A 540412-nucleotide genomic window follows, 5' to 3' on the forward strand; every position below is an offset into this window, starting at 1 on the left:
CATTCGAGAACCGATGTACCACTGTAGAGATCTACAGCAGGTCGTTTTTAGACCATCCACCTCCACTAACTGGCTTTTAGGTGTCCCCAAAGATCCTTTTATTTAAACTTTTCAGCCACTTGGACTCTTGAGTATCTGTGGCTCAACGCCCCCTTGGGTGGTTTCCTGGAGACGATTTTGCTCTAGCTGTGTTTTCCATACAGGTAGGTAGCTAGCTGTGTTGGTAGTCGAAACAAAGTAAAATAAAAAAATCCTTCCAGTAGCACCCTAGAGACCAACTAAGTTAGTTATTGGTATGAGCTTTCGTGTGCATGCACACTTCTTCAGATACCTGAATACAGTCATACCTCGGGTTACAGATGTTTCAGGTTGCGTGTTTTTGGGTTACGGATGCACCGAAGCCCAGAAGTACCAGAACGGGTTACTTCTGGGTTGCGGCGCTCACGCATGCGCAGAAATGCTAAAGCGTGCTTTGTGCATGCGCAGAAGCGCCAAATCGTGACTGGCACATGCGCAGATGTGGCGCTGCGGGTTGCGAATGTGCCTCCTGCAAGGATCATGTTCACAACCTGAGCATCCACTGTATATAACTAACTTAGTTGGTCTCTAAGGTGCTACTGGTGTATGTGTGTGTGTTTTCCTTGACATTCCTATTTTCCCCATTATATCCTGTGGCTTCAAGTACATGAGGAAAGCCCTGCAAGGTACAGGCCAGTGGCCTACCTGGTTGTTATGTGAAAAAAACTGCTCCTTTCCCCTTAGAGCCCATATAGAGTCCTTTTGTAGGTTCTCTATCGGTAGGAGAAAATAACAGAACAACCAGAGAATATTGAGAAGCAAAGCAGCTTAGTAAGCCTGATCTTTATTAAAGCTATTGCAACAGGGTGCTCCCCCCCCGTGGGGGAGGGACCCCAAGCCATGTGTGCAAGCCCTTAAACAGTGGTGCCCCACAAGACGAATGCCTCGCAAGACGGAAAATTCGCTAGACGAAAGAGTTTTCCGTTTTGGAGGTGCTTCGCAAAACGAATTTCCTATGGGCTTGCTTCGCAAGACGACTGTCTTGCAAGTTCCTGCTGGTTTTTTTCCTCCCCCCCCCCTTTTTTCTAAGCCGCTAAGCCGCTTATCAGCTGATCCGATCAGCAGATAAGCCGCTAATAGCGCTAATCCGTCAATGGGCTTGCTTCGCAAGACGAAAAAACCGCTAGACGAAGAGAATCACAGAACGGATTCTTTTCGTCTTGCGAGGCACCACTGTATAGACATTTTAAATTGCCTGCCCGGGAGTCCATGACCACCCCCAGAAACATCGTACATACATCACAGAAGGGGTGTAGCCCAAGACCACCCCATTAATACATCAGAGAAGGGGCGGAAATCTGGGTGTGTTGTTTCTTCCTGTCTGCCAGGTTACCTGATTGGATTACCTGGGCATCCTGGCCACTCTTGTTATGATAGCTAAAGGTAAAGGTAAAGGTACCCCTGCCCGAACGGGCCAGTCTTGCCAGACTCTGGGGTTTGTGCGCCCATCTCACATTTATTGGCCGGGGGCCAGCGCTGTCCGGAGACACTTCCGGGTCACGTGGCCAGCGTGACAACGCTGCTCTGGCGAGCCAGAGCCGCACACGGAACGCCGTTTACCTTCCCGCTGGTAAGCGGTACCTATTTATCTACTTGCCCCCGGGGGTGCTTTCGAACTGCTAGGTGGGCAGGCGCTGGGACCGAGCAGCGGGAGCGCACCCCGCCGTGGGGATTCGAACCGCCGACCTTTCGATCGGCAAGCCCTAGGCGCTGAGGCTTTAGCCCACAGCGCCACCCGCGTCCCTGTTATGATAGCTACTCAATTCCCACAGCGCCACCCGCGTCCCTGTTATGATAGCTACTCAATTCCTAAATCCAGGTCACAGGCTCACACCCTATTCATATCTTAAATGTGCCCTTAAGACAGGATTTGTGAAAGAGACAGTGGGGGAGATTTCCCATTTCTTTCGACCTTGCAGAGAAATATTTGAGGTCATTTTGGGAGAGAGAAAATGGTTTCAGGACTTTTCTGTGGGTTCCAGACATGTGGTTTTACATATTTGTAGGTGTTTGCTTGGTACATTTATGAACATATATTTTATATATATAAAACCTTAAAATTCTTATAACATTGTCCAGCATCCTGTTCTCACAGTGGCCAACCAGAGGCCTGTGGGAAATGGGCAAGCAGGATTCGAACACAGGAGCCTTCTCTCCTGTGGTTTCCAGCAACTGGTATTCAGAAACATTGATGCCTCTGGCTGTGGAGACAAGAGTGTAGCCATCGATAGCCCTCTCCGTGAATTTGTCTCATCCTCTTTTAAAACCAAGTTGGCCATCCCTGCCTCCTGTGGGAACAAGTTCCATAGTTTGACAATCCTCCGCGTGCCTTCACTTCTCAATCCACCTGCTTTAGCTTGTTAATGGGAGAAATCTGAGGGCTCCCTTGGACAAAAAACAAGGACACCAGCCAGGAATACCAGAGCAAAACAGCAGCCAGTAGGCTTGGTCTTGATTGAAGACTGTCGTGGCAGGACTCCCACCTGCCACAAGGTGGAACAAGATGGAAGCCCCTACAAAAGAGAACCCAAACTTTTATTAGCTGCTAATCCCCATGGTAAAGGTAAAGGTACCCCTGCCCGAACGGGCCAGTCTTGACAGACTCTGGGGTTTGTGCGCCCATCTCACTCAAGAGGCCGGGGGCCAGCGCTGTCCGGAGACACTTCCGGGTCACGTGGCCAGCGTGACAAAGCTGCATCTGGCGAGCCAGCGCAGCACACGGAACGCCGTTTACCTTCCCGCTGGTAAGCGGTACCTATTTATCTACTTGCACCTGGGGGTGCTTTCGAACTGCTAGGTTGGCAGGCACTGGGACCGAGCAGCGGGAGCGCACCCCGCCACGGGGATTCGAACCGCCGACCTTTCGATCGGCAAGCCCTAGGCGCTGAGGCTTTTACCCACAGCGCCACCCGCGTCCCTAATCCCCATGTTACACTCCCCCAAACTACATCACTCATACATCATGGTTACTTCATGAAAGGGGAGGTCTGGTGGCCGTAATCTGAGCATCCTGGACCCTGCCCCATGGCTCTCCTTGCCCTCCACCAAACACCCATCAAGTGTAACAAAAAAGATCTTTACATTTCCCTATTTCCCAGCCAAGTTAATCCCACCCTTTTGTCTTCATCTGGGTTTGTTATTTCTGGAATGGCTACCTGTCTGGCACTCAGGTATCAGGATGCCAGGGATTATCACTCAGGCAGAGGGGCTGCTGAGGAGCTGAGCTCACGTGTCTATATGAATTTCTTAAGTTTTCCCTGTGAGCCCTACATAGATACATTGATCAGTGAATTGTTACATTTGGTATCGTGCAGCAAAGGCCCTTTGAATAGATAGGAAGAAACTGTGATGGGGTGTTTTGGGGGGGACAAATCACCAAAGTCACAAAAGCGATTGTGCTGGTTTTGGTAGTGGGCTGCGTGTGCATGATATCTGCTGGAGGGGGAACACCCACCCCAACCTATACATAAATTCCTGCAACAAGCCACACTGACTCTTCAGGAATTTTAGCTGGACAAATATGGGATTGGGTCTACAGCCCAATCCTAGCAGCTTCTTTCCCTCAAAGCCCAGGACAAAGCCATGTTGCTGTAAAAGCTCTGCTGGGTCTAACCCAGCATCTGTCTTGACCACAGCATCTTGTCAAAAAATGGCATTCGGCTAGGGGCTTCTGGGAAACTCTCAAGCAGACCCGTAAGCTTATCATAGAAACATAGAATCATAGAGTTGGAAGAGACCACAAGGGCCATCGAGTCCAACCCCCTGCCAAGCAGGAAACACCATCAGAGCACTCCTGACATATGGTTGTCAAGCCTCTGCTTAAAGACCTCCAAAGTAGGAGACTCCACCACACTCCTTGGCAGCAAATTCCACTGGTGAACAGCTCTTACTGTCAGGAAGTTCTTCCTAATGTTTAGGTGGAATCTTCTTTCTTGTAGTTTGGATCCATTGCTCCGTGTCCGCTTCTCTGGAGCAGCAGAAAACAACCTTTCTCCCTCCTCTATGTGACATCCTTTTATATATTTGAACATGGCTATCATATCACCCCTTAACCTCCTCTTCTCCAGGCTAAACATGCCCAGCTCCCTTAGCCGTTCCTCATAAGGCATCGTTTCCAGGCCTTTGACCATTTTGGTTGCCCTCCTCTGGACACGTTCCAGTTTGTCAGTGTCCTTCTTGAACTGTGGTGCCCAGAACTGGACACAGTACTCCAGGTGAGGTCTGACCAGAGCAGAATACAGTGGCACTATTACTTCCCTATAGCTTCCTTCTCCACCGTGTGCCTTGCAGTAACCACAGATGGGCCATTCCATTTATGAATCTTATTTCCGTGAGGTACCCCAAAGTAATTAGGAGGCATGCTTCCTTGGCCCATGGCGACTCCATCTTGGCTGACAGCCCATGACGCTTTTACCAAGCTCATGGCGGGCGTTGCGCTCTGATGCTTTACTACCTTGCTGTGCTTTCCCTAAAAGCGCCTCCCATAAATACCACACTTCAAGCCAAAAGAAGTGGGGATGGGTGTAGTCCCCTCCCCTCATGAAAGCCACGAAGGCTTTGTTGTTGTTGTTTAGTCGTTTAGTTGTGTCCGACTCTTCGTGACCCCCTGGACCAGAGCACGCCAGGCCCTCCTGTCTTCCACTGCCTCCCGCAGTTTGGTCAAACTCATGCTGGTAGCTTCAAGAACACTGTCCCACCATCTCGTCCTCTGTCGTCCCCTTCTCCTTGTGCCCTCCATCTTTCCCAACATCAGGGTCTTTTCCAGGGAGTCTTCTCTTCTCATGAGGTGGCCAAAGTACTGGAGGCTCAGCTTCAGGATCTGTCCTTCCAGGGAGCACTCAGGGCTGATTTCCTTCAGAATGGAGAGGTTTGATCTTCTTGCAGTCCATGGGACTCTCAAGAGTCTCCTCCAGCACCAGAATTCAAAAGCATCCATTCTTCGGCCATCAGCCTTCTTGATGGTCCAGTACAAAGGCTTTAGAGAGGTATTAAAGAGCTTATTAATGGAGGAAGGCGGCTCATTTGCATTTATGGTGGTTTTTACACTCATTAAATGGAAACCATAAGGCTTCAAGCAGCAAGAGTTGTTCCCTCAGATTGTGAGGTGACCCTGTCGTTGTGCTTTTTCTGCCTTTTTCTCTCCCCCCAACACACACATCCCTCATTTTGTACTGAACACTTTTATTTTATTTCATTTTATTTCATTCCCCCCGTTTCCCCCCCTCCATTCCCTGGCCGTCAATGGTGGGGAAGGAGGGTAAGCGAGTCACATTCCAAGGCCTGCTGTGAGGGAAGCGAGGCAAGGCAACATGGCGGCCGCGCAGGTGCTCCCCCTCCCTGCGCCCCGCCCCTCCCTTTCCCAGTGCCATTCATCCTCCTCCTCCTCCTCCCCCTCCTCCCCAGTCCTGCTACCTTCTCCGAAGTGCCCGGATGCCAGCAGCTCGGCCGCCATCTTCCCGACTCAGCCGAAGCGGTCCCGCACCATTCAGTGAGCGCGAGCCCAGCAGCAGGTGCCGCCGCGGCCGCCGCCAGCCCCGTTCCGAGCCCCGCAACCGCCTCGACCAGCACCCCCGGAGATGTGAGTAGCGCCCCATTTGCAAAGCGCCGCGGGGCGAGCAATGCTCTTCAGGGTGCATAGAAGCGGGTGCATGTGAAAAAAAGAGAGGGTTTTGACGTTTGCTCGCCGGCGCGAGGGAGGGAAGGCGGCTCAGAGCCGCCCACGCAGTGGACCCCCCGCGGGTGGTTTTTCCCTCTTTTATCGGTGCTTAAGGTGGGGGGGGGTCATTGCAACGAGATCGATGGCGTGCAATCACCCCCGGCTTGCATTAGTGTTTGTGCATTAGGTTTGGACCCCCATTTTGGGGAGGGGGAGGAGGCAGCCAAGCCCTTCGCCGCCGTCCTTTGCAAAACAACAACCCGGTTTGCAGGGCGTTGGGCTGGGTGAAGGGAGCGCAATGGTGAGAAATGCATGTAGAAACGTTGCGCTGCCCCCCCCCATCCCCCACGCCAAAGCGCGTTATCCTTTTGTGTCTCTCTTCGCCCACCCACACACCAGCCTAAGGCGATCTAGGGAAGGAGGGGAGGGGGGGATCAGGGCAAGGACGTGAGGCGGCTGGAAGAGATCTAGCGGGGTGGGGGCAATGAGCCTTCCTCCACCTTGAAAGAGATGGCCGGGGGGGGGTGCCTCTCCCGCCACCGCCAAGCTTTCCCCCTTCCCTCCTCTCCAAACCTCGCATCTTTCCGCAGGCAAAGGGATCAACTGGTTGCAATGTTGTATCTCTCATCTCATCCCCCCCCCACTTCAATCGTGGAGCCGGGGGGGGGGAGAAAGTCCCCCTAAAATAGCCAAGGAGAGAAATAAACAACATGCGGTGTTGCATTTCTCCTTAGATAGCGAGAAATAAATGAGGTCATCATGTATCATCCTTCCCCCTCCTTGGGGGAGGACGTATAGGAGAGCCCGGTTTTATTCCCCCCCCCTCGAAATCTTCTTGATGTAGCCAGGATCTAGGGAAGATGATTTTAATAAATAGTCGGACATTCCGCTTTAATCTTGTCCCCATCCATTTAATCTCTGCCTGCTTTGATGGAGAATTGCCTCTTCTTCCCTCTTTTTAAATATATTTTGCAGGGAAAAGCTAGCATGAAATACATTTTTTAAAAAATCTGCCTGCATATAATGTTTCTGCTGCTGTTTTTTTAAATGGGAGTGCCTGCTTCCTCCCTCCCTTTTTCTCCTCCATTAGCATACCTGGAGGCGATTAACTGATTCCTGTGTCAGTGTAAAAAAAATTAACAGACCCCCCCCCCTTGGTTACAGGTGTTAGGTACTGTATATGGTGGTGGTGGGTGCCTAGCGATACCCCCCTCCCCACAAACGCCAGTGGATGCCAAATGCTCTGATGGTTGAAATCGACAGGGGGGGGGGTGTTCTGAAAGCATCATCTGACCAGATATATGTGTTCAGCTTTCCATTTTTCCTCTTCAGCAAGGCACTAGATACAGCCCCTCACCACGTCTGAAATAATGGGGATGTGGGGGGGGCACGTTTAAGACCTGCCACCCCTCCCATATTCACCCTTTTGAGTATTTTTAGATTTTGCAAACGCAAGCAGGCAGACAGATGACGCTAAAAATACCCTTTATTCCCAGGCAGTTGTCACTTCCTTGATTTTCATTCAACCTTTGCTGTTTGTTCCTCTTTTGTGGTGGCAGGAGGGCGGGAGTGGATTGCCCCCCCCCCTTTATTCTGCAAAAACCTCAGCTTCCTTTCATTGCTGTGATTGGCATCCTTGTGGTGTGGTGTGGGCTCCCGTTGTGCACCATAGAAAGGAGCCGTAGAGACCACCCCCCAATATGAAATTTTCTGTTTTTCTTTCTTGGGGGGGATGTAGATCCTTCACGAATTTTGTGTTGTCTTTCCCCAAAACGCTTCCTAAGCTCTGAAAGGGGGTGGGGACAGGGGGGATGACATTGTGGAGGAGATGGTAAGACTGGATTTGGGGAGGTAAGATTTAGAGTCGGGTCTGTGTGTTATGGACAGGAAATGTACGTGCGTAATTGAGAAAAACAGGCAGGTTCAAGGGAAAGAGAACAAGGTGTGGAGGGATTGGGGGAAGGTGAGGGGAAAGGAATGAGAATATATATATATATACACACACACACACATATTTATATATATATGGAATATGGCTTTTGTTGTGGGGCTACGGTGGTGTGCGTGCCCAAGAATCGAGGGCTGTTGAAGGGGGGTGTCAGGATGGCAGGCAGGAACAGATGTTCAGCGAGACTGGGAGATTTTTCTGGCAAATTTCTTTAAAAATAGAGGGTGATGTGAGGGCAAGATGATTTTGAGTCCGCTGCAGAAATGCTTGAGGCATGCTTGGCTGAGGAGGGAGCTGCACTCTGCATGCACACAGATGGTCTAGAATTCGTTCGGGGCTGAAGAATTCGAAGGAGGGGGGGGCAGGCATTTTGGTGGTGAAATCTGGGGATTTTGCTCCTGAAGGAATGGCTTGGCTTGCACTGCTGGCCTGTGATGGAACACGCTTCTCTGCATTGTGAGCTGCCCTGGGATCTACAGGCGGAGGGCAGTATGCAGATTTAATACATAATAATAATTGCAATAACGTTCTGAGGTTCCAAGTGGCGCTTCCGTGCTTTTTCTCCCTGCCCCCTTGTGGGAATATTGTGAGCTCAAGTACAGAGAGACAACAGCTGCTAAATTAGCAGATGATGATTTTGTAATGAGATTTAAAATAATAAAAATCAGCCGGTGCAAAAATTATAAACTTACATCGTTTCCACCCCACCCCCACAGCTGTGTTTACTATGCGTACTTTTTTCTGCCTGAGTATTAATAAAGCTTATGCTGTGTAGACCTACAGCTATATTTTATCCACGAAAATCCACCAATATCTCACAGATGAGCCACAGATTTTGATGTGAGCTTACTCCAGTCTTCAGTGGTTTTGTTTAAAATGGGCCTACCGACCTGACTTGTGTACAGTACTTAATCAGATGATAACTCAGTAACATCATGTGTCCAGCATGTGAATTTAAAATGTATCAAAAGTAGCAGGTTTATATGTGAAAGAGAAACTAATTAGCCAGTTCTTCATAACACTCGTCCAACAACATATTCTCTCTCTCTCTTTAATGAATATAACTCATTGCCAGCAGTATTATCACCCTTCCCTCCATCTGTTCTGTATACCTTAAAACAGTGTTTCCCAAACTGTTTCCAGCTGTTTTTTTGGACTACAACTCCCATCATCCCTAGCTAGCAAGACCAGTTGTCATGGATGATGGGATTTGTAGTCTGAGGAAAAACAGCTGGAGACCCAGGTTTGGGAACCCCCGCCTTAAAGCAACGTTCTTAAACTTTGGGGAAGGGGTGGTGCCCTCAGATGTTGTGGGACCACAACTCCCATCATCCTTGACTAAACTGTCAGGGGATGATGGGAGTTGTAGTCATAGAATCATAGAATTGTAGCGTTGGAAAGAGACCCTGAGCAGCACCTGTGCACCCAAATCAAATAATGGATTTGAGTGAGGGGACACGCACTACCAAATCATGCCATTTAGCATACTCCCCTCCAATGAACTGGCATATGTAATTGTGCACACATTCTTCTCTGTCCACCCTTTGAATCTCTTCTTCGCTTCCTCTGCTTTGATAATAATTCCCCTCTTTTTAGAAGGGCAGGGAGAGACATGGAGATACAGATTCCCCCAGTTCTTGCTCTGAAAGGTCTGAGGACTTAAAAAGTTTATCCTTGTACCAGAAGTTATTGTGGTGAACACCCCCTCCAGATAGCGACAAAAACTCTTAATGGATCCAAGTGAGTGTTGTTGTAAATAAAAATATGCCCCTTTCCCTTATGGGGTATCCAAGAGCCCATATAGAGTCCTTACATAGGTTCCCTATTGGTAGGAGAAAATAACAGAGGCCAACCAGAGAACATTGAGAAGCAAAGCAGCTAGTAAGCTTGATCTTTATTAATCTGTTGCAACAGGGTGCTCCCCTCACACGCAGGAGAGGAAGAGGACTCCCAAAATTGCTGTGCAAGGGCTTATAAAGACTTTTGAAATTCCCATTCTCTAGATCAAGACCACCCCCAGAAACATTATGCATACATCACAGAAGGGGTGTAACCTAAGACCATTCCTCAGATACATCCCACCTACATCACAGAAATTTAAATGTTGTTTTTCTCCTGTCACAGTTTATCTCCTGTCTGGCAAGTTATTTGATTGGATTGCCTGGGGAGCCTGGCCATTCTTTTGTAGTGGTAAAATACTTATTTCCTGGGCCAGGTCACAGGCTCACACCTTATTCAAACAGACATATCCTTGAGACAGGATTTGTGAGGAAAGAGACAATGGGGAGGCTTTTCCAGTTTAACTTTGCAGAGAAAGGATTTGGTCAGTTTAGGAATCAAAATGGTTCCAGGTTGGCTTTCCTGTGCTGATCTATGTATGTGCAGTTATGAACATTACCATATATCTAAGACCATAAAATTCCTATCACAGTGTTCACGTTAAAGACAGGGTTGTGGCTTTGAGCCCCACATGGGGCAAACGATTCCTGCATTTACAAGGGGTTGGACTAGATGACCCTTGTGGTCCCTTCCAGCTCTGCAATGCTGTGATTCTGAACCTGAAACACATTCCCATCCTAGGAGTGGTCTGTAAATTCCCCTGGGTCTCTTCTTGAGGGTGTGTGGTTGGGTTGAATCAAAGAGAGGAGAGTCCTAGTCCTGTGATCAAATACCCTCCCTCACTTTGCCCTTCAATCTCCCCCCGCCCTGCTTTCAATGAATTTATCTCTTCTCCCCCTCCGCTTTACTTGAAACTGCCTTTTCTGGCAGTCCGTAATTTGGAAGGTAGGTTTTGTAAAGGAGACAGGGGTACGCGCTCTGAGGCTGTCCCAGGATGTGCAAATAATTTTCGGTGTGCCTTGCGTGGATCTGTGGTTCTCTATCTTGCGCCCTTCGTTTCTTTCCTCCCCTCTCCTGATGTTTAGCAGCAGCCTTGGAAAATAAGACCGACCAAGTTACTAGACCACAGGAATGTTTTACGGCTTTGCCTGTGCTTGTCTTTTGTTGGCCTGAGGCAGGGAGCCGGTGTGGGCTTGCCTAAATCGCGAGGATCATCCGTGGCTGATTTGTGTCACATTATATGGAAATGAATCGATCGATTTCCCCCCAGCCTGTCAAGATGTGCCTTTAGCTGCATGGAGCCTCAGCAGATGGCTTGACCGGAGGGGGGGAAATGGAGTAAAAAAGGGAAAAAAGAGGAATTGCCTAATATAGAACAAACAAAACCTTTTGTTCTGAGCAGCTGATACAACAAGTACATCCTTTGTGCCTTTAAAACAAAGGGGTAGTCAGAAGATTATTCAAGTCACCTCCTTATCTACTGTGAAGTCATGTTTTGGCCTTGCAGATAACACCCACCAACCCCACTGAGATAACTCTTCTCCCATGAGAGCTTTTGTCACAGCTGTGGGAGGCCCCTCCTCCCAGCTCAAGGGCCACATTCCCTCCTGGGGGCCACGTGCGAGTGGTGGGTGGGGCCAGAGGCAAAAGTAGGCGGGGCAACTCTGTGATGTAAATCCCCGGGTTTCCAAAGGTAGTCACATCCGTTCCATCACCTGGCAAATAGAAGGGGAAGAAATGGAGGCAGTGAGAGATTTTACTTTCTTGGGCTCCATGATCACTGCAGATGGTGACAGCAGCCACGAAATTAAAAGACGCCTTCTTCTTGGGAGAAAAGCAGTGACAAACCTAGACAGCATCTTAAAAAGCAGAGATATCACCTTGCCAACAAAGGTCCATATAGTGAAAGCTATGGTTTTCCCAGTAGTGATGTATGGAAGTGAGAGCTGGACCATAAAGAAGGCTGATCGCTGAAGAATGGTTGCTTTTGAATTATGGTGCTGGAGGAGACTCTTGAGAGTCCCATGGACTGCAAGAAGATCAAACCTCTCCATTCTGAAGGAACTCAGCCCTGAGTGCTCACTGGAAGGACAGATCCTGAAGCTGAGACTCCAATACTTTGGCCACCTCATGAAAAGAGAAGACTCCCTGGAAAAGACCCTGATGTTGGGAAAGATGGAGGGCACAAGGAGAAGGGGATGACAGAGGACGAGATGGTGGGACAGTGTTCTTGAAGCTACAAACATGAGTCTGACCAACTGCGGGAGGCAGTGGAAGACAGGAGTGCCTGGCGTGCTCTGGTCCAGGGGGTTACGAAGAGGCAGACACGACTAAACAACAACAATGCCCCCCACTGCCCATTTATAAGCCCCCTTTGGGACCCTGTCCCTTGAACCTTCACCCTTGTCTTTACCAAATGACTTGGCATAACAAAGGTGGACTTTGGATGTGCATTTGCTTCCATGCAATAAGCCTGCCCTTTATCAGATGTAGAAATTACTTAAATTACCTTGGTACGTGCCACTTGATTGGAGGATGAATTCCTGGCTGGTTTATTATCGCCAAGTATGTTTCTAAAGGGTTTATTTTTCGAGGATCTCTGCATTTCTGCACGTTTCCTGTTTCCTGAGGCGAACCGGCTGCTGTGATCCCCTCTGTGTCCTAGGGAAGTTGCCGCCTCATACGGACCTCAGGCCTTTCATTCTTCCAGCCCAGTTCTGTCCACTCTGGCTGGCAGCAGCCAGCTCCAGGTTCTTCTCTCTTCCCGATTCTTTGAACTGGGTGGATGGGGACGTGGGTGGCGCTGTGGGTTAAATCACAGAGCCTAGGACTTGCCGATCAGAAGGCCGGCGGTTCAAATCCCCGTGACGGGGTGTAAATGGTGTTTCTGTGCGCTGCTCTGGTTCGCCAGAAGTGGCTTAGTCATGCTGCCAAATGACCCGGAAGCTGTACGCCCGGCTCCCTCGGCCAATAAAGCGAGATGAGCACTGCAACCCCAGAGTCGGCCATGACTGGACCTAATGGTCAGGGGTCCCTTTACCTTTTACCTGGGTGGAAGACAGAAACTCAAGAAGTCACTTTATCCTGAGTCAGACAGGTGGTTCACCTAGCTTCATATAGACCGCACTGGTCTGCAGCAACTCTCCAGGATTTCATATAGCGTTATCCCTCTGAGGATTAAACCTGGAATTTTTCACGTGCAAAGCACCTGCTCAGACCCACTGAGCTATATATATAGCTTTTCCCGGATCTGTGCCCTGCTACCTGTTCTCTTCTGGTGCCCCTTCCCATTCATGCACACACATTGTGTTGCTGCAAAGGCCAAAATAGTGCATTTTCGGCCTCCTGTTTTTCTCAGTGCAACATTTGATTTAGGTGTGCAATGCTATCTGCACTTGGAATTCTAGCTAGCTGGTAGTAGTGAATTTTATTTTATTTTATTTTTTTGCTGTCTTTCGCCCAGCACAATAATGGGATGAGGAAGGGGGCAGAGACCAGCAGGGTATCTATCTATGTATGTATAAAGGTAAAGGGACCCCTGACCATTAGGTCCAGTCGCGGACAACTCTGGGGTTGCTGTGCTCATTTTGCTTTACTAGCCGAGGGAGCCAGGCGTACAGCTTCCGGGTCATGTGGCCAGCAGGACTAAGCCGCTTCCGGCGAACCAGAGCAGCGCACAGAAACGCCGTTTACCTTCCTGCCAGAGTGGTACCTATTTATCTACTTGCACTTTGTTGTGCTTTCAAACTGCTAGGTTGGCAGGAGCTGGGACCGAGCAACGGGAGCTCACCCCGTCGTGGGGATTCGAACCACCGACCTTCTGATCGGCAAGCCCTAGGCTCTGTGATTTAACCCACAGCGCCACCTGCATCCCCTCTATCTATGTATACCAGCACTTTAAAACCTGGGGTTTCCTTGATGAAATTCAAAACCTGAATGTGCAGAGTGCTCTGTCCATTTGCTGAAGTGTCTCTAATGGCTTTTTGGAAGAAGCAGGTGCTGGAGGGTGTTGATTTATCCCTTTCGGAACGAATGCTTCTTGCATTTCCTTCCTGAGGACTGGTAACTTGAACACAGTTCAACAGAAATTGCCACACAGCTAGCTGAGCTGGAGAAAAAAAAGAAGTGAAGTCAAACTCACATGTCAACCTCGAAGGTACCTCCCTCTCTTTGAACTAGCAGGTGATAACTTTTGCAACCTATGCATCAGTTGGTCAGATTTTGAGCTTTTATCTGGGCTGGACACCTACAACCTGCCTCAAGTGTGGTGTAGTGGTTAGTGTTGGACCTAGGATCTGGACGAGCAGGCATCAAATCCCCATTCAGCCTAACCTACCCCACAGGATCGCTGGGGGGATTAAATGAAGAAGGGGAGAACCATTCATGCCACCTAGGAGTTCAAAAGCACGTCAAACTGCAAGTACCGTAGATAGATAGGTACTGCTCCGGCGGGAAGGTAAATGATGTTTCTGTGTGCTTCTCTGGTTCGCCAGAAGCGGCTTAGTCCTGCTGGCCACATGACCCAGAAGCTGGACGCCGGCTCCCTCGGCCATTAAAGCGAGATGAGCGCCGCAACCCCAGAGTCGGTCACGACTGGACCTAATGGTCAGGGGTCCCTTTACCTTTAGCCAGTGCTTCCCTCAAAAGTCAGAGGGGTGGTGCTCTCTCTCATCATTCATTTTCGTTCTTGGTGGGGGGGTTTTGTGCTGGTTCCAGAAATAACAAGGTGTGCTGCTCTGAGCTGGAGGTGGTTCAATGGTTACTTAGCACCTTGGTCAAAATCTCCTGCACGTAACTGATTTGCTTCCCCTTCTGTCCATGGACCACCCCTGATCTCATTATCGTGAGAGAAGTTAAAGCCATTAGCTGCTGCATTTATCATCAATCTTGCCTTAACGTGTTTCTTTCTTTTTTAAATGAAAACATAAGAATAGCACGCGAGTGAGAGAAACAAAACAAAACTAGTTCCACATACAGTGGTACCTCGGGTTAAGTATGTAATTCGTTCCGGAGGTCCCTTCTTAACCTGAAACTGTTCTTAACCTGAAGCACCACTTTAGCTAATGGGGCCCCCTGCTGCCGCCGGAGCCCGATTTCTGTTCTCATCCTGAAGCAAAGTTCTTAACCCGAGGTACTATTTCTGGGTTAGCGGAGTCTGTAACCTGAAGCGTATGTAACTTGAAGTGTCTGTAACCCGAGGTACCACTGTATATCTCTGTCCTCGACATGTCGAGTGGAGCCTGGTGTTCTTAAAAATGCAACGGGGGAAAAAACAAAAGGAAGAAATTTCTTAATTGGCCTAAGAACATAAGAAGAGTTCTGCTGGATCAGGCGAATGAGCACAGGAACCTTCGGAAGCGTTTATTTTCTCCAACCGTGTCGACAGAGCGTTGTCGCTCTGCCTCATAGCCCTTGGAGCTGTGTGTACGTGCTTAACATATAAGCCATAACATGAGCTTATTTTGCATCATTCATTCTCCTGCCAGTCATGCCAGGCTCCTTGGCAGCTTCCCCCACAGCTGCTGAGAGTTAACCAGCCCTGCGTCCGGGCTGTACCATTTCAGACTGTTCGGGGTTGGGGGCGGGAGGATTTCACGTGACTTGCCTGCGGGGAAAGCCCCTTGCACATATAGAAAAGGTAATGTGCAAGTGGAAAGGGTGCTAGTGTGAGCCTCTTCTTTCCTTTATTTATTTTATTTAAAAATTTTAATTTATTGAATTTATATACCGCCCTGTACCCGGAGGTATCAGGGCGGTTCACATAAAAAGATCACAGTATATAAGATAAAAAATAAAAGCAATAACCACCCAGTAATACCCCTCCTAAAAAAGAGCCACATTTTAAAAGGTTATGGGATGTGCTCCATCTCTATGTGCAGGGCATTTTTCTTTCTTTTTTTGAGGGAAGGAGGAGCCGTTCTGCGACGTAAGAGGTCCCAGTTGCATCACTTAATCAGAACGAAGCCTTCAAGGGCGCTCTCTAGATGTTTTGCACTACAACTCCCATCAGCCAGTGTCTGGGGTGATGGCAAGCTCTAGGTCTACGCAGTGATGGCCAAACTTGTCCCTCCAGCTGTTTTGGGACTACAACTCCCATCATCCCTAGCTAACAGGACCAGTGGTCAGGGATGATGGGAATTGTAGTCCCAAAACAGCTGGAGGGCCAAGTTTGGCCATCACTGGTCTACAGCATCTGGAGGGCCCGAGTTGGGGAATGCAGCCTTAAAAGCTCATCTCAACTTGCTCTGTGGGTTAAGGTAAAGGGACCCCTGACCAATAGGTCCAGTCGTGGCCGACTCTGGGGTTGCAGCGCTCATCTCGCTTTATTGGCCGAGGGAGCTGGCGTACAGCTTCCGGGTCATGTGGCCAGCAGGACTAACCCGCTTCTGGCGAACCAGAGCAGTGCATGGAAACGCTGTTGTAACTTCCTGCCGGAGTGGTACCTATTTATCTACTTGCACTTTGATGTGCTTTCGAGCTGCTAGGTTGGCAGGAGCTCTGTGGGTTAGCAAACCCATCAAGACGAAGGTTTGTGGGGAATGCTGAATTTCTGGTGCACGCCCTCCCAAGACCCTTTTACATAAGTGATTTCTGTCCTCAACATGGTCTCCAATGGCCTGGGATTTCTCTCTCTCTTTTTTAAAAAAAGGAAAGGGAGGGAAACCAAATCAGATCTGGTAGCTCATTTTTTGTTCTGTGTCATTCTCTGTAGCTCTTGCTGGTTTTGTTTCCCTAGCCGTGTCTCCCCCCAATGGATGATCCCAGCCCTTTACTTGCCATTGTTTCAGTGGTGTGGCGTCACTGTCTGAAAATAGAAGGCACTTGGGAATGTGTGTGTGTGTGTCTATGTCTGTCAGGGAATTGCAGGTCCCTTTCCTCAACATTTTCCTCTTTCATTTTAATTGTTTCGAAAACGAGACTCAGTTGGTGCAAACCAAGGTTCCTGAGCCCAGACCTGGGGGAAACCCCCCCCAAAAGCCTTTTGTTTCTATGGATTCAAATCAAATCTGGAAAAGGTACCCAGAAAACATGGGTGTTTCAGGAATTTGAGGTGTTCTGCCTAAACTGAGCTGTTCTGATGTGGGCGGGGTATATTCCATGGGTATTAGACGATTTCATTCTTCGTTTGAAAATCAGGGTCCTGTGTGGCCTGTAGGATTTTTGGCTACCCAGAGCTGCTTCCTTGTGTCCTGTAAAAGCTTGATATGACGCTGTCCAGGTCTCCCTTTACAGGGATTAAATATAGAGTCCTTGCTCTTAATCCCCTCTAATTATAGCCTGTTATCTTAAACCCACCAGAGTTTTTGTAGTGCAGACCCCCCCCCCCCAATGCCCAGCAGATCCTCTTTTTTCTGGCAGGGGCCGGGTGCTGTTTTCTTGCTTTAAAAAGGGTAGTCCTTTTTTGGCGGGGGGGGGGGGGTTTGCATTGCAGTTACCGTCTTTATTTTAGATTGTTCAGTTTTTGTGGCATTTAAACAAAACCGCTGATGGGGAAGGTAGGTTTGTGCTGGGCGCTTGGGAACCTATGGGTGGGGTTATATAGGGGTTTATATTTATTTATTCATATATTGTTTACATATATTTACTTATAGCAAAGTGTAATAACAGAGGCCAAATAAAACTAGAAAGAGATAGCTGGAACTAAACACAGAGGAACAAATTTCCATAATGAAACAGGACATAATAAATTAACATCACAAGGTTGCAAGTAACACAGATGGGTTTTCATTATCCTCTACCTTGTGACTTGAGTGCATTATAAAAAGACTCAGATTTCTCGATAGAGACTTTGTCTTGTTGCCTGCCCTCTCTGTTTCTCTCACCGTATATGTAAGCATAACACGCACGTAGTTTTTAGAGGAGGAAAACAAGAAAAAAAATATTCTAAACGAAATAGTGGATATATGATTTTTGTGGTTCATGCTGTGGCCACAGACATGTGATCTGACAGTGAGTTTGGAGTAGCCCAATGCAAAAATCCTGAGGATCCTTGTGGATCCATGCTTTGTAACCACAGAGGAGGGAAGGAAAGGGAACCATGGATCCTCTGCTCACGACTGCAGCAGATCCCCCCCGCCACCCGCAGGCATTCGCTCCATAACACGCACAGATATTTCCCCTTACTTTCTAGAAGGAAAAAAGTGAGTGTTATGGTGCAAAAAAATACGGTAATCCATTCTGGAAGTGCGTTCCAAAACCAAGGCACACTTTCCCATAGAAAGTAATGCAAAATGGATTAATCTGTTCCAGACTTTAAAAAAAACCCTTAAACCAGCAATTTAACATGAGTTTTATTATCTAACAAGACCATTGATCCATAAAATGAAAGCAATAATCAATGTACTGTCATAGAAAATAGATAAGACAGTATTGCAGATGATAACTTTTTAAAAAATAAATTTCATACCTGCACTGATGATAGTCATTGTTTGGATTGGCCTTTGTCCATTTCCACAGTCACAATCAATCAATCAGTAGCTGAACTGGGTTCCACACAGTCACACAAAAAAATTAACCAAAAAAGCTTCAAAAACAAAAAGACAAAATAAATAGCAAAAACAAAAGCGCCACACTTAATCCAATCTGGAAGTCCGTTTGACTTCTGACATGTTAGAAAACCAAGGCACAGCTTCTGATTGGTGCAGGCGCCCCGGGAAACAATAGCCGACAGCTGCATTGGACGTCCAACTTCCAAAAAAACGTTAAAAATCTGGAATGCTTAACTTCCGGGTTTTTGGCCTTTGAGAAGCAAGGTACCATTGTATACTATTAGTTATCCATTCTCTAGGATGGTGTTCTGTCTCCCCTGACCCCACCCATTTTGACAAATTATCATTCTGGCAGAAGTTAAGAGGCGTTGTGTTAATTCCCTGCCCTCTGTTTGTACAGTGTCTTTGACGCAAGTCAACGATGTGGGTGTTTATTTTAGTTTATTCCATTTGCATCTCACCCTTTCCTCACTCTGGAACTCAAGGTGTGTCTCCCATTTGGTCAGCTGCTTCAGCCAGGCAGGTGCCTGTGCCTGTGTGATGTCAGGACTTGCAAGCCCGGGGGCTGATTTTCAAAAACCTCTGTAGCCACGGACAACCAAATTCCATACCAAGAGAAGCAGAATCTCGAAGCTGCTCAGAGTGGCCATTATTGATAGGGCTGGCCATATTCGTTGGAAAAGATCGTCATGAATCTCCCCCGGAAGATAGAGAGATAAAGCCCTTTTGAACAATTGAGGGGTGAGGGTAATTCCTGTACAGTGGTACCTTGTTTTAAGAACAGCTTAGTTTATGAACAACTTGGATTAGGAACGCTGCAAACCCGCAAGTAGGTGTTTCGGTTTGTGAACTTTGCTTTGGAATAAGAACATGTTCCGCTTCTTGTTGAGCGTGTTCCATTTGTAAATCCTCCGCTGCTATGGGAAAGCATGCCTTGGTTTAAGAACGCTTTGGTTTAAGAACGGGCTTCCGGAACAGATTAAGTTCGTAAACCAAGGTACCGCTGTATATATCAAGTTGCCTGTAGCAAGTATGAGTTTTTAATAATAATAATAATAATAATAATAATAATAATAATAATAATAATAATAATAAATTTATTTATTTATACCCCGCCCATCTGGCTGAGTTTCCCCAGCCACTCTGGGCGGCTCCCAATCGAGTGTTAAAAACAATCCAGCACAACAAGCTTTTTTGTTTGTTTTGTTTTTAGTTTTTTCTGGGCCATCAATGTAATGACAACTGACGTAACACAATTATGTAGGAAGACGGGTTCCTAAATGTTTTGATGGCTGCTAGTTCTTTATGTCATCACTTTTGGGAACTTAAATGCAAGGCTGGTGGCATTGTTATTTTGTTTTGTTCTTTTTGCTTGTGGGGAACTGAGAATGGATGATGCAATGAAGGTTAACAGAAACTTGTATCTATAAAAATCAATATATAATATGGATTACAGTATAAACAGCACAGAGTCTAAAAGCAGCACTCGGATTAAAATTAAAAACAGGAAAGCAAGTTGCAAATATTATGATTTCAGTGTCTGCATCTGCAAAAGGATGCTCTCAGTTTCTGTCTACAAGACAGATGCGTTATCTGCCAGGAGGATATCCCAGGGCTGTAGAGCCATCACGAAGAAGGCCATGCTTCTTAAATATTTGTTCACCCACAATGGTTCTTTGGTAGAATGCTTTCTTTTGTTTTTAGAGGTTGACTGTCTGGTTTTGGACCCAGAACTACCTTTGAGGAGGCTTTTCCATGTGAGGGTGAAATACCTCTTTGCTCATAACCTGTGATCGGCATTTGTTGTTGTTGTTTAGTCGTTTAGTCGTGTCCGACTCTTCGTGACCCCCTGGACCAGAGCACGCCAGGCACTCCTGTCTTCCACTGCCTCCCGCAGTTTGGTCAAACTCATTCTGGTAGCTTCGAGAACACTGTCCCACCATCTCGTCCTCTGTCGTCCCCTTCTCCTTGCGCCCTCCATCTTTCCCAACATCAGGGTCTTTTCCAGGGAGTCTTCTCTTCTCATGAGGTGGCCAAAGTCTTGGAGCCTCAGCTTCACGATCTGTCCTTCCAGTGAGCACTCAGGGCTGATTTCCTTAAGAATGGAGAGGTTTGATCTTCTTGCAGTCCTTAGGACTCTCAAGAGTCTCCTCCAGCAGCAGAATTCAAAAGCATCCATTCTTTGGCGATCAGCCTTCTTTATGGTCCAGCTCTCACTTCCATACATCACTACTGGGAAAACCATGGCTTTAACTATACGGACCTTTGTTGGCAAGGTGATGTCTCTGCTTTTTAAGATGCTGTCATGGTTTGCCATCGCCTTTCTCCCAAGGAGCAGACGTCTTTTAATTTCGCGACTGCTGTCACCATCTGCAGTCATCATGGAGCCCAAAAAAGTAAAATCTCTCCCTGCCTCCATTTCTTCCCCTTCTATTTGCCAGGAGGTGATGGGCCCAGTGGCCATGATCTTCGTTTTTTTGATGTTGAGCTTCAGACCATATTTTGCACTCTCCTTTCTCACCCTCATTAAAAGGTTCTTTAATTCCTCCTCACTTTCTACCATCGGCATTTAATGGATGTTTATTACCTGATCTACATATGGCATTTTCGGGAGCACCCCCTCTCAAAAAAGGCATCACAAAACCTCAAGGCTTTCCACTCCCCCCAAGCTTAATTGTGGCATGGTGTTACAGGGACTGCTAACCCCCCTTCACTGTGACATCCCCTTCTAAAATATCCCCATGTGTTGCAGTTCAGGTGGCAAGCCCAATTATGGCTGTGTGAAGCAGGATTTGTGGTGGGCCAAATGTGAAGGCTGAATCTGACCTTTAGGCCAGTGGGTTCCAGACAAGTCCTTCATTGCACGTCTTTTTTTTATACAGTGGTACCTTAGTTCTCAAACTTAATCCATTCCAGAAGTCCGTTCCAAAACCAAAGCGTTCCAAAACCAAAGCGTGCTTTCCCATAGAAAGTAATGCCAAATGGATTAGTCCGTTCCAAATTTTTAAAAACAACCCCATAAAGAGGAATTTAACATGAATTTTACTATCTAACGAGACCATTGATCCATAAAATGAAAGCACTAAACAATGTACTGCAGTCGCACAATCGGTAGCTGAACTGGGTTCTACACAGTCACAAAAACAAATAAAAAAGCCACTAAAAGGCAAACTAAATAGCAAAAACAGACAGACCTCAGCGTAACACTCAAATCGGAAGCGTAACACTCAAAATGGAGCACAATCGGCTTCCAAAAAAAGTTTGCAACTGGAACACTTACTTCCGGGTTTGGGTTCCAAGTTGTTTGAGTTCTAAGGCTTTGAGAACCAAAGTACCACTGTATATATTTTTGGCTTGAATCTGTCAATTACATTTCACAGTTCTTTGAGGACAGTTGCCTTGCTGTGTACTCCATGCTTTGTTTTTATGGTGTAAGCTGTCCTTACTAAGACAGCTGGGACCCATAACTTTTTAATGTGAAATGAAGTCGGGGTGGGCAGATGATGATGATGATGATAACCACCGTTTTTGCTTTCTCTCTTGCCTGCAGGTCGGCTCCCGCTGCCGCCGCGCCCCCCGCTGCTGGAGGAGAGGGGGGTGGCCCTCCTCCCCCACCCCCCAACCTCACCAGCAACAGAAGGCTGCAGCAAACTCAAGCTCAAGTCGATGAGGTCAGTGGCGTGGGCAAGGATGAGTGTGGGGCTGGGCACTTGGGGGGAGAGTAGCCTCCTTCTCCTTGCCACCTCTGTTGGATTGGGGAGGGAGGGGGGTTTGCAAGGTGACTGTTCCCGCATAATTGCTTAGGGTGGGAGGAGAGCATGGAATAAAATGTCAGGAAAAAGCAGCAATGCGAAAGCGAGCTGCAGGTGGCTGGAATGAAAAACAGGATGTGATTGTTTGGGACTGTACCGGGGAAACAAAGGGGCAGTCTATTCACTGTTCTGAGCACCGGATGTTAGCTCAGAGTGTCATTTGACCTGTACTGGAAGTACAGGGGTGGAGTTTCTCTCTACTGTTGGAGACTGGAGAGTGCAGACGCGTTTTTCTGTACTGGTGCAAAGACAGAAATAAAGCAATGTAAATAGATTTCTGTCTGTCTCTTTCCCCTCCCTGGGGGAAGCAGGGAGGAGGGAGGAGTGGTGTGTCCCTCTCACGCTGAGTGGGATCGCCGATCGTGACCTTGCCTGTATCCTGCCGGGAGACGCAGACGGGGAGGTCAGCAAGGATCTCAAGCCGAGTGCCGGGAAAGTGGCCAGTTACCTCTGATAAAGGCTTGAGAATCCGACATCAAAGTCCTACCTACACACAGCACAAACACACAGGCTGTGTAGCTCAGTGATAAAGACTTTGCTATGCACAGAGAAAGGGACACAGGTGGCGCTGTGGGTTAAACCACAGAGCCTAGGACTTGCCAATCAGGAGGTCGGCGGTTCGAATCCCCGTGACGGGGCGAGCTCCCATTGCTCGGTCCTTGCTCCTGCCAACCTAGCAGTTTGAAAGCACGCCAGTACAAGTAGATAAATAGGTACCGCTGCAGTGGGAAGGTAAACGGTGTTTCCGTGTGCTGCTCTGGTTTCGCCAGAAGCGGCTTAGTCATGCTGGCCACATGACCCGGAAGCTGTACGCCAGCTCCCTCGGCCAATAAAGCGAGATGAGCACCGCAACACCAGAGTCGGCCACGACTGGACCTAATGGTCAGGGGTCCCTTTACCTTTTTATGCACAGAGAAACCCCCCAGTTCAGCCTCAGTAGGACGGGGAGAGATTTCTGCCCCAAACCCCAGAAAACCACTGTTAGTCATTGTAGACCCTTTTTTTCTTTGGGCTACACTTTCAGAATAAAAAAATGGCCACACCCATTTTTTGATAAGAAAATACTACCACTGCTGAAGCTACTACTACTCATTTTATGACTTCTATCCCATCCATCTGCCTTGGTTTCCCCAGGCACTCTGGGCGGCTTCCAGCAGTGAAACACTAGACATTGAAAGGATACAGGACTGCTTTCAGATGACATTGGAAAGCCAGATAGTTGTTTATCTCCTTGACATCTGATGGGAGGGCGTTCCACAGGGCGGGTGCCACCACCGAGAAGGCCCTCTGCTTGGTTCCCTGTAGCTTTACTTCTCGCAGTGAGGGAACCACCAGAAAACCTTTGGAGCTGGACCTCAGTGTCCAGGCTGAGCAATGCGGGTGGAGAGTATACTGGGTCAAGGCCGTTTAGGGCTTTAAAGGTCAGCAGCAACACTTTGAATTGTGCCCGGAAACTTATACAGAAAATACATTGGAAAGCAAAAAAGAAACAATTCCCAGCAGTGCTTGATTTATAACATAGAATGCAACTACTTTGTGATATGATCAAGGGACAAGTATAAAGCAATGCAGCCACCACCTGAACCCGTAACACCCCAGGTTACTAGGGGCCAGATCCGGCCCAATTGCCTTCTAAATCCGGCCTGCAGACGGTTCGGGTATCAGTGTGTTTTTACATGAGTAGAATGTGTCCTTTTATTTAAAATGCACCTCTGGGTTATTTGTGGGGCATAGGAATTCGTTCATCCCCCCCAAAAAAAAATAGTCCGGCCCCCCACAAGGTCTGAGGGACAGTGGACCGGCCCCCTGCTGTCAAAGTTTGCTGACGCCTGCGCCTAGGTTAATCACTGAGGTCATCCGAATGGGCTGCTGTTAAGATGTTCCCCATATTTCAGAGGCTTAGTCAGCCTTAACAAGAATTTGGGGAGTTAGTGCCAGTGGTCTTATGCTGTGCAACACACTCCTGGCAGAGATTCAGCAGGCATGCTCGGTTTTTGTTTGTTTATTAACTAAAATTTATATACCGCTTTATTTTATTTTATTTTAATCGCTTAAAGTCATTTCAACCTCAAAGTGGTTAAACAAAACTAAAGCAACTTTTGGCTTTCTCTTGGATGACTTGTTCATGTTGAGAGGCGCTGTGGTGTACTGGTTTGTGTGTTGGACCTTGGAGACCCGGATTCGAATCCCCACTTGGCCATGGGACTTAATGGGTGACCTTGGGGCAGTCCTAGTCTCTCGGCCTAACCCTACCTCACAGGGTTGCTGTGGCGATTGAGGAGGGGGAGAATCATGTACGCCACCAAAAAAAATTCATAATTCAGTTGATAAACAATAACTAAATAACGCTGACAGGCCTTTGCAGTACTTAACTTTTTATTTTGATCAGCCATTCTACTTAACAATTATCTGCATTTTTGTTTTTTTGTTTTTTTATAAGATATTAAGATTTTCAAAAAATTACAAAATAGAAAAAAACAAAAGAAAAATACAAAATAAAAATAGTTAAAAAACAATTCAATCATCACATATTTTTCATTTACTTATTTCCCGGACTTCCTCACGCTTTCCTTCTCTGTATTCCAATTCGAATTATTATTTCAGCAAATCCCTCCCCTCTTTCAAATCCTTTCCATAATTCATAATATTATGTCATCACATTACCTTAATCTATTTTCATAAAACTTAAATCTTAATTTTTACCAACTTCTCCTACCATAACATTCTTACCTACCGTATTTTTCGCTCTATAACACGCACCTGACCATAACACGCACATCATTTTTAGAGGAGGAAAACAAGGGAAAAAACATTCTGAATGAAACAGTGGATGTATCATTTTTGTGCTTCATGCTGTGGCCACAGACATGTGATCTGATGGTGAATTTGGGCTGACCCAATGCAAAGATCCTGAGGATCCATGTGGATCCATGCTTTGTAACCACGTTTTTGCACCATTGCAGCCCCAGACAACAGTGGGTGCGTGATTTGGGGGGGCAGGCTGTAGCCATGGACATGCTATGTTCTCTGGTGGTGAATTTGGGGGTGACCCAATGCAAAGATCCTGAGGATCCATGTGGATCCATGCTTTTTAACCACATTTTTGCACCATTGCAGCCCCAGGCAACAGTGGGTGCATGATTTTTGGGGGGCAGGCTGTAGCCATGGACATGCTATGTGCTCTGATGGTGAATTTGGGGGGGGGTGACCCAATGCAAAGATCCATGTGGATCCATGCTATGTAACCACGTTTTTGCACCATTGCAGCCCCAGACAACAGTGGGTGCATGATTTTTTTGGGGGGGCAGGCTGTAGCCATGGACATGCTATGTTCTCTGGTGGTGAATTTGGGGGTGACCCAATGCAAAGATCCATGTGGATCCATGCTTTTTAACCACATTTTTGCACCATTGCAGCCCCAGGCAACAGTGGGTGCATGATTTTTTTGGGGGGGGCAGGCTGTAGCCATGGACATGCTATGTTCTCTGGTGGTGAATTTGGGGGTGACCCAATGCAAAGATCCATGTGGATCCATGCTTTTTAACCACATTTTTGCACCATTGCAGCCCCAGGCAACAGTGGGTGCATGATTTTGGGGGGGCAGGCTGTAGCCATGGACATGCTATGTGCTCTGATGGTGAATTTGGGGTGACCCAGTGCAAAAATCCTGAGGATCCATGTGGATCCATGCTTTTTAACCACATTTTAAGTGGGGAGGGAAGGAAAAACACAGAAGGGCTAAGAATGCAGGAGTGGGGTATAACGGGAGGGAGGAAAGGAAGGCAAAAGTTTCCCCCACGCACCCACCCAAGCCAGCCAGCGCTCTCTCTCTCTCTCTCCCTCTCTCTCTCCCTCTCTCCCACCTGCATGTTTTCTGGCTGCCTGCGAGGAGCAGGGAGAGGAATTAGAAGGAAGGACGCTCTGCTTTCCCCTCTGCTTGCCTGGAGGGAAGGGGCTTTCCCTGCTCTTTGTTCAGTTTGAGCAAACACAGCAACGAAACAGAGAGGGTGGGCAGTAAGACCCGGAGGCAGAATGCAGGAAAGCAGCAACTTCCTCTTTTCAGGTTTGTTTCCCTTCTCCCTGAAGCGCGGTTTGATTTTTGCCCGATTTTTCGGCTCCAGGGACCACACATTCGCTGCATAACACGCACAGACATTTCCCCTTCCTTTTTAGGAGAAAAAATCTGCGTGTTATAGAGCGAAAAATACGGTAATTCTTTAAACATTTTTATTAGAGCCAAATAATTTCATTTCAACATTTTCCTAACATTCATCAATTTAATAAAACAGTCCTAATTAAAAATTAAAAATAAGAAATCCAGTCTTCATCCAGCGTCCCTTCCTCCTGGTCCCGGGTTTTGTCAGTCCTTTCTATCCTATTAATCAAGCACATTAACCTGGCAATCTTATATCCGAGGCCCTCAAGTCTCTTCCATATCCCTTCCGCAGCTCTTCTTCATATTTTCCTTTTGTTCGTGGGATGCATTTTTGTTTTTTTGATTGCATCTTACCGTTTTAGCAATATACGCCATCGTGCTATTTAACGGTAGGGTGGTGCAGAAATATTTCTGCAAATAAAATACAACCCTGTGTTGCAAATTTTGGCTGTGCTCATCAGCCAGGCCTTATTAGCAGCCGCCAGCAGTCTCCTCTCTCACCCCCTCTGGAAACTTGTGAGAGTAGGTGTTTCACTTTTCATGCGCTTTAGAGATATCATTCGCGCCTGTTGAGAATATTTAAAATACTTCCACCCTGGCTTTCTCAATACTTGTACTCAAGGCTGCTTACAACAGGAGAGTATGAAACAGTCATGAGACTTAAGACTGAGATCAGCAGTGGCCTCAGCCAGCAGCAGAATTCTGCAAAAAGTCGTGGTGTTGCTTAAGCAGAATCCCAGGGGAATAATTCTGTTTATCCAAAGCAATTTTCACCCCACTCTGAAGCGGAAAAGGCTCCCAAGGCAGCTTATAGAGTTCAATAAAAGTGCAGCTGCTTCTCTACCCTCAGAAAGGAAATGTGATGGGGAGGGAAGAGGAAGAAAGCAGGTTATTACAAGCAGGGTTCAGGAACCTGCAACTCTCCAGATGATGCTGGTTTGGTTTGCAACTCCTCTCCTCCCTGCCCTTGTTGATGGGAGTCAGAGTCTGACAAATGGAGGGTTTTAGATTCATGTAACATTTCCTTACGGGACGCGGGTGGCGCTGTGGGCTAAACCACAGAGCCTAGGACTTGCCGATCAGAAGGTCGGTGGTTCGAATCCCCGCAATGACGGGGTGAGCTCCCGTTGCTCGGTCCCTGCTCCTGCCCACCTAGCAGTTCGAAAGCACGTCAAAGTGCAAGTAGATAAATAGGTACCACTTTGGCGGGAAGGTGAACGGCGTTTCCGTGCGCTGCTCTGGTTCGCCAGAAGCGGCTTAGTCCTGCTGGCCACATGACCCAGAAGCTGTACGCCGGCTCCCTCGGCCAGTAAAGCGAGATGAGCGCAGCAACCCCAGAATCGGCCACGATTGGACCTAACGGTCAGGGGTCCCTTTACCTTTACTAACATTTCCTTGCAGTGGTGAGCTGGGAAAGGGATGATTTCAGATAGCCCGATGGCGTGGCTGCCACAAGGTGAGAGTTGAGGGGGAATCCAGAGACAGCCCACGGGTTTGTCTTGCATCTATTTTCTCTCTCCCTCTCTCGGCTTTTCAGCCCGTGTGCTTGTGTGAGAGATCTTGGGGTGGGGCAGATTGGACTGGCCCATTCTCTGTCCCCCTACAGAGTTCCCTGTGGTCGACAGAAGCTTGCGGGCCTCTCGTCTTTACAGCGGTCTCCAGGAGGAAGTGTGAAGCTGTACTGGCAGCTGTGTGGCGTAATCAGTGCCAGATTTACGTATAAGCTAAAACAAGCTACAGCTTAGGGCCCCACACTCTTGCCCCCCAAAAAATATATTTCTTTTTACCATATAGCATATATAGGTGAAGCGTCTCCACCTCCATCGTTCTGCCCGGATACTGAGGTCCAGCTCCGAGGGCCTTCTGGCGGTTCCCTCCCTGCGAGAAGCCAAGTTACAGGGAACCAGGCAGAGGGCCTTCTCGGTGGTGGCGCCCGCCCTGTGGAACGCCCTCCCACCAGATGTCAAAGAGAAAAACAACTACCAGACTTTTAGAAGACATCTGAAGGCATCCCTGTTTAGGGACGCTTTTAATGTTTAATGGGTTATTGTATTTTAGTGTTCTGTTGGAAGCCACCCAGAGTGGCTGGGGAAACCCAGCCAGATGGGCGGGGTATAAATAATAAATTATTATTATTATTATTATTATTATTATTATTATTAATAAATTATTATTATTATTTATTATTTATTTATTATTCAATACAAAAAACAGCAACAATTTGTTGTTGACGAAGGACATCTGGACATATAAAAGGCCCCATTACCTTCAGTAGCTGAGGGCCTCGTCAAACCTAAATCCGGCCCTGGGCGTAATGGTTCAGAGTGCGACCTGGGAGAGAGCAGGCTTTGCACCCCCAGTTAGCCGTGAAGTGGCCTTACTCAGGGAGAGGGCACCCTGGGCCAGTCACAACATCGCAGGGTCGTTGTGAGGAGAACTACGTGCCGAATCTTGCACATCTTGGAGGGGAAAACAGCATATAAACCCAAATAAATGAATAATAATAATAATAGCCTTTCTCCTGCTTCTCTTCCCTTTCCTGCTGCAGGTCGTGGACATCATGCGAGTGAATGTGGACAAGGTTCTCGAGAGGGATCAGAAGCTCTCGGAGCTGGATGACCGCGCTGACGCTCTGCAGGCGGGGGCCTCCCAGTTCGAAACCAGTGCAGCCAAGCTCAAGCGCAAGTACTGGTGGAAGAATCTAAAGGTAACCTGAAAAGAGCAGCAGGCACATGGGGCGCCCTTTGAATGCCAAAAGCCCTTCCTTGCTGAAACGGCCGTGCAGGTCTTCACTGGGAATGAGAAGGCTCAGCGTTGCCCAGCCCCCAAGAATCCATGTTTCTTCTTTTTTTTTTAATAGTAATATTTATTGAAGTTCCATAAACAATCAAAGGCTTCAAAATTTAGACATAGAATACAAAAGCCAAGAAAAACTACAAAAATACAAAAATACAAAACAAAACACATAAAAAATACACAATAAGAAACAGTTAACAAAATAGAAGAAAAAAGGATAAAAAACGCCAATAAGCAAAACAGAAAAAAGATTAGTATTTTCATATCTTATATTTCATTCACTAGTTTCTTGACCTCCTCACACCTCCCTTTTTGTATTCCAATTCAGATATTTAGTTCAGCAAATCCTTACCCTCTATCATTTAACCTTACTCATCATCTTAACCTATAGTAAATATATATTTTCCACCATTATCAATCCATATTTACATATTCTTATTAATCTTTTTACCAACACCGCTTGTTTTCAATCCAACATCGCTTTAACATTCATTAATTTTACAGTATTTCTGTAGATAGTCTTTAAATTTTTTCCAATCTTCTTCCGCCGACTCTTTCCCCTGTTCTCGGATTCTGCCAGTCATTTCTGCCAATTCCATGTACTCTATCACCTTCATCTGCCATTCTTCCAGAGTGGGTAAATTTGTGTCTTCCAATACTTTGCAATAAGTATTCTTGCTGCTGTTGTAGCATACATAAAGAAAGTTCTATCCTTCTTTGGCACCAATTGGCCGACAATGCCCAGGAGAAAGGCCTCTGGTTTCTTCAAGAAGGTATATTTAAATACCTTTTTCAGTTCATTATATATCATTTCCCAGAAAGTCTTAATCTTAATCCAAGAATCCATGTTTCAGTCTTCAGACTTGTAAAACTTAAGAGTAAAGCGCTGGCCCTCTGAGCACTGTATTTTTCGCTCTATAAGTCGCACTTTTCCCCTCTTAAAAAGTAAAGGGAAATGTGTGTACGTCTTATGGAGCGAATGCAGGCTGCGCAGCTATCCCAGAAGCCAGAACAGCAAGAGGGATTGCTGCTTTCACAGCGCAGCGATCCCTCTTGCTGTTCTGGCTTCTGGGATCCAGAACATTTTCTCTCTCGTTTTCCTCCTCCAAAAACTAGGTGCGTCTTGTGGTCTGGTGCGTCTTATAGAGTGAAAAATATGGTATATGTGCAGATTCCCCCTGGATGGATCTTCTAAACTGGAGAAAGGGAAGTGAGTGGTGCAGTGTGTCGCTTCTGAGTGGGCTAAGCTGCAGGATCTGTCCCCGGAAGGGCTTCCTCCTGTTCACTCACTTCATTGATTCATTCGTTCGTTTTATTTGTATGCTGGTTTTCCGCCAAAAAAAAAAAAAATTGTGCTCAAAGAGGCCGACGACAAAACAGGCATTTGGAAAACCCAACAGTGCAAAAGCAATTTTCATGATAGATAACATAGTGCAGCAAGACGATAGAAATTACGGTAACGTACAACATACCATATTTTTCACTCTGTAGGATGCACCAGACCATAGGAGGGGGAGAACAGGAAAAAAAAATTCTCCCCCTCTCTGCTCAGTGCCCCTTCAGCGAAGCGGGAGGAGAAATGGAGCCCCTTCCATTTCTCCTCCCGCTTCGCTGAAGGGGCGCTGTGCAGAGAGGGGAAACTGTGAAGCGCCTCTCCAGCGAAGCGAAGCCTGGAGAGTAAGAGGGATCAGTGTGCACTAACCCCTCTCACTCTCCAGGCTTCAGGCGGCTATCCGCAAGCCTTCGGAGCGCAGCAGGAACTCCTGCTGCACTCCGAAGGCTTGCGGATAGCTGCCTGAAGCCCCCGGAGCGCAGCCTTTGAAGCCTCTGCAGGGCAGCGGGGTGCCTTCACCCTGCGGAGGCTTTGCACAGCCATCCCCAAGGTAGAACAGCGAGACTGAGCGCTGCTCAGCGCTCCGTCTCCCTGTTCTGGCTTTGGGCTTAGCCTCTCAGCCTGCATTCGCTCTATAGGACGCACACACATTTCCCCTTAATTTTTAGAGGGGGAAAGTGCGTCCTATATGTACTGTATAAATACAGTATATATCAACATTTCAGTACTGTAAATACAAGAAGATCACATAAACAACAGCCATCGTACAGCAGCAAAAATAAGAAGGGAGCTTGACAGTTTTCCCATGGTCCTAGAAAACGCCCCCCCTCACAATATTGCTCTGGGTCCTTCTCCTGCAGCAACTTGCAAGGCCCCCACGGGCAGGAAGTGGGGTTCAGCTGCTCCTGCCCTTGCATGTTCCCAGAGACCAGTTGCACCTCCTGGCACCTTTTCCCAGCTCATGCTCTCGCTTCCCCCTCCCTCTTCTCTCCCAATTGCAGATGATGATAATCCTGGGGGTGATATGCACCATTATCTTGATCGTTATCATCGGTGAGTTTCCCCTTCTCGTAGCGAAGGCCATATTTTTGGGGTGGGACGGGTTGTCTTGTCTTTACAGTCAGTTGTTGGGCTCGTTCTGGGTCCAGGCCCCCACCTCTGGCGGACAGGCTTGCACAGCCGCAGGGGGAAAAGATTCTGTTTTCTTAAAAAGCATTGCTGCTTTTGAGAAAAGGCTCAGGGCTGCCGGTCTGTTCTCTACAGAAAAAGCTCTTCCACCAGAGCGAGCCTTGTGCCTGTTTTCCCCATGCCAGCACTCAGTGCTGGAGCAAGTAAAGCAGTCAGAAAAGAAAAGAGCATGTGCAGAGCGTAGAGGCAAGTGCAGAAGTTGAGCTGAGGGAGTTTGCTTTTCAGGCAGACTGCTGACTCCAGTCATTTTCTTTAAGGCAACACTTTGCCTCTCTCCGTGGCCCCTGAATTGTAAGGGCCTCTCGTTTGCCGCCACGTGGGTGGCTCATAAATCTGGACGCTATGGTGTTAATAATAATTTATTATTTATACCCCACCCATCTGGCTGGCTTTCCCCAGCCGCTCTGGGCAGCTTCCAACCAAATATTAAAATCAGTACAGCATCAAACATTAAAAACTTCCCTAAACAGGGCCGCCTTCAGTTCTCTCTTGAAAGTAAAATAGTTGCTTATTGCCTTGACATCTGCTGGGGTCTCTAGAAGGGCTGTGCAGCGGTGTGGATATTGTTTAGGGCCTTTGGGCGTGAGGACCGTATCCTGCTGGAAGGCTTCTCAGAGTAACTTGGTTGGCTGCTGCAGGAATCCCAAGAAGCCGTCCGGTCAGGCCTTTGCTTTGATGCAACAAGGCATCTCTTTAGCTGGTACAGTCAAGACAGCGACCTACCTTACAGGGTGGTTGTGAAAAGAGCTGCAACAAGGAGTTGCATGTGGCGCTCTCTTTGAAAGGGTTAAACAAATGTCGGCAGGGGATGGGGAGAGGTGAGGAGACCTGAATGGCGGTGGGAAGTTCAAAGACCACTTTTGGAAGGCGGTAGCATCCATCCCTCTGTATGTGTGTTCTGGGAGGTGGGTTACCTTAGCAACCACATCCTGGCTGCCTGGACCCATTTTTTTTGGGATAACAGCTGAGTTGTTGGTGCGGCAGAATCTCTTGAGGTTATTAATGGTCCTTCCCCCCCCCCATACCCCCTCCTCTTCCTCCTTTTGCAGTTTACTTCAGCACTTAATGGAATTTATGGAGCCATTTCTCATCCAGGAGCAACGGCCGGGAGCAGCGTGAGGGGCAAAGCATCCCCCCTCCTCTAGATCTCAGCCATATCTTCCAGCCGCCCTCCCCCGCCTCCCCTCCCTCCATACGCCCCTTACACCCTCCCAACCCCCTCCTCCCCTCCGGTGTGTATGTGTGGGTGTGCATTGCGTGTGCGTGTCTTGTAAATAGCCTGATTTGTTATTTATACATATATATATATATATAATATAATATATTTTGTCTGTTTGTAGATTTATTACTAGACTTTCCATGTGTCATGGAATCTTTCCCCCCTTCCTCTTCTCCTGCCAACCCCCCGACTTCTCTCTTTCTCTCTCTCTCTCTGACAGTGTTTTTTCAGTGTCTTGGTTTTTAACTAAAATCTTCAAGGACCAATAACTCCCCGTGATCCTTAACCCTTCTCCCGACTTAGCTGGGCTCAGAAACTCCTAAGGCGCTCTGCCCACCGCACTTCCTCCCCATGCAAAAAATAAAATAAAATTTGTCATCCGGATACTAATGTTGGAATAGTCTTGGGTCGTGGGTTTTCCTGCCCTGCCTGCAATCTTTTACGGCCTAAGATTTCAAGGCACCTCGTCGGAAGTGGAGATGCTATGAGTCCCCAGCTTGGTCTGGATGTGACCCTTTACCTCTGGCAACCGCTGTAACATTGGACTAGATTGCGGTGTGTTAGGGTGTCGGGAATTTCTTTGCCTGCTCTCTCTTTTGATCCCAGCCCCTTCTGCGGCGGGGAAGAACCTCTACCCTTCGTGATCTTCTGTAACATTCCTGGAGTTGTGCTGTGTGCTGTGTCTTCGAAGTAACCAACACTATACCTTATAATTCCCGCCCCCCCCCTCCAGTGCAGGGAACAGCTCTGTTTTGGGAATCCTGCAACAGCCCTCTCCTCGCCTCCTCCCGCCACTTACAGGAGAGGCGGACGATTTTCCTGCCATAGGTGTCCTAAATGAAAACTGCCTCTCTCTTTTTTTGATAATAATAATAATAAAAATACGAGTATACAAGGTAATATAACGTGTACATTCCAGACCTGCCCGGTAAAGGAGCCGAGGTTATCTAAATAGGGGAAGCAGGATAAGCTGGCCACACCCCAAAATATGACTCCCCAGTCGTCCTCTTCTTGCAATCACTGCCTATTTGCCGGGAATTGGGGTATCTTCATTCGTGTCTGGGTAACAAGCAAGCTAGGGTTCTGCCTTTGGTTCCTTTCAGAAGTGTGTTTATGTGTTGTGTTGAAAGCACAGATAACTAGCAGATTTGACGTCAAGTGATACGGGGATTGCGGGGAGTGTTGCTGTTTAATAATCCTCAGAGCAAGAAAATACCTCCCCCCCCCATGCTTGGGAAATTCTATTTGGGCCAGTTTTGCGCTATAGCAAAATAGTTTTTCTGTGTCTACTCTCTCAACTTCTGAATGGAACTACTAGCAAGGGAGGGGTGTGTGTTGTGTGTGTGTGTGTGTGTGTGGATGGAGAGATTTGAGTAGGGAGGAGGCTGGCTTGAATACAGGCTGTTTTTTGTGGGGGGTGGGGAGGGAAACGCCTCCTCTCTGCCCCCACTTCCCCATCCTCACCCAGGGTCAGCCAGTTTCGCTTTGCAAATGTCGTAATTGTGATATTGTGACGAGTGAACTCTCCTCCCCCACCCCAAATTCCTGTTTAGCACAAACTGCCATATTTCTTGGCCTGTTTATAATGTCGGCGATGTGTGACTCTCTCTTTTTTTATTTTTTTTTTGGTACATCTTCCCCCTCCCCTCTCCTCTTCCCCCCTCCTCTTTCTCCCAAGTAGAGTGGGGGGGGGACAAATGTTTAAAAAGATTATCCCTTATCCACTTCTGTGTTCCGGATCGCGCTTTCAAGGCCAAGGAATTTCAAGAGGGAACTAAGAGAGGAGCCGGCGTTTCACGGAATCACCATCGCGGCTTGGCGAGTCGGGTGCCCCCTGCCAGTTCGGAGGGAAAACGTGGCAAGGGGCATCTTGCTAGGGAGATGTTGGGGCAGAACTTGCACCATGTGTGTTGGGAGGAGGCTTAGAAGCCTGATTAACATCCTAGCTCCCGACAACGGAGGGAAACGAAGGGAGCTAGGAGGTTAGATGACTGGCGCCTTCTCCCCTGTTCCTGGCAATTCTCTTAGGGGGATGCTTGGATATTGTGAACTGCTGGGGAAGAGGGGGAGCCCACGGTGGTGGTGGGGGGGGGGCGCTATCACTTGGAGGAGGGTGAAGCTTTTGAGGTTGCTCTTTGACAGCAGCGGAGGTCCTGGACACATCTGTCTTCCATATATACTGTGGAAAAGGGTGTGTTTAGGGTACGATTTGCAGCCTGGGTGGAGATGGAGAGAGAAGGGGCTGCAATTCTCCAGCTGGACAGCAGGTGTCACTGCTGCTCTCCAGCTCCCTGGATGCAGCCCTCTTCGTTGGAGAAAACCTCTGGTGGGGAAAGGGGACGATTTAAAGGTAGAAAAGGGGTATTTTAAGGGGTAGGGTAGATCAGGGCACAAGGGGGGTGAGGAAAGGTCCTTCGCTTTGCTGCCCACTCCCCCTCCTCTTCCCTCTTCCTCAGCAGGCCTGGGTTATGCGGGAAAGGGGTTGGATTCGTTACAGACATGACCGGGAATGACTATGCTGTGAAAAATACCTGAAATTTGGAAGGGGAAAAAAATAGTACAATAAATGTCCTGTGGAGAACGCCCAATTATTATTCTTTGTCTTGCTTGTCTTGTCTTGAAAAAGGGCTGGCCTCTGCACTCGCTGGGGCAGGGGAAGGAATCTCATAACGTGGCTGAAAGAAAATCAGTAATAAGTACCATATTTTTCGCTCTATAACACGCACCTGACCATAACACACACGTAGTTTTTAGAGGAGGAAAATCCGTAGGCATGCCACCCGTAGGCATTCCCTCCATAACACGCACAGACATTTCCCCTTACTTTTTAGGAGGAACAAAGTGAGTGTTGTGGTGCAAAAAATACGGTAACCGCACATTAAAAAAACCAGAAGTATACGCAATCCTTTCCGTGCTTTTCAAGAGCATGAAAATGGCGCGTAAATGTGTGTCAACCTTTGCTCGTCCAGTTAGCAGGGCCGTCTCGAGACATTTTGGCACTGGGTGCAAATCTCAATAGGCCTATCTCCCCCCCCCCCCGGGGAAGAAGGGGTAAGTCAAGATCTACAGTGGCGAGTGAGAGTAAAATCAACCTTATACGATGGTTTGCATGGGAATCAAAGTCTGTTGTGTGGGAGAAGGGGGGCCTTCTGTGCAGAGCCCAGGATATCCTAGAGGTCAACCCTCACCATTTGCTCTCTAGGGATGGAAGGAAAACAGCAGCAGTGCCTCCTATTCACTGCTATCACGGCAGCAGCCGTGGCCAATGCATTCCTTGAAAGCCAATCTGCTGCTCTTGTGGATCCTGCCGCCTGAGGCAGTTTCCTTACCTTGCCTGATGGGTGGGCTGGCGACATACCATCAAGCTGTTGGAAGTCTAAAGGTTTCGTATCCAGCTGTTGCCCCTTTGTTGTGTGCAAAGACTTTGGATATATTTGAGGGGTGTGGGTTTTTTTGTTTTGTTATGTTTTATTTTAAAGAAAAGGTTACCTCTATGTACTCTATTAAGGTAAAGGGACCCTGACCGTTAGGTCCAGTCGTGGCCGACTCTGGGGTTGCGGCGCTCATCTTGCTTTACTGGCCAAGGGAGCCGGCGTACAGCTTCCAGGTCATGTGGCTAGCATGACTAAGCCGCTTCTGGGGAACCAGAGCAGCGCACGGAAACGCCGTTTACCTTCCCGCCGGAGCGGTACCTATTTATCTACTTGCACTTTGACGTTCTTTAGAACTGCTAGGTTGGCAGGAGCAGGGACCGAGCAACGGGAGCTCACCCCGTCGCGGGGATTCGAACCGGCGACTTTCTGATCGGCAAGTCCTAGGCTCTGTGGTTTAACCCACAGTGCCGCCCGCGTCCCTTATGTACTCCAGTAGGAACCAGCAAAAAACACCCTCTTTTTTCCCTGTTAGTGGACGTCCCTGATGAAGCAGCAGCAATTGGATTCCACCCTATGGCAAGTTTTTGATTTTGCCTGCTGTAAAATACGGGAGAAGGGGAATACAGTTTGAAACAGGAATCTAGTAAACGAAAGGACGTTTTGTTAAATGATTTGGGCTTGGCAATGAGACTCTGCCGCCAGGCTAGTCCAGGAGCAGGAGAAAGAATGCAAAAACCCACCCTCCAACATGAGGGTTTATACCAGGGGCGGAAAGATTTACCTCGCCTGGGCCAGTTCACTCCAGCGGAGATCCCTCCATGGGCTAGATTGCGCGGGCGCCCGTGATTTCAGGCATCTGCGCAGATGCTATTTCTGGCGCTGCGGAAGCGAGTCCCCACGCTGCGCCGGTTTAGTGCAGCGCGTGGGGACTCGCCGAGAGGGTGGCTTGGCTTGGGGGTGGCTTGTGGGCCGGTTAAACGACCCCTGTGGGCCACAGGTTGCCGACCCCTGGTTTATACACATTTGCTGCCAGTCATGAAGTTTGTGCTAATCGATTACAGGGGGAAAGCCAGCGTGACACGTGATGATCTGAACAAGGCCCACCATTTCATTTTCACTGAAGCATTAGATTTATGTTAGTCTCCCATTGAAGTAGGCGCTCGTTAAAAAATTTGGGATAAGGCACATTTAGGGACGTGGGTGGCGCTGTGGGTTAAACCACAGAGCCTAGGACTTGCCGATCAGAAGGTCGGCGGTTCGAATCCCTGCGACGGGGTGAGCTCCCGTCACTCGGCCCCTGCTCCTGCCCACCTAGCAGTTCAAAAGCACGTCCAAGTGCAAGTAGATAAATAGGTACCGCTCCGGCGGGAAGGTAAACGGCGTTTCCGTGCGCTGCTCTGGTTCGCCAGAAGCGGCTTAGTCATGCTGGCCACATGACTTGGAAGCTGTACGCCGGCTCCCTTGGCCAGTAAAGCAAGATGAGCGCCGCAACCCCAGAGTCAGTCACGACTGGACGTAATGGTCAGGGGACCCCTTTACATTATGGTTTGGTGTCCCCATCTTTGCTTGGATGAAAACACAACTCTAGAGCAGAACACCAAAAGGTATCTGGAGGAACACTGAAAAATTGTGGCACAGATTCAACTTGCCTCAAGCAAATATCTGCCAATGGGACATCTGTGGTGTGTTTTGCAGCACTTTCTGGGAGGGGAGGTGCCTGATAAGGAAGAAACACTTTGGCATTTTCCCCTGAACCATGTGGCTTGCCTTTTTGCATGGGTGTGGCCAGGATTTATGTTGGGGGTGGCAGGCTTCATGTTAGGGGGACAGAACCTCAGTTAAGTATTGATTTACTTGAATTTTCCAAGCATTTCCTTAATAGATGCACCCACCCCTTTAAGAAGATAGTGAATAAATAAAATCAATTATGATATTAAGGACCTGGCATAGGAAAAAGAAAACCTGTAACAAAATTGCGTGCAGCCATTATAAACATTACAATTTAACAAATACTTTTAATATTTAATTTCTACTATTGCAGTAAAACACGTTTCCTCAGTGCCTGTTTGACAGCAACACATTATCTTGGTCCCGGTTGCGGCTTCGGAACTGCTGTTAGTTTTTGCATCCGTATTATATGAGCTTTTTTCTGGAGTTCACCAAGCAAAGGAGTTCTTGGGAGTTTTAAAGCATGCAGCTATCAAAATGTGTTCAAATGGGTTCTTCAGACTATTTTCTGCACTAACATACACTGAAATTTCCCAGTGTTGATTGGGAATTCTGAAGCCAGAAAACCCTTCGATTTCTAAATGGTGCTCAGTAATTTCAGAGAATCAGAATTCTTGGAAGAGACCACAAGGGTCATCTAGTTCTGGGGTCAGCAACCTTTTTCAGCAGGGGGCCTGTCTACTGTCCCTCAGACCATGTGGGGGGCCGGATTATATTTTGAAAAAAAAAAAATGAACGAATTCCTATACCCCACAAATAACCCAGAGATGCATTTTAACTAAAAGGACACATTCTACTCATGTAAAAACACGCTGATTCCCGGACCGTCTGCGGGCCGGATTAAGAAGGCAATTTGGCCACATCCGGCCCCCGGGGTCTTAGATTGCCTACCCCTGATCTACTCCAACCTACTACGCAGGGATCTTTTGCTCAAGGTGGGAACTTGAACCTGTGACCCTGCGGGGGGGGGGGCTAATTTTTAATTCTGGGTTTTTAAGCCCACCCCATATATCAGGCATGTCCAAAGCCTGTTTTGGGGGCCTAATTCGGTCCCTGTGGCAGTTTATTTCCTGAGGTAAAAATCAAAAAAGCTCAACAACTTCATTTTTTTTTATAAGATATTTATTAAGATTTTCAAAAAATTGCAGAATAAAAAGAAAAAAGAAAACTACAATATAAAAATAGTTAAAAAACAGTTCAATCTTTCTATCACATATTTTTCATTTGCTTATTTCCCGGACCTCCTCACGCCTTCCTTTTCTGTATTCCAATTCCAATTGTTAATTCAGCAAATCCCTCCCCTCTTCATTCATCTTAATCTTCAATTTTTAAATATTATACCATTATTATTTTTTTACCCTATTAATAACCATTTTCTCATATTCCCTTATAGCATTACAGCAAAAGACCACTTAGTTTCTGTCCAACATCATTCTAACATTCATTAATTTTACAGTGTTTCTGTAAATAATCTTTGAACTTTTTCCAATCTTCTTCCACCGACTCTTCTCCCTGGTCTCGGGTTCTGCCAGTAAAGCTCAACAACTTCAGTCCTAAAAAAAGGTCAACAACTTTGGACGGCCCTCACGGCCCTTCACTTCATCAAATCCGGCCCTCTTTGGAAAAAAGTTTGGACACCACTGCTTTACAGTTACGAGGCAGAGGGATCCCAGACTTGGATCCCATGTGGGGGGCATTTTGAATCAAGATTACATCTCTAAGCATTCTAAACCTTTAGTTTAGTTCGAAGATCTTTGGTCCAATTTGGTTTGACAGTTCCTGCGGCAGAGCAGATTTTGACCTATGCATTCTTCCCTGTTACAGCAAAGGGTTGGATAAATAAACTAATAATTGCTGGTGCGCAATAGCTTCGTGACGATAGTAATTGGTGATAACACGATAATCCTTGATTGTGGAATTAATTAACACCTTGTGTTGGGCAGGAAACCACTGTCTGTATTCAGGCCATGGTGGGTAAGAGGCAACAGGGAGAAGAAAAATAAATTAGAGACGGGGAGGGGGTATATCGGTCTCCTTGGTGCATGGATGTGGGTCTTTGTCTCTTTTTACGACGTGGGTGTGATCTGCAAAAAAGTGTCGCTGAGGCATCTTCCGAACTGCTTTTGCAGCTGGTGTGGGAGGATGAGGACATCTAGGCCCCGGAGCTCAGCTATTAATACATTCCAGTCTGACGGGAACAAAATGTCCTCACCTCCTGACCCATCTTCCTGTGCTGTGATTCGCCTGGGCAGGGAGAAGTTGCCAACTGCAGCCGTAAGCCGGTCCCTAAACTGGATATGTGGCATGTTATCTGCCAAGGTGAGCAAAAACGGCTAGCTGCCAGGCTGTGGGGCCGGGGAGGAGTTCAACGTGCTTTTTGAAGGAGCCAAGGGACTGGGTGGATAAGGAACTGAACCGCAGGGAAGTGGTATCATCCAGACAGAGCATTAGGACAGGTCTAGATCTGGAGGGGACGCGGGTGGCGCTGTGGGTTAAACCACAGAGCCTAGGACTTGCTGATCAGAAGGACGGCGGTTCAAATCCCCGCGACGGGGTGAGCTCCCGTTGCTCGGTCCCTGCTCCTGCCAACCTAGCAGTTCGAAAGCACGTCAAAGTGCAAGTAGATAAATAGGTACTGCTCCGGCAGGAAGGTAAACTGTGTTTCCGTGCGCTGCTCTGGTTCGCCAGAAGCGGCTTAGTCCTGCTGGCCACATGACCCGGAAGCTGTACCCCGGCTCCCTCGGCCAATAAAGCGAGATGATCGCCGCAACCCCAGAGTCGGCCAGGACTGGACCTAATGGTCAGGGGTCCCTTTACCTAGATCTGGAGAATGTGCCGGAGGACCCCCAAATGCAACAGGACTGGATTTTGAAATAAAACAAAGCAATGTCCTGTTACCTTCTAAATCAGGCACCCCCAAGCTCAGACCTCCAGATGTTTTGGGACTACAACTCATCCCTAGCTAACAGGACCAGTGGTCAGGGATGATGGGAATTGTAGTCCCAAAACATCTGGAGGGCTGAGTTTGGGGGTGCCTGTTCTAAAAGGACCACTGAGGCCGGCATCTAAAATTACCCAACAGCACCTATGGAGGAAGGACCCACAGTTTAAAACAAAAAAGATCATTTGGGTCTTGGTGCTGTCTTCCCCACTCGCAACTGGATTTAATCTCCATTATCAGCCATCGTTTCAGGGTCTTTGGTGCATCGTTAGAATTGTTCAAATGCCACTGCACAGCCATAAGGGTTAGGAACTTCTCTTACACTTAAACATGGAAAATGGGAGAGTTGCACACATCTCCAGGCTTGGCAAACATTTGTTCGGGTACACATGCATGTCACTCCTGTGTATATTCTCAAGCATGATGCACCACCAGCGTACTGAACTCTTGAGTTTATGAGTTAATGAAGAAATGGGGGTGGGGGATAGATTTTAATTAATTAATTAATTAAATTAAATTAAGCCTTCACTTTGACACCTTAAGAAAAATTGTGCAGTGACATTTCTGGAAATGAAAGATGTGTTCCGCTCCACGTTTGTCCTGGGCTGCACATTTAGGATTGCTATCTGCCTCTCTTACCACAGATGTTTCACAGATGTATGTCAGACAAGCCGTGGATGCTTCGAAAAGAGAGTTTATTGTGGAATCATGCAGGCTTCTTTCTAAGTGTCTGCACTTTGGGCATCAAAATGCAAGCCTTTCCCCCTATTTAATCCAGTAAATTTAAACCTATTTAAAGAAATTTAAATTTAATTTAAATAAATTTAAATTAAATAAATGTAAGTAAATTTAAATATATTTAAACCTAGTAAATTATAACCAAAACCTGTTGCCAATGGCTGGTTTACAATCTCTCAGTGACCTTGCAAATCAAGCCCCAAAATGGAAGCATCGCCTAGCCCAGGGGTCAGCAAACTTTTTCAGCAGGGGGCCGGTCCACTGTCCCTCAGACCTTGTGGGGGGGCGGACTATATGTTGCCATGATTATGACCTGAATTTTTGGCAAAAACCCTTACTAGGACCAACCCCAACGTTGCCCAAATGTGATTTTTTTTTGGGGGGGGGGTGTTCCCTCATACACCCACGCTGCTTCCTTTGCGTTTTATGCGTTGACAGTTATTATTTCTCTCGTAAGGCGGGGTGGGGGGCTGAGGTGAGCGTGCCATTCCCGTCAGCCCTGGAAAGTGTGGGCGCATGTGTGGGTGAAGGGAAAAGCCGTTGGTCATGCTCAAGCTCAAGCAAAAACACCCACCCACCCCCCGCGTGAGGCGGAGATGGCAGCTATTTACCTTTCCATGGCTCACACCATGTAGCTAACAAGCGGTCTCCCTAGCAGAGCGCATAACTGCTTTGGGGTGTATTATGTACTGAAGTTCTCACCCTGGGCCAACGGGGATACTGTAGATAGTTCAGGTCCACATATGCAAATAAAGGATCTAAAGTGACGTTCAGTGATTGGATAGTTACAAAAAGTTGTTACTGTTACGTTGTACTGGAGCTCTATATAAGAAGGCTGGCTGAACCCTTCAGTTCAGTTCTGTTCTGACCTCTGAATAAACGAGAGCTATTTGAAGAATCGCTGTGTCGTCTGATATGTTCACCCACAACTTAACAGAGTGCAGCCGCCCAGGCGCTCCCCGCATCCTATGGCGGGGAGCACAGACACCAGCAAGCGTCTCTGCCACCACAGCTGCCCTTCCTGAGGTCAGTTGCCAGGAGCTCCATGGTGGAAATGCGAACTGTGTCTCCTTTCCCCTCTTCCCCACCTTGGAAGAAAAGATTGCTGTGCGCATGTGCAAGGGATAGAGAAGGGGCTTGTCTCAAGCAGCCGCCCGCCTCACTTTTGACCCCCAAGCCTGGCTGAGTCGCAAAAACCATGGCACACGCACGCTATGCCAGCTGCCTGAATTCCTAGACCGTCTGTGGGCCAGATCTAGAAGGCAATTGGGCCTGATCCAGCCCACGGACCTTAGTTTTCTGACCCATGACCTAGTCACACATCTCCTTGAGCATCTTCTGAATTTATGCTTGAAATGCAGCCGCTAGAAGCACAGGGATCTCAAAAACAGTGACAATCCTTCTCCACACAGCAGGTTTCTTCAGATGCAAACTCCTCTGAATGGGGCTAAATCCCAATTGTATGAAGACCCTTCAACCCGTCAGGCTTTCTAAGACCTGCCCTTTGCACAGGCTCCAGGACAATGTGAAAATGGGTGCTGATGTGCAGCTTGGAAGGAATGGAGCGTAATGTTTATTTTGCTATGCATGTGGCGTCTTCTGCCAGAAACCTGCTGCTGCTGAACTCAGTGGAGCTCACTTCTGTGTAAACCTATATAGGATTGCACTGGAAGAGCTGGAATTAAGGCCCCGTCTGCAATACAATAATAATAATACATTTTTATTTATATCCCGCCCTCCCCAGCCGAAGCTGGGCTCAGAGCGACTAACAACAGTAAAATGATACAACATTCTAAAATCATTTCATTATAAAATCAATTCAAATCAGATTACAGTGGTGCCCCGCAAGACGAATGCCTCGCAAGACGGAAAACTCGCTAGACGAAAGAGTTTTCCGTTTTGGAGGTGCTTCGCAAAACGAATTTCCTATGGGCTTGCTTCGCAAGACGACAATGTCTTGCGAGTTCCTGCTGGTTTTTTTTTCCTCCCCCCCCCCTTTTCTAAGCCGCTAAGCCGCTTATCAGCTGATCCGATCAGCAGATAAGCCGCTAATAGCGCTAATCTGCTAATCCGTCAATGGGCTTGCTTCGCAAGACGAAAAAACCGCTAGACGAAGAGAATCACAGAACGGATTCTTTTCGTCTTGCGAGGCACCACTGTAATGGCAACCATTGAGCTAGAGTTCTGTGGGGATTGCCAAAGGAGGGGGTCAGGCTGTGCCTTGGCCAAAGTCCTGGTGAAACAGCTTTGTCTTGCAGGCCCTGCAGAAAGATGTCAAGTCCCACAGGGCCCTAGTCTCTTGGGACAGAGCGTTCCACCAGATCGGGGCCACAGCCGAAAAAGCCCTGGCTCTGGTTGAGGCCAGCCTAACCTCCCTGTGGCCTGGAACCTCCATGATGTTTTTGTTTGAAGACGATAAGGTCCTCTGTGGGGCATACCGGGAGAGGTGGTCCCGTAGGTACGAGAGTCCTAGGTCGTATAGGGCTTTAAAGGTCAAAACCAGCACCTTAAACCTGATCCTGTACTCCACCGGGAGCCAGTGCAGCTGGCATAGCACTGGGTGAATGTGATCCTGCAGTGATTTAATGCAACATCACCCTGTTTTAAATGGCCATGGCTTCCTCCAAAGAACCCTGGGAAACGTAGTTCATTGCGGGTGCTGAGAGTTGTTAGTAGACCCCTATTCCTACAGTGGTTTAATAAATCAATCCCTGGGAACTATAGCTCTGGGAGGGGGTGCAGAGATGTCGCCTAACAACCCTCAGCACCCTTAGCAAACTACAGTTCTCAGGGTTGCTAAGCCAAGAAATTGCTTTAAATAGATTACGCAGAGTTGGATAAACTGACGGGAAAAATTAGATATTTAAGAGACCAGAGGTTCATTGAGGACTGGGGGAAATTTGTGGAATATCTGGAAAACATAAGTGAAGGACAGATAACGCTAGTGGGGTTCAAAAGAGCACTGTGAAAATGTAGGAGTATTGTCTAAAGAGAAATGGAAGTAAGAAGATTAATAATGTCAATATAAATTATGAAATGCGTAATATAAATAAATGACTACAGAAGATTTGTGGAGAAGCTGGAGGAAGTCCAAAAGAAAGTAATTTGTGAAAATAAGATGTAGAATAGTATGTTTGTTTTGTGTTGGTGTAAATTAATAAAAATTATGTTTAAAAAAAGAAAAGAAATTGCTTTAAATGTGTAGCGCTGTCGCAAAAGACTCTTGAGCAGAGTAGCATTTAAAAGGAAAAAAAAACCCTCCCAAGAATTCTGGAAACTGTAGTTTAAGGCTGCTGGGGGAAAATTGTAGCCATGCGTGGGGGCAAAGTGCAGGATTCTTTTTTTATTATTATTTGGGGGGGAATAATACTTTAAACGCATGGTAAGCATGTACCTGCCAGCAAGAATCAACACTTTTTTTTTTTTTACTATTGGAATACCAATAATACAGATCATAATAAGGACATAGACAACAGGTCCTAATAACCTTTGGCTTGAGAAGTTTTTTTATTATAGTCCAATATGGCTACCTTCAATATATATACACACACATACGTAGTTTAAAAGATATAAGAAAAGGGCGTTCTAAATCTCCTCATAAAACTGTCAAAGCCGCCTCAGCCTTTTCTGACCCGCCCCCTTCCCGCCAACGGCTTTCCCCCTGAAGCCCCGCCCCTTTCCCCGCCCCTCGTCCCTTGCACATTGTAAACAAGCACAGCAGCGGCGTCCGCGTGAGCCTCCTCTGCACGTGTACCCTCCGTCGCGGAAGGCTGGCTGCCGGAGACCCAATAGGGAGCGCGTCCCGCCAGCGCAGCCAATGGGATCGCGCCCGGGGCGCGTCCACAGCACGCGGACGCCTGCATGCTGCCGCCGAGCGAACCAATCAGAGGCGGAAGGGGGCGGGGAGGCGAGGAGCGGCGAGGCCGGGGGGAGGCGCGTCACGGCCACGGGGTCACGCGGGCCTGTGCATGCTGCGGCGCCGTCTGGCCAATGAGGCGCCGCGCGCAGCGGCGGGGCCGGGGAGGAGAGGCCAATGCGGGGCGGGCGGTGGGCGGGGAGAGCGGCGGCGGCGGCGGCCATTGGACGTGGCGGGCAGGAGCGGGGGGGGGGTGGGCGTGGCAGGCCGGCGGCAGGCTCACGCGGACCGGTGCATGGTGCTGAGGGACGCGCGCCCTTGGCAAGGCTCAGTTGGCAGAAGCCTTTAGACGGGACGGTGGTTCTGCGCGCTTGAGGTGAGTGAATGAGGGGCGGGGGGCGCATTCTCAAGGGGGGGGGTGCAGCCCGCGCTTGTGTGGGAAATAATATTGTAATAACAACAATAATGGCAGTAAAAATTATAATGTTGGTGGTGGGTGTTGGGGGCAGGTGGCTCCCAAGCGGGCAGAGAAGGGGAGCGGGAGGGGGAAAGGGGCGGTTGTGGAGGGCTGAGGGGGAAAGGAAGTCGGCTGGCTGGCTGTGAGTCCCTCTGGGTTACACTGAGTGAGATGAGGGACTGACTAAACTTAACGTATATTTTTTAAAAAATACAAAATTCAGCCTCGGGGTGAGGGGCTGATAAGGCGAGGGGTGTCCAGCGGGATGGTTAATGGAAGGAGGGGGAAAGCAGAGAGGGCTGGGAAATAAGGGGAGGGGTCTTTGAGGGGATTTCGAGAGCGGGGGTTTGTCGCCCTCGTTAAAAACTCCTGTGAATCAATATTACGAGGTTGAGGGGGTTTTTTTTGGGTGGGTGGGGTTTTAGGTATCGAGAGGGGAGAGGTGAAGAGGATGAAAAGGCAGGAGGTTTGGGAGGGAGGGAGACTGCAGGGGGTTAAGGTTGAAGGTGGATCGGGTTGTTGAAGGAGTGGGATGTAGGAATGGAGGGGCGAGGGTTGGTGGGTGGGGAAAAAGCTTTGGGGAAGCAATGCCACATAGGGAGTTGGGGAGGGCGAGAGTGGCAGAGGGAGGAGCAGAAAGGAGGTGGGAGGGAAGCAGGAGGTTTAGGATTATGGGGTATGGGGAGAGGGAGAAGAAGTGGGGTGGGAAGGGGAACAGGGAGGGACAGAGGAAGAAGTTGGATGGGGATGGGACAAGATTAGCAAAAGAAAAGGGAAAGCAAATAAAACGAGTGTGAATAAAAATACAGAAGGGTGATTTGAAACAGAGGCTCCAATTAGAGTATAGGATGGGGCCTGGGCAGGGATTTAAAGGGGGGATTTATGTGGGTCAGCAACTTGACCACTGATGTTGAGACACAGCTGGGGACCCAAGTTTGAGAAACACTGCTAGAGAGCAAAGAAGAAACTTCTCTAACCTGACACTAGCTAGATGTTATTGACTACAAGTACCATCAGCCCCAGCGTCATATGGCTGGGCTGATGGGAACCGTAGTCCAAAACATCTAGAGGACACTGAGTTCAGGAAGGCTGGCATAGAAAGAGTTGGGAAAGAGGTGATTGTGGGCGTGTACTGAACAAATATTTGTGGGGAGGGCTGGTAGTCATAGAATCATAGAATCGTAGAGCTGGAAGGGACCCTGAGGATCATCTAGTACAGCCCACTGCGGTGCAGGGATATGAAAGGTGTTTTTTTATATATAACTCTGGCTTCAACAGATTTAGTGACTAATTACAGCTAATGCCCGGTTGTAAATGTGTACTTCTTGAGCTGGTGTCCGTGAAGTGATTCTCTGTTATTTCAGTCTGAACAAATTTGTTTTATTTCATTAACTTGTGTTCAATAAATATATCAATAAAATCCTTGTTTACTTTGTTTTACACTTCTGGTGACTTATATGAGAGAGAGAAAGAGATTGAATTGCGGGGAGGGTATTGGTTTGAGGAAACAGTTGAGCATTTGGAGCAGTGTGGCTCCAAATGCTCCCACTCAGTGGGAGCCATAAAAAGGCGTTCAGCACTGAAATAAAGCAACAAGGAAGTATTTGGCAAGAGAGTTCAATGGCAATATGAATAGGCATATGTGAATAGAGTGTCAGGGGTAGTAGTTGTTGGAAGCTTGCCGTTTGCGAGATGATGAGAGGAACACTATCGGGTACTGGGAGATGGGTCTGAAGTAGAGAGTGGGAGACTCTCAGGATGGGAAATGGGTGGGGTTTTACAGAACAAAAGTTAGGAAGAAGTCTTTGGCTAGGAATGGCTTGCCATGAAGCTTGAGGTGATGCAATGAAATAAGGGCGGAACAGGAAGATGCCAAGTTGCGCAGGAACATGGCACTGAGATGGGAACATAGTTATGCCAGAGCACTTAGGTGTATCACAGTCCGGTTGTGAATACACGACGCGTGGGCTTTCCTGTATTGGTGAAAGGACATGAAGTCCTATGAGGCGTGTGTAAAAACTGAAGCAGCCTTTGTGATGACGTTTCTGCTGCTTTGCGAGATCTCATAGGAGCACCAGCAGCTTTTCCACCTTGGTCACTGTGTTTGGCTTAGCACAGAAGTCACGAGAAGTCCCTCTTCCGTCTCTCCAAAATGTTGAAAGAGCTCTGAGCTGCTGACGTGCCAGATATTGTAATCCTAACTGCCTTTCCTTTGAGCGAGTGGTCTGTTGTAGTCAATTTTTCTTCTGAATACCCTGAAAAATAGCATTATCTGGAAGTGGGCGGGCAGACGTGCCTGCATGCGTCTTTTGTAAGAACTCTGTGATTAGATAACTCTGCCAGCGCCAACCAATACCCATTATGATACAGTTCCTTGGCGGCAGTTATGTAATAAGTGCTGAGATGAAGGCGCACCTTGCAGAGAGCTGCAGGCTGCTTGGGGTTTTGTGTTCATGTAATATTCCTTGGGAGGGTGAATCATTATATCATCAAGCTTCACCTGTTTTGCTGTACAGTACTAAGGTTGTCCAACTGAACACGATCCCTGGGGAGCAGGAGGTGACTAAATATGTAGTGAAAAGTTTGTCACATGCACATGCAATGAGCTACCAGTTCTATTAAATACAGTAGTTTTCCTGTTTAGCAGACGTAACTAGTATGCATTTGCATGTAAAATTAAATAAACAATATTCTTGGCAAAAATAAAATTCAGAGCACAGGTCTACAGGGGGGAGCACCGCTCAGCCTGATAAGAGAGGAAGTAAGGAGCAAGGCAGATGTAACTGTTTGGTAGCCAAAAGCCCACCAGTGAGAGATCTTTAGATTTAACTAAATTTTAAGATCTTTACTACTTGGCCAAATCCAGCAGTTAGAGACCCATGCTTTGCTTTATATTGCTGGATATTTATGTATTCTCCTTACACCCCACTTTCACGTGGGGTCCTCCCAAGAACTGATCAGGTCCATACCTGCATAGCCTCCAGCATGGCTGCCATCTCTGATTCTCCCAGATCTTTCAGTGAGCCCCAAGTCCTCAGTGCTTTTTCTTGCTCTGCAGTTCAGAGAGAGCTGTAGGTGGTGAGCAAATAAGAGCTGAGACTGTCTTCTGGGAATATTCCTCATGCTCAGATCTTCTGGAAATGAAAATTGGGCAGGAGCTGGTTTGTGGCTCTTGCTTGATGAAACCTTCAGCCAGTTTGAGGAGAGGAGATGTCTGAACTTCCAGCTACCCTCAGAACATTCTTCACTGTGGATTTCCTCCCCTTCCATGTTTTATTAGTAGGTTTCTTTGAAGTATTGAGATATTGCCATTCACTAGCAGAGCATTGGGGTTTTATGATTTGACTTTGAGGTCGAAAAATAACAAATCATCCAGCAAGAGAGAGAATAACCCCCGTCCATAAATCCTTTAGAAGAGACTGCTGCACTGCAGGGCTCCTTCCGTCCCTTTCTCCTGCTGCGTGGCAGAGGCTTTATTGTTGATGTTCTGCTGCTTCTTTCTCCTCTGAAGCAGTCAAGGCACTTCAGTGGAAGAAGGCAGAGGATTTAAATCCCTCCTCCAAAGAGCTGGTGGGAAGTGCTTTCTGGCAGAGCAGGATGGTGTCTCTGAATGCTATTTCTGCTTCCCCTCTATTCCCCTCTACATTTTGCTTAAAAGGATGATTGTTTGAGGCTGATGTTTTCTTCCTTTCTGACATGCCCTTTTGCAGTGTCTCTCCCCCCCTTTCATCTTTTTAAACACCTTTTTAAAACGAAGTTGATTAATAAAACACACACATACATCCCATCATTATTCTGAAAGTGTCCTGAGATTCTTGCTGCTTCCACACTAAAAGCTGTATTTATCTCTCAAATAACTGCCCCCCCAAAAGAGAATACGCAGGAATATGAGATTCCCTCATCATCAGATGACCCAGAAAATGAGTCAGATGGTGTGGTGAGGTCTGGCAAGTGCTGCTTTATGTGGCGTGCTGCTGGGACAGGCAAAATGTGCCACCAAAAGGGAACAGCTGAAGTGGAGCTTAACTCTTGACGGAGGGGAGCGGGCTCCAGAGAGCAAAGCGCAGCGGCCGGATTACTGTGAGAACATCCGAGTGCCAGGCATCCCAGCAGGTCAAAGTCCCTTTTGCAGAAACGATTATAATCATCAGCCACTAACCCCAGATTTAAACGTCATCTGTGTTCCGAAAGAAGGAACGGCAAACATCCTGGCCTGAATACAGCTTTGCTAGCTTCACAGGTTCCTGCAGGCAGTGGTTCCTTCCAAGAGGTTGACCCAGTTGGAGTTGCTTGATTCTCTCAGTATTGTTTAAAAGTTAGGCTGGAGCAGGGAACTGGAAGGGACTTCATCCAGATGAAACTGCCCAGTGAGCATCTTCATAAGCCATCCAAAACAAGTATGAACGCCAGGAGCTGGGCACGGAGGACAGAATACCCATTGACAAGGTTAAATAGCTGGTAGCAAAAGCCAAACTTGCTCTGCTTTTGCCGCTACAGACTTCAGACTTCATTGGGACAGCTATCGTTGAGCCAGTCAAAGAGTCCTGTGTGGCGAAAAAAGCTCTGCTGGTGGCCAGAAATAGCATCAGAGAAACAGGCGGTACTTTGGGTGGGTGGGATTACATATATTCCTGCTGACTTCAGAGGTTTGTAGTTGGAGCTGGTAGAATCACAGAAAACCCCTCCCTCGTCTCCCCCCACTTCAGCAGCGGGTGTACAGTAGGGGAAAGGCTATTGGGAAGGTTGGGTGTGGAGCAGCAAAGACTGCTCCTGGGCGCGAGTTATTGGGCGGGGCTTCCAATCTCCGAGTGTTGATCCACGTGCAGGCTGTGATTTCCCAGCATCTCTCACTTCCCTGGCTGAAGCTCTGCCCCAGTTTTGCTGAGCTGTTCTGGGACACTGTCTCAGTCAGACTCTGTACATTTGGGCGAGGCACTCATGTAGAAACAGGCTGTCTGCTGCTGGCACACGGGCTTTGGAGAGGCTGGGTGCATCCAGCAGGGGGCGGCATATTCCCAAAACTGGAGAAACCAGAAGCACAGCAAATTGGGTGGACGGTTCTGTTTTGGAAACTGTTGGAAGCCCAGTGGTATAAAAAGAGGAGGGTGATCATAAGACTGGTTGTTCCTGCAATGTAACATAATAGATTGTGTCCAGCTGAGTTCTCCTTAGAATAGACCCAGTGAAATAAATGGATCTAAGTTAGTCATGTCATATGCTTTTGAGGATGACTAATATTAGATACAACCCTGTGCTTTTATCCTTTAATCGTTTCTCAAAATTTGGTCTCCGGTTGTTATTGGACTACAGCTTCCATAATCCATGACTGCTGGTCCTGCTAGTTAGGGATGATGGGAGTTGCAGTCCAACAAAAGCTGGAGACCAAAGTTTGAGAAATGTCCGGAATTTAATGTGGTCTTTGGATTGGTTGCCCCACGGAGTGAAGTTCCTCTGTCTGCTGCTCAGTGATGCATTGTAGATACAGATACCCCTTTGGAAATTGGAGTGGGTGAAGAGATGTTATTCTGTTCCCCCCAAATCTATCCAGACAGGGTGCAATTCTGGGGTGCCCATCTGTGCAGGCAAAGCCCCTGCCAGTTTCCTTGGCTTCTGTGACTCATAGGAAATGTTTTGCTCCTTGCACTGTCACTGCTTTCATTATATCACTCCTCTTTGTTTGGAGACGAAATTAACATGTTGCTGCAGGCAGCGGCAGGGAGGAGCTGTCAGTTCCTTGAACTTGTGGAGTGAGTCAAAAGAACACAATGTTCCCTTCTGCCTTTTATAGGCTGCCTCCTCTGCTCTGGAAATTTGCTGTGTGGAAATAACCCTCGGCTATGCGGCAAGGGGGAGGAGCTTCTGTGAGATGGCTCCTCCCCCTCGCAGCAGCTGCTCTTTCCAGCTGCCTTGTGAGTTTGGCTGGGGAGTGTTACATAAGAGCTCTGAATGAGAGAGGAGCGACATGATGGCCGGCCATCAGGCTGGATCAGATGACCTGGTTATGGAAAGAATTTGGCCCACACTTGCTGGAAGGGAGTTCCGCTTGCTCTTATTACAGCTGACAGCCTGCCAGGCTGAGGCGGCAAAGGGCAGAGACAGAGCTGTGAGAGGGAGCAAAGCAGAATTGCAGCCTTGGATGTGAGAAGGGACCAGCCGACCTTCCCTTTGCAGTAGCCCCAGGACCTCTCAGCATGTTGTGTTTTTATTGAAGATCTGCAAGCTGCAGTTTCTACCTCCCATGCTTCACTCTTGAAGGGAAGTTTGACTTAAATATGTCGACCAGGAGTAAAGATTCCTTTGTTCAGGTAGCCTTATAGCTGATGTTTTGGGGAGCTCAGGACCAGGACTTGTCGTCCTTTGGCCACATGTTCCTGAGACAAGGAAGAGGGGAAGGGGCAAGTGTGGGAAAATCCTGGGGTAAGGGGCACGAAGGCTACGTTAAGCAGGATGGGTTACTGTATCTGCTGTCCTGTTTAAGCGTTATAGCAGCACGTATGCAATAGTTCCCTCTAGTGGCAGTTAAATGATTAACCACAACATGCATTCCAGTACACTTCAAAGTTGCTCAATTTGTGGCAATGCATATTTTGTAGGGAACTCAATGGCTATATCATTGACACTGCAAAACAAAGACATATCTGCATAATTAGTCAAGGCAGCCTTTCAAATAGGTCAACACAAGTTACTAGCCAACACAATTTTCTGTTAGCCCATCTCAAAACATCCCTGTGTGAGTAATTTTGTGTGCTGAAATGGGGTGAAAGACACTTTCCTTACTTAGGCTCCCAGAAGGACTTCATATTTCCCACAGTAGACTGGTTCTTTGCAAGCCTGAATCCCTGGTTACCTTTAAGCAGACTCCTGTTTACCTGTATCTGTAAAGGGAAGAAAAGTCCACTATCCCTTCCACTCTCCACCTCAGCCTTCATGTGACCCTCTTTTGACTCATTCAGGAGCCAAGCCATTCTGTCCCTACACTGCAGGGTGCGCCCCCCCCCCAGCTGAACCCCTGGCTTGCACTTTTGTTTCAAGTGGGCTCATGTGTGGTAATCATTATACAGCAATCATTTCCTCCCTGTTCTGTTCAGTGGTTTGCTGAATCAGTCTCTCTTGTCCCTCTTACAGGCAGCTGCATTAAAGGGCTTCCTGATTCTGAATAGCTTTTCCCTGATTGCCGCTGAGCACAGCCTTTTTCTTATACGTCCCGGTGGGTGTTTTTTTTAACCCCAGCCAACTCTCTTGGATATCTGGGGCATGCAAGAGAGCAAAAAGTCAGAAGTCTGACTTCTCTTCATCCTCTCTGGCTCCCCACCAGTCTCTTGGAAGCTTATTTTATTACCCATGTTTTCCATCCTCTCTGACATATAGAGCATGTGAGCGCTGTGAAACTGAGCAGTGGTTTTATCTCCATTTATGTTTTTTCAATGCTGGGTGTCTCTCTCTACCTGATGAAGAGTTCTGTAAAATCTGAAACACTGCAACAAGGGACAGAAATGTCTACCTTTTAAAACTTTTTATTTGGAAGTACATTTTCTCCTAAATGATTTCAAGAATCAGTGGATTTATTATGGATCAGAAATGTAATTTCCCCCAGAATAGCCCTAGGGATAAAGAAATATTTATTATTAAATTTATATCCTGCCCTTCCTCCCAAAGGGGCCCAGGCTGGCAAACAACAAGCGATAAAACAGTAAAGCATTAAAATAATCTTTAAAATCCCCACCTTGGCAGATTTTGCAGAGTACGTTTCCTCTGGTCAGTCTAGTTCCCCTCTTCAGCAGTTGGCAATGCCTTCCTTTGAATGAGTGGCTACGCAGGAGGGCTCTCCGTCCACCCAGTAAGAAAGAGGTCAGCGAGAGGTCCAGGGCACTCGTGGGTGCGCATTAGAGGACCAATGGAGAGTGCAATTACCGCTGGCGCTTTGTGGCTTCGGGCGTAAGGAATGAGAGAATAGAGAGAGGGAGCCATTAGGGGGTCCCACTGTTCAGGATTACAAAAGGCGGCGACAATGGCAGGCAGAGCTCCTTTGTTCGGAGAGCATAACGCTGATGCTTGTGTGTGTTTGTGCCTTTGTATCCGGAGGGGGAAACGGGCCACCAGAGGCCTGCTTTGCTCCCTTCCTGACCATGTGTCGACGCAAGAATGAATAATTCAGGCTAAACAAAGGCGAGTGGAAAATTACATCCGCTCAGCCTTTATCTCCCTGGCTGTAGCTGGAGACCTGCGGGGTGATGGTGTGTGTTTTACGGTGCCTGGGTTGAAGCTTTCAGGCTAAAGACGCTGGAAAAATTTAAGAGACCTCTTTAGAGTGCTAGTCGGAACAGACATGTATGACGTGTAAAAAAGCTCTTATTGAATGGCCAACATTGTGTATGCTGATGTCACACTCATTGGTGTTCCATGTGTTCATGCCCACCAGTTTTCCGTATGGAAGAGAGCCCAGGCACTGAGTCTCTCTAGGGCAGGCTTTGCCAACCTGGCACCCTCATTGGCAAAGGCTTCCCTGGGGCAATAAAACAGCTGTCAGTGATCCAGTAGCACTGGACTGGGCCAGAGCTCTGTGTAGGAACGGCACATGTTGAGCCTATGTGTCTACAGGTTGCCCCTGTTGTTTCCAGTGTGGGGTAGGGGGAGTTCCACACCTGCACAAACGGAACACAAACTTCAAAAACAAACTTACCGTTTTCATTCAATAGCAACATTTTAGGGCTTTAGCTGGCAACTGTGTTGCATGTAGTTAAGAGACAAAGGCATTCTGATTTATGCTTCTCTCTATATCTCAACCCAAGGAAATCACTTATATAGGCTGGGGGGTGACCCTCCCCCCAGCCCATGAATAGTTCAGGTCCCTCTCTGAATTTTAGCTTTCAGTTTTGAATAGCCTTTAGCAACTTTACTGCAGGGATGATTCTGGCAAAAAGTTCATTAAGCACTTAAACTGCCTCCACCTTCCTGGCCAGTGAATGCAAAAGCTGCAGGGACAACTGAGAAAGTACCAAGTCCCCATTTTTACTTTTTTGCAATAATATATTTATTGATTAGGCTACCTGCATTTATTTTCTGGGCATTCTGCAATAATTCTTTGCACCCCTTGAGTCCTCCCACTGCAACTTGTTTCTGCCTGCCAACGTCCTCTTGCAGCACCCTTTTAATACCCAAACCTTGTAGGCGCAGCACTAATAAAAGCACATTCAGGCAGCTCTCCTGGGTGGCATAACAATTACGCAAAATAAACTATTACATAACATATAAATCAAGGCATCAGTATACAGTACAGGAACATGAGCAGGAGACACCCTGTCCAGAAATATTCGAGAACAGAAAAAAACCATAAAGTTTTTTTTAAAGCAACTATTTAGACACAGAAATTATTACGCTAGTTGCTTTCCATTGTTGGCAAAAAGGATGTGAGATTGTTTCATGAGAGTTTTCAGGGCAGCAAGGGGCAGAGTTAACAAAACAAAAAGGGGAACAGCAATGGAAAAGCAGGCAGGCACAGAATAGGCCCGGAGCTTGGTGCCAGCATGACAACGAAGAGCTGATTCAGGAAGTGCTATTGAGTGCTTCAGTTTGTGTGCATGGCTCTAAATAGCAACCGACCCGCATGGTAGCTCAGCGCCTTCAAATAGACTCTTCACGCTGGGCCTGAGCATCCGCCTTCCCTTCCGGCCCTTACTGGCATTTATTTGCGCTCTAATCTCCCCCACCCCTTTCCCCAAGCACAGTCCCTGGATGAATGACAAACCCGTTGCTGGTGATTATGCAGTCAGAATTCTGCGGCCCCATTGGCTCTGCCAGCCAGCCAATGGCATCCTCCCAGGCCCTGCTGGTAGCAGCACCTCAGTACACGTGCGGAGTGTTTAACTGGGTTGCTGACATCACTGGGCTCCTGGCCACAGCTACTCCGCCTGCCTGCCTGCCTGGTTACACAGTGGGCTGCTACAGACTCTGCTGAGAAGGGAAGGCTAACCAGGCTCTGCTACCCACAGTGTGCTGTGCTGCCACAACTCAGCTGTGCTCCCCGCTCTGCTCTCTGGAGGAGGGTCAGCCATAGGATGTGTTGGGTCAGCAGCGGAGTCGCCAGGGGCTGGTCGAGGGTAACAGGAGAGCAGTTTTCCCCGTCCCAGGCTTGTGTCGGCTAATAGCTCCAAAGAAGCAGGACCTTCCAACTTGCACCACTGGTGAGTAACTTAAAAGGGTGGCATATACATAATGAGTTGTTATTTGTTATTATTATTACTATTAGCGATATCGGGCATGCTCCCCCCCACTTTAAACCGCCTTCTCAAAGGGGTTTCCTTCTACTCTTTTCCTGCACTGCTTGGCAAAGTCTAGGCACTGCCCTGGCAGCTCCAGTGTGATGACGGCAGCGGCTGCTCCCACGGGCTCCATCACGTGGGGCTCTTTGGGAACGGAATGTTCTCTCTGTGTTTTCTTTCGAAAGAGGCTTCGTAATGTGGCTGGCAGTGGGGGCGGGGAAGGGAAGAGGAACACGGGCTGCACACGCTTTGGCATGTGCTTGAGGCGGAAGGGGGAGTGTCTTCCTTTCTCTTTCTCTCTGCAAGACAGGGAATTTCTGGGCAACTTTGCAGGGGGCTGCAGTAGGACAGTCTTTCTAGGTGGCTGGTGGCTCTGCAATCGCCTCTCTCCTGTTCTTTGTGTGCCACAGTGAAGGGTGTGAGCTTGGGCAGATTTCTAGACTGCAGATGAGGAGGGTAGGGTGGGGGTATTGGAAGGAACGGCTTTTCTGCATGCCTCTTGGGTGTGTGTGTGTGTGTATGTGTGTGTGTGCCTGTCTGCTGTTTTCCAGCTGATGGAAACCCCCACTTGAAAGCCAGCAATTTCTGATTTCTTCCTTTTTTGCATGGTTGGGGGAGAAGGGAGGAAAGAGAGAGAGGGTTTGTGGGAAGTTGGAGGAGAAAATGGGTATTTGGGTCACTTAATACAAGGGGGAAAGGGTGTGTGGGGGACCATGATATCTCAAATGGGACTGTCTCTGCATTGGTGCTTGCTTATGGGTTTCACTGCTACCACAGTCTTGAAACCCCTTGCAGGAGTTTCTGCAAAGTCCTGATGACTGCTTAGCTTGGGAGTGGCTTTGTGGGATAGGCAGTCTCTAAGGGTGTGTGGCTTGTACACTGCCACTTTCCTTGCCTCTGACGTCAGCGTAGCTTGCTTTGATATGCAAGCGCTCTTGTTTTTGAAACTTCGTGATTCGAACCATAAACCCCCTTTTAAAAAAATTGCTCAGTCAACCTTACTGCTGCTTGCAGCAGTCTATTTTTATTTCATTTGGCAAATTGGATATAGCAGCAAACCGCAGGCGTTTGCAGCATTGTTTTGGCATGGACCACACTGTGCAAATCTTTTATTGGCATGGCACCAGAGCTGATCCCACAATGGCCACATGCTTAGATACACTTTCTCCCTCTCCTTTGCAAAATAAAAATAAAAAATATCACATTATTTTATTTATTTGCTACCACTTTGGAGGCCTAAAGTAAAAACCCTTCCAGCTTTACAAAACTTTATTTCCTGACCACCTGAGTATTGCCCCAAGCAACCAGGAAAATGGCTATGTAAAGGCTTCCTTGTTACTCTTAGGACACATGTGATAGAAAACGAAATAAAGGTTTCTTCCCCCCAACTTCTCCAGTCCTGTGGATTTTTTGGGCAGGCCTTTCCTGGCTGCCTAGTTTCTAATTGTTTCACAAGGCCCTCCTCCTTATACCTTTTTAAGAACAACTTGTTCTGCGTTCATGATCAGGCAGTGACGGTTATCTCTTTGCTATTATAACAAGCTTTCCCTGCTGATTTCTGCATGTCCGCCACCTGTTGAAAGATGCAGAAGCTAACCAGGTTGTCTGTAAAACTGGCAATGCAACATTTCTGTTGCATTTCTGAATTTTTCTTGGGAAATTGTGACGAGGAGAAAAGGAGGAAAACAAGTGGGATGACTCCACCACACAAGTTACAACCAAAGGGTGAAAAATAAAATCTACTTTGGGCAGGAGGATTGTCTTACCATGTGGTATGAACCTCCAGAGCAGGCTTTTGCCCATGGAAGCTTGTGCCATATGTAGTTAACTTGGCACAGGACATTTCATGCTGCAGTTCAACAGGCTAATCATGCTACTTGCCTTGAAGTAAAAACAGTAATCCAGCCACTTCCAAATCAGTTTCGTAAATTGAAGAGCCGTGTGCATCTACTGTCGTCCTATGGGGCCGTATTCTAGGGAAATGTGTTTGGTTTCACTGTGTTAAGATTACATGTTTCACAGAACTCTTAATCAAGCACAGGAGCAAAGAGCTCTGTAATGCTCAAAAGTTGGCGCTTAAACCTGTATTGGCCTTCTCCAGGTGTTTTGGGCAACAGCTCCCATTAGCACCTCCCTACTGGCTGTGACCTTGAGCACTGCTACTTAAAATTAAGCCGTGGTGGGGAGCATTTGCAAAGAACATGATTTTTTAAAAAATGTGCAAAGAGGAAGCGGTTCTGGGGTAACTGCATTTGTAATCCGCCAACATTTGCTTTATTCATCTGCCAGGACCCTGAGCTCTGGGTCCTGTGTTCCTGTGGTGACCCTGTGGAATGTGGCACTCTTTGTTGCTAGGGTCTCAGGTTATAGCAGATGAATAAAAATAATAATAGAAAAAAAGATCACCGCCTCCTTCTTTATTTAGTATGTTTTCCTTCTTCCTTTTAAAAAATGCTTTCTCAATCCAGGATCGCTGACTAAAACCTCTGATAGCAGAGATGGTGGGGAAATGCTGATTAGAGCTGGTCTTTAAAACAGGAGCTTTCGCTTGGTTTTGCCAACTTTAGGGAGAGAGGTGTGTGAATCTCCCCTTTGTAATTAAGACTAAAGATAGCAAGCATCCAGAATTAGAAGAGCTAAATATAGTTTGGCTAAAGGACATTAGCCAGCCTGGTAAATGGACCTTCCTGAGTGATAGAAGCCCGGGGGGGGGGGGGAGAGAGCGGAGGACATTCTTAAAAAAGAAATAGACCTCTGACTTAAATATGCACAAAAGAGCTTAGGTGCAATGAAATATCTGCCGCTGCTTAGTTGACTAAAAATCTTACTTTGCTGCTGGGCGAAGGGAGCTACAGCTGTTGCTATGCCAACCCCTTTTGAATGCTTCCACTTGTGTCCAGGATTGTAGCATGGTCAGAGGGGCCTAAATTGTGCTGATAATATGATTAAAGGTTAGCTAACCCCATAGAACTGAGGCAGTCTGAGCCACTGTGTGATCATTGTCTGTAGTATTCTTTAAAAAAATTATCTGGGTGTTGCGTGTCAGTGTTCATAATTCCTCTCAGTCCCCGTCCCCACCATGCTGCTCACTTTTTGGGAGGCAAGGACCGGTGAAGGTGGGAGTCAAACAGAGGATACAGTTTCCAGACTCTGTTTATGGTTTCCATTCCCAGATAAAGGGGAAACATTGGATTCTGGAATAATTTTACAAAACAGTTAAAGCATCCTTTCTCCTTTGCTACTAAGCTTAAACAAAATGCCACTGTAACCAAAATTGGTTAAGGCAGATGAACTCTTCTACACATTCATTATCCACTACCACTGCTGTTGATGGTGATGTAGCACCATTGATGTATATTCATGTCTTACAGGGAACAGAAGCAAAACCAACAGATATGTAAAAGCGAAGCAGTCCCTGCCCCAAAGAGCTTAGAACTTGTATCTCCACTTAGAACCAGTCCCAGCTTCTTCCCTGCCCATGAGTACTACTTCCCAGTAGCCCTTCAAAGCCTGTTGTATGAATTATTATATTTTAAATGCCTGAAAACTAATCCTTGGCATTTTATGCTTGGTAGAGGCTTGCCACTCTTGATTCTGTAGGGAAGGAAGGATGTTCTGGGCCTTGGCTGCGCTTCCCTTTCAGCCTGGGCTTTCGTCTTGACTGCATTTTCTTCTTTTCCTTTCTCCTCTAAACTTTTATTTCCCGAAGGCAGCAATGTTGGCACAAGGTCACATAAGCCTTAATTTCCCTGGAAGCCTGGAAAGCCACCCCACTCCCACGCTTGGATATCGTGACCTTTGTGATTGATAAGACCACAGCAATGGGTTGGGGCTGTGCAGAACAAACAAGGCTTGGGATTTCCAGATTGAAAAGAGAGGGGTCAGAACTAAGAGGGGTGGATGAAAGCGCTTTCAGAAACTCCTTGCCATTTCTTAATTATCCAGGAGCACTAACCTGAATAAGGGGTCTGTAATACTCTAGAGCACCTTCCTCTCCCCCTCCAAGAATGACCATGGTGCTCATCCAGCCACCAGATGTTCACGTATCCAAGCACCCGAGAGGCAGAGCTGCCTAGCTTATATAAAAGCAGAGAAGGGCTTCTGATACTGAACCAGATAATCTGATGTAAGCCCTATTACTTAATACTGTGTTTTGGTTTCAGGCTCAAACAGCTGCCATTTGACACTTACTCAGTATCATGGCAAAGAGGGGGAATCTACATGGCAGAGGAGGCAATCCATGTGTAGCTTTTGCAAGGGCAGTCTAGTATATTTGGTTCAGTATAGAGAAGCGATCCCACTCACTTTCCCTAACACAGGCCTTAGAGGGTTGCTTTATATTGGACATAGCTCTGAATCCAGATTTCTTGTTGAATCAGTTTTTATAACACTTTTATTTTGTCTCTCTCCCCCCCCCTCCAATAGGTGTCCCCTAAGACTCTTTCAACTCTGATCAGATCCATCCAGCAAGACACAGGCCATAGAGGAATCCTCTTTGACCAGTGCTTCTCCTTTCTTTTGAAGAAAAACAAAAGCTTTGTTGTTGCCTTAGCAGCTGTGGAAGTCCCAACCTTTTTCTCACCGCTGCCCCCAGTTTCCCAAGGAGGTGTCCATGTCCCAGAATCAGTAATGAGTGCTGGCTGTGAGCCAGGGCAGAGCCCTTTCGAGGGTGGTGGTAGTAGTGGCGGTGGCAGCGGAGGTGGTGGGGCTGGAGCCCCACGGAGAGCCCGAGCCCAGCGTGGGGGCGAAGCCCAGGGCCAGACCAGCGATGACATGGATGTCAACAGCAATGGCTCTAGTGGCAATGAGTCACATGGTGACTCCCACAGTAGCTCCCACAGCAGTGGCAACGGCAAAGACTCAGCCCTCCTGGAAACCACCGAAAGCAACAAGAGGTAAGGAAGCGATTAGGGTTGCAAAGGTGTGGTAAAGTCGTCTCTTGTGGGACCGACTTGGGCTCATCCATTCTGATGCAAACTTTTGAATTTCATAGAATGTTTTTGTTTGCTGCCCAAGCAAGCTAAACTCATCTGTGCTCTGCATCTCTCTGCAGCTCCAACTCCCAAAGCCCATCTCCTCCCAGCAGCTCTGTGGCCTACAGCCTTCTCAGCGCAAGCTCTGAGCAAGACAACCCATCGACCAGCGGCTGCAGGTAAGCAAGGACTGGGCAGGAGGAACATACTTGGGTTGGCACGTGGGGAACAAAAGTCCAGTAAAAAGCTGAATGGGTGGGGAGGTGACTGAAGAAAACCCCACTTTTTCTGAAAACCCATGGCCGTTTCTGAGAGCTCTTTCCTGGGATAACACATAATGAAGAGTGGGAATTCTGTCACACAAGAGCCATAAAATCAGTTGGGGAAAGGGGGGGAAGCCATTTTGTATGTGGCTTTTAGTCAAAATCGATATATTTTACTTGCTTTAAAAATACAACAACTGGCCAAGTTATTTTGAGTTGGTTCCATTTCCATTGGGCACTTGGAAAAAGATGCGCAGTCAGTTCAGCCATTCAGTGCAACTCCCTCCCCAAAGGAGCTCTGTCTGCTTTTTGCAGCTGACTTAACCCCTCTTTGTGTGTTCCTTGTGCCACTGCAGCAGTGAACAGTCTGCCCGTGTGAAGACGCAGAAGGAGCTCATGAAGGCCCTGAAGGAGATGAAGATCCGGCTGCCCTCCGAGAAGCGCAGCAAGGGGAAGTCAGGGACTCTGGCCACCCTGCAGTATGCACTGTCCTGTGTGAAACAGGTGCAAGGTACGTTCTGTGACCTTTGTGTGTGTGTGTGTGTGTGTGTGTTTATGTTCTCCTGACTTTGCTGTAAACCACAGCAGCACAGACTTATTTGCCAGCTGCCTCAATAAAGGTCCCATTCTCACCCATCCCCTCAAATTCTTTCCCTTATTTGAGCCAGAAACCCCTGCCAGGAGTCGGGTTATTGAGGCACAAAGGGCCGTGGGCAGGTGCTTCTTTTATGTGTCCTTTTTGGCATGTTGAGCACAGTAATTTCCATGTGGTTTGCACAGTGCCTGTGGGCTTTTGTGCAAGGGTGATGCGCCTGTTTTTCTCTCCCACAAAAGTGTGGGTCCAGGTGCGATCCTGTAGAATAAAAGCTCCCAGCTGGTCACACGTAAAGCGAGGGCCTTTTGCCTTCCAGAGCTCTGTAGATCTCTCATTAACATGCTCCTCCTCTTCCTTCCTCCTTTCCAGCCAGCCAGGATTACTACCAGCAGTGGACCATTGATGACAACCAGCCCTGCAATCTGGACATGTCCACCTACACTATTGAGGAGCTGGAAAGCATCACCTCAGAATACACTCTCAAGAACCCAGTGAGTATTCTGCTTTGTTCATCACACCCAGGCCTTTCCTTCTCGCTGTTCATTTCGCCGCTGCCAGAGAAATCTTGCCTCTCGTTAAAGAAGTGCTCTTGACTGGCTTTCCAGTGTGCACACCTGCTTCCCCAGTGCTTTCAGCATGGACACTGCAATCCAGCTGGGTGCTGCTAGCTTCAGTATCTCCATGCGTATTTAAGGACCAAGCTGAACCCAGCACCCTGTCTTCCTTAGCAGAGGCCAGCCTAAAGCTTCCAGGCACCTCTTGAGCAGGGCGCAAAGGCAGTGGCCTCTCCCTGTTCTGTGTTTGCAGCATTTGGTAATTCCAGATCAGCAGCCTTTGAGCTGCCATGGCTGGCAGCCTCTCGCAGGCCTGGCCCACTCCCTATTGGCCTAACCCTTTTGAAAGCAGCTGTCAAGACTAGAACCCACCTTGGGAACAAGCTCTCCCTGCCATCACCTCCTCCTTGAGTGGGGAAACCACACCCATAACAGCTGCCATTCCCCAACCTTAACCCTGCTGCTTTTGCTCTCAAAGGACACATTCTCGGTGGCCGTCTCTTTCACCACGGGGAAGATCGTCTACATCTCCGATCAGGCAGCCTTCATCCTGCGCTGCAAGAAGGATGTCTTCAAGGGGGCCAAGTTTGCAGAGTTCCTGGCGCCGCAAGATGTCAGCATCTTCTATGGGTCCACAGCGCCATACCACTTGCCCTCCTGGAGCGCCTGCACCTCTACCAGTAAGTGTTCTGGCTGTCTGGGGCTGATGGGATTTGTAGTCCAGAACACCCAGAGGGCCCCTGATTGGCACAGGCATCTTTAGAGAATTGGGCTAATCCGAAGCGGCAGGGGTGTTCGTTTTTTATAGTTCCTCCCACCCCCCAAATGGTACCTTTACGCCCTTTGAGGTGGCTGAGAAATCCTCTTGCATCTCGCCTCAGGTTTTAAAAAGAAGCTTGCCGGTTTCTGAAGCAGCTAAGAACTTGGCTCATGTAAGGAACTGAGCAAAGGGCCAGATTCCAGCTTGCTGCAGTTCTTAGCTAATCCTTCATCTGCCCCTTTCTCCCTCCTTCTCTCTTTGCAGCTGCAGCTGCCATGGATTACACCAAAGAGAAATCGGTCTTTTGTCGTATCAGGTGAGTTTTGTCTTCATCAGATTTTGAGGGAGGGGAAGGGAGCTGGGCTAAGTGGAAGGAATGGTGGAGACCGATTCCGGGAAGTGGCTCCTAAATGTGGGTTCCTGGCATCTGTATGGGCTGTTTAGCAGGAGGCTCCATCCTGAAATGATCCTGCCTGACCCCTGTAGACCAAAGTCCTTGCTGTCTTTTCCCACAGGGTAAACAGTTTCTAGTTTGAGCAGCGTTGCCTTCTTATAGTCCCCCTTGAAAGTGTAGGCAATCTGGGTCCTGAGGTGTATTTAAATTGGCAGGAGGTTGCTTGTACTAGTGGCACAAATCTGATGTGGCAACAAACCAACCTTCAGGTGTGCCCAAAAGAACCAGGACCTGTGCCTCTTGTGTTTTGAAGATCGCAGCATTTGAATTTTGCAAAGACGGAGAGAGAACACTGTCCCCCCCCCCCCAATCATTTTAATCCCCAGGCTTTCCTGAGGGCTGAGGGGACAGAAAGGGTGGCTTTTTAAAATCTCACCAAATAGGAGAGCAAGAGAACAGTGCCTTTTTCAGCCATGTGGAGCAAGGCTCAGGGCTCCCATTTCATCCTCTATGTGTGTCTGTGTTTTTACCCTCCACCCCAAGTGGTGTTCTCCCTACAATTTGACGTGTGTGAATCACGTGGTTGGCCTCACATGTTGTCCGTATCTCCTTGCTTAGCCTGAAGAATGACTGTGTTCCTTGGCAGGTTTCAACTCATTTAACGTGCTCGTGGGCTGGCCTATATCCCCCTTTCAAAGGGAGAAGGATGCAGTTTGCTTTGGATGGGTGGGGGGGGGGAGAATTTTGCATCTACCCACTCCAGTTCCTTGCTCCGCACACGCTTTCAGAGTTAGACCCAAACCAGTGAGCCACAAGCAAGGAGTGTGTTGTGCAGCAGGAAAGCCTGTGTCACTGTTCGTATTTATTTGTATGTACATGCCAATATGTTTTGATAGCAACACCTTTTAAAATGTCTGGATGGCCAGCTTTGCATTGTGCTGGGTTCAGTGCATTCTGGGACCAGAGTGCCAAGCAGGATTCTAGGGTGGCCCCAACAGCCAGTTCTCTATATCTTTTTAAACCCTTTCCTCTTGATTACACTACTTTATTACTTGCTAAGCCATCTTGAGTATCACTTTGGTCAAGGGGCAACCTAGAAATTTAAACAGTGCTGGTCAGTTTTCAGCTGCATATGGGCTTTGCAGGGCAGCCTTGGGCAAGTCCTTTTCCCTGCCTGTGTTTTCCCATCTGTGAAATGGCTTTGCCACTTCCACCGCAAGGTGGCTACGGGGCTATGGATTTTACTGGATGCTTAAACTTTTCCAGGGAAAAAAAATCGATTTAGAAAATAAAGTGCAGAAAGAAGATGCCCCACCTGAGGAGAGAGGGGAAAAATCCCTCCTCTAGTCAGCTGGTGAGAGAAGGGGGGGACCCCCTCCCCCAGGTGTGACATGGGTGACAGGTGGGCAGGAGGGACATGGTGGCACCTGCAAGGTTCCCCACCTCTGGCCCCGTCACGGCTGCTGCTGTTCTGCTCCCTCCTGGTCGTCCTGGTCTCCTCTGGCCTCTGGTCTTATTGCAGGCATTTGTTTCTCAGCGGAGGCTACGAGAGTGGTCGCGGGCTGCGCTACTACCCCTTCCGGCTCACGCCTTACTTGACCAAAGTGCAGGATTCGGACAGCGCTGAAGGACAGCCCTGCTGCCTGCTCATTGCCGAGCGCATCCACTCGGGCTACGAAGGTAAGGGGGTGTCCAGGCGGGAGAGAGCAGGGCCTGCAGGCAGCCTCTGCAGCGCCCATGCCATGTCTCTGCGCCCCATTTCGCTGGTGGTGTTAGGAATCCATCCCACAAATTAAATTGCACCATGCGCTACCGTGTCTGGCCACACGATGGCAGCAGAGGTTGGGCTGAAGGTGCTTGGGAAGCAGGGACCCTCTTAGCATCTAGTCACATGGGCCTTCCTTGTGCTTTTCCTCCACGCTGGGAATGAGCATCTCTCGCCTGCTGCTTAAACTCTCAGCATCCTGAGCAAAATTTAGTTCAACCCCTTTGAAAACCTGTTTGAAGAGAGGTGCATATAATGGCACACAAGTTTTGTATGCATGCAAGCTTTAAAATCTGCTCCTCCCAGTTTGGGCAGCAGAACTGTGTGCTTAAATCCAGATCTTCCTCAGCTGTGTGAAGAAGTGGGTTGGAGAGTAAAATAGGGCATGTAGCTGTGCGAATGGCCTAGCTGCTCTGTTCTATGTGAAACATGGAAAAAGCCAAACAAGCCTCTTCCTAGGATTGCATGAGCATGCAGGTCCAGTTTCCTCCTCTTCTCAAACAGTGCATATGCTCCTGTTATCACCAAGACCAGGACAGCGGGAGAAAAGCAATTGTGTTGTGCGTGCAAAATGCCAAGCTGTCGTTAACCTGCCCGTGACCTAGAAGGTTGCATGTCAATTTTCCCCCTGAAGCCACTTAAATTGTTTAGAAAAGCCAGGATACCCAAGCAGCACATTTTCCATGGAGTATGGAAATGCAAAGTGGAGAATTTCATTTTGGAATTTAAAAGAGGCAGGTTTTGCGTACCCATAGGACAGGGAATGCCACTCATCTTCCAAACAGCTCGTCTGAATTATCCTATGCTTTTCTCTTCAAGCTCCCAGAATCCCTCCTGATAAGAGAATCTTCACCACTAGACATACCCCCAGCTGCTTATTTCAGGATGTGGATGAGCGGTAAGGAACTGGGATTTAAAAAATGGAGATGGGGTGGTATTTTGCGGAGGGGTGTGTGGGGAGGAAGACGAGTTCCTGGAAAGCGGTGCCAGGCTTTCTCTCCTGTGAGTGAGACTTGTCCTCTGTGAGCATGTGCCTGCAGTGCTGAGCACGGATCCAAAACTTCCATCATCTGTGTGGGTGGCGCCTTCACAGGCCAGGAGGAGGAGGATTTGACTTGGCTGTCCATCTCGTCAGCTTAGCTATGCACTCTGCACCTTTGGTTTTCTTTTTCTCTGGGGTTACAAGAACAGTACCAGTTCTTCAGAGTTGGATGACGCCTGTAACCTCTGCAATGTTCAGCCTTTTCCCACTGACCCCTCGTGAAGCCTCCTTGCTTTCTTTGTTTTCAGAGCTGCCCCTCTTCTAGGCTACCTCCCCCAGGACCTCATTGGGTCCCCTGTCCTCTTCTACCTGCACCCAGAGGACCGGCCTCTTATGCTGGCGATACACAAGAAGAGTGAGTACCAAAATAAAGGAGAGAATGGCAGGGGGAGGTTTTTCTTTTAAAAAAACACCTGATTGGAAGTTTCAAGCCAATTGAAGCTTTCAGATCCAATTAAAAGCCTGTGTGTGTAGTGTCTTGCTAGCCTATAGGGGGCTGTGGCTGCTCTCCCGCCTCTCATCCTCCCCTCCTTCCTTCCCAGTTCTCCAGCATGGCGGCCAGCCCTTTGACCACTCACCCATACGCTTCTGCACCCGCAATGGGGAGTACGTCACCATCGACACCAGCTGGTCCAGCTTCGTCAACCCCTGGAGCCGCAAAGTCTCTTTCATCATGGGCAGGCATAAAGTGCGGACGTAAGTAGCCAGAGCTCTCAGCCTGTATGTATGGATGGGCAGGGTCTGTTTGCTTATTTCTCTGTTCATTTTCATAAAATAAAATAAAAATAGCAGAGGCTTAATCATTCCAGGAGAAATGAGAGGAGTGGGGTGCAGTTGACCGAAATGGGGGAGACTCCGCTGGCCACAGGAACACGGGGGAAAGGGGGCGAAGGCAGAAGGCACCGCAGGAGAACCTCCAGTGGGGAGGAGTGGGAAGCAGAGTGATGGGTCTGGAAGAGGCGATGGCTCGTAATCAGAGGATAAGAGAGGAAAAGAGGCTGATTCTGGGGAGGAGGGAAATGGCCTGGAAGCTCCCACCTCTTGAGAGAAGCCTACATCTCACTAACTCTGTTCTCACCTCCCATGCTCTCTCCAGGGGCCCCCTCAACGAGGACGTCTTCACAGCCCCCAAAGCTCAGAAGGCGAAGCCTGTGGAGCTGGACATCCAGGAGCTCTCAGAGCAGATCCACCGACTCCTGCTGCAGGTAAAGAGCTCCCTCTTCTCACTCCACTTGCCCCCCCTTCCTTCCTTCCTGCCTGCCTGCCTTCCTTGTGAACTCTGCCTCCTCTTCCTCTCATATTCCAACCCTCCTCTCTTTCCTCCGCTCTGCAGCCCGTCCACAGCAATGGCTCCATGGGCCTCTGCAGCATGGGCAGCAACGCTTCCCACGAGCAGTTCCTGAGCATCGCCTCCTCCAGCGACAGCAACGGCATCCCCAATGAGGAGGCGCAAGCTGTTCGGCCGGTGAGTTTAGAAATGCATTTTTTTGGGGGGGGGAGTGTCCACTAGATGGAGGTTGTCTTAAAATTCATGCAATGCTTCCATTTCCACATCCACCTGGCAAATCTCCCTCTCTGCTCCCACCTGTAAAATGGGCATCTTCATAATGGCTTACCTGGTGGCAGATTTTTACATACCCTCTCGGAGAGTTTGAAAGTCTCACAGAGAGAGAAATCTACTCTTTAGTTTCTCAGCCTTAAAAAACCCACGCTGCCTTTTAGCTAATGTAGAGATCCCACACACCCCTTCAAACCTGGCTCTCTTTCAACTGGATTGAAATCCTTTGGCTTTTTACTGGGCGAGGTTGCGGTTTGGGCATGCGCCTTTGGCTGCTGAGAAACACTGCCCTAGGTCAGACTTCCACAGCTGGTGCCCTCCTGGTACTTTGGGCTTCAGCTGGGGCTGATGAGAGTTAGCATCCAAAACACTTGGGGGGCATCAGGTTGGAGAAAGCTGCTCTAGAAAGGGTTCTGTAGAGGCTTCTCCCTTGGAGAGGAGAGCTTGGGGCTGACTCTGCTTCCCTCTTGATCCCAGATGACCTTCCAGGAGATCTGCAAGGACGTGCACATGGTGAAGAACCAGGGCCAGCAGGTCTTCATTGAATCCCGAGTCAAGCCCCAGCCGGCCAAGCATTCCCGGCCAGGTGAGATGGTTGACTGGCCCCTGCCCCTTCTTCCTGCTCATCGTTCCCGCCTTGAGGCCTGCTGACCTCACTCACTTGGCCTCATTGTTGGTGGATTTGGCCAAAGGACTTTTGAGGTTTCTTCCCTCTGTCCTGGCCCATTTCTAGCGGGGAGGGGGTGTGAATGGAGGGAGGGGCAGTTTCCATTGGCAGGGCCTCTCCGAGCTGGGACAAGCATGTTCTGGTGTGGCTTGGGAACAAAGTTTGCCTTCCTTCTGTGGGTTGTAACCTGCTCTGTGTCTCTCCCCCACCCCTTTCTAGCTCTCAAAACACCAGTCAGCTGCAACAGGCAGCCTCTGGAGACCCTGAGGGACTTGGAGAGGAGGCCAGCAAAGGCAGCCACGTCTGAGGAATCAGTCAGGAAGGAGCCTTCCAACTATTCATACCAGCAGATCAACTGCCTGGATGGCATCATAAGGTGAGCGAGGTCTGCCGGGGAGCCACAACCATGAAAGAGCAATGTACAAGGCAGCGAATGTTCCCAGAACAAAGGACTTTTACATGAGTTTGCTTATTTCCTCCTCCCTCTCTGTTTATTTTCCTTTTGTGTGTGTGCATTTTTATTTTTTTAGATTGTGAGCCTGAGAACGGGCATCTGTAGGGTGCTTTGTGAACCTTAGTGGCTGAAGAGTAGGATAAAAAATCCTAAAAAGTAAATGAAATGGAAATAGCTGAGCCCTTCAGAGTCGGTTCACCACCAGAACGGGAATGTGTTTCCTGGGAGGAATATTTTGCTCTTTGGTTATTTAAGAAAGGGCAACACTGCTTCTTAGACTGCAGCCTCAACTACCACTTACCTGAGAGTAAGCCCCGTTGAATTTAGCGGGTCTTACTTCTGAATAGACATGACTAGGAAGATTGCACTGCATTAGGTTGAGATGCAGAGTAGGTGAAATGATGTTACGGATTTCTCCCCTCATTGGTGCTCATGTAGCAACATGCAACCTTTCATAGATTTCATAGAACTCGTCACAGATTCGTTTTTTAAGTGCTATCTGTTTAAGTGTTCTCTGAAGCTCTAAAGCTTCCTTACTTTGTGTCTCCTCCTGTAGTTTGAGACCAACAAAGCACTGTGTTTTCAGATCGCCACTCCTAGTGGTGTGGAGTCCTTTCCTGAGTTTTTCTCTTCCTTACCCCCCTAGTAATAATTACAATAATGATAATAGGTTTTTCATCTCTGCTAATCTTAGTTTCCTGCATTTCTCTTCTCCCTCAACAGGTATCTGGAGAGTTGCAACATTCCAAGCCGAGTGAAGCGAAAATGCGGCTCTTCCTCTTACACCACATCCTCAAATTCCGATGACGACAAGCAGAAGGCAGGCGAGGAGCTGGCCTCTCTAAGCAAAGGTGATTCTCCCCTCCTTTCCTTTCCTCTACTTAGGGATTAATCATCCCCCCCTCCCCTGTTTTCCTGAGGTATCAGTTTCCACCCTGCTTGCCAAATGTACAGGTTGATTCCCCTCCTCCTCTTCCTGTACCAAGTTCATGTTTGTATGGAATCATGGATACTGTGTGTGTGAGGTACAGGGGGCGGAGGGGTGTTTGTGTGTGTGTCTGTGTGTGTGTAGCAATTGCAGGGTCTGCAGGTCTGTCCTCCAGGAAGCTTGAATCTTCCCATCCCCCTTTGCTGGATGCTGGCCTTGGCGTTCCAGATCCCTCGTGATCTCTTTTTCCCCCCTCTCTCCGTTCGTGGCGAGACCCCAGCCCGGCTGATGAGCCCTTCGGCATCTTGACGTCCTCTTGTGGTCGTGCCGGTCGGCAGTCTTGGACCCCCCCGGCCCCCTCCCTCCCTTCCCCTGCCCCCTCACTCCATGCTGCCGCCCCAACGCCATGCTAACCCACCGTTGTCTCTTTGAACAGATGCGCCGGAGGAAATACTGCCGACCCCGGAGAGCCAGTCCAAGAGCCTAGAGGAACCTGGGACGGCAGCAGCTGCTGTGGTGGGAGGCCCACTCACTCCGCTGGCCTTGCCTAGCAAAGCCGAGAGCGTGGTCTCTGTGACCAGTCAGTGTAGCTTCAGCAGTACCATCGTCCACGTGGGAGACAAGAAGCCCCCCGAGTCGGGTATGGGAGGTGGACACCGTGTTTTTCTTGGGGGGGCGGCGGTGGAGGGTTGCTGGGGGGCGGGGGGCTGGAACTAGAGGTGTGCTGTTCCTTTGCTTACAGCTTGACTCTGCTTCCGCGGGGCTGGCAAGCAGGTTCGAAGGAAGGTTGTCTTCACATGGTGCGTAGTAGGCTATTGGGGTCCCTCTGGCAGCCGTTTTGCAAATGCAGCTGTGTAAAAGAAGGCCAGCCTAGACCTCATGTGTTAAAAAAAAGCAGGACCACGTCCCCGCTTCTTCCTCCTCTTCTCCCCCTGCTTGGGAGCTTCTGGCCAGTCGGCAGCAACGATGAGAGGGCTTGATTAGCTGGCCTGGTGCAGATTCGAGACAGGAAGGCTAACCTTCCATTTAGAGCTACAGAGTCGGCAGCTGGATTGCAAAATCAAGCAACGAGTGCCTCCTTCTGCTGACTTTTGCTGGCCACAAACTTGATGGTGCTGGTGCTGGTTCTTGCCTTCCTCTGCTTTAGTCGGCTGCTCTTTCTTCTTTTTCTGCAGCCAGCCTTCCTTTTTGCTTGCGCAGGAGCCTGCAACATTACCAGGAGAGCAGCAGAAAGGCTTTATCTGGGTGACCCCCAAAGGGCCATCTGCCTCGGAAGCCCAAGGCCCCAGGTTCACTCTCCAGTGGATTATCCAAGTAGAGTTGGGAAAGAGCACTTCCAGTCAGTGTGGACAGTACAAAGCTAGCTGGACCCAGTAGTCTGACTCAGTAGAAGGCAGCCTCTTAACGCTCCTACATTTAGATTTCTGCTCTCGCAAGCAGCCACCATTTGGCAAGACAACCTCTGGAGAAATCCCAGGCTCCTTTCACTTCCGTAGTTTGGTGTCCGTCTTGTCAGGCACCTCACCCCCCACTGCTGGCTCTCCTGTCAGTCTTGGGCAAGATGGCTTGTTCTTTGCGCTTGGGGGGCAGCTGAAGAGACGAGAGAGGCAGGCAAGGCCTTTGCAAGTTTCATCTAAGCTACCCTCAGGAAGGGAGAGCATTCCCTCCCCACCCTCCAAACATGTCTCTTTCTAGTAGGGTTCAGGCAGTTTCCTTGCCAGCTTTCCTGCAAAATTTACAGCATGTGGATAGGCCTTGTGCTTGGCATTGTCATTGCACAGATCCCTCCCCGCTTTTTGCTCACATCTGACCCACCAGTCACCTCACATCATTGTAGTGGTCCAGTCTGCTTTTTTACCTTGCACGACAGGTGAGGCTTTAGGGTCAGGCAGGAAGGGGCCACTCCATGAGACCTCAGGTTTCACTCCCCTGTGGAAGGGGGGGGGTAGCATTATCCATGACGGTGCACCCCTCCTTCTGAGGCCAGTTGATTCCTTTGCGCCAGCTGGGACAGCTCAGTCGGTGGAGCACGAGATCCTTGATCTCATGGTCGTGGGTTCAAGCCCCACATTGGAAAAAAGATCCCTGCATTGCAAGAAGGGTGCTCCAGAACCTTGTGGCCCCTTCCAACTCTAGATTCTACTAATTCAATCAACATCTGGGCTTTCTGACATAGTCCCCAGGAGGAGCATGTCTTGCAGGGATCCTTTCATGGGATCTCTAGAAACTGTCCCTGGATGAGCATTTCAGAGGCAAATGCTTTCACCTCCTAAACAGCAAGGCGGCAATTCATTCCTGGAAACCGCACAAGAATCTTGGAATAGGAAATGCAGGGCTGCCAGGCAGAACCCTGTTTCTGAGGCCATCTTGTGTTCAGTGCATCCAAGCTTCCACGTTATACAGGACTCTCCTGCAGGCATAAATGTTCAGACTGTGTGTGTGTGTATGTGTGTGTATATTATAGTAATAATTCTGTGCATGATTCAACGTGTGCTTCTGTGTGGATAGATACCTAGGTAGATATTGCCCGCTCCAGCTGGTGTTCAGCTGGCAAACCTTTATGGTGTTTAAACCAAGGAAGGTTTAAGTAGGGACAGTGTCTTAACCATCCTTTCTCCTCCCTTGATGCATTTTTCTCCAACTTGTCAAATTCTCTTTAGAAATATTAGTCGCCCTACTTCCCCCAAAAACCAGCACAAAAGTTGCAGCTTTTATCCCCCTGCTTAACCTGTGTAGAAGCCACAGAGAGTGGCTGGCAGCTGGATTTGTAGCCCTCTTACATCAAAGAAGATTCTAACCTCCTTTTCCCACAATTTATTTCCTTAATATGTGGCAAATTCATATGAGAGCTTAGCTCAGCTGGGGCTGTGCAGGGTAAAATTAGGACCCGAGCTTTTTGTTGCAGATTAAAATGGAAAGGCAGAGGGACTTATTCCCAGCATGGCCTGGGATGATGGTAGAAAAAGATGACTCATGTCTGTTAGTGTGTGTTTGGAGGGGTTGATCTAAAGAAATGGGAGATATAAATAATGAGAACACATAAATACAGAGATGTGCTGGGGAGAAGGCAGTTGTGATGGGCTAACCTGGTTCTCCCCCCTTTTTTGTTCTCCTCTTGCAGATATCGTGATGATGGAGGAGGCAGCGCCCAGCGCGACCCCCCCTGCCCCCGCGCCCAGCGTCACCCCTGACCGGGAGGCGCAGTACCGCAAAGTTGGGCTGACTAAGGAAGTCCTGTCCATCCACACCCAGAAGGAGGAGCAGGCCTTCCTCACCCACTTCAAGGACCTTAGCCAGCTGCACGTCTTCAACTCGCACTCGGGGCCGAGCTGGCAGGAGCTGCGCCAGGCAGGACCCCATGCCAACGAGCGAGGTAAGCCTGGTGGGCAGGACTGGGAGGAGGAGGTGGAGGAGGAAGCGGTAGAAAAGGGGAAAGAAGAAAGAGAAAGGGGGTCCCCTTGTCCTCACCCTGCCTTTTCCTTCTTCCGCAGGGCACAAAGGTCCCCGCCAGGCGTCCCGAGGCCCAGGCTGCCGCGGTCGGAGCCGGAAGTCGAAAGCCAAGCGTGCCAAGCAGAACAGGCTGGCGGAGAGTACCAGCTCCCCGCAGAGCTCCATCTCCCCTCCCCAGCTGCCCTGCGCCCCCAGCTCCTCCTCCTGGCCCCCCTCTGGCAACTCCCAAGCCAGCCTTTCCGCCATGCCGTACCCGGCTGTCATGCCCACCTATCCCATCCCCGTCTTCCCCCCGCGGCCGGCCGCGCCCCCAGTCACTGAGCCCTCCCAGAGCACCCTAGCTGCCCCCCAGTTTCCCACCCCGCTGGTCACCCCCATGATGGCGCTCGTGCTGCCCAACTACGTCTTCCCCCAGATGCACGGCCCCATGCCCCCGCAGCCCTACTTCGCCGCACCCCCTGTGTTCCCCTTCGCCCCTCAGCCAGGGAGCATGCCCGTCGTCTCCCCTGAGATGGGCACGCAGGCCCCGTCACGCTCCTCCACCCCGCACTCGCTGAGTCAGCCCGAGCGGCCTGAGTCGCCTCTCTTTGAGTCGCGCTGCAGCTCCCCGCTGCAGCTCAACTTGCTGCAGATGGAGGAGATGCCCAAGCTCTGCGACCGTCAGGAGGCCGCTGGTGGAAACCAAACAGGGCCAGCTGGGGCCACCACCGACTGGGCCGTGGTGACGGGCGGGCAGAGCCTGGCGAAGGAACTCAGCACTCAGAAAGAAGCGTGCATGGTGAGTCCCAAGGGACGGGGGGGGGGGGGCTGGCTTTCTCCTCTGGGGAACTGTCAGGCCCTTTGGAAGGGCAAACGACCCAACATTTATTGATTTTTAATTTATGTTCTTTCACTTACATCCCACCTTTCCTCTAAGGAGCTCGAGGTGTGACTCACATAATTCTCCCCCTTTCATCTTCACAATTACCCTGTGAGGCAGACTAGGCTTGGAGGCAGTGGCACTGACTCCCAAGGTTACCCAGTGACCTTTATTGGACAAGTGGGGGTTTGGACCCTGGTCTCCCAGGTCTTATTCCGACACTGCGCCACGCTGGCTCTCCACACCACAAAATCCAGGTGTTCGTCATCTTTCCACTTGAGAGAACTGAGGAAACTGCTGGGGTTTTTTTTGAGAGAAAGTCAGAGGGGGGTCTTCAGATGAAGGAGCAGAGGTTCCTTTCCCCCAAAGCATTGAAATCTGGGAGCCCTGGAACGCGTTCAATAAGAACAACGAACTTTCTCCTTGCAACTGAGGTCAGAGAATGACGCCACAAATTCCTGGATCTCTCCTGCCCTTTCCCCCATGGCTGGGGGGCTCATTCCTCGCAACCTCACCTCTTCTTCCCTACCCACCAGGGGGCTTCACACAAACTGGAGGATCAGAGGGGCAGCTTGGTTCCTCTTTGGAATCTCCAAGCAGAAGGACCCGGGTTCAACCCCCAGCAGCATCTCCAGCTCAGGTTGGGAGCGTTTCCTGCCTGAAGCCCTGGAGAGCGGCTGCCGGTCAGTGTAGTCGGTACTGAGTTAAATGGATTAATGGGCTGATTGGATCAGGCAGCCTCCTTTCTTTCCACCCCATTGCTTACATTTTGAATTAGATATGTATAGGGGCACCAACATGTTTTAAGTGCTTAGGGCCTCTAAAAGTCTTATCTGGCTGTGCTGTGCACGCTCTCTCTCCTGTGGTGGCTAATGGAATAGTGAGGTTGGAAAGGGTGTGAGAGCTGTTGAGGCAGGGACCTTCCTGCTTTGGGCCTCTGACCTAACCCTCCTGCTCCCTGCCTCTTCCGCCCCTTGCAGGCAGAAGCGCACGACTCCTCCAACAACGATGCGCTCTCCAGCTCCAGCGACCTCCTGGACCTGCTCCTGCAGGAGGACTCCCGCTCCGGCACGGGGTCGGCTGCCTCCGGAAGTGGCTCGGCCTCCGGCTCCATGGGATCCGGCTCCAACAGAGGCAGCACCTCCGCCAGCGGCACCAGTAAGTCTTACTCCTCTGGTGTGTAGTGTGGGTGTGATGGAGTGAGGCTTTCTCTGTGAACTGGCTCAGTATTGTCTCCACCAAGATTTCCCAAATTGGGGTCTCCTGCTGTTGTTAGACTATACTTCCCATCATCCCTAGCTAGTAGGACCCAGTGGTTAGGGATGGTGAGAATTGTAGTCCTAAACAGCTGGCTTGGGAAACGGTCTACACAACACCTGACGGCGGTGGGTGGCTCTGTAGGGTTTCGGGTGGGGTATTACCTGGCGATACCATTTAACCCAGGATCCCCTGTGCACCAGGCACCTGCTCTGCTGCTGAGCAGGATGAGCACAGTGGCCTTCTTGCACTTGTGATCCCCAGAGACTGGTATTTGGAGGCACGCTTGCCTCTGATCATGGTAGTTCGTCCTCTCTCACTACCAACTTCCAGGAGGAATCAAAGAACATCCCTGTTTACCGAGGCCACTTATATGCTATTGGGAAATCCTCAGCACAGGAACTTGCCTTATACCATGTCTGGCCATTGGTCTGTCTAGCTGACGGCTGCTTCCCCTGACCAGTGGCTATCCAGGGTTTCAGGCAGGGAGTCTCTCCCAGCCCTGGAGATGCCAGGGCTTGAACTTGGGACATTTTGCAAGTAGAGCAGACACTGAGCGCCAGCCCTTCAGTGCTGGTGGATGGGAGGAGCAGGGCTGTTGAGCTGAGCATGAAGGCAGCAGGTTCTCTGGGTCCCTACACTTGTCCTCAAAGGAGAAAATGGTGCCCCCTCCACCTTGCATGGCGATATTCTTAGCACGTCCCCAATGTGAGGGTTTGAGAGCTCCCGAGTGGCATGGCGGCCCAATCGGTCACAGGTGCTGACGCTCCTTTTGGGTTTCCTGATTGTGTCTTGACCGGCTCCTCTTCTCTCCCAGCGAGCAGCAAGAGCAGCGGCACCAGCAAGTACTTTGGAAGCATCGACTCCTCCGAGAACGACCTGCGGGGCAAGAAGCGGGCGGAGGTGGAAGACAACGAGCACTTCATCAAGTACGTCCTGCAGGACCCCATCTGGCTGCTGATGGCCAACACCGACGACAAGGTCATGATGACCTACCAGCTCCCTGCCAGGTGAGGAGGCTGAGCTGCTCCCAGGCAGATCCCCTTTCCCGTCTCGCCATGGAGGTTGCCAGGCTGCGACTGCCGATGGTGGGCACTTCCCTTCCAGGCCTTGTGCTGCTTGTTGTCTCTTGACCTAGAATCCCTTCACCCCAGCAGAGGAGGGTATTCAATGGGGCAGGGTTGTTGCGAGTGCCAATGAAAGAGAGCTGGCTTTTGTGTTGTGTTTTCATGGGTAGTTTAATACCCAAAGTAGTGGGAGAAGAGACTTAAAGCTTTAAGGGGAAGATTTTAGCTTGCTCTGGGGCCACTTCCATTCATTGCTCTGCGCTGGGGCCACTTCCATTCATTCTGGCCTCATAGCCAGGAGGATTTTGGCTCCATTTCCCTCCCTCTCGCTGCCCACTGCGCCTCTTTCCTGACCCATTTGTCCGCTTGCCCTTTGCCAGGGACCTGGAAACTGTTCTGAAGGAGGACAGGGAAAAGTTGAAACAGATGCAGAAGCGGCAGCCGCGGTTCACCGAGGAGCAGAAGAAGGAGCTGGCCGAAGTTCACTCCTGGGTCCAGAAGGGGAACTTGCCCAAGGCTATCAACATCACGGTAAGGAGTGTGACGGGCGGTGTGTTTGGAGTGAACAGTGCAGAAACCAGAACGGTGTCTGTGTGTCGTTTAGCGAGCATGGGTGCTTTTCTGACGGCTGGAGAGTTCTCAAACTTTGTGTGTGCATCTAATGAAACTAAATCCTTTGAAGACAGAGGTCCTATGGCTAGGTCGGGATAGCATGGGGATGAGGGACCAACTCCCTTCTCTTGCGGGGGCCCAATTAGTGCCATTGCCTTCCGTTAAGAGTTTGGGTGTAATCCTTGACGCCTCCCTTTCCATGGAGGCGCAAGTCACAGCAACAGCCAAGGCGACATTTTTCCACCTTCGCCGCATCAAGCAGTTGGTCCCTTACCTTTCCCGCCCCGACCTGGCCACAGTGATCCATGCGACAGTCATCTCCAGGCTTGACTACTGTAATTCGCTCTACGCGGGGCTGCCCTTGAAGCTGTCCCAGAAACTCCAGCGGGTACAGAATGCTGCAGCGAGGCTCCTCACGGGGTCTCTGCCATGGGAGCATATTCATCCAGTGCTTTTCAAGCTGCACTGGCTCCCGGTGGAGTACAGGGTCAGATTTAAGGTGCTGCTTTTGACCTTTAAAGCCCTTCACGGCCTAGGACCCTCGTACCTACGGGACCGCCTCGCCTGGTATGCCCCACGGAGAGCCTCAAGGTCCATAAATAACAACACCCTAGTGGTCCCAGGCCCTAAGGAAGTTAGATTGGCTTCAACCAGAGCCAGGGCCTTTTCAGCACTGGCCCCAACTTGGTGGAACGCTCTGTCTCATGAGACCAGGGCCCTGCAGGATCTGATTTCTTTCCGCAGGGCCTGTAAGACAGAGTTGTTCCGCCTGGCCTTTGGCTTGGAGCCAATTTGATTCCCTCCCCCCCCTTTTTTTCTTTTCCTTCTCCTGCAATGAGGCTTCATTTTAATATTTTAATGTTCCATTATTTTAATGTTGTATTTTATTTTTGTTTTTAAGTTGTAATCACTCATCTTGTTTTTATTATTGCTTGTAAGCCGCTCTGAGCCCGGCCTTGGCTGGGGAGAGCGGGGTATAAATAAAAAATTATTATTATTATTATTATTAATAATGATGAGATGGAGTGGTTCTGTTCCTACAGCAGCCTAGATTCCTCATAATTGTGTCCATAGCGGTTGACAGCCTCGGCAACCCTTAAGGGAACGTCTGCTGGGCAGTGAGAACAAGTCCCTAGACTTTGCGTGTGAGATGAGGGGGGCTCTCCCAGATCATCGAGTGTGGGCCAGCTGCTCACTGTCTTTCTTTTCCCTCCCTTTGAACCCCAGGCTTGCATGGACTGCGGGAGCAACCCTTCCTCCAAAGTGGCCCCTCTCTACGACGTCGAGATTCAAGACATGGACTTGAACGGCATGTTGGAGCCCATGGAGGAGGGCAGCAGCGCAGGACAGGTGTGCCTGCCCTCCTTGCCCCCCGAAATGGCCATGGACGAAGAGGAGGCTGGGGCAGAGAGAGGACAGCAGCAGCAACAACAGCAGCAGCAGCCGCCAACTCCAGCCGTGGAAGTGGTGCAGGACTCAGGCTAAGCTGGCAAGCCGCAGACTCCTTTCTCCCCCAAATCGGGAGCCGCTCCTACTTGCCCTGAGCAGAGTGCTGCTGGGCAGCAGGGCTCAGAGGCAGGTGCTGGCCGCAGGTCCCTGTAGGATCTGCCGCTGCAGCCCCACCTCCCTGGCAACAGGGAGAGGAAGCTCACATTGTGGGTGTTTCCGGGACCGTGGGGCGCCTGCGTGGCCCACAGGAGAAGACGCTGCAAGACTGTGAGCCCAGGCACCAGCTGCTTCAGGTGTGGAAGCGCCGCCTGGCCTGCTTCCAGGGATATGAGACATTCCTCTGGACCTTTATCCGCCGGACCAGCCGCCCCCAATCCTTGCTGCCTTACTAAGGATTTGGACACAGACAGACAGCCCACAACGTTGGGCCTGGGAGGGACCGGGTTTTTATGTATTTATTTTTGCAGAACTGTCTGTTGGTGTTGTTCAGTGTTTCTTTTTTTACTGATCTGCTGCTGTGCTCTTGAATGGGCCTTCGTGCAGTACCAATGATAATAATAATAAAAAAAAGAGAAAAGGAAAGAGAAAGAGGTTGGTGGCCTGCGGAGAATTATCGTTGATGCACACCCTGTGCCCCACATTCAGTTGCCTCCTTGTTGGGATCTGGCCAGAAAGTGGAGGTTCCTTCTGAATATCCTTCAAGAGCTCCCCTAAGCGAGAGCCCAGGGTGGAAGCAAGAGAAAGGGCCCTAAAATGTCACCAACATCTTCCCACTGCCGCCGCCGAACTGCCAACGCTCCTCTCCTGCTGGTGCCTCTTTGCCAAGGTCATCTCCCACATTCGCACAGCTCAGTTTTGTCAACTGGAAGAAATAAATTGGCCAAAGAGCGTTGTGCTACACATATACCCCCACCCCCTCTTTTCGCCTGATCTTTGGCAGCCTTGCCACCCAGCGGCCTGTGAGTGAGTGAGGGGGACGTGTTATTTCAGCTACATAAAGAGCACACCCCTTCCTTCTTGTGTTTCCAAAGAGAGCCTGGATCTACCTGTGCAGAGAGTCCCCTTCCTGCCTCCCCTTCCTTCTCCACATCCTCTTGAACTATTTATATATCCTGCTCCTGTTTCCAGAGTAAAACAGGGAAGGTCCTGGGATTTTCTGTGGACTGTCCCATAGACAGGTGAGGAAATTGGACTGAACTAGCAAGCCATTTTGGGTTGTGCCTCTGGATGGAAAACCGGCCTCTTTTGGGGTTTTTGTGGGGGTTTTTTGGAGCGCGGGGACAACACTTGATTCTCCCCTCCCTCCTATTCATTTTCTTGTTTTCAGCTCCTAATGTGCTTCAGCGGCCGTGTTGCGTTTCAGAGGCAGGGCGAGAGCCCTTAACAGAGCAGAGAAGTTCCACCTTTGGCACACGATTCCATGCTGCTGCTCTTTGCCTGCATCCATGTCTGAAGCAAAAAAAAAAAAAAAAGAAGAAGAAGAAGCAATTTTCAGTTTCCTTGTCTGCCTTTTTGAACCAGCCAATGACTTAGAATGAATTGTGCATATGGCAAAGCCTTGCTAAGGTTTCCAGGTTTCCAAAGAGAGGAAGGGTCTCGCCTCCAAACTTTGTGCCTGGTGACAAAAACATCCTACCCTTTTTATTAATTGGAGGGCAGCAAGCCAAGCCAGCCTTAACAAGGACCCCGGCAAGAGTGTTGGGTTGTGCCCCTCCTTGACAAGCCCACAAATGGGTGGGAATCGTCATTTGATTTTAATTGCTGCATGAAAAGAGAGTCTCTGTCTTCAACTGCACCCCCTTCTCATGCCCCAGTCCAGGAAACTTACCGTATTTTTCCATGTATAAGACTAGGTTTCCCCCCTAAAAATAATGTCAAAAATTTGGGGGTGTCTTATACGATACATCTCCCCCCATTTTCTTAAATCGGAGTCCCTAAAAATAGGGGGTGTCTTATACATTGGGGCATCTTGTAGACGGAAAAATACGGCAATTGGATTCTTGTTAGGGTAGCCAGAGTGACTTTTAAGTTGCAATCCTCTATTTACATATGTAGGATTTAATCCTCCTGAGCTCATTGGGGTTTATTTCTCAGTAGACGTGTGCTGTAAACTAAGCTATTGTACCAGCAAGTATTCCACACCAGCAGTCCTTTCAGAAATCCTCTAAAAAGACTATTATTCTCTCTCCCACCTCGACCTTAATGAATGTTACTGTGTGTTTTAGGATCACTCAGGGTGGAACTGGAAAAGTGATTATCTTTGCCCCAAAGGGACCAACAATAATGCTCCTTTGTTGGCTTTGAAGAGCAAACCACATCACCCCTTTCTGCTATTTGCCCAACAAGCATTGGCTTTGCGGCTTCTGGGCTGTGTGAATCTCTGGAGGTGACCTGTGTGCTGGATTTCCAGAGACGGGGGTAACCCTTACGAGTCACCTGTGACCCCGAGTCAGAACAGCTTGCCTGAATCCACTTTCAATATCTCTAGTTGTAAAATCCTCCTGGCTCTGATCATCTTTGGACACCCGAAAGCAATTTGTGTGGTTCGTGATGGGTGAATGCTATGAGCCATTTTGCAGCCTTTTCTTACTGCAAGAGAAAATTGCATTTCCAGAGAGCCAATATCTATAAATGCAACACACACAACTAAAAGTGGCTATTGTAGAAAACTAGCATTTTCTGGTGTTGCTGAGCTTTCAGAGGTTAGCAGAACGTGTCCTTTTGCTTTCCACAAAATCTCTTCAGTGTGAATAACTTGGTAAGACCAGGCGGATACCAGTTAGTGCCTTGCAAAGGGCTGGGAGTGGGCCTGTGACTCCGACTGCATTGGCCTTTGGACATTTCGATCCCTTGAGATGTGAACTTCTCCCTTTAAAGCTCTTCAAAATACAGAACTGGTTGGAAGTGCACCGATTATGGAAGTATTTTAATCACATCGCTTTTTCGAGGTTGCAGACATTTACTTGAATGACGAACACTTATTCACCACTTGTCTCTGATTTTCCCTTCTGCAAATCTCCCTCTGACCAAGCCAAAAGGCCGGAGCCTCAAAGTCTCCAACTTTCCTTGCTTAGAATTAACTATTTCCCCCACGACTGCCCAGAGAAGAAACCTCTTTTGCTCAATGCGTTTCTTTGTTGCATGGTCAATGGAAAACCCTCCTAAATCTGGGGACTCGTAAGCTTTAATATTTACCACCTTTTGTGGGGAAGGGGTATATTGGAGCATGCTGCTAAGAGAATATTGTTTTTAAAGCTTTCTCTTTTGGAATGGAACCTCCTTATTAATATTTCCTACTCTCTGGAGAACTGGGAGAATTCTACCCCAGGGAGATTCTGGCTTTGAACACTATGAACTGTACATTATCAAGGGGAAGGGCATTTTGCACAAAGCTGTGATGCGGGTGGGGACGGGGACAAAAAGTATCAGCTCCTCTGTCCCCTACTGCGACCCCCAAAGAACAACGGCGTATCTCTACCATTGGTTTGTGGTGCAATATCTGTGAATCTCAGTCTGTACCCAAATAAAGCACTTTTGTTTTTTCACGCAGAGTGTCCCAGGCATGTTTTGGAGAAGGGAATGTTTGCCTAACTGAGTGGTGGTGTAGACTGGGTCGGTGGATTGTGTATCACTGTGTTAAGATTATTTACTCACAAGGAGTGCCTCTCCTGACACCTGGAGAATTATCCCTTCTCAGCTGTTGGCCTGTGAATGTTAATACTAGCATTCCACGTTTCATATTGCTGTGTCTCTTACCACCGTAATACTGGGAGAATAGGATTGGGAATTTGGGAACATAGTTTTGCAATACCTTAAAACGTAACAAAAATCTCCACCCCCACACTGAGGTCCAGCTCCGAGGGCCTTCTGGCAGTTCCCTCCCTGCGAGAAGTGAAGCTACAGGGAACCAGGCAGAGGGCCTTATTGGTGGTGGCGCCCGCCCTGTGGAACGCCCTCCCATCAGATGTCAAGGAAATAAACAACTATCTGACTTTTAGAAGATATCTGAAGGCAGCCCTGTTTAGGGAAGTTTTAATGTTTGATGTTTTATCGCATTTTTAATATTCTGCTGGGAGCCACCCAGAGTGGATGGGGAAACCCATCCAGATGGGTGAGGTATATTATTATTATTATTATTATTTTATTAATTTGCCCCCCAGCCTTTTATTACCAAATCAGCCTTTAGGATTTCACATTGGGGGTTTTGTGCAATAATTTGTAAAACTGGGCAGACCAGCATCAAGGTTTGCAAAGGACAAGAAAACACTGCGTATCAATCGACCTGAGCTCTGCTTTTGGCCTAGTGAACAGGGTCTTCCTTTGCAATACACTTGCACATGCTCTGTCAGTATCCAACTTAGACATGAGACCAGCTCCTAGGTGGTCTCAAACTACAGTGGTGCCTCGCAAGACGAAAATAATCCGTTCCGCGAGTCTTTTCGTCTAGCGGTTTTTTCATCTTGCGAAGCAACCCTATTAGCGGATTAGCGCTATTAGCGGTTTAGCGGCTATTAAAGGCTTAGCGGCTAAAAGGCTATTAGCAGCTTAGCGGCTTAGAAAAAGGGGGGGAAGCGAAAAAAATTGCAAGACTCGCAAGACGTGCAAAGCAAGCCCATAGGGAAATTCGTCTTGCGAAGCAGCTCAAAAACGGAAAACCCTTTCGTCTAGCAGGTTTTTCGTCTTGCGAGGCGTTCGTCTTGCAGGGCACCACTGTATTGTTTTCCCGTAGAGCAGAAACCAACCTGTTCCTTTCCTGAAGAACGTGAGAAGAACCTACTGTATCAGGCCAGTGGCCCAGCGAGTCCAGCACCCAACCAGATGCCTACGGGAAACCTGCAAGCAAGATTTGACCCCAAGAGCCCTCTCCTGTCCTGTAGTTTCCAGCAACTGGTATTCAGAGCATAGCCATTTTGACTAGCAGCCATCATTAGCCCTTGTGCCTCCAGGAATTTGTCTAATCCTCCAGATATTTTGGACCACAGCTCCCATCCCATCATATGGTCCCACTGGCTGGGGCTGATGGGACTTGTAGTCCAAAACTGTTTGGTAAAGGCTGCTGAAAGAGTAGGGCAGAGCTTTCCAAACTTTTCATGTTGGTGACACACTTTTTAAGACGTGCATCATTTCGCAACACAATAATTCAGTTTTACTAGCAAACCGGAGGCTAAACTACCATAACTCCTTTCTAGCCCCGGGAGAAACGCAGGGAGCATTCTTCTGACACATCTACACACTGCAGCCGACACACTAACGCAGGGGTCAGCAAACTTTTTTAGCAGGGGGCCAGTCCACTGTCCCTCAGACCTTGTGGGGGGTTGGACTATATTTTTTTTTTTGGGGGGGGGAAATATGAATGAATTCCTATGCCCCACAAATAACCCAGAGATGCATTTTCAATAAAAGGACACATTCTACTCATGTAAAAACACGCTGATTCCCGGACCGTCCGCGGGCCGGATTTAGAAGGCAATTGGGTCGGATCCGGGCCCCGGGCCTTAGTTTGCCTACCCATGCACTAACGTGTCGCGACACACAGCTTGGAAAGCTCCGGAGTAAGAGGTGTATGTGTGTGCATGTGCATGCATTTGGGAACTGACTAACAAAATCTGAAGAGCTGGAGGATGTAGGAATGCCTTTTCTGTCTCCACATGAATCGCATAATCAAAAAGGGCTTTCATTCCTGCCCTCCCATCTTCTCTTGAAGATAACAAAACTGATATATGCCGATAGTATTAACTGCATGCTTTTCTCACACATGGGGCTCAGAGTCATAGACTGAAGAAACAACCTGGGACTTCATGCACAAAGGGAACCCCACACCTTGAAGCTGAAGGTGCGCCTGTTTGTCGAGTCCTTAATGCTGCCTGTGTTGCCATGGATGGCTTTGCCGTAGAACAAGTGAAAAGTTTTCGATTGATTTTTTAGTATATTGTTCCAAAACAGCTTCAAGATCAGCACATCTGATCTTAAAACTTGTCTGGGGCAAGGAAAGGACTTTGGAAGTTCCAACTTAAAATGCCCTATATTATTCCTTTTTACTACCTTTTAAACCATCCCAGTGTAGCATAAATGATCTCTCGTCTATCATTCTCCCCCCCCCCATTTATCCTTATACAAGCCCTGTAAAATGGGCCAGAGAGTGATTGGCCTAAGGCATGGGTAGGCAAACTAAGGCCGGGGGGCCAGATCTGGCCCAATCACCTTCTAAATCCAGCCCGCAGACAGTCTGGGAATCAGCATGTTTTCACATGAGTACAATGTGTCCTTTTATTTAAAATGCATCTCTGGGTTATTTGTGGGGCATAGGAATTTGTTCATTCCCCCCCCCAAAAAAATATAGTCCGGCCCCCCACAAGGTCTGAGGGACAGTGGACCGGCCCCTGCTGAAAACGTTTGCTGACCCCTGGCCTAAGGTCATGCAGGGAACTTCAAGGCTGAGATTTGAAACTGCCCATCATCCATGGTCCTGGTCTGATGAATAAAAAAAGAAACATCATGCTGGCAAAATGTATGTCTCCGAAGCGTAGATATTTGAAGATTTGGGAATAATCCTGAATCCTTTTTGACCCAACGTTTTACCACGTCATCAAGCACTATGCTATGTGCTGAAGTGAGGCTACATTTAATCAGGTCCAAAATGTTTCACGTAACAGCTATTTTAAGAAGAGTTGCCAGACAACCAGTTTGGACACAGTTGCGATATGGAGTGGTTTGCCTTCATGCCTGTGAACGTTCACTAGAAATAATAATAATAATAACAAGAACCTTTTGTTGCTGAAGAATTTGAGGCTACCAAGAAATCAGAGGATCTATTTGAGAGGCACTAAGAGAAGAATAGGTGAATCATCTGGCAGACTTCTGTTCCATCACAATATTGTGTTAATAAAAAGCATCCTAGAGTCCCAAGTGTATTTTGATTAACTTACCTTTGCTCCTCTGAGAAGGTAATTTACTAAACCCAGTTCCCAAACCCTGTAGAAGGTAGATTAGGAAGATCAAATAAATCAACAATGTACGCAGGCAAAACTCTGTGGATTATAATGGGCATTCTTCTTATACTGCCCATTAAATAAGGACCCTAAAAGAGATTTATTTATGATACTACTACTTAGAAATCTCTCTGGAATAACAGATCCTGTCAGGATTATTGATTTGCTAGCAGATAAAATACTGATAAAATACATGATCTGTAAGACAGCTTTCTTTGCTGGGGAAAAAAAGAGAGCAAGTGACCTTGCTAAGTCCACCGCTCTGAATAGACTCTAGAGGCATCCTGTTAAAATCTTTTAAAAACAAGAAAACCCCAAAATTCATTTGTACGCATTATGAATCTGGAGTTTGTTTGTGAAATCCTAACCGGGTCCCCCCCCTTTTTTTTTGCTATGATCTTTGTTTTTTTGGTGTGTTTTTTAAGCAATCAAAACTGACTGAGAAGGAAATCTTACACAGATTTACTTGGAAGTCCCAATTCTGATTAAGATTCACTACTGAGTATACACGTATGAGTGGTGGCTTTTCCACACACGCCAGTTAGGCAACATATTCCACAGGGATTTTTGTGTGTGTACTTCCTGTGACAGCAAACACACAAATGCATCCATTCCTGTGGCACCTTCAACAACTGATAGATTCATTGTGGCACCTGCCGCAGAGTCTTCTTCGTCGGTTGCGTGAAGCTAATCTGTTCTTTCAGTTACTTGGTAAATTACTGCAGTCCTGGGCTGCCGCAGCTGCTCTGAACTTGCACACTTCTGAACTTGGCACAGAAGTATCACACACAGGCACCACTTGCACTCCATGGCCCGATTACAATATTTGCGTGAACAGATCTGCTAAGAATTATGTCACAGCACAAATCGGTTAAGTTTTCAAGTTGCTAGAAGACTCTGCTTTGTATAGCCAATAGAGAGTTGCATTACTGGTAAACACACAAGCAGAGCTTAACTACAACCAACTCCCAATGGTACTCTACCCCTCGCCTATTCCCCAAAAGAGACCCCCGTGTTGAACTTTCGGCGACATCTAGATTTATTTGCTGAAATTAATTTGAAGACAGAAATGATAAGCTCCATAGGCTGACATCCCCCGATCTCTTTGCCTAGGAGAGTCAAATGCGGATGACTTTCAGAAAGGTGTTAAATAAAGCCCCATTTTTTAAAAACCCAAGTGCATTTTTTTTTACTCATTCGTCCAAACTGGCCCTCTTCGAATAATCCCAATTCCTTCCCATCACTCTGTCGCTCATTTTCTGGGGCTGGCATTGCAATCATGCCTTATAGCAATTTAACCCGAAGCTCGTTGTCAGATGTGTTACTTGACTCGATGAAAGAAGCGGTTGCCGCGAAGTTCCCGGCCGAAAAGCCTTCCTTTCTTCACCGCCCGGGTGCAGACCCCCCGGGCTACCTTATGCCGGACCTCCCGCGCCCGCTTCTTAAAAGCAGCATTTGCTATTTTCGTCGAAAAGCAAAAGTTTGCAAATTTTCAGGCCGGGAGAGCAAGCAGAGGCTGAGTTCCCCGCTCTTTTCCGGAGGAGCCCTGCCACCCCGGAGCGTGAAAACCAGGTGATCGAAAGCCCGCATCCTCTCCATCGATCCAGCCTGGAACGGGAGGGATCCGCGGACGGGACTCGGAGTAATCGACTCTTTTGTGCGGGTTAAGAAACACAAAAGTTGCCCGGACCAGGAGCCCAGGTCTGGCTGTCAAAGCGCCGTGCTCGGAACGCACCAATCAGCGCGCAGCTCCTCCCCTATAAATACGAGGCAGCGCCGCCGCCGCGTCCATTCAGCTTCTGCTTTGGTGACTCGACGGTGTGCTCGGGGGGCGGTATAGTTTCGGATCAGGATGACTGAAGAGGTTCCCGCCGCGCCCGTCGCCGCGCTGCCGGCTGTCAAGGCTCCAGCGAAGAAGGCCAAGAAGGCGGCGGCCGCCGCCCCGAAGTCCCGCAAGGCCTCGGGCCCCAGCGTGACGGAGCTGCTGACCCAGGCGGTGACGGCGTCCAAGGAGCGCGGCGGCGTCTCCCTGGCCGCGCTGAAGAAGTCGCTGGCGGCCGCCGGCTACGACGTGGAGCGGAACAACAGCCGCATCAAGCTGGGCCTGAAGAGCCTGGTGACCCGGGGGATCCTGCTGCAGACCAAGGGCACGGGCGCCTCGGGCTCCTTTAAGCTCAACAAGAAGCAGGCGGACAGCAAGGACAAGGCGCCCAAGAAGAAGCCGGCGGCGGCGGCCGCGAAAAGCAAAAAGCCCGCGGCCAAGAAGCCCGCCAGCGCCGCCAAGAAGGTGAAGAAGGCAGCCGCCACCAAGAAGAGCGTCAAGAAGCCGGCCAAGAAGCCCGCGGCAGGCGCCCGGAAGGCCGCCAAGAGCCCCAAGAAGCCCAAGGCGGCGGCGGCCAAAAGCAAGAAGGCCGCCAAGAGCCCCGCCAAGGCGAAGGCAGCCAAGCCCAAAGCGAAGCCCAAGACCCCCAAGGCGAAAGTCGCCAAGCCCAAGAAGGCGGCGCCGAAAAAGAAGTAGGAAGGACCCGCTCGGTTTCCGCGAGAGGCAGCAGCGCTCCTCGTTAACCCCAAAGGCTCTTTTAAGAGCCACCCACAAATTCAAAGAAAGTGCTGAATTTCCCTTGCCATGTGAGGTGTTTCGATCATGTGATGCAAGTGCCGCAGTTGGTAGGATCGTAGTGGGTCCAATCCCTTGCACAGTCCCTCCCCTCCTAATTCGAAACCATACCAGACCCCGCTGAGCAATTGTGTGCTAGTAGTAAGGTTATTGCTGCAATTCTAGGCTTTCCTTTTAATCGGGTAGCCTGTTGCTCATTTCCCCCCGCCGGCTTTATCTGTGCCAAGTCACTTGACATTAATGTTTCTGCAACTTTTGTTTTCTTGGGGAGGGGGAGACACCACGTGGCAAATGGGGTGGGCGTGGAGAAAGCAAGTGTCTGCTTCCATGATACTGTTTTTAGACTGGAGGGGGAGGGTAAAATTGAGATTTGCTTTCCCTTACCGAAAGAATGCTAGCTACCCCAGGGCCTGCAAAACGGGGGAAATGTCGCTGAAGGAGGATACAAGTCGAAGGGGCAAGATCCACGTGAGACGCCTGTAAACTGCACTGAAGTACCACACAGCCGTGTCCACTTTAACATTCCCAACAACTGGTGCTTAATGCAAAATATTGCAGTAATTAACAGCTTTTTAAGATTATGTGGTGGCTCTTAAAAGAGCCTTTGGGTTTTTGAACGTAGGAGGCCCCTACTTTGACAATGAGTATCTTAAGCCCTTTCTCCGCGGATGCGGCGAGCCAGCTGGATGTCTTTGGGCATGATGGTGACCCGCTTGGCGTGGATGGCGCACAGGTTGGTATCTTCGAAAAGCCCCACCAGGTAAGCCTCGCTCGCCTCCTGAAGGGCCATCACGGCCGAGCTCTGGAAGCGCAGGTCAGTCTTGAAATCTTGCGCGATCTCGCGCACCAGACGCTGGAAGGGCAGCTTGCGAATCAGCAGCTCCGTCGACTTCTGGTAGCGACGGATCTCTCGCAGGGCGACAGTCCCAGGGCGGTAGCGGTGAGGCTTCTTCACGCCCCCGGTGGCCGGGGCGCTCTTCCGGGCGGCTTTGGTCGCCAGCTGCTTCCGAGGCGCCTTCCCGCCGGTGGACTTGCGAGCGGTCTGCTTAGTACGAGCCATAGCAAACAGAGCAAACGACTGTCTTCAGCAAATGAGACAAAAAAGCCCGGTTGCTGGTTATTTATAGACCGCTCTCGCAGTCTTGATTGGCTGAAGACTGAGCATTGTCAGTTGGAAAGTTTGAATTTCCTGGGCTGAACAGCAATTGGCTAGACAAGATCACGCAAGAGGGCAAAGTGGGGCGGGGCCACAGCCTGGTTTTTTTCCCCCGCCAGGACTCTCATTGAACAGCTGCAAACAGGGTGCATTTGATTGGACGAAATTGAGACCGAGTTCTGCAACGCACAAAAGTACGCCTAAGTTTTCATTCTGGTCGGACATTTCTCTATATAAAGAGAGGGAGCCCTCCCTTACGCTGCATCTTGTTTATTCTGTCGTTGTAGGAAGGTTTTTCAGCAAGCATGTCTGGTCGTGGGAAAGGCGGGAAAGGTTTGGGCAAGGGAGGCGCCAAGAGGCATCGCAAGGTGCTTCGTGACAACATCCAGGGCATCACGAAGCCTGCAATCCGCCGCCTCGCTCGCCGTGGCGGAGTCAAGCGTATCTCGGGCTTGATCTACGAGGAGACCCGTGGCGTCCTGAAGGTCTTTCTGGAAAATGTCATCCGCGACGCTGTGACTTACACCGAGCATGCCAAGAGGAAGACTGTAACCGCCATGGATGTCGTGTACGCTCTGAAACGCCAGGGTCGTACTCTGTACGGCTTTGGTGGCTAATTCTAGATATCAAGACTGCAGCTTAAAGCCAAAGGCCCTTTTAAGGGCCGCCCACCTTTTCATGAAAAGAGTTATATACTTTCCCTTATTTTCTTTATTGATATACTTAATCCCAAACTTTAGACAGTGGTTTTTGAAGCTACCAGTAATCTGGGCCACACTTTCAGAATATTTACTTTTTCTTTAATAAAGAAAAATTTTGGTAGGAAATTACATATTCCAGAAATATTTTTTCTGTGTGGTATACTATACTACGCTGAAATGTTTAAAGGCTCGTTTCTTCGATCTTCCCGCTACATTCCCATTCTCTTGCCATACTAGTAGCACCCTGAGAACCACTGCTTTACAATAGCGCCGGTATTTAAACATAGGCACGTACATGTGTTATTTGGGCGAAGGGTGGAGACGCCAACCTTCAGATCCTTGGTAGAATGAATAATGGGAACAGGAAGAAAGGCAGACCGAGCGCATGGGCTTAGCCAGGATTTTTGTTTTGGGGGCGTGCTGGCTTTTAAGATGGCAGCAGCGAGTGCAGTGCTTATAAATTCACAATATAGCGTTCTCAGAAATCCAGTCTGAAACTTTCAGCATTATAAACCCAGCTCTCTTATGACAGAGTGGACGGCTCTGAAAAGAGCCTTTGTGAAGTCCAGACGCCGCGGTCTCATTTTTGCTGGGCCTTCACTTTGTGATCTTGGGCAGGACGCCGCCCTGGGGGACGGTGCCTTTGGCCAGCAGCTTGTTCAGCTCCTGATCGTTGCGGATGGCCAGCTGCAGGTGCCGAGGGATGATGCGCGCCTTCATGTTGTCCCGCGCCGCGTTGCCGGCCAGCTCCAGGATCTCGGCGGTCAGGTACTCCAGGACCGCCGCCGTGTAGACAGGGGCTCCGGCTCCCACGCGCTTCGCGTAGTGTCCTTTGCGAAGCAGGCGGTGCACTCGACCCACAGGGAACTGCAAGCCCGCCCTGGACGAGCGAGACTTCGCCTTGCCCTTGGCTTTGCCGCCCTGCTTTCCACGGTCAGACATCGTACAGCTAAATCCACCAGGAACTACAACAACGAAGAGCAGAATGAGAAACACAATTTTGCAAGCCGCCTATTTATTTACTCCTGATGGATTCTTTCTGTCAAATCTGATTGGATGAAAGAGACATAGGACGTGCTTGGCACCCAATGAGAATGTGTCTTCTTGCAACCAACCAGAATGTTACATTTAAATTACGCAATATGCTTGTGCGAGCCAATAGAATTATCACATGGGAGGAGTTTATATTTCCATGTTCCGCTTTCAAAAAAAAGGGGGGTTACGTCATTGCTCTTCCGTCTGAGAAATTAACGATGGTGACCATATTAGATTGTGTTAAAAAACGAAAAGGAATAACTTTGCTTGGTGTTTTTTCTTAACGTGACAAACTATGACCAGTACTTACATTCAGAGCACAATATAAAATTACAGTCAAACAAGCAAACTACATTCTCTTTTGTCTCTGCACGCGTGTAAATACTGTATTGGGAAAGGCATGTGTCCTTGTACTTCTGCCACAGGAGCGAAAGCTAATAGCGTAATAGGAGACCAGAACGTCCTTCATCGAGGCAGCACCCAATGCCTTATTGTTATTTTTTAAATGTATAGACTCAGGCTGATCGTTATCCTCATTTAATTGTGGGCTAAGGGAGTGGTTTACAAGAACCCTGCAATGAAAGACTCTAGATGGATTAAATGACCATTGGGATCCCTTCCAACTCTACAATTTTATAATTCTAATGCGACATAAACCTCTGAAATTTACAGTATGCTTTTCTAATTCCTGCTCCTCACAATTTTGCAAATGTTAGGATAAGAGTTTTCAGGTTCTGTTTTACTCTTTTCCCCGCCTCTACGCTACTATTTTGTTTTTCCATTCTGTTCTGCACCATTTCCAGATTACAGTACTGTACCAGTACTTAGTATCACCGGACAGAATCATAATTTTGTAAATTATGAAACGTGTCTATAACTCTCCTGGCTGCACTATCCTCCCCAAATCAAAGGCACATATCTGTTTGAGGAGATAGTTCGCTTTTGATTGGAGATTTTAAAATGCCCAGAAGCTGATTGGTGAAAGTATAGCCTATAACGTTATGGAGTTTGGAAAGAGGGCGTGGCTCAGTCAAAGGCTAACATGTCCCTCTTCAGTTTTCCCTCTGGTCGGATCTTGCTGTATAAAAGAAGCAGCTGCGCTAGTCTTCGCTTGCTTCTTTCTTGAAGAGCACAGAGTGTTGTCTTTGCTACCATGTCTGGTCGTGGGAAAGGCGGGAAAGGTTTGGGCAAAGGAGGCGCCAAGAGGCATCGCAAGGTGCTTCGTGACAACATCCAGGGCATCACTAAGCCTGCAATCCGCCGCCTGGCTCGCCGTGGCGGAGTCAAGCGTATCTCGGGCTTGATCTACGAGGAGACCCGTGGCGTCCTGAAGGTCTTTCTGGAGAATGTAATCCGAGATGCCGTGACTTACACCGAGCACGCCAAGAGGAAGACTGTGACCGCCATGGATGTCGTGTACGCTCTGAAGCGCCAGGGCCGCACTCTGTACGGCTTCGGTGGCTAATCGGGATACCAAAATTTACAAACGAGCTCAAAGGCCCTTTTAAGGGCCGCCCACCTTTTCATGAAAAGAGCTGACACAGTTTGGGTTGCTAAAAGCGTTTTCTGCTTGGGTAACCTTGGTTATCGGAATTTTATATGAACCACTTTGGAAAGCGCAGTAAATGGGTGGGATTGTGCCAGACTTGCACAGTAATGCGGTGAGGCGATTTAAGTAAATGCTGAGAAGTCGTGTAAAAAACTCATTTTGGTATATGCAGTGGAGGCAATGAAGGATAATTGTCATTAATAGCAGCAATACTGATCGGTAGACGTTGGAAACGTAGAAAAATGGTGATCTGAGAGAGCACTAACCTAAAAACGGGCTAGGAGGGCAGCAAAAATACCGAGACTACAAGACTCACTGCGTTGCCTTCATGTTGATATTAACAACTTTCAGTCTCTTTCCCCAAACTTTAAAGCCAATAGCGTGTCTAAAAGATACAAAGTGTTGCTAGGGATGAAGGATGGGGAAACAGGTGATTTCTACACTTTCCGACCTACGTAGCTGCCGGCTCCACTATTCCGGGATCAGCTTTTTGGGGTGAGCAATCTCCATGCAATTTATTGCCCGGGGTTTAGCTTCCTCTGCTATTAACACCCCACCCCGCTCCAAAGCTGCACTGCGGCAGCCAGCTCCTGTTTCCAGAGCTTTACTCCGCAACGTTGCTGGTGAAAAGAAACCCCTTGCCTTACTACACGTTTCGGGTGCAAGAACGCGCATTTCTTAAAGGCAGCCTTGGAAGCGCAGCAAACTCGGGAAATTGGTGATTCATAAAAGAGCCTGCGGAGGGGCGGGGGGGGGGGTTTCGCAGCTCAAAGAAAAACGTGAGATGCTTGCAGCCAAACCTTGCTTTCTATATACTGTACTCACCTTTAGGTTCCGAGAGCCGGCGCTGATTGGATGAGAATGGAACTCGCTCGCCAATGAAGACGTGGCTTTATCGCCCTAGCCAATCAGAATGCTGATTCCGGAAATAACCAATAAGGTTCCCCCTAAAAAACCCTCTATGGAGGTTTTTAAGCAGAGGTTGGATGACCATATGTCATGAACGATCTAGCTGAGATTTCAGCATTGCAGGGGGTCAGACTAGATGACCCTCGGGGGTTCCAGATGTCAAAGAGAAAAAGAACTACCATACTTTTAGAAGACATCTGAAGGCAGCCCTCTTTAGGGAAGTTTTAATGTTTAATAGATTATTGAATTTTAATATTCTGTTGGGAGCAGCCAGGGAAACACAGCCAGATTGGCGGGGTATAAATAAAAAATTATTATTATTATTATTATTATTATTATTATTATTATTATTTTATTTCTTCCAAATCTACAATTCTGTGATTCTCTGAAATGGCTAGCTTAGCTCCTGGAAAGGGAATAATGAAGGCTGCTATTCCAGCACTGGGGAAACGGAGGAGCAGAGCTCACTTGAATGGCTCTGCAGCGACAGGCCAGCTGCATCAGGACTCCTCTCCCTCAAATGTCATTAAGGGTTAAACCACAGAGGCAAGGACTTGCCGATCAGAAGGTCAGTGGTTTGAATCCCCGCGATGGGGTGAGCTCCCGTTGCTCGGTCCCTGCTCCTGCCCACCTAGCAGTTCGAAAGCACGTCAAACTACAAGTAGATAAATAGGTACCACCCCAGCGGGAAGGTAAACGGCGTTTCCGTGCGCTGCTCTGGTTCGCCAGAAGCGGCTTATTCATGCTGGCCACATGACCCAGAAGCTGTACGCCGGCTCCCTCGGCCAATAAAGCGAGATGAGCGCCACACCCCAGAGTCGGCCACGACTGGACCTAATGGTCAGGGGTCCCTTTACCCCCTTTACCTCAGTGGCAGAGATAGGAAGCAGAGATCATTACATCCACTTAGCCTAAGGCCGCAGCTACTGCCTCTGAACTATGCCTGCTGGTCAGGAGGATTTTGGCCATACATTTTGGTTACATCGGTAAACATTGTCATATTACATCACAAGGCTTATTATAATATAATTTTCAGCATGTATACAAAGTTTATATACAAAGTTTATATACCCGTTGTTTGGTCCCAGCTCCTGCCAACCTAGCAGTTCAAAAGCACCGCAAAGTGCAAGTAGATAAATAGGCACTGCTCCCTGGCGGGAAGGTAAACGCTGTTTCCGTACGCTGCTCTGGTTCGCCAGAAGCAGCTTAGTCCTGCTGGCCACATGACCTGGAAGCTGTCTGCGGACAAGCGCCGGTTCCCGGCCTATAGAGCGAGATGAGCGCGCAACCCCAGAGTCGGTCACGACTGGACGTAATGGTCAGGGGTACCTTCACCTTTACCTTTATATACCTAAAGAAAAGAAACAAGGACAAAAATCTATTTCAAAATCATATACAGTGGTACCTCAGGTTAAGTACTTAATTCGTTCCGGAGGTCCGTACTTACACTGGAGCACAGTTTCTGTTCTCATCCTGAAGCAAAGTTCTTAACCTGAAGCACTATTTCTGGGTTAGTGGAGTCTGTAACCTGAAGCGTATGTAACGCGAGGTACCACTGTATGTACCAACACTTTGGACTTCCTGTCTATCCCATTGTATATTCCTTTTTTAACAAATGAATGTACTCTTATTATTGTATATTTCTTTCCATTTTATCTAATACATTCCTATACCAATAGGTACTCTTGGTCTTATTTCTCAACTCAGTCTCTCTCCAACGTCAATCGAATGCTAGCATAGATAGCGAACCTTTACTGTATTTTTGAACATATATCTCATATCTATCCCACTTTTCCATAATTTTTTTGTTTTGAATTGCTTCTCAGGCTATTTGTCAACTGCGCCATTTCAGCAAATTCTTGTAGCTTGTTATGCCAATCTGTTATTGTCGGGACTTCTTCTTCCTTCCATCCCTGTCTGAGCTGCAGGCGTTGCATGAATCCTGTATTTAAATTAGGTGTAATTCGAAAGAAGTCTGTCCCTTGTTCAGAAAAAGTAGCAGTTGTTGTAGCCTCCCTGTGTTTTAGCCACAACACCCCCACTCCCACCGCAAAATATTGTGGAAGGTTTGGCTGCAACAGAAGCGACTGCAACAGCCCAACAATGTCGTCTACCTTAAGTTTAAAACAGATATACACAGTTAAGAGACACAAGAAAATCCAAATTTTGCTTACATTAGCTGAGAAGGTAGGTTTGCTTTTGGCCTCTAGAGGCCGCTAGAGACTGCAGTGAAGCCAGGAGAATATTTTTCCAAGGAGCTGTTCCAACAGCACCTGGAAAATTTACTGTCTGCTTCCCCCTGTAAACGTCTGACATTCCTTCTTTTTAAATTGAAAGCAAAGGCAAAAAGCACCAGACTCCTTCGATAAGTGCTCAGCCAAATATATTATGATTACCTACATGTCTCAAACTAAAAGAGGGGGAAATGATCCCCGACTAATTAAGCAACAATGTAAAATTTAAAAAGACAAGAGCAAGAAGATTCAATTAGCTTTGTAATAAGTCTATTTACACAAAATCTTATGGCTGTGGTGGCCCAAAACATTGAGAACACTCTCAGGATGGCCAGATTTTAGTCGTTTCCTCACTAGGATGGGCAAAGTGAGAAATGCTCTTGAGACTTGCTTGTTTCAAAGTCCCTCCTTTCCCTATTTGGAGGCATTAGCTAAATATTTATTTAGAAAACCCAGATTCCCAGCAGGCAGATGCCTCAACAGAACTTCTCTAGCTCTCTCAAGGAAAGGTATATTCTTCCTCTTCCATTTCCGCCTTGCTGTTTAGTGTGGGTTTTTGTGGCAAAATGGCCAAGCTCCCCGTTTGAAAATGGTCAGGTATTTCTTTTACTTCTTAGATCAGGAGTTAGCAAACTTTTTCAGCAGGGGGCCTGTCCACTGTCCCTCAGACCTTGTGGGTGGGGGGTGGGGGGGCTGGAATATATTTTGAAAAGAAAAAAAAATGAACGAATTCCTATGCCCCATAAATAATGCAGAGATACGTTTTCAATAAAAGGACACATTCTACTCATGTAAAAACACACTGATTCCTGGACCGTCCGCGGGCCGGATTGAGAAGGCGATTGGGCCGGATCCAGCCCCCGGGCCTTAGTTTGCCTACCCATGCCTTAGATCAAGATGTGTACATATTGAGTGGGTTGCTGTCTGCTTGCTTTGTATGATTTTGCTGTCTGATAATTGGAAATTTGCTTCTGTCATTTCCCCCCTGTTACTTTTGTTTCATACAAGAAGCCCAGCTTTCTTTATTCCTTTGATGTGAGAACTTATTGTGGGCAAAGGTTAAGGCTAAACACACATATTCATAAAAAGCACATGTCTTAACTCCAGTAAAATATCAAAAACGTCTTAGTGGCGTGTGTATGAATGCACATGAGTGCTTGCACACACTAGTGGGTTGGTGACACAGACTGTAACACCATTTCTGAGCGTTTGTTTGCATGTATAGTTTCTTCTTAAATACCCAGCATGATAACTGTCATATTGTACCAAAACAACAATAACAACACATCAGCAAGTTTTCTGTAGGGAGCGGCCTTCAGATTCCTTTAAAAAAAAATTAATTTCTATACACAGAACTCTTGAGAGTCCCATGGACTGCAAGAAGATCAGACTGATCCATTCTGAAGGAAATCAGCCCTGAGTGCTCACTGGAAGGACAGATCCTGAAGCTGAGGCTCCAAGACTTTGGCCACCTCATGGGAAGAGAAGACTCCCTGGAAAAGACCCTGATGTTGGGAAAGATGGAGGGCACAAGGAGAAGGGGACGACAGAGGACGAGATGGTGGGACAGTGTTCTCGAAGCTACCAGCATGAGTTTGACCAAACTGCGGGAGGCAGTGGAAGACAGGAGTGCCTGGCGTGCTCTGGTCCAGGGGGTCACGAAGAGGCAGACACGACTAAACGACTAAACAACAACAACATACACAGAACATGAACCTGTTGTTTGTGATACATCAGAACAAATTTATTACTGGGATGTACATTGTTAACAAATCTTCCTAATTCTTGGGAGTCTGTCCTCAGCCCCCAGGCATATAATAAATAGATTGTCCAGACATTTATTCTGTAGTGATATACCACCCCATGCAATTTCTTTTCCGTTCAATAGGAATGTTCATTCAAATTTACCTATATAAAGATAGTCTAAGTCAAATGCAAATCTGCAGCCTGTGACTTTATCAGAAATTTGCAATAACAATCTTTCCTGAAACTGAGTTTGCTCATTTCTTTAGTGCTAGTTCAGCTAAAGCACAAATGAAGGGGTGTGTGTAATGCTTTCATTCTGGTTAAAATATCCTCCGTCATCGCACATAATGTTGGCTTTTAAAGCCCCAAGTTAAAAGCCGGATATTAGTTGACTCTTTCATAGATCACTGTCTTTTTGTGGTGAAGGGGCTTGAAGAACTCAGAGAAGCTATGAGCCATGCCGTGCAGGGCCACCCAAGATGGACAGGTCATAGTGGAGAGTTTTGACCAAACGTGATCCACCTGGAGCAGGAACCGGCAAGTCACTCCAGTATCCCTGCCAAGAAAACTCCATGGACAAAGGCAAAAGGCATATAAAAGTTATGACGCTGGAAGATGAGCCCTTCAGGTCGGAAGGCATCTAACATGCTACTGAAAAGAGCAGAGGACGAGTACAAGTAGATTCAGAGCTGATGAAGCGGCTGGGCCAAAGCCGAAAGGACGCTCAGTTGCGGATATGCCTGGAAGCGAAAGGAAAGTCCAATGCTGTAAAGAAAAATATTGCATAGGAACCTGGAATGTAAGAACCATGAACCTTGGTAAGTTGGATGTGGTCAAAAATGAGATGGCAAGAATAAATATTGACATCCTGGGCATCAGTGAACTAAAATGGATGGGAATGGGCGAATTCAGTTCGGATGACCATCATATCTACTACTGTGGGCAAGAATCCCATAGAAGAAATGGAGTAGCCCTCATAGTCAACAAAAGAGTGGCGAAAGCTGTACTGGGATGTAATCTCAAATATGATAGAATGATCTCGATACGAATCCAAGGCAGACCTTTTAACATGTCAGTAATCCAAGTTGTGGCATTGTGGGTTAAACCACAGAGCTTAGGACTTGCCGATCAGAAGGTTGGCGGTTCGAATCCTCACGACGGGGCGAGCTCCCATTGCTTGGTCCCTGCTCCTGCCAACCTAGCAGTTCGAAAGCACGTCAAAGTGCAAGTAGATAAATAGGTACCACTCTGGCGGGAAGGTAAACGGTGTTTCTGTGCGCTTCTCTGGTTCGCCATAAGTGGCTTAGTCATGCTGGCCACATGACCCGGAAGCTGGACGCCAGCTCCCTTGGCCAGTAAAGCGAGATGACTGCCGCAACCCCAGAGTCAGCCACGACTAGACCTAATGGTCAGGGGTCCCTTTACTTTTACCTTTACCTAACATGAGTTTGACCAAATTGCGGCAGGCAGTGGAAGACAGGATTGTCTGGCGTGCTCTGGTCCAGGGGGTTACAAAGAGTCGGACACAACTAAACAACAACAAAATGAACCTTATTGGTGCTGGCCATCTTTTGCCGAGATTCCTTCATTGCAGAAGGTGGGAATGGATGATCTTGGGGGGTCCCTTCCAAGTTGACTCTAAGTAACTAAAACCAGAGAATTCTCTCTTCCGTGTCAGTTTTTACGAAAAAGAGCCCTTCACATTTGGGTTTTGAGATACGCCCCTGGACAAATGCTCCGCCCATTAAACACGCTACGTCTTTATAAACTGTACAGCTGGGGATGTTTTCGCAAGGAATACACTGCAGGCCACCTGGCCTTGTTGTCTAGATGCTTCCTGAACCCATCCCTTCCTCTCCCTGAGAACTAAGCAGTTCCCCTTTATCTGATGGCTTGTTGAGAACATCCTCCCTATTTTTCAGCTTCTGCAAGGTCAAATTTCCCTCAGAGGTTCAAGTTAAGGCAAACAGGCGTGGCTTATCATTGTACAGTTGCTGCCTCTCCTTGGGTGACTTTATCCTGTAAGCCCCCTCATTGATGGGTTGCTGGAAGAGGGATTAAGAGTGGATTTTCACCCGAGACCTGCCTTTTCAGGTAAATCAAATTTTCAATCTAATTTTCCTGATTTTGCTATTCGGGTTGCTATGGTGCGAAAGGAGCGATGTTTCAGAGCCAGAATGAAAGGCAGACTCCCTTTGCATGGCATTAAATCTAAGTCAGAAAATTGAAAAGTTGCTGAGGTTGAATATTGCTTGGGTCTCGAAAGTTTGGGTCTGTAGTCTGTCTTGGGTCTCTTCCCATAATGTCCTCTGACAAAAAAAAGATGAATGTTTGCTGTCAGATGCAGCTACGGTCTTATTTTATTCTGATATGTGTTGATGATTCTGCGTCCCTTCCTTTGGCAATCAAGTAGGCTACTGGGACTTGATATATTGATGCGTAAATCTTGGTGACTCCTCTCCCGGGAGAAATCTGAAGGCGCTGATCCAAAGGGAACCAACTGTCTCTCCTGTTCACAATGACTCACCACATTCCGGTGGTTTGGAGTCTCCCCAAAATATAAGGCTAGTTCAAATAAGATGGATTTCTTAGAAGCTGTTCTGTAGACATAAACTCTTCCTGGCTGGCACTAAAAAACTTTCAGCGCTCATCCGCAGCCAGGGAAGGCAGCTTTTGCAAGTCTTTGTTCTTTGGCGGTGAACTTTCAAGCTCTACCTTAGCTTAGCTTACTTTAGATGTCCAAGAAATCCCCTTCTCTGCCCAGGGACTTGCATGCTGATTTCGCGCCCCCCCCCCCCCGTATCTTGGTACTCCCTATCCCCATTGTTGCTGAAAAGGCCCCCATGTCTCCAGCCCAGCAAACCCCCAAGAAAGGAAAGGTATTAAGCCACGGGTTGGCAAACTCTGGCCCAATTGCCTTCTAAATCCTGCCTGCGGATGGTCCAGAAATCAGCGTGTTTTTACATGAGTAGAATGTGTGCTTTTATTTAAAATGCACCTCTGGGTTATTTGTGGGGCATAGGAATTCGTTCATCCCCCCCCCCAAAAAAAAATACAGTCCGGCCCACCACAAGGTCTGAGGGACAGTGGACCGGCCCCTGCTGAAAAAGTTGGCTGTATTAAACTCTTTCTCAATCCAAGGTGCTGGCAAAAAGCTTCTTCCCCCATTGTCGTTTTTCTGCTGAGCCCGGTCCTTCTTTCTTGGGGAGGGGATGCTCTCTTCCTCCCCAGTTATCATGCCCCCCCCCAGGATCTCTGTGTCGCCAAAATCCATAGCATCCCGCTGTCAATATGGGCATTTTGCTCTCCGCCATTGCCTCCCATCTCCTTTCCCCTGAGTTTTACCCAATGCTGGATTTACGTATAAACTAAATAAGCTATAGCTCAGGGCCCCACTCTCTTGGGGACCCCCAAAAAATTAAAGGGGAAAAAAACCCTGGATGTACATTTCCAAAATATAAGATAAAAAAATAAATAAACTAAAACTGACATTCAGCAACAGTGTTCTGTGTTGTGTACGCTCCTGTGATGTAAGTCATGGGCCCTGCTTGCTAGCCTGCTCCCTAAAACACCACTGGTTTGCTATTATTATTTCATGTTATAGCAGGTTTCTAGAGACTAGATTATAAATCTTTGTAAAATGTGTTTCTAAAGGAACTTTTGTTATTGCCAAATGCCAATGTGTTCACATGATTAAGTTTGTTATGAATAAAAAAATCATTTTAAGTTAGAGCTTAATATTTATTTCACTATTAATATACTTCTTAATTGTGTTTCAGTTTGACAATTACTTTGATAAAATAAGTATTTTGTTATGTGCAAATGGCTTTAGATACTTGTTAGGTCCATAAATTACCACATAGCATATACTCAACACAAAAAGCAGCGACAATTTGTTGTTGACAAAGGACAGCTGGACATAGAAAGGGCCCCATTACCTTCAGTAGCTTAGGGCCTCAGCAAACCTAAATCCAACCTTGAATAAAATCATCACAATGGCCAGTATAATATTAAGGTCAGCGAAGGCTGAAGGGGTAGGTATTCAATTCGCCCTACGGTTTCTGCCTGTCTGATCTCAGACATGGGTTTTTAAACTCTTTTTGAGTCCCGTCACCTCCAGCCAATTCCGTTTGAGTTCCTGTTAGACTCTCTGTAGCTGTTTTCATTTTCATTTTTGCAGGCCATCTCTGAAGTTAGCCAAAGCAGCTAGAGTTTTGTCCAGTGACTCAAATTCCTTAAAGCAGGGGTCAGCAAACTTTTTCAGCAGGGGGCCGGTCCACTGTCCCTCAAACCTTGTGGGGGGCCGGACTGTATTTTGAAAAAATTATAATGAACGAATTCCTATGTCCCACAAAAAAACAGAGATGCATTTTAAATACAAGGACTCATTCTACTCATGTAAAAACACGCTGATTCCTGGACCACCAGAATTCAAAAGCATCCATTTTTCGGCGATCAGCCTTCTTTATGGTCCAGCTCTCACTTCCATACATCACTACAGGGGAAACCATGGCTTTAACTATACAGACTTTTGTCAGCAAGGTGATGTCTCTGCTTTTTAAGATGCTGTCTAGGTTTGTAATTGCTTTTCTCCCAAGAAGCAGCTGTCTTTTAATTTCGTGACTGCTGTCACCATCTGCAGTGATCACGGAGCCCAAGAAAGTAAAACTATACAAAAACTATACCATTCTGTATTTCATTGCTGCATCCATCAAAACTTATTTACATGGCTGAATTTCTCTTAATTCTGCCCGCATTTTTGTTTGCCAACACCTTTTTGTGCTTGGGTATAAGGGCGCTGGTGCTTCCAAGCCATAATTATGCTAAAATCCTGGCTCCCTCCTGCCTTTTCTATGGGCAGATCCCACTTTTGCGGCCCCCGTCCCCGTTGATAGGTGCGGGTGGGGAGCAGGGGAGAAAAAAAATACCGTATTTTTAGCTCTATAAGGCTCACTTTTTCCCTCCTAAAAAGTAAGGGGAAATGTGTGTGCGTCTTATGGAGCGAATGCAGGCTGCACAGCTATCCCAGAAGCCAGAACAGCAAGAGGGATTGCTGCTTTCACTGCGCAGCAATCCCTCTTGCTGTTCTGGCTTCTGAGACTCAGAATATTTTTTTCCTTGTTTTCCTCCTCCAAAAACTAGGTGCGTCTTATGGTCTGGTGCGTCTTATAGAGCGGAAAATACAGTGCCCACTGGAACCAGGACTTGCCGTTTAGTGCGGAAAAGCTTTCTATGCCCCGAGGCAGCCTGCTGCCCCCAACATCCTGCCTTCCCCAAATGTCTCTGACTGCAGCCCAGGTCCAAAAATCTCTGGAGAGCATCAGGTTCAGGGAGGCTGCACCTCTAAGGTTATATATCTATTTAATTGCACTTCTAGGCCACCTTCTCTGCCAAGGAAATCAAAGCTCTTGAGGAATAGCTCAGTCAGTAGAGCATGAGACTCTTAATCTCAGGGTTGTGGGTTCCTTTTTTAAAAAAAATATATTTATTAGAGTTTCCAATTATTGCAAACAAAAAGAAAAAACAAACATAAAAAAACAAAAAAGACACCTAAATTTCCCAACTTATTTTCTATAACCTATTTCCCCGACCTCCTCATACCTCCCCTTTCTACATTCCCCTTCTTGTATATCCAGTTCAAATTATTTATACAGCAAATCCTTGTCTCAAAGCATTACGGCTTAAAAAGAGGGGGGGGGAGAAAACACCTTATTTTCTCTTCCACATCTTAGAATATTATAACTTTAAATAAAAGAAACCATTTTATCAAATTCCTTTTGCCATTACAGCTAGAAACCACTTAATTTCAATCCAACATCATTCAGCGTTCCTTAATTTTACAATATTTTTGTAAATAGTCCTTGAATTTTTTCCAATAATCTTCTGCCGACTCTTCTCCCTGGTCACGGATTCTGCCAGTCATTTCAGGGTTGTGGGTTCCAGCCCCACATCGGGCAAAAGATTCCCGGATTGCATGGGGTGGGCTGGATGACCCTCGGGGTCCCTAGGATTCGATCTTCAAGGTGGTTTCCGGGGGTTTTCCTGTTGTTATTCCGTCTCTCAAGGCTACAGTAAACCTACTATGAAAATTATGGACTGGTCATTTCTTTGTCAGAGGGCAAACGGGGCAAATTTAGCAGGGGATCAAATACTTCCCCCCCCCTCAGTGTACATACTTCCCCTCCCTTCTCTCCATTCCTGTGCGGTATGTTAGGGCTGGGAGCCCCTGAGGCCGCTCTGTGGGAACTTTCTGGCTTTTTGGTATGCTTTAACGTATTATAAACCCCTCCCCACCCCCAATTTTATTATTTTTATTATTTTGTAAGCCTCTTAGGCTTGTTTGTGTTTTCACAATCATACAACCAAGCAGTGTATAACTGTTACGAAATAAATAAAACAAACAAATAAATAAAATGACTGACTCGGGGAGGGGATTTGAACATTGGTCTCTCCCAGGCTTTGCCCCAAACTTTCTTTTTTGTGGCTGAATAATTCTTATTAATTTTCAGTTACAAAAATCCAATACGCGCCATATTCTATTAACACCAAACAGCAATACCAATTCAAATACAAATCAATTGCACAGGCAATTATAAATTTTGTTTGGCCTCCCACGTGCTGTACTTCCAAGGCCCAATTCCCTTCAGTTCTGCCTCCAGACTTTTGCTCAAACCATATACAATCCACTCTTGATAAAATCCCTTATACCGCAGCTACAGTAATTCACTTCACTTCGCGTTAACACATATAATAATTTGCAAATTCGCAAGCGAAGTTCTCCTTTCTTCTTCCTGTGTGAGGTTTTAATTTGTTCCTTTAATTCTTTATCAAATATTATGCCCATATTAGTTATTCCTGATCCCTGTGTGGCTTAGGGCTTGAAGTTACCCTGGAGACGGCTCTCTCTTTGTTCTCAACTCTTCTGATTGCAACTGTAAAATTCCACTTTCGATTTCAGGCAAGGGACTATTGCCCCCCCCCCCACTCTTAAACCAGCAGTTTCCAAACCTTTTCTGCCTAGCCCACCCCTTTTACCAGCTCCATAAACTCATCCCCCTGACCCGACCCCATTAGAAGCACGATTCAGATTTGCACAACCCACTAAGGAAGATAATAGCACAGTAAAATTAAAAAAAAGAGTAGCAACTGACTGCACATTTTCTTCAAAATTCAGTTGAAACCATTAAGTTGAACCAATTCGACAAACTGGTGAACTTGATTTTAAAAATACCAGCTTTCCAAAGTCTAAAAACCAAGTGCCCCTCTAGCGCACACACACACACCACAACCCACTTGCACCCCCTAGGAAACCAACACCCAATTTGGGAAACCAGTGCTCTAACCACTGCTCCTCTCTGCCTTTCCACCCAGCGGGATTCTGCCCCTCCGATTCTTTGGAACATCCTCCCATTGTGAAGGCTCATCCCTCTGTCTTCTTTTTTAAAAATAATATTTTTTATTAGTTTTCAATTAAAATCCAATAATAGCCTCATGATAACAACGCCAATTTATAATGCAATTATTGATACCAATCGTTCAAATCGGCCTCGGTCCAGTATACCTGAAGGAGCGTCTCCACCTCCATCATTCTGCCCGGACACTGAGGTCCAGCGCTGAGGGCCTTCTGGCGGTTCCCTCACTGCGAGAAGTGAAATTACAGGGAACTAGGCAGAGGGCCTTCTCGGTGGTGGCACCCAGCCTGTGGAACTCCCTCCCACCAGATGTCAAAGAGAAAAACAACTACCAAACTTTTAGAAGACATCTAAAGGCAGCCCTGTTTAGGGAAGCTTTTAACGTTTAATAGGTTATTGTATTTTAGTGTTTTGTTGGAAGCCGCCCAGAGTGGCTGGGGGGACCCAGGCAGATGGGTGGGGTATAAATAAATTATTATTATTATTATTATTATTATTATTATTATTATTATTATTATTCAAATCCCTCTGTCTCCTGGAGGCTGGTCTCGGCTGCAACTGTGTTCAGCTGAACTTTTTCTTTCTTTCTGTGGAAACCTTTGTTTAATTCTTGTTATGATTTTGTGTGAGGGCTCTGGGGAACTCCCAGCTCCTTTGGTTAGAAGGTTTAACGGCCTGCCTGCTTTTCTGATCTTCTGCAGGAGACGAGGATTCTTGGAAGAGAGAAGAAAACCCACTTCCTCAGAAACCAAGGGGGCCGGGCCAGACGGGGCTGCCTGCCTTTGTGGCCTGCCTCCACTTCCGCCGATCTCGCCACAGAGTGAGGGCTGCGTGTGGGGATTTCTACTGCTGAAGAGCTTTCTGCACAAGAAAGAGAGAGAGCATCCCTGCAGGACTCATTTCAAGAGGTGACCTTGACCCAGAAGCCCTCCTCCTCACCCCACATCAGACTGACTTGAAGACCGGCCAACGTCACCTTCAAGGAAGCCCAGGCCAAGAAGGGGGCGGCAGGGAGAGAGAGAGAGAGAAAGGAACACATTGACATCAACCTTGGCACCTGAGATCTCAGCTGGAGATGGTATCATACCCAAGGCTGACCACTCAGTGGCAAGAAAAATGGCTTGCTGAGCTCCAGCGGGCCTCTGATTTTGAGGAAGCCATCCAAGAGCTCACAAAGGACCTCTCCGCAAGAGGCAGGAGGGCAGCCCAGGGCAGATGGAGAGGCCCCCTGCAGTACCACAGCGCCACGGCCACAAGGAACATCCAGTACTTGTACGAAGTCAACAAGGCCGAAGCTCTGAGAAAGATCCTTGAGCCTCCCCCTCCTCCTTGCGAGATCCCCGCGTCGGAGATCCACAAACACTTCTCCGAAGCGTTCGCTAGCGAGGGCTGGGGCCTTTTCCCGCGCCCGCATGGCTGGCCTCGCCTTCCCGCCATGAGAGGCTCCGCCGGCCTGGAGAGAGACTTCGCCCCCAGAGAGGTTAAGGAGATGCTCCACCACATCAAGAAGAAGAACGTGGGGAAGGATAAGCTGACGCCCGCCTTCCTGAGCCAGCAAGACCCCGGGTGCCTAGTGCTGACCGCCGTTTTCAACCGGTGCAAGCGGCTGCGTCGCATCCCCTCTGAGTGGAAGAGATCGGAGACCATCCTCATCTTCAAAGGCGGCGACGCCAAGGAGCTGAAGAGCTGGAGGCCCATCGCCCTGTGCGACACCCTTTACAAGATGTACGCCCGGTGTCTGAACCGCCGCATCAACACCTGGGTCATCGAGGGTGGCGCCATCTGCCCACAACAGAAATACAGCACGGGGTGCGTCTTCATCTTGCAGGCTTTGTTGGACGAGTGCCGGCGTTCGGGGCAGGAGTTTGCCCTCGCCAAGTTGGACCTCTCCAGTTCCTTCAGCTCCGTCCCTCACCAGCACGTCTTCAACGTGCTGTCGGAGCTGGGCATGCCCGAAGGCTTCCTCAGCGTGCTCCGCGATCTGTATAATGGGTGCACCACCACCCTGTCCCGGCTGGGTTGCCCGGATATCCCAATCCAGAAGGGGCTGAAGCAAGGATGCCCTCTGAGCTACACCATGTTCAAGCTGGCAATGGAGCCGGTTGTCCGATACATCGCCGCTCGATCCACTGGATTCGTTCTGCACGGCCGGAAGATCGACATACTGGCTTACGTCGATGATCTGGTGCTTGTGGCCAGCAGCAGGAAAGGGTTGCAGGACGCGTTGGACGCCGCCACTGAGGCCACCCGCCGGGTGGGCTTGCGATTCAACACCGCCAAGTGTGCGTCTCTCCACGTCCGACAATGCCAGGTCCTGCCAACCGAGTTCACCATCCAGGGAGAAGCGATGACCCGCCTTCAGAGAGGAGAAGCGTTCAAGTACTTGGGGGTTCTTCTGAGCTTCCCTGAACAGCCGTCCTCCAAAACCTTCTACAAAGAGTGGCTTGAAGAACTGGGAGAGATCGACGGTTCGCTGTTGACCCCCGGGCAAAAGATGGATGCTCTCAAGACTGTCCTGCTGCCCAAATTCTCGTCCTTCCTGAAAGGACCACCGGCCGCGAGGAAATGCCTTGAGGAAGCTGACGCCGTCGTCGTCAACATGGCGAACAGGTGGCTCGGCGTGGCCCATAACACCCTCCGGGCCCCCAGGCAGTGTGGAGGACATGGGATTCTGGAAATGGGACACCTGGCTGATGTTGCAGCGATCACCCATGTCTTCCTTCTGCTGACCAACCCAGACCCCACCATGAGATCGGTGGCGCAAGGCTCCTTTGCCAACACTGTTGCGGAGGAGCAGAACTTGCGTGCAAGTCCCTCTGGCAAAGCGCTGGCCCGCTATCTCAACAGGTCCTCCAGAGGCCATTTGAGGCTTGGCGGAGGCGTCAGCCCCTGGCACCAGGCTGCCAATGCCACTTGGCACCTCAACAGATCCATTCAACTCCAGTGGTTCTGCAATGAAAGGCATGTGATTGGCGTTCAAATGCAGATAGATGGCATGAGGCAGCAGTTCTCAGCTGAGAATAGGAGCAGCCTTGAAGGTGTTCTGAAGGACCTCATCTGCAAGAGCTACCCAAGCTACCCTGGGTGGAATTAGGCCTCGTGTGGCTCAGGCACAAGGCCAAAGCCCCTGCCGTTCTCTTGCAAGCTGACGCCGGACTCTTAACCTCAGACACTGTGCAGACAAACTCTCTCGACCTCACCAAAGCTCAGACCTGGAGAACAATTGACTTTCAATCAGTTTCCACCCAATGTCCATGCAGGTGTTTGCGTGCTTCTCCTGGTCTGTAACTGTGGGTGGGTTGGTGGGTGGGAACTGGACAATTGCGGTCCCAGGAGTGAATTGGTGGAAAGGGTTGGGGGGGGGGAGTAAAAGGGCTGCATTCCATTCATTTTGACTCGGACCCATTGAAATCAATGGCCACGTCTAACTTTGGTCCATTGGTTTCGTTGGGTCTCCTTGCAGAAAAAGCTAAACTGAATACAGCCCACAGGGATTAAGCATATAAAAGAACAAGTCTTGCTGAGGAAGGATTCTGTAAAGGGGAATCTTGCCTCGCCAAACTTCTGGAATTTTTTTTTAAATGGGAGTGCTAATAGGCATGCTGATAAAGATGGATACTGTGTATATACTTCATGTTACAAAATGTTTCTCACAAAGTCCCTTGTGGCCAACTAAATTTAGCCGCCGTGGAATAATAATAATGATGATGATAATAAATTTTTATTTATATCCTGACCTCTCCGGCCAAAGCTGGGCTCAGAGCGGCTAACAACAAGTAAAAATAGCACAGTGTACATAAAATCACACAGTCAGTTAATTAAAATACATTCTAAAATCAATTCAGAATCAAATTAATGGCAACTATTGGGCTACAGTTCTATGAGGATTACAGAAGGAGGGGGTCAGACTGTGCCCTGGCCAAAGGCCTGGTGGAACAGCTCTGTCTTGCAGGCCCTGCGGAAAGATGTCAAGTCCCGCAGGGCCCTAGTCTCTTGTGACAGAGCGTTCCGCCAGATCGGGGCCACAGCCGAAAAAGCCCTGGCTCTGGTTGAGGCCAGCCTAACCTCCCTGTGGCCCAGGATCTCCAAGATGTTTTTATTTGAAGACCGTAAGGTCCTCTGTGGGACATACCAGGAGAGGCGGTCCCGTAGGTACGAGGGTCCTAGGCCATATAGGGCTTTAAGGGTTAAAACCAGCACCTTAAACCTGATCTTGTACTCTACCTGGAGCCAGTGCAGCTGGTATAGCACCGGGTGAATGTGAGGACCCCATAAGGAGTCTCGCCGCGGCATTCTGCACCCGCTGGAGTTTCTGGCTCAGTCTCAAGGGCAGCCCCACGTAGAGTGAGTTACAATAATCCAGTCTGGAGGTGACCGTCGCGTGGATCACAGTGGCTAGGTCAGGGCGAGAGAGGTAAGGAGCCAACTGCTTAGCTTGGCGGATGTGAAAAAATGCCGCCTTTGTTCATCTTAAGCATATCCAGCGCCATGGTGCAAAGAACCCCCCTTTCCCAGCGTTGTCAACCTTTCCCCAAACCTCTGCAGGGATTGCTCTCCTCCTGTGAAGGCTTGGGAAGGAAGCTGCAATCCCACCAGCCATATGTTTGACGGGGCGCAGCTGGCGGGCGTGCAGGGAAAGGGGAGGCCATCGGCAAAGCCACACAGCTCCCCCACTCGCTGGGGGCGACCCTGAGAGGCCGGCGCCCTGGCGCAACGCTCCCATAAGCCCAATGGAAAAGACAGCCCTGCCTCTGTTACGGCTGCAACCTGCGCCTCCGTAGAAAGGGAGGTGTCGGAGATTACACCCAAACTCTTAACGGACGGCGCTGGCACTAATTGTGCCCCCGAAAGAGACGGGAGTTGGCCCCCCCAATCCCATAGTGTCCCGACCCAGCCAGAGGACCTCTGTCTTCGAAGGATTTAAGGAGAGCTGTTCTGTGGGTTAGTAGCTCCAAGTGTTGTTAGACTCCCAGCTCCCATCATTCTGAGCCAGCACCAGTGGCGTAGCGTGGGTTGTCAGCACCCAGGGCAAGGCAAGTAATTTGCGCCCCCTGACCCCTAACCTGCCGCCGCTGCCAGCTTCTTCTTGCTGCTGCCTGGTCTGGTCTGGTGTGGTTCTCTCCCGCGCTCAGCGCTGCGCTGGGCGGCCGCTGCACTGTCCCTCCCCCAGATAGTCCCTCGCTCTCTCTCCGCACCGCACGCCTGGCACCCACCCCCTCCACAGTGGGCGGCGACCCAGCGGCTCGGATTCGCACAGCCAGCACTGCAGTGAGAGAGAGTGAGTGAGCCAGGTAGGGGCAGAGAGCTGCGAGTGCGAGCGCCCCCCCCCAGATTTTGCGCCCGGTGCGGCCGGCCCCCTTGCACCCCCCACACTACGCCACTGGCCAGCACAGTCAATGATCAGGCACGATGGGAGTTGAACTCCAACCATTTCTGGAGACCACAGCGTTGGCTATGGCTGACCTCTAAGAAACCTGCAGGCAGGATCCAAGCACCAGGATACAAGCGCCTGTGTTTTTCAGCAACTGAGCATAGATATTATGGCTAGGAGCCTTCAATAGTCTCTATAATTTGTCCAGTCTTATTTTAAAGCCATCTCGGTTAGCAGGAAGGGAGGGCAATGAGTATAAGAGGCTACCATATGTGGTGGCAATGTAAAATAGTTAAAAAAGGGCCTGGGAAAAGACATATAAAGATTTGAAGAGAATGTGGGAAATGGCTGTTGTTAAAAAAAACAACCCTGAAGTTATGATACTGAGATGTACAGGATGTGATGGACTTATCAAGAGAAAGACTTGATTCCAGTATTTGAGAATTAATCCCAGGCCAGGTTCAGCCCATCTCTACAGAAGCAAGAAGCCATCGCCAAAGAAGATTAAAGAAGACTGGCAAAACAAATCAATGAACTATGCAGGACATATTAGATAACTTGAAACCTAAAAAAAAGAGGACAATTATTGAATGCATTTTTTTGAAGCTTTGCGTATAGATTTCTACATTGGTATAACCTTTAAAAGAATATAAGGTTTTATGGACATGCATGAATAAGTACTAAATGATGAAACCAAGAGGGGGAGTGGAGGGAAGTCAACTAAAATTGTGGTTTAAAAATGTGTTCATGGGTTTTTTTAATATATATACATTGTTGTTGTTTTTATGCATTGTTATTTTATTTTATTTTATTTTATTTTATTTTATTTTTGGGAGATGAGTAAAATCTCCCAAAAAAATAAGTACTAAATGATGAAACCAAGAGGGGGAGTGGAGGGAAGTCAACTAAAATTGTGTTTTAAAAATGTGTTCATGGTTTTTTAATATATATACATTGTTGTTGTTTTTATGCATTGTTGTTATTTTATTTTATTTTATGTTATTTTTGGGAGATGAGTAAAATCTCCCAAAAACACACACATAAAAATCAAAAGTCATCTAGGCATGGAGTTCCACAGTTTAACTAGAATGACATGTATATATTGACGGGGCTCAACGACCAATCCGGAAAGAGAGTCATGTCATGACATGGAATGACGTCTTTGGCGCAACAATTCTTTATTTCCTTAGGATTTTTTAGACTGGCAGGAATTTCGCCCCCTCTCAGCCAGCCTGCCGCTTGCGACAGCTGCTTCAGGCTGTGTTGCCAGTTTGGTCCATCTTCTCTGAATGATAACTTTTTGCCGCCTCCCAAAAACCCTTTCGGGTTAAAAAGCAGGGTGTTCGCTGCTGAAAAATCATGGCCCCCGTGGCGAAGATGACTTAATTCAGCCACTGCTAACCTATATATATATCTCACAAAAGCGCTGGCTTGTTTCGCACTCTGCACGTCATATATTCTCTACCTGACATTCCTGTCATCTGAAGGTGTGTTTTGTGGCTGTTTTGTGTTAGTGCAGGCAGTGGTGGTGCAGTGGTTAGAGCAATGGACCAGAGATCAGGGTTCAAATCTCCCACTCAGTCATGAAGCTCCCTGGATTTGACCTTTGCCATCGGTCCCTGCCTCTCTCAGCCTAGCCCCTAGCTCACAAGGTGGTTGTGGTGATTAAACAAGAATAGGGGAAACCACGTACACCACACCTGGAACACTTAGGAGGAAAAGGTGAGGTAGAAATGAAACAAACTAACAAACAAACCACAATCTTAAGCATTTCTAATGTCTGATCAACATTATCTGGCCGGTGAAATGTGTTTGTGGGAGGGGGGGTTAAGGGTTTGGGGGTTTTTTACCTTGTTTTTATTATGTATTGTGTGTTTCTATTTTGTATTTTTATACTGTGAGCCACCCTCGCATCTTTGGATGAAGGGCGGTGTACAAATTTAAATAAAAATAAATTTAAATTAAGATCTTGTTGGCCCTTTGAGGATGTCTGAACCAGGTCACTGTGCCCCTGACCAAGGAAGGGGTTGGAAGTTTGATTCCTCTACAAAATACTGAAGAATATCCGTCCTGAAGCCATGAACACCATACATAGATTTGTGAAAGATTATTATTATTATTATTATTAATAATAATAATAATAATAATAATAATAATAATAATAATTTCTTTATACCCCACCCATCTGGCTGGGTTTCCCCAGCTACTCTGGGCGGCTTCCAAAAGAATATTATAATACAATAGTCCTTCATATATTAAAAGCTTCCCTAAACATGCCTTGAGGTCTGGCTCATGTTGTTGTTTAGTCGTTTAGTCGTGTCCTACTCTTTGTGACCCCCTGGACCAGAGCACGCCAAGCACTCCTGTCTTCCACTGCCTCCCTCAGGTTGGTCAAACTCATGCTGGTCGCTTCGAGAACACTGTGGGTCAGTGGGTCAAACCACAGAGCCTAGCACTTGCCGATCAGGAGGTCGGCGGTTCGAATCCCTGCGACGGTGTGAGCTCCGGTCACTCGGTCCCTGCTCCTGCCAACCTAGCAGTTCGAAAGCACATCAAAGTGCAAGTAGATAAATAGGTACCACTCCGGCGGGAAGGTAAACGGCCTTTCCGTGCACTGCTCTGGTTCGCCAGAAGCGGCTTAGTCATGCTGGCCACATGACCCGGAAGCTGTACGCCAGCTCCCTCGGCCAATAAAGCGAGATGAGCGCCGCAACCCCAGAGTCGGCCACGACTGGACCTAATAGTCAGGGGTCCCTTTACCTTTACCAATGTTGTGAGCCCATCCATTTTACGCTCAGGTTGTATGCATGTGTAAATAAAGCCTTGATTTTTACCTTTACCTACGTCCTGAATGACACCACCGTCTCCGCTGACGGGGATGGGAAACGGGAACCCCTGGATTCTCTCCTTGCTCGGATATTGGGGTGGCGTGCATTAATAAGAAGAATAAGTTGAATACAAAGCCCCCTCCTTTTGGGTTTTTCTCTCCAACTTGTGTACCGTTTGCCAGTGTTCAAAGGTTGCCTGAGCAAACGTCCCCCACCCCCAGAGCATGCAAAAGTTGCGTGGCCTGACTCTGACAAAAGTGCCAATTTTCTTGATGGAGCGTATGAGTCATTCTCCTCCTAACCCTTTTGCACAGAAAATCCCCTGAACAGGCTCACGTGGCTCCATCACCCCTTGCCGCGCATAGGATGCCGACGCTCTTATTTTTATTTTTAAAGAAAGGAAACCAGACAGGGTGCGACAGACGTCACTGTGGCCGCTTTGCCGTAATCCGAACGAAAGAGGCGGCAGCCAGGGTGTTTGGGCAAGATGTAAATAGCAGGAGGAGGCAACTGAGATGGTGCTGCGGGGGGTAGGTTGGTGGGTGGAAAAAGCCAGCAACCGAGAAACTAAACAAAATTAGACCAAGAGCAGCTAAGAGGGTCTTTTTGGGGGGGCTGCCACATGTTTAAAGCCCAGTGTTTTCCTGCCCAAGAATCCTGGGAATGGTGCTATGCCAATGACACTGGGAATTGTAGTTCTGGGGAAGGGGTAAAGGAGTGTTCCCAGGATCCTCTGGGGGGGGGGGTGTGTGTCATGTACCTTAAAGTGTTCTGCCCGGACACTGAGGTCCAGTGCTGAGGGCCTTCTGGCGGTTCCCTTGCTGTGTGAAAACAAGTTACAGGGAACCAGGCAGAGGGCCTTCTCGGTGGTGGCGCCCACCCTGTGGAACACCCTCCCACCAGATGTCAAAGAGAAAAACAACCACCAGACTTTTAGAAGACATCTGAAGGCAGCCCTGTTCAGGGAAGCTCTTAATGTTTAATAGATTATTGTGTTTTAATATTCTGTTGGAAGCTGCCCAGAGTGGTTGGGGAAACCCAGCCAGATGGGCGGGGTATAAATAAATAAATAATAATAATAATAATAATAATAATAATAATAATAATAATAATAATTGGTTTGGTGTGCATGCAGCCTGCCAGGAGGACTTGGGGCGTCACATGGCAAGGCAAGGAAAGATGTGCTCTCCTAAGCATGTTCACATTCCTGTTTCGGAGACTTCTGCGCTGGCTCGGTGAGGTCCACAGAACGGAAGAGGGCAGGATCCCACCCAAGGACGTGGCTCTACGGGGAGCTGACTTCAGGCACCAGGCCCGCTGGGTGCGACTGACATCACTGTGGCCGCTTTGCCGTAATCCGAACGAAAGAGGCGGCAGCCAGGGTGTTTGGGCAAGATGCAAAACTGCAGGAGGAGGCAACTGAGATGGTACTGCGGGGGGTAGGTAGGGGTGTGTGTGTGGGAAAAGCCAGCAACCGAGAAACTAAACAAAATTAGACCAAGAGCAGCTAAGAGGGTCTTTTTTTTTTTTTTTTGCTGCCATGCTTATTTATTTATTTATTTAACATGATTGTTACATAATATAAGCAAAATATTGCAAATACATACGTACGTATATATCTCAAATAAGCACATATATATGAAAAAAGGAACAAAAGAAGAAAAGAAAAAAGAAGAAGAAAAGTTGGAAGAATTTCTTCCAAGTTTATTCTACAAATATCTCAATATGAAAATAATAATGAAATTTCACTGATTCCATCGCTTACGCCGCACTTCCTATATACATTTTAAGCCAGATTGTTTCTGTTATTCCGTAGCTTCCCCATGCAATCTCACACAACTATTCTAATCAATAAGCTTTCTAAAGCTTTCATAAATCTATTCTGAACACAACCAATACCTTACATTTAATCCTTGTCTACATAAATAATCATTTAAACATTTCCATTGTTTCTGGATTATATTTTTTGGTTTTCGTCTTATCAAATCAGTCAACTTTGCTCATTCCAAGTATTATTTATTCAACCATTCTTCTTTGGTTGGAACATAATTTCCTTTCCAATTATTGGCTATCAACATTCTCGCTGCTGTTGTCACGTACAAGAAAATATTAATTTTGTCATTCGGGATGTCTCCATTCAAAATTCCTAATAAATATGATTCTGCTCTTTTCTTATGCCGCCACATGTTTAAAGCCCAGTGTTTTCCTGCCCAAGAATCCTGTGAATGGCGATTTGCCAATGGCGCTGGGAATTGTAGTTTTGGGGAAGGAGTAAAGGAGAGTTCCCAGAATCCTTTGGGGGGAAGTCATGTACAGTGGTACCTCGGGTTACATACGCTTCAGGTTACATACACTTCAGGTTACAGACTCCGCTAACCCAGAAATAGTGCTTCAGGTTAAGAACTTTGCTTCAGGATGAGAACAGAAATCGGGCTCCGGCGGCGTGGCAGCAGCAGGAGGCCCCATTAGCTAAAGTGGTGCTTCAGGTTTAGAACAGCTTCAGGTTAAGAATGGACCTCCAGAACGAATTCTTAATCCGAGGTACCACTGTACCTTAAAGGTTTGGCCCAGGGCAGGATCCCACCAAAGGATATGGCTCTACGAGGAGCTGGCTTCGGGCACCGGGCCCACGGGCCGACCAACTCTGTGTCACAAGGGCACCTGCAAATACTGTATTGTATATTGTTTTTTTTCGGGTTTGGGTTTTTTTTTTTTGCATATTTTCGCTTTTATATGTATCTTTGTTGTTACTGTTTTTCTTCCTCTCACTTTTCCTTCTTTTTTCCCCTGTATCACTTTATTTCTTTTCACTGAAATCAGCTTTTGTTGTTGTTGTTGTTTAATCGTTTAGTCGTGTCCGACTCTTCGTGACCCCCTGGACCAGAGCACGCCAGGCACTCCTGTCTTCCACTGCCTCCCGCAGTTTGGTCAGACTCATGTTCGTAGCTTCGAGAACACTGTCCCACCATCTCGTCCTCTGTCGTCCCCTTCTCCTTGTGCCCTCCATCTTCCCCAACATCAGGGTCTTTTCCAGGGAGTCTTCTCTTCTCATGAGGTGGCCAAAGTCTTGGAGCCTCAGCTTCAGGATCTGTCCTTCCAGTGAGCACTCAGGGCTGATTTCCTTCAGAATGGAGAGGTTGGATCTTCTTGCAGTCCATGGGACTCTCAAGAGTCTCCTCCAGCACCAGAATTCAAAAGCATCAATTCTTTCGCGATCAGCCTTCTTTATGGTCCAGATCTCACTTCCATACATCACTACTGGGAAAACCATAGCTTTTACTATACGGACCTTTGTTGGCAAGGTGATGTCTCTGCTTTTTAAGATGCTGTCTAGGTTTGTCATGGCTTTTCTCCCAAGAAGCAGGCGTCTTTTAATTTCGTGACTGCTGTCACCATCTGCAGTGATCATGGAGCCCAAGAAATCACCTTAATAAAATATAAATATCGGGGGGGGGGGGGGGACAAAAAAACCCCAAGGGCATCTGCAAATGTGGCATGAATGTTGGCGATATCAACCCCGTCAATGTGTGGGAATCGCAGTGCCTGGGGCAGCCAGCCAAGCCTTTTATCCACCGCAGTAGTCAGAGGAGGAATGACCGCCGGAAGGAGCACAGAGAGAAGAAACAGCACGTTCATACCGTCCAATATTTCTCCGGTGAAAATAGGGACGTCCTATTTTGTGGGACACGGATGACGCTGTGGCCTAAACCACTGAGCCTAGGGCTTGCCACATAACCCAGGAAAATGGTCTGCGGACAAACGTCAGCTCCCTTGGCCAGTTAAGTGAGATGATAATAATAATAATAATAATAATAATAATAATAATAATAATAATAATAATAATAATTTATTATTTGTACCTCGCCCATCTGGCTGGGTTTCCCCAGCTACTCTGGGCGGCTTCCAACAAAGATTAAAAATACATAAAAATGTCACACATTAAAAACTTCCCTGAACAGGGCTGCCTTCAGATGTCTTCTAAATGTCAGGTAATTGTTTATCTCTTTGACATTTGGTGGGAGGGTGTTCCACAGGGCAGGCACCACCATCGAGAAGGCCCTCTGCCTGGTTCCCTGTAAATTGACTTCTCGCAGCGAGGGAACCGCCAGAAGACCTTTGGCAGTGGACCTCAGCATCTGGGCAGAACGATGGGGGTGGAGACGCTCCTTCAGGTATACTGGACTGAGGCCATTTAGGGCTTTAAAGGTCAACACAAACACTTTGAATTGTTCCCGGAAACCTATTGGGAGCCAATGTAGGGCTTTCAAGACCGGTGTTATATGGTCTCAGCGGCCGCTCCCAGTCACCAGCCTAGCTGCCGCATTCTGGATTAATTGCAGTTTCTGGGTCACCTTCAAAGGTAGCCCCACGTAGAGCGCATGGCAGTAGTCCAAGCGGGAGATAACTAGAGCATGCGCCACCGAGATGAGTGCCACCACCCCAGAGTCAGGGGTCCCTTTACCTTTACCTATTACATTATTCAAATTATAGTTTTAATATGCTATTTATTTTGCCCACTTTGTTGGTAAATGGGTTGCCATGCGCCCGGAATTTCTACGAGTTTCCCCAAAAAAGCTCAACAACAACTTTTGAGTTTCGTTTCCCCAAAATATGGCAGCTCTGTCGGGAGTCCAAGAAAATCTGGTTGAAGATGGCTTGCCTAGATGAATCCTTCCTGTAGCCTTAGGTTTCTGGGCTATACATAGAACCCAATAGACAAAAAGCCCTGTGAATTCTAAGGCAGCCCTTTTCACAGCAGCAACAGAATTCATGTCCGATGCTTGGGATTTATTATTATCAGCAGGAAGCCTGAAAGGCGGAACTGAGATAAGATGATGTGAAGGCCGAGGCCCGAGACCATCCCTCACTCCCCGCTGCATTTTCCAAATTATTCCGAAGCCTTTGCTTTTAACTCTGCCATCGCAAGGGAGTCTCCAGACCCAGATTTCAAGGAGTCGAAATACCTCGTCCACAGTGTTAGAGGGGGGGAAACTGCTCCCTTTCCCTTATAGGGTGCTGTATTCCCTTATGGGGGGACGCAGGTGGCGCTGTGGGTTAAACCACAGAGCCTAGGACTTGCCGATCAGAAGGTTGGCGGTTCAAATCCCCACGACGGGGTGAGCTCCCGTTGCTCAGTCCCTGCTCCTGCCAACCTAGCAGTTCGAAAGCACATGTCAAAGTGCAAGTAGATAAATAGGTACCGCTCCTGCGGGAAGGTAAATGGTGACTGGACCTAATGGTCAGGGGTCCCTTTACCTTTACCTTTATTCCCTTATAGGGTATATATTTGGGACCTTAGAATTCTTATAACAATTGGGTTTTTTTCTGGGGTGGGTGGGGGCAAAGTGAAATACAAAAGCAATAGGAGCAGTCTGATTTTTTCCTGAACATAAATGAGACAGACAGGATCTGTATATTTACCAGGTGCTGGAATCTACAGGGGAATTATAGCATCATAGAACTGTAAAGTTGGAAGGACCCTGATGGTCATCTAGTCCATGCAGAATTCCTTCTCACAGCTGTCCCTGGGTGGGCTTGAACCACCAACCTTCTTAAGGTCAGAAGGTTTTTGTACTTGAATCCTGCAATTTTGGCCTCATATCTCAGGTTCTACAAATGCTGGAAAGTGACTGGTTATATATTCTCTTTTTTTTGTAAAAAAACCCCATGAAATCTGGGGATTATCGTTCATAGGGTGAGCCCCACAAAAAGCAGACGCCATGTAATAAATTTGGCAATCCATTTACAAGGCCTGCTAGTTGTGGCAGAGAGAGAAGAGGGCTTATCAGAGACTGGGTTAGAATAACCTTCTTCGAAATAGAAGGCATCATGTTGTGGATAGCTGGGCTGGACTCCCCCCTCCCCATCCCCCAAAATCAAAACTTTCCAGAAGGGTGGCAGTATTTAATCTCTTGCAGAAAAAGCAACAGAGAGTCTCGTGACGCCTTAATGGCTTAATAAATTTGTTTCGCACACTACAGTCCAATCCATCAGATACATGTTATGTACCTGTTATGCACATCCCTGTATGTACATGTTATAAAAGGTTGTTATGAATGGTGCAGGGGAAACTGGAAAGTTAGGTCAGAGGGAAGGGAAAGGCAGGAAAGTATAGAAAGAGAAAGCTTCCTTAATATTGGTGGTAATTTGAAAAACAGTTGTTGATAGCACACAAATTCTGGCACTGGTAAATCAATTAATACAGTACGTCTAAAGCACTAATTCATTTTAGTTCAAACTGCAGCAAAACACTTTTTGGATGATGTGGCCTCCTTGAGTAAGTAAAAATATAAAAGGAGAACAAGGTGTGATATAAGTTGTGTACTGCTGATCACACACACACACACACACACACACACACACTCTTACATCACACTTTGGGGATTATTATTATGTCCAATGGTGTATAAAGTTGAAGAACCTTTGAGTGCTTACAAAACAAAGGATGCATAACATATACATTGAAAATTCTTTTTACGGAATTAAAACAATGTCAGCAGATGTTGGGTTTGCTTGCATTGATGATTCAGTGGTAGACTGTGGGTTCGATTCCCAGCCAATGCAAATTCTTCTCCCCCACCTCCACCCCATGCAAGAGAATCCAGTCATTGCAATTGCAACTAACACTTGTTGGAGCAAAATCATTTGTGCGCCACAGCACAAGCCAGCAGTATGCATGCACCTGACGAAATTGATGGTGGTGCACAGAAAGCTTATGCCAGGAGAGTAGTATTTGCTTTTGCAACTGCGGAACATTGGACCCCTTTCCTAGGTGGGGGGGGGGGGTTGGGGGTGCAGCAAAAAAGAAGCTTCTTGCATTGGCCGGGAATCGAACCCGGGCCTCCCGCGTGGCAGGCGAGAATTCTACCACTGAACCACCAATGCATTTGCATGCACAACTTTTATGCAGCAACTCTTTTTAATTACTGCAATTAGCAAGGATGCTCTTGCGTAGACACAACCAGAAGCGTCCGGCATGATGTGCACATGCATCCCTGCAAAAAACCTCAGCTCGTGCCTGCATTGGTGGTTCAGTGGTAGAATTCTCGCCTGCCACGCGGGAGGCCCGGGTTCGATTCCCGGCCAATGCAACAGTTTGTTTTTTTGTTTTGATTCTATTTTGAATTATGGATTGATTGACCCCGATTTCATCAAAGTGCTGCGTTCCCTTGGGCTGCTCGGAAAGAGACTGTCTTTGCTGGCCGAAGCACTGACATAAACCCACGCCCGCTTGAATTCCCAAATAAAATGAACTGATCCATATTTCTTCAAAACTTTCACAAGAAGTCTACTGTTTTCTTTAGTTAGGCTAACTTTTTTAACATTCCACAAAAGGAAAAGCCTGCAGGTTCCTTTTTTAGAAGCTTTGTGGGTTAAAAAATTTTTTTGGTACATTTTTAATTGCAGTTTTAAATTTAACCTCAGCATTGTGCAGGATAAGAGAATGTGTCAGTATTTCAGGGTTCTGCATTTTATCCGTAAAATGTGACTTTTTTTTTACCACCACAAAAGTAAAATGTTGCTTTGTAAAAAATACTACTACTAATAATAATAAATAAACCCAAGCCCGCAATTTGGAGTTCCAACAGTTAACAGGATCCCACCCTCCGCTCTCCTTTCGAGGAATTGCAACCGCGATCGCGCGTGTTTTTTTAGACTCGGAAGCCCCACTGCGTTCGACTGGAGTTCACATCCCCACGTTAAAGCGTCGCGATGCAGAGAGAACGGCAGCTGCAGCCCGGCTCCCTTTTGCTTCTCGGCGAGCCGGGCTTTGCAACGGTTCTCTCCTTCCTTCCCCTCCGCCTGCAAGACCCCGGAGGTCAGCTCTCGCCCTGTTCGAAGCCCTCCCAGTCTCCGGTTGCTGCAAACCCCGCTCCTGCACGCTGGTTTCCAAAGAGCCAAGTTTTTGCTGTTTGGCATCCACCACTTTTGCATCATCATCATCATCATCATCATTATTATTATTATTATTATTATTATTATTAAATGCTGCGCTGGGAATCACACTGATAGGTTTCAGGCTGCGTTCAGACGACGCACCATCTGACTCTTTGCAGAAGATAATAATATTATTTATTATTTGTTATTATTATTATTAAATACTACACTGAGAATCACACTGATAGGTTTCAGGCTGCGTTCAGACGACGCACCATCTGACTCTTTGCAGAAGATAATAATATTTATTATTATTATTATTATTATTATTATTATTATTATTATTATTATTAAATGCTGCGCTGGGAATCACAGGGATAGGTTTCAGGCTGCGTTCAGACGACGCATCATCCAACTCTTTGCAGAAGATAGTATTATTATTATTATTATTATTATTATTATTATTATTATTATTATTATTATTATCTTCTGCAAGGTGTCGGATGGTGCGATTCCCAGCGCAGCATTTTCAAAAGGCTGACCTGCAGGGTTCCTCTTGGGAGGCAAACCCCTCCACCTCCAGGCCACTGGCCGTTCAACCAGCTGGGACTGGTGGAAGCTGGGAGTCTAAGCCCTGCAGGTTCCCCAGCTCTGCTCCAAGCAGGGGAGACCCGGGCGGGACACATGGACTGCACTGCAGGGTTGTAAGCACACCTCTTGGCTCTCGCCTACCTTTCGTCTACGACAGGCATCCCCAAACTCGGCCCTCCAGATGTTTTTCAGACTACAACTCCCATCATCCCTAGCTAACAGGACCAGTGGTCAGGGATGATGGGAATTGTAGTCCCAAAACATCTGGAGGGCTGAGTTTGGGGGTGCCTGGTCTACGATATGGGAATAATGGGCTACATTGCAGGGTTGTCGTACGGCCCTGTCTCTTTTGTCTTCCGAGGGGCACAGGATGGTGGGGTACACGGTTGCCCTCCTCCTCCCCACGTCGTTCTCACAACAGTCCTGTGAGCTGGGCTAGGCTGAGAGGCAGGGACTGGTCCCCAGGGGAAGACAGTGAGCTCCACAGCCAATGAGGGATCCAAAGTCTCTTCTTCTACCCAAGGTCCTAGTCTAAGACTCTAACCATCACCTAGCTGTTGTTGTTTAGTCGTTTAGTCGTGTCCGACTCTTCGTGACCCCCTGGACCAGAGCACACCAGGCACTCCTGTCTTCCACTGCCTCCCGCAGTTTGGTCAAACCCATGCTGGTAGCTCCGAGAACACTGTCCCGCCATCTCGTCCTCTGTCGTCCCCTTCTCCTTGTGCCCTCCATCTTTCCCAACATCAGGGTCTTTTCCAGGGAGTCTTCTCTTCTCATGAGGTGGCCAAAGTCTTGGAGCCTCAGCTTCAGGATCTGTCCTTCCAGTGAGCACTCAGGGCTGATTTCCTTCAGAATGGAGAGGTTTGATCTTCTTGCAGTCCATGGGACTCTCAAGAGTCTCCTCCAGCACCAGAATTCAAAAGCATCCATTCTTCGGCGATCAGCCTTTTTTATTGTCCAGCTCTCACTTCCATACATCACGACTGGGAAAACCAGAGCTTTAACTATACGGACCTAGCTAGGGGTTACATTGACCTGGGCAGGGTGACATCTGAATGCTGAGAAGCACACGTGAACACACACGCAAACCCAAACTCCCGAGACTCCTGTAAAATTAGCAATGATATATCATAACTGTGACAATCTATGTGGGAAATGTAAAGAAAAGGAAGGAACCTTTTATCATATGTGGTGGACCTGTCCCAAGGTGAAAGACTTCTGGGAAAAGATTTATAATGAATTGAAAAAATAATGTTGAAATGTACATTTATAAAGAAACCAGAGGCCTTCTTGGAAGAACAGGCTTGGAATTGCCCAAGAAAGATGTTAAATTATTTTTGTATGCTACAACTGCTGCTCGAATTTTACTAGCCAAAAAGTGGAAAATGCAAGATCTACCAATGGTGGAAGAATGGCAGATGAAGATGATGCATTTTTCGGAGCTAGCTGATCTAACCGGAAGAGTCCGTGACCAGAAGGAGGAGGAGTATCAGGAAGATTGGATTAAATTTAATGATTATTTAGTTAAATATGTTAAGTTAAATTAACTGAAAACAGTTTGCAGATACTTAGGATTTTATTTAAGTTAAGTGATGAATTATTATGTTTAAATTCATAATGAAAAGATCTAAGGATGTTAATGTTCAAGTTAAACTTTATAAGAACTGTGATTTGGAAAACCGTTAAAAGGACATGCAATGAAATTCAACCAAGGGGAAGCGAGGAAGTCACTTAACAATGTTAATAAGTGTAATTTTTAATAAGGTTATGAGTTATGTTTGCTTGTCTTATGTGTTTGTTTATAATTTTGTGAAAACCAATAATTTTTTTTGTTAAAAAAAGAAAATAAATAAAACCCGAGGCAGAAAATAAACGTGGACTCCTGAGCTTATTTTCACCGCATTTTTTCAGAATTGCAGGGATGGAAGGGAACCCTCAGGGTCCTCTAGTCCAGCCCCCTGCAATGGCAGGAATGTCAGCTAAAACATAGAAATCTCCAAGGGAGGAAGGAAGCAGAGTGTTGTTGCTGCCACTTAAGTGAAATCGCAGCCGCAATCTAGAATTTCTTCCATTGCTCCTTAATCAACGCGAGTGATTCTTTCGCGGCTACAGTTAAAATGACATTGTCAAAGGAAACCCGGAAGTGCCGCCTCCGGACGGAGGAGGCGCTAGTCTTTGAAAAAAAATCCCAGCAACCCCTCTATAGTCAACGAGCCAATCGGGCAATCGTAAGAGGGAGATACTGCCAGGCCCTCGCTTCGCTTCCTTTACTGCGCATGCGCACAGGGGGCGCGCATGCCCAGTGAGCTGCAGCTGCTCTTTCCACCCCCCTCCGCCACCGCCTGGGAGCGATGGCGGCGATGGAGGCGGTGAAGATGGCGTCGCCCAAGAGCGCGCCCAAAGACGCTCAGGTGTGGGGTTGGGAGGGGAGGCGGGGAGAGCGGAGAGGGGCTGCCGGGGACCCCCACCCCCTGGGCTTGCAGGGGCTGCAGCTGCAAGGGAAACGGTTGCATTTCCTGCTTGCCTCTCACGCGCCCTTCTGCTCTCTCGGTTTGCACAGGTGATGGCCCAGATCCTGAAAGACATGGGGATCACGGAATATGAGCCACGGGTTATAAATCAGATGCTGGAGTTTGCATATAGTAAGTTGTCTCCATGCTGTGTGGGGTTTTTTGTTTTTGTTTTAAATTAAACAAAATGTTGCCTCCATGTCAAAGGTTTGGGTCAATTTGCCCCCGCCAGGTAGGAATAATAATAATAATAATTTATTATTTATACCCCGCCCACCTGGCTGAGTTTCCCCAGCCACTCTGGGCAGCTCCCAATCAAATGTTAAAAACAATACAGCATTAAATATTGAAAACTTCCCTGAACAGGGCTGCCTTCAAATGTCTTTTAAAGATAGGATAGCTGCTTATTTCCTTCACATCTGAAGGGAGGGTGTTCCACAAGGTGGGGGCCACCACCGAGAAGGCCCTCTGCCTGGTTCCCTGTAACCTCACTTCTCTCAGGGAGGGAACCGCCAGAAGGCCCTCGGAGCTGGACCTCAGTGTCCGGGCTGAACGATGGGGGGTGGAGACGCTCCTTCAGGTATACAGGACCGAGGCCGTTTAGGGCTTTCAAGGTCAGCACCAACACTTTGAATTGTGCTCGGAAATGTACTGGGAGCCAATGCAGATCTCTCAGAACCGGTGTTATGTGGTCCCGGCGGCCGCTCCCAGTCACCAGTCTAGCTGCCGTAATCTGGATTAATTGCAGTTTCCGGATCACCTTCAAAGGTAGCCCCAACTTTTAAGGCCTGCCGGGTTCTGGGAGATGGAGGGTCTGGGATGCTTTCTAATGCCAACGTGTCAGCTAGGTGTTGCTCTGGCTCTCCTATGATCTCCCAACTTCCCCCCTCATCTGTTTCTGAGCTGCGACCCCCCTCAAACCCCTGTTGTAAATCTATACTGTATTCTTTTTTCTCCTCCTCCCTGGAAAGGTGAGGATGGGGAGGCAATCTCCACCATTCCTCCTCTGCCCAGTCCCTGACAGTTAGGAATGGGCCAGGTGCTAGGCACATTTTGCGCCTGGCTATCTGCCACTTGCGACCAAGTGAAGATGCCTGGGTGCCAGAATGGTGCCTGATGTCTCCACCATCTAGAGGTGCATGCCTGGGGATCCTTGGGTCGCAACTGTTTTCGCACACTAATCCCCTATCCTGTAATAATAATAATAATAATAATAATAATAATAATAATAATAATAATAATTTATCATTTATCATGGGTTTCCCCAGCCACTCTGGGCCAACAAAGATTAAAAATACATTAAAATGTCACACATTAAAAACTTCCCTGAACAGGGCTGCCTTCAGATGTCTTCTGAATGTCAGGTGGTTGTTTATCTCTTTGACATCTGACGGGAGGGCGTTCCACAGGGCGGGCGCCACCACCAAGAAGGCCCTCTGCCTGGTTCCCTGTAACTTGGCTTCTCGTAGGGAGGGAATCGCCAGAAGGCCCTTTGTGCCGGACGATGGGGGTGGAGACGCTCCTTCAGGTATACAGGTATCCTGAGCTGTTTAGGGCTTTCAAGGTCAGCACCAACACTTTGAATTGTGCCCGGAAACGTACTGGGAGCCGATGTACCGGTAGGTCTTTCAGGACCAATGTTATGTCGTCTCAGCGGCCGCTTCCAGATCCCAGTCTGACTGCCGCATTCTGGATTAGTTGTAGTTTCCGGGTCACCTTCAAAGGGAGCCCCACGCAGAGTGCATTGCAGTGGAATTCTACCCATTATATATTATCTAAACAATCAGAAGTGAGTTTCAGGAACCAAAAAATCATATTGAAAAATGTGGTTTTTGAGCCGCCGGGCCCCCAAAATGGCAACTAGACCTTCTGTTTTGGCAACTGTAGCCCTTGTTTAAGGAGCCATTTGGCACCCAGCTTATATATCTGGGTTTCTATCACTGTTCTGAACACAGATTTGCTGGGAATCACCAAGTGTTGTCCTCAGGCCCTGCGTATGGGTTTCCCAGATGAGGCGCCTTGTTGGCTGCTGTGTGAACAGGATACTGGGCTAAATGGAGAGCCAGTGTGGTGTAGTGGTTTAAGAGCGGTGCACTCGTAATCTGGTGAACCGGGTTCGATTCCCCGCTCCTCCACCTGCAGCTGCTGGGTGACCTTGGGCCAGTCACACTTCTCTGGAGTCTCTCAGCCCCACTCACCTCACAGAGTGTTTGTTGTGGGGGAGGAAGGGAAAAGGAGATTGTGAGCCGATTTAAGACTCCTTAAAGGGAGTGATAAAGTGGGATATCAAATCCAAACTCTTCTTCTTCTTCTAAATGAGCCTTTGGCTTGATCCTGCAGGCCGCTCTTAATGTTCTTGCATTCTGGCTTTTACTTCCTTACAGGATATGTGACAACCATCTTGGAAGATGCCAAAATTTATTCCAGTCACGCGAAGAAGTCGAGCGTCGACGCAGATGATGTGAGGCTAGCTATCCAGTGCAGGACAGACCAGTCATTCACTTCACCGCCACCCAGAGATGTATGTTTTAACTCTTTTTAATTATCCTTTAACTGTTGTTGTTGTTGTTGTTATTATTATTATTATTATTATTATTATTATTATTATTATTATTACCTTGCCTGTAAAGGGCCATGAGATGGCAGTTTGAAAGGCGATTAATACATCAGTGATGTTTTAATACATCAATGGCTCTGGAACTTTCTAAAGCATCATGTGAGACAGTGGTACCTCGGGTTAAGTTCTTAATTTGTTCCGGAGGTCCGTTCTTAACCTGAAACTGTTCTAAATCTGAAGCACCACTTTAGCTAATGGGGCCTCCTGCTGCTGCCACGCCGCCGGATCACAATTTCTGTTCTTATCCTGAAGCAAAGTTCTTAACCCGAGGTCCTATTTCTGGGTTATCGAAGTCTGTAACCTAGAATCATAGAATCCTAGAGTTGGAAGAGACCACAAGGGCCATCGAGTCCAACCCCCTGCCAAGCAGGAAACGTGAAGCTTATGTTAACCTGAAGCCTGAAGCGTATGTTAACCCGAGGTGCCACTGTATTGGGGAAAGGGAAGGATTCTTATTATAGCCATACATGAACATAAAAGGTAAAGGTAAAGGGATCCCTGACCATTAGGTCCAGTCGTGGCCGACTCTGGGGTTGCGGCACTCATCTCGCTTTATTGGCCAAGGGAGCCGGCGTACAGCTTCCGGGTCATGTGGCCAGCATGACTAAGCCACTTCTGGCGAACCAGAGCAGTGCACGGAAACGCCGTTTACCTTCCCGCTGGAGTGGTACCTATTTATCTACTTGCACTTTGACGTACTTTCAGACTTCTAGGTTGGCAAGAACTGGGACCGAGCAACGGGAGCTCACCCCATCGTGGGGATTCGAACCGCCGACCTTCTGATCGGCAAGTCCTAGGCTCTGTGGTTTAACCCACAGCGCCACCCACGTCCCCTATACACGATCATAGCTCTGTGCAAATTTAACGTGAGCAGGGTAGACAGGGCGCTGGGTTGTGTTTGGAAGTCAAGCAAGGCCATCGCCTTGCTCAACTAAGCCGGTTGGAAGTACCTGGGTAGATCACTTGGGAGCCACATATATATAATTCTGGGTCCTATTATGGAAGGAAGGTGGCAGGTAAACAATATCTAAGCAAATAAAAGGTAGCAGGGAGAGACTAAGGATAAGAGAGGCTAAGGCCCCATCCACACCTTGCATTTAACGCAATGCGATAGCACTTTAAACAGTGTTGACTTCCCCCTCAAAGAATTCTGGGAGGTGCAGTTTGTTAAGAACGCTGAGTTCTTTGGAGAGCTCTTTCCCCCCTCTCAGTTTTCAAGAGATACAGTTTTCAAATACCGTATTTTTCGTCCTATAGGACACACTTTTTCCCCTCCAAAAATGAAGGGGAAATCTGGGTGCGTCCTATGGGGTGAATGCAGGCTTTTGCTGAAGCTTGGAGAGCGAGAGTGTGCACCGACCCCTCTCACTCTCCAGGCTTCAGGAACCCATCCGCAGCCCTACGGGAGTTCCCCGCAAGGCTCCCCACGCTGTGGATAGCAGCCTGCCGCCCAGCGCGAGGGGCGCCCTGAAGCAGAGCGCCCCCCGCGCTGGGCAGACATCCGCAGCGTGGGGAGCCTTGCAGGAGTTCCCGCAGGGCTCCCCACGCTGCGGATAGCAGCCCGCCGCCACGCAGGGGGGGCGCCCTGATGCAGAGCGCCCCCCGCGCAGGGCAGACATCGGCCAGCCCCACAAGCTCGGGGGACAGCAGGGAGGCGTAGCGCCGCCATCCCGCTGTTCCTCGACCTGGTTCGGTTTCCCTGACCTGCTTTTGGGGGAAAAATAAAGGAATTTCCCTCCCCCTTTATTTCCCCCCAAAAAAACTAGGTGCGTCCTATGGGACGAAAAATACGGTAATAGCTCTGTGAGGGGAATAGGGGCATCTTAACAACTCAGCACCCTCAAGGCCAAGAGTTAGCTCAGTTGGTTAGAACGTGGGAGAATAGTTGGTGAAAGAAGACTGGAAGAAATTTAAAGACTATTTACAGAAATATTGTAAAATTAATGAGTGTTAGAAGGATGTTGGATAGAAACTAAGGGGTTTCCAGCTGTAATGCTTTAGGAGATACGGAAAAAAGGTTTACAAATGGGTAAAAGCTTAATGGTAAGGATTTGCTGAACTAACAAATTGAAGTGGAATACAAAGAAGGGAGGTATGAGGAGGTCTGGGGAAATAAGCATAAGCAAGATATGTTATGGAAGATTATTTGGTTTTTTAAATTGTTTTTATGTTGTATTTTGCATTTTGTTTCTTTTTATTTTTCATTTTCATTGTTATATTTTAAAAACTTTAATAAATATCTTTTTTGGGGGGAAAAGAACGTGGTGCTGGTAACGCCAAGGTCATGGGTTCGATTCCCGTTTGGGCCACCTTCCTATTCCTGCATTGCAAGGGGATTTGGACTAGATGATTCGTGGGTTCCTGGATCCAACTCTGCAGTTCTATGATTCTTACGTACTTAACAAACTTCAGCTCCCAGAATTCTTTGGCGGAATTATGGCTGTTTGATGTGCTTTAAACGTACAGTGGTACCTCAGGTTACATACGCTTCAGGTTACAGACTCCGCTAACCCAGAAATAGTGCTTCAGGTCAAGAACTTTGCTTCAGGATGAGAACAGAAATCGTGTGGCGGCAGCGGGAGGCCCCATTAGCTAAAGTGGTGCTTCAGGTTAAGAACAGTTTCAGGTTAAGAACGGACCTCCAGAATGAATTAAGTACTTAACCTGAGGTATCGCTGTACGCTGTCAATGTGGCCTAGATGTGGACCAGCACTTTGTGATTTCCCCCTTCACCAGTGTGGTGGGTGCTGAGGAGGAATTTGAGAGCAGCTTAGCTGTAGAGCTCCTGTTTTGCATGCAGAAGGTCTTAAACTTAATCTTTGGCATCTCTTCCAGGTCTGGCTGGTTGAGATCCTGGCCTGAAACCCTAGAGCAAGGATAGGCAAACTGGGCCCTCCAGATGTTTTGAGACTACAACTCCCATCATCCGTAGCGAACAGGACCAGTGGTCAGGGATGATGGGAGATGTAGTCCCAAAACATCTGGAGGGCCCAGTTTGCCTATGCCGGCCCTAGAGAGCTGCTGCTTCGAATCAGAGAGCCCAATACTGAGCTTGCTGGACCAATGGGCTGACTTGGTATTCAAGGTACCTTCCTGTGTTCTTATTAGTTCTTTTTTTCTTGGAAAAAGTTTTTGCTAGATATTGCGAGACAGAAGAACCAAACGCCATTGCCTCTGATAAAGCCGTACTCGGGCCCGAGGTTGCCGCCGGATAGATACTGCCTCACAGCGCCAAATTACAGGCTGAAGTCTTTTCAGAAGAAGGTAAGGAGCCTACCCAAAATGAAGAGTCTGTCTGCCACACACTCTCCCCACTCACTGAACCCTGTAGCCTCTCCAGCCTCCGACATCTCCTCCTCCCAGTCTTCTTCCTCTGTCTTCCCCCCCTTTTAATTAATGTTCTTATGTCACATATGCATACATTATCATATTACATTACAGGGCATATTATAATATAATTTTCTACGTGTATACAAAATTTATATACCAAATTTGTGTACCTAAAGAAAGAAAAAACAGACAAAGCTGTTCCAAAATCATATATGTACCAACACTTTGGACTTCCTGTCTATCCCGTTGTATATTCCTTTTTTACAAATGAATGTACACTTATTATTATATATTTCTTTACATTATATCTAATGCATTCCTATATCTTAATCTTATTTCTCAACTCAATTCCTCTCCAACGTCACTCGAATGCTAGCATAGATAGCGAACCTTTACTCTATTTCTGAACATTTGTCTTATATCTATCCCATAAATTTTTGTTTTGAGTTGCCTCTCGGGCTGTTTGTCAACTGCGCCATTTCAGCAAATTCTTGTCGTTTGTTATGCCAGTCCGTTAACATCTTCTTCCTTTGTCTGCTCATCGTCATCTCACCACCGTTCCCGGTCTCTGAGCCTTTTCCCCCTTGGGGTTTCCTTCCACCATCCCTCCGCATCCAACCAGCCCATGACACAGTATTACTGCACGGCCCTCCCTTTTAAAACAGGCCGTTTTCTGAGCCAGTGACCCTGAATGACCTATTAATTGGGTGCTGCTTCGTTCCAGCTGACTTCCTCTGCGGCACGGATCACGGTGCCACGACTGAGCGTCGGCGCCGTCACCAGCAGGCCAAGCACGCCGACGTTAGGCAAGTTTCAGCTTCTGATTCTATCGAAGGCTACCTGACTTTTAGAAGACATCTGAAGGCAGCCCTGTTTAGGGAAGTGTTTAATGTTTGATGTTTTGTTGTGTTTTTAATATTCTGTTGGGAGCAGCACAGAATGGCTGGCTGGGGGAAACCCAGCCAGGTGGCTGGGGTTGTTGTTGTTTAGTTGTGTCCGACTCTTCGTGGCCCCCTGGACCAGAGCACGCCAGGCCCTCCTGTCTTCCACTGCCTCCCGCAGTTTGGTCAAACTCATGCTGGTCGCTTCGAGAACACTGTCCCACCATCTCATCCTCTGTCGTCCCCTTCTCCTTGTGCCCTCCATCTTTCCCAACATCAGGGTCTTTTCCAGGGAGTCTTCTCTTCTCATGAGGTGACCAAAGTATTGGAGCCTCAGCTTCAGGATCTGTCCTTCCAGTGAGCGCTCAGGGCTGATTTCCTTCAGAATGGAGAGGTTTGATCTTCTTGCAGTCCATGGGACTCTCAAGAGTCTCCTCCAGCACCAGAATTCAAAAGGGTGGGGTATAAATAATAAATAATTATACATTTAAAGCGCTCTTACTCCATTTTAAACAGCCATGGCTTCCCTCAGAGAATCCTGGGAAGCGTAGTTTGTTGCTGAGAGTTGTTTAGTAGCCCTTATTTCCTTCACGGCAATATACTGTATTTTTTCTCTATAAGACTCACTTTTTCCCTCCTAAAAAGTAATGTGTGTGCGTCTTATGGAGCGAATGCAGGCTGCGCAGCTATCCCAGAAGCCAGAACAGCAAGAGAGATCGCTGCTTTCACTGCGTAGCGATCCCTCTTGCTGTTCTGGCTTCTGAGATTCAGAATATTTTTTTCCTTGTTTTCCTCCTCCAAAAACTAGTTGCGTCTTATGGTCTGGTGCGTCTTATGGAGCGAAAAATGCGGTAATTCCCAGAGCTTCCTAAGAAGAGGTTAAACCACTCTGGGAATTGTAGTTCTGTGAGGGGATTAGGAGTCGGACACGACTAAACAACAACAAACAGTTCTCAGCACCCTTAACAAACCACAGCTCCCAGAATCCTTTGGGGAAGAAGCCATTATAACGTGGCACCATCATGCTCTAAATGTATATTTTCAATGTGTCCTATGGCTGTTTGATGATAGTCAAAATAAGAAGACGACTGATAAAACACAGATAGCAAGAGAAGAGGGGTGAGAGGTAAACAGCAGTTCCTGGGGGAAGCCATGACTGTTAAGCAATAATCTGCTTTAAATGCATAGTACAGATGGAGCCTTATTCTTCATGTTTTTGACTGGCAACCTCCATATGTCACCTTGGATTTAAAAACAACGGGTTGCTGCTTCGAAACTGAATCCTGGTTCTGTGAATTTCAGGAACTCCTTCGGCGCAGACGGTGTCGGTTTCAACGAAAGTTGGCACTCCCATGCCTCTGACCGGTCAAAGATTCACGGTGCAGATCCCAACCTCCCAGACCTCCGTAAAATCAGGTGAGAGCAAGCCACGCCGCCAGGTGTTACAGCTGCAAAGCTTTTTCTCGAATAGGGGAACTGGGACTCTGCGGTACAAAAGCTGAACCTTTTGGCGGGTGGGAAAAGTGTGAGCTGAAGTGTAAGGTAAAGGTAAAGGGACCCCTGACTGTTAGGTCCAGTCGCGGACGACTTTGGGGTTGCGGCGCTCATCTCACTTTACTGGCCGAGGGAGCCAGCGTACAGCTTCCAGGTCATGTGGCCAGCAGGACTAAGCCGCTTCTGGCGAACCAGAGCAGCGCACGGAAACGCCGTTTACCTTCCCGCCGGAGCGGTACCAATTTATCTACTTGCAATTGACGTGCTTTCGAACTGCCAGGTTGGCAGGAGCAGGGACCAAGCAACGGGAGCTCACCCCGTCACGGGGATTCGAACCGCGACCTTCGGATCAGCAAGTCCTAGGCTCTGTGGTTTAGCCCACAGTGCCACCCGCGTCCCTTGATCTCAAGTGTGCCTTCTCTTTATTTGCAAGATTTGGAGGGGGGCTGTTTGTGCGTGTTCCAGCTCGCACCCTTATGTGGAAAACTCCTGGAGAAGAATGAGGGGTAGGGGCTGTTCTGTTAGGATCTGATTTCTTTCCGCAGGGCCTGCAAGACAGAGCTGTTCCGCCTGGCCTTTGGTTTGGACTCAGTCTGACCCTTATGTTTCCCTCCCTTTAGGTGATCCATGGGTTACTTTTAAAATGAGGCTGCATTTTAAATTGCATTTTAACCTGTATTTTAAATTGTTTTATTTTTCCTTTTTCCCTATTACGTTTTTACTGTTATTTTTACTGGTGTTAGCCGCCCTGAGCCTAGCTCTGGCCGGGGAGGGCGGGGTATAAATAAAATTTTTTTTTATTATTATTATTATTATTATTATTATTATTATTATTATTATTGAAGTAGCTCATTGACCAGTCAATCAGCCAGCTTTCAGCTAGCCCCACCTACCCTTCCTGCAACTGGTCAGAGCAGGCATAGGCAAACTCGGCCCTCCAGATGTTTTGGGACTACAACTCCCATCATCCCTAGCTAACAGGACCAGCGGTCAGGGATGATGGGAGTTGTAGTCCGAAAAACATCTGGAGGGCCGAGTTTGCCTATGCCTGGATCAAATGGTGGTTCTTCTTATCATTGGCTTTGATTCATCCTACTGCTGGTCTCTGTGCTTCTTGCCTTGCCAGCCCCAGTGGGCACGAGCCGCTGCTGAGAATAAGGATGGGCAGACCATTCGCTTCCCTTGAACCCAAGGCAGAGGAGCTGTTGTGGAGGCTGACATCCCTTTCTAGCTAGAGGACGAAACCCAATACCTGTGCCACCTTCATGGGGGGTGGGCTATTGGGTTGTTGTTCGTATTTTTATTAGGTATTTTGTGGTTTTATACAGTCATACCTCGGGTTACAGCTGCTTCAGGTTGCGTTTTTTCGGGTTGTGGACCGCCGAAACCCAGAAGTACCGGAACGGGTTACTTGCAGGTTTCGGCGCTCACGCATGCGCAGAAGCGCTGAATCGCGCTTTGCGCATGCGCAGGTTGCGAATGCTGCAGGTTGCGAACATGCATCCCGCACGGATCACATTTGCAACCCGAGCGTCCACTGTATCTTGATTTTATTCTGTGGGCCGCCCTAAGTCCCCTGGGTATAGGCAGGTATATAAATTCAATAAATAATACAATCAAACCTCGGTTGTCGAACGTAATCTGTTCCGGAAGGCAGCTGGACTTCTGAAAATCCGACGACCAAAAACTGAAAGCGGAAGCCTCAGTACAATAGGGCAGGGGTGGCCAGCTTCCAAGAGACTGCGATCTATTCACAGAGTTGATTCCTGGCAGTGATCTACCCCCTTTTTTTGGGGGGGGTTTCAGATCAAAGTTGCTGATTTTTTTTAGGGAGGAGGAAAGCCCCGTTTTTGGGGGGACGTGCAGGGCAAAAGTTTTTTTAGGGGAGCCAAACTTGTTGAGCTTCTTTGGGGGGAGCCAGTGATCTACCACAGACGTCCAGTGATCTACCGGTAGATCACGATCTACCTGTTGTACGTGCCTGCAAAAGGGAAACGCAAAACGGAAGCCTCAAGGCACGTTTGGCTTCCAAAAATCGTTTGAAAACCGGAGCGGTTACTTCCTGGTTTTTGGCGTTCGGGAGCCAAAATGTTCAAAAATGGAGCTGTTCAAGAACCGAGGTTTGACTGTAGTAATAATAAAAAGTGCAGCTCTGCGCGTCCTGAGAAACGCTCGATGAAATAGGTTGATGGAAGTTTATTGGCTGAGAATAATGGCTGTTGCGGAAGCCAGTTTCATGGGTTCCACAGGCCTGCAAAGTACACAGGTTTTCTATAGAGGCAGTCCCTCGCCTTAACTTCACGTATGCTTAGAAATTTAGTCACCTTCACAGAGCAAAAGCATGCCTGTCTTATCAGAGCTGCATTCCTCTGTACGAAAAACAGGGTGTTTACTCTTCACCCAGCTGCCTCAAGGCTGTTTCTTCTGCAAAACATATTTCCGGCGCATCCTTAACTCAGTCTGGATAGAGGGAGCCAGCTGGTCTCCTTACTCTGAAGCTGAAGGTTGGAAGATTCAGGGCAGATTAGGAACAAAGTACTTCTTCGCGAAGCATGCAGCTGTAACTGTGGCACTTTCTGTCATTAATTCTACTCAATATTGATCCAGAGCAGAACTCCGACGTACAGTTAGCAGAGCAAAAACTTGAAACACGTTGCAGGATTCCCCCCAAAATGTTGTTGTTTAGTTGTTTAGTCATGTCCGACTCTTCGTGACCCCCTGGACCAGAGCACACCAGGCCCTCCTGTCTTCCACTGCCTCCCGCAGTTTGGTCAGACTCATGCTGGTACCTTCAAGAACACTGTCCCACCATCTTGTCCTCCGTCGTCCCCTTCTCCTTGTGCCCTCCATCTTTCCCAACATCAGGGTCTTTTCCAGGGAGTCTTCTCTTCTCATGAGGTGGCCAAAGTATTGGAGCCTCAGCTTCAGGATCTGTCCTTCCAGTGAGCACTCAGGGCTGATTTCCTTCAGAATGGAGAGGTTTGATCTTCTTGCAGTCCATGGGACTCTCAAGAGTCTCCTCCAGCACCATAATTCAAAAGCAACCATTCTTCAGCGATCTGCCTTCTTTATGGTCCGGCTCTCACTTCCATACATCACTACTGGGAAAACCAGAGCTTTTACTATACAGACCTTTGTTGGCAAGGTGATGTCTCTGCTTTTTAAGAAGCTGTCTAGGTTTGTCATTGCTCCCCCAAAAATAGACCAAAGGAAATTAATATTTCATCCAGCAGAGCTTTATTGCTACTGAAGGCAAATGAGCATAATGGTCACAAATCCAATGTATTCAGGATTGGCACCACCCATAAGAAATCCAGTTGCAGCAGACTTAACTTAAACTTACAATAACTTATACTAAGACTAAACCTTAACACTATATACAGAATTGGCAGAGCTGATTGGGAGAATAAAAAAACAGCGTGATGGAGCTTTCCAAAAAGACTGGAGTAAATTTGTACAATATTTGAAGGATAATTGAAGAACAATTAACAATGCTACCAGGGTTGTCATGAAAAGACCTGTAACAATGATTACTGCCTTTTTATATTTCCTCAAAATTTGTGATAATTGGAATAAGTGAAATGTAAATTGGAAGAGGTACCAGTGCTAGGATATAGAAATGAATTATGAAGAAACCATGAGGTGGGAGGGAGGGAAGTCGATGAGCTCATATGAGCAAAGAATTCAGGTAACAATAATGATGTATTTAAATATTATAAAATGGAAATTTAATAAAATATTATTATTTGTAAAAAAAACCCACTGTATACAAAACACCACACCAGAAGGAAGAGAGATAGAAAGAGAAAGTGTGAAACCCAATCTCCTTCTGGCCTTGTTATTATAGTCAGCAAGACCTTGGCAGAAAGAGATAACAGGACCAGTTTAAGCCAGCTGTACTCTGCTTCTCTGAAGGAATAACTGAAAACATAACAAACCTTCAGCTTGTTTCTTTCACACAGAGAAAAGCTCTCAGAACCCTCTTGAATTAATTAGAACAGGAAAGATCTCTACACATCAGATGAGTATTTTATTTTACTTTATCTTCAGTGTGAAATTACAACAAAAATTACAAACATAAAATCCAAAAAGGAAAAACAAAACAAAAAAGAACAAAAAACAAACCTACAAAGAAAACGATACCATCATAACAAACTTTACGTACATATACACATACACATTGACTTCCTTCCTGTTTTGAGACTTCAGAATTTTTAATCTTTCTGAATTGTTGTGTCTAATGTAAATTACCTCTATCATTATACCTTTTGCACCTTTTTTTCAATTTCTTTAACCCTACAAAGCTTCATTCATTACATACCGATATATTTACTCCAGAACAATGTTTTTTTCATGTATATTTTGACACAATCACGTTCTTCTGCTGATTTTTGGTCCTATTGTCCCCTTAAGAATGCTGTAAATCTTGCCAAGTTTATATATTCACAAAGTTTAATTTGCCATTCTTTTATTGATGAGATCCCCCCCCTTCAGCTTTTTTGCTATGAGCATCCTGGCAGCTGTTGTTGCATAGAGGAATACTTTCCTTTGATTGCCTGGAATATCAATATTTCCCGTGCCAAGAAATGCAAACTGACACTTGTTCCCACAGGTGGTGGTGATGACCAACAACCAAGATGGCTTTGAAAGAGGGTTAGGCAAATTCAGGGAGGAAAGAGGTGTGCTTGTGTCTCCTCTTCAATGCTAGCTGCTTGGAGGCACAAGAGCGGAGGGTACAGTTGTGTCCAGGTCCTGCTAGCTGGTTTGCCATAGGAAACCAGTTGGCCACTGGGAGAACAGGGTGCTCGATGAGATGCACCAGTGGTCTGATCCAGAAGTCAGACTCTCAACGTACTTATGAGGCCTGGAAACAGATAAAAAGCGAAGCAGCAAAGTACCGTATTTTTCGTTCTATACACTACACTTGATCTTAGCCAAAAGGCCGAGAAGCGATTCTTCTATTTTGCGAATTTTATAGTGAAGAACGAGTTCAACTCATTTTACCGCTTCTATCAAAATTTATACCCCTTCAATATTATTTGGAATCCTCCCCCGAAATTCTTCGAAAATACCTCCTGGAAGATTCCTCAAGCTCAATATCATATGAGGTGGCTAAATTTTGGACTTTAGTAATTAGGAAGCGTAAATCTCTTCTGTCGAATGGCACACTGCAAAGTTCCCTTGTGTAACCTTCCCCCCCCCCTTTCTCTGAGGTTGTCGTTGATTTCTTGTTGTTTGATCTTGTGGTGTTTAGTGTCACTGGCTTTGGCCGCAATAAAACGTGAAAACTTGAACTTTTCGCTCTATAAGACGCACCACACCACAAGACACACCTAGTTTTTGGAGGAGGAAAAGAAGAAAAAAAATATTCTGAATCCCAGAAGCCAGAACAGCGAAAGCAGCGATCCCTCTTGCTGTTCTGGCTTCTGGGATAGCTGCGCAGCCTGCATTCGCTCCATAAGACGCACACATTTCCCCTTACTTTTTAGGAGGGAAAAGGTGAGTCTTATAGAGCCAAAAATACGGTAAGTCTGCTGCTGCAACTGGATTTCTTATGGACAGTGCCAATCCTGATTGTATTGGATTTGTGACTATTATGCTCATTTGCTTTCAGTAGCTGTAAAGCTCCGCTGGATGAAATACTAATTGCCTTTAGCCTATTTTGGGGGGAATCCTGCTTGCTCCTTCCACTTCCTAGCTATAATAATTCGTGCAGCGGCCAATAAATTTGTGAGCGACTCCTTCGTAGCCTGCGAACCGTCCGCCCCATCATAAATCGGTAATAATGCTACCTCTGGACATTTGATCAGCTTTAACCCAGTGGTTTCTGTCATCTCCTTAAACACCCTTTGCCAAAATAATTGTACATATTTACACCCCCACCACATGAGAACGTAATTCCCTGTTTCCTGGCATCCCCTCCAACATAGCACTGAATATTCCTTGTTTATTTGATTTAATCTGACAGGTGTTAAATACCATCTCCAGACTAATTTACAATAATTTTCTTTTATTCTTATACACAACATTATCAATGTACATTTCTCCCATATTTCCCCCCAGCTTTGTCTGTCTGTCTGTCTGTCTGTCTATCTATCTATCTAGCTAGCTAGCTAGCTATCCCTCCCTCCCTCCCTGTATCCATCTATTGATCATTCTTGATTTTTGGCATGCAGACAGGCAGTATAAATATCTAACAAATATTCTTCCCTTTCTCCTCCTCAGCAACTCCAACTACCCCCACGGTCCAGAATGTGCTGATTAACCCCTCCCTGATTGGGTCCAAAAACATCCTCATCACCACCAACATGGTGTCGTCTCAGGGCAGCTCTGGCGAGGCGAACACTTTGAAGAGGAAGCACGAGGAAGACGACGACTACGATAACTTGTGAAAGGGAACGCTCACCTTTCTTTGCCTTAGTTGTGGCGCTTCCACCTCTCCCTCTCCAGAAGCCTTCAAGAATGGAGGGGATGGAGGGGCAGAAGACAAGCAGATGGCTCTACGCTCCCAGTTGGCTACAGTCTAGCTGCAGTGGACCCAAACTGGGACTGATGGGAGATTAGATGGAAAACATGTGGAAGCCACTAGATGGTGGAAGGCTTAGCACAGGAGCTTTGGAAAAAGTTGATTCTCCTCCTGGCATAGCCCATTCCTCCGATTTCTCTTGGAATTAAAAGCAGCAGCACCTGTGCGTCTGTTCTGGTGGTACTCTTGTTTCCTACATGTCTTTCTTGGATGGGGGTTGCGGGGGGAAGAGTGCAGTTTTTCCTTCTTCTTTCAAATAATTTGTATTGGTTTTTACATCTATTTTCTTTGCGTAACATCATAACAGCCTTTCCCCCAAAAATAAAACATTTGGCTCCATGAGCCAGTAACTTTCCCTCCTCCCTGACTAGTGGTTTTCAAACTTAAACTCTATACCTTGCATTTTCCTCTATTTCTTATTCCTGCTAAATCTTACCCTTACATAATTCCTTACTTAACTACAATAAGTAATAAATTTATCCTTACAAAGCTTCCTGTAACCTTACTAGCGATGTTAATTGTTTACAGTTGTCCTTCATATATAACATGAATTTGTTCCAGTCTTTCTGGAAAGCCTTGTCCTGTTGGTTCCGGATTTTTTCCCGTCAGTTTCACCAATTCTGCACAGTCCATTAATTCCATCTGCCACTTTTCTTTCGTTGTTACATCTTCTTGCTTCCATCTTTGGGCTACAGTGGTGCCCCGCAAGACGAATGCCTCGCAAGACGGAAAACTCACTAGACGAAAGAGTTTTCCGTTTTGGAGGTGCTTCGCAAAACAAATTTCCTATGGGCTTGCTTCGCAAGACGACAATGTCTTGCGAGTTCCTGCTGGTTTTTTTTCTCTCCCCCCCCCTTTTCTAAGCCGCTAAGCCGCTTATCAGCTGATCCAATCAGCAGATAAGCCGCTAATCCGCTAATCCTTCAATGGGCTTGCTTCGCAAGACGAAAAAACCGCTAGACGAAGAGAATCACAGAACGGATTCTTTTCGTCTTGCGAGGCACCACTGTAATAACATTCTTGCCGCTGTTGTCGCATATAAAAACCAAGTTTTATCCTACTTTCTCTACTTGCTATACCTAATAGGAAAGCTTCTGGGGTTTTGTTTTTGTTTTTAAGTATATTTCAACATTTTTAAAAGATCATTATAATACATTTCCCAGAAAGCTTTCACCTCCTTACAAGACCACCACATATGGTAAAAGGTTCCATCTTTTTCTTTACATTTCCAACATAAATCGTTCTATGCGTTTTTGCTAATTTCACTGGTGTTGGGTGCCATCTATACATCATTTTCATAACATTTTCTTTAAGCGAACCGCAAGCAGTGACAGTGCTGTTTTGACAAAGCTGGTTCTGGAGGCAGTCTGGTTTCACGTTGCCAGGGAATGTGATAGAAAAACCCCTGCGTCTCAAGCTGCCCCCCTTTTTAGAAATACTGAGCGGAAGAATAACAACATCATTACACCCTTTGCTTTGGAGAGCTGTGTGTGTGATGAGTTCAATATAATATATATTTTATATACATGTGGGAAATGGGGGGGAAAGCATATTTCCCTCTCCATTTTTGTGTGTGATTGTTATTTTCCCAGCCTCATTATTCTTGAAAACTTCATCGCCATGTAATACCAGTTCTAGTAAACAAAGCTTTCTCTCAGAATGGATTAATCAGTTCTGTTTTTACGCAGCTGGGTTAAAAAGGACTGTCGATTCAAGGTCATAGCCCTGTTTTGCAGTTGGGCTAATAGGATCTAATGTAGCAGTTAACAATAACAAATTAATTTAATGCTTGTTCTTCTTTGGCAATCACTCATAGCCAAGTAATATTGTCTTCCATAAACACGGTTTTAGCAGTGGGTCCGTAAGTGACTGTGGAGGCCAATTCTGGATCCACACATCCTTCCACAGTGGGGACATAGGTTTCTGGATGCGGGTTGATCATGGTGAGGGTTTGCCAAGCGTGCCTTCCTCTTAGCGCGTTTCTCCCTTGCGTCCTGAGTTCGAGTGTCTTCAAAGCCCAGGACACCTTTGGTCAAGGCTGTTCTCCAACTGGAGCGCTCGCAGGCCAGTGTTTCCCAGTTGTCGGTGTTTATACTACATTTTTAAAGATCTGCCTTAAGTGAGTCTTTAAACCTTTTGTTGACCACCAGCATTTTTAAGTTCGGAATAGAGTAGTTGCTTTGGAAGACGATCATCAGGCATCCACACAACATGACCAGTCTAACGAAGTTGATGTTGAAGAATCATTGCTTCGACACTGGTAATCTTTGCTTGCTAGGCACATGTGGGCACTAATCTTGCCTGGTACGGTACGCTCTCAATAGTGAAAAGGTGCCATCCTTCAGGGGCAGATCCAGGCTGTAATTTAAAGCACCTTCAACACATTACTTCCTGCATTCAGTACGTTTCCGAGCACAATTCAAAGTGTTGATGTTGACCCTTAAAGCCCGAAAGGGCCTTGGTCCTGTATACCTGAAGGAGCGTCTCCACCCCCATCGTTCAGCCCGGACACTGAGGTCCAGCTCCAAGGGCCTTCTGGCGGTTCCCTCATTGCGAGAAGTGAGGTTACAGGGAACCAGGCAGAGGGCCTTCTCGGTAGTTGCCAGCTTCCAAGAGACTGCGATCTATTCACAGAGTTGATTCCTGGTAGTGATCTACCCCCTTTTTTTGGGGGGGGGGGTGAGTTCAGATCAAAGTTGCTGAGTTTTTTTTAGGGAGGAGGAAAGCCCCGTTTTTTTGGGGGGGTGCAGGGCAAAAGTTTTTTTAGGGGAGCCAAACTTGTTGAGCTTCTGTGGGGGGAGCCAGTGATCTACCACAGACGTCCAGTGATCTACCGGTAGATCACGATCTACCTGTTGAACGTGCCTGCAATAGGGAAACGCAAAACGGAAGCCTCAAGGCACGTTTGGCTTCCAAAAATCGTTTGAAAACCGGAGCGGTTACTTCCTGGTTTTCGGCGTTCGGGAGCCAAAATGTTCGAAAATGGAGCTGTTCAAGTACTGAGGTTTGACTGTAGTAATAATAAAAACTGCAGCTCTGCACGTCCTGAGAAACGCTTGATGAAAAAGGTTGATGCAAGTTTATTGGCTGAGAATAATGGCTGTTGCAGAAGCCACCGTCATGGGTTCCGCAGGCCTGCAAAGTACACAGGTTTTCTATAGAGGCATAGGGAACCAGGCAGAGGGCCTTCTCGGTAGTGGCGGCAACCCTGTGGAACACCCTTCAGATGTGAAGGAAATAAGCAGCTATCTTTAAAAGACATCTGAAGGCAGCCCTGTTCGGGGAAGTTTTTAATATTTAACGCTGTACTGTTTTAACACTTGATTGGGAGCCGCCCAGAGTGGCTGGGGAAACTCAGCCAGATATTAATTATTATTATTATGTGCTTTAAATCTGTGATCTGGATCTGCTCTGGGGCTTGTGGAAAACTTCCAGGAGGCCCAAGCCTTAGCTTTTAATGTTTTTCACAATCCGGCTTCTTAAGAAGTGGTTAGCTCTGTCCTCTTCTTTGCAAAACTCAAGAGAGCTGCATTCTGTTCTTCCCGACTCTCAATAAAAAAAGTTTTGTATGTTCACATAAAGGCCACGTGGCCGCTAGACCTAAGCCTGTTTAGACTTGAGACTTTTGTCAAGCCATGCCCCCTCACACCTGTCCTGCTCTGCACTCTGGTGCTTGTGCATGGAAGGAGACTTGAGGTATGGGGACCAGTGCAGGGGGTAGAAGCCTTGTGATGTTTCCATAGCCGCAGTTGCACCCATTGAACCTCCTGCTCTTGGTCGTGGGCTCCCCAGTCACTGGTATACCCTCCCCACAAGGGAATAGACAACTCTCAAGTCTGAAAATGTTTCCCCACCCCTTGCTGAAGGAGCTAATAAGTGAGAACAAGACACTCTGATATACTTTAATTTCCTTTATTCAAAAAACGTATAAGCTCTAAAAACAACACTATACACTATAAAAATATCCGTTGCCTGCAGGCCCAAGCTTTCCTTTCCAAGCCTGCTCCGGCCCTCAACCATCTTCCTTAATTGGGGTGCAGCCTAAGAAGTAGTTGCTTCTGGTGCTGTGAAGCCTCTTCCTCCCCTTCTTCATGGCTGCTGGTGGTGAGATCTTGCTGGAATCGTCTCCCAGTGCAAATAAGGAAGTGGCAGGCAGAATCTCATTTTTCTCCTCCAGGACCTGGGAGCAGGGAGAGAGAGAAAGGAGACTGCAGTTACAGCCTGAGCTGCAATTTCATTTCACAAGGGGAGGGGGGAGGGTTTCCAAACAGGCATGTTTGGGTTCAGTGAAGCAGACGGAATTATGTGCATGGATGAACGGGGCATCAGGAAGGGCAGCTTCCTGGAAAAGAAAATTAAATTGTGCCTGCCTCAGGATGGTTGCCCACAGCAAAAAGGGAAACACTCCTGTCCTTCAACAATTCAAGGCTGGAAAAGGCAAGATTAAGGAGTTCAGCAGTGAAGGCTACACCAGACAAGCTGTTTGTGGTGTGAACAGGGAAGTACAGATGGAGGGGGGCATTTTATTTCCATGTTATTTTCAGGCACTGGGCAGATGCAGACAAGTGTTTACTGAGTGGAAGCTTACCAGGGGTAGGCACATAACTGGTTGCTAAGCCGACACATGAGGAAAACACAGAGATTTTGCGCCCAGGCATCAATGAACCCAACTTCAATACTATACATTTTTTCATGGGAGAAGCTCAAAATCATTTACAAAACCACACACACACACGTTAAAACCAAGTACAAAAACAATAAAACAAGAACCTAAAATGCCCATCCATAATAAAATATAATACAAAGAAAATGGCAGACAAATGCAACCCATTCCACTAAAGACAAGCAGAGAAAGAGGCCACAAACATATCTAAGTACCCTCTAAATTAAGGGCTGAAAGCCTGGGGGAACAGAAATATTTTTGCCAGGCACCTAAAGGTAGCCGGGGAGAGCATTCCACTGGAGGAGAGGTGGATAAGGACCTCAGATAATAATAATAATAATAATAATAATAATAATAATAATAATAATAATTTATTATTTATACCCCGCCCATCTGGCTGGGTTTCCCCAGCCACTCTGGGCGGCTTCCAAAAGAATATTAAAATACTATGATACATCAAACATTAAAAGCTTCCCTAAACAGGGCTGCCTTCAGATGTCTTCTAAAAGTCTGGTAGTTGTTGTTCTCTTTGACATCTGGTGGGAGGGCGTTCCACAGGGAGGGCGCCACTACCGAGAAGGCCCTCTGCCTGGTTCCCTGTAACTTGGCTTCTCGCAGGGAGGGAACCGCCAGAAGGCCCTCGGAGCTGGACCTCAGTGTCTGGGCTGAACGATGGAGGTGGAGACGCTCCTTCAGGTATACTGGACCGAGGCCGTTTAGGGCTTTAAAGGTCAGCACCAACACTTTGAATTGTGCTCGGAAATGTACTGGGAGCCAATGTAGGTCTTTCAAGACCGGTGTTATATGGTCTCGGCGGCCGTTCCCAGTCACCAGTCTGGCTGCTGCATTCTGGATTAGTTGTAGTTTCCGGGTCACCTTCAAAGGTAGCCCCACGTAGAGCGCATTGCAGTAGTCCAAGCGGGAGATAACTAGAGCATGCACCACTCTGGCGAGACAGTCCGCGGGCAGATAGGGTCTCAGCCTATGTACCAGATGGAGCTGGTACACAGCTGCTCTGGACACGGATTTAACCTGTGCCTCCATGGACAGCTGTGAGTCCAAAATGACTCCCAGGCTGCGCACCTGGTCCTTCAGGGGCACGGTTACCCCATTCAGGACCAGGGAATCCCCCACACCTGCCCGCCTCCTGTCCCCCAGAAACAGTACTTCTGTCTTGTCAGGATTCAATCTCAATCTGTTTGCCGCCATCCATCCTCCAACCGCCTCCAGACACTCACACAGGACTGTCACTGCCTTCACTGGTTCTGATTTGAAAGAAAGGTAGAGCTGGGTATCATCTGCATACTGATGAACACCCAGCCCAAACCCCCTGATGATCTCTCCCAGCGGCTGCATGTAGATGTTGAAAAGCATGGGGGAGAGGACAGAACCCTGAGGCACCCCATAAGTGAGAGCCCAGGGGTCTGAACACTCATCCCCCACCACCACTTTCTGAACACGGCCCAGGAGGAAGGAGCGGAACCATTGTATGACAATGCTCCCAGCTCCCAGCCCCTCAAGACGGTCCAGAAGGATGTTATGGTCGATGGTATCAAACGCTGCTGAGAGATCCAGCAGAACTAGGAAACAGCTCTCACCTTTGTCCCTAGCCCGCCGGAGATCATCAACCAGTGCGACCAAGGCAGTTTCCGTCCTGTGATGAGGCCTGAATCCCGATTGGAAGGGATCCAAATGGTCCGCTTCTTCCAGGCGTGCCTGGAGTTGTTCAGCAACCACTCGCTCAATCACCTTGCCCAAGAATGGAAGATTTGAGACTGGGCGATAGTTGGCCATCGTGGCCGCATCTAAAGATGGTTTTTTAAGAAGCGGTTTAATAACCGCCTCTTTCAGCGAGTCTGGGAAGGCTCCCTCACGGAGGGAAGCATTCACCACCCCACGAATCCCATCGCCCAGCCCTTCCCGGCTAGCTTTTATAAGCCAGGATGGGCAAGGATCAAGGAGACAGGTGGTTGGTTTCACTCGTCCAAGCAGCCTGTCCACATCCTCGGAGGTAACAGATTGGAATTGATCCCACGCAATTTGACTAGACAGGACTCTAGCACTCTCCCGCCCCGGCCCTGCTCCCACGGTGGCATCTACCTCTTCCCGAATCTGAGCGACTTTATCTGCAAAAAACTTTGCAAAATCATTGCAGGAGATCATGTGGCCCGTACTGGGCCCCAATGTAGCAGGTGACTAAAGTAGGGTCCAGATTGCTTCATATGGGGAGAGGCAGTCCCTGAAGTGTTGGGATCCTGACTCATAAGACTTTACAGATCAAAACCAGCTCTTTGAATTGAGCCTGGAAAGTAGCAGCCAGAACAGTCGTGCCAAGATTGGTGTTCTCTGCTTGGACTGCCTTGCCCTGGTCAGCAATCTGGCTGCTGAATTCTTCACCAGCTGCAGTTTCCAAATAGCCTTCAAAGGCAGCCCCACATGCAACACGGTCATCTAACCTGGAGGTCACCAAGGACGGACAACCCAAGTTGGGCTATCCCCTCTTCTCTCCATTAATATTATTTCAAGTATATAATCTGTTTAAAAAAAGACATAACCAGTTGGACTAGCCTTATCAAGTGCTTTTACAGACACACACACCATGGCCAGTCAGTGACCACGGGGTAATTGGATGTCACTATGCAGTCATTTGTTACCCCTTCAAGTGTGCCAGACTATGGGGAACTCTCAGCTCTGCAACAACCCCACAAGTGCCCTTTCCTAGCCCCGAAGCGAAACCAGAGCTGTGTTCAAGGTCACCTGCATCTCTGCAATCCTCATACCTTTCTGGTAGGTGCAACAGCTGGCGGCTCAAAGAAGGTGTCTCCTCCGGTTGCCAGAGTAGGATCTTCCGGGTCGAAGCTGTCCTTTGAATCTCCCGCTTGCTCATCAGCAAGCACCCCTTCCTAAGGGGGGAAAAGGCAGGGCGCACACTAGCCTGGACTGCACTTGATGCTTGGCATCTGCTCCAGCCCATAAAGCTACAGGGACCCGATCCCCACGGAGGGAAGAGCTCAGCATGCCCAGGGGCTACCCCAAGCAGTGCCAAAACACCCTTCCATCGGTGCCTTGCTAACCATCACACAAACTCCCTGAGCTGGTCTTAGCATTGGGGGGACGGGAGTAAGGGATTAAGCATGTCAGTTTTTGAATGGGATTAAATCTTAAAGCAGAATCAGACAAAAAAACCATTAAATACCTGTCTCTCTACCAGGGCAATTGCAGCCTAAACAGGAGGAGTGGGGAGGGAACCCCTGCACCTCCATCAGGCAAGGCCTCCTTCCACCTGCCTTGCTCTTCTCTCTGCTTCTCAATGTGTATTGTATTGTTTTATGTACTGTGGCTTGCCGTTGTTTTATTGATTATAGTTTAGATATTATTGTAACTGTGGAGTGGATTTCTGTTCAACTTTTATATGTTATTATTATGTTATACTATTCTTTTCTTTCTTTCTTTCTTTTATTAGAAATTTGAATTCATCATTAATACACATATACAAACATACATTTCATACAATCCGTAAAAATGTTCAAACATACTTACACTCAATCCCACAAATAGTTCCTTTCCCCATCACCATCCACCAACCCTTCACCCCACCTTTGTGTTTGACTTCCAATCTACTCAATTACAATTTCTTTCCACTTCTATTATACTATTCTAATTGATGGTTGAATGTTGCTATTTGATGTAGGCTGCCTATTTTAAAGTTATGTTTTATTATCACATTTTTGTACAGTGGTGCCCCGCAAGACGAACGCCTCGCAAGACGAAAGGTTTTTTCGTTTTTGAGTTGTTTCGCAAGACGAATTTCCCTATGGGCTTGCTTCGCAAAACGAAGCTTGCCCCCGCACCCCGGACCTCTTTTGAAGCAAGGGGCGGCAGGGAGAAGATTGCTTCTCCCCGTTGCCAGCCCCGCAATCTCCGGGGACAGAGGGGAAGGCCGCGCGTGCGCCTTCCCCTCTGTCCCCGGACCCCTTTTGAACCAAGGGGTGGCAACGGGGAGAAGCGATTCTCCCCACTGCCCCTTCCCTTGCTTTAAAACAGGTCCCCTCTGTCCCCGGACGGACTCCATAGGAACGCATTGATTGATTTTCAATGCATTCCTATGGGAAACCGTGCTTCGCAAGACGAAAAACTCGCAAGAAGAAAACACTTGCGGAACGAATTAATTTCGTCTTGCGAGGCACCACTGTATTGCATTAGATTGTTATAAGATGTACATTTTTTGTTTCTTCAGCTTGTAAACCGCCTTGAGTGCTGTAAGATAGAAAGGCGGTATACAAATTAAAAATGATGACGATGATGTTGTTGCTGGACTACAACTCGCACCATCCCTGGCTATTGGCCATGTTGCAAGAGCTGGTGTGAGTTGGAGTCCAACAAGCTTGAGACCAGTTTCCCCACTTATGAATTACAGGATGGGAGAATGGAAGGCTGGCCTCGGTGTGAAGTCACCTTGTGCTTAGCAGGCAGCAGAGCATGCATGAAGGGGTTAACCCACTCTCGGGAGGCAGGCTTATAAAGGTGACCCATAAGCCATTGATTGGGCTTACCAAAATACATGCATTTTCTGCAGGGAGTGGAGGGGATCCGAGGATGGCTGTGTTGCTCCCCCTCTGCTTGTGAGAATTTGCCACCCATGAATCCCCTCGTCCACTGCAAGGGCGGGGGGAGACTCCTCCCCAACTGCAGGATAACACACCTCTTAGAGGTTACCTTCTGGGCTATTTATGTGTGGCATCTTGAAAAAAGGCATATAAAACCCTTTGAGCCCCATGCAAAGAGAGTCACCAGCTCAGATTTGAACAACTCCTTCCTGCCAAAAGGCAGAAGTTTTCCCTTTGGCCCTGCATACTGGAGTTCCAGCCCGATCAATTCTCGCCAACTTTCTCATCTCACTTCCCAGCCTGCTGCAGCAAGCTGGGAAGCCAGGACAGGAGCTGCGCATGATTTGCCCTCAACTTTAACACGCCCTGCTTGCTGGGAGGTGGAGCAGGCAACTCCAGGGCTGTCCTGCTCCCTCAAAGAGAAAAGGAGCTCTTGCCATGGGTTGCTCACCAAATCATAGTGCTCGCGGTTCCGACACCTCCCGTACTCGCAGCGACAGTCCTCGGAGCAGGCCATCTTTTGCTTACGGCAGCCGCACTTCTTGTTTCCACAGCGGCCTCGGCAGGTGCACTGCAAAGGGAGAGCTCAGTGAGAGAGCAGAAAACACACGTGGAATAGCCCACAAGTGGCATGTGCCGCCAATGCCAAGGTGGCCCTGCAGGCCTCTGCTGCTGTATCTGTTTCTGGGACTCAACTCCTTTCAGGTTTGGGGCTCTGAAATAAGAATGGGGCATGTCTGACCGACATAGGTTCTTCCTAGCTGTCAGAGCCAGCATGCATGATGCAGGTTGCCAAGGTGGTGCCCGTGGGCACATATATGTCCACAGAGGCTTTCCCCCAGGATCGCCAACCGCCACTGAAATTAAGCTTGAAATACCCATCCACTGCAATCAATAGGCTAGGTCACAGTGTGAGCTTAAGGTGTGTGTGCGTGCGTGCGTGCGTGGTTTTTTGGTGTTGTTTTGGGGGGGGGGACAACAACAGCCTCTCCAGTTTGCAAATGCGTCCACAGGTCCTGAAAAGGTTTGGTGGAGCTTCCTGACACTCCTTTGCCCCAAGACTGCAAGGCACACTCAGCTCAGCTGTCACAGAATTTTAATTTTTCAATTTAAAGCCATGAACTGTTCCACGAAAGGTGGAGGATTTGCACCAGAAACTCCTTAAGATATTTAGACACATTTGGCTGAACAGTATTCAATGTGCACATTGTGGGAATCCATCAACGTAGAACCTAGCAATGATCACTGAGGTGGCTTTAATGAATAAATAAGATGATTAGACAAATTTGTGGAGGACAAGGAGATCTATCATCGGTTAGTCATTAAGCTGGATGAATGGAGCCTCCATGCTCAATGACAGTATATCTCTGAGTATTTTCATTACTGGGATGGATATCAGAAGAGGGATGATGCCTTTGTGTCCCCCACAGGGCAGTGTTGGAAGCAAGACAGCTGAACCTGATGTGCACTTGGGGCTGGTCTACCAGAGCCAATTCTTGCATTGCTCCTCCTGGCCAGATTTCAGGAGGCAGCTTCCTAAACGCCAGCTGTCCTGCTAGATGATCCTACCCCCAGAATGCTCTGCCTGGCTCCTCTGGAAAGCTTGTACGGCACCCACTCTGCATCTTCCATTTCTTTGGCCTCATCCGAGTCAGGAGATGAGTCTTCCTCATCCATGTCGGCTGGAGGCAGCGAGGTCATTCGCCTGCGAGACTTTGGCTGAAGGGGGGGGGGGGACCGAAGAAGAAGAAGAAGAAGAAGAAGAAGAAGAAGAAGAAGAAGAAGAAGAAGAAGAATTTATTTATATCCCGCCCTCCCCAGCCGAAGCTGGGCTCAGGGTGGCTAACAGCAATAAAATACAACATTATAAAATTAATTCAAATCAAATTGATGGCAACTGTTGGGCTAGAGTTCTGTGAAGATTGCCAAAGGAGGGAGTCAGGCTGTGCCCTGGCCAAAGGCCTGGTGGAACAGCTCTGTCTTGCAGGGCCTGCGGAAAGATGTCAAGTCCCGCAGGGCCCTAGTGTTTTGTGGCAGAGGGTTCCACCAGATTGGGGCCACAGCCGAAAAAGCCCTGGCTCTGGTTGAAGCCAGCCTAACCTCTCTGTGGCCCGGGACCTCCAAGATGTTTTTGTTTCAAGACCGTAAGTACCTCTGTGTGGGGCATACCAGGAGGGGCGGTCCTGTAGGTACGAGGGTCCTAGGCTGTATAGGGCTTTGAAGGTTTAAACCAGCACCTTCAACCTGACCCTGTACTCCAGCAGGAGCCAGTGCAGCTGGTATAGCACCGGGTGAATGTGATCTCGCAGCGAGGACCCCATAAGGAGGTCCTCCTTACTGGAGTTTCTGGGTCAGTCAGAAGAAGACAAGCTCACCATTTCTGCCTCACTCAAGTTATGGAACCAAGGCAGCCGCACAAAAAATGATCAGGCCAGGTTGGCTGCAGCTGATGCAAGTTGGAACCCAAAGCAAGCAATGTAATTTGAGGCGCCATTTGGGGGATCAGAGGCGAGCCTTTTTATTATTTGCCACATTCCTATCCCAATCTTTCCTCCAAGGAGCTGTACATGGTCATTTAATCCCCACAACAATCCTGCAAAGTAGTTCAGGCTGAGAGCCAGGGACTGATATTCAAGGACACCCGTGAGCTTCATGGCTGAGTGGGAATTTGAACCCTGGTCTCCCAGGTCCTGGTCTGACACCCTAACCATTACACCACGCTGCCACGAACATTAAGGCAGTCACTAAGTAAGAGCTGCAATGTATTTTGACTTGTGCTTCTAATCCATACAGTGGTACCTCGGGTTACATACACTTCAGGTTACAGACTCCGCTAACCCAGAAATAGTGCTTCAGGTTAACAACTTTGCTTTCAGATGAGAACAGAAATCGTGCTCCGGCGGTGCGGCAGCAGCAGGAGGCCCCATTAGCTAAAGTGGTGCTTCAGGTTAAGAACAGTTTCAGGTTAAGTACGAACCTCCGGAACGAATTAGGTGCTGTATTTTTTGCTCTATATGACTCACTTTTTCCCTCCTAAAAAGTAAGGGGAAATGTGTGTGCGTCTTATGGAGCGAATGCAGGCTGCACAGCTATCCCAGAAGCCAGAACAGCAAGAGGGATTGCTGCTTTCACTGCGCACCATGATCCCTCTTGCTGTTCTGGCTTCTGAGATTCAGAATATTTTTTCCCTTGTTTTCCTCCTCCGAAAACTAGGTGTGTCTTGTGGTCTGGTGCATCTTATAGAGCGAAAAATACGGTACTTAACCCGAGGTACCACTGTACCCAGCTTTATCTTTCAGGTGACGGGATGGACCAGCCATACAAACAAGCTCTGTCGCACACAGACACCCTGCCTTGCTTCTCCGCCCCGCCCCACCGGAAGGACACACACCTTGGGTGGAATGTATTCAAAGGGGGACTCCGGGGTGCCTGCTGCAGGGCCCGGCTGGCCATTGCAGATCCTCTGACCACTGACAGCTTGAAAAACTCTCAGTTTCTGTTGGGAAGAAAGGGAGGAGTGTGAGGTTCACTGAGTGGCAGGAGCAAAGTCAGCTCCTCTAATAGCAGCCGCTGCTGTCACTCCCAGACCTACCTGTCTAAGAGTTTCAATCTCTTCTTGGTGTTCCTGGTTCTTTTCAAAAACCTCCCTCATCTTGGCCAGCTCTTCTTCCTGTCCAGAGTAAAGAAGGCAAAAGGCTCTTAAGGTCTCATATTCAGCTGCAAAGGAACCCACGCGTTGGGGTGTTTGCACACCTAGGATTTGTGCTATCCCTGCCTTCTAAAGATTTGAAGAGGGCTATTAAGAATGAAAGAATGCTCGATATTTCCCCCAGCTCTGATTTTTTAAAAATATTATTTTAAAAAAATTATTATATCATAAAGAAGGCTGATCGCCGAAGAATGGATGATTTGAATTATGGTGCTGGGGGAGACTCTTGAGAGTCCCATGGACTGCAAGAAGATCAAACCTCTCCATTCTGAAGGAAATCAGCCCTGAGTGCTCACTGGAAGGACAGATCCTGAAGCTGAGGCTCCAAGACTTTGGCCACCTCATGAGAAGAGAAGGCTCCCTGGAAAAGACCCTGATGTTGGGAAAGATGGAGGGCACAAGGAGAAGGGGATGACAGAGGACAAGATGGTGGGACAGTGTTCTTGAAGCTACTAGCATGAGTTTGACCAAACTGCGGGAGGCAGTGGAAGACAGGAGTGCCTGGCGTGCTCTGGTCCAGGGGGTCACGAAGAGTCGGACATGACTAAACAACAAGGATAGAGCCTTGAGTGCCATCACTTGAAGTTCCAACTTCTGGCCTACAGGATACACTGGTTGATTTAGAGACTCCCCACCACCACAACATTTTCTCCCTCCCTCCCAGCAACACCACACTCCATCCATTCACACACACAGCCCCTTCAAAACTTACTTAAATGACCAGAGCTAACATTGTTCTGCATGTTTTGAGAAACAGAAAAATGTGGAAGAACAACTACTGTATTAGCATAGCCTTCAAAAATGAGGGGGAGCAGAGAAGACACTTTGCTTACAAAGCCAGTGGATGATAAAGCAGAGATCGACAAGAGCAGCATCAAGAATAGTGGTCTGAGCCAAAATCAGGCAGTCTCATTCAGTGACATAATGCCAGCACCACAAGCCTTGTTGCTTATAGATGGGATTCCTTCCCACCAGCAAAGGGAACAGCTGGAATGGTTGGGTGGCAAACATGGCTGCCTTTGAGGGGGCTGGAGCAACCATGCCTAAGAGACACAGCAGCTTATACCTGGAACTTGATGCGCTCGAGTTGCTTCTGCTCCCGTTCTGAAATGGAAGTCTCCAGCTTCTTCTCTGCTTCTTCTTTGTGCTGTATCTGGCTGAGTAGATAGAGTACCTGGGGGTGAAAGAGAGATGTGGGTGGGTAGAGACCTTGGGTCAGAGGCGGCACAGTCTGAAGGGAGGCTATACTTTCCGTATAGCTCGCATTATGGCAGCCAAAGTATTGAGTTGGCTAAACCACAAACGTGTGGGATAATCAGCCTCATACAACCAACATACTTAAGTCTAACTAACGCATGAAGGGGTTAAGACCATAGAGTAAGCTGTCTTGCCAGGCTTAGCTCACCTTGGGAGGGATTGGGTAATTAAGCCTTTGTTCTCTCTCCCAGTCTACCAAAGAAGCTCAATGTATGACGCCTGAGCTGGTGACTGTAGCTCAGAACTCATGGCTCTTACAAGCCACTCTTGAGTTACTAAAGTAATAATTTAGGAACTTTCACCACTGTAACTAAGGCCAAGTTTTATCGCCTGTGTTTTCTGACTGATGTATGGAAAACCACATGAACCTGACCTTTGAAGAGTTTGTAAGTAAACTATTTTTTAACTTAACAAATGTGTGGTATTTCTTTATGCTAGGGGAAGAGGGGAACTTTAGAAGAAACCCACAAGGGCATACCTCCTCTATTTCCATGCTTTATTTTGCTGCATGTTTTGTGATTTTAATCTCTGCTGGGGGTTCTCTCATCAAAGAATACCATGACCCAAACCTGGATCTTGGGGGCATTCTAGTGGGTGGTGCCAAGCTAATTAGTTCTAATTCTCTTCCCATCCACCTCCATACTGAGTTCTACAAGAGGAAGCTGGCAGGCAGACAGGGCCACCCTCTGGACTGGTTGTAAGTTAAGGCAGGCAGGCGGGCAGGATGGGGTTGTCTGACGGTAGTTCATGGACCAGCGTTCAATCTCAGCATTTGCCACCAGATCACCCACGTTTTCTGGAAACAGTGTGACGCCAACAGTGTGACGCGGCAGCTAAAAAAGCCAATGCAATTCTGGGCTGCATCAATAGGAGTATAGCATCTAGATCAAGGGAAGTAATAGTGCCACTGTATTCTGCTCTGGTCAGACCTCACCTGGAGTACTATGTCCAGTTCTGGGCACCACAGTTCAAGAAGGACACTGACAAACTAGAACGTGTCCAGAGGGGGGCAACCAAAATGGTCAAAGGCCTGGAAACGATGCCTTATGAGGAACGGCTAAGGGAGCTGGGCATGTTTAGCCTGGAGAAAAGGAGGTTAAGGGGTGATATGATAGCCATGTTCAAATATATAAAAGGATGTCACATAGAGGAGGGAGAAAGGTTGTTTTCTGCTGCTCCAGAGAAGCGGACACGGAGCAATGGATCCAAACTACAAGAAAGAAGATTCCACCTAAACATTAGGAAGAACTTCCTGACAGTAAGAGCTGTTTGACAGTGGAATTTGCTGCCAAGGAGTGTGGTGGAGTCTCCTGCTTTGGAGGTCTTTAAGCAGAGGCTTGACAACCATATGTCAGGAGTGCTCTGATGGTGTTTCCTGCTTGGCAGGGGGTTGGACTCGATGGCCCTTGTGGTCTCTTCCAACTCTAGGATTCTATGATTCTAGCCACTGAGCAACACAGAGTTCTAAACACTGAAAGAACTTGGAGCACCCCAAGCTTGCAAACTTTACTGAGAAGGCAGCAACTGAATTTCCCTTTCTCTGCTGCTATTGACCGCTGGCACTGCAGTTCTCCATAAGGGCACTTCCAGGGATCCCATTCACAGCCACCTCTCAGCTAACAGGAGGCTGTCCCAAGCCAAATTCATAGGTGTGGGTAGAGGGTCCTTAACCTGGAAATCAGGTTAAATGTACCAGCAGCAAAGCCTGGTTAGGACTACTCCAGAAAACCTGGAGTAGGTATAGACTGGGTGGTCAACTGCTCAGAATGGGATTTTGGGATGGGCGCAGTTTTTGTAGCTGCTGCAGAATTAGGTGGTTTTGGGGGTGGGGGGGTGGCAGGTGATACCTTTTCTTGATGCTGCTGCTCCTTCTGGACCAGCTGGCTCTCGTGCTCCGCTTCCATTTCTGCCACAACCTTTCGCTCTTCGAGAAGTATTTTATGCATGTCGGCACATGTGGTTTTGGTTTGCTGCAAACGGTTCTCCAGTTTCCCATTCTCCACTTTTGAAGAGACCAGCTTTGAAATGTACACGGGGGGTAGGAGGTAGAGAAAGAGAGAGAACACAATATTAAAAGGTGTAATGCTGAAGAATTTGCATCTAGGACCAAGGGCCTTCTGGCAGTTCCCTCACTGCAAAAAGTCAAGTTGCAGAGAGACTTCTCGGTGGAATACCCTCCCGTCACATGTCAAGGAGATAAATAACTCTACATCTGAAGACATTTAAAGGCAGCCCCGTATATGGAAGTTTTTAATGTTTGATTGTGCTTCTATATTTGTTGGCTAGAGTGGCTAGGGCAACCCCGTCAGGTGGGCAGGTACAAATAATAAAAATATTATCTTGCCAACTGGCATCATTGTGCTCATTCAGTACAGGAAAGGTACAGAACTATCTTTGAGAAAGAGTTGAGCTGTCAAGCAACAGAAGCTAGGAGGGCTGCCCCCTTTAGCCCACGAGGGGTCACTGCCACTGTGTCACTGCCCCTTCCACCCCAAGGCCTCTTATTTGTTCTAGAGATTCAAATCCCTGGTTCCATTCCAGAGCCGCCTGCCTCTTCGTTCCCGCCCGCCTCCTCTGCTGCCACTCAAGCTTACTTCGCCAATCAGGTATTTGATGGCACACTTGGCTTCCGCAAGGTTGGTGATGCTCTCCCAGCGCTGCTTGGTGCGGTCGCCGGCGTCTGCGTCCAGCAGTTTCTGCTGCAGGTCAGCAATCTGGGCGCTCCTTGGGAAGAAGAAGCGACTGCATGAGTTCGCAGGGGATTTGCCAAGACAGCAAATCGTATGGGGAACTTGGGCAATTTGGCCCCTGCTTGTGTAGGAGGAACTGTGACCAGAGCATCAGCAGCAGCCCTGGGTGAATACGCAGTTGCTTAGGCTGCCAGGCTGGGGTTAATTTCCTAAGAGACCTGCTGTGGTCCAGAGATGGTGCAGCAGAGTGGCAGATAGATGACTGGAGGACTGAGAGGGAAACTTCAGCACCTCCTGAATCTGCCACCTCTTATCCCCTTTCCACAGGAAACAGCCACAATAAGCTTTCCCAGGTGTTTTCAGAACAAGAAGATGAATGTTACACAGCAACAGAAGATTGAAGAATCGTAGAACTGTAGAGTTGGAAGGGACCCCAAGCGTCATCTAGTCCACCCCCCTGCAATGCATAGTTAGAACTATGGAATTTGCAACCATGAGATGATGAACATTAGAGCTCAGACAGCCTTAAAAGGGGGTTAGAAAATCAATGGACTACAAGAGCGAATAGGTACTAGTCAATTAAGGTTATATATTGGAGTCCATATGCCTCTAAATTCCTACACCAGGCTAGATTAGCCTCCAGCTTGAGCTAGAGGAGTTTTTCTTACACTCTTTGTTGTGGCTTTGCTTCTTCTGAGACATGAAAACACCCCATACCTGAGCTCCATCTCTGTTTCGAGGCTCTCTATTTGCTTGGCGATGGAATGCTCCATTTCCGCAGCTTTATGGGAAAACGTGCGCCTCTGGAAAAGGAGGATGGGAACGGAATCAGAAAATAAGCAGAGCACAGGGAGAGGAGGTGGGACTCAGTTCAGAAGATGTGGCAGTTTAACTCTAAGAGAAGCAGCAGTAGCTATTTCCAGCAGGGCAAGACTTTGATTTTCCCCTCTGGAAGGGGATCTGCCATGGTGGTGAAGCAAAACCAGCTTCTGGAAGATCTCCTGTCTCCAGTGCAGAATGAGAGAACTCACCCTTTACAGCAGGGGTAGGGAATCTGGGGGTCAAATGCAGCCCCCAAGCCTTTCTATCTGCCCATCGGCGGTCTCCTTCTCCCCTGCCCCCTTTGCACCTCCTGGAGTGTTATACCTAGGTAAAATGTCTGAATGAGCACTGAAAATGCCTGGATGGCAGAATTCACACTCGTTGCTCCACCCACTTTTGTCTGTGGCCCTGCCCACTACTGGCACGCGGCCTTTGGAAAGTGGCCTATACCTGCATCAGAAGACCCCAACACCAAAGAGAAAGTGGATTAGACAGAACACACGGTCTCTTCCTTCCCCCTCTCCGCTGCAGCCTGCCTCACTGCCCACCTTGTACTTTGACGGGAGGTTCTCCCCAGCATCTCGCTTCTCTTTAAGCGAGGCAATCTCCTTCGCCAAGGTCTTCCGGTCCTCCAGGAGGTCGTTGAGGTGGCGCTGAGCCTCTTCGATGCTAACAAGGACCTCCACTTCATTCGCGAGCCAGCTCTGCGCAAGATGGAAGCTGGTTACGACAGAGGGTCGGCGGAAAGGTGGCCAAAACCCACCCCGTGGTGCCTGCAAGCCAACTTTGCCTCTCCCCTGGAATAAGCCACTTGAGCCACTGTGAATCTGCCCTAAGCAGAAACAAGGAGAGCTACGGCCCCTACCTTCACCCGAGCAGCAACTCCCTCGATCCCGCGGTTGACGTTCTCTTTTCGCTTATTGGTAGCCTCTTGCTGTTTCTGGAGAGCATCCTTTAAGCGCTTGTTGGCAGCAGCGGCCTGTGAGAGAGGGGTGGAGGCTGGTGTGTTGAAACAGGACCCAAACTTTCAAAATCCCTTGCTTGGCAATGAAGCTCACTGGGTGACCTTAGGATAGCCACTCTCGAAAGCTAGCCTCCCCCTGGGATTTTAGGAGGATGAAGAGCTGGAGGTGGGGGCTGCTATAGCCCAAGGGTCAGATCAAGAGCTGGCCAACCCTCCACAGGCCATTTTCAACAGGGATGGAACAAATTCAAAGGGGCTCCCTATCGGCACTTATTAGTTGACCGGTGCTAACAAAGAGTCCCTTTGAACTTGTCAATTTGCAGATCCAAAGCTGACTGCAAAAGCGGGGAGGATGTCCTTCTGCAAGGGCAGCTTGCATCCAAACCATGCCTGTAGCGTCTTCAAAAAGGGCTCACTGTCAGCAAACCCAGCTAGCCAAGGAGCAACTAGGAGCACAATTTAAGCTCCCGATTGTTCCTTCACAGCCGTTTCTTTGCCTGCCTTGCACTTATGACTTCAGGTGTGAGGCAGGCGGGTGCGGTTTGGGGGAATCGGCCCTGCGACCCACAGCCAGAGGTTTCCTACCTCTGCCTCAGAAGGGTGGGACAAAAATGTAACCATCAATGTGCTCCGAGAAGAGATTTGATGTTCTCCTACTCAAAAATGAGGATTTTCACGGGCTTTGAAGTCAGTATTCTAAAAACTCTTTGCTTTAAAATAAAGAGCCTCAGCCAGCATGGCTGACGAGGACAAACGGAGAATTAAAAATGTGTAAGCAAGTACTTAGAATCATAGAATTGTAGAGTTGGAAGGGATCTCGAGGGCCAACTAGTCCAAGCCCCTGCAATGTAGGACTGAGGTTAACTCATTGAAGATTACAAGAAAGCTGTTACCTATCCTCTAGTTACTATGCCATTGACCTCCGATCTATGCTAGGCTTTCCAGCAAAGTTAGTGTCTTAAACCCGGACAGGAGAACCACCTGTGGCCCTCCAGTTCTTGTTGAATACAACTCTCATTACCCCCTGACCGCTGGCCAGGCTGGCTGTTGGGAGTCAGAGGCTGACCATGTTTGGAAGGCCACCGGTTCTCCAGCCCTGGTTTAAACTATGAATCCTAGAGGCAGAATTAAGTCAAGCATACTCCATTTAACACCACATATTCTAGACTCTCTACACAATCAGAGGGAGGGAAGAGCTTTGTACACTATTCCCCCACTTCTGATTTACTGAATCAGGGAATTCTAACCTTGGGACCTGTCCCTTGTCTCTCTACACAAAGCATTCAAAGTCTCAGCCTGTCTAATCTCTGTAGATTATTTTAAAAACAGTGGTGCTTCACCAGGCGGAAGATATTGCTACCCAAGGCCACTCACCTCCTCTGCTTTTCGCCGGAGGACGGTGGCTTGCTTTTGGAAGTCTTGCTCTAGTTTGACAAGTTCATACTGCCTCTTGCGATCCTGAAAGACAAAGAGTCAAAATGGCTGACCTTTCAACAACCAAGCAGGACAGTGATTTGTGGTCTGCACTCAAACTTAGCAAGTCTTGTGACCCACTTTTATAGAGGCGTTAAACCCACCTGTATCCTAGAGACCTCATCAAGTAATTTGAAATGCTTGGAAAACAGAACCCAGGACAATTCAAATTCCTGGTGTCTCAAGGAAGACTAGAGAGCCACAGCCAAACAGTTTAGATTACACTGAACTAGGCCAATGGTATTACTTATTATAAGGAACACAGAAAGCAGCAGCTTAAGCGATAATACTGGAAGTTATTTAGGTCATTTTTGTGTGTGTGTGTGGGGGGGGGAGATTTGCATGTATGGAGTGGAGTGGATGTGCATGTATGGAAACTGGAGTGGAATGGTAGCAAACTTGTCCAAGAGAACTGGCTAACGATTTAGGGCAAGATCAAAGGTCTGCTTTAATGGCAGAAATGTTTGGCTGGCTGGACCCTGGTGAATCATGAGAAACAGAAGGCTTGGCAAGACTTTAGTCAAGTTGAGATCATGCAGCAGGATGAAGGCCGCTCGTTAGTGACTCCAACTGACCTTCATGAGGCTGCTGGTACAGATAAGGTTCACGAATATGTCCTTCCTCCAAAGCAATTAACGAAAAATAAAACAACTCTTTTACAGGAGTGTGCTCCTGAAAGTCAATTAAACAACTAAATCTTAGGGAGAAAGGAGTGAATCAGAAGACAGGAGAATTTGGAGGGATCAAAGAGAGACAGTATCTTGGTGCCAGCGCCTACCAGGTCTTTGCTTATTCTTATTTAGCCACAAGTTTTGCTAATAGAGTTCTGTCTGTTCTGTGGCTTTTGGAGTCCAGTTTGCCTTCCCTTTGAGAGCAGAAGGGATTTCTTGCTTGCCTGTCCTTCAATTTTGGAAGCTGCTTTTGGCTATTTTATCCAAGTCTTTTATCCGAGTCAGACTGAGTCCTAGGGTGGTTAGATTCCAGGGTCAGAGGCTGTCTGCCTACAATCACAAGCTGGGAGAGTACCATTGCATTCAGCTTCTCCTTGTGGGCTTCCCCATGAGAACACCCAGCGGCTGCAGGGCTTTTCTGGTACAGTTCAGTGCTGACGCTCGACTCACCCGTGCCTTCAGCTGGATGACTTCCTTGTCTTTCTGTTGCCTCCACTGCTTAAACTTCTCAGAGTCCTCTTTCATTTGACGTATCAGCTGAACACGTTGACTCTTCATCGCCTGAAGGGGGAACAAAGGAGGAGGAGGAGGAAAGGCCTTGGGTGAGAATCTGCCTAGCAGGTGTATTCAAGGCTCCCAACTTCCATTGGCCTCAGCACAGTCAAAGGTCAGGGATGACGGATGGGCAAGTTTGACGTCTTGAGGGAACCGCATTGCCTATCGCTGAAACAAACACTGAGATGCCCAGATTCTTAGAAACCTTGAAATTTTTTGGAGCACGCAGCTTGGAGGACTTCAGGAAATCAGCTCGATTGATAAAAGCTTTTGGCACGGACTGGGGAGTTTAAATTCTCCAAATCCTTCGTTTCTTTCGCACAGCCTTGATAACTTCCCAAGAATCCCATTCAAAATTTCTTGGTTTTTCTAGCTCTCATGACTGAAAAAGCAAGCATTCAAACTTAAACAAGTTGCTGTTGCTTTTAAACAGTAGCTGAGAAACGTAATGGCAGTCAGGGTAAGAACGAACTGCTTTCCCAAGATTATAAAAAAATACACACATCTAAAGTGCCAGTTATACAGTTACAGTGTCCATCAAACATGAACCAATAAAATGCCAACCTTGTCGGCTATCCACACCACAAACCCCATTATCTTTCTTATTGTACCCTCTGGGTGTTACGTTTCCGAGCACAATTCAAAATGTTGGTGCTGGCCTTTAAAGCCCTAAATGGCCTCAAAGGCCCAGTAGACCTGAAGGAGCGTCTCCACCCCCATCGTTCTTCCTGGACACTGAGGCCCAGCTCCAAGGGCCTTCTGGCAGTTCCCTCCCTGTGAGAAGCCAAATTACAGGGAACCAGGCAGAGGGCCTTCTCGGTAGTGGCACCCACCCTGTGGAATGCCCTCCCATCAGATGTCAAGGAGATAAGCAACTCTGACTTTTAGAAGACATCTGAAGGCAGCCCTCTTCAGGGAAGTTTTTAATGTTTGATGTTTTGTCACTTTTTTATTATTAATAATATTCTGTTGGGAGCCATCCAGTGTGGCTGGGGAAACCCAGCCAGATGGGCAGGGTATAAATAACAATCTATCTATCTATCTATCTATCTATCTATCTATCTATCTATCTATCTATCCATCTATTTATTTTTATTACTACTACTACATACCCGGATCTCCTGGTTCAGTTTGCACACTGTCTGCTCACTGGATTCTTTCATCTTCAGGAGCTTCGACTGCTCCTTCAGCTTCTTCTTCAGATCTGCCATTTCCCCTTCCAGCTCCTGAAGCCGCTTCCTGCGCCGTTCGCTGAGTCTGAAATGAACACCGCAGCCCTGCAGTCGTGAAGTCAACAACCTTCCCCTCTCAAACCTCCCGATTAGGTGCCTCTTACTTTGCTTGGCTGACATCCTTCTTCGTCATATGAATGCCAAGGACCAAGTCTTCTTTTTCCTTCTGCAGTTTGGCCACCTCCATTTCCAGGTCCTTGATGCTGGTCTTGATTTAAACACACACATACATACATTTTTTTCAGCACCCCACCAAAAGCAGCCCCTCCAGCTACAGCTGTTTCTTTCCAACAGGCCACATCTCCACTTAAGAAAAGGAGAGGCTGTCCTCCTGTGGCTTGCTAGGCACCCAGTCAAGCAGCCCACTGGGTGTACAGATGCTCACTCCTTCCTGGTCAGCTGCTGTTACCTGGTATTGGCATTGGATGGGCTCCAGCTGGCTGTCGTTCTGAGACATCTTCCTTGCCAAGGCCTCCTTCAGAGCCAGGGCTTTGTTGAGCTCCAGCAACTCTTTGGACATCTGAGCTTGGTGGAGAGCGTGCCGAGTGGCGTACTCATCAGAGGACCCTTGAGCATCCAGGTCACCTTCTGACACCTAGGGGGGGAGAGAGACAAAGGTTTAACTAACATCTGGATTTTTTTAAAAAAATGTTTTGTGTGCTTTGCTTTTCTACAATCTTATGTGCATACCAATTAGAGAGCTATTTTATTAAGTGGTCCCTAAAATCTTCTAAATATGGAACAACTGATTGGTTCAAAATTGGGAAAGGAGTACGGCAAGGCTGTATATTGTCCCCCTGCTTATTTAACTTATATGCAGAATTCATCATGCGAAAGGCTGGGCTGGATGAATCCCAAGCCAGAATTAAGATTGCCGGAAGAAACATCAACAACCTCAGATATGCAGATGACACAATCTTGATGACAGAAAGTGAGGAGGAATTAAAGAACCTTTTAATGAGGGTGAAAGAGGAGAGCGCAAAATATGGTCTGAAGCTCAACATCAAAAAAACCAAGATCATGGCCACTGGGCCCATCACCTCCTGGAAATAGAAGGGGAAGAAATGGAGGCAGTGAGAGATTTTACTTTCTTGGGCTCCATGATCACTGCAGATGGTGACAGCAGTCACGAAATTAAAAGACACCTGTTTCTTGGGAGGAAAACAATGACAAACCTAGACAGCATCTTAAAAAGCAGAGACATCACCTTGCTGACAAAGGTCCGTATAGTTCAAGCTATGGTTTCCCCAGTAGTGATATATAGAAGTGAGAGCTGGACCATAAAGAAGGCTGATCACCAAAGAATTGATGCTTTTGAATTATGGTGCTGGAGGAGACTCTTGAGAGTCCCATGGACTGCAAGAAGATCAAACCTCTCCATTCTGAAGGAAATCAGCCCTGAGTGCTCACTGGAAGGACAGATCCTGAAGCTGAGGCTCCAAGACTTTGGCCACCTCATGAGAAGACAAGACTCCCTGGAAAAGACCCTGATGTTGGGAAAGATGGAGGGCACAAGGAGAAGGGGACGACAGAGGACAAGATGGTTTGACAGTGTTCTTGAAGCTACCAGCATGAGTTTGACCAAACTGCGGGAGGCAGTGGAAGACAGGAGTGCCTGGCGTGCTCTGGTCCAGGTGGTCACGAAGAGTCGGACACGACTAAACAACTAAACAACAACAACAATAACAAAATAATCTTCTAAATAAAGGTGTTGCTTCCATCAGTCCCTTATTGTAGCTGGGATCCTGTTGCCAAGAAACCTCTAACTATGCATTGAAAAGTAAACACAGGATTTGCATCAAGTTAGGAGGCCTCTTACTTACAGCGCTGGAGTCTTGATCAGATGTGTCCATGTCCGTAACGCCAGCAGGGGTTTCACTCTGCGGAGAACACACAAGGTTTGCCTGGCGCCACAAGACAGTCCTAAGGTCTGCCAAATGCTCTGTGCAGTTTGAAATGTTACATGCTGCAAACACCAGCAAGATCTCACCCCAAACAAAAAGGAGCTGCTTGGTCTACTTTTGAACTTCTCTGGAAGCCACCAACACAGAATGTCCTGAATGCTTCTTGCTTATTCCCCAAATTTGGGAAAGGCAGCCGAAGCAGCGGGTTCCATCAACCATGAAACGTCCTCATGTCCCCAAAGGGATCCTTACCAGAAACTGGACGATTACTTGCTGCAGGTGGCGAATTAGTTCCACGTGCTCTTTCAGTTCTTGATCCTCCAGAGCCTCCAGCAGCTTCTGCAGGTCGAGTTTCAGCCTGAAATCCAGTCACACAAGAACTTACTCACGAGTTGGTGTTAGTTTTATGCCATGCAGATGCTTGATTGAATAGACTCATCCTGCTCTAACTGACCTACATGTGGATTATTTATTTATTCCTCCTACCTCATAATACAACACCTGTTTTTACTTTTGCTGCCCATAAAGGTAAATGGACCCCTGACCATTAGGCCCAGTCGTGGCTGACTCTGGGGTTGCGGCGCTCATCTTGGTTTATTGGCCGAGGGAGCCGGCATACAGCTTCCGGGTCGTGTGGCCAGCATGACTAAACCGCTTCTGGCGAACCAGAGCAGCGCACAGAAACCGCCGGAGCGGCACCTATTTATCTACTTGCACTTTGGTGTGCTTTCGAACTGCCAGGTTGGCAGGAGCAGGGACCGAGCAACGGGAGCTCACCCCGTCGCGGGGATTCGAACCGCCAACCTTCTGATCGGCAAGTCCTAGGCTCTGTGGTTTAACCCACAGCGCCACCCACGTCCCATACTCATGCCCAAAAGTGCCCTTTCAAAGCAGCCCACCAGTCTCACTTCCTGTCTTTTAGACGTAGCCAGTCCCATGAGCAATCGGTCTGCAATTTTGAACAGCTAAGAGCGTGCACAGAGAACAACTACTTACGCATCATGTTTCTGGAGCTCTTCCACCTTTGTGCTGATCTTTTCGTTCTGCTGCTCCGTCTGCAGAAAGTGGGAAGCCGGTTGTGCATCATGGGATAGTTTTGAATTAAACCAAAGGATGTGACTACAACTCCATCGTCCTCAACCTCTAGCGATGCTGGCAGGGCATGATGGGAGTCGAGAAACTTCTGGAGGGCACCAGGTCGAAAACAGCTGGCTTAGGAGGTGGTGGCCAGGTGACGTATTTGGCCCCAGTCAGTTGAAGTTCAGAGTTGGGCTAAGTCAACTAAATCTATTCTTGTTTAGTTTGTTGCATTTGTATCCCATTTTTTCCTCCAAGGAGCTCAAGGTGGCATACATGGTTCTGCCCTCATTTAATCCCCCAAAACAGGCCTGTGAGGAAGATTTGGCTGAGAGGCAGTGGCTAGCCCCCAAGGTCACCCATTGAACCTTGGTCTCCCAGGTCCTAGTCTGACACTCTAACCCAGGCTTCCTCAAACTCGGCCTCCAGGTGTTTTTGGCCTCCAACTCCCACGATCCCCAGCTAACAGGACCAGTGTTCAGGGATGATGGGAACTGTAGTCTCAAAACATCTGGAGGGCCGAGTTTGAGGAAGCCTGCTCCAACCACTACACCACACTGATTTAAGCAGTAATAAGTATGGGTCTAACGCTGAGTAGATCTCACGTTACAATATGTTCCAATGAGTACAGACAGCGACCATTTTAGGCATGTGCAAATGCACCCGAAGAGGGAAGAACGGGGGCCAGGAACGGGACCCCCACACAAAATGGTCGTCACCTGTACAGTGGTCCTTTGGGTTAAGTACTTAATTCATTCCGGAGGTCAGTTCTTAACCTGAAGCTGTTCTTAACCTGAAGCACCACTTTAGCTAATGGGGCCTCCTGCTGCCACCGTGCCGCCGGAGCACGATTTCTGTTCTCATCCTGAAGCAACGTTCTTAACCCAAGGTACTACTTCTGGGTTAGCGGAGTCTGTAACCTGAAGCGTACGTAACCCGAGGTACCACTGCACATAAAAACCAGCCAGCAATTTCAATAATCACTCACACCACTGCATTTAAAAAATAATTCCTAAACTCTTAAATGAAGTCACAAGACTGCATTTTTGCCAACAGAATAGCCCTCTTTCTGAACTCACTGATGGGAAGTCATGCCTATGCCACGAAAAGTGTCACCGCCACCAGTCACCCCACCCCCTAAATATCTGAGGCCTTACCACAATGATTCTTTCCAGCATCTGGGCAAGCTGGCCTGCTGCTTCACTGAGGCCGCGGCTTAGTTTTTCATTTTCCTCCGCGAGGGAGTGATTTTTCTCCATCAGAGATTGCAGGTTTTCCGAGGGCTCACCACTGGAAGTTTAAGCAGGAAGCATTTATTTATTTAACGAAATTCATATACCACTCAGTTGTAATAAAGCCTCTAAGTGGTTTATTGGCTAGTCATCTGCCTGCATCCGGCACACTAAGGAAGATTTATCTCATTCAAGAAGGAAAAAAAAGAGCCCAGATTCCTGGAAGGGCGAGTTAAAAGTAAATCCAAGGAAGGACAAGGCTACACTGCTAGAAAAAGTATCTTAAATATGAGTTAAAGATTATTTCATGTCACAGAAGAACACACTAGACGTTTTCTCCTCTATTATTCTCAAAACTGCAGAATAACCCCCTTCCAGGCAGTGCATAAACAGGATTGACGTGGGGGTTCAGAAATTGTCACCTTGCCAGAATATCTTCAGAGAGTGGGCTCTGCCCAGGCTTTAAACACACTTGGAAATAATCATCTCTCTGCTTTCCATGCATTTCCAAATCAAAGCAGCGCAGCTGCAGGCATTTTCTATATTAACTGTTTGCTTAAAACTTTTCTATGCCTTCAGGCTTACGCAGAACACTAAGAAAAACACTTTCTGTAATTGTTAGCTTGTGGTGTTCAATTTTAAATCTTTGTGTTGCTTTTATTGCACGCACACACACACACATATATAAGCTGCAAGCTGCTTTGAATTTTTTTTAATGAAATTGCAGCATAGATGTATTTTTCTATAGAAAACAAACAAAAGGCAATCCCCTTGTTCCCAGCCCCAAACTGGAAGGGAGCTGAGATTCTTGTCCCCAGATTTGCACTGGGACTTGAAAGCATTTCTGGTGACTCTAAATGGCACAATGACATCAGAGGAACGAAACACACACACCCTGCCTAATCCTACCTGCTCAGACGGGCAGGATGTTAGACAAGCGTGCAAATTTGTGTTGGCTAACTAAGACAGTCCTTTTCATGTAGTTCTGTGGGTACAGCATTGTGTGTTTTCTATGAAAGAGAGGGAGCCTTGCATGGAAAATGGACCACTCAAATCACCCCAATGGGACAGCAATAAGTGCAGGCAAATAAAACAAAGAAGAAAAAGAAAAAAGTATGGGCCAACTTACAAGGAGCCACAGAAGAGGGAAGGCTTGCAGTGGCTCAGGAAGAGCAGGTTTTCAGGCATGTTTTTAGAGAATGGGGTTTTGACAGAAAGCAAGATGCTAAGCAGGCTTGAAGCAAGAGGAAGAATAAGAGGAGCTTGAGAAAGACAGAAAAGGCAGCAGCACCAGACCTGGATTTGTATCCAGAATTCTGTTAATTAAATTTGTATGCTTAAGAAGGAGTGACACATCCTGCAGTCAAAAAATTCAAAGTCAGGCAGCGTTTGGATGTTTAGTCTTGGCAACGTATTAACTTTCAACGCTCTCTTAAATAGGGCAGCAGTTTTCCAAGTGAATCTCATCAATTCAAGCCTTGAGGCCAGACAAAGCTTTGCCAATTATGTTTGCGGAGATCTCTGCACCAGTGCCTTCATTGCTTAGGTCTGCAGTAATGAACGTTTATGGAAAAAGTACAGGCTGCCTTTAGCACTGAAGAGTGAGTGTCACATGTGTTGTTGGCCAGCAGTCCTCACCCAATAGACACAGGAAGCGTCCCTCCATGAGCCTGCAGCAGTAAGACCTGCAGCTGTTGAACCTGAAGGAGAGAAAATGGCTACTTTTAACTGTTTCTCACCCATCAGAAAATTCAGCCTGTGGTTCTGTGGCAGCTCTTTCAAGTAAGCATCAATACTGGCCTGCATCTTCGGCTCACAACCCCACCACCACCCACATCTCTGCAGCCAACTCCTCTGCCGCCCCTCCAAATCTAGTAGCCCACAGACACACCTGCAGCTTTAGCCGGCCAATCTCTGCTGCCTGAGGGTCAATATTCACTACCGGCTTGTTCTTAATTTTTCTGGCCCTGTCAGCATATCGAAGGGTATTCAAAGTCTCCTCGAGGTTCGAATCTGCTGGGCTCACACAGGCCACCATCAAGGTGTGGCTATTGCCTCCCAAGGAATCTGAAGGGAGAAAAATAGGGCGACTGTTTAGGTAAAAAGGGGACGTGGGTGGTGCTGTGGGTTAAACCACAGAGCCTAGGACTTGCCAATCAGAAGGTTGGCGGTTCGAATCCCCGCGACGGGGTGAGCTCCCGTTGTTCGGTCCCTGCTCCTGCCAACCTGGCAGTTCGAAAGCATGTCAAAGTGCAAGTAGATAAATAGGTACCGCTCCAGCGGGAAGGTAAACGGCGTTTCTGTGTGCTGCTCTGGTTCACCAGAAGCAGCTTGGTCATGCTGGCCACATGACCCGGAAGCTGTACGTCGGCTCCCTCGGCCAATAAAGCGAGATGAGCGCTGCAACCCCAGAGTCGGTCACGACTGGACCTAATGGTCAGGGGTTCCTTTACCTTTACTTTAGGTAAAAAAAAAACAACCACTTTTGGGAGATGAAAGGTTTTCAGAGGCACAAGATGATTCCCTGGACTTTTTGGCTCCCACACTTACCTTGCAAAAGGCGTGTTAACTTAGAGTCCCTATAAGGGACAAAATTGCCCTTCTTGCTTTCCTCTCCAAGAGCACTGATGACATTCCCCAGGCAGAGAAGTCCTTTGTTGATGTTGATACCTAAACATGCAAACATGCAAAAGGGGAAAGAGATGGAGAGCCGAGATCAACACTTTTAGAATTGTAGAGTTCAAAGGAACCGTTCCGGAACCATATTGTGAAGCTTATTTACTGTCAAATACTTGACACTGAAAACCCAAAATTAGGGATAATTTTCCAAATTGAGCAATCCTAGACTATACAGTGGTGCCTTGCAAGACGAAAAGAATTCGTTCCGCGAGTCTTTTCGTCTTGCGATGTTTTTCGTCTTGCAAAGCACGGTCCGTCGCAACTGCGCCTCTTCAAGCGGCTTTTTAAAAAAACGCAAGACGTTTTCGTCTTGCGAAGCAAGCCCATAGGGAAATTCGTCTAGCGAAGCAACGCAAAACCGAAAAACCCTTTCGTCTAGCGAGTTTTCCGTCTTGCGAGGCATTCGTCTTGCGGGACACCACTGTACATATATAGCTCCTTTATCTGAATGGACAGCATTAGGATCAAAATATATTAAAACCCAGGATTCTTTTGAATCAATCTTGTCAGTTAGAAAGTTATGGAACGTAATGGCTAATAAAAAATTATTTGACCAAATCTTCCACGTTAAACTGACTCTGTGTGGAAATCCTACTCTAACAACCATGGAAAAATGGTTGTATGGGGCAATTGTATGGATGTGGGTATACTGACTCTAAACCAATTAATAGACGAGGATGACAAATTTTATGCATATACTATATTTTTGTTCACAGATTTACCCAGCTGGATAAATTTACCATTACTGACGACTAATTAGAGTTTTCATCTTGCTTTAAATGTATTGTTTTTGTGTTCTTAGCTGTTTTAATTATCTTATGTGTAAATTGCCTTGAGATGGTAGCTTAGAGAGTGAAGAAGGAGGAGGAGGAGGGGGCCATATAAACCATTGATCTTAAATTAGGCAGGCCTGGACAGCTATTTCTAAAAACAAGGTCCCTTTGAAGCGAGGATTTCTAACACAAAACAGATCACAATCCACCATGGGGACAAACTTAACATGCCACCAGAAATTTTTACTACTCACCTTCCCGAAGTCGATCACCTTCTGCTTTGGTCTTCTTTTGCCTTTCTGAACCAGCAAGGTCTACGAGGTGCAGCTTGGAACAAAAACTGGTGTTCCTAAGTCAGAGGTAGGAGCATTTCACTCACAGAGCAATGAATAAAAACCCCTGAGGCTGTAACAAGAATCCAGCTTTCCCCAACCTGCTGCCCCTCCAGATGTTTGGGGCTAAAGCTCCCATCAGCCCCAGCCAGCACAGCTGCTGCAGTCCAAAGCATCTGATAGGCACTAGGCTGGGGAATCAGAGAATCATAGAACTGTAGAGTCGGAAGGGACCCCCACGAGTAATCTAGTCCAACCCCCTTGCAATGCGGGAATCTCAGCTAGCTCACACATGACAGATCACCATGCAACCTCTGCTTAAAAATCTTCAAGGAAGGAGAGTCCACGAGCTCTAGTAAGAGTCTGTTCCACTGTCAAACAGCTCTTACTGTCAGAAAGTTCTTCCTGATGTTTAGTCTGAATCTCCTTTTTTGTAATCTGAAGCCATTCCTGGAGGTTTTATCCTCCAGGAAGAGAAAACAAGTTTGCTCCATCCTCCCGTGACATCAGTGGCGTAGCGTGGGGGGTGCAGGGGGGGCCGGCCGCACCGGGCGCAACATCTGGGGGTTAGGGTGCGCAAATCCACGGGTTAGGGGGCGCAAATTACTTGCCTTGCCCCGGGTGCTGACAACCCATGCTACGCCACTGCGTGACATAGTTGTTCGATAGGCACCATTTTGAATACGCCAAGAGCTCTCCTTAATCAGTTATTTTCCACTTTTTCTGCCCTCATTGTCTTGAAGCAAGGCACCCTCCCTTAAGCACAGCCTCAAGGTGCTAAAACACACACTCACGGGCAGCAAAACCCAAACCTTCCTTCAATGGACCTTGCTTTTAAGAGAACAGGTTGTCTGAACGCCTTTGCTTACGTGTCGCTCTTGCTTTTCTGTTCAATGGTCATGGTGAAGATGGCGTGAGAGCGTGATGACTGGGTGTTCATGGCCGTGGCAGCCACCGTTCGGGAGTTGTTCCCCTGCTCCAGGCACAGGGTGGTCTCTTGAGCAGAATGCACCACGTGCTCAGTGAGCCCCACAATCTGTATCAAGAGAGAAAATGGGGAGGAAATTTTTTTTCCGCCTCCCTTCGCTTCATCAACAGCATCTTTCTAAAAAAATCCTACCGAGCTTTTGTTACAGGTGTTTTCTGTGTCCAGACGGAATCGGGACCATCTGGAGCAATCAGACCACTGCTAGTCTGTGTTCAAGCTCCCAGAAGGGAAGCTTCACCCTAGCCATCCTCTGGATAAAGGAGTCTGTTATGGGAATTCATAGGCTAAATTAGCTGTTTGGCATGCCCGGCAGTGTATGGAGTAGGAGGACAGATCCCTTCTCTTTGGGAAAAAGAGCAAGGCGGGTCATTGGCCTGACTTGAAAAGGAAGCTTCCGTCTCCTGCATCTCCAGATAGGACTGGAAAGGCCCTGTTTGAGGCCCTGACTAGTAAGTGTACAGGTGACTCCCCACTGCGTGCAAACATGAAATCACATAAAATGGGGAACATCCTGGAGAGTCCTCCTTGCTCAGGAGGAGACCCTCCACAGAGCCCGAAGACGACCTCTTCAGGCTCTGGAGAGGGTCTCCTCGTGAGCCAGAGGGTTGTTGAGACTGCTTAGCTGACACACAGTAAAGCTAAAAGTTAAATTGAATGGTTATTTCAATCAGATTTCTCCCCCACCCCCCACAAAAAAGCTTTCACGTGTCTGCCACAGAATAAGGCAGAATCTATTTGACACTACCAGCCTTGCCTCTATGACATGCTATACCCTGTTCTATAAAAATAACAAATCCTGGCAGGGACTCCACCTTTATGCCTTCCTTGGGGTCTTCACGGATGCTGATTTGAGCTGTCCGCTCTTTGGCTGGTGCCAAGAGGTCTAGGATGTCTTCATTATAGATCTGAGGAAGAAAAGATAGCAGATTGGAAGAGAGGTTTGACACATCTCAAAAGCCAAACAGAATAGAATTGCCACAGCTTTTGTATTCCTGCCCTAAACCCCTTGGAAGTCACAGCTTTGCAAGGGAACCGGGAAGGGCCTCGGTCCAGTATATCTGAAGGAGCGTCTCCACCTCCATCGTTCTGCTCGGACACTGAGGCTCAGCGCTGAGTGCCTTCTGGCGGTTCCCTCACTGCGAGAAGCCAAGTTACAGGGAACCAGGCAGAGGGCCTTATCAGTAGTGGCACCCGCCCTGTGGAACGCCCTCCCACCAGATGTCAAAGAGAAAAATAACTACCAAACTTTTAGAAGACATCTGAAGGCAGCCCTGTTTAGGGAAGCTTTTGATTTTTAATAGGTTATTGTATTTTAGTGTTTTGTTGGAAGCCGCCCAGAGTGGGCGGGGTATGAATAATAAACTATTATTGTTATTATTAATGGGAGTGTTAAGCTCAACTACAATCTATAGCAAAGATTCATAGCAAAGGTTCAGCACAGCAACCCGAGCCAGTTTATGGAGCCACAAGCACATTTTCAGCAACACAGTATGCTGAAACAGACAGAAAAAAATTAAACTTTCTTTAAAAAGGCCATCTAAAGGTAGGGTTGGCACACCAATCAACTGACACTTAAACATCTGATTCTACTTTAAGTCATAGAGGATAATAGCTACTAGTATGCAACAGCTGCATATTCCTGCATTGCAAAGGCGGTGGAATAGATGACCACCAGGCTCCCTTCCAACTCAACCATTCTGTAATTCAGTCTACATGCTGCTTCAGCATAGCAAAGGCACTGAGTCTCAGAATACCAGACACTGGGGGGAAACAGCAGAAAAAGGCCACTGCCCTCTACTCCAGTTTATGGACTTCCCAAAGGCGTCTGGTCAGGGATGTTGAACTGGGCAGGCCTTTGGCCTTATTATCACAATCAGCCTGTTTCTACCTCTAAAAACAGTTGTACTATAACAGAACAACAACAAATAATAATATAAATTCTAAGTCAGTTTTGAAGTGCAGGCTGACCTGGGCATTAGAAGATAAAGGCCAAACAGAAAAGCTGTTCATGGAACCACTTAAGTAACAAATCTTACGTAACATTGATAATATTTAAATTTTTTTATTAAAAAAAAGCTGTTCACTTCATTGGGCATGACTCAGTCGGCCATCACGCAGAGTAGACCCACTGAAAGCAATGGATTTAACAGTTTAAACTAGTTTGCTTTAGTAATTCGCAGACATCAAGCCTGTTGGTGATTAAAGGATTGTCTTTTGTTGTTTTTTCAATAAAGCTAATGCTTTAGAAAATGCCTGTCCAATCAAATCTTTTTTGACTGGTCAAAAAATGCCCATCCCTGCCCAGAGGCATCTGATCCCAACCTCAACAAAATTCTTAAGTAATTTTGGCCCTGAGGCTTGGATTTCAAGGTGAGGGAGAAGCATATTTTTGGTCCTACACTGCAACTGCTCTTAAAAGTACAAAAATATTGACAGCATAGATGGCTCTTACCTCTAAATAAGAGACTTTCAGGAAGAACTGCCACCCCACCCTCTCTTTCATTTCTTGGAAGAGAAGCTTTATTGCCCGAGGGATGATTCCGACAGTGGGATCGTTCTCTTTGTCGGCTGTGTAGGCACCTCCCATGGAGTAGGTTTTTCCGGATCCCGTCTGTCCATAGGCTAAAACCGTGGCATTATATCCTGTGGAATTAAGAACGCAAAAAGAAGTGAGGGTCATTTCCAGGACGACAACTGCCCCTTAATAGTATTTCGTGTCTTGACAACAGCAAGGACAAGAATCAGACTGGAGCAAGTTGAATATATCTCAGTCCCTAGGCAGCCTAATCAGCCTGCATCAGGGTGGATAAAAATCAATGATTAAAATAAATAAATCAGATTGTTTTATTTAAATTGGATTTTTAAAATAAAATGCTTTTGGAGGGGAAAAAATTCTAAAGAGAGTTTTCTATTTACGTTACATTATAGTCCAAAGGCTATTCATCAGGAAATAAGGATTTGTTTTAAGTTTTTCATGTTTGCTAAAACTCAGTCTGTTTAAAAACAACAAAACGTTTAACCACATCAGTTAAACATGGATACATATGCTATAATGTTATTACTTCAGTTAAATAAATTGTTTAAAGTGTTACAGTGGTGCCCCACAAGATGAATGCCTCGCAAGACGAAAAACTTGCTAGACGAAAGGGTTTTGCGGTTTTTGAGCTGCTTTTTGTGGCCAAAGAACTTAATCATCACCTTTCCTCCAGGTCACCAGGCCACTTCCTACTGAAGATGTTCCCAACATGTTCCACCTCAACAGCTCTCACCTTTGAAGATGCCCATTAAAAGGGGAGAAATACAGGCGTTGAACACCTCCTCTTGCTCAGTGGACGGGTCGAAGACATAGTCATATGTGAATGCTTTGTCATTACCTAGAACCACCTGTGAGGAAGGAAGAGAAGTAGTGAGGGCTATGGTTTCACCTCTCAGCAAAATCAGCTCTTGAGGATTTGAGAACTGGTCCCATTTATAGTGGGGTGAATCTACACCTGTCTCTCCTAGGCTAGTTATAGGAGAGGCGTTCATTAAAGATTTCCCCTGACATACTTCCCATGGACTGAGACAAACGAAACTGGGCAGTTATTAGTCCTTCTCTACATAGCTACCAGGGACGCGGGTGGCGCTGTGGGTTAAACCACAGAGCCTAGGACTTGCCAATCAGAAGGTCGGCAGTTCAAATCCCCGCGACGGGGTGTGTAAAGGAACCTGATGACTGCTCTGCATTCAATTGGTTCCATAATCAGACGTTACTCCACGTTAGCACCAGTAACAGAGAAACTGTTAGGAGTTCAGAGCGACAAAGTACCATGTTACCAATGGAGAGATGTATCATTATAAACGTGCAATTTCATCCTCCTACAATAACCGGAATGGGACGCGGGTGGCGCTGTGGGTTAAACCACAGAGCCTAGGGCTTGCCGATCAGAAGGTCGGCAGTTCGAATCCCCGAGACGGGGTGAGCTCCCGTTGCTCGGTCCCTGCTCCTGCCCACCTAGCAGTTCGAAAGCACCTCAAAGTGCAAGTAGATAAATAGGTACCACTCCGGTGGGAAGGTAAACAGCCTTTCCGTGCGCTGTTCTGGTTCACCAGAAGTGGCTTAGTCATGCTGGCCACATGACCCGGAAGCTGTACGCCGGCTCCCTTGGCCGATAAAGTGAGATGAGCGCCGCAACCCCAGAGTCAGTCACGACTGGACCTAATGGTCAGGGGTCCCTTTACCTTACAATTACCGGAAGTGGGTCAGGGGAAATCTTTAATGATCGACCCTCACATCATTTTAGAGCAGATGAAACACAAACACACACAGAAACTCTACAAATCTTTCCTCACCTGCTGTTCTCCAGGGACAAAAGACAAACACATCTGACAGCCCTCGGAAAGTTCCTTAGGAACAAGGGGGCGGCACCTTAGTGCCACCCGCACAGGGATGACCCGGGCATCTTCCCTTGACATTTTATGTTATCTTCCTAAAAGAAATTAGAAAGTTAAAAAGCATTAGCTCACTGGGAAATACCACCAGTTTTGATTTGCGGCAAACTGCTTCTGAACCTAATGTAATATATTATTTTAACTTAGGCTTTAAAGTCCACTTATATATGAAACTTCTCAAAATGGTTTACAATAAGGGTGAAATCTCTAACACGTACATTTAAACACAATGTGCACACATATAGGCAATAAATAGAAATGCAAAAAGCGGGGGGGGGGGAACACACACACACCAAAATACTCAAAAATATTGAGTAGTACGACCAATACAACCCTGGTTCAAGAAGTCTCCACTCATGCATGAAAAGTTATTGGGGACCTTGGCAGCTGGTTGCCACCTCCCAGCCTGAGCTCCCTCGCAGGGCTGTTATAGAATTATTGAATGGTAGTACAGCAGTACCTCGGTTTAAAAATGATTCGGTTTACAAACTCAGCAAAACTGGAAATAGCATCTTGATTTGGGAACTTTACGTCGGTCCAAGAACGGAATCCGAATGGTGGAAGGGCACCAGCGGCGGGAGGCCTCATTAGAGAAAGCGTGTCTTGGTTTAAGAATGGTTTCAGTTTGAGAATGGACTTCCAGAACCGATTAAGTTTGTAAACCAAGGTACCACTGTAGAATAATAATAATAATTTATTATTTATACCCTGCCCATCTGGCTCGGTTTCCGCAGCCACTCTGGGCAGCTTCCAACAAAATATTAAACTACACTAATTCATCAAATATTAAAAGCTTCCCTAAACAGGGCTGCCTTCAGATGCCTTCTAAAAGTCAGATACAGTGGTGCCTCGCAAGACGAAAAGAATCCGTTCCGTGATTCTCTTCGCCTATTAGAGGATTAGCGCTATTAGCGGCTTTTAGTGGCTTATCAGCTTATCGGATCAGCTGATAAGCGGCTTAGCGGCTTAGAAAAAGGGGGGGAGGAAACAACCCCCGCAGGAACTCACAATACATTTTCGTCTTGCGAAGCAAGCCCATAGGAGATTCGTTTTGCGAAGCACCTCCAAAACGGAAAACTCTTTCGTCTAGCGAGTTTTCCGTCTTGCGAGGCATTCGTCTTGCAGGGCACCACTGTAGTTGTTTAATTCTTTGACATCTGGTGGGAGGGTGTTCCACAGAGCAGGCGCCACCACCGAGAAGGCCCTCTGCCTGGTTCCCTGTAACTTCCCTTCTGGCAGTGAGGGAACCGCCAGAAGGCCCTCGGAGCTGGACCTCAGTGTCGGGGCTGAACAATGGTAGGTTTGGAAGGGACCCCCGAGGGTCATCTAGCTAAGCCTCCTGCAATGCAGGAATCTCAAGTTAAGCATCCGCAGCAGGTGGCCATCCAACCTCTGCTTAAAAGAAGAAGGAGAGTCAGTAGAAGTGCTCAACTCCAACCGCCCCCCCCATACACAATCCAGCCCTGAAGCTCACTTAGAGGACATCAGAGGGGGAGGAGAGCAGGACAGCCCCCAAAGCCTCCCTCGCAGGGTTGTTGTGCCACAGAAGTGCCCAACCCCCACTCGCTTAGTGCGGAGGTGGGGGGCGAGGAGGAGAAGCGGGGAGGGGTCTTTTCTCTCTTTGGCAATTAGCCGAGTAAGATTGTCTTCCATAAACACGGTTTTAACAATGAATCCGTAAGTGACCATGGAGGCCAATTCTGGATCCACACGTCCTTCCACAGTGGGGACATTGGTTTCCAGATGGGAGTCGATCATGGTGAGAGTTTGCCACACATGCCTTCCTCTTGGTACATTTCTCCCTTGCGTCCTGAGTTCGAGTGTCTTCAAAGCCCAGGACACCTTTGGTAAAGGCTGTTCTCCCATTGGAGTGCTCACAGTCAAGTGTTTCTCAAATGCCGGTGTTTATACTACAGTGGTACCTCTGGTTGTATACTTAATTCGTTCCGGAGGTCCGTTCTTAACCTGAAACTGTTCTTAACCTGAAGCACCACTTTAGCTAATGGGGCCTCCAGCCGCTGCCACCGTGCAATTTCTGCTCTCATCCTGAAGCAAAGTTCTTAACCTGAAGCACTCTTTCTGGGTAAGCAGAGTCTGTAACCTGAAGCGTATGTAACCCAAGGTACCACTATACAGGCCTCCGGTCCTGTATACCTGAAGGAGTATCTCCACCCCCATCTTTCAGCCCGGACACTGAGATCCAGCGCCGAGGGCCTTCTGGCGGTTCCCTCATTGCGAGAAGTAAGATTACAGGGAACCAGGCAGAGGGCCTTCTCGGTAGTGGCGCCTGCCTTGTGGAACGCCCTCCCAGCAGATGTCAAAGAGAACAACAACTACCGTATTTTTCGCTCTATAACACGCAGATTTTTTCTCCTAAAAAGGAAGGGGAAATGTCTGTGCGTGTTATGGAGCGAATGTGTGGTCTCTGGAGCCGAAAAATAAGGCAAAAATCAAACCGCGCTTCAGGGAGAAGGGAGCTCCGTGAGACAGGAAGCTGCTGCTTTCCTGCATTCTGCCTCAGGGTCTTACTGCCCGCCCTCTCTGTTTCGTTGCTGTGTTTGCTCAAACGGAACAAAGAGCAGGGGAAGCCCCTCCCCTCCAGGCAAGTAGAGGGGAAAGCAGAGCGTCCGTCCTTCTATCCTGTCCCTGCTCCGGAGGGAAGAATGTTTGTGAAGGGAAGAGAGATTACAGGTTCGGCTTAAAATTCTGATTTGACTTCCTGCTTTTTGTTTTTGGAGACACACAGCATTCAAATATGCTTTCTTCCATTTAAAGAGGGAGAGAGAGAGAGAGAGAGCACACGCTGGCTGGCTTGTGTGGGTGGGTGGGTGGGTGGGGGAACTTTTGCCTTCCTTTCCTCACGTTATAGCCCTCGCCTGCATTCTTAGCCTTCTGTGTTTTTCCTTCCCTCCCCACTTAAAATGTGGTTACAAAGCATGGATCCACATGGATCCTCAGGATCTTTGCATTGGGTCACCCCAAATTCACCATGAGAGCACATAGCATGTCCATGGCTACAGCCTGTCCCCCCCAAAAAAAATCACGCACCCACTGTTGCCTGGGGCTGCAATGGTGCAAAAACGTGGTTTAAAAGTATGGGTACACATGGATCCTCAGGATCTTTGCATTGGGTCAGCCAAAATTCACCATCAGATCACATGTCTGTGGCCACAGCATGAAGCACAAAAATGATACGTCCACTGTTTCATTCAGAATATTTTTTCCCTTGTTTTCCTCCTCTAAAAACGATGTGCGTGTTATGGTCAGGTGCGTGTTATAGAGCGAAAAATACGGTATTTTACTTTTAAAAGACAACTGAAGGCAGCCCTCTTTAGGGAAGTTTTTAATGTCTGATGCTGTATTGTTTTTAATATTCAGTTGGAGGCCGCCCAGAGTGGCTGAGGAAACCCAGCCAGATGGGCGGGGTATAAATAATAAATTATTATTAATTATTATTATTATTATTATTACTATTATTATTATTATATTTTTTTTAGATTTACCTTGAGACAGTCTGCCAGATGGGCGGGGTATAAATAAATTATTATTATTATTATTATTATTAATTATTATTATTATTTTTTTAGATTTACCTTGAGACAGTCTTTCAACCTCTTGGCCTGAGCCTCCCTCGCAGGGTTGTTGTGACAGCAGACGTGCCCAACCCCCTTGCACCTTGCGAAGATGGGGGTGGGGTGGGGAGGAGAAGCGGGGGGGGGCTCGGCCACCCCCCCTCGGCCTGAGCCTCCCTCACAGGGTAGTTGTTGCGAGGATGCGAACAGGGCCGGCGGAGTGGGGGGGAGGGAGGGAAGAGGAAGGAGAACGTCGCTCCAGGGGAAGAATAACTATAAAGAGGCGTCCCACGCGAACCGCCACCCCCCCAAGGTGAAATTTAAAAGCAACCGTCACCCGAAGACGCGCTTTGGGGAAGGAAAAGGCGGGGAAAGGGGACCGAAAGGGTTAAAAGCGGGGCGGGGGGCTTTGCATTGTCCTGGGACCTACCCGCCCCCCCCCCCGCAAGCGACCGTTACCCTCTTCTCCTCTCTCTCCCGCGCGCGGCCTTCTCCTTCCCCGTCCACGGCCTCGTCTCGCGGAGACACCGCCTCCGCCGCTCCTTTCCCTCACTTTACAACGTTCAAATCCGCCGCGCCAATCCGGGCACCTCAAGGGAGGGGAGGGGAGGGGGGGAAATAATGCAGACGGACGCGCCGAGGCAGCGTGCGCGGTGACGTCAGCACCACCACCGTCGGCGCCATAGACGTATGCCAGAGTGAAGAGGTGTACGTGTTGCGAAGAGTTTTCGGGTTCTCTTAGATCTCAGGTGTCGGGGGTCTGTTCGCGAATGGTAGAACTGAATGGGTTTGATGTTTATGGAAGACAATAATACTCGGCTACAAGTGATCGCCGAAGAAAAGAAGATTTTAACAGTTGAAAAATATCTTTGCTACTTCCTCACGCCTCCCTTTTTTGTATCCCTTTTTTAAAGTTGGTTCAGCAGATTCATAATCAATTTAGTTTATCTATTATCAATCCCATCTTACATTTTGCCTTGTTGCTAGAAACCCCTTGAATTCATTTCAGCGTCATCAACAAAAATAAGTTAACTAAAGAGGAGTTAAAAAAGAGGGAGTTTTTTTCTTCTTTTTTATGTGTTTTTCATTTTTCTCCTTTTTTGTGTTTAATGTTTGTATTTTTGTATTTTGGCTTTGTATTTTTCTGTTTTTGTACTTTTTTCTTCTGTTTTTGTATTCTTTTTGAACTTCTTTATTGAGAAAAGTTAATAAAAAATTAATAAAAAAGAAAGAAAAATATCTTTGCTACTGTAATGCTTGTACCCGGTCAGGCAATAAAATCTCTTGGCCGAGACTTCACAGAGTTTGTGAGTCATCTTGAAAACAGCTTCTGTTATTGTCCACTTCTTTCGAGAGAGAAAGGAAGAAAACTAAATCATTTGAATGCAGTTGACCGAGGTCTCATCACCCAAGTATCTGCGCAGCTCGAAAGCACGATCACAGTTTAGTTTGTTTTCTGAAACCCAAGTATAGATTCATTTTTGGTTTAATGGAGCAACGTGGCCATAGATCTGTGATCCTGTGAAGCGGGTGAGACTGCGAAAGACAAATCCCGCCTACTGCTAAACTTCAAGTGAAAACGGAAAGCCGCCATTGGCCCTGACTCTGAGGAATGACAACCCCCCCACACGTCATCGTTGCAGGGGCTGATGGGAATTGTAGTTCTTCCAAGCTCCGGGATCAAAATGGCGTCTCTTTCGTGAGGCAAGAGCTGGGAAATCAGGACTATGTATTGTCAGCCCTTCTTTCCTTAAAAGATGCGTGTGAGAGAACTCTCTCATTCGTTTATGGGTTAACACTGCCCTTCCTTGTTAACCCTCCAGGATGGTTTACATCAATTTTTTAAATTTATTTTTTAAATGGCGCCAGCCTGAGGGAACGAAGCAGAGTAGGCCTCTCTCCTCCTTTACCTCACAGAAGTGACCGTTGGATCACGTGACTGCGCGCCTAGCAACCGTTGCCATGGTAACCACTGGAGCAGTTTCACGCCCAAACCCTTTCTGTGGGGGGGCGAGAAGTTGGCTGCCATTAAGAGAAGGCTTGAAAAACAAATACCGTTTCCTCACATTTTTAAACACCCCACCCCCCAATTTGAAATGTGTAAGCCCTGGCCTTCCAGCACATTCAGCTTCGCAGCCATTAAAATGTTGGGTTTTAAAACAGGCCCAACTCCTCCCATAATTCCCTCAGAGGCTGGAGTGCCTTATTTTCCCCCGCCTCCTGAGAAACCCAACCAACCGTCAGGCTTCCTTCGCTAACTGACAGTGAGCCTAGCTAGTAGGAGTAGAGTAGTGATACCCTTCTGTTTTGATTGGGTAGCTGGCAGGGGAGGAGCCTCCTTTGATTGGAGGAGGAGGAGGCTGGCGTTTGTCCCTTGGAGCTCAGCTGATCAGCAGCAGGAGGAAGGCCGGTTCTTCCAGGGAGCGGATTGGACGCCTCTGTGCCCCTTTACTCTGGAGTAGGCCCCGCTGAGCTCTGTGGGAGTGGATCCAAAGGAAGCTCCTGATTTCGCAGCCCTCTGGGTGTCTACTCGGAAGTAAGTCCCATGGATTTCCCTGGGGGTTACTCCCAGGTAAGTGGGCATGGGGTGGGGAGAATCCTCTGGGAGCAGGCCCTATGGAAACTTCGTTGGGCTCACCTCTTGAGTAGACCTCCCTAGCTTTGCACTGTAAGGCCCCATCCGCACCATGCATTGAAAGCGCTGTGATGATAATACAGTGGTGCCTCGGGTTACATATGCTTCAGGTTACATACGCTTCAGATTATAGACTCCGCTAACCCAGAAATATTACCTCAGGTTAAGAACTTTGCTTCAGGATGAGAACAGAAATCATCCTCCAATCCCCTCACAGAGGTACAGTTCCCAGGGTGGTTTAACAGTCGATCTCTCTTGCCAGGGCTGCTCTGACAAGGGACTGGGGGGGGGGGGTCAGGTCTCCTTGGCACACTTGGCAATCTACAGTTCCCAGGATTCTTTAGGAGAAGCCATGAATGTTTACAGTGGTACCCTGGGTTACATACGCTTCAGGTTACAGACTCCGCTAACCCAGAAATATTACCTTGGGTTAAGAACTTTGCTTCAGGATGAGAACAGAAATCATGCTCCGGTGGCGCGACAGCAGCAGGAGGCCCCATTAGCTAAAGTGGTGCTTCAGGTTAAGCACGGACCTCCGGAACGAATTAAGTACTTAACCCGAGATACCACTGTAATTTATAATAATAATTTATTATTTTTACCACGCCCATCTGGCTGGGTTTTCCCATCCACTCTGGGCGGCTTCCAACAAAGTTTAAAAATACATTAAAATGTCACACATTAAAACATTCCCTAAACAGGGTTTGAACAGCCATTGCAGTCCCACAAAGGATTCTGGGAGCTGTAGTTTGTTAAGGTTGCTGAGAGTCCTTAGGAAACCCCCCCTCCCTTCCAATCCCTCCCTTTCCCCTCACAGAGGTACAGTTCCCAGGGTGGTTTAACAGTCGATCTCTCTTGCCAGGGCTGCTCTGAAAAGGGACTGGGGGGGGGGTCAGGTCTCCTTGGCACACTTGGCAAACTACAGTTCCCAGGATTCTTTACGAGAAGCCACAAATGTTTACACTGGTACCTCAGGTTACACACGCTTCAGGTTACAGACTCCGCTAACCCAGAAATATTACCTTGGGTTAAGAACCTTGCTTCAGGATGAGAACAGAAATTGTTCTCTGGCAGCGTGGTGGCAGCGGGAGGCCCCGTTAGCTAAAGTGGTGCTTCAGGTTAAGAACAGACCTCCAGAACAAATTAAGTTCTTAACCCGAGGTACCACTGTATAAAGTTGTGTGATGATGTGTTAAATGTATGGTTCAAATGCTGGGCCTTAGCGTCAAGAGCAGGCATAGGCAAACTCCGGCCCTCCAGATGTTTGGGACTACAATTCCCATCATCCCTGACCACTGGGCCTGCTAGCTAGGGATGATGGGATTTGTAGTCCGAAATATCTGGATGGCCGGAGTTTGCCTATGCCTGATCAAGTGGTAGTTTTGAGAGTGCCTTTGCTGTTATTGGCTAAGGGATAGCACACCTTAGGGCGTTTCCTTCCCCCTCCTCCTCTTCAATTCCAGGGAGAAAGTACGGATCTTTCTTTGGAATGGATGAACACTTTCCGCCATCTAAACTTGCCATTCACACTCAGGGTGCTGAAGCTTCAAAACTCCTGTTCGAATCCGCCGCTATGCCATCATGCCAAGGAAGAGGTCCCTTTCCTGAGTCCTCCCTCCGAGCTTCAAATAACTCACACGTAGGCACCTAATGGGTGTCAGGCTTTATTGGCATATTCTCTGGCACCAGGTAAAGACATCAAACGGCAGTCTGATCTACGGCATGTTCTCTCCTCCCCTCGGCAGGTGAACTCGAAGATTTATACCCTGATTCCCCGAAAATAAGACAGTGTCTTATATTAATTTTTGCTCCCAAAGATGCGCTAGGTCTTATTTTGGGGGAATGTCTTACTTTCAGGGAAAGACGGTACAGTGGTACCTCAGGTTAAGTACTTAATTCGTTCTGGAGGTCTGTTCTTAACCTGAAACTGTTCTTAACCTGAAGCACCACTTTAGCTAATGGGGCCTCTCACTGCTGCCGTGCCGCCGGAGCACGATTTCTGTTCTCATCCTGAAGCAAAGTTCTTAACCCGAGGTACTATTTCTGGGTTAGTGGAGTCTGTAACCTGAAGCGTATGTAACCCGAGGTACCACTGTACTTGTTAACCACCTGCCTGAGGGGCCCCACCCATCAATACTTGCTCACAGAATCACTACTTCATGACAGTAGTTAAGGAGTGAGGAATGAAGGCTAGTATAGGCTATATGAGGCTTTGGCATATGCATTCATTGTACTGTGTACATGTACAAATGGGAGCAGATATATATTTTATTTATTTTTGTTTGGCATTCTTTATCTTCCGCTTAATCCAAGATCTGTATATGCATAAAATAAAGCTAAAAAAACAAGTAGACGTAAAACGTATTCGCCATTTATATGTCTGTTTTCAAATAGCGTGAAAATATCTCCCCCCTCCAGCTCTCTTCCTCCTAGGGGTGGAGGAATGAAATGAAAACCTGTTTCATTTAAACAGCAAAACATTATTAAACCCAGCCCTGGACAAATGAACGTCATTATCCTGTGTGACAATTTAAACTCCAAAGGATGTTCTAAAAAGAGATGTGTTCAAAGCTAGTTTAAAAGAGACCAGATTTTAATAGTGTTCTGACAGATATAGGATTCAACAAGCATAGCTATTGCCACTGTCACATCTCTGAACTGGGAGAAAACTGTACTTGATTTTTAAAAGCACTCATGCAAAAGTTTAAAGCACGGAAGCTTTTTGGAGAGGAGGAAGAGACGACGACTTTAGAACAAAATTACAGTTAACAGAAAAGACTCTTATTTATACCACAGCTGGTGGGAAATAGATGACATCAAATCTCTTGTGCAATCACTAGCTTTTTGGGTGTGTGTGCGTGTGGGTGTTTTCCATTAATTTCTCCCTGCCTTGAAGCATACCGTATTTTTTGCTCTATAAGACTCACTTTATCGCTCCTAAAAAGTAAGGGGAAATGTGTCTCCATCTTATGGAGCGAATGCAGGCTGCACAGCTATCCCAGAAGCCAGAACAGCAAGAGGGATCACTGCTTTCACTGCGCAGCGATCCCTCTTGCTGTTCTGGCTTCTGAGATTCAGAATATTTTTTTCCCTTGTTTTCTTCCTCCAAAAACCAGGTGCGTCTTGTGGTCTGTTGAGGAAAAAATACGGTATTTGGCTTTAAGAAGGAAAGTTGACAGACCGCGTATACTGTTTTCTCCCCAGAATTGACATCCCATCTTCGGAAAGATCGCCTGGGGCTTTCGCAGCTCTGTACTGACTCCAAAATGGATATCGGAGGTGGTGGCTGTGGCCGAATCCCATACGATGACTATCCCGTGGTGTTTCTGCCTCCCTATGAGAGTCCTCCCACCTGGATCCCTCCTCATGAGGTGTGTATCTAAAAGATCCCTGGGTCATTAAGAAAGCCTGGCCGCTGGTTTTTTTTTTATAGAAGTTTTTATTGGATTTTACAAAATATAGAAAAAAAATGCAAAAACAGGAGCAAGAAAAAAAATTAGAAACACTAATACATACTACAAAATTCAACAACACACACATTAAGCACAAAAGATACAAAATACATACGTTAAAAACTAATAACAAGAAAAAAAGCACATATAAGAAAAAACACAAAAATTTCTTCTTTCTTAATTTTAGATCTTGAATTCACATATTCTCCTGACTTCCTCGCGTCCCCCGTTCTTGTATCCCTTTTCAAAATTAGTTCAGCAAATTCATAGCCCATTAATTTACCTATTGTTGGTTTAATCTTAAATTTTATCTTGTTGCTAGAACCCCCACAATTCATTTCAATGTCATCAACATTCAGAAATATTACAATGTTTCTGCAAATAGATTTTAAATTTCCCCCAATCTTCTTCCACTTGCTCTTCTCCCTGGTCCCGGATTCTGCCAGTCATCTCCGCCATCTCCATGTAGTCTATTAGTTGCATCTGCCAGTCTTCCACGGTGGGTAGATCTTCTGTCTTCCAATGTTTTGCTATAAGAATTCTTGCTGCTGCTGTAGCGTACAAGAAAAGCCTGGCCGCTGTTGTCCATGCGCTGGTAACCCCCAGGATAGACTACTGCAGTGCACTTCTTGTGGGACCTGCTTCGGGCATTGTCCTGGAAGCTAGTGCAAACTCCAGCAGCTTAACAGCTCACCCGATCAGACTATCTCCATCATGTTACACTGCTTTTGAATTAATTCCCCTAGGTGCCAATTAGCTACCAGGATATTTTAAAGATGTTGGAACTGGTGTACAAAGCGCTATACATCTTGGGACGAGAATACAGTGGTACCTCGGGTTACATACGCTTCAGGTTATATACGCTTCAGGTTACAGACTCTGCTAACCCAGAAATAGTACCTCGGGTTAAGAACTTTGCTTCAGGATGAGAACAGAAATCGTGCTCTGCCGGCGCAGCGGCAGCAGGAGGCCCCATTAGCTAAAGTGGTGCTTCAGGTTAAGAACAGTTTCAGGTTAAGAACAGATCTCTGGAATGAATTAAGTACTTAACCCGAGGTACCACTGAAGTTTAAAATATCATTTCACCCCGTATACCCCCAAACTGATCACTGCTCTCTGCAGCAGAGGGACTCTTGCAGATAATCTCATCAGGAAACCTGGAGAAACCAAACCAGATTGGTGGGGATATAACAACAACAAATAATTATTACTACCACCTTCCTCTTTCAACAAGATGGCTCAATGAAGATTCCCCCCCCCCCCACCGACTGTATCTACTGGATTCCAAAGCATTTTTATATATGAAATCATTTATTTATGTTTTTTATTGTTGCTGTTCATACAGTGGTGCCCTGCAAGACTTGCAAGATGGAAAACTCGCTAGACGAAAGAGTTTTCCGTTTTGGAGGAGCTTCGCAAAATGAATTTCCTATGGGCTTGCTTCACAAGACGACAATGTCTTGCGAGTTCCTGCTGTTTTTTCCCCTCCCCCCCTTTTTCTAAGCCGCTAAGCCGCTTATCAGCTGATCCGATCAGCAGATAAGCCGCTAAAAGCTGCTAATAGCGCTAATCCGCTAATCCTTCAATGGGCTTGCTTCGCAAGACGAAAAAACCGCTAGACGAAGAGAATCACAGAACGGATTCTTTTCGTCTTGTGAGGCACCACTGTATTGTTAAATCACTTTTGTATATTATATAATCCATACTGGTAGAAGCTGATTAGAGTTGGGCGTTGGCTAACCCTCTTCTACAGCGCTGATGTCTGGTTGTAAGGTTTTAAAAGAAATCCAAGTTGCTTAAAACGTTCTTCTTCAGCCATTCTTCTTACTCTTCTTGGAGCAGAACTAGGCAATGGTATGCTATGATGAACCCCAAGAAGTTTCTGATTTCCACAATGAAATTCACCTTGCCATTTTTTTATTTTGTATCTTGCTTTCCCCCCCTAGAGAATTTACCATTCGGATTATAACAATGAGCTGACCCAATTCCTGCCTCGTACCATTGTGTTGAAAAAACCTCCAGGGGCACAGGTGAGTCTTGGCCCACTCTCAGGGGACTTGCAGGAAATGGGGATTACAAGGGTGTGAGAGGTTTTCTCAGCTGGGATTGTAGGCTTGTCAACTGAGGCCCTCCACACCAGGCGTGGAAAACATGAGGTCCTGTGGACGTTTTTTGGACTCCATCTCCCATCAGGCCCAGTCAGCATGGGCAATGGTCAGGAATGATGGGAGTTGTAGTCTGAAACATTTGGAGGATACTAGGTTCCTCACCCATGCGCTACTGAAAAATTAGCTATCCTTGGAGGGGATTCTCTGCATTTGTAACCTGCCTTGTGCTTTACAAATTTTATTTTATCTATCTGGCCATTGATAGTAGTTCCTCTCTTTCATGGGGTCATTGTGGGTTGCAGTAAAAATGCAATGATGACGTAGACCTCTGTCACCCAAAGGTCTGCAGCAGAAATAACAGTCTGGAAGAAGACAGTACAGTGGTACCTCGGGTTAAGTACTTAATTCGTTCCGGAGGTCTGTTCTTAACCTGAAACTGTTCTTAACCTGAAGCACCACTTTAGCTAATGGGGCCTCCTGCTGCCGCCGCACGATTTCTGTTCTCATCCTGAAGCAAAGTTCTTAACCTGAAGCACTATTTCTGGGTTAGCCGAGTGTGTAACCTGAAGCGTATGTAACCTGAAGCGTATGTAACCCAAGGTACCACTGTATTCAGGAACAATCTATATGTTGAACTGCCAAATCTCCAACTCAATTCTGTTTCCTTTCTAGCTGGGCTTTAATATTCGAGGAGGAAAAGCATCGCAACTGGGGATCTTCATCTCTAAGGTGCGTTGATCTTTAGTCCCGACCTCATGGCTGCCTAGTTCTGTTACTTCATTGATGTTGAAATTATTTGTGTTTATTGGTCATTTTTTTTAAAAAAAGCATTTTTACTATGATCTTCAGCCGAGAAGGCTCCCACATCAATTTATGTAAGATCACAAAACAAGGTAGTCCCTGCCCACAGATTTGCAATATAAAAGGCATGACACAAAAGGGAAAGGGGTTGAAGAGGGCAGAGGAAAACATAAAACTCATTCACCAGTTCTTATTATATGTTGCACTTGTCAAATGACCTGCAGTTTCATCCTATGAGTATCTTTGTTTAAGTTAGCATATAAAATTACAGAAAAACACCCCTTCTAATCTGATATGTTAATTTCAATAAAGCATAAAATATGTCTGTTCATTTGCCAAATTACTTGATGAGATTCACTTTCTCTATGAAGAATATCCATCCATTATTATGCATGTTTCCTTGGAAGCTTATGCCACATACTTCAGTCATGCTTATTACCAAACAAACAGGCCAAGGATTGCAACTTTAAATGCTTATTTTTGGTAAATGACTTAGAAGTTTCGTACGTTAAAAAATAAAGAAATCTAAAATAACCCCACCTTATCACATGACTTAGATAAAAGAGGAATGGTTGGATTTAAAAACAGAACCATTTATTTCAGTCTAGCTGCTATGAGCATGATTTGCAGGTTTTCAAAATAAAAATGAAGGGAGGAATCCTGCCTGCCCCTCCCAGCAGCCTCAGGGTTCATTTTTGTCCCTTTGTCCTAAACCTTTTCCTTCTGCTGTTTCATGACAACTGGCAAGGAGACCAGCAGCTGAGTCCTTTCTGTGTTGTAAGCAAGTTCTGCTCATTTCAACGGAGCTTAGCCTTGAGTTTCTATCCATCGGATTCATAGACTCATAGAGGTGGAAGGGACCCTGAGGGCCATGTAGTCTGGCCCCCTGCAATACATGAATCTCAACATGCAGTTCCTCATCCAGTTTGAAACCACACCAGACCCTGCTGAGCTTCACAAATATGCCAGCAGTTTTATCGCCGCACCATTTGGGGACTGAAAGGTTTGGAAGTGGCTTCACAAATATGCCAGCAGTTTTATCGCCGCACCATTTGGGGACTGAAAGGTTTGGAAGTGGCAGAGCGCAGGGCAGTTGGGTTGTGTGACAGGATGGGGCCAGCTTCCCCAAGATGCCAAGGGCGCATTTGCAGCTCCTGGCCTCTGTCTGAACGGCAGTCTTGCCTCTCCTGATCCCAGGTGATCCCAGATTCAGATGCCCATCGAGCCGGATTGCAGGAAGGAGACCAAGTGCTGGCAGTTAATGACGTCGACTTCCAGGATATCGAGCACAGCAAGGTGAGAGGGGAGAAATGATGAACCAGAGGCCTGCATGGAGCAGCCACAGGATGTGGTCTGAAGGCTCATGGTATATCAGCCTTGCTGAAGCGAAGCTGGTTTAGGGAGGTGCCTGGAAGGGAGACGGCCTTGAAATCCTTTATGTGGGATGCCTTCTACACTGGGAAGGAAGGGCAGATCCTGAATAGGGTAACTGTGCCCCTGAAGGACCAGGTGCGCAGCCTGGGAGTCATTTTGGACTCACAGCTGTCCATGGAGGTGTAGGTAAATTCTGTGTCCAGGGCAACTGTCTACCAGCTCCACCTGGTACGCAGGCTAAGACCCTACCTGCCCGCGGACTGTCTTGCCAGAGTGGTGCATGCTCTGGTTATCTCCCGCGTGGACTACTGCCATGCACTCTACATGGGGCTAAATTTGAAGGTGCTCGGAAACTGCAATTAATCTCCAGAATGTGGTAGCTAGACTGGTGACTGGGAGTGGCCGTCGAGACCATAGAACACCGGTCCTGAAAGATCTTCATTGACTCCCAGTACGTTTCCGAACACAATTCAAAGTGTTGGTGCTGACCTTTAAAGCCCTAAACAGCCTCGGTCCAGTATACCTGAAGGCCTGAAGGAGCATCTCCACCCCCATCATCCAGCCCGGACACTGAGGTCCAGTGCTGAGGGCTTTCTTCGCTGCAAGAAGTGAGGTTACAGGGAATCAGGCAGAGGGCCTTCTCAGTAGTGGCGCCTGCCCTGTGGAACACCCTCCCACCAGATGTCAAGGCAATAAACAACTATTTTACTTTTAAAAAACAAATGAAGGTGGCCCTGTTCAGGGAAGTTTTTTATGTCTGATGCTGTATTGTTTTTAGTATTCAGTTGGAAGCCGCCCAGAGTGGCTGGGGAAACCCAGCCAGATGGGTAGGGTATAAATAATAAATTATTATTATTATTATTATTAATAATAATAATAATAATAATAAATCAATGATTCAACCCAGTGTGATGCCCTTCTTTGTTTAGATGTTCATCTGTTGTTTTTCCCCTGCCCCTACAGGCTGTGGAGATCTTGAAAACTGCTCGGGAGATCATTATGAGAGTCCGATTCTTCCCATATAGTAAGTGCTGTTGCCGCCGGCACTGCTACTGCTCTTTGCAAAATCTTTGACCTGTTTGAAAGAGACTGTTTGTCAGGTGAACTGGGACCCACTATATCCATGAAAGAGGAGAGGAAAAATAATGTTCTCCTCCATTATACAAATCCAAAATATGAAACACACACACACATATGTACTTTAAAATAGTGTAGAGTTTTGTAACATCATTATAGATGGCTTAAAAGGGGTATTTATTAGACAAATTCCTGGAGGAGAGGTCTGTCAGTGGCAGTGATGGCTAAATGAAACCTCCAGCTTCAGGGCTAGTCTACCTTTTGAACACCAGTTCCTGGGGGGCAACGGTGAGAGGAGAGCTGTTGCCTTCATGCCAACATTGTGGGCATGAGAAACAGGATCAGAACTTGAAGGGCTAATGTCATGATCTAGGAATGAAGTCTTTATGTTCTACCACACATTCTTTCTCTCCCGTTTCCCTTCCAGACTACCAGAGGCAGAAGGAGCGAACGGTTCACTAGCAATCCCTTCCCAGCTGGCAGCCTTCTCTTTGCAGAGAGTTCACCACCCTCCAGCCAGATTCTTCTTTTCGTGTTTACTCCCACTCCAAAGCCTTTTCCTTCGGCAAATGCCTGCTTTGGGGTGTTGAGGGGGCGTCATTTGTGGCACAGAAACCTCCCCTTTTTGGCTGGATTCCATAGATCCAATACCTCCTGAGAAGGATGTCTTTAAAGTTTTCTTCTGCTTTGTGCTGTGAAGCAAGAAGCAGTAGGAGCCGGATGCAGGGCTTCAGCCGGTTTCCTGGTCCCAGGAAAAATGGATGTCGGTTTGCAGATAAAGCTGTTACCTGGTTTCATTCATCCCCAGGCCCAGAAGGACATTCTGTTCCAATAATTTGTTACCTTCATAGCTCTCTGAAAAAGGAGGAACAGAAAGCATCGGGTTCCAGAGGAGCAAACTGAATGCTTCTCAGCTGGCCTCCTTTTTGAATAAGAGACAGGGCTGCGGTGGTGATTTGGGGCGTAATCCACTGTAAATATCTGCACGAAAGCATGCTGAAATGAAGGGGATTTATTTCGTCATTGTACTAAAGCTGGTGCAAGGGCTGGGGCTTTGATATATGTCTGCCTCTTCTATATGAAGGCTCAGGGGCTTAAGAACCTATGTTGGTTTGCATGCCATGGGATATGGCTTTAGTAGGATCATTAATAGTTCTCATTAAATGCTGGAAGGAGTTTGCTTTGTATACAAAGCAAGCTCCTGGTTTTCATGCACAAGTAGTGGATTCTTCTTTTCTGGAAACAGTAATACCAGGGGGATCTTGCATGTGATGGTGGGGTATCTGCAAAGCATAGATGCCTTCCCTTTCCCCAAATCTCTCTTGTTACCTGTGTTTCATCAGTTCTGCTTTTTATTTAGAATACCCTTAATGAACACTCAGACCGTCCTAGGCCACATTTAAAGCACTATAATATAGTGGTACCTCAGGCTAAGTACTTAATTCGTTCCGAAGGTCCGTACTTAACCTGAAACTGTTCTTAACCTGAAGCACCACTTTAGGTAATGGGGCCTCCTGCTGCCGCCGCGCTGCCGGAGCACGATTTCTGTTCTCATCCTGAAGCAAAGTTCTTAACCCGAGGTAATATTTCTGGGTTAGCGGAGTCTGTAACCTGAAGCGTCTGTAACCTGAAGTGTATGTAACCCAAGGTACCACTATACTGCTTCCCCAAAGAATCCTGGGAGTTGTATTTTGTTAAGGCTGCCAAGAGTTGTTAGGAGACCTCCTAGAGCAGGCATGGCCAAAGTTGGCCCTCCAGATGTTTTGTGACTATGACTCCCATCACCCCTAGCTCACAGGACCAGTGGTCAGGGATGATGGGAATTGTAGTCCCAACACATCTGGAGGGCCAACTTTGGCCATGCCTGTCCTAGAGCTACAATATCTCAGTGTGGTTTAACCACCAATCCCTCTTCACATGGAACTCTGGGAATGGTAGCTCAGGGAGAAGACTAGGGGCCTCCTGACAACTTTCAACACGCTTAAGAAACTACAACTCCCAGAATTACTGTGGCATCATAGTGCTTCACAATTGTGCTGTGAATGTGACCAGACACATGCAATGATAAATCAGTAAATAATGTACTGTGCACACACCTAATTCATGAGTCAGAAACTTTTTTATAAAGGAACAAAGCTGAACTTTTTCAGATTTCTGGGCAAATGGGTGCTACCCTTTTCTTCTCGGTGTGCTCACACCCATTGCAAGCTGTGGGTATATTTGCAGTCCTAATCTGCCCCGGCAGCTGCAGATTTGCTTTTGCCTTTTTTGATGTGGGAAAAGGTAAAGGGACCCCTGACCATTAGGTCCAGTCGTGGCCGACTCTGGGGTTGCGGTGCTCATCTCGCTTTATTGGCCGAAGGAGCCGGCATACAGCTTTTGGGTCATGTGGCCAGCAGGACTAAGCCGCTTCTGACGAACCAGAGCAGCGCATGGAAACACTGGTCGATGTGGGTAGAAGTCTTCAAATCCTCTCCCCAAACTATGGCCTGCTTGGTTCTGTGTGGGGCGAGGCCGTCACAGCAGTGAAACCTGCTTAGATTTTGTTAGGTGAGCCTTACCACATGAACCTCACCTAAGAAACATTTTCAGGTTTCTGATGGTAGGATGTCTTCCCTGCCTCTAGCTGTTTCTGCTTGGCTGTGCTGCACAAGGGTATCATTAAAAAACAAACAAACAAACAAGGGAATTTGATTAACTTGAGCTTCAGCCCCGTAGAGGAAGCAAGGCTAGGGAGTTAAAACACACACATTCCTCACCTCCAAAGAATGCTTGCTCATCAAAATTCTACCTCCTGCTTCATTAAGTTTGGGTGTGGCTCTGTATGAAGGAAGGGAAGCTTGCTAATTGTCCCACTCACAACACTGTCAAAATATTTATATAACTCTCTTGATGTTCTGTAATGTGTTCTCTTTGAGACTTATTTTTTCACAACAGAGACAGCAACCTTTTCTTGTCATTTCTGGATTCTATCAGAGGGGTTTTTGGGGAGGGGAAGCTTCAGTAAAATGTTACTATCTGAGACTGGTGTATTATTCACCCTGCTTGGGGTTGCTGTGGACTCCATACTGAGAGCCTAGATTTCCCATTTTACTTCTTCTGTCTAAACCACAGAGCCTAGGACTTGCCGATCGGAAGGTCAGCGGTTCAATTCCCCGTGACGGGGTGATCTCCCGTTGCTCGGTCCCTGTTCCTGCCAACCTAGCAGTTGGAAAGCACGTCAAAGTGCAAGTAGATAAATAGGTACCACTCCGGCAGAAAGGTAAATGGTGTTTCCGTGCGCTGCTCTGGTTCGCCAGAAGTGGCTTAGTCATGCTGGCCACATGACCCGGAAGCTGTACACCAGCTCCCTCGGCCAGTAAAGCAAGATGAGCACCGCAACCCCAGAGTCATTCACAACTGGACCTAACAGTCAGGGGTCCCTTTACCCCTCACTACTGAAGGCTAGATTGTCTCAGTTACAGGTTGTTGGAGTCAGGTTGCACGTTTCCTGACAAAACTAGTACAGTGGTGCCTCGCAAGACGAAATTAATCCGTTCCGCGAGTCTCTTCGTCTAGCGGTTTTTTTGTCTTGCGAAGCAATCCTATTAGCGGCTTAGCAGCTATTAAAGGCTTAGCGGCTAAAAGGCTATTAGCAGCTTAGCAGCTTAGAAAAAGGAGGTGGGGAAAGCGAAAAAAAATCGCAACACTCGCAAGACGTTTTCGTCTTGCGAAGCAAGCCCATAGGGAAATTTGTCTTGCGAAGCAGCTCAAAAACGGAAAACCCTTTCGTCTAGCGGGTTTTCCGTCTTGCGAGGCATTCGTCTTGCGGGGCACCACTGTACCATGTCTCTCTTATTCCTTATAAATACTTGCCTATGTAGCTGCTATCTTCACCATGTCAGAAAGAAAAGAGTGTCCCGCCCAGAAATTGATGGCACCCTGTTGCTATGTCCCCCAAAAGGAAGCTTTCTAGGTGGTTGTAATAGCAGTGGGTGCTTGACCCAAACAAGAGGGATACCATAACCTTTACTTCCCTGTAAACTTTGCAGAAGCAGCTGGCAAGCTGCAGTCTTGACTACTGGACAGGAGAAGAGTAATTGGTCTGATCCAAAAAAGCAAATCTACCGTATTTTCCGCTCAATAAGACGCACCAGACCACAAGATGCACCTAGTTTTTGGAGGAGAAAAACAAGGAAAGAAATATTCTGAATCTCAGAAGCCAGAACAGCAAGAGAGATCACTGCGCAGTGAAACCAACAATCCCTCTTGCTGTTCTGGCTTCTGGGATAGCTGCGCAGCCTGCATTCGCTCCATAAGACGCACACACATTTCTCCTTACTTTTTAGGAGGGAAAAAGTGAGTCTTATGGAGCAAAAAATGTGGTACTTTGTGTCCACTTTGAGGGTTTTGTTTTGTTTTCAATCCAGAAGTGTATAAATTTTACAAACCAAGGAAATAAAGCCAGAGAAGTCTATGCATTTGGGGGAAGACTCTGCAAACTAGGGGAATGATTTTTTTGTCCCATTCAGGTCCCGTCCCCCGTCCCCCCGGCGTTTGAATCTTAAGTTTAAAGCATGCAGGTTTCTAGAGCAGACCGTTTTCCAGAGCAGCTGACATTGGTATCAAAATAAAACACAGGACAGAAACGAAAGAAACCGCATCAAAATGTAATGCCACATTTCAAAGTGATTTGAGAATTAGTTTCGAAGTGTCATCAAATTCAAATGGGGCACAGAATCAACGCCTCTTTGCCAGCCAATTACATTGCAAATATTCTACTTGTTTTGAACCCACTTTCAAAGTGCTGTGATGAATTTATGCTGCAACAATTTCATGGGCAAAGCCAGGATTTTTGGTGGGGGCAGACTTTTTGTTAGGCGGGCAGGCCTAACAGCTTGCAAGGAATTTAATTGATTTTTATTGAGTGGGGGCAGCTGCCCCCACCCTGCCCACGCCCATGACTAAAATTCCTATTATAATCAAGCCATAGTGTGGGTAATTGTATGTTCCTTCCATTTAGCTCCCTTTGAGTCTATTTTTAGATTGCAAGCCTCTGTGGTCTGGGTCCTGCCAAACCTGCTTTTTGTGTCCATATACGCAGATGGCAACATGGGAATGGGTGCTGATGAGAGGCCATCCTGAAAAGTCAAGAATATTTATATTTTTTGCTGTTCCATGATACTAGTCCTCTTCGCCTGCCTGCTTCACACTTCGAACACTCCTGGTGGAACAGTTTCCAGTACTGTATTTCTTTTTTAAAAAGACAATCTTTCAAGACTCAAATAGTATCTGATTATACCCTTTCTTCTATATTCCTCCATAATGTAAACATAGAAAGAAAGGGTGGTGTTTGGCACACCTGTTATTATCTTAGTGTGCAATTAAATGGGAACAAAGTCACGGGACAGGAGACAGCTGGTATGCTTGGTTCCATGGTGTAATGGTTAGCACTCTGGACTTTGAATCCAGCGATCCGAGTTCAAATCTCGGTGGAACCTCATTTTGTTTGTGAGTGGGGGTTCTCCCATCCACTAACCCCCACTCGATTTTCAAAATGCGCGTTAGCCACAAACCCTGGGGAGAATTTAGAGGGTTGCGTCTCCAGTGGAGAGAGTTGGTCGCAGCCTGTCTCGTTCACTCTCAAGAGGAATTTAAAAGCAGAAAGTGTGTGCATGGATTTCTAGTGGAGTTTACAGAAGTGCTAAAAATTAGTGTCGTTGTCTCCAAAGTAGAAAAGCTTTAAACCGGAAACGAAAACTTCAGTCTGAGTTCCTTAAATTTAAGCAGTAAAAGCTTTAGAGGGTGGGGGGGAAATAAAAGGGGCGGGGTAATCAGCTGGAAGGCGTTATGCAATCTTAAAGAAACCAGCCCATTTAAACATGTGCAGAGTGCCTTCCGGACGGGCGGGGTGATTTCCTTCCTTCTCGTGTGCCTAAGATAGGAGATCGCAGCTCACTCAACACAGCGCAGACTGAAGAAAAAGTTGAAATCTCAGAAGGAGGCATCGCCCAAGTGGCGGAGAACAGGCTGCTGGGGCCCGAGATTCATTTTCGGAAAGCAGGACGGCTAAGCTGCAAAATGAAACCATGCCAACAATAGGCTAACACGTCCAAAGTTTTCAAAATGCCGCTCACACCTTGTAAAGCGTCTACATATACAGTGACGGGGAAAAGACAAGAGCGGATGCATTGGTGGTTCAGTGGTAGAATTCTCGCCTGCCACGCGGGAGGCCCGGGTTCGATTCCCGGCCAATGCAACGTACATTTTAATGTACTTTTAAGATTTCTGCATATGTTTCTTCAGTTAATTATATTATCGCACAATAACATTTCCTCTCTCTTCGGGAATATCAAAAGGCAAACTTTTATAGACTTTTGAATAAAGCAGTATTAAGAACTGCTGAGATTGCACATTACATCAAGGTAGTTATTATCACTGGCCGAAATAGCTCAGTTGGGAGAGCGTTAGACTGAAGATCTAAAGGTCCCTGGTTCGATCCCGGGTTTCGGCATTGGCAGTCTACGTTTTTGTTCTTCGGCCTCTAAGTAATAAGAGTCAGTAGTGAAAATGCAGTCCTTAACAGTAAGTTTCTCTGCTGTGAACATTCAAATACGCTTCGTTTTGTGTGGACACTTTATTTCATTTTTTTAAAAGAGCTACTATGCAACTTCAAGAAAAAACAAGAGGACATGAAGATAAAAAGAAATGAATTGTTGCCATGCCATTACAAGTAGTATTTAAGTTATCTACTGAGCACTTGCTGAAAGAAGACGGAAGAGCACTTTTCATTTGCAAATAAAGAGAAAAGAAATGGGCTGGGGGACGACAAGGGAAAAGGCAAGAAATAGCAATTCGTTGCACGTCTGAATACCCATTTTTGAACAAGCATCTGTGGACCAGCACTGCGAAAGAGAGTTAAGTATCAGGAGCAAATGAACCAGTGTTAACACAGTGGATATGAAGTCTTCCAAGTCACCCCCGTTTCCCCTTAAACCTAATGAAAATGATATAGGTAAAACTGAGAGGTGAATAAGAACAGGTGAACCTGGCCAGGATAACAGCCCGATCACGAGCAACAGCCGCGACGAGGTGGCCGAGTGGTTAAGGCGATGGACTGCTAATCCATTGTGCTCTGCACGCGTGGGTTCGAATCCCATCCTCGTCGGTGCATGTTGGCAGTTAGGGTGTCTTTTTTTAAAATAGCAGTACGCAGCCTAAGCATCAAACCTGCAGTGCCAACCGACCATGAATCAGAAATGTAAAAATACATGCCACTTATGACCAAAGCAGTGTTCTAAATGCGCTGTTGATCCCGCGAACCGCACCTGCCGTTTTCTCCTAAAACTATATCCTTCCATTAAATTGCAATTAGCAATTAAATTGAATTAGCAGTAGACCCTATGGCAAGAAAAAAATAAACCGCATCCCCTTTGTTGTGAGCACAAATGTAAATAAGCAAATATAAATAACTGGCAGCGGGATCCGAACCCAGCCCCCTTAAAGACTGGAGTCTTAATGCAGCATTTTACGACCGCTCGCTCACGCTGCCACAATTCGTTTAATGTATCTCATTTAGTAATACGTAACCATAAAAGCAATCAATTTCGAAAACTTGGGAGAGAAGCCGATCAGGGCAGTGATTTCAGTCTTTCGCAGAAATTGTGGGTGGCTCTTAAAAGAGCCGTTTGTGTTAAATGACGCCCCCCAGTAGAGATGTCAATTCACTTTTTCTTGGGGGCGAGTTTGGGTTTGGATGCCTTCGGCTTGGCTTTAGCCTTCGGCTTCAGAGCTTTGGCGGGGCTCTTCGTTGTCTTCTTGGGCTTGGTGACTTTGGACTTCTTGGGGCTCTTGGCTGCCTTCTTGGCGCCTCCTGCCGCCGGCTTCTTGGCCACTTTCTTGACGCTTTTCTTGGCCCCAGCACCTCCTACAGCCTTCTTCACCTTGGCCGCGGCAGGCTTCTTGCTCTTCACCGCTGCCGCCGGCTTCTTGGGCGCCTTGTCCTTGCTGTCCGCCTGCTTCTTATTGAGCTTAAAGGAGCCCGAGGCGCCCGTGCCCTTGGTCTGCAGCAGGATCCCCCGGGTCACCAAGCTTTTCAGGCCCAGCTTGATGCGGCTGTTGTTCCGCTCCACGTCGTAGCCGGCGGCCGCCAGCGACTTCTTCAGCGCGGCCAGGGAGATGCCGCCGCGCTCCTTGGACGCAGTCACCGCCTGGGTCAGCAGCTCCGTCACGCTGGGGCCCGAGGCCTTGCGAGACTTCGGGGCCGCCTTCTTCGCGGTACCTTTGGGGGCCGCAGCAGCAGCGGCGACAGGAGCAACTTCAGCCATTATCGCAGCGAACCTCTTCCTTCCTCCACTCCGAAATCTGAGCGCGAGCAGCGGCTCGGAGCTCCGTATTTATAGGGGAAGAGCCGCGCTCTGATTGGTGCGTTTCGGGGACGGCGCGTGCACGCCAATACCTGGCTGGGGGCCTTTGCCGCGTTGTGCTTCTTTATCCGCTTATAATGTCAATTAATCGAAATTAGCTGCACGGATTATTTCGGTTCCGGGAGGGATCGATGGGGAGGATATGTGCGATTTTAAGGATCTGGTTTTCGCGTTCGGGGGATGCAAGGCAAGCCTGGAAAACAGAGGGGAGCTCAACCCTTGGCTAGTTCTTAAGCCTTCAAACATGTAAACATTTGCTTTTAAGTCAAAATAGCAAATGTTTCTTTGGACGGACACTTGTGGAAAGTATTTAATAGGATACTTTAGAGGGTTTCCTTTTCAGTAACCAAGAAAGGAACGTGTTTCGGCGGATTATTTCAAGACAATTGCTTATTTAATTGAGCCAAGTAGCACATCCGGCTTGTCTTATGAGGTGCTGTTTTCTGGAGTTCAGTGAAAGGAAAGTGGTATTGTATAGTTGTTTTTGAACCAAGCTTCCAAGATATTCCGCGGGAATTTATTGAAAGTCTAAACCACTGCTGCACAGAAACTGATTGGCTTTCCCCTGAAATAATTGTTAAGAAGGTTTGTCCGCTGTGTCGACTGAGAATAGATATATCACGGGTATAAAGGGAGTCTGCAACAACAATAACAACAGATGCAGACTTTGTGCCTTAGGAAACTGACAGTTTCTCCTACTCTACTCCAAACTGAAGTTTACAAAGAATAGATCCTTGTGTATGTCCCACAGCAGACAGGGTCTGGGTGCCTTTGGTTATTGCAAGTGTCTGGAGGTGAGTGTCTGGAGGCGGTTGGAGGATGGATGGCGGCTAATAGACTGAGGTTGAATCCTGACAAGACAGAAGTGCTATTTTGGGGGGACAGGAGGTGGGTGGGTGTGGGGGATTCCCTGGTCCTGAATGGGGTAACTGTGCCCCTGAAGGACCAGGTGCGCAGCCTGGGAGTCATTTTGGACTCACAGCTTTCCATGGAGGCGCAGGTCAATTCTGTGTCCAGGGCAGCTGTCTACCAGCTCCATCGGGGAAGCAGGCTGAGACGCTACCTGCCTGCAGACTGTCTCACCAGAGTGGTGCATGCTCTAGTTATTTCCTGCTTGGACTACTGCAATGTGCTCTACGTGGGGCTACCTTTGAAGGTGACCCAGAAACTACAACTAATCCAGAATGCGGCAGCTAGACTGGTGACTGGGAGGGGCTGCCGAGACCACGTAACACCGGTCCTGAAAGACCTACATTGGCCCCCAGTACGTTTCCAAACTCAATTCAAAGTGTTGGTGCTGACCTTGAAAGCCCTAAACGGCCTCAAAGGCCCAGTAGGCCTGAAGGAGCGTCTCCACTCCCAGCGTTCAGTCCGGACACTGAGGTCCAGCTCCGAGGGCCTTCTGGTGGTTCCCTCCCTGCGAGAAGCAAAGTGACAGGGAACCAGGCAGAGGGCCTTCTCGGTGGTGGCGCCCGCCCTGTGGAACGCCCTCCCACCAGATGTCAAGGAAATAAGCAACTATCTGAGTTTCTGAAGGCAGCTGTGTTTAGGGAAGTTTTTTTATGTTTTATAGATTTTTGTATTTTAATATTCTGTTGGAAGCTGCCCAGAGTGGCTGGGGAAACCCAGCCAGATGGGCAGAGTATAAATAATAAATTATTGTTGTTATTATTATTATTATTATTATTATTATTATTATTATTATTAAGACTTCACTGTCAGTAAGGAGTCATCTAACTATATTGTAACACCCTGAAATTTTATCCTTTTATCCCTGGCTATGGTGGCAATGTAGTCTCTGGGATCCATTGGCTGACATCTATGACTGGTGAGTGCTACATCAGACCCGGGAAGACTTGCAGTTAAATTGTCTACTCGTGATAAAATGACCTAAAAGTCACTCATTAGGTGATCTGAAGCCAGTCACTCCCTCTCCGTCTTGCCAACTTCACAAGCTTGTTGTGAGGTTGAAAATCAGGCGAAGATAAATTGTTCCTGCTTCTCTGAAAAAGGTGAAATGTATAAAACTGAAATTGATACAACACTGCTTCTGGACCCCTTGAACTGAATATACAAAATGTTTGATAGATATTTGAAGAAATTAATAGAAACAGATAATGCCACACACCAGTGGCTACAACAATTCAATGGAATGTCATAGTAACAGACAATATCGTGGAAACAGCACACACAAAACCCCATCAGTGGCACAATGGCACAATATCTTTTCTCCTTCATCAGTGAAAATTCTTAGGAAACTCTTATGAAAATGAATCACTTCAAAAAATCAAGGAAAGGTCAGAAATCACTTTCTAAGCTGTTTAACAGTGCAAACCTATGCGTGTTTATCCGAAAGGAAGCCTCATTATATGCAATGGGCCTTCGTCCCAGGTAAATGTGAGAAACATTGCATTAAAAAAACAAGCCAGGGCTGCAGCATCCTCATGCATAATTAGCCATATTTGCTTTTTGGGAGGTCTCAGCCCTTAGACAGACTCGAATACTATTAGGATAACATCAAATCAGGAAAGCTGCAGACCAGCGAAGTCCTCGTTAGTATAGTGGTAAGTATCCCCGCCTGTCACGCGGGAGACCGGGGTTCGATTCCCCGACGGGGAGAAGCGCACATTTTGCCGGGGAGGCGCGGAAATGGTGATCGGAAAAACAATAGCTGTATATGTATTCTTACTATTATTCTATATTATTAATACCCATTAACAGTTTAAAGTGTTAGATTAAGAATGCTATACTCCAGCACTGAACACAATACTAATATTTAACATACGATACAATCTCAGTCGTATGAAAGGGAACATAAAATCGCTTGCGGGTTCCAAAACTCAGACAGTAGCAGAAAAAAAAACAATCTTCCATGTGGTCAGCATTCAGTTAACAGGAAAATAGATACTGGCAGCGGTGGGATTCGAACCCACGCCCCCGAAGAGACTGGAGCCTTAATCCAGCGCCTTAGACCGCTCGGCCACGCTACCTTACGAAAGGAGTTCTTTTTCTCTCTCATTTTAGTTTGCAAGACTAAATTTTCTTTTGTTCTTTTGCGTTCTGTCTACTCGTCTAATCAGCTGCAAGCATGTAAATCGGCACTTTCTGCAATTCTCTATACAATTCCAGCAGTATTTAAGTCTCACGCTGCGCTACCATTTGCTTCGTTCTGTTTGGTCAATAGTTAACTTCTGCTTTTGTCCATTCGTGTCGCCGCGCGGGATATTTAAATAAAAATATTTAGTTTTCCCTCGCTACCGGGTAATCCCTAAGAATTTGAAACTCAGATTGAGGGAGCACAGCCCAGAAATGTATGTTCTTCATGAAATTAAGTCCACATATGTTGTGTCCTCTCCTTTCATTTTATTAAAAGAATCCTGGAAACAACAAATATATTGTGAGCGAGGCAAGCTAGGGAAGGTAAAAAGAGAAAAGGATGGAGACGTTGCGGCTTCAAATCACGTCCAATCCCTGCAAAGCGCGGGAGATTCAAATCCGGCAAGTGATTGGTCAACGCTGTTAGCCAATCCAAGCAGAGGAATTACAGTATAAATAGCCCGCCAGAAGCCGCTTTCAACAAACCGTTGGTGTCAGCCGTGAGAGAAGGTGCTAGTTTTCTATTCTTTTCGCCTTGTACCTCTCTAATGGCTCGTACCAAGCAGACCGCTCGCAAGTCCACCGGCGGGAAGGCGCCTCGGAAGCAGCTGGCGACCAAAGCCGCCCGGAAGAGCGCCCCGGCCACCGGGGGCGTGAAGAAGCCTCACCGCTACCGCCCTGGGACTGTCGCCCTGCGAGAGATCCGTCGCTACCAGAAGTCGACGGAGCTGCTGATTCGCAAGCTGCCCTTCCAGCGTCTGGTGCGGGAGATCGCGCAGGATTTCAAGACTGACCTGCGCTTCCAGAGCTCCGCGGTGATGGCCCTTCAGGAGGCGAGCGAGGCTTACCTGGTGGGCCTTTTCGAAGATACCAACCTGTGCGCCATCCACGCCAAGCGGGTCACCATCATGCCCAAAGACATCCAGCTGGCTCGCCGCATCCGCGGAGAAAGGGCTTAAATCGGCACCTCTCGCTCAAAGAACAAAAGGCTCTTTTAAGAGCCACTACATACTCTCAAAATGGCTGGAAATTGCTCTTGCTTTCGGTGTTCCCTTCGGTAGGGCAAAATGCGAAAGCTGCGTCCGAAAATGCTGTTAACATTTTCTGCATATAACTTCTACAAATATAAATAGTAAGCGCTCTTAGGTCGGGGTGGTGGTAGATCCCTTTTACAGGATGCATATGTCCTTCATGATAGTGTGGGAAAATGCAAATATTTTTGACCGCTTCGCTGCTTTAGGAGTCTTTTCAACCTTGACGCTGCTTAAAATAAATACAGCAGGCCCATGTTTGTTTGTTTTTTATAATAATGTTTATTAAGGTTTCACAAACAATAAAAATTCCAAAATTTAAACATAAGAAAAAACTACAAAAATATAAAAATACAAAAACAAAACACATAAAAAATACACAATAGAAGACAGTTAACAAAGAGAGGGAAGAAAAAAAGAATAAAAACAAAAACCAAAAGACAAAACAGAAAATAGATTAGTATTTTCAAAGCTTATACTCCATTCACTAGTTTCTTGACCTCACACCTCCCATTTTGTATTCCAGTTCAGATATTAAATTCAGCAAATCCTTACCCTTTAACAATTTTCCTCACTCAAGATATTAACCTATTATAAATATCAATTTTCCAATTATCAATCCCTATTTACATTTTCTTAAAAGTCTTTTTACCAATACCACTTATTTTCCATCAGACACCCTTAATTTTACACTGCTTCTGCAAATAGTCCTTAAATTTCTTCCAATCTTCCTCCACAGACTCTTCTCCCGGGTCACGAATTCTGCCAGTCATTTCTGCCAATTCCATGTAGTCCATCACTTTCATCTGCCATTCTTCCAGTGTGGGTAACTCCTGTGTCTTCCTACAGCAGGCCCATATTTGATCTTCATATACTTTCAGTGGGTCTATGTATAGGACCAACAGGGTAGAAAGCTTGGCCTATCTATGGGAAATTTTTGCAGCCATTTCCGTAAAGGAACAGTGCCCTGCCTCGTTCTAATTGTTTCCCTTAACCTAGAACTTTCTACAGTACTTGTATCAAAAGGGTCCTACACATTTGATTCATGCCGCTAATATATATATATATTACAGCTGATCTAACCTGCAGTTTAAAAATCTAGCTTTGCTGTTTCAGGCTTAAGACACCTGGTGTATACAGTTCACAACTTTGGATTTCAACAGCATACTGGAAAGAATGCTGCGTCTTTGTGAAACACTGTATATCAGCTACAACTAGGTAGGAAACTGCAATAGCTTGGTTTATTTCTTGATTTAATAGCAAATTGAAGCATATGCTGCTTGTGTGAGTGCTGGGAAGAGGGCTCCCTCTCCTGCCAACTCCATCCAGCCTAGGAGGCGGGGCCTGCACTACCACTACAGTTTAGAGGCCTGAGCAGCTACCGGCAGCAGTAGACAAAATGGTTTTAAATGTTTTCATTTCTTTTAATTTGCAGCACCTTAAATGGTGGTTGTTGTTTTTTATAATATATTATTTCATTATTTTATTTTTGCTTGGGGTGGGATAAGCATTTAGTCAGCGCTATTGTTTCTTGCTTTGTTTTGTTTTGTTCTGTTCTGTTTTATTATTATTATTATTATTATTATTCTGTTAAATTATTATATAGTTTGTATTTTGCTTTTTAAGGGGAAGGGTCATGGCTGCCTGGGAGTGGGCCTCAGCCAATAGATTGGGTGGGGCAGGTTCCACAGGGGGGGACGTATTGGGACACCCGATCTCAGTGATCACGGGCAGGAGGAGGAGTTATGCTAAGACCAGACCATGTCATTACCGAGGAGGCAGGTTTAGTCGTTGTTTGAGGACTATCCCTGCCTCCAGGTCTGGTCCTGACCGGAAGGATACAGTAATCAGCAAGGGAAACCCACATGACCTGAAAGTGTTGCTGTGCAATGCCAGGTCAATGGTGAATAAAACCACTGCCATCCACGACCTGATTGTGGATGGAGGATTTGACCTGGCATGTGTGACAGAGACCTGGTTGGATGAAGCAGATGTGCCTGTCCTTACCGCTGCTTGTCCACCAGGTTTCTCTTACGCACAGCAACCCAGGTCATGTGGGCGGGGAGGGGGGGTTTCAGTGATTTTTAGGAAGTCATTAGTCTGCACCAGGCGTCCTATTGGGAAGACCCAGTTTTCTGAGTGCATGTTCTGGAAGTTGGGCAATAGGGGCAGTACAGGATTCCTACTGGTGTACCGACCTCCCCGCTGCACCAAGGATTCCCTGCCCGAGCTGCTTCAGGTCGTGGCGGATATGCTCCTGGAGACACCTAGCTTGGTTGTCCTGGGGGATTTTAACATCCATGCCGACACGACCTTACAAGGGGCCGCTCGGGACTTCGTGGAAAGCATGGCCTCCATGGGGCTGTCTCTGAATAAGTCGGGCCCAACCCATAGCCGTGGACATGCCTTAGACTTGGTGTTCACCTCTATGGATGTTGATGATCTGACACTAACTAAAAGCGAAACAAAAGAAGTGCCATGGTCAGATCACTTCCTGGTGCAACTGGACTTCTCCACAACCCTTCCCCTCTGCAGGGAGGTGGGACCGATTCGGATGGTCCGCCCTCGCCACTTAATGGATCCAATTGGCTTCCATAGAGTGGTAGGGGATGCTTTATCCCAAGTTGATGGCCTTTCAGCTGATTCCCTGGTGGCACGCTGGAATGCGGAGTTAACCAGGGCTATTGACTCTCTGGCTCCGAAGCGCCCTCTCCGATTGCATGGAGCCCGGACAGCCCCGTGGTTTTCCCCGGAGCTGAGGGTGATGAGACGGCTAGAGCGCCGGTGGCGGAAAACTCATTCTGAATCAGACCGGACAAGGGGTAGAGCTCAACGTCGAGCCTACCAAGTGGCAATGGCAACGGCGAAGAGGGCCTTCTTCGCCGCCTCCATTGCATCTGCAGAAAACAGCAGCAGGAGACTTTTTCAGGTGGTTCGCAATCTATCGGAACCACCTGTACCACCGGGGCCTGGTAGGGACCCCAAGATCTCCTGCAATGCTTTTGCAAATTTTTTTGCAGATAAAACCACTCAGATTCAGAAGGAGGTAGACTCTACCGTGGGAGCAGGGCCAGGGCGGGAGAGTGCTAGAGTTCTGTCTGGTCCTGTTACATGGGATCAATTCCAATCTGTTACCTCCGAGGATGTGGACAGGCTGCTTGGACAAGTGAAACCGACCACCTGTCTCCTTGATCCTTGCCCATCCTGGCTGATAAAAGCGAGCCGGGAAGGGCTGGGCGATGGGATCTGTGGGGTGGTGAATGCTTCCCTCTGTGAGGGAGCCTTCCCAGACCCGCTGAAAGAGGCGGTCATTAAACTGCTTCTTAAAAAAACATCTTTAGACCCGGCCAATTTGGCCAACTATCGCCCAGTCTCAAATCTGCCATTCTTGGGCAAGGTGATTGAGCGGGTGGTTGCTGAACAACTCCAAGCACGCCTGGAGGAAACGGACCATTTGGATCCCTTCCAATCGGGATTCAGGCCTCACCATGGGACTGAAACTGCCTTGGTCGCGCTGGTTGATGATCTCCAGCGGGCTAGGGACAAAGGTGAGAGCTGTTTCCTAGTTCTGCTGGATCTCTCAGCGGCCTTTGACACCATCGACCATAACATCCTTCTGGACCGTCTTGAGGGGCTGGGAGCTGGGGGCACTGTCATACAGTGGTTCTGCTCCTTCCTCCTGGGCCGCGTTCAGAAAGTGGTGGTGGGGGATGAGTGTTCAGACCCCTGGGCTCTCACTTGTGGGGTGCCTCAGGGTTCTGTCCTCTCCCCCATGCTTTTTAATATCTATATGAAGCCGCTGGGAGATCATCAGGGGGTTTGGACTGGGTGTTCATCAGTATGCAGATGACACCCAGCTCTACCTCTCCTTTAAATCAGAACCAGTGAAGGCGGTGAAGGTCCTGTGTGAGTGCCTGGAGGCGGTTGGAGGATGGATGGCGGCTAACAGATTGAGGTTGAATCCTGACAAGACAGAAGTACTGTTTTGGGGGGACAGGGAGCGGGTTGGTGTGGGGGATTCCCTGGTCTTGAATGTGGTAACTGTGCCCCTGAAGGACCAGGTGCGCAGCCTGGGAGTCATTTTGGACTCACAGCTGTCCATGGAGGCGCAGGTTAACTCTGTGTCCAGGGCAGCTGTCTACCAGCTCCACCTGGTACGCAGGCTAAGACCCTACCTGCCCGCGAACTGTCTCGCCAGAGTGGTGCATGCTCTAGTTATCTCACGCTTGGACTACTGCAACGCACTCTACGTGGGGCTACCTTTGAAGGTGACCCGGAAACTGCAATTAATCCAGAATGCGGCAGCTAGACTAGTGACTGGGAGTGGCCGCAGGGACCACATAACACCGGTTCTGAGAGATCTGCATTGGCTCCCAGTACGTTTCCGAGCACGATTCAAAGTGTTGGTGCTGACCTTGAAAGCCCTAAACAGCCTCAGCTCAGTATACCTGAAGGAGCGTCTCCACCCCCATCGTTCAGCCCGGACACTGAGGTCCAGCTCTGAGGGCCTTCTGGCGGTTCCCTCATTGCGAGAAGTGAGGCTACAGGGAACCAGGCAGAGGGCCTTCTTGGTAGTGGCGCCCGCCCTGTGGAACGCCCTCCCATCAGATGTCAAAGAGATAAATAATTACCTGACATTCAGAAGAGATCTTAAGGCAGCCCTGTTCAGGGAAGTTTTTAATATGTAACACTGTACTGTTTTTAACACTGATTGGGAGCCGCCCAGAGTGGCTGGGGAAACTCAGCCAGATGGGCGGGGTATAAATAATAAATTATTATTATTATTATTATTATTATTGTTGTTGTTGTTGTTGTTGTTGTTAGTGGTGGTTATCCAATACGCCAACCTTAAATTGCTTGGGTTAATTTTACATTGGAATCTGCTGCAAGCATCTAGCACTTTTTTTTCCCTAAGTGAAAAGCAAGTACAGCTCTTCTAAAGAAAAGGTGGAGGGCTCTTAAAAGAGCCTTTGGGTTTAAGTGGAGGAGTGTTTTCCCCCCAAGTTTACTTGGAGCTGGTGTACTTGGTGACGGCCTTAGTGCCCTCAGACACAGCGTGCTTGGCCAACTCCCCGGGCAGCAGCAGGCGCACAGCAGTCTGGATCTCCCGGGAAGTGATGGTGGATCGCTTGTTGTAATGGGCCAGGCGGGAAGACTCGGCCGCGATGCGCTCGAAGATGTCACTGACGAAGGAGTTCATGATGCTCATGGCCTTGGAAGAAATGCCCGTGTCCGGGTGGACCTGCTTGAGCACCTTGTAGACATAGATGGAGTAGCTCTCCTTCCTGCTCTTCTTGCGCTTCTTGTCGCCCTTCTTCTGGGTCTTGGTGATGGCCTTCTTCGACCCCTTCTTAGGCACGGGAACAGACTTCGCAGGCTCAGGCATTTTCAAAATCAGCCGCTACTTCTGTAGTGCAGAGAGAAACAAACGCCTTTTATGACAGCTTCATGCAAATGAAGGGCTTGAAGCACTTGTTTTCTGATTGGCTGGCCAGGAGACTGTTTCAAATACTGCGTTTCTATAGGCAGAAAATACGTGTTTCCCATTGGTTCAAGAACAACGCTCCCTAGAGTTTGAATTACAAGCTCAATATGGTATTGGTCGCTGACTGGAAAGCTTACCTTGTTATCCAATCAAAAAAGCGATTCGAAGCCGCAGGCCAAATTGAGCAAAACGTTTCAGGGAAATCCTTTTTAAAAAGATAATACAATCATTAGATCAAAAAGGGTTAATTTTAGATTCAGACTATCTGTTCCCATGAAAAATCAGACAAACCCCAAATTTCCTTTTGAGAAACGGAATATAGTACTGTAAATTCGCAATAAAATTGCTGAGCACTCACATGATTGCCAGCTTCTTAGCCGAATTATTTTTTAAAGAAAGTCCTGTTGCTTTGTCTTGTACTCTTTAGCATTCAAAATGGGGGCTTGCAAGTTCTAGTAGGAAACCGTTTGATTGCTGCGCTGTTATTTTAATTTCCCCCGTAGTTTCTCTCCCAACCCCCAGCCAGCGATAATCTGCTCCCCACGTCTTCTCGTTTCTCAAGGTTCAGGGACAAAAGTGCCGGCCAATTTTTCAAGCAAGGTTGCACTTCTAAAAAAAATTGCCACCTCACTTCTTGATATGAAACTTTCCTAAACCAGATTGCAACTTGTCCTCATGATAACCGATTCCCTTAAATCTCCCCCCCGCCATTGAAAATCGGATTCGGGCAATCACGTGCATTGCGTAGTTTTGGCAATTGCCCTATGAAGAAAACGGACTCAGTATGGCCCTTTTTCACAAAGTATCGAAGACATTAAGAAAATCTTCAGGTGTGGGTATCTTCTGTAGGATAGGACGATATCTAATCAGGAAATCAATCGTATTTTTAAAAATCAAAATGTAAAATTTCGTGTGCAAAACGCTTAATGGAGATGCCGGGGATCGAACCCGGGGCCTCATACATGCAAAGCATGCGCTCTACCACTGAGCTACATCCCCGCCCGCCGTGAACACTCTGGAAATATATATTGAAAAGGCAAAGTTATTGGGCAACCGAAGAAAACCAAGCATCTAAACTATCCGTGATAGTTCTAGGCTACATTAGGTGCTTGTAACCTTGAAAAAAAAAACCCAACAGGAACGATAAAGCTTTTTACTTCAAGGTTTCCGTCCCTTAAGTCAGCTCTACTATGAAGTCAAGCCGAACTCTCGAGAATTCCCAATTCACTAGTGCAGAAAGCCTTTTAAAAAATATAACTATTTTAGCGCATTTAACAGCTCTTTTACGGGCAAGTGGTGGCCCTTAAAAGGGCCGTTTGTGGGTTGAATACGAAATCAGGAATTTAGCCGCCAAATCCATACAGAGTACGACCTTGACGCTTCAAGGCGTACACCACATCCATAGCTGTCACGGTCTTCCTTTTCGCGTGCTCGGTGTAAGTTACGGCATCGCGGATCACGTTCTCCAGGAACACCTTGAGGACACCTCGAGTCTCCTCATAGATCAGCCCAGAAATACGCTTCACTCCTCCGCGGCGAGCCAGCCGGCGAATAGCGGGCTTAGTGATTCCCTGGATGTTATCACGAAGAACCTTCCTGTGCCTTTTGGCACCCCCTTTGCCCAAGCCCTTGCCACCTTTGCCACGGCCAGACATCTTGCAAAATCACAATCGGTTACAGTCTCACGAGAAACCAATGTAGCGTAAGCCTCTGCAGTTGTTCTTTTATATCATCGGATCCGACCAGAGGGAAAACTTCAACGTTTGCTCCACCCACGCCTCTCAACCAGTAAAAATACGCCGCGGGTCTTCATACAATTCAACCTGCCGAATGACGTTTTCCTAGTGAAGAGAAACTGTTCTGTAGCGTACATGAATTACAACTTCGGTGCTTTTGATAACACCCTTCCTAGATTCTTGGAAATCGAATTGCGGGTGATTTGTATTTATTTTTTGACAAATAAATGGCTGGAAAAAGCACGGCACGAGACAGAAATGCCACTTCACTTAAATCTATCCGCTAATTTTAACTGTGAACTAAGGGAATGGAGAAGAGACCAGAGTTAATTTAGCTTTAGCGCCCCTTGGTAAAAGCTGAATATTTTATTATTAAGTTTCTATACTACTGTACCTTTCATCAGGATTACAGGGCGGTTTACAATACAAAAATACGTAGTGAAAATAACAATAACCCCCCCAGACACAGTTTAAAAGGCCACAACACAGATTGCTTAATTAGCCAAAGGTTTAGATTCTAAAACTGGTAAGTGTTCTAGAACTAATTTTTAAAAACTCAATCTGTAAAGTCTACAAGTTGAAGCAGGAAGAACCTTGCTTTGAAGGTCAAACTAATGCCAGTGTACTGGAAGAAGCAAAGATCACCAGTGTCAAAGCAATGATTCTACAACAACTTCATTGGACTGGTCATGTCTGGATGCCTGATTATCGTATTCCAAAGCAACAACTCTATTCCGTACTTAAAAATAGAAAGTGTCATGCTGGTAGTCAGCAAAAGAGGTTTGAAGACTCTCTCAAAGCAAATCTTTTAAAAATGTAGTATAAACACCGACAATTGGAAAACACTGGACAGCAAGCGCTCCAATGGGAGAACAGTCTTTACCAAAAGTGTCATGGGCTTTGAAGACACTCGAACTCAGGACGCAAGGGAGAAATGTGCTAAGAGGAAGGCACACTTGGCAAATCCACACCATGATCAAATCCTGCCCGGAAACCAACGTCCCCACTGTGGAAGGGCGTCTGGGTCCAGAATTGGCCTCCACAGTCACTTATGGACTCACTGTTAAGACCGTGTTCGTGGAAGACAATCTAACTCGGCCACGAGTGATTACCAAACACGAAGACAATGACTCCTAGGTAATAGGAATCAGAACTGCACTGCAGCTGTGACCTATCTTCATGTTACCAGAACACATTGACCGATAATATATTTGGAGGCTGTTGCGGGAGAGAATTGGGGGAATCTGGAGCAGAAAAGGAGTTCAAACCCCAGATAGGGAGAAATTTTTTTTGGGGGGGGAGGGTCGATTTCCTTCAAAACATGAGTTTTTGGATTTCACAGGTATTCTTGCCTTGATTAGACAGTCACTAAAAATAGTCACTAAATAGTCACCTGGGAAAAGACTGGATGAAACTCAAAGCTACTTTGCCTGCATCCAATATTTCTTTTATTGAAAAGGTTGTAAAGGAACACAACTACATACCAATATTTTACTATTCTGATTCAATACAAGATTTTACTATTCAGATTCAGTTTCTAATCTCAGATCAGAAATCAGAATCAATATACCAAGTGCAGAGTGGGGGAACGAAGCAACCAGGCAACATTTATGAGAGAAGTATAAAGTTGGGTAAGTGATAGGACTTGTTAATTCTTAACGAACGTTTACTCACTGTGACTCAAGGGGGAAAATAAGCTGTAGGTTCTGTTGAGATTTGAACTCAAAACGCTGGAATCAGAGTCCAGAGTGCTAAACATTACACCATAGAACCACATAAAACGAACTATATTATCAGATCCCGAAGCTGCACAAAAGAAAATGGTTAATTACCAATTAGAAAATGTGTATTTAGCTATTCAATGTGTGTGCTTATGCAAAGGACTAGTGGTAGGTTGATATGTTACCAGTTATTAAACAGAACAATGTTGTCTCCCAAAAAACAGTAACTTGCCTTTTCCTGTACAGTGGTACATCATGGTTAAGTACTTAATTCATTCTGGAGGTCCGAACTCAACCTGAAACTGTTCTTAACCTGAAGCACCACTTTAGCTAATGGGGCCCCCTGCTGCCGCCGGAGCACGATTTCTGTTCTCATCCTGAAGCAGTTCTTAACCTGAAGCACTATTTCTGGGTTAGCGGAGTCTGTAACCTGAAGTGTATGTAACTTGAAGCGTATGTAACCCGAGGTACCACTGTACTGGATTGGTAAACAGTTCTTAATTCTTATTACACCAATGAAGGCCCCCCTTAAATTCTATTAACTCTTGTTGAACCAATTTCTTAATACATTTTAAACTGTTACTTTTGAATGTGGTGGCCAGATTGTAGTAGATATTTTGGGTACAAGTTGGAAGCCCTAAGAAATAAAACTCAGTAGTGATTTCATCTTTTAAAATAATTTGTGTGGCTCTTAAAAGAGCCTTTGGGTTTAAGTGGAGGAGTTTCCCCCCCCCCCAAGTTTACTTGGAGCTGGTGTACTTGGTGACGGCCTTGGTGCCCTCAGACACGGCGTGCTTGGCCAACTCCCCGGGCAGCAGCAGGCGCACAGCAGTCTGGATCTCCCGGGAAGTGATAGTGGATCGCTTGTTGTAATGGGCCAGGCGGGAAGACTCGGCCGCGATGCGCTCGAAGATGTCACTGACGAAGGAGTTCATGATGCTCATGGCCTTGGAAGAAATGCCCGTGTCGGGGTGGACTTGCTTGAGCACCTTGTAGACATAGATGGAGTAGCTCTCCTTCCTGCTCTTCTTGCGCTTCTTGTCGCCCTTCTTCTGGGTCTTGGTGATGGCCTTCTTCGACCCCTTCTTAGGCACGGGAACAGACTTCGCAGGCTCAGGCATCTCGAAACGATTCCAGCAACCGCCGAGAGAGAAATGAAGCGCTCTTCGCCGCCGCTTGTATTTATACGAGTCTCATGCAAATTAGCACCTCAAACCCTCAAATTCCTATTGGTCGGCAATGTAGTATGCAAATAGCATGGAAGCGTTTGTTTATCATTGGATAACCAAGGCTCCTTCACTTTAGCGCCAAAGGGAGTCCATTTCCTATTGGTTAAATCGAGAGTTCGCTCTCATTGGTTCAGTTTCCCCCGCCATCCAATCAGAAGTGCCCGTTTACAATCCGGAGAAACGAACTAGGCAAATGAGAAGCCGCGCGGGAATTTTGAAGCTTTGCTCGAGGCTTATGGGATTCGCATTGGGCGTCGCTTGACAGCGATGAGTTTTTAGGATGATCGACGGGATCTCAGAGGACCGACCAGTATCCCTGCTTTGCTTCCTTTTCGGATTAGATGCATGCAAACCAGACAATGAGCTCTTTGGAGCCTGCCGTTTGCTATACGCTGCTGCATTTGATCACGATGAACAGGAAAATAATCAAGCCCCTCCTGCTATTTGCCTTTATAGGTTGGGAAAGGGGAAAGATAAACACATCTGGAGGCTGCCCTGCGCCTCTTTGTCTCCTAGTTCTCCCAGCCGAGGGAAGTCAGGATGCTGAATGTATGTTACGTCAGCTCTGTCTTCAGCCAAACCCGCCAGAGTAACACGCGCCCAAGGGCCAGTGGCGCAATGGATAACGCGTCTGACTACGGATCAGAAGATTCTAGGTTCGACTCCTGGCTGGCTCGGAAAGGGCAACTTTTTTGGGGAAGAGGAGGTTTTACCCCACGTTCATCTGTGAGCTAAATGGGCCAGTGGTCTGACTCGGTATAAGGCGATTTCCAAAGCAGGACCCGGCTTAGCTTGATGTTTATCATTGTGGCATCTGCAATGGAGGAGGATGTTCTGACAATGATCCTAAGTGTCTCACCCTGCTCCTTGGGGTTTCAGTTTCTGCTCTACTGCTGCTTCCCACGAGGGGCATCTCCTTGCCCACTCTAAGAAGCTGAGCTCAGAGAGGCCACTTTGGCCCCATCAGCTTCTAAAGTTTGCATGACCCCTTTCTGAGCCGGCAGCATCCTTCCTCTTTCTCACCTCCAGCCCCACTCTGCTCCTCTGTCTTTTTCTCAAGCGCTTTGGTTAACAGGCAAAAGCACAGCAAGGACGGATGTGGTGAGCCCTGCTCTTTACTCCTGTGGTCAGCTTTGGGGACAGGCAGAATGTTGAGACAGACCAGCACCTAGGTCCCTGGCAAGGAACTGTTGCTATTACATTCTAATTTAATAATCCAGGTTTTTATCTGCTTTTCTATTACAGTTTCCTGGCCTTTATGTTGCATATTTGTTTTGATGGTGTACACACCAATAAGCCATGCACTGTGCTCTTGAATTTGCAGGGGTGGGGGCGGGTCCTTTCTCATGCCCCCCCTCCACATTGTTGCATTTTGGCTACTTTGAAAATCACATAATTGTAGAGTTATAACCCTAGTCCAACGCCTTGCAATGCACGGATAGGCAGCTGTCCCATATGAGAATCAAACTTGCATACCTGGCATTATCAGTCCCATGCTCTAACCAACCCAGGCTGGACTGAACGCTATCTATCTACACTATCTATTTGAACACAGATAAAAAACAAGTGATGGCATTGTCACAGCTAGATCAGATGTGGTTAGCAGCTCTTTGATGGGGCTGAGTAAAACTTATGGCCTATAGGCTGAGTTCTGCACCGAGCTCAGGGTTCATGTCATTGAAATTCTGCTCAGTATTGATCCAGAGGAGAACTCCAGCGTATCGTTAGCAGAGCAAAAACTTAAACACATTGCAGGATTCCCAAAAAAGTAGACCAAAGGCATGGACGTGCCCAAGGATTAAGGCGTTCTGGGAGATGATATATAATGAAATGAAAAAGGTATTCAAATATACCTTCCTGAAGAAACCAGAGGCCTTTCTCCTGGGCATGGTCGGCCAATTGGTGTTAAAGAAGGATAGAACTTCCTTTATGTATGCAACAACAGCAGCAAGATTACTCATTGCGAAGTATTGGAAGACCCAGGAGCTACCCACACTGGAAGAATGGCAGATGAAAGTGATGGACTACATGGAATTGGCAGAAATGACTGGCAGAATTCGTGACCAGGGAGAAGAGTCGGTGGAGGAAGACTGGAAGAAATTTAAAGACTACTTGCAGAAGCACTGTAAAATTAAGGAATGTTAAAATGACGTTTGATTGAAAAGAAGTGGTATTGGTAAAAATATTTTTAAGAAAATGTAAATGGGGATTGATAAAGGATAAATGCTAGAGGGTAAGGATTTGCTGAATTTAATATTTGAACTGGAATACAAAATTGGAGGTGTGAGGAGGTCAAGAAACTAGTGAATGAACTATAAGAGATGAAAATATTAATTTATTCTCTGTTCTGTTTTTTGGTTCTTCTCTTCTTTCTTTCTTTTTTCTTCTTTCCTTTCTTTTCCTAATGGTTTGTTACTGTGTATTGTTTATATGTTTTGTTTTTGTATGCTTTTATTCTTGAAGTTTTCCTTATGTTTAAATCTTGAAATTTTTTATTGTTTGTGAAACTTTAATAAACATTATTTTTTTTAAAAAAGAAAAAGTAGACCAAAGGCAATTGATATTTCATCCAGCAGAGAGCTTTACTGAAGGCAAATGAGCATAATGGTCACAAATCCAATGTATTCAGGATTGGCACCGTCCATAAGAAATCCAGTTACAACAGACTTAACTTAAACTTACAATAACTTATAATAAGACTAAACCTTAACACTATATACAGAATTGGCGGAGCTGATTGGGAGAATAAAAAACCAGTGTGATAGAGCTTTCCAAAAAGACTGGAGTAAATTTGTACAATATTTGAAGGATAATTATAAACAATTAACAACAGTAGCAGGGTTGTTATGAAAAGATCTGTAACAATGATTACTGCCTTTTTATATTTACTCAAAATTTGTGATAATTGGAATAAGTGAAATGTAAATTGGAAGAGGTACAAATGCTAGGATATAGAAGTGAATTATGAAAACCATGAGGCGGGAGGGAGGGAAGTCGATTAGCTCATATGAGCAAAGAGTTAAGGTAACAATAAGGATGTATTTAAATATTATAAAGGCAAATTGATATTTCATCCAGCAGAGAGCTTTACTGAAGACAAATGAGCATAATGGTCACGAATCCAATGCGTTCAGGATTGGCACCGTCCATAGGAAATCCAGTTGCAGCAGACTTAACTTAAACTTACAATAACTTATAATAAGACTAAAACACTATATATAGAACACCACACCAGAAGGAAGAGAGACAGAAAGATAAAGTGAAACCCAAGCTCCTCCCAGCTGTATTATTATCCGTAGTCAGCATGACTTTGACAGAAGAAATAAGGCAGGCATGTTGAACAGGGAGACTGTGATCTGCCGGCAGATCACCGGACGCTTGTGATAAATCACCAGGGGGTAGATCACTGTCAGTTTTTAACTGTGTGAGTAGATCACGGTCTCTTGGGAGCTGGCCACCCCTGAAATAAGGGAACCGGTTTAAGTCAGCTGTACTCAGCTTCTCTGAAGGAACAACTCAAACATCATGAACCTTCTGCTTGTTTCTTTCACATAGAGAAAAGCTCCCAGTAACGCAGAAAGGACTGACAACCAGGGTGAGGGGACGCTGGAAGAAGATTGGATTGTTTTTATTCTATTGTATTTTTCTTTTTGCATTACTATTACTAGAAATGTTTTATGAACTATTCTTATTAGAAATGTTTGGTGAATGTTGGGGAAATGCTGAAATGAAAGTACCTGGCTCTAGTTAAAACGTTTAAAGAATATGGTAAAAAGGTAATGGTTACGAGAAGTTGGTAAAAAAGATTTAAGCTCTAAGATTATTTTTATAAGATAAAAACGAGAATAGAGTAAGGTAATGTAACGATTAAATACTATGAATTATGGATTTAAGTTTTAAGTATCAAGGATTCCTATAAGATAGGATGATAATAGAGTAAGGTAAGGTAATGATAGAATATTGCGAACTTTGAAAAGGATTTGCTGGGACAATTATCAATCAAGATACAAGAGATGGGAGGAGGAGGAGGTCGTGGAAAGAAGGTAATGGAAATTGGAGAATTTGAAAAGGATGGTTTTATTTTTGATTTCTTTTTATATTTTTGTTTGTTTTTTGTAATTTTGTCTGTTTTTGTGTGTATTTTTTAAAAAAATTCTTATGTTCTAATAAATATCATTTTTTTAAAAAACTCCCAGTAACCCTCTCGAATTAAGCAGAATAGGAAAGATCTCTGCACATCAGATCAAGAAATGTCAACTGACAATGTGCTGGAGGGAAAGGTGTGGTGTTGCGGTTCCTGTCTTTGGGGTTTGTTTCAGCAGCACCAGCTTCTTGTCTGTCTTGAGAGAGAGAGCAGGGCAAGGAGGGAGTTGGGTCCCCCAGCCGTGGGTGATCTTTGAAGGATACGGACAGAGCATGAAGTCTGCCGCTTTTGTGACAGGTTGGTGACCTCTCTGCCCTCCTCAGATGGGGGAAATTTGCTTTCTATCTCACATTCACACCATTTTTATTGCATCTCTCCTTTGTTCTGCACTTCCAGCCTGTCTCCAGATCCTTCTTGTGAGATCAACCCACCCAGGTAAAGTTGACTTCCATTCTTGTTTGTTGTTATTGTTGTTTAGTCATTTGGTTGTGTCTGACTCTTCGTGACCCCCTGGACCAGAGCACGCCAGGCACTTCTGTCTTCCACTGCCTCCCGCAGTTTGGTCAAACTCATGCTGGTAGCTTCGAGAACACTATCCAGCCATCTTGTCCTCTGACGTCCCCTTCTCCTTGGGCCCTCCATCTTTCCCAACATCAGGCTCTTTTCCAGGGAGTCTTCTCTTCTCATGAGGTGGCCAAAGTATTGGAGTCTCAGCTTCAGGATCTGTCCTTCCAGTGAGCACTCAGGACTGATTTCCTTAAGAATGGAGAGGTTTGATCTTTTTGCAGTCCATGGGACTCTCAAGAGTCTCCTCCAGCACCATAATTCAAAAGCATCAATTCTTTGGCGATCAGCTTTCTTTATGGTCCAGCTCTCACTTCCATACATCACTACTGGGAAAACCAGAGCTTTAACTATACGGACCTTTGTTGGCAAGGTGATGTCTCTGCTTTTTAAGATGTTGTCTAGGTTTGTCATTGCTTTTTTCCCAAGAAGCAGGCGTCTTTTAATTTCGTGACTGCTGTCACCATCTGCAGTGATCATGGAGCCCAAGAAAGTAAAATCTCTCACTGCCTCCATTTCTTCCCCTTCTATTTGCCAGGAGGTGATGGGCCCAGTGGCCATGATCTTGGTTTTTTTAATGTTGAGCTTCAGACCATATTTTGCGCTCTCCTCTTTCACCCTCATTAAAAAGTTTTTTAATTCCTCCTCACTTTCTGCCATCAAGGTTGTGTCATCTGCATATCTGAGGTTGTTGATATTTCTTCCGGCGATCTTAATTCCGGCTTGGGATTCATCCAGCCCAGCCTTTCACAGGATGATTTCTGCATATAAGTTAAATAAGCAGGGAGACAATATACAGCCTTGCCGTACTCCTTTCCCAATTTGGAACCAATCAGTTGTTCCATATCCAGTTCTAACTGTAGCTTCTTGTCCCACATAGAGATTTCTCAGGAGACAGATGAGGTGATCAGGCACTCCCATTTCTTTAAGAATTTGCCACAGTTCCAAGGGATGTAAGGGTGTTACTTTTTTATTTAAAAAATGTCACACACACACCCCTTGTTACAAAATTAAATAATTAGACTTACATGGCTGACAAAGAATGGGTAAAATACTAAACACATTATTTTTCAGTACACAATAATCTGGTGGTTACAGTAAACTAGTATAATGAATTCTTAAGCAAATCAACTTGAGTAGGAGGAGCGAGCTAATGAGTTGTGCTTGCTTATCTGCACCATACTGCAATATATGTTGTATTTCTCATCCATGTGTTGTCTCATATGTATACTTAATAAAATCACACCATGAAGTGTAAAAATTATACTGTTTGTTTCCCTCCTTTTCCGTTTTTGTGACAGCTTCTCCATTACAGCTGTTTGTCTGACTGTGTTACACTGGTGATCAATATTCATTAATTGCAAGTTTCTCCAAGTTCTGGCTATTACCATTCTAGCTGCCGTTAATAAATGTGTTATCAATTCCTTCTTCATTGGTCCATATCTGAAGTATATAAATTAAGTGGTCGCTGGGGTTGTCTGAGAGATCTCTTTAAAAACTTCTTTCCAAAGTAGTTCTATTTGTGGACATTCCTACCACATATGTTGGTATGTGCGTATAATTTGCACCCTCTGCAACATAATGGAGGGCTATTGAGTTTTAAGGGAGGCACCTCAGTGTTAAATACCATCCATGCACAATTTTGAGAGAACTTCCTCAAGTCGCAGATTCAGGGCCGCATTTAGGTTTGATGTGGCCCTCAGCTACTGAAGGTAATGGGGCCCTTTATATGTCCAGCTGCCTTTTGCCAACAATAAGTTGTTTTTGTTGAATATATGCTATATGATAATTTATGGACCTCATAGGTATCTAATGTCTTTTACACATAACAAATAGGAGCCTACGCAACACAAAACACTGTTGCTGTATGTAGGTTTTATTTTATTCGTTTTTTGTTTTTTATTTTGGAGATGTACATCCTCTATTTTCCACCCACATTCTGATTCAATGTCTTTTTTTGTTTGATTATACATATTTTTTACCAGCATCTTGGTTTCCCCTTTCCTTAATTTAAAGCCAACCAATTTTCCAGATCTATTTATCTCTTTTGTCACGGCTGGTATGCTCACTCTTGGTTGCTCTAAGGTTAATACAATGTCATCCGTGAACGCTTTTATTTTGTAATTTTGCTGGCCCACTGTTATTCCATGAATTTTATTATTCATCCTTATATTTCTTCTCCCTTTCTATGTTCCTTTCTATTTTCCATGGTTTACCCCTTTTCCCTTTTGGCCACCAGATGGCGCCAGAGACACTCCTGTACTTGACTGCTACTTATGTCTCACATCCCACAAGTAATACATGTTGTTGTTGTTGTTGTTGAGTTGTTTAGTCGTGTCCGACTCTTTGTGACCCCATGGACCAAAGCACGCCAGGCACTCCTGTCTTCCACTGCCTCCCGCAGTTTGGTCAAACTCATGCTGGTAGCTTCGAGAACACTGTCCCACCATCTCGTCCTCCGTCATCCCCTTCTCCTTGTGCCCTCCATCTTTCCCAACATCAGGGTCTTTTCCAGGGAGTCTTCTCTTCTCATGAGGTGGCCAAAGTCTTGGAGCCTCAGCTTCAGGATCTGTCCTTCCAGTGAGCACTCAGGGCCGATTTCCTTCAGAATGGAGAGGTTGGATCTTCTTGCAGTCCATGGGACTCTCAAGAGTCTCCTTCAGCACCATAATTCAAAAGCATCCATTCTTCGACGATCAGCCTTCTTTATGGTCCAGCTCTCACTTCCATACATCACTACTGGGAAAACCAGAGCTTTTACTATACGGACCTTTGTTGGCAAGGTGATGTCTCTGCTTTTTAAAAGTAGAGACAAGTAATACATAGGAAGCGCTTTTCATAGTGTGTGCCTTCAGTTTCCTTCTCAGAGCGTCTTCATCCTCTGGGTTTCATGCGTTTGTTTCCTGACTGTCTGGGTTTCCTCTCCTTCTCCAGAGATTCCACCTGCAGCAATTCTTTCCTTGGAACCCCAGCACCACGTCTACATCAAAGGTGAAAAGGTGATTCTCACTTGTTCGGCTCCTGGTGGCCTGAAGGTGGCAGGATACACATTCCTCAAAGAACAGCAAGATCGGACCTTCAAGGAGTTGCCCAATAGTAGAATGGGGCCTTATGAGATGTTCCGTGTCAATGAAGATACTGTTGGGAATTACAGCTGTGTGTACTGGATCATGCCCTCAGGACAGGAAATCTGGTCCCCACAGAGCAACCTTGTCTCTGTAGCCATGGCAGGTGAGCGTCTTTGCATTTTACTGTTTGGCGTTGTCTTGTTGATTCGCAACACAAGAGAGAGAGGAGCACTGGGTTCTGAAAGGATTTCAGGCTGCCTAGAAGGTAATAAGGTACAGTGGGACCTTGGTTCTCAAACTCAATCCATTCCGGAGGTCCGTTCGACTACTGAAACCGTTCGAAAACCAAGGCGCGGCTTCTGATTGGCTGCGGGAGCTTCCGGCACTCAATCTGAATCCGTGTCGGACGTTCGGCGTCTAAAAAACGTTCACAAACCAGAATACTTACTTCCGGGTTTGCGGCGTTTGGGAGCCGATTTGTTCATCGACTAAGCCATTCGAGAATCACGGTACCACTGTACAGTGGTACCTCGGGTTACAGATGCTTCAGGCTACAGACGCTTCATGTTACAAACTCCACTAACCCAGAAATAGTACCTTGGGTTAAGAACATAGCTTCAGGATGAGAACAGAACAGAAATCGTGCAGTGGCAGCGCGAGGCCCCATAAGCTAAAGTGGTGCTTCAGGTTAAGAACAGTTTCAGGTTAAGAACGGACTTCCAGAACGAATTAAGTACTTAACCAAAGGTAAAGGGGCCCCTGACCATTAGGTCCAGTCGTGGCCGACTCTGGGGTTGCGGTACTCATCTCGCTTTACTGGCCGAGGGAGCCGGCGTACAGCTTCTGGGTCCTGTGGCCAGCAGGACTAAGCCGCTTCTGGCGAACCAGAGCAGCGCACGGAAACGCCGTTTACCTTCCTGCCAGAGTGGTACCTATTTATCTACTTGTACTTTGACGTGCTTTCGAACTACTAGGTTGGCAGGAGCAGGGACCGAACAACGGGCGCTCACCCTGTCACGGGGATTCAAACTGCTGACCTTCTGATCGGCAAGCCCTAGGCTCTGTGGTTTAACCCACAGCGCCACCGGCGTCCCCTTAACCAGAGGTACCACTGTACTAATAATGAAAGGACCAGCATTCACATCCCCTCCAACATTTCCCTGATGAAAATAGGGACATCCTAAGGAAAAGTGGCGACGCGGGTGGTGCTGTGGGTTAAACCACAGAGCCTAGGACTTGCCAATCAGAAGGTCGGCAGTTCGAATCCCCACGACGGGGTGAGCGCCCATTGTTCGGTTCCTGCTCCTGCCAACCTAGCAGTTCGAAAGCACCTCAAAGTGCAAGTAGATCAATAGGTACCACTCCGGCGGGAAGGTAAACGGCGTTTCCATGCGCTGCTTTGGTTCACCAGAAGCGGCTTAGTCATGCTGGCCACATGACTCGGAAGCTGTCTGCGGACCTTCTGATCGGCAAGTCCTAGGCTCTGTGGTTTAACCCACAGCGCCACCCACGTCCCGTGTCAGTCTCATTCAGGCGCTGACAAATTAGACCGCTTGCTTTACTAAAACCCAAAGTGATTAGCTGTTGTGGTGATAAACCACAAGAGTGAAGGTTTTGATGGGCAATTTTAGTCCAGGTGCTCCTGTGACAATCTTGCAGCCACAGAGCTGGCAATCGACGAAGCAGAATGCCAGCGTCAGAGCCATGACTTTTCATAGAGCTGTCCAACCAAAATACATGCCTTCTCTTTAAATGCCAGTCTCTTAACCATTGAGCCAAGTCATTGTCCTCAGCTGATTGCTTCTCCTTTGTGAACGATCACTCCAGATCACCCTCCCTCTCCAACGCTGAAAGTGAATCCTCCACCTGGAGCAGTGAACGAAGGGGACCCCCTAAACCTCAATTGCCTGGCCAACGAGGGAGAGACTGAGAAAAGATTCGCTTTCTACAGGGATGGACTTGCGATAACCTTCAGCGACGAAGGATCTGTGTGGCGCTTCAGAGAACCTGGAACTAACTTCTCAAATGCCTCTGTTAGCATCTTGAAAGCCAAGCTCAACCATAGTGGAGAATTTGCTTGCAGCTATGAGGAAGAGGTTGGTGGCCGGTGGGTGACCTCTTCCTGGAGCCAGACGGTGAAAATCATGGTGAAAGTCCCAGGCGAGTCATTTGGGGAAAGTTAGAGCTCAATTTAGCAGAAGGATATTCCATCTTTCTGTGTTGATTGAAGTATTAAGGGGGCGCCACTGGATGGGCCAGAAAAAGGGGGGAGATTGAGCAAAATGTCTGTCATTCCCTGTAACCTGTAAATGTCATCTGTTTTATTTCCTATGCCTTTTGTTGTTGTTTAGTCGTTTAGTCGTGTCCGACTCTTCGTGACCCCCTGGACCAGAGCACGCCAGGCATTCCTGTCTTCCACTGCCTTCCGCAGTTTGGTCAAACTCATGCTGGTAGCTTCGAGAACACTGTCCCACCATCTCATCCTCCGTCGTCCCCTTCTCCTTGTGCCCTCCATCTTTCCCAACATCAGGGTCTTTTCCAGGGAGTCTTCTCATGAGGTGGCCAAAGTCTTGGAGCCTCAGCTTCAGGATCTGTCCTTCCAGTGAGCACTCAGGGCTGATTTCCTACAGAATGGAGAGGTTTGTTCTTCTTGCAGTCCATGGGACTCTCAAGAGTCTCCTCCAGCACCAGAATTCAAAAGCATCCATTCTTCGGCGATCAGCCTTCTTTATGGTCCAGCTCTCACTTCCATACATCACCTCAGCCTTATTGTTGAGTAAGAGTGAGCAGTTCATATTTGAAAGGATTGAAAGGAGAGAGAGAGAGAGGTAGAGAGAGAGGTGTTATTTGCAGGGCTCAAACATTTCCCCTCTTCAACTTGTCTAGAAAAGTCTGGCACTAGTTACTTGTCCTGAAAGTTACTTTTCAGAACTTGAATATTTGTTTTGCATGACATTTGCTGCCTGTCTCGCATCCAAGGACAAGGAAGCCTTATTAAAAACGCAATAACCTAACCATTTTTCCTTTCTTTTCTCAGATCCTTCATCATCAACAGGTCCATCGCTGGCATTTGCATATCTGGCAGTCCCGTTTGTGATTCTGATGATTCTCCTCGTTCTCTACTTTGGACAGAAAAAGACTGGTAGTTATGTGATGGGTTTTGAGGATACTGTGATGCTTATGTGAATAATATTGTGTGTACCTTTTCCGCCTTTGTCTCTCTTTCTCTCCTTTTTGGAAGCAGTGAAATGCCAGCAGGATTCTGAGCCAGAAGAACAGCAGGCGGAGGAGGAGGAAAGGGGTGATCGTGAAACAGGGGCGCCCCAAACAGCAGTTTTGCAGGAACACGACCAAGTAAGCACAGAGATTCATGTGTAATATTAGTTACATCCATGAAAAACTGCCTAACTACCTTTATGGAATGTGATGCTACTGCACGATGCAATGATAGCCTACAAATGACCAAGCTCGTGGACAGAGATCTCTATTGTGTACTGCCTTTAGATATCTTCTAAAAGTCAGATAGTTGTTTATTTCCTTGACATCTGCTGGGAGGGCGTTCCACAGGGCGGGCGCCACCACAGACAAGGCCCTCTACCTGGTTCCCTGTAACTTTGCTTATTGCAGGGAGGGAACCGCCAGAAGGCCCTCGGAGCGGGACCTCAGTGTCCGGGCTGAACGATGGGAGTGGAGATGCTCCTTCTGGCCTACTGGGCCTTTGAGGCCATTTAAGGATTTCAAGGTCAGCACCAACACTTTGAATTGTGCTCGGAAACATACTGGGAGCCAATGATCAAGCACTAGGAAGTGGGAGAAAAGCTTCCTTCTCTGAGCTCCGGCTATGTAGGGTTGTAGGCCAACAGTAGGACATATGCTCTGCATGTAGAAGGTCTGAGGATCAATCCCACTGGCCTCTTCAGGTAAGGCTGTGAAGGACTTAGAAAGCTGCTGCCAACCAGTGTCCACAATACCAGATAAGATACCCAGGGAAGTCATTTGCCAGGCCCCTCCTGCTTTCAGTGCTGACCACTGGCACCCTCACATTCCTTCTGTTCCCACAGGGCTCAACCATCACCTACACCACCATCAAATTCTGCTCTGCTAAGTCTTGCTTAGGAAATGGGCTCCGACTGGTGGAAGAGGAGAAGGTGATGTACAGTGAGGTTCTGTTTCCACCTACTAACAGAGGAAGAAAGTGAAGAGATTGTGAAAAGGAAAGAGATTATGGAGTTTTGAGTGGCTGCCAAAGGATTCTACATCGCCTGCCAGTTGGTTTATTGCTCTCAGCCAGGGCATGGCTGAAGGCACGGGAGGTGCCCATCTTGCGGAAGCTAAGCAGGTCCAGGTCTGGTCAGTGTCTGGGTGGGTGACTAGCTGGGAACCACAGATGTGCTGCTGTGATGGTGTCCAGTGATGGAAGAAAGGATGGGATGTAAATTTAAGAAAACAAAACAAACAAATACGTGTTGGTTGAGGTCCTCTGCACGTTCCACAGAAATCAACGCAGCTTCTATTCAATAAAGACAATTCGATTCTTACAAGTTGAATTCTGATGTGATTAAAGATTTACAGTGTCATTTACAAACATGGTTGGGAAAGAGAAGAGGGCAGAAACATCTCAAAACGACAACTAATCCAGAATGCAGCTGCCAGACTGGTGATTGGGAGTGGCCACCAAGACCATATAACACCTGAAAGACCTGCATTGGCTCCCAGTACGTTTCTGGGCAGAATTCAAAGTGTTGGTGCTGACCTTGAAATCCCTAAATGGCCTCAAAGGCCCAGTATACCTGATGGAGCATCTCCACCCCCATCGTCCAGCCCGGACACTGAGGTCCCGCGCCGAAGGCCTTCTGGCAGTTCCCTCCCTGCGAGAAGCCAAGTTACAGGGAACCAGGCAGAGGGCCTTCTCGGTAGTGGCACCCACCCTATGGAACGTCCTCTTTTCAGATGTTGAGAAAATAAAGAACTATATTACTCTTAGAAGACATCTGAAGGCAGCCCGGTTCAGGGAAGTTTTTAATGTTTGATGTTTCATTATGCTTTTATAGTTGTTGGAAGCCGCCCAGAGTGGCTGGGGCAAGCCAGTCAGATGGGCGGGGTACGAATAATAAAATTATTATTATTATTGTGCTTCCTGCATAGTAATATGGTTCTCATGAATATTTATTTTTTAATTTAATTTAATTTGTATGCTACCCCTCAACCGAAGTTCTCAGCATGGTTCACAGAATAAAACCGCAAAGGTCATAATAAGAACAAGAACAAAGCAAAACAATAACCCCCCTCCCAAAAACACATTTAAATAATTGCCTGGCACCTAAAAATGTATAATGAAGGCGCCAGAAGGAGCCTCTGTGGGGAGAGCATCTCACAGTCGGGGAGTCACTGCAGAAAATATTGCAGATATAAAATTTTGTGCTGTTTGAAGCAAGTGGTAGCTTAAGAACTGACTCCTTTGGAAATGAAACTTTGTCCAGACCCATGAAAATATTGCTTAAACGTTTACTGGCAGAACTTTATTCAAAACAATTAAAACACCCATACAATACCTTGTGTTGACCAGCACAGGCTCAGTATCTTACAAAATAAGAAATAGTCCAAATAGACCTATAAACAGAGCACTCCTCTCTCTCTCTCTCTCTCTCTCTCTCTCTCTCTCTCTCTCTCTGTCTGTCTCTCCCACCTTCTTTCCAACTCTTGCCAAACCATTATCACATGGATTGTTCTCTGTTGCGTTCAGAGAAAGACTCCATTTGCATCTTCACTCTATTGGGTTTGGAAGGCAAAGACTCAAAGGCAGCTCTGTTCAAAACGGCAGATTTGCAACTCAATACCTTCATCACATGATCAAAGGTTCACTCTCAGTACAGAGTAGAGAAACGAACAGCAGGTCATCATTAGCTAATTACAGCTCAGAAAACTACAGTAATTACAGCTTTAGAAAACAGCATTGGGGAAAACTTCAGTGTTACCAATATACATTTAGCCTTGTTCCATTTTAAACCTTCTTTAATACGTGTACATTTTTTATTGCTGTGTGAATCAAACCATTACGCCTAACAGAAAAGGCCCGTTCTTGTGCTGACACCCTCCAGACCTCTTGTGGAGGAGGCACACAAAGAAGGGCCTTGGGTGATGATCGCAGGGTCTGGATCAGTTCATGTAGGGAGAGGCGGTCCTTGAGGATCTTATTCCTGCTCCCTGGTGCTTCAGTTCCCATTCTGCTGATCCTGGTCTCTTCTTTCCCCAAAAGGAATGCCTGGTTGGCCACTGTCAGAAGAAGATGCTGGACTAGAAGCCACTTTGGCCAGATTACCAGGACTCTTCTAACATTTTGTTGTTGTTGTTTAGTCATTTAGTCGTGTCCGACTCTTCATGACCCCCTGGACCAGAGCACACCAGGCACTCCTGTCTTCCACTGTCTCCCGCAGTTTGGTCAAACTCATGCTGGTAGCTTCGAGAACACTGTCCCACCATCTCGTCCTCCGTCATCCCCTTCTCCTTCTGCCCTCCATCTTTCCCAACATCAGGGTCTTTTCCAGGGAGTCTTCTCTTCTCATGTGGTGGCCAAAGTACTGGAGCCTCAGCTTCAGGATCTGTCCTTCTAGTGAGCACTCAGGGCTGATTTCCTTAAGAATGGATAGGTTTTATCTTCCTCTTGAGGCCCCTTTTTGAGTTGACTGCCTGTGATTGCTGCGTCCTTCCGCTTTCTCATTTCTAGCCTCGTGCTACCGCCTCCTCAAGTGTTTTGGTTACAAAGGAGGCTGAGCATAGGCGCTGCAAGGAGAGATGTGGTGAGCTGGCTGGCACATCGGTTGTTCCACCCAGCAGCTTTTGGTGTCCTCAAGGCCTATGAGCTGTGCTGGGGGCGCAGGTGCAATGCTTTGTGGTGGCTGGGAGGAAAGGAGGCGATGACTGTTCAGTTCCTGCTCTTGTCTTTGCGTCTGACAGTCTGGTTGAGTCAGGGAGAGACAGCCCATCCTCTCTTTGTAAGCAGAGAGACAGTGGTGGAGCAGAGGACCCCGCCATTGGCCTTCGAGGGACGCCGGCCGAGCATGAAATTTGCTGCTTTGATAACAGGTTTGGGGCCTCTCTCTTGTTATAGACAAAATAGGGGGGGTTGGCTTTTGCTGCCCTACTTGCCAAGGTCGCCTAAGCCCATGATCCGTCAAAGATGAATGGATAGAGGGAAGACCTCAGTAACCAAAAACTCACTCTCTAGCCTTAGCCTTCTGGCGGTTCCCTTGCTGCAAGAAGCCAAGTTACAGGGAACCAGGCAGAGGGTCTTCTTGGTAGTGGCACCCGCCTTGTGGAACGCCCTCCCATCAGACGTCAAAGACAAAAACAGCTATCAGACTTTTAGAAGACATCTGAAGGCAGCCTTGTTTAGGGAAGCTGTTAATGTTTAATAATGGGACGCGGGTGGCACTGTGGATTAAACCACAGAGCCGAGGACTTGCTGATCAGAAGGTCGGCGGTTCGAATCCCCGCGACGGGGTGAGCTCCCGTTGCTCGGTCCCTGCTCCTGCCAACCTAGCAGTTCGAAAGCACGTCAAAGTGCAAGTAGATAAAGAGGTACCGCACCGGCGGGAAGGTAAACGGCGTTTCCGTGCGTTGCTCTGGTTCGCCAGAAGCAGCTTAGTCATGCTGGCCACATGACCCGGAAGCTGTACACCGGCTCCCTCGGTCAATAAAGCGAGATGAGCGCCGCAACCCCAGAGTCAGCCGCGACTGGACATATTGGTCAGGGGTCCCTTTACCTTTACCTTATGTTTAATAGGTTATTGTACTTTAATATTTTGTTGGAAGCTGCCCAGAGTGGTGGGGAAACCCAGCCAGATGCGCGGGGTATAAATAAATTATTATTATTATTATTATTATTATTATTATTATTATTATTATCATCATCTGCATCTTACGACTGACAGGCTTGGACTCAGCCACACTGGCAAAGGCCAAGAGCAAGGAGACCAAGCCTGAGAGGGCCACGGATTCCAGCCACCCTGAAGTAAGACGTCAAAACAAGGGGAAATCTGCCCCTGGGTGCTCGTTCCTGTCAATCTGACACTGAGGAATCTGAGCTCTACCCACTTTTCTGATTTCCGGGTCAGCTGCCACAAGTCTGCCCTACCCACTAGGCAGTCTTGATATTCTTTTCCTTTGGCGATCACTCGCAGCTGAAAACATTGGCAGCATTGAGATAAATTCAACAGTGTAAATAAGTTTTGACAGATGCAATAACGGAATGCTGAATGGTTCAATTTTTGTAAAATATGCCGAGATTTGTGATTTGCAAAATGAACCATGGAAAGTTCGCAGATGATACAACGGTGGTTGGCTGGAGAGGGGGAGGCGGCTTATAGGAAGGAAGTTGAGCAGTTGGCGGAGTGGTGCAGGAAAAACAACTTACTCCTTAACTTAAAGAAAACAAAAGAGATCATTGTGGACTTTAGGAAATGTAAATTGAATATTCAGCCACTTATTATTGAGGGGAAGTGCGTGGGACAGGTCTCGGTGTTTCGATTTCTGGGAATGGAGTTGAGAGACGACCTAACCTGGGGAGAAAACAGCAAAGACCTGGTGAAGAGAGCACAGCAGAGGTTATATTTTCTGAGAATCCTCCGGAAAAACAATCTCTCAAAGGACCTGTTGGTGGCATTTTACCATTGCACTTTGGAGAGTGTATTAACTTATGGTCTGTGTGTGTGGTTTGGGAGCTGCACGGCCAGGGGAAAAACAATGCTGTCCAGGGTTGTGAAGACTGCGGAGAGAATAATTGGGTGCACTCTTCCCACCTTGGATCAAATCTATGCTTCCAGGTGCCATAAGAAAGCTGCAGAGATAGCGCAGGATAGTGCGCACCCCGGAAATGATCTCTTTCAGCTTCTGCCATCTGGAAGAAGGGACAGGGTTATAAAGGCCAGGACTAGCCGCCTGAGAAACAGTTTCCATGCAAATGCAATTCTGGTTCTAAACGCAGCATAAGGAGTCTCTATAGTACATTGTATTTTAAAATGGGGTTTCAGAGTTTTTAGGGGGTTTTTGAATGTTTTATGTAGTTCAATTTCATTGTTCTGCATGGGACAATGACAATAAAGATATCATATATGGAAAGGGAAGAAGGGAAGTCACTGATATTTTAATGAGTATTTTAAATTGTAAAACAGAAAATTTAATAATGGTGTGATTGTGAGATAGAGGATGAGTTTATAGAAACTCACCCTCTATCTCACAAACCACACCATTTGTCATGACATCTTTCCTTTGCTCTTCACTTCTAGCCTGTCTGCGGATCCTGCTTTGGAGATCAGTCCATGCAGGTAAAGTTGGCTTCCATTTTTGTTTAATTGTTACTGATTTTAGTAAGCAGTTGCAAGGGATGGCCGGGGTGTCAATTTTGTATATGATTAAATTCACAACTCAGGTTGTTGTAAACAAAAACTGCCCTTTTCCCTTACGTGGTATCCAAGAGCCCATATAGAGTCCTTACATAGGTTCCCTATTGGTAGGAGAGAATAACAGAGGCCAACCAGAGAATATTGAGAAGCAAAGCAGCTAGTAAGCCTGATCTTTATTGATCTGTTGCAACAGGGTGCTCCCCTCACACGCAGGAAAGGAGGAGGACCCAGAAAAATTGCGCGCAAGGCCTTATAAAGACTTTTGAAGTTGCCACCCTGTAGATCAAGCCCACCCCCAGATACATCATACCTACATCACAGAAAAGGCGGTCTTAAGACAGAAATTTGAATGTTGTTTTTCTCCTGTCTGGCAGGTTACTTGATTGGATCGCCTGGGGAGCCTGGCCAGTCTTTTGTAGTGATAAATACTTAGTTCCTGGGCCAGGTCACAGGCTCACACCCTATTCATACACAGACATACCCTTAAGACAGGATTTGTGAAGGAAAAGACAATGGGGAGGCTTTTCCATTTTCCTTTGACCTTGCAGAGAAAACATTTGGTCAGTTTGGGAATCAAAATGGTTCCAGGTCGGTCTTCCTGTGCTGATCTATGTATGTGCTTGGTTGGTACACTTATGAACATTTAACATATATCTAAGACCTCAAAATTCCTATCAGAAGGTACAGCAAAAGGCAGAAATCCAGAAGGTCAAATTTACCGCAGTGGGAGATGTGGCGATAAGGAAGGTATCACCTGTTGGGTTTTTGTTGCTGCCGAGTGTGTTGAACCAAATGTTCCGGAAGTCCGGCAAAAGCCACCTTGGTAGTCAAGAAAACCCCAAAACTAAATGGTAGTCGTTGCAAGAATGAACACATATGTGTTTATATTCATTTGCTTCAATCTTTCCCCAAATTAGATACCCTCTTTATTCTGTGCTCCTTCGCTTCTCAGAGCATCTTCGTCCTCTGGGTTTCATGCGTTTGTTTCCTGACTGTCTGGGTTTCCTCTCCTTCTCCAGAGATCCCACCTGCAGCAATTCTTTCCTTGGATCCCCAGCACCACGTCTACATCAAAGGTGAAAAGGTGATTCTCACTTGTTCGGCTCCTGATGGTTTGGAGGTGGCAGGATATACGTTCTTCAAAGAACAGCAAGATCAGACCTTCAAGGAGTTGCCCAATAGTGGAATGGGGCCTTATGAGATGTTCCATGTCAGTGAAGATACTGTTGGGAATTACAGCTGTGTGTACTGGATCATGCCCTCAGGACAGGAAATCTGGTCTCCACAGAGCAACCTTGTCTCTGTAGCCATGGCAGGTGAGCGTCTTTGCATTTTACTGTTTGGCGTTGTCTCTTTCATTCGCAACACAAGAGAGAGAGGAGCACTGGGTTCTGAAAGAAGGATTTCAATTTTTTAATATATAAATTTATTTATTTGGTTTTTCAGACTAAAGTTTTACACTCACATCCAACATAGAAACAAGATTCCAAAGAATCGCCTGGACTTCCCTCCTCCCTTTTTGTTAATCCCATTGTTGATCATTTCCTCCTGCATCTTTTATGATAATCCAAATCTTTTACCTCTCCATTGTGTCCAAAATTCGCCATTAAACTACAAGTGTTATTCCAAGCCTACTAACGATTTTAACTGTTTACAATGGTTTTTAGGATAAATTATAATTTTTCCCCATTTCTTATTAAAATGTTGGTCTTCCTGATTTCTGATTGTTCCGGTCATTTTAGCCATTTCAGAGTAATCCATCTACTTGATCTGCCATTTTTCTCTGTTAGGGACTTTATCTTCTTTCCATCTCAGGGCCAATAACATCCGTGCTGTCATGGTCGCATACATAAATAGTATTTTCTGCTCCCTTCAGATTTTGGCACCTAGAATTCCTAAAAGGAAGGCTTCAGGTTTTTTTTTAAAGAAAATGTTATTTTAAACATTTTTTTCAACTCACTGTATATCATTTCCCAAAATTCTTTTACTACCTTGCATTTCCACCACATGTGATTAAAGGTGCCCTGAAAGAAGGATCGGCATTTGTGTGTCCAAATGATGGCGGAAGAAATGTATATTCTGCATGAAATCGTTACTGAGGTTACTGAGTTGTCCCACCCTCCATATTCTCCCAATCTGGCCCCACCGGATTTCTTAATTTTTCCAAAACTGAAATCTGCACTGAAAGGGCACAGATTTCCCAACATTTCACACATCCAAGCTGCTGTGATGAGGGAACTGAAAGCAGTACGAATATCCAGACTTCTCCAGAAGTTTCCAAGAGTTCTACAAACGTTGTCAACGCTGCATTGTATCAGAGCAGGCCTACTTTGAAGGCCTGTAAGGCATGTATGTTTGAATATTTCTCGCTGTCCTATTTCTGTGACCATTCACCGAATTTTCCGGTCACACCTTGTAGTGGTGCATGCTCTAGTTATCTCTTGCTTGGACTACTGCTATGCACTCTACGTGGGGCTACCTTTGAAGGTGACCCGGAAGCTACAACTAATCCAGAATGCAGCAGCCAGACTGGTGACTGGGGGCAGCCGCCGAGACCACATAACACCAGTCTTGAAAGACCTACACTGACTCCCAGTACATTTCCGAGCACAATTCAAAGTGTTGGTGTTGACCTTTAAAGCCCTAAACGGCCTCGGCCCAGTAGACCTGAAGGAGCGTCTCCACCCCCATCATTCTGCCCAGACACTGAGGTCCAGCGCCGAGGGCCTTCTGGCGGTTCCCTCACTGCGAGAAGCAAAGCTACAGGGAACCAGGCAGAGGGCCTTCTCGGTGGTGGCGCCCGCCCTGTGGAACACCCTCCCATCAGATGTCAAAGAGATAAACAACTACCTGACATTCAGAAGACATCTTAAGGCAAGGGAAGTTTTTAGTGTGTATTTTTGGTTTTTGTGGAAGCCGCCCAGAGTGGCTGGGGAAACCCAGCCAGATGGGCGGGGTAAAAATAATAAATTATTATTATTATTATTATTATTATTATTATTATTATTATTATTATTATAGCTTCCTTTACAGGCCAAGTGGACCACAAGCTCTTAACTACAGTGGTGCCTCGTAAGACGAAAATAATCCGTTCCGCGAGTCTCTTCATCTTGCGGTTTCTTCGTCTTGCGAAGCAAGCCCATTAGCGGCTTAGCTGATAAGCGGCTTAGCGGCTTGGGGAAAAGGGGGGGGAACCCCGCAAGAACTCGCAAGACATTTTCGTCTTGCGAAGCAAGCCCATAGGAAATTCGTTTTGCAAAGCACCTCCAAAACGGAAAACCCTTTCATCTAGCGGGTTTTCCGTCTTGCGAGGCATTCGTCTTGCAGGGCACCACTGTACTAAGCCATGTCTAGGTCACCTGCTCATAACTTCTCCTTTGCGGATGATTCCTGCAGATCCCCCTCCTTTTCCGGTGCTGAAAGTGGATCCACCATCTGGAGTGGTGAACGAAGGGGACTCCCTGCGCCTCACTTGCTTGGCCAATGGGACCATAACTGAGAAGAGATTCCATTTCTTCAAGGATGGTGCTGAGATGAACACCGGTCATGAAGGATCCAGAGAACCTGCGAATACCTCCCCAAACGCCTCTGTGAGCATCTTACAAGCCAAGGTCAACCACAGTGGAGAATTTGCTTGCAGTTATGAGGAAGCGATTGGTGGCCGATGGGTTATGTCTCCATGGAGCAAGACAGGGAAAGTCATGGTGAATGTCCCAGGTGAGTCATTTTGGGGAAGTGAGAGCCATCTTTAGCAGTAGCACAATCCATTTTAATGTGTTGTGTGAAATGAGGCTATCAATATGTCTGGTCTTCCGCAAGAGACACAATGAATGTCACCTTCTTTATTTCATATGCTGCGTCTCAACCTTCATGCTTGGGGGGAATGGAGGGGGAGGGATGGAGATGGAGAGGTCTGCTCACATTTTATCCTATGTTTAGAGAAGTTTTTAATATTTAATGCTGTACAGTGGTACCTTGGGTTACATACGCTTCAAGTTACAGACACTTCAGGTTACAGACTCCGCTAACCCAGAAAAATTACCTTGGGTTAAGAACTTTGCTTCAGGATGAGAACAGAAATCGTGCTCCGGCGGCCCGACGGCAGCAGGAGGCCCCATTAGCTAAAGTGGTGCTACAGGTTAAGAACAGTTTCAGGTTAAGAATGGACCTCCAGAACGAATTAAGGACTTAACCCGAGGTATAAATTATTATTATTATTATTATTATTATTATTATTATTATTATTATTATTATTATTACGTTCTGCTCATGTTGTGAACGGGTTTCTGGAACGGATCCCATTCGCAACCAGAGGTACCACTGTGCCGTCATTAAAGAGATAAAAACCAACATTCAGAATTCTTGGGACCTTTTTCAAATGACGTCACGCCTTCAGGACGAAAGACCCAAGCGAAACACAACAAACAAATAACGGATTCCTCTTTATTCCTTTCAGGTCAAGGGTCATATTCGTCGGCACCAGCATCACCCAAACCGAATCCATCCCTGTCACTGGGATATTTGCGCTTGGCTCCTACGCTCCTGATCTTGATGGTCCCACTCGCTTTCTGTTGAAGGAGAAAGAGGAGCGATAGATAATGTTGGGGCTTTCTGGTGTCCCCTTCCGTTCTGTGCATGACCTGGAAGGCGGTTTCCGACATGCAGCGGGGACAGTTTCCAGGATGGGCCCAAAGTCTATGTCAGCCCTGTCTATCATTGGGGGGGGGACTGTTCCAGAAGAAGGCCTTCTCCATCCTGGTGGCTGCCATGGGGGGTCAGGGCATGGGGTCACCTGCCCTCAGAAAATGATTGCTTGGTTTTCATGGGGCATTGCTTTGCATTTACAATATGACCTGTTTGGGTTTTTTCTTTGTCATTAAAGGAATCTTTCAAATAAATAAGTAAAGCAAAACTTCTTTTGTTTCAGTCTTAAACAAACGAAACGGTGTAGGTTTCTGGACAGGGTAGGACTCTACCAGTGCCGGATTTACGTACAAGCTATAGTTTAGGGCCCCGCTCTCTTGGGGGCCCCCAAAAAAAATTAAAGGAAAAAAACTGGATGTACGTTTCCAAAATATAAGATAAAAACCTAGATTATGAGTCTTTGTAAATTGTGTTTCTAAAGGAACTTTTGTTATTGCCGAATGCCAATGTGATTGCATTATTAATTTTGTTATGAATAAAAAATCATTTTAAGCTAGAGCTTAATTAATATTTCACTATTAATACACTTCTTCTTAATTGTATTTCACTATTAATATACTTCTTCTTAATTGTATTTCAGTTCAACAATTATTTTGATAAAATCCATATTATGTCAGTGGCGTAGCGTGGGTTGTCAGCACCCGGGGCAAGGCAAGTAATTGCGCCCCCTAACCCGTGGATTTGCGCCCCCTAACCCTAACCCCCAGATGTTGCGCCTGGTGCGGCCGGGCCCCCCTGCACCCCCAACGCTACGCCACTGTATTATGTGCAAATGGCAATAATAATAATAATAATAATAATAATAATAATAATAATAATTTATTTATATCCCACCCTCCCCAGCTGAAGCCAGGCTCAGAGCGGCTAATACCTATTAGGTTCATAAATTACCATATAGCATATACCGTATTCAACACAAAAACAGTGACAAATTGCTGTTGACAAAGGACAGCTGGACATCTAAAGGGCCCCATTACCTTCAGTAGCTGAGGGCCTCATCAAACCTAAATCTGGCCCTGGGCCCTACATGGCAACTCCGTTGGCGGCTTGGTTCTCACCAGGGTTTGGCCTGAAGGCAAATAAAACTACCACCTTGCTGAAGCTATGCATGTTTGGATCTGGTCAATGCCTGGCTGTGTGGCTGCCAGGGAACTACAATTAATGTTTCACATTGTTCTTAACTACGTACTCGTTGTTGATAATTTCGATATTTCCTTTAAGCTACAGTCAAGCTTTTACTGCAGTCAGGCAATACAGAAATTTTCTTAACTAACCAAAGAAATATATGTTTGCCAACAGAAGAAAGGGGTGGGATCTAAATGCAAATACAGTGGTACCTCAGGTTACATACGCTTCAGGTTACAGACTCCGCTAACCCAGAAATAGTGCTTTAGGTTAAGAACTTTGCTTCAGGATAAGAACAGAAATCGTGCTCCGGCGGCACGGTAGCAGTGGGAGGCCCCATTAGCTAAAGTGGTGCTTCAGGTTAAGAACAGGTTCAGGTTAAGAACGGACCTCCGGAACGAATTAAGTACTTAACCTGAGGTACCACTGTAAATACATTTAAGTTTCTTTCTTTTTTTAATATGTAAATATTTTTTATTCATTTTCCAATACAAAAATTATACAATCCAAACATCTTTTCATTTTATCACAAATTTCTCCTTTTTGACTTCCCTCAGCTTGTCTGATAATCCTTCATTTTACTCACTTCTTTCACATTTCTTAAATTAATATTGCACTACAGTATTATTTTGCTGTTAGCCTTATTTTTTAAAAATATTTCTGATCGATATTATCACAAAACTTCCTTAAAACTTGCAAACGTTATCTCTGGTTTCAAACGTTATACTCTGGTTTCTCTTCAGATCGTATAAATCTTTCGCCTTTTTTTTTACTTGAATGTATTTATATTGTAAATACATTTAAGTTTCAGCTGAGGTTCTCAGCATGTTGCACTGAAATCCGCTTCTCAGTGCGTGTGTTTTCACATTTCCAAGTTGAATTCTAACGTGACTTCTTTAACTGTACTTGGGAAAGAGGGGGCAGAAGCAGTGGCGTAGCGTGGGTTGTCAGCACTCGGGGCAAGGCAAGTAATTTGCGCCCCCTAACCCGTGGATTTGCGCCCCCTAACCCGTGGATTTGCGTCCCCTAACCCCCAGATGTTGCGCCCGGTGCGGCCGGCCCCCCCTGCACACACCCCCACGCTACGCCACTGGGCAGAAGAATCTCAAAGGAGTTTGGCAGGCTGGAAGCAGCTATTACGAGCTTCCCAGAGCAGGAGCTTTCCTTCCAGTCTCCCTGTCATCCTTTGGCGATCCGTCTATGCAGGTTAAGTTGACTTCTCCTCTTCCCTTCTCCCATCCTGCTGCACATTGTTCCATTTGGGTCGCTTCAAGAAGTTTGACCACAGAGAAAAACAGGGGATGGCACAGCAAGATCAGATATGGTTAGCAGCTCCTAGATGGAGCTGGATAAAGCTTGTGGTTATGGCTAAAGCCTATAGGCCGCGTTCCACACACAGCTCAGGGTGTGTGTGTGTCCACAATGCGCAGGAGTCGAGGGTGTGATGTTGTGCTTCCTGTCTTTAGTCTTTGCTTTGAGAAGACAGGCTTCGGCAAGGCCGGCTCATTGTCTCTCTTAGGACAGAAACAGAGAGAAGGTGGATTTGGGGCTCTAGCCGTGGTTGTTCTTCCAGGGATACTGGCTGAGCATGAAGTTTGCTGCTTTGGTGACAGGTTGGTGACCTCTCTGCTCAACTCAGATTGGAAATTTGCCATCTATCTCACATTCACACTGCATCTCTCCTTTGCTCTTCACTTCCAGTCTGTCTCCAGATTCTCCTCGGGAAATCAGTCCAGGCAGGTAAAGCGGATTTCCATTCTTCTTTCAACTTTTGTGATAGGAGACAGAAGCTCTGTGGGATGTAGGAGTGTCAGATTTTGCATGATTGGGTGGATGGCGGCTAGCAGATTGAGGCCGGATCCTGACAAGACAGAAGTACTGTTTTGGGGGATAGAGGGCGGGCAGATGTGGAGGACTCCCTGGTCCTGAATGAGGCAACTGTGTCCCTGAAGAACCAGGTGTGCAGCCTGGGAGTCATTTTGGACTCACCACTATCCTGGAAGCGTAGGTCAATTCTGTGTCCAGGGCAGCTTTCTACCAGCTCCATCTGGGATGCAGGATGAGACCCTCCCTGCCTGCGGACTGTCTCACCAGAGTGGGGCATTCTCTGGTTATCTCCCACTTGACATACACGGCAACATTTTGTGGCAGGCCACCCTGGTCTCCTGCCCTGCCACACTTGGGCGGTCTTACGTTTTGCATTTTGAAGGGAAATGGGGCATCGCCAAATAAGTCTCGCTTCTTATTCCTTTTCTGTTTATTTGCTTCTCAGACCCCCTTCGTCCTCCGTTCTTCTCTGTGTCCCCGAAGCTTGACACCTACAGCAGTGGGGAGATTGTGAACCTCACATGCTCTGCTCCTGAAAACCTTCTAATGTCAAGGGTTCTCTTTCTGAAGGACAGATGGCTGTTGTATGACTACAGGCCCCCTTCTCCTCTGACCTCCTTTACGCACATCAAGCGCTTGTTTCCTCGAGACAGCGGGGATCATTTTTGCGCGTACCGAGCTGCGGAATCGAGCTGGAACATCTCATCCCCCAAAAGCAGAAGTATCAGGATTTCAGTGATGGGTGAGGCCTTCAAAAAACACGCATAATTCCCTTGGAAGATGAAGGGGAAGGCTGCCCTAGAATGTCCCAGGTTCAATCCCCATTGTCTCCTGGTAGGTCTGGGAAACTCTCCTGCCTGAGGACCTGGAGAGAGATGCTGCCAGTCAGTGTATACAATGCTAGCAGGACCACTGGTCTGGCGTGGTTATAAGGCAGTGGGTGACGTTCATAGATGCCAGGGTAACCTCGGAAATGAGAACCTTCTTGATATCTGCTCAGACTGCAATGTGGGTCTTTTTTTCTTGGACGATAGCGCTGTAACCCTTGGTCAAACATGAATAATACTCATGAGTAAGAAACTAGGCAAGGGGCCTGGGGGCAAGCTGGAAAGCTCCGACACATCACCCTCATACCAGTTACTTCTTTTATAATAATTTTTGTTGGTTTTACAATCTGGTTTTAAATTCACAGAAAAAAATCCAATAAAAAAATACAGAATTCTCGGACTGCCACCCTCCCTTTTGTGGAGTCCACAAATAACCCTTTTCACTGTAAATCCAAAAAACTCTATTTTCTCCTATAGTTCTTTTCACATTGCAAGTGTTTTTTCAACCTTGGTAATGTTTTTAACAGTTTACAGTGTTCTGTCAAATATATTACAATCTCCCCCCCAGTCCTTATTAAAAAATATATAGCCCTGAAAAAATATGGAACGCTTCACGAATTTGCGTGTCATCCTTGCACAGGGGCCATGCTAATTTTCCCTGTATCATTCCAATTTTAGTACATGTACTGCCGAAGGGATCACCACCCTCATACCATTGACAGATGCTGAAGGTCTGAAGTGGGTAGACCCCTCTATGGTACCAGTGGAGACTCTTAGGGCAATTTAGGGGATGTGATGGCTTACACATGACATGAGTAGTAAGGTAAAGGTAAAGGGACCCCTGACCCTTAGGTCCAGGCGTGACCGACTCTGGGGTTGCGGCGCTCATCTCGCTTTATTGGCCGAGGGAGCCAGCGTACAGCTTCCGGGTCATGTGGCCAACATGACTAAGCCACTTCTGGTGAACCACAGCAGCGCACGGAAACGCCCTTTACCTTCCTGCCAGAGTGGTACCTATTTATCTACTTGCACTTTGATGTGCTTTCAAACTGTAGGTGGGCAGGAGCAGGGACCGAGCAACGGGAGCTCACCCCGTCGTGGGGATTCGAACCGCCAACCTTCTGATCGGCAAGTCCTAGGCTCTGTGGTTTAACCCACAGCGCCACCCGCGTCCCTTGACATGAGTAGTACAGATCCGCAAATGGGGATTAAGAGTTTAGCCAGCTACCGTTTACCTTCCTGGACACTGCACATTTCCCCTGAATGTTGTGCAACACATGCTCCTGATCTTCTCCTCTCCTCTCCCCTCCTGAAGTCCAAGTGGGGAACTCATAAACCCACAACTCTCTGTTGACAACCCTGCCTGGATGAACCAGATTTAGTTATGGCTTGCCCCTTAAACCTCCATGAGCCACAGACTCCTAATCACTTAGCCATTGTACTCATTTTCCTTTACGGACGGCTCCTGTAGCAGCTCCTCCTGCCCCGGTGCTGACAATGGACCCTCCGTCTGGAGTGGTGAAGGAAGGGGGATTCCTGCGCCTCACCTGCTCGGCCATTGGCAGCGACGCAGAGCAAAGGTTCCATTTCTACAAGGATGGGGTCAAGATTTCTTCCAGCAGTGAAGAGTCTCTGGTGGACTCCGGAGAACCCAGGAATGCCTTCTCGAACGCCTCTGCAGACATCCTGGTCCAAGTCACAGCCAGCATCCACACTGGGGGATTTGCTTGCAGGTATGAGCAGAAACTGAGCAGCCGATGGATCATGTCTCCCTGGAGCCAAACGGTGAATCTCACAGGTGAGCCATGCCCTAATATTTTACAAATATTAATTCATAACAATCCAAATGGGACCCCTGACCATTAGGTCCAGTCATGGCCGACTCTGGGGTTGCGGTGCTCATCTTGCTTTATTGGCCGAGGGAGCCGGCGTACAGCTTCCGGGTCATGTGGCCAGCATGACTGAGCCGCTTCTGGCAAACCAGAGCAGCGCACAGAAACGCCATTTACCTTCCCGCCAGAGCGGTACCTATTTATCTACTTGCACTTTGATATGCTTTTGAACTGCTAGGTTGGCAGGAGCAGGGACTGAGCAATAGGAGCTCACCCCGTTGTGGGGATTCAAACCGCCGACCTTCTGATCGGCAAGCCCTAGGCTCTGTGGTTTAACCCACACATAGTCAAGCATTAATACTACTCATGAGTAGGAAACCATGCAAGGGGCCTGGGGCATGCTGGAAAGTACTGACACATCACCCTCATACCAGTTGGTACTTCTTTTATAACTATTTTTATTGGTTTTACAATTTGGTTTTACATTCAAAGAAAAAATCCAATAAAAATACAGAATTCTCAGACTTCCACCCTCCCTTTTGTGGGGTCCACATATAACCCTTTTTTACTGCAAATCATATTATCCTCCATATAACTCTATTTTCTCCTATATTTCTTTTCACATTGCAAGTGTTTTTTCAACCTTGGTAATGTTTTTAACAGTTTACAGTGTTCTGTCAAATATATTACAATTTTCCCCGAATCCTTATTAAAAAAAATATAGCCCTGAAAATATATGGAACTCTTCACGAATTTGCATGTCATCCTTGAGCTGGGGCCATGCTAATCTTTCCTGTATCATTCCAATTTTAGTACATGTGCTGCGGAAGGGGTCACCACCCTCATACCATTGACAGATGGTGAAGGTCTGAAGTGGGGAGACCCCTCTATGGTACCAGTGGAGACTCCTAGGGCAATTTAGGGGATGTGATGGCTTACACATGACATGAGTAGCACAGATCCCCAAACTGTGATCAAGAGTTTAGCCAGCTACCGTTTACCTTCCCGGACACTGCACATTTCCCCTGAATGTTGTGCAACACATGCTCCTGATCTTCTCCTCTCCTCTCCCCTCCTGAAGTCCAAGTGGGGAATTCATGAACCCACAACTCTCTGTTGACAATCCTGCCTGGATGAACCCGATTTAGTTATGGCTTGCCCCTTAAACCTCCATGAGCCACAGACTCCTAATCACTTAGCCATTGTACTCATTTTCCTTTACGGACGGCTCCTGTAGCTCCTCCTCCTGCCCCGGTGCTGACAGTGGACCCTCCGTCTGGAGTGGTGAAGGAAGGGGGATTCCTGCGCCTCACCTGCTCGGCCATTGGCAGCGACGCAGAGCAAAGGTTCCATTTCTACCGCGATGGGGTCAAGATTTCCTGCAGCAGTGAAGAGTCTCTGGCAGACTCCGGAGAACCCAGGAATGCCTTCTCGAACGCCTCTGCAGACATCCTGGTCCAAGTCACAGCCTGCATCCACACTGGGGGATTTGCTTGCAGGTATGAGCAGAAACTGAGCAGCCGATGGATCATGTCTCCCTGGAGCCAAACGGTGAATCTCACAGGTGAGCCATGCCCTAATATTTTACAAAGATTAATTCATAACAAACCAAATTACATACCCATAATTAGAGATTTCTCCAAATCTCTGGATTTTCCATCTTCCCCTCCGTGGGTCCTATTGTACACCCTCTTAACTGCATATTCTTCCACAATCCGTATTTTATATCTTCCCATCTTGTCCATAATATTAGTTACATTGCAAGTGTTATTACAATCCTGCTAGGGTTTTCATCTGTTTACTGTGATCACCTAGATAAATTATAAATTTTCCCCTTTCTTTATTGAAGTTTAGGTCTCCTTGGTTCCTGAGTCTTCAAGTCAGTTTTGCCATTTTGGCATAGTCCAACAGTTTTATTTGCCTTTCTTCTCTGGTATGGACATCATTTTCTTTCCATCTCTAGGCTAGCAGGATCCATGTGGCTCTTGTCGCATACATATAATGTCTTTTCTGTTCCTTTGGTATATTGGTATACCAATATACTGATATGTTTTTAACTTCACTGAATTACTGTTACTGTGTCTTCAACAACAACGGCTGCAATGGAGTCTCTCCTCCCTTTATTCATGTTGTTGTTGTTGTTGTTGTTGTTGTTGTTGTTGTTGAGTCGTTTAGTCGTGTCCGACTCTTTGTGACCCCCCTGGACCAGAGCACACAAGGCACTCCTGTCTTCCACTGCCTCCCACAGTTTGGTCAGACTCATGCTGGTCGCTTCAAGAACACTGTCCCACCATCTTGTCCTCCGTCGTCCCCTTCTCCTTGTGCCCTCCATCTTTCCCAACATCAGGGTCTTTACCAGGGAGTCTTCTCTTCTCATGAGGTGGCCAAAGTCTTGGAGTCTCAGCTTCAGGATCTGTCCTTCCAGTGAGCACTCAGGGCTGATTTCCTTCAGAATGGAGAGGTTTGATCTTCTTGCGGTCCATGGGACTCTCAAGAGTCTCCTCCAGCACCAGAATTCAAAAGCATCAATTCTTCGGCGATCAGCCTTCTTTAGGGTCCAGCTCTCACTTCTATACATCACTACTGGGAAAACCATAGCTTTAACTATATGGGTCTTTGTTGGCAAGGTGATGTCTCTGCTTTTTAAGATGCTGTCTAGGTTTGTCATCGCCTTTCTCCCAAGAAGCAGGTGTCTTTTAATTTCGTGACTGCTGTCACCATCTGCAGTGATCATGGAGCCCAATAAAGTAAAATCTCTCACTGCCTCCATTTCTTCCCCTTCTTCCCCTTATATTTGCCAGGACCCCTTATTCATACCAACAGCCAAATCCCCTTCTTTCCTCTCTACAGCTTGGGCACCCAATTGCTCTTCGTCACCCCTGCTATATGCACGCTGGGCGATTCCACTGGTGATCCTGATGGTCCCTCTTGCTTTTTACTGCACGAGAAGGAAGAGAGGTAGGTGATGCTGGAGACTGTGGGCCTCTCATATCATTGGCCCAGTATACCTGAAGGAGCATCTCCACCCCCATCGTTCTGCCTGGACACTGAGGTCCAGCTCTGAGGGCCTTCTGGTGGTTCCCTCCCTGCGAGAAACGAGGTTACAGCGAACCAGGCAGAGGGCCTTCTCTGTGGTGGCACTCTCCCTGTGGAACATCCTCCCATCAGATGTCAAGGAAATAAACTACCATCTGAATTTTAGAAGGCATCTGAAGGCAGTCCTGTTTAGGGAAGTTTTTGATGTTTGATGTTTGATCATGCTTTTAATATTCTGTTGGGAGCCGCCCAGAGTGGCTGGGTAACCCAAAAGGTGGGCAGGGTATAAATAAATTATTATTATTATTATTATTATTATTATTATTACTATTACCTATGTATGTAGAAGCCTGCCTAAGATCTTTAGGGGATGATGCTCCTCTCTGTGTCGTGAGAGTGGTGGCCGTGAGAGCAGTGTTGGTTAAAAGCAACAAAACCAAGCATTTATTTTGTCTTCCTTCGTATTGGATGTGGTTAGGATGTCGGAGGGAGCCTTGCCTGTGTCTGTCCTGTGGAACTCCCAGCCACAAGAGGTTTGTTTTCAGGACCAGCCCTGTCTCACCACCTTTCTTCTCTTTTCTCTTTTCATTTCCACTTTGGAAGCGTTGAAATGTGAGCAGGAAAACAAGGAAGAAGCAAATTCTGAGTATGTTGAAATGTTCAGCGCCACTTGGAAGCCTCAGAGGTAACGGCAACTAATGCTGGTATAACACTGATGTGATGTGATGTGATGTGTGTGTTATCTTCATGATTTCTTATTTATTTAAAGCATTTCTTCCAAAAAGTGTTCCTAGACTGGCTGACCAAAATAACAATGGTCGTGGCACACAAGAAGGGAGGAGCGAAAGAGCCAGCTCAGGCAGCAGTTCAGTTCTTAAAGTTTTGAACATAGTTGGAGGCGAAGAGCACCCACAAACCATGCAAGGAGTTTCCAGAGGGGAGGAAAACTTGAACCCAGAGCCTGGCAACCTGGAAATGCAGGAGAGACTTATCAGTCAAGAGAGGGACAATGTCTTGTTGGCTGGGAGATAAAAGGATGAAAGGAGACTGGAGGAACAGGCAGCAGGGAGTGTCCCAGGGAGAAAAAGGAGCAAAGAGACCCCACAGGAAGAATCATAGAATTGTAGAATTGGAAGGGACCCAGTGGATCATCTAGTCAAACCCCCCTGCAATGCAGGGAAATGGAGCTGCCCTTATGGGGATCAAACCTGCAACCTTGGCATAATCAGCACCACGCTCTAGCCAACTCAGCTATTCAGGAAGAAGGACCAATAGGACAAGTTTGAGGTTGGCAGATAAGGAGGGGGAAATGATTGGCATGTTGGAGAGAAGGGAAGGTGTCTGAAAGAGATGGGGTGGCTGGGACAGGGATAGAGCAATGGGGCAGGGAAAGGTGGAGGCAGAAGGGGAGAAGGGAGCAGATTCGTTGAGTTGCTTGACCATTCACCTTTGCCATGAGCTGCTGTGTGTATTTTCTGTGTAAAAAAAAACTGGGACAGAAATTGTAGAAACATTTAAAAACGAACCTTTGGCAAATACAATAACTGGCTCCCTCCCCCACAATCTCTATTTAAGGAAATAGAAACTGAGCTATGGCATTGGCTGCTACAGGATGTGGTTTAGATGCCCTTTGAAAAGAGGTACACTTGTGAAGAATATTCCGCCAAAGCATTTTAGTCATGACAGCTAAGTAGATCTTCATTGTGCAGAAGCAGTCTACCTCTGAATTGCTGTGCACTGGAGATAAGGAAAAGAGAATGGTGGCCTGTTTGTGAGTTGCCCAGGAGTGTCCAGCTGGTTGCTCTCAAAAGTGGATGATGCGAACCCTCAGTTTGCTCCCAACAGCCTTGGGGGATCATCATTCTTTGAACATGTCCCTCAATTTCCTTCTCCTTTTCAGGACTCAGACGCCTTTTACTGCCTTGCCACCCCCTGCTCTGCCTCAGCCCCCACTATCACAATCATGGATGGAGAGCGGAGCCAAACTGGCCGAAGACCAGGAGGAAGGTCTCTACAACAACATTCCCTGTCAGGGCAAGAAGAGAGCAGAACGATGCAGAGATTCTGAAGAAGAATGAGCCATCGGGGAGATTAAAATATTCAGATGGGGATTTACAACCAGGGAGATGGGGTGGAAGGGGTCAGGGAAGAGGGCAGTGTTATGCCTTCCCCTGCCTATTCCAGCATACGACTGGGCTCACTTTCTGCAGCACTTTCCTCAAGAGTTTGTCTGTCTAAAATACTTTGCCTTGTTGCCCAAGCGTGCCTCTAAGCAGCAGGATTTGCCCAGTTAGCTGCTGTTCCTCTCCCTAGATCAGGGATGGGGAACTTGTGGCTCCCTCGATGATCTTGGGACCCAGCTCCCATCAGCCCCAGCCAACATGCTCTGTGCTCGAGGGATGATAGGAATGGTTGAAGTTGTTGTCTATGCTCTTGTATCCTCAAGGTTAGATTACTGCAATGCGTTATATGTAGGGCTGCCTTTGAAGACGGTTTGGAAACTTCAGCTGGTGCAGAATTCAGTGGCCAGGTTGCTCACTGGAACAAGAGGGTTTGAACATATTGCCTCAATCCTGGTCTGATTGCACCAGAGTCCGATTACAGGGAATGGCAAGACAAACTGTTAGAGTATATTGAACAGGCTAGATTAACAGAGGCAATTAGAGGTCACAGTTTCAAAAAGCATGGGGAAAATGCAGAGAATACTTCACAAAACAGTGCCCTAAAAGACATACCTGGACTTGTTTCGATTAATGTCTGCAGGAGACTTTGTGGATATTTAAGTTACAATTAGAAAAATCTTAATAACTATTCATAAAGGAAACAGCTTATAAGAAGTAAATAAGGAGGCCAGATACAGGATAAAGGAAGTCTTTTATTTGTATTGTTGTATGTTATGCTTATTGTATGTTATGTTCATGTTTAATGAGGGTGGATTTCTGTATTGGGGGGCAGGGGGTTTATGTTATGTTGTAAATAAAATTCCCAATAAAAATTTGAGAAAATAGAAAAAATAAAGCATGCCCAGCACACATCACTTCTCCCAAAGTCCGGCAACATGGACAGATTCTCCCCTCGCTGTGTGTGAGGTTTGGTTTAAACTGGAGAGAATGGCAGGTCTTGAACCTGTGTGGCTGTGCAGAATAAAAACAGCACTTCCTCTCTCGGTAGACCACACTGGCCACGTACCCATATTTCTCTCTTCTCAGAAGAACAAAACAAAACCACAGCTCCCCGCTAGTAATATTAGTCTGCTGCCCGCCCTGCCTCTTGCATCATATTTCAAAGGGACGATTGGGGTTTTGCCCGTCAGCTATGGAGAAAAGGCTGCTTCTGGGCAGCCAGCCTTAGCAGCATAGCTGTCAACATACAGATTTGAAAATAAGGGACCAGCAGCCTCGAAAATAAGGGATCAGCAGCCAAAATAAGGGATTTTCCAAGCACAGGTATGTTCAACTTCTGAGCCCCTCCGAGCCAAAGGCAGAAAGCCCAGCCAGCAGCCAAACGAAGCCTCAAGCGGTGGTTCCCACAGCGCAGCAACCCGGCAAAGGGGATGCAGCAAGGAAAACCACCGTCACCTCTCCGCTGGGAAGCGCTGAGCAAAGGTGATTCCCCAGGCAACTCGGCCGATTTGATCGGCACAAGGCATGCAAGCTCCACCCCCCAGTCGTTCTTAGACTCCTTATTGGGTGAGCAATGCAGCCAAGCAACACAGTTGGAGCCTCCCTCCTCCCTGGCCGGCAGGGAGGGAGGGAGAGGAGCTGTTTCCTTTGAAACCCAGGGAAATTTAAGGGACATCATCAAAAAGGGACAGCAGCGGGACATGGCGCTGGGATAAGGGAGTTTCCCGCCAAATAAGGGACGGTTGACAGCTATGCTCGACAGTGACACCCAATATACACAGTACAGTGGTACCTCGGGGTACAGACGCTTCAGGTTACATACGCTTCAGGTTACAGAATCCGCTAACCCAGAAATAGTGCCTTGGGTTAAGAACTTTCCTTCAGGATGAGAACAGAAATCGTGCAGCGGCGGCGCAGTGGCAGCAGGAGGCCACATTAGCTAAAGTGGTGCTTCAGGTTAAGAACAGTTTCAGGTTAAGAACAGACCTCTGGAACAAATTAAGTTCTTAGCCCGAGGTACCACTGTACTTCCCTGACACGTCATCATTCAAAGGAATTCCTGTCATATATATATATACACTGTATTTTTCGCTCTATAAGACGCACCAGACCACAAGACGCACCTAGTTTTTGGAGGAGTAAAACAAGGGGGGGGGGATTCTGAATCTCAGAAGCCAGAACAACAAGAGGGATCATTGCGCAGCGAAAGGAGCAATCCCCCTTGCTGTTCTGGCTTCTGGGATAGCTGCGCAGCCTGTATTCGCTCCATAAGACGCACACACATTTCCCCTTACTTTTTAGGAGGGAAATAGTGAGTCTTATAGAGCAAAAAATACGGTATATATAGTAATTTTTATTCGTTTACAATTACAATCCAATAATAGCCTCATTATAAGAACACCCAATTTATAATACAATTATTAATACCAATCGTTCAAATACCGAATTATATACTTTAGATATTCTTAGGAAGAATCTGTATAGAGTTTGGGAGTTACATAAAAATCTGCTGGAAAGGAAAATACCTTTATGGCTATCTCCTATCGAGGCTATTACTATTAAGAGAGTTAATATGGATAGACAGTGGGCAACCTACAGGGAATTGCTGTACTTGGGGGGGGGCAAACTGAACTCAATGGAAAATGTAAGGAGCCACGTTATGAACTGGTTACAATACCATCAGTTACATGAAATGTTTAAATTAGATAGAAAAATTGCTTTTACGGACCAAAGCTCACAATTCAAAAAATAACTTCTACAAAACAAAGAGAATCTTTTGTCTAAAATGTATAATTTGTTATTAGACTGGGGGAAAAGACGAACTTGTTAAAGCCTCAATGACGCACTGGGCAATAGATACTAGGTCACAATATAGATTTTAACCTATGGGGAAAACTCTGGAAAAGTGATTTGAAGTTCACAGCATGTTATTCTTTGAAGGAGAACTACCTGAAAATGATTCACGGGTGGCATTTAACTCTGAGTAGGGTTGCTAAGATGTGTAAGACAGAATCGGGTAAGGGCTGAAGATGCAAAGAGGCGGAGGGAACGTTCTTTCATATGTGATGGACTTGTAAAAGAGTATTGGGAAATGATCCATAATGAATTGAAAAAAATCAAAAGTACTTCCCAAAAAAACCAGAATTCTTTCTGTTGAGGATAATTCAGACGAAAATTCCCAGGTTTCAAAAAAGGTTATTTATGTATGCCACTACTGCGGCTAATGTTTTCTTAGCCCAAAAATAGAAAACAAGCAAGGTCCCAACTAAGGAAGAATGGCAGTTTAAGTTGACAGAATATGCACAACTTGCAGACTTAACATATAGAATGAGAGAACGAGAAGAACATATGTTTAGAGAAGACTGGAAAATGTTTATTGAATGTACAGTATAGGAAATAATTATGTACAGCTGAAAACGCTGGCAGCATTAAGATAAATTCAACAGTGTAAACAAGTTTTGATGGATGCAATAATGGAATTCTGAATGGCATAATTTTTGCAAAATTTGCAGGGATTTATGATATGTAAAATGAACGATGGAAAGAGAAGAAGGGAAGTCACTGATATCTTAAGGATGTAAAATGAGCATTTTAAATTGTAAAACAGAAAACGTAAAAAAAATGATATACAAAAAAGAAAAGAGAAAGTGACAGCCTTAGAGATTCACACTAATTTTGCAGTTCTCCAGCTGAGCAACATGTGCAAAAATGCACACTTAGGGTAAAGTGTGCATATATTGGTGAAAATAGCATGCAGGGACACGTTACGATCAGGGGAAATTGCTTTGAAAGGATGTGCAGAAAAAGCAAAATTGCACGGGCAAGTATGTCTGCTAGGAGATATTCCCTCTAAGATGCTGCGGAGTTTTATGAGAATTAAAAAATAAATAAATCACAAACTTATGTGTCAGTGTGGAGAACTGAGAGTGGGAAAAGGAGAGGCTGAAAGGGACAAATCCACCCATTGCTTCACACGGGACCTGCCCTCTCCACTTCTGGGCCATCTCTTTCCTGCACAGCCTCGTGGTGGCGTTGTTGAGGATGGAAGAGAAGATCGCTGTAGAGGACCTCTTTGTCTTTTGCCGAGATGGGATCGTCCTTCAGCGTTGGTTCGGAGGGAGTCACAGTCGGTGGGGAGGCAATGGTGGCGTAGGTGACGTCTGAGCTCTGAGGACAGAGAGGGAAGCCGAGGGTGACCCACGGCTTTGACTGGACATAACCGTCCAGGGGTCCTTTACCTTTCCCCCCCCCCCTTACCTTAGTTTGTGGGGTGGGGGATAAGGGCTGTAGCTGAGTGGCAAGGTATCTGCACTGCATGCAACAGCTCCCAGGTTTGATCCCTGGTGGTATCTTCAGGTAGACTCCAGTCTGAAACCCTCAAGAGTCATTACCAATCAATGCAGATAATACTGAGCTAGGCTGACCAATCGCCTGATTGGCGCTTCTTGTGTTCCTTTGTCCATGAATGGGCAATTTGGCAGCTATAGCCACAAGAGATTCATAAGTTCTTTTTTTGGTTTTGGTTTCCATTCAAGTGGCTATCCCCACTCCTGGCGGTAGCCAATTCTGTAAGGACAGCTACACACTTGTTTACTTTGTCACCTGGACGGAAAACCAATCATTACAATTCCTAAGCTTCTTTGAAAGCGATCCTGACCCATAAAACTGGTTTCCGTAAGAGGAGGGACTCATTTCCCGAGCTCAGATGGAAGCAAAATGCGAACCTAAACCTTTCTACTTACTTTGACCTGAAAGTCTGTCGTTTGGGGTACCGACAACCCAAACATGTCTTGGCTTGTTTCCTCCTTGCTTTCCTTTGGCACAGATGCTCGCTGGTATTCTGATGTGCCCAGGGCAAAAAGAACTATAAAGAGAGAGAAGCGGAGTGAAAAGTGAAAAGTACGGTTACGCACCATCCTAATCTCTGATCTGTGAGAGACTCCACAAATTCCTGCACTGATCCAGGACTCAGTTTCCTTGGAATGAAGGTCAGCAGAGACTGTGGTGTCTCTAGGGTATATGGTTTTATTTACACACATAAACAACCAGAGCATAGGATGGAAGGTATCATAGCACTGACATCCCCATAGATCTTGCTTCCCCTTTAGCTTTCCAGGACAGCCCCCAAACCCAGAGCAAACATGTCTCTCTCTTAGAGATGGGAAGGCCTGGAAAAAAACCAGGAAAAAATGGAAAGAAACCTGTCCCCCCCATTTTTCGGCTCCCCCCCTAGGCCTTTCTCCAGTCTTTCTCCAGCTTCTAGCTCTCACACAACTCTGCCTATTGTTCTCCTATGTAGGTAGGTGCGGAGCTGGAAGAAAAGCCAACCCATCTATTCTATGTCACAGAGCATCTTTTTTTGTTATGCTAAATTGTGGTACTTAACTAGCCAGCCCAAGTCATTAACTTAACAAAGTGGGCTGGTTTCCACTTACAGATTGTGTTATTATGGGATTATATAATAGCAGTGCATGGTTAATCAATGGAACCAGGCCCAACAGGAGGCAGGCTCTTCTTCTGGGGTTTAAGCTGGATGATTCCAAGTTCCCATCACTTACTGCCTTTCTTTCTCCAACAATAGTAAGCGAACACGACTGCCGGGATCAGAAGTAGACTAGCCCACCATGCATGCCCCATTGATGGAGCAGAGGAATCTGGCAACTGAGCTGTGAAGATAAAAAATAAAGGAGCGGGGATGTGCTTAAAAACACACTAACAGGCTTCCTCTTGAAAATTCAAGACAAGTACATAACACAATGTTGAAAGCAAGTCTTTAAAGAAATAAATTATTTATACATACATACATACACTCTGGGCGGCTCACAATATAATTTTATAAACATGACAAGACATCAAATATTTAAAAAATTCTTAAGGAAGGCGCCTTCAGGTATCTTCTAAAAGTCAGGTAGTTGTTTATTTCCTAGTGGGTGCCACTACCAAGAAGGCCCTCTGCCTTCTGATGATATGAACTAGCCAAACTTAACTCATCTATAATGGCAGAACTGCATTGGGGAAAGGGAAGAAGTGCAAGGGGAAAATGCCATTCAGAGAATTCCCCATATATGAGATTAGGGCTACAATATGAGACTGTGCGACTTCCAGACCAATCCCTCCAGCACCTCTCCTTAACATTCAGCTGTATTCAAAACATGAAGCAATGTTATGGCAATTGTGCTCTCTTGCCTTCCCTAAGGAACCAGGAGAATGTCGACTTTGTGACTATATTCAGGGACCTTGCTTTGTGTTCCTTGCACTCTGGAGCCAAGTGAGGATTCCCAGGTAAGATCCTCCCTCTATTGTGTGGGCAGGTAATCCCTGCCAACCTGGCCTGATCTCCTTGGCAACGCTTCCCCAGGTGGGATTGGACAACTGACTGAGGTAGGCGGAGACCTCCAGGTATCCCACCTGAGGGAAGGCAAAGCCAAGCCTATGCTGATGGAGCCGCTCCAGATCTAGGGGCTGCGCGGGTCCACGCAAAGGGCGCCCCCCATTTTAAGTGGGGAGCGGTCATTGTGACTATATTCAGGGACCTTGCTTTGTGTTCCTAGTACCTGGCAAAAACAGCAGAATGGCTTGGGCAGAATCACCCAGATGGTTCAGACTTTGCATGTATTCATTCACAAAGAAAATGTTCCTCACCTTGGTGAAGACCAGAATATTCCTCAAGCACTGTTTCCCACCAAGTAAGCAAAGGCTTACACAGTTCTTCAACCTTGGGCCCCCAAATGTTGTTGAACTACAACTTCTGCTAAGTTGGCAGGGGATGATGGGAGTTGTAGAGCAGCAACAATATCCGCGCCCCCCCCCCAAGACTGAAGAACTGCTTAAAATAACCCTGCCCCTTTGCTACATCACATTAAAGCTCATCTTCATGACAGACTTGAATCTTCAGTATTGTACTCTGTGGGCTTCCCCTAGGAACTATGATGGTGGCAGTTTTGTGACTATGCTGAGAGATCTTGGCCAGAGCTCCTTTGATCTCTCTCACAGTTACAACTACAAAATGGCTCAACTTCGATTACTGCTTGGGATTGACTATACCATTCCATCCTTTACTTCAATGCCTCTTAAACTCAAAATCAGATTTTGAAAATCTCTCTCTCCTCCCTTCTCCCCTTCCCCACCAATGTGATGTCACAGCACTAAAAAATTCCCTAAACAGGGTTGCCTTCAGATGTCTTCTAAAAGTCAGATAGTTGTTTATTTCCTTGACATCTGATGGGAGGGCGTTCCACAGGGCGAGCGCCACCACTGAGAAGGCCCTCTGTCTGGTTCCCTGTAATCTCACTCCTCACAGGGAGGGAACTGCCAGAAGGCCCTCAGACCTGGACCTCTGTGTCTGGGCTGAACGATGGAGGTGGAGACGCTCCTTCAGATATACTGGACCGAGGCCGTTTAGGGCTTTCAAGGTGAACACCAACACTTTGAACTGTGCGTGGAAACGTACTGGGAGCCAATGTAGGTCTTTCAAGACCAGTGTTATATGGTTTTGGTGGCCGCTCCCAGTCACCAGTCTAGCTGCCGCATTCTGTATTAGTTGTAGTTTCCAGGTCACCTTCAAAGTTAGCCCCACGTAGAGCACATTGCAGTAGTCCAAAATATAATATTTTACATATTTCCAATAATGAAATATGTTTTTAAAAACGGCAAAGGGTGTTTAAGGAGATAACAGAAATCACTGGGTTAAAGCTGACCAAAATTCCAGAGGTAGCATTATTATCAATTTATGGTGGGGTGGAAGGTTCACAGGCTAGGAAGGACTTGCTCTCAAATTTATTGACAGCTGCACGAATTATTATAGCTAGGAAGTGGAAGGGGCAAGAAGAATATAAAATGGAAGAATGGCATAAAGAGGTGTTGGATATAGCTATGAATGACAAATTAACATGTGCTATTAAGGTAAGACGGGAAATATGCAGGAGAAATGATTTTGAGGAGATATGGAGGGTGTTTGTAGAATTTGTACTGTTAAAACGGAAAGGGGTCAAACCATCGCAAGTGGCACTGGATTTTTGGGAGATTTGATAGCTGCTATGGAATGGTCACAGTGGAGGGGTGCACATTTTTGTTCTTATTTATTTATGATTATTACTTTGTCAAAATCGAAGGAAGGAAGGAAGGAAGGAAGGAAGGAAGGAAGGAAGGAAGGAAGGAAGGAAGGAAGGAAGAGGCTGGAAGTCGCAGCAAAGAACGGCATTGTTCCCACCCCTTGCTCTTTCCCCTCCATCCTTGAGTCTTGGAGTTCAAACACAAAACCCACAAGAGGACTGTCCCACTTCTAATGTGGGCTCTGTGTTCCCGGTGGGGCATGGCTCACCTGTGACATTCACCGTTTGGCTCCAGCGAGACATGATCCATCGGCTGCTCAGTTTCTGCTCATACCTGCAAGCAAATCCGCCAGTGTGGATGCTGGCTGTGACTTGGACCAGGATGTCTGCAGAGGCGCTTGAGAAGGCATTCCTGGGTTCTCCGGAGTCCGCCAGAGACTCTTCACTGCTGGAGGAAATCTTGTCCCCATCCTTGTAGAAATGAAACCTTTGCTCTGCGTCGCTGCCAATGGCCAAGCAAGTGAGGCGCAGGAATCCTCCTTCCTTCACCACTCCAGACGGAGGGTCCACTGTCAGCACCGGGGCAGGAGGAGGATCTGGAGGAGCCAGCCACAAAGGAGAGGGGGTTAGGAGGGACCACAAGATGAGGAAAAGCTGTGGCTCAATGTCAGAGCATCTATCTGCTTGTCCTAAATTCAAACCCTGGCAGGGAGATTCAATCCCTAGCAGGAGGAGGAAGAAGAAGAAGAGTTTGGATTTGATATCCCACTTTATCACTACCCGAAGGAGTCTCAAAGCAGCTAACATTCTCCTTTCCCTTCCTTCCCCACAACAAACACTCTGTGAGGTGAGTGGGGCTGAGAGACTTCAGAGAAGTGTGACTAGCCAAGGTCACCCAGCAGCTGCATGTGGAGGAGCGGAGATGCGAACCTGGTTCACAGATTACGAGTCTACCACTCTTAACCACTACACCACACTGGCTACAGGAGCTACAGGAGCTGTCCGTAAAAGAAAATGAATACAATGGCTAAGTGATTTGTGTGTGTTTTTTAAAGAATATTTATTGAGGTTATACAAAAAATTACACATAAAGAAAAAACAAACAAAGACTAACAAACGCAAGCTAACAAGAAAGTTGACAAAAAGGCAACCTAAAAAGAAGGAAAAAGGGGGGGGAGAGAAAAAAAAGATATTTTAAAAAATCCATTTTTCAACATCTTTGATCTCATTTGCTTATTTCCTTGACCTCCTCACACCTCCCTTTTTGTATTCCCGTTTTCCAAGTCTTTTCAGCAAATCCTTACCCTCTTTCAGTTGACTTTGCTCTATACTTAACCTATTATAACTATACATTTTCATCCGTATAACTATCTATATTTACCTATTCTTATTAACCTTATTACCAAAACCACTTCTTTTCAGTCCAGCATCATTTTAACATTCATTAATTTTACAGTATTTCTGCAAATAGTCTTTAAATTTCTTCCAATCTTCCTCCACCATTTCTTCTCCCTGGTCTCAGATTTTGCCAGTCATTTCTGCCAATTCCATATAGCCCATCAGCTTCATCTGCCATTCTTCCAGAGTGGGTAAGTCTTGTGTCTTCCAGTACTTTGCAATAAGTATTCTTGCTGCTGTTGTAGCATACATAAAGAAAGTTCTATCCTTCTTTAGCACAATTGGCCGACAATGCCCAGAAGAAAGGCCTCTGGTTTCTTCAGGAAGGTATATTTAAATACCTTTTTCATTTCATTATAGATCATTTCCCAGAAAGCCTTAATCCTTGGGCACGTCCACCAAAGGTGAAAGAATGTACCTTCAGTTTCTTTACATTTCCAACATTTATTATCGGGCAAATGATAGAATTTTGCAAGCTTGACTGGGGTCATATACCACCTATAAATCATTTTCATAATATTCTCTCTTAGGGCATTACATGCCGTAAATTTTATACCTATGGTCCACAACTGTTCCCAGTCAGCAAACATAATGTTATGTCAAACATCTTGTGCCCATTTAATCATAGCAGATTTAACCGTCTCGTCCTGAGTGTTCCATTTTAACAGCAAGTTATACATTTTTGAAAGTATCTTTGTTTTAGGATCTAGCAGTTCTGATTCCATCTTTGATTTTTCCACCTGGAAGCCAATTTTTTTGGCTACAGGAGCTGTCCGTAAAGGAAAATGAGTACAATGGCTAAGTGATTAGGAGTCTGTGGCTCACTGAGATTTTAAGGGGCAAGCCATAACTAAATCGGGTTCATCCAGGTAGGGTTGTCAACAGAGAGTTGTGGGTTCATGAAGTCCCCACTTGGACTTCAGGAGGGGAGAGGAGAGGAGAAGATCAGGAGCATGTGTTGCACAACATTCAGGGGAAATGTGCAGTGTCCGGGAAGGTAAACGGTAGCTGGCTAAACTCTTGATCACAGTTTGGGGATCTGTACTACTCATGTCATGTGTAAGCCATCACATCCCCTAAAATGCATTAGGAGTCTCCACTGGTACCATAGAGGGGTCTCCCCACTTCAGACCTTCACCATCTGTCAATGGTATGAGGGTGGTGACCCCTTCCGCAGCACATGTACTAAAATTGGAATGATACAGGAAAGATTAGCATGGCCCCAGCTCAAGGATGACATGCAAATTCGTGAAGAGTTCCATATTTTTTTCCGGGAGATAATTTTTTAAATAAGGACTGGGAAACATTTGTAATATATTTGACAGAACCCTGTAAATAGTTAAAAACATTATCAAGGGTGAAATAACACTTGCAATGTGAAAAGAACTACAAGAGAAAATAGAGTTTTGTGGATAAATGGAGGATAATATGATTTGCAGTGAAAAGGGTTATTTGTGGACTCTGCAAAAGAGGGGATGGGAGTCCGAAAATTCTCTATATTTTTTATTGGGTTTGTTCTGTGAATGTAAAACCAAATTGTAAAACCAATAAAAATTATTATAAAAGAAGTAACTGGTATGAGGGGGATGTGTCAGAGTTTTCCAGTATGCCCCCAGGTCCCTTGCATGGTTTCTTACTCATGAGTAGTATTAATGCTTGAATAAGGGTTACAGCGCTATCGTCCAAGAAACAAAGACAGAGCCACATTGCAGTCTGAGAAGATATCAACAAGGTTCCCACTTCCGAGGTAATCCTGGCATCTGAGAACATCACCCGCTGCCTTATAACCACCCCAGACCAGAGGTCCTGCTAGCACTGTATACACTGACTGGCAGCATCTCTCTCTAGGTCCTCAGGCAGGAGAGTTTCCCAGACCTACCAGGAGACAACGGGGATTGAACCTGGGACATTCTAGGGCAGCCTTCCCCTTCGTCTTCCAAGAGAACTATGCATTTTTAAAGGCCTCACCCATCACTGAAATCCTGATGCTGTTGCTTTCTGGGGATGAGATATTCTGGCTTGATTCTGCAGCTCGGTGCGTGCAAAGATGCTCCCCGCTGTCTTGAGGAGACAAGCGCCTCGTGTATGTATAGGAGGCCAGAGGAGAAGGGGCCGTGTAGACATGCAACAGCCATCGGTCCTTCTTAAAGAGAACCCTTGACATGAGAAGGTTTTCAGGAGCAGAGCATGTGAGGTTCACAATCTCCCCACTGCTGTAGGTGTGAGGCTTCGGGGACACAGAGAAGAGCGGAGGACAAAGGGGGTCTGAGAAGCAAATAAACAGATAAGGAATAAGAAGTGAGCCTTGTTTGGCAATGCCCCATTTCCCTTCAAAATGCAAAACATAAGCCCACCCAAGTTTGGCAGGGCAGGAGACCAGGGTGACCTGCAACAAAATGTTGCAGTGTGTGCCTAGCAGTTAATAGTTGTGTTCTTCTTGCAACAGGAGCCTCCTCGTCCTGTTCTGGATTTGTAGAGAAGGGGGGAGTTTCAGGGTGGGGGAAAGGATAAAACGTCCCCCCGACCTTCTCCTTCTCCTATAGTGCTAGGAGACAAGGGGCAGCCAGCCTAGTGGTGTGTTCAGGGCCCCATGTGTTCAGGGGTTCCTCTGAAACAGCTCAGGTTCATTTCAAGGGGTGATTTCAAAATAAATTCACCTCCCCTGCAGGAGAAGCTTTGGAACAGTATACATGAGATATGGATTGATTTATTTTTCTCCCGAAACTGCACCTCACCAGGGTTACTACTGCTACAATGCCTATAGGAAGTCTCTCCAAGGACCGTAATGTGGGTCTGAAATTGTCCTCTTAATCCAGCCCAAAGGATCCCCATAGTTCATGCCAGTGCCTCTTTCTCACAGGGGGTACTCTTGTACACTTTGCCACAGTTAAGGGATATTATTATTATTATTATTATTATTATTATTATTATTATTATTATTATTATGTACCCTGCCCATCTGGCTAGGTTTCCCCAGCCACTCTGGGCAGCTGACAATATAATATTATAAACATGATAAGACATCAAATATTAAAAACTTTCCTAAGCAGGGCGGCCTTCAGGTGCCTTTTAAAAGTCAGGTAGTTGTTTATTTCCTAGACATCTGATGGGAGGGCATTCCACAGGGCGGGAGCCACTACCAAGAAGGCCCTCTGCCTTTTGATGATATGAACTAGCCAAACTTAACTCACTTCTAATGGAAACTTCAATGCGGTTACTCCGTTCAGACAGTTGTCCTGCATTGCTTTCTTCTGTGTAGGCACAGACAAATGATTTATTTATTTCCTCAAATCCTGCAGTGGTTTCCAGGGTATTATTGAAGTCTTCTTGGAGTTTAGTCCACCCACGTTCTGCCTTCATTTCATAAAATAAGAACTTGGCTGGCCGCTGCCCTTCCGGGTGGGAGCATTTCATCGTGATCCGTTGTCCCTGGAGAAAGGACTGTCTTGGAGGGATGGTGGACAGCTCTGGAGCTGGTGGAGGCGGAACTGCATTGGGGAAAGGGAAGAAGTTCAGGGGGAAAATGCCATTCAGCCCCTTCCTTGAGTTATTCTCCTGTAGTTAATTATCATCTATACCCCGCCCATCTGGCTGGGTCTCCCCAGCCACTCTGGGCAGCTCACAATATAATATTATAAATATGATAAGACATCAAATATTTAAAAATTTCTTAAGGAAGGCGCCTTCAGGTGTCTTCTAGAAGTCAGGTAGTTGTTTATTTCCTAGTGGGTGCCACTACCAAGAAGGCCCTCTGCCTTCTGATGATATGAACTAGCCAAACTGAACTCACCTATAATGGAAACCTCAATGTGGTTACTCCGTTCAGACAGTTGTCCTGCACTGCCTTCTTCCAAGTAGGCACAGACAAATGATTTCTTTGTTTCCTGAAATCCTGCAGTGATTTCCAGGGTATTATTGAACTGTTCTTGGGGTCTAGTGTAATTACCATCTGCTTTAATTTCATAAAATAAGAACTTGGCTGGCCGCTGCCCTTCCGGGTGGGAGCATTTCATCGTGATCCGTTGTCCCTGGAGAAAAGTCTGTCTTGGAGGGATAATGGACAGCTCCGGAGCTGGTGGAGGCAGAACTGCATTGGGGAAAGGGAAGAAGTGCAAGGGGGAAATGCCATTCAGCCCCTTCCTTAAGCTATTCTCCTTTAGTTCCTCATCCACAAATTCTTTAAATGAGTTGTTGGTTCAAGGTATGCTTGTTCAGCGCCAAGAATGTCTTGGTCCTTCTTAGTCCTGCATTAAACAAATGCTACACACAGATTTCCACAATCTACTTACTTGGGGTCACTATCAAAACAGCATTCTAATAATTCCATGTCATTGACTGGAGGAACATCTCAACAAAACCTTTTGATTTATGACAAACATAATTTCACGAGATAAGCTCACCTAAATAAGCATGTTTGAACCATGGGTTGCCACATGTTGTTGGATTGCAACTCCTATCAAGCTGCTTGGTGGATGACTGATGGGAGTTGTAGACCAATAAACTCTCTCCCCCTCAATAGGCAAGCAGATAAATGAGAAAAGGAAATAGGACTTTGGGAGGACTATGGAATTTCTGATGGTATTTGAATTTTGTACATATTCAAATTCTATTAATAAAATTCCCCTCCTGTTCCTTTGACCAGCCAAATTACTCAGTTTCAATCCAGCTTCCCAATTCAACTTCCAAGAGATCTGTATTGCAAAAAAAGAGCTCCTCACCCGAAATCCTGATGGAGTTGCTCTCTCTGGATGCGATCTCTCGCCCAGATTCCACAATGTTTCCAGCCACGTAAGCAAAGGCTTACACAGTTCTTCAACCTTGGGCCCACAGATGTTGTTGAACTACAACTTCTGCTAAGTTGGCAGGGTATGATGGGAGTTGTAGAGCAGCAACAATGTCTGCGCCCCCCCCCCCCAAGACTGAAGAACTGCTTAAAATAACCCTGCTCCTTTGCTACATCACATTAAAGCTCATCTTCACGACAGACTTGAATCTTCAGTATTGTACTCTGTGGGCTTCCCCTAGGAACTATGATGGTGGCAGTTTTGTGACTATGCTGAGAGATCTTGGCCAGAGCTCCTTTGATCTCTCTCACAGTTACAACTACCAAAATGGCTCAACTTTGATTACTGCTTGGGATTGATTAGCTCATTCCATCCTTTACTTCAATGCCTCTTAAACTCAAAATCAGATTTTGAAAATCTCTCTCTCCTCCCTTCTCCCCTTCCCCACCAATGTGATGTCACAGCATTAAAAAATTCCCTAAACAGGGCTGCCTTCAGATGTCTTCTAAAAGTCAGATAGTTGTTTATTTCCTTGACATCTGATGGGAGGGCGTTCCACAGGGCGGGAGTCACTACCAAGAAGGCCCTCTGCCTGGTTCCCTGTAACCTCACTTCTTGCAGGGAGGGAACTGCCAGAGGGCCCTCAGAGCTGGACCCCAGTGTCCGGGCTGAATGGTGGGGGTGGAGACGCTCCTTCAGGTATACTGGACAGAGGCCATTTAGGGCTTTCAAGGTCAGCACCAATACTTTGAATTGTGCTCGGAAATGTACTGGGAGCCAATGTAGGTCTTTTGGGACCAGTGTTACATGGTCTCAGTGGCCACTCCCAGTGACCAGTCTGGCTGCCACATTCTGGATTAGTTGTAGTTTCCAGGTCACCTTCAAAGGTAGCCCCACGTAAAGTGCAGTGAAGTCTAATTGGGAGATAACCAGAGCATGGATCACTCTGGCCAGACAGTCTGTGGGCAGGGAGGGACTCATCCTGCATACCAGATGGAGCTGGTAGAAAGCTGCCCTGGACACAGAATTGACCTACGCCTCCAGGACAGCCTGGTTTCTTACTCATGAGTAGTATTCATGTTTGACCAAGGGTTACAGCACTATCGTCCAAGAAAAAAAGACCCACATTGCAGTCTGAGCAGATATCAAGAAGGTTCTCATTTCCGAGGTAACCCTGGCATCTAAGAACGTCACCCACTGCCTTATAACCACGCCAGACCAGTGGTCCTGCTAGCATTGTATACACTGACTGGCAGCATCTCTCTCCAGGTCCTCAGGCAGGAGAGTTTCCCAGACCTACCAGGAGACAACGGGGATTGAACCTCGGACATTCTAGGGCAGTCTTCCCCTTTGTCTTCCAAGGGAATTATGCGTGTTTTTTGAAGGCCTCACCCATCACTGAAATCCTGATGCTGTTGCTTTTGGGGGATGAGATGTTCCAGCTCGATTCCTCAGCTCAGTACGCACAAAAATGATCCCCGCTGTCTCGAGGAAACAAGCGCTTCATGTGCATAAAGGAGGCCAGAGGAGAAGGGGCCCTGTACTCATACAACAGCCATCGGTCCTTCTTAAAGAGAACCCTCGACATGAGAAGGTTTTCAGGAGCAGAGCATGTGAGGTTCACAATCTCCCCACTGCTGTAGGTGTCAAGCTTCGGGGACACAGAGAAGAACGGAGGACGAAGGGGGTCTCAAAAGCAAATAAACAGATAAGGAATAAGAAGCGAGACTTATTTGGCGATGCCCCATTTCCCTTCAAAATGCAAAACGTAAGCCCACCCAAGTTTGGCAGGGCAGGAGACCAGGGTGGCCTGCCACAAAATGTTGCAGTGTATGCCAAGTGGGAGATAACCAGAGCATGCCCCACTCTGGTGAGACAGTCCGCAGACAGGGAGGGTCTCATCCTGCATACCAGATGGAGCTGGTAGACAGCTGCCCTGGACACAGAATTGACCTGAGCCTCCATGGACAGCAGTGAGTCCAAAATGACTCCCAGGCTGCGCACCTAGTCCTTCAGGGGCACAGTTACCCCCTTCAGGACCAGGGAGTCCTCCACATCTGCCCGCCCTCTGTCCCCCAAAACAGTACTTCTGTCTTGTCAGGATTCGGCCTCAATCTGCTAGCTGCCATCCACCCAATCATGCAAAATCTGACACTCCTACATCCCATAGAGCTTATGTCTCCTATCACAAAAGTTGAAAGAAGAACGGAAATCCGCTTTACCTGCATGGACTGATTTCCCGAGAAGGATCTGGAGACAGACTGGAAGTGAAGAGCAAAGGAGAGATGCAGTGTGAACGTGAGATAGATGGCAAATTTCCAATCTGAGTTGAGCAGAGAGGTCACCAACCTGTCACCAAAGCAGCAGACTTCATGCTCAGTCAGTATCTCTGGAAGAACAACCACGGCTGGAGCCCCAAATCCACCTTCTCTCTGGTTTCTGTCCCAAGAGAGACAATGAACCGGCCTTGCCAAAGTCTGTCTTCTCAAAGCAAAGACTAAAGACAGGAAGCACAACATCACACCCTCGACTCCTGAACATTGTGTAGACACACACCCTGAGCTGTGTGTGGAACTCGGCCTATAGGCTTTAGCCATAACCACAAGCTTTATCCAGCTCCATCTGGGAACTGCTAACCACATCTGATCTTGCTGTGCCATCACCTGTTTTTCTCTGCGGTCAAACTTCTTGAAGCAACCCAAATGGAACAATGTGCAGCAGGATGAGAGAAGGGAAGAGCAGAAGTCAACTTTATCTGCATAGACGGATAGCCAAAGGATGACAGGGAGATTGGAAGGAAAGAAGAGAGGAGTGAGAGAGACAGACAGACAGACAGACAGACAGACAGACAGACAGACAGAGAAATTGGGATTTTCCCATTCTAGTACATAGAAAAGGAAAATGATATATAATGAAATGAACAGGGTGTTTAAAATAACCTTTGTAAAAAAAAAAAAAGAGGCTTTTCTTTTGGGAATTATAGAGACAGAATTACCTAACCTGACTATATTTTGAAGGAAAAAATGAATTCCTATGCCCCACAAATAACCCAGAGATGCATTTTTAATTAAAGCACACATTCTACTCATGTAAAAACACGCTGATTACCGGACCGTCCACGGGCCGGGTTTAGAAGGCGATTGGGCTGGATCAGGCCCCCGGGCCTTAGTTAGCCTACCCATGGTTTAAAGGGTTTCTGGGACTGTAATTGAGAGTGTACTGCTTGTGATGATGTCAGTTCACAAAGCAATGATTCATTGCCTACAATTGTCAATTGGAGGGTTTGGGTGGGGGGCATTAATTATCAGTTTTTCCTTTTATCATTACGCTTTCCTTTTCCGTTTGCAAGTCCTTACTGCCTTTTACTTTTACTTTTATTTTTATCAAGTGAACAATACTGTTCACTGTGCAAAGGACCGGTCCTGAATGGAACTTAGTTTTGCATTAAGATCTTGCATGATCTTCTGAATGGATCAAGACAAAGCTGGGTGATGCAGAGCTATTTAATGAACTGTTTGACACTCGATCAAGTAAAACAATAGAAATACTTAACTATGTTGCCCCCCCCCCAAATAGTCTCTCCCCGCTCCTAACAAAAATCCTGGCTACGCCCATGTGTGCATGCTGTCTTTCTGTCTCTCAAGGGATTACTTTCAGGGGGAAAGCTTGGTTTCAGGGATACATCAGTTTTCATCTTACCTCCAAAGTACACCATACAGGAAAGAAGAGAAAATGAGACTGAAACAAACAAACAAAAATTGATTTACTTATTTATTTGAAAGATTTCTTTAATTACAAAGAATACCCAAACAGGCTACATTATATAAATTTTTTATTTGATTTTTAAAAATATAAACATACAACACAAAACAATCCAAGATCAAAATATTGAGACTGGACAACGGGGCAAAGTATTTTAGACAGACTAACTCTTGAGCATGGGTAGGCAAACTAAGGCCCGGGGGCCAGATCCGGCCCAATTACCTTCTAAACCTGGCCCGTGGACAATCCGGGAATCAGCGTGTTTTTACATGAGTAGAATGTGTGCTTTTGTTTAAAATGCATCTCTGGGTTATTTGTGGGGCATAGGAATTCGTTCATATTTTTTCCTTCAAAATATAGTCAGGTTAGGGTTGAAAAAAAGGATTTGAAAATAAGGGACTAGCAGCCTCAAAAATAAGGGATCAGCAGCCAAAATAAGGGATCAACAATTACTTTGATAAAATACATATTTTGTTGCATGCAAATGGCTTTAGATACCTATTAGGTCCATAAATTACCATATAGCATATATTCAGCACAAAAAAAACAGCAACAATTTGTTGTTGACAAAGGACAGCTAGACATAGAAAGGGCCCCATTACCTTCAGTAGCTTATTTAAGGGACATCATCAATAAGGGACAGCAGCGGGACATGGCGCTGGGATAAGGGACTGTCCCGCCAAATAAGGGACGCTTGATAGCTATGGTCTGAGGAACAGTGGACCGGCCCCCAGCTGAAAAAGTTTGCTGACCCCTGCTCTTGAGGAAAGTGCTGCAGAAAGTGAGCCCAGTCATATGCTGGAATAGGCAGGGGAAGGCATAACACTGCCCTCTTCCCTGACCCCTTCCACCCCATCTCCCTGGTTGTAAATCCCCATCTGAATATTTTAATCTCCCCGATGGCTCATTCTTCTTCAGAATCTCTGCATCGTTCTGCTCTCTTCTTGCCCTGAAGGGGAATGTTGTTGTAGAGACCTTCCTCCTGGTCTTCGGCCAGTTTGGCTCCGCTCTCCATCCATGATTGCGATAGTGAGGGCTGCGTCAGAGCAGGGGGTGGCAAGGCAGTAAAAGGCGTCTGAGTCCTGAAAAGGAGAAGGAAATTGAGGGACATGTTCAAAGAATGATGATCCCCCCAAGCCTGTTGGGAGCAAATTGAGGGTTCGCTTCATTCAGTTTTGACAGCAGCCAGCTGGACACTCCTGGGCAACTCACAAACAGGCCACCCTCCTCTTTTCCTTATCTCCAGTGCACAGCAATTCAGAGGTAGACTGCTTCTGCACAATGAAGACCTACTTAGCTGTCATGACTAAAATGTTTTGGCAGAATATTCTTCACGAATGTACCTCTTTTCAAAAGGCATCTAAACCACATCCTGTAGCAGCCAATCCCATAGCTCAGTTTCTATTTCCTTAAATAGAAATTGGGGGGGGGGGCAGTTATTGTATTGTCAAAGGTTTCATGGAGGAAGTGATGGTTTCAATATGAAAGACAGGAAGAATCTCCCAATCCCAGCCATGAATGGAGGAGGAAATAACCTCACTAAACTATTTTATTCTTTTTAAAAATGTTTCCACAGTTTCCGTCCCAGTTTCTTACACAGAGAAAACGCATAGCATCTCACAGCAAAGGTGAAGGGCCAAGTAAATCAATGATTAATCCCCCTCTTGTGAGAAGTCCAAACGGCCATCAAAGCATCTGTCTGAGGACAGAACCATGTAGCAGGAGCTGCCTGCCCTCCTGGGTCCAGAATAGACATTAGAATCATAGAATCAAAGAATTAAAGGGAACCCCCAAGGGTCATCTAGCCCAGCCTCCGGCAAACTGGAATCCTGCTCTGCTCCCTTCGCCCCTTCTGCCCCCAACTTTCCCTGTCCACTGGCTCTGTCCCTGTCCCAGCCACCCCATCCCTTACAGACATCTTCCCTTCTCTCCAACATGCCAATCATTTCCACCTCCTGATTCAGGTAAATAGTGGTGTTGGTCTGACACAGTAGAAATATATTTTTAAAAAATTAAAAAAAATTGTCCAGTAGCACCTTGGAGACCAACTAAGTTTGTTCTTGGTATGAGCTTTCGTGTGCATGCACACTTTTTCAGATACACTGAAACAGAACTTACCATACCAGAGGGTGGGGAGGGCTATAACTCAGAAGAGTGATGGGAATGGGTGACTGGCTGATGGTGGTAAACAGTCGTGAACAGGTTTACCACATCTATCAGCCAATCACCCATTCCCACCACCCTTCTGAGTAATACCCCTCCCCACCCTCACACTATATATAAGGGTTTGGTGACTTCTGTTTCAGTGTATCTGAAAAAGTGTGCGTGCACACAAAAGCTCATACCAAGAACAAACTTAGTTGGTCTCTAAGGTGCTACTGGACAATTTTTATTATTTTTTAAATGTATTTCCCCCTCCTTATCTGCAACCCCCAAACTTGTCCTTTTGGTCCTTCTTCCTGGGTAGCTCAGTTGGTTAGAGCGTGGTGCTGATGATGCCAAGGTTGCAGGTTTGATCCCCGTATGGGGCAGCTGCATATTCCTGCATTGCAGGGGATTGGACTACATCAGGCACCCCCAAACTCAGCCCTCCAGATGTTTTGGGACTACAATTCCCATCATCCCTGACCACTGGTCCTGTTAGCTAGGGATGATGGGAGCTGTAGTCCCAAAACATCGTGAGGGCCGAGTTTGGGGGTGCCTGAACTAGATGATCCTCAGAGTCGCTTCCAACTCTAGAATTCTTTGATTCTATCTCTGAAAACCAGGGGAGCAGGAATTAGGAATGGCCTTCTGGTGGGCTTCCCAGAGGCATCTGGCTGGCTACAGTTGGAAAATGGAGGCTAGGCCAAATGGATCCCCTTTGGCTTGTGCTAAAAAGCTCTTTTTATCTTCTTGAAAAGAGGTGGCTTTTTTTAAGCAGCCACACCCTTGCAGCCTCTTGTCACTCCTGACTGCATGTCCCTGCTTCTGTTTTTAAGCGCACAGCAGCCCCGACTCCTCCGATGACCGGGGGGGGCACACAAACCGCAGCGTCATGTCCAACAGCTTGGAGGAAGCTGCTTCTGACAGCTGCCCCAAGTTTTCGTACTCACTCACCTTGCTGTGATCGTTCTCTTATCTGAGAAAAGAAAAAAAAGTATGTGAATGTGTGTGACTCTTAAGCGAAGGAGACACAAAGACAGGGCACTAGAGTTCCCACATTTAGAGCACGTGAGGTGCAATATCCTCTAGCATGCTGCACTTTACATTGCTTGGCTGGGGAACAGTGCTGCAACACTCAGAGAAGTGGGTGGAATTTCAAGGATGGAAGGCAGCTATGCTCACCTCTGTACCACCAACGTATTATTTTGGGACACGATATATGAAGAATTGAAGAAAATGTTAAAATATACATTTCCTTAAAAAACAGAATTATTTTTATTAGGTATTTTTACAACAAACATCCCAAAAGAGTAATTGTGCCCCTGAAGGATCAGGTGCGTAGCCTGGGAGTCATTTTGGACTCACAGCTGTCCATGGAGGCGCAGGTCAATTCTGTATCCAGGGCAGCTGTCTACCAACTCCACCTGGTACGCAGGCTGAGACCCTACCTGCCCGCGGACTGTCTGGCCAGAGTGGTGCATGCTCTAGTTATCTCCCGCTTGGACTACTGCAATGCGCTCTACGTGGGGCTACCTTTGAAGGTGACTCGGAAACTACAGCTAATCCAGAATGCGGCAGCTAGACTGGTGACTGGGGGCGGCCGCCGAGACCACATAACACCGGTCTTGAAAGACCTACATTGGCTCCCAGTACGTTTCCGAGCACAATTCAAAGTGCTAGTGTTGACCTTGAAACGGCTTCGGCCCAGTATACCTGAAGGAGCATCTCCACCCCCATCGTTCTGCCCGGACACTGAGGTCCAGCGCCGAGGGCCTTCTGGCAGAGCATGAAGGGAAGTGTGGGGGATCCCTTTGACTCACCATTCACACCCTTCAGGTCTGGGACTTCAAGATAAGGGACAGAATAAGGAACAAATAGCCACAACAATATATCCACATCTAAATTTTAAGATGTGTTCACACCGACAGTACAGTGGTACCTCGGGTTATATATGCTTCAGGTTACATACGCTTCAGGTTACAGACCCCGCTAACCCAGAAATAGTGCTTCAGGTTAAGAACTTTGCTTCTGGATGAGAAAAGAAATCGTGCTCCGGCAGCGTGGCGGCAGCAGGAGGCCCCATTAGCTAGAGTGGAGCTTCAGGTTAAGAACAGTTTCAGGTTAAGTACAGACCTCCGGAACGAATTAAGTTCTTAACCTGAGGTACCACTGTATCTGCCTACCACTCAGTATTTGAAGTTATATTAACTGGATTACCTGCAAGGGCCGTCATCCAGGAAAGAGCCAAAAATGAGGCTGAAAAAGGACAGAGGAGAAAAATGTGATGCTTAGATAGATAGATAGATAGATAGATAGATAGATAGATAGATAGATATAAAACGTTTTTGGCATTGTTTCAAGTTTCATAATCTGGACTCCTAAATAACCTCATACACATTTTTCCCCTCCCAAACAATATCCCTTAATCTGATGCATTTCTGGAGGTTTTATTTTGGGTTTTTTGCAGGAAAGGTAAAGATTAAAAGCAGCCAACATTCCCAAGGCTGGGACATTGTGTGGATGCTGTGAAAGATTTGCCTGAAACATGCTCATCCCTCCCTAAAGACCCACCTGGAAACGGAGAACAGAGGCAGGAGATTTGAGTAAAGACAGACAGTGGAAACTGGGAAGGGAAGTGTAGATAGGTGGCTCCAGAAGAAGGAAAAGTGTGGGGTTGGAGGGGAGAAGGAAAGGGTCTTACCCAGGAGGACAAAGAGACGGCTAATTTGCTCCATGCTTCAAAGATGGGGTTTAGAAGAAGCGGCTTCAGCAGCAACACTGAGCTGATGCATCTGCAACAGTAGTCTTCTTTCCAAACACACTGAGAAGAAACACAGTGGCGCTGCTGAGTATTCTGGGTGCGCCACTAGTGTCAAACAGGGCTGACCACCAGGGTGGCCTCAAGAAGAGTTCCCAGCATGCCTTGCAGCACTGAGCTGCTCTGCAGAAGCTGTCATGGCCACTCTCAAATGCAGATGTGGAAGCTGAGAGAAATTGGGTAACTGATAAAATGCTGAGCACGTTAGCACCTACCATAGGGAACATAGGGAAGTTGGGGCTTTTTAAAGTCAGTGGGGGATGACAAAAGATCTTTGAAAAACACAAATGCTCATTTACAGTTATCAAGCACAATACACACAGCGTCACACCAGATGGAGGCGCAGCTATTTTGCACAGCATCACACAGGATGAAACAGTCCTCATGCTGGCTTGTGGTCCTCGCTTTCTCTTTTGTGCTTATTTTTAGAAACTGGTTTTTTGGGGGCAGCTCTGTGACACGTAAAGAGCAAGAAGTGGTGACGTGGAGGAGAAGCAGAGGGAGGGCTTGAAAAAAGTGTCCTTGAGGCCAATGCCTTTTTCACGGGAAAAGAGGCAAGGCTGGCAATCTTTCTCCACTTCCTAATTTCACTTCTCATTTCATTCCTCTCTTCCAATTAACCATGGCTTGCATGTCCCTGACTGGGAAATCCCAGACAATCTGCCTCAAATTATTCCCTTCCCCTCTCACAGAGTCACAAACCTGAGGAAACCCTTAGCAAACTACAGCGCCCTGAATTCTTGGAAGGAAGGAATGTTCTTCAAATGTGATTTGAAGGTATAAGTCTGAACCCAGCCTAAGTTCCTGGAATAAGAAAGCTTCAAACATTCTTTCTGATAGATCGGACACAAACAGTGAGGATTGGACATGTAACATCTAATTCCTTAAAAATCAGGACTGGCATACCACAGGGATGTGTGCTAATTCCCTACCTGTATTCATTGTATACATACGATTGTGTATCATCTGACCCGTCTACTGCAATTATTAAGTTTGCAGATGACACCACCATAATGGGTTTAATAACAGGTGGAGACGAATCAACGTATAGAAGGGAGGTCCAAAAAATATCTACATGGTGCCTAGGGAACAACTTGCACCTTAATATCAGCAAGACAAAGGAGATGGTGTTGGACTTTCAGAGGAAGAGAGGAGAACTAGCCCCGCTGTACATCGGGGCAGGCTGTGTGGAGAGAGTCTCTTCCTTTAAATTCCTAGGAGTTTATCTCAGTGAAGACCTTACCTGGAAAATAAATACAACCCAGGTGATTAAGAAAGCCCAACAGAGATTCCATCTCCTCAGAGTCTTGCGGAAGAACAATGTCAATCAACATCTGATTATCTCCTTCCACCGGTCAACAATAGAAAGTGTCCTTTCATACTGCATCACGGTGTGGTATGCTGGTTTGACATCATCAGATAGGAAGTGCCTACAGAGGGTGGTGAACACAGCACAAGATATTATGGGCTGTCCCGTGAATCCACTGGATGAAATAGCGGAAGTACGTTGCCTCAGGAGAGTGAGGAAAATTCTCAGGGATGATTCACACCCTGGCCGGCACTTTCTTGATCTCCTGGCTTCAGGCAGAAGATATAGAAGCGTGATTAGTCGCACCAACAGGGTAAAGAACAGCTTCTATCCATGGGCTGCTAGGCTGCTGAATGAAAAGATAATAACAGGGCAACTGACTTTCGGGTTTGGTGGGTGTGCGTCAGTAAACGAGGGGAATTAAGACTAAGAGAGCTGAATGGGGGGTGCTCGTGTAATCTCACTGTATACAAGTTGTACAAGTGACAATAAAGTATTTCAATTCAATTTGCCTCTGACAATGTGATTTTATATCTCTCTATATACAACAAAAGTCTGTAAGCAAGTCCTCCACCCTCTTCACACTCCCAAATGTCAGCTTATTTGATGCAAAGCATGTTGTAAATACTTGTGATCTGGCCTGTGGCCAACAGCTCTTGACAACTGTCACCTCTTATTCATAGCCTTTCTCCCACGTCCTCTGACTCTGGGGCTGTGAAAGGATATAAAATGGAAGAATGGTATAAAGAGGTGTGGGCTATAGCTATGAATGATAAATTAACATGTGCTATTAAGGTAAGACGGGGAATACAAGAAATGGTTTTGTGGAGGTATGGAGGGTGTTTGTAGAATTTGTATTGTTTAAATGGAAAGGGGTCAAACTATCGCAAGAAGTGTTGAATTTTTGGGAGGTTGGATAGTTACAATGGAATGATCTCGGTGGTGGGGTTGCACATTTTCATTCTGATTTATTTATGATTACTACTTTGTCAAAAGAAGAAGAAGAAAAGAATTCTAGAACTTGAGAGTTGGAAGGGACTCTGAGTCCAGCCCCCTGCAATACGAGACTTTTAACAAAAGGATCCATGACAGACAGCCATCCAACCTCTGCTGAAAAACCTCCAAGGAAGGAGAGCCCACAACCTCTCAAAGCAACTACTCTATTCCCAACTCAAGAATGGAAAGCAAAATACAAAAGAGATATTTAAAGACTCTCTCAAGGCAAATATTTTTAAAATGTAGTATGAACACTGACAACTGGGAAACATTGGCCTGCGAGCGCATCAGTTGGAGAATAGCCTTGACCAAAGGTGTCCTGGGCTTTAAAGACACTCAAACTCAGGACACAAGGGAGAAACGCGCTAAGAGGAAGGCACACTTGGCAAATCCACACCGTGATCAACTCCCACCTGGAAACTAATGTCCCCACTGTGGAAGGACATGTGGGTCCAGAATTGGCCTCCACAGTCACTTACGGACTCATTGTTAAGACCGTGTTCATGGGAGACAATCTTACTATGAGGGATCGGCAAAGAAGAAGAGGATGACCCTCTGTCCTGGATGCTTTAGTTGAGATTCCAGCATTGCAGGGCCTTCCAACGCTACAGTTTTCTGGTTGCATGAGATTGTACAGAAAATGGACATAAAGAACGTATTCCTGTACGCAACAGCAGCGGCTAGAATAGTAGGGGCAAAAAAAAAATCAAAAAAATAAAATAAAATCAGAAAAATACCTGATTTACTAGAATGGCCAGCTAAAAATTGTGAATTTGCGGAGATAGCAAAACTAGAGGCTGCTCTAATCAAAAAATTTACAAAGAATGGGAATGCATACAGGGATATGTTGGTTTGGTTTCAGAGCTTAAAATTAACATGCAAGAGCCTGAAGGACACAAGGACACAAGAGAACATTACAATACAAACTGGAAAACGAATTTAATAGCTGTTAACACAACAGTATGCAGAGAAGACCGCGCATGGGTGAAGGGAAGTAACGGGTATAGAGGGAGGAAAGTATAAGGCAATAATTGGAAAACTGTAGAGGACTAATACGCGATTTAGGAGGTCAAGAACAAGGAATTAAAGGAAGAAGATTTAAGTCAATGAATAGTAAAATAAGGAAATTTGAGAAGAATTTAGTACAAATGAAAACATGAGAGTCGTGTTATTGCTTCGGTCTGGGTTTCTTTTGGTTGTAAAGTTTTCTGTTGTAAAGGTTTATTTTGGTTGTAAAGTCCTTTGTTGTTTATACTGTACATAAAACAAATTACTAAACAAACAAACAAAGAAGAAGAAGAAGAGATTGTACAGGAAATTAAGCTCTGCTGAGCGTATTTCAGGGGCTCCTTAGGCCAATGAATTGGGAAACTGAGGGGAAAGAGAGGCAAATGTGACTTTTTCCAAGCTGAGGGAGAAGACCAGGAAAACCGGAAGAAGCCCCCGACTCTTCTGCTTGAGGCCGGAGGGGAACCCCAATCCATCCTCTGGCCAGGGACCCCCCTAAAGCCCCTCATGGGCGCCTGAGGGAATTACACGAATTAATGGATTTCAGTCTGTGGCTGCTTAGGAGGCCTCCGGATATGAGGACCAACCCTTCTTTTCCCAGACTGCTTCCTTCCACCCCTCACGATCAAGAGCCTATAAATTTTATGAAATAAATCAGTTGCCCCTGGGAAGAGGACAAGAAAGAACTTTTTGAATCCCCCCGAAAGAAAGATGGCCGCCTTCCCTGCCTTGCCAAGGCTCCCCTGAGGAGAGAGGGGGAGGGGCGGCTCTTCCAGCACTTTCTAGGGCCTCAACCTCGGCCCTCCAGATGTCTCGAGACTACAATTCCCATCATCCCTGACCACTGCTCCTGCTAGCTAGGGATCATGGGAGTTGTAGGCCTAAAACATCTGGAGGGCCACAGAGGCTGAGGAAGCCTGTTCTAGGGGGAGGAAAAAGGCGGGAAAAAGGCCTCAGGCGGAGGGAGGAAAAAGGCGGGAAAAGGCCTCAGGCGGAGGGAGGAAAAAGGCGGGAAAAGGCCTCAGGCGGAGGGAGGAAAAAGGCGGGAAAAGGCCTCAGGCGGAGGGAGGAAAAAGGCGGGAAAAGGCCTCAGGCGGAGGGAGGAAAAAGGCGGGAAAAGGCCTCAGGCGGAGGGAGGCCTGCTCCTCGGCTTCTTCATATCCCGGCCTGTTCTGAGGAGAAAAAGGGTCTCCCCTTTCTGAGGGAAGTGTCTCATTTCGGAGGAGAAAAAGCATCTCCTCAGGAACAACCCATTTATTTTATTCATTTATATCTATACTCCTCTTGATTGCAAAATCACACACAAAGGAAGGCTCAAAGCCGTTTACAGAGGAGAAAGCAGTAAAACTGAGAAAGATTCGCAGGTGTACTTTGAAACATACAAAAGAGCTGGAATGCTGAAATAGATTAAGATTTCCTCAGCTTTCCGTCACGGCACTCCTTAGGCTTACTCTTACTCCATTGTTTTGAGGATGGGTTATAATAATGGACAGAAGCCATAGCATAAATTGGTAATTGTGCAGGCGATGGGAGAGAGTGAGAAAGGATGAGTGGATTTTGAAACCAAAGTTGGAAAAGTTATTGTACTGAGAGCAGCGAAGGAGGGAGGAAAATAAAGGAACATCTGAGGGGTGGGATGTCAGCTTTTAAATTATTATTATTATTATTATTATTATTATTATTATTATTATTTGTACCCTGCCCACCTGACTGGGTTGCCCCAGCCACTCTGGGCAGCTTCCAGCACATATAAAAGCATAGTAAAGTTTTAAACCTTAAAAAGCTTCCCTATACAGAGCTTCTTTCAGATGTTTCCTAAATGTTATATAATTGCTCATCTCCTTAACCTCTGATGGAAGGGCGTTCCACAGGGAAGGACACCACTACCGAGAAGGCCCTCTGCCAATTAATTTGTGTTGACAAAATGTTTAAAATTATAGAAAATCAATTTTTAAAAATTGGCAAAAAAGAACTTAAGGGAGGGGACAGTAATTTTAAAATACACAATTAAATGTTCTGTGACTTTCTAGGAAGAGCAAAGCACCACCAGGTGGCTTGGTCATTTTGTCTTCCTCTCTTTCTTTTGCACAAGTCTGTTGACTTCTGTTTCAGTGTGTTGTGTATTGAGTTAAAGGATTTTATATCTGTATTATTATTGTCTGTATTTGCATTAGGGTAAAGTAACTGCCTTTTGGTTTCAGAGGGTACAGCTACTATTGGTTCATTTAAGCTGCTGTATTTGGATCCTCTGTCTTATTGGTTTCCTCCAAAAGGCAGGACTGCGATTGCCTGATATTGTTCCCTCCAAAATGTATCCTTTCTAGCTAGTTTCCTGTCCCTATAAATGTAGCTTTCCCCTCCTCAGTCTTGAGTCTTGTTTGCTTTAATGAAGAAGTGTTACTAGAGAACTGTCTCCAGCATATTATGTCAAAAGAGCTGAAATCACAAACCCCATGTCACAACACAGTGTATCTGAAGAAGTGTGCATGCACAGGAAAGCTTATACCCAGAACAAACTTAGTTGGTCTCTAAGGTGCAAATGGACAGTTTTATTTATTTATTTCCTTTGCATGTACATTTTGTACGTGCATCTCTGCTACACCCAGTCATGGAAGGCTCAGCTCATTTAGTGTGGCCCATAGAATCCTAGAATTCCAGAACTTTCCACCCCAGTGGGGCAGACGGTTCACAGGGAATGAAGGACTTGCTCACAAATTTATTGACAGCTGCACAAAGTATTATAGCTAGGAAGTGGAAGGGGCAAGAAGAATATAAAATGGAAGAATGGTATAAAGAGGATTGGGGTATAGCTATGAATGATAAATTAACATGTGCTATTAAGCTAAGGCAGGGAATATGCAGGAGAAATGATTTTGAGGAGATATGGAAGGTGTTTGCGGAATTTGTACTGCTTTAACGGAAAGGGGTCAAACCATCGCAAGAAGTGTTGAAATTCTGGGAGGCTGGAATGGAATGATCTCGGTGGTGGGGCGCACATTTTTATTCTGATTTATTTATGATTATTACTTTGCCCCAAAAAAGAAAAGAATTCTAGAACTGAGTCCAGCCCCCGGAAATACAGGAATCTTAGCTAAAGCATCCATGACAGACGGCCATCCAACCTCTACTTAAAAACCACCAGTGAAAGGAGTCTGTTCTACTGTCAAACAGCTCTTAGCCTCAAAAAGTTATTCCTGATGTTGAGTCAGAATCTCTTTTCTTGTAACTTGAAGCACTTGCTTTGGGTCCTACCCTCCAGAGCAGGAGAAAACAAGCTTGCTCCATCTCCCAGCACTTTAGATATTTGAAGATCATCTCCCTTCTCAGTCTCCTCTTTTCCAGCCTAAACATACCCAACTCCCTCAAAATGATTTCTCCTAAGCCTTGGTTCCCAGACCCTGGATCATCTTGGTTGCCCTCCTTTGCCCACTTTCCAGCTTCTTGATATCCTTCTTAAATTGTGGTGCCCAGAACTGGACACAATACTTCAGGTGGAGTTTGACCCGGGCAGAAGAGGGTGATACTATGAGCTCCCTTGATATGGACACTGTACTTCTGTTGATGCAGCCTAGAATAGCATTAGCTTTTCTTCTTTTTCTGCCGTATGACCCTGTTGACTCATGTTAAGCCTGTGGTCTACTAAGACCCCTAGATCCTTTTCACATGTTCCCCCAGCAACCCAGATGTCCCCAGCTTATACTGATGCAGCTGGTTACTTCTGCCTAAGTCAGAACCTGACATTTGTCGCTATTGAAATTCTAGCAGAGCACACACCCACACCCACAACCAAACTCACAAATAAGGCTCCAAACAGCTCAGAGAAGCAATCAGCCTTAATCCAAAAGACACAAGCTCACTCTCTTCAGTCTCCTCCGCCAATCCCTCGCTAATGCCCTTGTTTAAAAGTCCTCCATCCTGCTTGGGTTTCTGATTAGCTGATGCTTCAGACACCAGAAGGATCTATTGGAGATGCTTTGCTTTCACCTTCTGGTTGGCTGAAGTATTGAGAGCGTATTTTAAATTTGTCGCTGCTGCCACCTGTTGCAGAGTTTATGTTGCAACACACTCACAATTTGGCATCTATGTTGGAACAGGCAATCTCTCAGATTGTATCCTTGGATTAACCTCAAGCAAGGCCAGAGGACATAAACTTCCAATGGCACATCTAGCTATTGCAATTCCTTTTCTTTAAATAATAATAATAATAATAATAATAATAATAATAATAATAATAATAATTTTATTATTTAGATCCCACCCATTTTACAGCATATCTAAAAATGTAATAAAAAAATCAAGTCTTTAAAACTTCCCTAAACAGGGCTGCCTTCAGATGCCCTCCAAAAGTCAGATAGGTGTTTATTTCCTTGACATCTGAAGGAAGGGCATTCCACAGGGAGGGTGCCACTACCAAGAAGGTCCTCTGTTCTCTACCTAGAACAAGGCTGGGGGAACCTGTAGCCTTCCAGTTGTTGTTGGACCAAAATGTATCTGTCTAAGCCACCATGGTCAATGGTCAGGGGATGATTGGGTGGGCTGTACTTAGATATGTCAGAAGATTAAAATGAGAATGGAAAAGGAAGTGGAAATTGCTACAGTATGAATGTTCATCTGTGGTCTGGAACATATGAGCGAATATGTTTGGTATTAATTCCTATCATTTTTTTATTAGTCCAATACATTTTATTTATTTATTTATTGAATTTATATACTGCCCTATACCCGGAGGTCTCAGGACGGTTCACAGCACAACGTGGGTCTCAAACTCATGACCCTGGCATTAAAGAGTCTCACACTCTCCCGGCTGCGCCATCCACAACCTCCAATTATTGACTGAAAAAAGTATTGTTTTGACATTTCCTTTACATTGAAATGGATGTAAGTGATGTAACTAGCGAAGAGCATGATGAAATATGTAGTATTTGGCAGAAGCCGAACTGTATCAGCATGGAAACAGCACAGGTTGTGATGAATACATGACAGAATGGAAATTGCTGCCTTCTGGCATTCCTGGCTGTAGTCTGGCAACATCTGGAGGGCCACACCCCCACCTCTGGTTTAGAAGAAAAGAAGGAATTGATATGTGGACACACACACCCACTCTGCTTGATAAACAGGGGATTCCTCTGGAGGTATGCAATGCAGAAATCTATCCAGCCTTTCTTTTAAGAAGGCTCTATGCCTCCACCTTGACTAGGGATGCTTGAGAGATTTAGTCTTTGTGAATTCCAGTATAAGCTGATTGGATCTGTATTCCCTGGACTAATATATGAGTTGGGCCTGGTGGAAGTTTTCGCGGGTGCTGGTTAATGTTTATTCAGTATTGCTATGTTCTTGCAAAGCGAACAGTTTTGGTAGGTTCTTTCTAAATGAAAAATGGTATAGACCTCTGTTCAATAATACTTTTTAAAAAATTACTTTTAGTAAAAGGCGAAAGATTTATACGATCTGAAGAGAAACCAGACTTCCGGAGGCGGCGCGAAACGAGTAATGGCGGTCCTCTTTGCGTTGCGAAGAGGGGCTCCGCAGGAAAGGGTCGTTCGCTGCGGCAAAGCGACGACCCACTAAGATAAACCACGAGCAGAGCGAGCTCGTGGCCGTGGGATCCGGCGGGCACCTAGAGCGACCCCCAAAACGAAGAAGGAACCCCGTAAGGGGCTCCGGAAGCGCGGAGGGGAAGCGGTGCTGTGGATTCATCGCTCTTTCTGCGGGAGTGAAGCCGCGCGGCTGTTACAGATGAGCGCCGACCTTTCTTCCTTAATATTGGATTACAAATCAACTACTCGTGAGTAAGAGTTATTTGAAATTGGATTACAAATTTATGAATTTGGCTGAAAGCGGGAGACGAGAAAAAGGAAGTCCGTCTCCCGGTGGTGCTTAGTGATCAAAGGCAAAGGAACTGACAAGCTGGAAGCAACACAAAAGGGTTTTAAAACGGGAAGTATCATACGTCTGGTGAAGTTAGAAATTGAAGGGAAAGGCAAGTTATCTTTATTCTCCTTGCTATTGTGTTTATTCTACTTGGGGACCCTCTCCTCTGCTGGACTTTTAAAACTTTAAAAACCCCAGTCCCGGGCTTGCAGTGGGGCAAAAGGCTGTTTTGCGGATACACATACAAAGTTGAAATGGATACTTAGAGGCATCACTGGTGGATACAACTAAATAACTGTATCTTGCACCTCCAGAGAAACTATTGTGGCAACATTGAGAGGGCTCTGCCAGAGGGAAAAGGTCTTCTCTAAAGACTATTGTTAATTTATTTAACTGCAGGAACTTTAATGGCGACTGAAACTTTGTTTCTTCTTTCCTGAACTGTAACAACACTCCCTCTAGTGGAGTTTGGGATTTACAATTTCCTGAGAACTAACTTTGTTTTGACTCTCTGTGGTTTGGTTATTTACTCTGAAGCCTGTCTTTCCCATGGAATTCTTGACAGCTTGACCTTGAATCCAAAGACAGGTGTGGAATGAGTGGCCGAGCAAAAACAAGAGCTGCGTTGAAAGCAGGGAAAGGCCAATTGGTACAAACAACCCTGATTTCCCAGGCTCGTAGATCTTCAGTCCCTGCTGTCCTACAGGGAGTTGTACCATCACCAACAACCTCATCTAAGGAAGCTGAACAGTCAACAACTGAGGATATGGCAGCTGGGGGTTCTAGCACTCTTTTAGAGGAAATGTTACAACAATTTGCAATTTTGAATAAAAAAGTGGATGATCAAACTGCAAAAATTGACTTAGCCACATCTTCAATTACCAAACTTTCTGAACAGGTGGCTAAGCATGCACAAGACATTGGGAATCTAAAGGACGCTACATCTGAAAATCGGAAATTGGCCGAGGCTGCGAATGAAAAAGCAGGTCAAGCAATTCAGAAAGTGGATGAATTGAAAGGAGAGGTAAGGCCGCTCCATAAACATATCAGCGACCAGCAGGCCTACCTGTCTTTGGTGGAACTGAGAAACAGGGAAAATAATTTAAGATTACGCTCTATCCCAGAGATTGAGAAAGAGGACTTGACTGGCTTCTTGACAGCAGAATTTTCTAAATTCTGGGGTATAAAGGAAGATACAGACTTTAAAATAACAACCGCATTCAGACTGGGAAGAGTTACCAGGAAAGACAGGCCTAGAGACTGTTTGATCATTTTAAGGACTAAGCAGGAGAGAGACAAGCTACTTGACTTACATTTTAACAAAGCACTTGAGATCCAGGACAGAAGAGCACAAATTTACAAGGATATCCCTAAACAACTATTGGATCTCAGATCTAACTACACCGACCTAGCTGGACTTTTGAGAGGCAACGGAATACCATACAGGTGGGAGTTTCCACAAGGCTTATCATTCAACTACAAAGGAAAGAAGATTAAAATCAAAACGAAAGAGGACAGCCAGAAGTTTCTACACGACCACGGAGAAGACTTGCAGAAAGGAGCAGCAGCTCTTTGGCCTCCACCAGAGTTTGGAAAAGAGCTAGCACCCTCGGATTTGGATAAAAAAGAAGACGCCCCATAAAGAGCAACAACAGATTGATACAGGATGTCTCTTCAGCTGTACAGTTGGAACATTAATGGCGCAAATTCCCCGGAAAAACGCAAAAGGATTTTTCATATCTTAAAGAAAGAAAATTTGGACATAATTTGCTTGCAAGAAACCCACGTGACCAGGCTCCACAGGAAGGTGTTAATAAACAAAAGATTAGGCCAAGAATTTATTTCATCAGATAGAGTTAAAAAGAGAGGCGTGGTGATCTACGCGAAGGAGAATTTATCACCAAAATTTCTGTTCAAAGATGAACAAGGAAGAATCCTGGCCATTGAAATACAGACTCAAGGAGAGAAAGTTTTGATATTAGGAATTTATGCACCAAATGAGGGGAAATCAGAATTTTACAAGAAGCTACATGAGACACTACTGGACTATCTGGACTATTCTAACATCATTATGATGGGAGACATGAATGGGGTTGTCTCTACCCTTATGGATAAGTCACAGAACCAGAATTTGACCAAAGATGGAAGACTACCAAAAACTTTCTTTGAACTAACTGACAATATGGATTTAATTGACCTATGGAGGACGAGAAACCCCCTAGGTAAAGAAGGAACTTTCTTTTCTGAGGCCCACCTGTCATGGACAAGAATCGACCAAATTTGGACAACTAGAGGGCTGGCACCTAAGACCACAAAAGTAGAAATCTGCCCAAAGACTTGCTCCGACCATAACGCTCTGAAAATGGAAATGAGATTTACTACTGCCGACTCCTTCAGATGGAAAATGAATGACAACTTGTTAAGAGATCAAGAGATTGTAAAGAAGGCCCAAAAAGCTTTAAAGGACTATTTTGAAATTAACTTGAATACCTCGGTGGAAAAAAGAATAATCTGGGACGCAAGCAAAGCTGTTATGAGAGGGTTTCTGATACAACAGAATACGATTAAGAAAAAATTCTGGAATGGGAAAAAGGATAAGATATTGGAGAAGATAAGAGAAGGAGAGAAAAAACTAAGATTGAATCCAAAATCAAAAGAGACTCTAAGAGAAATCAAATTCCACCAATCACAATATTCGAAACTGATTAACCAAGAAGTGGAATGGAAAATTAAACAAATGAAACAAAGATCTTTTGAATCTGCGAACAAATGTGGGAAACTGCTAGCTTGGCAGTTGAAAAAGAGACAAAAATTAAACTATGTTACCAATCTAGAAGTTGAAGGGAAAAATATTCAGAAACCGGGAGAAATTAGAAAGTGTTTCCAGAAATATTTTTAAAAACTCTATACACAAGGACCCGAGGAAGCAATTGAGATAGAACAATTCCTGAAAGACAATGGCCTACCAGAACTATCACAAGAGAAGAGGTCAATCTTGAATTGTAAAATAACACAACAGGAAATTGAGGATGCCATTCAGAACATGCAGTTAGGCAAATCTCCAGGCCCGGATGGACTTACCTCCAAATATTACAGGACGTTAAAAGATTTCTTGATACAACCATTAATGGAGGTTTGTAATCAGATTATGGGGGCAGGGAAGGCACCAGATACGTGGAAAGAAGCATTCATCACATTGATACCCAAAGTGGAAACTGAAAAGACCCAACTTAAGAACTATCGTCCCATCTCACTCCTAAATGTGGATTACAAAATATTTGCAGATATGTTGGCTAATAGATTTAAAAAAGTTCTAAACGAAGTAATTCACAAGGACCAAGCTGGCTTTCTCCCAGGTAGACATCTGTTTGATAATACTAGGAATATTATCGATATTCTGGAACTTTTACAAACAAATATTAACACCAGAGCAGTTTTAATTTTTATTGATGCGGAGAAGGCCTTTGATAATATTTCTTGGAAATTTATGAAGAAAAATTTGGAAGGGATGGGAGTGGGAAGGGGGTTTGAGAATGGAATAGAAGCAATCTATTCAGAACAAAAAGCTAAGTTGATAGTGAACAATGTGGTGACAGAAGAACTTCATATTGAAAAAGGAACACGCCAGGGGTGCCCCCTTTCCCCTTTATTGTTTATTTCGGTCCTGGAGGTTTTGCTGAATATGATAAGGAAGGATCGGCTGGTGCAGGGAATCCAGGTCGGAGCGAAACAATATAAACTGAAAGCATTTGCAGATGACTTGGTTTTAACATTACAGGAGCCAGAATCTAGTACAAAAAGAGTTTTGGAATTGATTCAGAAATTTGGTCGGGTGGCGGGCTTTAAGTTGAATAAACAAAAAACTAAGGTGTTAGGGAAAAACCTGACAGTTAATGAAGCAGAGGGGTTTCAGAGGGAAACAGAACTAAATATTGTTAAAAAAGTGAAATACCTGGGGGTCAATCTCTCTTCCAAGAATTTGAATTTATTTAAAGATAATTATGAGAAATGTTGGTCAGAAGTGAAAAAAGATCTAGAAATTTGGTCAAGATTGAAACTATCCTTGTTAGGCCGAATTGCAGCTATAAAAATGAACGTTTTGCCAAAAATGTTGTTTTTGTTCCAGGCCTTGCAGATTGTGGACAGAGTGGATTGCTTTGGAAAGTGGCAGAAGGACATCTCTAAATTTGTCTGGCAGGGCAAAAAGCCCCGAATAAAGTTTAAAATACTAACTGATGCAAAGGAGAGAGGGGGGTTTGCCCTGCCGGACTTAAGGTTATACTATGAAGCTGCGGCCTTCTGCTGGATGAAAGATTGGATTCTGTTAGAAAACACTGATGTCCTAGATCTGGAAGGCTTTAACAATTCGTTAGGTTGGCATGCGTACCTGTGGTATGACAAGGCAAAAACATTTGGAATGTTTAAAAACCATATTGTCAGAAAAGCAATATTTATGGTCTGGAAAAAATATAAGGACTTATTGGAAAGTAAAACTCCGAGGTGGATATCACCAATAGAGGCCAAGGCTCGGAAAAAACCCAATATGGAGGCCTACTGGCCGAAGTATTGGGAAATAATAGAAAACATTGGAGGTAATTGGAGGTTGCAGAGCTTTGAAAAATTAAAAGGTAAGGTGCAAGATTGGCTACATTATGCCCAAATTAATGAGGTTTTTAAGTTAGACAAAAAAACAGGATTCCAGGTGGAAAAATCGAAACTCGAGACAGAGTTGTTAGAACCAAAGACCAAGTTATTATCGAGAATGTATAACTTGCTGCTTAAATGGAACACTCAGGATGAGACAGTTAAATCAGCCATGATAAAATGGGCTCAGGACATTGGCTACAACATTATGTCTGAGGACTGGGAAAGGTTATGGACCACCGGTATGAAGTTTACGGCATGTAATGCCTTGAAAGAAAATATTATGAAAATGGTATACAGGTGGTACATGACCCCAGTCAAGCTTGCTAAGATTTACCATTTGTCCGATAACAAATGTTGGAAATGTAAGGAGGCTGAAGGGACATTTTTTCATCTTTGGTGGACCTGCCCAAGAGTGAAGGCTTTCTGGGAAATGATCTATAATGAGTTAAAAAAGGTGTTTAAATACACCTTTCCCAAGAAACCGGAGGCCTTTCTTCTGGGCATTGTCGGCCAGAAGGTGTTAAAAAAGGATAGAACCTTTTTTATGTATGCTACAACAGCAGCAAGAATCCTCATCGCCAAGCATTGGAAGACCCAAGATTTGCCCACACTGGAGGACTGGCAGACGCAATTGATGAACTACATGGAATTAGCCGAGATGACTGCAAGGATCCGAGATTTGGGAGAAGAGGCAATGGAGGAGGATTGGAAAAAATTCAAAGACTATTTGCAAAAGTATTATAAGTTATATGAATCTTAAGATGCCGTATGACTTGGAATGGTAGCCCCAGCAACGAAAGTTGATTATATATGAAATTGGATAATATTTATGAAAGAATCAAAGTTTAAACGGGTAAAAATGACAATATGTTACATTCTTAGAGTAAATGGAAAATAAGAGATTTAAACTTAAACTGCAATTGAAAATACAAAGAAACACACGAAATAAGGTTATAATTTGCTGATAACTTTATTGTCAAGAATGCACTATGTGGGAGATGCGGGGAAGTCCGATAGAAATTTGAAATAAGTTGTTGAAATGGTTGTGATTTTCTGTTTTTTTTCTTTCTTTCTATTCTTTATGTTTTTTCTTTCTTCTGTTCTATCTGTAATTTGGAAAAAATGTAATAAAAATTATTATAAAAAATAAAAAATAAAAAATTACTTTTAGCTTATCAGGCATGTCAATAGGATTTTTAAGTGGCTAAACTTTGAAGTGCAGGGAGAGGTTGAGAGGAAGCTGGTGCAGGAAGTGGTTTTGAGCTGATGTATTCATTGAACAGACTCCAGTTTCACATTCCAAGCTAAGATGGTGAGCCAGAGAAGGAGGACAGTAAGAGACAAGAACTTCAGCACCTTGGACAGAGCCAAGGGAGCAGGCAACTTGCCCCACACATCCCTAGCTTGAACTGAGCCCTTCTATCAAGGCTGGACCTACCAGATGTTGAAGGACCACAAAGGCCATCATTGCTGGACAATGACTCTCCTGGGTGGTAATTATGAGAATTCAATAACACCTTGGGGGGGGGGGAAGCTTTCCTACCTGTCTGAAGAATGGAGAACTTCAGACAAGTAGTTCTGTGGGCTCTGTTGCCTCCTTGTTAATTCCTACAGTTACAAGAGGTACACCTGAACCCACACATGTGTACACCATTGTGTAGATCCATTGTGCACTCTTGAGAAGAACAGAACCTTTGTTTAAAAAATGCATGTATACCCTTAACCCTTAGGTCTCTAAAAACTTGTCGCAGCAGGAAGTGGAACAAAGATTGGTTTATTACATGGAAATGAAAGAGGCAGATTATATGGGTACTGCTTTAGACACTGAGGTTATGACTATGTGGGCAGCAAATAATCATTCCATGCATATACACACCTTAGTCCTAAAGAATGAAAGACTCCCCAACTACCCAAAATCCTGGACAGTAAGCATAGCCATGTGGCAGCTCCCTCCCCCCAGAAGTGCATCTGGGGCCTTTAATATGCAGCTTCCGGTATATGCTAAAGACACACCTTCTTTGCCTTGCTTTTGACACTTGAGGTGTGTATTTTTAGGTCCTGCCTTAATTCTGTGGTTATTATTATTATAACTGCTCTTATTTGTTTCTACAGTGCCATCCATGTACATGGCACAGAGCAGAGAAGCAGAATATGACACATGAATACAACCTCCCTCCTCCCCAGTGCCGTGATTGGAGAGTCCCACCGATATCCCTCCATCCCATTAGAAGTTAGACCTGCCAGTCACAAAAGAGCTCTCCCCCCCCCTGCTTCTCACTGCCTTTTGCTCCTTTTGCAAGCTTGGTTTTGCTCCTAGCAGACACACACTTCAGATTAAAATAGGGAACAGGCTTCAATAAAATATATTTAATAAAATGATAAAATAGGGAACAGGAGCAAGGGCGTGCCTGCCAGCCCAGTGCTCGGTGCCAGACATCCCTCTGCAAGGTTGCATCACCCAACCAGCCTTTTCTGTTAGGTTGTGGGTGAACATATCAGACGACGCAGCGATTCTTCAAACAGCTCTTGTTTATTCACAGGCTAGGACAGAACTGGACTGAAGGGTTCAGTCAGCCTGCTTATATAGAGCTCCAGTACAACGTAACTGTAGCAACTTTCTAAGACTATCCAATCACTGAACGTCACTTTCGATCCCTTATTTGCATAACTATCTACAGTATCCCCCTGCTGGCCCAGGGTGAGAACTTCAGTACATAACATCTTCCTTCCTTTATTGAGTCCAGAGGGGCTGCTACTCATGGCATTTTGAATGAGAACAAGACCCCCGTGTGTGACAATGTCAGCCTCTGGGATTCCCATAGGGATGTCTGGTTGGCCACAACAAGAGCAGGACACTGGACGAGATGAACTCCCCGGCCTGATCCAACGGGACTCTTTTTAATTCGCGTGCCCCTGCTTTCTCTTTTGAGTTTGCTGCTGGCAACCGCTGCCTGCTTCCGCTTTCTCACTTCTAAGCCCCGTGTTGCTGCTTTATAGGTTCTTCAAGCTGTTTGCTTGCAATAGAGGTCAGGCGAAAGCACAGCCAGGACGGATGTGGTAAGCTGCCCTATATAGCGTGATATTAAAGCCTTTGGTGTTTCCAAGGCCTATGAGCTGAGCTGCACGCCTGGCTGGGGGTATGGCTGCAATGCTTAGGGTGGGAGAAGGTGGTGACGATGACATCATTCCTACTTTGCTCTTTTGAGTCATACAGAGAAGCGGTGAAGTCAGTGATGGGCAGTTCACCCTAGTTTGGGGGAGAAGAGGCAGGACAGTGGTTCAGCAGAGGACTCAAGCGAAGCTGACGGAGGATGGAGTTTGCTGCTTTAGTGACAGGTTTGGGACCTCACTTTTCTCTTTCCGCCTCAAAACTGAATTCCAACATCCGTATTGTCTCATGTCCTCCCTTTGTCACTGCGTTTCTTCCCTATACAGTGGTATCTCAGGTTACATACGCTTCAGGTTACATACACTTCAGGTTACAGACTCCGCTAACCCAGAAACAGTGCTTCAGGTTAAGAACTTTGCTTCAGGATGAGAACAGAAATTGTGCTCCGGCGGTGCGGCAGCAGCAGGAGGCCCCATTAGCTAAAGTGTTGCTTCAGGTTAATTACAGTTTCAGGTTAAGTACGGACCTCTGGAACGAATTAAGTACTTAACTTAACCCAAGGTACCACTGTATATTTTTTATTCTTCCTCTAGTCTCTCTCCAGAGCTTTTTCCCACAATCAGTTTGTGCAAAATCAGCTTGGCTTCTGTCCTTGCCAAAGTGGCTTGGACCGGCCTCCTCTGGAGTACAACAAAGAGGGGGTGTTGCTTTTAAAAGCATTATTTGCTGCAACTCTTCCCCAAATAGCCCTTGGGTAAGAGGCAAAAATGGGAAGGGTGAATCTTTCTGCAGCTCAGTAACCTTCCCTTCCTCGGTTTCTGTTTGCTTTTCAGCTTCTGAAGATGCAGACAGGGACCAACCCTTAAAATGTTGCCCATGTTCCTTTGTCCCTCCTCAACCCTCTAGCTGAGTTACTCGTGAGGAGATGAAGTGCCAAATTGTAACTGCACTTTCATAGAACACATAAACTCCCTTTTCATTTTTACCCTGTTAAATACTACAGCGGTACCTCGGGTTACATATGCTTCAGGTTACATACGCTTCTGGTTACACACTCCGCTAACCCAGAAATAGTGCTTCAGGTTAAGAACTTTGCTTCAGGATAAGAACAGAAATCGTGCTCTGGCAGTGCAGCAGCAGGAGGAGGCCCCATTAGCTAAAGTGGTGCTTCAGGTTAAGAACAGTTTCAGGTTAAGAACAGACCTCCGGAACGAATTAAATACTTAACCCGAGGTACCACTGTACTCTTAATATTTATGTATTTAACAGGATTTATATGCTGCTTAGCCACCGAAGCCTCTTAAGCAGTTTACATAAAACAGCATAAAATGTACATTAAAAATACTGATAATCTCAGCATTTAAATGTTGCAAAGCAAATACAGTGTTACAAGGATGTTTGGGTATAACTTTAAGGTTCTGTTTATCAAAATTTCAGAATACAAATATAGCCAGTAGTTTGAAAAGCAATAACTCTACCTAATCAAATGAAATTAGTTGTGAAAATACATGTCTGGGTGGGCTTGCCTAAACAAAAGGGTGTTTAGCAGGTGTTGAAAAGAAGCTAAACAGTCTTGCATAACATCAGTGGTCAGGTAAATTCCAGAGTTTAGCTGCTGCTGCACCAAAGGATTGATTCCTTGCCAGCGTGGAATGAACATTATGTGGCAGTTGTTAAGAGTGCTAGTTCTTAAAATCGGCTAGTTGTTATGCCTGAAAACAAAACTTTAACTACTGGATTCTTTTGCCCCATCTTTTTGTGCCTGCCAAACTGCCATGTCATGTTTATGATAATATTTTATTCTCTTGTTAATTGTGCTGTTTTAAATGTGCATTTTATATTTGACTTCACTTAGCAATGTTGTAGGGGTGTGTGTTTTTTTGAAATGTTTAAGATTTTTTTTGTTAACTTTGTGTTAAATATGTATCCCGTAGTTGACCTTCTTTGTAAAGTTTTATTTTGAAATCTTTAGGATAATATTTTAGTTTTCTGTTAATTATGTTGCTTTGACTGTATACTCTATATTTGATTTTCTTCAGATTGTTTTATTGATGTTTTATTGATGTTTTAATATTCTGTAAACCGCTTTGAGATTTTTCTTAAAAATATAAAGCGGTATAGAAATGAAATAATAATAATAATAATAATAATAATAATAATAATAATAAGGTTTCAGCAAAGCAGGTACAATGAACAACAAAGAACTCCCAGCCCTATTGGGGGTGAAGTCTGTTCAAGGAAAGTCTATTTCTAGTGATAATATGCCATAGAGTTTTCAATATTTTAGTTATCTCAAGCTATCTTGCCATAATGCTTGGTGTGCATCTGGTGGTTGATAGCTTTGTTCTTTTGTAGCTGTATACAAAATTTAAATGTTCCATTCCACATCAAAGTTGTTGGTCCCACTGTTGTTGATGTGCTCATTCTCCTTTGCAGTCAAACTTTCCACTAGTGTTAGAAACCAAAGCTGCTGCTACCAAATTTCACACATAGCAGCAGCACGAGTTTTCCAAAACATTGTAATAGCCAATCTCGCAGTTATAAATATAAATACAAGTAGGGCATTGTCGGCCAAATGGTGCCAAAGAAGGACAGAACTTTCTTTATGTATGCGACAACAGCAGCAAGAATACTCATCGCAAAGTACTGGAAGACAGAAGATTTGCCCACTCTGGAGGAATGGGAGACGCAACTGATAGACTACATGGAATTGGCAGAAATGACTGGCAGAATCCGAGACCTGGGAGAAGAGATAGTGGAAGAGGACTGGAAGAAATTTAAGGATTATTTGCAAAAGTATTGTAAACTGTATGAATGCTAGAATGATGCAGGATATAAAGATAACGTGGCATTAGTGACATATTTGAAAGGAGTATGCAAAATGGGTTTATAAGGACAAAAGTAAAATTTGAACAATATTATGTCAAACTCAAATAACTGATAATAAAGGGGAAAAATTGGAGACATAATAGTTGAAATGTATAATATAAAAAAAAGATTTGAAAGAAGGTGAAGTATTGCTGAATAAGATTTTGTAAATGGGAACACAGAAAAGGGAGATGTGAGGGAGTCAAGAAAGAGGGTTATGGAAATAATATTTAAGAAATTGAACCATTTTTTATGTCTTTTTTATGCCTTTTTTGGTTTTTTGTATGCTTCGTATGTTTTTCTTGTCTTTTTTGGTTTTTTTGATTGATTGTGATGGTGTTTTTCTTTCTTTTTGGTTGTGAAGGTGAAGTTTGTTGTATTGTTTAAAACCTTTAATAAATATTTTATTAAAAAAAATAGAAGTAGTTCCTCATAAACTTCATAATGACATTCACAATTAAAAATGGAAAGTAGTACAATCTGAGGTTGCATTGGGATATCTTGGGGTGTTATTGCACCAGCTTCTCCAAATATTTTTCCCCTCCAGAATGGTTTAATATTGAGGCAGTCCCACCACATATGTAATTATGTTCCTGTCTCCCCATATCCAGCAAAGAGGAGATTTTGACATGGGTGTGGAGAGACTTTTACAGTTTTCCAGCCCTGTATTTTGTTGATCTGTCTCTCTGCCACTAGAGGCTCTGTCTTCAAGTGGGTTTATAGCAGGTTATTTACTAAGCCAGGGATGCGGGTTGAGCTGTGGGTTAAACCACAGAGCCTAGGAACTTGCTGATCAGAAGGTCAGCGGTTCGAATCCCTGCGACAAGGTGAGCTCCCGTTGTTCAGTCCCTGCTCCTGCCAACCTAGCAGTTTGAAAGCACGTCAAAGTGCAAGTAGATAAATAGGTACCGCTCCGGCGGGAAGGTAAATAGCGTTTCCGTGCGCTGCTCTGGTTCACCAGAAGCAGCTTAGTCATGCTGGCCACATGACCCGGAAGCTGTACGCTGGCTCCCTCAGCCAATAAAGCAAGATGAGCGCCGCAACCCCAGAGTCGGCCACGACTGGTCCTAATGGTCAGGGGTCCCTTTACCTTTACCTATTTGCTAAGCCATGTTTTTCTTTGGGGGAGCATTCCTGTAAATCAAAGCACCCTTTTCCTAGGACAGGCTCATCCTCTGCCCCACAGCTAACTGGCGGCTTAGGGGCTTGTACTCTCCACCTTCTACACACACACAACAATCGGGCTCTTTTCTACCCTGGCAGGCACCAGGAGTAACACAGCAATAGATTGGGGCTGCAGGCTAAGGAACCCAGAAGGCAGTGCACAGCATTTGCTCCCCCTGCTCCCCTTCTCCTTGCTTCATTGCATCTTCTTCATTCTTCATTACTTTCCTTTGCTCATCCAGTCTTTCTCTCTGCCTCCATGTGTTTTGCTGTTCAGTCTCATTCATTTAAGGCCTTTCCATTAATTTTCATGTCTGTCAGCCTGTGGGTGAAACTGCTTTGACCATCTTTTACAGGCATCTGAGCTTTTATCTGGGATATATTCTCATCATCCTCAATCTCTTTCCTTTTCGATTTCAGTCTCATTCTTGGTTCTTTCCTGGATGGTGCCCACTGGAGGTAAGAAGAAAATCAATTCATCCTTGCAGCCGGAGTCACTAACTTTTGAAAGCCCCATGGGCACATTTGGGTTCTTGTGAGTGCGGTAGCTGCCACCATTTGTGGTTACTTCTTTCCCTATACCGTAAATGCCCTCACCTCAAGACAGAAGAAGAAGAAGAAGAAGAAGAAGAAGAAGAAGAAGAGGAGGAGGAGGAGGAGGAGTTTGGATTTGATATCCCGCCTTTCACTCCCTTTAAGGAGTCTCAAAGCGGCTAATATTCTCCTTTCCCTTCCTCCCCCACAACAAACATTCTGTGAGGTGAGTGAGGCTGAGAGACTTCAAAGAAGTGTGACTGGCCCAAGGTCACCCAGCAGCTGCATGTGGAGGAGCGGAGACGCGAACCCGGTTCCCCAGATTACGAGACTACCGCTCTTAACCACTACACCACACTGAGAAAACACACGCCCTCACTGACTTTCCCTAGGTGAAAATCAGATTCAGTAGAATTAACCTGTATGTTGAAACCTACTGTTTTGGGGGACAGATGGCGGGCAGGTGGGGGGGACTCCCTGGTCCTGAATGGGGTAACTGTGCCCCTGAAGGACCAGGTGTGCAGCCTGGGAGTCATTTTGGACTCACAGCTGTCCATGGAGGTGCAGGTCAATTCTGTGTCTAGGGCAGCTGTCTACCAGCTCCATCGGGGAAGCAGGCCAGAGTGGTGCATGCTCTGGTTATCTCCCGCTTGGACTACTGCAATGCACTCTACGTGGGGCTACCTTTGAAGGTGACCCGGAAACTACAACTAATCCAGAACGCTGCAGTCAGACTGGTCACTGGGAGTTGCTGCCGAGACCACATAACACCAGTCCTGAAAGACCTACATTGGCTCCCAGTACGTTTCCGAGCACAATTCAAAGTGTTGGTGCTGACCTTGAAAGCCCTAAATGGCCTCAGCCCAGTATACCTGAAAGAGCGTCTCCACCTCCATCGTTCAGCCCAGACACTGAGGTCCAGCTCCAAGGGCCTTTTGGCAGTTCCCTCCCTGCGAGATGTGAGGTTACAGGGAACCAGGCAGAGGGCCTTCTTGGTAGTGACGCCCACCTTGTGGAACACCCTCTCATCAGAAGTCAAGGAAATAAACAACTATCTGACTTAAAATACATCTGAAGGCAGCCCTGTTTAGGGAAGCTTTTAATGTTTGGTGTTTTATCGTGTTTTTAATATTCTGCTGGGAGCTGCTCAGAGTGGCTGGGGAAACCCAGCCAGATGGGCGGGGTATAAATAATAAATTATGATGATGATTATTACAAAGACCAAGGGTAGTGATCAGACTACACAAAAGAATTAAAGTCATGGCATGACTGCCCGTCAAAGAATGAGTCTTGCTTCCTTGCAGAGAGGGGAGGAGAGGAGAAGCAACTTTTGTCTCTGCACATGTTTTAGAGAGCAAAATGTGTCCAAAAGCAAACCATGACAGATAGATGTGTGGTTTGAGGATGGGGAAGATCTGCATTTATGGGATGGGGGAAGATATAAATGCTCTATGAAATATAAGCAAGGCACTGTTACATTGTAAGCACCTTAACTCGTCCTTTCTAAAATGCAGGTATTTCCAGGCTCCGTACAAATCTATTGCAGAGAGAGAATACAAACAATGGACAACAGGGGGAAATGAGGGTCAACAGATTAAACCAGGATGTGACTGAAGATCCCCATATTCCAAACCCACTTTCCCACCCAGGCTCCAAATATCCTATCACTGACAATGCCTTGTGCTGCATTCTGACCCAGAATACTTCTCTGCTTCTCTCTGATACCAGAAGTAAAAACCGCACACAGCTAGGTTTGGTCTCAGCTGCAAATATTTGGGGTTTACAGTTCAAGAAAGAGGTCACTGAAAAATTGGCTGGAGGAGGAGGTCCAAGGGAAAGATGTAAATTGGCCTCTCCTTTCCTTCCTCAGGTTATCTGACGGTTCCACCTCCACCAGCGCCCAGGCTGACCACTTCTCCTGCAAACACCACCTTTGTCAGAGGAGAGAAAGTCCAGTTTATATGCCAACGACCAGAAGGGCATAAGGGAGAGTGGTTCTATTTCTTTAAGGCCACCAGACATGGTCAGTGGTCTGAATATAGAATAATAAACCGCAGTATCTTGGATGTCTCCACAATGAATCTGGAGTCAAGGGAAAGGTTTGTGTGTTCTTACCAGAGGAAAAACAGGGAAGGAAGGGAGTCTGCAAAGAGCAACCAGGTTGTGCTCTCTGTTGCTGGTAAGAAGCTATCTTCTTGTGAATGAATTACTCTCTCCCCAGCGCCAAAGGCCAGCCCCATCTGGATGTGATGAAAGTGTGGAAAGGACACAAACCAGAATGTTGTAGCTTCCTAGTAGCTCAGGGAGTCACACCTGGAGAAAGCTGGGAGTTTGGCATCCCAGATGCCATGTTAAGTTCTCCTCTATGAAATGTGGGGTTTCTGTGGCATGTAAACAATTATAAATGTAAACTTTGTGTTGGTTTTTTCGTATTTGGTTTGAAGGAAAAAATACTAGCTAAAACAAAAGGAGAATTCCCTAGATGCCTAGACCCAGGTTTAGGGCAAACACTCTTTGGTGAGAGAGCCCCGACAGAGATTTAAAACCACAAAATATGTAGCAAAGGAAAGCATGGAAATATGGGCTCCCTTTCTAAGATGCTTCCAAAGTTACCCATTTTGGTTAGCATAAAAAGAGGCCACAGACTTGGCTAGTTAAAAATGGTTTACTTACAAACTCTTTGAAGGTCAGGTTCATGTGCTTTTCCATACAGCAGTAAGAAAACACAGGCCATAAGACTTAGATTTCAAAGCGGAGAAAGTTTCAAAATTATTTGTATTTGTATTTGTTGTTTAGTCGTTTAGTCGTTTAGTCGTGTCCGACTCTTCGTGACCCTATGGACCAGAGCGCGCCAGGCACTCCTGTCTTCCACTGCCTCCCGCAGTTTGGTCAAACTCATGCTGGTAGCTTCAAGAACACTGTCCAACCATCTTGTCCTCTGACGTCCCCTTCTCCTTGTGCCCTCCATCCCAACATCAGGGTCTTTTCCAGGGAGTCTTCTCTTCTCATGAGGTGGCCAAAGTATTGGAGCCTCAGCTTCAGGATCTGTCCTTCCAGGGAGCACTCTGGGCTGATTTCCTTAAGAATGGATAGGTTTTATCTTCTTGCAGTCCATGGGACTCTCAAGAGTCTCCTCCAGCACCAGAATTCAAATGTGAGGACATTGGTTTCTGGATGGGAGTTGATCATTGTGAGGATTTGCCAAACATGCCTTCCTCTTAGCTCATTTCTCCCTTTTGTCCTGAGTTTGAGTGTCTTCAAAGCCCATGACACCTTTGGTAAAGGCTGTTCTCCAATTGGAGCGCTCGCAGGCCAGTGTTTCCCAATTGTTGGTGTTTATACTACATTTTTAAAGATTTTCCTTGAGAGAGTCTTTAAACCTCTTTTGTTGACCACCAGCATTATGCTTCCCCTTTTAAAATTCAGAATAGAGTAGTTTCTTTGGAAGATCATAATCAGGCATTTGAAGAACATGACCAGTCCAACAAAGTTGATGTTGAAGAATCATTGCTTCAACACAGGTGATCTTTGCTTCTTCCAGTACACATTAGTTTGCCTGTCTTCCCAAGTGATGTGTAATTTTTTTCGGAGATACCATTGATGGAAACTTTCGAGGAGTTGGAGATGGTGTTAATAAGTCATCCATGTTTCACAAGCATACAGCAAGGTTGGTAGTTACAGTAGCTTTGTAAACAAGCATTTTGGTTTCCCAGCGAATGCCCTCAAACACTCTGCACTTCAGTCAGGAGAAAGCTGTGCTTGCAGAGCTGAGGCAAAGCTGGATTTCAGCATCAGTGTCGGCCCTTGTGGAACTATAACTGCCCAGGTGAGAAAAGTGATTGACATTTTCCAACGTTACACTATTAAGTTGGATTTGCAGAGGGGTTGTTTTGTGCTTGTTGGTGCAGCACTTTGGTTTTTTGGATGGTGAGCGATAGGCCAAGCTTTTCGTAAGCTTCTGTGAAGATATCTAGGATGGTTTGGAGGTCATCCTCTGAGTGTGCACACACTACGTTGTCATCAGCATATTGAAGCTCCATGACGGAGGTTATGGAAGCAGCATTTCATCCATTTATTCCCCCAGCTGACTGGTTTGTTTCTTCTCTTCCTTCCAATCCCAGATTTCCCACTCCCTGCCACCCTTTCCCTGAACCCCCTGAATCTTGTTTACACCCATGGAGAACAGATTACCCTGCTCTGCTCAGTTCCTGATGGGCGGGAAGCGGCAGGATACACATTTTACAAGGAGCTACAAGGTCAGGCATCTGAGGCGCTTCCCCGTAATGAGTTTATGATTCCCCATAAAGCTTTGCGTGTTGGTGAAGATACGGCCGGGAACTACAACTGTGCATATTCCATCAGATTAGAAAATAAGGAAATCCAGTCTCCACGTAGCAACATCATCTCTGTAGTAATGGAAGGTGAGCAAGTTCTGTATTTTCCCCATTATTTTTAAAATCTTTTTTTTTTAAATCACTGCAATACAATGGTACCTTAGGTTACATACGCTTCAGGTTACATACGCTTCAGGTTACAGACGTCGCTAACCCAGAAATAGTACCTCGGGTTAAGAACTTTGCTTCAGGATGAGAACAGAAATCGCGCAGCGGCAGTAGGAGGCCCCATTAGCTAAAGTGGTGCTTCAGGTTAAGAACAGTTTCAAGTTAAGAATGGACCTCCGGAATGAATTAAGTACTTAACCTGAGGTACCACTGTATAACAATTTAGCAACAACTCCATCTGGATTTTCCATAAATATATGAATGAGTGAGCAAAAGATGGTCACTGCAGGGGGGATGTGAGAATCACCACCAATATTGTAGGGTCTCAAGCTCCAGTTTGGGGGGTGGGACAAGGGGAAGATTGTTCTCTGGCTGATTCTAGATTCATTAAAAAAGATATTCAGGAAACATAATTGACCACAGGACTGGCAATCAACAAATCAGGATACTAATCTCAGACCCATGACTCTCATACAGCTGTTTGACCCAGTTATATGACTTCCTGTTAAAAACCAAGTAGACCACAGTCTATTACAGTGGTACCTCGGGTTAAGAACTTAATTCGTTCCGGAGGTCCGTTCATAACCTGAAACTGTTCTTAACCTGAAGCACCACTTTAGCTAATGGGGCCTCCCGCTGCCGCTGGGCCGCCGCCGCATGATTTCTGTTCTCATCCTGAAGCAAAGTTCTTAACCCGAGGTAATATTTCTGGGTTAGCGGCGTCTGTAACCTGAAGCGTATATAACCTGAGGTACCACTGTATTCATTTTAAGCTTCTGTACTCCTTTGCGGATGAGTCTACCAGAATCCCTTCCTTTTTCTGATGCCATCAGTGAATCCTTTACCTAGAGTGGTAAACAGAGAAGATTTCCTGCACTTTACTCGCTCAGTCAACAGGAACTGTGAAAAGTTCACAGGGGGACAGAGTGGAAAGTCTGACCCCAGTTACTGTCCAAGAGACCCTTTTCCTTTGGTCAAGCATTGAGAAGCTGAGGGTGTGCTTATATTATTTTCCCATGTGGGATATTTTAAAGGAATTTTCAGAATTTAAGGATTTTCTGGAAGTGATATTTCCTACCTGACTTGGGCCTTCAAGAACAAGACTGATTTTTTTTTAACCCCTTATCCTTTCTGATTTCCCTTTCTCAGATTCCTCTCCATCACCAGGTCCATCGCTGCTCTATGCATGTTTGGCTGTCCCATTTGTGATCCTGATGATTTCCCTCGCTTTTTACTGCAGATGGAAAAAGACTGGTGGTAAGCGGTGGGGGTTGGAGGTTATCTCTTTGCATTTCATAGCCTGAAATTGGGGGCTTTTCCACACTTCCCCACTCTCTGTCCTGCTCTTTCTGGACACTGGTCTGTGCTTAAAAGATCTATATCTAAGCCCTTTTTCCCCCTTTGCCCCAGAGCTTTCCCTGCAGAAATCTGCTCTTTAAATCTCAATCAGAGCAAATGGCTATCTGCAGAAAATCCAAACGGATGTTTGTTCCAATTGAGTGCTAAAGAGCAAGTTTTCACAGGGAAAGCTCTGGAACAAAAACACATAAACCTGGACACAGAGGTTTTAAGCGTGGACCTGTTCCTGGACAGTAAATGTGGATAATTTTGTTTTGATGGGGGGAGAGAGGGAGAGAGAGAGAGAGAGAGAGAGAGAGAGAGAGAGAGAGAGATTTGCAGAGGCTGTCTGGTCCTCTGTTCTGAATGGATGTGAGTTTGCAAGGCAACAGCCAGCAGGGGTGACAATATTATACATTTTTACTCTTTTGCTCTGTTTCCTTGGAAGCAGTGAAATGTTGGGGGAAATCTGAGCTAGAAGAACAGGAGGAGGAGGGACCAGGTGATCTTGGAACACTGGAGCCCCAGACAACACCCAGTCAGGTAAGGGGTGAGATTAATAACCATTCCATCCTTAGAAAACGGCACAACCACCTTTGTGGAACATGCTGCCGCCACAGGATATGATAGTGGCAATTATTATGGACAGAATATTAGCCGATTTCATGGACAGAGATGTCCATGAATAGTTATTAACATTGGGAACCAGCTGGCAGTTCTGTGTCCAAATGCAAGATATAAGTTTGTCCTCTTCATAGCTGCTTGTGAGCGTCCCAGGGGGCATTTGACTGCCTGGTGTTAAATGGTGCATGTTCGTAAGGTAGGCATAGGCAAACCTGGCCCTCCAGATGTTATGGGACTACAATTCCCATCACCCCTGACCACTGGTCCTGTTAGCTAGGGATGATGGGAGTTGTAGTCCCAAAACATCTGGAGGGCTGAGTTTGCCTATTCCTGTTGTAAGGGGATATTTGCCAGTGCACACTCACTGTTCATCCAAGGTTATGAGTAATTGGATATGAATACAGACTGTGACCTGGTGTTAAGCAAAATACACAAAACTGAGCTAGATCAGCCCTTGAGCTGACTTAGCAGGGCAGTTCTTAACTATCAAAAGGTGCTGGGCATTGTTTAGCCCGCCATATCAAATAAATCCAATTTCCTGGGTTCCTTGAAGACATTTCCTGAGAGCTGAATGTTTGTTATCGGAGTGAATTCCCTGATCTGGACCTTACGCAAAGTAGAAACAAATAAGCTTTACCACAATAATGTTTTACTGCAGAACTGTCTAAAACTAGTTACAAAATAAAATGTCAACAAATACAAAGTAACGCATTGCTCTAAACAAACTAGCAATGTGTTCCTGTCTTCTTTAAGTCCTTAACATAGGCCAAGAACTATGTAAACATTACCTTTTATTCACATTTATATCTTTAAGACGGAATCCCTTTGCATTTCTAAACAAGCTCAAAAAAGTGGGAGAAAAGCTTCATTTTCAACGGGCCCTTTTTGGTTTAATTGGTGAGCAACGGCACATTTGAGTTTCTTCTGTTTTCACAGGGCTCAGGTGCCACCTATGCTCTCCTCCCATTTTGTTCTGCTGCAACTTCCTCAGGACCAGTGATGGAGAATGAGCTCCAGCCGGTTGAAGAGGAGGGGCTGTTGTACAGTGAGATTGTCTTTCCACCTAACAACAGAAGAAGAAATTGAAGACAATTGTGGAGATTTCTGGTCAAGTTGGGTCCTACATTGCTAGCCAATTGGTGGATTGCACTGAGGGATGTCTGACAGGCATCTTGTTGTTGTTTTTTTTAATTAATATTTTATTAAGTTTTATCAATAAAGTAATTCAGAAAAAAGTACAAAAACAGAAAAATACAAAATCACAAAATACAAAAATACAGACATTAAACACAAAAGGGAAAAGAAAAGAGGGGAAAAAAGAAAACACATAAAAACAAAACTCCCTCTTTTTTAAAATTCTCATCTTTAGTTAACTTTTTCTCCTGACTTCCTCACGCCTCCCTTTTTTGCATCCCTTTTTTAAAATTTGGTTCAGCAAATTCACATCCAATTTTGCTTATCTATTATCAATCCCATCTTACATTTTACCTTGTTGCTAGAACCCCTTCAGTTCATTTCAACGTCATCAGCATTCAAAAATTTTACAATGTTTCTGTAAATAAATTTTAAATTTCCTCCAATCTTCTTCCACGAGCTCTTCTCCCTGGTCTCGGATTCTGCCAGTCATTTCCGCCATTTCCATGTAGTCTATTAATTGCATTTGCCATTCTTCCAGGGTGGGTAGATCTTGTGGTCTGACAGGCATCTTGATTGTCATATCAAATGCCAATGTTTTGTGTAAACTGTGTCTGGAACTATGCAAAACTTGCTAAATTCTCAGGAATATCACACCTTGGCCTGCCTGAGCCACAGTAACCCCACCTTAGGTGTGATATAGTAATTTCTGACTGTTTGTAGAGCAGATGTCCTCCTTCACACCAAAAATTTTGTTGTTGTTTAGTCATGTCCGACTCTTTGTGACCCCATGAACCAGAGCACCCCAGGCACTCCTGTCTTCCACTGCCTCCCGCAGTTTGGTAAAACTCTTAAAAGAGATATTTCTTCCTGGTTCGGGGTCTCTCTTGCCTTGCCAGGAGGGGAAGGAACTCTGTTGCAACCAAAAAATAAAGATCTACCTCGCTTTCACTGCCTCTTGCCTCCATCCATTCATCTCTGACTGATCAGGGACTTAGGGGACTCAGTCCCTTGGGGGAGTTGGGCAGCAAAATCCAACCACCCCTATTTTTTCTATGTCTCTGTTAACAAGGCCTAGTACAAGACACACACACCCCACACACAATGTCTCGGCATGATGCAAGGTGAAAAGTTGGTTTTCAATTTTTCAAGTCAGCTGCATGCAGTTTCTTCCTTACTTCCAGGCCCACACTGCTGTCAGTTCTGAAGAAGCTTTTGTGGGTGAGGGAGGTGAAGCCACAAGAGGCTTGGCTGTGGTTAGCTGCTGTTGACAATATTAAACAACATCTAGGCTGTCTCCAAGGCCCCCGAGCTGACTTGTGCGCAGGGGCCGGTAGCGCCGTGTGGGTGTGTACCTGCCCATACATTTCCTGGCTTGGTCTTTTGGGTTGGAAAATAATAGAATTGGGTATGTCTAGTTTGCAAGCTCTTTTTGGGCAGAAGACAGCGATGAGCTGAGGAACCAGCTTTCAAGAAACACTGAGCAAGCATGGCATCTGTGACATTGGTGACAGGTTTGAGACCTCCCTTCTCTCTCTCAGATGGAAAACTCCCCACCCGTCGATATCTCCCCTCCCCAGTTCCTCATGTCTTTTCTCTTCTCTTCTTTCCTGCCAGTCTCTCTCCTGACCCACCTCTGGGGATCGGCCTATGCAGGTAAAGTTGACTTCTGGTTCCTGCTATGACAATTTCAGCCCGTCTTGGATAGGTGGTGCAGCTAGGAATCACGCTTTAAACGATTGGAGACAACTCTTGCTCATTTAGCAGCTCTGAAACAGGTAGAAATCAACAGGTGGAGCTTTCCAGAGCATGTTGATTAGCCTATCTTCCCCTTTTGGATTTCTGCCTGTTCATCAGTTGCTAAAAGCAGAGAAAAGAACTTTGCAGAAATAAGGTGGGACTCTTGATAGCGGCAGCAAATTCAAGGCTGCAAGCCACTGCCTTCAGTGGGTCTTCTCCATGTGTGACTAAGATTGGAGACAACCCATTAACTCAAATTAACACAGAGCAAACTAAAAGAAGTTGTTGTTGTTGTTTAGTTGTTTAGTCATGTCCGACTCTTCGTGACCCCCCTGGACCAGAGCACGCCAGGCACTTCTGTCTTCCACTGCCTCCCGCAGTTTGGTCAAACTCATGCTGGTAGCTTCGAGAACACTGTCCCACCATCTCGTCCTCTGTCATCCCCTTCTCCTTGGGCCCTCCATCTTTCCCAACATCAGGGTCTTTTCCAGGGAGTCTTCTCTTCTTATGAGGTGGCCAAAGTATTGGATCCTCAGCTTCCAGTCCTTCCAGTGAGCACTCCGGGCTGATTTCCTTCAGAACGGAGAGGTTTGATCTTCTTGCACTCCATGGGACTCTCAAGAGTCTCCTCCAGCACCATAATTCAAAAGAAAGAAGTTACTGGCATATAATTTATGGTTATCATTATACCATAAACTATTATACCATAAATCAGAACCAGCTTTCTTTATTCTGTATGAAAAAGGTGTCAGAAGGTGGAGTTTCATATTTGCATTTCCCCATTGCTTTTCTGCAAATATAATAGAGATTACAAGTTCTTTGAGACAGCTGAATTGAGATTTAAAAACTTGTACACGCTATCTTAATTTGATAAGGTACTCGCCTTGTGTGTAAAGAAAAGGAAAAATAAAATAACGAAACAGATCCTGTACTTAGCAATGTCAACTTGGAGAATGGTGGAATGAGTTTAAATAGGATGGAATGAATCATGGGGTAGATGGGGGATGTTATCTCTGATTTTTTCCCATTCCAATGGCTGATTAAAAAGCTCATTTCTATTGCTGTATAATTAAGGCAAGTAATGCACTAATTGCACCCACTCCTACTCTTAAATCCTTGTGCAAGAAGTCTATAAATAGAAGGGGAAGAATAATCCAGAAATTGAATGTGAAATAACTAAATCCAAAACTGCTTGCAAAATGACAATTTTCAACTTGCTACACCAAAAAGAACATTTAAACCCAGAATCTGGGAGGCGGAAATGAGGGTGTGGGTGGGAATGAAGTAAAACTGAAAAATGGGTTGGGGAGGTGAATGGAAAAGTATTTTTCACACAAAGAGGCCTTTATTTGAAAGGCTGGTAGTGGAATTTTGTTTTGATGCATAAACTCGATAAAACTGGCCCATTACAGAAATTATATATGGTGGTGGATAAACTCAACTGCCCAAGGTTGGGTTAGTCTTTTTTAACGATTAGATTAAATAATTAGCATAAACATCTAATTTCATTTCCAAATGTCTCCTAAAGTTGTATGAGAGACGGGCAATCTGCCATTTTCAGTTGTTGTTGTTTTCATTTTACCAGTCTCAAATCCCCCATGTTTTCACATCCGGCTTCTGATGTTTTTAAGTCCTCGTGAAAATTCATCAGCTTTAAAGTGCGAATTTCTCGTGATATACCCATTCTTATACAATTTTGCCTAACATACACATTTCTGCAGATGAATCTTCTCCGATATAATGCATTTTTGTATGCTGTTTTCATAATATATATACCGGGTGTCATCAGCATACTGGTGACACCGAACCCTCAAACTCTGGACAACCTATTCCAGCAGTTTAATGTAAATGTTAAATAGCATGGAGGACATGAAGGAAGGAACAGAGCAGCTGTAAAACAGGGCCTCCAGTCCCACCCCAGCAAGGCAGCCCAGGAGGGTACCATGGTTGATGGTATCAAAAGCCCCCAAGAAGTCCAGCAGAACCAACAGGGACACATCCCCCCTGTCTAGTTCTCTCCAGGCATTGTTCAAAGATAGTGTTATAAGAAAAAAAAAACCTGCTCCTTTTCCCTTATGGGGTATCCAAGAGCCCGTATAGAGTCCTTACGTGGGTTCCCTATTGGTAGGAGAAAATTACAGAGGCCAACCAGAGTATATTGAGAAACAAAGCGGCTAGTAAGACTGATCTTTATTAAAACTGTTGCAATAGTGTCCCCACTCACCACATGCAGAAGGGACCCAGAACAATGGTATGCAAGCCCTTATATAGACTTTTGAAACTGCCCACCCTGTAGCCACAGACCACTCCCAAAATACCATGCATACATCACAGAAGGAGACTGTCTACAGCAGAAATCCTGTTTGCCAGGATATCTGTTACTGGTCACTGATTGCATTACCTGGGCAGCCTGGCCATTCTTTCGTGATGTTTAATACTTTAATTCCTGAATCCAGGTCACAGGCTCACCCTATGAGCCTTTTAAGACAGGATTTGTAAGTGAAAAGAGAATTGGAAGGCTTTCCCCATTTGCCTCCCTTACAGCAGAGGAACATCTGAGGTCATTGGGAGAGTCAAAATGGCTTCAGGATTGCTCCCCCATATTATTTCAGACACGTGGGTTATATGTGTTTGCCTTGTACATTTGTGAACGTTTGTTTTATATCTGAGACCTTCGAATTCTTATAACAATAGAAAGAACAGAAGCACGGCAATAGGTTGAGGCTACGTTTTGAGTGATTGCAGAAACCACACACACCACAATAGTGTTGGTCTGGTTTGAAGAGTGTGGCTGGTGTGGCTCCTTGAGCGATGGAGTCTCTTAATAGTTCAGCTGGTAAAGTTGGTTTCCTTGTGTTCCCTTTTCTATTCGACTGTAAGCCTCAACCCAGGGACTGACTTATGGGAACATTTTGACTCATGGGTGCAGTGACACCTTTAGGTAGGGATGGAGAAGGCCCCTGCCTGAAATCTTAGAGAGTCACACCCAGTTCATGTAGACAACACTGATCAAGGTGGACCAATGGCCTAACGAGGGAGAAGCTCCATTTCACTTGGATTTTAACGAGAGGTTCCCTAATTCAGACCATCCTGGTCCTTGCCTGTTCTGCCCTCCCAGTTGGCAGGTGTGTGTGCTTTGTGCTGCAACAGTTTGTTTGACCTTTGGAATACCTGGCTGCAAGTAAGAGTGTTTGTGCTGTTCACAGTATGGGGTACCGTTTGATCGCTGGCTGAGTGATTGCAGATTGGGCAGGCTGTGGCCTTGATACAAAAGTGCCTAACGTTAGCAGAAATTGCTTGCCAAAATTGGTATTTTAGTCCAAACGGCATACAAAAATGGGTTTTCTGGGGAGAAAATTGCACGAAGATGCTGATGAATTTTCTATATATTTATATAATTTTATTACGTTTTCTGTTTTACGATTTAAAATATTCATTTTACATCCTTAAGATATCAACGACTTCCCTTCTTCTCTTACCATGGTTCATTTTACATATCACAAATCCCTGCATATTTTACAAAAACTATGCCATTCAGTCTTCCATTATTGCATCCATCAAAACTTATTTACACTGTTGAATTTATCTTAATGCTGCTAATGTTTTAAGGTGTACACAGTTATTTCCCATATATTAAATAAACATTTTTCAGTCTTCTTTAAGCGTATGCTCTTCTTGTTCTCTTATTCTATATGTTAAGTCTGCAAGTTGTGCATACAGTGGTTCTCAAACTTAATGCCTTCCAAAAATCTGTTCCAAAACCAAAGTGTTCCAAAACCAAGGTGCGCTTTGCCATAGAAAGTATTGCAAAATGGATTAATCCATTCCAGCCTTTATAAACAACCCCTAAGACAGCAATTTAACATGAATTTCACTATCTAACAAGACCACCGATCCGTAAAATGAAAGCAATAAACAATGTACTGCAGTCACACAATCAATCAATCAATCAATCAATCAGTAGCTGAACTGGGTTCCACACAGTCTCAAAAACAAAACAAAAAGAGCCACAAAAACAAAGAAGGCAAAAGAAATAGCAGAAACAGACAGACCTCAGCGTAACACTCAAAACAGAGCACATTTGGCTTCCGAGAAAAGTTTGCAAACCGGAACACTTACTTCCGGGTTTGCAGTGTTTGGGTTCCAAGTTGTTTGAGTACCAAGGCGTTTGAGAACCAAGGTACCACTGTATTCTGTCAACCTAAGTTGCCATTTTTCTTTGGTTGGGGCCTCACTCGTTTTCCATTTTGAGGCTTACAAAACACGGGCCGCAGTAGTGGCATACATAAATGCTGATGGATTTTCATGACGTTTCTTAAAAACCGCACTGTGGATTCCTGTACAAATTTAGAGAACTGGAATAATGAGAAAGAAAGTAAAATCGAATCTGACAAATCCGTCTATCCATAGGCCTGACAGTTTCCTATGTGTATTTCCTGATCCATTCCTCCAACGTTCTCTGTGTTCCTTCCCTTTGTTCTCAGGCTACCCTCCTCCTCCCAGATTCTCTGTGTCCCCCAAACAAGACATCTACAGAACTGGTGAACTGATAAACTTCACATGCTCCGCTCCTGACCACCGTAACATATCCGGAGTCACCTTTTTCAGTCACCAATGGATACTGTATTTCCAGAAGCCTCCGCCCTCTGGGGGGGCATTCACACATGCCCTGCACCTGTCTCCCCAAGACAGCGGCGAGTATTCCTGTACCTACAATGTTATACAATCGAGAGAGCAATCGCAGGCAAGCAACTCCATCCATATTGCAGTGATGGGTGAGGCCTCCTTTTTCGGGGTACGTCTCTTGGAAGGGGCAAGAGGGAGCCCAGGCAGACTTTGGGCGAGAAAATGTGCTTAGCAGAATCCAAATACACGCTGAGAAGCAGGCTTTTCCATTCAATCTTTTCATATGAGTAACCTTTTCACACCCCTCTTTTCTTCCGTGTTTTGTTTCTGCAACACCATCAGTATATGTAATAATAATAATAATAATAATAATAATAATAATAATAATAAACTTTTATTTATATCCCGCCCTTCCTAGCCGAAGTCAGGCTCAGGGCGGCTAACATCAAATATATAATATTGGTATGTCCAAATTAAAACATGTCCCTGCCCCCATGGGTGTGAGAGAAATAACAAAGGGAGAGGAAGGGAAGTTAAAAAATTACTCATGAGTAGGAATTCAGGGAGATGTTTTAGATCAGTGGATCTCAACCTGTGGGGCCCCAGATGTTGTTGGACTACAACTCCCATCATCCCTGACCACTGGTCATGCTGGCTGGGAATGATGGGAGTTGTAGTCCAACTATATCTGGGGATCCACAGGTTGAGAAACACTCTTTTAGAGGGATGTAAGGACACAACAGTTCATGACCTGTGAAAGAGGTCCCTTCTCATTTCCTACTACCGAGGTGTGATGTTCTCAGCCTTCCTACTATAAGACCTTTCCGTTGTATCAGCGGAGGGGTGAGGCTTCTCTACATCTTCCTGGAAGCTTTCGTGTCAGTACTTCCATGTTCCCCATCTCCTCCAGTTCAGTCCCCATCATTCCAAGCAATAATGATTCGTACTGGCCCCAAACCCACAAACTCTGTCCCTCAACTTGGGCAAAATACTGGACTGCCCCAGTCCATCTATGTGGACCTTGGCCTCAATCATTTTGATTCAGGAAGACAGGAAGTTCCCTTATACTGAATCATGTGGGAATGTTGTGGGTAGCAGGAAAGGAATTTTTTGATTAAATATTATCCTTCCTAACTCATGCTGGTTAGTTTATTCATATAGCAGAGTGCATCCCCCTCTTTACAGAGCAGGAAGCGACTTGCAGATTCGTTAGAATCTCTTAAGTTCTATTATTCCTGGTAAGACCCCTTGGATTCCCTCCTAAAAGAATAAAAACACAACAGTCTTCTTTTTAAAGCAACGAGAAGTTTACTCACATTCAGTTCACAATTGGGTCCCTGAAGGCAGGGTTTAGCTTAAGAGTTACAGATGAGGGTTTGAGTTCGTCCCATATGGGAACTCATCCCACATGGTGCTGGCTGAGGGAAATTCCCAGCCCTACCTGGAAATGCGAGGGATTGAATCTAGGACAAGCAGATAGATGATCTGCCACTGAGCCACACCTTTTCCTCATCTTGTGGTCCCTCCTAACCCCCTCTCCTTTGTGGCTGGCTCCTCCAGATCCTCTTCCTCCTCCAGTACTGAAAACGGACCCTCCGTCCAGAGTGGTGAACAAAGGAGACCCCTTGCTCCTCACTTGCTTGGCCAAAGGAGGCGGCGTGGAGAAAAGATTCCATTTCTTCAGGGATGGTGTTGAGATGATCTCCGACAGCGGTGGGTCCCTGCGGTTCTCCAGAGAACATGGGGGTGCCTCCGCAGGTGTGTCGGTCAACATCCTGAAGGCTAAGCTCAACCACACCGGGGAATTTGCCTGCAGGTATGAGGAAAAAACGAGCAGGGGGTGGATCGTCTCTCCGTGGAGTCAGAAGGTGTACCTCACAGGTGAGTGGTTTCCAACTGGTGGCAATAGTTGGGGGTTAGGGTCTGCTTTAGCTTTGGGACCCTCCCCCTTTGATATTTGAGTTCAAAGCCCCCCATAGGATTTGTGGGGTGTAATCCATGAAAGGCAGTCAAGTACAACATTCATTGAAATGCTAGAGAAGACATGCGAGGGGATGTTTGCTCCAGCCAGTCGAAACTTCCTGTTCCTCCTGGCTGGAGCATCCTTCCTTTCACATGTGATAGAAGGTGGGTGTGACCTAACCTGTCCAGGTAACAAAAGGACGAGTCACGCGGCAACCTTTTCCTTTTTTGACTTCCTTCCTCTTTTGACCAGCTTGTAGCTAAGACTGCTCTGCTAGGGATTATTCCTCCTTATGGGGTAGATTCCACATGTACATATTTGTAACTAAGTCTGCCTTCAGGAATCCAACTGTGAACTGATGTAAGTAAACTTCTTGTATTGACTTTGGATAAGATTGTGGCATCTTTATTCTTTTAAGAGGGATTCAAGGGAACTTACCAGGAGCGTACAATTCAATCCAAAGACAGAACGAATTGTATAATAGCGAGAGGCTCGCACGAGCCTGCGACCAGCTATCTGCTGTGCATGTAAAAAGGGGGAATGTAACTCTGCTAAGTAAAGGAACTTGCTAGCATAAGTTAGGAAGGATATTAATAAACAATATATCCTCTCCTGCCACCCTGAACATTCCCACAGCTGATGGGGTCCAAAGGAAAGGAAAGCAAGACGTTTGGCACCAGCTTGGCTGCAGGAGTTGCCAGAAGGAGTACAAGGCCCCGTCCAACCGCCTTAGGGACTTTTTAGGGTTTCCTCTTGAGCCTTTTCTTCTCCCCAAGATATCCCGCAAGGCAGCGGAGGTTGGGGGTCAGAGTCCCCTTCCCAAGCCCCACCTGCCCCTCATTTCTCTCTACAGCATGTGCAGTGGTTCCCATCTGTGGAATGCTCTCCCCAGGTAAGTTCGCCTGGTGCCTTCATTATACACCTTTTGGCACCAGGCAAAAACGTTCCTTTTTAACCAGACCTTTGGTTGATCTGTTTGACATCCCATACCCTTTAAGATGTACAGTGGCGTAGCGTGGGAGTGCAGGGGGGGCCGGCCACACCGGGCGCAACATCTGGGGTTAGGGGGCGCAAATTACTTGCCTTGCCCCGGGTGCTGACAACCCACGCTACGCCACTGAAGATGTAGCTCTTTTCTGGGGGGGGGTGTTTATTCTGATTATGTATGTTGTGATCTTTTCTGTGAACCACCCTGAGACCTCTGGGTATAGGGTGGCATATAATTTCAATACTACTACTACTACTACTACTACTACTAATAATAATAATAATAATAATAATAATAATAATATGCAGAAACCGCCTTCTTGACTGTCGGACCCACTATTTCGAGCCTGTCTTCACATGCACTTTAATTTGCAAAACAAATCCTATTTTATATTAAAATAGGCATTATAAACAGATGGTGATATTAGCTTGTATGATCACTGTGTTTTTAACTTCAGTGAATTACTGTTATTGTGTCTTCAACAGCAATGGCTACAATGGAGTCCCCCCCCCCCAATTATTTCATACCAACAGCTGAATCCCCTTCTTCCCTTTCTGCAGTTTGGGCACCAAATTCCTCTTCTCCACCCCTGCTGTATGCATGTTTGGCAATTCCACTGGCGATCCTGATGGTCCCTCTTGCTTTTTACTGCACGAGAAGGAATAAAGGTAGGTGATGCTGAGAACTGTGGCCCTCTCCTGTCACTTCCTATTAGGGAATGGTGCTCTTCTCTGCGTCACGAGAGTGGTGGTCATGGAAGCAGTGTTGGTTAAAAGCAAGCATTTATTTTGTCTTCCTTCATATTGGATGTGGTTAGGGTGTGGGAGGGAGCCTTGCCTGTGTCTGTCCTGTGGAACTCCCAGCCACAAGAGGTTTATTTTCAGGACCAGCCCTGTCTCACCATCTTTCTTCTCTCTCTCCATTTCCACTTTGGAAGCGTTGAAATCCGAACAGGAAAACAGGGAAGAAGCAAATTCCGAGTACCTTGAAATGTTCAGCGCCACTAGGAAGCCTCAGAGGTAATGGCAACTAATGCTGGTATAACACTGATGTGATGTGTGTCTTCATAATTTCTTGTTTATTTAAAGCATTTCTTCCAAAAAGTGTTCCTAGACTGGCCAACCAAAATAACAATGGTCGTGGCACACAAGAAGGGAGGAGCGAAAGAGCCAGCTCAGGCAGCAGTTCAGTTCTTAAAGTTTTGAACATAGTTGGAGGCGAAGAGCACCCACAAACTATGCAAGGAGTTTCCAGGGGGGAGGAAAACTTGAACCCAGAGCCTGGCAACCTGGAAATGCAGGAGAGACTTATCAGTCAAGAGAGGGACAATGTCTTGTTGGCTGGGAGATAAAAGGGTGAAAGGCGGCTGGAGGAACAGACAGCGGGGGGGGGTGTGTGTCCCAGGCTGAAAAAGGAGCAAAGAGACCCCACAGGAAGAATCATAGAATTGTAGAATTGGAAGGGACCCAGTGGATCATCTAGTCCAACCCCCCCTGCAATGCAGGGAAATACAGCTGCCCCTTATGGGGATCAAACCTGAAACTTTGGCATAATCAGCGCCACGCTCTAGCCAACTGAGCTATCCAGGAAGAAGGACTGATAGGACAAGTTTGAGGGTGGCAGATAAGGAGGGGAAAATACATTTTAAAAAATTAAAAAATTGTCCAGTAGCACCTTAGAGACCAACTAAGTTTGTTCTTGGTATGAGCTTTCGTGTGCATGCACACTTCTTCAGATACACTGAAACAGAAGTCACCAGACCTTTATATATAGTGAGAGGGTGGGGAGGGATATTACTTAGAAGGGTGGTGGAAATTGGTGATTGGCTGATAGGTGTGGTAAACCGACTGTTTACCACTATCAGCCAATCACTCATTCCCACCACCCTTCTGAGTAATACCCCTCCCTGTCTCACTACATATAAGGGTCTGGTGACTTCTGTTTCAGTGTATCTGAAGAAGTGTGCATGCTCACGAAAGCTCATACCAAGAACAAACTTAGTTGGTCTCCAAGGTGCTACTGGACAATTTTTTAATTTATATATATATATTTCTACTGCGTCAGACCAACACCACTACCTACCTGATTCAGGAGGGGGAAATGACTGGCATATTTTAGAGAAGGAAAGATGTCTGTAAGGGATGGGGTGGCTGGGACAGGGACAGAGCCAGTGGACAGGGAAAGGTGGGGGCAGAAGGGGCGAAGGGAGCAGAGCAGGATTCCAGGTTGCCGGAGGCTGGGCTAGATGACCCTAGTTTAGCGAGGTTATTTCCCCCTCCATTCATGACTGGGATTGGGAGATTCTTCCTGTCTTTCATACTGAAACCATCACTTCCTCCATGAAACCTTTGACAATACAATAACTGCCCCCCCAATTTCTATTTAAGGAAATAGAAACTGAGCTATGGGATTGGCTGCTACAGGATGTGGTTTAGATGCCTTTTGAAAAGAGGTACATTCGTGAAGAATATTCTGCCAAAACATTTTAGTCATGACAGCTAAGTAGATCTTCATTGTGCAGAAGCAGTCTACCTCTGAATTGCTGTGCACTGGAGATAAGCAAAAGAGGAGGGTGGCCTGTTTGTGAGTTGCCCAGGAGTGTCCAGCTGGCTGCTGTCAAAACTGAATGAAGCGAACCCTCAATTTGCTCCCAACAGGCTTGGGGGGATCATCATTCTTTGAACATGTCCCTCAATTTCCTTCTCCTTTTCAGGACTCAGACGCCTTTTACTGCCTTGCCACCCCCTGCTCTGCCGCAGCCCCCAATATCGCAATCATGGATGGAGAGTGGAGCCAAACCGGCCGAAGACCAGGAGGAAGGTCTCTACAACAACATTCCCTGTCAGGGCAAGAAGAGAGCAGAACGATGCAGAGATTCTGAAGAAGAATGAGCCATCGGGGAGATTAAAATATTCAGATGGGGATTTACAACCAGGGAGATGGGGTGGAAGGGGTCAGGGAAGAGAGCAGTGTTATGCCTTCCCCTGCCTATTCCAGCATGCGACTGGGCTCACTTTCTGCAGCACTTTCCTCAAGAGCAGGGGTCAGCAAACTTTTTCAGCTGGGGGCCGGCCCACTGTCCCTCAGACCTTGTTTGGGGGCCGGACTATTTTTTGAAGGAAGAAATACGAACAAATTCCTATGCCCCACAAATAACCCAGAAATGCATTTTAAATAAAAGCACACATTCTACTCATGTAAAAACACACAGATTTCCGGACCGTCCGCAGGCCAGATTTATAAGGCAATTGGGCCTTTTCCATTCTCATTTTAATCTTCTGACATATCCAAGTACAGCCCACCCAATCATCCCCTGACCATTGACCATGGTGGCTTGGACAGATACATTTTGGTCCAACAACAACTGGAAGGCTACAGGTTCCCCCAGTCTTGTTCTAGGTAGAGGACAGAGGGCCTTCTTGGTAGTGGCGCCCTCCCTGTGGAATGCCCTCCCTTCAGATGTCAAGGAAATAAACACCTATCTGAATTTTGGAGGACATCTGAAGGCAGCCCTGTTTAGGGAAGTTTTAAAGACGATGTTTTCAGATATGCTGTAAACTGCCCAGATGGGCGGGATATAAATAATAAAATTGTTGTTGTTGTTGTTGTTGTTGTTGTTGTTGTTGTTGTTAGAAAAGGAATTGCAATAGCTAGATGTGCCATTGGAAGCTTATGTCCTCTGGCCTTGCTTGAGGTTAATCCAAGGATACAATCTGAGAGATTGCCTGTTCCAACATAGATGCCAAATTGTGAGAGTGTTGCAACATAAACTCTGCAACAGGTGGCAGCAGCGACAAATTTAAAATACGCTCCCAATACTTCAGCCAACCAGCAGGTGAAAGCAAAGCGTCTCCAATAGATCCTTCTGGTATCTGAAGCATCAGCTAGTCAGAAACCCAAGCAGGATGGAGGACTTTTAAACAAGGGCATTTGCAAGGGATTGGCGGAGGAGACTGAAGAGAGTGAGCTTGTGTCTTTTGGATTAAGGCTGGTTGCTTCTCTGAGCTGTTTGGAGCCTTATTTGTGAGTTTGGTTGTGGGTGTGGCTGTGTGCTCTGCTAGAATTTCAATAGCGACAAATGTCAAGTTCTGACTTCGGCAGCTGCATCAGTACAGTGGTACCTCGGGTTAAGTACCGTACTTAATTCGTTCCGGAGGTCCGTTCTTAACCTGAAACTGTTCTTAACCTGAAGAACCACTTTAGCTAATGGGGCCTCCTGCTGCTGCCGCGCTGCCGGAGCACGATTTCTGTTCTCATCCTGAAGCAAATTCTTAACCTGAAGCACTATTTCTGGGTCAGGGGAGTCTGTAACCTGAAGTGTATGCAACCTGAAGCGTATGTAACCCGAGGTACCACTGTATAAGCTGGGGGCATTTGGCTTGCCGGTGAAAAGGATCTAGGAGTCTTAGTAGACCACAGGCTTATCATGAGTTAACGGGGTCATATGGCAGAAAAAGAAAAAGAAGAAAAGCTAATGCTATTCTAAAAAAAAGGTAAAGGGACCCCTGACCATTAGGTCCAGTCGTGACCGACTCTGGGGTTGCGGTGCTCATCTCGCTTTATTGGCCGAGGGAGCCGGCGTACAGCTTCTGGGTCATGTAGCCAGCATGACTAAGCCGCTTCTGGAGAACCAGAGCAGCGCACAGAAACACCGTTTACCTTCCCGATGGAGTGGTACCTATTTATCTACTTGCACTTTGACGTGCTTTCGAACTGCTAGGTTGGCAGGAGCAGGGACCGAGCAACGGGAGCTCAGTCTGTCGCGGGGATTTGAACCGCCGACCTTCTGATCGGCACGTCCTAGGCTCTGTGGTTTAACCCACAGGGCCACCCGCATCCCTCAGTGCTATTCTAGGCTGCATCAACAGAAGTACAGTGTCCATATCAAGGGAGCTCATAGTATCACCCTCTTCTGCCCGGGTCAAACTCCACCTGAAGTATTGTGTCCAGTTCTGGGCACCACAATTTAAGAAGGATATCAAGAAGCTGGAAAGTGGGCAAAGGAGGGCAACCAAGATGATCAAGAGTCTGGGAACCAAGGCTTAGGAGAAATCATTTGAGGGAGTTGGGTATGTTTAGGCTGGAAAAGAGGAGAGTGAGAAGGGAGATGATCTTCAAATATCTAAATTGCTGGGAGATGGAGCGAGCTTGTTTTCTCCTGCTCTGGAGGGTAGGACCCAAAGCAAGTGCTTCAAGTTACAAGAAAGGAGATTCTGACTCAACATCAGGAATAACTTTTTGAGGGTAAGAGCAGTTTGACAGCGGAACGGACTCCCTTGGGCGGTGGTGGATTCTCCTTCACTGGTGGTTTATAAGTAGAGGTTGGACGGCCGTCTGTCATGGATGCTTTAGCTAGGATTCCTGTATTTCTGCGGGCTGGACTCAGTTCTAGAATTCTTTTCTTTTTTGGGACAAAGTAATAATCATAAATAAATCAGAATAAAAATGTGTGCCCCACCACCGAGATCATTCCATTGCAACTATCCAGCCTCCCAGAATTTCAACACTTCTTGCGATGGTTTGACCCCTTTCCGTTAAAGCAGTACAAATTCCGCAAACACCTTCCATATCTCCTCAAAATCATTTCTCCTGCATATTCCCTGCCTTACCTTAATTGCACATGTTAATTTATCATTCATAGCTATACCCCACTCCTCTTTATCCCATTCTTCCATTTCATATTCTTCTTGCCCCTTCCACTTCCTAGCTATAATACTTTGTGCAGCTGTCAATAAATTTGTGAGCAAGTCCTTCATTCCCTGTGAACCGTCTGCCCCACTGGGGTGGAAAGTTCTGGAATTCTAGGATTCTATGGGCCACACTAAATGAGCTGAGCCTTCCATGACTGGGTGTAGCAGAGATGCACGTACAAAATGTACATGCAAAGGAAATAAATAAATAAAACTGTCCATTTGCACCTTAGAGACCAACTAAGTTTGTTCTGGGTATAAGCTTTCCTGTGCATGCACACTTCTTCAGATACACTGAAGCAGAAGTCAACAGACTTGTGCAAAAGAAAGGCAGGAAGACATAATGACCAAGCCACCCGGTGGTGCTTTGCTCTTCCTAGAAAGTCACAGAACATTTAATTGTGTATTTTAAAATTACTGTCTCCTCCCTTAAATTCTTTTTTGCTTGATTGATTTTCTATAATTTTAAACATTTTTTCACCAAATCAACACAAATTAATTGGCAGAGGGCCTTCTCGGTAGCGGTGTCCTTCCCTGTGAACCCTTCCATCAGACATTAAGGAGATGAGCAATTATATAACATTTAGGAAACATCTGAAAGAAGCTCTGTATAGGGAAGCTTTTTAAGGTTTAAAACTTTACTGTGTTTTTATATATGCTGGAAGCTGCCCAGAGTGGCTGGGGCGACCCAGCCAGGTGGGCAGGGTACAAATAATAATAATAATAATAATAATAATAATAATAATAATAATACTGATTTAAAAGCTGACTTCCCACCCCTCAGATGTTCCTTTATTTTCCTCCCTCCTTCGCTGCTCTCAGTACAATAACTTTTCCAACTTTGGTTTCAAAATCCACTCATCCTTTCTCACTCTTTCCCATCGCCTGCACAATTACCAATTTATGCTATGGCTTCTGTCCATTATTATAACCCATCCTCAAAACAACGGAGTAAGAGTAAACCTAAGGAGCGCCATGACGGAAAGCTGAGGAAATCTTAATCTATTTCAGCATTCCAGCTCTTTTGTATGTTTCAAAGTACACCTGCGAATCTTTCTCAGTTTTACTGCTTTCTCCTCTGTAAACGGCTTTGAGCCTTCCTTTGTGTGTGATTTTGCAATCAAGAGGAGTATAGATATAAATGAATAAAATAAATGGGTTGCTCCTGAGGAGATGCTTTTTCTCCTCCGAAATGAGACACTTCCCTCAGAAAGGGGAGACCCTTTTTCTCCTCAGAACAGGCCGGGATATGAAGAAACTGAGCAGAAGCCTGAGGCCTTTTCCCGCCTTTTTCCTCCCCCTAGAACAGGCTTCCTCAACCTGGGTGGCCCTCCAGATGTTTTAGGCCTACAACTCCCATGATCCCTAGCTAGCAGGAGCAGTGGTCAGGGATGATGGGAATTGTAGTCTCGAGACATCTGGAGGGCCGAGGTTGAGGCCCTAGAAAGTGCTGGAAGAGTCGCCCCTCCCCCTCTCTCCTCAGGGGAGCCTTGGCAAGGCCGGGAAGGCGGCCATCTTTCTTTCGGGGGGATTCAAAAAGTTCTTTCTTGTCCTCTTCCCAGGGGCAACTGATTTATTTCATAAAATTTATAGGCTCTTGATCGTGAGGGGTGGAAGGAAGCAGTCTGGGAAAAGAAGGGTTGGTCCTCATGTCCGGAGGCCTCCTAAGCAGCCACAGTCTGAAATCCATTAATTCGTGTAATTCCCTCAGGCGCCCATGAGGGGTTTTAGGGGGGTCCCTGGCCAGAGGATGGCTTGGGGTTCCCCTCCGGCCTCAAGCAGAGGAGTCGGGGGCTTCTTCCGGTTTTCCTGGTCTTCTCCCTCAGCTTGGAAAAAGTCACATTTGCCTCTCTTTCCCCTCAGTTTCCCAATTCATTGGCCTAAGGAGCCCCTGAAATACGCTCAGCAGAGTTTAATTTTCTGTACAATCTCTTCTTCTTCTTCTTTGTTTGTTTGTTTAGTCATTTGTTTTATATACAGTCTTTACAACAAAGGACTTTACAACCAAAATAAACCTTTACAACAGAAAACTTTACAACCCAAAGAAACCCAAACCGAAGCAATAACACGACTCTCATGTTTTCATTTGTACTAAATTCTTCTCAAATTTTCTTATTTTACTATTCATTGACTTAAATCTTCTTTTAATTCCTTGTTCCTGACCTCCTAAATCACGTATTTGTCCTCTACAGTTTTCCAATTATTGCCTTATACTTTCCTCCCTCCATACCCGTTACTTCCCTTCACCCATGCGCGGTCTTCTCTGCATACTGTTGTGTTAACAGCTATTAAATTCGTTTTCCAGTTTGTATTGTAATGTTCTCTTGTGTCCTTCAGGCTCTTGCATGTTAAATTTAAGCTCTGAAACCAAACCAATATATCCCTGTATGCATTCCCATTCTTTGTAAGTTTTTTTGATTAGAGCAGCCTCTAGTTTTGCCATCTCCGCAAATTCACAATTTTTAGCTGGCCATTCTAGTAAATCAGGTATTTTTCTGATTTCCTTTTTTCTTTTTTCTTTTTTGCCCCTACTATTCTAGCCGCTGCTGTTGCGTACAGGAATACGTTCTTTATGTCCATTTTCTGTACAATCTCATGCAACCAGAAAACTGTAGGGTTGGAAGGCCCTGCAATGCTGGAATCTCAACTACAGCATCCAGGACAGAGGGTCATCCTCTTCTTCTTTGCCGATCCCTCATAGTAAGATGGTCTTCCATGAACACGGTCTTAACAATGAGTCCGTAAGTGACTGTGGAGGCCAGTTCTGGATCCACACATCCTTCCACAGTGGGGACATAGGTCTCCAGGTGGGAGCTGATCACGGTGTGGATTTGCCAAGCGTTCCTTCCTCTTAGCGCGTTTCTCCTTTGTGTCCTGAGTTCGAGTGTCTTCAAAGCCCAGGACACCTTTGGTCAAGGCTGTTCTCCAACTGATGCGCTCGCAGGCCAGTTTTTCCCAGTTGTCAGTGTTTATACTACATTTTAAAAATATTTGCCTTGAGAGAGTCTTTAAAGATCTCTTTTGTATTTTGCTTTCCATTCTTGAGTTGGGAATAGAGTAGTTGCTTTGAGAGGTTGTGGGCTCTCCTTCCTTGGAAGTTTTTCAGCAGAGGTTGGATGGGTGTCTGTCATGGATGCTTTTGTTAAAAGTCTCGTATTGCAGGGGGCTGGACTCAGAGTCCCTTCCAGCTCTCAAGTTCTAGAATTCTTTTCTTCTTCTTCTTTTGACAAAGTAGTAATCATAAATAAATCAGAATAAAAATGTGCAGCCCCACCACCGAGATCATTCCACTGTAACTATCCAGCCTCCCAAAAATTCAACACTTCTTGCAATGGTTTGACCCCTTTCCATTTAAACAATACAAATTCTACAAACACCCTCCATACCACCTCAAAATCATTTCTTATATTCCCTGTCTTACCTTAACAGCACATGTTAATTTATCATTCATAGCTATAGCCCACACCTCTTTATACCATTCTTCCATTTTATATCCTGCTTGCCCCTTCCACTTCCTAGGTAGAATAATTTTTGTCAGTAAATTTGTGAGCAAGTCCTTCATGCCCCGTGAACCTTCTGCCCCAACGGGGGTGGAAAATTCTAGAAATTTGGATTCTATGGGCCACACTAAACAGGCTGAGCATTCGGTGACTGGGTGTAGCAGAAGTGCATGTATAAAATCTACTTTTCACAGCCCCAGAGTCAGAGGAAGTGGGAGAAAGGCTATGAATAAGACAAGACATGTGATGGTGGTCAAGAGCTGTTGGCCACAGGCCAGACCACAAGCACTTACAACATGCTTTGCATCAAATAAGCTGACATTTGGGGGTGTGAAGAGGGTGGAGGACTTGCTTACAGACTTGTGTATATATATATAGATACAAAATCACATTGTCAGAGGCAAATGTTTGAAGCTTTCTTATTCCAGGAACTTAGGCTGGGTACAGACTTATACCTTCAAATCACATTTGAAGAACATTCCTTCCTTCCAAGAATTCAGGGCGCTGTAGTTTGCTAAGGGTTTCCTCAGGTTTGTGACTCTGTGAGAGGGGAAGGGAATAATTTGAGGCAGATTGTCCGGGATTTCTCAGTCGGGGACATGCAAGCCATGGTTAATGGGAAGAGAGGAATGAAATGAGAAGTGAAATTAGGAAGTGGAGAAAGATTGCCAGCCTTGCCTCTTTTCCCGTGAAAAAGGCATTGGCCTCAAGGACACTTTTTTCAAGCCCTCCCTCTGCTTCTCCTTCACGTCACCACTTCTTGCTCTTTACGTGTCACAGAGCTGCCCCCAAAAAAACCAGTTTCCAAAAATAAGCACAAAAGAGAAAGCGAGGACCACAAGCCAGTATGAGGACTGTTTCATCCTGTGCGAAATAGCTGCGCCTCCATCCGGTGTGACGCTGTGTGTATTGTGCTTGATAACTGTAAATGAGCGCTTGTGTTTTTCAGAGATCTTTTGTCACCCCCCATTGACTTTTAAAAACCCCAGCTTCCCTATGTTCCCTATGGTAGGTGCTAACGTGCTCAGCATTTTATCAGTTACCCAATTTCTCTCAGCTTCCACATCTGCATTTGAGAGTGGCCATGACAGCTTCTGCAGAGCAGCTCAGTGCTGCAAGGCATGCTGGGAACTCTTCTTGAGGCCACCCTGGTGGTCAGCCCTGTTTGACACCAGTGGCGCACCCAGAATACTCAGCAGCGCCACTGTGTTTCTTCTCAGTGTGTTTGGAAAGAAGATTACTATTGCAGATGCATCAGCTCAGTGTTGCTGCTACAGTCGCTTCTTCTAAACCCCATCTTTGAAGCATGGAGCAAATTAGCCGTCTCTTTGTCCTCCTGGGTAAGACCCTTTCCTTCTCCCCTCCAACCCCACACTTTTCCTTCTTCTGGAGCCTCCTATCTACACTTCCCAGTTTCCACTGTCTGTCTTTACTCAAATCTCCTGCCTCTATTCTCTGTTTCCAGGTGGGTCTTTAGGGAGGGATGAGCATGTCTCAGGCAAATCTTTCACAGCATCCACACAATGTCACTGGTATGGGAAAGTTGGCTGTTTTTAACCTTTACCTTTCCTGCAAAAATACCAAAATAAAATCTAATAAAAACCTGTTGCTGGTAGCTTGTTCACAATCTGTGAAGGACTGATTGACACATCTTAACCCCTGCTTGGTTCACAATTTTTATGGGGGTTTTCAATTCCACCATGACCATGGATCAAAGCAGTTTGTACAGTTCTTTTTACATCATCATTACTGCTGTTGTTGTCGATACTTTTATTATTTTAAAATAAAGAATATTCTGGGGTAAAGTGTGCTTATAAATCCATATATTTGTGAACATAACCCCCAGAAATGCATCAGATTAAGGGATATTGCTTTGGGAGAGAAAAAATGTGTATGAGGCTATTTAGGAGTCCAGATTATGAAACTTGAAATGATGCCAAAAACGTTATATATATATATTTCTAAGCATCACATTTTTCTCCTCTGTTCTCTTTCAGCCTCATTTTTGGCTCTTTCCTGGATGACGGCCCTTGCAGGTAATCCAATTAATATAACTTCAAGTACTGAGTGGTAGGCAGATACAGTGGTACCTCAGGTTAAGTACTTAATTCGTTCCGGAGGTCTGAACCTGAAACTGTTCTTAACCTGAAGCACCACTCTAGCTAATGGGGCCTCCTGCTGCCGCCACGCTGCCGGAGCACGATTTCTTTTCTCATCCTGAAGCAAAGTTCTTAACCTGAAGCACTATTTCTGGGTTAGCGGGGTCTGTAACCTGAAGTGTATGTAACCTGAAGCATATATAACCCGAGGTACCACTGTACTGTCAGTATGAACACATCACAAAATTTAGATGTGGATATATTGTTGTGGCTATTTGTTCTGTATCCTGTCCCTTATCTTGAAGTCCCAGACCTGAAGGGTGTGAATGGTGAGTCAAAGGGATCCCCCACACTTCCCTTCATGCTCTGCTTTCTAAGCACAGGTCTGGGATTTCCAGATCCAAATGGGTTTTTGAGGGGGAGGGGAGAAGAGAGGAGAGAGAGATTTTCAAAATCTGATTTTGAGTTTAAGAGGTATTGGAATAAATGGTGGGATGGGATGGGATGGGACTGCCAATCCGAAGCAATAATTGAAGTATTGTGGAAGGTTATAGGGATTCATGAATCATCTAATGCAATGGGGACATCCTAAGGGACTGGCCAAACTGTATTTTTATTGTATCTCCCTCTGTTTCTCAGATACTGTGACTGCACATCCATCAGGCCTTTGGCTGTCTCTTTCACCTCCACACAACACTTTTGCCCGAGGAGAACTGGCTTCATTGATATGCTCCCTCCCAGAAGGACAGAGGGCAACGGGGTTCTATTTCTATGAAAAGAGAGGAGGTGTACCAGTCATGTATGGACAACAGGCGGAAAATATTTTGGAGGTTTCCACAGAATACCTGGAAACAAACAAAACATTTCTCTGTGCTTACCTGGGGGAAAAGAGTTCAGGAGGGCTCTTCCTGTCTTCGCTGAGTAACGAGGTTGTGCTGTCCATCACTGGTGAGAAACGTACTCTTTGTGACAGAATTGCATGCACAACAGCTAAGCCAGCTTGGGGATAGCTCCTACTCCACCCAAGCCATTTTGGTAGTTGTAACTGAGAGAGATCAAAGGAGCTCTGGCCAAGATCTCTCAGCGTAGTCACAAAACTGCCACCATCATAGTTGCTAGGGGAAGCCAACAGAGTACAATACTGAAGATTCAAGTCTGTCGTGAAGATGAGCTTTAATGTGATGTAGCAAAGGGGCAGGTTTATTTTAAGCAGTTCTTCAGTCTTGGGGGGGCACAGATTCTGTTGCTGCTCTACAACTCTCATCTTCCCCTGCCTGCTTGATGGCAGCTGTAGTTCAACAACATCTGGTGACCCAGCGTTGAAGAACTGTGTAAGGCTTTGCTTACACGGCGGGAAACAGCGCTTGAGGAATATTCTTGTCTTCACCAAGCTGGTGCTGTCGATCGCTGGTGAGGAACATTCTCGTTGTGAATGAATGATACACGCAAAGTCTAAACCATCTGGGTGATTCTGCCCAAGCCATTCTGTTGTTTTTGCCAGGTCCAAGGAACACAAAGCAAGGTCCCTGAATACAGTCACAAAGTCCACATCCTCCTGGTTCCTTAGGGGAGGCGAGAGAGCACAGGTGTTATAACATTGGTTTATGTTTCTAATATAGCTGTATATTAAGGAGAGGTGCTGGAGGGATTGGTCTGGAAGTCGCACAGTCTCAGATTGTAGCCCTAATCTCAAATATGGGGAATTTTCTATCAAAGATTCCTAGACCCCATCCAGAACACAAATCCCAACTGTTAGCTGAGAATAGGAACTAGTCTTACTCCATTTAAGTCTGTAGCATTGCTATGCTCTGAATTCCAGGGAGACAGAAGTGCTTAACAAGCTAGCCACAAAAACCTCTCTTCCTTTCTCTCTGCTCCTTCAACTTCCCTTTCAGACCTTCCTCGTGCTCCAGTTTTCTCTGTTTCTCCAAAGAAGGATGTCTATACAAGTGGGGAATCTGTGGAACTCAAGTGCTCATCTTCCGAAACCCATCATGTATCAAGGACCCAGTTTTTCAGGGACCATCAGGATCTGCATTCAGTCAAGCCCTCCTCCCCCTCCTCTCTGAGCAACGTCACACACACCCTACGCCTTGCTATTCGAGATGATGGAGATTACTCCTGCAGGTACCACATTGTGGAATCCGGGCGAGAGATCGCATCCAGAGAGAGCAACTCCATCAGGATTTCGGGTGAGGAGGTCTTTCTTTGAAATACGGATCTCTTGGAAGTTGAAGTGGGAAGCTGGATTGAAACTGAGGAGTTTGGCTGGTCAAAGGAACAGGAGGGGAATTTTCTTAATAGAATTTGAATATGTACAAAATTCAAATATCATCAGAAATTCTGTAGTCCTCCCAAAGTCCTATTTCCTTTTCTCACTAATCTGCTTGCTTATTGAGGGGGAGAGAGATTATTGGTCTACAACTCCCATCAGTCATCCACCAAGCAGCTTGATGGGTATTGCAGTCCAACAACATCTGGCAACCCATGGTTCAAACATGCTTGTTTAGGTGAGCTTTTCTCAAGAAATTATGTTTGTCAAAAATTGATTGGTTTTGCTGAAAAGTTCCACCAGTTAATGGAATAGAATTATTGGAATGCTGTTCAGGTGATTATGATAGTGACCCCAAGGAAGTAGATTGTGGAAATCTGTGTGTAGCATTTGTTTAATGCAGGACTGAGAAGGAGCAAGGCATTCTTGGCACTAAACAAGCATACCTTGAACCAACAACTCATTAAAAAAAATTGTGGATGAGGGACTACAAGAGGGAAGGGGCTGAATGGCATTTTCCCCTTGCACTTCTTCCCTTTCCCCAATGCAGTTCTGCCTCCACCAGCTCCAGAGCTGTCCATCATCCCTCCAAGACAGACTTTTCTCCAGGGACAACGGATCACGATGAAATGCTCCCACCCGGAAGGGCAGCTGGCAGCCAAGTTCTTATTTTATGAAATGAAGGCAGAACGTGGGTGGACTAAACTCCAAGAAGACTTCAATAATACCCTGGAAATCACTGCAGGATTTCAGGAAACAAAGAAATCATTTGTTTGTGCCTACATGGAAGAAAGCAGTGCAGGACAACTGTCTGCACAGAGTAACCGCATTGAGTTTTCTATCATGGGTGAGGAAAGTTCTGCTAGTTCATTAACTGAAGACTCAATAAGTTGTTTTCATCTTACTAAGGGCAATCCAGAAAATCTGGCATATTTATGTGGGTTGCTACCTTTTTCTTTTTCTTTTTACTTGTGGAAAGAAATCATATACCACTTATTCCCAACAAAATCTAAGCAATGTAGATAGTAAAGTTAACAATAAAACACAGATAATTAATGAGGAGAAAGAGTTTCTGTCTGTTTCTAAACTTAAGCCAGTTGGCTGCCACTGTTTTCTCACAAGAAATCTTGGCAATATTGATTTTATGGAGGTTATAGAGATTGCCAAAGATGTTTCTCTGCATTCTCGCAAAACTTAAATTCCCTGCATTCTTCAGGGAGGATCTATGCTATTTAAACTGGGTGTTGTTTTTTAATCCCCTGAAGGTTGTGTGATATCATTAGGATGTCCAGCTCTCTAGGAAGGATTTCAAAAGAAAATGTTTTTGCTGAACTTGACCTGCTGTTCCACTCCATTAATGAGAGTCCTAAAAGAATTCATGTCTATTAAAGGTGTTTAATCATGGAAGATTGGAAGATACTATTTCTAGTCGGGGTTCAAGCCTGGTTTTGAAGGCTCAGTCATCTGAGTGACAAGGGTAATAATATTACCAGGTCCACCTGCTCTTTCACAGCCTATTCACTGTGATCCATGCACAGGTAACCTAAAAAGTGGATTGCTCTAATGTTCTGCCCTCGGCATTGGTTCAGAAGCAGCAGCTAGTGAAGAATGCAGCAGCAAGGATGCTCAGGGGGGTACCTGACACCTGGGACAATTGTGGCCTATAAAGCTCTCAGCAGCTCAGGAGCAGGTAATCTGACGGACTGCCTGACTTCTCCCATTTATAGACCATCCAAGTCTCTGCATTCTGAGGATGTGATTCTCCTCTTAACCATATTGCCTGCAAAGCTCCATCTGGTTGGGGGCTGCAGAGATCCTTTTCCATTCCTACCTACCGAATGCTCTCCCTGCTGAGATCAGGCAGGCAGAAACCGTGGGGTGAACTGAATACCTACCCCTTTGGCCTTCTCTGACCTTAATATTATACTAGCCGTTGTGATTATTTTATTGATGATTATTTTTCACAGATTTATTCTCTCCAATTATTTGTTATTATGTAGACTACTTTCTGCAAATGAAAAGCGGGGTAGAAATCCTTTAATGAAATGGAAGGAAACATACAGTATGTGTCAGTCTTAGAAAGGAAATTGTGAGAAAACAGAAAACTTTTCCCTTTTACGTTGTCCCCTAAATATTTGGATGCTTCTCTCCCTCTGCTTCCTGTGGAACCCAGCGTCCTTCCCACCTGCTGAACTTTTTCAGCAACCACAGGAATCTGTTTACAGTCCAGGAGAACGGGTTACCTTGACCTGTTCAGCTCCTGAGGAAATGGACGTGGCAGGATTCAACTTCTACAAGGAACAACACGATCAGAACTACAAGGTGTTGCCAGATCAAGGAAGCGGCCCCTATGCGGCATTCCCTGTGAATAAAAATACTGCTGGAGTATACAGATGCTTATACTGGGTGCAGAATTCAGGACAGATGATCCAGTCCCCAATGAGCTCTTCCGTCTCTGTAGTCATGACAGGTGAGAGAGTTTCTTCTGCATGCTGATGGAGGAGATCCAAAAGGTCTCCGTGTCTAGCAGGGAGTGGGGAACATGGGAAATGTCAGCCTGGTTATTTTACAAGGTGACAATCAAGTGTTTATGATTTACAGTGGTACCCTGGTTGTCTAACGGCTTGGCTCCCAAACAAATCGGCTCCCGAATGCCGAAAACCCCGGAATAAATCTTCCGGTTTTCAAACGTTTTTCAAAAGCCGAAAGTCTGACGCAGCTTCCACTTGAGTGCAGGAAGCTCCTGCAGCCAATCAGAAGCCGCATCTTGCTTTTTGAATGATTTTGGGAATCAAATGGACTTCCGGAACGGATTAAGTTCAAGAACCAAGGTACCACTGTATAAGAAGAAGTGCCTTAAAGTCTCAAACTGTATTGAACTTGGACTCTCTCATCTCATTAGTGGGGAATGGGCAGCTGTAGTTACTCAGACAAGGAAGAGGTTTTTTCTCTGCGCATCCTGACGTGCGGACTGAACTCGGAAGACATAAATGTGGAAGCATGGTTTGCAGAGGGACATAGTTCAGAAGGCAGGAGCTGGGGAATACTGGATGGGGAACAGCTGGAAGAAGAAACACTGGGAGAGAGAGGGTTAACAGATTCACAGTCTCTGGGCAGCATTCCTCTGCTCAGCCCAAGGTCAAGATGAGCTCAGAAAGTGTCAGAACAGAAAGCACAGAGGGTACAAGCTCAGATTACAAGACATAGGAGTGACGGAAGGGGGTGTTATCCTTATTTAGGAGCACCGCCATTTCCAGGAGAGATGTGTTGTTTGTTCTCTCTCTGTGATCATTAAAGCTTATAACTGGTAAGAAGACTCCTTTCCCTTTGTCCTGCTTATCTTCTGCCACGGGGGGGGGGGGAGCTGATTCCCTGAAGCTTGACAGGAATTCTCTGTTAGAGATTCCAAGACCCCACCCAGAGCCACAGATCCCAAGGTTTACTGGAGGGACTACAGTGGTACCTCAGGTTACAGACACTTCAGGTTACAGACTCCGCTAACCCGGAAGTAGTACATCGGGTTAAGAACTTTACCTCAAGATGGGAACACAAATCGCACGGCTGCGGCATGGCAGCAGCAGGAGGCCCCATTAGCTAAAGTGGTACCTCAGGTTAAGAACAGTTTCAGGTTAAGAATGGATCTCCAGAAAAAAATAAGTTCTTAAACAGAGGTACCACTGTTTTGTTAAAATAATTAAACTGTAGGATGGTTATGCTCCAAATTCCTGAAACAGAGGTGCTTAACAAAGATTGTTCTTCCTTTCTCTGTGCTCCTTCTACTCCCTTCTCAGAACACCCTCGTCCCCCAGTCTTAACTGTTTCGCCAGAAAAGGATAGCTACAGAAGAGAAGAGTCCATAAAACTTAGATGTTCAGCTTATGAAAGCCGTGATGTATCAAAGATCCAGTTTTTCAAGGACAAGAGGCAACTGCAACTCATCAGTGTCCCCTCCTCTCTGAACACCTTCACACATATACAACTGCTTCTTCCTCAAGATGGTGGAGATTACTCCTGCAAGTACCACATTGTGGTATCAGGGCGAGAGTTCCCATCCAGAGAGAGCAACTCCATCAGGATTTTGGTATTGGGTGAGGAGGCCTTTCTTTGCAATATGGGTCTCTTGGAGGGGGAAATGGGAATGTGGACTGAGGTTGGGGGAGGTTAGGTAGGCGAGGAATAGGGGGAATAATTTTGTTAGTAGAATATGTACAGAATTCGAAGATCACCCATAATTTCATAGTCCTTCCAAACTCCTCTTTTCTTCTATTATTTATCAGCTTGCTTGTTTCTAGTCTGCCTTTGAAATGCATTGCCAGAACAACATTGGAGGAAACCAAGGCAAGGTGCCTGCCCCGAGGAGCATACAAGGGATGTTGTCACATGGGGATCCCTTCTGACCTTGGGATTCTCTTTGATTCTCTCTGCAGATGAACCACTTTCCACAATGACTACCTTTTCCACCCCTGACCAGGCTGTTCTGAGTTTTGCCGCCACAACCAGGCCACCTAGAACGTCAACACTGGCAACTTCATCAACCAGCTCTTCTCACTACAACGCCAGAACACCCTCAACACACACAAAGCTCCTTGCATCAAGCACCTCCTGGTCCAGCTCTTCGCAGTTGAGTCTGCATTATAGCACCTCAACCAGCAGCACCAATGCTCAGGAGAGCAGGAAATCATCCTCCTGCTGTGATCCCAAATCAACCACAGTCCAAAAGAAGGACAATTCATTAAAAGGTACGCCCCTCTCATGAGGCTGTTAATTTTAAGAAAGGAACCCCCTTCCTTCCTTCCTCTTTCATTGTTTTATATTTGTATAAAATTGTGATTTTATAGGTTATAAGCCACCCTGAGTGCTGCAGTTGCACTAGAAGGAAGCAAAATATCCAAATAAATAAATAAGGGTTGCACTGTAAATAACCCACCTGATTCAGCTCAGTGCGGAATATTATTTTCACCCTACGAAAATAAATGGAAGCAGTGCTACTGCTGCCCGATTTGTTTGCTTTTGTACCGTTATTATTTTTGTCTTGTGGCATTGTTTTTAATCTGATGGTACTGTACTGTTATTTTATCATGCGTGGCTATGTTTTAGGTGATAAAATAGGAATGTTATGATGTTGCCATGCTTCCGTTTGAGAGGGCCGACCTGAAAGGCATCCCATAACTACAGAATATGGATGGTTGGAAAGAATAATATTTAGAAAGGGAGAATCAATGGACCTTCAGAGACCAGGGAGGGAAGAGGAAGGGTGGAAGATAGAATGGCCAAGGAGGGGAATATGTGGAGCAGCAATGTTCATAGATACTAGTTGTAACAATTGACTAGTTCTCTGATCAATAACCCGTTCTGATCAACAGCAATTCTCTTGCAGGTTCATATCCTTTTCTTCTCCCACTGGCCATTGGATGTGGCACCGGCGGATGTTTCCTCCTCCTGCTGTTTGTTGTCTGTATTTATAGGAGGAAGCACAAAGGTATTTGGCAAGGCAGGGGAAGCTGAGCCTGGGGAGGTGGACATCCCAGGAGGAATGCAGATGTGGGTGGAAGTAACCCCTGGTGGAATCATCACAGCCAGAATTATCACTAACTGCTTATGCAGAGCATGCCTTCTTCATTTTTTTTTATTTTGACAAAGTAATAATCATAAATAAATAAGAATGAAAATGTGCACCCCACCACCGAGATAATTCAATTGCAACTATCCAACCTGCCAAAATTCCAACGCCTTTTGCGATGGTTTGACCCCTTTCCATTTTAACAGTACAAATTCTACAAACACCCTCCATATCTCCTCAAAATAATTTCTCCTGCGTATTCCCCGTCTTACCTTAATGACACATGTTAATTTATCATTCATAGCTATATCCCACACCTCTTTATCCCATTCTTCCATTTTATATTCTGCTTGCCCCTTGCATTTCCTAGCTATAATAATTCGTGTAGCTGTCAATAAATTTGTGAGCAAGTCCTTCCTAGCCTACGAACCTTCCACCCCATCGTAAATTGATAATAATGCTACCTCTGGACTTTCAGTCAGCTTTAACCCAGTGATTTCTGTTATCTCCTTAAATGCCCTTCACCAGAAAAATTGTACATATTTACATCCCCACCACACGTGAACATAATTCCCGGTTTCCTGGCATCCCCTCCAACATAGCACCGAATATTCCTTGTTTATTTGATTTAATCTGACTGGTGCTAAATACCATCTCCAAACTAATTTATAAAAATTTTCTTTTATTCTTATGACAACATTTTCAATGTTTCTCCCATACGCCCCCCCCCCCCAGCTGTGACTATCTGCCATGCTGTCTCCTTTTCCCACACCTCTTTTAATTGATCTTCTGTAGCACCCTGCTTGTGGTTAACGCTTAGCTGGAATGAAATATTCAACGCAGCAATAGAGAAATTAAAGTAATAATTTATTTGTCAGACAAATAAATGAGAGACACAGTGGTATATGGATACCAAAGCTCTGCCCACTCCAGCCCTGATGGCCAGCACTTATATTCCCTCAGCCCAGCCCCCTTGCTCCTCCTTTGGCTGCCTCTGTCCAATCAGCCTGGTTGAAATTCCTATTGGCTGTTTGCTAGAACCAATCATAAAAGATACACCCATTTCCTATTACCTTTTATGGGAGACAAAGAGCTATATTTCCTTCTATCCATAAATGGCAGACAAGTAGCCATATATCTTACATTTGCCTCGACCAGGCACCTTAATTATCAGATCATCTTTGCCCTATTGCCCTTTCACTCCAGAACAGATGGCTAATGGTTTTAATTTTTATCTTAAGCAGAGATCTTGGGTTCACCTTCTCACACACCATCAATGAAATAAGAATCTAACATAAGAATCTAACATTTCTTACTTTCTAAATCCTTTGCATAATTACATTTAAGCCAATATATTTCATACATAACATAGATAGATTTTTAGAAGGAAAGGCCTTTTCAAAGTAAAAAAGGAACTTTAATAAAAACTGTTTTGAAAGCAGCCTCTTTAGTTTACAACTCCTTTTCCTAGCCAGCTGCTGTTTCTACTAGCTCTTGCCCTTTAACCTTAGGAAGATGTGGCTCAAGTCTAATGGGAGGCACATGGTATAAACAATAAATTTCATTAATTACCAACTCTTAATTAGTGTTTTTTGTTTTTTTTGCAGCTTGATTGTATTCTGTAATTTGTATGGTCAGTGTGACCTTTTGCTCCCAGCCTGTAATTTCCTTTTACAACCCTGAAGTACTGCTATAGATCAGAGGGGCACTGTTTAGGAAGATAAACATCTGCCAAAGCACCCAGCCAGCTGCTTTATGCCTGGCATAAAACATACAAACATTTGCAAATATATTTTTAAGCTCATTTTAAAATGCAGGTCTTGATCAGATGCCTCACTTCTTCATCCTCCATTTCTACTAATATTTTATAAATTTCACTGGTTCCCCTTTTTATAACTGTATTTTCTTCTCTATCTCTCCTTTTTATAACCCCCCCCCAATTTTTTTGTATATTCTTTGCAGTTCTTGTTTTCCCTTAACCCCTTCTTTGTGTGTCGCTCCAGTTGTATACAGTTAAACCAAGTTATTTTACTTCCTGTTAGAACTCCTCTTATTTGTTCTTTGCTTCTGCCTTCTTCATGTTTGTCCTCATCTCTTCAACAACAGCCAGACACACCAAAACCTGCATTTGCAGGAGAAGCTATTTCCATCAGAATTTTTTATCAAGAGAAACCTCGCCTGTTCCGTTTCTGTGTGTCAGGTTGCAGTTAGAAGCACAGAAGCAGGGTTATAAAAGGGAGCAGCCCCATCTATTTGTCCAGGACAGAGATCTGAAATTGTTTGCAATGCCCTCTTCATGGGGCTGCCATTGAAAACGGTTCAAACCTTCTGTGGTTTTAAATGACAGTGGCTTATAAAGAGCACATCCTGTCAGCCTTTGTAAGACCTTTGCAGACTCTCGGATTGTTTCCGATTCAAAATGGTGGCCTCTTGGCCTTCAGAGCCCTAAACAACAGCCATCCTTGAAATTCCACCCACTTCTCTGAGTGTTGCAGCACTGTTCCCCAGCCAAGCAATGTAAAGTGCAGGATTCTAGAGGATATTGCGCCTCACGTGCTCTAAATGTGGGAACTCTAGTGCCCTGTCTTTGTGTCTCCTTCGCTTAAGAGTCACACACATTCACATACTTTTTTTTCTTTTCTCAGATAAGAGAACGATCACAGCAAGGTGAGTGAGTACGAAAACTTGGGGCAGCTGTCAGAAGCAGCTTCCTCCAAGCTGTTGGACATGACGCTGCGGTTTGTGTGGCCCGTCATCGGAGGAGTCGGGGCTGCTGTGTGCTTAAAAACAGAAGCAGGGACATGCAGTCAGGAGTGACAAGAGGCTGCAAGGGTGTGGCTGCTAAAAAAAAGCCACCTTTTTGCAAGAAGATAAAAAGAGCTTTTTAGCACAAGGCAAAGGGGATCCATTTGGCCTAGCCTCCATTTTCCAACTGTAGCCAGCCAGATGCCTCTGGGAAGCCCACCAGAAGGCCATTCCTAATTCCTGTCCCCCTGGTTTTCAGAGGTAGAATCATAGAATTCTAGAGTTGGAAGCGACCCTGAGGATCATCTAGTTCAGGTATCCCCAAACTCGGCCCTCCCAATGTTTTTGGACTACAACTCCCATCATCCCTAGCTAGCAGGACCAGTGGTCAGGGATGGTGGGAATTGTAGTCCCAAAACATCTGGAGGGCCGAGTTTGGGGGTGCCTAATGTAGTCCAACCCCCTGCAATGCAGGAATATGCAGCTGCCCCATACGGGGATCGAACCTGCAACCTTGGCATCATCAGCACCACGCTCTAACCAACTGAGCTATCCATACTGCCTCTGACCTTGGAGGTTTCTATTTGCTGCCATGATCCTTAACAGCCGCTGATTCACCTCTCCTGTGATTTTGTATAAGCAGCAGCCCCACATCCTGTAACAGCGAGACCCGCAAGTCAGTCGATGTGCTAAGTAGAGAAGCTAGTCTGCCCTCTTCTCCGCAACTATAAAAGCCTTGTCCAGTGTCTCGCCTGGCCATCCCACGAGAGCTGACGCTTTTCTTTCCTGGTGGGCTTTTAACAGGACAGAAATTCTTGTTCCTTATCAAGCTTCACGTGTTCAAATTCCAAGCAAATTCCCAGTAAAGATAAAGAAAGCCACCTGTTCTACCGTTACCTGTTTTGACTGACAGCAGGCTCTCAGGGGCCTTTCTCTCTTCTCCAGTCCTGTGTCCTGGATCTTTTTACCGGGAGATGCCGGGACTAGAACCTGGGACCTTTGCTGTGCAAGGCACGTGCTCTGTCACTAAGCCATGGTCTGTCTCCAAATGGATTTGCTTTGAGATAAGACAGTATATTACCCTATTAGTCCTCCCCGCCCCCAACATCCTCTTCATTTTCAGCTGCTTTTTGTGTGTTTAGTTCCTCTCCCCATTCCTTTCCAGCAGCTACTGGCAAACACTGGACATTCGGCAGTCCCTGAAAAGACGGTAGGAAGGAGCAGAGCGTTCCCCTCTAGCGTGCCTCTCTTATCTTCCATCATCTTGCAGGGGGGAGGACAGAGAGGGTAGGCGCAGCTAACCTGGACGGCAGACCAAAATCTCAACTAGACTTGGGTAGACTTGGTGGGGGGAGTAGATAAACTGCAGGGACACCCAGCTTTTGCCCCTGTTTGTTTTTTGGATTTTAATGTTTGGGAAACAAATAGAGGGGGGGTGTTATTTGTTTGTTTTTTTCCAGGCCTTCGCATCTCTAATCCCAAAACATTCAGCAAAGCTCAACATCAGTGGAGGGAGGGCACAGTTTCAAGCCCCCCCCCCCCGCAGGAACAATTAAATCATTTGCTGGAGTGCCAGAATATTTGATTAAAGAGGATGATTCTTTCCTTTTCTTTGACGGTCTTTGTCATTCAAAGCCAGGAGTTTGAATATAGTAACACTTCTTTGCAAGGTAGTTTTAATTCAAAGGCTGCATTTCAGCTCAGTCTGTTTTATAAGCTAAAACTACACACAGAACTATATAGTAATCCTTTTAAAAATCTGTGTGTTGTTCTGTATGCAAGACACACACACACACACACACACACACACTAATGGGGTAAGAAAGTTGCCAACATTTCTGGACTCCTCTGTGGGTGCAGTTGTGGCAGATGTCGTGATGGGCTTCAAAATGTAATAGTAGACCTCTGCTTAAAAGAGATACAGGCATGTTCTCCTAAATGTGCTTCATTCAGACCCACATAGCTATATAAACAAACTTGTTCCTACAAGATACAGTAATGTCGCAAGCACAGAAGGCTTTGAAAGATGTTCAGAAAAAATTATGGGGAACATGCTGCCAATGGCTTTAGACGCAACAGCTGTCAGAGGCAGTGTCAGAGGCAGTGGGGAGAGCATGGCTGTTGGCCACTGTGAGAACAGAATGCCAGACAGGATGAGTCTTTGGCTCAATCCAGCAAATTCCTTTGTGCTTGTTATAAATGTGGGAAGGTTGTGGGGAGTCAGAGAGGATCTATTGATTAAATACGGTATTATCCTTCCTAACTCAGGCTAGTGAGTTATATATATATAGCAGAGCTTATTCCCCTTCTATACAGCAAGAAGCTAGTTGCAGATTCGTTTGAATCTCTCTTTTTTAAAAACAATTTTTATTATTCATTAATAACATTCCAATTAATAACATATCAAATCTTGCCACATCATAACACAAATAATAAAGCCAATTATACATTCCGAATTAAATAATTTAAAGAGACTTCCCATGTTCTGACTGGTCAGGAGAAATTTTTTATTTCTTGTTCCCGCTTTCTCCCCTCTCTTGTTTGTTCCCAGTATCATAATTCCGATCTTAATCTGTTATCTTGTCATCTCAGTCACTGGTATGAAACTTTCAATCGTATTTAACAAATCCATATGTATGTTAACATGCAAGAGAAATTTTATTCTTCCTGTTGTCATTTGTCTATTGTTTTCCGCGCAGTCCCCCTCAGAGGCCCCCTTTTCATTCCACACTGTTATCATTTGAATCTCTTTGCTTAAGCAATCCAATCTGGCATGCCCAGATTGGAGTGTGTTCCTGGTAAAACCCCTTTGATTCCTTCCTAAAAGAATGAAGACACAAGAGTCTTTCTTATAAGTAATGAAAAGTTGACTCACATTCAGTTCACAGTATGATCCCTGAAGGAAAGCTTTAGCTTGCAGTAACAGATACAGTGTGGCAGAGAGCCAGCAGTGCAGTCCAAGAGAAGAAATGGCATCAAAAGAGGAAGATGGCTGCGTGGCTGGCCCTTTTACAGGGTCTCCTAGGGCCACGCCCATCTACCTGGTCGCATGCAAAGGAAGGATGCTCCAGACCAGGTGTGACAGGAAGTCTTCCTGGCTGGAGTAACGTCCTCCTGCCTGTGTCCACTCTAGGAAAACAAGGAATGTTGTACTTGACTGCTCCAATGGATTACGTCCCACAACAAATAGGTCGCCACTTTTGCACTAGCGCTGCTCCCGTGCTTTGAGCACCAGTGCAGCATAGAGAACTTAAGCAGGTTTTCCAATAACATACCTCCACAGTGGGGTAAGCCAGGACAAAGTTTCCCTTGCTAAACTTTGCATGCCAGGCCGCTCCTGAAACCAAAAAGGCAACTGTCTGTAAACGAACAATAAACGTCCCTAAAAATGGCAAAAAGTAGTTTCTTTCCCAGATAGATGTTATCTTAAACAACAGCAAACGCCGTAAATAAGGAGTTCACTTGCAATATATCAGTGGTTCAGTGCTCATTTCTTCTCTTCCCAAAGTAGATTTTATATTGAACTATTGCAAACGCAGTAATAAAGAGTCCACTTGTGATATACCACAAGTGGTTCAGTGCTCAGACGTTATTCCGGTAATCCGACATTTCATCACTAAAGAGTTTAGTCATCAGGCTTTGTAGTAAATAATATAAAGCAGAAGACAGTATGTGAATGACTTAAACCAGGGGTATATCTGTCCCCACCTGCATGTTTCCATCAGGAAAAGCATAGAAAGAGGACAACGTCCTTCGGTTTGTTTAACCTCCTCCTGCTCCTGAAGGCAGAGAGAGCAGGGCCAGTTTTTAAGGTTGGCAGTCCCAGTAGCTCCCACCTCTTTGGGATTTCCTGCAGCTTCTACCCCCTGCTAAAACCTTTGTTCTGTCTTGCAGATGCAAAGACCCCATTGGAGTCTCTACAAGTAAGTAAGACATTAAACTTTCCATCCTTATTAGGGTTCCAGAGAAGGATCAAGGCTTTTTTTCTGACAGGTCCCCTGTGTCTTTAAGAGCCATGGGACAGGCAGACATTAAAGCGGTGAAGCATTTCCCGCAACTCTTCCATGTTGGGAGGAAACGCACCTGTTGAATTTCTGCCTGTCTTCCAGCTATTGAAGGAAAAGGTGGCACTCCTGCCACTATACCTGTGGCCCAGGATGCACCAGGTGAATTGCAACTCCCCAATGAGGAACAGTTGCAGCATCTGGGACTTCTTAATATTCTTTTGTTATTTCTTTCTTTTTCTTTCTCTATTTATTTAGTTCTTCCCCTCCCCTCGCTTTTCTGTGTTTCCATTGTACAGTGGTACCTCAGGTTAAGTACTTAATTCGTTCCAGAGGTCCGTACTTAACCTGAAACTGTTCTTAACCTGAAGCACCACTTTAGCTAATGGGGCCTCCTGCTGCTGCCGCACTGCCGGAGCACGATTTCTGTTCTCATCCTGAAGCAAAGTTCTTAACCTGAAGCACTATTTCTGGGTTAGCAGAGTCTGTAACCTGAAGCGTCTGTAACCTGAGGTACCACTGTATCTAGATAAAAGTTTTGATTTGGTTTAAAAAAGGGGAACGATATTAAGTTTTTTATTTTTCTCTATAAACCTTAATAACATTTATTTTTTAAAATGAGGAAAATCCGTTGTTTACTGCTGAGGAGAGCTTATCCACACCTTCTATTGTCCTGCTGCTCCCCACCGCCACCAGGGAAAACTGCTCTTTAGTGCTTAATTGGCGCAAACAGCAATTCAGGTTTTCTCTGGATTGACGTTTGCTCTGATTTAGAGTGGAAGAGAGGGTTTTCCCTGGGAAAGGAGCAAAAAAAGGGGGGAAGCACTCGGACACGTGCCTCAAAACGTGGGTGAAGCAAAAAACTGCTGAAAAAAATCACCTTCACTTTGTGAAAAGGAGCTCTGCCTACAGGCCAACCAAGGACTTGCAGGTAAAAGGAAGCTGCGTTGGATTAAAGATGGGAGGATGTAGGTGTTAACCACGTTGGTTTTAATGCTTAGATCTCGAAGAAAGGAATGTGCCTGGCTGGATGCAGCCAGCAAGCGAAGACTGGGGGATCCTGCCAAAAGCCAAAAGCCCCATGCCAAAAGCCAGGCATCCATTAGAAATGAAGAAGGCAGATGAAGACACCAATTCTGGAGCCAATATTGAATTCCGCGTAAGTTTCAAACCCACTTCTTCTTCTCTGGCAATCACTCGTAGCCGAGTAAGATTGTCTTCCATAAACACAGTTTTAACAATGAGTCCATAAGTGACTGTGGAGGCCAATTCTGGACCCACACGTCATTCCACAGTGGGGACATTGGTTCCTGGGCGGGAGTTGATTACAGTGTGGATTTGCCAAGTGTGCCTTCCTCTTAGCACGTTTCTCCCTTGCGTCCTGAGTTCAAGTGTCTTCAAAGTCCATGACATCTTTGGTAAAGGCTGTTCTCCAAAACTGGAGCGCTCGCAGGCCAGTGTTTTCCAGTTGTCGGTGTTTATATTACATTTTTTTAGATTTGCCTTGAGGCAGTCTTTAAACCTCTTTTGTTGACCACCAGCATTACGCCTTCCATTTTTAAGTTTGGAATAGAGTAGTTGCTTTGGAAGACGATAATCAGGCATCCGCACAACATGACCAGTCCAGCGAAGTTGATGTTGGAGAATCATTGCTTCAACACTCACTCGCTGGATCGTCACCTTATTGTGGTGAGTGGGCTTGCACGTTCCTATGACCCTTGTGAGCGAAGCCATCGGGAATCTCATACTCCCAGCAGGGTCACCCAAGGCGGTAAGGTCAAAGACAAAGAATGACCAAGAAGTTCAAATCCACTATGCACACTCTGTCTCCATGGGCTTTTCATCCTTCTCCCTTATAGCTCTTTCCTTGCATTTCCAGAGTGGCTGGCACAACCCGATCAGGTGGGGGGTTTACTATTATTATCGTTGTTGTTGTTGTTGTTTATTTCCAGGAAATTGATGCAACGTACTCGCTTCTCAGCTTCCCCTGCTCCACATTCTTCCTGGAAGAAAATGACAGACCCTCGGAGGAGCCAGACCCATCCCAGATTCTGAAAACCCAAACTTTCACTGTGAAATGAAACAAGGTGGCCATTTTTAGGAGCCCAAAAGGACAGGAGAGTTCCCCAGTGGAGGTGTGAACCATGAAGGCCTGATCCACTGACGAAAAGCCTCTTTCACAAGCTCCACTGAAATGAATGGGGAGCCTTGCAGCCCAGCCCAGGAATGTTTTTCTCCTCCATTGAAATGAGTGGGTGTGGGGCACAGACAGTTCAACCAGGTGAAGGAAATTCCAGCTGGGTTGCTATATCAAGTTACTGGACCTCAGTTAGGAGAATCCCCATCTTCCAGATAAAGAGCTCTTGACTTTCGTTCATTTTTAGAAATAAATTTATAAGTTGTGTGTCCTTGTTGCTCAGCTTGACCCTTTTACATGATTTTGTACGTTTTGTGGTATTTGTGCATTGTGATCTGCTGTTATTTTATTGATTATAGATTAGTAATTCCTTATTGTAATTGATAAGTGTGAACTGCTAGATTATTTGCTGATGTTTAATTTTACTGTTTAGTGTTGGATCCTAATGGATTGTTGAGTATTGCTTTATTTGATATAAGTTGTTCATTTTAAAGCTATTGTGGCTTTTTATATAGGATCTGTATGTTACTATTAATTTTTTGATGTTTTATTATTATTATTATGTGTTTTGGAAGCCGCCCAGAGTGGCTGTGGCAACCCAGCCAGATGGGTGGGGTATAAATAATAAATTTATTATTATATTATTATTACCAGCACCTGTTCATGTCTATGGGGCTTGCATGGTGGACGGTGCTCTCTTTTAATTATTCTACCTCAAAACCAAAATGCCTTGGATTATGGGTCCAGATGGGATCAGATTAGGGAACGAGGAACATTGTCAGGACTTGGGTATCTAGTCCGACAGTGTGCTGGTATTTATGCCTTCCATATGCTCTGTAGGTAGTCTATGACACATAAGCCCATAAAACTAAAATAAGTGAACTGTTTTTCTTACATGTTCCACTTCTGAATGAATCTGGGAGTCCCCCCCCCCCATTGCAATTATTAAATCTGCACATACGGAAGGAATGGGATGTATAAAAACTGACCCTTCTCCTGTTATCATTTCTCATGTGCTGCTTAAAATGTGTTGTCAGCCTTCTTCCTTCCCCCACCCCTCCCCCTCCCAATACAGTCGTACCTCGGAAGTCGAACAGAATCCATTCAGGAAGTCCATTCGACTTCCAAAACGTTCAGAAACCAAAGCGCGGCTTCCGATTGGCTGCAAGAAGCTCCTGCGGCCAATTGGAAGCTGCGGAGGTCCCGTCGGACGTTCAGCTTCCGAAAATCGTTCGAAAACCGGAACACTCACTTCCGGGTTTCGATCGTTCGGGAGCCGCTTTGTTCGGGAACCAAGGCGTTTGATATCCAAGGTACGACTGTACCTGTTTGGGCAATCTTTTTCCATAGAAAAGCCAGCTTGTGAATCAAATCAGCTACAAGCAGCACAGTTCACCTGCGACAACCCTTGAAGTTATTCACTGGCGCTCCCTGGCTGTGCCTCCAATCGCTCACTTGGAGTTTGCTCCCGCCGGCCAACAACTCACAGCGCATGAGCTACATGGTCCAGAGTCCAGGCAGACAAAAACAACTCAGATTCCCCCTTCGCAGCTGAGCTACTGGCAAGAGGGCCACTATCCCCTACAGATCCACACAACGCCCTCCTTGGACAAAATGGAGTACATAAACGCCTTGGTGCCATCAACATTGTTAAAGTGAGTACAGATTTATTTATCTATCCTACCTTCCTCCTCCAAGGACCTCAAGGGGGGGTTACATAGTTCCCTCCCTCCTCGTTTAATCCCAGCGAAAACAACCCCGTGATGTTAGTCTGAGAGTCCAACACTCTTAACCGCCACAGGCCATTGGCATACCCTCCAACATTTCTCTGATGAAAATATGGTTGTCCAATTCAATAATAATAATAATAATAATAATAATAATAATAATAATAATAATTGTATTATTTATACCCCCACCCATCTGACTGGGTTGCCCCAGCCACTCTGGGCCATTTCCAACATATAGAAATAAGTAATAAAACATTAAACTTTTTTTAAAAAAAACCTTCCCTATACGGGGCTGCCTTCAGATGTCTTCTAAAGGTTGTATGGTTACTTATCTCCTTGGCATGGGGGTCGCATAACTCCAGACCCTCCAGCATTTCTCCCATGAAAATAGGGATGTCGTAAGAAAAAGCAGGGCATTCCGGGATCAAATAAAAAACCAGGGCGGCTTCTGTAAATCCGAGATTGCCCCTAGAAAATAGGGACACTTTGAAAGAATGCATGGGGGGGGTGGATGGAGGTTTCTGGGTTTATACCTCGGGCATGCAGTACTTCCTACCACCCTTTCCCCCTTTCCTTACAATCCTTTAGCCAAACCCGTCTGCTGAGGTCTGAAGGATCTTCCGCCTTCTAACAGCAAGCTCAGCTTGTGAGAGCAGATATAGCCAATATGGAGCCAATGGGAAACATGTGGGGGGAGATTGGAATGCTTGGGGGAACCCCAAGCTTTGTACGAGTACAAAACATCTTTGGAGGGACCTACGGTAAAGGTAAAGGACCCCTGGATGGTTAAGCCCAGTCGAATTTGACTATGGGGTTGCGCCGCTCATTTCGCTTCAGGCCGAGGGAGCCGGCGTTTGTCCACAGACAGCTTTCCGGGCCAGCAGGACTAAACGGCTTCCGGCGCAACGGGACATCGTGACAGAAACCAGAGCACATGAAAACGCAATTTATTTTCCTGCCACAGAGGTCCCTCTTTATCTACTTGCGCTGGTATGCTTTTGAACTGCTAGGTTGGCAGGAGCTGGGACAGAGCAACGGGAGCTCACCCCGTTGTGGGGATTCAAACCGCCGACCTTATGATCAGCAAGCCCAAGAGGCTCGGTGCTTAGTGGGGACCTAAGATGACGACAGTCCGTTGCCGGGGGTTGGACTAAATGACTCTTGGACTCGCTTCCAACTCTACAATTTTATGAAAAATGCAGGTCACTGAGGACTCAGCAGGCTCAGTGGCCCCCAAACGCTGACTGAGAGGAGCAGAAAATTAGAGGTGAGGGAGAGAGAGGGAGGAAATGAATAAGACCATGCCATGCTGCAACATTTTGCTGCAGGTCTCCCATTAAACCCAAGCAAACAACGGCGTTGTCCACAGAACACGAATGAGCAAAATTCCCTGATTCCCGGTCTTTTATCTGACGTTCTGCCCAAGAAATAAGGGGTTTTGCTTTATTTAAAGAGCTAGCTGTCATGTGGGCTGGCCTCAGAGCCCAAATCCGCTAGCACCTCCTTCGCTTCTTCCTCCTCCTGGAATTTGGACTTTGGCATCAAAATTCCAGGGACCAGAAGTGACCGTGATAAGCATTTCCACGTAGACCTAATAAATTGCGTCTTTTCGTGTACTCTGGTTGCAAGCTGCATAAGGGGCCAATAACAGCTAGACAGCTCAGCTGATTAGAGCGTGGCGCTGATAATGCCAAGGTTATAGGTTTGATCCCTCTGTATGGGGCAGCTGCATATTCCTGCAAGATGATTCTCAGGGTCCCTTCCAACTTTAATAATAATAATAATAATAATAATAAGAATAAAATTTATTTATACCCCGCCCTCCCGGGCCAGAGTCAGGCTCAGGGCGGCTAACACCCAATAAAATCACAGTAAAAACATAATAGGAGGGGGACCAGTTTAAAATACAGGTTAAAATGCAATTTAAAATGCCGCCTCATTTTAAAAGTAGCCCATAGATCAAAAGCATAAGGGGAGGGAAACATAAGGGTCAGACTGCGTCCAAACCAAAGGCCAGACGGAACAGCTCTGTCTTGCAGGCCCTGCGGAAAGATGTCAAGTCCCGCAGGGCCCTGGTCTCTTGGGACAGAGCGTTCCACCAAGTCGGGGCCAGTACTGAAAAGGCCCTGGCCCTAGTGGAGACCAGTCTAACCACCTTGCGACCTGGGACCCCCAAAATGTTGTAATTTGTGGACCTCTCCACGGGGCATACCAGGAGAGGCGGTCCCGTAGGTACGAGGGTCCTAGGCCGCATAGGGCTTTAAAGGGCAAAAGCAGCACCTTAAACCTGACCCTGTACTCCACCGGGAGCCAGTGCAGTTGGTAAAACAACCCTATGGATTAAGGAATTTGAATGCAGTAGATAGAGGCAGGATACACAGAGGGCCCTCCATACCAGTGTCATTGATGCAATCATAGTGCATAAGCGCTGCATTTCTCCTGGATCAGTCCACTTTACGAGTTTCATTTCACAGAATCATAGAGTTGGAAGGGACCCCGAGGGTCATCTAGCCCAACCCCAGCAATGCAGGAATCTTTTGCCCAATGTGGGGCTCGAAACCCACGGTCCTAAGACGAAGAGTCTCATGCGCCACCATCCGAGCTATCTCTTCAGTTCCAGGCTGATTCCCCAAAGTTAAAAAAATCCCCAAAAAACAGAGTCCTTTTGGTTGGGGATAATTCAGATGGAAATTCCCAGGTGTCAAGAAAGGTCGTTTATGTATGCCACTATTGCAGCCCATGTTTTGTTAGCCCCAAAATGGAAAACGAGTGAGGCTCCAACTAAAGAAGGACACTGACAAACTGGAACGTGTCCAGAGGAGGGCAACCAAAATGGTCAAAGGCCTGGACTCTGTATTCACCCTGTAGAATAAGAGAACAAGAAGAACATACATTTAAAGAAGACTGGAAAACGTTTATTGAATATATGGGAAATAATTGTGTACAGCTGAAAAAGTTGGCAGCATTCAGATAAATTCAACAGTGTAAAGAAGTTTTGATGGATGTAATAATGGATTACTGAATGGTTTCGTTTATGTAAAATATGCAGGGATTTATGATATGTAAAATGGACCATGGAAAGAGAAGAAGGGAAGTCATTGGCATTTTAAGGTTCTTTAAATGAATATTCTAAATTGTAAAACAGAAAATTTAATAAAAAATATACAGTGGTACCTCTGGTTAAGAACTTAATTTGTTCTGGAGGTCCGTTCTTAACCTGAAACTGTTCTTAACTTGAGGTACCACTTTAGCTAATGGGGCCTCCCACTGCCGCTGTGCCGCCGACGCACGATTTCTGTTCTCATCCTGAAGCAAAGTTCTTAACCCGAAGTACTACTTGTTTGTAACGCGAGGTACCACTGTACACACACCAAAAAAAGTAAAGAAAACTAGCAGAAACAGCATTTGCAGGCAGAAACAGCATTGGGGCGTGTAATACTGTCCTGATAACATCATGAGTGCAAATCATCACAACCGAAAGGACACCTGGACGAACCCAGATCATTACCAAAAGTTCAGTTTCTCTGTTAGGGTGCTGATGTTCCCCCTGGACACTTTGCACATGCTCAGAGGCATGCTATGGCAGCCAGGTTGGGACCTTCTGAGCAACCTCTCACTCTCTCTCTCTTTCTCACAGGTCAGTGTCAAGTGCAAGTTCAGAACTCACCCGCCGTGTTTGGGCTCCGAGTCCCCCAACCCAGAGGCCATTCCGGGTTTGTGACCACAAGCGCAACGTCCGCAAAGGTCTGACTGCAGGGACCTTGCAGGAGCTGTTGATCAAGGTGAACACCCCTTCCCTCCCGCCAATTTTCCAGCCTCCACTTGGCTCCACACTTGGCTGGCAAGCCCTTGGGTAAAGCTACTCCTCTTCACCCTCCCTTTTATCATCTGCGAAATGGAAGCAGTGGCCGTGCTTTGCTTGACGTGAAGGTCTCTGCTTGTGTGTTTTCTTGTTTCGCCAGGCAAGGGAGACCCTGCTGATCTCCAGCATCGTTTCCTTGGTGCTGGAAGAAGATGGCACCGTTGTGGAAACAGAGGAATTCTTTGACGTCCTAGATGATAACACGGCCTTGATGGCGCTGGAGAAGGGGCAGAAATGGAGCCACGCCAGGGTAAGCAAAAGGGTGTTGAATGGAAGGCCAGCGGAAAATTACAGGCTTCATTTCCATAAGAATTCTAAGGCTTCATAAATAAAATGAATGTTCCTAAGTGCACAAGATAAATACATATAGGTAAGTACTGCATGTCTGAAAGAGTACAGGAGAGCAATCCTGAAGCCACTTTGACTCTTAATAATAATTTCATTCATTCATTCATTCATTCCCCTCCCATCTGGCTGAGTTTCCCCAGCCACTCTGGGCAGCTCCCAACAGAATATTAAAAGCATGATGAAACATCAAACATTAAAAACTTCCCTAAACAGGACTGCCTTCAGATGTCTTCTAAAAGTCAGGTAGTTGTTTATTTCCTTGACATCTGATGGGAGGGCGTTCCACAGGGCGGACGCCACTGAGAAGGCCCTCTGCCTGGTTCCCTGCAACCTCGCTTCTCGCAGGGAGGGAACCGCCAGAAAGCCCTCAGAGCTGGACCTCAGTGTCCGGGCTGAACGATGGGGGTAGAGATGCTCCTTCAGGTATACAGGGCCGTTTAGGGCTTTCAAGGTCAGCACCAACACTTTGAATTGTGCTCGGAAACATACTGGGAGCCAATGTAGGTCTTTCAGGACTGCTGTAATATGGTCTCGGCAGCCACTCCCAGTCACCAGTCTAGCTGCTGCGTTCTGGATTAGTTGCAGTTTCTGGGTCACCTTCAAAGGTAGCCCCACGTAGAGCGCATGGCAGTAGTCCAAGCGGGAGATAACCAGAGCATGCGGCACTCTGGCGAGACTCTCTCAGCCGGCGTACCAGATGGAGCTGGTAGACAGCTGCCCTGGAGACAGAATTGACCTGCACCTCCATGGACAGCAGTGAGTCCAACGATTCTGTGATTCTGTCTGTGTTGTACAGGGCAGCAGCCGGTCCTATGCGCTCAGCGGGGAGAAACCGAGGAACAGCCGTGACATTGCCCGCATCACCTTTGACGTCTACAAGCTCAACCCCCGCGACCTCTTTGGCAGCCTGAACATCTCGGCCACTTTCTACGGACTCTACTCCATGAGCTGCGACTTCAAGTGTCTGGGGCCCAAGAAGGTGCTAAGGTGGGTCTGGGAACCAGCTTCCCCCACATCTCCCCTGACAGACGGCCATCCAATCTCTGCTTAAAACCCTCTGAGGAAGGAGAGTCCACCACCTCACCTCCATTGTCAGAAAGTTCTTCCTGATGTTAAGTCAGAATCTCCTTCTTTGTAAGCTTGAAACCATGGATTCAGGTCTTACCCACCAGAGCAGGAGGAAACATTAGTCATTTAGTCGTGTCCGACTCTTCATGACCCCCTGGACCAGAGCACACCAGGCACTCCTATCTTCCACTGCCTCCCACAGTTTGGTCAAACTCATGCTTGTGGCTTCGAGAACACTGTCCCACCATCTCGTCCTCTGTCGTCCCCTTCTCCTTGTGCCCTCCATCTTTCCCAACATCAGGGTCTTTCCCAGGGAGTCTTCTCTTCTCATGAGGTGGCCAAAGTCTTGGAGTCTCAGCTTCAGGATCTGTCCTTCCAGTGAGCACTCAGGGCTGATTTCCTTCAGAATGGAGATCAAATGGAGAGGTTTGATCTTCTCGCAGTCCATGGGACTCTCAAGAGTCTCCTCTAGCACCAGAATTCAAAAGCATCAATTCTAAGGCAATCAGCCTTCTTTATGGTCCAGCTCTCACTTCCATACATCACTACGGGGAAAACCATAGCTTTAACTATACAGACCTTTGTCCGCAAGCTGATGTCTCTGCTTTTTAAGTTACAGATAGGTAGCCGTGTTGGTTTGCCATAGTCAAAATAAAAAAAATCCTTCCAGTAGCACCTTAAAGACCAACTAAGTTAGTTCTTGGTATGAGCTTTCGTTATTCTGCTTTTTAAGGTTTGTCATTGCTTTTCTCGCAAGAAGCAGGCGTCTTTTAATTTAGTGGCTGCTGTCACCATCTGCAGTGATCATGGAGCCCAAGAAAGTAAAATCTCTCACTGCCTCCATTTTTGGGAGGGGATTAGCTCACAGTTGTGCAGCTTCTTTGCAAAGGGGAAAAGCCCCCATTTTTTTTTTATTTTTTTTTTGAGGATCAGCTCAAAGTTGTTGAGCTTACTTTGCAAAGGATAAAAATCCTGCTTTTATGGGGTTCAACTCACAGTTCTGCAGCTTCTTTAGAAAAGGAGCCATTTCTACAGTTTCCAGACAGATAATCTAATCAGCCAGTCACATGTCGCTGGGGGAACAAACAGCCTCCATCTGCAGAACATTCAACAATGGAGGCCTGGGCAAGGGGGCAAGGGGCCGGAAAGGGAGCCAGCGATCGACCACAGATTCGCCCCATAAGACGCACAGACATTTCCCCTTACTTTTCAGGAGGAAAAAATTGCATCTTATGGAGCGAAAAATACGGTAAATTCCATAAATAAAATAATAAAATTAAAATTAATTTTGTCTTCTGAGCTGCTCTGAGATCTACGGATGAAGGGCGGCATACAATTTTAATCAATTATAATAATACAAAACAACAACCCAGCACTAATATAATTTGTTCCCCTTTCCTTTCCTCCCAAGGGAGATCTTGCGTGTGGCATCCACCGTCATGCATGGCATTGGGCACATTCTTCTTGGGGCATCCCACTACATCCGCCGGATCCTGGACGGAGGCGAGAACTGGCACTCGCATGCCCGCGTGAGCTACGAACGCTGAAAGCTGCCACCCTCCTCTTCCTCCCTCTCCTGAGACAGGATTCCTTCCCAGCACCTGCTCTTTCGGCTCCAAAGAAATCCCAGGTCTCTGTTTCGGTTGGGGATGTTAATTAAAAAGGGTATAGTGGTACCTTGGTTCTCAAACTTAATCCGTTCCGGAAGTCCGTTCCAAAACCAAAGCGCGTTCCAAAACCAAGGCACGCTTTTCCCATAGAAAGTAATGAAAAACGCATTCATCCATTCCAGACTTTTAAAAACAACCCCTAAAACAACAATATAACATGAATTTTACTGTCTAACGAGACCTCTGGTCCATAAAACGAAAGCAAGAATCAATGTAAAAAGTAAAAGGTAAAGGTACCCCTGCTCGTACGGGCCAGTCGTGTCCGACTCTGGGGTTGCGCGCTCATCTAACTTAAGAGGCCGGGGGCCACTGCTGTCCGGAGACACTTCCGGGTCACGTGGCCAGCGTTACGAAGCTGCTCTGGCGAGCCAGCACCAGCGCAGCACATGGAAACGCCGTTTACCTTCCCGCTATAAAGCAGTACCTATTTATCTACTTGCACCCGGAGGTGCTTTCGAACTGCTAGGTGGGCAGGAGCTGGGACCGAAAGACGGGAGCTCACCCCGCCGCGGGGATTCGAACCGCCAACCATACGATCGGCAAATCCTAGGCACTGAGGTTTTACCCACAGCGCCACCCGCGTCCCATCAGAATCAATGTACTGTACTATAAAATAAATAATAGTATTGTAGGTGATAAAAATTTAAATTGTTTTTTTCCTTCTTACCTGCACTGTTGATAGTCAGCTTTTATCCATTTCCGCAGTCACACAATCAATCAATCAGTAGCTGAACTGGGTTCCACGCAGTCACAAAAACAAACGAACCGAAAAAGCCTCAGAAACAAAAACGCAAAATAAATAGCAAAAACAAAAGCGCCAAACTTAATCCGTTCCGGAAGTCTGTTTGACTTCTGAAATGTTTGGAAACCAAGGTGCAGCTTCTGATTGGTGCAGGCACCCCAGAAACAATAGACAACAGCAGAATCAGACGTTCGGCTTCCGAAAAACGTTCAAAAACCAGAACGCTTACTTCCGGGTTTCTGGCGTTTGGGAACCAAGGCGTTTGAGAACCAAGGTACCACTGTATTTAATAACCAAACACACAGAAAACCTTGAACCAGACCTTCCTTTTGGCACAGAGGAGATGGTTGGGGAGGTGGCGAATAGCCGCCATGTGGCAGGTTCTGCTAGCTTAACAGATGCAACATGAAGCAGGGATAAGAAAATCTGTTGCCTGCTAGATGTTGCAGGACTACAATTCCCAGCATCCGGAAGACTCCTGGTTTGCCCATTGCTGGTTATTGTTATTATTTCTCCAGTGCTTCCCTCGCAAAACCGACCCAAAGCGACTCACAACGTGAGCGCTGGAACTGATTGCAGCAAACAAATGAATGAAAATCTTTTTTAAAAAAATGCATTTACACAAATAAAAGGTCTTAGAGAGGCTGAAAAGAGACCTTAGAAATCATAGAATTGGAAGTTGTAAGAAAAAACAAGGGTCATCTAGTCCAACCCCCTTTTGCCCAACATGGGGCTCAAACCCACGAACCTTATCTTGCATTGCAAGGCTGGCATTTCATTGACGCTCAAAAGGGAAGGGCACGGCAGTGCCAAGAAAGAAATGACTCTCTTAATATATCTATTAAGCAAGAAAATAGAGTAAACTTTATTGAATTGTCCCCACAAATGTTTAAAAACAACAAAATGCATAACAACCAAAGATCCATTTGGGAGCAGACAAGAGGAGGAAAGTGCAGAGTGGCGGCATTTCCCCTGCTCTGAACAATCCTCCGGGTTCTCTGTGGTTTGGGAGAGGCTCACAGCGCCCCCTAGAGGGCACCAGCCTCCTGTTTTCATTCAGCCCCAACCACCCGCCAACGGCATCTTCCCGATTCAGTCCTCCAGGATCTCGGAGAACAGCTCCCGCCGTTTCTTCTTCGCCTTGTGGTGGCGCTCCCAGTCTTGGCGGCGCTTGAGGAAGTGGGTCAGGGAGAAGTTGCGGACCAGGAAGTGCCCAAAGGGGTCGTTCTGCAGCCGTGATTCATGCTCCGCTGGAAATTGGGGGGGGGGGAGAGAAGAAGAAGCAGTCTTTAAGACCTAAAGAGTACAGTGGGGGGGGGGATCTCCAGGGTTAGGGTTTCGTGAAAATCCTAAAACCCTGAAGAATATCTGCCTGGAAGTTAGGGGGAGGCAGGGGGGTGCCTAAATGGCTTCGGTCCAGTAGACCTGAAGGAGCGTCTCCACCCCCATCGCTCTGACCGGACACCGAGGTCCAGCTCCAAGGGCCTTCTGGCAGTTCCCTTATTGCGAGAAGCCAAGTTGCAGGGAAGCAGGCAGAGGGCCTTCTCGGTGGTGGCACCCGCCCTGTGGAACGCACTCCCACCAGATGTCAAAGACTACCAGACTTTTAGAAGACATCTGAAGGCAGCCCTGTTTAGGGAAGCTTTTAATGTTTAACAGACCACTGTATTTTAATACTCTGTTGGAAGCCGCCCAGAGTGGCTGGGGAAACCCAGCCAGATGGGCGGGGTATAAATAATAAATTCTATTCTATTCTATTCTATTCTATTCTATTCTATTCTATTCTGTGTTGAGAAATGTATGGAATTCATTTCATTTTGTGTATTAGGCTTGTTAATCGTTTGTCACCCGAAGGTATCTAAGCGATTCACAGCAAAGAAAAATATACAGTGGTACCTCAGGTTACAGACGCTTCAGGTTACAGACTCCGCTAACCCAGAAATATTAACTCGGGTTAAGAACTTTGCTTCAGGATGAGAACAGAAATCACGCAGCAGCAGTGCGAGGCCCCATTAGCTAAAGTGGTGCTTCAGGTTAAGAACAGTTTCAGGTTTAAGAAAAGACCTCCGGAACAAATTAAATACTTAACCCGAGGTACCACTGTATTAAAATACAGTAATGCATAACGGATAATGGTGGCGTCACTTGTGAATCTCCACCCCCGTCTCTCCCACTTCCTCATTTGTCATCATACCCTCTGCCTTTGAGCTCTTCGCTCTCCTACTTTTAAGGCTTGCCAGGTTCTGGGAGATGGAGGGTCTGGAATGCTTTCTGATGACAACCGAGGCGCAAAGAGCAGCCTGCATTTTCAATGGGGAAAGGGGGGGGGACCCAGCGGAAGCCATTCAACTTCCGAAAAGCATTCGAAAATGGAAACAAATGCTTCTGGGTTTCCGGTGTTCGAAAACCGAGGTAGCACTGTATAATACAGAATACTTTAGGGGGGGGAAGAATATTTCATATAACATAACATTAATTTTAAAAGAGCATACTCAAGTAATAAACAAAGCAATAATCAGACCCATTAATGATCAAATGAACAAAAATAAACCAAACTTCCAACTTTCCCCCTAGTCCAAAATTCATTCACATCAAAGCAACAATTCCCCCCGTGTGTTTTTTTTTTCTCCCCAAGCTACGCAGAGGTCTGGTGTCAATGCAAATCAGTGGTGCCCATTTCACAGAAGAAAAACTGGCAACACTCAGGGCCCCTCTCCGAAAAGAAAGATCAAATAAAAAACCAGGGCGGGTAGGAGACCTTGGTAGGTGCCCTGGTGGGTATCGGAGAATGCTTTGTTGCACATGGATGCCACACTGGGATTCACAGATTCATAGAAATGTAGAGTTGGAAGGGACACCCCAGCGTTCATCTAGCCCAACCCTCTGCCATCACAGCTAATCACAGGAGGATCAACAGCCTAGGCAAGAAGGCAACTGGGGGAGGAACACTGCCTAAGGCCAGGGGTCACTTCAAATATCCGAAAAACAGGCGCCAAGTACAGTGGCACCTCAGGTTACAGACGCTTCAGGTTACAGACTCCGCTAACCCAGAAATAGTGCTTCAGGTTAAGAACTTTGCTTCAGGATGAGAACAGAAATTGTGCTCCGGCGGCGCGGCAGCAGCAGGAGGCCCCATTAACTAAAGTGGTGCTTCAGGTTAAGAACAGTTTCAGGTTAAGAACGGACCTCCGGAATGAATTAAGTTCTTAACCCGAGGTACCACTGTACAGTAGATGCTCGGGTTGTGAATGTGATCCGTGCAGGATGCACGTTCGCAACCCGCGTCTGCGCACGCATGGGTTTCGATTCGGCACTTCTGCGCATGCGCAAAGCGCGATTTAGCACTTCTGCGCATGCGCAACCGCCGAAACCCAGAAGTAACCTGTTCCGGTACTTCCAGGTTTCGGCGATCCGCAACCCGAAAAAACGCAACTTGAAGCGGCTGTAACCCGAGGTATGTCTGTACACCCTTGTTCCTTGCACTGTCCGAAAAAGTAATTCTGCCAGGGTGGGTGGGTGTGAATGCAAGGAGAGGCTGGCACCCTTTGTACCATGAGTCTCTGGGCCAGGATGCAGCCCTTTCAGGGGCAGGGCAGGCAGGGAACAGGGAAGAATGAGGGACATTTCCACCAGAGACAGCTTGAGAGAGGGAGAGAAATCGCCCACAGAGCAAACTGCAAAAATTTACAGCCACTCATGAATAAAGCTGTTGCATTTCAGACATTTTTCTTGCGGGAGAGGAGACAAGAGTCATACCCAGTTCCTGTGCCATCTCTCGCTTGGCTGGCAGGGTGGCCCTGTTCCAAATGGCGTCCAGGACACGACTCCCGTGCTTGCTGCAAGCCAGAGACATGTAGCAGCCCTGGAGATATAAAGAGGGAGGAAGGAGGGAGAGAGGGAGAGAGAGAGAGAGAGAGAGAGAGAGAGAGAGAGAGATTTACAGATTCTGCCCAATTCCATTTGCCCCGGTTTGTCCCAGGTCACCGAGGCCCCGCCCTTCTGTCTCTTGAGGACTAGAACCTTAAAACAAAAATATACAACGGGATAGACAGGAAGTCTAGTGTGTTGGTATTTATATGATTGGGGGGGCTGTTTTTGTGTTGTCTCCTTGTTCCTTCTTTTTTTGTTTGTTTGTTTCATTTTCTTTCTAGGTATATAAAATTTGTATATACCATATTTTTCGCTCTATAAGACGCACCTAGTTTTTAGAGGAGGAAAACAAGGGGGGGAAATCTCTCCATCTCTGCGCAGCGCCTCTCCAGTGAACCGGGAGGAGGAACGGAGCTCCTTCCATTTCTCCTCCCGCTTTGCTGAAGGGGCGTTGCGCAGCTCTCCCTCTCTGCGCAGCGCCATTCGCTCCATAAGACTCACACACACATTTCCCCTAATAATAATAATAATTTATTATTTATACCCCGCCCATCTGGCTGGGTTTCCCCAGCCACTCTGGGCGGCTTCCAACAAAACCCTAAAATACATTAACATATTAAACATTAAATTTTAGGAGGGACATTACTTTTTAGGAGGGAAAAGGTGCGTCTTATGGAGCGAAAAATACGGTCATTTTTGTATACATGTTGGAAATTATATTATAGTAAGTCCTGTAATATAATACGACAACGTTTACCGATGTAATATAAGAATGTTGACAAATAAATAAAACGCAAATTCCAAAAAACCAAAAAATCCTCAGCTGATGGGGACCTTTCTTCCAGCTCCATAAATTTCTACCACAGCCCTGCCTATAGGTTAGCGCCTAAGACGGTGCACAGCTTTGCCCAGCCTGAAAGCGAGCGACATTCCTCAGCAAGGAATGCTGCCCTCGGGCCAAAAGAGGATTCACACACAAGCCGCCTGGGACCAGCCCACCCAGCGCTCACCTTGAGCCGACGCAGCACCTTGCGCCTCTGTTTCTCGGGGACGGAGGGGCTGGCCAGGAGGGCGTCGAAGACGTGGCTGCCTGCTGGGTCACGGGCTAGGGTGACCAGATCCTCGGGGGTCATGGCAGCCAGGCTGCGAAGCACAGCAGAGGGGTCGGCGAAATGGAGAAGGTGCTGGAGCATCAGCGAGCCGTGGTAGGAGATGGAACCCAAGGGGCGGGATGGACCGGCCTAGTGGGGAAGAGAAGAGTGAGATTAGGTGCCGCAAAGAGGAGTCAAACCCCATAGGAACGTGAGAAGAGGCTGCTGGGTCAGGCCAATAATAATAATAATTTATTATTTATACCCCACCCATCTGGCTGAGTTTCCCCAGCCACTCTGGGCGGCTTCCAACAAAACACTAAAATACAATAACCTATTGAGCATTAAAAGCTTCCCTGAACAGGGCTGCCTTCAGATGTCTTCTAAAAGTCAGATAGTTGTTTTTCTTTTTGGCATCTTGTGGGAGGGTGTTCCACAGGGCGGGTGCCAACACCGAGAAGGCCCCCTACCTGGTTCCCTGTAACCTGGCTTCTCGCAGGGAGGGAACCGCCAGAAGGCCCTCAGAACTGGACCTCAATGCCCCACCTAGCCCAGCATCCTGTTTCCACGGGGGGGGGACCAATTTAAAATATGGGTTAAAATACAATTTAAAATGCAGCCTCATTTTAAAAGTAGACCATAGATCAAGACCATAAGGGGGGGGGGAAACATAAGGGTCAGACCGAGTCCAAACCAAAGGCCAGGCGGAACAGCTCTGTCTTGCAGGCTCTGCAGAAAGATGTCAAGTCCCGCAGGGCCCTATTCTCTTGTGACAGAGCGTTCCACCAGATCGGGGACAGTGCTGAAAAGGCCCTGACCCTAGTTGAAACCAATCTAAGCTCCTTGAGGCTTGGGACCTCCAAAGTGTTTTTATTTGTGGATCTTAAGGTCCTCCGCGGGGCATACCAGGAGAGACAGTTCCATAGGTATGAGGGTCCTAAACCGCATAGGGCTTTAAAGGTCAAAACCCGCACCTTAAACCTGATCCTGTACTCCACCGGGAGCCAGGGCAGTTGGTAAAGCACTGGGTGAATGTGATCCCGTGGCAAGGACCCCGTGAGGAGCCTCGCCGCAGCATTCTGCACCCGCTGGAGTTTCTGGGTCAGCTTCAAGGGCAGCCCCACGTGGAGCGAATTACAGTAGTCAAGCCTGGAGGGGACCGTCGCGTGGATCACTGTGGCCAGATGAGGGCTGTGGATCTCCTTTTCCCCACCTGTTGTTGAGACGGATCCTCTTCTTCCTCTTGCGGGGTGTTCTCCTCCTCGTCGTCCTCACCGTAATACACCTCGTAGGCCAAGACGGAAGCAATGAGGGGGGCGCAGGCCGTCTGGCGGGCCGGGGGCTCCCAGCAGTGGAAGGCCTGATGTGGGATGTGAAACACAAGAGCAGTCAAGTACAACATTCCTAGAGTGAACATGTTTACACATGGGGAGGGATGTTTGTCCAGCCAGCAGGTAAAGGAGCGTCTCCACCCCCATCATTCTGCCCGGACACTGAGGTCCAGCACCGAGGGCCTTCTGGCGGTTCCCTCACTGCGAGAAGCCAAGTTACAGGGAACCAGGCAGAGGGCCTTCTCGGTAGTGGCGCCCTCCCTGTGGAACACCCTCCCACCAGATGTCAAAGAGAACAACAACTACCAGACTTTTAGAAGACATCTGAAGGCAGCCCTGTTTAGGGAAGCTTTTAATGTTTGATGTATCACAGTATTTTAATATTCTTTTGGAAGCCGCCCAGAGTGGCTGGGGAAACGCAGCCAGATGGGCGGGGTATAAATAATAAATTATTATTATTATTCCTCTGCATGTGACTAGAGGTGGGCGTGGCCTCACCTGTGCAGGTAACGACAAAAGCACAGGGCAGGGCAGCCATCTCTCCCTCTTTGACTACATGCATTGAAGAAGCAACATCTGCTTAGCCAAAGATGCTCTTACAGCCAAGAAAGGACAAAGGGAGTGTCTTCTTATGAGATAGTTTCCAAGTGTATGTTACTTTTCTAAGCTAAGTCTGCCTTCTGGGATCCGATTGTGAACAGAATGCGAGTAAACTCTTTTTATACTTTTATAAAAGACTGTGTCGTGTCTTCCGCTGAGTTTAAAAAAAGGGAATGTTACTCTGCTAAAATTGTGAACTTGTTAACACAAGTTGGAAAGGCGATAATCAAACAATATATCCTCTCCTGCATCCCTGAACATTCCCACACCTGAGAGGAGCAGAGGAGGAAACAGCGGCCATATCAGACTCAGCAAGAAGATGTGGGTTTCGGACGGAGGGGAGGAGGGAGGGAGAGTTCTTACCTCCATGAGGAGTTGCAGCACCTCCTGCTGGTGAGAACCGTGTTTTCTGCAGGCTCCCAGAAGCGCTGTGATCAGCCCCAAGTGCTCACAGGCCAATATCTCTTCCACACCGGGGCCCAGCTCCTCAAGGATTTTTCCCAGCTGGAAGAGAGATGGGGCAGGGAGAGGCAGGCATCCTCAGTGGGGGGAGAGACGAAGCATTTCCGAGAAACGGTAGCAATGTTTGGTGCTTCAGTTTGAAGGCAGGAAACAAGAGACTACCGTATTTTTCGCTCTATAGGACGCACTTTTTCCCCTTCAAAAATGAAGGGGAAATGTGTGTGCGTCCTATGGAGCGAAGACGCCATAGCCCCGCGACCCTCTCCCGGCTAGAGAGGTGATGCGCGGCTATGGCAGGAGCCTCTCCGCTGCGCCTTTCCGCTGCTCCCTGACCTGCTCTTTGGGGCTGGTGGTGGGCTTCCCCCCGCCAGCCCCAAAGAGCAGGTCGAAAGTAACCTGAAGCCTGGAGAGCGAGAGGGGTCAGTGCACACCGACCCCTCTCGCTCTCCAGGCTTCCAAGGTAGCCTGTTTTAGAGTGGCACCTTGTTTTAGAGGGGGAAAACAAGAGGGGGAAAGTTCTCCCCCTCTCTGTGCAGCGCCTCCTGCCGCTTCACTGAAGGGGCGCTGGGCAGAGAGGGGGAGAATTTTTTTTTCTTGTTCTCCCCCCTCTAAAACAAAGTGCGTCCTATTGTCCAGTGCGTCCTATGGTGCGAAAAATACGGTAAATCGAAGCATAGAAAAATTGTGCATGGCGCCAAGGAAGTTGTTACAGTGGTATCTTGGTTCTCAAACGCCTTCGTTCCCAAACACCAAAAACCCAGAAGTGTTCCGGTTTTCGAACATTCAGAAACTGCGCCTTGGTTTTCGAACATGTCAGAAGTCAAACAGACTTCCGGAACGGATTAGGTTTGGCGCTTTTGTTTTTGCTATTTACTTTGCGTTTTTGTGGCTTTTTTGGCTCATCTGTTTTTGTGACTGTGTGGAACCCAGTTCAGCTACTGATTCATTGACTGTGTGACTGCGGAAATAGATGAAAGCCCCCCTTGCAAACGACGACTATCATCAGTGCAGGTAAGGGGGGGTGAATAATTTTAATTTTTATCATCTACGATACTGTCTTATTTATTTCATAGTACGGTACATTGATTATTGCTTTCACTTTAAGGCTCAGTGGTCTCGTTAGATAGTAAAACTCATGTTAATTGCTGTTTTAGGGGTTGTTTTTAAAAGTCTGGAATGGATGAATCCGTTTCACATAACTTTCTATGGGAAAGTGGGGCTTGGTTTTGGAACGCTTCGGTTTGGGATGGACTTCTGGAACAGATTAAGTTTGAGAACCAACGTGGGGAGCCGTAAGCACGCTGTGAATGTCGAGTGCTTCATCGAAGGATGCCTAGCTGCCGACTGTGGAACTCACGGCCACAAGATTAGAGGAATTCATGGGGGATAAGGCTACCTGTGGCTGGTAGCCACAATGGCTATAGAGACAGTGTGCCTGCTCGGAAGGGCAGCTGGGGAGAGTGCTGTTGCCCTCTGGGCTTCCCTTTGGGAGCATGTGGCTGGCCACTGCGAGAACAGGATGCTAAACTGGCCTCGGTCCAGTATACCTGAAGGAGCGTTTCCAACCCCCTTCGTTCTGCCTGGACACTGATCCAGCGCCGAGGGCCTTCTGGCGGTTCCCTCCCTGTGAGAAGTGAGGTTACAGGGAACCAGGCAGAGGGCCTTCTCGGTGGTGGCGCCTGCCCTGTGGAACGCCCTCCCACCAGATGTCAAAGAGAACAACTACTAAACTTTTAGAAGACATCTGAAGGCAGCCCTGTTCAGGGAAGTTTTTAATGTTTAAAATGTTTAAATGTTTTAAATGTTTAAATGTTTTACTGAATTTTAATACTTTGTTGGAAGCCGCCCAGAGTGGCCGGGGAAACCCAGCCAGATGGGTGGGGTATAAATTAATAATAATAATAATAATAATAATAATAATAATAATAATAATAATAATAATAAATTAGATGGACCTTTGGCCTGATCCAGGAGCTAGACTTTTCTGGTATTGCGTTCTACTCATCTAGGCCAGGGATGGAGAACCTTTGGCCATGTTCAACTACAACCCCCATCATTCCTGGCGGAGCCAATGGAAGTGAATCTGGCCACGTTTCTGCTACAGGCCTCCATCTACAGGTTTCATTGGGGCAATCCGCCCAGTAATCTGGGTTAGGGTCAATATACAAGGGCACTTTCCCCATAGAAATCGCAGGATTGCAGTGTTGGAAGGGACACCCGAGGGTCATCTAGTCCAACCCGCTGCAAAGTAAGCTAAGGAATCCCTGGCAGGCAGCTATCCAACCCCCAAGGAAGAGGTCCAGTGAGGGAGATTGGGAACCTGAGGGCTGGCAGTTGTAGACTGCCTTCTCCCCGACACCTTTTGCATAAGGGAGATGTGCTTTTATTTCAGAGGCTGGCTCGCCACCCTCCCAGTTTTTAATCTTCATTTCTCATCCAGTTTCAGCATCGTAGCAATTCCTCTCAAGGACATCAAGAGGGATTTGAACCCAGCTAATTTAATGCATAGGGACGCGGGTGGCGCTGTGGTTTAAGCCACAGAGCCTAGGACTTGCCGATCAGAAGGCTGGCGGTTCGAATCCCCACAACAGGCTGAGCTCCCGTTGCTCGGTCCCTGCTCCTGCCAACCTAGCAGTTCAAAAGCACGTCAAAGTGCAAGTAGATAAAGAGGTACCGCTCCGGCGGGAAGGTAAATGGCGTTTCCATGCGCTGCTCTGGTTCACCAGAAGCGGCTTAGTCATGCTGGCCACATGACCCAGAAGCTGTACGCCGGCTCCTTCGGCCAATAAAGCGAGATGAGCGCCGCAACCCCAGAGTCAGCCATGACTGGACCTAATGGTCAGGGGTCCCTTTACCTTACGTGGGACTGCCTTTGAAGGTGACCTGGAAACTGCAACTAATCCAGATTGCGGTGACTGGGAGCAGCCGCCGAGACCACACATTGGCTCCTGGTACGTTTCCAAGCACAATTTAAGTGTTGGTGCTGACCTTTAAAGCCCTAAGGGGCCTTGGCCCAGTATACCCGGTTCCTGCAACAGTACAGAAATACATGTGTCTTTTGCTGTGCACCAGTTGGCTGACCCGATGGGAGACGTCTGTCACCAACCTGGTGCCCAGAAATCTCCACATAGCCGCGAATGGACCTGTGCCAGTAGCAAAATGCGCCCGGGGGAATTTCAGACCCTGACTAGTAGCAATGGCTAAGCCGCCTTCTCCGATCCTCCTTTCAAGTTCCGTAGTTTAACTAAGTGCGGTGTGAAGAAGTCCTCTCTTTTGCCTGCCCAGAATTCTCCCAATATTCAGCTGTTATTCACGGCCTAGGACCCCCGCACCTACGGGACCGCCTCTCCTGGTATGCCCCACGGAGAGCCTCAAGGTCCATAAATAGCAACACCCTAGAGGTCCCGGGCCCTAAGGAAGTTAGATTAGCTTCAACCAGAGCCAGGGCCTTTTCAACACTGGCCCCGGCCTGGTGGAACGCTCTGCCTCATGAGACCAGGGCCCTGCAGGATCTGATGTCTTTCCGCAGGGCCTGTAAGACAGTGTTGTTCCGCCTGGCCTTTGGCTTGGAGCCAATTTGATTCCCTCCCCCTCTTTCTTTTTTATTTTTCCTTTCTCCTCCTGTGATGAGGCTGCATTTTAACATTTTAATGTTTCAATATTTTAATGTTGTATTTTAATATTGTTTTTAAGCTGTATTCATTCAACTTGTTTTTATTATTGCTTGTCAGCCGCCCTGAGCCTGGCCTTGGCTGGGGAGGGCGGGGTATAAATAAAAATCATTATTATTGTTGTTGTTGTTGTTGTTGTTGTTAAATGTCTAGCCCAGGTTTCCCCAAACTTGGGTCTCTGGCTGTTTTTGGACTACAACTCCCATCATCCCTAGCTAGCAAGTCAGGGGTGATGGGAACTGTAGTCCAAAAACAGCCTTTGGCCAGGGCACAGCCTGACCCCCTCCTTTGGCAATCCCCACAGAACTCTAGCCCAATGGTTGCCATTAATCTGATTTGAATTGATTTTATAATGAAATGATTTTAGAAGTGTTTTATCGTTTTACTGTTGTCAGCCGCTCTGAGCCCGGCTTCGGCTGGGGAGGGCGGGATATAAATAAAATTTATTATTATTATTATTAATAATATTAAAATCTTCCCACAGCCAAAAATCCTCCCCAGCTTCAGTAGCTCACAGTTCCTTGGTGTTACACAGAGGGCTTGAGAAATGTAAGATAATAGCAAAGGAGTTTGATGGATGTGTGTGCTCTATATGGAGGGGTATAAAAATAACCCTGAAAGTGTGGAGTGCCTTCTGTGTTTCTCTATCCATCTACCCCCGTCATGCCTCTCCCCAATTCTTCTCCTTAACAGTCATCCAGCTTTATGGGGACAGGGAGTAGGTTTTTATTATTATTATTATTATTATTATTATTATTATTATTATTATTATTATTATTATTTTATTTATTTATACCCCACCCATCTGGCTGAGTTTCCCCAGCCACTCTCGGCGGCTCCCAATCAAGTCTTAAAAACAATACAGCATTAAATATTAAAAACTTCCCTGAACAGGGCTGCCTTCAGGTGTCTTTTAAAGATAGGATAGCTGCTTATTTCCTTCACATCTGAAGGGAGGGTGTTCCACAAGGGGGGTGCCACCACCGAGAAGGCCCTCTGACTGGTTCCCTGTAACCTCACTTCTCACAATGAGGGAACCGCCAGAAGGCCCTCAGAGCTGGACCTCAGTGTCTGGGCTGAACGATGGGGGTGGAGATGCTCCTTCAGGGATACTGGGCCTTTGAGGCCGTTTAGGGCTTTCAAGGTCAGCACCAGCACTTTGAATTGTGCTCGGAAACGTACTGGGAGCCAATGCAGATCTCTCAGGACCGGTGTTATGTGGTCCCGGCGGCCGCTCCCAGTCACCAGTCTAGCTGCCGCTAGGTTGACCGTATCTACATGTATGTGCTGCGCTTTTTGCTTTTCTTCCGTGCGATAACAAGTAGTTCTGCTTCCGATCTTAATCTCGTTTTGCCCTCTCCGTCCCACACCCCTAGCGCACACCATTTTCAGCCAAGGCAGGCTGGGGCTGCGATGTGGCGTTCGTCGGCTCAGCCCCGCACAGCAGCAGCATCGCTCAGGTTCCAGTCGAAAAGGGACAGGGCAGAACAGGGAAATACTCCACTGACGTGTAACTTGACCCCAGTGTAAGTGGCTTCCGCAGGGGAGCCGCAGAAACAATGTGGTTGGTGGTCAAATGAACCATGGACTCAGAAAGGTTGCTACGGCCCTAAACTACAAAGCCCCCAATGTAACCTTGCACATTTGTGGTTTTCTGTAGGGGAAACATGTTGGGACGAGTGTCATTCATTCTCAGAAATGACAGCCTGTGTACATTAAACTGTGTGAAGTTTCCAGAAGTGGCGGCAAGCCAGTTTGCTTACAGCGGGTGCAAGGACACTCGGAAGAACGCTTTCTCAACACACACAGTTTCCGAACTGGACAGAGAGAGACGTTTAGTCTGAACTCTGCTATCGTACTGTGAAGATATGAGGAGAGGGAGTCTGGCAGCTTTTGGGCCGAGCCCGAAGCTTTTAAGTTGAACCTCTTATCAGGACTCCGATTGATTTATGTACAGCCTGTGACCTACGCTTGAGAACGACGGGAAATACTTCTGTCTGTATTCAAACGTTTCCTGCAATTTGTTTCTTACACTCCGTGCTGGACTTGGGACTCCTAAGCGCTTGGAAGCCGTGTGTTTACTTTGCTACAACGGGGCCTGGTACAGTGGTACCATCAAACTTAATCAGGTCCAGGAGTCCGTTCGACTCCCGAAATGGTCCGGAAACCAAGGCGCGGCTTCCAATTGGCTGCAGGAGCTTCCTGCGCTCCATCGGAAGCCGCGTCGGACGTTTGGCTTCCGGAAAACATTCGCAAATCGGAACACTCGCTTCTGGGTTTGCGGTGTTCGGGAGCCAATTTGTTTGAGAACCAAGGTGCCACTGTACAGTGGTGCCTCGCAAGACGAAAAGAATCCGTTCTGTGATTCTCTTCATCTAGCAGTTTTTTCGTCTTGCGAAGCAAGCCCATTGACAGATTAGCGGGTTAGCGCTATTAACGGCTTTTAGCCGCTTATGTGCTGATCGGATCAGCTGATAAGCGGCTTAGCTGCTTAGAAAAAGGGGGGGGGAGGGAAACAAACCAGCAGGAACTCGCAAGACATTTTCGTCTTGCGAAGCAAGCCCATTGGAAATTCGTTTTGCGAAGCACCTCCAAAACGGAAAACTCTTTCGTCTAGCGAGTTTTCCGTCTTGCGAGGCATTCGTCTTGCAGGGCACCACTGTACTTGGAAGGATTTTGGGTTGCCTAGAAAAACTCCCAACAGGATGTGGCAAATATCCCAAACCAAACACACACACACCCCAAGGGCAAATCTTCCCGCTGGTCCACATGTTGATGGCTGGCACGGTTTTGATCAGTCCCCCCCAACCCCCCCCCCCATGGTGGCCGCAAGGGCTGTCACTCACCAGTTTCCTGGAGGCTGCCTGGATGAGCCGCTGCAAGGTGAAGTTGGCCACCTTGTGGGCTGCCAGGACGTGAAGCTGCCCTCTCATGTGGGCTTTATAGAAGGAGAGCAAGGCTTTCCGGTCAGACACTTCCAAGACCTTGTCCAGTACCCGGCTGCAAGTGGCGTCCTTCAGAAACACCAGGAGGGGGCTGAGAGAGAAAGATGTCCCCCAGTCAGAGAAGTCCCAGGCCAGTTCACGCTGCTTCCTTAACCACGTCCCCATCCCCCCCAGACACCTTGGAAAGTCCCAAAGCCCACCCTCTAGCCCCCCCAGAGCCAGTAAAAAGGAGGCAAGACAGGAGAAGGGGTAAATTTATTTGTTGGTTTTATTTGCTCCCCATTGGTATTTATTTATTTGATAAAATTATATATATATATATACAGCTTGGTTGTCGTCGTTGTTTTTGAAAAACAAACAAACTCATAGTGGTTTACAGGAAAAAAACAAGGAAATTCAAAAGCTACAAAACTTTCAAAAGTAACTGGAAGTCAACCACAAGCTGAAGAACCAGATTAAAACACAGTGTCGGCATCCTACATTATCTGGGCAGGGTTGCCTGAACAAGACACGCTTTTAGCAGTCCCTGAAAAAAGATACAGAGTTTAGTTTTTAAGTTCATTGTTCTAGCGGAAGGCCGTGACAAACTTGCGGCAACAGCATTAATAACCCACAACGTGCATATGGAAGCTGACATCCACGATGGAAGAGAGAAGATATCAGAGACCCCAACCAGCTTAAATCCATCCTAATTTCAGATTAAACCTCCAAAACAATTTTAAAAGGTGTTTTTCTAACTCCCTTTCCCTGGATATATTTTTGCAGTCGGTGCATAGAGCGCCACTGTGTGTGTGTGTGTGTGTGTGTGTGTGTTAGGAAGCTGTCGATGTCACTCAAAAGAAACCAAATCTGCAACCTGCTTCCTTCACCCTTTCTCCCATTTTATAATCACAATAATCCGTGAGGTAGGTTAGGCTAAGGGAGAGTGATGAGCTCCTAGGTAGGGCTGGCCAATATGTGGTTTTCAACACTGTGACATATCACCAGCGAAACATCGCAATATACTGATACAGTGATCCCTCGGGTTAAGTACTTAATTCGTTCTGGAGGTCCGTTTTTAACCTGAAACTGTTCTTAACCTGAAGCACCACTTTAGGTAATGGGGCCTCCTGCTGCCACTGCGCCACTGAAGCACGATTTCTGTTCTCATCCTGAAGCAAAGTTCTTAACCTGAAGCACTATTTCTGGGTTAGCAGAAGCTGTAACCTGAAATGTCTGTAACCCGAGGTACCACTGTGTATCATGATGGCTGAAAGAAGGATGGAGCTTTGTCAAGGCAAACAGGGGAATGTCCTGTCAATTGCGGGTATTTAGGGGTCTAAAATGCATACATTTTTACTTACCTTTAGCATACTGTTACAACAGTTATTTCACAGCACTGATAATTTTTTTAACCAGCACATTTTCTCTAAAATTAAAGAGTTAGCAGCATAGAGATCAAAGGCAAGGTGAGAAAATGCTCCCTAACAATTCAACTACATTGCTGAACAAGGAAAATAAAGCCAATTCTGCGTCACACTTTTCGGTATTTCAAGTATAGAGTTTTAGCTGAATGTGCATATACAGCCCACAACACCAGTTATTTGACTGTTTTGTTCGTTTTCTTTCGTAAACCTGGATAAATTTTAACAGAGGGGGGAGTGGAAAACCTTGTCAAACGAAATTTATATTTTTCGCCAGGAAGATTTGCATTTCGGCGTTCTCCGGCAAGAGAGACGACTTCTGTTTCTGGAGAACGTTGCCGGCCGTACTGAACACACTTTCGGAAGACACACTTGTCCCCGGGATGGCCAAAAACCTCTTTGCGAGCACCTTCAACATTGGGAAGAACGCCTCATTCGTCTTCCACCACATCAGTGGGGAATCATCAAAGTTCACTCTCGGCATCGCCATGTAGCCTTTCAGCTCTTTTTCTGCTTTCAAGACGGACAGCGGTTCAAATCCATCCCCCGAAAGGTCCTCCTCTTCCTCCAAATCGAAAATTTTCGCCAACCCTTCCTTTTTGGGTGTGTCAGGCTGAGCGTCTGGCTCCTCAGACAGGCTACCAGCGTGCAAGTCGGCCATCTTTTGTATGGCCTCCTGCCTGACGGCCTCGGGGGACTCCAAGAAACGCAGGCGAAACCTGGGGTCGCACAACGAGGCCAGGCCCAAAGTGGTCACCATGGGCCCGTTTTCGTACTTTTCCGACAGCGCGCCCAAAATCTCTTGTTTAATGTCCTGCAAGAGCGTGCTGTCTCCCTCCTCGGGCTGGAGACGCTTCTTAATTTGCCTATAGAGAGGAAGAACGGAGGAGGCCGTGACGCAGCTGCTCCCGCTGAGGGTCGTTGTGATGTCTTCCAGGAGGGTCGCTGCAGAGACAAAGTCCTGCACAGCCGAGACGTCGCAGCCTTCCAGCATCAAATGCTTTTTGGACGGGTAATCCATCAGCATCTTGCAAACCGGGAGCTGGTTTTCGAGAAACCTCCGGCAGAGCTTAAGCACGCTCCACCATTTTGTGGGGCAAGCGCTGGGCAGGCTCACTTTCTCCATTTGAAGCAGCTCCTGGGCTTTGCCAAGGTCTCGCCTCATCTTCCAGCTGTGGCAAATGGTGTTCTGCAGGCTTTTCAGCCTGACGATCGCCCTCCGCAGCGGCGTCAGGTTCAAAGCTCGGCCGACGCCGGTGTTGATGTTCTGGGCAAAGCAAGAGATGTACTCCAAGCCCAGCTGCCGGACCGCTTTCAGAATGGCGCCGTTATCGTCCGTCGTGCTGCAAAATATGTTCTTCACGTCTATGTCCCATTCCGACAACGTGTCTGCCAGCATCTCGCAGAGGTTGTCGGAGGTGTGGTCCTTCAGAAAGTGCTTGCAGCCCAAGAAAGCGTTGATCAGTTTCCACTCGTCGGAAATGAAATGGACAGTCACGGCCAAAAACGGGGTGCCTCCTACGGACGTCCAGCAATCGGTAGTGATGACCAGCTCGCTCTCCTTCACCCGACCAATTTCCCTCCTCATTTTCTCCACCGTGTCGTTGTACAGCGTCGGAACGCCTTTGGTTGCAAAGTATTTTCTGCTGGGCAACTGGTACCTTGGGTTCAGGGTGTTGACCATTTGGATAAATTTTGGGTGGTCTACTATGTTGTAAGACTGCATGCAGGTAGCCAGGTATTCCGTGATGGCCTGGCTACAAGATCGGGGGGTCTCAAAACCGAGCGGCTGAAAATCCAACAGCGTTTTTTGCCGTTTCCTAGGAATTTCCGCGGTGGTTTTGGAAGGCTCGGAGGCACTGACCGCTGCTGCTGCAGCAGCCGGAGGGTCGTCGGCATTGTTACATGAATGATCAGAAACGCCCGCCGATGAAGACGGCAGCTCCTTAAATTTCTGGGGGTGGTGCAGCTTGAGATGGCTAGTGAGATTGGTGGTGTTTCCGCCCTTCACCGATACGGAATGCAAACATATTTTACAAATGGCGATATTGTGAACCACCACGCGGTCGCTTTCGTCAGCAGGCAAGCCAAAATGCATCCAAACTGGACTTTTGGTTTTGGGCTTGCCCACCAGATGGTGGTATTCGGGGCGTTCCAAAGTACGTCGATGAGTCATAGTGAACGCAATTAATCTGGGAAAATATTGAACAAAAGTAAAAAATCTAAACTGGACGCACATAATTCTATGGAAACTAACGATAGCACGCTTCAACAGCACCACTGAAGATTTAATGTTCTGAGCGGTTTGGGGGGCAAATTTAAAATTTATGAAAGTGGTCAATATAGTAGAAATGTTAAACTTGCATGTGATTAACAATTAGTAATTTACTAGTGTCAAGTTGCATCTGCTTCCCCACCAGGGTGAATAAAAATCAATTATTATTATTCTTATTCTTATTATTATTATTATTATTATTATTATTATTATTTAAATCAGATTATTTTCTTTATCGGATATTTTTAAATTAAAATTGAATTTTTTTTAATAAAATGCTTTTGGAGGAAAAAAATCTTTCTAAAGATAGTTTTCCAATCAAGTTACATTATAGTCCAAAAGCAATATATTCATCAGGAAATAAGGATTTTTAAAAAGTTTCTCATGTGTCTTAAAAGTCAATTTTTTTAAAAAACTGTTTAACCACATCAGTTAACAAACATGGAATCATATGCTAAAATATGGATACATATGCTAAAATGTTATTGTTTTAGTTAAATAAATGGTTTAAACTTATTAAGGAAATTATTATCTATTTATCTTTCTCCTTCCAATAAAGTACAGCAGAAAAGTTGTCCAAATATAAGCAGTTAACTTATTAAACCTCACAATAATCTCATAATTATCCGTCTGTGTATTTCTGATAGTATAACCAGATCAGTGATTTTTTATGTAACTGTAAAAACTACTCTACAAATTTATTATTCCAAAAATGAAACTTTCCTCTGGTTGTAGATATTAAGATTATACCAGCAAGAATGAACCATTCAGTAAAAAAAATAAAATGATGTAAATCAAGTCTTACTGACTAGTGATTTAAATCGATTTGATTTAAATCAAATCCACCCTGTTCCCCACTCAGAGGGCCAAGTGAGTAAGTCCCACTATGTTCAACTAAATCTACCATACTTCTACTTTCCCAGGAGTAAGCCCCATTGAATTTAGCAGGGCTTGCTTCTGAGAAGACATGCATTTGCTCCCACTGCTTACCAACAAACACCTTCCATATCGTTCTCGCCTCTCAACTACCCAGCCTCCCATTTCAGCACAAGGCAGCCAGATCAACCTTCTTCCCCCCTCCATCTCCCCCCATCGTGACACAGAAGGCCCCCCCAAAAACCCTCGCCCCACCAATCTCTCCCCCTCAATCAAAGGGGGAGAAGGAGGGAGGACAAGGAAGCCAAGATATCATAGAGTTGGAAGAGACCACAAGGGCCATCGAGTATAGCCTCCTTTAAATAAGAATAATCATAAAACCTGCCTTTTTAATATTGGGGGGGGGCTATTTAAGGGGAACCAACAACGTAAACATGACCAGCAAATAAAAATAAAAACATTTCTCTCCCCCCCCCCTTTTTCATTCTCACCGGCAGGGGTGGAAAGGAAGAAAAATGGAGGAGGATAACGACGACGACAAAAGTATAGGGTTGTGTGAACAAATGTGTGAGAAAGCAAAGGGGGTGAGGACAGGGCTGGATTTAGGTTTGATGAGGCCCTAAGCTACTGAAGGAAACAGGGCCCTTTATATGTCCAGCTTTCCTTTGTCGCTGTTTTTTTTCTGTTAAATATATGCTATATGGTCATTTACGGACCACATAAGTATCTCAAGCCATTTGCCCATGTTGCCCTGCAACCCGTCCGTGCAGAATGTAAAAGGTAAAGGTAAAGGTACCCCTGCCCGTACGGGCCAGTCTTGACAGACTCTGGGGTTTGTGCGCCCATCTCACATCTATAGGCCGGGGGCCAGCGCTGTCCGGAGACAAAGCTGCATCTGGCGAGCCAGCGCAGCACACGGAACGCCGTTTACCTTCCCGCTGGTAAGCGGTACCTATTTATCTACTTGCACCCGGGGGTGCTTTCGAACTGCTAGGTTGGCAGGCGCTGGGACCGAGCAGCGGGAGCGCACCCCGCCGCGGGGATTCGAACCGCCGACCTTTCGATCGGCAAGCCCTAGGCGCTGAGGCTTTAACCCACAGCGCCACCCGCGTCCCCTCCGTGCAGAATGTAGGCACCCTCTATATAGAAAGGAGAAAACCAGTGATATTTTGGGAGCAGGCTAGCAGGCGGGGCCCATGACTTACATCAGGCATAGGCAAACTCAGCCCTCCAGATGTTTTGGGACTACAACTCCCATCATCCCTGACCACTGGTCCTGTTAGCTAGGGATGATGGGAGTTGTAGTCCCAAAACATCTGGAGGGCAGAGTTTGCGTATGCCTGGCTTACATCAGAGGAGCCTTCATAACATAAAACACAATTGCTGTATGTAGGTTTTGTTTTATACCTTATATTTGGGAAATGTACATTGTTGTTTTTTTCTTTAATTTTTTTTGGGGGGGCCCCAAGAGAGTGGGGCCCAAAGCTATAGCTTGTTTAGCTTATACGTAAATCCGGCACTGGGTGAAGGGGAAATTGGGGAGAGATGAAGGGTAAGGAGGAGAAAATGGGGAGGGAGACAGGCAGTTCCATATATGCTCACAAAGGAAAGAGACAAGGAAGAGACACCAACATATAGACAAATGCGCACAAAAACAAATGCAGATGGGGAAAGCGTTAGCACAGGGAGACAAAGGCACACATATACAAGAGGGAGGAAGGGAGGAAAGAGGCTTAAACAACAGGGCATGGGTTTTTGTTTAACTCAGAAGCAGATAACCCCCATTCATTTTTTTCACGGGAGAAAGGAAGGGGGGAAGAGGAACCCCAGCAAGAAGCCTGGAGCCAAATCAGCTGGCATTTCCCTCAACCACCAACCAGATTGGCACCTATCCTATACAGTGGTCCCTTGGTTCTCAAACGCCTTGGTTCTCAAACAACTTGGAACCCAAACACTGCAAGCCCAGAAGTACCGTATTTTTCGCTCCATAAGACGCACTTTTTCCCTCCTAAAAAGTAAGGGGAAAAGTCTGTGCGTCTTATGGAGCGAATGTGTGTTCCCTGGAGCCAAATCGCTGTTGTCTTGTGCCCCTGGGCTGCTCTTTGGGGGTGGGGGGAGGAGCCACGGTGCTCTGCCGGCAGCCTCCGCTTTCCCCTGAAGCCCAGGCAATGTTTACAAGCAGCGGGAAGGCTGTGCGCTCCCGGGCTGCTCTTTGGGGGTGGGGGGAGGAGCCACGCGGCTCTGCCGGCCGCCTCTGCTTTCCCCTGAAGCCCGGACAAGGTTTGCAAGGTTTGCAAGCAGAGGGAAGGCTGTGTGCTGCTGGGCTGCTTTTGGGGGGTGGGGGTGGGGAGCCACACTGCTCTGCCTGCAGACTTTGCTTTCCCCTGAAGCCCGGAAAAGGTTTGCAAGCAGACGGAAGGCTGTGTGTTCCTGGGCTGCTCTTTGGGGTGGGGGGAGGAGTCTCGCAGCTCTGCCGGCCGCCTCTGCTTTCCCCTGAAGCCTGGAAAAGGTTTGCAAGGTTTGCAAGCAGAGGGAAGGCTGTGTGCTCCCGGGCTGCTCTTTGGGGGTGGGGGGAGGAGCCACGCGGCTCTGCCGGCAGCCTCTGCTTTCCCCTGAAGCCCGGACAAGGTTTGCAAGGTTTGCAAGCAGAGGGAAGTTTGTGTGCTGCTGGGCTGCTTTTTGGGGGTGGGGTGGGGAGCTACACTGCTCTGCCTGCAGACTTTGCTTTCCCCTGAAGTCCCGACAAGGTTTGCAAGCAGACGGAAGGCTGTGTGTTCCTGGGCTGCTCATGGGGGTGGGGAGCAGCAAATTGCTGTCTCTCAGTGCCTCCTAATTCAACTGCAAAGGATTGCCTAACTGGATTCTGAGCTCCATTTGAAGTTTAAAAATAGTAAGTTTGGGGATTTCTTCAAGTAGCAGTTTTGGGGAAATAGTCATAAATACATGCAAAGCATCTCCACAAACCAGTAATAGTAATTTCAGCTAAAACTGAGCAGGTATCTGGCTCAGGAACAGTTTAAACTGCACAGCTATAACCAGGCATCCTGTGTGTGTGTGGACCATGTTCCTAGTAGCTAATCTTTACTGCTGAAAAGAGGCTCTGATATTCCCAACTCTATAATTCATTATACAAATTCTTACAAGTACTGTCCACCTATACTAAACCAAAAATATTGTGTTCTCTTGGTATTGAATGGAAGCTATTTATTTGCCCTCTTTTCCTCCTCTGTTCTTTGCTCAGTCACTCCATTTTGAATCTTCCTTTCAAAACAACCATGCCTGTTTTGAGAAAACTTCAGAGATTTAGGAACTGGAGCACAATCATTTGATCTTTTTGCTGTTCCTCCATACTCGAAGCCCTTCTCATTTGCACAGCCCTGGTTTCTCTCCCTGACTATTAATATTCTTGATTAATAACAGTAAAATGCTCAAATTTTAGTTTTTGTGACTGCTGCCAATACTGACTTCCCAGTGATAATGAAAACAGCTACATTATAATGGAATGTGTCCTTTTTCCATTCTCATCATTATATACCGTGGCTCGCTTTAAAGCAGCAAAGTGGACAGGAGCCACACACACTTAGCTGTTTTAAATAGTTTAGTACAACATTTGAGTCAGATTTTTTTTCTTGTTTTCCTGCTCTAAAAACTTGGTGCGTCTTTTGGTCAGGAGCGTCCTATGGAGCGAAAAATACGGTAAGTGTTCCTGTTTGCGAACTTTTTTCGGAAGCCGAATGTGCTCCGTTTTGAGTGTTACACGTCCGCTTTGAGTGCCACACTTCCGTTTTGAGTGTTACGCTGAGGTCTGTCTGTTTTTGCTATTTATTTTGCGTTTTCGTGGCTCTCTTTTTTTGTGTGACTGTGTGGAACCCAGTTCAGCTGCTGACTGACTGTGTGACTGCAGTACATTGTTTAGTGCTTTAATTTTATGGAACAATGGTTTCGTTAGATTGTAGCATTCATGTTCAATATCTTTTTTAGGGGTTGTTTTTAAAAAAGTCTGGAACAGATTAATCCGTTTTGCATTGCTTTCTATGGAAAAGCGCGCCTTGGTTTTGGAACGCTTTGGTTTTGGAATGGACTTCCAGAACGGATCAAGTTTGAGAACCAAGGTACCACTGTACTTAAAGCAAGAACCGCATGGCATCCAAGGGCAGTTCTCGGCAGCTGCTTTCGTCAGCGCCTGCTCTTGTGGTTCGCTGTCCCCTGCAGGAGGCAGGGGAGAGGAGAGCCAGAAGAGTTAGCAGGGGCTGCAGGAATAGAGAGAAGCGTTGGCTGGCTTCCCCCGCATCGCGATTTTTACACATAGCGATATATCGCAGGGTCCAATATCATGAAACCGTTATCCCAATGCGGACTTCAAACCAGTTTTGGGAGATATAGAGGGCAAGGCCTTCTAACCACTACTCCACGCTGCCCAGAGAACCAACAACGAACAACAGTAGGTGCTGGTGGGTAATATTTCGTAGTTGCAATCTGGACAATCACAACATGCCCCTGTAAGTTTACTTCTTTTTAAATGGAGTCCCTGCAAGTTTGCTAGAAGGCAGGACACCTCCACTCCAACCCAGCCAGATGGGCAGGGTATGAATAATGAAATTATCATTATTATCTAGTGGGTGCAGCAGTAAAACTGCTCACATGTTTGCAGAACTAAGCAGGGCCCGGTATAGTTTCAAATTGGAAGGGGGACTACGGGGCGAGATGCCTGAATCGTTAGTCTTGGACTAGACGATCCTTGCGACCCTTCCAAGTCTACGATTCTGTAATTCTATTATCCTGTGTTCTAAATCCACCCAGAACAGCAGCGGCAGCTTCCAAACAAAATCACAGGCAGGATTTGAAATTTGAGCAACGGGAAGATATATGAACTAGAGGAACATATATTAGATGAAATGCAGAATATTATGAGGCATACCAAAGGGATGGGTATAAAAACAGCATGGACGGCAAGGTAGGAAGTCAAATTATAAGAGAAATGTGTAACAGATTTGAAATTCATTGGTTAAAGTTATGAAAATCGAATAGAAATCTCTTTAAAAAGGAACAGCAGCAGCAGCTTCCAAGTCTCCTCCCACCATCACCGCCCCCACTGCCCACGGCCAATCAGAGCGCTTACCTCTGCCCAGGAGACACATTGCGGGAGCTCAAGTAGCCAATCATCGAGTGGCACAGCTCTGAGCAGTCCGCTGGCAGCTTCCGGTGCAAGACCTCCAGCGCCACCTGGAGGCAGAGGCTGAAATACTTGTTGGTGATGAAACCTGGGGAGGGAAAGAAGATTTCGGAGGGAGACGTTTAGCTGCTAAACTTCAGCAAGGAGATACTGCAGGTGGGGGCGCCACCCGTCACCCACACCTGACATCCGTGTCCCTTGTTACAACGAGTAAGAAGAGCAGGATGAAAAGTACTACCGTATTGTTCGCTCTATAAGACGCACCAGAGCACAAGACGCACCTAGTTTTTGGAGGACGAAAACAAGAAAAAAAATATTCTGAATCTCAGAAGCCAGAACAGCAAGAGGGATCGCTGCGCAGTGAAACCAACAATCCCTCTTGCTGTTTTGGCTTCTGGGATAGCTGCGCAGCCTGCATTCGCTCCATAAGACGCACACACACTTCCCCTTACTTTTTAGGAGGGAAAAAGTGAGTCTTATAGAGCAAAAAATACGGTAAATGAGAATAGTAATAATTGCAATGCCCATCTCACGCCAACGTTCTTCAGCTCCCTCAAACACGTCTGTTCATTTTTGCAAACGTAATCTGGGGTCTCGTCTTTTAAGACCAAGGTTTTGCACTCTGATCTATGCGTGCAGACCATAATAAGGCAAAAAGAGGCCCACAGCAGTGGAACAGACTTAAAATGACTTCACAAAGTAAGTTGGAGACGGGAGGCAAGAAAGGCGGAAGAAAATCACATTTTGGAACGCCCCTTTGCATTTTCAATCCTGCAATCAGAAACGAGGCACAGGCTCTCTTCCCTTGTGGGTTTTGTGGCTGCTTGTCATGTATGATCTAGCCAAGATTCCTGCGTTGCAGAGGGTTGGACTGGATGACCCTCAGGGGTCCCTTCCAACTTGACGATCAGCAATGAAAGAATGAAAGAACAACAGCCCCTCATCTCTCTCTCTCCTTTCCCCCAATTGTACTTTCCTTCGCTTATTTGTTTGTTTCGTAACGCAAGAAAATCTATAATAAAAAACTATTTTTTTGAAAAAGAGAGAATTGCACACAGCATGGAAGTGGTACAGTCCACTGTATCTCCCCCAAGACCCCTCCCCCCCCCATTTTCTAAAGCTGATGGAAGTGTCCGTCAGATCCAACAGCCCCTCCTCCCTCCAGGAGTCCCCGGGTTGAGCTGGATTCGCATTGGCAGCAGGCGGCGCAGCCTCACTTGGAATGTGCTCCTGAAAGCTTCCTTTGAATTCGCCCAGGAGGGCCTGGAAGGTTTCTGGGACCTCAAACTCCGAAGGCCCATCGCTCTCCAGTTTAGCCTTTTTGGCCCTGGAGAAAGAAGACCCTGGAGGGAGGAGAGAGAAAGAGAGAAATGTTCATGAGAGAGAGAAAAAATTGTCAGGGGAAGGAAGATAGTTGATATTAAAACACCCTCAAGGCCCTCCTTTCCGAGTGTTGCAAATGTTCTCCCCTATATCATCGTTGGAAGGATTGTGATAAACTGAGCACATTTTGTCATTTAGGCGGAAATGCCCTTTTTCCGGAATTTAATGTTGACAGAAATGATGCACGCCACTAAAAAACACACAGTTTGCTGTCCAAAATCAAATGCTAATGAATGAATGAATGTTTTCGATGATACAAATGTAGATATATTGTCAACAGAACCGGCCTTATGCACGATCTTGGAAGCTCAAATAATTATTGCAACTCAGCGGAAAGAAGTTCAAAAATCTTACACCGCATGTTTGGCACCACTCACTCTGGGATACGGCTATAATGGTGAAAATTACACATAATTTTACATGATTTGGCATAACAAATATATCGGAACCATCATTTTTAAGTCAACCATCGTCACAAGCCTGGCAGACTTTGAACCACGCTTGACAATGAAATAATATTAACATTCTTCCTTTAAGTCTCACCTTTTTCATAACTTAATGACTTGCTAGTTACCCCATATGTAACAGTACTTATTCTACACGCCTATGCTAGTTTTATTTATTTTTATTTATCGCATACAATTTATACACCGCTTTATTGGGGGGGGGGGGAAATAACCAACCTCACAGTCGCCTTAAAAAAGATAAAACGATGAAATTTAAAACAACAATTTAATACTTTTGAAAAGCTAAAACAACAATAGACAGAAAACAGGCAAAAATTCACTTCAACTGGGGAGGCTTGCCGAAACAAAAATGTGTCAAAAGAGTGGGTTGTTGTTTTTAAAAAAAGTATTCATTTCCATCTGTTGCTTTAATTTCTCTATCCATTTTTTATACATTATAAAACAAAATTTAAAAAATGGCATTGATTTTTCGGAGGGTTTGTTTTGCTTAGTTATGACGTTGCATATTTTTCGTTTTTGTGCTGCAAACGGCCCCGCGATCTTTGGGTGAAGGGTGGGGTATAAAATTAACAGATAAAATAAAATAAATAGCGGGCCTGCACTCACCTGACCCCGGGAGTCCCCGTCCCCCGTCCGACCTGACCCGGACCCCTCCGAGCACCTGCAGCAGCGTCCGCACCACGAAGCTGGCGTGGGTGTCCAGGGCAAAGGTGGGCAGATCCTCCTGCACAGCCCTCGCCAGCTCCACGACCTGGTCCTCCAGCTCCTCGGCATCCTCCGCTCCCTCCGAAATCAGGACCGGGGCTCTGAGCAGGGCGGCCTCCAGGATGTGAGCCCCGCAGGGGTGGCAGGCGGCCAGGCGCAGAGCGGGAAGGAAGGCCCGTAGCAGGCGGCTCAGGCTGGGCGCAGAGGCGGAAGGGAGGAGGGCCTGGAGGAGCAGAGAGCCGGCTGTGTCCAGGGCCAGAGGGAGGGCCACGGCTTCCGCCTCCACCAGGACGTTGCTGACAAAGAGGGCTGGGGGGGGGAGAGAAAGGCAAGGGAACGTCACGTCAGTTCTGTGTCCAGGGCAGCTGTCTGCCAGCTCCACTGTCTTGTGAGGCACCACTGTACACCCCCACCATGTCTCCACCTGCTTTCCCCATCATCACTCCCAACCTGCATCTCCCAAAACATCTCACCTTTCTCCTCATCAGAGTCAAACCCGGATTTCAATGTCTCGTGAGCCCGACGGAAATACTCGGCTGCCGCAGGCTCCAGTTTGGGCAGCGGTTCCCTCTTGCTTTCCTTGGGCCCCCCCTCCTGGGTTGAGGAAGTGGGATCTCTCTTGTTTTCCTTGGGGGCCTCATCCTGGCTTGAGGAAGCAGGCTCTCTCTTCTTTTCCTTGGGGGCCTCCTCCTGGGTTAAGGAGGCAGGCTCTCTCTTGTTTTCCTTGGGCCGCCCCTCCTTGGATGAGGAGGCAGGCAAGGTTCGTTTCCTCTCTTCCTTCTTCTGGGCTCCTTTTTGTGGTTGGGGAGGGACCCCCATGGCTGCAGGTGAGCGGGGGCGTCTCAACACACAAACCTGTCTGCAGTCAGGAAATCAACAGTTATTTAACTGGGGAGGTTTATCTCCTACGCTTTGAGATCAGGCGCAAATTAAAGCCCTGGTTAAGATAAAAAGAAGAATTGCAAGTGTGGCCTAGTGGTTAACTGTCAGATCAAGACTAGGGGGAATGAAAAGGTCCGCCATGTGGCCATCTCTCGCCTCAGGGTTGTTATGAAGATGGGGTGAGAGGAAGAAAAAGAGCACATATTCTGCTCTTGGGTTTCTTAGAGGGAGCGTAACGGCGAAGATGAAATCGGTTTTTTAAAATCTCAGAAGTTTCAATTTAAAAAAAAAACAGATCCAAAGACATTTGGTAAGGGTGAAGAGAAGAAATAAAATGGCATGTGCTCTTGTTGCATCACAGGGTCCCTTTAAGGGCACATTCGCACCACACATTTAAGGCACTATGATACCCCTTTAGGCAGTCATGGCTTCTCCCAAAGGATCCTGGGAGCTGGAGTTTGTTGAGGGTGCTGAGAGCAAACCATTTTCCAGAGGGGGTTTAACAGTCAAACCCTCTTTGACAGGTAGAGTCAGGAATTATAATTATTATTTATTATTTGTACCCCACCCATTTGGCTGGGTTTCCCAGCAACAGAGTGGCCTCCTAACCACATTCAGCTCCCTGGACAAACTACACCTCCCAGAATGCTTTGGGAGGGGGAAGCCATGAGTGTTTCAGGGTTAAATGCCTGGTGTGGATATGGCTCGACTATTGCAGAATCACAGAACTGTGTGGAGTCGGAAGGGGACCCCGAGGGTCATCCAGTCCAACCCCATGCCCCGAAATGCAGGAATCTCAACTAGATCATACATGACAGGCGGCCCCCCAGCTTCTGCTTAAAGGCCTCCAATGCTATTGCCTGGGAAGTAGATATTTAATTTTTTTTAACTTAATAAAAAGTGATTTAGAAGGAGAAGAAGAAGAAGCCTCCACGGAAGGAAAGTCCACCGCCCTCTCCCGCCCTAGGAGCACAGTAAACATCACCTGTTGAGCTTCTGACTGCAACGCAGCTGAAAACTCAGGGAGAAAACCATCACTTAAAAAAAATAAAATTAATAAAAAATAAAAACAATTCAGCATTGGTATAATGGGAAGATCAAGGACTCGCCTTCTCCTGCTGCTGCGGCCGGGTTTTTAAGCAGCAAAGGTGGGCAGCGGCTCGGCGGGGAACAAGCACCCGCCGCCGGCCCTCCTTCCTGAGGGGACACCAGGGCCGGGCAAAAAACGACGCATGGCGCCTGCCAGCTGCCTCCCAGCATGCCCCGCGCGCCGCCCCACCCGGCCGAACCCCAGCTCGCGGCCCCACAATGCAACGCGGGCAGGAAGCCGGAAGGAAGGAAGGAAGGAAGGAGGGAGGGCTGCTCGGTCCCAGCATGCCCCGCGCGACGGAGCCCGCCTCCCATCCCAAAATGCCCCGCGCGTCGCTTTTAACCTCCCCATGACGGGATTCCCAGGCGCTTTCTTTTCCATTTCCCCGCCCCACTGTGTTGATTGACGGGAGCGGCGCTGGAGGGCGCGCGAGGGAAGGGACGGTTAAAAACAGGATAAGGCAAAATAAAGCCAAGAAATCTCTTAATAGAAATACGTTGAAAAAATAAATAAATAAATAGCAGGATTGACTCAAGCGCGCGCGCAGCCAGACATAATCCCAAAGAGAAATGAACCTGTCAATCATTATTGCCTCATAAAAAAAATTCCTTCCAGTAGCACCTTAAAGACCAACTAAGTTAGTTCTTGGTATAGAAGGGAATTTTTTTATTTTGACTGGCAGACCAACACGGCTACCTATCTGTAACTGGAACCATGGAAGGCACCATTATTGCCTCATATTTATTTATTTATTTATTTATTAAACTTATGGGTCGCTTCCCCCCCTCCTCTTTCCCAAAAGTAACTCAAAGCAAACCTAAGAGCAGTAAATAAACGACACGTGCCGTGCCTTCATGGATCACTGCCTTGCCATGGCGAAGGGGCTTGAATAACTCAGAGAAGCTATGAGCCATGCCGTGCAGGGCCACCCAAGATGGACAGGTCATAGGGGAGAGTTTTGACCAAACGTGATCCACCTGGAGCAGGAACCGGCGAGCCACTCCAGTACCCCTGCCAAGAAAACTCCATAGACAAAGACAACAGGCATATGATCACTGCAGATGGCGACAGCAGTCACAAAATTAAAAGACGCCGGCTTCTTGGGAGAAAAGCAATGACAAACCTAGACAGCATCTTAAAAAGCAGACATCACCTTGCCGACAAAGGTCCGTATAGTTAAAGCTCTGGTTTCCTCTGTAGTGATGAATGGAAGTGAGAGCTGGACCATAAAGAAGGCTGATCGCCGAAGAATGGATGCTTTTGAATTCTGGTGCTGGAGGAGACTCTTGAGAGTCCCATGGACTGCAAGAAGATCAGACCTCTCCATTCTGAAGGAAATCAGCCCTGAGTGCTCACTGGAAGGACAGATCCTGAAGCTGAGGCTCCAAGACTTTGGCCACCTCATGAGAAGAGAAGACTCCCTGGAAAAGACCCTGATGCTGGGAAAGATGGAGGGCACAAGGAGAAGGGGACGACGGAGGACGAGATAGCTGGACAGTGTTCTCAAAGCTACCAGCATGAGTTTGACCAAACTGCGGGAGGCAGTGGAAGACAGGAGTGCCTGGTGTGCTCTGGTCCAGGGGGTCACGAAGAGTCAGACATGACTAAACAACAACAACAACCGTACCTTAGAGCCAGCATAATTACAAAGCATGGAGGGGGAAAGGGTTTAAAGTATAGTAACTTGATGAATTCTGGGCCACTTCCTTTAGTGTGTAGGATTAAGCTTTCCTATGTTGCTGTGCCACCCTCATCTTGGCATGCAAATGATAGCAGATATAAGGAAATGTGATTTATGGATCTGAAACAGAGCCATACAGTCATATCCCTGCTTGCTCCCCATTTCCTTCAACCAGGATCCGGCACCAAATCTCTGGGGCAGAGACCTAGATATGTCACTAGACACAGGTACACCTGTAGTTCCTCCCAGGCTCAGAAACAGCAGATCCAGGTGTCTCATATTCTCTTCCCAAAAGAAGCCATTAATCTTGTGGCCCGGATGAAATAATATTAATTATAATTACAGGGTGTCGGGATTCTCTAGAACTCAGACAGATTTAGCCCCTGGGTGTTCCCAGCTTAAGGAATATAACTCATCATCCTAGTTCAACTCTTTTGTTTTCACTTATTTTGACCTAGTTCTGAGCCAAATTTCCCCAGACTGGGAAATCCGGTCACCAAACCATGTCTGGCCAAAGAAATTCACAGCACAATCCAAATACTCATCTCCTGAAAATATCTCATTGAGTTCTGTGGGGCTTACTGTTATGTACCATAATTAGGTCTAGGAATGCAGAATCAGATGATAAATTTTATAGGACCATGGTGGCAAGCTTCTGGATGCCACAAGACTCTTCAGTGATTAAGAAGCAGCTCTGAAAAATAATGCTGTGTGACCATGTAACTTGGGGACTTGATCTCTCCTAAAACCAAGCAGTGTGAAGTGTGACTCCTCATTGCTGGAACTGGTAATTGTTGAAAATGTGTTTGAGAGTGTGAGCTTGGGTCAGTGTTTACAGATGTAGGCTAACTCAGGTATGAATGAGTTTATGGATGTGATATTTGTGTGACTATTGAGAGACTGGAAATGTACTGAATAAACAGAATCCAATTTTATGGATTTTGATGTTTTAATGATGATGATGATTTTATTATTTGTACCACCCCCATTTTTCTGGGTGGGTTGTCAGTTTTAGCCTGTATTTAGTTTGTAATTGTTTTATATACTGTATTTTATTTTATTTCCTTTATAAACTGCTTTGTAATCTTTTCTGATTAGAAGTGGTATATAAACATTTGAAGTAATAGTATTCTCTTGCAAAATTTACTCCGTGCATGCTTAGAGGCATTGCATTTTTCAGTACATTACATATTCCCAAACCAAGTTCTGTCACTGATAAGCTATTCCGAGGCTAAGCTCTGAAGAATGATGATCTAAGAGGAGGCCGGAAAATAAGTAGGGGTGAAGCCATGGATTTTGGTATATCTTGTGGTTTCTTCTCTGAAGAGGTCAAGGAAAGGGAAACCTTTTTTTAATATGCCTAAGAGTCTCTTTTAGTTGCTGCAACATTTTTACTGTCAGCTTAACACCAGCACCCACCCACTAAAAGCAGCAATTATGAACAATTATTCACCCCTGAGAATGTCACGCTCATGCTGTGTCACAGCAGGGAGGGCAGATTTCAGGTGAAGACTAGGGCAACAGAAACTCATACTTTTCAGAGCGTGATCCAAAAACTTTATTTCAGTGGTAGGGCTGAATTGTGGAGCCAACTACCTCCCTGCAAAGAACCCAGGAGCCTCTGTCCATACATTCTCCCTAATAATAATTACAATAATTTTATTGTTTATACCCCGCCCAAATGGCTGGGTTTCTCCAGCCACTCTGCGTGGCTTCCAGCAAAATATATAAAAAAATAAAATGTCAGACATTGAAAATTTCCCTGAACAGGGCTACCTTCAGATGTTTTATAAAATCTGTGTAATTCTTTTATCTCCGACATCTGACAGGAGGGCGTTCCACAGGGAGGGTGTCACTGCCGAGAAGGCCCTCTGCCTGGTTCCCTGTAACTCCTTTCTTCCTTAGCGATCATTTGTAGCCCAATAAGATGAGAGAAAAGCAATGACAAACCTAGACAGCATCTTAAAAAGCAGAGACATAATCTTGCCAACAAAGGTCCGTATAGTTAAAGCTATGGTTTTCCCAGTAGTGATGTATGGAAGTGAGAGCTGGACCATAAAGAAGGCTGATCGCAGAAGAATGGATGCTTTTGAATTATGGTGCTAGAGGAGACTCTTGAGAGTCCCATGGACTGCAAAGAAGATCAAACCTCTCCATTCTGAAGGAAATCAGCCCTGAGTGCTCACTGGAAGGACAGATCCTGAAGCGGAGGCTCCAAGACTTGGGCCACCTCATGAGAAGAGAAGACTCCCTGGAAAAGACCCTGATGTTGGGAAAGATGGAGGGCACAAGGAGAAGGGGATGACGGAGGACAAGATGGTTGGACAGTGTTCTCGAAGCTACGAACATGAGTTTGACCAAGCTGCGGGAGGCCGTGAAAGACAGGAGTGCCTGGCGTGCTCTGGTCCAGGGGGTCACGAAGAGTCGGACACGACTAAACGACTAAACAACAACAAGATTGTCTTCCATGCATATGGTCTTAATGGTGTGTCCGTGACTGTGAAGGCCAATTCTGGATCCACACGTCCTTCCATAGTGGGGACATTGGTTTTGGGGCAGGAGTTGATCACAATGAGGGTTTGCCTAGCATGCCTTCCTCTTAGCGCGTTTCTCCCTTGCGTCCCGAGTTCGAGTGTCTTCAAAGTCCACGACACCTTTGGTAAAGGCTGTTCTCCAAATGGAGCGCTCGGAGGCCAGTGTTTCCCAGTTATCCGTGTTTGTACTGCATTTTTAAAAGAAGTGCCTTGAGAATGTCTTTAAGCCTCTTTTGTTGACCACCAGCATTACGCTTTCCATTTTTAAGTTCGGAATAGAGTAGTTCCTTTGGAAAACCTCAGTGCTACTCCTCTGCTTGCAACCAGCCTGGGGCAGACTCCTTTCTCTAAAATGCTATTAGGAGCTACATAAAATAATTCTGATTCCTAGAAATAATTATTCATTTTTTAAAAAAAAATTAATAATAATATACTGATGCATCATTAAAATACCGTATATCACAGAGGCTTACAACAATATAAAAACACAAACCCAATAATAACATCATAAAAGTAAAAAAGAAATTAAAAACATCAATAAACCATCGTGGAGGATATATACTCTTAATTGCCTGCGCAAGAGATCTTCCCACTGCCTTCCCTTTAAGAGCGAGAGAGAGAGCGCTTCCCCTTTAAGAATAGAGACGCTCCGTCCGCTCAGGAGGATTCAACTCGATGCTCCTCGAGCGGCAATGGTACGTTCTATTTACACACCGCAACACCCCCCGCCCTCCTCGCTCCGCCCCAGTTGGACTCGCCCTCTGGGTGCCGAGCCTTGCTTTGCTGTGCGGCTGCGGACGAGACCACGCGGCCCGGGACGCTTCTATATCCACCCCTCTCCTCCGTTCCGGGTTGGTATCGCCCCCTAGAGGCTTCTCGGATTAGCCCAGCGGCGCCTTTCCCTGAAACCCACCCTGCCCACCCCCGTGGGCCTTTTCGAGATGGTCTCGCCCCTTGGGAGCTTGGCCAGGTTTCCTCGGAAGAGACCATTTTCACCCCTGCCGAGGGGTGGGGAGCAGGAGGAGCAAAAGTGCTGGTGGTTTTGATTATTTTTTTTTGGCTTGCCTTTAACTGCATTTTCAGTGCATTGCTCAGGAAAGCAGAGGGGTGATTTGTACACCCAGGAGTGAAAGCTGAAGGGGTGGCAGGTGCACAGAAGCCCAGAAAAAGGGCTGCCATGCTGTTGAAATAATGCCATTTTGCCTTGGGCTTCCAATCAGGCAAAGGGGTCTATCGCCCTGCAGAGTTAGCCTGTGGAACTCCCTGCCACTTGAGGCACTGATGGCCAACTTGGATGGCCGTAAAGCAGATTGCCACAAATTCATGGAGGAGAAGGCTGGCTGGTTGGCCGCTGTGAGAACAGGATACTGGACTAGGTGGGTTGCTGGCATCGCCGCCTCTTACCACCTGCTGGGTAACTGAGCCTAAAAGGGTAAAGGTAAAGGGACCCCTGACTCTTAGGTCCAGTCGTGACCGACTCTGGGGTTGCGGCGCTCATCTCGCTTTACTGGCCGAGGGAGCCGGCACACAGTTTCCAGGTCATGTGGCCAGCATGACTAAGCCGCTTCTGGCAAACCAGAGCAGCGCACGGAAACACCGTTTACCTTCCCGCCGGAGCGGTACCTATTTATCTACTTGCACTGGTGTGCTTTCAAACTGCTAGGTTGGCAGGAGCAGGGACTGAGCAACGGGAGCTCACCCCGTTGCAGGGATTTGAACCGCTGACCTTCTGATCAGCAAGTCCTAGGCTCTGTGGTTTAACCCACAGCGCCACCCGCGTCCTCAACTGAGCCTACCCAGCCCTTATTATTTCCCATAATGCCCAGAGTGATGCCCGGGGCATCGTGGGCAACTGGAACCGTAGCTAGGCCGTAGCTAGCATAACCGTTGCATGACGCTGCTTGGAGTGGCACACAAAGGAAAGCTTATGGGGCTGGGGACCATCAGCAGTTGTGGCTGCAGAAGCTGCCCATGGGTGCTAGGTGCCGGCGATGGCTTAGGTACACTGCAAGGCAGCCTTTGCCAACCAGGTGCCCTCGTGGCTGATGGGAGCTCTACTCCGAAACCTCTGGAAGGCAACAGGTTGGCCAAAGGTTTCCATGGGGGACTGCCCTCCCAACCAATGTGTGCATCATTCTTACCAGTTGCTGGCGACAAGGATACTCAAATCCTCCCATAATGGGAAAACTGCTTTCTTCATTTTGTTAGAGCGTGATACTGATTAGGTTGCAGGTTCAATCCCTGCTATTGCAGGGGGTTTGGCTAGATCAGGGGTCTGCAACCCGCGGCTCCGGAGCCGCATGTGGCTCTTTTACACCTTTGCCGCGGCTGCGGGGCGGATACTAGCGAGGGGAGGAGGCGCATTGTGCGCCCCGACACTCCCCACTGTGGCGGGCGCTGTACTGGCTGTGACGTTGCATGGGGGCGGTGCTTGCGTTAGTCACGCACCGTCCCGACGTCACCTGCCCGCCCACCCGATACATTGTAAGGGGCATGTACGCTGGTCACTGTTTTGAAGGGGAGTGAAGAACACACACACACACAAAAAGGTAACTTGTTAATTTAACGTTTATTTCTATGAGGAGGAGTAATTCTGAGGGGTCAAACAAAGAAATAATTTTTAAAAAGTGACAAAAACGTTATTTTTATAATGACGAGTTTTGCGGCTCCCAGTTTTTTTTTCTTCGGAAACGGGTCCAAGTGGCTCTTTTTGTCTTAAAGGTTGCAGACCCCTGGGCTAGATCATTTTTTAATTTTTTTCTTCTTCTTGGTTTTCACATAATACTTTAAAATATGTACCAAAGCCAACACCATTTCCTCCCCATCCCCCCATACATTTACGTTTCTATTTCCTCAGTCCATCATATTATTCTTTTCTCCTTCCTTCCACTTCCCTCCGCCCCCACTCAATTTCCTCCACACTATACAATTTACAATAATCTTTGCATTCTGCAACCTTCTCAAATCATCTATATGTTCTTATTATCTTTCCTTACTAATTTTTCTTCCATCTAGTACTTCGCATTTTAATCTAGGCATATTAGCATATCTTTTTTTGAGCAATATTTTTTCATATATTAAATGCATCTTTGGGTTATTTGTGGGGCTTCCTGGTGTTTTTACATGAGTAGAATGTGTGCTTTTATTTAAAATGCATCTCTGGGTTATTTGTGGGGCATAGGAATTTGTTCTCTTTTTTCCCCAAAATATAATCCGGCCCATCACAAGGTCTGAGGTATGGTGGACCGGCCCCCTGCTGAAAAAGTTTGCTGACCCCCTGGACTAGATGATCCTGAATATCTGAAGGAGCGTCTCCTCCCCCATCGTTCTGCCCGGACACTGAGGTCCAGCACCGAGGGCCTTCAGGCGGTTCCCTCCCTGCAAGAAACCAAGTTACAGGGAACCAGGCAGAGGGCCTTCTCGGTAGTGGCACCCTCCCTGTGGAACGCCCTCCCACCAGATGTCAAAAAGAACAATAACTACCAGACTTTTAGAAGACATCTGAAGGCGGCTCTGTTTAGGGAGGCTTTTAATGTTTGATGTAGTACAGTGGTGCCTCGCAAGACGAAATTAATCCGTTCCGCGAGTCTCTTCGTCTAGCGGTTTTTTCATCTTGCGAAGCAACCCTATTAGCGGCTTAGCGGCAAAAAGGCTATTAGCGGCTTAGCGGCTTAGAAAAGGGGGAGAGGGGAAAAAATCGCAAGACTCGCAAGACTTTTTCGTTTTGCGAAGCAAGCCCATAGGGAAATTCGTCTTGCGAAGCGCATCGAAAAACGGAAAACCCTTTCGTCTAGCGGGTTTTTTGTCTTGCGAGGCATTCGTCTTGCGGGACACCACTGTACAGTATTTTAATATATTTTTTGGAAGCCGCCCAGAGTGGCTGGGGAAGCCCAGCCAGATGGGCGGGGTATAAATAATAAATTATTATTATTATTATTATTATTATTATTATTATTATTATTATCCTCAGGGTCCCTACCAACTCTACAGTTCTGTGATTCCTGGCTACTCTTCCCTCACAGGACTGTTGTAAGGAAAACGCAAGATGCCATTGTATGGTCGCACACTTAAAAAGGACAGGAGCGAGTCCTGGGATTATAAGTGGTGGTGCAGTGCTTAGGGGAATGGTCCAGGGCTGGGAAGGGCCAGGTTTAAATTCCTGCTCAGCTATGAAGCTTACGGGGCACCCTTAGGCCTCCTGTCGCTCTTAGCCTAACCTGCCTCACAGGGTGGAAAGAGATGGGGGGGCATTGAGAATCAAGCGTACCTTAAGCTCATTGGAATAATAATAATAATATTTTATTTATATCCCGCCCTCCCCAACCGAAGCCAGGCTCAGAGCGGCTAACAACAATAAAAGCAACACAGTTTACATAAAATCACAATCAATTAATTGAAAGGTAGCCGTGTTGGTCTGCCATAGTCAAAATAAAAAAAATCCTTCCAGTAGCACCTTAAAGACCAACTAAGTTAGTTCTTGGTATGAGTTTTCGTGTGCATGCACACTTCTTCAGATACACTTCAGATACTTCAGATACACTGTGTATCTGAAGAAGTGTGCATGCACACGAAAGCTCATACCAAGAACTAACTTAGTTGGTCTTTAAGGTGCTACTGGAAGGAATTTTTTAAAATTAATTGAAACACATTCTAAAATCAACTCATTCTAAAATAGAAGAGTGGGGCTTCAAATTGTAATAAAGAGGAAAAGAAATAGCACCTGAAGTTGGTCTCCATCACTGTCCTATCTTACTCATCTTCATTTGTTTCCCTCCAGGATACATAATTAACTCCTAATTTTGCCTGCTGGAGTCATTTTTGCTGTGCAGTCAACATGGTGAGTAGCCGTCAGAGGTTGGCGAGTCTTGTTCTTTCTGTGATCCCTCCCGGGCATTTTCTATAGTCTTGTCGTTACTTTATTTATTATTTCCTGTGCTTATTTATTTAACAGAGTTTGGAGGTTGCTTCAGTGTAAATAAGAGTTTCTGTTCACAAAGAGCAGAAATTTGTCAAGAAAATTCCAAAGTTAAAAGCAAGGTGTTTTTTTTCTTTAAAAAAACAAAAACAAAATATAAACAAAACCAAGAGATCCAAAATAGAACTGAAAACTACATGTCAACTGAGCAGAAGAAAATTTTTTAGCAGGCTCCAAAAAGAGCATAGGGGAGGCGCCTACTTAAATGTCAATGGCCAGGGAGTTGCTGAATGTAGGAACTGCCTCGCTAAAAGATGGGTTCCTGTTTTCTCAACAGCACGGCAGGCTGAAGGTTAAAACGACAGAGGAGCAGGCGGAAGCCAAGCGCATTGAGCGGGAGAAGAAGCTGCGCCAGTACGTGACGGCCACAAAAGCCATCTTTGAGAAGGTAAAAGGGTTGGGCAGAGTCGTAGGGGCAGAGAAGGCGAGGCAGATCCAAAGACCTTCTTCTCTCCATTCTCCGTCCTTCTCAAACAAAAGCAGCCTTCACCCTGTCATGGATCTTAATTTTTTATTTTTTTTATTAATCCATTTCCACAAAGCAAATTATCAAACCATATAATCACATACAGTGGTGCCTCGCAAGACGAAAAGAATCCGTTCTGTGGTTCTCTTCGTCTAGCGGTTTTTTCGTCTTGCGAAGCAAGCCCATTGACGGATTAGCGGATTAGCGCTATTAGCGGCTTTTAGCGGCTTATCTGCTGATCGGATCAGCTGATAAGCGACTTAGCGGCTTAGAAAAAGGGGGGAAGGGGAAAAAAACAGCAGGAACTCGCAAGACATTGTTGTCTTGCGAAGCAAGCCCATAGGAAATTCGTTTTGAGAAGCACCTCCAAAACGGAAAACTCTTTCGTCTAGCGAGTTTTCCGTCTTGCGAGGCATTCGTCTTGCGGGGCACCACTGTACATTGTTTTTCTCCCCTCCCCCCCCCCCCCGGACTTCCCTCAGCTCCTCTCTCTGATTTCTCTTCAGATATTTTCTCTGCATGTTATAAAATTGTACGTATCCTTACATATCTATCCATCATGTTCTCAACCAATAAATTTGTGTCTGTTTATTCAGAACCTGCCAAGGAGTCCAGTTCATTTTGTTGTCTTTTTAGATACCGCATTTTTCGCTCCATAAGATGCACTTTTTTCCTCTTAAAAACTAAGGGGAAATTATGGATCTTATGGATCGAATGTGTGGCCCCTGGGGCTGGGGGGGGCCCCGGGCTTCTCCCGCCAGCCCCGCAAGCTCGGGGAGCGGAGGGAAGGCTGCGCGCAACCTTGCCGCCGCTCCCCAACCTGTTCTGGGGTCGGGGGAAGCTTGGGCTTCCCTTGCCCCAGCCCCGCGGCTAAAAAGGAAGCCAAGACAGCAAGCGGGATCCATCCCGCTCGCTGTCTTGGCTTCTTTGCTCTTTGGGGCTGGATGGGGGAAATAAGATTTTTTTTCTTGATTTTTCCCCCTCCCCCCAAAAAAACCCCTAGGTGTGCCTTATGGTCCGGTTCGCCTTATGGAGCGAAAAATACGGTAGTTTGCAAAAAGTTCCCATCCCTCCTTAAAGTCGCAGTTGTCCTTGTCTCGCAATTTGTAAGTCAGTTTGGCCAGTTCTGCATAATTCATCCATTTCTCTCTTTCTTTTTTTTTGACATAATTTTTATTAGTTTACAACAAAAACAAAAACACATACTAATTTCACATCCAATTTTTCACAAATTATTTCTTTTCTGGACCTCCTTCAGCTTTTCCGTAAATCATCCATAGTCATTATTTAAGTTACGCATTCCTTAGGTTTATATTGTCATTATTTATATCTTTCTTTTCTATTCCCTTTAAACAATACTTCCCAATTTTTCACAGTGCTTCTTTAAATCCCTCTAGCGTTATCTGTCCCTCACTTATACTTTCCAGATATTCCACAAATTTCCCCCAGTCCTCGATGAACTTTTGGTCCATTTCTCTTGCCACTGCTCTTTCGTCGGGGTTTCTTCATTCTTCCATCCTTGCGCTATCAAGACTCTTCCCCCTCACCCTGTCATAGATCAATTCCACAGAGGCAGCCCCGCAGGGTGGCAGCACCAAACAGGAGAGCAACCAAGATGTTCGGGGTCTGGAAAGCAAGCCTGATGAGGAACGGTTGAGGGAGCTGGGTATGTTTAGCCTGGAAAAGAGGAGACTGAGAGGAGATATGGTCGCCATCTCAGGGGTTTTATCACCTGGAGGCTGGAGCAAGCTTGTCTTCTCCTGCTCTGGAGGGTAAGACCTGAAGCAATGGATTAAAATGATGAGAAAGGAAATTCTGTCTAAACATCAGAAAAACTTTCTGAGGGTAAGAGCTGTTGAACAGTGGAAGGTGGTGGACCTTCAGGTGGAGGATTTTAAGCAGAGGTTTGATGGCCATCGGCCATGGTTGCTTTAGCTGGGATTCCTGTATTGCAGGGGGCTGTAAACAAAGTCAATTCACCCTTCTGGAATACAGGTGACACCTTGGTTCTCGAACTTAATCCGTTCAGGGAGTCCGTCCGACTCCCAAAACCATTCGAAAACCAAGGCGTGGCTTCCGATCGGCTGCAGGAGTAATATAAAAGTAAGATAAAAGAAGCTAATCTCAATAAAATACAGTGGTACCTCGGGTTAAGTACTTACAGTGGTACCTCAGGTTACATACGCTTCAGGTTACATACGCTTCAGGTTACAGACTCCGCTAACCCAGAAATAGTGCTTCAGGTTAAGAACTTTGCTTCAGGATGAGAACAGAAATCGTGCTCCGGCAGCAGGAGGCCCCATTAGCTAAAGTGGTGCTTCAGGTTAAGAACAGTTTCAGGTTAAGTATGGACCTCCGGAACGAATTAAGTACTTAATCCGAGGTACCACTGTAATTTGTTCCGGAGGTCCGTTCTTAACCTGAAACTGTTCTTAACCTGAAGCAGCACTTTAGCTAATGGGGCCTCCTGCTGCTGCCACGCCGCCGGAGCACAATTTCTGTTCTCATCATGAAGCAAAGTTTTTAACCCGAGGTAACATTTCTGGGTTAGCGGAGGCTGTAACCTGAAGTGTATGTAACCCGAGGTACCACTGTAAATAAAACAGGGAGAGAAATAGAAAGGAAACGCCACAGGAAAAAACCCCGAATCGAAGGGTGATATTCTTAAATCGCCTGCATAGGCCAGGCAGAATAGAAAAGTTTTCAGCCAGTGTAGGAATAACAGAGATGACAGGAAGTTGGATGCAGGTGAGCTGTGCAGAAGTACAGTGGTACCCCGCAAGACGAACGCCGCGTGAGACGAAAAACTCGCAAAACGAAAGGTTTTTTCGTTTTCGAGTTGCCTCGCAAGACGAATTTCCCTATGGGCTTGCTTCGCAAAACGAAGCTTGCCTCGGGGACAGCGGGTCTTCTCTTTTGAAGCAAGGGGCTGCGGGGAGATCGCTTCTCCCGGTGCTCGGAAGCGGGGGGGGGGGCGGGAACACCTTCTGAAGGCGGGCGGGGGGCGAAAGTCTTTGTCCCCCCTGCCTGCCTTCCCAGGGGCTTTTAAATCGCCCCGGACAGTGGAGAAGTCCTCCGCTGTCCCGGGGTTTTTTAAAATGCTGGGGGTGGGAAGAAAAGCCCTTGTCCCCCCCCCCCCAGCCTTCAGAAGAGGTCCAGGGACAGACTGTCCCCGGACCTGGTCTGAAGGCAGTTTCCCTAGGAACGCATTAATTGATTTTCAATGCATTCCTATGGGAAACCGTGCATCGCAAGACGAAAAACTCGCAAGACGAAGAGACTTGCAGAACGAATTAATTTCGTCTTGCGAGGCACCACTGTACGCTGGCAATCATGCTCCAAGCAAGCTGCCGACTAGCTCTGCTGAGGCTCCTTTTATTGGCTGAAGTCAACAATTGGAAACAGTAGTGAAACCAACGTATTTCCATCTAAGCAGTCAAGCTTGCAAAAATCTATCATTTGCCCGATAACAAATGTTGGAAATGTAAAGAAACGGAAGGTACATTCTTTCACCTTTGGTGGACGTGCCCAAAGATTAAGGCTTTCTGGGAAATTATATATAATGAACTGAAAAATGTATTTAAATATACCTTCCTGAAGAAACCAGAGGCCTTTCTCCTGGGCATTGTCGGCCAATTGGTGTTAAAGAAGGACAGAACTTTTTTTATGTATGCCACAACAGCAGCAAGAATACTCATCGCAAAGTATTGGAAGACACAAGATTTACCCACTCTGGAAGAATGGCAGATGAAGGTGATCGACTACATGGAATTGGCAGAAATGACTGGCAGAATCTGAGACCAGGGAGAAGAGTTGGTGAAAGAAGACTGGAAGAAATTTAAAGACTATTTACAGAAATATTGTAAAATTAATGAATGCTAGAAGGATGTTGGATAGAAACTAAGGGGTTTCCAGCTGTAATGCTTTAGGAGATACAAAAAAAAAAAAAAGGTTTACAAATGGGTAAAAGCTTAATGGTAAGGATTTGCTGAACTCACAAATTGAAGTGGAATACAAAGAAGGGAGGTATGAGGAGGTCTGGGGAAATAAGCGTAAGGAAGATATGTTATGGAAAATTTTTTGTTTTTTAATTGTTTTTATGGTGTATTTTGTACTTTGTTTCTTTTTATTTTTCATTTTCATTGTTATATTTTAAAAACTTTAATAAATATCTTTTTGGGGGGGGGGGAAACAAATTGTGGAAGGACCAAAGGTCAGGGGGAAAACCCTGTTTTCTACCCAAGAAGGCAAAAGGTCAGGGAAAACAGGGGCGACGCTCCTTGACATACTGTTGCAGGTCTGATGCGAGGTTTGCCTTCGCAAAGCGGGGTATTGCCTCCACAAGCCGGCGGTTAAAAGTTGGCGTAGAAGGCCCCTTCTGAATTTGGACGAATGACACTAAATAAAGATTCCTTTTCCCATTGTTGGACTTCAGCTTTGACAAGCACACGTCTGTTCTCTCTCTTCTCCTTCAGAGGAAATTGGGGCAGCTGGACAAGGAAGCCTTGGAGTTGACCAGCCAGATCCTGGGCGCCAACCCAGACTTTGCCACCCTCTGGAACTTCCGCCGGGAGATCTTTCTTCACCTGCAAGAGGAGTGAGTGGAGTCGGAGTAGCAGGGGGAGAGAGAGAGAGAGAGGGGGGGGAGGGGGTGAAATAGGGCGAGAGGAGCTTTGTAAGCAAGGTGTGATTACACACTCCTCATTAATCCAGAATGCGACAGCTAGACTGGTGACTGAGAGCGGCCGCCGAGACCACATAACACCAGTCCTGAAAGACCTACATTGGCTCCCAGGATGTTTCCAAGCACAATTCAAAGTTTTGGTGCTGACCTTTAAAACCCTAAATGGCCTCAAAGGCCCAGTATACCTGAAGGAGCATCTCCACCCCCATCGTTCAGCCCGGACACTGAGGTCCAGCTCCGAGGGCCTTCTGGCGGTTCCCTCCCTGTGAGAAGTGAGGTTACAGGGAACCAGGCTGAGGGCCTTCTCGGTGGTGGCACCCGCCCTGTGGAACGCCCTCCCATCAAATGTCAAGGAGATAAACAACTATCTGACTTTTAGAAGACATCTGAAGGCAGCCCTGTTTAGGGACGTCTTTAAGGTTTGATGTTTTATGGTGTTTTTATTACAGTGGTACCTCTGGATGCGAACGGGATCCGTTCCGGAGCCCCGTTCGCGTCCTGAAGCGAACGCAACCTGCGTCTGCGCGTGCACAGCTCGCGATTCTCTTCTGCGCATGCGCGTGACGTCATTTTGAGCGTCTGCGCATGCGCGAGCGGCGAAACCTGGAAGTAATGCATGCCATTACTTCTGTGTCGCTGCGGAGCGCAACTTGAAAACGCTCAACCTGAAGCAACTTCAACCCAGGGTTATGACTGTATTCTGTTGGGAGCCACCCAGAGTGTCTGGGGAAATCCAGCCAGATGGGCGGGGTATAGATAAATTATTATTATTATTATTATTATTATTATTATTATTATTATTATCTCCTCTGTGCCAGGACCCCAGAGGAGATGCAAGCCCTCTGTAAGGCAGAGCTGTCCTTCCTGGAGTCTTGCCTGCGTGTCAACCCCAAATCTTATGGGACGTGGCGCCACCGCTGCTGGGTGATGGAGCACATTCCGGAGCCGGATTGGGCCCGTGAGCTGGAGCTGTGCAGCAAGTTCCTGGAGAGCGACGAACGCAACTGTAGGCCTTTTCTTTACTCCTCATCTCATTCCGTTCCTAACGCCATATATCTGCCATGGGTGCTTTAGTTGAGATTCCTGCATTCCCAACTCTTACCATCCCATGATGACTCATTCCTGTCCCTGATTTTCCACATCCTGTAAAAGAAAACGATTGTAAAATTGCCTCTGAGTAACTCTTACTACTTTTTGTCCCCCAAACGAAGCCATTATTCACCCTCAGCGCCCTTTCTTATCCAATGGCTTCCATCATAACTAGGTTTAAGGTGCGATTTAGCTCGTAGCTTTTTTTTTTATATAATATTTTTTATTAGTTTTTACAAATAATTTCCAAAAATCATATAACATACTTTCTTACCTTATACAATATTTTGGACTTCCATCAACCGCATCTGAAGAGATTTCCATCTTTATCACTTAATCCACATTTCTTAATTTCTATATTACTTAACTAATAGCTCTTCCTGCTTGGCAGGGGGTTGGACTCGATGGCCCTTGTGGTCTCTTCCAACTCTATGATTCTATGATTCTATTCTATGATTCTTCATAATCTTCTCTGCAATATTTCGCATAATCCTCCTTACAAAATGTCTTGCAGTCCTACTAGCATAATCTGTTTGTTACAATTGCTTTTCAAATAATTCAAATATTTACTCCAGTCCTCTGAGAATCTCTGGTCCCGCAGGTTTCGGATCCTTCCTGTCATTTTATCTTAATTCTGCATAGTCCATTAATTTCTTTTGCCATTCTTCTTTCGTCGGTAATTCTTCTTATTTCCACATCTAGCTCCTAGCTTTCACAACTCAGTTTCTCCCCCCCCCCCTTTTTTTTGGTTCTCCTTTAATTATTTTTATTTTATTTTATATTGACAAAGTAATAACCATAAATAAGTAAGAATAAAAACGTGCACCCCGCCACCGAGACAGTTCCATTGTAACTATCCAACCTCCCAGAATTCCAGTGCCTCTTGCGATGGTTTGACCCCTTTCCATTTTAACCGTTCAAATTCTACAAACACCCTCCATACCTCCTCAAAATCATTTCTCCTGCATATTCCCCGTCTTACCTTAATGGCACATGTTAATTTATCATTCATAGCTACCGTATTTTTCGCCCTATAGGACGCACCTTTTCCCCTCCAAAAATGAAGGGGAAATGTGTGTGTGTCCTATGGGGCGAATGCAGGCTTTTGCTGAAGCCTGGAGAGTGAGAGGGGTCGGTGCGCACCGACCCCTCTCACTCTCCACGCTTCAGGAAGCTATCCGCAAGCCTTGCGCGCCCGGCGGGAGGTCCCGCCAGGCGCGCGAGGCTTGGGGCAGCAGCCTGCAGCCCGAAGCATGGGGCGCCCTCTGGAGGATGCCCCGTGCTTCGGGGAGGTGTCTGCAAGCCTTGCGTGCGAGGCTTGGGGCGGCAGCCTGTTCTGGGGTCGGGGGAAGCTTGGGCTTCCCCAGCCCCACGGCTCGGGGGGGAAATAAATTTTTTTTATTCATTTCCCCCCCCCAAAAAAAACCAAGGTGCGTCCTATGGGCCAGTGCGCCTTATAGGGCAAAAAATACGGTATATCCCACACCTCTTTATCCCATTCTTCCATTTTATATTCTGCTTGCCCCTTCCACTTCCTAGCTATAATAATCCGCGCAGCTGTCATTTTCTAACACTGTCTTCCATCCAACCAACAATCGCCACGGCAGGATGAGGGAGAGATGATGTTAATTCCTTTACACTGATCACCTGTCCCCTTAAGATGCTTGCACAGCTGAGAACAAGGTTGCCCAAGAGAGACTGCCTCATAATCCCTTATATACCCAGCCGGTCACACTGTTCTGCAGGAGATTTTCCCTCTTAAAAGTCTCCACAATGTCAGGTGCTTGCTCCCCAGTAACCCGGGAGCAGGGCTTTCGGTTCAGTGGAACAGTCCAAACATGACACACCACCTGCCAGTGTGGTGTAGTGGTTAAGAGCGGTAGTCTTGCAATCTGGGGAACCGGGTTCGCGTCTCCGCTCCTCCACCTGCAGCTGCTGGGTGACTTTGGGCTAGTCATACTTCTCACAGAGTGTTTGTTGTGGGGGAGGAAGGGAAAGGAGAATGTTAGCCGCTTTGAGGCTCCTGAAGGGGAGTGAAAGGCGGGATATCGAATCCAAACTCTTCTTCTTCTTCTTCTTCTGGAGCAACTGAATATATTTTAAGCCAGAGAAAAGCATCTCTGCTTTTGTGTTCCTTTTGTGTTGCTCTTCAATCTTGTGGTTTTTTTTCCAAAATTTTTTTATTCGTTTTCCAATTTATAACATGCAAAAACATCAAAAACAAACAGACAAACATTTTCTCCTTGCTATAATGATTCCACTTTTGTTAACATTGTTGAATGACTTCCTCAAATCCCCCTAGCTGAGTTTCCCTATACTCCATTGTAACAGTTTTCCGAAACTATTTCCCCATAAAATTTACTTAGTCAATCTTTCTTTCTTCTCATTTTAACATTAACAATAGTATTTTACAACATCACGAATTGAAATCCTAGGCCTGTCTGGTACTCGCAAGGAATTCAGTTTATGTTATCTTAACATATTTAGCTAAATAATCTTTAAATTTCTTCCAATCCTCTTGGTACTCCTCCTCCCACTGCTCACGGACTGCTCTTCATTCTTGTTTGTGTGCTCTCATTTTTCCAAAAACCGTAGCTGTCTCGAAGGGTATGTCTCTAAATCTCCTTTTGACGTATATTTAGCAGGGTCTTCTCATGCTTTTAAGAGTCCCAGGGTCTTTGTGATCAGATAACCAGCTAATAATAATAATAATAATAATAATAATAATAATAATAATTTATTATTCATGCCCCACTCATCTGGCTGGGTTTCCCAAGACAGAGTGCCTTTGGGGAGGAGGATAATTGGGCAGGCTGACCTTTGACCCTCCCGCCCCTCTTTCCCCTTTCTCTTTCCTGCCCCCTGCAGTTCACTGCTGGGACTACCGGCGCTTCGTGGTACGGCAGTCACAGGTCGCCCCCCAGGACGAGTTGGCGTTCAGCGACAGCCTCATCACCCGGAACTTCTCCAACTACTCCTCCTGGCACTATCGCAGCCACCTCCTCCCGCAGCTTTACCCCGATGCCCAACAGCAAGGCCGGATCACAGAGGAAATCCTGCTGAAAGGTGGGCCTGGAAGGAAATCACAAGCTCCTTAACTGGGCTGCGTGGAAATGATTCGGTGTTCCTCCTATTGTTGGGTTGGCGTGGCAGGAGTCGGTGGGAGGAGTCCCCATAGGGAGGCATGCTGTTTGAAAAGCAATTTTATCCCGCTCTCCAGCTGGGGGAAAAGGCTCCCAGAGTGTCTTGCACGATAAGAGACACCACACAAGAGGAAAAAGGAACTGGGAGGGAGGAGGAAAGAAAGAAAGACTAGAGATCTTGTTGATTATTGATCATGGGCTCCTAAACTGCTGTGTCACATTGGATAATAGCTGGGATAGCTCAGTTGGTAGAGCGTAAGGCTGTTAATCTGAGGGTCATGGGTTTGAGCCCCACGTTGGGCAAAAGATTCCAGCATTGCGGGGGGTTGGACTAGATGACCCTCGCGGCCCCTTTCCAACTCTACAATTCTATGACTGAATGAAAGTTACAGTGCTCCTGGGATCTTTGGAAATGGAGAGAGAGGCTCTGAATGGTCTTCTTGTTTTATTTCATTTATTTATTTCATTAAATTTATATACCACTTGACTGTAAAGCAACAGCAAACTCAAAGCAGTTTACACCAATAATACAAAAATGAAATAATCAGTTTAAAAAACCAACAGTTGGAAGCAACTATCGAAAACCTTCTAAAAAGCAACAACGTAAAAGCGCGTGTCAGCGTTCTATTCCGGTTGCTCTGTCCCAACTCCTGCCAACCCAGCAGTTCGAAAGCACGCCGGTGCAAGCAGATAAATAGGTACCGCTGTGGTGGGAAGGTAAACAGCGTTTCTGTGCGCTCTGGTTTCCATCACAGTGTCTTGTTGTGCCAGAAGCGACTTAGTCCTGCTGGCCAAACGACCCGGAAAGCTGTCTGTGGACAAACGCCGGCTCCCTCGGCCTGAAAGCGAGATGAGCGCCGCAACCCCATAGTCGCCTTTGACTGGACTTAACCGTCCAGGGTCCTTTACCTTTTCTTACCCCATTATGGGCAATTTCTGAATCTGTGTGTGTGGACCTCTAAAAAATAATAATATCACAGTCAGTGTGGAAGAGCAAATATCGTCAACCCTTAGCTGTCATGTTTCATGATGAGCAGAATGGAGCTTGTGCTTTTTGGCGGAAGTGGCAACGTTGAGCAAGGTGGACTGATGGTTGGACTCAATGTAAGGCAGCTAGCTGTGACACAGCTTATTCCTTCATGGGATCTCTTCGTCCCAGGTCTGGCCACTGCTCCTGAACCTTGACCCAGTTGGCATCCTGCATATTTCAAAGAGCTGCTCTCCGAAATATAAATGGTTTATGCCCTCCATTTGTCCCTGCTGCTCAGCCCAGAGCACCCGCTGTGGCGGGAAGGTAAACAGCGTTTCTGTGAGCTCTGGTTTCCGTCACGGTGTCCCGTTGTGCCAGAAGCGATTTAGTCCTGCAGGCCACATAACCCTGAAAGCTGTCTGTGAACAAAGGCCAGCTCCCTCGGCCTGAAAGCGAGATGAGCGCCACACCCCATTGTCAAGTTTAACCATCCAGGGGTCCTTTGCCTTTACCTGTTGTTTTATTTTTAGACTGGTTAGGCTTGGCTAAACAAAAATAGGCTCCGAAAAGCAAACAGCGAAGACACCTGCCTGATGTCAATAGGTTCCAAAGTTTGAGTTCTGCCTCCCAATTTCTTACCAATTTACTGGTGCAGTCAGCGTGCGTGGCACTTCACAAAGGACAGGAGGTAAGTCCGTGTTCCGAGACGCTTGCAGTCTGAAATAGGCCTTTTCCGCTGCCTCCGATGTTTTTAACTGGCTATTGAAATTAAGACCTGCATGCAGAGCTCCGTCACTGAGCTACATCCTCTGCTCAAAATATCAGCCTACCTCGTCCACTGCTTCCTGGTTTCCCTGCAGGCCTCATCCAGCAAACCTCTTCTTATGACAGCCGGCAGCTTTCGAGCTGAGATTTCTCTCTGGGGCTGATGGGAGTTGTAGTCCTATGACTCCCATCAGCCCGCCAGCTTGAACAAACCTGCTTTGGGAGCGAGGGCAGCCAAGGTTCTTGGGCCCTGTTCCCAGTTTTGGAAGAGGAGGCTTTGAAAGCAGGTGCGGCCCTTTACCAAGGGCTCCAGAACTCTTCCCCCCACCCCCAGCGCCGGCGGGGAGTGCGAGTCCGTGAATCACAGCGGCCGTCCCCTCTTGACAGTCCTGGGCGCATCGAAGGCGGTGCACGGCGATGACTTCGGCATGAGTAAAAAGTGTACACAGGGATTCTTCTCTCGGCTCCCTGGAGGCCCAGCCCTCACCTGGGCAGGTGAAATTCCAAGCGGATCAGATGGAGGCGTTGCCCCTCTTTGCCACTCACGGCCTGAAGTCTCCCGCAGCCGCTTTTGTTTGGCCTGAGAGACAGGGCGTGGGAGCCTTGCCTGGAGCCAGCTCAGCCAAGAGAGAGACAGAGACGAGGGTGGGTAACTCCCTGCGTCTCACAAGGAAGGATTCAGAAATGGAGCAGTCACGAACAAGGGGCCACCTGGACAGATGGAGATCTCTCTGCTAGGTGTTTTTCTCCTATCCTATCCTATCTCCTCTTCTTGCCTTTCAGGGTCAAAGGGCAACAAGTACAAGGCCCAGGCGATGTATTAATACATCAGCTAGGACTGGTTTGAGGGCCAGAGCAAGGGGGCAGTATATCACAACTGTGGAAAGCGGGCGGCGCTGTGGTCTAAACCACTGAGCCACTTGGGCTTGCCCATCAGAAGGTTGGCCGTTCGGATGCCCACAACGGGGTGAGCTCCTGTTGCTCTCTCCCAGCTCCTACCAACCTAGCAGTTTGAAAGCACGCCAGTGCAAGTAGATAAATAGGTACCGCTAAGGCGGGAAGGTAAACGGTGTTTTCGTGCGCTCTGGTTTCTGTCACGGTGTCCCGTTGCGCCAGAAGCGGTTTAGTCCTGTTGGCCACATGACCCAGAAAGCTATCTGGGGACAAACGCCGGCTCCCTCAGCCTGAAAGCGAGATGAGCGCCGCAACCCCATCGTCGCCTTTGACTGGACTTAACCATCCAGGGGTCCTTTAGGTAAAGGTAAAGGGACCCCTGACCATTAGGTCCAGTCGTGGCCAACTCTGGGGTTGCGGCACTCATCTCGCTTTAGGGAGCCGGCATACAGCTTCTGGGTCATGTGGCCAGCATGACTAAGCCGCTTCTGGCGAACCAGAGCAGCGCACGGAAATGCCGTTTACCTTCCCGCTGGAGTGGTACCTATTTATCTACTTGCACTTTGACGTGCTTTCGAACTGCTAGGTTGGCAGGAGCAGGGACTGAGCAACGGGAGCTCACCCCGTCGCGGGGATTCGAACCACCAAACTTCTGATCAGCAAGTCCTAGGCTCTGTGGTTTAACCCACAGCACCACCCACATCCCTCCAGGGGTCCTTTACCTTTACCTAATTATATCATGAGTGAAACCTTCACCGCCAGCACCCGGTGTACCAAGTGAAAACCAACTGCAGTCTGTTTTTAATTTAACAACAGCTTAATTTTGGCCAGAAAAATTTGCTTGGGAATGTGGCAGTTCAGGAAGGGGATGATCTGGTCCCAGAGGTGGACGTTCTCCAAAACCCAGTGTAGTGGTTAAGAGTATCAAACTAGGAATGGAAAGGCCCACATTCAAAGCATCTCTGGGTGGCCTTGGGTCCCTCACTTTCATCCTAACCTTTCTTGCAGGTTTATTGTGAGGTTGAAGCACGGAAGAGGGGACAACCCCACCTATAGCCCTGAGCTGCTTTTGAGAGACGGCAGGATTAAAATGCAATTATTCTTGACAATCCCGTGCAGAGAGGCTGGCTTTCCCCCATGCAATCTAGTCTCGATTCTGCCCCTCCTCCTTTCGGCTGGTCTTTTGTGGTGCCTGCGGACCCACACCCACACCCCCTTAAACGAAGGATCAAGAGATGAACAAAAGCCAAACCGCTGCGTCTTTGCGGTTTCCGCTTTGTCATGGGCCAGCGAGAAACTCTGGGTGGTTTCTACAACTTGGAAGTTTCAGTTTATGAGGGAAGGCAAATAATTGGGCTGTTTTGGTGTGGGGCAGGACTGGGGGGGAGGCAGAGGAGGCAGGCACAAACCTCCAACCCCAACACTTTGAGGTGAACTTCAAAAAGTCCTTGGAAAAGTCAGCTGTGTCTCAAGCATTTAAGTGGTTTTATAATTGCTTTCAAGGTTATTAACCATCATATACAAGGTGTGACCGGAAAGTTCGGTGAATGGTCACAGAAATCGGACAGTGAGAAATATTCGAACATGCGTGCCTTACAGGCCTTCAAAGTAGGCCTCTGATACAATGCAGCGTTGACAACGTTCGTAGAGCTGTTGGAAACTTCTGGAGAAGTCCTCTATTCATACTGCTTTCACTTCTCTCGTCACAGCAGCTTGGACGTGTGAAATGTTGGGAAATCTGTGCCCTTTCAGTGCAGATTTCAGTTTTGGAAAAATTAAGAAATCCGGTGGGGGCAGATTGGGAGAATATGGAGGGTGGGACAACTCAGTAACCTCAGTAACGATTTCACACGGAATATGCAATTCTTCCACTGTCGTTCGGAAGCACAAACGCCGATCCCACATCAATAAGTCACAAACTCTTAAACCACTCATACATTGTCTTTTGAGTTACAGCTTCGTCTGCCTACACAATTGTGAGCATTTCATGGGTTTCCGATGCCAATTTTATGTTCAAATATTTCTCGCTGTCCGATTTCTGTGACCATTCACCGAACTTTCCAGTCACACCTTGTATTTAAAGCACATGTCTTCCCCCACAAAGAATTCTGGGAAGTGTAGGTTTCACACACCCAACAGAGCTGCAATTCCCAGCAGCCTTAACAAACTACAGTTCTCAGAATTCATTGGGTGGGTGCTTTAAATGTATGCTGTGTACACAGCCTTAATTTTTAAGAAAAAAGAAAAACTCTCTTCATCACAAATGTCAGTCCTTTCACATCTCCTGTCAGAGAAGATTTTTTTCTTTATCTTTTAATACACCAAATTTTCCAGTAAATAGGTTTCGTGTTGTTGTTTCTCAATCTGCTCTTGAGCGTTACCTCCCGTTCTGTGTTGGAGATTTAATCCCAGGATTAGTCTCCGGCGTACCTGAAACGTGAGTAATAACTTTTGTAGAACAAACATGGAGCCAGCGCTGTCTTCACCGGGGGCTTTTAAATAGATAAAACTATTTATATGCAGCTCGTATACAAGAAGCGTAATATAGAAAAGGTAAACACAGGTGAAGCTGTAAAACTAAGGCTGAGAAATGCTTGCTGGAATAAATAAATAAAAGTCTTCAGTAGGTCCGATAGGAATCCATGCAGCCAAGTTATGAGACCACAAAAAGTGGCTCTCCCAGGCTTCTGGTTGTGCTCTGCCTTAATGGAGGCAGCCCCCACAACAGCGGGAGGTGGTTGGCGGAGGAAAAACAAGGATGAGTGAGGCTAAATCTTCCTTGCAAATTCCCTCCAGGGACGGGAGGAACGGACTTCACTTGCAGTTTGTGGTCCTTGGGTAAAAAAAGTAAAGGACCGCTGGACGGTTAAGTCCAGTCAAAGGCGACTATGGGGTTGCGGCGCTCATCTTCGCTTTCAAGCTGAGGGAGCCAACATTTGTCCACAGACAGCTTTCCAGGTCGTGTGGCCAGCATGACCAAACCACTTCTGGCGCAACGGGACACTGTGATGGAAACCAGAGTGCACAGAAGCACTCCCACTGGAGCGGTACCTATTTATCTACTCACACTGGCATGCTTTTGAACTGCTAGGTTGGCAGGAGCTGGGACCGAGCAACGGGAGCTCACCCCGTTGCAGGGATTCGAACCGCCAACCTTCCGTTTGGCAAGCCCAAGAGGCTCAGTGGTTTAGACCACAGCGCCACCCGCGTCCCTGGACCCAAATTGTTAAACTTGAACCTGGACCCCGATTTGGAGATATTGCTGTGGTATCCACCACATAAAATAGAAGCAAGCTCCATTCTCCCCAAAATATAACTTCAAAATGAACAAGCTGAGGTAAAACAACTCCATTGTAGGTTACACAAACACTAAAATAACCTTTGAATATTCGCTAAGATGAAATGTAGGCTGCAGACAAATGTGAAGAACACTCTCTTGTACAGTGGTGCCCCGCAAGACGAATGCCTCGCAAGATGGAAAACTCGCTAGACGAAAGAGTTTTCCGTTTTGGAGGTGCTTCGCAAAACGAATTTCCCATGGGCTTGCTTCGCAAGACGACAATGTCTTGCGAGTTCCTGCTGGTTTTTTTTCCTCCCCCCCTTTTTCTAAGCCGCTAAGCCGCTTATCAGCGGATCCGATCAGCAGATAAGCTGCTAATAGCGCTAATCCGCTAATCCGCCAATGGGCTTGCTTCGCAAGACGAAAAAACCGCTAGACGAAGAGAATCACAGAACGGATTCTTTTTGTCTTGCGAGGCACCACTGTATTATCCTCAGAGACCAAATGCCCACCGAAAGTAATCACACCATCAATACTACTACTACTACAACTACTAATAACAATAATAATATATTTAATCATTTATACCCAGACACATTTCAACATGAAGTCTGCCTCAGTGGCCAACCTTTGTAAGGTTGTCAGCTTCTGTATAAAAACTCGTAATTCGAGTAGATGTAAAATGTATCCACAGTCAAGACCGTGAAATCCTTTTTAGTTCTTAACTCCTTATCCAAATAAGGACGGTAATTGCTTTCAAAATACCTTAGGAAACCATAGGGTAGCCTGACTGGCTACAGAGTTAGCAGGAAGCTCGTCGTAAAACCATGAGTTTCAGGCAGAGAAATCAAAACCATAAAGCTTTTTTATGTCTTTTGCAGCCGCAGGCTTGAAAAATGGCGCCACCTGAACCCTCCTTGACTGTAATGGCAGCTTGGAGGGGGTCGGATCCTGAGCAGGGTTTGAAGGTGTTGGCTGGACACACACACACACACACACACCCAGCACCCACTTCTGGTTGCTGGCGGCAGATGAATCAAATCCCCTCCAGTCTGACAGATTCAGGGTCTCTATCATCTATCTCCTCCTTTTCCTTTATCCCCTCTGAGGTACGTTAGGCCCAAGAGACTGCGGCTGGCCCTAAATCTGTGGCCGAGCAAGGATTGAGAATTGTAGAGTTGGAAGGGACCATGCGGGTCATCTAGTCTGACCCCTCGCAATGCAGGAACCTTCTTGCCCAGCGTGGGTCTCGAACCCACCACCCTGAGACGTAGAATCCCGTGCTCTACCGACTGAACTATTCTGCATGGTATTTGAACCCGCGCCTCTCAAACCAGCACTCTGAACCACTGCGCCGCAGTGGATTTGTACCAGCTTAAACCTTTCCGGCTCCCCCCCAAATACGGTAGTTCTTGGAATTGTAGTTTGAGTAAGATGCTGGGCGTTCGCAGAAGGAGATCCTTAATCTAATCTCTCTCTCACACACCCCCCCCCCCCAAAAATGGGACCAGAATTCCCTGAAAAGATGGAATGTCTGCTAAACTGGCCAAAGTCCGTCAAGTTGACACACACCAACCTGAATGTTGTTGTTGTTGTTTAGTCGTGTCCAATTCTTCATGACCCCCTGGACCAGAGCACGCCAGGCCCTCCCATCTTCCACTGCCTCCCGCAGTTTGACCAAACTCATGCTGGTAGCTTCGAGAACACTGTCCCACCATCTCGTCCTCCGTCGTCCCCTTCTCCTTGCGCCCTCCATCTTTCCCAACATCAGGGTCTTTTCCAGGGAGTCTTCTCTTCTCAGGAGGTGGCCAAAGTCTTGGAGCCTCAGCTTCAGGATCTGTCCTTCCAGTGAGCGCTCAGGGCTGATTTCCTTCAGAATGGAGAGGTTTGATCTTCTTGCAGTCCATGGGACTCTCAAGAGTCTCCTCCAGCACCAGAATTCAGAAGCATCCATTCTTCAGCGATCAGCCTTCTTTATGGTCCAGCTCTCACTTCCATACATCACTACTGGGAAAACCATAGCTTTAACTATACAGACATTTGTTGGCAAGATGACGTCTCCGCTTTTTAAGATGCTGGACCTGAATGTACCATATTACAATATTGCTCCTTCTTCAGGGGAGACCGATTCGTTCACAGGGCCCTTGCTTCCCCCACTCTTCCCTTTCTCCTTACTTTTCTTTCTCCCTCCCAGAGCTGGAGCTGGTACAGAACGCCTTCTTCACCGATCCAAACGACCAGAGCGCCTGGTTCTACCATCGCTGGCTCCTGGGCAGAGGTACGAAAGCGATGCACGTTTCCTTGTCCCTGTTCCCCTTGCAGAGCTGCCCCACTGCAAGACGTGAAAGAACAGGGAACCAGGGAACCTCGCCTGGAACCATCATTGCTTAGTTTTAGCAAGGTGACTCAGAAATTACAATTAATCCAGAGTGCGGCAGCTAGACTGGTGACTGGGAGTGGCCGCCGAGACCACATAACACCGGTCCTGAAAGACCTACATTGGCTCCCAGTACATTTCCAGGCACAATTCAAAGTGTTGGTGCTGACTTTTAAAGTCCTAAATGGCCCTGTATACCTGAAAGAGGGTCTCCACCCCCATCGTTCAGCCCGGACACTGAGGTCCAGCTCTGAGGGCCTTCTGGCAGTTCCCTCCCTGCGAGAAGTGAGGTTACAGGGAACCAGGCAGAGGGCCTTCTTGGTGGTGGCTCCTGCCCTGCAGAACGCCCTCCCACCAAATGTCAAGGAAATGAACAACTCTTTGACTTTTAGAAGGCATCTGAAGGCAGCCCTCTTTCAGGAAGCTTTTAATGCTTGGTTTATTTATTTGTCTTTCCCTCTGTATTTACACAACCATTTACCATGTTACAGTTTATGCACATATACTACGCAAGAAAATGAAAAATACAACAAAAAATAAAGAAAAAAGAGAGAGTAGAGCTAAGAAAAGATAAAATCAGCTTCCGATTGTTCTCAAAAAACTGAATCTCATTTGTTATGACACAGTGTCATGATATTGTACTTTGTTTCCTTAATATCCTTCAGGGGGAATTCTTTTAGTTTGTTGTCTATACATTAGAAGAATCTCTTTTTTTAAATTCATTTTTTTAAATTTTCCACTTTAACCATCCAATCAAATCACATTAAATATTCCAGATTATACATATACATATCAAACAATCCAAACATTCTGCCAAATTATAAATTTTAATAGGACTTCCCATGCTTCAAGTTTGGAGGGTTCTGAACGTACATCACAAGAATCGTTCAAGGTCTGCCAGGAGATTTTTGCTTTCATAGTAATTTTTCAAATATTCAAATATTCTTTAAACACTATCCATTCTTTATTCACCTTCTGCACCTCTAACTCTCCCAGTCGTTCTTGCCAATTGGATGTCTCTCCTGTCGCCCCCACAGCTGACCCAGAACCAACAATTCGCTGTGTCTACGTCAGCCGAGAGGATACCTCCTTAGCAGTTGCCTTCTCCCACCCCGTGGCAGTAAGTTTTGGAAGGACGGGAGGAAATTGAAGCCCCGGTGCCACCCGCCTCGCGTCCTCGAGAGCCAAGGGTCTTCCTCAATCTCTCTCTCTCTCTCTCTCTCTCTCTCTCTCTCTCTCTCTCGTTTTTTAGGTGGCACCAGCGTCTCACGACCTGATTGTGTTTGGAGACGAATCGCCTCTTGTTGTACGTTGGCGCACCCCTGATAGGAGGAACAGGCCTGGCTTTATGTGGGTATCCTACAGACCCCCTGTGCGTGGGACGAACGAGAGTCGGGAACCAGAAACATCCTGAAGTGTACCTTCCACTTTGGGGGGGAACAGACAAACGTGGAGATTTGAAAATGAGTTTTATTTGACGCAGGTCAGCTCCCTTAACAAGCTACAGTTCCCAGAATTCTTTGGGGGAAGCCATGACAGTTTTATAGAGTGTGTGTGTGTGTGTGTAAATTTATTTACAGTGGTGCCTCGCAAGACGAAAAGAATCCGTTCTGTGATTCTCTTCGTCTAGCGGTTTTTTCGTCTTGCGAAGCAAGCCCATTGAAGGATTAGCGGATTAGCGCTATTAGCGGCTTTTAGCGGCTTTTAGCGGCTTATCTGCTGATCGGATCAGCTGATAAGCGGTTTAGCAGCTTAGAAAACGGGGGGGGGGGGACCAGCAGGAACTCGCAAGACATTGTCGTCTTGCGAAGCAAGCCCATAGGAAATTCATTTTGCGAAGCACCTCCAAAACGGAAAACTTTCGTCTAGCGAGTTTTCCGTCTTGCGAGGCATTCGTCTTGCGGGGCACCACTGTATTTGGTTTTTCAAATTAAATTTTACAGTCACATATCCAGCTTACAACACAGAAACAAGATTCCAGGGAATCTCCTCCCCTTTGTGGGTCCCATTGCTAATCATTTCCTCCTGCGTCTTTTACGATAATCCAAATCTTCTACCTCTCCGTCGGGTCCAAAATTCGCCGTTAAACTACAAGTGATATTCCAACACTCCTAAGGATTTTAACTGTTTGCAATGGTTTTTAAGAGAAGTTAATGAATTCACCCCATTCCTTATTAAAATTTTGGTCTTCCAAAATTTGACAGCTTAAAAAGTGGTGTGTTGCTGCTTTCAGCGCAGATTGGGCCCTGCTCGGTGCCAAGGTCAAAGCACTCTGTACGTGGTCAGAGACCCCGCGGCTTCGCAATTTGGAGATGAACCTGACTAGTTAAAAGCAGGTTCTGAGGTCTGAGGAGGGTGAGAGCCGGGGCTGTTTTGATGTGACGGAGGCAATGGAATAACCCGTTGGCTAAATTTGAAGGAAGGGGCTTTGCACTTGATCCTGTGAGGTGAGGGGAAACAGCTGTTCTGCCAGTGGTTTCGGTTTTCCTTAAATCACGGCATCTCCCAGCTCTGCGACTTGCCAGCTTCCGCCCTGAATGACCACTGGCCGCAGCACACCTTCCGGGTCTTATGGGCCGAGGGCCAGTCCCAGAAGGAGTGTGTCCTTTTTAAAGGTATGTATGTATTTACTTATTAGATGTCTTTCGCACTCTGCACCGTAAGTTCCCAGGGCTGTTTACAACCGCAAAGCATTATGGGTTGTGTCCAGTGCTAGTCTTGTTGTGAACCACCCTGAGGTCAGCGGATGAGGGGCAGTAAACAGATTGAATAAATAAATAACTTGAGAGTATACCCGATGGAGCTACTCAGCATAATTGACATTTAGCTGTGGTTGGGGGTTGGACTAGATGACCATGTGGGAACCCAGCTCTACTATTTTATGATTCTGTGACAGGAATAGACTAACTGACACGCTTTAGAGCAGGGTGGTCCAATCTGCGGCTCACGAGGCCTTTTTTGGCGCCCCTCTGTAGCATTCAAGGAAAAAAACACCTTATAGCCTTAAAAAATTTATTTTTTCGTGTCATGTGTTGCTTTTGAAAGCGCATACATCAGTTTGTGTATTAAATTTCTTTAACGATTAAATATATTACATTTAATAACTGTGTGCTTTATATATGTAATCAAATGTATTATGTATATTTAATCTGAGATGTGGGAATTTAATTCAGTGTGTGTCCCCCTCGGGTTCTGTGTCAGAAGTGCTCTTGCGGCCCACTTAAGTCTGAGAGGTTGGATCCCGCCCTGCCTTTTAAAAAAACAAATATTCATTCACATCCATGGGTCTGAATAGAACTAACACTGGGAAACAACCCACAGTTGGAGAACCAGATTTAGGAAGAGGGGGGATACTGTGAACTGACTGATTAAAGAGATGCAATTTGGGTGAAATGTGTAGTTTGAAGATGCCAACTGCACTTGTCAGGAGAAGAGATTTCCCAATTTAGGGGGCCAACACAGAGAATCCTGGGCTGCTGTGGGTGGCAGAACTATTACCCCATTCTTAACCCCGGAGAAGATCAACAGGAATAGAGGTGGGCTTTCACACGTTTGGGGGGCAAGAAGGGTTCAGGGCTTTAAGGAACGTCGGAAGTTGACTTTCTGCCGAATCAGACCATTGGTCTGTCTACCTCAGTATTGTCTTCACTGACTGCCAGCAATGGCTGTCCAGGATCAGAGGCAGGAATTTCTCCCAACTCTACCTGGAGATGCCAGAATTCGAACCTGGAACTATCTGTTTGCAAGGGAGGGGCTCTACGACTGAACCAGGGACCTTCTTGGGGGTCCCAGAGGGGCTGAGAGGGTCCCCCCTTTGTCTTCTTCTCCTTTGGGGATCACTTGTAGCTGAGTAAGATTGTCTTCCATAAACACAGTCTTAACAGTGAGTCCGTAAGTGACTGTGGAGGCCAATTCTGGATCCACACATCCTTCCACAGTGGGGACATTGGTTTCCAGGTGGGAGTTGATCACGGTGTGGATTTGCCAAGCGAGCCTTCCTGCTAACATGTTTCTCCCTTGTGTCCTGAGCTCAAGTGTCTTCAAAGCTCACAACACCTTTGGGAAAGGCTATTCTCCAATTGGAGGGACGCGGGTGGCGCTGTGGGTTAAACCACAGAGTCTAGGACTTGCGATCGGAAGGTTGGCGGTTCGAATCCCTGCGACGGGGTGAGCTCCCGTTGCTCGGTCCCTGCTCCTGCCAACCTAGCAGTTCAAAAGCACGTCAAAGTGCAAGTAGATAAATAGGTACCGCTCCGGCGGGAAGGTAAAACGGTGTTTCTGTGCGCTGCTCTGGTTCGCCAGAAGCAGTTTAGTCATGCTGGCCACATGACCCAGAAGCTGTACGCCGGCTCCCTCACCCAAAAAAGCGAGATGAGCGCTGCAACCCCAGAGTCGGCCATGACTGGACCTAACGGTCAGGGGTCCCTTTACCTTTATTCTCCAATTGGAGCGCTCTCCCCAGAGACCCCCCTCTCAGGTGGGGGGTTTCCTGCCAGCAACCCCACTAGCTTCCCTTCCCCAGGGCCCCCCACACACTTCCTCACCTCCTCGATTTAACCCCTTTCCCCCTCTCTGCCCCCCACAGGACACAGGGATTGCTGGAGCCAAGATTCAGTCACTGAAGAACAAGTTTTCAGGTAAGTAGCCAGGGGGAGATGACTGAAGCCATGGGGAGAGAGGGGCTGGTTCATATGGACCTTTAAAGAACATTTTTCCGGGATCCATCATATGTGACAATGAGCACCTCGTTGTTGACATCTGTCCGTCTCAAGAGACAATGGAGTCCGCCTCCAGGGGTGAAGTCAAACGGCTGTGTTAGCTGCACCAAAGTGACCTCACCAGGGCACAAGCCTGGGTGGTTTATATGGAGGTCTTGGGCTGCCTAGGCAACAAGACCATAGCTGTCAACATTTCCCTTTTTTTAAAGGGAAATTCCCTTATTCCAAATAGGATTCCTCACCCGCTACTGGGCTCGAGGCCTGATCCAAGACGGGCCACAACTGGAGCAATATCGCCACACAAATACACGCTAAAAGTTCCCCAAATGCATGCCTGGCTTAAAAGTGAGGCCTGGGCCCCAAAAGGTTGGAGGCTGCTGGACCAAATGGTGCCCTGCCAATGTTGTGGACTACAACTCCCATGATCCCTGACCATGCTGGCTGCTGGGAGTTGTAGTCCATAACATCTGGAAGGCCCCACTCTGGCTAGCCTTTGTGTCTGCTGATCTTCTCCCCTGACTCCATTTTCCCCTCACAACAGCCCAGTATGATAGGCTTAATAATAATAATAATAATAATAATAATAATTATTATTATTATTATTATTATTTATATCCCGCCCTCCCCAGCCGAAGCAGAGCTCAGAGCGGCTAACAACAATAAGCTGAACCCTTGCAGACGTCTGGGGCAGCAGGGCCCTGCGGGTGTTTAGATCTTCTTGATTACCGGTATATCTAGTCATTGCAATGATTATCTTCTGTTTTCATGGTGCCTTGTTGTATATATTTACCACCACCTTGACATTTTATGTGAGTCGGCAGTATAAATAGGAAAGGGTGGGAGGAGACATTGGTGAGTATTGGGAGGCTAGAGGGCTGAGTTTGGGTTTGGGGGATGCGGGCCGAAGCGTAGCTCGGGACTCCAAGCCGCCCTTCTCCCCAGCCTCAGCCTTCCATCCATAAAATGGGAATATCCACGCGACCAGCATACCAGAGTTGTAGAGATGAGCAACCCATAAATTACAAAGCACTTTGCCAATTAGGAGCGCTTGACATAAACGGCGGTTATTATTAATCATAGCCCGGCTCCTAATTCTGCCAAACTGTGTAGATTATGGCTCCGGGGTGGAGATCCGGCTAGCAGGCCTGCTTTTAGCTAATCTGGGGGAAAGGGACATTTTGTAATTTTGTAATAGATCAAATGCTGCGGTAGGAAGAAGTTGCATGCCTTAAGGCTGCGCGTGGGACTTACTTCTGAGTAAGCCTGTCCGGGAGTCTGTTATAAGACACTCTGGCAAACCAGCAATCGCCTCGTGCAGCTGGGGTTGACCTGGAAAACATGACCAGAAATGCCCTTTTCAACTGAGGCGAGCGATAGGTTGCCAAGCGGGGAAGTGGTGTGGAAGACTCCTTCAAAACAGGGCCATGCGGTCGGATGGGGGAAGGATGTTTCATAAGCGCGACTCCAGGAAGTGGTGTGTTTCAGCTGACTCACCCAAGTGAAAGGGAGACACAGCTCTGGGGTTAATGGGGCTGTCAAATGCGGTCGCTGCAAACAACCCTGCGTGTGACAGCATTGTCACACTGCGGTTTCGTCACGGTCGAGGCACCCCACGCCACCAAAGTCGTTGTGCCCTCCCTGAGGGTTCAAGAAAGGGAGATCTGAGTCCTGGGTACCCCATAGCAGGGAAGGGGAGCCTGAAGAATAAGCGCTGTGCCCTATACCTCTTTGCTGTTGTTGTTGTTTAGTCGTTTAGTCATGTCCGACTCTTCGTGACCCCATGGACCAGAGCACGCCAGGCACTCCTGTCTTCCACTGCCTCCCGCAGTTTGGTCAAACTCATGCTGGTAGCTTCCACAACACTGTCCCACCATCTCGTCCTCCGTCATCCCCTTCTCCTTGTGCCCTCCATCTTTCCCAACATCAGGGTCTTTTCCAGGGAGTCTTCTCTTCTCATGAGGTGGCCAAAGTCTTGGAGCCTCAGCTTCAGGATCTGTCCTTCCAGTGAGCACTCAGGGCTGATTTCCTTCAGAATGGACACAGATAACAGGCCAACATATATAAGAAACATAATACAACATTAAACATTTTTAAAAAGACTCCCTACATGGGATTGCCTTCAGATGGCTCAGGAGTTGGATAACTCCATAGCCTCCAATGAAAATAGGGACATCCTAAGAAAAAGGGACGCGGGTGGCGCTGTGGGTTAAACCACAGAGCCTAGGACTTGCCAATCAGAAGGTTGGCGGTTCGAATCTCCGCAACGGGGTGAGCTCCCGTTTCTCGGTCCCAACTCCTGCCAACCTAGCAGTTCGAAAGCACGTCAAAGTGCAAGTAGAGAAATAGGTACCGCTCCGGCGGGAAGGTAAACGGCGTTTCCGTGCACTGCTCTGGTTCGCCAGAAGCGGCTTAGTCCTGCTGGCCACATGACCCGGAAGCTGTACGGCGGCTCCCTCGGCCAATAAAGCGAGATGACCGCCGCAACCCCAGAGTTGGCCACGACTGGACCTAATGGTCAGGGGTCCCTTTACCTTAAGGAAAAGCAAAACATTCTGGTATCAAATCAGAAACAGGGATGGCTTCCCTAAATCAGGGACGTCCCTGGAAAATAGGGACACTTGCACAAACCAGAAGTGGAGTCCCTAAGGGGGTTGGATGGCTCCTTATACACCTCCTTCCGGCAACTCCTTCAGCCAATCTGGTGCCAAACGTCTTGCTCTGCTTTCCGTTGGACCACATCAGCCAGGCCAAGAGGGGGGGTCACACTGCCCAGGCTTGCGCCCCAAAGAGGTCACTTTGGTGCCATTAACACAGCGGTTTGACTTCACCCCCAAAGGCACACTCCATTGTCTCTGGGGACTCTCCTTTCTTGGAGGTTTTCAAGCAGAAGTTGGGAGGTCATCTGTCATGGATGCTTTAGTTTCGATCCCTGCATTGCTGGGGATTGGGCTAGATGACCCCCTGGGTCCCCTTACGATTCTACGATTCTGTCCCAGAGGCTGCCTCCTTTCCTCTTTCTGAGAACTAGGATCAGAGGCAGCGGAATGAGCAGCGCTAGTCATGCCAGAAACTACAAGTAGTAGTGGTGATTTTGGGTTTTCCTGCTGGCAAGGACCTGTCTCTTTAGTCTTAGAACGGTAGAGTTGGAAGGGGACGCAAAGAATCATCTCGTTCAACCCCCTGCCATGGCTTATGGGCCTTCATTCAGGGATTGGTGGCTGAGGGGACACTGGTCTCTCTCTTTCTCTCACACACACACCTCTTTCAAGAGTTGGCCATCTCCCTTGACCTCCCAGCTCCTCACTTTCCTTCTCCTGCCGCAGGTGTGAGCTGTCCATTGAGAAGTCCACAGTACTGCAGTCCGAACTTGAATCCTGCAAGGAATTGCAGGCCTTGGAACCGGAGAACAAGTGTAAGTCTCTGGGCTGCTCATGCATGTTCTCTACAGCCTTATTTCTGTCACGCTCTGGGGAGGGATGTGGGTGGCGCTGTGGGTTAAACCACAGAGCCTAGGACTTGCCGATCAGAAGGTCAGCGGTTCGATTCCCTGCAACGGGGTGAGCTCCCATTGCTTTGTCCCTGCTCCTGCCAACCTAGCAGTTCGAAAGCACAGCAAAGTGCAAGTAGATAAATATGTACTGCTCCGGCGGGAAGGTAAACGGCGTTTCCATGCGCTGCTCTGGTTCGCCAGAAGCGGCTTAGTCATGCTGGCCACATGAGCTGGAAGCTGTACGCCGGCTCCCTCGGCCAGTAAAGCAAGATGAGCGCCACAACCCCAGAGTCGGCCACGACTGGACCTAATAGTCAGGGGTCCTCTTGCGGGGGGGGGGGGATGAGAACCAGGATTTTGAGATGCATATCCTTGGGCAACTGTTGCACTGCTGTGTCTATATTCTGCGACTACACTGAATGCATATGCAGAATCGGAACAGAATCCAGCATTCTAAGCATCAGTGACATTATGAGCTTTTAAAAAAGCAACAACAACAACCTTGTTTGCAGTCCTTAACACTTGGAAGTGTCGGGCAACACTTGGCTGAAACCCCAGCAGCTGAGTTTGGGAACCAGTCTGGTATAGTAGGGTGGAAATCTTCCTATGATTAGTAAAAAGCATGGTAATTCTTTAAATGTTTTTTTTAAAAAAAATAATTTATTGTTTTTGCGCCCTAACGCGTATAGTTCTTGTTTGCCATCCTCGGTTCCTTTGGGAGAACGGGCATGGTGGAAATTTAATAAATAAATTGTGCAGAATAAATAAACCACGGTGAATGCAGGTCACAGAATTCAGCTGTGCCTCCGCACAGAATTTTTCTCTTCAGTTAAGGCGGGGAACCAGTTCCAATTTTTCTTTTTTTGTGCTCTCTCACTCTCTCTCTAGGGTGCCTATTGACCATCATCCTCCTCATGAGGGCCTTAGACCCCTTGGTTTATGAACACGAGACCCTCAGTTATTTTACGACCCTGAAGGTGAGCTGGGAGTGGGGGAGAGAGGAGAGCGGAATTAATTCAGCTTCACCCCCAATATCCTGTATCCCTTCTGTATCAGCAGTCGGTTTGCGGAAGTGTTTGAAAAATAACATTTGGGGGCGAAACACCCCGCGTACTCACAGACTTATTTGGAGTGGGGGGTGGAAAATGGGGCTGGAATGGAGTGTCCTTACAGAGGGCATGGCTGGCTGGAACCCTGAACAGGCACACCCCAATGAACCGCACTGCGTCATTTTGTTGCTGCCCCCACTTGTCCGCATTTACTGCTCCTCACCTGCTGGTTGAGGGACGTGGGTGGTGCTGTGGGTTAAACCACAGAGCCCCGAGAAGGGGTCAGCTCCCGTTGTTCAGTCCCTGCTCCTGCCAACCTAGCAGTTCGAAAGCACGTCAAAGTGCAAGTAGATAAATAGGTACCACTCCGGCAGGAAAGTAAACAGCCTTTCCGTGCGCTGCTCTGGTTCGCCAGAAGTGGCTTAGTCATGCTGGCCACATGACCCAGAAGCTGTATGCCAGCTCCCTCGGCCAATAAAGCGAGATGAGCGCCACAACCCCAGAGTCAGCCACAACTGGACCTAATGGTCAGGGGTCCCTTTGCCTTTACCTGCTGCTTGAAAGTTGTCTGGTGACAATGGTGTCTCTGATTTTGTGCAGGTGTCCTTTGTTCCTCAGCTGTCCTCTCCTAATTTCACACACACACACACACACACACACACACACACACACACAGGGCAGACAAGGCAGCTGGCTTCGGAGGCCCTGTAAGCCTATCGTTTGAGAATGCCTAGCCCCAAAATGGAAAAGCCCAAAAATGGAAAACACAGGAGTTACCAACCATGAAGGAGTGGCAAACAAAGATGGCTGAATATGCGGAATTAGCAAAACTGACTCACAGGATCCGCAATCAGGAGGAAACAAAGTTCCAAAAAGAATGGAGTACAGTGGTGCCCCACAAGACGAACGGCTCGCGAGACGAAAAACTCGCAAGGCGAAAGGTTTTTTCGTTTTCGAGTTGCTTCGCAAGACGAATTTCCCTATGGGCTTGCTTCGCAAAACAAAGCTTGCCCCCGCACCCCGGACCTCTTTTGAAGCAAGGGACAGCAGGGAGAAGATTGCTTCTCCCCATTGCCAGCCCCGCAATCTCCGGGGACAGAGGGGAAGGCGCACGCGCGCCTTCCCCTCTGTCCCCGGATCCCTTGTGAACCAAGGGGCGGCAACGGAGAGAAGCGATTCTCCCCGCTGCCCCTTCCCTTGCTTTAAAACAGGTCCGGGGACAGAGGGGAAGGCGCGCGGCGCTTCCCCTCTGTCCCCGGACGGTCTCCATAGGAACGCATTGATTGATTTTCAGTGCATTCCTATGGGAAACCGTGGTTCGCAAGACGAAGAACTCGCAAGAAGAAAAAACTTGCGGAACGAATTAATTTCGTCTTGCGAGGCACCACTGTAAATTTATGGACTATATAAGTGAGAACTGTAGAAATTTGAAGACGTTAGCAGGGCTGAAATAAATGATCTAGATGTCACGAAGGAACTGTGGGTCAGAGATTGGAATAAGAAAACCCGCGGGAGGGACGGAGGGAAGTCAATGCTCTGTAGAGCGTAAAGAAAGATAGTTGTAAAAGGATATGAAAGGATATGAAATATTAGTGTATTTTGTCTGTGTATATAAAATGAAAACGGGACGCGGGTGGACCTAATGGTCAGGGGTCCCTTTCCCTTATAAAATGATAACTTAATAAAAAGCACATTTTTTAAAAAAAGAGAATGCCCACTGACCTCTGCTTCCGTTCTCCTTTTCTCACTTTCCCTCCCCAGGGAGCTGACCCCATGCGCTCGGCCTACCTGGATGACCTCCGCAGCAAATTCCTGATTGAAAACAGCATCCTCAAGATGGAATACGCTGAGGCCCGCGTCGTGGACTTGTCCCAGAGGGTAGGAGGCCTTGGAGGGTGGGGGCTGACAGACAGGAAGGAGTAAGGGACCAGGAAGGAGCCTGAGGAAGGGAGCAGATTCTGCGTGAGTGCTAGGGAATAGCCAGGAAGCGGGGAGATTTGTGGCAAGGTCCTGGTACGTCCCATTGTCAGGGACTAGTTGGACGCGGGAGGAACCAGCCAGGGAACCTTCAGGGGAAGGCAGCCCAGAGCCCAGGGTTTGGTGGTGGGACAACGATGAGAGGACAGAGGAAGAAGACTGGAAGGAGGAGATGTTGGAAGCTGGGGAGGCGACAGGGTTTAGTGAGCGGGGAGAGTCTGTGGTGGAGAGAAGTCCAGAATCGGAGGCAGACGATGAAGCAGGAGAGAGGAGGGAGGCAGAGAAGGGTCTGGCTGGTGAAGAGTCACCGGTATCTCCCCTCTCTCCTGGTCTTGACACCTGGCTTGAGAGCAGTACATGTGAAAAGGATCTAGGAGTCTTGGTTGACCACAAACTTGACATGAGCCAACAGTGTGACGCGGCAGCTAAAAAAGCCAATGCAATTCTGGGCTGCATCAATAGGAGTATAGCATCTAGATCAAGGGAAGTAATAGTGCCACTGTATTCTGCTCTGGTCAGACCTCACCTGGAGTACTGTGTCCAGTTCTGGGCACCACAGTTCAAGAAGGACACTGACAAACTGGAACGTGTCCAGAGGAGGGCAACCAAAATGGTCAAAGGCCTGGAAACGATGCCTTATGAGGAACGGCTAAGGGAGCTGGGCATGTTTAGCCTGGAGAAGAGGAGGTTAAGGGGTGATATGATAGCCATGTTCAAATATATAAAAGGATGTCACATAGAGGAGGGAGAAAGGTTGTTTTCTGCTGCTCCAGAGAAGCGGACACGGAGCAATGGATCCAAACTACAAGAAAGAAGATTCCACCTAAACATTAGGAAGAACTTCCTGACAGTAAGAGCTGTTGGACAGTGGAATTTGCTGCCAAGGAGTGTGGTGGAGTCTCCTACTTTGGGGGTCTTTAAGCAGAGGCTTGACAACCATATGTCAGGAGTGCTCTGATGGTGTTTCCTGCTTGGCAGGGGGTTGGACTCGATGGCCCTTGTGGTCTCTTCCAACTCTATGATTCTATGGTCTCCCAGGACCAAAAGAGGCATGAAAAGGGCGGCGGAGAAATTAGCTGCAGGCAGGCATAGTCTCAGATTGCTTGGGGGAAACCCTGGAGAGGAGGAGACCTTCAATCTCAGCAACTGCTTCATGGGGGCAAGACCTGCCAGAGAGGAATTGCAGTGCCCACTAGGCCTGACACTCCTGTGCAGATCCTGTTTTTACTGATAAGAGTTAACTCCACTTACGGCGTGTGATTTACGGCTGGCTGGCTTTGACGCTCCTTGAGCCTGCCTGTTGGTTCCTCCAAGACTTAAAGTCACCCAGTGAGATGGATTAAGGGCAGGCGGGCATCTGTTTGGCCACTGGGGGCGGACAGGTACGGGTAAAGGGACCCCTGACCATTAGGTCCAGTCGTGACCGACTCTGGGGTTGCGGCGCTCATCTCGCTTTATTGGCCGAGGGAGCCGGTGTACAGCTTCCGGGTCATGTGGCCAGCATGACTAAGCCACTTCTGGTGAACCAGAGCAGCGCATGGAAACACCATTTACCTTCCCGCTGGAGCGGTACCTATTTATCTACTTGCTCTTTGACATGCTTTCGAACTGCTAGGTGGGCAGGAGCAGGGACTGAACAACGGGAGCTCACCCCGTCGCGGGGATTCGAACCGCCGACCTTCTGATCAGCAAGCCCTAGGCTCTGTGGTTTAACCCACAGTGCCACCTGCGTCCCTTGGGGGCGGACAGGATGAGGCCACTGGCCTGATCTAAGAGGCTCTTCTTAAAGAAACGTCCACCTTGAATTGGCACATAGTTCGGATGCTCGGATACGGAGTTCAGCAGAGCTCCTTCTTCTCTAAGTGGCAAGAGATCGTAGAGTTGACCCTGAGATTAAGAGCATCGTGCTTTACTGACTGAGCTAGAAGGCTCTGTAAGGCGGGAGAGGAGTATTGCTGTGTGTGTGTGTTGAGAATTAGCTCAGGTGTGTGAGGACTCCCCATAAATGTTCCTTCCACCACCACCCCTGTTTTATTTCCGTCTCCCCAGGGCCTCACCATTCTGTGCCACCTGGAGCACCTGCTTCTGGTCACTCACATGAACATCTCGGACAACCTCCTCCGCTGCTTGCCCCCCCCACTGGCCATGATGCGCTGCCTTGAGGTGAGGCTGCCCCCCCCCAAGTGCCCAGAGACAGCTGCCCGTCTCTTAGGATCCCCCAGCCTTCCTTAGAAGCCCTTTCTTCCCCCACCACCTTGTCACAATAACGCCTTCAGGCAGAGGGCACGCCGGGTGCGAAGTCTAGGGGAAGCCACAGCTATTACACTGAACGGAAAGGGGGCAGATTTTGGTGTCGCATGTGGCACGGCTGAAATTTGAGACCCCCCAGGTCCACCGTTCTTAACACCAGGCCAAGTGGGCCTCGGGTATTGCAATGGTACCTCGGGTTACATACGCTTCAGGTTACAGACTCCGCTAACCCAGAAATAGTACCTCGGGTTAAGAACTTGGCTTCAGGATGAGAACAGAAAGCGCGTGGCGGTAGCAGGAGGCCCCATTAGCTAAAGTGGTGCTTCAGGTTAAGAACAGTTTCAGGTTAAGAACGGACCTCCAGAACGAGTTAAGTACTTAACCTGAGGGACCACTCTATTTATGGGCCCCTGAATTTCCACAGCCACATTTCAAAGTTGGGACTGCAGGTTGCGGGCTGACTTGTGGGGTGGGGACGCGGATCGGGTTCCTGTTCCCTTGCTCCTCTTGACGCTCCTCCTCCTCTGTTTCGCCTCAGGTGCTGGAGGCTGACGACAACCAGATTGAGACCCTGGAAGGCCTGCCCCCGCTCCCTCGCCTGGAGGAGCTCTCCCTCTGCAACAACCGTATCCTTGGCGCTGTGGGGGTCTGGGGCTGTTGGGGTTCACTCGGGGTGGGGAAGGGATGCTCTCTGGGAAAGGGGAACCCCCCTCTCTCTCTCTGAGAGCCAGTGTGGTGTAGTGGTTAAGAGCGGTGCACTCGTAATCTGGGGAACCGGGTTCATGTCTCCGCTCCTCCACATGCAGCTGCTGGGTGACCTTGGGCCAGTCACACTTCTCTGAAGTCTCTTAGCCCCACTCACCTCACAGGGTGTTTGTTGTGGGGGAGGAAGGGAAAGGAGAATGTTAGCTGCTTTGAGACTCCTTCGGGTAGTGATAAAGCGGGATATCAAATCCAAACTCTTCTTTAAACTCTTCTTCTCAGCCCCACGCACCTCACAGAGCGTTTGTTGTGGGGGAGGAAGGGAAAGGAGATTGTGAGCCGCTTTGAGACTCCTTCGGGTAATGATAAAGCAGGATATCAAATCCAAACTCTTCTTCTTCTCTCTAGCCAAAGTTCTCCTTGACTCCGCTGCCCCTCGCTCAGGCATCCAGCAGCCTTCCGGCCTCCGCACCCTCGCCGCCTTCCCCAAACTCGCCCACCTCAACCTGCAAGGCAACCCTCTCTGCCAAATCCCCGGCGTCCAGTCGGAGCTTGCCGCCTTGCTGCCAAATGTGGGGACCATCCTGACCTGATGGGTTTTGCAGGAGACCCTGCTCAACACACATGCACCCCCCCACACACACACAGTTCCTCCCCACACACACACTGACCCCCTTTTAATTTATTGGCATGAGGAAACGATGAAATAAAAAAAAGGTAATTGTTGCTGTGAGTCGCTACTGATGTCCAATACATGCAGCAGAAAGGGGGGGTCCCAGGAATGTCCCCCCGTTCCTGCTGCTGCACCCCGCTCTCACGCAAACGCATATTGAATGTAGCTGAGAAAATGTGCAGCCTCAGAAATCATATCAGAAGACTGTTCTCACACAGGCCAGCCGTAAAAGCCCAACAGTTCCTGAATGATCTCCCAGCGAGAGACCTTGGTAGTAAGTCTTTTGTGGAGGATTGGAAGTTTCCGGGACTCCAGCTCCCATCAGCCTCAGCCTGTGTGGCCAGTGATGATGGGAATTGTAGTCCAGGAACAACTGGAGAGCAAAGCCCATCATCATCCCTGCCTTAAAAGTCCCAGCGGTTTCTAAATGATCTTCCAGACACAAGCCTGGTATCTGCTGATGAAACCTGGGACAGTGAATCATAAATACGCATTCAGGCGAAAGCAGAAATTGTGAAGAAGGGCATCACGCTTTCCTTGGTTATACCGAAGAGAGGCTTGTGTGTGTCATATTAAAAAGGAAGTCTTTCCCAACCGCCACCACTGCCTCATCTCTCTCACCTAGGGGACGATTCCTGTGCTAGGACAGTTCCTGCCGTCTAAAACATAAATATTTCACTTTTAAAAGTGCAGGTTAATTTAATTCACCATTTTCATTATCTGTTCTTTTTTAAAAAGTGATTTATCTGACCTTTGGCTCCTTGGTAGCTACAGTACCAGGTTGACAGAGGCCGGATTAATCACTTAAAAAGGAAGACTTGCTCATTTATTTAAACCGGCAATTCTAAATACACTTCCTCATGAGTAAGCCCTGCTGAACTCAGTAGGTCGCATTTTCTAAGCCAGGCATCATAGGCTTCTGCCAAAAATGCCACAGCCCGGCCTAGACCCATTTTAACCTGGGCTCACATTTTGTAGCCTGAGATTCTAGGAAGAACTTTTTGGCTCTTTTTTGTTTCCACTGGGGTCGGCTCTTTGGTTGTGTGCCAGGAAACCATACTCTAGAGCAGCCCCATAGAGATCAACGACCGGGAGAGCTACCTTAAGCCCATCAGCTCCAACAGATCTACACATGAGTAAGGCTTAGTTGAATACACCCTCTTGTCCAGGCAAAGGCAAACTCGGCCCTCCAGATGTTTTGGGGGACTACAACTCCCATCATCCCTAGCTAACAGGACCAGTGGTCAGGGATGATGGGAATTGTAGTCCCAAAAGATCTGGAGGGCGGAGTTTGCCTATGCCTGCTCTTGTCCCTAAGCTGTTTGGAAGCCGGCAATAATACTTTACTTGGCCAGGCTTCAGAATCAACAGGTGACTCGGCTGCGACTCCAGTTCCCACTTCTTCGATCCACCCAAGGCTTCCTGTACCTCGCCCGCCTGCCTCCACCCACCCGGAGCCGAAGGAATTTGCTTTGACTTGTCCCAGACGGGGAGAGCGCAGACACCTGTCAGCAGCCTTGACATCTTGGCTGCTGCTCTGCATTCCCCGTGTGCAGGGTCCCACAACGACAGTCCCGTGACAAGCAGCCTAGATGGCTTTAGGGGAGCTAAATAGTATAGCATCTAGATCAAGGGAAGTAATAGTGCCACTGTATTCTGCTCTGGTCAAACCTCACCTGGAGTACTGTGTCCCGTTCTGGGCACCACAGTTCAAGAAGGACACTGACCAACTGGAACGTGTCCAGAGGAGGGCAACCAAAATGGTCAAAGGCCTGGAAACGATGCCTTATGAGGAACGGCTAAGGGAGCTGGGCATGTTTAGCCTGGAGAAGAGGAGGTTAAGGGGTGATATGATAGCCATGTTCAAATATATAAAAGGATGTCACATAGAGGAGGGAGAAAGGTTGTTTTCTGCTGCTCCGGAGAAGCGGACACGGAGCAATGGATCCAAACTACAAGAAAGAAGATTCCACCTAAACATTAGGAAGAACTTCCTGACAGTAAGAGCTGTTCGACAGTGGAATTTGCTGCCAAGGAGTGTGGTGGAGTCTCCTCCTTTGGAGGTCTTTAAGCAGAGGCTTGACAACCATATGTCAGGAGTGCTCTGATGGTGTTTCCTGCTTGGCAGGGGGTTGGACTCGATGGCCCTTGTGGTCTCTTCCAACTCTATGATTCTATGAGCTCTCAATAGCTGCCAGCCGCCATGTCTGTGCTTTGCCTACACGGTTGATGCCTCTGAACGCTGGTTGTTGGAAAACCACAGCTGTGGGAAAGTGCTGCACCTTTGCTCAACGTTGTGGACTGACTGAGTGCGGGGGGGGGGCACCAGCTGGGGGAACCCCCAGTATAGCTGTCAACTTTCAGATTTGAAAATAAGGGATCAGCAGCCCCACCTGTCCCGGGGACAGTCTACGGGATATCTAACAATCCAGGATAGCAGTGGGAAACGGCGCTGGAATAGGGAATTTCCTGCAAAAAAGGGAAGGTTGACAGCTATGACCCCCCAGGGGAAGAAGGCTAAGAGCCTGTGGAGCTGTGGTGGGACAATTGCGAGTGGTCAGCTGGACTGGTGACTGGGAGCGGCCACCAAAAAACCACATAACACCGGTCCTGAAAGACCTACATTGGCTCCTGGTACGTTTCCAAGCATAACTCAAAGTGTTGGTGCTGACCTTGAAAGCCCTAAATGGCCTCAAAGGCCCAGTAGACCTAAAGGAGCCTCTCCACCCCCATTGTTTTGCCCAGATGCTGAAGTCCAGCGCCGAGGGCCTTCTGGCGGTTTCCTCGCTGTGAGAAGCAAAGCTACAGGGAACCAGGCAGAGGGCCTTCTCGGTGGTGGCGCCCGCCCTGTGGAACGCCCTCCCAGCAGATGTCAAGGAAAGAAACAACTATCTGACTTTTAGAAGACATCTCAAGGCAGCCCTGTTTAGGGGAGTTTTTAAAGGATTGATGTTTTGTCGTGTTTTTAATATATACTGTTGGAAGACACCCAGAATGGTTGGGGAGACCCAGCCAGATGGGCGGGGTATAAATAATAAATTATTATCATCAGAGGGAGCAAACTGGAAGGAGTAGGTTTAGGAAGCTGAAGAACAGGGTTTAGCGAGCGGGGGGAGGCTGTGACGGAGAGCAGTCCAGAATCCGGAGGGTGGAGAAGACAAGGGCCCAGAGATGAGTCAGGCTACCGAAGAGTCCAGGGAGTCTGCCCCTCCTGCTGAAACCATCTCCCGTCTCCCAGAACCAGAAGAGGCATGAAAAGAGCAGAGCAGAGAGAGACAAGATGAAGGAGCCTTGGGTTGCTTGGGAAGGATCCGATGGAGGAGGAGATTTCAGGAGCAGTGGGAAGGCAGAAAACTTCAGCCCCCACAACGGCCTTATTGGGGCCAGACCTACTGGGAAAGAGTTGCTGTAATCACGAAGCCTGAGCTTTTTGGGTTTCTTTGAATAAAGAGTTAACTTCATGGACATTTTGGGAGTTATTGCTGCTTCTGACTGTCGTCACAACACTCGGGTCTTGCTTCAGGGTTTACCCATCACATAGCCCCTGTAAGAACAGGATGCTGTTATTATTGTTGTTGTTTATTATTTATTGAATGTACAGTGGTACCTCGGGTTATAGAGCTTCAGGTTACAGACTTTGCTAACCCAGAAATAGTACCTCGGGTTAAGAACTTTGCTTCAGGATGAGAACAGAAATCGTGAGGTGGCAGTGGGAAGCCCCATTCGCTAAAGTGGTACCTCAGGTTAAGAACAGTTTCAGGTTAAGAACAGACTTCCAGAACTAATTAAGTTCTAAACCCGAGGTACCACTGTATAAACCGCCCTATACCCGGGAGTCTCAAGGCAGTTCACAGAATAAAATCGAGACCTAAAACCACAAAATACATAATTAAAATAAAACCAACAACTCAATAGCCCCCCCCAAAAAAACCCCACACATTTTAAAAGGGCATACGATGTAAATCAGATCAACCAAAGGAACGTTTTAGCCTGGCGCCTAAAGGTGTATGAGTTCTCCAGACAAACTTCCCTGAGGAGAGCGTTCCACAGATGGGGAGCCACTGCCAAGAAGGCCCTGTTCTCGTGTTGCCACCCTCCGGACCCCTCGAGGAGGAGGCGCACGAAGGAGGGCCTCAGAAGATGATCTCGGGGTCCGGGTGGGTTCATATGGAAAGAGACGGTCCTTGAGGTATTGCGGTCCTGAGGCGTTTAAGCCTTTATTGGTCAAAACCAGCCCTTTGAACAGATGGGCTGTTCGCCTAATCCAACAAGTAATCATTTTCCTTCTTTGTCCCGCTGTTGCTTCACTCGCCTCCCGCGGAAACTGTGACCCAGATGATGAGCGCATCATGCAACCGTTTGCCACATCTCCTGCACGAGGGTGTTTGCTAAGAGGCCTGTTTGTTGCATCTCAGGGGCACGTCATGGAGCAGCTTATTTTTCTGCAACAGCCGTGGGTTTCCCCTCCTTCCACAAGTTCTTAGGAAAGCCTCGCTTTCTTTTTTTTATTTTCAGTTTCTTCTTAATTGCATAATTGGCAGGACATGACCCGCCACGAGGTACATGCTGGGAGGAAAACAAAGTTTCCACTCTCAGCTCTGACACTTAAAATGAATTCCCCCCATGCCCCCGCTGCTGATTAATCAATGCTTTGAGTTGATTAATCTACCCATTTAAGGCCATCCTCACAGCATACATTCAAAGCACTATGATGGCACTTTAAGCAGTCCTGGTTTCCCCCAAAGGATTCTGGGAGCTGTAGTTTGTCAAGGAGACCTCCAGTCCCCTTAGAACCATAGAGTCGGAAGAAACTACCAGGAATCTTTTGCCCAATGTGGGAATTGAACCCGCAACCCTGAGATTAAGAGCTTCAGTTCCCAGAGTGGTGTAGACAATACTGAGTTAGATGGACTAAGGGTCTGATTCAGTATAAGGCATGTTCCTATGCTCAAGTGTCCCTTATTGCTTCCTTAAAATAAGTCAGAGGTCATTCCCAGTGCCGGATTTACGTACAGTGGTACCTCGGGTTAAGTACTTAATTCGTTCCGGAGGTCCGTTCTTAACCTGAAACTGTTCTTAACCTGAAGCACCACTTTAGCTAATGGGGCCTCCTGCTGCCGCCGCGCGATTTCTGTTCTCATCCTGATGCAAAGTTCTTAACCTGAGATACTATTTCTGGGTTAGCGGAGTCTGTAATCTGAAGCGTCTGTAACCCGAGGTACCCCTGTATAAGCTAAACAAGCTATAGCTTAGGGCAGTGTCTTTCAACCTTTTTTGGGCAAAGGCAGACTTGTTTCATGAAAAAAATCACGAGGCACACCACCACTGTGTGCGGAGAGGGAGATGTCAGAGCCCCGCTGCTCTCTATGGGGAATCAGATGAGAGCGGACCGTCTGTCTGCTCTCATCCGATCCCATCCAATCTGATCCCCACCCAGGATGGATGGAAAATAGGGTGGACACAGTCCGGCGCCCGCCTAGTGGGTGAAAATTTGACATATTTTAAAAAAAAATCTTTCGAATTTTTCAATTTTTCCCACGGCACACCAGGCAACATCTCGCGGAACACTAGTGTGCCGCGGAACAGTGGTTGAAAAACACTGGCTTAGGGCCCCACTCTCTTGGGCCCCCCAAAAAAATTTACATTTCCAAAATATAAGATAAAAAACAAATAAAATAAAACCTACATACAGCAAGCGTTTTGTGTTGTGTAGGCTCCTATGATGTCAGTCATGGGCCCCGCCTGCTAGCCTGATCCCTCAAATATCACTGGTTTGCTCCTTTCTATATATAGGGTGCCTACATTCTGCACGGACTGCTTGCAGGGCAACATGGGCAAATGGCTTGAGATACCTATGAGGTCCATCAATTACCATATAGCATATATTCAACCCAAAAAACAGCAACAATTTGTTGTTGACAAAAGGACAGCTGGACATATAAAGGGCCCCATTACCTTCAGTAGCTGAGGGCCGCATCAAACCTAAATCCGGCCCTGGTTGTTCCATATACAGTGGTGCCTCGCAAGACGAAAAGAATCCGTTCTGTGATTCTCTTCGTCTAGCGGTTTTTTCGTCTTGCGAAGCAAGCCCATTGACGGATTAGCGGATTAGCGCTATTAGCGGCTTTTAGCGGCTTATCTGCTGATCGGATCAGCTGATAAGCGGCTTAGTGGCTTAGAAAAAGGGGGGAGGGGAAAAAATCCGCAGGAATTCGCAAGACATTGTCGTCTTGCGAAGCAAGCCCATAGGAAATTCGTTTTGCGAAGCACCTCCAAAACGGAAAACTCTTTCGTCTAGCGAGTTTTCCATCTTGCGAGGCATTCGTCTTGCGGGGCACCACTGTACTGCACAGTGGTACCTCAGGTTAAGTACTTAATTCGTTCCGGAGGTCCGTTCTTAACCAGAAACTGTTCTTAACCTGAAGCACCGCTTTAGCTAATGGGGCCTCCTGCTGCCGCCGCGCCGCCGGAGCACGATTTCTGTTCTCATCCTGCAGCAAAGTTCTTAACCCGAGGCACTCTTTCTGGATTAGATCTCCTGGGTTTCATTTTTTTTTTATATAGAATTTTTATTGGTTTTACAAAGTTTTTAAATAACAAACAAACACTTAAAAAGACAAACATACACGTATAGTTTCATACCATATTTTCATAAGCCTCTTTTCTTGGACTTCCCCTTCCCCCCCCTTTCTGCATCCCAATGTCCTAGATCTCCTGGGTTTCAGACATAATATTTTTCTGCCCTACCTGTGGACACCAAGGATTGATCCTGGTTTGTATGCCCGCCACTGAACTGCAGCCCTTTCCTCCGTCTTTCCTTGGGTGGCAGTAATATGGGAGAATGATGACACTTCCTGGTCACTTATGGCGCTCCAAGTTCTCTTCCAGGCGACCAGGGAAGGAAGCATCACCAAATGTTTCCTTCCCTATTTTATTGCTAAATGATTAACACAAGAATGCCGGGAATGCAAACAGCGTAGTAAAAATTCCTGGGGACTAATAACATTGGAGATTTAATTGCAAGGTTGACACGTTCAAAATACCTTTCTTCCTCCTGATACTTATCTATCCACAGTTGCAAGAAAATTATCAACAGCTATTTTAGCAACTCGGTTTGAAAGAGGGATCGTTCCACGCTCTGGGTGTACGCCTCCCGTTTTCGCCTTGGGTCACGCAGTTTTTTTCGCAGATTTCTTTGCGGTGTTCCCCTGAAACCTGCAAATCCTGTCCGATCAGAGTTGACAGCAAGAATAAAAGACTTGGGCTGCAGACTGAGTCAGACCACCATCGATGCGGCCCATTATTCTCCATTCTTCACTGATAGCTGCTCCCTGAGGATCCCACGATTTTTCATGCCCCATTACCTGAGATATCTTTCGGGTGTGCGAAATAAAATCCAGGCACACCTTCTCCCGCTGAGCTGCGACTCTTTGTGACATGGGCACGAAATACCACATTAAATGTCCTTTAAAACTAGTCTCCAGCCCACCCCTCTGTCTGTTGCAGGTGCACTGAACTGTCATTTGGCCCGGTGACCGCATTTGTAAACTGCAAAATTTCCTTCTTCTTTTTTTATAATAATTTTTATTAAGTTTTCCATTTTAACAATCCAATCATATCACATTAATTATTCCAAATTATACCAATACATATAATAAATCCAAATATTTTGCCAAATTGTAAATTTTAGTTGGGGGTTCCCATGCTTTGAGTTCAGTGGGGTCCAATCATCTCATATTTCTGCTGCTTTTAGTGTTCACCAGTCCCATCTTTCAATCTTCTTGTTGTTATCCTTTTTCTTCTTAATAGCTTCTGAGTTGTTTCCACAGGCGAGTTAAAGTAAACACTATTATGCTTCTGTGTGAACTTTGTATGGCTCTCCCTTTTTTTGAAAGCTGGTAAGTCTTTTGTTTGCAGTTAATCCTCCCACGCTGTTATTTATGCCGAATCCATCCAAAAGTCCTCCTCTGGTGGCAGACGCCATCTTTCTCAGTTCCGATGAAATAGAATCTAGGCGTTTGCTCATTAATTTTCCCAGACAAGTTGCACCATAAATTAGCCTTTCCAGGGGAAAATTGAAAACTTGTAAAATTTCCAAAAGCTTACGAAGGGGAAACCTAGCTGGAAAAGTGTGCTGTGTATCTAGGCAAAGCCGAATATGTGCACCACAAAAATCAGGAGTCCCCAACCAGTCCTTTTTTTCTGGCGGGTTGCAGAGATACGCATACCCCTAAACATTTTGTGAATCTTTGTACTTTTGTCCATTTACTGTCTTTATTTTTCCCAATTTGAACTATAAAAAGTTGAGTCAAAATGAGAGTACCCTGAAATTAAAAAAAATAAGGTCTTTTAGATATACATATAATAAATGTTCATAAATGCACCAACCAAGCACGCACATCGATATATAAACCACATGTCTGAAACCCCACAGAAAGTCCTGAAACCATTTTGTTCCTCCCAAATTGACCTCAAACATTTCTCTGCAAGGTGGAAGGAAAATGGAAAAGCCTCCCCGTTGTCTCCTCCTTCACAGATCCTGTCTTCAGGGTATGTCTGTGTATGAATAGGGTGAGCCTGTGACCTGGCTGAGGAACTAAATATTTGTCATTACAAAAGACTGGCCAGGTAATCCAATCAAGTGCCCATTAACAAGTAACCTGCCGGACAGGAGATAAACAAGGCACTCAGATTTCTGTTGTAGACCACCTTTTCTGTGATGTAGGTATGATATATCTGGGGGGGGGTGGTCTTGAGCTACACCCCTTCTGTGATGTATGTATGATGTTTCTGGGGGTGGCCTTGGACTCCAGGGCGGGCAATTTAAAATGTCTATATAAGGGCTTGCACACCTTTGTTTGGTGTCTTCCTCCTTTCCTGCGTGTGAGGGGAGCACCCTGTTGCAACAGTTCAATAAAGATCAAGCTTACTAGCTGCTTTGCTTCTCAATATTCTCTGGTTGGCCTCTGTTATTTTCTCCGACTGCTGATGGAGAACCTGCAAAGGACTCTATAAGGGCTCTTGTGTTCCCCATAAGGGAATAAGGGCATATTTTTCTTTATTACACCCCTAAACATTTTTTATTTAGGAAAAAAGCACTGCTCCCAACCCTTATGCCCTCCCGTCTGCAACCTGAACCCCCAAACCCAGACTGACTCCCTGCCCCCCTCTCTCCTCGCCCCCCCCCATCCCAACCTGCTCTCCCTGACGCTATTCCGGTCTAGCCGGCTGATTAATTCCCCAGCCGGCGTGGCCTGGGTGGGGCACCCTTGGGAGAATTTCAGATTGAAGGAGATCCACGAGGCTGCTCTTCTCACTTCCTTTTCCTCTGCATTCTTCCCCTGCCCTCTCCCTGATCCAGAAGTCAAAACCAGCTCCTCCCTGTGCGCACAGGGAGAGCTTGCGGGACCCTGTTCTGGAGTGAACCTGTTCTGGGAATGTTTTGCTTCCTTCTTCCACTTGAGTCAGGGGGTGATCAGCAGGGTTCTCTCCGGATCCCTGGCCGCACCAAGCAGATCCTCCTCCCTCCATTTCCTCCTCCCTTCCAGATTTCAAGGCCTGGGTCCATTTGGTACCTGCCTCGCATTTCAGATCTCCGGAAAGGGCTGAACTGCAGGCCGCAATTAGGCAAGCCATACTTTTTAAAGCGCATTTGATGTGCAATTCAAAGCGCATGACTTCATCCAAGGGATCCTGGGGCCTGTAGTTTCCCCCTCACAGAGCTACCATTTCCAGCACCCTTAGCAAACTACAGTTCCCAAGATTCTTTGGGGGAAGTCATGTGAATTAAATGTGTGTTATATAATAATAATAATAATAATAATAATAATAATAATAATAATAATAATAATTTATTTATACCCTGCCCATCTGGCTGGGCTTCCCCAGCCATTCCGGGCGGCTTCCAAAAAATATTAAAATACTGTAATACATATACTGTTGGATATACTTTGCCTTATTATTATTATTATTATTATCAAACCCTTTTCTCCTCCAAGGCCCTCAAATTCGGATACAGTCATACCTCAGGTTACAGACGCTTCAGGTTGCGTTTTTTCAGGTTACGGACTGCCGAAACCTGGAAGTACCAGAACAGGTTACTTCCAGGTTTCGCCGGTCGCGTATGCACAGAAGCCCTAAAACGCGCTTTGCACATGTGCAGAAGTGCCGAGTTGTAACCCGTGTGTCTGCGCAGACGCGCAGCTGCAGGTTGCGAGGTAGGTTAGGCTGAGAGACAGTGACTGTCTTCAAAATCACCCAGTGAGCTCCATGACCAGATTGGAGATTTGAAGCCTCGCCGCTCCCAGCTCCTGGTCCGACGCTCTAACCACTTGGCCACACTGCCTAAAAATTTCGCTTGCTTCTTTCATTCGTGAATCGCTTCCGATGCGGCACCCCAAAGCAATTCACAACAGGATAAAAACTTGCCTTAAGCGGTTAGCTGTATAAAAACAGAGCGACTGCCTTTATGAAAACATTTTAAAAAGCAATTATCTGTGTCTTCGCCAATCGGGTGCCCTTCTGCCGGGTGGCGGCTGATAGGAGTTGTAGCTCAAACTGGCTGGAAGGCGGAAACAACAACATCCATTCGAATCCAATACAGATACCAGCTGGGATAAAGATCTCCCTTTGGGAGGCTTATGGAAAGAGGAGTGCCTTTAGAAGGTGCCGAAAACAAAACAGAGATGGCGCCCGTCTGTTGCGTAAAGGGAGGCATCTCCAGCACTCTGCAGAAGTGTCTCCGTGTGTGGTTTGGGAGCTGCAGGGTCAGGGAAAAACAATGCTGTCCAGGGTTGTAAAGACTGCAGAGAGAATAACTGGGTGCACTCTTCCCACCTTGGATCAAATCTATGCTTCCAGGTGCCATAAGAAAGCTGCAGAGATAGCGCAGGATAGTGCGCACCCCGGAAATTATATCTTTCAGCTTCTGCCATCTGGAAGAAGGTAAAGGACCCCTGACCGTTAGGTCCAGTCATGACCGACTCTGGGGTTGCGGCGCTCATCTCGCTTTACTGGCCGAGGGAGCCAGTGTACAGCTTCCAGGTCATGTGGCCAGCATGACTAAGCCGCTTCTGGCGAACCAGAGTAGTGCACAGAAACGCTGTTTATCTTCCCACTGGAGCGGTACCTATTTATCTACTTGCACTTTGGCGTGCTTTCGAACTGCTAGGTTGGCAGGAAGAAGGTACAGGGTTATAAAGACCCTAGGACTAGCCGCCTGAGAAACAGTTTCTATCCAAATGTGATTTTGGTTTTAAACGCAGTGTAAGGAGTCCCTATCCATTCTGAAGGAAACCAGCCCTGAGTGCTCACTGGAAGGACGGATCCTGAAGCTGAGGCTCCAAGACTTTGGCCACCTCATGAGAAGAGAAGACTCCCTGGAAAAGACCCTGATGTTGGGAAAGATGGAGGGCGCAAGGAGAAGGGGAGGACAGAGGATGAGATGGTTGGACAGTGTTCTCGAAGCTACAAACATGAGTTTGACCAAACTGCGGGAGGCAGTGGAGGACAGAAGTGCCTGGCGTGCTCTGGTCCAGGGGGTCACGAAGAGTCGGACACGACTAAACTACTACTAAACAACAACAACAAAGGAGTCTCTATGGGAGTATATTGTATTTTAAAAATGGGGTATCAGAGTTTTTAGGGGGCTAACGAGGCTGGGATAGCTGGGATAGCAGGCTTGTTGGTTTTGAATGTCTTATGTAGATTGATTTATTTTTTCAATTTTGTTGTTCTGTATGTGACAATGAGAATAAAGATTATCATATCGTAAGGGAAACTTAAGCACATGAGAAAAGATCTGCTGGATCCAACCAGTAGCCCATCTAGTCCAGCGTCCTGTTCTCAGAGTGGCCAACCTGTGGGAAAGCCAGCAGGCAGGATTCGTACACAGGAGCCCCTCTCCCCTCCTGTGGGGACCCAGAAACACTGCTACCTCCAAATGGGGCGGCAGAGGATCGATAGCCCTCTCCTCCGTGAGTTTGCCTCTTTTAAAGCCATCCAAGTTTGTGCTTCCATGTGGGAGGGAGTTCCACAGGCCCACTCTGCACTGTGTGGAGATGGACTTTCTTTTATCTCCCGGCATTCAGCTTCCTTGGACGTCCCCAGATTCTCGCGTCATGAGAGAGGGGGAAGAAACTTTTCATAGAATCATAGAATCCTAGAGTTGGAAGAGACCACAAAGGCCATCGAGTCCAAGCCCCTGCCAAGCAGGAAACACCATCAGAGCACTCCTGACATATTGTTATGTACTGAGTTGAATAGGATCCAAACTGCAGCGGTCTGATTGGTCCTAGAACAATAGGATTCAGAATGCAGCAGTCTGATTGGTCCTAGAACAATGCAGCAGTATGATTGGTCGGCAGGAGCCACTCAATCCAGCTCCAGATGGAAGTGAATCCACAACCTGATTGGCTTACAGTAGAATTCCGGAATTAGCCAATCATGTGCAGCCCATTGTGTAAATAATGTATATAAAGCAGATACTGTGAGGGGACTTTCATTCATTCCTCCTCACCACTATGAGCTGAATAAAGAGCATGAAATCACTTTGCGGACTCTGAGTATATTTCACATATAGTTGTCAAGCCTCTGCTTAAAGACCTCCAAAATAGGAGACTCCACCACACTCCTTGGCAGCAAATTCCACTGGTGAACAGCTCTTACTGTCAGGAAGTTCTTCCTAATGTTTAGGTGGAATCTTCTTTCTTGTAGTTTGGATCCATTGCTCCGTGTCCGCTTCTCTGGAGCAGCAGAAAACAACCTTTCTCCCTCCTCTATGTGACATCCTTTTATATATTTGAACATGGCTATCATATCACCCCTTAACCTCCTCTTCTCCAGGCTAAACATGCCCAGCTCCCTTAGCCGTTCCTCATAAGGCATCGTTTCCAGGCCTTTGACCATTTTGGTTGCCCTCCTCTGGACACGTTCCAGTTGGTCAGTGTCCTTCTTGAACTGTGGTGCCCAGAACTGGACACAGTACTCCAGGTAAGGTCTGACCAGAGCAGAATACAGTGGCACTATTACTTCCCTTGATCTAGATGCTATACTCCTATTGATGCAGCCCAGAATTGCATTGGCTTTTTTCTCTGTCCGCCTTTCTCTATTTTTTTTTATAATAATTTTTATTAATTTTCAATTCAAATATACAATTATATCCAATTTTAACAAATTAATCCTTTTTTGACTTCCTTCGGCTGCTCTGACAATCATCCATATTAGTCTCTCTATTTCGCATTCCTTATTTTTGTATTGCCATTTTCTTCCCTCCCACTTCTATTTCTTTTAAGCAATACATCTTTTAACTCACAGTGCTTCTTGAAACCCCACTAGTGTTGTTTGCACATCACATATACTTTTCAGATAATCCACAAATTTCCCCCAATCATCAATAAATTTTTGGTCACGGAGAGATCTAATTTTCCTAATTTTCTGTCCGCCTTTCTCTAAGCCAGGCATCGTTTTATAATCCTCAGATATCTCAAGGGCTGTCACACAGAGAATGGAGCAAGCTCGTCTTCTCCTGCTCCGGTGGGTAGGACTCGAACCCATGGCTTCAAGCTGTGAGGAAGGAGAGTTCAACGAAACATCAGGAAGGCTTTTCTGAAGGCAAGAGCCGTTCGCCAGAGGAACTTACTCCTCGTGAGGTGGACCATAAAGAAGGCTGGCCGTTGAAGAATGGATGCTTTTGAATTCTGGTGCTGGAGGAGACTCTGGAGAGTCCCATGGACTGCAAGAAGATCAAACCTCTCCATTCTGACGGAAATCAGCCCTGAGTGCTCACTGGTAGGACAGATCCTGAAGCTGAGGCTCCAAGACTTTGGCCCCCTCATGAGAAGAGAAGACTCCCTGAAAAAGACCCTGGTGCTGGGAAAGATGGAGGGCCCAAGGAGAAGGGGACGGCAGAGGACAAGATGGTGGGACAGTGTTCTCGAAGCTACCAGCATGAGTTTGACCAAACTGCGGGAGGCAGTGGAAGACAGGAGTGCCTGGCGTGCTCTGGTCCAGGGGGTTGAACACAACTAAATGACTAAACAATTAAACAATAACAGGAATACAGTGGTACCTCGGGTTACATACACTTCAGATTACAGACTCCGCTAACCCAGAAATATTACCTCGGGTTAAGAATGAAACCTCCATTCTGAAGGAAATCAGCCCTGAATGCTCCTTATGGTCCAGCTCTCACTTCCATACATCACTACTGGAAAAACCATAGCTTTAACTATATGGACCTTTGTTGGCAAGGTGATGTCTCTGCTTTTTAAAATGCTGTCATTGCTTTTCTCCCAAGAAGTAGGCGTCTTTTAATTCTGTGACTGCTGTTACCATTTGCAGTGATCATGGAGCCCAAGAAAGTAAAATCTCTCACTGCCTCCATTTTTTCCCCTTCTATTTGCCAGGAGGTGATGGGACCAGTGGCCATGATCTTCGTTTTTTTGATGTTGAGCTTCAAACCATATTTTGCGCTCTCGTCTTTCACCCTCATTAAAAGGTTCTTTAATTCCTCCTCACTTTCTGCCCTTATTCTGATTGCCCCTGCTATGAACCTAGCAACCTTTGCTGTTATCTGCTCATTTTGATCTGATAGAAGAAAGGACTATTGTGGCAGTGGTTGAGCACCCTGGGACGGTTAGTATGAGTGGGGTGATGATCTCATTCCTCGGGTCTTTGTAGAGAGTACAAGACAGGAGGACGTGTGCCGCTGTTTCGGTGCTCCCATCTCCACAGGGGCAAAGACGTTTCTCAGGCAGGATCTTTTGGAATCGACCCATAAGTACCACAGATGGCAAAACATCCAGTCTTGCAAGTGTAAAAGCACATCTGTATTTTGGGATAGTAAGTTTGTGCAGATATGGGGCCAGAGAATAAAAATGGAGAGGTGGAAACTGAACATACCAAGGGCAGAATTTCCTTATAGTGGCCAGGTTGTTCTGATGCTCAATATCTTTTAGACGTTGACCAATTAGACTGTTTGCTTTAGTAGGGGCCATCGTGAGTAGGTGTTGTGGGGATAGGACACAAGAGTGAAGTTTTTGATAGACGGTTTTAGCACTGTGGGTTAAACCACAGAGCCTAGGACTTGCCGATCAGAAGGTCGGCGGTTCGAATCCCCGCGATGGGGTGAGCTCCCGTTGCTCGGTCCCTGCTCCTGCCAACCTAGCAGTTTGAAAGCACCTCAAAGTGCAAGTAGATAAATAGGTACCGCTCCGGCGGGAAGGTAAACGGCGTTTCCGTGTGCTGCTCTGGTTCGCCAGAAGCGGCTTAGTCATGCTGGCCACATGACCCGGAAGCCGTACGCCGGCTCCCTCGGCCAGTAAAGCGAGATGAGCACGGCAACCCCAGAGTCAGCCACGACTGGACCTAATGGTCAGGGGTCCCTTTACCTTTACCTTTAAGCCAGGCACTTTTATGGGAGTCTTGAAGTACTAGGGAGAGTAAACCAGGGGGATTTGAGTTTAGGCAGAGCCAGAAGTTAAGAGTTCTTTGCCAAGTCCGTACTTCTACTGAAGGGAGACTTGCGTCCAGTCTCAATGATGCGTTTGGGACACATGGCGGTACAGAAAAAATCTGCCTTCGAAACTTTGATTGAACAGCTTCCAAAGTGCTAAGGTGGTTACCAGTCCAAATCTCAGCCCCGTATGGATGAGAAAGTGTGTCGCAGTGTAGCGGGCAGAGAGTTGGACCAGGATCTCGGAGAGCTGGGTTCGAATCCCCATTCACCCATGAAGCTCGCCGGGTCGGACGCACTCTTTGTGTAGCCTACCTTCGGATCTAAGCACAATTATAAGATTATGTAAGTAATAGGTAATATCTCTGCTTTTGTAGAAATGGCATGAGATTGCCACATGTGGAATAAGCTCCACCTGTTGCCTTTCTGCCTGCTGGGCATCTGTTCCAGACACAGGAGCCTTCCTGGGAAGAAATTCATCATGGCATGTGATTGCAGCAATATTTTGGCAGGGAGAACGAGGGTGATTTAATCCATTCCAAAGCCAATATCAGCTGTCAACGATGATGAAGTACAGAAGCCTCCTTGGGATCTGAAGTCTTTTTAATCCATTAGGCATTTCAGTGCAAATGTTCGCCTTCCGGAATGCCGCATCGGGTAATAGCAAAGACAAAGGGCCTCTGAGCAGCTGCAGAGTGCCTTTTCAAAGAATCACAGAATTGTAATAATAAAAATAATATTTATTTATTTATTTATTCATTCATTCATTCATTCATTCATTCATTCATTCATTCATACCCTGCCCAACAGCTCCCAACAGAATATAATAATAAAAAAGCGATAAAACATCAAACATTAAAAACTTCCCTAAACAGGGCTGCCTTCAGATGTCTTCTAAAAGTCAGATAGTTGTTTATTGCATTGACATCTGATGGGAGGGCGTTCCACAGGGCGGGCGCCACCACCGAGAAGGCCCTCTGCCTGGTTCCCTGTAACCTCACTTCTCGCAGGGAGGGAACAGCCAGAAGGCCCTTGGAGCTGGACCTCAGTGTCCAGGCTGAACGATGGGGATGGAGACGCTCCTTCAGGTATACAGGGCCGTTTAGGGCTTTCAAGGTCAGCACCAACACTTTGAATTGTGCTCAGAAGCATTCTGGGAGCCAATGAAGGTCTTTCAGGACCGGTGTTATACAGTCTTGGCAGCCGCTCCCAGGCACCAGTCTAGCTGCCACATTCTGGATTAGTTGTAGTTTCCGGGTCACCTTCAAAGGTAGCCCCACATAGAGCACATTGCAGTAGTCCAAGCGGGAGATAACCAGAGCATGCGCCACTCTGGCCAGACAGTCCGCAGGCAGGGAGGGTCTTATCCTGCATACCAGATGGAGCTGGCAGACAGCTGCCCTGGACACAGAATTGACCTGTGCCTCCATGGACAGCGGTGAGTCCAAAATGACTCCCAGGCTGCGCACCTGCTCCTTTGGGGGCACAGTTACGCCTTTCAGTACCCCAAGGTCATTTAGTCCAACCCCTTGCAACTTAGGGACCGTGGCTCAAAACACTTGACGTGTACATCACCACGCTTTTTTGGCACACTTACAAGGACCCACAGCTAAAGACGCACACCCAGCAGATTGCATCGAGGCGTGGATTGCGTGTTCATTTCCCTATGGGATGACGCTTCCAAAGCCACGGCTGAATCTGCCAAACTGTTTTCGTTGCTCGGAAACAACCCTGGGATTTTTTGAGCGAAGAGTGCCTCTGAGCAAGCGCAGAGAGTGATTCCCTCTCCGCAGTGCAGCAAGAAATCATTCCCTGTAGTCACATCCATACATTTAGTGCATGGCCAGGTCTTGGGAACTCTAGTTTGTTAAAGGTGCCGTGAGCGGTAAGCTACAGTTCCTGGGATTCTTTGGCAGAAGCCGAGTACAGTGGTACCTCAGGTTACATACGCTTCAGGTTACAGACTCCGCTAACCCAGAAATAGTGCTTCAGGTTAAGAACTTTGCTTCAGGATGAGAACAGAAATGGCGCGGCAGCAGCAGGAGGCTCCATTAGCTAAAGTGGTGCTTTAGGTTAAGAACAGTTTCAGGTTAAGAACGGACCTCCGGAACGAATTAAGTACTTAACCCGAGGTACCACTGTATGTTCTTCAAATGTGCCTGAGGCTCACAAGGTTCCAAAAAAGGAGTCAGCTCCGGGATTAAGCCCCAGCACATCTTCATTTCAGAAATTTTAAGCCCTGATTAAATGTGCAAGAGTTGGAGAATGTCCTGGAAGGGCTGAGAAAGTCCAGAGAGAAATATGTTTAGTATTGCTGTTTCCAAAAGCAGAGACATCCCGGGCAAAAGGTCAGGTGGGCCAATGTCTCTCTCTCTCTCTCCTCACACATAGGGCCCCTTTTTGGGTTCTGTGACAGGTAGAAATTCAACAGGGGCAGTTTTCACCCTTGCAATATCTCCACCTGTGGTAGGTAGAAATTCAACAGGGGCTGTTTTCACCCTTGCAATATCTCCACCTGTGATAGGCAGAAATTCAACAGGGGCTGTTTTCACCCTTGCAATATCTCCACCTGTGATAGGCAGAAATTCAACAGGGGCTGTTTTCACCCTTGCAATATCTCCACCTGTGATAGGCAGAAATTCAACAGGGGCTGTTTTCACCCTTGCAATATCTCCACCTGTGGTAGGTAGAAATTCAACAGGGGCTGTTTTCACCCTTGCAATATCTCCACCTGTGATAGGCAGAAATTCAACAGGGGCAGTTTTCACCCTTGCAATATCTCCACCTGTGGTAGGTAGAAATTCAACAGGGGCTGTTTTCACCCTTGCAATATCTCCACCTGTGATAGGCAGAAATTCAACAGGGGCTGTTTTCACCCTTGCAATATCTCCACCTGTGATAGGCAGAAATTCAACAGGGGCTGTTTTCACCCTTGCAATATCTCCACCTGTGATAGGCAGAAATTCAACAGGGGCTGTTTTCACCCTTGCAATATCTCCACCTGTGGTAGGTAGAAATTCAACAGGGGCTGTTTTCACCCTTGCAATATCTCCACCTGTGATAGGCAGAAATTCAACAGGGGCTGTTTTCACCCTTGCAATATCTCCACCTGTGATAGGTAGAAATTCTACAGGGGCTGTTTTCACCATTGCAATATCTGCACCTGTGATAGGTAGAAATTCAACAGGGGCTGTTTTCACCCTTGCAATATCTCCACCTCAGGGCTGTGATGAACCTTTTGACAGCGTGGAACTCCAACTCCCATCAGCCCCATACATATTTTTCCCCCAGTTTTTGCAAATCCTTTATTATTTTATTCACATAATATACATTCTTTACAACAAACAACTCCAAAATAAACAGACAACTCCAAAATGAAATCATATGTAACAAAACCACAAGTCTCATGTTTTCATTTACACTGATCTCCTCTCTGATACCTTTACTTGACATTTCTTGCTGCTTTCTGCTTTCCTTACAGAATCTTTATGAAAATTTAAATCTCTTAAATCCTATGCCAATCTTTAACAATTTCAATTAATCCCTTCACCTCCTCCCCCACAGCCCAGTACTTCACCCATGTGCGATCTTCTTTACCTACTATTATTGTTGCGTTATTCGCTTTATTTGTTATTCCATCCTTAATATATTATTATCCTATCTCCTTGCACCTTTTAAACTTTTAAACATACATTTTTGTCTGTGTGTTCTTGTTTTTATTATGTATTTTGCGTTTTCGTCTTGAATTTTTATATTGTGGAGATGAAGGGTGGTGTGAAAATTTAACGAAATAAAAACTTTCTGCCGGGAAAAAAGCTCCTGCAGACTCTTCCATCTCCCCACAAATACGCCCCCAACCCGCACAGGCCTTTGGAAAACCTATGCTTGTTTCACTAACCGCACAAATAGATGTCCCAGTCACTTGCTGTCTCCGCCTAAGGGTTGTTGTGAGGGAGAATTGTCATCATTATAGAATGATAGACCACCCTGAAGCACCTGAGATGAAGGAGGAGATGCAAAAACAATGGATAAATAAGAATATTTAAAAGGCATCTCTCTCTCTGTGTGTGTGTGTATACACATTTATATATACATTATATATACATATATATACATTTGCTTCAGGTTACATACGCTTCAGGTTACAGACTCCGCTAACCCAGAAATAATGCTTCAGGTTAAGAACTTTGCTTCAGGATAAGAACAGAAATCGTGCTCCGGCAGCGTGGCGGCAGCAGGAGGCCCCATTAGCTAAAGTGGTGCTTCAGGTTAAGAACAGTTTCAGGTTAAGTTCGGACCTCCGGAACAAATTAAGTACTTAACCCGAGGTACCACTGTATTTCATTTGTTTTGAGTGCGTGGTTGTGGCTGTTTTCTTTAGATATAGACTTTCTTTAGATATATATTTCTTTAGATATATATACGCGCTGCACCGGTTGAATACCTGCCTGCTGAACCACTCTTAAAGGAGCCAGGGCCCAGCCGATCCTTCAACAAAAGGCTTGCTGCCCCACCTTTATATATCCCTCCTGCCCTGCGCTGCACCCTCCCTCAACCTGCCCCAACACGCACCTCAGCTCCAACAGAAGCTGCCAACACCCCTAGGAACAATCTTTCTCCCAAATCGAGCTCCGCCTGGCCCGGACTCCTGGGTCCTCGCTTCAGCTGCAGAGCCGAGCGGGTACCCATGGGACAAAGAGGAACGTTCGGCCCCATACACACATGCCATATTCTAAAGAAACCACGCACTCAAAACAAATGAAATACAGTGGTACCTCGGGTTAAGTACTTAATTCGTTCCTGAGGTCCGTACTTAACCTGAAACTGTTCTTAACCTGAAGCACCACTTTAGCTAAGGGGGCCTCCTGCTGCCGCTGCGCCTCCGGAGCATGATTTCTGTTCTTATCCTGAAGCAAAGTTCTTAACCTGAAGCACTGTTTCTGGGTTAGCGGAGTCTGTAACCTGAAGCGTATGTAACCTGAAGCAAATGTATCCCGAGGTACCACTGTACCGTGAAAATCCCTGAAATGAGAAGTAATCGGCTAGAAATATGAAAAACCCTAAACCTTAAATGACCAAAATTCAAAAGAGGGGGTTAAACTCCCAAAAATTCTGAAGTATCCTAACTTCAGAATTTTGGGGAGTTTTAACCCCTTTTTTTGAATTTTGGTCATTTAAGGTTTAGGATTTTCCTATTTCCTTCTGAGGAAACTGAATAGTTCAGTGAAACGAGGTTTGTAGCTGGCATCCCGTTAAGGCTTTGTACAATTCTAGGTTTTTCGAATTTTTCGCTTAAACTTTTTGATTTTTATTATTTAGTTTATTTCTATAAGATAACATTTCTAGTCGATTACTTCTCGTTTCAAGGATTTTCACGGTATTTCATTTGTTTTGTGTAATTTCTCAGTTACGTGACTGTCTTTTTTCTGCTACAACCACGCACTCAGCAAGCACCCTGGCGACTGTATCAATCAATCAAATTTTTATTACGGCCATAGACCAGCATAAGCAGGGGCTGGGATACAATCATTTAGAATCTTACAGATTCTGGAAAGCTAAAAAATATAAAAAACAGAAGGTATATCTGAAAGACTGTAAGAATTTAAAAGAAACGGACAGAATCTAAAAGAAGAGTTAAGAACATTAGAGGGATACAGAAGAGTGTAAAAGGTTAGTATATAAAAGACTACAACTATCAGATTAGAGAGTGCTCTGATGTGAGTGTTCATCATCTGACGGATTTTGAACGCTGTTGTGCAGAGTCTGGCAATGTCGTATGTTGTAGCAGGATTGGTATCTGACAGCAGCAAGGAGATATAAAATTGTCCTATGTGCCCTGGGTCCTTATAGAGTAGTGGGGAGATGAGGCTAATATACATTTTTCTATATCAGAATGAATGAATTTTATTATTACGGTCACAGACCAGTGCTGGCTCACTTACAATATCAGGGAAATCATAAAACACAACAGGAATACATTGAATTCCAGTTGGGTATAACAGAGACAATACAGATGTTTGTTGTTGTTTAGTCGTTTAGTGGTGTCCGACATTTCGTGACCCCCTGGACCAGAGCACACCAGGCACTCCTGTCTTCCACTGACTCCCGCAGTTTGGTCAGACTCATTTTAGTAGCTTTGAAGAACACTGTCCCACCATCTCATCCGCCGTCCCCTTCTCCTTGTGCCCTCCATCTTTCCCAACATCAGGGTCTTTTCCAGGGAGTCTTCTCATGAGGTGGCCAAAGTCTTGGAGCCTCAGCTTCAGGATCTGTCCTTCCAGTGAGCACTCAGGGCTGATTTCCTTCAGAATGGAGAGGTTGGATCTTCTTGCAGTCCATGGGACTCTCAAGAGTCTCCTCCAGCACCAGAATTCAAAAGCAACCATTCTTCAGCGATCAGCCTTCTTTATGGTCCAGCTCTCACTTCCATACATCACGACTGGGAAAACCATAGCTTTCACTATACGGACCTTTGTTGGCAAGGGGTGTCTCTGCTTTTTAAGATGCTGTCTAGATATAGCAGCAGTTTAAAATATATATTAAATCTTGAGCCCTACAATAGAACCTAAAATTCTCATTGAAAACCTTAATCATTTTGGTAGTACAGCTTTTCCCCTAAGTTTTATGGCAGTTGCACAGAATTTGGCCACCTTTAGAGTGGTCTCTAGATCCTTGTCCTCTACCAGGAGTTTTAGACATTGAAGTTCGGACCCATATGGAGATTTTTGTATAACAGGAGTGATAAATACCGAGCGTATATCCCCGTAGAAACAGCAGCGTAACAAGACATGAGAGACAGTTTCTCTATATTGTATAGGCACTGGAAAAGCACGTGCTCTATTGTTTCTGTTTGAACCTGGTGGCTGTAATTTATTAAGGGTGCTGGGAATTGTAGCGCCACAAAGCGTAAACTACAGTTCCCGTGGTTCTTGGTAAAAAGGTAAAAGGACCCCTGACCATTAGGTCCAGTCGTGGCCGACTCTGGGGTTGTGGCGCTCATCTCGCTTTACTGGCCGAGGGAGGCAGTGTACAGCTTCCGGGTCATGTGGCCAGCAGGACTAAGCCGCTTCTGGTGAACCAGGGCAGCGCACAGAAACGCCGTTCACCTTCCCGATGGAGCGGTACCTCTTTATCTACTTGCACTTTGACGTGCTTTCGAACTGCTAGGTTGGCAGGAGCAGGGACTGAGCAACGGGAGCTCACCCCGTGGTGGGGATTCGAACCACCGACCTTCTGATCAGCAAGTCCTAGGCTCTGTGGTTTAACCCACAGCGCCACCCGTGTCCCTATGGTTCTGGGTAGGTGGGTGGAAAATGCACTTTAAATGTATGTTGTGTACACAGCCTGGGAAGGAGTTTAGTCCAGCGGGAGAAAAAGTTTAGCTCAGGACTCCTGGGTTCCATTCCCAGGCCGACGCTCCCCCAAATGATTTATTGGCATCCCTTTCCGCGTGGGATTCTAGGAACTCGCAACAAGTCATTTCTGGGACAGTGACTCAGCCTCGCAAGAGTCGTCCTTGGGAAGGAGGAGGATTTATGAGGAGGGAGCAACTTTCGGGAGAAGCGAGGGTGACTTCATTCCGATGAGGTTCACAGTTCTGCACGGGTTATGGCACCCCAGATTGGGCAACGGCTTTGGCTCAGGAACGCAGCAGCCACTCTGGGTGCAGTAGGAAGGCCCCAGAGTTCAATCCTGGCTGGAGAGGTGCTGCCAGTCCGTGCAGACATTCCCTTCTGGGCGGAGCCAGAAGCCAATGACAAACCTAGACAGCATCTTAAAAAACAGAGACATCACCTTGCCAACAAAGGTCCGTATAGTCAAAGCTATGGTTTTCCCAGTACAGTGGTACCTCGGGTTAATTACTTAATTCGTTCCGGAGGTCCGTTCTTAACCTGAAACTGTTCTTAACCTGAAGCACCACTTTAGCTAATGGGGCCTCCTGCTGCTGCCGCGCTGCTGGAGCACGATTTCTGTTCTTATCCTGAAGCAAAGTTCTTTACCTGAAGCATTATTTCTGGGTTAGCAGAGTCTGTAACCCAGTGGTGTGGCGTGGGTTGTCAGCACCCGGGGCAAGGCAAGTAATTTGCGCCCCCTAACCCGTGGATTTGCGCCCCCTAACCCGTGGATTTGCGCCCCCTAACCCGTGGATTTGCGCCCCCTAACCCCCAGATGTTGCGCCCGGTGCGGCCGGCCCCCCCTGCACCCCCCACGCTACGCCACTGCTGTAACCTGAAGCGTATGTAACTTGAGGTACCATTGTAGTGATGTATGGAAGTGAGAGCTGGACCATCAAGAAGGCTGATCGCCGAAGAATGGATGCTTTTGAATTCTGGTGCTAGAGGAGACTCTTGAGAGTCCCATGGACTGCAAGAAGATCAAACCTCTCCATTCTGAAGGAAATCAGCCCTGAGTGCTCACTGGAAGGACAGATCCTGAAGCTGAGGCTCCAAGACTTTGGCCACCTCATGAGAAGAGAAGACTCCCTGGAAAAGACCCTGATGTTGGGAAAGATGGAGGGCGCAAGGAGAAGGGGACGACAGAGGACAAGATGGTGGGACAGTGTTCTCGAGGCTACCAGCATGAGTTTGACCAAATTGTGGGAGGCAGTAGAAGACAGGAGTGCCTGGCATGCTCTGGTCCAGGGGGACACGAAGAGTTGGACATGACTAAACAACTAAACAACAACAAGGCCCTGTTTGCACTACTATGCCTTTAAGGACCCTTCTTTCCCCTCAAAGCATTCTGGGTGCTGTAGTTTGTTAAAGGTCGCTGGGAGTTGTAACTCTCTGAGCAGGTGAACTACAGTGCCCAGAATTCTCTGAGGGGAGAAATGTACTCCAGATGTGTTTTAAAGGCACAGTGTTGTATTCACAGCCTGGTTTTCTGCACGCACAAACACTTTTCTCTTGTCCGCCCTCCAGGGAAGCAAGAGGCTTTACGAGAATACGAAGGATCCTCCCAGCCAGATAAGCATCTTTCCACATTATTGTTATTTACTTATTACCAACACTTCACCCCGGTTGCAACATTAACATACATTAAAAGCAGTTTAAAACAAGTTGCCTCCATAAAAACAAAGTAATGTTTATTGGATTTTATTGCGCTAGCCAAAGGCCAGGGCAACATATAAAGAAATCAAAAGGAGGTTGAAAAAACTACAGCGGTCGCTATATATGCAGTGAAACTACAGTCAAATCCACACAAAAATTCTTATTACACAGAATAAAAGTCAATTCTCAAATAAAATGTGCAAATTAGATCTCAGAGTCCCTTTTGCAAATGACCCATCCAGTTCTTTCTTCCTAGGTAAAGGTAAAGGGACCCCTGACCATTAGGTCCAGTCGTGGCCGACTCTGGGGTTGCGGCGCTCATCTCGCTTTACTGGCTGAGGGAGCCGGCGTACAGCTTCCGGGTCATGTGGCCAGCATGACTAAGCCGCTTCTGGCGAACCAGAGCAGCGCACGGAAACGCCGTTGACCTTCCCACCAGAGTGGTACCTATTGATCTACTTGCACTTTGCCGTGCTTTCGAACTGCTAGGTTGGCAGGAGCAGGGACCGAACAACGGGAGCTCACCCCGTCATGGGGATTCGAACCACCAACCTTCTGATTGGCTCTGTGGTTTAACCCACAGCGCCACCCGCGTCCTAGGTAATGGCAAATGTCCTCTACGTGTGGTTGCCCACACAGACAGAATAAAAGGCAGGTATGAGGGAGATCTGGCTGGTTGATACAAAATAAGGTGGGTTACCAGCAACATAGAATTGCAGAGTTGGAATGTATCCTGGGGTCATCTAGTCTAACCTCCTGCAATGCAGGGATCTCAACTAAAGCATTCACAGCAGATGGCAGGGGCGCCAACTCCAGGTGGGCCGGGGGGCGGGCACCCACAATTTTTTTGTTGTGGGTGCCCAGCCTCCCCCCTCCGCTGCCAGCTGGCTGCCACCGCCTTGATAATTTTTGTTGCCCTTTTCCGAACGTTTTCCAGCTCAACGATATCCGTTTTCAGTTGAGGCGACCAGAACCCTACAGGGTATTCCTGATGTTCTTATACTGTAGATTTGTATTTGCAGTTTTATTCAGCGGGTCTCCTCTCCGCCTCCCTAGGCTCGGCTTTTTTCACGTGCATGTGCAAAGTGTCGCCCGCTCTGGTGCCACCGCAGGAAATCTGGTTGCAGTAAATGATTAGAAACACATAGGATTAGAGGGTCCCAAATTCAATCGCCGGCTTTCTATTTCTAATAATAAATGATTTTATTATGGCACTCTTATTATTTAGACACATCTTTGTACACAAGAGAGACTTCAGTGCCAGAACTCGCCTCTGAAGTCAAATCCACACCCACGCACTGGGAATCCTGCGAACTGCAGTCCACCCCTCGCAGAGCTACAATTCCCAGCACCCTTAACAAACTACACTTCCCAAAATTATTTTTTGGGAAGGGTGGAGATGCCTTGTAGAGCCATGATAGACTTGGGTTGTTGTTTTTTAATGTTGTTTTAATTCTATTTGCGTTTGTGGCTTTTTTAAAAAAAACAACAACATGTTTTTAACTCTCTGAGGTTTTTCTCTGCACGGTTTTAACTTCCTTGGTCTGGAGCAGCCTTTCTCAACCTGTGGGTCCCCAGATGTTGTTGAACTACAACTCCCATCACCCAGCTAGCAATGCCAGAGCTCAGGGACAGTGGCGTATCGTGGGGGGTGCAGGGGGGGCCGGGCGCACCGGGCGCAACATCTGGGGGTTAGGGTTAGGGGGCGCAAATCCACGGGTTAGGCGGTGCAAATTACTTGCCTTGCCCCGGGTGCTGACAACCCACGCTACGCCACTGAGCCTTGTACCCGCCACACACACACACCCCTTTCTCCTTGCAGACCCAGAGCGGGGGCAGCCAGTTCACCCCCTCCTGCTTGCCTCCCCCTTGACTCACCCTGGTGGGCACCGTGCCAGCTCCCCACATGCCCAGAGAAGAGGACGCTTCCCTCTTACCCCGTGGTGCAAGAGGTGCTTTTCCCTCCCCGGATATTTCTCATAGTTGTGACACCCAACCCAGGCGGCTCCACCCCGCGCTCCTGACAGAAGACAGGCGCTGGCAGAGCCCTCTCCACTCCAGAGAGCTCCGGGGAGAAGCAGAGGCCAGACGGGAGCAGCTCGACCTCGGCTGCTGAGCACCAGGTGGGTGCCAGTCCGGGTGCGCCCTCGGTGCCAAGGGGAGAGCGCGCCCTGGCCAGGCGCGGGATCCGCAAAGGGGCGCCTGGGGGACCGCGGGTGGGCGCAAAGGATGGCTTCGCCGAGAGTTTGGAAGGAGGGCGCGCCAGGGGGCACGGGAAGGGTGTGGGTGCCAGGGGGCACGGATGGAGCCCCAGGGGTGATGGACCCTCTGGAGGGGCGTCCAGGGATCAGTGGAGGAAAGAGGGACTTTGTTGCGCATGCTGTGTGTTTTTTTTTTGGGGGGGGGTGGCGAGAGTGCCGGTGTGGGTGTTGGTGCCAGGAGTGGTTGGGCTGTGGGGGTGCTTGGTCCGCGTCGCGGGGAGTTCCGCAGGTCAGTAGGGCGAAAGAGCGACCTAAAGTGTGTCTGCGCGTTTTAAAAACTCCGGAGAAGTTGGGATTGGTCTCTAGATCTTAAGCATTCATTTGAAAGATGGGTTTGTTTTTTTTAAGGGGGGAGAGTTGGCCTGGAAGATCAGTGGGGGGGGGGGCGAACGGGGGGGGGTCTAGTCGGGACAGGGGAGGACAGGGCAGCCACAGGTGCGAACGGAGAAATCTGCGGATGGACAAGGTTTTGGGGGGAGCTGAAGAAGAGTTGGAGAAAATGCCTGGAAAGAGACGTGCGTTTTTGGTAAGGCAGGTGGGGGGCAGAATGGAAGACGGTTCAAGAGGGTCTTATGTCGGGGTGGGGGGCAGAATTAATGTCCGGGAGGTGTGGGTGCTGGAGAGGCGAGCAGTGAAAACATTTTGAGGGTTTGGAAGAGGTGACTTTCCCAGTGATGCAATGCTGGGGAGTTTTTTTGGGGGGTGGGGAGGAACTGGGATGGGGTCCAAATGTGTTAGATGACCAGCTTAGGTCAGGACTTTTGGGGCAGAGGTCCCTGGCCCCACTCAGCAGAATGGGCAGTGGGTCGCACCCCAAACAAGTGCAATACTGTAATTTGCATTCCTCTCTAATGAGGGACACCCCATAAGCCCATTAAGTTTAGAATCCAATCTTATCCAACTGGGCTGGCTGAGAGGAATTCCCCCTTCCTTGTTATCCAGTAAGTTGGTTTTGAAAACAGGTGGGCGCCCATTTCAATAGGGAAGGGGGCTTTGGGCCAGAGTGGGGATTTGGGGGGCGGTCTCGAGGGCAGATCAAGGGCTCAGCTTTTTCTAAGATGCTGCCGGCCCGTGTGGACAATACAGGGCAGGATGGAGCGAGAATCTGACTCGGTCTTCATCTGACTTCCATCCCAGTTGAATGGTGTCAGTTCTGGTTTGGTGGCCGTGATTCCCCGGTGAGGATTTGCAAGTTGTTAGAGACGGGTGAACCTTGTTTGCGAGGGCGCCTCCCTCTTGATGGGTGCTAGGAAAAGGGCAGGGCAGCGGTACCAAGGGGCAGAGGGTGCCAGGCGATGCAGATGAGCTGCGGGTGTTGGTGCGGCGGAGGAAATGAATGAGCTGCTAATCTCGGCTGGAGGAATTTGAGACAGAGGAGACATTGGGAAGCTGCGGGCTTTGAAGGTTGAAAATAGGGCTTCCCCCTCACCTCTCTCTCTCTTTTAAATAGATATTTCTTTCTGGTCCTGTAAGTCAGGGCAGGGCGGGTAAGGGGACACCGTCGCATTTTGCAAAGATTCCACAAGGAAGAGACTTGCAAGGCGGCTTTGCCCAAAATGGAGAGGGACTTGCCCACGGCGTTTGGGGATTATTCCACGACTGAACAGGGGATTTCCTTTACAGGGGCCCTATAGAGGAAAGCTTTTAAATGTGTGGTGTTTTATTGTGTTTATGTTTCTATATCTATATCCCACCCTGTGGAACGCCCTCCCACCAGATGTCAAAGAGAACAACAACTGCCAGACTTTTAGAAGACATGTGAAGGCAGCCCTGTTTAGGGAAGCTTTTAATGTTTGATGCGTTACTGTATTTTAATATTTTGTTGGAAGCCGCCCAGAGTGGCTGGGGAAGCCCAGCCAGATGGGCGGGGTATAAATAAAGTATTATTATTATTATTATTATTATTATTATTATTATTATTATTATTATTTCTGTTGGAAGCCGCTGCAAGTGGCTGGGGCAACCCAAATCAGATGGGTGAGGTATGATGATGATGATAATTTTTACTCTGCCCTGTTCTGGAGTGCGGCCCGAAAACAGGCAAAGGGGTGTTTTTGGTAATTTTGGGTATTGTTTATAATGGGATACTTCAAGAAGAGGGGTTTTTGGAAATGGATTTGCAGCGGAGGCTGTTTGGAGAGATTCGGAGGCAGCAACATCCCAGAAACCAGGGCCGAATCATTCAGAAGGTCCTAGGAATAATAATAATAATAATAATAATAATAATAATAATAATAATAATAATAATTTATTATTTATACACCGCCCATCTGGCTGGGTTTCCCCAGCCACTCTGGGCGGCTTCCAACAAAGTATTAAAATACAGTAGTCTGTTAAACGTTAAAAGCTTCCCTAAATAGGGCTACCTTCAGATGTCTTCTAAAAGTCTGGTAGTTGTTCTTCTCTTTGACATCTAGTGGGAGGGCGTTCCACAGGGCAGGTGCCACCACTGAGAAGGCCCTCTGCCTAGTTCCCTGTAGGATGTTGCCCTGTCCTGAGTCAGATCATTGGGATCCACCATTGCCTTCTCGGGGTGGCAGCAGTGGCTCTCCAGAGTTTCAGATCGGGGTCTCTCCCAGCCCTTGCCAGGGATTAAGCCTGGCGGGACCTTCTGCATGGAAAGGCGGGCGCTGCACCCCAGGGACACAGCCCCGTCGCCCTGGTCACACGGCAAAGGGAAAGGGAATCTAGCAGTAGGAGGGTGTGAGAGCGGATGCAAGCCTTAAGATCTGGAGATCTGGAAGGGGAAGAGCTAAAGCAAATACAAATCTACAGGATAAGAACATCAGGAACACCCTGTAGGGTTCTGGTCGCCTCAACTGAAAACAGAGCTGGAAAATGTTCAGAAAAGGGCAACAAAAATTATCAAGGCGGTGGCAGCCAGCTGGCAGCGGAGGGGGGGAGACTGGGCACCCAAAACAAAAAAATTGTGGGTGCCCGCCCCCCGGCCCCCTGGAGTTGGTGCCCCTGCCATCTGCTGTGAATGCTTTAGTTGAGATATCTGACTCAGTTGGTGGTGCAGGGATTTTGGGGGTGCTGAGGAAGAGAGTGAGCTGTTTTGGAGAAGGGGGGCCTCAGATAACCCCTGAGTTCTTGGGGTTCAGTGTGTTGAGTTTCAGGAAGCTCCTTGCATATTTAGTTTTCTAATGGTTCGTTTCTGAATAGATGGGGCAGTTTGTTAGCTGTGGTTTCTGGCCTAGAAGCCCCCTCTGTCTGCTGTGATACCATGTGTCGAAAGAAACGTACTCTGCACACGCTCAGAAATGCTCTCGTCTCGGGTGAAGTTGCAGCCCCGTTTCTCTGCTGGGGTTTATTTCTTTATTTCTTCAGCGTGTGTGGATGTGTGCGCTCCTCTTACCATCAATATTCACGTTTTATACCATATTTTATGCTGTTTTTTGTAGCATCAATTAAGTTTGTTGTTAGCCGCCCTGAGCCCGGTTTTCTGAACCGGGAAGGGCAGGGTATAAATAAAAAATTAGTATTATTATTTATATTATAATATAATATTAAAAAAATAATAAGGCAGCACCCAGACGAAAACGAGAGCAGAGCTTTTCCTCGGTCGACTTCCACTTTCTGTTCCTCTGTCCTGAGAGAAAAGGAGAGTTCTTGGAAGGGGGCCTCAAAGTTCAGTCCAAAAGCAAGAGAGCAGCTTTGACAGGCATCCCTTCTAGCAGGGTTCCTGTGTGGCAGGCGGAAGTTCAACAGGGGCAGATTTTTTTTTTCCTCCCCAGCTGCACCTGTTGGATTCCTGCCTGTCTGTCCTTGTTCGAAGGCCTTGCGAGAGATGGGAGGGATATGGCAAGCCTGGATCGAGGACCCTGGAGTTCTTTACAAACCTCCACCTGCTGTTGGGAAAAGGATTGCAAGCCGGGACTCCTGGGTTCCCAGATTTGGCTCCGGGGCTTGTTTAGCTGTTGCTTCATTACAGCAAATGGCCCAACCAGAAACTCAGTTTCACCTGCTCCATCCAGCTGAACCGGCAATCCTCACCGTTCGCACACCTTGGCACCTTCATTAGCTGCACGGAGCCCGTCCCCATTGGCTACCTGGCCAGCAGGTGGGTGGGGCACCCTGGGAGATGAGCAACTTTTTCCTGGGAAGGGATATTCCCAAATCTCCAGTCCTCCCAACGCACACGCAAGTCCCTGGCCTCAGCCGCGCCTCAGCTCCTTCCTGCATTCCAGGCCCTGAGGACGTCCACCTGTTCAGCCACCCAGATGAGAGAGGAAATTAATTCTCCGAATCTTGCCCAGCGTGCAAGAGGGCCCCTGAGCATGGGCAGAGTGCTTTTCTTCCCGTGCAGGGGAAACCCAACCTGCAGCAGCCCTCCTCCCCGCCCCTGAGACTCCTGGGCTTGGTGGGAACACTGGGAAGCTGCCTTATAATTAAACGGATTCATCAAGGGCAGTGCTGACTGCTCTGGCTGGCAGCAGCACTGCAGGACTGCAGAGAGGGGGAATTGCAGATGCCCAGCCACTGAGCCAGGGATGCGGGTGGCAGTGGCGTAGCGTGGGTTGTCAGCACCCGGGGCAAGGCAAGTAATTTGCACCCCCTAACCCGTGGATTTGTGCCCCCTAACCCCCAGATGTTGCGCCCGGTGCGGCTGGCCCCCCTGCACCCCCACGCTATGCCACTGGCGGGTGGCGCTGTGGGTTAAACCACAGAGCCTAGGACTTGCTGATCAGAAGGTCGGCAGATCAAATCCCCGCGACGGGGTGAGCTCCCGTTGCTCGGTCCCTGCTCCTGCCAACCTAGCAGTTCCAAAGCACACCAGTGCCAGTAGATAAATAGGTACCACTCCAGCGGGAAGGTAAACGGCGTTTCCGTGTGCTGCTCTGGTTCGCCAGAAGCAGCTTAGTCCTGCTGGCCACATGACCCGGAAGCCATACGCCGGCTCCCTCTGCCAATAAAGCGAGATGAGCGCCGCAACCCCAGAGTCGGCCACGACTGGACCTAATGGTCAGGGGTCCCTTTACCTTTACCTAGCCTCTGAGCCGCAGCCCATGTTGAAGAAGACAAACACTGGGCTGCTGCTAAACGGACTTCCATCTTGATGCACCCCTAAATAATAGCTGGAGGGGACCCCTAGGTTCATCTAGTCCACCCCCTGCGACGCAGGAATCTCAGCTAAAGCATCCGTGCTTAAAAACCTCCAAGGAAGGGCACAGACACAATTGGGCACTTGGTTGCCACAACAACTCCCAGGTGCCTGAAACCAGAGTCTAGCCCAGCACCCCAGGGAGTCCCTGCATTAATATCTTGCGAAATGCGTCTTTGTAGATAAGGACGTTCCTGTTTCTTCCCTGCCGACGTTCATCAAGGCTGCCACAAAGTGCTTATCATAGAATCATAGAATCATAGAGTTGGAAGAGACCACAAGGGCCATCGAGTCCAACCCCCTGCCAAGCAGGAAACACCATCAGAGCACTCCTGACATATGGTTGTCAAGCTTAAAGACCTCCAAAGAAGGAGACTCCACCACACTCCTTGGCAGCAAATTCCATGCTTGTTAGCTTTCAGGTTGGCATAGGAAACCTTTGGCCCAGGACTCTGCAGTGTTACCCAAAGTGGCAGGATGTGTGCAAGGCAGAGGTATTCCAAGCATGCTACTTGGTGGTCCTGGGAACAAGCTCTTAAAGATAGCGGCGTTCCCAGCCGGCTGAGTGGAGGTTTAGAGAAAAAGGGACGGGAGGGAATGAGAGAGGTGCGTAAAAATCACGGTGGAGAACGGAGAAAAGCTGTTCTCCCACAACGCCGAAACTCGCAGACATCCAGCAAAGCTGAATGTTGGGATCATCGGGCCTCACAAAGCAAAGTCTTTCTTCGCCAGGAGAGCAGTTGAGCTGTGGAACTCACTGCCACTGGACGCAGTAAGGGCACCCATTCAGATGGGCTTGAACAGAGGATTGGCCAGAGAGAGAGAGAGAGAGAGAGAGCGTTCAGGAATGGGGATCTGGCTGGCTGCTGCAAGGACAGAATGCTGGATACGTTTTTATTTATTTCAGTCAAGAACCGGTTGAGATGCCGGACTCGATGGGCCTTTGGCCTGATCCAGACCCCAGACACTCCGTATATTAATTCTGAGCCTCCCCCATCCACTCCCATTGCCCCAAGTTGCGTGAACTGGATGTTCCATGCTGCCTAAGACGTCGTTTGAGAAATATTTGGCCCCATCGTATGGAAAATAAGGCTACCACCCTAGACAGCTATCCCAGAGCTCTGAATACTAGCCGTTGACCATGGAGCAGCAGAAATAACAGGTTATTGCTCGCCGTCCTGCTGCCGGGCTTCCCAGAGGCATCTAGGTGACCCACTCTATAGGCCTTTGCTTGTTCCAGCAGATTGTAAGCTCCTTGGGGCAAGCTACTCTTGCACTCGGCGAAGCTGATAATGGCCCTATGGAAACAAGCAAGGATAAAGATGTAAATTCCCGTGTGTGCCGTCCTTAAAGGACCTGGGGCACCTTCTCCCTTGCTCCCAGGCTCATCGTGCTGGTTTTGAGCGCGGCATCCTTGATCCAGCCTTGCCCCAAATGGTGCAACCTCCAGAGGGACCACAACTCCCATCTTGAGGGCACCAGGTTGGGGGGTGCTGTATTTCTCTTAGGAACCTGCCTGTTGATGGAGGTGAGCCCCCAGAAATCTGGTGCTTCCACCTCTGGAAAGCACCGGAAGGAGCTTCCACATTTGAAAGTGGGTGGCTCCCAGATGCGGGGCCTTCTTTGTGGTGGCACCCCAGCTATGAGTTCCACTAACATGCGCCTACGAGGGAAAGGTTGGAATGTTTCCTTAGTGCTGTCTCTGTTTTCTTTTGGGCGTCAGGAACAGTCTACTGTGTTTACACTTTCCAAAGCGAGTAAAGTTGTTTGCTTAATCATTATGGATATTGCTTTTTTAACGCCGCTTGAGCAGCAGGTTTTACGATGCCTCATTATGTTAACAGCCAACTGTGGTTTTAATTGTCAACAGGTTTATCATTTTTAGCTTTTCGCTGGGGTTGTGCCAGGTGTCCTGAAGGCAGCGCGGAAGAGCAGAAAGGTCTAAAACGAATGAATAAAGTCCATTTCGGGGGGCAGGAATATTCCACCCAGACCCGAGCCTTGACCTTTCCATGTGTGGATATTTTTCAGAAAAGGATAGACCGCGCAGCGTCAAAAAGTTGTGGTGAAAGGCAGACCCGCACTGGTAGAGCAAGAGACTCTTAACCTCAGGGTCGTGGGTTCGAGTCCAGCGATGGGCAAAAGATTCTTGCATTGGAGTGGGCTGGACTAGATGACCCTTGGTGTCCCTTCCAGCTCTACAAATCCATGGTCGCTGGGTGCAAAATAATAATAATAATAATAATAATAATAATAATAATAATAATAATAATAATGGATTTTATTTATATCCCGCCCTCCCCAGCCGAAGCGGGGCTCAGGGCGGCTAACAACAATAAAATAGTACAACATTCTAAAATCATTTCATTATAAAATTAATTCAACTCAAATTGATGGCAACCATTGGGCTAGAGTTCTATGAGGATTACAGAAGGAGACAGGGGGTCAGACTGTGCCTTGGCCAAAGGCCTGGTGGAACAGCTCTGTCTTGCAGGCCCTGCGGAAAGATGTCAAGTCCCACAGGGCCCTAGTCTCTTGTGAAAGAGCGTTCCACCAGATTGGGGCCACAGCCGAAAAAGCCCTGGCTCTGGTTGAGGCCAGCCTAACCTCTCTGTGGCCCAGGACCTCCAAGGTGTTTTTGTTTGAAGACCGTAAGTTCCTCTGTGGGACATACCAGGAGAGGCGGTCCCATAGGTACGAGGGTTCTATAGTGCAGCTGGTATAGCACGGGTGAATGTGATCTTGCAGTGAGGACCCCGTAAGGAGTCTCGCCGCAGGAGTGGGTTTGTAAAAACAGCACCTTGCAATAAAAAGCAAGGCGTGTGTTGCGCAGGTGGGCATCTCACGAAAGGCTCGCAAAAGAAACCTTGTCTGAAACCGTAGAGAGCTGCTACCAGTCTGTGTAGACAGCACAGGACAGGGTGGATCAATGGTCCGACTTATCTAAGCATAGCGTGCTCTGGCAGGCAGCAGCACCCCAAGCCCTCATGACACCAGCCCCGGCTATCTGGCCCTCTGGATGTTGACCCACCCAACTCAGAACTGTTTGTGTTGTTCCTGTGAGATTTATCGCCCACCTTTCCCCCTAAGCTATTATTCTTGGGAGCAGTATTTCAGACAGGCCCTTCCTGGAGATAACGGGGATTTCAACAGGGACCTTTCGCCTTTCCACTTTGCTGCGGCCTCTTTCCAAAGTCGTGTTTTCAACATGCAGGGAAATACCCAAGGCCTCGAATGGATCCAATTCCAGCCTTACGAAAGCGTTTCTGAATTGCTCTCTCTCTTTCGCCATCCCGGCTGGGCGCAAAGCCCTTCTGCCTCCTCTTCCCGACTCCTGACGTCCCTCCCTTCCTCCTTTGAAACATCTGTCCACATCTGGAGTGATGCCAGCTAGAGCAGAGGGCAGGCGGGCAGAGGTCGCCTGGTATGTCCTGGGGCGCTCGCCCAGCCCTATTTTTGACCCTCGGATTTCCACATCCAGAGATGGGAGCCCTCGTGTCCAAAGTCACCAGACAGCACCGCTGAGTCAGGAAATATTTGCACGTGAAAAGGGGAAAGGGAGCCTGGAAAACAAAACAAAAACCCCAGGGATTAAGAGGTTGGGCACTGGATTTCAAGGAGGGAAATTCCAGGGTGTCTGGCTTTCTTGGGGGGGGGGGGGTCCGGGTCAGCACAGCCAAGATTTCGGGTTTCCCCCTAGACACATTCTTAGAAATGGGGGATCGAAACCGGAAAAGGGGGGGTTTTGGAACCCAAAGGGTCTATAATTATATGTTGTTTTTTGTTATTTTGTTTTGTAAATATGATAAAAATTGGGAAATTCGTGGAAGGGAAACTGGGTCGACCTTAGAAAAGTATGTAAAGGGTGTGTATTTTGGTTTAATTGAGGTGTATAAGTTAAATTTGGTTAATTAAGAAGAAGTAAGTAAAATAGTAATAAGGTAAAAGTTGGAGATAAGAACTTGCTGAGTTAATCATTGGAGTTGGGATGCAGGAAGGGGAGGTGTGGGGAAGTCAGGGAAAGTGGTTAAGAAATTAGGGATTTGAAATTACATGTGTTTGTTTTTGTGTTTGTATGTTTGTGTTGTGTATTGTTTGTGTTTGTGTAAATTGTGAAAACCCAATAAAAATTTATTTAAAAAAAAATAGAAATGAGGTGGAAGGAGGAGGGAGGGTCATAGCTCAGTGACTGAGCACCTTCAAAGCCGCTTGCTTCCTCCAAAGAATTCTGGTGACCGTGGTTTGCTGGGAACTGTAGCTCTGTGGCAGATAAACTACAGTTCCCAAGCTTCTTTGGAAGGGCGTTGCCTGCTTTAAATGTACACTGTGTCCACAGCCTGTGAGCATTATAGCCAGAGCCCGTGAGATTCATAAAGCCAGGATCCTGCCTTCTGCAACCTGGTGCCCTCTAGTTATTTTAGTCCAGGGCAGTGGCGTAGCGTGGGTTGTCAGCACCCGGGGCAAGGCAAGTAATTTGCGCCCCCTAACCCGTGGATTTGCGCCCCCTAACCCTAACCCCCAGATGTTGCGGCCGGTGCGGCCGGCCCCCCCTGCACCCCCCACGCTACGCCACTGGTCCAGGGGTCAGCAACCTTAGGCCCATGGGTCACAAGCAGCCCACGGGGGTCATTTTACCGGCTCACGAGCCGCCCCCAAACTGAGCTGCTCGCTTGGCGAGTCCCCACGCGCTGCACAGATGCCAGAATCCGGCCCACGGAGGGGGCTTTGCGGCAGTGAACATGCCCAGGCAAGGTAAGCCTTGCTGACCCCTGTTTTAGTCTAGAGCAGAGGTCAGCAAACTTTTTCAGCAGGGGGCCGGTCCACTGTCCCTCAGACCTTGTGAGAGGCCGGACTATATTTTAGGAAGGAAAAAAATGAACCGATTCCTGTGCCCCACAAATAACCCAGAGAGGCATTTTAAATAAAAGCACATCTTCTACTCATGGAAAAATACCAGGCAGGCCCCACAAATAACCCAGAGATGCATTTTAAATAAAAGGACTGATTCCCGGACCGTCCGCAGGCTGGATTGAGAAGGCTATTGGGCCGGATCCGGCCCCCGGGCCTTAGTTTGCCTCCCCATGATCTATAGCAATCCCAGGCGGCATGGCCACAAGGGCTGTCCAGGGACTGTTCTCGGTCGAAAGAGAACGTCTGTCCTTCCGGTACCCTCCTCCCAGAACATTTAAGATGGCCTTGCCTAGCCAATCCCTATCCAGATGTTTGCAGCTGCATCCCTGCTGGCTGGAGCTGATGGGAGTTGCAGTTTAGAACATCTGGGGAAGCGCCCAGTTGCCAAAAAACAGGTTTAGATCAAATGGGGAAACCGTGGTCTTGGATTCCAGAGTCCTCTGGGACGGGAACTGTTGTTGTTTTTTGCAGATTAGAATGAGGCCAGAGATGGTTTAGAGGGCCGCCAATTTTGCCAGTCCAGTGCTTTGCACTACAACTCCCATCAGCACCCCCCCAAAAAAAACAACAACAAACAGGAGGGCACCGGGTTGGCAAACGTTGTGCTTGAACCAATGGCTCCCCAGTGTCACAGACACGCCACACATTTAGAGCACCATGACAGTCATGGCTTCCCTCAAAGAATTATGGGAGCTGTCGTTTGGGTGCCGCGCATTGTCAGGAGACCCCTTCACAAAACTACAATTCCCAGTGCTCCCTGTGAAGAGGAATTTTAAAAATAATTATATTTTATTCTTTTTCCCCCATATGGAATATGTTTGTTACTCAGCAATTATATTCCGATTCAACCAAACTAGTCATTTCCCACTCACCCAACATCGATTTTCACAACCAAATTGCATACGATTGTATTTTAAGGTTCTAATTTCCTCCTCTCTAGCATGTTTCTTAATATCGTCTGCTATTTTATTGCACTTCAAACCCCCGTTGTGGCCTTCACGCAAGGGAATTAACTTTTAATATAGACTAGGAAAGGTTTCCAGTCTTCTTTGAAAGATTTCACAATTTGTATATTAGTTCAGTGCCGTCAGTTTTGCCATCTTCTGTGAAGAGGGGTTGATTTTTTGTCCACTCTGGGAATTGTAGTTTGGGGTGTGAAGGGCGCTTTTAAATGTATGGCCTGACTGTGGCCTGGCTCACACCAGCCAGTGGTCAGTGGTCAAGGATGACAGTCGGTGACAGGGTGGATTTGATTTAAATCAAATCTAAATCACTAGTCAGTAAGACTTGATTTAAATCATTATTTTTTTTACAGAAAGACTCATTCTTGCTGGTATCATCTTAATATTTACAACCAGGTGAAGGTTTCGTTTTCGGAATAATAAATTTTCAGAGTAGTTTTTACAGTTATCTCAAAAATTACAGATTTGGTTATACTATTAGAAATGCATAGATCGATCATTATGAAATTATTGTGCGGTTTGATAAGTTAACTGTTTATAGTTGGACAACTTTTCTGCTGCACCTTCTTGGAAGGAGAAAAATAATCATTTCCTTAATAACAGTTTAAACAATTTATTTAACTAAACAATAACATTATAGCATATGTGTTCATGTTGGTTAACTGATGTGGTTAAACAATTTTTTAAAAAAGAAACAACCTTAAGTTTTAGCAAACATGAAAAACTTGAAACAAATCCTTATTTCCTGATGAATAGCCTTTTGACTATAATGTACGGTAACTTACCGTAAATAGAAAACTATCTTTAGAAGAATGGCAGATCAGGATGATGGAATATGCAGAATTGGCGAAGCTGACTGGGAAAATCTGAAACCAGAGTGATCAAGCTTTCCAAAAAGACTGGAGTAAATTTGTACAATATTTGAGGGATAATTGTAAACATAGAACTACACTAGCAGGGTTGAATTAACAAGACTTGTAATGTTAATGAGTATTACCTTTTTATATCTATTTGAAATTTGGGGTCATTGGGGTATTTGAAATGTAAATTGGAAGAGGCACAAATGCTATAGTATAAATTACGAAAACCATGAGATGGGAGGGAGGGAAGTCGATTAGCTCATAAGAGCAAGAAGTAAAATTAATAATAAGGTTGTATTTAAATACTATAAAATGGAAATTTAAAAATATATCTATTATTTTAAAAAATAGAAAGATTTTTCCACCAAAAGCATTTTATTTTAAAAATCCAATTTAAATTAAAAAAATCCAATTTGTTAAAAAATTATAATAATAAAAATCTTTGATTTTTTTTATCCACCTGGGTTGGAGATCAATCACCGTGCAAGGGAAAGCTGTGAAATAAAGCCGAGAGAGCAGATTGAGACACAGAGGGGAATATCGCTTTAAAGAAGGGATTGGCCTTTCAAATGACTCTCACCTGGGCAGCATCTTCTGGCCATATAATCCTAGGTTTTCAGAGGCTGGGAGAACACCCACAGGAAATGACAAAGGTGGCTTAAAAATGAATGGCAGAGCTGGTGTTTAAACGTGTCCCAGCCCTGGATAAGAATGTAGAGAGAAGCCAGGCTTGATGATGGAAGAGGCTTTGGAGTAGAGTCATACTCTCACTCGATTTATTTGTGTACCAATTCGTTTCCCTGGCTGCCAGGCTTTGTGGTTTCGGCTGGTGGCAGCCTGGGGTGGTTGCCACCTTCTGTTTCTGGCACGGTTCCTGTGCTCTTGATAGAGGTGTGGCAGTCCCACATTCAACAGGCGGTGTGGCAAGTTAGGGGAAGCACCCCCTGTTGAATTCTGGAATTCCATGCCTTCCATCCAAGGTATGAGAACCAATTCCCCCCCCCCCCAGGCTGAGCCTTAGACAGTGGCGTAGCGTGGGGGGGCAGGGGGGGCAGGCGCACCAGGCGCAACATCTGGGGGTTAGGGTTAGGGGGCGCAAATCCACGGGTTAGGGGGCGCAAATTACTTGCCTTGCCCCGGGTGCTGATAACCCACGCTACGCCACTGGCCTTAGAAGTTTGAAAGCCAGGACTTCTGAGTTGTCTAAGGTGGGAGCGAGTCTTTGCAGGTGGAGAAAAAGGGGAACTGTGGCCTCTTCCCAAAAAGACTGCTATGTTTCTTCTGCAGAAGCAGAAGCAGATGGAAGTTTTATTCTCTGTTAATTAATATTAATTAACGATTTGGTTGACCATCTGATAAGGGGCCTCGCGTGTCGAAACAGGAAATGTTAATTCAATATGCATGCAGGAATTGATGGATGGATATTGCGATGTTCTGTAAGGTCTGAAGATAAACTAGAATTAATTGGGGAATATGATGGGGAACCATCTAGGAGGGCGTGCGGGAAGTCAGATTTGGGGGGAAATGTTAAATTTGTTCCGATTTGGAAAAATGTTAAATTTGTTTCGATTTAATTTGTTTTTATTAGTGACCAATTTGTTTAAAAAAATTGAAAATCAATAAAAAAAGATTTGCCAAGACAACTCGGATTGCGAGTTCTGGCATCCCTTTCTAGTTTTGGAAGGGAAAATAGGGGGGAAGCTGTGGGCTTCCCCCCTGCTGACATGGCGGTTCTGTAGAATAAGTTCTGCCTCTGCCAAGGTGCTATCAGATAGCAAGGAAGACCCACCATCGCTGAAGGAGATACTGGGTTACTGTTCTAGTCGCTGTGCCAGCCTCTCTCCTGGGGCCTAGTAGTCAGCTGTGTATGTGATGACTCCCCAGAATGCCCACTGCATGCTTCCCACACCGTTGCCAGTCTCCCAACTGGGGAGAAATAGGGTTTTCTGCTGCTAAAAAGCTGTGTCTGGAGTGAGTAAAAGCAGTTGAGTACAGTGGTACCTTGGGTTACATACGCTTCAGGTTATATACACTTCAGATTACAGACTCCCCTAACCCAGAAATAGTACCTCGGGTTAAGAACTTTGCTTCAGGATAAGAAAAGTAATCGTGCTCTGGTGGCGCAGCAGCAGCGGGAGGCCCCATTAGCTAAAGTGGTGCTTCAGGTTAAGAAAAGTTTCAGGTTAAGAATGGACCTCCGGAACGAATTAAGTACTTAACCCGAGGTACCACTGTAGTAAAAAAAGGTAAAGGGACCCCTGACCATTAGGTCCAGTCGCAGACGACTCTGGGGTTGTGGCGCTCATCTCGCTTTACTGGCCGAGGGAGCCGGCGTACAGCTTCTGGGTCATGTGGCCAGCATGACTAAGCCGCTTCTGGCGAGCCAGAGCAGTGCACGGAAACGCCGTTTCCCTTCCCGCCGGAGCGGTACCTATTTATCTGCTCACACTGGTGTGCTTTCGAACTGCTAGGTTGGCAGGAGCAGGGACTGAGCGACGGGAGCTCACCCCGTCGCGGTGATTCAAACCGTCGACCTTCGGATCGGCAAGCTCTGTGGTTTAACCCACAGCGCCACCCGCGTCCTACCACTGTAGTATAGATTCGAAATTCTGCCCCCCCAAAGCTACAGTGCCCCTAGTGCTGGGAAACGGCGTTGCATTCACGGTTTCTTCTCTTCCTTCTCTGCAGACAAGATGCCGGTGGCAGACACTCGCGGGGACGCCGGGCGATGGACCAATGTCAGTTACCGCGTGCGGCAGCCCAACCAGCCGGAGACCGGGCCCAGGAGGAAGAAGAGGAATTGGTTCCACAAATGCTGCGCCTGCTGCTCAGGCCAGGGGGACGACGACTGGGGTCCCTCGCCCGGGGAGGTCCCGGGAGCACGGCGAGAGCCCGTTATCCGAGGTGAGATGCTTGGGCGAGGGTGTGCAAGACACTTGCCAGGCGAGAGAGCCGGGGTGAAATCAAAAGAATGTGCAGAGTGTGCAGACGTGTTTATTTATTTTTAAAATATTAATTTTTCTTAATTTTTCAACATAAAATTTTCAACAGTAATTCAACATACTTTCATATCTTATACCATTTTTTTTTACTTCCATCAATCACATCTGAAAAATTTCCAATCTATTCACTTAATATACATTTCGTTTTTAAAAAAGATTTTTATTCATTTTTCATTTTCGTTCATTACATGCATCTCAAATTCTTAACATTTACTATATATTTCTCCCTCCCTCCCCTCCAAAACTTCCCCCAAATTGCGTTTGTGGTTTGTTTCTATTTTCACCCGCTTTGCTTTCGTTCAATAGAAAAAGTTATGAATAATATAACATCAAACCTTCAAAACATAAAAATAAAATTAAATACATCATCTTATTTCACTATCTTCCATCATTTTCTGGTGCTAATAATGTGGGTGTTTATTTAAATCCTGCATTCAAGTCTATTGCCTTTCTTTGTTTCTGCAAATATAATATGAATGGTTCCCAATCTTTTTCAAAGTCTCTGTTGTCTTTTTCTCTTAGTCTTTCTGTCATTTTTGCCAGTTCTGCATAGTTCATCAACTTCTCTTGCCATTGTTCTTTAGTTGGTATTTCTCCAGTCTTCCAATTACCGTATTTTTCGCTCTATAACACGCACCCGAACATAACACGCACATAGTTTTTAGAGGAGGAAAACAAGAAAAAAATATTCTAAACGAAACAGTGGATGTATGATTTTTGTAGTTCATGCTGTGGCCACAGACATGTGATCTGGCAGTGAGTTTGGAGTAGCCCAATGCAAAAATCCTGAGGATCCATGTGGATCCATGCTTTGTAACTACGGAGGAGGGAAGGAAGGGGAACCATGGATCCTCTGCTCATGACTACAGCAGATCCCCCCCACCTGCAGGCATTCGCTCCATAACACGCACAGACATTTCCCCTTACTTTCTAGGAGGAAAAAAAGTGAGTGTTATGGTGCAAAAAATACGGTACATTTCTTACTTCCACTATTACATTTAAACCTCATAACTAATATCTCTATCCTTTCCGTGCTTTGCAAGGTTTCATATATTTTTCCTTACAAAACTTCTGGTAGTCCTACTAGCTTAATTTGATGATTACAGTTGCTCTTCAAATAGTTCGTATATTTCTTCCAATCTTCTGTGAATCTCTGGTCCCGCAGGTTTCGAATCCTTCCTGTCATTTTATCTAATTCTGCATAGTCCATTAATTTTGTCTTCTTTCGTTGGGATTTCTTCTTGCTTCTGTTTCTGGGCTAACAATACTCTTGCCGCTGTTGTTGCATATAAAAACAATTTAACACCTTGCCTATTAATATCTGAGTGTGCAGACGTGTTTAAATCCTGCTCATCATCACCCCTTTTAATTTGTATACCGTCTTTCTATCTTACAATACCCAAAGCGGTTTACAAGCTGAAGAAACAAAGAATGTCCACCTTATAACAATCTAACGCAAGACAAAAATGTGATAATGAAACGTAACTTTAATATAAGCAACCTACATCAAATAAATTAGCGTTCAACAATCATTAGAATAGCATAGAAGAATAATATCAGCATATAAAAATTAAACCGAAATCCACAACAGTTACAATAAATAATTTCTAAACTACAATCATCAGTAAGACACCAGCAATCCGCAGAGCATAAAATAATACAATCCAAATTGAGAAGGATGCCGTGTTTCAAGAAAATCGCCCGCATTATTTGTATTATTTGATGCGCGTATTCTTTTGGTTAATGTTAGCAGTGCCGGATTTATGTATAAGCCAAACAAGCTATAGCTTAGGGCTCCACTCTATTGGGGGACCCCCATAAAAATTAAAGGGGAAAAAACCCTGGATGCACATTTCCAAAATATAAGATATAAAACAAATAAAATAAAACAGGCGTAGGCAAACGGCCCTCCAGATGTTTTTGGGACTACAATTCCCATCATCCCTGACCACTGCTCCTGTTAGCTAGGGATGATGGGAGTTGTAGTCCCAAAACATCTGGAGGGCTGAGTTTGTCTATGCTTGAAATAAAACCTACATACAGCAACAGTGTTTTGTGTTGTGCAGGCTCCTATGATGTAAGGCCTGCTAGCCTGCTCCCTAAAATATCACTGTTTTGCTCCTTTCTATATAGAGGGTGCCTGCATTCTGCGTGGACTGCTTGCATGGCAACATGGGCAAATGGCTTGAGATACCTATGAGGTCCATAAATGACCATATAGAATATATTCAACCCCCCCCCCCAAAAAAAAGTGACAATTTGTTGTTGACAAAGGACAGCTGGACATATAAAGGGCCCCATTGCCTTCAGTAGCTTACGGCCTTGTCAAACCTAAATCCAGCCCTGAATGTCAGGGGTTTTTTAGGCAGATTTTTTTGCATTGCAGGGGACGAGATGAGCCTTCCAACCATACAATGCCGGGATTCTAATAATAATAATAATAATCATAATAATATATTATTTATACCCCGCCCATCTGGCTGGGCTTCTCCAGCCACTTTAGGCAGCTTCCAACAAAATATTAAAATACAGTAATGCATCAAACATAGAATCATAGAATCCTAGAGTTGGAAGAGACCACAAGGGCCATCGAGTCCAACCCCCTGCCAAGCAGGAAACACCATCAGAGCACTCCTGACATATGGTTGTCAAGCCTCTGCTTAAAGACCTCCAAAGTAGGAGACTCCACCACACTCCTTGGCAGCAAATTCCACTGTCGAAGAGCTCTTACTGTCAGGAAGTTCTTCCTAATGTTTAGGTGGAATCTTCTTTCTTGTAGTTTGGATCCATTGCTCCGTGTCCGCTTCTCTGGAGCAGCAGAAAACAACCTTTCTCCCTCCTCTCTGTGACATCCTTTTATATATTTGAACATGGCTATCATATCACCCCTTAACCTCCTCTTCTCCAGGCTAAACATGCCCAGCTCCCTTAGCCGTTCCTCATAAGGCATCGTTTCCAGGCCTTTGACCATTTTGGTTGCCCTCCTCTGGACACCTTCCAGTTTGTCAGTGCCCTTCTTGAACTGTGGTGCCCAGAACTGGACACAGTACTCCAGGTGAGGTAAAAGATTAAAAGATTCCCTAAACAGGACTCCCTTCAGATGTCTTCTAAAAGTCTGGTAGTTGTTGTTCTCTTTGACACCTTTTCCTCCCTCCCTTGAGCAGAGGGCATGCTGGTGGTCAGCGGTGTGGACCTGATGAGCGGCCGATCCAGCAGCAACCGCCGGGCTCACCACACGAACGAGTTCGAGTATGAGAATCTCATCCTCCGCCGCGGCCAGCCCTTTGACATGAAGCTCCAGTTCCGCCAGCCGTACGACCCTGAAGAGCACCGCATCTGCCTCGAGTTCCTTATCGGTGAGCGTGCTGAGAAATGGAGGGATATCTGGCTGTCGGTCGCGGGGGGGGGAGTGGGGCAGGGGCCTTCGCTGCTTTTAAACAGAGCGTCTACTCCTTGTGACTGAGCTGCTGAGTTTGGAGGAACTAGGCGAGACGGAAGCCGGCCAGAAATAGCCGCCCAATGTTCTGCAGCACACCTGGGTGTTGTTCATGTAACTCCGCTTTTTCTCCCAGTTGCGGAATCCATTGCCACATTGTACAGTGGTTCCTTGGTTCGCAAACTTAATCTGTTCCGGAAGTCCGTTCCATAGCTGTCAACTTTTCCCTTTTCTTGCGAGGAATCCTATTCGGAATAAGGGAATTTCCCTTTAAAAAAGGGAAAAGTTGACAGCTACGGTCCGTTCCAAAACCAAAGCGTTCCAAAACCAAAGCGCGCTTTCCCACAGAAAGTAGTGCAAAAACGTATTCATCCGTTCCAGACTTTTAAAAGCAACCCCTTAAAACAGCAATTTAACATGGATTTTACTATCTAACGGGACTGTCGATCCATAAAATGAAAGCAATAAATAATGTGCTGCAGTCACACAACCAGTCCACCAGTAGCTGAACTGGGTTGCGCACAGTCACAAGAGCAAAACAAAAAAGCCACAAAAACGCAAAATAAATAGCAAAAACAGACAGACCTCAGTAACACTCCACACGGAAGCGTGGCACTCAAAGTGGAGCACATTCAGCTTCCGAAAAATGTTCGCAAACACTTACTTCCGGGTTTGCAGTGTTTGGGTTCCAAGTTGTTTGAGTACCAAGGCGTTTGAGTACCAAGGGACCACTGTATTATTATGGTCATTATGATTGCCATTCATTGATTTGTCACTGGCCCCTTCAGCCCGAAGGCACCAGGGCAGGCTGCAAGATGGAAAAAAGTTCGCAAACCGGAACACTTACTTCCCGGTTTGCAGTGTTTGGGTTCCAAGGCGTTTGAGTACCAAGGGACCACTGTATAGGGTTGATGCCTAGCTTAGGGAAGTTCGAAAATGCACAAGGGAGGTGCCTAAATGGACCTCCTTCTTCTGGGGAAGTGAGGACGGGTGAGAGGGCTGTTGTTTTCGTTCCCCGATGATGGGCTTCCCAGAGGCATGTGTCTGAATGTATAGAGGGCCTGATCTAGAATAAGGTTGCCAGACGTCCCCGTTTCCCAGGGACAGTCCCCGGATTCACAAATCAGTCCCCATACAAAATCAATTGAAGTTGAAAAGTTTCCCCAGATTCATTGAAGTAAATCTGGTAACCTTAAATTCTAGCAGGCCTGCCCTGGTGCGTATTTTTTACAGGAGCTTGTACCCCTCTTTGCGCAAATAATATTCTGAGCAAAATAAAAAAATAAAAAAAATTCCTTCCAGTAGCACCTTAAAGACCAACTAAGTTAGTTCTTGGTATGAGCTTTCGTGTGCATGCACACTTCTTCAGATACTTCGTGCATGCACACGAAAGCTCATACCAAGAACTAACTTAGTTGGTCTTTAAGGTGCTACTGGAAGGAATTTTTTTTATTTTTTTATTTTGACTATGGCAGACCAACACGGCTACCTATCTAATATTCTGAGCAGAGAATGTACGTTCCCCCTGGTGCAAATCATGATGTTTATGTTTTATGCCTAACACAAATAGCCTCAAAAGACTCAGGAGTGGGGTCTCCAGAGTGGGGTCCCAGGCTTGCACCGCGAGGTGGTCACTTTGGTGCTGCTACCTCAGCAAAAACAATGCCGGAGGCAGCAGCTAGGAGTTCTGGGTCTGCAGCCGCAGCAGGTGCTGTGATTCTCCAGTGGTTTGACTCCACCCTTGGAGGTGCACTCCATTGCCTCTCAAGACAGATATCAACGACGACTTCACACAGTCCAGGCTCCTGTGATTCTAAAGTGTGGTGTAGTGGTTAAGAGCGGTGGACTCGTAATCTGGTGAACCAGGTTCGATTCCCCTCTCCTCCACCTGCAGCTGCTGGGTGACCTTGGGCCAGTCACACTTCTCTGAAGTCTCTCTGCCCCACTTACCTCACAGAGTGTTTGTTGTGGGGGAGGAAGAGAAAGGAGAATGTTAGCCGCTTTGAGACTCCTTCGGGTAGTGATAAAGCGGGATAGCAAATCCAAACTCTTCTTCTTCTTCTTCTCGCAGGGCAGGGAGGGGGTCAAACTCGATGACCCTCTACCGTTCTGTTTTGCTGCGATCCCAAGGTTCAGAGATGAGCCAAAACGCTCAGCAGGGCTTTGCTCAGCTGCCCAAAGTGAAGCGAGGTTGCTTCTGAGCATGTGCAAAGTGCCTTTCCCTCTCCTTCCCATTCTCACCCACACCAAACATTTCTTGGTCAGAAAGTAACCAGGACAGAGTTGAGATGCATCTTAGCATCCCACAAATTTCACTGGGGCCACGGCTGCAGTGTTCCCTCCTGCCACGTAGTTGTCAGCCGAATTTCTGCAGGCAGAAATTCACCGGGTGAAGCTTGGTTCTCAGCCTGCCCTCTTGGATTTCTGCCTTCCCTCCTCTTAGCAGCACAGTTGCACTGGGGTTCTGCAGCCAAGAGCTTTCGCTCCCAGAGGACGTTCCCCATTTAGTGGCGGAACTGGTCTGTGCTCCTTATCTGCTCAAGTGGGCGAGGAATGTGGCTCTCAGCGTCCCGGGACGCGTTGCAAAACTTTGCTCGGGAGCGAAGGGTTTGGTAGCGGGGTTGGGCCGGCAGGCAGACTGTTTTCTTGGCTTCCGGCCCAGCCGTTCCCATAATTAAGCACTCGTCTCCCCCCACCCCAACACCGCCGTTCTGTTCCTCCTTGCCCAAGATTAAAAAACAGAAAACATCCCACCCTCTGATTAGCTTGCAAGGCCGGCCGCCTCTGTAATTTCTTGAGTTTGGGGGCCGGGGGCTTTATGCATTCCACGGCATTTGCTGGGAGGGGAACATGTTCCTTTGAACGGCCCACCCAGAATCACAATACGGCCCCCTGCCCTCAGAGAGGGCAGATGTGGTGTTTTAGGAGAGGCACATTTTTGAAAAGATGTAAGAGGTGGTTCGCAGAGGTCAAGCACTTGCTCTGTAATCAGAAGTCCTGGGTTCGATTCCTGACATCTCCAGGTACAACTGCGGAACTAATAATAATAATAATAATAATAATGAGTTATTTATACCCCCTCCATCTGGCTGGCTTTCCCCACTCTGGGCAGCTCCCAGCAGAATACAGTGGTACCTCTGGTTACATACTTAATTTGTTCCGGAGGTCCGTTCTTAACCTGAAACTGTTCTTAACCTGAAGCACCACTCTAGCTAATGGGGCCTCCCGCTGCTGCTGTTGCTGCCGCCGCCTGATTTCTGTTCTCATCCTGAAACAAAGTTCTTAACCTGAGGTACTATTTCTGGGTTAGCAGAGTCTGTAACCTGAAGTGTATGTAACCTGAGGTACCACTGTATTGAAAACACGATAAAACATCAAACATTCAAACTTCCCTGAACAGGGCTGCCTTCAGATGTCTTCGAAAAGTCAGATAGTTGCTTATTTCCTTGACATCTGATGGGAGGGCGCCACCACCGAGAAGGCCCTCTGCCTGGTTCCCTGTAACCTCACTTCTCTCAGGGAGGGAACCGCCAGAAGGCCCTCTGCGCTGGACCTCAGTGTCTGGGCTGAACGATGGTGGTGGAGACGCTCCTTTGGGTATACTGGGCCGAGGCCGTTTAGGGCTTTCAAGGTAGCTGGAAACCCAGGTCACATAGAAGCAAAGAGTTGGGAGGGATCAACCCCTGCAAGGCAGAACTTTTTTACCCGATGTGGGGCTTGAACCCAAGACCCTAAACTGCCTCGTGTTCCACTGACCAAGCTATGAGCCAACGACCGCATCATACCTTTAAAGCACAAAGCTCCCCTGCAGTGGAATCCTGGGAAGTGTAGTTTACCTGTCGCAAAGCTACGAGTCCCAGCGCCCGGAACAAACAGCAGTTCCAAGGAATCCTTTGGGGGGGGGAACCATGTGCCCTTTCTTAAAAGCAGAGGGTGGGTAGTGATCTGTCGGGGATTCTTTAGCTGACACTCCTGCAGGGTTGGACTAGATGGGGAGCCCTTCGAACCCCACAGTTCTCTGAGTCTATGAAATGAGGTTGGAGGGTTTGGTGTGGATGTGGCCTCTGTCAGAGGAGATGGCACTGGGCTGGATGGTCAAATAGTGAGTCGTGATGTAAGATAGTTCCTACTTGGGGACTTCCCTGGCTTTTTTCTGGCCCACGTAGGACCGGTCTGAATAGTTAGCCTTGGTGAAGACTTGACGTTTTCGTCCCCCAAAAAGTTTTTGAGTTTCTGCTGAAATGAGGCTGCATTTTATTGTTGTGTTTTAATCTTGTTTTTAAGTTGTATTTCAATCAGTTGTTTTAGTTTTGGTGTTAGCCGCCCTGAGCCTGGTCTTGGCGGGGAGGGCGGGGTATAAATAAAATTTATTATTATTATTATTATTATTATTATTATTAATATTATTATTATTAATATTATTTCCCAACCCCGTGCTCAGTTCCCAGGGGGCAGAGAAGGGGTCGCCAATGGGAGGGGGGCCTCCACTGGCTACGGCCATGGACTACCCCTCTATTCTGCGTTGGTCAGGCCCCCACCTGGAAAACTGTGTCTGATTCTGGGCGCCACAGTTTTAACAAGGATATTGACAAGCTGGAACGTGTGCAGAGGAAAGCGACCGAGACGATCGAGGGTCTGGGAAAACAAGCCTTATAAGGTCCGTTTGAGCGAGTTGGGGATGTTTATCCTGGAAAAGAGGAGATATGATAGTCATCTTCTCAGGGGCTGTCACATGAAAGATGGAGCAAACTTGGGGGTTTTTTTCCTGCTCTGGAGGGCAGGACTCGAACCCATGGCTTCAAGTGACAAGAAAGGAGACTCCGACTCAACATCAAGAAGAAATTTCTGGCAGTTAAGAGCTGTTTGACAGGGGAACGGACTTCCTCGGGAGGTGGTGAATTCTCCTTCCTTGGAGGTTTTTAAGCGGAATCTGTTATGGATGCTTTAGCTGAGATTCCTGCATAGCAGGGGATGGACTAGATGACTCTAGGGGTCTCTTCCAGCTCTGTGATTCCCTCGGCCATTGCTTGGAGGTAATGTGAGTTGCTGGTCCCATCACCTCCTGGCAAATAGAAGGGGAAGAAATGGAGGCAGTGAGAGATTTTACTTTCTTGGGCTCCATGATCACTGCAGATGGTGACAGCAGCCACGAAATTAAAAGACGCCTGCTTCTTGGGAAAAAAGCAATGACAAACCTAGACAGCATCTTAAAAAGCAGAGACATCACCTTGCCAGAAAAGGTCCATATAGTGAAAGCTATGGTTTTCCCAGTAGTGATGTATGGAAGTGAGAGCTGGACCATAAAGAAGGCTGATCGCTGAAGAATGGTTGCTTTTGAATTATGGTGCTGGAGGAGACTCTTGAGAGTCCCATGAACTGCAAGAAGATCAAACCTCTCCATTCTGAAGGAAATCAGCCCTGAGTGCTCACTGGAAGGACAGATCCTGAAGCTGAGGCTCCAAGACTTTGGCCCCCTCATGAGAAGAGAAGACTCTCTGGAAAAGACCCTGATGTTGGGAAGGATGGAGGGCCCAAGGAGAAGGGGACGACAGAGGACGAGATGGTGGGACAGTGTTCTCGAAGCTACCAGCATGAGTCTGACCAAACTGCGGGAGGCAGTGGAAGACAGGAGGGCCTGGCGTGCTGTGGTCCAGGGGGTCACGAAGAGTCGGACAAGACTAAAGGACTAAACAACAACAATGTGAGTTGCAGGCTGGCAAGACCTGAAAGGCATTGCATTTTCTGCCTCTGGATTGGAGAGATGGTTGGCTTTTGGATCAGTGGGGGAGCTTGTAGTTTGCATGCCGACAGTCCCAGATTCAATCCTAGGCATTTCCAGGTAGGCCTTGCCTGAAACCCCAGCGTGGTGCTGCCAGTCTGTGCAGGCATCTCTGAATTAGATGGGCCTGGGGTTCTCACTGCATGAGGAAGGATTCCTCTGTCCCTTCCTATTGATGGTGAAACACGGAGCGGCCATGTTGTGCAGGCAGATCTGAGATTTAGTTTATGGTGTCACCACTGCAGCCTGGAAGGCAGGTAGAGGGAGTCGGTGAAAGGGACCTCTGAGCAAATGCAGAGTTCTCTCACTGCTGCAGAAACTTCTCACCCCAAAGACTCCAGAGAGTTCTTGGTAGAATAAGATTGTCTGAGCTGATGATATTTGACAGCTTCATATGCCCCTAGGAATTGGCGATGGAGGGCAATCAGCAGATCAGAAGGCGGTGTGCTCTTTTTGAAGAACTCAAGCATTGGGCAGGATGCGTTTAATAAGATAATTGAGGGACCAGCAGCATCAAAGGGAAACCACAAAACTGCCCTATGCTGCAAGGACAATTGATGGGAACGGCTGCTCCTGCCCAAACGGCCCAATTTGGTGCCCACATAATTATTTGGCTGGAGGAAACGAGACCCAGCAGAATCCTTTATTCTCTGCCTGGCTAATCACACAGATCCTTACCAACCCTTATTTGAGGCTGCTTCCGGACAGCCCATTTCCTTGACCGTTCAATCTGATTTGCTTGCAGGGAGAGGAGATGACGTTTGCCATTTATGGAAGCATCCTTCCACTCCGATTCGTTTGTGGGGAGGTTTGAGGTTTGAAGGCGTCAGTGTCACACTTTCTGCCTCGTTTTCCTTATTACAAAAAAAAGCACCCCATTTAGCAGGGGAGCGGGTTCGTTGCGCCACCAGAAGTGCGCGATGGAGCCCCAAAATAGTGACAGTCTGGGAGCACCCTTTGTCTGGCAATTGAGCAGTCCTCCATGCATGCTTCAAACTTGGTTTCTGGCCATAAAAGCAGGAGTATTTTAGGATGTATTTTAATTGATTGCCTGATTTTTATGTTAATGTGTTATACATTTGATGTTAGCCACTCTGAGCCCGGTTTTGGGTTGGGAGGGTGGGATATAATTATTATTATTATTATTATTATTATTATTATTATTATTATTATTACTGTTATTATTATTACTGTTATTATTATTATTATTATTGGTTCATTCATACATTAAGTTGTGTTGGGAGTGGATTGAGAATCCATGTTGTTGTGAACATCCCTTGTCTGAATGAAAGTCTGGGAAGATGCGTTGGCGTTGGGAAGGAGGTAGTTCATAATTAGGAAATGATAATGACTTGCGCAAGCCCAATGTTCCCAGTATGTGCTTGGATCCGTCCTGCAAACTGCTGAGAATCTAGACTAGAGGCACGCCAGAGCTGCTTTTCATCTAGCTGTTTTGCACATCTGGAATTAAAGGGAGCTTCCAAGCTGTTGGGGGGGGTCCCCAAATTCCAGAGCCTCTCATTCAAGAGGCCTAAAATGGGACCACCGCAGCCACTGATGGTATCAGAAACCTGCCAGGCGTTCGCCAACTCAGATCTCCTTGGCGGTGTTGCTGGCAAACGGGTTGCCCCACCCCGATCCCTGGCAGGCTTCGTGCGCCAAGAGGATGTGGCCTGCTGGACTGAAAGGTCCATCCGTCGTTGTGCCTTTCGTAGTGTGTCCACCACATCCCTCCAGGAAGGCCTGCTAGGAGCAAGGGGATGTGTGCAGGCACTGGCTCTCTCCTGCTCTGGGCCCAAGCAGGTAGACTGCAGCTCTCCATGGAGTCTCCACAGCAGGATTAATGATAGCAGCCATCTTTCATCATGGTTGAAAGCAGGGGAGGTTAGATAATGATAATGATAATGATGATGATAATGATAATGATAATGATAATGATATGGTGGTACCTCTGGTTAAGAACTTAATTCGTTCCAGAGGTCCGTTCTTAACCTGAAACTGTGCTTAACCTGAGGTACCACTTTAGCTAATGGTGTCTTCCGCTGCCACCGCGCGATTTCTGTTCTCATCCTAAAGCAAAGTTCTTAACCCGAGGTACTATTTCTGGGTTAGCGGAGTCTGAAACCTGAAGCGTCTGTAACCCGAGGTACCACTGTAATGATAATTTATTATTTACATCCCATCCATCTGCCTGGGTTTCCCCAGACTCTCTGTGTGGCTTCCAACAAAAGATTGTTGTTGTTTAGTCGTTTAGTCGTGTCCGACTCTTCGTGACCCTGTGGACCAGAGCACGCCGGGCACTCCTGTCTTCCACTGCCTCCCGCAGTTTGGTCAAACTCATGCTGGTAGCTTCGAGAACTCTGTCCAACCATCTCGTCCTCTGTCATCCCCTTCTCCTTGTGCCCTCAATCTTAAAAAGATTTAAAACACAATAAAACATCAATTGTTAAAAACTTCCCTAAACAGGGCTGCCTTCAGATGTCTTCTAAAACTCAGATAGTTGCTTATTTCCTAGACATCTAATGGGAGGGCGTTCCAGAAGGTGGGTGCCACCACTGAGAAGGCCCTCTGCCTGGTTCCCTGTAACCTCACTTCTCGCAGGAAGGGAACCGCCAGAAGGCCCTCGGTTCTGGACCTCAGGCTGAACGATGGGGGTGGAGACGCTCCTCCTGGTATACTGGGCCTTTGAGGCTGTTTAGGGCTTTCAAGGTCAGCAGCAACACTTTGAATTGTGCTCGGAAATGTACAGTGGTACCTGTTATATACGCTGCAGGTTACAGACTCCGCTAACCCAGAAATATTACCTCGGGTTAATAACTTTACTTCGGGATGAGAAGAGAAATCACACGGTGGCAGCGGGAGGCCCCATTAGCTAAAGTGGTGCTTCAGGTTAAGAACAGTTTCAGGTTAAGAATGGACCTCCGGAACGAATTAAGTACTTAACCTGAGGTACCACTGTACTGGGAGCCAATGTAGGTCTTTCAGGACTAGTGGTATATGGTCTCGGCAGCCACACCCAGTCACCAGTCTAGCAGCCACATTCTGGATTAGTTGTAATTTCTGGGCACCACAATTCAAGAAGGACACTGACCAACTGGAACGTGTCCAGAGGAGGGCAACCAAAATGGTCAAAGGCCTGTAAACGATGCCTTATGAGGAATTGCTAAGGGAGCTGGGCATGTTTAGCCTGGAGAAGAGGAGGTTAAGGGGTGATATGATAGCCATGTTCAAATATATAAAAGGATGTCACATAGAGGAGGGAGAAAGGTTGTTTTCTGCTGCTCCAGAGAAGCGGACACGGAGCAATGGATCCAAACTACAAGAAAGAAGATTCCACCTAAACATTAGGAAGAACTTCCTGACAGTAAGAGCTGTTTGACAGTGGAATTTGCTGCCAAGGAGTGTGGTGGAGTCTCCTCCCTTGGAGGTCTTTAAGCAGAGGCCCGACAACCATATGTCAGGAGTGCTCTGATGGTGTTTCCTGCTTGGCAGGGGGTTGGACTCGATGGCCCTTGTGGTCTCTTCCAACTCTAGGATTCTATGATTTCCGGGTCCCCATGTAGAGCTCATTGCAGTAGTCCAAGCAGGCGATAATCAGAGCGTCTGCCTCACCCTCCCTGGTTAAGGCTATTCTGCTAAAGGGATCCATGAGGAATTGCTTCCGTCCGACGCCCAGATGGGGGCTAGGGCCAGAGAACTCCTCCGGGGTGGGGGGGACCCCTTAGGGATAGACCTATTGGATGTAATCTCGTAGATGAGAAAGATCTTCTTGGAAAGATCCTCTTGCCAAGTCTTCTGGCGAGCACATTAAAAGAAAGATGTTAATTATACTTTGAGTCTTTTCCTGTCCTGGAATGCCCTATCGGTCGGGTTTCATAGGCCTTCATCACAACTCTGCCCTCTGGATGTTGTGCAACTCCCATCAATGCCAGCCGGCAGCAGTTTGCGGGAGGCTCTCCTCCAGAATGGGGGCACCATTTTGTGCACCCCTGTCCTCCTCTGTTGTTCCCCGCCGGCTGCCCCCTGGAAACCTTTAAAACGAATGTGTTTCCACCTACGGTTTAGCCGCAGGCGGAAATCCACCAGGTGCAGATTCTTCTAACAGTCCCAGGAGAAGAAACACCACCTGTTGGATTTCTGCCCGCCGCACGGCTGCTTAAAGGCACAAGGCTTGCGCCACAGGGTGGGAAGGAGAGTCGTGGCGCACCCACAGCCAGGGAGGAGAAGGGGAGACGCGGGTGACACAGCGATGGGACCTCTCGCCAGCTGCAAGCTCTCTAGGTGTAGGAGGGAGGAGAAAGGAGTCGATATGGAGGTGCCGCGCCCCACTTAAGAACAGGTTTGGCTTTTTCCTGCCCCAACCTGCTTGCTGGAGGCTGGGAGAGAACATGAGGAGGTTTGGGACACAACCTCGGCCCAGCTGCTGGGTGTGGGTCTACTCGGAGCAGGGAGTGAGCGCGCTTATCTCTCTGATGTGGTTCTTTTGCACAAGAGCCGAAGCAAGCTTTGTCGGCATACGCGCCGCAGTTCAACAGGTGCTGTGCACTCTTCTCCTCACCGCCAGAGCCCACCAACCAAATATTATTTTCGGATAATAATCCCGTGTTTTCCTCCGGGATGCTCAAAGTGCGACGTCTGGTTCTCTCCCTCCCCACACAACAACCCCGCGAGGTGGTCTCATAGCTGTCAACTTTTCCCTTTTCTGGCGAGGAATCCTATTTGGAATAAGGGGATTTCCCTTTAAAAAAGGAAAACGTTGACAGCGATGGGTAGGCTAGGTGGAGAGACGGGCAGGGACTGGGCCCAATGTCACACCTAGTGGGCTTCATGGCTGAGAGGGGATTCGAACTCAGGTCCTCCAGGCCGTGGTCTGACACTCTAACCCAGTGGCGTCCAAAAATTTTTCAAAGAGGGCCAGATTTGATGAAGTGAAGGGCCGTGAGGGCCGTCCAAAGTTGTTAAACTTTTTTTAAGAATGCAGTTGTTGAGATTTCTTTAGGATTAAGTTGTTGAGGGTTTTTTAGGATTTTACCCCAGGAAATAAACAACCACAGGGGCCGGATTAAACCGACTGGCAGGCTGGATTAGGCCCCCGAAGCGGATTTTGGACATACCGGCTCTAACCACTACACCTCCCGGGCACTCGTGACTGTATTATATATCAAACTCAGTTACAAAAATCCCTGTGATACAAATACTTCTATCATTTTTCTCCTGCTGCTCCTATCTTGAATCCTGCCTGCAATTTTGTTTGTCTGCAGTGCTTTTCCAAAAAGCCCCCCATTCTTCTGTTAAAAGCTCCTTTTCATCTCTTAATAATGCTACCGACATTGCCATTTCCGCATAGCCCATTGGCTCTCAGTCCCCAAGCTTTTCGTTCGTCGCTCTGCCCATTTTCGCCTCTGGCCCTTCCCACCACCAGTTTGTGGCCCCCGGAAGGTCTTGTTGAGAAAGAAATGGAATTATTTTAAACTGTTTTTTATTTTGTATTTTTTCTTTTTCATTATGTAATACTGTGAAAACTTTAATAAATATTTATTTTTTAAAAAACAGAAAGAAATGTGGCCCTCAGGACCCTGGGGGGCGGAGGGAACCCTCACGAGAGTGGCCAACTTTCTCGGCACGCCTTGCTCCTGTGCCTCTCGCGAGCAACTCTGATCCGATTTTTCTGGCGGCCGAATATTTGTGAAAGGCAGAGGAGCAGCCTTGATGGCCTCTGGGAGGGTCATTTGGCGATGTCCTCTGTTTACAGCGCAGCTGTGTTCTTTTTTGGTTATCTGTTCCCGCTTCTGCGGTCGGCTGAAATACATCTTTCTGAGGCAGTTGATGGGTCAATACCTCTTGAACACAGGTCCACCAAGGCTGCAAAGGTGGAGCACATTTCGTTTATGCTTTTCAGGCTACCTGAGGTGAAAACAGCCACCTCCTTGGCTGCTTCCAGGCCTTGCTTGATAAAGCCAGCAGTTCCTGAAATCCTAATATCAACAAACAAAGGAAATCGAGCGAGAAAAGCAGCCAGACCTTGTGTTTTTTTGTGGAGAAATGGTCTGTGACCCAGCCAAAAAAAAAAGAAGACTCTGAGTTCTGGCTGTGTGCGGAGAGATGTACCGTATTTTTCGCTCTACAACACGCACCAGACCATAACACGCACGTAGTTTTTAGAGGAGGAAAACAAGAAAAAAATTATTCTAAACAAAATAGTGGATATATGATTTTTGTGGTTCATGCTGTGGCCACAGACATGTGATCTGACAGTGAGTTTGGAGTAGCCCAATGCAAAAATCCCGAGGATCCATGTGGATCCATGCTTTGTAACCACGGAGGAGGGAAGGAAGGGGAACCATGGATCCTCTGCTCACGACTGCAGCAGATCCCCCCTGCCACCCGCAGGCATTCGCTCCATAACACGCACAGACATTTCCCCTTACTTTCTAGGAGGAAAAAAGTGAGTGTTATGGTGCAAAAAAATACGGTATGTTTCTCATGACCTTGAGGTTCAGGGTACTTCTGAGCATGGACAGAGCAGAAAATTTCTGCATTCAGATAGGTGCGCGGTTGCCACCTTTCCCTCCTGGGCAGAGCTCTTGCACTCTAAAGAATTGGTTGGCAGGCAGAAATCTGTCCGTGGAAGCTTCGAAACAGGCTGCACCTGGTGGATTTCTGCCCAAAGCAAGTTATTCAAAGATCAACTGCTGTGGCTTAGAAATCCTGCCTTAAAAGTAATAAAATAAATTGCCTGGGTTGCTTACCGACGAGACGGCACTTGCAGTAAGTTGCACTTTGGCAAGAAGTATTAGCAAAGGCAGCGTGTGGCAAGAAATTATTTTATAGCTGCTTGTTAATAGAATCTGGCAAGGAGACCGGCAGCCCAGCGGTGCGTACGAAAGGGCATTGCACAAAAGGGGTGTCTTGGGCCGAGTTGCACATTGGACGTACGTTGGGAGAAATTCGCACTGAGGACTCAGAACTCGCAAGCTGAATTTGAGATGAGAGAAGCGAGAGGCTGGCGTTTGCCCCTCCCTCTCTGTGGGGCGGCAGCCCTGCCAGGCTCAGTGGGGCGTCTGCCAAACCCAGGGCGAGGCACATTCCTGTAGGTAAGGCAAGCAGTTCCTGGGTTTGAAACTTGAGAAGGCAGCTCAGCGGAGGAGGGCAGCTGCTAGGGCTGAAAGGCAATGATCTGGACAGTTTGCGGTGGGACATCCCGGCTTGCTAATGGGGCGGGGCAGCACTGCTCTGAGGTTTCTGCCCTCCGCACTGGAGGTCAAGTTTCTCCCTTGAAATCGAACCAGTGCCTGAGTTTGCTTCTTTCCTCCTCCCTCCTCCCTCCCTTTTCCTTTAGTGTCGTATCTTTTACACTGCAAACCTGAGGTGCAAGAACTGTAAGCCCGTCTTCCTGGAGCCTTTTAGGGGGCAGGGGGTAGCTGCTGAAGAGCTACAATTAAAAAAAAACACCAGCAAAATTATTTTATTATTATTATTAATTGAATTTATATACCGCCCTATACCCGGAGGTCTCAGGGAAGAACGTGCTTGTTCAATCCTGGCTGTTCCTTTGCCCTCAGAGATTCTGGGAATGGCGGGTGGCAGGGCCTTCTCTGTGGTGGCCCCTGAGCTGTGGAACTCCCTCCCACCCAGGGCATCCAGTGCCCTCTTTACACATATTTTGGAATCATTTTTATTTGAGTTTACAAATACAAAATTATAACAATCCAAATGCATATCCATATATAGATTTCTCTTAATCTCCAGATTCCCCACCCCTTCCGTGGGTCTTATTATCAACATTTACAACTGCAAATTATTCCATAATCTATATTTGATATCAATCCATATTATCTTTGTTACATTACAAGTGAGATTAGAAGCCTGCTAATGTTTCCATCTGCTTGCAGTCGTCTTCTAAATAACTTACAAATTTTCCCCATTCTTTTTTAAAGTTTTTTTTCTTTTGGTTCTTGAGTTTTCCAGTCAGATTTGCCATTTTGGCATAGTCCATCAGCTTAGTTTGCCATTCCTCTCTGGTAGAGACTCTTTCGTCTTTCCATCTCTAGGCTAGTAACATCCGAGCAGCTGTTGTCCCATAAATAAAAAGTCTTTTCTGATCTTTTGGTATGTTGCTACCTATAATTCCTAATAAGAAAGCTTCTGGTTTTTAAACAAAGGTTATTTTAAACATTTTTTTTATTTCATTATATATCCTTTCCCAGAAAGCTTTTCTTACTTCACACGTCCACCACATATGATAAAAGGTACCCCTTACGCATTTTTTTTCGGAAGCCGAACGTGCTCCATTTTGAGTGTTACACTTCCGATTTGAGTGCCACGCTTCCGTTTTGGGTGTTAGGCTGAGGTCTTTCTGTTTTTGCTATTTATTTTGCCTTTTTGTGGCTTTTTTGTTTTGCTCTTGTGACTGTGTGCAACCCAGTTCAGCTACTGATGTATTGGTTGTGTGACGGCAGCACATTGTTTATTGCTTTCATTTTATGGATCAACGGTCTCATTACATAGTGAAATTCATGTGAAATTGCTGTTTTAGGGGTTGTTTTAAAAGTCTGGAACGGATGAATCCGTTTTGCATCTGTGGGAAAATGCGCCTTGGTTTTGGAACGCTTTGGTTTTGGAACGGACTTCCGGGACGGATTAAGTTTGAGAACTAAGGTACCACTGTAGTTGGCGGACACAGGAAGCAGGAGGTGGATCGCTCGGCCAAACGGTCTTGCCTTTGTTTCCCCCCGCTAATCTCTCTCTCTTTCTCTCCCCCCGCAGGTCCATCACCACAGACCTCAAAGGGGACGTACATTCTGGTTCCAGTGGGCAAAGCCATGGACGGAGGGCTCTGGTCAGCAGAGGTGACCGACACAGGCACAAACACCATATCCCTGCGGGTCAACACCTCGCCCAACGCCGTGATCGGAAAGTACCAGTTTGGGGTCAAGACGCGAACCAAGGCTGGCGAGTACCAGATGCCCTTTGACCCCCGCTACGATATTTACATCCTCTTCAATCCCTGGTGCAAACGTAAGTTGGCCGGCTTTCTTTTCTCTCTCTCTCCCTCTTTATGTGCATGTGTCAGTAGAGAACGAGGCTCCTAATCTTAGGGTTGTGGGTTCGAGACGCATGTTGAGCCAAAGATTCCCACATCGCAGGGGGTTGAGCTGGATGACCCCTCGGGGTCTCTTCCAACTCTGATTCAATGAAGCTGCAGCGGTTTCTAATAGCCAGTAATTGGAAGTGTGTGCTGTCTCTGGCAGGGGAGGCAGAAAATAGCCATTGGGGTCAGCGGCATCAATTTATTAGAAGAATTTCATTTATGAATAGATAGAGTGAGGAAAAGCAAGAAAGAAAAGAGTGAGAGAGAATGGGGGGGGGAGAAAAAAATACTGTTATATTACCATGTATTAATACAGTGGTGCCTCGCAAGACGAAAAGAATCCGTTCTGTGATTCTCTTCGTCTAGCGGTTTTTTCGTCTTGCGAAGCAAGCCCATTGACGGATTAGCGGATTAGCGCTATTAGCGGCTTATCTGCTGATCGGATCAGCTGATAAGCAGCTTAGTGGCTTAGAAAAGGGGGGGGAGGAAAAAAAACCAGCAGGAACTCGCAAGACATTGTCGTCTTGCGAAGCAAGCCCATAGGAAATTCGTTTTGCGAATCACCACCAAAATGGAAAACTCTTTCGTCTAGCGAGTTTTCCGTCTTGCGAGGCATTCGTCTTGCGGGGCACCACTGTATAAGGTAAACGTAAAGGGACCCCTGACCATTAGGTCCAGTCGTGACCGTCTCGGGGGTTGCGGCGCTCATCTTGCTTTACTGGCCGAGGGAGCTGGCGTACAGCTTCCGGGTCATGTGGCCAGCATGACTAAGCCGCTTCTGGCGAACCAGAGCGGCACACAGAAACGCCGTTTACCTTCCCGCCGGAGCGGTACCTCTTTATCTACTTGCACTTTGACGTGCTTTCGAACTGCTAGGTTGGCAGGAGCAGGGACCAAGCAATGGGAGCTCAACCCGTCGCGGGGATTCGAACCCCCGACCTTCTGATCAGCAAGCCCAAGAGGCTCAGTGTTTTAACCCACAGCGCCACCTGCGTCCCAATAAATTAATATACAGATGTGTATATTATTCCCTTACTGTCCCAACACACATATGAGCTAATATATGCTGTGTAAACTCATTCCGAATATCAGTGTCTTTATCTGCGCAGATAAACATATTCAAAGTCAACAAAAGAAGTTTACTTACATCAGTTCACAGTTGGATTCCTGAAGGCACTTAGTTACCAATATGTGCATGCAGATCTACCCCATATGGGGGAATAATCCCAGTGTTTCTGCTATGTGAGAGCTAGCAGAGCAGTCCTAGCTAGAAGCTTGTCAAACGCAGAAAGAACAGTGGTACCTCGGGTTAAGTACTTAATTCGTTCCGGAGGTCCGTTCTTAACCTGAAACTGTTCTTAACCTGAAGCACCACTTTGGCTAATGGGGCCTCCTGCTGCTGCCGTGCCGCCGGAGCCCGATTTCTGTTCTTATCCTGAAGCAAAGTTCTTAACCCGAGGTACTATTTCTGGGTTTGCGGAGTCTGTAACCTGAAGCGTATGTAACCTGAGGTACCACTTAAAAAAAAAAAAAGAGGGAGGTGTGCTGAGTGACTTGTTCTTTGGTTACCTGGACAGGTTAGGCCACGCCCACCTTCTATCACATGCAAAGGGATGGATGCTCCAGCCAGAAGGAACAGGAACATTCCCTGGACCAAACATTCCCTCGCATGTCTTCTCTATCATTTCAAGGAATGTTGTACTTGACTGACTCCCATGGATCACATCCCACATTTCAGGCCAGAGTCTTTCCCCAATTTTACGGGAGGGTCTCGTTTTTCCTAGCCTCCTCGCTGCTGGAAGGGTCTGGCCAGAAAAAGCTTGTCCGGATGCCAAGAACCATGGGGAAACGGTCTTATCTCTGTCCCACGCACACACCCTGCACGAAAAATGGGAATGATCTGCGGGTGGGAGGGGTGGAGAAAGGAAACCTTTTCTCTCCAATGGAATATGTTGAATTAAGCACCAAAGAAAATAAATCTCTTGGCTCCGCACTGTAGACTTATACAAAGGCCAGCTGAGCAGAACATTCAGGGAGTGTCAGGATAAGGGGTGCAAAATAACAAAAGGCACTCTGCGCATGCCCCTGGGACGCGTTCCAGAATATCAGGCGCTCTTCAGGGGGCGGTCAGCTCCCTTTCCCTCAAAAGGGAAGAGTCGGGGAGGTTAAGTTGAGCTCATGAGAAGCAGAACTCCATTGCACTCGGAGGCAGAGCTGGGTTTGGAAAACGCCAAGCAAAGGGTGACTCTGAGAATACGTAGAGCACCCATTTTCCTTCCTGCTGAAAAAATGATTGCAAAACACCCACCCACCCACCAAAAAAAAAGAGTGACATATGTCATGTAAAAGCATAAAAGCAATATAACTTAAAAAACATCAACAAGACCTGCTCGGATGCTACTAGCCCAGAGACAGAAAGAAGAGTCGCTACCAAAGAGGAATGGCAAACTAAACTGATGGATTACGCCGAAATGGCAAAGCTGATCGGAAGGACAAAAACTTTAAGAAAGAATGGGAAAGATTCATAATTTATTTAGGGGATCGCTAAGCAGATGAAAACGTTACCAGGATTTTAATCGCACTTGTAACATAATAAATACGATGGACAATATGGATAGATATAAACAGTGCTTTTTTCTGGGGGACACAGGGGTACGTATACCCCTAAACATTTTGTGAACTTTTGTCCATTTACTGTATTTATTTTTCCCAATTTGAAGTATAAAATGGTGATTTTCTTGAGTCAAAATGAGAGTACCCCTCAACATGTTTTTAAATAAAAAAAGCACTGGATATAAAATATAGATTATGATATACAGTTGAAAACGTTGACATTAGGACGCCTGGAGAGGGGATGGGCGGGGGGAGTCGTGAGATTCAGAGAAATCTCTATCTATGGAAATGTATTTGGTTTTGTTACAAATTTGTATTTGAAAAATCGGATAGAAAAGATAATTTAAAAAATCAACAAGAAAACACAATTAAGATGATAGGGAGTCAAAATATCCTCCTCCCGTTGGTGATTTTTCCACTCACGTTTGGTGGTCTCTGTCCTCCTTTAAAAGACCTGTAATTTTGAAGCTCCTGAATTTGCCCTAAACTTCCCCTCTTCCATTTTTCCCCATTCAGAGGATCCTGTTTACCTGGACAAGACCGGTTGGCTGGACGAGTATGTGCTGAACGAATCGGGGAGGATCTACTATGGGACCGAAACCCAGATTGGAGAACGCACGTGGAATTACGCCCAGGTAGGATGCGGTGGCGCTGTGGGTTAAACCACAGAGCCTAGGACTTGCCGATCAGAAGGTCAGCGGTTCGAATCCCCGTGATGGGGTGAGCTCCCGTTGCTCTGTCCCTGCTCCTGTCAACCTAGCAGTTCAAAAGCACGTCAAAGTGCAAGTAGATAAATAGGTACCGCTCTGGCGGGAAGGTAAACGGCGTTTCCGTGCGCTGCTCTGGATAGCCAGAAGCGGCTTAGTCATGCTGGCCACAGGACCTGGAAACTGTACGCCGGCCCCCTCGGCCAATAAAGTGAGATGAGCGCTGCAACCCCAGAGTCGGTCACGACTGGACCTAACGGTCAGGGCCCCCCTTTACCTTTACCCTTTAGGATGCAAAGTGGTCTAAGGTCTCAGGGTGCTCAATATTGTTTACATCAGCCCTCAGAGATGAGGCTGCCCGCCACTACCAGTACCCCTGTACAAGGTGAGAGGGGCCACAGGTTCATCGAACCTGCTTCTGGCTTCTCCTAAACTTCCTTAAAAACTCTCGAATCGCGATTCAAGGCGACCTTAACAGAGTGGAGAACTGGGCCCAAACTAACACAATGGATTTCAATGGGGACAAATCTCAGGTTCTGCACTTAGGCAGGAAGAAACGTCAAATAGAAGATGGGGGACACCTGGCTTGGCCATGTGAAAAGGATCCAGGGGTCTTGGTGGACCACAAACTGATCGTGAGCCAACAGTGTGATGCAGCAGCAAAAAAGGCTAATGCTATTCTAGGCTGCATCAACAGAAGCATAGCGTCCCAGGTCAAGGGAAGTGATAATATTGCTGTGTTGTGACTTGGTCAGCCCTGTGTCCAGTTCTGAGCGCCACAGTTTAAAAGGGATGTTGACAAGGTGGGACATTTGCAGAGGAGGGCGACCGAGATGATCGAGGGTCTGGAAACCAAGGCTTATGGGTGAGGGACTTGGGTGTGTTAACTCAGAGAAGGGATGAAACTGAGAAGAGGTACCATTGCCATCTTCAAATATCTCAAGGACTGTTACGCAGAAGATGGAGTGAGCTTGTTTTGTAGGACCCGTTCCAATGGGTTCAAGTTACCAAAAACGGGATTCTGACTAAAGTTGTGGGTTTTCCTTCCTTGGAGGTTTTTAAGCAGAGGTTGGATGGCCATCTGTCAGGGATAATTTAGTTGAGATCCCTGCCTTGCAGGGGGTTGGACTAGATGACCGTTGGGGGTCCCTTGCGACTCTATGATTCTATGAATTTTCTTCCTCTTTAGAATCATTTGCACATTACACCCCAGACTGTCAGACACCCATTCGGAGTGTTTAGCAGTGCCAACTATGTTTTTTTATATAAAATAATAATAATAATAATTTAAAAGTATGAAAAAACTGACATTTTCCAGTTATGAATGTGTTGGGGATACACCCTGAGAAGCATGAAATGAAAGGAAATATGGATAAATGCTCCACAAGCAAATTGGGAGGTGTGAAGGATAAATGCTCTTATAACCTCCCTGTGTGGGTTAAACCACAGAGCCTAGGGCTTGCCGGTCAGAAGGTTGGTTGTTCGAATCCCCGCGACGGGGTGAGCTCCCGTTGCTCAGTCCCTGCTCCTGCCAACCTAGCAGTTCGAAAACACGTCAAAGTGCAAGTAGATAAATAGGCACCACTCCAGTGGGAAGGTAAACGGCGTTTCCGTGCGCTGCTCTGGTTCGTCAGAAGGGGCTTAGTCCTGCTGGCCACATGACCCGGAAGCTGTGCACCGGCTCCCTCGGCCAGTAAAGCGAGATGAGCACTGCAACCCCAGAGTCGGCCACGACTGGACCTAACGGTCAGGGGTCCCTTTACCTTTACCTTTAAGCAAATCAGAACAGACGCTCAAAAAAGGCCAGATAAAATCTAACCCCCATGTTAGCTCTGGGCAAGCAAATCAGGACGATGGCCGATTATAGGCCTTCTGGAGGAGAACCAAAGGTCTCTCTGACATCTTTCGAAAATAACAGAGCAGCACTGAAGCGCCCTGTGTGGTTATTCTGGTTATCTGCCAGTAGGAGGCGCTGTTGCTTGCATCGTGGTGCTTTGCAGTTTTGCTTCTGCGGGAGCTCTTGAAGGTGCCTTTAGGTACCCAGAGTAGTTTGGTGTGTGCATGTGAGAGATCTTTGATTGTGCCCCCTTCTCCTCTCCCCCCGCAGTTTGACCAGGGTATCTTAGATGCCTGCCTCTACGTCCTGGACCGTCGCGGGATGCCGCACGCGAGTCGTGGAGACCCCATCATGGTTTCGCGGGTCGTCTCTGCCATGGTGAGCCCTCGGGACGGTTTCGGCTTCTTGCCTGACAAAACTTGCTTACGCATTTCCTTTTTTAAAAAAAATGTCTTCTGACTTTCTGTCTTCAACTTGTACCCATCTATTCAGAAAGCTTGTAGCACCTGCCTTTCTGCATGGAGAAAGTCCGTTTGTTTATTGCATTCATATCATACCTTCATCTCCATGGAGCTAGAGCATGGGTAGGCAAACTAAGGCCTGGGGGCCGGATCCGGCCCAATCGCCTTCTCAATCTGGCTTGCAGACTGTCTGGGAATCTGCATGTTTTTACATGAGTAGAATGTGTCCTTTTATTTAAAATGCATCTCTGGGTTATTTGTGGGGCATAGGAATTTGTTCATTTTTCCCAAAAAAATATAGTCCATCCCCCCACAAGGTCTGAGGGACAGTGGATCAGCCCCGTTGAAAAGGTTTGCCGACCCCTGAACTAGAGGGTAGTTCTCCACATCTCGTCATTCTATTCCTACAACAATCCTGCGAGGGAGGCAGGAACAAGTTCACCCTGCGAGCTTCATGGTTGGGTGGGGATTCGAACCCTGGTCTCTCAGGTCCAAGTCTAACCACTATGCCACCGCAGGCTCCCTGGTAGATCTCTTTTTTGGGATCCCTAATATGCATCCTGCCTTTGGCCAGTAGACCTGAAGGAGCGTCTCCACCCCCATCGTTCAGCCCAGACATTGAGGTCCACCTCCGAGTGTCTTCTGGCAATTCCCTCATTGCGAGAAGTGAGGTTACAGGGAACCAGGCAGAGGGCCTTCTCGGTGGTGGCACCTGCCCTGTGGTACAACCTCCCATCAGATGTCAAGGAAATAAGCAACTATCGGACTTTTAGGGAAAGTTTCAGTTCAGGAAAGTTTTTAATGTTTGATTCTACAGTGGTACCCAGTTTATGAACTATTCCGTTTACGGACTCCGCAAAACCGGAAGTAGTGTCCCGGTTTGCTAACTTTACCTCGGTCTAAGAACGGAAGCTGAACGGTGGAAGGGCACCGACGGCGGGAGGCCTCATTAGGGAAAACGTGCCTCAGTTTAAGAATGGTTTCAGTTTAAGAACGGACTTCTGGAATGGATTAAGTTCGTAAATTGAGGTATCACTGTACAATTATAAAAGGGGGGAAAGGAAAACATCTGAAGGCAGCCCTGGACGGGGAAGTTTTTAATGTTTGATGTTTTATCGTGTTTTTAATATTTTGTTGGGAGACTCCCAGAGTGTCTGGGGATACCCAGCCAGATGGGTGGGGTATAAGTAATAAATTGAGCTTCCACAGCCACTCTGGGCGGCTTCCAACAAAATATTAAAATACAGTAATGATTCAAATATCAAAAGCTTCCCTAAACAGGGCTGCCTTCAGATGCCTTGTAAAAGCCTGGTAGTTGTTGTTCTCTTTGACATCTGGTGGGAGAGAGTTCCACAGGGCGGGTGCCACCACCAAGAAGGTCCTCTGCCTGGTTCCCTGTAACCTCACTTCTCGCAGGGAGGGAACCGTCAGAAGGCCCTCGGCGCTGGACCTCAGTGTCTGGGCTGAACGATGGGGGTGGAGACGCTCCTTCAGATATACTGGACTGAGTATATCTAGTAATAGTATTCCTATTGCCTACACACTTCGGATCCATATTTCTACGGCACCACCATGTGGATTAAGCACCGGTGAACTTCTTAATCTTAGCACACCTCTCTCATTGTAGAAATGAACCATTAGAAGTGCTGCCATAAAACTAGCATACTACTTGCAAAGCTAAGCTGGAACCTGTACGGGGAACCGTGAGCTAAGATTCCCGCATTGCAGAGGGTTGGACTAGAGAACCCCGGGTCCCTTCTGACCCGCCAATTCTATGATTCTACTAAAGGCGAAGCAACGAAACCTTGTGACCCTCCGGGGCTGACACGGCACTTGCTAACCGTACTGATTCTCCCCACCTCTCTCTCTCTTTCTCTCTCTCTCTCAGGTGAACTCGCTGGACGACAACGGCGTGCTGGTCGGGAACTGGACAGGCGATTACTCGCGCGGCACCAACCCTTCGGCCTGGGTGGGCAGCCGGGATATCTTGTTGAAGTACCACAAGACGGGCTACCCGGTTCTCTACGGGCAGTGCTGGGTGTTTGCCGGAGTCGTGACCACAGGTAGCTGCCGTCCGTGGGGAGACGGGACGAGAGTGGACTCTGGGGAAGGGAGGGGAAGGGCATGGACAGAAGGAGGGCCTTGAAGGATCGGGTCCATGTCGTCCAGCGCCCTGGTCCTCAAAGGGGCTGACCAGAGACTTATCTCTCCCCATTCCTCCTCCTCCCTGTCCCTCCAGTCCTCCGGTGTCTGGGCATTCCAACACGGACCGTCACCAACTACAACTCGGCGCACGATACAGACGTCAGCCTCACCATGGACATATACTTTGATGAGAACATGAAGCCGTTGGAGAACCTCAACGCCGACTCTGTTTGGTAAGTACGGCGACCCTGCCGCCTCCATCTTGGGTTCCTGCGTTCAGGAGGAAGGGCGAACCCAGGATGGCCGCCACCCAAGTACCCCGGTTTTTTAAAGAGAAACTTTTTATTTACTGTAGTTTTCTGTGTATAAGACTAGGTTTTTTTCTTTAAAAACTATGCTAAAAAGTGGTGTTCGTCTTAGACATGGAGAGTGCATAGGGCGGGCATTTGATTGGTTACTGCCGCGGCTGTCAGCAGCTATTGGGCGTGTTATTGGCTGCTGCGTCAAGGGCTGGTGTTGATTGGTGATTTTCAGCACTCCCCCCTTAAAAAAAAGTTCAACAGCCCTGTACAATTCCCCCCCCCCCATAAAAAGCTCAACAACTCTTGGCAATCCTCATCCCAAAAAGCTCGACAACTCTGAGCCATCTCCCCCCATTTTCTTAAATTTGAGTCCCTCAAAATAGGGGGTGTCTTATACATGGGTGTGTCTTATACATGGAAAAGTACGGTACACTTTTCAAGTTTACGCATTTCATTAGTTTTACAATCAAACATTTTCCCCCTTTCTGTGGTTCTTATTTTACAATATCTTCTGCATATCCAAATTCATTTAATTTGTTCATTTAATTATCAACTTTAAATATATACTCTTATGTAATAACTGCAGGTTATTACAATGACCCTGCCAATGTTTTTTATCTGTTTGCAATTTATCTATAAACGTTCAATAAACCATTTCCATTCTTTTACTGAAAAAAAAAGTTTCTTATCTTGATTTCTTCTTCATCTTCGCCATTTCTGCATATTCCATAAGTTTTTGTCTCCATTCTTCCTTTGCTGGGACTCCTGCTTCTTTCTACTTCCAAGTACCCCATTTTAATTCTTTTTCACCCCCTGTCTGGATGCAGGAATTTCCACGTCTGGAACGACTGCTGGATGAAACGGCCCGATTTGCCTTCAGGGTTTGATGGGTGGCAGGTTGTAGATGCGACGCCCCAGGAATCCAGCAGCGGTGAGTCAAGGAGAAGTTTCTGCACATAAAGACTCTGATGTCCAAAATACCTGGAGGACACCTGACCAGCTTACAACTTTTGGGGTCGCAGACTAGGTGGAGTGGACCTTGAGCCACTATAACAGCTTGGGAGTGGCTGGGCTGATCTCCTTGCTGCACTGACACACTAGCACTGCAGGTGGCTGGAGGCCGGTACTGCAGCCATCCGACCAGCAGGGGTCAGGTGACTTTGTGTTTTTTTAAAAAATAATTTTTATTAAGTTTCATATTACTAAATTAAACACATCAAACCAAATTATAACAATACATATCATGTAATCCAATTGTTTTCCAAATTATATTTTTTGTGGGGGGTACCCATGCTTCTTGATTGGCAGGAGTCCAATCCTTGAATATTTGTGCTGCTTTCATCTTAAGAATGATATTTCCAGTCCCCTCTTCTCAATCCTTGTCGTTACTCATTTTCCTTTTCATTCACCTCTGAGTTGCTCCGCAAGTGGGTTGAAAAAACAGTCTTATTTGTAGTTCTGTAGTTAAGAGTTAAGAGTTAAGAGTTCTGTAGTTAAGAGTCGTCAACAGGCTCATCTCAGCTATCTGCCAATCTCCCATTCCCACCACCCTTCTGAGTAATACCCCTCCCCACCTTCTCACTATATAGAAGGATCTGGCAACTTCTGTTTCAGTGTATCTGAAGAAGTGTGCATGCACACGAAAGCTCATACCAAGAACTAACTTAGTTGGTCTTTAAGGTGCTACTGGAAGGAATTTTTTTATTTTGACTATGGCAGACCAACACGGCTACCTATCTGTAATTGTAGTTCTGTGTGGGCTTTGTACTGCTCTCTCGTAAATCACTCTCGTCCAATAGTCCAGGCATGTCCGCTCGAGCAAGCAATCGCCGTTTTGTCGTTCCGATGAAATACAGTCTACAGCTTTCGCTCTTTAACTTTCCCGACCTGTTGCATCGTAAATTAGTCTTTTTCCAGGAGGGCTGCCCCTTCCAGATCGCAATCTCCTCGAAAATAATAAATCTTCGGCTCGCCCTCCCCAAAACCAAACCTCCTGCAACACAGGTCTCGTATCACATCTCCATTCTAACTGCGTCACAAAGAGAGCCCCTCTTCTTTCCAAATCCTTCACAGAGTAAAACCTTTAAGTTCATATTATTCCCACACAATTCATTTTTAGACCCATTTGCAATTAGTTGCTGTGACGGATCTTCTAAGAGGGAGGGCTATTAGTTAATCACATAGAGCAAAAAAAATAATAAAAAGTCGTTCCCCCCCCTTTCAGTTCCGTTGCATTCCATTCCACATACCATGTCTGTAGTACTTTGATGTACCGTATTTTTAGCTCTATAACACGCACCCGACCATATCACGCACGTAGTTTTTAGAGGAGGAAAATCCGTAGGCATGCCACCCGTAGGCATTCCCTCCATAACACGCACAGACATTTCCCCTTACTTTTTAGGAGGAAAAAAGTGAGTGTTATGGTGCAAAAAATATGGTAATCTTCCATCTCAGTCTTCTTCACTTCAGTGGTACAGTGGTGCCCCGCAAGATGAACGCCTCGCAAGACGGAAAACCCGCTAGACGAAAGGGTTTTCCATTTTGGAGGCGCTTCACAAAACGAATTTCCCTATGGGCTTCCTTCGCAAGACGAAAGCCCATAGGGAAATCTCCGGGACAGCGGGGAAGCGCAGCGCGTCTTCCCCACTGTCCTCGGACCTCCTCCGAAGGCTGGCGGTGGGGCGGAAAGCCCTTCTCCCCGCGCCAGCCTTCGGAAGGCTCCTCCGAAGGCTGGCGGTGGGGAGAAAAGCCCTTCTCCCCACACCAGCCTTCGGAAGGCTCCTCCAAAGGCTGGCGGTGGGGCGGAAAGCCCTTCTCCCCGCGCCAGCCTTCGGAAGGCTCCTCTGAAGGCTGGCGGTGGGGAGAAAAGCCTGGAAGCCGTTGTCTGTTCTGGAAGGGGGACGGGGAGTCTGACACGGAGCTCCATCTCATCTCTCCCCTGCTTTCTTCAACAGGCATTTTCTGCTGCGGTCCCTGCTCTGTAGAGGCCATCAAGAACGGGCTGGTCTACATGAAATACGATGCCTCCTTCTGCTTTGCTGAGGTACTTGTTTCTGAATGATTTCGCATGTGCGAATGCTACTGAGAGATCCCCTGGTCATGTCACTGCATCTCTGATTCAGGCTTGGAACCTTCAGCACCAATTCTATCAATTCTATCACTAATAATAATAATAATTTATTTGTACCCCACCCATTTGGCTGGGTTTCCCCAGCCACTCTGGGCGGCTTCCAACAAAATATTAAAATACAGTAATGCATCAACATTAAAAGCTTCCCTAAACAGGGCTGCCTTCAGATGTCTTCTAAAAGTCAGATACTTGTTTATTTCTTTGACATCTGATGGGAGGGCGTTCCACAGGGTGGGCGCCACTACTGAGAAGGCCCTCTGCCTGGTTCATTAAGCGAGGTTCAGTTTTTGGGCAAGTTAAGCTCAGTTGGTAGAGCATGAGGCTGTGACCCTCAGGGTCAGGGGTTCGAGCCCCATGTTCGGCGACAGATTCCTCCATTGCGGGGGGTTGGACAAGATGACCCTCGTGGTCCCTTCCAACCCTACAATTATGTGAAATGACAAGGGGCAGAGAGATGCCCCTCTTCCCCCAAACAGAACCATGGGCAAACACAGGTGTTGGTTTTTACGGTGGAGGGCCTGCTGATGGGTTTCTCTGACCCACTTTCTCTCTCTCTCTCTGCAGGTGAACAGTGACAAGGTGTATTGGCAGCGCCAGTCTGACGGCAGCTTTAAGATCGTCTACGTGGAGGAGAAGGCAATCGGTCACTTAATCAGTACCAAGGCAGTTGGCTCCAATCAGCGCCACGATGTCACCGACATTTACAAACATCCTGAAGGTAATGTGCTGTGTGGAGAAGGGGACAGACAGCTGGGATTCCTGAGGCAGGACACACACAAATAATTAAGAATAAGAATAATACAGTGGTACCTCAGGTTAAGTACTTAATTCGTTCCGGAGGTCCGTTCTTAACCTGAAACTGTTCTTAACCTGAAGCACCACTTTAGCTAATGGGGCCTCCTGCTGCCGCCACACGATTTTTGTTCTCATCCTGAAGCAAAGTTCTTAACCCGAGGTACTCTTTCTGGGTTAGCGGAGTCTGTAACCTCAAGCGTATGTAACCCGAGGTACCACTGTAATAATAATAATAATAGTAATAATAGTAATAATAGTAATAGTAATAATAATAATAATAATAATAATAATAATAATAATAATTTATTTGTACTCTGCCAATCTGCCTGGGGTTTCCCAAGCCACTCTGGGCGGCTCCCAACAGAATATTAAAAACACGATAAAACATCAAACATTAAAAACTTCCCTGAACAGGGCTGCCCAGATGTCTAATAAAAGTCAAATAGTTCTTTATTTCTTTGACATCTGATGGGAATAAAATCAATATATGAAACCACAAAATACCTAATAAAAATAAAAACAAGAACTCAATAGCGACCCCCTTCACACAAAAAACACCACATTTTAAAAGGGCATAGCATGTAAATCAGATCAACCAAAGGCCTGGCTAGAAAGGAACGTTTTTGCTATAAAATATGCAGGGATTTGTGTTTTGCAAAATGAAGCGTGGAAAGAGAAAAAGGGAAGCCGTTGGTATTTTAAGGTTGCTAATGAATACAGTGGTACCTCGGGTTAAGTACTTAATTCATTCCGGAGGTCCGTTCTTAACCTGAAACTGTTCTTAACCTGAAGCACCACTTTAGCTAATGGGGCCTCCAGCTCCCACTGCGCCGCTGCCATGCGATTTCTGTTCTCATCCTGAAGCAAAGTTCTTAAACCAAGGTACTCTTTCTGGGTTAGCGGAGTCTGTAACCTGAAGTGTCTGTAACCCGAGGTACCACTGTATTCAAAAATGGAAAACGGAAAATGAAATTAAAATTAGGGGGGGGGATAAATAAAAAGCACCATTCCAGGGAGTTTGGAATGAAACGGTCTTCATCTGGGATCTTCACCTGGCTGCAGCAGCAGCAGCTGAGCATCTCTCTCCATCTTTCTCCCTCTTTTCCTCTCCCAGGCTCTGAAGCGGAGCGCAAAGCGGTCGAAACGGCCGCCAAGCACGGCACCAAGGCCCACATCTACACCAACAAGGAGTGGGGCGACGACATCTCCGTGACGGTGGACACCCAGGAGGCCTACACGGGCCAAGACATCTCCCTGAGGGTCATCCTGAAGAACCGCAGCTCCATGCCCCGCAGCGTCTCCCTCAACCTCTTCGTGGCCGTCATGTATTACACCGGCGTAACGGGCAGCAACTTCAAGCAGGAGAAGAGGGAAGTCCAGGTGCCGGCCAGCGGAAGTACGACACCTTATTTATTTGGCTGTTGTTTTTTCAAATTCGTATACAGTGGTGCCCCGCAAGACAGAAAACTCGCAAGACGGAAAACTCGCTAGACGAAAGAGTTTTCCGTTTTGGAGGTGCTTCGCAAAACGAATTTCCTATAGGCTTGCTTCACAAGACGACAATGTCTTGCGAGTTCCTGCTGGGTTTTTTTCCTCCCCCCCCCTTTTTCCCAAGCCGCTAAGCCACTCATCAGCTGATCCGATCAGCAGATAAGCCGCTAAAAGCCACTAAAAGCAGCTAATAGCGCTAATCCGCTAATCCGTCAATGGGCTTGCTTCGCAAGACGAAAAAACCGCTAGACGAAGAGAATCACAGAACGGATTCTTTTCGCCTTGCGAGGCACCACTGTACCACCTTCTTCCAAGGATCTCAGAGTGGTGGGCGCTAACCCGGAAGTCCCCTATTTACTTAATTTATATGCCGCCCTTATACCCAGAGGTCTCATGGCGCTTCACAGAAAAGAGCACAATATATAAAATCAAAATAAGAACAATAACCCAGTAAGGTAAAGGTAAAGGGACCCCTGACCATTAGGTCCAGTCGTGGCCGACTCTGGGGTTGCAGCGCTCATCTGGCTTTATTGGTCTAGGGAGTCAGCGTACAGCTTCCGGGTCGTGGCCAGCATGACTAAGCCGCTTCTGGCGAACCAGAGCAGCGCATGGAAACGCCGTTTACCTTCCCGCCAAAGCGGTACCTAGTTATCTACTTGCACTTTGACTGCTGGCAGGAGCAGGGACCGAGCAACGGGAGCTCACCCCGTCGCGGGGATTCGAACCACCGACCTTCTGATCGGCAAGTCCTAGACTCTGTGGTTTAACCCACAGCGCCACCCGCGATAACCCAGTAACACCCCCTCAAAAAGAGCCACATTTTAAGAGGGTATAGGTTGATGTCCATCAAGTCAACCAAAGGTCAAAAAGGAACGTTTTTGCCTGGCACCTAAAGGTTTATAATAAGGGTAGGCGAACTTCCCTGGGGAGAGTATTCCACAGATGGGGAGCCACTGCAGAAAAGGCCCTGTTCTCGTATTGCCACCCTCCAGACCTCTTGAGGAGGAGGCACATGAAGAAGGGCCTCGGAAGATGATCTCAGATCCCCGGGTAGGTTCATATGGAAAGACGTGGCCTTGAGGTATTGTGGTCCTGAGCTTCATGGCTGAATGGGGATTCGAACCCGGCTCTCTCCCAGGTCCTGGTCCAAAACTCGAACTGCTACGCCACACTGGCTCTTGGTCACCTTAAATCACCCGGCCACGTGTTCATATCTGCTTGGGCCCACTGCGTTATGTCAGACAACCCCAAGGGGCCTCCCCGTGGCAGAGGAATAGCCGCTAGACGTGGCAAAATGGGTGGAGCCGGGGGGCGCCATGGAGAAAATCCACGGCACGTGGTGTGTTCTCTCTAAGTCAGTGGTTCTTGAAGGAGAGGATGGCAGCTGTGGCAGGAAGAGTCGAGGACAACGAAAGAAACATTTAAACATTTCAGTGTAGTGCAGTAGTTTCAAAAGAAGTTTTATGATTTGCAGAATACTGTACGGATATTCTATGCTAAAAGCCCTGCTCTGAGTACTGGGGGTCAATGTAGGTCTTTCAGGACCGGTGTTATGTGGTCTCGGCAGCCACTCCCAGTCCCCAGTCTGGCTGCCGCATTCTGGATTAGTTGCAGTTTCCGGGTCACCTTCAAAGGTAGTTCCATGTAGAGCGCATTGCAGTAGTCCAAGCGAGAGATAACCAGATCATGCACCACTCTAGCGAGACAGTCTGTGGGCAGGGAGGGTCTCATCCTGCATACCAGATGGAGCTGGTAGACAGCTGCCCTGGACACAGAATTGACCTGCGCCTCCATGGACAGCGGTGAGATCCAAATGACTCCCAGGCTGCGCACCTGGTCCTTCGGGGGCACAGTTACCCCATTCAGGACCAGGGAGTTCCCATATCTGCCTGTCCCCCCAAAAACAGTACTTCTGTCCTGTCTTGATTTAACCTCAATCTGTTAGCCGCCATCCATCCTCCAACTGCCTCCAGACACTCAGGGTTACAGCAGAGCAGGTTTCAGCGATCTTTGGAAATTGCCGAAAACTCTTCCGCAGACTGTGGCAATCGACTGAGTGTTTAAGGGATAAAGTAAATACCGTATTTTTTGCACCATAACACTCACTTTTTTCCTCCTAGAAAGTAAGGGGAAAGGTCTGTGCGTGTTATGGAGGAAATGCCTATGGGTGGCATGCCTACGGATTTTCCTCCTCTAAAAACTACGTGTGTGTTATGGTCGGGTGCGTGTTATAGAGCGAAAAATACGGTAATTACTAAAGTGGTCCATCTCTCGGGGAACCTGGCCCTGAGCTGCGTAGAGCCACAGGTTGTGCCGTGGAGCTTTTCGTGATTTTCGGTCCCAGTTTGCGTAACCCTTCCCCTGCCTTTCCCTTCCAGGCCAGGCTGTTCCCATGGTGGTCTCCTACGCAGAGTACAAGCCCCACCTGGTTGACCAGGGAGCCATGAAGCTGAGCATCTCGGGGAAAGTGGCCGAAACCGGCCAGGTGATCGCGAAGGAGCACACCTTCCGTTTGCGGACGCCGGACCTCACTCTGACGGTATGTCGCAGGGGCTGTGGTTTAGAGTCAGGGGTGGGGGAACTCTTTGGGGTGGGGGGGGGCTTGAGGGCCACTTTCTCTTCTGGGCAGCCTTTGGAGGGCCAGTTGCCATGGTGGGCGGGGCCAGAGACCAAAGTGGGTGGAGCCGTGGATGTAAACATTGCCTTTGTGTGTAATTACCTCGCTGTCCTCCGTGTAGACAAGCCAAAGGGAATTTGAGGGGTTTGAGGACAGATTTGAGTCATGGAGCTTAACTAGCAAGCAGGAGTGTCCAGAAAAGGGTTTTGAGAGCCAGATAAAGAAGCATGGGGGCCACAGAGATGAGGTCCCACACCCAGGGGACTATGCCTAGAAAACCAGGTGTTTGTACTGGGGGTCCGGGGCCACAGGAATAACAGCGGATCCCAGGCAGTTTTCAACACCCCAGTTGACTCGAATGGATCGTTAACGAGTATTTTAGTCCTGTTAAAAAAACAAAACAAGAACTGCAAAGAATATACAATTTGGGGGGGTGATTATAAAAAGGGGAGATAAAGATGAAAATACAGTGGTACCTCAGTTTACGAACAGCCCTGTTTAAGAACTATTCGGTTTACGAACTCCGCAAAACTAGAAGTAATGTTCCGGTTTGAGAACTTTACCTTGGTCTACAAACGGAATCCAAACAGTGGAAGGGCACCGGCGGTGGGAGGTCTCATTAGGGAAAGCTCGCCTCGGTTTAAGAAAAGGTTTCAGTTTAAGAACGGACTTCTGGAATTCAGTTCGTAAACCGAGGTACCCCTTATAAAAGGGGAAACCAGTGAAATTTATAAAATGTTAGTAGAAAGGGAAGATCAAGAAGACAAATTCAAAGAGAAAAGGAGACAATGGGGCAGATGGGTGGTCAAAGCTGTGGGGGTGGAATGGAAGAATCATACATTGAAAATGCTGTCTATAAGAATAAAAGAAAATATGCTATATGGTTATTTATGGACCTCACAGGTATCTCAAACCATTTGCCCATGTTGCCATGCAACCAGTCCATGCAGAATGTAGGCACCCTATATATAGAAATGAGCAAACCAGGGATATTTTAGGGAGCAGGCTAGCAGGCCTTACATCATAGGAGCCTGCACAACACAAAACACTGTTGCTGTATGTAGGTTTTATGTAGGTTTTATTTGTTTTTTATCTTATATTTTGGAAATGTACATCCAGTTGTTGTTTTTTTAATTTTTTTGGGGGCCCCCAAGAGAGTGGGGCCCTAAACGATATCTTGTTTAGCTTATACATAAATCTGGAACTACTCACCCTTGACAATGCTTTCTCTGTTCTCTCCTTTCTCTCGCTCCGACAACAGTTGCTGGGCCCAGCTATCGTTGGACAAGAAACCCAAGTCCAGATTGTCTTCAAGAACCCCCTTCCGGTGACGCTGACCGGGGCCATCTTCCATATGGAGGGCTCAGGGCTCTCCACCCCAAATACAATGACAGTGGGGTGAGTAAACCTACCTTTCCCAGGATTCTTTGGGACAGGGCTGCCATTTAAGGGCGTTGTGCATCTGAAACAATAGCCATCTTCCCTTCGTCGGAAGATTACCAGGTGCTATACAAAAGCGTTCAGCAAAATTCACATCGCGCAATACAGATGCAGTTTTAAACAAATCAGAGCTGAAAGGAGGAAAAGGGCAAATGAAAAACTCCCCAAATTTGATTCAATCTACAGATCATAATAATAATAATAATAATAAATATTTTAATATTCAGTGCTTTTTTCCTGCAGGGGGGACACAGGGGAACGCATACCTCTAAACATTTTGTGAATCTAAATTCAGCCTCACTGAAGGGCAGTACTTCAATATGAATAGGAAAATGAGAGTACCCCTAAACATTTTTTTTGGGGGGGGAGCACTGGTAATATTTATACCCTGCCCATCTGTCTGGGTTGCCAGATAGCTCCCTAGTTTTCATTTTGTCCTTAATTCAGGAGTTGCTTATGACAGAGGCTTTGGGGTGGAACCTTAAACCAAATTAGTGAAGAGTTGACCAAAGTAAGGCACAATGTTTCTAGTAAGAACATGCAATTAGGTTCTCGCATACCCAGAATTGGTGGATTGGACTCCTCGAGCCCTGGCACTGGACCAGAACGTTGGTGGCACTGTGGGTTAAACCACTGAGCCTCTTGGGCTTGCTGATCAGAAGGTCAGGGGTTCGAATCCCCACAACGGGGTGAGCACCCGTTGCTCTGTCCCAGCTCCTGCCAACCTAGTAGTTCGAAAGCACACCAGTGCAAGTAGATAAATAGGTACCGCTGTGGCGGTAAAGTAAATGGCGTTTCCGTACGCTCTGGTTTCTGTCGCTGTGTCTCATTCCACCAGAAGCAGTTTAGTCCTGCTGACCACATGACCCGGAAAGCTGTCTGCGGACAAACGCTGGCTCCCTTGGCCTGAAAGTGAGATGAGCGCCAAAACCCCATAGTCACCAATGACTGGATTTAACCATGAGGGGTTCTTTACCTTTTTACTTCTGAAACCTGGCCTTTCTGAAAACACAAGCTGGGGAACCTGACTCTCTCTTTCTCCCTCTTTTGCAGAAATATCGGCCCACACCAAACCGTGACGCTACGACAGACCTTCACACCTCTCCGTGCAGGCCAACGCCAGCTGGTTGCCAGCTTGGACAGTCCTCAGCTCTCCCAGGTCCACGGGGTGCTGACGATCGAGGTGACCCAGGGACCCCCACGAGGCCCCTCGTCGGCTTCTCCAGCCCCTGTTCGGGGGTCTCCGGCCCGCGGACGAGCTTCCCCGGCCCACGGGCGGGCTTCTCCGGCCCCCGCCCGAGCCTCACCTGCACCTTCTCCCGCCCTCAACAGGGCGTCTCCGGCTCGCCAGCCGACAGGCCGCAACAGCCCAGCCAATGCCCGCAGGTCTCCGGCCCGCCAGCCAGACCCTCGAGGCTCCCCCAATGTCCGTGGGTCGCCTGCCGTGCGGGCGGGGCGTGGGGTCTGAGGCAGACCTTTTTAGCTTTTTATTTTTAATGTGATGTACTGTGTGATGAATTGCATACGGTGCCAGCAGAACTGGGAGCAACATGAGGGGGGGCATGTTATGAATGAGCCAGAGGACCACAGCAGATCTGCAGGATGAGGGCATGCCAAGGCCTCGATATTCGGTTGTCTCTCAGCCGTCCATCACCCATATACAGCCCACCCTGCTGCCCCGGCCCGTTATTTGCCATTGCCCAGTTATATGTCTGCTTCCCCCGTCCCCTCACACAATTTGTTCTCTTGTTCCTTCCCCTTTTCCTTGCTCTCCGTACCCGCTCCCCACAAAACTCTCAACTCTGAGCCCATGTCGACCTGCCCTCACTGCCTGTCCGTCCATCTTCCGCCTGAATGTTTGCCATCCCCTCACATACCTGCACTGTCAATTTCACTCTCTCCCAAGCCCAGGGGCTGAGCGTTGCCAGCACCCTACAAATCCACTCCCTCTTTCTTGATCGCTGGGATCCCCCGAAAGATTTTTGTACTCATTGTTCTCTTTTGCTCCTTCGCACACCTTTTGTTTTTAAATAATACACTGAACCTCACTCTCTCGCACAGGCACAACACTTGCTCCCCCAAAAAGGCAAGCAATGAGCTTCCGAAGGGAGAAGATACACAGGGGTTTTTTTTAAGTTGTCCTAAGTAAATCCAGCTTGATCCCCACCATATCCACTGGAAATTTAACGCCACATTTACATTAGATGAATCTTGCCACTTTCTTATCTCTCTCCTTGGGTCACCAGTACAAGGAGGTTATCAGGCACTGGTTGTAGTGGGGGAAGGATTTTTCTCCCTGCCTTCCTAAAATGGTAACAGCAAGGAAGAGAAGGGAAACTGCTTGAGGAAGACTACTAACCCACCGCAAAATGCATTGATTGGCCATTGGCTGCCTTGCCTCTGTTCACTTATTTAAATGTATGCAAACACCAAATGTCCACAATCTTCCTTAACTTTGCACTGAAACCAAGCTGTGCGTGCTTTTAAAAAGAAGAGCCAAAATAACATGTTTGTAGCTAGCCAGATGACAGCTCTGTGATTATGTGAAGATATGATAAATTGTGCTACATTTAAACTACATGCAAACGAGTGAAGCCAAAGCCTGTTACTCTTATTTTTCACACTTAATATAGGTATTTATTTGAAAATAAATGATTTTTATCTCTAAACCTGGCTTTTTAAATGGTTGTGTGGGTTTCTTTTTTTCTTGGAGCACTCAGCATGTCACAAACCCACATTAGCAGCTTTTGCAGTTTGTGGTATTGTCCAGGCTGACCTCCCCTCAAAGCCACATTGGCTTTTCCTTGCACATCCTCTCTCTCCTATATAGTATTTGTACTGGTCTGTCGTCACGCTGTGATTAGGACAGCCACTAGGGGGCACTTCTTCGGCGATCACTCATAGCCGAGTAAGATTATCTTCCACGAACACAGTTTTAACAGTGAGTCCGTAAGTGACTGTGGAGGCCAATTCTGGATCCACATGTCCTTCCACAGTGGGGACATTGGTTTCCAGGCGGGAGTTGATCACTGTGAGGGTTTGCCAAGCGTGCCTTTCTCTTAGCATGTTTCTCCCTTGCGTCCTGAGTTCTATCGTCTTCAAAGCCCACAACACCTTTCGTTAAGGCTGTTCTCTGATTGGAGCGCTCGCAGGCAAGTGTTTCCCAATTGCTGGTGTTTATACAGTGGTACCTTGGGTTACATATGCTTCAGGTTACAGACACTTCAGGTTATAGACTCCGCTAACCCAGAAATGGTACCTCAGGTTAAGAACTTTGCTTCAGGATGAGAACAGAAATCGTGCTCCGGCGGCAGCAGGAGGCCCCATTAGCTAAAGTGGTCCTCAGGTTAAGAACAGTTTCAGGTTAAGAACGGACCTCCGGAACGAATTAAGTACTTAACCGGAGGTACCACTGTACTACATTTTTAAAGATTTGCCTTGAGAGTCTTTAAACCTCTTTTGTTGACCACCAGCATTACACTTTCCATGTTTAAGTTGTGAATAGAGTAGTTGCTTTGGATGACGATAATCAGTCACCCGCACAATATGACCAGTCCAACCAAGTTGATGTCGAGGAATGATTGCTTCGACACTGGTGATCTTTGCTTCTTCCGGTGCGAGGGCATTAGTTCGCCTGTCTTCCCAAGCAATGCGTACAATTTTTCGGAGGCACCGTTGATGGAATCTTTCAAGGAGTTGGAGATGGCGTTTATAAGTGGTCCATGTTTCACAAGCATACAGTAATTCACACCAGGCACGTGAATGGAGCCAAACATGGCCCTTTCAGGAATCCATTTGGGTCATTTCAGGAGGAGGAATATAGGAGAATTAGGGAGCAACATGTAGGGATGCGGGTGGCGCTGTGGGTTAAACCACAGAGCCTAGGACTTGCCAGTCAGAAGGTCAGCGGTTCGAATCCCCACGACGGAGTGAGCTCCCGTTGCTCGATCCCAGCTCATGCCAACCTAGCAGTTCAAAAGCACATCAAAGTGCAAGTAGATAAATAGGTACCACTCCGGTGGGAAGGTAAACGGCGTTTCCGTGTGCTGCTCTGGTTCGCCAGAAGTGGCTTAGTCATGCTGGCCACATGATCTGGAAGCTGTACGCCGGCTCCCTTGGCCAATAAAACAAGATGAGCGCCGCAACCCCAGAGTCGGCCACGACTGGACCTAATGGTCAGGGGGCCTTTTACCTCACCTTTAGGGAGCAACATGACCTGCTTGGGGTAGGGGTGTCCTCCCTTTCTTTCTCTCTGCCCCCATGGGAGGCTTCCCCCACCCCACAGGCCAGAGAGCAAGCAAAGGGGAATTTTTCGTGGGAAGCTGTGGATGAAAGAGAGGCTGGAGGAGCAGATATTTCTGACACTTGTAGGTTCAGAAGCTGAGAAAGAAATATGCCATTGGGGAAGGGAAGTGAAGTGTGGGGAGGGGAGATGTGGTCATGGAGAGGGAAAGGGAGAAGGGAAATTTGGTCTTGAGCATGGGTAGGCAAACTAAGGTCCAGGGGCCGGATCCGGCCCAATCGCCTTCTAAATCTGGCCCACGGACGGTCCAGGAATCAGCATGTTTTTACATGAATAGAATGTGTCCTTTTGTTTAAAAAGCATCTCCAGGTTCTTTGTGGGGCGTAGGAATTCATTCTCTCCCCCTTTCCCCCCCAAAATATATTCCGGCCCCCCACAAGGTCTGAGGGACAGTGGACCGGCCCCCTGAGGATAAAGTTTGGTGACCCCTGGTCTTGAGAGTAAACTGAGGCAGGGGGAGAGATGTTGCTGCTGTAATTCTGCAGAAGGAAGCTCAGGGAAGGAAACTGAAGCAGAGTCATCCCTAGTAGAGATATAAAAGGGGTGGTAGTATCCTGCACTGCTTGGATTAGCAATTTCCAGTTAAAGAGCTGAGGGGGTGAGACACACAAATTTTAAACGTCACTATATGAGAAGTGAGTTTCCTTTGAAATGAGTAAGGCTGACAAACTCTGCTCCTATTTCCTTTTTGACAGTCAAAGTCTGAATAAGGATGTCTCATATCGTACATCTACTAGACCGGGAGACAGGCCCCTTTGAGATATATCAGAATTATCTCTGTTCGAAAGCTTTATTTTGGAGCAGTGTAGAGGTGGAAGAAAGGCCGCTACCTGCTCCTATGACAATGCACCTGTACTTTACCAATTACAGCGGTACCTTGGTTCTCAAGCTTAATCCGTTCCGGAATTCCGTTCCAAAACCAAAGCATTTCAAAACCAAGGCACACTTTCCCATAGAAAGTAATGCAACATGGACTACTGTATTTTTCGCTCTATAGGACGCACTTTTTCCCCTCCAAAAATGGAGGGAAAATGTGTGTGCGTCCTATGGAGCGAATGCAGGATCCTCGGCTTTGCCGCGAGGCGCCTGACCTGGAAGCCGGAGGAGGAACAGAAGGGACTCCTTCTGTTCCTTCTCCTGCTTTGCAGTGACGCGCCTTTCCAGCGAAGCCGGAGGAGGCACAGAAGGGTCTCCTTCTGTTCCTTCTCCAGCTTCGCTGAAGGGCGCTGCGTCTTCTCCCTCTCTGCGCAGTGCCTCTCCTGTGAAGGAGAGGCGCTGCGCAGAGAGAGAGAAGGCACAGCGCCCCTTGAGCGACGCGCCTGTCATGCGAAGCCAGAGGGGGCACAGAAGGGTCTCCTGTTCCTTCTCCCCCTTCGCAGCGACGCGCCTTTCCAGCGAAGCCGGAGGAGGAACAGAAGGGTCTCCTTCTGTTCCTTCTCCAGCTTCGCTGAAGGGCGCTTCGCCTTCTCCCTCTCTGCGCAGAGAGAGAAGGCACAGCGCCCCTTCAGCGACGCGCCTGTCCTGGCTTCTGCTTTAGCCCTGCGCAGCCTCTTCGGGCAGGGGGAGCCTTCATCCCGCTGCCCTGAAGAGGTTTGGCGCAGTTATCCCAGAAGCCAGAACAGCCACACGGTATCCCAGAAGCCAGATCCCTCTTGCTGTTCTGGCTTCTGGGGTTCAGAATAAGTTTTTCTTGTTTTCCGCCTCCCAAAACTAGGTGCGCCCTATGGTCCGGTGCGCCCTATGGAGCGAAAAATACGGTAATCTGTTCCAGGCTTTTAAAAACAACCCCTAAAACAGTAATTTAACATGAATTTTACTAACGAGAGACCGTTGATCCATAAAATGAAAGCAATAATTAATATACTGTAGTATAAAAAAGACAGTATTGTAGATAATAAAAATTCAAGTTTTGGCTTCTTCTTACCTGCACTGATGATAGTCATTGTTTGGATGGGGGGCTTTTATCCATTTCTGCAGTCACACAATCAGTCAGTAGCTGAACTGGGTCCCACACAGTGACAAAAACGGCCTAAACGGACTCAGCTCAGTATACCTGAAGGAGCATCTCCACCCTCATCGTTCTGCCCGGACACTGAGGTCCAGCGCCAAGGGCCTTCTGGGGGTTCCCTCCCTGTGAGAAGTGAGGTTACAGAGAACTAGGCAGAGGGCCTTCTCAGTAGTGGCGCCTGCCCTGTGGAATGCCCTCCCATCAGATGTTAAGGAAATAAACAACTATCTGACCTTTGGAAGACATCTGAAGGCAACCCTGTATTGGGAAATTTTTAATGTCTAATGTTTTACTTTCTTTTATGTGCTGTATGCTACCCAGAGTGGCTGGGGAAACCCAGCCAGATAGGTGGGCTATAAATAACAAAAATATTATTATCATTATTATTATTACAAGATGTGTATTGGATGTTGCCTCTCTCATGTACAGTGGTACCTCTAGTTACGGACTTGATCCATTCTGGGGTGCCATTTGCACCCCAAAAAGTCAATAACTAGAGCGCTGTTTCTGGGCATGCGCAATAGAGCGTTTCTGCACATGTGGCGAAAAAGACGCAACATGAACCTAACGCAACACGAGGTATTACTGTACAGTATACAGTGGTACCTCAGGTTAAGTACTTAATTCGTTCCGGAGGTCCGTTCTTAACCTGAAACTGTTCTTAACCTGAAGCACCACTTTAGCTAATGGGGCCTCCTGCTGCTGCCGCGTCGCACACTTTCTGTTCTCATCCTGAAGCAAAGTTCTTAACCTGAAGCACTATTTCTGGGTTAGCGGAGTCTGTAACCTGAAGCGTATGTAACCTGAAGCGTCTGTAACCTGAAGCGTCTGTAACCCGAGGTACCACTGTACACAAAACGCAGCCTGCAACAAAGCAGTAACACTGGACCACACTGCAGGGTAGTTGCAGACTGTATTCTTGCTCCCAGCACCGGTTCCCCAACGTGCAATATTAACCTCGGCCTACACTGCAGGGCTGGTGTAACGCGTTAGGCCCCGCCCACCTCCACCTGGCCAGGTGGGCGCCCTGCTCTGAAATCTGCATAAACTCCTCTCTCGCCCCACCCCCTCGTTCCTGATTGGCTGCTGCTCTACGAGGCCGCGGTTCCCAGAATGACCGACAGGGGCCGCTGTGTGGCTCATTTTGAGCGGCGGCGGCGGTGTGGAAACAGCGCGTCTCCAAGGTTTCCGCGGAACGCCAGCGGATGTGACGAAAGCGCCGGGGTGACGTCAGGCGCATCCCCATAGAAACGCGCCGGAAGCGCGGCGGGAAATAAAAAAAAAACCGAAATGCCCGGGCTTAGCGGCAGAAGGAGGAGAACCGAGCGAGCTCAGGGTGCCGCAGAAGCGGAGAGGGAAGAGTTAAAAGGGCGCATGCGCAGCCGGAAGTGAAGCCGCCGGAAGCCCGGCCGAGGGCTAACGGTTGCCAAGGGCAACGAAGAAGGGTATGACGCTTGTTTATTGGGTTATTTATTGCGCTTCCGTCGCGCTTTTCGCCCGCACAGGGAGCTGAAGGGGGCCGGGACGGTTCTTCTGCCCCTGCTCACCCCACAAGACACCCCGCGAGGTGGGCTGGGCCGAGGGGAAGTTGGCATGGAGGGCGGTAGAGTTGGAAGAGACCCTCAAAGGTCATCTAGCCCAACCCCCTGCGATGCAGGAACCGGCCAAGGAAGGAGAGCCCCCCGCCTCCCGAGGGAGCCCGTTCCTCTGCTGAATGGCTCTTAACTTTTAGGAGAAAACGAAGGTCCTCCTCCACACGGCGGCGCACGGTTAACCTGCGGAACTCTCTCCCTCAGGAGGCAGCGATGGGTCAGATTACGTCAAATAAACAAGGAATATTCGGTGTTACGTTGGAGAGGGGTGCCAGGAAACCTGGAATTACGTTCACATGTGGTGGGGGTGTAAATACGTGCAATTTTTCTGGCAAAAGGTGTTTAAGGAGGGAACACACCAACTTTCACACCGACTTGGCCTGGGCCTACTGCTGTTTGTAGGTCTCTCTGAATCAAGGCTGTTGGTCGTTGTTCTGCTTCCAGACCCTAAATCTCCCTTCCTAGAGAATTTAGACCGGCTCCCTCCTTGTTGTCTCTCTGCCATTGGCCTTTTTATTCCGTCAGGCCTTTGGAAATGGACTTTTTAAGGCAAGGGCAAGTGCTGCGTTGGTTTTCTTGTTGTTACAATCAGTATTTTTAATCAATTTCTTTATATTTTTCATTCCATCAGTGTTTAATTAATTGTTAATGGCTAACTTTTCTATGTTTTTTGCTTTTTCTGTTTTGCCTGCTTTTTTGTATTTTTATCTGTAAGCCGTCTTGAGTCTCAATCTGAGAAAAAGGCTGGGTATAAATATTACTACTACTACTACTACTAATAATAATAATAATAATAACAGCAACAGGAATCACTGGGTTAAAGTCCAGAGGTAGCGTTATTATCGATTTACGATGGGGTGGAAGGTTTGCAAGCTAGGAAGGACTTGCTCACAAATTTATTCACAGCTGCACAAATTGTGATAGCGAGGTTAATCTTGGATGGGCACCAAGCCGGGTGGCTTGAGAATGAGGCCGGGCAAATCGATGGCTGCCAATGGCTACTAGCCACTTTGCTTCTGCTCAGTCTCCACAGTCTGGGGCAGCTTCCTGACACCAGTTGCTGGAAAGCTCAGGAGGGAGAGAGGGGCTCTGGGTTCTGCTTCTTAGTTTCCCACAGGCATCTGGTTGGCCACTGTGAGAAGAGGATGCTGGGTTAGAGGGCCTCAGGCCTGATCAGCTTCAGGGCTCTTCTTCTTATGTTCCTACGTCACCCAGGGAGTTTCATGGGCGGAGTGGAGATTTGAACCCTGGTCTCGCCGGTCTTATTAATCTGACACTGAACCCTACTACACAGTGGTGGTGGTGGGAGCTGCCTTCATTGGAGGGAGGGGCACACAGAATGGAGGTGTGGTGGGCAATGGAGTGGGAAGCAGCTGTGCAAATTAAGCCAGTGGGGTAAGAGGAGCCAAGTGGATGGAGCCTTATTCTGTGGGGTCGGAAGGGGAGATGGGGCTGCTGCCTGAGTGCAGAGGAGGCTAGGAAGCTGTGGGTGTAAGAAGCTAGGCCAGGAATAGTCTTTCTGAGTCCTGGTTGAGGCATTTTTTCATTTACAGTGGTACCTCGGGTTACATACGCTTCAGGTTACAGGCTCCGCTAACACAGAAATAGTACCTCGGGTTAAAAACTTTGCTTCAGGATGAGAACAGAAATTGCGCGGTGGCAGCAGAGGGAGGCCCCATTAGCTAAAGTGGTGCTTCAGGTTAAGAACAGTTTCAGGTTATGAACAGACCTCCGGAACGAATTAAGTACTTAACCCGAGGTACCACTGTATTGCATTTCTATCTCAGCTTTTCCTCCAAGGGGCTCAAGCTGGAGTACATTGCTCTCCCCACCTCTTCCTAATTTAATCCCCACAACAACCTTGCGAGGTGGGTTTGGCTGAGAGGCAGCGAGTGGTGTCCAAGGTCGACCCCTAAGATTCATGGCCGAGTGGGGATTTGAACCCTGGTCCGGGGCTCCATCCGCTACACCAAACTGTCTCTTGCAGTTGCCAACCTCCCACTGTCGCTCACGTCTTACTTTTCCTTCCATCCTTCTGCTTTCTCTCCCCTCAGGCGATGGCAGCCATGGAGGAGGACGAGGCAGAAGCAATAGGAGGGGCGGCCACTGATCCCTGCGTCGCGTTGCGGCTCGTGGCCGCTGCAGCCTGGCACGTGGTGCAGAAGCAGCATGTCCACGACTTCCCTCGCGTCCTGGCGCTGCTGGCAGCCGTGAAGGAGGCGGCGCCTGACTTGGTGCACTTCCGGCACCATGCCAAGCTGCGGTTAGGCCTGCAGGCAAAGGTGGGTCTCAGGTCAACGTTTCTTGTGTGTGCAGATGTCATGCCGTGGCATTGGTAGGGTGAGGGGAGTTAAAAACGAAATAACCACTTTTCCGTTTCCGGCCGTCGCCACAAGAAGGAGGATTCTGCACGATGTCTGCCCATCTGCAATGGATGATATTGCTCAACTGCTCAAGTTTCCTTATCAAAAGGAGCAAGCAAACATATAGCACGGAACCAAACAACCTCAAAGCCCGCAACTCTTTCCGCTAAAATGGACTGATTCATCGCAAGACTGTTAGGGTGGAACCTGCAGCTGGTGGGAAGGGCATTGTTGTGGTCCTCAAGAAGCGTACAGGACAGCGGAAGCCAGCCACCTCTTACGAGAAGATCACCATCAACAGAAATGCCCATGCCACTCTTAGCAGCCTCCGCCACATCATCCGCAAGAACAACTACCGCAAAGACCTGAGCATGGGTGCTTTGCGTCGTGCCAGTGCAATTCTGCGCAGCCAGAAGCCGGTGGTGGTGAAGAAGAAGCGAACTCGGGCTACAAAGGCTACATAAAACAGTTCTCAGGTTATCCAATAAAGGATTAGAACCAGGGAAAAAAACCCCGAAATAACCAGAGTGTTTTTTTCTTTTATCTACCACTTGACTTGGGGGGTGAGACGCTTCAAAGCAGTTCACAAAAAGAATAAAACAATAAAATTATCAGTAAAAAACCCAGCTTAAAGCACATGTCAACATTATAAATATCTGGATAGGCTGGCTTAAACAAAGAAGTCAAGTGAAGGCGCCAGCCTAAGGTCCATATGTCTCAGTAGCCTGGTCAGTCTTTGCTGGTTTTCACTTATTATTACCAAATGGTTCTTTGATCTTTTCCTCCTACGCCTGTCCCACAAGTTCTCCCAAGTCACCATAGAGGAGATCAGCTCCCTTGACTTTCCTTTTTTTCTCTTGCATCAGGTGATCATGAACATGTTTCAGGAGCAGCAGCCAAATGGGAAGATATATGACGCTCTAGATACGTTCTTTCCAGAGGGGGAGACTCAGCCCCACACCAAAGCTGTGAGTGTCTGCATATATGTTCAGCAGAGACAGACTCCCCTCCCACCGTGCGTCCTTCCCTGCCATGCTCCTTCTAGGCTGCCCACCTTTCGTTAAGGAGCAGCCATCCCTGCAGTTGGTCCCTTCCCTTTCCCGCCCCGACCTGGCCACAGTGATCCACGTGACGGTCACCTCCAGGCTTGGCTATTGTAATTCGCTCTACGCGGGGCTGCCCTTGAAGCTGACCCAGAAACTCCAGCGGGTGCAGAATGCTGCAGCGAGGCTCCTCACGGGGTCTCTGCCATGGGAGCATATTCACCCAGTGCTATTCCAGCTGCACTGGCTCCCGGTGGAGTACAGGGTCAGATTTAAGGTGCTGGTTTTGACCTTTAAAGCCCTTCACGGCCTAGGACCCTCGTACCTACGGGACCACCTCTCCTGGTATGCCCCGATGAGGACCTTAAGGTCCATAAATAGCAACACCCTAGAGGCCCCGGGCCCTAAGGAAGTCAGATTAGCCTCAACCAGAGCCAGGGCCTTTTCAACACTGGCTCCGGCCTGGTGGAACACTCTGTCTCATGAGACAGAGATCTGATTTCTTTCTGCAGGGCCTGTAAGACAGAGTTGTTCCGCCTGGCCTTTGGATTGGAATCAACTTGATCCCCTTCCCCTCTTTCCTCTTTCCTTTTTCCTTCTGTGATGGAACTCCTATTTGGGGCCTTCCCTGGCTTTTTCTGGCCCATGTAGGACCAGTCTAAATAGTTGGCCGTGGTGAAGATTTGACGTTTTCATTCCCAAAATGTTTTTGATTTGAGCTACTATTGAAATGAGGCTGCATTTTAATGTTGTATTTTAATCTTGTTTTTAAGTTGTATTTTAATCAATTGTTTTATATCTGGGGTTAGCCGCCCTGAGGTCTTTGCTGGGGAGGGCGGGGTATAAATAAAATTTATTATTATTATTATTTTATTACTGTGGCCATCTCTTCCTTTCACCCCCAGACGCCTCAGGACATGGAGATGGTGCGGGTGGCTCAGGAGAACTTCCGGGATCTGGTGTTTGGGTTGCTGAGTGACCGCAGGGAGAGGGAGAAGTATGTGCAGGTGAGGCTGGGGGACAAAGTTGAGAGGAAAGTCGGGCTGGCATGCACTTGAACAATGCAAGTTTGGTTGTGGGTTTGCTATCTGTGTTGGGCAGAAGTCGGGACTGAAGGGACAAGCTCAATAGTTCCTCCATCCTCAGACACTATGATCCAGGAAGGATCGTTCTCTGTGGCAGCTCCTAAATAAGACAGCTTCTGGCAAATGCTGAAAACGCCATACCTATTCACCCTGTTTTTTTTGACATTTGAGGGTCTATTTCCAAGACCCATCTTGTTTTTGTGATTGCAAGCTGATTAAGCTGTTAATATGGTCTCCTGGTTGCTGTAACATGCCCTGGGACCTTGGGGTGAAGGGAGGGTTAACAAAGACAATGGTGATGATAGAATGGGACATGCTTTGCATACAGAACATCCTACATTTGATCGGGGCATCTTCAGTTAAGTTGAGAGATCGTGGAAAATATTTTTTCTACCCAAGAGCCGCTTCAGGAATAAGCCCATCAGATCTTTGTGGTCTCCCAACTCTCATCAGCCCCAGCTACATGGCCAAATATCAGGGATACTGATCCTAGTGCCACGACTTCTGCAGGCCCCCATGGGCCCCCCACCCGGTAACAGAAAATGCTGGGGCAGGTGGATGCAAATGGACAGTCTCATAGAAGATCAGATCCCTATTCTGAAGATGGGTGTCGGAATAGATCCTCGGTTGGAGGCAATTGCAAGCATCCTTAATTTTTTTCCCTTTTAGGAGCACCTGGAAAGGGATTACGGAGAAGCCTTTATGCAGGTGGTCGAAGAGCTCTTTCACGATTACCTGTGGCAACTGGAGAAAACCCTTCCTGAGCCCCATTTGCAGCAGGTACCAGGCAGCAGTAGCAGTAGTAGCAGTGGGGCATGGGCTGGAACCAAGTGGTGGAGGGCCCCCCGTGGCTCCAGGGTAGGGCACAGGCTTTATGGGCATGCCTTGGCCCTCACTTTTGCCTCCCCTCTCCCCAGCTTCTGGACACTGCTTGCCTCCAAGGGCCAAGCGGGACTCCCCAGCTGGACTCCAGCATCCTCTTGTGCTACCTCTCCGCCATGGGGCACCAGACCGCAGGTGGGTAAAGAAGGCATTTGGCTTGCTTGGCCTTCCGTCCCTGTGCATCCTGTTTGCAACCTCTTACCCTTCTTCCAGGACTACCTATGCACCCACCTTCTCCCCGCCTGTCAAGCACCCTAGTTCACAGTGAGGAGGAGGGGGAACATAGGACACTTGAGCCCTCCCAGGCGCACACATACAGGAGTAGTTCGCCCTGCGCCCAGGAACAGTAAGTGTCTCCCTGTCCTCCTCGTTTCCCTGATTCCCCCTGCCCCTAAACAGCTTGTTCTATCTTCTTCTTTTCTCTCCCTCCTTTAGGGATTCCCCCAGACGTCGACTGGGCAACCAGGGAATGGGTAGGTAGTCCTTGCTTCTATGAATCTCTCCCCACTATGTGGGCAAGTACAATTCTGGGAATTGAATGTATTGTTTTGTTTTCAAAGAGTTTACTCCAGCCTCCCTGCCTTGGTAACCTTACATTGGGCTACGCTTCCCATCAGCCCCAGCCAGGGATTGTCATAATCCAAAAGCAGCTGGAGGGCAGCAGCTGAAGAAAAACCATATGAAGACTCACTGGGGGGTGGTTCCAGCGTTTGGATTTTTTGCAGAACAAATGTGCAGATTTGACAGTAGAAAGCAGGGTTGGCCAACCAGGTTTTGAGGGCTGGCTGTTATCCCTCCTCCGTGAGATGCCTGTCCCCTGCTCCCCAAATCACTCCGCATTTTCCCGTTCTGTGTTTCAGTCTCCCGTTTCCAGGAACATCTCTCAAGGAAGGGAGTGTATCGGGAGCAGACAGGGTGGAGGGGCTGTGGCGTGGCGTAGGTTTGGAATGACCAGGGTTAGAGGAGCTCAGCAGGGACCTCAGTTCCCCCATTACCACCACCACCCCCCTCGCTAACTGCAGGGCCCTGACCTGACGGGCCTGCCCCCAATTTCCACATCCCTCCCCTTTCCAAAGGAGGGTAGAAAAATCCCGCGATGCCACCACATTCTCCTTGCATTGACCTGGTGAGAAGACGCAGCCCTGGCTATGCAAGGGAGCAGCGAAGGATGTGCCAAGTACCCACAACCCTTTCCGTTCTCTTTCTAGAAGTCGAGGATATTGTCCTGGATTCAAGCAGTGACGGATGCAGTTCCCCATTCGTCAAGGTGAGGAGCCAGATACTCAGCATGCTATGGGGGGGGGCGGTTTTGAGAGTGCAGGAGGTCAGGCCCAGGGCCTTGGCTGGTGAATGCTGAAGGAACAGCTGTGGGGCTTCTCTGAAGCCTTTGGCTCAGCCCCTTAATCCCCCCATCCCCACCTGGAGCAGCCAGCTGGGGCTGATGGGAGTTGTAGTCCAAAACCGAGGGCCCTCAGTTGTGAAAGGCTGTCATGCCGTAACTGTAAGCAAGCTCAAGCATGTGCAACTGAAACAGCAGCATCTTGCTTCCCTGTTCCTCGTCAGATTTTTGATTGCAAGCTCCTCAGGGCAGGGACCTAGCACTCTGCAAAGTACCAGGTGCACTAATGTTTAAATAAGGCTGGTGGAGATGGGTTGAAGGTGCCCCTTCTTGAGCTTGAAGCGGAGGTGTGCCGGTATGATTTGAAGGCGCAGCCAGCCAAGGCCTCTTCTCCCTTTCTCCTCCAACAGGGAGACTACCAGTGCACCAGGCACAACACCCTCATCCCCACGTTGCAGCAGTACCTTAGCAACACCAGGAATCAGTGGGTGGCTGCCCACCCCCTCCCTTGCCTAGGAAGGTGTTCTTTGCCACACCTTAACCTCTTTCTCGCCTCCTTCCCTTCCTCCAGGTGCGCTAGATCTTCAGGCTCAACGACATCCCATCTAACATGACATCCGCCCCGTTGGTCTCCTCTTCCAAACATGCCCGCACAAAGACATTTTCCGAGCTTTATTTTTGGTTTCGGCAAACAGTGCAAAAGTTTCTGGCGCTGTTCCACTGTTGTCTTTCCCAACCCGTCTTTGGCCTGGCCCACGGAAACCGCCTCCCCTGCTCCCTTTCGAGTTTGGTCTCGGGAAGGAAAGACACAAATTGTGCAGCGCAGAAGCGGGACTGGCGTACAAATACTGGAATAAAATAATTACACAGACGCACGTCTCCTTTCTACTCACAAGCGGAGGGCGGTCTGCCTATACTGGACTGAGCGAGGAATGCAGTGGAGGGGAGTACGGAGTGCCAGCCTGGCGTCGGGCACGGGGTGGATTTGGTCAGCGCCAGGCCTGGTGCTTGTAAACCCGCCAGCGCTCCAGCTTGCCAGCCTGTGCAAATACTCCCACTGGAGTGGCCCGGGAGCAGCCGCTGTCTCGTGGGGCGGAGGTCAGGGTTGGCTGGCCTCGCCGAAGATGGGGTTGGCTTGCTGGGTGACCCGGATGAAGGTGGTCCTGCGGCTGAGCTCCTTCAGCTTGGCAGCCCCCACGTACGTGCAGGTGGAGCGGATGCCGCCCATGATGTCCCGCAAGGTGTGTTCCACATCGCCCTTGAATGGCACTTGCACCACCTTCCCCTCAGATGCCCTGCAGGGGGAAGAGAGAGATATTAGCAGCTGGGCAGGGACTGTCCAGCTCCCCCTCCTCGTACACTTAGCAGGTAGAAGAATAGGAGGAGTTTGGATTTGATATCCTGCTTTATCACTACCCTAAGGAGTCTCAACAACTAACTAACAGCTAAAATCTCCTTTTCCCTTCCTCCCCCACAACAAACACTCTGTGAGGTGAGTGGGGCTGAGAGACTTCAGAGAAGTGTGACTGGCCCAAGGTCACCCAGCAGCTGCATGTGGAGGAGCGGAGACGCGAACCCAGTTCACCAGATTACGAGTCCACCGCTCTGAACCACTACACCACACTGGCTCTATTACTGGAGCTGCAGAGAAGCTCTAGGCCCCAGCTTCATCCAGCCATTTGGGGGGAACCATCCCTCCCTCTCTTCCCAGGCTTGACATCAGGCTCAGGAAAAATTCAAGCTGAGATTTTGCTTGAACCTTTGCTTGAACCTTCAACACCATAACCTTTACTAGAAATATAGGAGAGTTTGTGTGGCTAGAGCGGCAAAGAGGCATCTTGCCCCATCACCCCACTTCCTGCATTTCATTCTCTGATTCTGTGAGGAGCAACTCCCTTCATCTCTTGCTATTGGCCATGCTTGCTGTGGCTGATGGGAGCTGCCAGAGTTTTCCCACTCGTGCATCACAGCAAGGATGCTTCTGGGTTAAAAATGCCACGACAACTTGTGCCATGATCACAAGACTCCTTGCCTTCCCTGCTTTTCCACCTGATGACTGCCTCCCTAGACCTTGTGAGGTTTCCTCCCAGCCTGACTGACCTTTCCCTTTCCCTCACAAAAGCTGTCCTGTGCTCTGTTACTGACATGCCCTTGTCTGGCTCTTAGCGATCAGATTTCCACCCAAGAGACTACAGTTGTGCTTTTGTTCCCTCTACAGTCCTGCCTTGGTTCTCGAACAGAATGCATTCCGGGAGTCGGACTCCTGGAACCGTTCGAAAACCAAGGTGTGGCTTCCAGTTGGCTGCAGGAGCATCCTTCAGCCAGTCGGAAGCCGCGCCAGATGTTTTGCTTCCAAAAATAGTTCAAAAACTGGAACACTCCCAGGTTTCAATCGGGAGCCGATTTGTTCGGGAACTGAGGCGTTTGAGATCCAAGGTATGACTGTACTTGAGATGCTCAGGCATTTGGGTTGATACTTATGTAGCCCAAACAGCAACACCTGCGTGCAAGGAAGAGGTATTGGCAGACTCGGCCTGGCAGAAATAGGAAAAATCTGGAGTGGGGAAACGTTCCACAGCTCACCACCATTTTGTGGGCCACAGCTACCAACGAGGACAATGTGCTCGGCGGCTGCGGAACATTGGCTGATTTTTATTTCAGGAAATTTATATACCGCGTGATCATAAACAAAAAACGGTGGTTTACAAAACGAATAAAGTCATTGGTAAAAACAGCTATTCAAAACATTCAAAAGCTAATGAAAATCAGCAATAAAAACATATTAAAACTCATGTCAATGGTCTGCATGCCCTGCAAGGCTTGCCTAAACAAAAATGTGTTCAGCAGGTGCCATAAAAAGTACAGTGGAGGCAGCTGCCTGTTGTTCAAGAGGCAGGGAGGTCCAAAGATCCATTTCCTACCTACGCAGGTGTTAACGTGGTACCCGTAGCAGTGCCGATTCTGCCGACAGAAGTGGTTGAGTGGGCGTAATGCTTTTTTGTGTTTTAATATTCTGTTGGCAGCCGCCAAGAGTGGCTGGGTCAACCCAGTCAGATGGCTGGTGCCTAAGGAATAAATTATTATCTTATTGCCCTAGAATCATAGAATCATAGAGTTGGAAGAGACCACAAGGGCCATCGAGTCCAACCCCCTGCCAAGCAGGAAACACCATCAGAGCACTCCTGACATATGGTTGTCAAGCCTCTGCTAAAAGACCTCCAAAGGAGGAGACTCCACCACACTCCTGGGCAGCAAATTCCACTGTCAAACAGCTCTTACTGTCAGGAAGTTCTTCCTAATGTTTAGGTGGAATCGTCTTTCTTGTAGTTTGGATCCATTGCTCCGTGTCCGCTTCTCCGGAGCAGCAGAAAACAACCTTTCTCCCTCCTCTATGTGACATCCTTTTATATATTTGAACATGGCTATCATATCACCCCTTAACCTCCTCTTCTCCAGGCTAAACATGCCCAGATCCCTTAGCCGTTCCTCATAAGGCATCGTTTCCAGGCCCTTGACCATTTTGGTTGCCCTCCTCTGGACACGTTCCAGTTGGTCAGTGTCCTTCTTGAATTGTGGTGCCCAGAACTGGACACAGTACTCCAATCGGAGTGCTTTACTCTGCAACATTTTACACAGAGTAGTGAATGTGAACTGGGTAACGGAAGGGGGAAAGGAGTGAGCACAAACACTCATTTCTGCCACCGTACCTGTATTCTGCCACGCCCCCAGCATACTTCTTCATGGCCACCTCTGAGCTCATGCCGTAAAAGAGCTTGTACTGCTTGCCTTCCTTCTCAATGAGCTCCCCGCCGGATTCGGTGTGCCCTGCCAGCATCCCCCCCAGCATGACGAAGTCCGCGCCGGCACCTGCACCCACAACGGAATTGGGAGGCGTGTGAGACAGGCGGCTTTAGCTGCGGGACCCTGAGAACCTCTCGGGGTTCTGCCGCCACCCCGACAGATGGACCCAGGGAAGTTGGAAGAACGGGAGTTTTAATTTTTACCAAAAGCCTTTGCAACGTCTCCTGGGCAGCTGCAGCCTCCGTCCTGCAGGAGAGAGGAGGGCGGAAGGACAATCTCTGCATTCCTCGTTCAGTCTCCCTACGGCTGCCATCCTAAGCGCCTGCCTTCTCTTAGCAAAAGGCTTGGACGAGCCACTAGTCCTCACGCCTGGAAAGCCTGTGCTTAAGAGGTCAGAACCAGCGGCGCAGCTGTCCTAGAGTTATTAAACCGGATCATACCCTCTGCAGCGGTCAGGGCTGTCCTCCCAAGACCCCCTGTAAAATGGCGGCCAATTGAGGGGGCAGGGAAATGGAACGCTCGCCGTACAGACAGGAAAACGTGGGGTTTGCCTGGATGCTTTCTCGTGCCACTGGGAAGAGAAAAAGTTGGATCCCAGGACAGATTTTTGAAACAGGCCCCACAGGTGCTGCTAAGACTCCAGCTCCTTCAGCCCCCGCCAATACAGCCACAGGCAGGAATGATGGGAATTGTAGTTCAAGAACAATGGGTAGGCAGAGCTCCAAAGGGGCTCCGGCATAGTTAAGGCTCCTGTCACCCCTTGGTCCACTGGACCTGGCAAGGGAGGAGACGGGCGTCTCACCGAGATGATGTGTCCATTGAGGCCGTGGGCGGCGTCGGCACATTCCATGACAGCGCTGAGCTGGGGGTAGCCGACCCCCGTCTTCTTCCGCGTGGTACAAACCGAGCCTGAGAGGAGACAAGGCAAGTGGTTTATATATATAATTTTTATTAACTTTTCTGTTTTGCGGTTTAAAATGCTCATTTTACATCCTTAAGATACCAACGACTTCCCTTCTCTTTCCATGGTTCATTTTACAGATCATAAAAACTTATTTACACTGTTGAATTTATCTTAATGCTGCCAGCGTTTTCAGCTGTGCACAATTATTTCCCATATATTCAATAAACGTTTTCCAATCTTCTCTAAATGTATGTTCTTCTTGTTCTCGTATTCTATATGTTAAATCTGCAAGCTGTGCATATTCTGTCAGCTTAAGTTGCCATTCTTCTTTAGTTGGCACCTCGCTCGTTTTCCATTTTGGGGCTAATGAAACACGGGCTGCAGTAAATAACCTTTTTTGACACCTGGGAATTTCAGTCTGAATTATCCCCAACAGAAAGGACTCTGGGTTTTTTTTTGGGGGGGGGAGTAAACTTTGAGGGGGGACAGTGCTTTTTCCCCAATTCATTATGGATCACTTCACAATACATTTTTACCCTTTGCAAGTGGTTTAACCTAGCCAGCCTGCCGTTTCAGAGGGACGGAGAGAGTTGGGGCAGGACAGGACTTGAAAGACCTCCTGTCGTCCCTCGACTGAGATTCGACGTGTGCCCCCACTCCCAGGACAGACGGCCGCCCAGGCTCTGTTTAAAAAAGAGCACCATTTAAAAGGTATGGTTGAGGCAGTTGGGTGTGTTTAGTCTGGAAAAGAGGAGACTGAGGAGAGATATATTTGATCAAGGGCTGTCACACGGAAGATGGGGCAAGCTTGTTTTCTCCCACTCTGGAGGGTAGAACCCAAACCAATGGCACAGGAGGGGGCAAATCCTGATAAAGATCTAGCTAGTGGGGTCAGAAAGATTCTCCACGCCTGCCCTAAAGGACCTCTTCTGCCTAACAACCTATCCAACCTTAAGAGCATAATCACTGAATAAATAAGGGTCCCTTCAGTTTAACACAAGACTCCTGCCATAACCCCAAGATGGATCTGGCCCCAAAGTTCACCCACCCTTCTGCGCTTACCTGGGCCAATCCCCACTTTGATTATATCAGCTCCTGATAAGATTAGCTCTTCCACCATCTCCCCTGTCACCACATTTCCAGCCTGGTGAAGAGAAAAAAAAGTCTGACTTGTAGGACCAAAGAGCTTGGCTTGGCTGAAACATGCAATGGTAGGATATATGGGTGAAATTCTGAAGGCTCCAAGACCAAGGCTACAGCATGGTGTGGAAATAATGTGAGGGATATGAAAAAAATAGAGGGACGTGGTGAGAAAACATAGACAGCCTTGCCATATACAGTGGTACCTCGGGTTACATACGCTTCAGGTTACAGACTCCGCTAACCAGAAATAGTACCTCGGGTTAAGAACTTTGCTTCAGGATGAGAACAGAAATCGTGCAGCAGGAGGCCCCATTAGCTAAAGTGGTGCTTCAGGTTAAGAACAGTTTCAGGTTAAGAATGGACCTCCAGAACGAATTAAATACGTAAGCAGAGGTACCACTGTAGTCCTATACAGTGGTACCTCGGGTTACAGATGCTTCAGGTTACAGATGCTTCAGGTTACAGACTCCGCTAACCCAGAAATAGTACCTCAGGTTAAGAACTTTGCTTCTGGGTGAGAGCAGAAATCATGCTCCGGCGGCATGGCGGCTGTGGGAGGCCCCATTAGCTAAAGTGGTACCTCAGGTTAAGAACGGTTTCAGGTTAAGAACGGACCTCCAGAACGAATTAAATTTTTAACCCGAGGTACCACTGTACGTTCTGGTAACCTCCTGTCTTGACTACTGCAATACACTCCACTTAGGGCTACCCTTGAAGACTGTCCAGACACGGCAGAAATATCGGGAGTAAAATAAATAAGGAAGAGCCTTGCAGGATTGGGCTGAAGGCCCATCAAGTCCTTCCAGTGGCGAAGTGGATGCTGCAAAGGGAAGCCCAAGAAAGATGAAACATACAATGATGGTGTGATCCGGAAACCGCTTGCGCACATCCTTCAGGAACTGGACAAAGTGCTCTGAGTATCCATTAGCCACGTCCAGGCAGATGTAGCGCACCTGCGGCACCGTCTCCAGGATCTGTTCCAGCTGCTCAAAGTCGGAGGGGCCGGTGCCTGAACTGGCTGCCACGTTCTGGGGAGAAGGACCAGGACAGATGGTAAAGAACTAGGCAGAGAGGAGACGGGATTGCCCTCTTCCCCAGGGCAATTTGAGACGTGGGGGCGACTCAGCGGATGACCCAGGGGAGCAGCTCATGTCAGGTGGCCTGAAGCCCAAGCGAGGGGGACAACATTCACTCACCAGCAGGCATTCTGGGTTCTCCGCTGCAAACGCTTTCCACTGGTCCAGACTGTAGTGTTTGTGGATAGTGGTGAAGAGAGAGAACTGGGAAGAGAGATTGTGGGGAAGCAGACACTGAGGAAACAGCCCTAGAGCAGGCATCCTTCTACTCTGGGTGTTGCTGAGACTACAACTCCCATCATCCAGTCAGCTTGGGCCAATGGTCAGGGATGGTGGGAGTTGGAGTCCAGCATCTTCTGGGGGGCACCCAAGGCTGAAAAACATTGCCCTGCAGCTACCACCAAATGGGGATCAGGTATTACATTTCCCGTCTTCCCTCTATCCACCTTTACTGCTGATCAGGTGAACTCCGTTAAGGAACCGGGTGAACCTGTGATCTCCCTGTGAACCACCCTGAGATAGTCCAAGGGAAGGCGCTATACAAATTAATTAAATAAATAACCAGTGATCCCAAAGCTGAACACCTTGCCAGGGCTAGCAGGGAGCAGCGCCTCTGCCAAAGCAGGAAGCCCTTGCAGCACCCGGGTGACCAGGCCGCCTCGACAGCCACCGTACCTTGCAGAGGACCTTGGCCATCTCAAAGGTGCCCACCGTGTCCATGTTGGCAGCAATGATGGGGATCCCTGTGTACGTCTGCTTGGAGTTACGGAATATGAAGGACCTCATGAGATCCACCTGGCAGGGAAGGAAACCAAGATATGGTGGTGCCTCGCAAGACGAAAAGAATCCGTTCTGTGATTCTCTTCGTCTAGCGGTTTTTTTGTCTTGCGAAGCAAGCCCATTGACGGATTAGCGGATTAGCGCTATTAGCGGCTTTTAGCGGCTTATCTGCTGATCGGATCAGCTGATAAGTGGCTTAGCGGCTTAGAAAAGGGGGGGGGGAGAGAAGAAAAAACCCAGCAGGAACTCACAAGACATTGTCGTCTTGCGAAGCAAGCCCATAGGAAATTCGTTTTGCGAAGCACCTCCAAAACGGAAAACCCTTTCGTCTAGCGGGTTTTCCGTCTTGCGAGGCATTCGTCTTGCGGGGCACCACTGTAAAAGGTATAGGGCTGCAAGAGTGATATGGCCTGGGAGTCACTGCTCCTAACTTCTGAGGTGTCACATGAAGGTACAGTGGTGCCTCACAAGACGAAAATAATCCGTTCCGTGAGTCTCTTCGTCTAGTGGTTTTTTCGTCTTGCGAAGCAACCCTATTAGCGGATTAGCGCTATTAGCGGTTTAGCGGCTATTAAAGGCTTAGCGGCTTAGCGGCTAAAAGGCTATTAGCGGCTTAGAAAAAGGGGGGGAAAGCGAAAAAAATCGCAAGACTCGCAAGACGTTTTCGTCTTGCGAAGCAAGCCCATAGGGAAATTCGTCTTGCGAAGCGCATCGAAAAACGGAAAACCCTTTCGTCTAGCGGGTTTTTCGTCTTGCGGGGCACCACTGTAGAAACTAGTGTCTCCCAGTAGGGAGCAGCAGGGGGGGGACGTGTTTCTCCCCTCTTCTGTTGTGGCTTTAACCAAACGTCCTGTAGTACTCGCCCGTAAGGCAGCAATCTGATAAATCGATGATTCAGCTTAAGCTTTACCTGCAGAAAGTGTTGTCCCTGATATCCCCATTCCTCAGGATGGAGGACCGGGATGCAAATATCAGGTCCAAGCTAAGCATGAGGTGTGAGGGTGCCGATGTCTTTTATTTAAAAAGGTTACTAGCCCTCATGGCTTCAAAGCAAACATCTGTGAGCCAGTGTGGTGAAGTGATTAAGAGCGGTAGTCTCGTAATCTGGGGAACTGGGTTCGATTCCCCGCTCCTCCACATGCAGCTGCTGGGTGACCTTGGGCCAGTCACACTTCTCTGAAGTCTCTCAGCCCCACTCACCCCACAGAGTGTTTGTTGTGGGGGAGGAAGGGAAAGGAGAATGTTAGCCGCTTTGAGACTCCTTCGGGTAGTGATAAAGCGGGATATCAAATCCAAACTCTTCTTCTTCTGTAACATGACCCTGTGACAGGGAAGTGCCCCTAAGCCCGTTCCAGTCAGCAATTACAGCAAGTCCAGCCAGTGAGGGAAGGGCTTCAAATATCAGATTTGTCTCCATTTAAATGCCCTGGCTCCGTTCAGTGTCCCACACCTATGTCTCAGCAAACTGTAACATACAGGAAGGCATTGAAGCGCCATTCTCACCTCACTCCGAGACTTGAGTGTGCTCCGTTTCGGCCTCAAGAGGACATCCTTGAAGTCTAACTTAATGTCATTGTCGATGTGTGGCATCTTTGACCCCTTGGAAGGAAAGCAAAAAGGTCACACTCTGGGACACAAGGCAGAAAATCCTAGCCTATTCAACCTGAGCACAACTGTAGAACAAACTCTTATTGGTAGCGTTGTCTGTTTAAGAGACACATTTTTTTCCAAAGCCAATTTTGTCCATATTGAAACTGAAAATGGAAAAGACTTTCCTATAGCAACCAGCAGTGGTTTTTGGCATTAAAACACAAGTTATCTTACAGGCTGTGACTTGCGTTGCTTCCACGAACCACGGCTTGCTAACACTAACAGCTGTTCATGACCTCTGCTTCTGCCTCAGTTTCTCGCAGTGATTCCACGCATGCCACTCTGTGAAAAAACACTAGGCACATTGTATCTCTGTTCTCTACATCATGTCTGAGCCTCTGGTCACCAGTTGTTTGTCAAACTACAGTTCCATCTCCACCACCTCTTAGACCCTACCCCTTGGACTTCAAATACAATTAACGATTAAGACACCCCACGACATACTTCAGATCTGCCGCAGCACCTGCCACATTAAAACCTCCACCATCGTCTCCCTCTATGGGCTTGTCACCAGTCTTCAAGGCCTTGATGAACCTAGTCCTGAGCTGTGGCATCCAAACCTACCAGCAGCTCTTATCACTAACGGAAGCGGAGATGATTACAGGCTTTTGCAAAGACTTTGCACCTTTTATCTTTCATTATTGTTACGCTTCCAGAAACACCACCCCACATCCTAATGCTTGTTACGGAAAAATCTAGGTGTGAGGGTGCTCAGTCACCCAGGTCGTCGGGCAGAGCCGGCGGGTTCCTGTGGAATAAAGGAAGGATTCCAGCCACCAACCGGAGCAAATAGCTGTAGACCAAAGTTTATTGCACAATAGGTTCAAAGAGGAAATTTGAACCCCGAGGATGGGGTGACAAAGACTTTTAAAACTTTCCCACCATATCCCAGAATACAGTTCGTACAGCATTATTTATACATCACTGACATGTCACAAAAGGGGAGAGGTTAACCTTCGCAAACATGTCCAGAGAGGTCCTTGGTACAAGATTAGCATAGGCAGACATGGCAGGGCAAGACTGGGTAGAAGATTAGCATAGACAAATATGTCTTAAATACCCACCACCCAAAAGTACAATAGAAGTTCCTTTGCATGTCTGGCGCCTGAGGCAAGTCAGGTGATGAGATTTGGCTTCCCTTGGCTAACAATGAGCCCAGCAATGGTCACCTCTGGGAACTTCCTGGAGTCCTTTTTCAAGGGGGAAATAGCTTTGGAATGGAGGAAACTGGCAAAGGAGATGATTTTCTATTATTTTTAAAGCTAGGTAACTTCCCTGAGCTGTCAAGTTGAAAGGATACATTCAGGCATAATATCTGTAACATTTAACTTTAAGTTACAGATAGGTAGCCGTGTTGGTCTGCCATAGTCAAAATAAAAAAAAAAATCTTCCAGTAGCACCTTAAAGGCCAACTCAGTTAGTTCTTGGTATGAGCTTTCGTGTGCATGCACACTTCTTCGGATACACTGAAACAGATACACTGAAACAGATAGCTATCTGCCAATCTCCCATTCCCACCACCCTTCTGAGTAATACCCCTCCCCACCTTCTCACTATATAGAAGGATCTGGCAACTTCTGTTTCAGTGTATCTGAAGAAGTGTGCATGCACACGAAAGCTCATACCAAGAACTAACTTAGTTGGTCTTTAAGGTGCTACTGGAAGAAATTTTTTAAATTTAACTTTAAAGGTGTGTCCCCCCCCCCCCGCCCCGTAATTTCCGTAACATGCTATAAATGGTCAGCAGGTTTTGAAAGGGACGCACTTCCAGGGAAGCGTCCGTATGACTGACCCCAGCGTTTGAGCATGCCTGGGGGGCGGCCGACTCTCTCGAAACCAGTGGGGCGCCACTGCCAGCATCCTGGGACAGGGGCCCTCAAACCCACCACCTGGCCCCTCCCCCAGCAATGCACTGCCATGTTAGCAGGACTCATGCTAACTCTGCAACGCTGCCCCGGACCCCAACCCCACTCAAAGCCAAGGGGGCGCGGTTCACACGACGAATGTGGGGTTTGTTTTGGGGGGACAATTCCGAGGGGCCCTACTTCCGGTTCACCCTTGGGCGCCCCCCCCCACCGCGCGCACTTCCGGTTGCGGCTACCCGAGCTCAGAAGGCAGGAGTCAGCGCGAGGCTCGTTTCCACAACGGCGCGGTTCCACCCGGCTTCTCACCGCTCGACCACGCCCCCCCTTCCCTCCTGGTCCTTCTGAACCTCATCGGCGCACTGCCTTGTGGACCTTGTGGTCTTCTTCCCTCACTGCTATAACAGTGCAGAGCGGTCAGCGGACTGCAACTCCCATAAACGAACGCGCCTGGAACCGCTCTCTGGAAACGTTTGCCCCCACCTGCGTGCGTGCGTGCGCGCGGCGGCGAATCTCGCGAGAGCCAATCAAGAGCGGGGAAAAGACGGCTACTCCCAGCGGGCGGGGCAACGGCGGAGATGGGTTTCTGCCGCAGTGCCTGACGGGAGATGTAGTCCGAATGAATTGAAGGCGGGGAGCGCGAAGCAGGAGTGAATGGCTGGAGAGCAATTAGGCAAGGCTGGAATTATAGTCCCGCCCATTAAAGCGACGGCTGCTGCGGCAGTATGGAACAAAATGCGCGGGAGACGTAGCTCGTAAAGGTTCACTTGTGTGGAAAGGACTCCATCTCCCATAGTGCACTGCGGGTCAGTCAGCGAAAGGGGTGTCGAAGAGGTGAATTCAAGCGGGGGTTCAACCACGGAGCAACGCCGCCGCACGCTTTATCTCGAGCTCTAAACGTCTTTACTAGTTTCCTTTTTTAAAAAGGCGAAAAAGACTGGAAGGCCTTTTGTGTGTAGGGAGGAGGGAATACTCCGAAGCGGAAGTGACGTCAGATAGGCCGGAAGGAACGCGGGAGCGTGAGGGGAACAGCGGTCCTGTTCTGCTTCCGAGGTCAGAGGTCACGCGGCTGACTGAAGAGGCTGGTCACGATGCTGATCAAAGTGAAGGTAAGGGAGGCTCTCAGCGGTTCCCCACTGAGGAGAGGGGTGGGAGAAGACCGGGGGGGTCACCTCCTCGTGCCCCGGGGCATGACGGGAGAGCTTTGCGGCTCCCCTCGCCCCTGCCGCGGTGCATTGTGGGGCACCTGCAGGCACCCACCCCCCTCGTCCAGCCCTGGTTGTGTTGCGGGTGGGGCTCCTCCCTTGGCCAAGAGCAGAAAGAGAGGCTCCTCCCACAGCTTCCTCCTGCAGGCAGGAGGCAAACAGGTAGAGCTTCTCCTCCCCCCCCCCGTCTTTTCACTGCGCTTGGAAGCGCTTCACCTGCTGAATTTCCGCCTGCCATGGATCCTGACTCCCTCACCTCGTAGGTGCCGAGGCTATGGAAAGGCTGGTCCATGTCATTTCAGACTTCAAAACTAAGCTGGGTCGGGATAAAACATCACAGGAGAATAAAAATGCAACTTTAATGCAATATTAAAAGGTCAAAATAGGGGAGAATCGCAAAGTTTGTACAGTAACCGACTTTTCCCTCTGGATCAAAGCCTAATAAAAAATCCTCGTATGATAGCGGGGAGCTGATAGTCAGATATATAAGCCCTAGGATATGCCCAAAATTTGGGAGTCGTTGAAAACGCACAATTGCCAGAGTACCACAGCTATATATACTAAGTGGTACCACTTGGGCATAGTAAGCTCATGGTCATGACTGAGAAGCCAACTTTAAACACTTCATTTTGACAAAGAAAACTTTTGGACCTAATTTCTGTGACCAAATTGTACATAATAATTTTCTTTTGACCACTAGAGAACAGCAATTGGGTTGACACACATTTGGTCTTTGATTAAATTTGTTCTTATTTATTGGTCAGATAAGGATTTTGATCAGGTTTTGACCTGAATAGACAATTTGTTACTGCATTGTTTTGTGATTTTATTTGGACCGCGTTTTTATATTTTTACATTGGATTAAAGTATGTTATTTTCCTATAATATTTCTAAGTATTTTACCTTTTTTAAAAATTCCTACCCAACTTAGCTTTTGAGTCTAGTTTTGCAGGTTGGAGTAATATATCCATTCATGCAAATGGGAAATTTTAGATTTAAAAAAATATATATTTTAAAACAAGAATAAACAGAATAAATTATCCCTTTGCCCAAAATTTTGTATTTATGAATAAAATATACTAATGTGGTATATAAATTGTTTACAGGGCTGTCTTTTAAATAGCATTTTAATTCATTATTTAAGGCTTTTTTCCCTCAGCTGGCCTACAAATGGGGGGGGAAAGACTAGAATAAAACAACAGTTTCAAAGACAGCAGTATAGTGAGCCCATCAGAAGCTTAGATTCCATTGGAGACTAGGTTATAAACTATTGAATTATGGGTGCTGGTCCAGAATTCGGTATTCAGCTCCACAGTTTAATGAGCAGCTCAAAGATGGTGCTGAAGAGCTCCACTCAGTGGAGAAACTGGAGGAGATCATTTTCAGCTGCAAACCCAACATTGAATTTTGGAGCTATTGCCCAAGGTATAATTTTTTAAGTATTTTGTCAGTTAATACTGGGGTCAAATAGAGCTCAGGAGTTCTGCTGGAACAGAGATAGCAACCTTTTTGTGGCATGACTGTTGCTAGCACTGCTTCAAAGGTGGGAAAGGTGCCAGGGGAGTTCAATGAACTGGGGTGCCACCACCCAGAAGGCTCTATAGTAGGCTTCCCCAGACCTTGTGCGCTCCAGACATTTTGGAATACAACTCCCACCAGCCCCAGCCAGCACAGGTGAGGGGACTTGTAGTTCAAAACATCTGAAGGAGACTGGATTGTGGAAGACTGCCCGTACATCTTATACCTTGCCTACAGTTGTTCATATTGTAGGGGCACTCACAAAAGAGCGTCCTTGGATGTTCTTGCTGCGTTGGGGGGGAGAGAATAAGCGGGAAGAGGTGCTCTGTTCAGATGGAGTTCTAGGCATTACCTTTAAGCATTTTTTCCTTTTGCTTTCTTCTCCTTGTTGGCAAACTTTCCGCCAAATGGGGAGCTACCTGCTCTGCGTGTGAATCTTGAGGCTTGCTGATCATTAGGCCGCACCCCAGGAATCCCATTTCATGAAAAATGCTAACGCCACAGTCTTCTGTTGACTTGACAGGACCTGCTTCTGGGTTTCAGAGCCAGCAGCCGTGCAAAGGGAAATGGTTTTAACCCAGTGTTTTAAATTTCCCCCAGCTGCTTTGACATGCATTGGGATTCTGCCTGTCTCCCATTTCCTCTGGTGTTCAGAATGGAGATGGGTGGAAAGATTGCCTCCCATTTCAAATCTGAGTTGTGGATTGCCCCAGGGCAGAAATGGAATGAGCCGGGAATGCTGGAGTGAGGGGTTCTGGGATACTGCCTCTGGTTCATGGTGGAAGAAGAAAGCCGCAAGCTCCAGTTCTGAGCGTGATCAGAGTGAGGAAGGTTATAATGAATTGTGTCCGGGGAGATGGTGTGAGCTACGGACGCGGGTGGCGCTGTGGGTTAAACCACAGAACCTAGGACTTGCCAATCAGAAGGTCGGCGGTTCGAATCCCTGCAACGGGGTGAGCTCCCATTGCTCGGTCCCTGCTCCTGCCAACCTAGCAGTTCCAAAAGAATATTAAAATACTGTGATACATCAAACATTAAAAGCTTCCCTAAACAGGGCTGCCTTCAGATGTCTTCTAAAAGTCTGGTAGTAGTTGTTCTCTTTGACATCTGGTGGGAGGGCGTTCCACAGGGAAGGCGCCACTACCGAGAAGGCCCTCTGCCTGGTTCCCTGTAACTTGGCTTCTCGCAGTGAGGGAACCGCCAGAAGGCCCTCGGAGCTGGACCTCAGTGTCCGGGTAGGGGCCTAATGGTCAGGGGTCCCTTTACCCTTTACAATCCTGATGCAGAATGAGAAGGGAGTTTGGGGAGGGAGGGCCATTAGCTCTCAAAAAGCACCCAGCCCCACCTTTCTTTGGGAGCAGCAGGAGGAAAAAATGTCTGTCTTCTAGCCTTGCTGCCTGAAGAGGTGGCTGGATCATGGGTGGCTGCTAGTAGCTGAGGCCTCTCTCTTTCGTTGCAGACGCTCACCGGAAAAGAGATTGAGATTGACATAGAACCCACAGACAAGGTATCTTGGGCAGACAAACATGGCGGGTGGGGTGGTGGTGATGATAGCGGTGCCCTGCACCTGCCAGGGAAATCACCTGTTTGGTTTTTCCATTCTAGTGTATGGAGAGGGACATGTCATTTGCCCTGGTGTGTGGGGCTGGTTTGCGTCACTGTGGGTCCTGCCCAGCCCCTTGCACCAAGGCAAACAACATATCTCTCTCTTCCTCAAGTCCAGTTTTGCAGAACTGGCTGAGATCAAACAGGCCCACTCCCTGTTGAACTTCCAGTGTGAAACAGGCATTTTAAGAGAGGGTTCCCCCCCCCCCCGATCTTGGGTTCCTTTTTGCAATGTATGCTGTATCCCTGCTGTACACCTCTTAGAAACTACAGCATTAAGTGGTACGTAAATTATTCTCTGAAGATGAATGGATTGATCCAATTGTGGAGGGAAAGGGGCTTTGTTGGTTGGTACCCATGTCCTCCTCCTTCTTCTGGCTCCCACCCACCCAGGCGTGGCCTGTTATCAGTCTGGCCAGATGGTGGAGCTATTCCTCCTCTGCTGTCTTGCCCTCAGGTAGTGGGCGATGAGACATGTTTGCCAAGGGCGTCCGTCCTCTTGAAAGGACAGCCAGGACTTTGCTGGCCAAGCATGACATCTCCTTCATCAGCGCAACTGAACCACAATGCCCATCCGCCTCCCAGTCACATTGGTCCCATGTGAGAAACATTTAAGAGGTCCTTTTTTAAAAAAATAATTTTTATTAAGTTTTCCATTTAACAATCCAATCATATCACATTAATTATTCCAAATTGTACCAATACATATCATAAAGTCCAAATATTTCGCCAAATTACCGTATTTTTTGTCCTATAGGGCGCACCGGCCCATAGGACGCACCTCGTTTTTTTTGGGGGGGGGAATGAATAAAAAAAAATTTCCCCCCCCCGCCGCGGCTGCCTCCGGAGGGCTCCCCGTGCTTCGGGCTACAGGCTGCCGCCCCAAGCCTCGTGCGCTCGGCGGGACCTCCTGCCGGGCGCACAAGGCTTGCGGACACTTGCTGGGGCTGCAGGCTGCTGCCCGCAAGCCTTGTGAGCCCGCGGGAACTCCCGCCGGGCTTGCAAGGCTTGCGGATAGCTTCCTGAAGCCTGGAGAGTGAGAGGGGTCGGTGCGCACCAATGCCTCTCGCTCTCCAGGCTTCAGCGAAAGCCTGCATTCGCCCCATAGGACGCACACACATTTCCCCTTCATTTTTGGAGGGGGAAAAGTGCGTCCTATAGGGCGAAAAATACGGTATATATTTTTGTTCGGGGTTCCCATGCTTCGAGTTCAGTAACTGAACGAGAAACATTTGAGAGGTTCATCAGATCCTTCTGGGCCACATTCAGGAGCTTTTGGGGCAGAGGCCACAAGGACATAGCTGTCAACTTTTCCCTTTTCTTGCGAGGAATCCTATTCAGAATAAGGGAATTTCCCTTAAAAAAGGGAAAGCTATGCAAGGATGGGGAGCCCAAATGCTCAGATGTTGCCCTTTGTGACAGCGAAACGAATTGAAAGAGTCAAGCAGGCCGTTTACCCCCCCTGGGAAGAGAGTTTTCCCTCCATCAGCCTTGCCCACTAGTGCTGATGTGAGGTTGCAGCTAAAAACTGCTCTGGATAGACTGTGACCCTTTTCTGTTCTCCTCTCTCTCTATCTCTCTGCCCCCCTTCCCCCCCAGGTGGAGAGAATAAAGGAGCGAGTGGAAGAAAAAGAGGGAATCCCGCCACAACAACAGCGACTCATCTACAGCGGCAAGCAGATGTGAGTCCACAGGGAGCAGTGGCTGCTTCCCAGTGTATTGTGGGGAATGCCTGGCTTTTGTAATACTGCTAGAGTAGAAGCAGAGGCTGCCCTAGGGCATTGGGGATAATTGTTTTATAGGACGGTGGCCCTCAGGTTTCATCAGGCCAAGCCACAGCACCCGGCCCTACAGGTATGGGGCTGGTGAAAACCTGGCTTAGCCGTGGCGGGGGTTGCAAGCTTGGAAAACGCAGGGCAAAGTGCTGCAGTAGACAGCTTTTTGGAAAGGCATGGCAATAATAATAGTAATTATTATTATTATTATTATTATTATTATTATTATTATTATTATTATTATTATATACCCTGCCCTCCCCAGCCAGAGCCGGGCTCAGGGCGGCTAACACCAATAAAATTATAATAAAACATTATTGGGCGAGACAAACAAAAACCAGTTTATTAAAATGCAGGTTAAAATACCATTTAAAATGCGGCCTCATTTTAATAGTAGCCCATAAATCAAAACCTTAAGGGGAGGGAAACATAAGGGTCAGGCTGAGTCCAAACCAAAGGCCAGGCGGAACAGCTCTGTCTTGCAGGCGGAAAGATGCAAGACCTAGCTGATTTGTCAGCCCCTTTCAAAACGTTGCAGAGCGCTTTGCAAAGCATTTTACAAGGCTAGCGTGCGACAAAAAGTCACCTGATGCTATTGTGGCATCAGGTGATTGGCAGGTGGTGGCCCCACGAGGGATGGAGGAGATAACGATCCGGCCCACTGCCATTTCTGTGCTGCCTTTCCATGAAAAAACACCCCCAAAAGTGGATAGCGACAATAACAGCCGCAATATTTTATATATTAGATGTATATATATATTTTTAAAAGCAATATTGCAAGAATGCCATATGATCATGAGGGGCTAAGAGCAGAGAGGAAAAAGCCAGTTTAGAAACATGATTTCATTTAAAAGGCATATTTAAACACGATAGCAGCAGAAGAAAGCAGTTGAGGTCCAGTTGGCCAAATACTTGCTTTAAATGAAAAGGGTTTTCCCTACTAGAAGAGGGTCATTGAGAAGAGTCCTGGACCAGCCTCCCTCAGCAGGATGATCCAGAGCTTGGGACCAGCCACTTCAGTTGAAATTCCTGCATTTCAGGGGGTCAGACTAGATGACTCCTGGGGTCCAACTTTACGATTCTGCAAAAGCCCTTCTTCAAGTTCCTGCCAAACCCATTCCATATATCAGTGGGAGAGAAACAAGATTAATAATAACAATAATTTTTTATTTGTATCTTGCCCAGCCGAGGCCGGACTCAGAGCAGCTAACATCATAAAACAACATAATATGCATAAAAACAGACATCAATTAATTAAAATACATCTTAAAATTAATTCAGACAAGTTAAAATCAGGGCAGGTGGCAGTTATCAGGTTGGAGTTGAGAGTGGTTAATACTTGCCAGGACCAACTGTTTCCACTGATCCTACAAGGGCCTGTGAGTGAGTTGGGGGCCTCCTTTGGGCTTGTTTTATACAAAGGAGAGTAAGTCAAGCTGCATCCTGCCCAAAGGCCTGGCGGAACAGCTCCATCTTGCAGGCCCTGCGGAAAGATGCCAAATCTCGCATTGTCTCTGGAAGATCTGAGCACCCCTGGCCACCTCAGAAGGACAGTTGCAATGTACCTGGGTGTATTATTTGGCCTGTTGCTCAACTATACAATACATCCGTGAAGACCTTATCCCAGCCTTTGCAAATCTGGAGCCCTCCAGAGGTTTGAGTCTTAGGTAGGGGAACGCTGGGAAAGAAAACTACCTTGTGCAAAAATGTTTGCCTCAGTTAATAATGAATGAAGTAACATTATTATGGGCCAAGCCCATTTGCTTCCTTCAACGATATCTTATTGTTGGGGTATGAGCAGGGTAAAAATATTATTATTACAGTGGTACCTTGGGACGCGGGTGGCGCTGTGGGTTAAACCACAAAGCCTAGGACTTGCCAATCAGAAGGTCAGCGGTTCGAATCCCCGCAATGGGGTGAGCTCCCGTTGCTCGATCCCTGCTCCTGCCAACCTAGCAATTCGAAAGCACGTCAAAAAGTGCAACTAGATGAATAGGTACCACTCTGGCAGGAAGGTAAATGGCGTTTCCGTGCGCTGCTCTGGTTCGCCAGAAGCAGCTTAGTCATACTGGCCACATGACCCGGAAGCTGTACGCCGGCTCCCTCGGCCAATAAAGCGAGATGAGCGCCTTAACCCCAGAGTCGGCCAAGACTGGACCTAAAGGTCAGGGGTCCCTTTACAACCAAGGTACCACTGTACTACTACTTGGTAAGTGACAGCCCTAATGTGTCGCGCTGTATTACATGCCTGTTGCTGGACTACGCCAGTCTGTAGAGCCCCAGCCCCTGGGGCTTGTGGGGGTTGTAGTCCAGAACATTTGTAGGACTCCAGCCTGGCCCAGGGCGCTCTAACCACTCCTGCCTTCTCCTCTTCCCAGGAACGACGAGAAAACAGCCGCCGACTACAAGATCCAGGGCGGCTCTGTGCTCCATTTGGTCTTGGCGCTACGAGGGGGAGGCCTGCGATGATAGCGCACCCGTCCCTCGGCACGTCCCCCTCTCCCTCCCCCCCTCCCCACAAAGGACAGATCTGCCGTTTGCGTGTGGGACACCGCCGGGCTGCGCATAGCTACCCTCCCAAACCCTTTCTTCCTCCCGGATCCAGGAAGAAAATGGGTGCCGCTGCCGCCCACCACTCCAGAGATCTTCCGCAAGCTGTCATTTGAGGGAGGTGCCATTTAGCAGGGGCATGAGAGGGGGAGTCCATGGTTTGTTGCCTTCCTGGGGGATCCCACATCCCACCAGCCCCGACCCTCATGCATTTCCACCCCGGCAACATCTCTGCCTATGCTCGTTGGCTGTGTTTTGCCTCCCCTCGTTCAAATGTCCTTCTCCCTGCCCACTCCCCCTTCCCGCAGTTGAAATGGCTGAATGTTAAATAAAGGTGTTTCACGTGGTTTCTTGAGTTGCAGGCTCGTGACTGTGTTCGACGCTGCTTGCAATGTGCCTTTTCCACTGGGGTATTCTGGATCCTCAAGTCAAAAGTGGCTCAAAAAGCATTTCCTTTCCTCTGGGATCTATAACGTATGGGTAGGCAAACCAAGGCCCGGGGGCCGGATCTGACCCAATCGCCTTCTCAATCCGGCCTGCAGATGGTCCGGAAATCAGCATGTTTTTGCATGAGTAGAATGTGTGCTCTTATTTAAAATGCATCTCTGGGTTATTTGTGGGCCATAGGAATTCGTTCATTATTATTTTTCAAAATATAGTGCGCCCCCCCCCAAGGTCTGAGGGACAGTGGACCGGCCCCCTACTGAAAAAGTTTGCTGACCCCTGCTATAGCATGTATGTTCGTACAGTGGTACCCCGGGTTACATACGCTTCAGGTTACAAACTCCGCTAACCCAGGAATAGTGCTTCAGGTTAAGAAGTTTGCTTCAAGTTGAGAACAGAAATCGGGCTCCGGCGGCGCAGCGGCAGTGGGAGGCCCCATTAGCTAAAGTTGTGCTTCAGGTTAAGCACAGGCCTTCGGAACGAATTAAGTACGTAACCCGAGGTACCACTGTATATGTATGCACAAGGCAACAAGGGCTAACAGAACTACAGTTCCCAGATTTTTTTGCGGCGGGAACGATGACAGTGGATTTTCTTCAGTTAACGCCTCCCGTTGCAATGTTTAAGGAGGCTTTTATTGGGTCAGAACCACAGGGGGTTTCTGCTACCTCTCTCTAACCCGTGGCGGAGCTTTCCTGTGCAAACATTCCTTGTACAGTCTTGAGTAAGCGGATTCTCCTAGCAAAATCCTTCCGCAACAGCCTCTTTTTACATCTCTTCACACGTGGACTGCCTGTCCGTGTATACATCAGGACGTTCCCCCACTACATCATATATACGAAAGGACGATGTTGGAAGCAGAGCAAACTCCCCAAATGTTCATTTCCTGTCGTGAAATTTCTGGGGTTTGTGAAGGATTTTGCCTTATTGGGATGAGAGAAAGCGCTGGCGCCAGGGAGCTTGACTGCAGATCCTTGCTGTGTGACTTGATGTCGATCCAGGGGTAGCCGATGGCATTGCCTCTGGCTGTTGAACTACAGTTCCCATCATCCCTGGCCATTGGCCGTTCTGCCTGGGGGCATGAGAGTTGGGAGTCCAACATCCAGACAGCACCACGTTGGCACTCCCTGCCATAGGTAAAGGGACCCCTGACCATTAGGTCCAGTCATGACCCACCCTGGGGTTGAGGCGCTCATCTCGTTTTATTGGCTGAGGGAGCCGGCGTACAGCTTCCAGGTCATGTGGCCAGCAGGACTAAGCTGCTTCTGGCGAACCAGAGCAGCGCACGGAAACGCCATTTACCTTCCTGCCAGAGTGGTACCTATTTATCTAGGTTGGCAGGAGCAGGGACCGAGCAACGGGAGCTCACCCCGTCACGGGGATTCAAACCACCGACCTTCTGATCGGCAAGTCCTAGGCTCTGTGGTTTAACCCACAGCGCCACCTGCGTTCCTCCACTCCCTGCCATAGGCTGTGCCAAACTGCACCCTGTTTCCTCAAAACACTTTCCTTGTGTCTTAAACACAGGAGATGCCACATGGAAGATGTCACAGCTTGTTCCCAGAAATCAGCTGGGTTGACTGGTCCTGTACAATCCTAAATAGGTCTGCCCCACTCTTCCTCTGACATATGAGGTTCATAGCTCTGGATGACTTTCTGAGACAGAGCTCTTCTTAGCAGTATATCTAACAAATCTGGATGCCACAGGTGTATTTATTTAGGCAAACTTCCATGTTTTGAAGAAAACCGCTCCGGCAGTTTATGCTGTCCTAAAAACAGCTTGAAAGCCAAATATAAAACCTGCAGTAAAAAAATTCTTAACTCACTTCTGATATTCTTCTATTTCCCCTTTAATCCCAACAGAAAGATCATTGTCGCATTATTTAAAGAGGTGCCTGAATTAGAAAAAAATATTTAAAGCATTCCCAAAATAAAAAAAATATTTTAGAGAGGTGCCCAAAATAAAACTAACTAGCACCCAAACTAGAATGTTATATAGCACCCAAATTTACATTTTGTTTAAAGAGGTGCCCAAGTTTTAAATATATATTTATGCAGAGCCCAAGTTAACATTTTACATATAGCACCGAAATAATAATCCTTTAAAGAGCAGCTGCAATCAGAATTATTCAAAGCGTGCGCAAAATTATTATTTATTTCATGTCTATACCACTTTATATTTTAAAGAAAAAATCCCAAAGCGGTTTACAGCATATTAAAACTTCAATAAAACAATCCAGAATCAAACATTTCTGAAGAAAACCAAATATAGTGTATACAGCCAAAACAACATAATTAACAGAAAACTAAAATATTACCTTAAAAGATTTCAAAATAAAACATTACAAAGGAGGTCAACTACAGAAGACATGTTTGAAACAAAGCGAACAAAAACAAATCTTAAAACATTTCAAAAGGGGGGAAAAAAACATTGCTAAACGAAGTTAAATATAACATACGCATTTAAAGCAGCATGATTAACGAAAGAAGAAAATATGATCGTAAGCATGACAAAATCCACCGTCCTCGCCTTTCCCTCGCTGCCAATTCCTGCAACAATCACAACCCATGCTTTTTAAAAAAAAGAGAAAGGGGGGGGGAGTCCTGCTGTGTTGGCAATCTCCTGCCCCCTCCACAACCCCCCGGGACTGAAGGGGTTAACCCGGGGGCGGCCCTGGAACGCTCTCGCAGCCGCTGTTTGCATCCGGAATTTCCGCAGCAGCAGCACGTGGCTCCTCGGCGATCAAGTGAAAGAGGAAGCGCCCGAGTGACAGGCACCTGTCATTCATCCGCCGCCGATCTGCTGGTTCCTGGAGGGCCGGATTCTGCAGCTCCCGTTGCTCCTCGCAGGAAGAAAGCGGGGGCCTGATCTGCAGCTCCGCCGGCCCCTGATTGCCTCCTTTTTTTAAAAAAAAGAGAGGAGCAAAGTCTCTTCACCCCCCCTCTTTTTTTTACCTGGAAATAGAAAGATGAGCAAACGGCCGTCGCTGGTTGTGTTTGACTTGGGTAAGTTGCTCCGTCGTTGCTTTGGGGCTCATCCTGTATACACAAACAAACATCCCTGGGGAAAATGTATTGATCTGGTGGAAGGACCCTTGAATTGTGCGAGGGGGGGGGTCCTAAGTTTGGGGTGAAAGAAATTTCCATCAACCAACTCCCAAGGAAGTTCCAGGATCCCACCGTTTTGCTTTCCGCCTGGAACAGCTTTGCCACAGGCAGAGGTTCAACAGGTGTAGTTCTCCCACGTTGTGTCTGTTCAAGGCCTTTATTCCTTCCTGCTCTGCAACTGCTATATTAAGGTGTGTGTGTTTGGGGTGAGGGAAATCTAGGTGGCCCTCCAAACTCCTCTGTCTGGCCCCGAGGGCTTTCACCTCGGACTAAACACCCTCCTCACCCTCAGCCGCTACTGAGCATGAGGCTCTTAATCTCAGGTCACCTTGGGCAAAACTTTCCTTCCTTGCACGGGGCTGGACTAGATGACCGCTGGGGTCCCTTCCAACATGACAATTCTATACTCTTCCTTCATACCCTCCTGGAGTATTTCTGCCTGGAAATGTGTCCTTGAAGGCTGGTAGTTGCCTAGATGGAGGGATAGCCAAGGAGTGTTGGGGTGGGAATGTAGAAACTAGCTCACTCTACAAAGGTAAAATTCACACTCGTTGTCCCACCCAATTCTGCCTCTGCCCGCTTTGCACATGTGGCCCCCAGAAGGTTGTCCGGCCCTCGGAACTTAAAAATTAATATGCAAAAGTTTAAAAGGTGCAAGGAGATAGGATGATAATATACTAAGGATGGAATAACAAATAAAGTGAATAATGCAACAATAACAACAATAAGAGTAGGTAAAGAAGTTCGCACACGGGTGAAGTACTGGGCTGTGGGGGAGGGAGGTGAAGGGATTAATTGAAATTGTTAAAGATTGGTATAGGATTTAAGAGATTAAAATTTTCATAAAGATTCTGTAAGGAAAGCAGAAAGCAGCAAGAGCTATCAAGTAAAGGTATCAGAGAGGAGATCAGTGTAAATGTAAACAGGAGACTTGTGGTTCTGTTACATATGATTTTATTCTGGAGTTGTCTGTTTATTTTGGAGTTGTCTGTTGTAAAGAATGTATATTATGTGAATAAAATAATAAAGGAATCAGAAGGTTGTCTGGCCTTACAAGTAGAATCTGTGTAGTAAAAGGAGACAATTTGGGAAGAATGAGTGAAGCAAGGGAATGAGTGAAGCAAGTGAGAAACATGAAGTTTTAGGCTTATTTTTTGGGGTTAGGGGAATTGAAGGTGTGATAGTAATTTTATGGTCTTAAATATATGGTAATGTTCATAACTGCACATACATAGATCAACACAGGAAGACCAACCTGGAACCATTTTGATTCCTAAACTGACCAAATCCTTTCTCTGCAAGGTTAAACTGGAAAAGCCTCCCCATTGTCTCTTTCCTCACAAATCCTGTCTCAAGGATATGTCTGTTTGAATAAGGTGTGAGCCTGTGACCTGGCCCAGGAAATAAGTATTTTACCACTACAAAAGAATGGCCAGGCTCCCCAGGAAATCCAGTCAAGTAACTTGCCAGACAGGAGAGAAACTGTGACAGGAGAAAAACAACATTAAAATTTCTGTGATGTAGGTGGGATGTATCTGAGGAATGGTCTTAGGTTACACCCCTTCTGTGATGTATGCATAATGTTTCTGGGGGTGGTCTTGGGGATGGGAATTTCAAAAGTCTTTATAAGCCCTTGCACAGCAATTTTGGGGGATCCTCTTCCTCTCCTGCGTGTGGTGAGTGAGGACCCTGTTGCAACAGATCAATAAAGATCAGGCTTACTAGCTGCTTTGCTTCTCAATATTCTCTGGATGGCTTCTGTTATCTTCTCCTACCAATAGGGAACCTATGTAAGGACTCTATATGGGCTCTTGGATACCCCATAAGGGAAAAGGGCATATTTTTATTTACAACAAAGGTCAACTGATCTCTCTCTTACAGATTACACCCTGTGGCCATTCTGGGTAGACACCCATGTGGACCCCCCCTTCCAGAAAAGCAGGTGAGATATTTAGATGAAGGGTGGTATACAAATTTGATAATAATAATATGGAGTATTTATAGGACTGGCAGTGTTTTTTGAGGGCGTTTTTCTGCAGCATCTCATAGACCAGGCATAGGCAAACTCGGCCTTCCAGATGTTTTTGGGACTACAATTCCCATCATCCCTGACCACTGGTCCTGTTAGCTAGGGATGATGGGAGTTGTAGTCCCAAAACATATGGAGGGCTGAGTTTGCCAGTGCCTGTCATTGACTCACATTAATGTGCATTTTAATCTGTTTTTAGTTCATTTTCGTTTCTCAAAAGTCTTAAATTATTGTTGTTAGTTCTTCTTACTGGTAATTGCATTGTTTTAACTTTTACGCAAACCTCTTTGAGGGGTTGGTTGTTGTTTTTTTACAATCAATTTTTACAAATTTTATGAAATAAATAGTGATGGATTTATACTGGGCGGTCCACACACATCATACCGCTTATTAGATTCCCTGATGCGATGCGTCTCTAAGGTTACCACGTCCTTGTCATCCGTGTGGGCAACTGTTGTGCTGTTATGCAACGAAAGCGGGGCAAAATAAATACATAAGCTGGAACGTTGTTTATATCTCCCTGGTCCTGAATGGGGGAACTGTGCCCCCGAAGGATCAGGTGCGCAGCCTGGGAGTCATTTTGGACTCACCGCTGTCCATGGAGGCGCAGGTCAATTCTGTGTCCAGGGCAGCTGTCTACCAGCTCCATCTGGTACGCAGGATGAGACCCTACCTGCCTGCAGACTGTCTGGCCAGAGTGGTGCATGCTCTGGTTATCTCCCGCTTGGACTACTGCAATGCGCTCTACGTGGGGCTACCTTTGATGGTGACCTGGAAACTACAACTAATCCAGAATGCGGCAGCTAGACTGGTGACTGGGAGCGGCCACCGAGACCACAAAACACCGGTCTTGAAAGACCTACATTGGCTCCCAGGATGTTTCCGAACACAATTCAAAGTGTTGGTGTTGACCTTGAAAGCCCTAAACGGCCTCAGCCCAGTATACCTGAAGGAGCGTCTCCACCCCCATCGTTCAGCCCGGACACTGAGGTCCAGTGCCGAGGGCCTTCTGGTGGTTCCCTCACTGCAAGAAGCAAAGCTAAAGGGAACCAGGCAGAGGGCCTTCTCGGTAGTGGCGCCCGCCCTGTGGAACGCCCTCCCATCAGATGTCAAAGCGATAAACAACTACCTGACATTCAGAAGACATCTTAAGGCAACCCTGTTCAGGGAAGTTTTTAATGTGTGGCATCTTAGTGTATTTTTGGTCTTTGTGGAAGCCAGCCAGATGTGCGGGGTACAAATGATAAATTATTATTATTATTATTATTATTATTATTATTATTATTATATTTAAAAAGATGCAGGATTTCATCAGCAGGTTATGGAGCATGTGCCAATTGGGTTTCCAAACCCCAAACCAATGTCGAAAGGGAGTTCTGTGTCTAACTTCCCTGAAACCATCTTGAGCACAAATTGTCATTAATGCACAATACAAAGGGCCTTTCAGGGAGCTGTTTATTCCCCCCACTTGGGGAGAGACACTGATGTTTGTTTTATGCTTAAATGGCTCTGTGCCCCTAAAAACCGTGCAGCAGGCAGGAACCCAACAGGTGAAGCTCTCCTTTGTGTCCTGGGGAAAACTGTATCTGTTGGATTTCTGCCTGCCATGTTAAAAACACAGATACCATCCCGAAACTTTTTTTTGTTTTGTTTTAAAGGCAAGAAACCTCATCACTCTTTTGTCAATGTTCCCCTCAGCGATGGCTCAATACGAGACCGCAACATGCGACCCATAAATCTGTACCCCGAGGTGCCAGCTGTGCTGGAGCAGCTGCAAGCGGAGGGGATCCCTATGGCGGCTGCCTCACGGTGAGTCCAGATCCTGTACCCATCCCTGCAGGCCCCAAACCGCCTTCATTTATTCTGGGTTACTTAGCTTGGCAGCCCTGTTTAGGGAAATTTTTAATATTTAATGCTGTATTGTTTTTAATATTCAGTTGGAAGCTGCCCAGAGTGGCTGGGGAAACTCAGCCAGATGGGCGGGGTATAAATAATAAATAATAAATAATAAATAATAAATTATTATTATTAGTATTATTACTGGACTCCATGTCAAGAGAGACATCCACACCATGTTTGCTGCTTGCCGACCACCTTAAAGTTCCGTTGTGTGACTAGTCCCTATGAAGTCCTTTTAAATGTGTTTGTGGGACGGATTACTGGCTTGCTTTTCTTTCTTGTCCTTGATTTCACTACGCATTTTGTGTTCGCCTTTTGGGCTTTTGTGTTGTGAACCGCACTGCGATCTTCAGATTGCGGTGCTATTTTCCTAGAAGAAAGAGGAACTCGCCGTGTCTTGGGAAATATTATAAAGTTAGTGAATGTTAGATTGATGTTGGACTGAATCTAAGTGGTTACCAGCTGTAATGATTAAGATAACTGGGGGAAAAAGAAGAAAGAAAGGTGTAAAATTAAGGGTGAGGATTTGCTGAGTGAATAATTTGAATTGGAATACAAAAAGGGGAGGTATGAGGAGGTCCGAGAAATAAGTTAAAAGAAAACAAGTGAATGAAATTATATGTGTTTTTAATTTTTGTGTTTTTGTTTTTTTGTCTTTTTTGTATAAACTTTGAAAAGTTAATAAATATATTTTAAAAAAAGAAAAAAAGAAAGAGGAACTCGCCATGAACGCCTCTCTTACAACGGCAGTGGCACTGACCTGAGAGGTGCCGGAACTTGAGTTCCGGCTGAGAAAAATCCCTGAGCTTACAAATTTAACCTTGATTGACAATGGGAGACAATAGAAGAATGCACTTTTGGGGGTGAGGTCAAGATATTTCCTGCTGTTGCTGCAGAGATGATACGGGAGAGACATGTTTTGTTGCAGCCGGGGCAGAGTAAGGTGTCTGGTTGCATCGTGGTACAGTGGTACCTCGGGTTAAGTACTTAATTCATTCCGGAGGTCCGTTCTTAACCTGAAACTGTTCTTAACCTGAAGCACCACTTTAGCTAATGGGGCCTCCTGCTGCCGCTGCACCGCCGGAGCACAATTTCTGTTCTCATCCTGAAGCAAAGTTCTTAACCTGAAGCACTATTTCTGGGTTAGCAGAGTCTGTAACTTGAAGCGTATGTAACCTGAAGTGTATGTAACCCGAGGTACCACTGTATTTCTTCTCTCCGTTCTCCTCCCAGCGGTCATTTCTCCTCAGGTCCCTACTACAGATGCACGACTTGACTGCCTTGTCTCCAGGCACTGCGGTCGTCTGCAAGGGGGGGGGTATTATTTAATAAACAAGACTAATAAGCGATCTCAAATATGAATCTCTCCACCCCTCCCTCTCTCTTCCTAGGACAGGTGAGATCCGAGGGGCTAATCAGCTGTTGGATCTCTTCGGCCTGAACCGCTTCATCCGCTACGCAGAGATCTACCCGGGCAGCAAAGTCACCCACTTTCAGAAGTAAGGGAAGACCTACATCCCGTTGGTTGGGGGGCAGGTGGCTGTGAAAAGAGGAGCCTGGACAAGCCATTGGCTCTTTGTACGCCCTCACAGTGATGTCCCCCAAGTTCCGTCCGTTTCTTGGGCCTAATCCTGCCCGCTGGTTGGTTTATTTGAATTTTATTATTATTACAGTCCAGTTCTGGCTCATTTACAATATCAGGAAAATACACATAAAACACAACAGGAATACATTGAATTGCAATTGGGTATAACAGAGACAATTCAGATACTGTGGTAGGTACCTCGGGTTAAGTACTTAATTCGTTCCGGAGGTCCGTTCTTATCCTGAAACTGTTCTTAACCTGAAGCACCACTTTAGCTAATGGGGCCTCCTGCTGCTGCCCCGCGATTTCTGTTCTCATCCTGAAGCAAAGTGCTTAACCCGAGGTACTATTTCTGAGTTAGTGGAATCTTTAACCTGAAGCGTATGTAACCTGAAGCGTATGTAACCCAAGGTACCACTGTATAGCAGCAGTTAAAAATATATATTAAATATTGATCACTAAAATATAACCTAAAATTGTCATTTAAAACCTTAATCCTTTTGGTAGTACGGTTTAATCCGGCCCCTGTTTTGTAGTTTATTTCCTGGGGTAAAAGCCTAAAAAAAACCTCACCAACTTCAATCCTGAAAAAAGGTTAACGACTTCGGCTGGCCCTCTGGTCTGCCCTCACGGCCCTTCACTTCATCAAATCTGGCCCTCTGTGAAAAAAGTTTGGACACCACTGACGGAGGGCACGCCATTGGCAAGGCTGGTCTCTGGGAGGAACGGGACGGCGATTTCTCATTCTGCCCCCCGCCTGTTCCTCCTCAGGTTGTCTCAACAAACCGGGGTTCCCTTTTCGCAGATGCTCTTCTTCGACGACGAGAGCCGCAACATTTACGACGTCAGCAAATTAGGTAACGGGGAGAAATGTGCCCGATGCGTGTGACCCCCTCGCCCCTAGGCGGCGGAGGCTGCTGTCTGTGGGGCAAAGGGCAGTGGCGTAGCGTGGGTTGTCAGCACCCGGGGCAAGGCAAGTAATTTGCGCCTCCTAACCCGTGGATTTGCGCCCCCTAACCCGTGGATTTGCGCCCCCTAACCCTAACCCCCAGATGTTGCGCCGGTGCAGCCGGCCCCCCCTGCACCCCCACGCTACGCCACTGGCAAAGGGGGCGCCTGCCTCACTCTTGGGAGCTGCTGTAGGTCAGTGGAGACAAGCCTGAGCTAAGCGGACCCCAAGGCTGACTCTGAATGTCACCTTCCTATGAAGATGTGCAATCTATTTCCCCCCTATTTTGCTTCCACGTAGGAGTCACGTGTATCCTCGTCCCCAACGGCATGAACCTGTCCCTCCTGAAACAGGGCCTAGAAGCCTTCGCTCGCTCCTGAGCGCCATCTGCGGCTGACGCAAACCGGACCTCTCTCGTCATGTGTGGAGTGTGTTGGCGGGGACGGGATTTTGACCCCGTGCAATAAATCCTCTACGTGTTTCCCTGCCGCGCATCTTTTTACACGCGTGTGAACAGCCTGGACTTAGCTGATAGGCATCTTGCTGTAGCGTTCCCAACGCAAAGGGAGGATTGGACTCTGATTAATAAAAGACAGTGGTACCTCGGGTTAAGTACTTAATTCACTCCGGAGGTCCGTACTTAACCTGAAACTGTTCTTAACCTGAAGCACCACCTTAGCTAATGGGGCCTCCCGCTGCTGCCGTGCCGACAGAGCCCGATTTCTGTTCTCATCCTGAAGCAAAGTTCTTAACCTGAAGCACTATTTCTGGGTTAGCGGAGTTTGTAACCTGAAGCATATGTAACCTGAGGTACCACTGTACACATGGTGCTTGGCCAGCAAGACTCTGGGGAGAGGTGCCAATAATAATAATAATCCTTCTCCACCCCTCGGCCCAGGTTGTTTTATTCACAAAAGGACTTTTTACACAGTGTTCATAAGAACCAATCAGATTTCCTCTGAGCGTTTCAAAAAACCCCACGTGGGACAAAGTCAGATCAGAAGAAATCCTGTTAACTACAAAGACTACTTTGAGCATGCATACATATCTGAGAACAGATAGGTAGCCGTGTTGGTCTGCCATAGTCAAAATAAAAAAATTCCTTCCAGTAGCACCTTAAAGACCAACTGAGTTAGTTCTTGGTATGAGCTTTCGTGTGCATGCACACTTCTTCAGATACACTGAAACAGAAGTTGCCAGATCCTTCTATATATTGAGAAGGTGGGGAGGGGTATTACTCAGAAGGGTGGTGGGAATGGGAGATTGGCAGATAGCTGAGATGAGCCTGTTGACGACTCTTAACGACTGCAATAGGTCTTACAGGAAAAGGCAAGGGGTGAGAAGGTGAAAAATGGCTTAGTCATGTATAATGAGATAAGAATCCAATGTCTTTGTTCAGACCAGGTCTCTCCATGGTTTTAAGTTTGGTAATGAGTTGCAATTCAGCAACTTCTCTTTCCAGTCTATTTCTGAAATTCCTTTGTAGTAAAACAGCTACTTTGAGATCTTGTATAGAATGTCCTGGGAGATTGAAGTGTTCTCCTACTGGTTTCTCTGTTTTGTGATTCTTGATGTCAGATTTATGCCCGTTTATTCTTTGGTGCAAGGTTTGGCCTGTTTGTCCAAGGTGTAGAGGTGTAGAGGAAGCTCATACCTAGAACTAACTTCGTTGGTCTTTAAGGTGCTACTGGAAGGAATTTTTTTTATTTTTACATATCTGAGACTAGGGGACTAGGGGAATGCATTCAGCAAAACCCAGAGGTCATAAACAGGCAGGGAAGGAAGGAAGGATGGCAAGGAAAAGAGTATTTACCATCTCCCTGTGAACTCTCTTCCTGGCCTGTAAAGGTAAAGGTAAAGGGACCCCTGACCCTTAGGTCCAGTCATGGCCGACTCTGGGGTTGCGGCGCTCATCTCGCTTTATTGGCCGAGGGAGCCGGCGTACAGCTTCCGGGTCATGTGGCCAGCATGACTAAGCCGCTTCTGGCAAACCGGAGCAGCGCACGGAAACGCCGTTTACCTTCCCGCCGGAGCGGTACCTATTTATCTGCTTGCACTCTGACATGCTTTCGAGCTGCTAGGTGGGCAGGAGCAGGGACTGAACAACGGGAGCTCACCCCGTCGCGGGGATTCGAACTGCCGACCTTCTGATCGGCAAGTCCTAGGCTCTGTGATTTAACCCACAGCGCCACCCAAACTGCATCAAAGAAGCTACCTACTATATGACCCAGGATGCCGGATGTCAGGGAACTGCCATCAGAGGCAAGAGGAGAGGTAAGACGCTCCAGTGATGCAGGGGAGGGAACTAGCAAGGAGAGAGAGAGAGCTTCCGCTGGGGAAGGAAATCCAGGGGACACCAGGGAGAAAGGGGAGGCTGAGAGTACTGCGGAGGGGAGGCTCCGAGATTCTTCCAGTGACATCAGCGGAGAGAGCACAGGACCTCCGCTTGGCACGCCCACACTGCGCAGAAGGCTTCCGCGCAGAGAATCTAGGAGGAGACTTGACGTCAAAGAATTTCTATGTTGGAGGAAGTTTAGGAGACGCCCACTGACGGATTCTGCCAGTGACTAAGACAGTTGCGTTGTAAGGGCTGTCAAACCCGGGAAAGGTTTAGCTATACGACCAGCTTGGAGCAGTTTGCAGTTTATGCACAAGCAACCCCAATTCCCATTACACCTAATGAAGCAACTGGCAACTGGTCTGTGTTTAGAACGCTGATACGTGCCTGTCAGGTGTAGAGGAAGCAAATGGCAGAGGTGGAGAGGCTTGTGGGATTCGATCAGAAACGATTGTCAATGAATCAAACCCAGTCAACGCAATGCTTTCATCACGGACACAACGGCCTGCTTCATTTTTCATAGTTCTTCATAGCGATCCCACCTGACCCCCCACACTCTGGATATCTGCACCCCTACACCTTGCCACGCTGCTGTTCCCCAACAACTGATCCACGTCCCCTCCAGTTGCCGAGCCGGCAGAAGACGACAGGCACTGTGAAAGCGGGGGGGGGGGCGGGGAGCCAGTTTTATTCAATCGTCTGCTTTGTAAAGTTCATGCACCGCTTGACTGTAGAAGGGCAATGACAACAATGCCGATCGTGGTTTATAAACAGAATAAAACAATGAAATCACAGGGAAAAGAATTGGTTAAGAAGAAATACCTATTCAAAAAAACCTATCAAGATAAAAACCAGATTAAAACGCATGTCAACATGCTATGCTTCTGGATAGTCTTGCCTAAACAACTATTTTTAGCAGGCACCAAAAAATGTAATAATAATATAATAATTTATTATTTATACCCCACCCAGCTGGCCATTCTGGGCGGCTTCCAATAGAATATTGAATGAATGAATTTTATTATTTCGGCCACAGACCAGTTCCAGCCCACATACAATATCAAGGAAGTCATAAAACACGATAGGGAATACATTTGAATTTGCAATTAGGTATAAGAGGGACGCGGGTGGCGCTGTGGGTAAAAGCCTCAGCGCCTAGGGCTTGCCGATCGAAAGGTCGGCGGTTCGAATCCCCGCGGCAGGGAACGCTCCCGCTGCTCGGTCCCAGCGCCTGCCAACCTAGCAGTTCGAAAGCACCCCCGGGTGCAAGTAGATAAATAGGTACCGCTTACCAGCGGGAAGGTAAACGGCGTTCCGTGTGCTGCGCTGGCTCGCCAGATGCAGCGTTGTCACGCTGGCCACGTGACCCGGAAGTGTCTCCGGACAGCGCTGGCCCCCGGCCTCTTGAGTGAGATGGGCGCACAAACCCCAGAGTCTGTCAAGACTGGCCCGTTCGGGCAGGGGTACCTTTACCTTTATAAGAGGGACAATACAGATATAGCAACAGTTAAAAAATATATAAATTAAAACTTAATCACTAACATATAACCTAAAATTATCATTTAAAATGTGTTATGATAGCACAGCTTGTTGCCTAAGTTTTATGGCAATCGCACATATGGCTACCCTTAACGTGATCGCAGGATCCTTGTCCAATAGAATATTAAAAACACGATAAAACATAAAACATTAAAAGCTTCCCTAAACAGAGCTGCCTTCAGATGTCTTCTAGTTATTTATTTCCTTGACACCTGGTGGGAGGGCGTTCCACAGGGCGGGCGCCACAACCGAGAAGGCCCTCTGCCTAGTTCCCTGTAACCTCACTTTTCGCAGTGAGGGAACTGCCAGAAGGCCCTCAGCGCTGGATCTCAGTGTCAGGGCTGAACGATGGGGTGGAGACACTCCTTCAAGTATACTGGGGCAAAGTCATTTAGGGCTTTCAAGGTCAACACCAACACTCTTAATTGTGCTTGGAAATGTTCTGGGAGCCAATGCAAGTCTTTTACAACTGGTGTTATATGGTCCCAGCAGCCGCTCCCAGTCACCAATCTGGCTGCC

The 540412-nt window shown here is 47.0% G+C and overlaps 27 protein-coding genes, 3 long non-coding RNA genes and 4 pseudogenes across 73 annotated transcripts; 22 read left to right on the forward strand and 12 right to left on the reverse strand.

Moving 5' to 3' along the window:
* The first annotated feature begins 5486 nt into the window (after window positions 1-5486).
* Window positions 5487-32912, forward strand: VAMP2 (vesicle associated membrane protein 2). Of its 2 annotated transcripts, XM_082197962.1 has the most exons (5): window positions 5487-5656; window positions 21561-21681; window positions 28527-28685; window positions 31109-31160; window positions 32345-32912. In XM_082197962.1, coding segments are annotated over exons 1-5 (351 nt in total). In that variant the 5' UTR covers window positions 5487-5654; the 3' UTR covers window positions 32362-32912. The 2 variants fall into 2 exon arrangements, with proteins under 2 accessions (XP_082054088.1, XP_082054087.1); XM_082197961.1 differs by lacking the exon at window positions 5487-5656 and having other exon boundaries at window positions 21499-21681.
* A 12506-nt stretch (window positions 32913-45418) lies between these two features.
* Window positions 45419-82059, forward strand: PER1 (period circadian regulator 1). Of its 3 annotated transcripts, none has more exons than XM_082197507.1 (24): window positions 45441-45527; window positions 55598-55789; window positions 60293-60762; window positions 60921-61019; window positions 61460-61614; window positions 62068-62189; window positions 62731-62932; window positions 63277-63328; window positions 64944-65086; window positions 65991-66069; window positions 66462-66568; window positions 66756-66909; window positions 67310-67418; window positions 67547-67678; window positions 68249-68357; window positions 68658-68814; window positions 69616-69743; window positions 70257-70460; window positions 72942-73193; window positions 73312-74048; window positions 75110-75287; window positions 76204-76396; window positions 76834-76984; window positions 78293-82059. In XM_082197507.1, the coding sequence occupies exons 3-24, from the start codon at window positions 60497-60499 to the stop codon at window positions 78548-78550; spliced, it is 3987 nt and encodes a 1328-aa protein (XP_082053633.1). In that variant the 5' UTR covers window positions 45441-45527; window positions 55598-55789; window positions 60293-60496; the 3' UTR covers window positions 78551-82059. The 3 variants fall into 3 exon arrangements, with proteins under 3 accessions (XP_082053634.1, XP_082053633.1, XP_082053632.1); XM_082197506.1 differs by lacking the exon at window positions 45441-45527 and adding an exon at window positions 51775-51913; XM_082197508.1 differs by lacking the exon at window positions 55598-55789 and having other exon boundaries at window positions 45419-45527.
* Window positions 82060-86527: 4468 nt separating this feature from the next.
* On the forward strand, window positions 86528-88329 carry LOC309515928 (histone H1.2-like). Its single transcript, XM_082194241.1, has one exon. The coding sequence runs from the start codon at window positions 87356-87358 to the stop codon at window positions 88019-88021; it is 666 nt and encodes a 221-aa protein (XP_082050367.1). The 5' UTR covers window positions 86528-87355; the 3' UTR covers window positions 88022-88329.
* A 342-nt stretch (window positions 88330-88671) lies between these two features.
* LOC309515950 (histone H3.2) lies at window positions 88672-89208 on the reverse strand. The gene has a single exon (XM_082194276.1). It carries the CDS (start codon window positions 89178-89180, stop codon window positions 88770-88772), a length of 411 nt encoding a protein of 136 aa, XP_082050402.1. The 5' UTR covers window positions 89181-89208; the 3' UTR covers window positions 88672-88769.
* Window positions 89209-89404: 196 nt separating this feature from the next.
* Window positions 89405-89973, forward strand: LOC309515951 (histone H4). Its single transcript, XM_082194277.1, has 2 exons — window positions 89405-89470; window positions 89564-89973. Exon 2 carries the CDS (start codon window positions 89582-89584, stop codon window positions 89891-89893), a length of 312 nt encoding a protein of 103 aa, XP_082050403.1. The 5' UTR covers window positions 89405-89470; window positions 89564-89581; the 3' UTR covers window positions 89894-89973.
* A 119-nt stretch (window positions 89974-90092) lies between these two features.
* LOC309516107 (histone H2A pseudogene) lies at window positions 90093-91519 on the reverse strand (annotated as a pseudogene). Its single transcript has one exon. The product of its transcript is annotated as a histone H2A pseudogene (transcript).
* A 635-nt stretch (window positions 91520-92154) lies between these two features.
* LOC309516458 (histone H4) lies at window positions 92155-93510 on the forward strand. Its single transcript, XM_082195223.1, has one exon. The coding sequence runs from the start codon at window positions 92166-92168 to the stop codon at window positions 92475-92477; it is 312 nt and encodes a 103-aa protein (XP_082051349.1). The 5' UTR covers window positions 92155-92165; the 3' UTR covers window positions 92478-93510.
* Window positions 93511-123821: 30311 nt separating this feature from the next.
* On the forward strand, window positions 123822-139054 carry LOC309518073 (transcription initiation factor TFIID subunit 9-like). The gene is made up of 7 exons (XM_082197892.1): window positions 123822-123941; window positions 124091-124172; window positions 126425-126561; window positions 129787-129921; window positions 130712-130793; window positions 132171-132284; window positions 138588-139054. The coding sequence occupies exons 1-7, from the start codon at window positions 123882-123884 to the stop codon at window positions 138752-138754; spliced, it is 777 nt and encodes a 258-aa protein (XP_082054018.1). The 5' UTR covers window positions 123822-123881; the 3' UTR covers window positions 138755-139054.
* A 3730-nt stretch (window positions 139055-142784) lies between these two features.
* On the reverse strand, window positions 142785-179077 carry LOC309517912 (chromosome-associated kinesin KIF4-like). Of its 4 annotated transcripts, XM_082197516.1 has the most exons (32): window positions 178687-178791; window positions 178541-178567; window positions 174849-174985; window positions 173786-173900; window positions 172969-173159; window positions 171329-171421; window positions 170398-170564; window positions 169451-169545; window positions 168295-168414; window positions 167636-167811; window positions 167383-167444; window positions 165670-165802; window positions 164432-164490; window positions 163688-163793; window positions 163355-163411; window positions 161941-162126; window positions 161636-161739; window positions 161412-161556; window positions 160195-160305; window positions 158975-159058; window positions 157502-157615; window positions 157185-157340; window positions 156532-156617; window positions 155719-155848; window positions 154972-155142; window positions 152934-153041; window positions 151751-151828; window positions 151550-151654; window positions 149728-149877; window positions 148610-148729; window positions 146332-146454; window positions 142785-143068 (listed from the first exon to the last, which is right to left on the reverse strand). In XM_082197516.1, exons 3-32 carry the CDS (start codon window positions 174969-174971, stop codon window positions 142901-142903), a joined length of 3636 nt encoding a protein of 1211 aa, XP_082053642.1. In that variant the 5' UTR covers window positions 174972-174985; window positions 178541-178567; window positions 178687-178791; the 3' UTR covers window positions 142785-142900. The 4 variants fall into 4 exon arrangements, with proteins under 4 accessions (XP_082053642.1, XP_082053641.1, XP_082053640.1 ...); XM_082197515.1 differs by lacking the exons at window positions 178541-178567; window positions 178687-178791 and adding an exon at window positions 178979-179077; XM_082197514.1 differs by lacking the exon at window positions 178687-178791 and having other exon boundaries at window positions 178541-178661.
* Window positions 179078-180873: 1796 nt separating this feature from the next.
* PDZD11 (PDZ domain containing 11) lies at window positions 180874-191184 on the forward strand. 2 transcript variants are annotated; one of them, XM_082195886.1, is made up of 7 exons: window positions 180874-181055; window positions 184359-184525; window positions 186553-186636; window positions 187387-187443; window positions 188713-188811; window positions 189853-189913; window positions 190394-191184. In XM_082195886.1, exons 2-7 carry the CDS (start codon window positions 184421-184423, stop codon window positions 190426-190428), a joined length of 441 nt encoding a protein of 146 aa, XP_082052012.1. In that variant the 5' UTR covers window positions 180874-181055; window positions 184359-184420; the 3' UTR covers window positions 190429-191184. The 2 variants fall into 2 exon arrangements, with proteins under 2 accessions (XP_082052012.1, XP_082052011.1); XM_082195885.1 differs by having other exon boundaries at window positions 180875-181091.
* Window positions 191185-196567: 5383 nt separating this feature from the next.
* On the reverse strand, window positions 196568-198309 carry LOC309517103 (histone H1.5-like). The gene has a single exon (XM_082196153.1). The coding sequence runs from the start codon at window positions 198270-198272 to the stop codon at window positions 197670-197672; it is 603 nt and encodes a 200-aa protein (XP_082052279.1). The 5' UTR covers window positions 198273-198309; the 3' UTR covers window positions 196568-197669.
* A 3445-nt stretch (window positions 198310-201754) lies between these two features.
* On the forward strand, window positions 201755-202532 carry LOC309515920 (histone H3.2). Its single transcript, XM_082194234.1, has one exon. The coding sequence runs from the start codon at window positions 202016-202018 to the stop codon at window positions 202424-202426; it is 411 nt and encodes a 136-aa protein (XP_082050360.1). The 5' UTR covers window positions 201755-202015; the 3' UTR covers window positions 202427-202532.
* A 4965-nt stretch (window positions 202533-207497) lies between these two features.
* On the reverse strand, window positions 207498-207984 carry LOC309517887 (histone H2B 7 pseudogene; annotated as a pseudogene). Its single transcript has one exon. The product of its transcript is annotated as a histone H2B 7 pseudogene (transcript).
* A 1269-nt stretch (window positions 207985-209253) lies between these two features.
* On the reverse strand, window positions 209254-209847 carry LOC309517893 (histone H4). Its single transcript, XM_082197455.1, has one exon. It carries the CDS (start codon window positions 209636-209638, stop codon window positions 209327-209329), a length of 312 nt encoding a protein of 103 aa, XP_082053581.1. The 5' UTR covers window positions 209639-209847; the 3' UTR covers window positions 209254-209326.
* Window positions 209848-212097: 2250 nt separating this feature from the next.
* LOC309518119 (histone H2B 7 pseudogene) lies at window positions 212098-212578 on the reverse strand (annotated as a pseudogene). Its single transcript has one exon. The product of its transcript is annotated as a histone H2B 7 pseudogene (transcript).
* Window positions 212579-216057: 3479 nt separating this feature from the next.
* LOC309518013 (low affinity immunoglobulin gamma Fc region receptor II-b-like) lies at window positions 216058-225578 on the forward strand. The gene is made up of 8 exons (XM_082197780.1): window positions 216058-216237; window positions 216866-217110; window positions 217210-217248; window positions 220312-220608; window positions 222273-222623; window positions 223483-223587; window positions 223687-223799; window positions 224507-225578. The coding sequence occupies exons 2-8, from the start codon at window positions 216933-216935 to the stop codon at window positions 224642-224644; spliced, it is 1221 nt and encodes a 406-aa protein (XP_082053906.1). The 5' UTR covers window positions 216058-216237; window positions 216866-216932; the 3' UTR covers window positions 224645-225578.
* A 1726-nt stretch (window positions 225579-227304) lies between these two features.
* LOC309518051 (uncharacterized protein) lies at window positions 227305-234992 on the forward strand. 2 transcript variants are annotated; one of them, XM_082197849.1, is made up of 5 exons: window positions 227305-227528; window positions 229730-229768; window positions 230866-231162; window positions 233243-233563; window positions 234303-234992. In XM_082197849.1, exons 1-5 carry the CDS (start codon window positions 227360-227362, stop codon window positions 234419-234421), a joined length of 945 nt encoding a protein of 314 aa, XP_082053975.1. In that variant the 5' UTR covers window positions 227305-227359; the 3' UTR covers window positions 234422-234992. The 2 variants fall into 2 exon arrangements, with proteins under 2 accessions (XP_082053975.1, XP_082053976.1); XM_082197850.1 differs by lacking the exon at window positions 229730-229768.
* A 2081-nt stretch (window positions 234993-237073) lies between these two features.
* LOC309518060 (uncharacterized protein) lies at window positions 237074-246426 on the forward strand. The gene is made up of 6 exons (XM_082197869.1): window positions 237074-237415; window positions 237948-238244; window positions 241399-241725; window positions 243012-243119; window positions 243801-243882; window positions 245098-246426. The coding sequence occupies exons 2-6, from the start codon at window positions 238049-238051 to the stop codon at window positions 245273-245275; spliced, it is 891 nt and encodes a 296-aa protein (XP_082053995.1). The 5' UTR covers window positions 237074-237415; window positions 237948-238048; the 3' UTR covers window positions 245276-246426.
* A 2111-nt stretch (window positions 246427-248537) lies between these two features.
* On the reverse strand, window positions 248538-265541 carry LOC309517994 (Fc receptor-like protein 5). Of its 2 annotated transcripts, XM_082197743.1 has the most exons (9): window positions 264659-265541; window positions 261903-262050; window positions 261776-261814; window positions 258560-258856; window positions 256738-257034; window positions 253641-253967; window positions 250879-250986; window positions 250063-250184; window positions 248539-249487 (listed from the first exon to the last, which is right to left on the reverse strand). In XM_082197743.1, exons 2-9 carry the CDS (start codon window positions 261925-261927, stop codon window positions 249290-249292), a joined length of 1413 nt encoding a protein of 470 aa, XP_082053869.1. In that variant the 5' UTR covers window positions 261928-262050; window positions 264659-265541; the 3' UTR covers window positions 248539-249289. The 2 variants fall into 2 exon arrangements, with proteins under 2 accessions (XP_082053870.1, XP_082053869.1); XM_082197744.1 differs by lacking the exons at window positions 258560-258856; window positions 261776-261814; window positions 261903-262050; window positions 264659-265541 and adding an exon at window positions 257961-258280 and having other exon boundaries at window positions 248538-249487.
* A 6314-nt stretch (window positions 265542-271855) lies between these two features.
* LOC309517579 lies at window positions 271856-272885 on the forward strand. The gene is made up of 2 exons (XR_014213207.1): window positions 271856-272530; window positions 272702-272885. It is a non-coding gene; the product is annotated as an uncharacterized lncRNA (long non-coding RNA).
* A 10402-nt stretch (window positions 272886-283287) lies between these two features.
* On the forward strand, window positions 283288-298082 carry LOC309518021 (uncharacterized protein). 4 transcript variants are annotated; one of them, XM_082197790.1, is made up of 9 exons: window positions 283288-283488; window positions 285107-285166; window positions 289671-289709; window positions 291655-291963; window positions 293906-294205; window positions 295436-295543; window positions 296076-296167; window positions 297185-297415; window positions 297950-298082. In XM_082197790.1, exons 1-8 carry the CDS (start codon window positions 283419-283421, stop codon window positions 297332-297334), a joined length of 1128 nt encoding a protein of 375 aa, XP_082053916.1. In that variant the 5' UTR covers window positions 283288-283418; the 3' UTR covers window positions 297335-297415; window positions 297950-298082. The 4 variants fall into 4 exon arrangements, with proteins under 4 accessions (XP_082053916.1, XP_082053915.1, XP_082053917.1 ...); XM_082197789.1 differs by having other exon boundaries at window positions 283290-283488; window positions 296073-296167; XM_082197791.1 differs by having other exon boundaries at window positions 283349-283602; window positions 296073-296167.
* A 714-nt stretch (window positions 298083-298796) lies between these two features.
* LOC309518026 (roundabout homolog 1-like) lies at window positions 298797-310268 on the forward strand. Of its 4 annotated transcripts, XM_082197800.1 has the most exons (7): window positions 298797-298896; window positions 299000-299038; window positions 303607-303897; window positions 305309-305629; window positions 307260-307367; window positions 307637-307718; window positions 309413-310267. In XM_082197800.1, the coding sequence occupies exons 1-7, from the start codon at window positions 298872-298874 to the stop codon at window positions 309588-309590; spliced, it is 1044 nt and encodes a 347-aa protein (XP_082053926.1). In that variant the 5' UTR covers window positions 298797-298871; the 3' UTR covers window positions 309591-310267. The 4 variants fall into 4 exon arrangements, with proteins under 4 accessions (XP_082053926.1, XP_082053927.1, XP_082053925.1 ...); XM_082197801.1 differs by lacking the exon at window positions 299000-299038 and having other exon boundaries at window positions 298833-298896; XM_082197799.1 differs by lacking the exon at window positions 298797-298896 and having other exon boundaries at window positions 298913-299038; window positions 309413-310268.
* Window positions 310269-310654: 386 nt separating this feature from the next.
* LOC309517958 (uncharacterized protein) lies at window positions 310655-335353 on the forward strand. 9 transcript variants are annotated; one of them, XM_082197662.1, is made up of 13 exons: window positions 310655-310722; window positions 317887-317925; window positions 318628-318936; window positions 319884-320180; window positions 320811-321107; window positions 322434-322730; window positions 324052-324348; window positions 324688-324999; window positions 325638-325739; window positions 328466-329775; window positions 332460-332488; window positions 333571-333728; window positions 334522-335353. In XM_082197662.1, exons 2-10 carry the CDS (start codon window positions 317910-317912, stop codon window positions 328489-328491), a joined length of 1953 nt encoding a protein of 650 aa, XP_082053788.1. In that variant the 5' UTR covers window positions 310655-310722; window positions 317887-317909; the 3' UTR covers window positions 328492-329775; window positions 332460-332488; window positions 333571-333728; window positions 334522-335353. The 9 variants fall into 9 exon arrangements, with proteins under 9 accessions (XP_082053788.1, XP_082053785.1, XP_082053786.1 ...); XM_082197659.1 differs by lacking the exon at window positions 310655-310722 and adding an exon at window positions 311563-311725; XM_082197660.1 differs by lacking the exon at window positions 310655-310722 and adding an exon at window positions 311801-311943.
* LOC309518162 lies at window positions 331151-332482 on the reverse strand. Its single transcript, XR_014213377.1, has 2 exons — window positions 331841-332482; window positions 331151-331385 (listed from the first exon to the last, which is right to left on the reverse strand). It is a non-coding gene; the product is annotated as an uncharacterized lncRNA (long non-coding RNA).
* Window positions 335354-336190: 837 nt separating the features above from the next.
* CIDEB (cell death inducing DFFA like effector b) lies at window positions 336191-343409 on the forward strand. The gene is made up of 5 exons (XM_082197914.1): window positions 336191-336361; window positions 340074-340218; window positions 340399-340548; window positions 341443-341633; window positions 343126-343409. Exons 1-5 carry the CDS (start codon window positions 336321-336323, stop codon window positions 343259-343261), a joined length of 663 nt encoding a protein of 220 aa, XP_082054040.1. The 5' UTR covers window positions 336191-336320; the 3' UTR covers window positions 343262-343409.
* A 1558-nt stretch (window positions 343410-344967) lies between these two features.
* NOP9 (NOP9 nucleolar protein) lies at window positions 344968-372550 on the reverse strand. Of its 5 annotated transcripts, XM_082197543.1 has the most exons (11): window positions 372246-372538; window positions 370852-371233; window positions 370280-370687; window positions 369041-369166; window positions 367770-367911; window positions 357998-358187; window positions 351382-351522; window positions 350301-350447; window positions 349007-349237; window positions 347883-347988; window positions 344968-345376 (listed from the first exon to the last, which is right to left on the reverse strand). In XM_082197543.1, exons 1-11 carry the CDS (start codon window positions 372339-372341, stop codon window positions 345219-345221), a joined length of 2127 nt encoding a protein of 708 aa, XP_082053669.1. In that variant the 5' UTR covers window positions 372342-372538; the 3' UTR covers window positions 344968-345218. The 5 variants fall into 5 exon arrangements, with proteins under 5 accessions (XP_082053669.1, XP_082053668.1, XP_082053666.1 ...); XM_082197542.1 differs by lacking the exons at window positions 344968-345376; window positions 347883-347988; window positions 349007-349237; ... (1 more) ...; window positions 351382-351522; window positions 357998-358187 and adding an exon at window positions 358347-361691 and having other exon boundaries at window positions 372366-372546; XM_082197540.1 differs by lacking the exons at window positions 344968-345376; window positions 347883-347988; window positions 349007-349237; ... (1 more) ...; window positions 351382-351522; window positions 357998-358187 and adding an exon at window positions 358347-361691 and having other exon boundaries at window positions 372246-372546.
* A 4731-nt stretch (window positions 372551-377281) lies between these two features.
* RABGGTA (Rab geranylgeranyltransferase subunit alpha) lies at window positions 377282-414120 on the forward strand. Of its 5 annotated transcripts, none has more exons than XM_082197694.1 (17): window positions 377282-377416; window positions 381343-381402; window positions 381818-381928; window positions 386482-386603; window positions 387509-387696; window positions 390648-390845; window positions 399026-399109; window positions 400246-400328; window positions 400461-400562; window positions 401718-401823; window positions 403794-403845; window positions 407250-407338; window positions 408305-408393; window positions 410227-410343; window positions 412492-412605; window positions 413231-413318; window positions 413839-414120. In XM_082197694.1, the coding sequence occupies exons 2-17, from the start codon at window positions 381400-381402 to the stop codon at window positions 413985-413987; spliced, it is 1695 nt and encodes a 564-aa protein (XP_082053820.1). In that variant the 5' UTR covers window positions 377282-377416; window positions 381343-381399; the 3' UTR covers window positions 413988-414120. The 5 variants fall into 5 exon arrangements, with proteins under 5 accessions (XP_082053820.1, XP_082053822.1, XP_082053821.1 ...); XM_082197696.1 differs by lacking the exon at window positions 377282-377416 and adding an exon at window positions 377483-377595; XM_082197695.1 differs by lacking the exon at window positions 377282-377416 and adding an exon at window positions 377495-377601.
* LOC309518158 lies at window positions 379116-382299 on the reverse strand. Its single transcript, XR_014213373.1, has 2 exons — window positions 382107-382299; window positions 379116-380044 (listed from the first exon to the last, which is right to left on the reverse strand). It is a non-coding gene; the product is annotated as an uncharacterized lncRNA (long non-coding RNA).
* Window positions 414121-440562: 26442 nt separating the features above from the next.
* TGM1 (transglutaminase 1) lies at window positions 440563-494187 on the forward strand. The gene is made up of 15 exons (XM_082197595.1): window positions 440563-440694; window positions 455358-455573; window positions 458836-459027; window positions 473653-473904; window positions 477107-477225; window positions 479405-479512; window positions 481484-481658; window positions 481835-481973; window positions 482870-482973; window positions 485000-485088; window positions 485740-485893; window positions 487085-487366; window positions 489840-490000; window positions 491340-491476; window positions 492572-494187. Exons 2-15 carry the CDS (start codon window positions 455363-455365, stop codon window positions 492984-492986), a joined length of 2538 nt encoding a protein of 845 aa, XP_082053721.1. The 5' UTR covers window positions 440563-440694; window positions 455358-455362; the 3' UTR covers window positions 492987-494187.
* Window positions 494188-499147: 4960 nt separating this feature from the next.
* TINF2 (TERF1 interacting nuclear factor 2) lies at window positions 499148-507004 on the forward strand. 5 transcript variants are annotated; one of them, XM_082197832.1, is made up of 11 exons: window positions 499148-499274; window positions 501476-501703; window positions 502651-502752; window positions 503733-503834; window positions 504582-504692; window positions 504830-504929; window positions 505008-505140; window positions 505230-505267; window positions 506003-506061; window positions 506544-506617; window positions 506705-507004. In XM_082197832.1, the coding sequence occupies exons 2-11, from the start codon at window positions 501479-501481 to the stop codon at window positions 506745-506747; spliced, it is 987 nt and encodes a 328-aa protein (XP_082053958.1). In that variant the 5' UTR covers window positions 499148-499274; window positions 501476-501478; the 3' UTR covers window positions 506748-507004. The 5 variants fall into 5 exon arrangements, with proteins under 5 accessions (XP_082053958.1, XP_082053960.1, XP_082053961.1 ...); XM_082197833.1 differs by having other exon boundaries at window positions 499267-499396; XM_082197834.1 differs by lacking the exon at window positions 506544-506617.
* Window positions 501774-502295, forward strand: LOC309518115 (large ribosomal subunit protein eL28 pseudogene; annotated as a pseudogene). The gene has a single exon. The product of its transcript is annotated as a large ribosomal subunit protein eL28 pseudogene (transcript).
* On the reverse strand, window positions 506791-517738 carry GMPR2 (guanosine monophosphate reductase 2). 4 transcript variants are annotated; one of them, XM_082197818.1, is made up of 10 exons: window positions 517589-517738; window positions 515341-515436; window positions 513733-513852; window positions 513178-513261; window positions 512836-513009; window positions 511901-511982; window positions 510737-510843; window positions 510138-510180; window positions 509841-510000; window positions 506791-507428 (listed from the first exon to the last, which is right to left on the reverse strand). In XM_082197818.1, exons 2-10 carry the CDS (start codon window positions 515425-515427, stop codon window positions 507233-507235), a joined length of 1053 nt encoding a protein of 350 aa, XP_082053944.1. In that variant the 5' UTR covers window positions 515428-515436; window positions 517589-517738; the 3' UTR covers window positions 506791-507232. The 4 variants fall into 4 exon arrangements, with proteins under 4 accessions (XP_082053944.1, XP_082053947.1, XP_082053945.1 ...); XM_082197821.1 differs by having other exon boundaries at window positions 517573-517736; XM_082197819.1 differs by lacking the exon at window positions 517589-517738 and adding an exon at window positions 517484-517585.
* A 248-nt stretch (window positions 517739-517986) lies between these two features.
* Window positions 517987-526357, forward strand: NEDD8 (NEDD8 ubiquitin like modifier). Of its 2 annotated transcripts, none has more exons than XM_082197960.1 (4): window positions 517987-518458; window positions 521532-521579; window positions 523277-523359; window positions 525831-526357. In XM_082197960.1, exons 1-4 carry the CDS (start codon window positions 518441-518443, stop codon window positions 525919-525921), a joined length of 240 nt encoding a protein of 79 aa, XP_082054086.1. In that variant the 5' UTR covers window positions 517987-518440; the 3' UTR covers window positions 525922-526357. The 2 variants fall into 2 exon arrangements, with proteins under 2 accessions (XP_082054086.1, XP_082054085.1); XM_082197959.1 differs by lacking the exon at window positions 517987-518458 and adding an exon at window positions 518525-518716.
* Window positions 526358-529393: 3036 nt separating this feature from the next.
* Window positions 529394-536499, forward strand: MDP1 (magnesium dependent phosphatase 1). The gene is made up of 6 exons (XM_082197951.1): window positions 529394-529452; window positions 531436-531496; window positions 533282-533392; window positions 534874-534981; window positions 535839-535924; window positions 536317-536499. Exons 1-6 carry the CDS (start codon window positions 529416-529418, stop codon window positions 536394-536396), a joined length of 483 nt encoding a protein of 160 aa, XP_082054077.1. The 5' UTR covers window positions 529394-529415; the 3' UTR covers window positions 536397-536499.
* Window positions 536500-540412: the final 3913 nt, after the last annotated feature.

This window comes from Podarcis vaucheri (genome assembly GCF_965113315.1).
Source record: "Podarcis vaucheri genome assembly, chromosome: 13".
Classification (NCBI taxonomy): domain Eukaryota; kingdom Metazoa; phylum Chordata; class Lepidosauria; order Squamata; family Lacertidae; genus Podarcis; species Podarcis vaucheri.

Excerpts from the sequence above, each read along its gene's own strand:
- LOC309515920 (XM_082194234.1), top strand. The coding sequence starts at position 202,016 with ATGGCTCGTACCAAGCAGACCGCTCGCAAGTCCACCGGCGGGAAGGCG.
- PER1 (XM_082197508.1), top strand. The coding sequence starts at position 60,497 with ATGAGTGCTGGCTGTGAGCCAGGGCAGAGCCCTTTCGAGGGTGGTGGT. Across the intron at positions 74,049-75,109 it reads CTCAGAAAGAAGCGTGCATG|GCAGAAGCGCACGACTCCTC; the intron begins GTGAGTCCCAAG and ends CGCCCCTTGCAG. Across the intron at positions 76,397-76,833 it reads ACCTACCAGCTCCCTGCCAG|GGACCTGGAAACTGTTCTGA; the intron begins GTGAGGAGGCTG and ends GCCCTTTGCCAG.
- LOC309517958 (XM_082197655.1), top strand. The coding sequence starts at position 314,039 with ATGTCCGGAGGCCTCCTAAGCAGCCACAGTCTGAAATCCATTAATTCG. Across the intron at positions 318,937-319,883 it reads GGTTGTGCTGTCCATCACTG|ACCTTCCTCGTGCTCCAGTT; the intron begins GTGAGAAACGTA and ends CTTCCCTTTCAG. Across the intron at positions 325,740-328,465 it reads TTATAGGAGGAAGCACAAAG|ATAAGAGAACGATCACAGCA; the intron begins GTATTTGGCAAG and ends TTCTTTTCTCAG.
- LOC309516458 (XM_082195223.1), top strand. The coding sequence starts at position 92,166 with ATGTCTGGTCGTGGGAAAGGCGGGAAAGGTTTGGGCAAAGGAGGCGCC.
- LOC309517103 (XM_082196153.1), bottom strand. The coding sequence starts at position 198,272 with ATGGCTGAAGTTGCTCCTGTCGCCGCTGCTGCTGCGGCCCCCAAAGGT.
- TINF2 (XM_082197832.1), top strand. The coding sequence starts at position 501,479 with ATGGCAGCCATGGAGGAGGACGAGGCAGAAGCAATAGGAGGGGCGGCC. Across the intron at positions 504,693-504,829 it reads CTGAGCCCCATTTGCAGCAG|CTTCTGGACACTGCTTGCCT; the intron begins GTACCAGGCAGC and ends CCCTCTCCCCAG. Across the intron at positions 505,141-505,229 it reads TCGCCCTGCGCCCAGGAACA|GGATTCCCCCAGACGTCGAC; the intron begins GTAAGTGTCTCC and ends TCCCTCCTTTAG.
- LOC309517893 (XM_082197455.1), bottom strand. The coding sequence starts at position 209,638 with ATGTCTGGCCGTGGCAAAGGTGGCAAGGGCTTGGGCAAAGGGGGTGCC.
- RABGGTA (XM_082197693.1), top strand. The coding sequence starts at position 381,746 with ATGTCAATGGCCAGGGAGTTGCTGAATGTAGGAACTGCCTCGCTAAAA. Across the intron at positions 401,824-403,793 it reads GGAGTGTGTCCTTTTTAAAG|GACACAGGGATTGCTGGAGC; the intron begins GTATGTATGTAT and ends TGCCCCCCACAG. Across the intron at positions 410,344-412,491 it reads TCGTGGACTTGTCCCAGAGG|GGCCTCACCATTCTGTGCCA; the intron begins GTAGGAGGCCTT and ends CCGTCTCCCCAG.
- LOC309518060 (XM_082197869.1), top strand. The coding sequence starts at position 238,049 with ATGTCAAGGGTTCTCTTTCTGAAGGACAGATGGCTGTTGTATGACTAC. Across the intron at positions 241,726-243,011 it reads CCAAACGGTGAATCTCACAG|CTTGGGCACCCAATTGCTCT; the intron begins GTGAGCCATGCC and ends TCCTCTCTACAG. Across the intron at positions 243,120-243,800 it reads CTGCACGAGAAGGAAGAGAG|CGTTGAAATGTGAGCAGGAA; the intron begins GTAGGTGATGCT and ends CCACTTTGGAAG.
- LOC309518051 (XM_082197849.1), top strand. The coding sequence starts at position 227,360 with ATGACTGTTCAGTTCCTGCTCTTGTCTTTGCGTCTGACAGTCTGGTTG. Across the intron at positions 231,163-233,242 it reads TGTCTCTGTAGCCATGGCAG|ATCCCCCTCCTTTTCCGGTG; the intron begins GTGAGCGTCTTT and ends TGATTCCTGCAG. Across the intron at positions 233,564-234,302 it reads AGTCATGGTGAATGTCCCAG|GTCAAGGGTCATATTCGTCG; the intron begins GTGAGTCATTTT and ends TATTCCTTTCAG.
- LOC309518013 (XM_082197780.1), top strand. The coding sequence starts at position 216,933 with ATGTGCTGGAGGGAAAGGTGTGGTGTTGCGGTTCCTGTCTTTGGGGTT. Across the intron at positions 217,111-217,209 it reads GTCTGCCGCTTTTGTGACAG|CCTGTCTCCAGATCCTTCTT; the intron begins GTTGGTGACCTC and ends CTGCACTTCCAG. Across the intron at positions 220,609-222,272 it reads TGTCTCTGTAGCCATGGCAG|ATCACCCTCCCTCTCCAACG; the intron begins GTGAGCGTCTTT and ends CGATCACTCCAG.
- GMPR2 (XM_082197818.1), bottom strand. The coding sequence starts at position 515,427 with ATGCCACACATCGACAATGACATTAAGTTAGACTTCAAGGATGTCCTC. Across the intron at positions 513,262-513,732 it reads TGGCCAAGGTCCTCTGCAAG|TTCTCTCTCTTCACCACTAT; the intron begins GTACGGTGGCTG and ends CTCTCTTCCCAG. Across the intron at positions 507,429-509,840 it reads GGGGGCGTGGCAGAATACAG|GGCATCTGAGGGGAAGGTGG; the intron begins GTACGGTGGCAG and ends TTCCCCCTGCAG.
- MDP1 (XM_082197951.1), top strand. The coding sequence starts at position 529,416 with ATGAGCAAACGGCCGTCGCTGGTTGTGTTTGACTTGG. Across the intron at positions 531,497-533,281 it reads CCCCCCTTCCAGAAAAGCAG|CGATGGCTCAATACGAGACC; the intron begins GTGAGATATTTA and ends TGTTCCCCTCAG. Across the intron at positions 534,982-535,838 it reads AAAGTCACCCACTTTCAGAA|GTTGTCTCAACAAACCGGGG; the intron begins GTAAGGGAAGAC and ends GTTCCTCCTCAG.
- PDZD11 (XM_082195886.1), top strand. The coding sequence starts at position 184,421 with ATGGATATCGGAGGTGGTGGCTGTGGCCGAATCCCATACGATGACTAT. Across the intron at positions 184,526-186,552 it reads CCTGGATCCCTCCTCATGAG|AGAATTTACCATTCGGATTA; the intron begins GTGTGTATCTAA and ends TTCCCCCCCTAG. Across the intron at positions 188,812-189,852 it reads AGGATATCGAGCACAGCAAG|GCTGTGGAGATCTTGAAAAC; the intron begins GTGAGAGGGGAG and ends CTGCCCCTACAG.
- LOC309515950 (XM_082194276.1), bottom strand. The coding sequence starts at position 89,180 with ATGGCTCGTACTAAGCAGACCGCTCGCAAGTCCACCGGCGGGAAGGCG.
- VAMP2 (XM_082197961.1), top strand. The coding sequence starts at position 21,511 with ATGATGATGATGATGATAACCACCGTTTTTGCTTTCTCTCTTGCCTGC. Across the intron at positions 21,682-28,526 it reads CTCAAGCTCAAGTCGATGAG|GTCGTGGACATCATGCGAGT; the intron begins GTCAGTGGCGTG and ends TTCCTGCTGCAG. Across the intron at positions 28,686-31,108 it reads ACTGGTGGAAGAATCTAAAG|ATGATGATAATCCTGGGGGT; the intron begins GTAACCTGAAAA and ends TCCCAATTGCAG.
- LOC309518073 (XM_082197892.1), top strand. The coding sequence starts at position 123,882 with ATGGCGGCGATGGAGGCGGTGAAGATGGCGTCGCCCAAGAGCGCGCCC. Across the intron at positions 126,562-129,786 it reads CTTCACCGCCACCCAGAGAT|TTTTTGCTAGATATTGCGAG; the intron begins GTATGTTTTAAC and ends TCTTGGAAAAAG. Across the intron at positions 130,794-132,170 it reads GCCAAGCACGCCGACGTTAG|GAACTCCTTCGGCGCAGACG; the intron begins GCAAGTTTCAGC and ends TGTGAATTTCAG.
- LOC309517912 (XM_082197515.1), bottom strand. The coding sequence starts at position 174,971 with ATGTCAAGGGAAGATGCCCGGGTCATCCCTGTGCGGGTGGCACTAAGG. Across the intron at positions 173,160-173,785 it reads TTTAATGGGCATCTTCAAAG|GATATAATGCCACGGTTTTA; the intron begins GTGAGAGCTGTT and ends TTAATTCCACAG. Across the intron at positions 167,812-168,294 it reads GTTAACACGCCTTTTGCAAG|ATTCCTTGGGAGGCAATAGC; the intron begins GTAAGTGTGGGA and ends TTCTCCCTTCAG.
- TGM1 (XM_082197595.1), top strand. The coding sequence starts at position 455,363 with ATGCCGGTGGCAGACACTCGCGGGGACGCCGGGCGATGGACCAATGTC. Across the intron at positions 477,226-479,404 it reads GCACGTGGAATTACGCCCAG|TTTGACCAGGGTATCTTAGA; the intron begins GTAGGATGCGGT and ends CTCCCCCCGCAG. Across the intron at positions 491,477-492,571 it reads CCAAATACAATGACAGTGGG|AAATATCGGCCCACACCAAA; the intron begins GTGAGTAAACCT and ends CCTCTTTTGCAG.
- LOC309515951 (XM_082194277.1), top strand. The coding sequence starts at position 89,582 with ATGTCTGGTCGTGGGAAAGGCGGGAAAGGTTTGGGCAAGGGAGGCGCC.
- CIDEB (XM_082197914.1), top strand. The coding sequence starts at position 336,321 with ATGGAGTACATAAACGCCTTGGTGCCATCAACATTGTTAAA. Across the intron at positions 340,219-340,398 it reads TGCAGGAGCTGTTGATCAAG|GCAAGGGAGACCCTGCTGAT; the intron begins GTGAACACCCCT and ends TTGTTTCGCCAG. Across the intron at positions 341,634-343,125 it reads GGGCCCAAGAAGGTGCTAAG|GGAGATCTTGCGTGTGGCAT; the intron begins GTGGGTCTGGGA and ends TTTCCTCCCAAG.
- NOP9 (XM_082197540.1), bottom strand. The coding sequence starts at position 372,341 with ATGCTGAATTGTTTTTATTTTTTATTAATTTTATTTTTTTTAAGTGAT. Across the intron at positions 370,688-370,851 it reads TGACTCTGATGAGGAGAAAG|CCCTCTTTGTCAGCAACGTC; the intron begins GTGAGATGTTTT and ends TCCCCCCCCCAG. Across the intron at positions 369,167-370,279 it reads ACGGGGACTCCCGGGGTCAG|GGTCTTCTTTCTCCAGGGCC; the intron begins GTGAGTGCAGGC and ends TCCTCCCTCCAG.
- LOC309517994 (XM_082197743.1), bottom strand. The coding sequence starts at position 261,927 with ATGAAGTCTGCTGCTTTGGTGACAG. Across the intron at positions 250,987-253,640 it reads CCAAACGGTGAATGTCACAG|CTCAGTTGCCAGATTCCTCT; the intron begins GTGAGCCATGCC and ends TTATCTTCACAG. Across the intron at positions 249,488-250,062 it reads CGACAGACTTTCAGGTCAAA|AGCTCAGACGTCACCTACGC; the intron begins GTAAGTAGAAAG and ends CTCTGTCCTCAG.
- NEDD8 (XM_082197959.1), top strand. The coding sequence starts at position 518,540 with ATGACGGGAGAGCTTTGCGGCTCCCCTCGCCCCTGCCGCGGTGCATTG. Across the intron at positions 518,717-521,531 it reads TGCAGGCAGGAGGCAAACAG|ACGCTCACCGGAAAAGAGAT; the intron begins GTAGAGCTTCTC and ends CTTTCGTTGCAG. Across the intron at positions 523,360-525,830 it reads ATCTACAGCGGCAAGCAGAT|GAACGACGAGAAAACAGCCG; the intron begins GTGAGTCCACAG and ends TCCTCTTCCCAG.
- LOC309518021 (XM_082197789.1), top strand. The coding sequence starts at position 283,419 with ATGGTGAGCCAGAGAAGGAGGACAGTAAGAGACAAGAACTTCAGCACC. Across the intron at positions 283,489-285,106 it reads GGACAGAGCCAAGGGAGCAG|GTTCTTCAAGCTGTTTGCTT; the intron begins GCAACTTGCCCC and ends GCTGCTTTATAG. Across the intron at positions 291,964-293,905 it reads GGTTGTGCTCTCTGTTGCTG|ATTTCCCACTCCCTGCCACC; the intron begins GTAAGAAGCTAT and ends TTCCAATCCCAG.
- LOC309518026 (XM_082197798.1), top strand. The coding sequence starts at position 303,486 with ATGAGAAAGAAAGTAAAATCGAATCTGACAAATCCGTCTATCCATAGG. Across the intron at positions 303,898-305,308 it reads CATCCATATTGCAGTGATGG|ATCCTCTTCCTCCTCCAGTA; the intron begins GTGAGGCCTCCT and ends TGGCTCCTCCAG. Across the intron at positions 307,368-307,636 it reads CTGCACGAGAAGGAATAAAG|CGTTGAAATCCGAACAGGAA; the intron begins GTAGGTGATGCT and ends CCACTTTGGAAG.
- LOC309515928 (XM_082194241.1), top strand. The coding sequence starts at position 87,356 with ATGACTGAAGAGGTTCCCGCCGCGCCCGTCGCCGCGCTGCCGGCTGTC.